The sequence below is a fragment of the Microcaecilia unicolor genome, chromosome 3, assembly GCF_901765095.1.
Source record: "Microcaecilia unicolor chromosome 3, aMicUni1.1, whole genome shotgun sequence".
Classification (NCBI taxonomy): domain Eukaryota; kingdom Metazoa; phylum Chordata; class Amphibia; order Gymnophiona; family Siphonopidae; genus Microcaecilia; species Microcaecilia unicolor.
This window is the reverse complement of record NC_044033.1, coordinates 122,066,736-122,532,885: the sequence shown is the minus strand read 5'-3', so window position 1 is coordinate 122,532,885 and position 466,150 is coordinate 122,066,736. Positions and strand designations below refer to the sequence as shown.

The following is a 466,150-nucleotide window of genomic DNA, read 5'->3' as shown; positions in this document are numbered from 1 at the left end:
AAGTCTACAATTAATGCCTTGTTTGCGCGCCCCGTGCGCAAAACGCAATTCAGAACTCCCACCTACCTAGGATGGTTGCCAGGGGGTGCAGCAAGTCGCTGCCTAATCCTCCCGGAGTTTTTTTACAGCATCAAGGAAAGCATGGCCACCGAGATGGGGGGACAAAATTCCCCGGGCCTCAAAAGGGGGGCCCGGCGCCGCAGTCCCCTCCACCTGCTCCCCTCCATCCACCACCGGGCCCCCCTGAATTTAAATCATAGAGCCTCACCTCAACCTTGCTCCGTGTGAAAGAAGCACAGCAGCGGCAGCCTACAGATCGCCTCCCTTCGGGCCTTCCCTCCCTGTGTCCCGCCCTCGTCTGACATAACTTGCGTGAGGGCGGGATACAGGGAGGGAAGGCCCGAAGGGAGGCGATCTGCAGACTGCCGCTGCTACGCTTCTTTCACACGGAGCGAGGTCGAGGTGAGGTGCTATGATTTGAATTCAGGGGGGCCCAGCCCGGTGGTGGACAGAGGGGGGGGGGCCGCGATGACAACGACCTCCGGGGGGGGGTGGCGGCAGCGGGGCCCCGGGGGCGGCCTTGCCCATGGCCCAGCCCAGTCTCTCGGCGGCCCTGAAGGAAAGCATAAACCAAACAGTCCCCCAGCGCCTACAGTTAGTTGTGACTTGTGAGAGACTGGCTTGCTTACTAAGGCTAGAGTGTAAAAGTACAATTAAAATGTTCCACCTTTTGGAAGTGAGAGTTAGTTCACTGTTGTCTCCTTCATAAGAGTCTCTTTTATTTTATAGTTCACCTTGAGAGAGACTGCAGTTCAGAGCATTAAATAGCCCCGGGAGGGGATCTCAATAAAAGAGTTTCTAAAACTATGTTCTTTCCATGGGCTTTAGAGTATGGCCATAAGTTCCTACTCATAGGTATACTTTTCCAAGAGGTAAGGAACTCAGATTACTGAGAAAGTGGGTGAAATTTATTCACCTCCTGCATATTAGCATGGATTGGCTAGACAGATAGGCCGGTGCCCTGATGCCTGGGCAGATTTGGATGGGCTGGACTGGGGATTGGATGAGTGCTGGGCAGACTTCTACAGTCTGTGCCCTAAAAAAGGCAAGGACAAATCAACATGTAACATGTAACATGTAAATCAACATCAATGAAAGCCGCATTGAGCCTGCCATGAGTGGGAAAGCGCGGGGTACAAATGTAACAAAAATAAAACATCAAGTGTACATATGTAGTACTGTACTATATTATACCTTATGCTATGAGTTTATCTTGTTGAGCAGACTGGATGGACCCTACAGTTCTTTATCTGCCATCATGTATTATGTTGTTATTATTATTTATTTATTTATTTATTTATTTGTTACATTTGTATCCCACATATTTGTAGGCTCAATGTGGCTTACATAGTACCGGAGGGCCTTTGCAGGCTCCGGTGTAAACAAATACAAGGTGTTGTGGTAAGATAAAGTTCATGTGGTACAGCCACATTAGGGAATAGTAGAACGGAAGAGTTGTGTTATGTCCATTGCGTGCTTTAATTTGGTCGTGTTGCTGAGATTGGGCATTTAGGTCGGGTCGGTAGGGTATGCCTTCTTAATCAGGTTAGTTTTTAGTGATTTACAGAAGTTTAGGTTGTCGTATGTCGTTTTCAAGGCTTTAGGTAATGCGTTCCACAGTTGTGTGCTTATGTAGGAAAAACTAGATGCATAAGTTGATTTGTATTTAAGTCCTTTGCAGCTTGGGTATTGCACATTTAGATAACTCCGTGTTGATTCGGATGTATTTCTAATTGGTAAGTCGATCAAGTCTGTCATACAACTCGGGGCTTCTCCGTAGATGATTTTGTGGACCATGGTGCAGATTTTGAAGGCGATGCGTTCTTTGATTGGGAGCCAATGTAGTTTTTCACGGAGGGGTTTTGCACTTTCAAATCACGTTCTACCAAATATAAGCCTAGCTGCTGTGTTTTGAGTGGTCTGAAGTTTCTTTAGGGTTTGTTCTTTACATCCCACATAAATTCCATTGTAGTAGTCTAAGTGGCTTTGTACCATTGATTGTATCAGGTTGCGAAATGTTTCCCTCGGGAAGAATTGCATCACGTGTTTAAGTTTCCACATTGAATGGAACATTTTCTTTGTTGTGAATGTCACTTGGCTCTCTAGTGTTAAGTTATGGTCCAATGTAACTCCGAGGATTTTTAGGCTATCTGAGATAGGAAGGGTGTGATCTGGGGTGTTGATACTCGTGGGGATGTCCATGCTGTGTTGTGATGAGAGGATGAGACAATGTGTTTTTTCTTTATTGAGTTTTAGTTGAAATGCATTTGTCCATGAATCCATAATATTCAGGCTGAGCTTGATTTCGTTGGTGATTTCTGTCAGTTTGGTTTTGTAAGGAATGTATATTGTGACATCGTCTACATATATGAAAGGGTTAAGGCCTTGGTTGGATAAGGACTTGACAAGTGGGGTCATCATTAAGTTGAATAGGTTCGGTGAAAGTGGTGGCTTTCCACGGTGATGATATGTTTGAGTTGGATTTTACTTGGTATGTTCTTGTGGTTAGGAAGCCCTTGATCCAGTTAAGTATGTTTCCACCAATCCTGAACTTATCTAGTAATCTTATTAATATATTATGGTTTACCATGTCAAATGCACTAGACATGTTGAATTGGCGGAGAAGGATGTTTTTGCCAGTTGCTATTTCCTGCTTGAATTTGGCTAGAAGAGTGAGTAATACTGTTTCCGTGCTGTGGAGGCGGCGAAAGCCTGACTGTGATTCGTGTAATATTGAGAATTTGTTTATGAAGTCAGTGAGTTGTTTGGTTACCATGCTATCAGTTTAACCACCAGCAGGATAGATGCTACTGGATGGTAGTTAGTGATTTCGTTTGTATTTTTCTTGGTATCTTTTGGTATTGGGGTGAATAGGATATTGCCATTTTTCTTGGGGAAGAGACCTTGCTGAAGCATGTAATTTAGATGGGATGTGAGGTCTGATATGAAGCGATCAGGGGCGGGTTTCATTAGGTAGCTGGGACAGGTATCTAGTTTACAGTGGGTGTTGGAAAACCTGCTAATCGCCTGGGTAACTGTTTCGACGGTAAGGAAGGCGAAGTTTAACCAGGTCCGACCTGCCGGTTATTCTCCAATGGTTGGGTCCAATTCATTGAGGAAGTTTTCAATGTCAGTGTTATTTTGAGGTAGTGTGTTGCATAGATTTACAATTTTTTCATTGAAGTATTTCGCAAGTTTATCTGCAGATGGGATGTCTGTATTCCTGGTCATGACCAGGTTGGTGTCTAGGAGTTTGTTCACTAGTTGGTATAATTTCTTTATGTCTTTGTAATCTGTCCCTATTTTGATTTTATAGTATGATCTTTTGGCTTGTCTTATTGCGTATTTGTATTTTCTTTGTGCTTGTTTCCATGTGTTGAGCAGGGCCGGTCTTAGGCCGAGGCGACTGAGGCGGCTGCATAGGGCCCCGCCCTTAGGGGGGCCCCGTGCGGCGCACCTCAGTCAGCCTCTTCCCAGGGCCGGTCTGACACGGACGGTAAACAAGCAAGGTAAGCATGGCACAGCGCCACCGCGCCATGCTTACCGCCACCCTGCCCATCCTGGCACCCTCTTCTTCTCCCCCCAACCAAGGAAGGATCATTTTTCTTTTAAATTTACCCTCCATCGCCGGAATCCAGCACAGCAGCGTCACTGAAAGCGCTCCTCCCCTCCCGAGTCCCCCCGACGTCTCTAGCAGAACGCAGCTCTTCCTGATTTGTTCATTCTCATTGTCCCGCATGAGAATGAACGAATCAGGAAGAGCTTCTGCGTTCTGCTAGAGACATCGGGAGGACTCGGGAGGGGAGGAGCGCTTTCAGTGACGCTGCTGTGCTGGATTCCGGCGACAGAGGGTAAATTTAAAAGAAAAATTATCCTTCCTTGGTTGGGGGGAGAAGAGGATGGCAGGGGAGGGCAGGGGGGACAGGAGGGTTGCTGGACATGGGTGGATGGCAGGGGAGGGGGGTTTCTGGACATAGATGGATGTCAGGGGCGGGCAGGGAGGACAGGAGGGTTACTGGACATGGGTGGATGGCAGGGGAGGAGGGTTTCTGGACATAGATGGATGGCAGGGGAGGGCAGGGGGACAGGAGGGTCGCTGGACATGGGTGGATGGCAGGGGAGGGGGGTTTCTGGACATAGGTGGATGGCAGGGGCGGGCAGGGAGGACAGGAGGGTCGCTGGACATGGGTGGATGGCAGGGGAGGGGGTTTCTGGACATAGGTGGATGGCAGGGGAGAGCAAAGGGGACAGGGGGGGTTGCTGGACATAGATGGATGGCAGGGGGGACAGGAGGGTCGCTGGTCATGGGTGGATGGAGGAGAGAGAAGAAATGCTGGACATGGATGGAGGCGAGGGAAGAGTGAGGAAGGAGATGAGGTGAGGGAAAAGGAAGAGAGGAAAAAAAGTGCACATGGATATAGAAAATAGGCAGAAGCTGGATCCACTGGACAGTCAAGTCTGCGGAGGACCCAGCTTTTACTTACAGATGTAGGGCAAGAAATGAAGAAGAAAGGAGGAAAGTAAAGAAAGAAATGGAAAGGAAGCCCTGGAAACGGAGTTACGAGGACAGATAGCAGCACAATCGGATACTGAGCCAGCATGATCAGAAAAACAAAGTCACCAGACAACAAAGGTAGAAAAAACTATTTTATTCAGGATTTATTAATTGGAATATGTCAGTTTTTGGAAATGTGCATCTGTGATATTTTTCATGTAAGTTTCAATTTTTGTAGTATTGCTGCATGCTGATTCTGACTTCTTGAGGTTACTTTCCAGTTCAGTATTTTGCCTTCGTGTGTTTTTCAGGTGTGATCAAGGAAGGTGCAGTATTCTGCTAGCGTATAGTTTGCAGCCATTTTTGGTTTTTTTTTCACTAGGTTGTGCACTGGTGTTTTAGAGCCCGGTGTAATTACAGTTGGCTTTCCACGCCATGCATAAGGTTGTAGCTCGTCCTGTCCTTGGAATTAGTGCTGTTTATGGTTTCATGATAGCATTATGCTTATTATTTCAATCAGTTTTTTTGTACAAGTTTAGCGTCATTTGTCTTTATTTGAAATTTCATAAATAAACATTTTTTCTAAAAATGGAATAATCTTATCAATGGGGTGAGGCTAGGGTGGGGTGGAGCCAGGCTGGGGCGGGGCTATGGTGGGGCAGGGCTAGGATGGGGCCCCACCAAATTGGTCTGCATAGGGCCCCGCACTTGCTAAGACCGGCCCTGGTGTTGAGTGTATATTCATCTTTTGTTTTACTCCATGCTCGTTCGAGTTTCCTCATTTGAGTTTTTAAATTTTCAGTTCATCGTTGAACTATGGTGTCGAGTTATGCTTCGTGAGGTTTTTGTTCATAAGGGTGCATTTTCGTCTAGTATGCTTTTGCATCTTTTGTCCCATTCTGTGAGGTAGTGTATGGAGTCTGTGCTGCCCATTCGTTATTGTATATTAGTTGCCAGAATGTTTTCGAGTCTAGCTTCTCTCATCCTCACGCATACTATCCATAAACCTATCCAGATAATTTAGGACAGCTTTTCACTCTCCTAATTCTTCTGGATAGTTATTCATGTAATGGTGGTGAATATCACAGCTATTCCCTGTTCTACTTCCAGACTGCCCTGCTTTATTCAGTCTGTAACAGTTTTCAGCAGCACGATCTGGGATGAGCCCAGCCATGAGCATTTATCTGGGTGGCAGATAATTCTACCCTGCAGCAGAGACGTAGCTAGAGGGGGACTTAAGGGTAGAGGCTAATCCCCCAAATGATTTTAAATGAAAACGGTGGCTATGCACTATGACCTTCTCCCTTCTGCCTTTTTATCAGCTACCAGGCCACTGCCTTCCTGAATCTGCGGCATTAACAACTAGAAACCTGAACCTTCCCTTTACTGCTGTCCACTCGCTTGCTTGCTCATTGCCTTCCCGAATCAAGGCTGCAAACAAATATAAACCTTGCATGGGGCCATATCCCTGCACAAACCACTGCCACCAGCTGCCCCCGCAACTCTACACAGAAAAACATCATAGAGGTGGGACCAGCAGAGCTGGCAAGAGTGCACACGGGGACGCAGAACTGCAGTAACCGTAGTAACCGCAGGGATGGGGACAGAGCCCATGGGGATGGGGCAGGGAAAGCGTTTATGGGGATGGAGCGGGGACAGGGACAGAGACAAACTTTGTCCCGGTGTCATTTTTTACTTTGAAGCCTGTTAATGAACTGGACTGTTATTTATGTTCGAGTGATGCAGATGACGATATTTTGATTTTTTGGAAAAACAAGCAAACATGCTGGCCACAACTAGCAAAATTTCCGTGGGGGATCCTGTACATTCCTGCTACCAACACATCTTCTAAGAAGACATCTTCTATTGCAGGAAGGACTGTGGAAGACAGGAGAGCAAGGTTGAGTCCTGAGATTGTTGATGACTTATTCATCTACAGATTTTTAAAAAATCATAACAGTGCTTCATTGGGCATATTTCTCTCCCGCTAGGGTATACAGAACGGGTTGTATTTTGTACCCCTGGATATTTTAACAGGGTGGATTAGGATTCCTTGAGGTAGAAGTCAGCTAGTGTTGGAAGGGTAGAGGGTGGTGGTGAGGGGGGGTTAGAGTTGCTCGTTGTTTACAAATCACAAATAGAAAACAATAATAACAACAGTTGAACATCATATTGTTCCTTTTTATACTTTAATAAAAAGATTTAAATTTACAATCATAAGTGTTCGAGGCTTCTGCAGATAAGGTGGGGACAGGGACAGAACCTGCAGAGACAGTGCGGAGATGGAGACAGGGTCCACGGGAACAGGACAGGGACAGAGACAGAAACTGTGGGGATGGGGTGGGGACAGAGAGAGAACCCAAAGGGGCGGGGCTGGGGACAAACTTAGTCCCCATGTCATTCTCTAGATATGGCCCAGCACAGGGTTTCTATTTGAAGCCCCATCTCTATATTTTAATAGCACATTATGGACTTTTCTTCCAGGAACTTTTCCAAACCTTTTTAAACCCAGATATGCAGCTCACTTGATTTTTAAGTTGAGTAAGTTTGACCATGTATTACCTTTGTTGTTAAAAATTACACTAACTTCTGCTAAAAGCTTGCAGTTTGTTTCAATCTTCTTGTTTCATGTTTAATAAGATTTTACACAGCTTCACTTCTGAACAAATTACTCATATTCATATTCTGTTTAGGTCAAGAGCTAATGGAATACTGCACCATTTAGAATTAGGCTTTCCATCATTTAAAGGGATTCACTTATCAAGCAGTTCTCTTTTGGAATAATTTACCATTGACTATTAAGCAACACTCGTATATTTTCTTCTGCAAGAGCTTGAAAACTTACTTATTTGGTAAGCATTTGACCACTGATCAGCTAGATTAATTCTAGCACATTGTATATTGTACATTGGCTTTCAATTTTTTGAATGGTTTAGTACTATCTTATATGTTTCCATTTGCATTACTATCCTTTGTTAGTAAGCATAATTGCCTTAGGAGATGTCTACAATTACATTTTCCTTTGGCCAAAGGAATATGTTTGAAGAAGCTATTTGAATTAGGGTTGCCATATCGGATGACCAAATCCTGGAACTGTTTACCTTCTTATCTTCGTCAGGTACAAAGCTATTCCCTTTTTAGAAAACATTTGAAAACACTTCTATTTAGGACATTTTTGACCAGATCATGATTTTATAATTTTATAATTTATTCATTTAATATACCACTCCTAAATATACATATATCAAAGCAGTTTACATTACATCAAGCAAAAAAAGGAGAAGAAAGAAAGAACTCCATTATTCGATAGGAAAGAGCAAGTGCACTAGAGGCTCAATAGTTCCGAACGCAAACAATCGTGTGAAGATAATCAAACTGCACAACACCTTCCGTAAAAGTGTGGAAGGTTCTCATTCAATCGAACATTCAAACAGCAATCAATGCTTATTACTTGAGCAGTCATGCCAAATATCTTAGTATTAAAAAGCTAGCTGGAAAAAGTAAGTCTTTAAGGAGGCACAGAAATGGGTATACGATTTTTCCAAAACGAGTAGACTGAGGAAGGGAATTCCATACAGCAGGGGAGAAAAAGAGTAAAGCAGAAGATTGCTTAGACTCCCACCTTGCCTTCCAGGTTAGTGGCAGGCAGCGTATAGGAATCACTGCCACTGCCTGGGGCCCATTGAGGAGAGCAACACAGGACCACTGAAGCCCAGCCTGTTCCCTCCACACTGGCACTCAAGGTGTACCCACTGCTGGGTGGGCCCAGGCCCACCCATGGCCATGCCCCTGGTGGCACCCACAACCCAGAGAGAAAGGGGAAGAAGTTTTATTCTTCTAAAGGACACAGTAGTCTATCTGAAAAGTGTGACCATAACCTCCAGGCATCCCCAACTACACCAGCGTCGCGCAATCTGGTAAGCAGGATGGTATGATCAAATAAATCAAAAGCCAATAAAAAAATCTAGTGATAAAAGGATAACATTCTTGCCCTGAGATAGTGAGGTCTATTTAACTGTGTAAATTCTGATAAGAGCTGTTTCAGTGTTATTCTGTCAGCGGAATCCTGTCTGATGAGAGTGGAAGACTTCATTTAATCCAAAGAAGAAGACAGTTTATCAAGAACCAGTGATTCAGATAGTTTAGAAACAAAAGGGAGATTTGCCACCGGATGATAATTAGTAAGTTGATCTGATGATGAAGAAGCATCCTTCCGATGTATACCCTGTTCTTTTGATGCTCTCTGATCACTACACTATATTGTATTTGTATATTTACCGGATTGGCGATTGCCTACAGTTTGATGTAAGCCACATTGAGCCTGCAAATAGGTGGGAAAATGTGGGGTACAAATGTGATAAATAAATAAATGCATGATAGCTGCCTTCCAAGGCATACGTATTATACCTTGGTGAAAATTCTCAGAAACCATCACCTGAAGAAAGGGCGAAAACAGTCCTTCATAACGTTGAATCAACCGTGCAGGAAATGGGTCCTGAAGAGATGTTGTAGGACAAATAGAATGTAATGCAACTGAGAAACTACCAGGCATAGAATCATGAAATGATGACAAAATATGAGATTCATCTAGGGAAGTTGTTTGTGACCCGAGTGGGGGTAGAAATTAAGGAACAAGAAAGACTGCAATGTGAGGATCTTATCCATAAAGAATGTCACCAAGGCTTGCATGGTGATAACTGAATGGGGCTGCTGTCACCCAGGAAACCCAGTAAGATGTTTTACAATATCGAAATAACTTTTTCGTGTTTGGAGCTTGATCAATTTTATTGGAATAAAAGGTCAAAGAAATTATTCAAAGACAAAGCAAAACGCTGGGCTAAAGCAGCCTCTGTAATAGATTTTGGTGGACAAACAGGAAGAGATAATGAACAAAAAACCTCAAAGTAACAAGATAATGATCCATGAATGGCATAGGATCAGGTGCATGGGGGAGAAGGAAACAATCCTTTGGAAAATTAGAAACTACTGCACCTAGTGTATGACCTTTAACATGGGTGGAAAGGGAAACATATAGATGGAGCCCTTTAGCTTCTATACAAGATAGGAAATCTGATGTGGAAGGTATAGTCTTGTCCTCCAGATTTAAATTGAGGTCATCCAAAATAACATGGCCCAGTACCAAACCATTCCATAACACTGAATAAGTATGCCAGTCCACCCAATCAAATGCCTTCTTCACATCGAAACACACCACAATTGCAAGGGCCAAGGAACATCACTCGCCAAAGAAATAAGATGGCACAATAATCGAGAATTATCAGTAGTTGACCTACCCTTCATAAAAACTATTCTGATTATAATGAATTAAAGCATCCTTAACCTTAGACAACCTAGATGCTAGAATCTTTGCATAATCCTACTAGCCACATTAATCAAGGAAATAGGCTAATAATTGCTATTGAGATAGACATGAGGGAAGCCACTGCTTGCCCTGGGACTGGTAGCTTGGAATGTTGCTACTATTTGGGTATATCCCCAGTACTTGTGACCTGGATTGGCCACTGTTAGAAGCAGGATACTGGGCTAGATGGACCATTGGTTTGACCCAGTATGGCTATTCTTATCCACAACAGAAGGGTCCTTCCCTGGTTTTGGAATAACTATTATTCTAACATCTGCAAAAGTACCATAGCCAGCACCCTCAATATAGAAACAGTGCCAGCTCTTTTTCTAAAGTTCAGTAGTACTCTACACTAAAACCATCAAGGCCCTGGAGACTTATTCAAAGATAATGCCCTCAATGCATCCCGCCTCTTCCTACACTGTAATCTCCACTTCCATTACGTCCAAAGGATCAGTCCAGACAAATAGGTTATCACCATGCATCAGCAGGTGGAGATAGAGAACTCTAATGAGTTGTGCCATATAAGCTCCTGCGCTCCTGGTTTGTCTCCAGCAGGCAGGAGAGCAACTCCTGTGTGCTGTGGTGTCTTCTGTGTGGCCTCCTGTCCTGCTTGCAGGTTCAGTTGAGTTTGGGGTTGAGAATATCCTGTGCCTCAGGTGTAAACCTACTGGTCTAGGTCCCTCCCTGCTCCCCCGTTGCCATTTTCTACCTCTTTATCAGTCTTCCTTTCTCTTTTTTTCCTGCCTCTATCAAAAAGTAGGTTCTGCGGTTCTTTTTGAGAGCAATTGTGTTGTGGGAAGATTGTGGGGCTTCAGTGCCTTGGAGGTCACGAGACTGGCTGTTTTCTGTGAGTTTGTTTATTATTCTCTATGTCTGAGCCTATTAAGTCTTGTGCACGCTGTGGGAGTAAGCTCTCGGCTTCTGGTTCCTGCACGCTTTGCTTGACTAGACATGCTGCTTTTGCCTACTTTGACTGTCAATACTCCGTCTCTGGGAGTTCAATCCAGCCTCACTCTGATGGCTGTTTTGGTGGGCTCAACTCCAATGGCTCCTGTGCTCTGTGAGGCTTCAGCAGCCATTTTGTCAGCGAGTTCCTCACCCGCTACAGTTTCCTGGGATGTTGGTTATGCAGTCTCTGGCCTGCTGTTTTCACCTAAATTTGTTCTATTGTTATATCAGGCGTTTTTATTAAAGTCAGCTCAAGCCGACTCTCCTTCTTCCCCTAATGTTGCTTTTGAGGAGCAGCTTCCTAAGAAATGAAAACTTTCAATTTCGCCGAAATTGGAGAATTTTCCTCCTTGGGACTCAGAGAAGGTTTTATCTGTGTATTCTGACTGTCCTAGTTCTGTTGATGGCCCTGACTTGGACATTTCAGAGGCAGACAGGGGTGAAGATCCTACTGTAGCTAGGCTGTTTTTGAGAGCGGAGTTGCCTCTGTTGATCACAAAATCTATGGAGGCTTTAAACATTTCTTCCCCTGCTTCTCAGTCCTCTCGTCCTGTTCCATCTATTATGTCAGGTACTAACAGCAGTGGCGTAGGAAGGGGGGGGCGGTGGGGCTGTCCGCCCCGGGTGCACGCCGCTGGGGGGTGTCGGCGCCTCGCTGGTTCCTTGCTCTCTCTGCCCCGGAACAAAATGTTCCGGGGCAGAGAAAGCAGGGAACCAGCGAGGCGCCGACACCCCCCAGCGGCGTGCACTCGGCGGATTGGCTCTCCCGCCCCTCACTGCCTTCCAGGTATGTTCTCGGGGGGGGGGGGGGGGGGGGGGAGGGTGTCAGCTGCCTTTGCGACGCCACTGACTAACAGACCTCTTGTATCTTTCCATATTCATGAGGCTATGCAGCAGCTTATTGCAGTTCAGTGGGAGACCCCCTGATTCTAACCTCCGGGTGGCTCGCTCTATGTCCAAATTATATCCCCTTCTGCCGTCTGATTTAGAGCAGTTTGTTCTGCCTAAGGTGGATGCAATTATTATGGTGGTTACTAAACATACCACTATCCCTGTTGAAGGTGGCACTACATTAAAGGATATGCATGACCGCAAGCTTGAGGCTTCCTTGAAACTTGCCTTTCAACTAACTGCGTTAAGTTCTCTAGCAATTTCTTCTTCTTTTGTAGCCAGGGCTGCTTTATCATGGATTCAACAATTGTCCACGTTGGACTCACCTCCAGACTTTCTCCCTACTCTAGGGGCGGGGATTTCCTATTTGTCAGATGCTCTTTATGATATTCTCCAAGTGTCAGCTAAGGGTATGGCCTTGGCTGTTTTGGCATGATGCTGGCTATGGTTGAGGCATTGAATCACTGATGTGGCATCCAAATCTCGTCTTGCGAAGTTGCACTTTCAGGGGAAACTACTCTTTGGTGCAGATTTGGAGAAGATTGTTAAAGACCTAGGAGATTCCAAGGTCCAGTAGCTACCCAAGGACAAGCCTAATCTTCATCTCCGGGCAGTTAAGTCTCATTTTTGAGAAGCACAGAGGTATAGACCAGGGAAGGCTAGTGCTTCCGCTCAGAAACCTCACTTTCCTCAGATTCAGTCTTCCTTTTGAGGAGGCAAGAAGCCCTTTTCCGCTTCCTCAAGAACCTCTCCCTCTTCACAGCCCTCGCAATGACAGGGTTGAGGTTCACTCCTTGTACATAGACATACAGTGGTGGAAATAAGTATTTGATCCCTTGCTGATTTTGTAAGTTTGCCCACTGACAAAGACATGAGCAGCCCATAATTGAAGGGTAGGTTATTGGTAACAGTGAGAGATAGCACATCACAAATTAAATCCGGAAAATCACATTGTGGAAAGTATATGAATTTATTTGCATTCTGCAGAGGGAAATAAGTATTTAATCCCTCTGGCAAACAAGACCTAATACTTGGTGGCAAAACCCTTGTTGGCAAGCACAGCGGTCAGACGTCTTCTGTAGTTGATGATGAGGTTTGCACACATGTCAGGAGGAATTTTGGTCCACTCCTCTTTGCAGATCATCTCTAAATCATTAAGAGTTCTGGGCTGTCGCTTAGCAACTCGCAGCTTCAGCTCCCTCCATAAGTTTTCAATGGGATTAAGGTCTGGTGACTGGCTAGGCCACTCCATGACCCTAATGTGCTTCTTCCTGAGCCACTCCTTTGTTGCCTTGGCTGTATGTTTTGGGTCATTGTCGTGCTGGAAGACCCAGCCACGACCCATTTTTAAGGCCCTGGCGGAGGGAAGGAGGTTGTCACTCAGAATTGTACGGTACATGGCCCCATCCATTCTCCCATTGATGCGGTGAAGTAGTCCTGTGCCCTTAGCAGAGAAACACCCCCAAAACATAACATTTCCACCTCCATGCTTGACAGTGGGGATGGTGTTCTTTGGGTCATAGGCAGCATTTCTCTTCCTCCAAACACGGCGAGTTGAGTTCATGCCAAAGAGCTCAATTTTTGTCTCATCTGACCACAGCACCTTCTCCCAATCACTCTCGGCATCATCCAGGTGTTCACTGGCAAACTGCAGACGGGCCGTCACATGTGCCTTCCGGAGCAGGGGGACCTTGCGGGCACTGCAGGATTGCAATCCGTTATGTCGTAATGTGTTACCAATGGTTTTCGTGGTGACAGTGGTCCCAGCTGCCTTGAGATCATTGACAAGTTCCCCCCTTGTAGTTGTAGGCTGATTTCTAACCTTCCTCATGATCAAGGATACCCCACGAGGTGAGATTTTGCGTGGAGCCCCAGATCTTTGTCGATTGACAGTCATTTTGTACTTCTTCCATTTTCTTACTATGGCACCAACAGTTGTCTCCTTCTCGCCCAGCGTCTTACTGATGGTTTTGTAGCCCATTCCAGCCTTGTGCAGGTGTATGATCTTGTCCCTGACATCCTTAGACAGCTCCTTGCTCTTGGCCATTTTGTAGAGGTTAGAGTCTGACTGATTCACTGAGTCTGTGGACAGGTGTCTTTCATACAGGTGACCATTGCCGACAGCTGTCTGTCATGCAGGTAACGAGTTGATTTGGAGCATCTACCTGGTCTGTAGGGGCCAGATCTCTTACTGGTTGGTGGGGGATCAAATACTTATTTCCCTCTGCAGAATGCAAATAAATTCATATACTTTCCACAATGTGATTTTCCGGATTTAATTTGTGATGTGCTATCTCTCACTGTTACCAATAACCTACCCTTCAATTATGGGCTGCTCATGTCTTTGTCAGTGGGCAAACTTACAAAATCAGCAAGGGATCAAATACTTATTTCCACCACTGTAGGTGGGCATCTTTCCCCCTTTCACAAGGAGGGGACCACTATTACTGCAGACAAAAATTAATGGCTACAAGCTAGAATTTTCAAAGACACTTGCAGATCTTTTCATGCTGTCCCTTTGTGGCAGCTATGCAAAGAGTCGGGTAGTGCTAATTACCATAGGGGATCTTTTACTTAGGCATGCTGGCGTTTTTAGCATGCATTAAATATAGGTGCGTGCTAAATGCTAAGGACACCAATGTATTCCTATGGGCATCTTTAGTGTTTAGCACGCACCTATTTTTAACTCATGATAAAAACACCAGCGTGTCTAAGTAAAAGACTCCCTTTCAGGGGCATTTTCGAAAGAGAAGGGCACCCATCTTCCGACACAAATCGGGAGATGGGCATCCTTCTCTCAGGGTCGCCCAAATCGGCATAATCGAAAGCCGATTTTGGGCGTCCTGAACTGCAGTCTGTCGCAGGGACGACCAAAGTTCATGGGGGCGTGTCGGAGGCATAGCGAAGGCAGGACTGGGGCGTGCTTAAGAGATGGGCGTCTTCAGCCGATAATGGAAAAAAGAAGGGCATCCCTGATGAGCATTTGGTCGACTTTACTTGGTCCATTTTTTTTTCACAACCAAGCCTCAAAAAGGTGCCCAAACTGACCAGATGACAACCGGAGGGAATCGGGGATCACCTCCTCTTACTCCCCCAGTGGTCACCAACCCCCTCCCACCCTAAAAAAAAAATTAAAACTTTTTTTGCCAGCCTCAAATGTCATACCCAGCTCCATGACAGCAGTATGCAGGACCCTGGAGCAGTTTTAGTGGGTGCAGTGCACTTCAGCCAGGTGGACCCAGGCCCATCCCCCCCCCTACCTGTTACACTTGTGCTGGTAAATGTGAGCCCTTCAAAACCCACCAGAAACCCACTTTACCCACATGTAGGTGCCCCCTTCACCCCTTAGGGCTATGGTAGTGGTGTACAGTTGTGGGGAGTGGGGGTTTTTTTGGGGGGGGGGGGGTTGGGGGGCTCAGCACCGAAGGTAAGGGAGCTATGCACCTGGGAGCAATTTGTGAAGTCCACTGCAGTGCCCCCTAGGGTGCCCGGTTGGTGTCCTGGCATGTGAGGGGAACCAGTGCACTATGAATGCTGGCTCCTCCCATGACCAAATGCCTTGGATTTGGTCATTTTTGAGATGGGCGTTCTCGGTTTCCATTATCGCCGAAAACTGGGGACGATCATCTCTAAGGTCGACCTAAATGTTGAGATTTGGGCGTCCCCGACCGTATTATCGAAACGAAAGATGGATGCCTATCTTTTTTCGATAATAGCGGTTTCCCCGCCCCTTCGCCGGGACGTCCTTAGAGATGGGCACCCTTAGAGATGGTCATCCCCGTTCAATTATGCCCCTTGTAGCTTCTTTAAGGTGACTGGAGTCTATTCAGCCCATTCCTCCAGCAGAGAGGGGCACGGGTCAATACTCCATCTATTTTGTCGTCCCAAGTAAAGAAGACTCTTTTTTCCTCGGTTCTGGATCTCAGAGGGATGCACAATTCTCTCAGAGTGCTGCACTTCCACATGGAGACTGTTCATTCCGTCATAGCCTCGGTCCAGCCAGGCGAGTTTCTCACCTCATTGGACCTCAAGGAGGCATAATTTCATATCTCCCAATTTGGCTTCCTCACAGGAACTTTTTCCAGTTTGCAATCCTGGGAGATCATTTTCAATTCAAGGCCATGCCTTTTGGCCTCACCACTGCACCTTGCACATTTTCAAAAGTTATAGTGGTGGTGGCAGCCTTTCTTTGCTGCAAGGGATCCAAGTACACCCTTACCTGGATGATTGGTCAATTTTGGCACCTTCTTATCAAGAGAGCCTTCACAGTGCACAGATAGTCCTCTTTCTGTATTTGGTTGGATGGTGAATTACAGTAAGAGTAATCTCACCCTCACCCAGATCCTGGAGTTTCTGGGAGTTTGCTGCAATACCCAGATGGGGAAGGTTTTTCTGCCTCAGCATTGTCACCTCAAGCTCAAACAGCAAATTCTCAGGCTCCTCTGTCTTCCCTGACCGCAGGCTTGGGATTATGGCCAGGTTCTCAGTTCTTTGGTGGCAACTTTTGAATGTTCTGCCTTGGGCAAAGTTCCACATGCAGCCCCTACAGTCGTCCCTGTTGAGCCAGTAGTCTTTGGTCTCAGGGACTTATGACCAGCTGGTTCCATGGTATTGGGTGAAATAGTTCCGATTCTCACTCTTTTGACTGGGCCACCTTTGGCACTGTGGTCCAGCATTTTTCTTCCCTCCCCTATCCCCATGTCCAATAGTTTCCTTACCTCCCTCCCCCCACCTCCATCCCTTCCAACTGCACTGTGCAGCCATGGAGCTCTCTAACAGCAGGGCGGACTGACTCAGGGGAAGTGGGATGTGAGAGAGAGAAAGGAGGGGGCAGACGGGCTAAGAGCAGGTGAGATGTGAGGGAGAGAAAGGAGGGGGCAGACAGGCCGAGGGCCTCTACAGATCATAGGCTTCATCTACTTACTCTTTTTTTTAATCCACTTTAATTCAATTACCTAAGATATACATATACGCACTGAAGTTTGCACTGTGTAATTTTCTTTGCCAGTTTAATTTTTTGGTATCTTAATATCTAAATTGACTAGAAGGCATTATCTGCAACTATTTTGCTGACCTTTCTTTCTGCATGTTGTTAGACAGTTAAGACAGGTCCTGCTCCCGTCCCACTGACTAGCTTCTCCAAACAGCTGAGCCTCTGACTGCCTGTGCCCACCCCCTAACTACGTCCATGTTCCACCTAGTGGCCTCATTGATAATTTTTACCTAAAATGTTCAGTTAACTTTAGCCAATGTTTTCATCTGTGCTCGTCTCATTTAGTTTATGCTTAAATATGGTTTTTTTTTTAGACAAGAAGTAACAGAACATAGTACTGGTGTTTGGCCTAAAGAGGTTTATTAAATAAAAATGTTAGTTTTCCAGAGCAAGTTGGAAAACAGCTTCAATTTTTTTTTTTTTTTTTAATTTTATGTTGTTCTATTGAATTCAGTAAAGAATACAGCAAGAAACAAATATAGGCCGAAACCAGGATAGAAAATCCACACTAGCTTGCTAATATTCTAGGCCCTAATTAAATCTAACCAGTTTCTTTATGTAACAGGAAATACTCTTCTAGCTGAGAAGGATCAAAAGAACTGTATGAAATACAACATTTGCATGGAAATCTAAGAAAAAAAGATGCTCCTATAACAAGTGTATGAGCTTTTAACACAAAGAATGGTTTTCTGCCTAATTCTGTGGCTCTAGCTGCATCAGAAAATATATAAACATTCTGACCACAAAAACTAATCACTTTCTTAGTGAAATAACCTTTTAGCAACATAATCTTCCCTGTTTCAGATGCTAAAGTGATCAAAAGGGTAGCACATCAGGTAAAACTTCTTGTGAAGTTTCAAGAAAATCTGTTATATATAAAGAATCCTCTACCCTTTGATCACTTGCTCACCTGCTACTGAAACTGGATTGTAATAAGCATAATAACAATCCAATAAAAGCAAACTGTCAACATCCACAAAAAGCAGAACTTCCTTAAGGTATCTTCTCACGAGAATTTAAAGAAGACAGAAGGCGATGTACTGGAAAATTCAAAATACACAAATTCTTAGATCTAATCATATTCTCTAAGCTTTCCAAATGTTTATGTATTTTCCCATTATAATGGGGATTACTAAAGTGATGAGAGTCCTTCCTAGAGTCACTGAGGGGAGGAAACTGGTTGGAAAGGGAGAAGACCCCGTCAAGGTAAGGGGGTTCTTTGGGAATACTATTCCTTTTTATATAAGGAAAGCCAACATGGAAATAGGAAAGGGAAATGAGACTTTATATACCACCTTTCTAACTAAATTCAAAGTGGTTTACATATATTCAGGTATTTTGTACCAGGGGCAATGGAGGGTTAAGTGACTTGCCCAGAGTCACAAGGAGCTGCAGTGGGAGTTGAACTCAGTTCCCCAGGATCTGTTCACTCGTCCTCTAGATTGTTCACTTGTCTTTAGATTGTTCTCTTGTCTTTTAGATTGTAAGCTCTTTGAGCAGGGACTGTCCTTCTATGTTTAAATTGTACAGCGCTGCGTAACCCTAGTAGCGCTTTAGAAATGTTTGTTAGTAGTAGTAGTAGGATCAAAGTCCACTGCACTAACCACTAGGCTACTCCTCCTAGGCTCGGTAGGTAAAGTGTTTGACTGAGGAATAAGTTGTTTAAAGCAGAAGCTCAGCAAATAAATTGTTGGCTGACTACAAGAAATTTTAGCTGCTCACTTTTTTTTAAAAATATATTTTTATTGAAAAAGAAAACAGATAACAAAACAAAAATAGATCCAAGATGGCGACGGTTAGAGCAGCTTAACCAGACGTGCTCTGAGATTGTCCCAGCTAACTTTGGAGAAAGCGTCTTACCCGGTATCGATGGGTAAGAGGAGAGGCAAGGTCCGGGAGACTCCCCAGGTCCAGGGCAGAATGCCCCAGCTTAACCAACCAGCGCTGGAACAATTCGGAGTTTCACTTGGTCCTGTGTTGGCATCTTCTCCTGCTGCCGGAGCTGGCGCTTTGACGCTAGATGGCAGTGTAGACGGGGCTTCCTTGAGCCCCGTCGAACGTGCGGCACCCCCACAACCCGGAACAGAAGCTTTCAGTGCAAGCCCAGACGCCATGACCCTTCCAGGAGTACATGGGGAATGGGGAGGGAGCCAGCCTGAGAGGACAACTGGAGCCGACGAGCAGCGAAGACCGGGAATGTCAGCTACTCACGTTTTGTCTAAAACAGTGAGTATCCTGGAGCAGGTCTCCAAGGCCCCTCTTCCGGAGTTTTTGGTGGGGAAGTTGGTGAAACCTGCCATAGTGACCTTAGAGTCACTGTGGGACCTAACTTCTACGATCAAATCTGCAATACAAACGTTAATTTTGAAAAATATGGAGACTATCAAACTTTTATCAGAGACTGCGTTAAACCAGATACAGACTTCTGAACTACAAGCCTCTGAAGTGAAGAGACTGTCAGAAAAAACTCAAAAACTTGATCTTGTGGGACAAACTTTAATTAAAGACAAGAACTTTACTTCGAGGCGTTTGGAGTATTTAGAAAATCACTCTAAGAGACTGACTTTGAGGTTTATAAATTTTCCGAGATCCCCCTTGATAGTGCCAATACAAATGGTTAGGAAATATCTGATAGAGATTCTGGGAATGTCAGAGAATTCATTGCCACCGATAACAAGAGCTTATTACATTCAATTTGATGTGAAAACATCAGAAAATTTACCTATACAAGGTGCAATGGATCTCGCTGCATTCCTAGAGTCTTCTCTTGAGGTAATAACTCAAAGGACCACATTATTGGTCACATTTGCATTGGAAATTGATCGAGACGCAGTACTCAAACTTTCCTTGAGGCATTTGGATTCACTATTTATGGGTTCAAAAGTGAGAGTTTTTCCTGACTTTTCCAGGGAAACTCAAAGGAGACGTAGGATGTTCTTGTTGCTACGCCCTAGGGTAGTGGCGATTGGTGCAGACTTTCTCCTGAGATTTCCCTGTATATGTAGAATAAAGTTTCAGTCTAAACAATTTCAATTTTTTGACCCTAAACAGTTGGAGGATTTTCTACAAAGCAGAGAAGAGGTCAATGTTCAAGTTTAGTCACATATGTAACACTGTATGGCAGATTAGAGTTAGCCACTCAGGAATTAAGCTGCTTCTTGATTTAAATTTTTTGTGAAACTGGTTTAATTTTTAAGTATGGAAATGTTTTCCTTTTCTTGGATCAATTACCTAAATTTGTGGACGATAGTTAAAGAACTTTGTGGTATTGAATTTTATTATTTTGATCGATGATTTTGGTTTTGTATATTATCACTCATAAGTGTATATTATGAATGTTAAAAATTAATAAATATAAGATTAAAAAAAAATAATAACATAAATGTTTTGTTCCTTTTCTCCCATATCCCACCCACTCCCCTTCCCCATGACAAATGAGTTCAACTTCCAGGCTTCCAGATCACTAACAGCAGATCAACAATTTCATGTTTGAGTTCTTTCAGTACCCTTTCTCCAACTGGTTTGCTCTCCTTGTTAGTGGATACTTCTCATGTTTTGGGAATTCTTTTCCTCCTTTCAGATAATACCTGTGGCTTAGTCCACAAAAGTGATTTTGTCCAACTTCCTCTATAGAAAAGACTGAACCATTTAAGCAAGTTTCCCTTTTAGATGTCTGGAAGGTGGTTTCGAGGACTGAGAGCTGACTGCAGTCCTCTATTCCCAGTTTGTGTGAATTTTCACATCAGACAGTAGATAAATTTCTGGAGATGGACTCTAAAAAACAATCGGTTGCATATAGTAGCCAGATGGAAAATTATACAAATACCCTACAGAACACTGGATCCTCTGCTATTAAGGATAGTTTAGTAGTACATAAATGTAACCCTGGTCTTACCACATACACAGTCGGGGCACCAGCTAGCTCGTCACCGGTCAGCGCCAGAGACCAGGGCCACAAAACCTAAACCAAGTTCTTAGACACTTTTGACTCACTGAGCTGGGTGCAGGCCAGGGCTGGATAAAAATCTGGAAGACCATAGGGTATTAAGCTGGGTTTTTACTCTTTACTCTCTTTCTGTTAGTGATCTGGAAGCCTGGATGTTGAGTTCATTTGTCATGGGGAAGGGAAGTGGGTGGGATATGAGAGAAAAGGATCAAAGAATTTATATTATTCAGGTTAGTAGTACTGCTACCTCTCTTCCAGGAAAAAAAAAAAAACAGAAAGTAACTTTCTTTTAAGACAAAGTTTATGCCCTGCTACTATCTTTTTTAATGCTCTTGGCTCTTACAGTTAAGTTTCTACCTCTAGAACAAAGTTTCAGTTTAAAACTATGGGAAAAAGGGTTGTACATTATGGAAACTAGATAATAAAACTTACTTAATTGTTTTTTAATGAAGACTAAAACCAGGCCTTGCTGTGCCTTCTAGAGGCTATCTACTAATGCTGTAGGCTGTGACTGAAAGTTCAAGTTTTAAAACTATGGGGAAAAGAATATGGAGACTTGCTAATAAACTTTGCTTCTTTAAATTCTGTCTTAATAAACCTAGAACACCTCTTTTAAATCCCTAACCTTTAAGTCACCAAAGCACAGAGTACTAAAAAAAAAGTTCACTTACCCAGAGCTACGCCCCTGGGCTGCATGGGTGAGAGGGAGAGGTGTTGCTGGAACTGGAGGGTGAGGATTGAGAGGGAGAAGTGCTGCTGGATTGGGAGGGAGGTGGTGGAGAGGGAGAAAAAGAAAGAGAGAGAAAGAGACCAGACCGGGAGCAAGGGAGAGATGCTGGATGAAAGAGACTTGATTGGGTGAAGAGAGGGGAACAGACACTGGACTCAGGGAGAGAAGCTGGACTGAATGGGGGAGTAACGAGCAGAGAGGGAGCATAGCTTTAGGTTGTGGCAGTCATTTTGTGGAGGCAGCCACTAGAGGCAGGAACGGGTGTGATTTGCTCCTGCCCCTATTGCCCCACTGGACCACTAGAGATGTCAGGTAGGCCCAGGGGAACCTATCCTGACTTGTAGGTGTGGATGGGGATGAGGATGAGAGGAGAGGGGGTGTTGGGAGGGAAGCCTATAGACGTCATCATTGGGGGGGGGGGGGGGGGATCAGCGGAAAATTGCAGATTTCCTTCTATGTGGGTTACCGATGATATTTAGCTGAGGCATGTAAAGTCAGGAACCTTGGAATACAGCTAGATTCAACACTTACTCTGATTCCCCAAATCAAAGCAACCTTCAAGAGCTGCTGCTTCTACTGCTTGCGACAGCTATGCTTCCTCTCTCATTACATCGAGAAGGTAAATCTTATCCCAGTTGTGCATGCCATGGTAACATCAAGACTGGATTACTGCAATGCACTATACAATGTTCTGACTACAAAGGGCCTGCACCAGCTCCAATTGATTCAGAATGCAGCAGCAAGACTCATAGAAGGTTGCAAGCGACGTGACCACATCACACCATTTTTGCAAAAACTTCATTGGCTACCAGTACAATACAGGGCTAAATTTAAAGCTCTATGTCTGATCTTCAAGGCCCTGAAAGGAAATGGCCCTGAGTATCTAAAGAATAGGATGATCCTCCACACACCATCAAGGACACTAAGGTCCTCCCAAGAACTTTCACTAACTACACCCTCTCCAAAAGACATTACACGATGTGATACCCGCAAGCGAGCCATCTCCGGAGTAGCCCCCACACTCTGGAATGTATTGCCTGAAAGACTCTGCTTAACACAAGACTATCTCTACTTCAGGAAGCAGGTGACCACCCCCCCCCCCCCCCCCAGCGGGACATGTTTATCCACTCTTCCATGTGCAACTTTCTTCAAATCAGTCACCTTACTTTCTAATTCTTCCTACTTTCTTACCCATCTATATGTTACAACTTTGCCTTACCCTTCACTACCAATTATAATGTTCTATTACGTATTGTGTTGACATTGCTAGTATACCGTGCCATACTTTGTATTGTTTTCAAATATTTTTCCTGCTGTAATTGCCTATTGCTCATGTTTGATCTATTCTTACTGTACACTGCCTTGAGTGAACTCCTTCAAAAAGGCGGTAAATAAATCCTAATAAATAAATAAATGCTGAATATCGGCTGGGACCTGCATAAACTCTGATGGCCACAATTAGGGCCAGATATTCAGTGCCTATGCCTGGACATAACCCAGCACTGTGGGTTTGATAGGGATACAGCGGAGCAATGCTGATCAAAGGGTAAGGGATAGGAATATAGGGGGAAGATGATACAGGATAGATAGGGACTCGGAAGGAAGATGGATGGTGGAGATGGAGAGAGAAGAAATGTCAAATGAACAGAATCAGGGGCATAACCAGACACCCAGTTTTTGAGTGGGTTTGAGCCCCAAGTGGGTGGGCATGGGACCCCCCCCCCCCATGATCCTGTTGGGGTCTGCACCCACCTTAGCCAAACCCCAACTGATTACTGCTAGAAACCCATGCTCTTGGATCTGTTTCTTACACTAATAAAAACAAATAATACTTACATACTCAGAAGTGAAATATGGACATAGGCTTAGTGATATTCTAAGTTTTGTTTTTCATTCCTCTTCAGATATCCTTAAAATTTTGTTTGCTTTTTTAAGCAGTCATGGCACACTGGGCTGAAATTTTCAATTAATTATCCACAATGACTCCAAGACATTATTATTGGGTAGTGGCTCCTAACTCAGAACCCAGCATTTTGTATCTGTAGTTGGGATTATTTTCATCCTATGTGTATCAGCTTGCATTTCTCCACAGTAAAAATTTGCCATTTAGATGTCCAGACTTAGAGTCCTCAAGATCTTCAGCTGTTTTAATGATTTTGAATAATTTTGTGTCCATAAATTTGATCACCCCTCGCTCCACTCCTTTCTCCAGGTATTTATGTATATGTCAAAATGCCCTGATCCCAGTATAGACCCTTAGGACACTCCACTAGTAACCTTTTTCCATGTGAATAATTGACTGTTCTGTCCTCATCTGTTTACTATCTTTAAGCAGTTTGCAATCCACAAAAAGGCACTGTCTCCTGTTCTAAGAATCTTTAATTTATTTGGGCCTCTTTTACAAAGCCACACTAGCGATTCTTGGTGGGACAAATGAGAAGAAATCCATTCAATTCCCATGCGCTTCCTCTCATTTGCTGTGCGGGAATGGCTAGCACAGCTTTGTAAAAGAATCCCTTAATAAGCCTCTCATGTGGGACTTTGTCAAATGCCTTCTGGAAATTCAAATACGCTATAGCTATTATTTTAGAAACATATCCACATGTAAATAATGGTATTTTCACATGTATATTGCATATACATGTAAATACTGATTTCTGAAAGCTGCTATTTACATATGGAGATCTACACCATGCAGAGATTTCAAGGGGGCGTGGCTTGGGTGAGACTAAAATCTACACGTTTTCCCCATTTTATAAAGGGAATACAGATGTATGGAGAAAAATGTCCACATCAGTTTTTATACCAACTCAAAGACATGCATTGGTTTTACAAAAGTGCTCTTTTTAGCAATGGCATAGCCAGAGCTGACATTTTGGGTGGGCCCAGAACTAACATGGGTGGGCACTATGTATATAAGTATGAGTAGCATTTCTTGGGACACATACAGAACATAGCTAGAATGTTTCCTCCAACAGCTTTCCATAGGAAAAATGTATTCAAATTCTGGTAGCACCTCAATAATAGCAACACAAAATCCCTCCACTGCCAGGTACTTTGTGAAGTAACACTATATCCTGCAAAGAAGCTTCTTAGAGCCTACTCTGCAAACCTTAACACCAATTCTGAACATGAATACAGTAACAATACCTTTAAAAAGGCAGCAGTGAATATGCACAACAGCAATACACATCTCATTGGAATAGCCAGACAAGTCAGACTCACAGATTCTCACACAAACCACATGCCAGCAGAATCTCTCACCTGCTTGGTCACAGACTGAACACAGACCAACCTTATCAATTACAAAATAAAGGACCAAAAATTAAAATTAGTCCTGTAGTCCTACATTTCCATACCCCCTTCCCATCCACCCCAGTGGCCCGGCATTAGCCCTCCTCTACATCCCTATCCATCCCGTAGCCCAGCATCAGCCCTTCCCTTCCCCACCATCCTTCCTGTAACTAGATATCAGACCAATCCCTACCCCCACCCCTCCCTATAGCCTAGCCTTAGCCCTGTCCTATATCTACCCATCCCCTGCCCTTCCCAATCTCCCCCTCCCCCACCCTGAAGCATAACAGCATTAAATATAAAACATTTTGGTTTTTTTATGTCCTGGGCATTGTAGCATCTACTCCCACCCAGAAACCTGCATACATTAAATATATATATATATATATATATATATATATATATATATTTTTTTTTTTTTTTTTAATTTACCCCCACCCAGAAACTCACCTTTATTAAACATGTAACCTTTTTTAATTTTAACTGGACACTGAGCCCACCCCCACCCAGAAACCCACCAATATTAAAATTTATTGTAGGTGGATTTCTGGGTGAAGGTGGACCCTTCACTACCTAAGGGAAAAAAAGTATATTTAATTATTAAATATACTTTTTATATCCCTAGGCAGAGAAGAAGCCCACCACAAGCATTACATTATATATATACTAGTAAAAAAGGCCCGTTTCTGACACAAATGAAACGGGCGCTAGCAAGGTTTTCCTCGGAGTGTGTATGTTTGGGAGAGTGTATGTGAGAGTGACTGTTTGAGAGTCAGAGTGAAAGTGTGAGTGCAATCCATGCTCCTCTGTCACCTGGCCGCTCCATTCATCCCTATCCAGCAATTCCCCTCTTCCTGAGTCCTGCCCTTCCAATCCATGCCCATCCATGCTCCTTTGTCACCTGCCCCCTCCATTCATAGCTATCCAGCAATTCCCATCTCTCCCTGAGGCCTGCCCTTCCAATCCATGCTCCTTTGTCACCTGGCCCCTCCATTCATCCCTATCCAGCAATTTCCCTCTCTCCTTGAGGCCTGCCCTTCCAATCCATGGCCATCCATGTTTCTCTGTCACCTGCCCCCTCCATTCATCCCTATCCAGCATTTCCCCTCTCTGCCTGAGGCCTGCCCTGCAATCCATATCCATCCATGGCCATCTGTCCCCTGCCCCCTCCATTAATCCTTTTCCAGCAATTCCCCTCTCTTCCTGAGCCCTGCCCTCCCAATCCATGGCCATCCATGTTTCTCTGTCACCTGCCCCCTCCATTCATCCCTATCCAGCATTTCCCCTCTCTGCCTGAGGCCTGCCCTGCAATCCATATCCATCTATGTCCATCTGTCCCCTCCATTCATCCCTATCCAGCAATTCCCCTCTCCCTGAGTCCTGCCCTTCCAATCCATGCCCATCCATGCTCCTCTGTCACCTGGCCCCTCCATTTTTCCCTATCCAGCATTTCCCCTCTGTGCCTGAGGCCTGCCCTGCAATCCATATCCATCCATGGCCATCTGTCCCCTCCATTCATCCCTATCCAGCAATTCCCCTCTCCCTGAGTCCTGCCCCTCCAATCCATGCCCATCCATGCTCATCTGTCACCTGCCCCCGCCATTCATCCATTTCCAGTAATTCCCCTCTCTCCCTGAGCCCTGCCCTCCCATGCTCCTCTGTCCCCTGCCGCCTCCATTCATCCTTTTCCAGCAAGTCCCCTCTCTCCCTTCCATGACCCCCCCCTCGCATCCATGCTCCTCTCTCTCCCATGTGGCAGCCTGGGCCAGCCTGTTCTCCCCCCCCCCTTCGCATCCATGCTGTGGTTTCTCCCCTGCCCTCCCGCTCCCATTGTTGTAGTTTACTGGCCACCCTCTTCTCTCCCCCCAACATGCGGTTTTTTTTTTGTTTCTTGTTTTTAAATTGACCTCCGTGGCGGTTCCAGCAGCGAAGCGTCAGGGAAGGAGGCGGCGCTCTCGACGTCTAGCCTTCCCTTCGCTGTGTTCCGCCTTCTTTTGACGTCATCCTTGACGTCAGAAGAAGGCAGAACACAGCGAAGGGAAGGCTAGACGTCGAGAGCGCCGCCTCCTTCCCTGACGCTTCGCTGCCGAGCGATGCGATTGGTTGTGTCATAGCTCCGCCCTCGACGTCATCATGTTTGACGCGTGGGCGGGGCAGACACAATGCGATCTCACCCCCTTCACTTTGCTAAGAGAGGCTTCAATAGAACGTTGGAGGTGCGTTTTATATAGAGAGATTACTGGTCTTGAGTTTTCCAAATTCTTATGCACACCATACACTCTGTGTACATGGTGGCAGATGCAGACTCAGAGCACTGCAGATTGTGCTCATGTGCTGCTAGGCTAGCTCCTGTGCCTGATCTTTTTGTGGCCAAGAGGGAGGGCTGATCGAGCAAGCTGGGAGGGCCCAATAACTTCTCCAGCTACTGCTGGCACAGTGGAGGACACCCAGCCAGCCAAGCTGTGGCACTGGTGTCAGATTTTTCTGTGCATGCCGCAGGAGCACTGGGGGTGGGGGGGGGGGGGGGGGAGGCAAGCCAGGTGCCCTGAGACTGATGGTTGGATATGAGAATATCAACAGCCTGTATTTATTTTGCAAGGCGATCCTACCTAGTATTTCTTTCCTTTGTTGTGTGGGGTTGGTTGGTATAAACCCATTCAAAATCCTCCCAAATAATTCTGTTGCCCATGCCTTCTTGCTGGATCCACTGGCACACGAACATTTCACACTTCTGTCACCACTAGTATAGTGCACATAATTAGGGCTGGGCTTTATATAACTTTCGCACACCTAAGTGGCAGTATCAAGGCGTGGTGGAGACTGGAGCCAGCTCGGAGTGAAAGCGCAGCAGTGGCGCTAGAGCGGCCAACTTCCATTCCGACCCGGATTAAAAAATTAAGGAAGTTACCACAGGTAGGAGAGCTGCTGTCTTTTTGCTGCCAGCTGCCCAAATGGACCTAGCTGAGCCGCAGCAGAACTGACAGGCCACTGCAGCCTAACTAGCACCTAGAAGATCCTCCTGATTGGAGGGGCAGGACAAAGTGGGTGGGCCTGGGCCCACCCGTAGCTACATTCCTGCTTTTTAATCAGAGCTTTCTACAAGGGATTAAGGGAGTCACTCTCCTTAATTCTAAGTAGTTTATTTCTATCTCCAAAATAAAACCACATTAAAATTGTAGCCTCACTACTTAAATGATGACATTTATATGTGTATGTGTAAGTTGTGAAATTGCCACTCCCACATATAGGTGCCACTACATCCACTTGGAAGCTGTTGGGTCCATGCTGATTATTTTATCACTGTGTATATTTGTAAATTGGCTATTCCTGCTGCACTGGCCAGCAATTACACATGACCCATAGCATGTCTTTTAGAAAAGACTACATCTGCACATTTCTAAATACCACCAAAACTGTGCACATCCTAACTTAGTTGCCTCAATTTCAATCTGTACATGATATTAAAAAAAATGGGTCTCTTAATCAACTGGCCCACCATTACCTACTTGTTTGTATACACCTTTAAAAAAAAAATCTAATAAATTGGTATGGTAGGATTTGCCTTTGTTGGACCCATACTGACTCATTACCATTAAGCTATATGTATGTATATAGTTAGTCATTCCAGTGATCAGATTATGATCACTGTTGCCCAACAGCCCCACCATTATTACCTTTTGCACCATGTCCTATATACAAGTAAGGTCTAGATCTAAAGTACTTTTTTCTTTGGTTGGATCCTGGACCAAATGCTCTGTGAAAAAATTGATGGCATCTAGAAATGTTATTTCCCTTGCAGATCTAAATGAGACATTTACCTGGTGTGAAGAGGCAATCCCAGATGGCCCCTCTAGGGGGTGCATTCACAGCAAAACAACCCTTGGCCTTAGACTTAAGGGAGGGAAAGAAAAACTGGAATGCCTTCAGGAAGAAAGGATTAGGATTGTTCCTCCTAAGCTAGAAGTGGAGTTACCTTGTTTGGCAGCCAGGGGGAGCCTCAGTGAGAAAGTCCAACTCCCCTGGCTGGAAAAAGCAAGATATGCCTTATCAGGAGGGGAAGCTGGGGGGGGAGGAACCAGTCCCAGTCTCAGTTGAAAATAGGCAGGCTTGAGCCAGAATGGCAGAGAGGAAAGTGTTGCTCTCTCACGCTCGCAGGTTATGGAGTGTAGGGAGAAAGGTAACCCTAACTGGCTGTGAAGCAGAGGGTGATGAACTGGAATAGTAAGCCTGCTAAAGAAATTCCAGGTACTGCAAAAGGCAGTTGTGGGAAGCCACAGAAAGAAGCTTATGGGAGCAGGTTGCTGCCAGCCCTCAATAGTGCAGGGAGCAGAAAACAGAAAGAAACCTGTGGGAGCAGAGAGTTGCCAGCTTCAATAGTGGAGGAGCAGACTGCTGAAAGAAGTCTGTGGGACTAAGGAGTTGCCAGCCTCAATTGTGGAGGGGCAGCCCACAGAAAGAATCCTGTGGGAGCAGAAAGCTGCCAGCCTCAATAGTGGAGGAGCAGAATGCTGAAAGACGTTTGTGAGAAATATTTGAAGTTGGACCAGAACCGGGTACAGAAAACTCTTAGAATTGATTTTGTGTTGTGGACACTAGCAGTTTGCCTTTCACCTTTTGTTTGCTACACTGGTGTTAAAACTGCTTGGTTGGAATAAAGGAAGAAAACCTGGCCTTGACTTGGACTCAGGGAAATTATAAAGCTGAGAGTGTGGACCAAGCAATAGAAGGGCTCCAGAGACTGGGGACCCAGGGCTATTATCACACTGGTCAGTGTTGGGGTACTTGAAATCTCCCATTATTACTGTGTTGCCAAATTTGTTAACTTCCCTAATTTCTGTTAGCATTTCATTATCAGTCTCATCATCCTGTCCAGGTGAATGGTAGTATAACCCCACTATTATGCTCTTCTTCATAGATGGAATTTTTATCCACAGGAAGTTGCATCAGAGAGCAAAGGAATGGGCCCACAGGACAGAGCAACAAAAGCCAAAATTTGGCAGTCATTCATCCAGGGCAGAATAGAGTCTTGGGACATCCAGCACCCACATCGCATGCTACTGCTTCCCCAAAGGCAGACTTAAATAGATGGGTTTTGAATGCAGCCTTGAAATTTGGAAATGAAAGCTAAAAAAAAAATGGTCACCAGAAGCGCATTCCATAAGGCAGGTGCTGTACAGTAGGTTTCAACACTTTTTATTGACGACAAGTCAAATAAACATTTACACAAAGATGAAAGCCATACAAAATAACTTCTGTCATCATATTTAACTATTTAACCCCCCCCCCCCAACTATTCTTTAACAACAAGTTTATTGATAATAATTCCAGTTACATATAGCCATTACTGTGAGCAATATAAACACATAAACAGCTTACTGGTACAGCAATATCTCACTTCTGACTAACGTCATCAAATATTTGCTTAACAGAACATTAACCCTCTCCCCCCTCCCTCCCTAGTTCCCCCCTCCCCCCCCCCTTTCCCCCCGGGACTTATGGAACTTCTGTATAAACTTCAGGATTCAAGGTCATCGTATTATGTTATATAATATATTATGTGGGAATGTGGGGGTTCCCAAGGCGATTCATAATAAGGCTACGGGCACGGGGTGCCAGGGCTTGGATATAATTCTTCCAGACCAGGTAAAACTCTTTTTGTTTCTTGAACCTCCGGGAAACATCCTGCAGTTCCATCAACAACAAGGCATGAAGTCTGTTACGCCATTGCCAATATGTAGGAGCTTCTTGTTTAACCCAAGTGACCATTATACATTTTTCCCTACTAAGCATGCTTTGTATATCATTAAGTTTTGGTGGGTCGCACCCACCCCTAGTATGATGTTTGCCCCCAAGAGGGCCTGTTCCGGTTTCAATGAAATATTGGTATGTTCCAGACGTCCTATAAACCCTAGTATTTTTGCCCAAAACCGCTGGCTCTTCTGTGCAGTAGAAGGCGGACAGCCTTGTCAAATGTAATCTTGCGGAAAACACTAATTGGGGGAGAGATATTTATTTCTGTTATGGAAGCCGCAGTCCTTCAATTTTAATGACTTAATTTTAAGATTTGGTTTGGTAGAAGCTGACCCTTTCTTTTATTTCCAGCAAACCATTTAAGAGAGTGACAATATAGGTTTCCTTTCAGCTCTAGTTTAAAAGCTGCTTTCTTGCCTTTTTAAAGGCTATCACCAACAGCCTGGTTTCACTCTGATTAAAGTGAAAAGCCCACATTTTTGGAATAAACTTTCCCTTACCTGAATTTTGCCCGTGTTCTAATAAATCTAAATCCTTCCTTCTTGCACTGAGATACTGGAGCTCTATCTGCCTTTTGGGTCCTGGTATGAGGAACAGGGAGCATTTCTGAGAATGCTACTTTGGAGGTTCTGGATTTCAACTTTCTACCTAAAAGTCTACAATTGGCTTCCACAATATTTTCCTATGTCATTGGTACCCACGTGTACCAAGACAGCCAGCTCCTCTCCAGCATTCTCTAAAATTCTAGGTGATGTGTATGGTGTGTCATATTCACACCTGGCAGGCAAGTGGCCAAGTGATCCTCATGCCCACCAGCCACCCAGCAATCTACATACCTAGTGATTGAATCACCAGCCAAAATGGCTATCCTAACCTGTCCCTCCTGGGCAGAAGCTCCTGAAGGCATATCTTAGGTGCAAGAGGATACTACATCCCTTAGCAGGCAGTTCCTGGCTCCAGGCTTATTTCCTGCCACATCAAGGTGATGCTGTCCTTCCAGGCAACCTTTCTTTTCCAAGGCAGCACAGAGGCTGTCAGAGTGGAAGTGGTGCTTCTTTACTATGTCCTTAAAGGTCTTTTCTGCATACCAATATGTCTGCCTCAAGTTTTCCATCCCCATGCTGAGATTGAATGTACTGTGTTGCTGTAACTATTCTTACTGTGTTCCTCTAAGAGAGAAGAGCTTAGGTGAGAAATTTCTTACATGGAAAAGGATGGGATTACCATTTGCACCTTGTGGAGACAGGCATTTAGCATGCATGAAGACTTGTTTTCTAGCTGTTAAGCATATGGAACACTTATTTGGAGGAGCTGGAGAGCTTTGTTAAATACTATACCTGAATTTAAATCACCTTGAGCTACTACTGAAAAAGGTGTGCGCAAAATCCAAATAAATAAATAAATAATAAACACACTCCTAAAAGTAAAAAAAAAACCTTTCTTTGATTGATGTCCTGCAGGGGGTTACCTTTGTAAGAAACCAAAGCTGGCTAGTCTGCAGTTACAAGTGGATTTAACTGGTAGGCAGTGCTTTCTAACTGCTGCAGACAGGAAAATGTCCCATTGACCCCTGTTTCACACAACAAATGGTAGGAAAGTGCTGAAACTAATTTCAAAAGTTCTGTTTGCTGTGTGTAATGGTGTAAATGGGATTGCCAGTGTACAGTAATAAACAAAACCCCAAAGCTTCCGCCTGACCTGACTTCCACAGTTACTTCTGACAAACCAGCCATCAGTCAACTAAATTTCCATAGAGAACAAAAGGAGCCTACTTTTTGAAACTTGCATGTCTGCAATCCACACATATGTGTGAATCTGTAAAAAAAAAAAAAAAAAATCTCCAGTCCTGTCAAAATCATCACTTTCCTGCCCTTCAAAGAAAACAAGGAAGGATCATGAAAATGCTGTTAGGTCTAAAGCCTGCTCATAATGAATGAGAATTATAGCTAAGCAATCACATCAATAAATACCTGATTTTTGGACAAGATCTAACATTATGATTGTGAATCACAATTTTTTGGGGCCATCTCTAAAAATAACTAGATATAGTACTGTGGCTGCTCTGTTAGTCCACTTTAAAGGTAATAATCAGAAATAAAACAAACCAAGGTGCCACTTCTGTGAGTGAGCATTTTCCCCAAGACCACAGGACGACATCAATGACCTTATGGTCAGAATACTTCAATGAAGTTTTAAAACAATCCAGGAACCTAAGACCTTTGAAGTTAAGATGATGAAATACTTTGACACCAACAAGAAAGGGCTTAACAAAGATCTGGCTTTCCTATTGCATTATAAGACATAAAATTATACTGTTTGTGTCACCTTCTAATCACTCATCCATCTCTCACTCTGTTCTCCCTCCTTCCCATCACTCCTACCTTTCCCCCTGAGACTGTCATTGGAATGCTTTTATGTTTCATTGATTTAGCAGATCTCTCAAATATTGGGGTTGGGGGATATATCTCTAAGGCCAGCGCACAAACAATTTATTTAAGGTCTCTGGCCCCAGTGTACTCCAATTTTCCCAAAACTTCTCAATATACAAAAAAAAGAAGTAGGGGGTAGACCAGATGTGTATCCAAACAGCAGGTTTATTCTCACATAAAAAATCCAAAGACTCTATTCAGTCCTGCATTTCAGCGCTTACCTCGCCTGCCTGAGGAGTCAAATGTCAATTGTCTCAGCCACTGATGATAATAACACATAAATGGACTTGAGAATCAAATGAAGTCACAAAGGAGATGGCATGGGGCAGTCTGCAGGGACAGTAGGATGAATGTGTTTTAAAGTTATTGTTCTTAAGACAGTGATTGGAGAATGATCACGATTGAATTCTTTTCTATATCTTTTGTATTATATACAGTATGTAAACCACTCTGAATTCTTTTGTTAGAAGGGTGGTATATCAAAAGTTTTAAACTATTAAATTTTTTTACTGCAGTTTGATAAAAGGGTCTCTATATTTTATAACTTTATTATAAACTATTTTAAATTCACATTCAGGACATGTATATATCAATTTTATAAATAAACTCAGAGAGTTTTATAAATAAACTCAGAGAGATTCCACTTTGGTAATCTTCAAAAAAAAAAGTATACTCTTCTTGGTTATTGCCAAAACTTCCCTGGCGTGTGACAAATGCTTGAAGCCCCAATGCACTACCACTGGTCATAGGCTTCCATCTTATCACTCAAAAGCATCACCTCCTCTTACCCAGTGTAACTTCACCACTGGGCATAGGCTGCTAGCCAATCCTTAAGCTTTATTCCAATGAAAAGGAGGCAAAAATTGATTCTCTCTTTTTTTATTCTTTACCCCAAGACTTTTTTGTATTTTAGGGCCCAGCGCTTCATAAGCCCTGAGATAACTCCTAATGTTCTGGGAAACAGAAAAGAGGCAGAAGACCATTTTCACTGCTTGAGTGGATTTCTTCAAAGAGACTATACATAAATCCTAATAAATAAATACGTGTCTCAAATTTATAAACTCTGATATCATTAAGTCCTCTTCTGATCATTCTCAGTAGGGAAGTCAGCTACAAATATCATTCTCACCATATGCTTTAACACAAATGCCTGGAGCATGTATTATTCCACTTAAAGAACGTATCATGTTCAAGGTCTGCACTCTAGTACATAAAATCATTCACGGAGATGCCCCGGCCTACATGGTAGACCTGGTTGACTTACTTTACTTCCCCAGCTGTAAAGGACTAAAATACAGACTAACACATGCGTCCAGGTTTTCCTACATGAGTACGCAGCTGTGGAATGCACTGCCACTTAACCTAAAAACAATTTACGAACTAATTAACTTTCGTAAATCTCTGAAGACCTATCTCTTCAACAAGGCATACCACAATGACCAATAATTGTAACATATCACCACTTTATCTTATATTCTGAATTGTTTTCTTCCAAGATTTGTTTGCTTAATTGTTTAACTCTATTATGTCATCTATGTTCTCTATGTAACACCAATTGTTATCTCTCACTCTGGAATGGCGAATGCCATAATGGAGCATTGTAAGCCACATTGAGCCTGCAAATAGGTGGGAAAATGTGGGATACAAATGCAACAAATAAATTCTATATTAATATATCACGTAAGCCATCAGTACTAAGATTAACACTGATGCATCTGGATCAGTCACTAGGGCATTCTGTGATAATGTCACATTGACTAGGTGGCCCCTTAACTTTGTTCCCTTTAATCAGGGCATATTTTGGCATAGTAAGGATATGGTAACGTCCATTTGGATGAGCATCCCTTTGAGATGCTGCCAGAATGGACTGTGATATAAAGAATAGAGAGACCCTGGAGTTTTCTGTTGCAGGCCTGGGAAAATGAGATTTGTACAACTGAGGTGTGTTTAGAATCCTTTACTTTAACGGGTAGTAATTTAAGCAAAAAAAAAAGGAGGAAGTCATTTTAGAAAGATAAAAACAAAGATTTGAGTAGCTAACTGTTCATAATGGGTTATGGTGCCATCTGCTGGTAGAAGAAGTTATTTACATTTTTATCTACTATATATTAACTTTGTTACATTTACTTATCATTGCTTCTCCAACACTCCTCGACATGCTACTTTATCTTGTCTATATGTTTCGCCTCCATTTTTACCCTATGCTGTCTATCGAGATGTTTTATAGTACTATGCCATAATATGTACTGATATTTGAATATTTTTTTTCTGGTGAAATTGTCTATTGCCTCTGTCCAAATTGTTCTTATTGTACGCTATTTTGGATGAATTTCTTCAATAAGGCAATAAATACATTCTAATAACATCCTTCTACCCCTCCCTTGTGTGTGTATTGGGTTTTTTTTTTTTTAAATCTATTTGCAAATATATATAAAAAATATATTGGTTATACCAGGATTTCTGTACATTTTATCTGTTAAGCCTCGCGGATATAGAAAACAGAAAAAAAATGACACTGGCTTACCAGTGATACTCTGGATAACCTTTTAGTTAATGCATCTGCATAGTTTTTTCTGAAGGGTGATATTTGTCAGTACTACTACTGTTAAATGTAGCCAGTCCATGGATGTCCTGTGCTGCAACCTACATACTGTATGGAAGGGAGTGGAGACCTTGCCTTACATTCTGAGGAGAGGGGGTGGGGAAGATCTCTTCACTGATCAGTCCTACTGTCTCACCCTTTCTTTCTGGGCTCTAATCAATACAAAGAAGCCCCAGTCCTTTGTAGGAAACTATGCAGTGTACATATGTTGCACCCTCCTCAGGTAAATCTAGATACTAGCTGCCTTAATGGTCAAAGATTTTTATTAGAAAAACAAATGGGTCAAAAATACATACCATATCCAAATACTAAATACTCAAATAACACTTCCTCAGTGACCATTAACAAAAGTAAACCCCTCAGTTTTAACCCTCACTTTGAAACTAATACCCCCCCCCCTCACCCTGAAGGGCTCTTTTACAAAGTGGCAGTAAGTCCAATGTGGGCTTACTGCTCGCTATTCTGGGACTACTGCTAGCCCAACGTGGCCTCCAGTGGTAGTTCCAGGTCAAGCGCGCACCAATTCAGGGGAACCCCCCCCCCCTAGAAATGGTTAGTGTGGTGATAAGTAATCAGGCAGTGGGTAATGGTAAGGGCTCCCCGCTGCATGGCCACGTGGTAAGAGTTTTCTTATCGCATGACCATTTTGTATTGGGGGCTTTTTACCTGCTGCGGTAAGAAAGGACCCTGGCACGCAGGCAAAACAGTCCCTGCTGCAACCGCAGGGCCCTTTTTCCCGCAGCTTAGTGAAATGACCCCTCAGAAAAGCCTTTATAAAAGACGGTAAACCTAGAAGGGGCTGGGGAACTACAGATTATGGTATCTGGTGGAAAGTGACAAGTGTCACAATGACCCCATTCAACGTCTATTATTTTTCTGTATCTTTTTCCTCCAAAGAAGGCAATCTTTTGAACACCCCCCCCCCCCCCCCACACACACACACATACTCAAGCAATTACAACCAGCCCAGGAAAAATAGAGCAAAATGCATTTCTTTGGCAAAGAACATTTTACTGAAAATTGAACAAACAGAAATCAAAAGGTCAACTGTAAACAGACATCAGTATTCCCAAAATACAAATAGAGCAAAGAGAACACACAAAAAAATTGAAGATATACAACCAGTCCACATTGACCACTTCTAAAACACATTTGTGCAAATAAGAAAATACCAAGACATTAAAGGAAATTCAGACTTTAAACTGACATAAAAGTTGCAAAACACAAAGCACTTACATAGATTACTAGAAGAAAGACTATATAGATAATAGATATACAGAAATAAGAAAAGATTGGTTAGATGGTAGAGATAACAAGGCAAATTATATCCTGCTATTCTAGTTCAAAAAAGTGTTGACAGTGTGACAAGGCAAGTCCCATAGATTCCCCAGGGAAGCAGTTGAGCCCAGAACTACGGGTCCCAGAAGTCCTGCAAGGATGAGAGAAGATAGTCATCCTAAAAAGATGGAATGGATTCCCAGACGCAGCAGAGGGAGCAATGGCTCGAGGCAGGTTGAGCCTGTTACTCCCTTTCCCACTAGAGGGAGAGGGAAGGATGAAGCTCAGTTTCCCTGGCTTCACCATCAGTATATAATTCTCCCCAGCTGTGAGAAGGGGAGAGCAGATTTCCTGGAGGTTCTCAGTCACCAGGTGTCACGGTTGTGCCCATGTTTTGTGCTCTCCTTCCTCTCGCCACCTGGTGGCCAGACCTGGTGGCTGCAATGGGCTGTCTGGTTATTGTCACCCGTTCCAGATTTCAGCCCAGTCCGGTCCGGATCTTCCGGGCTGCCAGACTTGCTTGCTTGGATTGAACCTACAGAGCACCCGTAGTTGCCCGCTGATTGCTGCAGCTGAGCCTCAGCTGCTGCTGGGCTTATTAGCCATTTTGAAATCTTTCTGCTTTGCTTTTGCATCGCCTATGGCCCTGGTATGTTGGTGCTTGTTGCATAAGTACATAAGTACTGCCACGCTGGGAAAAGACCAAAGGTCCATCAAGCCCAGCACTCCGTCTCTGACAGCGGCCAATCCAGGCCCCAAGAACCTGGCAAAATCCCAAAATTTAATAATGATCAATTGACTTTTCCTTCAGGAATCTGTCCAGACCCCCTTTAAACTCAGCAAAGCCAGCTGCCGTCACTACCTTCTCCGGCAATGAGTTCCAGAGTCTAACCACACGCTGAGTAAAGAAAAACTTTCTCCAATTTGTTTTCAACCTACCACATTCTAATTTCATCTTGTGTCCCCTAGTTCTATTATTGTTAGAAAGCGTAAACAAACGCTTCACATCTGTCCGCTCTACTCCACTCAAAATTTTGTAGACCTCTATCATATCACCCCTCAGCCGCCTTTTGCACTTCTGGTTAGTCTAGTTTCTTGTTCTAGTTCCCTGTCTGATGCTAGTTTAGTTTTGTGTAGCTTAGGTTGTACTGTCCTAGTCTTGACTCTTGTTTGTATTTCTGTGTCTAGTTCTGGGTTCTCTGTGTTTCTTGTTTAGTGGCTGCATGGCAGCTTTCAGTTCTGTCTTTTGTTTGTCAGTGTTTGTGTTTCTGTTTAGTGGCTGCGTTTGCAGCTTTTAGTCCTGACTTGTTGTGTGTAGTCTGTTGGTATCCAGTCCTGCCTTGCCCAGTAAGTCCTGCCAGCCGCCTGCAGCCAGGGGCTCAACTCCTGGTGAAAAGCGGCCAAGCGCAGGTGAAGTTTTAGTGTGCCTGCTCTGCTTATTCCTGCTTATTTGCCTCTGCTGCAACTCCAGTCCGGGGTTCCAGTCCTGTTCTGCCTAGTCTCCAGTGTGGGGTGGTTGTGCCTGCCGCTGCCACTCCTCGGCAGTGGCCCAAGGGCTCACAAACCTAGTTCCAGCTTGGAAAACGTGACATCAGGAGAGAGGGGAGACAAATGGAGAGAGAGATTCCATGGAGTATGTGGAGAAAGGAGTGGGAGAATTCAAAGGTTGCCCTGCCCAGCACTTAAAGGCAGTGGAGGAGACCACACTGGGCGTGGTGCTGAGAGGTGGGAGAACCTGCCAACCCTGCTCCTTACAGGGTTCCCTCTGTGCTGTGAAAAGGCAGATGATTTGTGGTATTGGTTTGATGTGCAAAGACTGTCCATGAAGATTTGTTCTGAACTGTTGCGCTATATTGGAAGTGTGCCGAACACTTACTAAACCCTTCTGAAGGAGGGGGAAGGGAAAGCTAATGCCCTAATAGAAGACCTGAGCATTTGCTGAGGGATTTTGGGACCCGGACTGTATCTTTTTTCTTTTGAAGATTATCTTATGAGGACTGTACCTTTTTCTTTTGAAGACTATATTAAGAGGGCTGTACCTTTTGTTTTAAAGAATATAATTATGATTTTTGGTAAGAAATTGCCTTGATAATAAAATACTTTGGCCCTGAGTCCCAGTATCAGCAGTATTCTGTCCTGGAACCCTGGGAGCCCCGCAGGCTTGCTGGCTCCACCCAAGAGGAGGAAGAGGACCCCCCCCCCCCCCCTTTACAACAGGAAAATCACAAAATCTGGAGAGGATGGAGCATTCAGTTAGTTACATCCTTCAGATTTATTTATTTTTTATTTTTTGTATTCTAGTTTGTACACCTCTAAGTCAAAAATGTTGGGACCATCATATAAAACTATCCCAGCCAGAAAAACCCTAGGGGACAGGCAAGTTCCTTGCAATGAACATTTTATGCTACCTTTCTGTTGTAAGGCTGTCAAAAGATATTGTTTTGGGGGCAATGTCTCTAAATGGATTAATTTTGCAAATACCTTGACAATGATGAACCTCTCTCCTAAGCCAGGGTATGTGGAATATGATCCCACCTTCAAATTAATCATCTGGTGCCACCAACTGTTCATAATAAATAGCCATGAGTTATCCTCTTATAATATGTGCCTTAAGTTACCAAGTAGAAATGGGGGTTAGTCACTTTTAAGTCATAATTAAATGGGGGTGGGGGGAGGAAGGAAAAAGAAAAAAAGATTAGAAATCTAATAGTTTTTAATTTCGATCTGCTCATTACCAGTCCACCATTACTAGAGGGATCCAATATAGTCAAGGAGAACTAACCAGTGACATTGTTACGGGGGGGCCTAGGCTTCCCTATCCTGGTGGCCAAAGAGTTGCCTTATAAGAGGCCAGCCGAAAGCCCAGGCAATGCAACCCTTACCCCCTCCCCCACCATCTTACTCCAGCCAATGTCAGGGGGCCAGTGCTGCTGGTATTTTTCTCTCTTTCCCCTTCATCCCCGCCCCCCCCCCTCCATTCATGCATACTCTGCTGCTAGCAACACTGCAGCAATCAAACCCGGTTGCTTTGGGGCCTTCCCTGTGACACACCTTACCCACGTGAAACAGGAAGTAACACCAGAGGAGGCAGGCGCATCACAGGGAAGGCCTCAAAGCAGTCGGGTTTGATTGCTATAGAACTGCTAATGACAGAGTATGTTTAAATGGATGTGGTGGGAAGGGGTGAAGGGGAGCGATAGGCTCTGGATTGGGAGGGGGATTTGAAATGCGCTACTTGGGGGGGGGGAGCAGGCAGATAGGTGTGTCGCTGGACCCAGGGAGGAGGGGCAGGGAGAAGTACTGCTCAACCTGGGGAGGGAGGTGCAAAGGATGGATAAGGAGAAGTGCTGCTGGACCTGAGGTAAGATATTTTCTTCAAAATTTAGTAATTTGAAATATGTCAGCTTTGGAGATGTGCATCTCTGATATTTTGCATTTCAGTTTCTATTTTTCTAGTGTTGCTGGAGATATGAAGAGTCTGCCTTCTTGGGGTTTCCAGTTCAGATTTTTGTCTCTCTCGCTCTCTGTCTGTTAGTTATCTGTGGTCCTTTGTTTCATATTGTTCAGAGTGTGTCCAGGGCCGCCGAGAGCCGGGGCCGGGCCCGGGACAAGGCCACCCCCGGGCCCCCCCACCCGAAGTCACCGCCCACCTGAAGTCGCCGGGCCCCCCCTCCACCCGCTACCGGGCCCAGAACTAACCTTAAGCCTCCTTCTTTCACTTCGCGCAAACAGCAGCAGGGCAGACCTCTCCTCCTTCCTTCCGTGCCCCGCCCTCGCGGACGTTACGTCAGGCAAAGGCGGGACACGGAAGGAAGGAGTGGCCTGCCCTGCTGCTGTTTGCGCGAAGTGAAACAAGGAGACTTAAGGTTAGTTCCGGAGCGAGGCGGGCAGGCCACACTGCAGTGGCGGTGCCGGGCTCCCCCCCCCCCCCGGAGGCCCGGGCCTGGGGACTTTTGTCCCCCCTGTCCCCCCCTCTCGGCGGCCCTGAGTGTGTCTGTGTTTTGTGTGTGTGACGAAGGTACAGTATTTTGCCAGCATGTACAATAGTTTCAGTGTAGGGATCTTGTTGCAGACCCATTTGTTTTGTTTTCTAATTAGGTGGTGTATTGGTGTTTTAGAGCCTGGTGTAATATTTACTGGGCTACCTTTTCACGCATAAGGTTGTTGCTCTTTGAGTCCTGGGAGTTAGTGCTGTTATGGTGTGGAAAGGTTCCGGGTGTGTTTTTGCACAAGTTTGTGTATAGTGTTTTGCAGTGTTGGCCCTACTGAGGTGACGTCAAAACTTTAATATAATTTTAGTTTGTCATAGCTTTGAATAGGGTATTTACAACAGTTTACAGGATCTGATATGTGTTGACGTTTTTGCCTTTTAGCAGACTTGTTTCTGATCAAGGTGGTTCTTAAGGGATATTTAAATAATTGTTACTATGAGGCTTATTTTTGAAAGAGATGGATGTCCAAAAAGTGACATAAATCGGCACTTGGACGTCCATCTCACAGAAACATCCAAATTGGTATAATTGAAACCACATTTTGGACTTTCTTGGAAGTCTGTCGGAAGGATGTCCAAATCTCAAGGGGGTGAATTGGAGGCGTGTTCAAGGTGAGACTTGGGTGTTCCTAAGACTTGGATGTCTTTATTTTATTTATTTATTTATTTATTTATTTAGATTTTGCTCACACCTTTTTCAGTAGTAGCTCAAGGTGAGTTACATTCAGGTACTCTGGATATTTCTCTGTGCAGGAAACTGTGAGCCCTCCAAAACCCACCAGAAACCCACTGTACCCACATATAGGTGCCCCCTTCACCTGTAAGGGCTATGGTAGTGGTGTACAGTTGAGGGTACTGGGTTTTGGGGGGGCTCAACACACAAGGTAAGGGAGCTGTGTACCTGGGAGCATTTTATGAAGTTCAGTGCAGTGCCCTCTAGGGTGCTGAATTGCTGTCCTGGCATGTCAGGGGGACCAGTCTACTAAAAATGCTGGCTCCTCCCACATCCAAATGGCTTGACTTTGGACGTTTTAGACTTGGATGTCTTTGTTTTGAAAATGGCCGAAAATCATAGACGTCCAAATTGCAAAACATCCAAATTCAAGGACGTCCATGGTATTTTCAAACACAAAAGATGGACGTTCATCTCAGAATTTGGACGTCTTTGTAAATTCTGACTTAGACGTTTCTTTCGAAAATGCCCCTCTATATGATTTAGTGTTAGCGCACTTTTAAACTCTGTTATTTCAAGTACTTACTATCAAATATTTTGCTTTGACATCACAACAAGATTACTAAAGGAGCTTTTCAACTCCACATCGTGGCTGTCTTTTGAGACAGGCGATCTTGGTTTTATAGATTTAACTCGTCTTTCTTTGGAGATATTGGACAGGTACACATTAGAAACCACTCACAATCTAACCCTGACTCCTAAGGCAGGCGTTGTTTCACGCCGAAACATGGCCCGTGTCGGGTCACTTACCAATAAATTACTCCTGTTGTCTCAGTCTTGAAGGCCCAGTGTTGCTTTTTTTGTCTGTATACTTTCTATGTATGCTGTTTACCCTCTCTGTTCGGTCTGAACCCTCCAGAGCAAAAGGTGTCAGTTACCTAATGTTCCATTTCCTGATGCAAGGACTTCTCCGGCACCGACTCTAATGCTGACAAATCAAAGGTGATCTCAGTGCGCCCAGTTCTTCAAATCATACAGCTTAGTTTGCTGCAAGCGTACCAGGTCAGCCAGCCACGAAAGCTCTGAAATCTGGGACTGCGCACCATCCTCTAAATCAGACGCCCTACATTCGAGCTCTCCAGTTCTGTGAGTCAGCTTGGAGGTAAGTTGGGAGATACTTGGAATCTGTTTAGACAGTTGTTGAGACCAGGAGTCCAGCGTTTGTACCACCGAGGTAGTGAGTTCAGAAATCACCGCTTCAGAGCACAAAAGTTGTGGAGCCTGTGATGACTCAGCCATTTTGTTATCACATTGGCGACCATCCCCTGGTGTCTTAGATGTCGAGGCTGATTTCATTAAAAATCTGTCCATGCAAGATAGTAAATATTCCTCTTTAAGTGACTGAACAAAAAAAAGGAGACTAGAGAGTTGATGATAGAAGATTGAGGAGAGGCCCCCGAGCAGCACCAAGTAAACACACCCAATGCTGCTCACCACATCACACGATCCAGGTGGGTTAGATTTATTTAGGAGATATACACTGAAGATTTGGAAATTTTCTGAGGTGCCCTACTGTCCATAGTCAGAGCACAATGTTATTATTTTCCTGTAAGACAACAAAAATAGTGGATGACTCTGGCTTAAGCAAGGGACCCTGAGACAAAATAAGTCATCAGTTTTCCTGTAGTTAATCCCTTTAATCTTTCCAATAGTTAGAAAGCCTGTTTCAGCTTAATCTTTATAAGGCTACATTGTTCTATTTCTTTTTCAGTCAGATAGTGAATGGGTCTTAGACTTTTCTTTTAATTGAAAATAAGTTTTCTTCATGGGTACACCTGTTTAATATGTTTCCTGATGTAGCTAAATCTACTCAGATCCATAGAAAGACATTTCTCTTGTTACAACAAGCCACAGATATCAGGGGCATCTTTCCTTTTTGAAATTCTCTGCTAAATGTAGGATTGTATTTCAAGAAAGAATATTTGTTCTTTGATCCAGACTAACTAAAAGGTTAGGATTTTTTTTTAAATGGTATGTATTTATGGGCCCTCAGAGGTGAGGTTTTTCTGGTTAGCCTGAATTTAAATACATGTTTTGTTTTTTTAAATTGTGCTGATTTGAATTTTCTAGGTTTTTTTTTTTTTGAGTGCTCTTTTGCATGTGCTCACTGGAGATAGTATTTGCTAATAATCGCTGTGTACCCATCGGAATGACGTTGATGTGGTGGCAGTTAGCATGAGCTAATGCTTATTAAACATGGACCAACATCTGTCATTTGTAAAGAAACAGAATACGTTTTAGAGAGTTGATGTAGTTTTGTCATTTTTCTTTTCTCTTATTTCCTTACCACCCTAGATTTCTGTTTAATTTGGGGACTTTAACTGCAAAAATCATTTGTATTAGTTCAGTTCATTGTGGATTTTAAAAACTATTTCCTCCCCCCCCCCCCCCATTTACAAAGCTGCGCGCACAGCAATGCTGACACAGCCCTTTCAAAGGGGCCTTTTTACTAAGCTGTGCTAGTGCCAGCGTGTGTTTTTGCCACACGTAGAGTCCCCGTTTACTGTAGTGGGTAAAAAGGTGGATAAAAGAAATGGCCATACGGTAAGTTCATACTTGCTGCATGGTCATTTCGGGGGGGGAGGGGCACTTACTGCAACCCGTTGAGGTGGTGGTAAGGTCTGTGTGCTAGCCCGGTAGTAATCACATGTTGCCCAATCACCAATGGGTAACTGCTGTGGTAAAAAATATGGAACAATTTTCCATAGCGCTAGAAATGGCACGTAGTGGGGGCAGAACTACCTTCAGGAAACAGTTAAAAACATTTTTGTTTTTAAAGGCATTTGGGGAAATGGGGGATGCCAAGAGTTAAAAGGATGGGTGGCACAGGCTTGGCTGTTATCATTGTTTTTAATGTTGTTTGGTGTATATATATATATATATATATGTATGTATATATATATATATATATACGTATTGCCATACTGGGACAGACAGAAGGTCCATCAAGCACTGTTTCCAACAGTGGCCAATCCAGGTCACAAGTACCTCGCAAGATCCCAAAACAGTACCATACATTTTATGCTGCTTATTCCCCAAGTCCATTTTATTAATGGCCTATGGACTTTTCCTTTGATGTTGTATATGATGTTGTTTTCAATAATGTGTATGGTTTTGTAATCTGCCAAGAACGTAGGATTAAGTGGAATAGAAATTGTGATAAATAAATTTCCCCATTTTAATAACAGGAAGCCCACATTACAGTCCTAATCCCACTGTACAGATCCTGAAAACAGAAAAGCTTCATTTCAGTGATCCATTGGAGGAAGGACTTGATGGCACCAATACCAAACAGGGGTGATTACCATGTACACACAGGGTGAATCTTAGTACTGGCCTTAATTTAAATTTTTATTATTAAGTCAGGTATGAGGTAATCTAACCTAATACTAGCACCTCCTCCTACCTCCTCTACCTTATAATATTACCTATCCACACATTCCCATTACTCTGCTAAGCTTAGCCTGTTTTTTTTTTCTGCATTATACTTTGTAATTCTACTACTATGTAAGTCGCATTGAACCTGTTATGAGTGGGAAAGTGCGGGGTACAAATGTAACAAATAAATAAATAACAGGGATTCACATCCAGAATGAATTACAGATCTCCAATAGGACATTTCAGAGCTTTTGGTTAGTGAACGTAATTAGGAAAACACTGTAGAGGCTGAAGATGAGGATCAGATGCACAGAACCAGCTGGATGAGATCAGGGTGATCTATTTTCCCCTCTTCATGTGCTATTGTCTACCTGCATGGTCATCAAACAATACTGCTTCCTATTATATTCCTATCATATGGAACCTTTGCCAAGCAAATGTCTTTAAAGAATACTATGGGAATATTACCTTATTACATCCTTCTTCATAGTTGTAAAATGATCATATTCTCATTTTATCCGACAGATGGCAGATTTGGGAAAAACAGTAAGGGAATGAGAATATGTGATGGGCAGCAAAGGGAGGAATGGAAACAGAGACCCTTGCTGAGACTGCCAAGATCCTTCAGCTGTCTGTAAGGGAGGTATTAATAGACGAACACCAAATGGATCCAGCTTTTGCACAATAGAGCAGTGAAAATATTCTACAATGCCAAAAGATCAGAGCATGTAACATCCTCACCTGATTGAACAGCATTAGTTCCCGGTTACAGGTAGAATTAAATGCAAAATATTGATGCTGACACACCATACTTTTTACTCTAGTGTCCCAGCCTATCTAGATTCCATTGTTATCAGGGTTGCCAGGTGGAAAATTTTTTTCCCACCCAAACCAGCCTAAATCCAGCCCAAAACCCGCCCAAACTCAAACCCTGCCCCTGACTCCCCCACCTCCGCGTCATCACCCCGCCCCCGCCGTCATCAACCCCGGCCCCGCCTCCCCCGTCATCGGCCCCGCCCAGAATGTCACTAACCCCGCCCAAAACGTCACTAACCCCGCCCCCCGCGGCCGAAAAACCCGCCTTAAAAACCGCCCAAAATTCAAAAAAGAAGCCCAAAAAACCACAACCCGCCGCAGGCAAAAATTTCCCACGGCGGGTCGCGGAAAACCGCCCAATTGGGCGGTAAAACCGCCCACCTGGCAACACTGATTGTTATATGTTACTGTCCTTAGTGGTTGTTAAGATTATCTCAAGCCAATCTTTTAGTCATGCCTTATGAGGTGAAGCTAAGATTAGAAGCTTCTTGTTGTGGTCATTTTTGTTTTTTGGCCCCCTGCTTTGGAATTTACCACCAGCAATTTTGTGGGAAGAAAGCTCATCTTCAAAATTTAAGGTAGGGGTCAAAACATGACTTTTTGATCAATCATTTCTGGATCATTTGTACAAGGGGCTAGCTATATTTTTCCCTTCTCCCCGTTCTTTTGGTTCCAATATTGTGTTGGTGTGGGTGGTATACCATGCCATACTTTGTCTTGTTATTTGAATATTTTTACTGCTGTAATTGCCTATTGCTCATGTTTGATCTATTCTTGCTGTACACTGCCTTGAGTGAATTTCTTCAAAAAAGGTGGAAAATAAATCCTAATAAATATGACATTGCTTATAGGTTTTTTGATGTTGTGCTATGCATTTGGCCTTCTTTTGTCAACTTGGTGTCTTAATTTAGGAGTTGTTTTACTAAGCTGCAGTAAAAAGGGCCCTGTGCTAGCGGCAGAGGCCATTTTTACCGCACAAGGTAAAAAAAGGCTGAAAGTAGCCATGGCCATATAGTAAGGTATTACAGGTGCTAAAGATGTGAAAAGGTCTTCTATGAAAACAATTAAGAAAACAAAACTTATAGTGCGCAGAAAACGTAGGAGCCCTTTTACTAAACCACGGTAAAAAGTGGCCTGTGCTAGTTTGGACACATGAAATTAGCATGCGCTGGGCAATTTTTTTACTGTGATGGGTAAAAATGTCTTTTTTTAAATGGGGCAGTAAATGGCCGTGTGCTAATATTAAAAGTAGCACACGGCAATTTACTACTTTAACCCTTAACGCCACCTATTTACTTGGCTCACACGCTACTCCCACGATAATCAGACAGTGCGTATTAATGTGGCTACACTGCCGATTACCACTGGCAACACCACCCATGGTAGAAAATTATTTTCTAGTGTGGGAAATAGCGCATGCTAACTTTGAAACTACTGCAGGGCGCACGTGCTACCCCGGTGGTAGTGTCAATTTAGTGCTCGTTACCTAAATAATTTTAACATTCTGTTTGCTTTTTTGGTTGCCACCACACACTGAACTAAAGATAAGAACATAAGAATAGCCATACTGGGTCAGACCAGGTCACAAGTACCTGGAAGAAACCTAAATAATAACAACCTTCCTTGCTACCATTCCCAGGGCAAGCAGTGGCTTCCCCATGTCTGTATCAATAGCAGACTATGGACTTTTCCTCCAGGAATTTGTCCAAACCCCTTTTAAACCCAGATATGCTAACCACTGTTACCACGTCCTCCAGCAAAGAGTTCCAGAGCTTAACTATTCGTTGAGTGAAAAAATATTGTTTTAAAACCCACCAAAACCCTACTGTACCCAACTATACAACATTATAATAGCCCTTATGGCTGCAGGTGTCACCTATATGTGGGTTTGGCAGATTTTTGTGGGTTTTGGAGGGGTGACACATTCCACCACAAGTATAACAGAGTGAATTATGGGCCTGGGCCATTAGGTTTTTCCAGGTACCTGCTTGTTGCACTAATAGGATTGGTTATATCATCTGAGGCTGTCAAAGAGGCTGGTATGTACTGTTTCTTTTACATCTTTGGGGGTGGCAGGGAGTCAGTGACCACTGGAGGAGTAAGGGAAGGTCATACTTTTATTCCTCCAGTGGTCATCTGATCATTTAGGGCACTTTTTTGTGGCTTAGTCCTTATTAAACATTTTAGTTTTAGTCCTGGACATTTTTGTTTTGTACCATTAAGGCTGAAAATAGTCTAGGTCTTAAGAACACCCAAGTACCATTAAGGCTGAAAATAGTCTAGGTCTTAAGAACACCCAAATCCCACCCATAATATGCCCCCTTGATATTTGGACACACTTCAGATGAATAGCATAGAAAAACATCTGGAAAATGGGTTTTGAAAATACCGATTTGGACATTTTGGCAAGAAAAACATGCAAGTGCTGCTTTAAACTACTTTTTATACATTTTTCCATTTCAAAAATAAGCCCCATAATTGAATTAGAAAAAGTACAGAGAAGGGCAACCAAAATGATTAAGGGAATGTAATTCCTCTCATATGAGGAAAGGCTTAAGAGGTTAGTGCTCTTCAGCTTGGAGAATAGATGTCTGAAAGGGAATATGATAGAGGTTTACAAAATACTGAGTGGAGTAGAATGAGTAAACGTAAATAGATTATTTACTTCTTCAAACACATAATCCGTACCCTACTACAACATCAATCTGTATTTGTTCATACCGATATTGGCGATCGCCAGTACGGTACTATGTAAGCCACATTGAGCCTGCAAATACGTGGGAAAATGTGGGACACAAATGTAATAAATAAATAAATTTAATAAAAAGTACAAAGACTAGGGGACACTCCATGAAGTTACATGGTAATACTTTTAAGTTTAACATTTTTTATTGATGACAGATCAGAGAAAAACAACATATTCCACAATCTTATTTTACAAAAATTCCAACTTGGAAGTGCACTCCATATAACCAGAGTCTTGCAGTCCATCATCAATCTTTTAAAACAAATGAGAAAATATTTTTTTCACTCAGTGAATAGTTAAACCTCTGGAACTCTTTGCCAGAGGATGTGGTATAAGCAGTTAGCGTATCTAGGTTTTAAAAAGGTATGGACAAGTTCCTGGAGGAAAAGTCCATAAACTGCTATTATGGTAGACTACTCATCCCTAGGGTTTGTAGCATGGAATCTTGCTAGTCTTTGGAATTCTGCCAGGTATTTATGACCTGGGTTGGCCACTGTTGGAAGCAGGCTACTGGACTAGATGGACCTTTAGTCTGATCCAGTATGACAATTCTAAAACTCTAAAAAAAAAAAAAAAAAGATCTAATACGAGAGGTCATCTAATACTTCCACTAAAAATGTCAATTCCTTTCATCCTCCTGCTCTTTGGGAGCCATGGCCTTCAGAACTAGTCATGGGATGATTTAAGGATCACAGCCAGTGATCTGAGTGATTTTTGAACACGTGTTGAAAGATTTTTCTTCCATTTCATCGGAAGTTGAAAGCGTGGGATATTTTGGTGGAGACTTATGGCTATGTTGAGCAAAATTACTATGTTTTAATTTTTTTCAGATTTTCTATATTGTATAGAAATGTATTCTAATTGTTAGGCTATTATTGTACTTGTTTGTTGTTGTTCCTCATGCAGAATATTAATGAAAGTGCCAAGGGAAACCTATACAAATAAGTAAATCTTAGATTACAAATCATCACAATACACAGTTTTACTCATTTCCTGGTTCCACACAGAACTCTAGCTCTGTTCTATGAAGAGTGCAATTCCATTGATGAGTACTGTGACTCTGAAATCAAAAGCTGAGCAGTGTGTGTCATTAGGAAAGAATTATTGGCCTGATATTCAGGAAGAACAAATGGAGTGAGGAGAAGCTGTTAACTTCCAAGAATCAAGTAGGCTTTATTCCAACCAGTATAACATATCTTGGATGTTGGCAGCATCTCCTTCTTGCCTTCATTGTGAGGTGTTTGTTCCTTCTTTTAATTTTCTCCTGATATTCAGGAGCATTTATTAGAGTAACAACACCTGCTACCCAGATAAGTGCCGTTGACTAGGGCCATACCCAGGTTTTCAACAAAATTATCTGGATATTGCTGCTGAAATCCTCCCCCCCACCCCCTGCAAACTGGGGCAGCCAGTCAATTTGCACAGTTTATGAATTAATTAAATATAATGATAGGTCAGACAGTTCCAACCCATTCTAAAGGTCATAGTTTAGATTTTATAGGTTGTCTCTCAGACCTGTACCCTCTAGTGCTTTTGGATCATCTAGATTGGAAACCAGTGCCCTGGTCAGATAATTTTCTTTTAGATTTTTTTAAATCAAATCACCACAACCATTAAAATCACCTACTTGGGATGTGGGTAAGGAAAGGAAGGGGATGGGATTTGAATTGATATACTTACTGCCTTTCTGTGGTTTTGCAACTACATTCAAAGCAGTTTACATAGTATATGTAAGTACTTTTTTGTACCTGGGGCAATGGAGGGTTAAGTGACTTACTCAGAATCACAAGGAGCTGCAGTGGGAATCAAACCCAGTTTGCCAGGATCAAAGTCTGCTGAACTAACCACTAGGCTACTCCTCCACAACCAGTTGTCAGTTTTAAATGTACACAGTTTGACCCTTCCATATTTAGGGAAACGTTAGGATTATTTTTAAATGGTTATTCTGGTAGTCATGAATCAAAGCTGGAGGTTTGGAATCTTGAGGTAGCTAAAGTGTTATCAGACTTGTCAGAGTTAAAGCAAAAAAAAAGTCAGGCAGCGTAATGATCCTTGGTATTCTGAGTCTTTGGCTCTCTTGAAGAGAGCCTTTAGAAGAATTGAAAGATTGTGCAGAAAGACCAAAGATCAATTCCACTATTCACTCTGGTGCGCTAATATTAAAAAAAATAAGACTGCATTATCATTGGCAAAAGTTGAATACTATGATCAAAAGATATTGCAATGCGGGGGGGGGGGGGGGGGGGTCACGTGATGCTGTTGGGCTGATTGGACGCTCGTCAGCTCTGCTCCTCTTCATCCGTGTTTTAATCTGCACATTGCCGATCCCCCAGACCCCTTCGGAAGTTGAAATTGGGCTGAACTGTTGTTTAGAGCACTTGCGTTTGGTTGGGCAGGTTTTTCTAGCTGCTGTGAACTGTTCACCAGGGTATGCCAGCGAAAACCCCCAGGCCTGGTAGAGATCGCGTGCCTGCAGGAAGCCCCAAAATGGCGGCGCAGCAAAGTAGTGCTTCGGTGTTTACTTTGCAAGAGGAGGCGGTACGGGAGATCATGAAACAGCTCACCACAGTGTTAGATGATCGTCTTTCAAAGTTACAACTTCGGTTGACGAAATAAAGGAACATTTTGAATGGCAGGCGTCGAGGTTACAGGCAGCGGAGGAGCGAATCGGCAGGCAGTAGGATTGGTCAGATGTGATGGAAGGCCGATTGGCGGCAGCGGAGGCGCAGGCTAAGCAGCTTATACAGTTGACAGATGATCTGGAAAATAGAAGTCGGCAAAACAATATCAGGATTATCAGCTTACCCGAGGCAGTACAGGATAAGGAGCTTCAGGAATTTTTGGAGAGTTGGCTTCCGATTCACCTGCCTTGCCGCATGGGCCGGTGCAGGTGGAACACATACACCGAGTAGGTGTCACCCGAGATGGAGAGTAGCACCCTTTAACATGGGTCTCCATTCTACAGTATCTGTGCTGCAGGTGTTTGTTCTGTTGGGTGTGCATGAAAGGAGAGGATGGGTCTTGGGGAGTTCTAGCTGGGAGACTCCCTGCCACCCACCCCTCTACCCACCCACCCCTAGGGTGATAGTTCTTATATACCCTCCCAAGCAACCTAATCTGCCTGCAGATAACTGCTCTGTCTCTGTGTTCAGGCTCTTCACCTCCTTTCCTCCCACATTTTCAAACATAGTGGGTGTGACTTGTTCTTACTGGGCAGTGCCTACCTGCCTGCTGCCTACCATTCCAGTTTTAAGCCTCTAATCCAGCTCTGCCGTTCTATCTATCGCTTAACACCTCAGTCACTACATATATACCCATAACACCTCAGTTACTACTTATGGCCCCTTTACACATTCTCTTCCTTGCCCTGTCCCTTCCTAATCTTTTTCCCCTCCCCCTACCGCTGTCTACCACTGGAACTCACTGCCCACCCATGTCCTCTCCCATCTTGCTCACTACTGCAATACCCTACTTACCCCCGTCCCTCACCACCTCACCATCTCTCCTGTCCCCCTCCTCCTTCCTAGCTCTCAACCTTCAACACTTCCTTCCTGCCATTAACCCATCCCCATTCCTCCTAAGCGCATCCCATCTTCGTCGCCTTCGTCGCCCTACCTCCCCCACCCTCCTCCGCACTCTCTTGCTCCTCCTCCTGCTATCCGCAGGAGACATCAATCCCAATCCAGGTCCCCCACACCTGTCTTCGTCCTATCCATGCAAACGTTTCCGGGATGTCTCCAATCTCATATCTATTCCCCTCCTCCCCCCCTCTTCCCTCCCCTTCTCATGTGCACTGTGGAATGCCCACTCGGTCTGCAACAAACTTCCCTTCACCCACGATCTCTTCATCTCTCATTCCCTTCACCTGCTTGCCCTAACTGAAACCTGGCTCTCCCCTGACGACTCTGCCTCAGTTGCGGCTCTATGCCATGGAGGCTATCTCTTCTCCCATACTCCCCGCCTAGTTGGCCGTGGAGGAGGCGTCGGGTTACTACTCTCGCCCTCCTGTAGCTTCCAACCCCTCCTCCTACCACAGTCTCACTGCTTCTCATCCTTTGAAGTCCACTCCATCCGTCTATTCTACCCGTTGCCACTCAGAGTGGCAGTCATTTACCGCCCCCCTGATAAATCCCTCCCTTCCTTCCTCACCGACTTCGATGCCTGGCTTTCTGTTTTTCTTGAACCCTCATCTCCATCCCTCATTCTCGGAGACTTCAACATACACGTTGATGACCTGTCCAACTCTCACGCTTCTCAGTTCCTCACTCTAACATCATCCTTCAACCTCCAGCTTTGTTCCACCACCCCTACTCACCGTGATGGCCATTGCCTTGACCTCGTCCTCTCCTCTTCCGGCTCACCCTCCAATTTCCACACCTCAGCTCTTCCTGTCTCTGATCATCACCTGATCACCTTCACACTTCTTCACCCTCCCCCTCAGCCCCGCCCAACATTAACCACTACTTCCAGGAATCTCCAGATTATTGACCCTCCCACCTTATCATCTAGTATTTCTAATCTCCTCCCCTCCATCATGTCCTCCGAGTCTGTTGACGAGGCTGTCTCCGCTTACAATGCCACTCTCTCCTCTGCTCTGGACACCCTTGCACCATCCACCTCCCGTCCCACAAGGCGTACTAATCCCCAGCCCTGGCTGACCCCTTGCATCCGTTACCTTCGCTCCTGCGCCCGATCTGCTGAACGCCTCTGGAGGAAATCTCGCACCCATTCAGATTTCCTTCACTACAAATTCATGCTATCCTCCTTCCAGTCCTCACTATTCCTTGCCAAACAGGACTATTACACCCAATTGACTAATTCTCTCAGCTCTAACCCTCGTCGTCTCTTCGCCACCCTTAACTCCCTCCTCAAAGTGCCCTCCGCTCCCACCCCCCCCGTCACTCTCTCCTCAATCACTGGCTGACTACTTCCGCGACAAGGTGCAAAAGATCAACCTTGAGTTCACTACCAAGCCACCTCCTCCTCTTCACCCTTCAACCCTCTCCCTCAACCAACCAACCCAGACCTCTTTCTCCTCCTTTCCTGATATCTCCGAGGAGGAAACCGCCCGCCTTCTTCCTCCTCAAGATGCACCACTTGTTCCTCTGATCCCATCCCCACCAACTTACTTAACACCATCTCTCCTACTATCACCCCCTCCATCTGTCATATCCTCAACCTCTCTCTCTCCACTGCAACTGTCCCCGACACCTTCAAGCATGCTGTAGTCACGCCACTCCTCAAAAAACCATCACTAGACCCTACCTGTCCCTCCAACTACCGCCCCATCTCCCTCCTACCCTTCCTCTCCAAGACACTTGAGCGCGCAGTCCACAGCCGCTGCCTTGATTTCTCTCCTCTCATGCCATCCTTGATCCGCTTCAATCCGGTTTTCGCCCTCTTCACTCGACAGAAACAGCACTTTCTAAAGTCTGTAATGACCTGTTCCTTGCCAAATCCAGAGGCCACTACTCCATCCTCATCCTCCTGGATCTATCCGCTGCTTTTGACACTGTCAATCATGACTTACTTCTTGCCACACTGTCCTCATTTGGGTTCCAGGGCTCTGTCCTCTCCTGGTTCTCCTCCTATCTCTCCCACCGCACCTTCAAAGTTCACTCTCATGGATCTTCCTCCACCCCCATCCCCTTATCTGTTGGTGTTCCCCAGGGATCGGTCCTTGGACCCCTTCTCTTCTCAATCTACACCTCTTCCCTGGGCTCCCTGATCTCATCTCATGGTTTCCAGTATCATCTCTATGCTGATGACACCCAACTGTATCTCTCCACACCAGACATCACCGCGGAGACCCAGGCAAAGGTATCGGCCTGCTTATCCGACATTGCTGCCTGGATGTCCAACCGCCACCTGAAACTGAACATGTCCAAGACCGAGCTTATCGTCTTTCCACCAAAACCCACTTCTCCTCTTCCTCCACTTTCTATCTCAGTTGATAACACCCTCATCCTCCCCGTCTCATCTGCCCGCAACCTCGGAGTCATCTTTGACTCCTCTCTTTCCTTCTCTGCGCATATCCAGCAGATAGCCAAGACCTGTCGCTTCTTCCTCTTTAACATCAGCAAAATTCGCCCTTTCCTCTCTGAACACACCACCCGAACTCTCGTCCACGCTCTCATTACCTCTCGCCTGGACTACTGCAACTTACTCCTCACCGGCCTCCCACTTAGCCATCTATCCCCCCTTCGGTCTGTTCAGAACTCTGCTGCACGTCTCATATTCCGCCAGAACCGATATACTCATATCACCCCTCTCCTCAGGTCACTTCACTGGCTTCCGATCAGATACCGCATTCAATTCAAGCTTCTCCTTCTTACCTACAAATGCACTCAGTCTGCTGCCCCTCACTACCTCTCTACCCTCATCTCCCCTTACGTTCCCGCCCGTAACCTCCGTTCACAGGATAAATCCCTCCTCTCAGTACCCTTCTCCACCACCGCCAACTCCAGGCTCCGCTCATTCTGCCTCGCCTCACCCTATGCTTGGAACAACCTTCCTGAACCCTTACGCCAAGCCCCCTCCCTGCCCATCTTCAAGTCTTTGCTTAAAGCCCACCTCTTCAATGCTGCGTTCGGCACCTAACCCTTACCGTTCAGTGAATCCAGACTGCCCCAATTTGACTGCCCCGATCGGACCGACCGTTCACTTGTCTATTAGATTGTAAGCTCTTTGAGCAGGGACTGTCTCTCTTTGTTAAATTGTACAGCGCTGCGTAACCCTAGTAGCGCTCTAGAAATGTTAAGTAGTAGTAGTAGTAGTTGTCAAACCTCAGAGTCCTTGATGTCGAGTTTGAAAAGTATAAGTATGACTTCGGCTAGACTGAGGGTTATATCCCTGAATGTAGATGGAGTACATTCTCCGATTAAAAGGACACGGATTCTACAGTATCTAAAGTGGATGCATGCTGATGTTGCCTTATTACAAGAAACACATTTGAGTAGTATAGAACATGCTAAATTGCGTAGAGACTGGGTTGGGGAAATTTATTATGCTTCCTTCAATGGCCGTCAAAGGGGAGTGGCTATTTTAATTAAGAAATCTGTATCATTCTCGTTGCATAGTCTTCCGAATGGCAGATATGTGGTGGTAGCTGGGATGTTGCAAGGTTCCCAGGTGGCCTTATGTAGTTTATATGCTCCTAACATATACACTCACAGTTTTTTCACCCAGGTGCGAGCTCGGATAGCTAAGATGGATGATTATCCTCTCATTGTAGGGGGAGATTTTAATATCACTAGTGATCCATCCATAGACTGCAAGCCACCAAGGCAACCCCTTGAGGATCACAACCAGAAAGGAGTTAATTATATGATTGAAGAGCTTGCAGTATTAGATGTTTGGCGATTATTTAATGCAGAAGAACGGGATTTTACTTTTTTATCGCATCTTCATGGGATCCACACTCACTTGGATTATATTCTGACATTGCGAGTTTTGTTGCGTCTAGTAGAGCAGGTAGTCATTAGAGAGGCGGAAGTGTCCGATCATGGCCCAGTGTGGATGGATATTGGGGGGGGGGGGGGGGGTTCCTGGTCCCTGCAGTGGCGTATGAATCCGGCCCTATACCAAAGTGTTGAATTTAAGAAATACCTTGAGAAGGCTTGGTTGGAGTATTTGACTGAGAATAGGTTGGAGGATGTGGGCCCCCGGGTATTCTGGAAAGCAGCCAAAGCTGTGCTCAGGGGTAGGATTATTGCTTATACCACAACACTTTATAAGAAAAGGGAGCAGGCAATACTGGAAAGGGCTGATAAGTTGAAGGGAGCACATCATCTACTACTTTTGCAACTCACAGAACAACATCGATTGGCATATATGGAGCACAAGAAGGAGTTGCAGAACCTCCTGGACTAAGGGGCCCTGTATAATACTAAGATGTATAAATATAGATTCCATAGGTGGGGCAACAAAACAGGGAAACTATTGGCCTCCTTGGTGAAGCCATGTTCAGCTAAGAGTTATATTGCTAAGATAAAAGATTCTGGAGGGAAATATCATCACAGCCAGCTTGATATACAGAGGGAATTCTCCCGTTTTTATACATCTCTTTATGATAAAGATCTTCTTCGGGCCCAGTGCAAGAGGATTTTTTTCGTAACCTGCAGTTGCCAAATCTCACAGAGGAGCAAACAGGGGTTCTTAATGCGCCACTAACCAGGGAGGAGGTCAAAAGGGTTATTAACCTGCTTATTTTCGAAGGAGAAGGGCGGCCATGTTCCGACACAAATCGGGAGATGGCCGGCCTTCTCCTAATGCCGGCCAAATCGGTATAATCGAAAGCCGATTTTGGCTAGCTTCAACTGCTTTCTGTCGCAGGGCCGGCCAAAGTTCAAGGGGCGTGTCGGCAGTGTACCGAAGGTGGGACGGGGGCATGGTTAAGAGATGGCCGGCCTCAGCTGATAATGGAAAAAAGAAGGCCGGCCCTGTCAAGCATTTGGCCGACTTTACTTGGTCCCTTTTTGTTCACGACCAAGCCTCGAAAAGGTGGCCGAACTGACTAGATGGCCACCGGAGGGAATCAGGGATCACCTCCCCTTACTCCCCCAGTGGTCACCAACCCCATCCCACCCAAAAAAAAAAATGAAAAACATTTTTTTTCCAGCCTCTATGCCAGCCTCAAATGTCATACCCAGCTCCATGACAGCAGTATGCAGGTCCCTGGAGCAGTTTTTAGTGGGTGCAGTGCACTTCAGGCAGGTGGACCCAGGCCCATCCCCCCTTACCTGTTACACTGTAAATGGGAGCCCTCCAACCCCCCCAAAACCCACTGTACCCACATGTAGATGCCCCTTCATCCCTAAGGGCTATGGTAGTGGTGAACAGTTGTGGGTAGTGGGCATTGGGGGGGTGTTGGGGGGCTCAGCACCTAAGGTAAGGGAGCTATGCAGCTGGGAGCAATTTGTGATGTCCACTGCAGTGCCCCCTAGGGTGCCCGGTTGGTGTCCTGGCATGTGAGGGGGACCAGTGCACTACAAATGCTGGCTCCTCCCACGACCAAATGGTTTGGATTTGGCCGGGTTTGAGATGGCCGCTATTAGTTTCCATTATCGGCGAAAACCAATGGCGGCCATCTCTAACACCGGCGATCTCTAAGGGCGGCCCAAATGTTGAGATTTGGCTGGCTCCGACTGTATTATCAAAATGAAAGATGGCCGGCCATCTTGTTTTGATAATACAGTCGGGTACACCGCTTGACGGGGCCGTCATTAGAGATGGCTGCCCTTATAGATGGCCGGCCCCGTTCGATTATGCCCCTCCACAAGTCTTAACTTAGCAAAGGCCCATGGTCCGGATGGGTTAGGTACGGAGTTTTACAAAATCCTCCAGGATTTACTCATTCCTCCTTTTATTGATATGTGTGAGGATATTAGAGACTCTCAGGTGATGGGCCCATCTCTTAACCATGTCTATATTACCGTGTTGCCAAAGCCAGGGAAGGCCCTTGAACTGGTGGGTTCCTATCGCCCTATCTCACTAATCAACCAAGATTTAAAGATTCTGGCAGAGGTGCTGGCGGCGAGGCTAGGGGGTTTACTTCCTCAACTTATACATCTTGATCAAGTGGGTTTTGTACCGGGTCGGTATGCATCAGCTAATATTTTGAAAGTTTGTCGAGTACTGTGGGATGGGGCAGGGCGTCAAGGGGATATGATCTTGGCAAGTTTAGACGTGGAAAAGGCATTTGATAAGATAGTATGGGAATATCTGTTCTGGGTCTTGGACTGGTTTGGGATCTCGGGAGCTTTTCTGGACTGGATACAAGTGTTATATAGCAATCCAATACCAAATAAACAACTCCAGCCAAAATTAACTGTTGGTCGTAATACTCATTGGGTAAGATGGAGAAAAGCCCTCAGAAACCACTAGTATAATACTGGTGGTTTAGTGCGAGGTTATACAAAGTTTATGAGATAACTCATGCAGTGGTTCTATCATTGGGCAAAAAACTCCACTACCCGGACTACTTTTTAAATCTCAAGGTTCTGCACACAATTTAAGCAGTGAAACTTGTCTATGTTTTCTTTCAAAACGGAGTGTTGTTTGTCGAATTCGGCTAGTACGGTATTGTTTTTAAGTTTAGACAATTCTGTGTCTAGTTTCTCTTTCAGGACGTTCAGACTGGCTTGACTCTTTTCAATAATTAATAACATTAGATCAAGCGAACATTTATTCAGTATTTTATTCCACTTGTCTACAAAGTTGGTGTCATCGATGAAACACTGCGGGGCTTTATTAATGTGTAAACCCTGAGGAATTTGTTCTTTCTTACAATATTCAATTAGCATGCCGCAATTAAGTTCTGGCTTTACGATGTCTTTGTATTTCAATGTAATCTCATTCCACCCACTCTCCGTAGGAGAGGAATAAGTGCCTGTGGCAAAATCTGAGGGAAAACTGAGTAGACTCTTGAATTGGTCATTAGAAAAGCTAAAGCCTGAATTCCATGGGTTTTGTGACATGCTGCCTATTCCAAAATGGAAACTGCACAGAACAAATGCAGCGTGGCTGGGGTAAAATATGTAACCTAATACCAAATAAACCCCTGGCAGCTCAGATTCGACAAGATGGAGCATTGGAGGGTGCGACGGTAGGAGATTGTGAATATCAAGTGAACTTATTCGCTGATGGTATGCTGTTACTCCTAAATAATGCCACGGTTATGTTGCCTAGGGTTATGGAGATTATAAGAGCTTTTGGAGAATTTGCGGGTTTAAGAAAAACTTCGGGAAATCAAAGGCCTTGCCTGTTAGTAACCCTTGTCGCAGTTCTGCTCTTACTAATTTCCCTCTGGTGTGGGCCCGAACGGGGATAAAATACCTGGGGGTTTATTTGAGTGCTGATTATGAATGGATTTATAGGAAGAATGTCATAGAGAGATTGGAGCATGTACGTCGCTTGTGTGCGCAGTTGAATGACATTCCAGTGAACTTCATGGGATGGATAGCTCTTGTAAAGATGGTTCTTCTCCCGAAATTGTTATACCCCCTGCAAATGATACCTATATGGGTTCGGCAGAAAGAGGAAAAACTTTACAGCATTATCAGCTCATTTATATGGCACTCCAAACGGCCACATATTGTGTTTGCTAAATTAACTCTAGACAGATCTAAGTGGGGGGGGGGGGGGGGGGGGTACATCTTTCAGACCTTAGGCTAAATAATGTGATGTTGTTAATGAGGTGGATACATGAGATACATACGCTGACTGCTAGGTACGCCTTACTGGGATTTTGGCAAAGTTGGTGTGCTCCTGTGGACCCATTCTATGTATTGCAGGGCAGGGGGAGAAGGAAGAGAGGGATGGCAGGTAGGAATCAGTTTGTTCTAGCTTTAAGTAAGGCCTGGCAATGGTGGAGGATTACAGTGTGGGAAGCGGGGAAGGGCTATCCGTTCCTTTCTTTGTTAAATAACCCAGATTTCCCGGCAGGGATGGGGCAGAGCTTTTTTCAGCGGTGGGAGAGGGGAGGCTGTCGTTATTTAGGGCACTTGATGGAATTGGGGTGATCGAGTTTGCCTTCATTTGATCAGATCAAGTGAGCGTGAGGCCTTTCTCTCAATTTTTTCAATTTTTGCAGGTTAGAGATTATTACACTTCTGTGGTGCATGCAGCGGGATCTCAAGTGACATTCACTAAACTTGACAGCCTGTTTTTAGGTTTGCCTGCTTCGTCTAATAGACTTTCTCAATGGGGACGGCTATTGGTGGACAATAGATCTGCAGTTTATTTGGAGGGTATGGCTGCGTGCTGGAGCTCGGACCTGGGTGAGATAATATCTAGGGAATTTCTGGGGAGGGTATTCGGGATGATATCTAAGATTAAGGCGAATGTGGCACTGCAGCTCATACAATATAAAAGTTTGCATAGAGTATACATAACTAGACAGAGGGGGAAAATGTTGGGTTTATGGGATGATGATCTGTGTATCAAGTGCCACTCAGCTATGGGCAACTTCATTCATTCGTTTTTGGAGTGCCCGTTGCTTTCGCAGTTGTGGCAGGGGTCTCTGGTGGTCATTGAGGGAACGTTAGGGTGGACGTTTGAGTGGTCATACAGCGCTATATTACTGTGTGATGATGGGCAGCTGAAGGAAGAGGGACTTATTGAAATGCAATGTCAGTTTATTTTAACAGCTGTCCTGTTGGTGAAAAAATGTATTTTGCAGCAGTGGGCAGATCCTACTCCTCCATCGGTGTCTCAATGGCATTCACTAATGTTGGAAATGCAGTGCTTTTTTTGTAGAAAAAAAGGTGCCGGTACTCATTATGGGCGGGGTCACCACATATGGCTCCACCCCTATGATAGCCACACCCCCTATACCAGCCATGGCGCATATAAACAGACATCATTGAAAATATTACAGTACTATAGGAGAAAAAAATAACGTGATTTTTTTTCATTATAAATAATCTCTGTAAGCTCTTACAGCTCCAGTATACCCAGTGCAAAATAAGACAGCCAATGTAAATTCTCAAATTGGACATATTACAAACACTAAAATGAAAATAAAATTATTTTTTTCTACCTTTGTTGTCTGGTGACTGTTTTTCTTTCCATATTGGTCCCAGTCTGTGATTCTCCTTTCCTTTGTTTTCGCTTAACTCTTCTGTGCCATTTGTCATTTTTGTCTCCTTTTTCTTTGCTTTCTTCAATATTTTTCACTGCCCCTGGAGGAAGACCCCGGAGGAGCGCAGTGATGTAGACGCAAGAGGAGGAGCGGCTGCGGGGCAACAGCCAATGCCTAATGGCTGTCTACAGTGCCGGGGTGCCGCGTTTCAGCCAGGTTTGAAGTTTTTTAAAAAAAAATCTTTTTCTTTCTGTAGCGGCCGCTGCTGCTCAACAGGAGAAGCAGCAGCGGCCGGAAATGGGGGCTGGCACTGCGTGCGGGACATGGACTCACGGGGCGGGGGGGGAGCAAAAAAAAAAAAAAGGTGCCGGTACGCCGTACCGTTGCGTACCGGCACAAAAAAAGCACTGTGGAAATGGCACATTGGGTCTTGCTGCAATATTCTATTTCAACGTCTAGCAGACATAGGTCTTATCTTCAGATAGGTGCACTTCAGATAGGTGGACCCAGGCCCATCCCCCTCCTACCTGTTCCACTTGTGGTGGTAAATGGGAGCCCTCCAAAACCCATCCAAAACCCACTGTACCCACATGTAGGTGCCCCCCTTCACCCCTTAGGGCTATGGTAATGGTGTAGAGTTGTGGGGAATGGGTTTTGGGGGGGGGGGGTTGGGGGGCTAAACACCAAGGGAAGGGAGCTATGCACCAGGGAGCTATTTTTATTTTTAATTTTTAGAAGTGCCCCCTAGGGTACCCGGTTGGTGTCCTGGCATGTCAGGGGGGCCAGTGCACTATAAATGCTGTCTCCTCCCATGACCAAATGTCTTGGATTTCGCCAGGTTTGAGATCGCCGGCATTTTTTTCCATTATGGACGAAAACCAAGGCCGGCCATTTCAACCCCAACGAACTCTGACATTTGGCCGGGCCCAACCGTATTTGCGAAGAAAAAGATGGCCGGCCATCTTTTTCGAAAATACAGTTGGCTCCGCCCGCTTGTGGCGCCAGCGCCGGAGATGGCTGGCCACCTATTTGGCCGGTGCCTTTCGATTATGCCCCTCCATGTTTACTAAGCCATACTAGCTGCTGCCGGTTCACTAATGCCGACACAGCCTAATTACTTTGAAAGTCAGTGAGGCTTATGTGGTCAGTATCAGGTGCTAACTGCATGACTCGGGGTCTAGCTGAATCTGTGCTGGCCAATGCGTGACTCAATGTCTAGTTGAAAATTCTGCAGTTCAGAGGAGGCAGAATTAATGATCTGAGGGCAAGGCCTAACAAGCAGCAAAATTCAACCATTATTGTGGGACCCGCGCAAATAACAATCCTAACTTAAATGGATATGTTATCCATTTAAGTTAGTACTGCTTATTCAGGTATTGTAATTAAATAGATAGGGCCTCTGAGTATTTTCCTTGGAGATGTCAAGTTTTAGTTTGTCACTTGTATTTTCTTTTATTTAAAAATACAGTGGAATCACCCTGTGCTATACCTTTTGGTGAAGAAGCTATCTGCTAATCTTTATGTGACTGCCATATCTGTGAAAACTGCTCCCTCTATTTTATCATGACACAGAAAAAGTCCTCTAGGATGAAGCCTTTGCTCTATAAAAACAAAGAAAAGTTCATAAAATGAGTAATTCTAAACTATGATCACAAGTTACAACACAAATCAAAGCTCATATCTGGATCACAGATGGTGATTTGATTCATTCCCATCAGCCTCTTGATGTTCAGCTGTCCTTTTCCATCTGTTAACCAGAGCTTGATCCATGACACTTTACATTAGTTGTTTCATTTGAATTTTCCTGGCAGACAGTGCTTTCAATCTCAGTATCCTCTCACTGCTCATTTGCATCATCTGTGCTCGGTTGGTCAGGGCTTCTGTCCAGACACCTACCTGGTCTGTGTGCTTTTTGAAGAAGGGATGGTACTTTGAGGAATTCAAAGCCTCAAGAAATTCATTGCAAACCCTGCTCTGACCTTAACAATTCCCTTGAATCCATGTTAGCCACCTCTAAAGAGAGAATGGTTGCTCCTGAGCCTGTCCGTGTTAATGTGTGCAAGATTTGAGCATGAGTCATCAGAATTACAGCCAGACAAAGGTAAAAAGAAAACCAAAACAATTCTTTATTAACACAAATACTGATGTCTTTGGAAACTCAGATGTAATCTTTATGGGGGCCTGTTACTGGTGGACCCCAAGTCACAGTTTATGCAGCCTTACTATAGAGTTCCACACACATGGGTCTGGCTCAAACCAGGCCTTGAAGCACAGCTTCATCACAATACAAAAGTTAAAGTTTGGCCTACCATAGCCATGTTCTGGTACCTTATAGGTAATTTGTGAAGGCATACGCTGCAGGGTGAATTCTTTCTCCCCAGGGCCTCTCTGCCTAATCTGAGTTGCGGGTTTTTATTTGTGCTTGGCCACACCTTCCCTGCTCTGTACCTGTTGAGCCACCACTTCTCTGATCTAGGCCCTGCCTTTTCAGGTGGCTCCTTAACTGTGAGGGAATGCCATTAAGAGACAGCAGTAGTTTCCTATAGAGGAGCATTGTCAATATGAAATTCAAATGGCGAAATAAATGTTTACGGAAAATGTTTAAAAACACAAGTCCATAGTGGAAGAAATAGATAAATGTGTTCCAATATTCAAAAATTCCCCCCCCCCCCCCCAAAAAAAAAAAAAAGTTTAGAAAGAGGATGCACTGCAAACGTCAGACGTTCTCAGATAAACGTCTCCGCCAATCAGGAAATACAGTACAAAAAGTGCAACGGTGTTACTGGTTCCAGCATCAATAAACATCCATGACAACAGCAGCACATTCTCTCCACATACAAAAATGCATGTGGAAGAACATTGCTAAGTGTGGACAGTCATGTCTCCTTGGAGGAAGCCTAATTTCAGCACGCCAGAGAAAGAATTCCTGTTCCTCCTGTGCTTAAGCACCACCACCACCTGTCCCCCCCCCCCCCCCCCCAACACATCTCCATGAGGGCATGGAGATTCATTAGAGCCAGCCTGGCAAGGTGAGTGTGAAGCAGTGCCCCCCAGGATCATAGCACCACTCTTGTGCAAGCACCATATATAGGCAGGGTCACATACAGTGAGGACCTTTGTTGTTGCAATACACATTATTGATTTTTCATAAGAAAGAATAACAAAACATTGGTGAAATCAGAATGTCCAGAATATCCAATGGCAAGTAATTATGGGGCCCCCTCCACTAACCATTCAATGCTGAAATAAGGGGCTACACATATCTGGACTCCCTTTCCCTCACCCTAGAATTCTGCCGCACACCTACATACTGATGTGAACACTGGTATAGCTCAACAGTGCCTGCATATCTCTCTCAGACAGATTTCTTGGGCATCTCCTGTGACGGGGCCCTTGTAGCCAAGAGCTCTCTCCATCCAATCACCTCCCGCACTGGAGGTTACGGGATCCTACCATCTCAGACAGGCCAGGCCTTGGGAGAAATTCCCCAGTTCACTATAAACTGGACTGTAGCTTGTGTAATGAGTACCTTGTGTAGACTCTCTCCAGCTAGAGGTGCACTTACAATGCTTCCTCCTGCAGGTCAGTGGGAGTGCTCCAGAACAACTTCTACAAAGGCCTTAGTCAACCTCGGTCTTCTACCCTTCAATCAAAGCCTCTAAAGTAACTCAAGATGTTCACAGAATAATCACCAAGTTTTGTTTCTAAGAGAAATCCCAGAAAAATCTTATGACTATAGCTGCTCATACTCTCAGTCTTAGGTATACAGGTCTTCCTTCCACTCAGGGTGACTGTTCCTTAGTTATGAGCCATCCTGTTCCTGAACCACTTCTTTTGAGTTAGAAACAGATTGCAGTCTCAGTATGCTTGTGGCATTCCCTTATGGCGCCTTTTCTGGGGAACAAAACCTTGTACTAGCAGACGTCATCAAAATATGCAAATTAGCAACTTCTTAGGCAATTATACTCCTTTAATATTCTTTAATCATGCAAGCAGGGAATTCTTACAACAAACAGTTCAGCAAATCCCTCTTCAACGGAGCCCACTTTATAGGGGACCTGGGTCCTCAGTTTAGAACAGCCACCACCCCTTGGACAGGACTTTTATTTTCACCTCTCACTTTACAGTCCTGTCCTCCACCCCGGCTGTTAGTCCAGTTCTTAATTTACATCCTCCAATGTTGCCTTGCATTGGATTCTACAACTGTTATTTGCTTCATAACAACAATATCAAGGTAATTGGTCCTTGGTCCTTTTAGGAATCCTTTTCCTTTGGGAACCATGCCCCGGGGTTTTCAGCCCATCCTGGTCCATCTCCTGTGAGGCTGCTTACAAGTCACTTAGCATCATTCTTCTTCCTGGAGGTTCCCTTTCCTTTCTCTCCTGATCCTCCTAAAAGTGCTCTCCAAACCCTTCTGGGCCCCTCCCCCTGGCTCTGGAAGGGTCTGGAACCTTCTCCTGGGTGCCCTTTTCTCTTAAAGGGGAATCTCCTTCTCTGGGTCCTCCCCGACCTCTATATGCCTGGCATTTTCTGGAGCTCCCTCTAGTGTCTCCTTCCTAGTATTTCACTGGTATCCCCCTTGGAGCTCTCTCTAGTGACCAGTTCCTGATATTTTACATGGTTTTTCACTATGAGAGCACCCTCTGGTGGCCTCTTCAGGGTAGGACAGGTCCTGTGATTATCACACTCCTCACCTCCTGAGGGGGCAGGGTGCACCCAGGAACTGGCAGCATAATCTGGCCAAAGCTCTCATCTCAGGAAAGGCCCCACTCACAGATGAGGAAATCCATTAAGAGGAAACTGTAGTCTGTAAAAGATGCTAAGCAGTCTACAAAGATCAGAACACGTGTCTTCTAATATAGGAAAACTTTATTCCAATCAATTCTAGAGTTACTAGAAACTTTATTTATTTTTTGTTACATTTGTACCCCGCGCTTTCCCACTCATGGCAGTCTCCAATGCGGCCCTTACATATACAGGTACTTATTTGTACCTGGGGCAATGGAGGGTTAAGTGACTTGCCCAGATTTAGTCACTACAAACAATTCAGAAAGATGTTATAATATAAAAACTGCTATTAAAAGTTGAAATAACAGAAAAAAAAAACTTCAATATAAGCCAATAGAAGGACATGCTTAAATGCAACATTAATATAATCATTCTCATATTAACTAATTAAATAATAATATCATATATTACAAATTAATAAATAACATGAGATTGATTGGTAATTTATGTATTTATATAATTTTACCTATTGACTGTATTTGTGAGTTCATTTAAGTCTTCTATTAACTGTCACGTAGCTGAGACATCAAGTATGGAATCAAGCCTTCTTCCCTCAAACAAACTTAATACTTCCTTCTGACTTCTACACTTTGGGCGCGCCTACAATTTGGATGTGCCTACTCTGACGTCAGACGCCTTCACTTTAAAACCCAGGAACTTCTCTCTACTTCCATTGCCTCAGCTACAACCTTCTTGGTGTCTGGTGAGTTTATCTTGTGCTGTTCTGCCTGATCTGACTACTGCCTGGACCTGACCTCTGCTGGATCGCTGCCTGACCTGACTACTGTCTGGACCTGACCACTGCTGGATCGCTGCCTGACCTGACTACTGTCTGGACCTGACCACTGCTGGATCGCTGCCTGATCTGACTACTGCCTGGACCTGACCTCTGCTGGATTGCTGCCAGACCCAACCACTGCCTGGACCTGACCATGGCTGGATCGCCGTCTGCCTTGACCACTGCCTGGTACAGACGTCTGATCTGCTCTGTCTTCACCTCCTTCTGTCTGAGCCGAGTCCTCTTCCTCACCCGACTCCTGTCCTCTTGGCCACCTGAACCCAGGGGCTCAACCGCTGGGGAACGGTGGTCGCCGCAGGTCAAGCATTAGGTTTCTGACTGCTGGTCCTTGGATCAGCACAAGGGCTCACATCTGCTCCCGACATTGTGACCGAAGCTTTATATTAAAAGTTTGTTCCGTTATTAAACTTGATTGATTGGTAATATATTTGTCTATGTATTTATATAATTTTAAGTATTGACTATCTGTGGGTTCATTTTTTAATTATTATACTCATGTTGCATTTAGAAGGCATGTGTTCTGCTCTTTGTGGACTGCCCACTCACAGATGCCCTACAGCCACAGCCCAGCCAGTATCCCTTTGAGAAGTTGGGAGAAGGTGGCCAACTGAACTACTACTACTACTACTATTTAGCATTTCTATAGCGCTACAAGGCATACGCAGCGCTGCACAAACATAGAAGAAAGACAGTCCCTGCTCAAAGAGCTTACAATCTAGTAGACAAAAAATAATAAAGTAAGCAAATCAAATCAATTAATGTGAACGGGAAGGAAGTGAGGAGGGTAGGTGGAGGCGAGTGGTACAAGTGGTTACGAGTCAAAGCAATGTTAAAGAGGTGGGCTTTCAGTCTAGATTTAAAGGTGGCCAAGGATGGGGCAAGACGTAGGGGCTCAGGAAGTTTATTCCAGGCATAGGGTGCAGCGAGACAGAAGGCGCGAAGTCTGGAGTTGGCAGTAGTGGAGAAGGGAACAGATAAGAAGGATTTATCCATGGAGCGGAGTGCACGGGAAGGGGTGTAGGGAAGGACGAGTGTGGAGAGATACTGGGGAGCAGCAGAGTGAATACATTTATAGGTTAGTAGAAGAAGTTTGAACAGGATGCGAAAACGGATAGGGAGCCAGTGAAGGGTCTTGAGGAGAGGGGTAGTATGAGTAAAGCGACCCTGGCGGAAGATGAGACGGGCAGCAGAGTTTTGAACCGACTGGAGAGGGGAGAGGTGACTAAGTGGGAGGCCAGCAAGAAGCAGATTGCAGTAGTCTAAACGAGAGGTGACAAGGGGGTGGATGAGGGTTTTGGTAGAGTGCTCGGAAAGAAAGGGGCGGATTTTACGGATGTTGTAAAGAAAGAAACGACAGGTCTTGGCGGTCTGCTGGATATGAGCAGAGAAGGAGAGAGAAGAGTCAAAGATGACCCCAGGTTTTCGAGCTGAGGAGACAGGGAGAATGAGAGAAGCCATCAACTGAACTGAATAATGACAATTTTTCTGTATGTAGCACTTTATTTATTAGGATTTATTTACCACCCTTTTAAAGGAATTCACTCAAGGCGGTATAGCTACATTAACCTGAACATGAGAAGACAAAGCAGTGCAGAGAAACATCTTGTGGGCACAGGATAGTGCTGACTGCCCATCTACATCATAGTACATAATTACATAAGTATGGCCATACTGGGACCAATGACGTTTCCTAGTCTGCCTGACACCCGGGGCGGATCGCTGATGCGCCCCCCCTGGTGAAATTACACCACCCTGGGTGCAGTGCGCCCCCCCCCCCCGGCAAAATTACACACACCCCCAGGTGGCATTTTTACCTGCTGGGGGGGGGGGGGTGCCGCGCGCCTGTTGGCTCTGAGTCCGCTCGTTCCCTGGCTGCTGCTCCCTCTGCCCGGAACAGGAAGTTACCTGTTCCGCGCAGAGGGAGCAGCAGCCAGGGAATGAGCGGACTCGGGAGCCAACAGGCGCGCGGCACCCCCCCCCCAGCAGCGTGCACCTGAGCGGACCGCCCCCACCGCTCCCCCCTTGGTACGCCACTGACTGGGACAGACCAAGGTCCATTAATCCCAGCATCCTGTTTCTAACAGTGGCCAATCCGGTCACAAGTACCTGGCAAGATCCCAAAAAGTACAATACATTAAATAAGCAGTGGATTTTCCCCAAGTCCATTTTAATAATGGTCTATAGAATTTTCCCTTAGGAAGCCAATCCAAACCTTTTTCAAACCCCGCTAAGCTAACTTCTTTTACTACATTCTCTGTCAACAAATTCCGAGTTCAATTACATGTTGAGTGAAGAAAATTTTTCTCCGATTCAATTTAAATTTACTACTTTGTAGCTTCGTTGCATGCCCTTCTTGTCTTGGTATTTTTGGAAAGAGTAAACAATTGATTCACATCTACCCATTGCACTCTGTAGCCATCTGTCCCCTGGGGTTTCACCATCTGTGCACAACCCTATAACAATGCTGCCAACAGAGATATGGTCTGTGGGATAGTTGGGGTTAATGGGGTTGGATGTTATGTGACATAAGCATATGTGGAAACCAGCATGCGGGCCCCCACTCCAGCTCCATGCTGGAGCCTGGTACAAAGTTCCTATTACAGGTGTCCTTGACAAATAGGATAGGTAGACCTTTGCACTGCGGCCCCCAGAACTAGCCACCACTGTAGTACCAACCAGCTGGTGTTCCTAGGCAGTGCCCAGACTAAGTTTACTCTCTGTTGAGCATGCTTCCTTGCCACAACCAGCACAGCTGAGGCCTTAGGAAGCTGTGCAAACAGCTGCTTCCTATACAGATATTTACATATTTTAAAATAATATATAAAATTGCACATGAGGGAAGGAAAACACCCACATACAAATATGGGGGATATATACAGGGGGAGGGAAAAGAATTATTATTCACATGTCTCTTGTCTCACAATAGCAACCAGTAGACCTCCTTTGCCATTGCAGAGACAAGAGTGTACATTTACGTTGGGATCTTATAGCCTGCTACAACCAATGAGTTCAGAGTCGATAACATACAAAAAATAAGGAGCATTCTCCAAACGACTAAACAATAATAATCACAAAAAATCAAAAATAGTACTTCCGGAAAAGAAAAGTCTTTAATAACCTCCTGAATGAGAAATAATGTCCCATTTGCCTAAGAGAGGAAAGTAGAGGAATTCCAACTAGAGGCAACTTGATATGTTAAAGAAGAGTGTAAGGGTCACAATGCTTTTACTTTACGAACAGTGGGAAAACCTAACATATAAAGAATCCTAGTAGCTCTATTGATTTCTATTAAAGAAAACAAAATGTTCAGTTAGGTAACCTGGGGAGTTGCTGTGAAAAGCTTTGTAAGTTAAGACCAATATTTTAAACTGCACTTTAGCCTACTGGCAACCAATGCAATTGTAACATAAGAGGAGTGTGGTAGCCGTGTTAGTCCACTCTTAAAGGTTATCAATAGAAATCAAACAAAATAAAACATGGAAAAGAAAATAAGATGATACCTTTTTTGGACATAACAATACATTTCTTGATTAGCTTTCGAAGGTTGCCCTTCTTCCTCATATATACTATCTGCTACCACATTTGCTTATTTCCGATTTGAGGAAGAAGGGCAACCTTCGAAAGCTAATCAAGAAATGTATTAAGTTATGTCCAATTAAAAAAGGTATCATCTTATTTCTTTTCCATGTTTTATTTTGTTTGATTTCTATTGATAACGTAAGAGGGGAAATAGAATAATATATGCAGCAAATAAATTGATTCTAACTGTGGCATTTTGTACTCTCTGCAGCTTTACTTTTAAAGATTTTGAACAACCTATATAGATAGAGTTATAGTAATACAGAGACAAAAGTATTAAAGATTGAACCACCAGATGAAAAATTGATAAGCCAAAATACTTGCAAATGACTTGCACTTTTGTAAGCAAGAAAAACAATTTACTGACCACATTATTAACCTGAACACTATGAGAAAGTTTACTATCCTAGTCCTACACCTAATATTATTGAAACTGAATCAGGTTTATTCTGTGATCAGCAGGCCAGTGGGTAGGGGAATGGTTTAGGTACGGTGTGCACACTGAGGCCTTGTCTAGTACACTTTCCCCCTAGCAGGCGCATGACCCTCCCAATGGAACCAGTGAGGCTTCTAGAGGCAACTGCCACCACAGACAGCAGGTGGCAACCAAGCAGGTCTAGTGTGACCTCAGAAGCAGCTTCAGGGAATGCTAAAGCTAGACCCAGCCTCAGGGTCTAGTGAACATGAGGTCCAGGACAGGGATACAGGCACACGATACTGGACATTGTAATCCTCAATGCTGGGCCAAGCTTAATGGAGTTTTACAGAAATGGAGATCTTGAGAACTGGCCAAAAAACGGGAAGCTGTTGAAGAGGGAGATGAAGGGCAAAGCCGCAGAGAATCTTCAGGATGTGGACCCTGTGAGCCTCTGCCCTTAGGAGAATATGGTGCAGAGACCCATTCCCAGGGACTCCAAACCCCACCAGCTTCTCATGAAGGCAGCCGCAAAAGGATGTGTCTGCTGGGGTACAATCTGCACATATCACCACAGGTACTTTGTTTCATCATTAAAACAATAAATATAAATAGGATACAATAGTGTGTTGCAAAGTCCACTGCTGTACCTTGGGTTGCTGCTGACCAGTGTCTGTGCTGTATCTTGTCCGGCAGCCAGGTCCTGGAAAAAGGGAGGAATCCTTGGTTAGCAGAAACATGGGGCAGACCAAATCTCAGGTCAGCTTCCTAGCAGAAGGGGAAGGATAGGTTCTGAGGTCTGTGCTTACCTGGAGACAGTGGCAAATGGGGACTCCAGCTGGCTTATGGCTCCCAGGATTCAGCAACCTGATGCTGTGGGGGAAGAATGGAAAGCATAAGAGTCAGTTTTTCAGATGGTTGGGACTCCTGGCTGATAAGCCACCTCCCCCTTGGCAATGTTGAGGGTTGAAAATGTAATCTAAATTGCTTATTTTAGACATCATTCTTCCTAAAACATTTTCATTTGTGACTCATTATTAAAAAAAAAAAAGTTTATCCCCCAAATGTCTAAGTTCCTGCAGCTGATACATCTAAAGTGCTCTATAAAAACATGCATCTTGGGATTTTCAAGCCTGCACAACCCACACTTGCAATGGCATCCAAAAAGAAGACCACTAGCAGGAAGCTCACTTTCAATTATGCTGCAATAGAGCTCCTAGTGAAGGAGGTAGTGGCACGCCATGCAAATCTGTTTGCTCCTAAAGGACAAACTATCTGTGCTTAAACCAAGCAGAAAGAATGGGTGACAATATGCCAGCGGCTTAATGCGGTCTACCACGCAAATATAAAGAGGACATAAAAAGAAAACGGAGGCAGCTGAAGAGGTTTGTCAAGTGGAAGGCTGGAGCCAACCTACTGGACGTGGACCCCGTGAATTTCACCCCTATGGAGCACACGGTGTACAGGCTCCTTCCCAAGGAGAGCATCCATGGCCTGGGAATCCAGGATACTTCCGCAAGGAATCAGGTAAGGTTTGGGGAATAAAAATGTGCTGGCTGCTCTCTTTCTGTCACCCTCTCTCCAGAAAGCTTGGACAGTGTGGGGAGCAGATAGGAAACCCATCTGTACTACAGGTTCTATGACAGGTGGAGAGAGGGGGGGAAGAAGGCACTCCAGACTACAGGCAGAAAGGCTGGTGATCAGGGGCCGTGTCCTAACAAATCAGCATGGAGTATTGGTTAGTGCCTAAGTCTGGGAGCAATCAGATCATTGGTTCAAGTTCTGCTATGTCTGTCAGTTTATGGGGCCTTCTTCCCTTCCCCCTTGGCCTGTCACCAACTAGTGGCTATTCTTGCTTTCAAGTCAACTGTGGCCCTTTCACTGTGCTCTCTAGACCACTCCCACTATACTTTCTTCTATACCCACCTGGTTGTATGGCTGTCTGACATCATGGTTTCTGAGGTCCACAGTGCACCATACCCCATACTCCTTATGTCTCTTACAGTATGGGATGTGGAGGCATACATCGTGTGGTAGCATAACAATGACAGTCCTCATCACCTGTGGTATACGAGTGCACACTGATAAGTTCAGGAAGGCTGCAACAGACTGATAGGTTAGCTAGTGCAACACACATTTCTTCTACATTACCAATTCAGGTGAGGACTCTTGAGTCAGAGGCTGGAACCAGCAGCCAGGAGGCAGCACAGGTGCCTCAGGCGGAGGAGTGGAGTCTGTGGCAGCAGAGGAGTTACAGGAGGGTATTGTGCCAGCAGAAGAGCTCTCTGAAGACATAAGCTAGGAGCCACCTGCAGGGGAGGAAAAGGAGGACCAATTACGTCTTGAAATGCAGGACCAATTACTTCTTGAACCTCCCCCCACTCCCACCCAGATATGCCAAATGCCCCTTTGAATTCTGAAGAGCCAGAGGAGGCCCATAGGTGACTGTCCCACCAAAGGCAGCAGATTGTGCATCTGGCCAACAAACTCCTGGCCCAAAATGTGCAGCTGACTGATTACCGGTGCCAGAAGCCCTGGTGCTGCATGAGGGAATTTAGCTTCAGCAGCAGAGGCTCCAAATCCAGGATGACTACCTGTAGGTGTTGCATACCATGCAGCAGGAGAGCAAGGATACTAGGCACTATATGTGGCTGCAGCTTCAGGGGATCCGGCGAGACCTGCATGATTACACAGAGGCCTTGTCCAGCACATTGCCCACCAGCAGGTGCCTGACCCTCCCAGGGGAACTGGTGAGGCCAGCATTCCAGCAGCTCCACCCTCCATACCAGCCGCAAGTGGCACCAGTGCCCACACCATCCAGGCCAGCTTCATAGCAACCTCCTCAGCTCCAGCCAAGCAACCTGCATCCAAGCAGGCGCAGATGGGACTACCAGGACTCAAGACCAGTGTGTCTACCTTGCAGCCAGGTCTATCTGGGGTAGCACACACTGCCTTGCTGGGTGCAGGGCCCAGCAGCAACTCGCCAAAGCCCCAACCAGGTGGCCCAATTTCCATGGGACAGCAGAAGCAGCTGCTTCTCCTGACACCTCTAAGGGCAGTGGCAGCCCCACAGGGGAGGACATGGACACCTCCTGCAAGAGGTGGCCCCCAGAGGAGACAGGGAGGGGGAGGAGAGAGGGAGGATGAGGTAGGGCTCTGAGGCAAATGATAACCATGCTGTGGGGGAAGGGTGGTGCGAGTGTGCGAGTGTGTGTGTGTGTGTGTATGTGTGTATGCTGGGGAGAGGAGGGGATAGAATAAGTTATGGTGAGCACAAATAAACTGCACTGACCTTTACTGGAAATTGGTCTGTATGAGTCCTTGTCTGGTGGAGACCCCCAGCTAGTGTGGTTCCTAGTCAGCTCTGTGGTGGAGAGGGGAGGGGGGTCATTATCCTATTGGTCTGCCTCCTGCTGCTGTGTGTCCCTTGGCAGGGGCTGTATTCGTTGCAGTGCAAAGTTGTGTAGCATGCAGCAGGCCATAAATATCTTGGTGACCTTTTATCGGCTGTGGAGGAGATCTCCTCTAGAATGATCGAGACATCTGAATCTGTTTTTCAGGTGGCCAAAGGTGCACTCAGTGGTGATGCAGATGTTCTTGTGGCTCTTGTTATATTCCTCCTCTGTCTCATTTTGGGCGTGGACAATGGGAGTCATTAGCCAGGTTTGCTGGGGGTAGCCTCTGTCATCTGTGGGGGGACTAGTATTCTCAAATATGGGTTATATTTGTATGTAGACCTTGTGGAATGTGGGTGATGGTGTGGGTTATGAGGGCACGTTGAGGGAAGTAGGGTGGTGATATAAGGGGGGGGGAGTGGGTTTGGGGGTTAGGAATCCCAGTACTGCTTACCTAAGAGCCAACCGCCGGTGATCTCCTCTCGGTCAAACCTGTGGTAGATTCTAGAATTCTGCAGGATATACGCATCATGGGTGGACCCCCGGGTATCAAGCACACATGTCCACAACCTCCCCCTGGGCATCACACACAACCTGCATATTCATGGAATAATATGATTTTCTGTCTCCATATGTGCCCAAGGGGGGAGGGATGAGACAAGGTAGAAAATATGTGGGTCCAAAGGTTCAGAGAGGGACAAATAAACAAAGGTTACAGACCACTCAGCAACTCTCCACTCTTTTTTCACAACCCAACAATTCCACCTCTCCATTCTCCAAAATCACAAATGGGTCCAAAGTCAAGTTTGGTCTTTACCTAGTCACTTTTGAGGCAGGTCTAATTCACAACATTTTTGTTTCTGGCACAAGGAAATCATTTTCCTAACTGTTATGGCAAAAAAATATACATCATATAACACCTACAACACACCCCTGAAATGCCCACTCTCAAAATGTGTTTCTTTCGGTGAATATCAGATTAAAACTTTTTCTTTTGCTTGATTATGTGTTTTAAAGTTTTTCGTGTTAGAGAAACATGTCCATCAGTCCCTTGTGCCACTTTTTGCACTTTCTTTTCTTTTGAAAATGAGCCCAATAGACTCCCTCACACTGTCTGGAAACTATCCAGTCTGTCCTAACCTTTCCATCTACAAATCCCTTCTTCTTCCTTAGAAATCCTATGTACCTGCCCCAAGCTTACTTGAATTCAGGTACAGTTTTTGTCTCCCCATCTCCCCCAGGAGGCCATTCCACAATATGATTATTATTATTACAATATAGAAAAACCTCCACCTATGAGTGTAGTGCCCATTCAGACTGTGAACCATTTTCTCATGCCAATTTTTACATTTCCCTAGTGATGCCCAGGTGCTGTTTTGCTTGTCTCATATTGTGTGTGTGTGTGTGTGTGTATATATATATATATATATATATATATATATATATATATATATATATATATACCATAGGCTTTTTTTTGATGCAAGGATATATTTAGTTATTTTATATAGTTTTACATTTATTTAGAACAAATGGTCTCTATCTGCATTAATCATAATTTCTTTTCTTAAGAATTTATTCCTTGGGCCAGTCCTGTGGATCAAATTGTAATACTAGGCACTGCAGCGCAAATGACTTGACTTTGTCTCTTCCAATACAGTCCATAAGACCTAGCATTGGAATCCTAGTGATGGATTCCAGAGAAAATTAATTTGTTCCTTTCTCTGTTGAAGGGAATTTCAAGAAGTAAGAGACTTTTCAAAATATAGCACTTTGATTAATTAACAATATTGGTAAATTTGAACACATTACACACTTTCTGAAATCAGCCCACTGGTTGCCTCTTACCCATCGGATATCATATAAACTCCTCCTTCTAGTATTTAAAACACTGTCCACAGGGGAACCAGCTTACCTTTCCTGCCATTTAATACACTACTGCCTGTCCCAAGATCTTAGATCTCTCAGCCAAAATAAATTGAACATACCTACCTATAGAGACGTCGTTCATCAACATACTAGAGACTCTATACTTTCTGTGCAGGGCCCTCAACTCTGAAATCTGCTGTCCCAATACCTGCGACTGCAGACATCCCTTGTTCAATTCAAAATTGATCTCAAGACGTTCGTTTTCATCGATATCTTTTGTTGACTGCCAGGTTCGCTCTTGAGACTTAACGAGTGATCCCTGGAAGACACTAGCACTTACCCTTTTGTTTGTGTCCACCCTATCTGTCTTGTTCTTATTGTAGTTCTGCCCCCCCCCTTCCCCTCCACTATTGGTCCTATGTCTGTTGCAACTCATCTTCCTACTTTACTTTATAATTTTAGAATGTAAGCCACTTAGATGGATACCCATAAGACGGGGTAGAAAGTGTTAATAAACTTGGAAACTTGGAGTTGTTCAAAGGAAAAGGAAAGTAACTATTTTGAATCCAAGCTGTTCTAAGGTGTTAGTTCCCTCCCATCCACCCTCACCTTCCAATTTACTATACAGTAACGTGAGGCTAACTGGTTTGATTTGCAGGACAGCTGAGGAAAATGAGGAGATTTCAGAAGGACTTTCTCATTTCTTTTGACAGATAGCAAAACTCCTAACAGCAGAAGGATTTTTTTTTGTTACATTTGTACCCTGCGCTTTTCCCCACTCATGGCAGGCTCAGTGCGGCTTACATGGGGCAATGGAGGGTTAAGTGACTTGCCCAGAGTCACAAGGAGCTGCCTGTCCCTGAAGTGGGAATTGAACTCAGTTCCTCAAGACCAAAGTCAACCACCCTAACCACTAGGCCACTCCTCCACACCAGGATGGCTGGGTAACATTATGTCACCAAAGAAAACACCACTGTTGCAATTCTGTCTCTGTCCTGGAAATTTGATTCACACTGCAGATTTCAATGGAAAGATACCTGCAGGTTAATTCCTTCAGGAACTGGGTGGTGTAATTAAACAAGAAGGTGGAGAGGCAGAGAAGCATACATAACAATGATGAGGAATCACATCAATGAAATTCTATTTGAGAGGTCTAAGATGGAAAATTCTAGTGGCTGGAAAAGTGAAACTGGACAGGGAAATGATAGTTGGATCCAAATTACCACAGCCACTAGAATCTCCTCAAGCCTAACTCCATCTTTCCTTCAACTGAATAATCTGTATGCAGTCCTGGACAAGGAAGAGCAGAGATATCATAGGAAGGAGAGGAACTGAAATTGATAAACCCAAACATTGCAGAATCCACAGCATAGTGCCTAGGAAATTAAAGTGGTGGTTAGTGATCCCTTCTGAGGGGCACAGAAGCATCCATCTCCCTACCAAATATGAGGTCCCAGGAAGTGTGCTGTCTGACATTGGATATAATGGTTCTTAATCTTATTGCTATTATCTGATACTACTTATCACATATTGATATGAATGATTCTGCTAGGTACCCTCCAAGAAAGTATGAAAAAATGACTTCATGGCTCTAGGAGATAGGGTGAAGCAGATATGTGCAGACAATATTATTTTCAATCCTTCCAGTCAAGGATAAAGGTTATGGCAGAGAACTCACATTCTGGAGATGAATGCATGGCTCAGTAGATAACTCTGACAATAGTATTTTGGATTCCTGGACCACTGGATGATATTCTAAAGAATAAAGCTTCTTCCAGAACAGACTGGCAAGCCTACTGAAGATGGCTTTAAATTCAGATCATCACAAGGGTGGACAAAGCCCTTAGGTAAGTAAAAATTAAACACTTGTAAAGAAACGGGGGAAAAGGCAACTAGAAGTCTGTGTATACTAGTGATTATAGTATGGAAAACAAAGTCCCAGGTCTAGATGCAATGATAGAGGAAGCGGAATTGGATTTAGTGGGAGTCACGAAGACATGGTACAGAGAGAACCATCACTGGGATGCAGGACATGGTAGGAAGAAAGGGAGGTGATGTGGTACTAAATAAAAAATAATAAAGCAATAGAATGCAGGGCTTATGAGTTAAGGAGAAGGCACTGTGGAGAGAAGAAATGGAGGTCTGTATATCACAAGAGAAAGCAAAAAGTGGGAGAGCGACCAAGGATGCCAGAAACTGGAGGATGTTCGTTAATAAAGAATTTTATTAAAAGTTTTGAAGACTCGACACAACGCCTGAAAAAAAGCTTATAGCACAGCTTTTTTCAGGCACTCAATTCTTTTAGCTGTATTACCCGCAGTACATGCAGTGTTTCTGACGGATTATTCAACAGTCTTCTTAAAGACTACTTACGTTCCTTTTGAAGAATCATTCTTTATGTAGGTAGGCATCCTAGATGGAAGAAAAAGAGCTAATATGATAACACAGAGGACCAGACTTTTTTTTTTTTAGATAGGTTAGTGATAAAGTGCAAAAATAGCATTTTGAAACTGTGGTGAAGGAGACATACTGTTTGTAGAGGTTGATGGGGAGGAGGAATAACAGAATTGCTTAAGTTTGTGTTCTGTGGTCACTGCAGAAGCATTTTAAGAAGGATCACAGAAAAATTATGAAATATGAATGGAAGTGAAGTAGACTTCATGTGATTTTCAAAAGACTACATTGGTGAGGAACTGTGTAAACTAAAAGTAGACAAAGCAATGGGACTGGATGGGATACATGTAAGGGCAGTAAGAGAATTTAAGAAAGTTCTTTTAGCACTAATATCTGATGTTTTTCAATGCTTTTTACTCTTTCCACCCAATATGCTGGAAATAATCATACATAAGTGGTTGAGAGTCTGTGGGGGGGGGGGGGGGGGGGGGGGGGGGTGGGGGGGGGGGGGGGGGGGGGGGGGGGGGGGGGGGGGGGGGGGGGGGGGGGGGGGGGGGGGGGGGGGGGGGTGGGGGGGGGGGGGTGGGGGGGGGGGGGGGGGTGGGGGGGGGTGGGGGGGGGGGGGGGGTGGGGGTGGGGGGGGGGGCAAATAACCCTCCAAAAAAATTCACAGGTCTAAATTTGGCATGGGGAAAAGCCAGTAAAGACAGTTTCAAAATGGCCAGAAAAATAAGTCCTCAAAAAAATGGGCCTGTATTTTTTTTTTTAATTATTTTTTCCAAAATGTTGCAAGAACAAAAAAAGAACATGCAAGAAAACATCAAAGAAAAAGTATATACATATTATTGCATCATAGTCCACTTCATGGAATATCAAAAGAAACATGGGTCTGGAAATGTCTGGAAACATCATGATAGTTTGACCACAAAATAACAGAATTTTCTTTGGAAAATAAGCCTTCAAACTAACATCTTTTAACTCTCCTGACAGTTTGGATGTTTCAAAGTTTCATAGAGAGCAATTGTGCTGGTTTCTTTTCTAACAGAGGAACAAAGGATGTTAGTTGTATGTATTTCTATGGGGATGTAGTTCTGATCAACATGGCTTCACCAGATCTTGACTGTAGATGACAAAGGATCTGGATCAAGGGCATGCACTGGATGTGGTCTACTTAGGCAGATGATCAAAAACCCACAGCTGTTCCAACAGTGCTCTAAAATTAGTGCTGGAACAGCACAGGGCAATAATGCCCCTATGATCAAAGCTAATGACATGCAAATTCATTTGCGCTATTAGCTCTGATCATAGGGGTACTTCTGCAGAAGCATTGCGCCGGGGCATGCGTCCAAGGCACAATCCTCCCCAGAATTTGTTTGACAGGTCTGGGCTGTCAAAGAGAGCTCGGACCTGAAAAGCAGGAGGTTCCCCCTCTCCCTGCATGAAAGGTGCCCCCCCTAACCCCCACAAACTAGTAAAGTTTCCTTCTCCCCTGACCCCCTGACGTAGGGGCATGAAGGCTGGAGGTCCAATGGACCTCTAGCCCCCTAACCCCCAACATTAAAAAAACCTCCCTAGTGGCCCGTGAGCAATCCTACCCCTGACACCCTCCACCCATCCTGGTGGTCTAGTGTCCCTTGAACCCCCCCCCCCCCACATAGTGACAGAGGAGGGAGTAGCACTCCCGCCTTCCAACACCATCTCCTAAATGACAGTGCACTGCCCAGTGCATCCTGGGATGCACTGAGCGGGGCTTCCCTACCATATAAGGGAAACTTTATTTGTTCAGGAGGGTTAGGGGACCTCCAGTCCCTTGCATGCAGGGGCCTGCAAGCATGCAAATGCATGCTGGACAGGGCTCTCCATTCCTCACCAATGCTTGGCAAACTCTAACACCAGCTCCGAAATGGCACAGGGTTTGCCGCAAGAGTAGCACAAATGTTTGGTGCACTGCCTGCTGAGCATTGGGGGAATAGTAAATGCCCTGTTTAGCATGCATTTGCATGCAACTTGCGGTCAGAACCCACGAGCACGTTGCTTCACGTGCTCGCGGGCTCAGTTCATAGGTTGGGAGCAAACGTGTGCGCTAATATGGCACTAATAGGCTCTAGCACCTGCGTTTGCTTCTAATCACTGACCCCTTAGATTTCAGCAAAGCCTTTGATACTGTTCCTTATAGGAGACTGAATAAATTGAGAGACTTGAGGATAGGATCCAAAGAGGTTAACTGGATCAGAAACCGACTGACTGACAGGCAACAGAAGGTGATGGTGCTTGGAATTCACTCAGAAGAAAGAAAGATGAGCAGTAGAGTGCAGCACATGCCAAGTATGACTTCTTGGGGTTCCCAGTTCAGTTTTTGTCTTCACATTTCTGCTTTTAATTTGCAGTCCTTTGTTCTGTATTTGGTGAGGGTTTGTCTGTGGTTTGAGTGTGACTGAGGTATTGTATTCTCTTTGCATGTAGTTTCTATATAGAGATCTGTAGCTGTCCCACTTGTTCTGTTTAACCTGTAGTTGGTGTGTTAGTGTTTTAGAGCCCAGTGTAATATTTGCAGTGCCAGTGCTTTCTATTCATAGGGTTTTGCTGTTTGAATCACAGGATGTGTTCTTCTGTTGTATACCATGTTTGCTACATGTATGTTGAGTAAATATTAGTTTCAGATTTTGTATTTCACAATATGTTTGGAGGTGGAGAGATTGATGTTGCTATTATTCAGATGATGTGTGTAACACCCACAAAATTTTAAACATGCCCATCAACTTTAACATAACAATTTGTGAAACTCATGATGGTTCAACAAAAACTGTGCTCTCTCTCCTGTTACTGCCCACTCTGATATGAAGGGCCATCTGTTTCAACACGGAAGTACCCTCGCCCAGCAGCCACTCTCGTTCCCACATTGCATCTCCACCAGGTCCATACAATACCCGATGCATCTTCGTGTTGTCTCTCAAGTTCAAGTTCTACTTCATCCAAAGACGACCAGCCAAACATATCAGCCTGTTGCAAGCTTTTTAAGTCCTTCTCCAGGTTGCTGCACTCCGCCCGGCGCTTGTTATATTCCAACGGGGCATGGATCCACCAATCCTTGCCTGTTCAACTAGGCACTTTTTAAACAAGTTAGAAACCAAAAATATGAAGAATAAAGCCACTGCCAGTTTCTCCATCTTGCCTTCTCTGCCGCATCACAGTCACTGATTATGCTCTCTCTGATCCGCTCGATTCAATCCTCCATGAATGCCTTAGCCTCCGACACCTCTGAGAAGACCAAGCTCTTTCCTCCATGCCACACTCTTAACTTTGCCGGGTAGAGGAGTGAGAATCTGATACCCTTGTTATAGAGTTGGGTGCAGGTTGGGGCCATTGCCCGCCGAAGCTGCGCCACTGAGGATGAGTAGTCATTAAATAGTAGAAGAGAGTGGCCCTCGTACTCCAGTTTTGCCTGGCCTGAGCGGCTTTGCTTCAACAATGTTTCTTTCTCCCTCCAACTGGTAAAATGCGCAATCGCTGTCCGAGGCTTCCCCTCTCCTTCTTCTTCTGGCCCCGATTCTGTGCGCGCGGTCACACTGCCATGTACCCGTGCCTCCCCCGAGGCCTAGCCGCGTTGGCAGCCAATTGCTAAAGAATTATATAAGTCTGCTTCTTTTACCGCCTCAGGTAATCCAACAACCCTTAAGTTGTTATGACGGTTTCGATTCTCTGCTCCTCAACTTGTTCTTTAAGCGTTGCTGCTTCTTTTTGCAGGGCTACGATCTGAGCTGCCATACTTTGTGCTGCCTCCTCCTGCACCGATACTCGTTGTTCCACCTCCGTCAGCCTGTGTGCCTGCGCGTCAAATTTTTCATTAATTTCTTCAACCGCCGAATGTATTTTATTTAAGCGGTCCTCTAACGCTGCTGTTACCGTCGATGAATTTCTCTTGCCCATTCTCCCGCGTTTTTCTCGGGCCCAGTTGCAGGCTCCGGAGTCAGCGCCATCTTGTTCGGTTTCCACGCTGCTGCGGTTTTGTTTTTTAGGCCACTCTGGTGTCTTGTGGGCATGCCGTCTTGCCCCTCAATCTGCAGGTAAGTATCTCTCTGCGATTCACTCTCCCTTCTCTTTAACTTATTGTTCTTCGGGGAGTAAATACTCTGGTATTTAGCCGATTTTTGCTAAGAAATCCGGGGAGCTCTTTCTGCTTGCTGCTGCTCAGTACGTGGTCATCACGTGACCCCCTCAGATGATGTGTGAATCAGAAAATATTTTTGTATGGTGGCTTCAGTGGAAACATTTCCTACTTCTGATCTGCATGAGGTTGGATTTTTGTATGCAGAGCACTGTGTATTTAACTCATAAGAACTGTGATACTGTGCCAGACCAAAGGTCCATGAGGGTCATGTATGCAGTTTATCACAAGTGCCAGTTTCATCCGTTTAGGACTAGATTCCATATATCATACCTGGTCAGGTTAGGTGTATTCTACAAAGTATCTAAATTTAGGCATACTTTATAGAATACACTTAAATTTCAGTGTGGTTTATAAAATATGCAGAGCGCCCATCCATGCAACTAAATTTATTCACGGGCAGTTACGCCAAGTAATACTTGATGTAAATGCCCATAATGGGCATCTCAGCACTTAGCACCAGCTGATTTTAGCGTAAGCTAAAAACGCTAGCACATCTTAGACAAAGACCCCCTTGGACTGTAAGCTCTGACTGTACCTGAATGTGTGAGCTGCAGCTTTAAAAGGTGTGAGCTAAATGCAAAATCCCTTCCCTTGTATGCAATAAAGAAACTCCTGACCAGTTTGACTCAACCAGTGAAGCTAGTGTTACAATTATGCAGTAGGATCATTCTACCAATTCTTCTATAGTATGGACTAAATTCTGTATATGGTGCCATAAAATCAGTATTGATAAAAATCAGTGCGCCCTTTACAGAACAATGTTTGGCGCCTGGATCTGCACCCATTCTCATGCCTAAATTAGATACAGATCTCCCTTATTCTGCAACACTGCATTCAAATTCCAGGAAAGCCCCTCCCATGGTGCCACCCTGTTTTCTGATCCGCACATAAAGTTTACATGTGGAGTCCAGTGTCTAAAGATGTGTGTGTAAATTTGAAATGAATGCCAATTAGTGCTCAATTCTGCACTAATTGGCTTGTTTGTTAACTAAATTGTGCACGCAAATCTGCGTGCAATTTTGAGCATCACATATAGCATTAGAGCCTATATGGAAAGGTACAAAACATGAACTTTGACAAATCATCTATCTATCTATACTCAGGTTCTGGTGTAACTTTAATAGGACAACACAAACTCCCTTCACTGCCAGGTACTTTGAGGGAAAATTTGTAACAGACCCCCTAACATATACGTTGCAACAGTTCTCTAAGGTAATGTATGAGGAGTGGCCTAGTGGTTAGGGTGGTGGACTTTTGTCCTGAGGAACTGAGTTTGATTCCCACTTCAGGCACAGGCAGCTCCTTGTGACTCTGGGCAAGTCACTTAACCCTCCATTGCCCCATGTAAGCCATATTGAGCCTGCCATGAGTGGGAAAGCGCGGGGTACAAATGTAACAAAAATACATACTCTTCCTTTTGAAAATGATCCCCCATCACACACACGTTTTGTGATACATCCTATTCCAGCACCATACACAGTGCATTGCTCTCTGAGTGTTTGTATGAGACTCTGGTGCAGGCAGACAGTCCGCCGAAACACCGTCCCGTATAGAGTGTTGATTTGGTGCTTCAATAAAGATCTTCTGTTCTCCATTCACATGTGGAAGTTGTGAGTCATCCTCTACTTCTTTGGTGTTTGCTTCTCTCACGTGCAACAGGGTCAGCAACACCACATCCTGACTGCTTGCAGATGAGTGTAAGACCCACCTTCTCTGACTAGTTTCATGGTGTACAGCCACAGATTCCAGTTGATCTTTGGTTTTCCTTGACTACTTTGAGTCTAGGGATCCTCTATGCTTATTCCATGTTTTCTGTAACTCAGTTACTGTCTTTCCTACCCTTTCCATGAAATAATATTTTCTGATGTTGCTCTTGAATCTGTCTTCTTGGAGCCTCATATCATGATCTCTTGTTCTATAGAATTTTTTTTCTGTGAAAAAAGTTTACGTTTTTGTGCATTACTTATATCTTATCATGTCCTCCGGTTTCCTCTCATTGCTTTTGGTGTGGGCCATGCCTCATGTTGGTTGCCCTTCTTGGATTGCCTCCAGATTTTCTTCATTCTTTCCCACATATGACCACCAAAATTGAACACAATATTCGGGTATGGTCTAACCTCACAAACATCCTGTACAAAAGCATTTTATTTCCTTTTTTTCTACGGGTTATTCCTGCCTATACACCCTAGCATCTCTCTGCCTCTGCCCGCCACCTCATATTATTTTAATACATTCATGTCATCAGACATGATCATCCCAAGGTCCCTTGTTGGAAGAGAATGAGACAAAAGAATACAAGGATGAGAGGGGAAAATGAAGTATGGAATAGAGTAGGTGAAAGTTGAAAGATGTGAAAAACTAGAGAGGAGTGAGAAGGGATTGTAATGAAGAGAAAAGTGATAGAAGTCAAGAGAATGAAGAAGAGAGCAGGTTTGGGTTGCCGGTAATGGGCTGGCAGCAGTGGTAAATGGAGGTACTATGCTAGAAACTTAGGATGGGGGAATGTTTTACTTGTCCCCCAATGCTCACTTGAAAAAATCATATGCCCAACAGCAGAGCATGCCCGCTTGTGCCCCTGAAAACTTTAGAACAACATTGTAAACTGCTTCAGGCGATGTTCTTTGAAAAGGATGGAAATAAATTGTATAGACATAGAGAACCAAGAGTAAAACAACAAAGGAGAAATATCCTACAAGTGGTTACTCTTTATGACTAGCCACTAAGATAAATGCTTGACAATGTTTTAAAACAAGGCAAATTTCATATGCCAATGTATTTGCTTTACGGTACAATGAAAACCAACTGCCAATTTAGCTACGTAAATGATGCCTGGAAAACACCATTCCTCTATCAAATTGTATTACATACCTGGGATTTGCTCAAATGTAGGAACCCAAGGAAGAGAATGAATTCCAATCTCTGACTTGGTAATATCCGAGACAACCATCTAGATGCGCTCATTTTGCCACTAACTTGGCATAAGTGGGTGTGCCTTCTTTTTGGCAAACCAATGGGGTTTTATGCTATTATCTATAATGGAATCAGGGCACCCTGATGCCATTCTAGAATTGGTGCTCCCCGCATTGCATCAGGGCCCCAAGAAGAATGACCTCTTCAGGTACAAAAAGAACCAGTATAGATTCATCTCTTGCAGAATCATCTATTTTTCAAAAGGAACTTAAAACGTACCTATTTAATGATTATTTCTTTTAATGCAGTTATAGAATAGTTAAAGTTTATTTGTAAATTCATGGATTTCTTATTCGTTTATCTTAAACCTGTGATCTGCATTGAACTATTTTTGGTATTGCGGAATAGAAGAACCGTGAAGCATAGCATAGCCAAGCAAATATTCATTCTAAAGTATGCACATCTTTGTTTTTTTCAGCAGAGAGGTTGACCCTTTTCTGAAGAAAGGGAAAGGAAAGGGGGTGGGACTTGATATACCATCTTTCTGTGATTACAAAAAAAGGCAGTTTACATATTATATACAGGTACTTATTTTGTACCTGGGTCAGTGGAGGGTTAAGTGACTTGCCCAGAGTAACTGGGCTATGCAATGTATGCTGTCCTTAGATAATTCTTATGTAGGTTCAATATGCGGTACTTCAGTCTGCAAAGAATCCAGTTTTCTCTGCAGCGCATACAATTTTCTAATGAAAGGCAGTATAGAACATTTCAAGTAAACAATAAATAATTTAAATAAAAGTTAACCAATAATCATTTCTGAATTTTCACCCTGCCTTTCCTAAGGTGGCCTACAGCCTTATTTGAATTCAGGCACAACAAACAAACTAGAATGATGTAATCTACACACGACTAGCTTTTGAGAACATTGATCCGTTCAGCAAGTCAATACAAAAGCATCTACAGGAGGGGGCATAAGTCTTGAAAACTAGTCACACATGCATTAGGTTAGTCCAGGGGATCTCAATCCAGTCTTTGGGACACACCTAACCAGTCAGGTTTTCAGGATATCCAAAATGAATAAGCATGAAATAGATTCGCAGAGAATGGAGGTAATGTATGTAAATTTATCTCATGCATATTCATTGTGGTTATCCAGAAAACCTTACTGGCTAAATGTGTCCCAAGGACTGGGTTGAAAACCCCTGGGTTAGTCCAAAAAAAATTATTTCCTACAACCTGTGCAATGCCTCCTACACCAAGTTTTGTTCTTTGTTTTAAAGTTGGAAAGCAGTAGGTCATACAGCAAAGGTAAAAATTATACAGGGTAATTGTTTTCTTGTTCCTGTACAGAGGAAGAAATGTATTAATGGTCAAAAGGCCAGTGTTAACAAAAAACTGACAGTCAGGAGCCACTGGTGCTCTTGCACAATTGTACTTCAAATTGTTTCTTAAATGTCAGAAAGTATAATCTTTCAAAGAAAAATATGCTGCAGACAAGACCAAGTTGTGGTCTCTTAGAAGAAACTAGGCACAAATCTGGATGGAGATGAATTGTGTAATCACAGCTGCCAAACATGAAGTGTCCTCAATTTATATAAGGGACGTATTAAACTATTTTCCTTTCACATGAAATAATTTTTAACCTCAAATATTTGGGCTTGTCTGAAATGTAAGCTGAACAATGGTATTGTGCGGACCTTGTGTTGTGGTTGTGTAATTGTCGCTGCAAGTCCTGGCAGGAAGTCGAGGAATTTTCCAAATCCTAAAACACATTACCCTAGAATCAAAGACACCCTTTATTATACAAATGTCTCTCTGCTAGAAATACATGCTATAGAGGAAGAGATTTTGTTGGCATCTCAAACTAGGCTCCCCAGGAGCACAACAAGCTGGCAGTCCTGTAGAGGAAATGCTCATGAACCCTTTGCTTTTTTTCAAAGGAATTTTAACTGGGGCAAGGGGACAGGAAAATGAACTCCAAAGAGTATTTTTAAACTCTGAAAAGGGCACATTTAACCTTTCAATTACAGACATAAATTCAAATAATAGAACAATGATATAAGCATGCAAAATATTGTAATCTGAAATGTGATTTAGCCTGCCTTTTTTTTGCTAAAATGTCCATATTCAAAATGTATGATTTATCTTTAAAATCAAGCGTGGTCCTGGAAGCCTGGAGAGTGGCCAAAGTAATGGCAATTTATTAAAAGGGTTCCAGAGGTAACTCAGGAAATTATAGGCCAGTGAGCCTGATGTCAGTGCTGGGCAAAATGTTAGAGACTATTATAAAGAACAAAATTACTGAGCATATGCATAGCTACATTTCTATGAAGGAGTAAATAAACATGTGGATAAAGGTGAGCCAGTTGATATTGTGCATCTGGACATTCATTAGGCCTTTGCAAGGTGTACCTCATGAATGACTCCTGAGAAAATTAAAGTCATGGGACAGGACAGTGGCGGAACTAGGACTGAATGAGTCCTGGGCAGAAACACTGAGGGAGGCCCCTCTAACACTTTCACTTCCTAAGTGTTGGGGCAGGGGGGTTGCACATTTCCCCAAAGCGGGCATATTAGTAGTTAAGTAGTTAGAAGAAAAGTTTTTTCTACCTTGTTGTTGACAGCGTTTTGGTCCGAGTGCCTCTCTTCTGATTTGTTTCTATGTTTTTTCTTAATTCTCTCCAGGGTCTCTCTCTATGTCCGCCATCCATCTTTTCTGTGTGTCCCTATCCATCCTGTCCAGCATCTCCCTCTGTGGTCCGTCCTCCTCCCTGTCCTCCCCCTATGTTCAGCATCTCTCTACTGTGTCCCTATCCCTCCCATTGTGTCCAGTATTGCTGCTCTGTCTCCATGTTTCTATGCTTCCTCCACAACCAGCATCTCTTCTGCGACCCTGCTTCTTTCCTCTCTCTTTCCTTCCTCCTGCACCTCCCACCTCCATGGTGTGGCAATGCATCTCTCTCTACCTCCCTCTATTGGTCCAGCATCTCTACTCATCTCTCCCCTAGTCTAGTCCAGTCTCTCTCTCTTTCTTTCCCTCTCCCAGATGATATGTGGAATAGGCTTTCACCATGCTGCATCAGGGAGCCAAAATGGGATCACTTATAGAATTGCCTTCTTAGGATCTAGTTAGACTGCCTGATATGTTCCACATAGAAGAGAATTAATTATGCAATGATAAAGCCAAATTGGCTAACAAAATCCAGCTGCTCAAAATTATGTGGAACATTTGTTCAGGTTGTGAAACTGGGCCCCAAGACATTGGACAATAAAAATGTCTAACCTTTGGTGTCTCTGGCTTGATTTTATTAGCCAACATCTCTCCTTATTCTTTGGTCTCATCTGTTCCTTTGGTTTTTCTCTCTGGTGTCTTCCTTCTTTTTTTTCAGTTTCAGCTCTCTCTCTTCCTTCTTTGTCTCACTAGTGGATATTTGAATATCTTTTTTCTTCATGTATGTTTCTACACTTTTCCCCTTAATGCTCTCCCCTCTTCATCTTCATACCACTTTTTTTTTTCTACTGGAAGAAGCGGGGCTGCAGGGCCAGGGGAAAGGAGGGAAAGAATGCTGGACCAGAGTATAGAGATGCCAAGGTTGGTCCATTCCAAAGAGATTGAAGGCCAATAAAGGTAAAGGGTAAAAGGTCATGGATTTGATATACTGCCTTTTTATGGTACAACCAAAGTGGTTTATATTTATTATATGCAGGGACTTTCTTTGTCCCTAGTGGGCTCACAATCTAAGAGGGTCTTTTACTAAGGCGTGCTCACGTTTTTAGCACGTGCTAAAATTGTGGGTGCGCTAAACATTAGAGACGCTAATGCATTCCTATAGGCATCTCTAACGTTTAGTGCACCCACAATTTTAGCACGTGCTAAAAATGTAAGCGCGCCTTAGTAAAAGACACCCTTAGTTTTTGTAGTTGGGGCAATGGAGGGTTGTGACTTGCCCAAAGTCAAAGGAGCTGCAGTGGGAATCAAAACCAGGTTCCCTGGGTTTTCAACCCACTGCACTATTATTATTATTAACATTTGTATAGCGCTACCAGACGCACGCAGCGCTGAACACCTCACATAGAGAGACAGTCCCTGCTCAATAGAGCTTACAATCTAAAAATAATACAGACAGACAAGACAATTAAGGGCGAGGGGAAGTACTGGGTGAGAAGGAACAAGGGCCATTTAACTACTCCTCCACTCCACAGTGAGGTTTTTCTTGCAGTGCTTTGGGGGTATAAATTTGGCACAGTGGTGAGGGGATTGAGGCCTAAGGAAGGGCTGTTGGCTACTCTTATTGGCAAGTAATGCCTTCACATGCACCTAAAAATGGATTCCTGTATCATGGATGATATGTTACATATTTTAAACTAAATTATTTCAAGCTCTTGCCAACACTAAACCACACACGTGAGAAACAATTCAACTGTATTTAAAGATCCCTCAAGAGGCAGTGTCTCAAAACTTAAACCTGATCAGACACAAGTCTTTTATGAAGACAATCACCTTGACACAAATCAGTTCCTGCTAAATGTTCTAAAACCATGTCTGCTGTTATGAGAAACTAAAATTATAGTAAAGTTTTTATGTTACCTCAGTAAGACCCACAAACAACACAGTGAAGATGACACAAACATATTGTCTTTAGACGTTGTGTAATTAATCCAAATTTATTGATGGGTCCACATTAATAATGTGAATCAGTGAAACTCGACACGGCCGTGTTTCGGCCAACCGGCCTGCCTCAGGAGTCTTTTTGATCTTTTGTAATGGTTTGTAGAAAAAAAAACTGTCTGTTGATCAGCTGCCAGGAAGAAACTCATTTAACTGCTGATGCTGCACAACGTAGCTTTCTGAGCACTGAGCTCCATATATGAGGTTTCTTCCTGGCAGCTGATCAACAGACAGAGCCCTCCAGGGACAGAGAAATACCCAGTGTATCTGAATGCAACTCACCTTGAGCTACTATTGAAAAAAGGTGTGAGCAAAATCCAAATAAATAAATATCTTTGTGTCATCTTCCCTGTGTTCTTTGTGGGTTTGAGTTTGCAAAGTCTGTGTTTACATCGACCTCAGTAAGACCAACATATAATTTCTCGGTTGCAAAACACTAAGCTCAAACTTGTGCAAAAACACACTCATAACTTTACCATACCATAATAGCACTAATGCGCAAGACTTATTCATGAAAAGCAGCACTGTTAATATTACACTGGGCCTTAAAACACCAATACGTTACCTAGAAAACAGAACAAACAGGATTACTGCAAGATCTCAAAACAGAAACTTTATGCTAGCAGAATATCGCACCTTGGTCAGACATGCAAAATATAGACAGACCCTCAACAAATATGAAACAAGAGATGATAGAATGAAAATAGAAATATGAAGGCAAAAAACTGATCTTAAACTTCAAGAAATTAGATTCTGTTTATAGTAATACTAGAAAATTAGAAACCAAAATGCAAGATATTAGACAAGCACATTTCCAAAAGCTGACATATTCCAATTAATAAATTCAAAATAAATTTTTTTCTACTTTTATTCTTGTTGGTCCTAGTGTCTCTCCTGCTTTTTTCTGTTTTTCACCCAGTCTTCTATTTTACAATTCTTCACTTTCCATGTCTACCATCCATCTTACCTCTGCCTCTCTATCGATCCTGTCAAGTATCTCCCACAGTTCACTTTTATTTAATATACCACAAATAATAATAAAAAAACAGGTGGGGGGGGGGGGATGGGCCTGGGTCTGCCTGCCTGAAGTGCACTGCAGTACTCACTAAAAGTGCTCCAGGGACAGGACTTGTTGCTGCTATATAACCTTGGTACAGCAGTTTACACCTGAAGACTAATCTAGCTGAAAACGTCCTTTATTTGAATAAGCACGTTTACTCACAGTTAACTACAGATCAGAGGTTGTGTCCCACTGGCAAAGAGTCTCCCTGGTACTGAGATTAGCAGTAGGTCAGAGCTGGCAGAATGGTGTACACTGCCCACTTTCAGTAACGTGGGTGACACATGAAAGGGAGCTAAAACTGGCTTACAAAAATGGCCACTACCGCATGGACTACCGGAAACACAACAGGGCACACTCTGACCCAGTAAGCAGGGGGAAAAGCACCATGGGAGTAGAGCCTACCAACTACCAACATCGTGAGCATTGAACAGAAGATAGTGGAATCATGAAGCCCACTACCCTACACCCACCACAATGCATTGCTGATGTGACTCTGCACTGCGCATAACAGAAAAGGTGTCACACTCACCCGAGAGCCACATCAGAACCAGGGAAAGGCTGTTACAGGATAGAACACATTCTGCTGTCATGGAGGTGGGTACGGCATTTGAGGCTGGCATAGAGGCTGGGAAAATAAACTTTGTAAAGTGGGGTTTTTTTGGTGGGAGGGGGTTAGTGACCACTGGGGGAGTCAGGGGTGGTCATCCCCAATTCCCTCCGGTGGTCATCTGGTCATTTAGGGCACCTTTTTGGGACTTGTTCGTGAAAAAACAGGGTCCAAAAAAAGTGGCCCAAATTCGTGCTAAAAACACCTTTCTTTTTTCGATTATCAGCCGAAGACGCCCATCTCTCCTCGGCCGATAACCACGCCTCAGTCCCGCCTTCACCACACCTCCGACACGCCCCCGTCAACTTTGGCCGTTTCTGCGACAGATTGCAGTTGAAGACAACCAAAATCGGCTTTTGATTAAACTGATTTGGGCGCCCACAGGAGAAAGATGCCCATCTCCCGATTTGGGTCGAAATATGGGCATCTTTCACTTTCGATTATGAGGCGGCTAGGGAAATATCACATCAAGAAGATTAACAATATTTTGGCAGCTGTTGCTTCCACAATCAGAGGCTCCACAGGATTTAAAACTGAATTGGTGCTTTAGGAGTAACAGGCTTTGGGGGAAGCTCTTGCAGCCTCAGCCTGCAACATGCTGGCTTCAACATGCTGCCTTTTCTATCTGTAACCTTTTCAACTCCTCATTGGCTTACTTTAATAGCCTGGGCATCCAGGCTGAAGAACAGTACAAAAACCAGACAAAACGAACACCATCTTCTGGGACCCCTCTCTCTCTTTCCCACAAGTACCTTCTGAAGTAGGATGATGGACTCAGATATGAGCACAGGTGCTTCACTTTTGTAGAACCTAGCACTCTTTGTCTTCTGGATGCCTGTCAAAGTGATCTGCACAGACAAATGGTAATGTCTCTCATGAAAATGCCTTATGTTATGCTGGACTGTAGTTATGGAATACCCTGCCATTTGAGCTCAGACTCAAACCCTCATTCTCTAAATTCGAAAGGCAAAACAAGTCCTGGCTGTTGCAGTTTATTTATAACCTTTCTCATGGGCCCTCTTACTAAGACGGGTAGGCGCCTATGCGCATACAACACCTGTCAAATTAGAACTACCGCTCAGCTACCGCATGCCCCAGGTGATAATTCTAATTTTGACGTGCGTCCAAAATGCGTGGCAGAAAATAATTTCTATTTTCTACCATGTGGCACTAACCGGGAGGTAATTGGCAGTGTATGCGTGCTGACGATTACCGCCTGGTTAACGTGTAAAGTCTCAGGCCCAAAATGGACGCGCACTGATTTTTATTTTGCCGCATGTCCATTTTCAACAAAAAAAAGCCTTTTTTGCAGGCACACTGAAAAATGGACCTGCGCGCATCCAATACATGCACCTACATCAGCACAGGCCATTTTTTGGTGCACCTTAGTAAAAGGGCCCCTCAGTGACCTGTTCTTATGAGACTATACAACAACATTTATTTCCTCTTTAGCTACAAGAAATTCTTCTAGCTGCTTGGGGTCAAAGAATTGAAATTGGTTAGCCTGAAAAATCACAAAACACAAACAAGGAAATTTAAGCATAAAATTGGCACCCAAAGCCTGTATCCTTGGCCGAAAGGCCAGGAAGGCTTTACGCCTCATCTGTGTTTCTCTTGAAAGATCAGAGAACTGCGTATCTAAATGTCTAAAGGAGAGCTTCAAAACTGCATTGCGGTCTGGCTCCATGGCAAAAGATATCAGCATACTTTTCAATGAGGACTCTAAAAACGATTTGAGATTCATGTTATCCCCTTCTGGGGCCTAACCAGCAGTGGCGTTCCTAGGGGGGGGGACGGTGGGGGCGGTCCGCCCCGGGTGAACGCCGCCGGGGGGGGGGGGTGCCGCGTGCGCTTGCCCTCCGTTGTTCCATGCTTCTTCTCTGCCCTGGAAAGGGTTACTTCCTGTTCCAGGGCAGAGAAGAAGCATGGAACAACGGAGGACAGGCACGCGCGGCATGCACCCGGCCGGGGGGGGGGGGGGGGGGGTCCTTTTGCTGGGGGTGGGGCGAATCGGCGATCCGCCCCGGGTGCCAGCCCCCCTAGGAACGCCACTGCTAACCAGTATTTAAGAGGGGAATCCAACATAGAAGGTAAGGATTCTATTCTATTCTATTCTATTGTTCTCTGTTTTGTATACTGTCAACTCTTTCAAAGGATTCAAAGCAGTTAACAAAAAGCTTAGAAGAGGTAGCTATTGACAAATATAACAGATCACAATATAGTCCAAAACAGATCATCTAAAAATCCTTACCTGTTAATAAAACTCTTTTAACTAACAAGCATTGATTAAATAACAAGGCCTTCAAAGCATTTCTAAAGTATAAATAAAAAGGTAAAACCTTAATCTCCCATGGAAGTCCAAGGATGATAAACTGTGCCCAATTGAGAGCTAATTCATTGGATTAGGAGGTAGTGTTTGATATGTGCAATTAAAGGAACAGCATCCAAAATGACCATTTGTAAAAGGATGATCATGAGAGATTAGTGTGCCATGAAGAAAGAAAGAGTTTTCTGAGCTAAATCTGGACTTTACTCCTTTTAAAACTTACAAGACCTTGACTTTGAATTGTTTGTGGAGTCTGCACATTTTTCCCCCTTGTTTTAGGAGCTAAACATCTTTGCTTTGGTTCTCTGTGATTTGTGCTTCTGAGCTGCCTTCAGGCAGACCTTTTGAATAATTCTCCACATTCTTTCATGTGGGCAAGTATTTCTGTCTCTGTGCCCTTCCTCTTTGATGACATCAGTAGACAAGACACTCTTGGTGGGTTTGTCTGTTGCCCTTTCCAGATATGCCTGACAAGAGCTACAAAGCATTTTAGGAAGGAACTTGAGGAGCTCAGAATGTGTAAACAAACTTCTGAGGGATTTTGGCTTCATGGATGTGTGGCATACTAACTATCCCCAGGAAAAGCAATTATCCTATTACTCTGCAGTGCATGATACTTAATGCACGTTTGGATGTAGTTCTTGGGGATGTCTTTTGGTTAAACTCCATGGAGGATGCCTGTATAGAATCCACAAAGTGGTTAGATGACGCTCCAATATGGGGTATCTTTCATTTGGGAGAAAAATCTAAAACCAAAACTTATTGGAACAGAATATTAGAATAGATGTAGAGTGGGAGTTAGATCAATATTTGGAATTTAATGATATACCAGAAACTGCGGTGGCCTCTTTATGGGATGGCCTAAAAACTGCTCATGGAGGAACTCTTATTAAATGGGGTTGCAGGAAAAAGAGGAAGTGGGTCCAGAGGGAAGCCTTACTCCTCTCTCAAATTGCAAAGGTGGAAAGGCGCTATCAGTATTCCTGTAAAAGGTCTGATAGGAAATTACTAGTTATACTGAATCTGGAGTTGCAGGAGGTCAGGCAAATGGAAATCGAATTTCAATTAAAACAAACACAACAACAATCATACAATCATATGAGTTTGGAAATAAAGGTGGGTATTTGCTAGCCAGGAGAAAAAAAAAACAACAAAAAAAACAGGCGCAACATCAGATATTAAAAATATGTGATGGGAAGGGGGGTTTGGTCTATAAGGAGGAGCAGATCCAGGAGTGCTTTTTGGACTTTTACACACAGCTGTACTCCACTGATACTACTATCATGGAAGGTGATTTACAGACATACTTATAGGGTGTGCAGTTGCCCACTTTTCTAATGGAAGCGCAATCTTGTTTAGAAGCCCCTGTTACCTGAGGAGGTTTTTACAGTCATAACACCTACCTGTGGGCAAAGCACTGGGGTTGGATGGATTCTCTAATGCTGTTTTACAAGACTTTTTCAGTTATGTTGGCCTCCATCCTGGCTCATTTTTTTAATGCATTAAGACAAGGAGAATCCATAGGAGATCACAGTAACACCACAGGTATCCTATTCTCTGAGACAGCACAGTTTGTGGGTCTTACAGACCAATTTTTCTTATTAATATTAATCTGAAGATATTGGCAAAGTTGTTGGCTAATATTTTGGCCCCTTGGATGACCTCGGTAGTCCTTTTAGATCAGGCTGGGTTTGTGCCTGAGCAGCAGACTTTGGACAATATTAAGAGGGTCCTCCACCTCATGTGAGTAGTGCAATCAGAGAACATTACAGCCTTGTTGCTGGCCATTGATGGGAGAAGGCATTCAACTGGGTGTACTGGCATTTTCTATTTTGAGGAAGGTAGGGGTGGGTGATGAGTTCTGCATCTGATTGAACACCTTATATGCTAACCCCAGAGTGTGTATTAAAGTTAACTGGGGATAAATATCTACTTTCCCATTGGGCAGGGTTACACGACAGGGGTGCCCTTTGTCACCTTTGCTGTTTGCCCGTGTCATGGAACTGTTTCCCATATGCTTAGCAAACCTGATATTAAAGGGCTCTTAGAAGGCTTTTATACAATTTCCCTCTTTGCGGATAATGTTGTTTTATCTTTGACTTAACCACATATGTCCCTTCCTAGTTCTGCATGAGATGAGGGATTATGGCACTGTATCAGGCTTTAAGGCAAATATTAATAAACCAGAAGCACTTAACCTTACTTTGGAATAGAAGGTATTAGAAAATCGTAAGGCTAATTTTCCTTTGGAATGGGTAACTCATCAGCTCAAATATTTGTGAGTGAAGTTTACTCCTTTTATTGACCAAATCTTTTTGGCTAATTATGTCCCCTTGGTGAGGCAGATACAAACAAACCTTAGAGAGAGGAATAGAGGTCCCTATTCTTGGATGGGCAAGGTGGCAATAGTGAAAACAAATATCCTGCCTAGGTTTTTATATTTATTTTGCCTATTCCGGTTCCTTTTAAGTCACTGGAACAGTGGCAACATTTATTATCTCCCTTTATATGTAGATCTAAGTGATCAAGAATCTCTAGGGCTACTCTTATGAAACATAAAAACTAGGAGGCCTGAGGGTGCCAAAAGTAAGTCATATTATATTGCAGCACAAATTTGCCACATGCGGGAGTGGAGACATAGTATCCCTCATAAACCTTTTATTCAAATAGAGCAATACTACATTAAACAATCCCCTATTTATGAAATGCCTTGGGGGTTGTATGCAAGTTTAGATAATCCCTTGCTTAGACATGTCCTGAAGCTCTGGTGAAGTTCCACTGTGGGGGTTTTTGGTTAGCAGTGGAGGTCCTGGTCTCTCTAGTGTTGGGAGTGGAAACATCTGTTAGTGATCCTCAGCTCTCTAGGAATTTGTACCAACTTTTTCAGGACGGGAAATTACAAACTTTTGAGGCCCTTTGGGTGGCCTTTCAGGTGCCTTCATCAGATTTCTACTTTTATTTAGGTTTGAGGCATTGACTCTCTTCTGGTCTGTGGATTAAAAACTGGTTGAAGAATAGGAAACAGAGTGTGGGGTTAAATGGGCAGTATTCACAATGGAGAAGGGTAGTTAGTGGGGTTCCTCAGGGGTCTGTGCTAGGACCGCTGCTTTTTAATATATTTATAAATGATTTAGAGATGGGAGTAACTAGTGAGGTAATAACATTTGCTGATGACACAAAGTTATTCAAAGTCACTAACTCGCGACAGGATTGTGAAAACTTACAGAAGGACCTTACGAGACTGGGAGGCTAAATGGCAGTTGACGTTTAATGTTAAGTAGTAGTAGTAGTAGTAGTCATGCAAGGTTCCACATTAGGAGTTACGGACCAAGAAAGGGATCTGGGTGTCGTCGTCGATAATACACTGAAACCTTCTGCTTAGTGTGCTGCTGCGGCTAGGAAAGCGAATAAAATGTTGGGTATTATTAGGAAAGATATGGAAAACAGGTGTGAGGATGTTATAATGCCGTTGTATCGCTCCATGGTGCGACCGCACCTTGAGTATTGTGTTCAATTCTGGTCGCCGCATATCAAGATATAGTAGAATTGGAAAAGGTGCAGCGAAGGGCGACTAAAATGATAGCGGGGATGGGACGACTTCCCTATGAAGAAAGACTAAGGAGGCTAGGGCTTTTCAGCTTGGAGAAGAGACGGCTGAGGGGAGACCTTGATAGAGGTATATAAAATAATGAGTAAAGTGGAACAGGTGGATGTGAAGCATCAGTTCACGCTTTCCAAAAATACTAGGACTAGGGGGCATGCGATGAAACTACAGTGTAGTAAATTTTATGTGTCAACATTTTTATTGATGATTCCACCTGGTAACACATAGAGTACATACACAACAAATTGTAAAGCTATCGTTCTTATGTACATTAATCTTAAGTTGCTATCATCAGTTTTTGTTTTATAACAGTACCCTCTCTTATCCCCCTCCCCCCTTACTACCTTCACTTTTGCCATGTACACTGAAAGAAACAATAGTCAGCATGTTACATTAAACTCAAACCGTACTTCCAATAGTAACACCTTACATTATTCCATGATTGAACCCCTTATTACTACAGTGTAGTAAATTTAAAACAATTCGGAGAAATTTTTCTTCACCCAACGCATAATTAAACTCTGGAATTCGTTGCTGGAGAACGTGGTGAAGGCGGTTAGTTTAGCAGAGTTTAAAAAGGGGTTAGACGGTTTCCTAAAGGACAAGTCCATAAACCACTACTAAATGGACTTGGGAAAAATCCACAATTCCAGGAACAATATGTATAGAATGTTTGTACGTTTGGGAAGCTCGCCAGGTGCCCTTGGCCTGGATTGGCCGCTGTCGTGGACAGGATGCTGGGCTCGATGGACCCTTGGTCTTTTCCCAGTGTGGCATTGCTTATGTACTTATGTATAAAGACATGGTGCTTTGGGATAGAAATCCTTTGGAGATTCTGTGGTTATAGAGCGAATCTTCTAAAAGATTAATATAATATCTTTCTAAAATAGTTAAGCATTATCAGTTTATTAAATTACCATATATGAAGGCCTGGGAGTTAGAATTGGGTGAATCTATTACTAGGCATCAGTGGCAAGAGATGGAAAATTAGATTCCTCATATTAACTGACATTAAATATAAATCCACGTATGCATCCAGCTTCTCCTACATAAGCACGCAATTGTGGAATGCACTACCAAAGGCCATCAAAACAATGCACGACCAGACAATCTTCCGTAAACTACTAAAAACCAACTTGTTCAAGAAGGCATACCATAAGGATACAACCTAAACACTAGACATTTAGACTTTACATGAACTGGACAAGTCTGGATGCTCACACTAAATTGATGCCATCGATGTGAACGAAATCAAACAATCCATGCACTGACACTTTATCTCTCATACCGGAAAAGAACTCGCTTTAGTTAATTAACTTATTGCTATTACCAACTCCATCACTCAGGAATTTCAATGTAACACCACCATGTATATAACCTTCTTTACTGTAATAATACTTGTAATCTCTATCCGGAAATGGCGATCGCCATTACGGTATAATGTAAGCCACATTGAGCCTGCAAATTGGTGGGAAAATGTGGGATACAAATGCAACAAATAAATTAAGGAACCGGGATTAAAATTACTGATGCAGTAGTATGTTACTCCCTAGACAATGCAAAAGAAGGGATTGGAAGCTAATCCATCTTGCTGGAGACAATGTGGAGGTGTAGGCTCTCTGCTTCATATGTGGTGAGTGTCCAATAGTTTCCTCCTTCTGGCATTCAGTCCAAGCAGCATTTGTCACATCTGGGTGTAACATTGAGTTTACCAGAGCATTCTGTTTGCTGAATGTATTTCCAGAGACTTTTGATGTAGGTTTACAATTAGTATTGAAGGGCTGTATGAGCACGGCCAGATCGGTTATTACTGCAACTTGGAAAAGTGGCTTCAGAGGCTTAAATACATGGTATTGATGGGAAAAGCTGACAGCTTCGGTGTCAGAGATCACAGGACTTTAAACAGTCATGTGATTTAGTACAAGCTTATTTTAGCATTAGAACATAAGAGTAGCCATACTGGGTCAGACCAATGGTCCATCTAGCCCAGTATCCTGTTTTCCAAACAGTGGCCAAGGCAGATCACAAGTACCTGGCAGAAACCCAAATTGTGGCAACACTCCATACTACAAATCCCAGGGCAAGCAATTGCTTCCCATATCTGTCTCAATAGCAGAGTATGGACTTTTCCTCCAGGAATTTGTCCAAACCTTTTTAAGTAAAGAGGTGTGTTAGCCGTGTTAGTCCACTCTTAAAGGTAATCAATAGAAATCAAACAAAATTAAAACATGGAAAAGAAAATAAGATGATACCTTTTTTTATTGGAGATAACTTAATACATTTCTTGATTAGCTTTCAAAGGTTGCCCTTCTGAATCAGATCAGTAATAAGCAAATGTGTTAGCTGACAGTGTATATAACAGTCCCTCATGGATGGTCTAGCAGGGTGGGTAGGGGATGTGCATGGGGACTTCAAAGCATTCCATACACTAACCGCTGTTATCGCCTCCTCCGGCAAAGAGTTACAGAACTTAACTATTCATTGAGTGAAAAAATATTTCCTCCTATTTGTTTTAAAAGTATTTCCATGTAAATTCCTCAAGTGTTCCCTAGTCTTTGTGCTTTTGGAATGAGTAAAATATCAATTTACTTCTACTCGTTCTACACCACCTCAATCACATCTCCCCTCATCTGTCTCTTTTCCAAGCTGAAGAGCTCTAACCTCTTTAACCTTTCCTTATACGAGAGGAGTTCCATCCTCCTTATCAGTTTTGTTGCTCTTCTTTGAACCTTTTCTAATTCCGCTAAATCTTTTTTGAGATACAGTGACCAGAACTGAACACATTACTCAAGGTGCGGACACACCATGGAGCAATACAAAGGCATTATAGTATTTTCGGTCTTCTTCACCCCTTTCCTAATAATTCCTAGCATGCTGTTTGCTTTTTTTGCCACTGCCGCACACTGAGCAGAAGATTTCAGTGTATTATCTACGACGACACCCAGATCTTTTTCTTGATTGCTGATCCCCAAGGTGGACCCTAGCATCAGGTAACTGTGATTCGGATTGCATCACGTTGCATTTGTCCACATTAAATTTCATCTGCCATTTGGACGCCTAGTCTTCCAATTTCCTAAGGTCTTCCAGCAATATTTCATGAGCCGTGTTTCAGCCCACAAGTCCTGGATGTTTAATAAAGGTGCAAGTTTGTACATTGTCTGCTGTCCCCCCTTTTTTTTTCATTGCCCTTGTTGTGACTGACCATTCTCCTCTCTAATCAGAGCCACATTTTAACATTTCACTATGGGGCCCTTTGTATTTATATTATGATGGGGAAACCAATTTGGGTACCTAGGGCACATCAAAGGGTTAATCTTCCCTTGTGCTATTGGAAAGACTAACTATTTAGGCCTACTGTATGTTTGTGTCTCTTAATTAGTCCTTAATTCACATTGCCTCCTCTCCTACAACTTACTAAAATTTCTTCTGAAAATCCAGATAAACCAACTTTATTCAGATGTTTACATCTTCAAAAATTAATCTAACACTAGAAAGTTAAGTCTTTCTTTTTTTTTTTTAAATCCATATTGGCTTTCCCCCATTAAACTGTAGGTATTCATATGGGCAGAAATTTAGGTTTTTAGAATACCTTATAATATTTTGTTCAGCAACACCACTACTATGTAATTTTCCAAATCACCTCTGGAGCAATTTTTAAAAACTGGCATTGCACTAGCCATCTTCTAATGGTAATGGTAAATCAGTTTTCTATCCCACTATTACCTCACAGTTCTAAGTGGGTTACAATTTTTAAGAAGTCAGTTTCATTTAACTGGGAAGAAAGGCCCTAATAAATTCAATAGTTAAAAAATACATATTAACTAAAGAAAAGAATAATTACTGATTCCAACAATTAGAATGAGATACATATTTCTGAAACAAGAGAGTTTTCAAAATTTTCCTAAAAATAATACAAGACTGAGAAGATTGGAAAATAGATGTGATCATCTACTATAATAAAATGCACCCTCAACATTCTGAAGCTGACTCTGTGGCTTCAAGGGTTTGTAAGTTTGAAGCTCTGTAACCACTTTTAGTCACGTCTCTCTGCCCCGCCCTCGCGTCAAAACGTGATGACATCGAGGGCAGAACACAGAGTGAAGGAATCGCTGCACCGTTGCCAGGCAATGGTATGCAATGTCAGACGCAAGATGGACCTATCAGAGGGAAGTGTAAGAAAAGAAGGGAGGAGAGTCACAGGCAAAGGGGTCACTCATTATGTGTGGAGCAGGAGACCAACATCGCTGGAAAGAGAACAACATTGGTTTATTTTTCTTTCTTTCCACTGTGCTCCGATTATAGGTGTTGCTATCTGTTCAATGTTTACCAAAGGTATGAGGGACTTATTTGTACCTTTTTCTTTCCAATGTGTGTTACGGTGTAGTGTGGTCTGATTATACCTGTTGCTATCTGTTCAAAGTTTGCAAAACTTTGCCAAAGGTATTAGGGACTTATTAAGGGGACTTCTGTTGCCCATATTTGTTGCTGCTGTTGGTATGTACTGCGGGTTTTTAGTACGGATTGGAAAACCTTCTTAATATGGACTGCAGTTTTTCAGGCATTGCGTTCTGAGCGACTTTCGGTTACACTTTTTCCGGGATTTCCCAGTGCACCGGCACATCAGTGGCCACAACAAATTACAAAAATACCTTATTTGTAGGCATTGCACTTTTCCAGCCATTGCGATCTGATCGGGTCTGGGTTACACTTTTGCCAGGATTTCCCAGTGCGCCGGCACATCAGTGCGCACGCCAAATTGAAAGAAAAAAAGGGGGGGCCGAACGAAAAAACAATACAAATACATACAAGAATACAGATCTCATTTTACTCCATCTTACACATAATACAAGAATTAAAATTTTTCTTTCACATCACAACACATTTCTCCTAACAATTCCTTTCTAAACATTAATTGCAGGAAACCAATACCTTGCTAGCGCCCGCTTCATTGGTTTCAGAAACAGGCCTTTTTTTCCTAGTAGTCCATAATCTTGCCGCTTGAAATGCCAACCCTAATTCAAAGAGATGTAATTTCCTTTTCCTTTTGATAATGGGAAAGAATAACCTACAGTACCAGTGCATCTTGTTCTCAAAGCATAAGTAAATATAAAATGTGAGTATATGTAATCTGGTGCCAAGCCGTGTAGAAGTTTAAAGAGAAAATACACCAGTTTGAAATAAATTCTGGTCTCAATAGGCAGCCAGTGTAATGTTAAATAGCTGGAAGTATTGTCAGGTCAAGGATTACTTCAGCTTTGAGCTCTTTCAGAACTTTGGCATGTATATCATTTGGATCTGGTGATTTATAACTCTAGTTTACCAATTTGCATTATTTTATCTTTCAGGTTCACCTGATTTGTTTCAGCTTCTTTAAGTCATCACCATCAAATAATGTTTCACATATGGTGTCTTTTAGCCATTTTCCTCAGCAAAGATCAAAGCAAATTTAGTTTTTCTGCTTATGAATGCTCCTTTTACCCCTTGGTCATCTAGTGGCCTAATTGACTCACTCACAGCTTTGAGTTTCTTTCTATGGTAAGTTGCACCTTGATAATGGCTATGATAGTTCTGCAAGAGATATGTCATGAGTGATCTGAAGATCAATATTTATCCGGCAGTTCTTACCCAGTATTTGCTAATGATTCCTCTTTATTGGCTTTTTGTAACTGGGAGCCTGTGTTGTGGTCGGATCATTATTGTACATTTACTCTGAAACTTTCCTCTTCCCATTCAAAGTTAAATCCTTTTTGAAATACTAGAGTTGGGAGAGGAAGATCTGATCTTTGGTTGTTCCTCTCTTGAATGCAACCGAAGTTGATCCAGCTGTTCTGTTATCTAATTGGAATTATTCCACTTTGAAAGTTCTAGATGTTGTTGCTCCTGAAGGTGAGTGTAGTGGAACAGGTAGACGTGAATCACTTGTTTACTCTTTCCAAAAATACTAGGACTAGGGGGCACGCAATGAAGCTACAAAGTAGTAAATTTAAAACGAATTGGAAAAAATATTTCTTCACTCAATGGGTAATTAAACTCTGGAATTCGTTGCCAGAGAATGTGGTAAAAGCAGTTAGCTTAGCGGGGTTTAAAAGGGTTTGGATAGCTTCCTAAAAGAAAAGTCCAAAAGCCATTATTAAATTGGAATTGGGGAAAATCCACTGCTTATTTTTAGGATAAGCAGCATAAAATGTATTGTACTGTTTTGGGATCTTGCCAGGTACTTGTACCCTGGATTGGTCACTGTTGGAAACAGGATGCTGGGCTTAATGGACCTTCGGTATGTCCCAGTATGGCAATACTTATGTGTTTAAGGTGGTGAGATGGTGATATTGACATCTCTGCCGTCTTTAACACAGTTAACCATGAAATATTACTAAATCTATTATCTAGCCATGGATTGGTGGACTCTATTTCTTTAGTTTGTCTTTCTTATCAAACAGACAGTATTATATTTTAAAGGATAGAGATTTTACAACTCATTGGACCCCACGATTCACCTATTTCTACTTTACTATACAACCTTTGCATGAGCATTTTGGGATAGAATACTTTGGTGTCTGGAGAACTGTTAATGTCTTACGTTGATTATATCTTTCTTTAAATTCTGGTTAGGCAGAGTGTTGACTATTTCATCTACTGTTTATAAAAACATTAAAGAAAATTGTAGATTGGACTATTTACATGCGACTAAAATTGAATGCAGAAAAACCAAAGATTCTATGATTCAGTTTACAACATTCAAACATTCCTCAATCTATTCTTATGGAAGAAGGGAAAACCTTAAAGGTGGAATGAGAGTCTAGAGTCCTGGGCATACTTCTCGACTCTTCTTTGTCAATAAATCAAATATGTAATTTGGAGGTCCTATTTTAAACTTAAACAACTTTTGATTGCTGCACTCTTATTTTCTGCATGATCATTTCAGAGTTATTGTATAATTGTCCATATTAGCATTATTGGACTACTAGTAAAAAAGGCCCGTTTCGTAAACAAATGAAACAGGCGCTAGCAAGGTTTTAGAGAGAGTGAGAGTGTGTATATGTATGCGTGTCTGTGTGTGTGTGACACAGAGAAAGTGGGTGTGTGTGTGTGTGTGTGCAAGAGTAGTGTGAAAATGACGTCAGCAGTGAAATTGTACATAGGACAGCTGAACCATTTGGGCGTGTTTGTGTGTCTTTGTGAGAGAGTGTGTATATGTGTGTGGGTGCGTGTGTGTGTGAGTTACAGACAGTGTAAGTGTGTGTGTGTGTGCATCTGTCTGAGAGAGAGTGTGAAAGGGTAGGGTCAAAATGAAGAGTCTGCATTATAATTGTACATAGCACAGCAAAAAACATTTGAGGCAGTTCTTGCCTTATCTCCCCTGCCGCCCCCTCCATACCCGATTCTTTCCTGGTCTTCCATCCCATTTGTGTCCCGTGTGTGTGTGTGAGAGAGAGGTGCTAGCAGTCCCTGTGATAGTGGCAGGTCATTTGCTCATTATAGCCAGGTAAGAGTGAGAGTGAGTGTGTATGTGCCGGTTTTTTCTTTCCTTCCTATGCCTTCCGTGTCCGTTGTTTGTGTGGAGAGCAGAGATCTATATGGTGCATTTCTTCCCACATTGTGAAAGCTAAGGACGTATTATTGACTATAGTGTTTGTTTTTCGTTGGTTTTTGTTGTATGCTACTTCTTAGCTGTCGGATTTTTGTACTTCCGATGTTGAATAGCGTTTGTTTTGGTATGGCGTTTTGTCAGGGGAAAGCACATACCGTGTTCTTAAGCATGGCGTTTTGTCAAGGGAAAGCACATACTGTACTGTGATCTTAAGCATGGCATTTTGTCTGGGGAAAGCACATACCGTGATCTTAAGCATGATCTTCCAAATTTGAATCGGCTTCCAGCGAGTTTCGTCGTCTACTTGCTGTTCTTGAAGTTCCCGGTTTGTGTTCTTCCTTCTGCTCCCTTGATCCGTAGCCTTGTTGCGTGATTGGTCCTTTTAGCGTTGCTATTGACGTTGCGTAGCAACTGTGTGCTGCTGGTTTTCTTTGTTCCACGATGTGTCGTTCGTTACGTACCATTGCTTAGTAATGGGTTCGTGATGTGATTGGTTGTTTGTCATTGGTCCGCCCTCGACGTCATGACGTTTGACGCGGTGGGCGGGGCAAACACTCATGGGCGAATTCTGGGTTTCACCACCATGCATTTGGAATGTTGGGACTTGTGGAGGCTTCAGAACGTTGGAGGTGCATTTTATATAGAGAGATGGTAACTCCTTATATATTTAGGTGCAGCAGCGAAGCATGTTTTTAAGCTTCAGCTGGTTCAGAACTCGGCAGCAAGGTTAATCTTTTGCAGGTCTAAGTTTGACCATGTTTCTCCCTTATTGGTCAAGCAGCATTGGCTGCTGGTTCAGGCGAGGACTTCCTTTAAAGTATTGTTTCTGGTTTTCAAACTATTATACAGCATTTGCCCCAAGGATTTATCACAAAAAATTAAGGTTTTAAACAATAGTTTAACCTCTTGGTCATACAATCATCTTGCTTTGGCTTTTCCTTCTGCTAAGCATGTCAGATTTAAATCAATCTTTTCGTATTCTTTTTGCTTTTCGGCTGTCCATCTGTGGAACAGCCTCCCTGTTGAAATTCATCTTTTAAAGAATTATTTTAACTTTTGTAAGGCTTTGAAGACTTATTTGTTTTCTCAATGTTACTGTTAATAGTGTTAAAAACATTTTTACTTTCTTGGCGTGAATTATGTTTTAGCTTTCTGTTAATTATTCTCTTTGTTATTCCTGATGATGGTATGAGTGCTATTTTAGTTTGATACCTTGCCTTTATAACATAAGTTTCTTTCCAAATTCTCTTTTAGCTCATTATATTGTTTTACATCTAACTTGACAATGCTGTCCTATATTCTTCATTATCTACTTTCCATTAGCCTCTTACTTCATCCTATAACCATACAGGAAAATCCTTATGAGTCAGATCAAGGTTGATTGAGCCCAGCATCCTGGTTCTGATGAAAGCCAGTCTGAGTCACAAGAACCCAGAAGATTCCTAAAAGAAGATCATACTGGCAGTCCTTTTGTCATCCTTTGATATTCTTTTTAAATGTGTAGAATCCATTTGGGTGTGGGCTTTCAAGATGATATTCCTAAACGGTTTTCACTCTTTATAGAAATTTAACTTTAAAGGGAAAACCTCCCCTAAAGAGTGGTTGTAAATGTTCTCATTTTATCAGTTATGATGATTTGATAAAAATTAGGGCTGTTGATTGATTGATGTTAATCACAGTTAACATGCAAATCTCAATGGCAATCAAAATTAACACTTGACCACCCTGGGCTGAATTGAGCATCCAATCCTCCTTCTAAAGCTCTTCCCCAACAGCATCCGTCTTCTGATTACCCCCCTTCCTGGAACATCCACCGCTGCTGAAGTTCCCCACCCCCCAGATCATCCCCCCTGCTGAGGAAACCTCCACACTTGACATTCACCCCTCTCCAGAAGAGGGAGATGGATGCTTTGGGAGAGGATAGATGCTCCCAACCCCCCCCCCCCCCCCCCCCCGAACTGTGATTAAAATGCAATTAACTGTAAATAAATGTTTAATTGGGTGAGTGCAATTAAAATTTTTTCATCAAACAGCTATAATAAAAATGCTTTCTAGTGTTTTAGGTTTAGTGGAAAAATACCCATGTTTCATCAGAAACACAATAATGAAAAACATAGAATACAACGAAATCCAAACAGCTGCACCAGTAAGAACCAGCATCATTTCAGTTGTGTATGTTGGACTTAAAAATGGATTTGTTATTCCCAAACATCTTGGGAAGGGAGGGATTAAATGAAACTTGTGAATGTTTCTTGGAAGGGTCTCCAAGTGCAGTTTGTACACTGCAACCCTACTTGTTTAACTTTAAAGCAGGATTTCAACATTAGTGGACTTCTAAAGTGAAGAACAGAAAAGTCATTATTAAAAAAAAAAATCATGTAAACACTAAACACACTTCAAATTCAGAAGCTGAATCTGCAACTCTGTTGAAACCTGAGCCACGTTCATCCTAAATACTTGAAGGAAGCAAAAACACACCTACAGTTTGCATTTGGCTGTGAGGAATCATGGTCAGTTAAAAATCTTTATTAAACCACATTTGAAAAGTTAAGAACGTTACATTCAAAAAGCCTAGCTCAAATGGTACAGGCTTCCTGCTACAAGAACAAACTTATCCAGCTTGATATTTGATATATTTGAGCAAATTTCCAGTATTTTTTTTCACAGATCTGAACAGAAACATCTCACACAGTACTATATAACTCAGCACCTCGGGAAGATGTTCTTTTCAAAAGAGCAACTGCCAGTCACTCCATATAAATTCTGTTTGATTGGTACTGCTCTAATGATGAAGGGAAGAAGGAAAACACAGCTGTGTGTTCAGATTGTACCCGCAGCTTACATAAAACATGTGTCTTTATAACAAGTAAGCTGTCTCTTGACACAATCTATATGAGATGGTATGTTTTCTAGTCAGTTTATACAATCACAGGAATTTCTATAGCGACAAAGGTTATAATCAATACAACACTGCTCTCTACCCATTCGATCCGGGCTTTTGTAGTATGCAGTATAACAATTATGCGAACTTGCTACAGCCAACTGAAATATTGTCTTATAGACAAACATTTGAAAGGAAATGTTTAAAAACTGTGAAATACAGCATAGCAGCTAAAAGCGAAAATATAGATTATTTAATGATACTTATATTGCATTCACAAGTTTTGACCACCATGGAAGAAGCAGGAATTTATATATTTATTGGAGCCCTGGGTTTAATGTGGAACATCATTCTGCTAAGGGCAGCATTATTTAATTTCAGTAACATTCATAAAATACCAAATAGTTCAAGAAGTTTGGGAACAGACTTATAAAAGTTACAAGCACAATGAACTTCAATGATATGCATGTATTTTTACATAAAGCAACATGATATTAAGTAAAAGTGAATATGTTGGTACTGCACACATGCCAACATATTCACTTTTACTTAATATCATATTGCTTTATTACCTCATTAATTTGGACTGCTAATCTGCAATGCAACTGACAAAAGGCTCACCAAAGATTTGCAAGAGTTTCAACAACTAAAACAAAAATAAATAAAATAATAAAAAGGTGGCTTTGAATTCACACCAAACAAATCTTGCGATCCCTGGGGCACTTAGGTCAGCACATTTTGGACTTTCAGCTGTGTAAACTAGACTGGTGTGGATTTTACCTGTGTAAAAGCACCAACATAGCTGGCTTGGATCACTGGTATAAAAAAAAAACTTTAAATAAATATATTACACATGCATTTGATCAAACTGTTCTCAAATTTTATACAAGGAAATAACAAAAATACAAAAATCTGCTTAGCGCAATAAACTTAGAAACTATTAATATATATTTGCTCTAAAACATAGAATGCTGTTTGTGTAATTATCAAGTCACTTATAATGTATATCAATTAGGCCTCACAAGCTAAGGGTACCAACTACCCTGTTTCCCCGAAAGTAAGACATCCCCCGAAAATAAGACCTAGTAGAGGTTTTCCTGAATTGCTAGATATAAGGCCTCCCCCGAAAGTAAGACCTAGCAAATTTTTGTTTGAAAGCAGGGCCGCCGAGAGCCGGACAAGGCCGCCCCCGGGCCGCCCCCCCCACCCAAGGTCGCCGGGCCCCCCTTCACCCGCCCTCCGTCGCTCCCGGAACTAACTTTAAACGCCTCCTTTCACCTTCGCAGCAAGCAGCAGCAGGGCAGACCTCTCCTTCCTTTTGTGCCCCGCCCTCGCGGACGTTACATCAGGCGAGGGTGGGACGTGGAAGGAAGGAGTTGCCTGCCCTGCTGCTGCGAAGCTGAAAGGAGGCATTTAAGGTTAGTTCTGGGAGCGACGGAGGGCGGGCAGGCCAACCCCAATGTTTCCCTGAAAAATAAGACAGCCCCTGAAAATAAGACCTAGCGCATTTTTGGGGGCAAAAATTAATATAAGACAGTGTCTTATTTTCGGGGAAACACGGTATGTGGACACACCTATATAGGCTATCATCATAGGCCAACCACCACCTCCAGAAAACCTGCACAGAGCAAAAAAACTCAATATATATAGAGAAAAAGGCAATCTTCAGTAAAAACCGGAGGGTATGCTAGTGACTAATTCTTAATTCAAATACACAAGCAACATCCATGAAGTGCTAGTAAGCAACTAAATTGTGCTAGCGGAAGAGTAATTATATATGGTAAGAACTAACAGGGACAATCAAATTATAAAGAATTACGGTTTGAAGTATAGAATTAATTCACCACAAAGGCAGAAATACTTAGCTTAATCCAAAAAAGAAGAGCAGAATTGCTTATTTCATAAGTCGCTCAAAATGGGTGAATCATCCAAAAGAAGGAAACGATAGAATCCAAAAATTCAATAACTTCTCCCGACATCCATACACAGACTTTTTTCTCGTTGTCCCATATAGTATAATCAAACCAATCTCTCTCTCGACAGTGAATTCCCTCTGTCTCGCTACTTCATCAGGAGAGGGTATGCATAACTTCCATCTTCCTTGCTGCCCTTTTCTATATATATATTGAGTTTTTTTGGTCTCTGCAGGTTTTCCGGAGGTGGTAGTTGGCCTATGATGATAGCCTATATAGGTGTGTCCACATAGTTGGTATCCTTGACTTGTGAGGCCTAATTTGATATATATTATAAATGACTCTTGATAATTACACAAACAGCATTCTATGTTTTAGAGCAAATATATATTAATACAAGGAAATAAACCATTTACCATAAAACCTAATTGCTTTGAATCACTTTGGATTGAAAAGTTCAAATCTTTGGTCAATTAAAATTTTTCCCTCGTTTCCTCCAGGAATTAAAATGCAGCAGTCGACTGTAAGGACAGAGAAAAATATATCTTAGGATTTTGCCAAAAACATACTTAAATTGTTCATTGCATGGGTACTCCTAGCATCATATTAAAGTTCCTGTTCACTACTTGCCCACAGATGTTTGAGATTTTGAAACGTGGAAGTAGGTCAACGAAATGTCCATCTGTTACTTGGTGGCCTCCAGTTTGTTTTCAAGATCCGTTTTTCAACAGTCAGCACCACCAAATACCAGTTGTATTGCTCTTCTGTGCTTAGCTTGTAGTGCACTTATATTTTTTATTAACTTCAGGCTAAGGCATGAAGCAGCCTTAGCGACTTACTAGACAGGCAGTACATAGTAGGAATGTGGCAAGAGGAAGGCTGCTCATGTATGTATTCCTTTGTAGGTTCTTGTGGAGAGATAGTCAAGTCTCCGCACCTAGTTCTGTTTTAGATTATGCCACTAAAGTTCAGTTCACAGCTACTAAACTCAGTCATCAAATTCAAAGTTTGTTTCATCATACAGCTCAGGACGAGATGACTTGGAATGCCGGGAATATTTCACTTGCAGGAAATCACCAATTTCATCAAGTGCGTTCAACACCTGCAAAATCATTGCAACATTATCAGTTTCCTTAACAGTTAGCCATATATGATGAATAACACAAAAGGAAAAGCTGAAAAGTCTGAATTATTCAGTTGTTTAACCTGTCATGCCTATTGCAAACGTCTTAATAAGACACTCATTGAGCAAAAGGATACACTACCATCAAGAAGTAGCTATAGTTACACTAAGGGGGGGGGGATGTTATCAATGTGGTCTACAAGTCAGGTTACATTAGCACAGCACCCCATTTTATGCAATGAGACCCTGTGCTAAAAACAGCAGCCCATGTTGATGATTTTCTTCTAAAAGAGTTACAATAAATAGAACCTCACAACATATAATGGCTTATCCACCATCCCCATTCAATGAGTCTTAGCAAGCACAAAAGGTTTTTTTTTTTTTAATCAAATTCTCTCATAGCAAAATCAGTCCTGTCTACAAGAACAGCTGCCCACAGCTGGCTAATTCAGTACTTTTGTAAGACAAAATGTTTTAAAAGTTTTACCTGGGTAAAGAATGGTCATTACATACACCCCCCCCAACACTTAATGTGATGAGGTCTATGAAAGAGAGACCTGCAGCTAACAAGAATGCACACAATTTAGCTGCCCATGAACACAGAAAGGTTGCCAATAAAGTTTGGCAACAGAAAATAAGAGGAATCAATCCAAAGGACAAAAGACAGACTGAATATGACCCCAAACCACGCTCAAGGGGGCTAGAGAAGCCAGGTCACCGGGAGTCAAGAGAAGACCAGCGAGAAGAAGAATAAGAGAAGCTTCAGAAGTGTAAGACAGGTGGAAGGAATCACAGTAAGATGCCTAGAAACTAGGAGCAATGAAAGCACCTCACAGAAAGAGAAGGCTGGAGAGGAAACTCCAGCTGAGCTACGTGTAGTCCAGGCAATTAGTAGGCAAGGTAGATTATAGCATGTATGTATTTGTACATCTTGACAAAACTTACAATTTTGTTAACAGTGTAACAATACTAAAATGATTAAATATATGCATAAATACAATCAATGAAGTAAACATGAAGATGTGTGTTTTTCTGTTCCTTGGTAGGGGAGACACTTCAGCCCCGTGGGCTGAAAAAATAAGAGAGACAATTAGACTCAGTTATAGGCCCAACCAGTAAAAATCTTTATTGGTATCTCACTAAGCCAAAATACAAAATAATTGTTCTCTCTGGAGCAAGTTGGCAGACAGCAAAGCAAGACACAAGAACTGAATAACAAAGATTGCTCAGTAACATCTCTCTTAGCCATTACATATATACCGTTTGTAAGTTTTGTTTTCTCCCAAATCATGTGATTTCTCCTAAACTATAATCATTAGGTAGCCTATGCCATATATGGATGTTCCTGTATCCTGTATTATATCAGTATCTCCTGATGTGTGCACGTGCACACTCGGTGGCCATTGGCTAATTAGTTATCAGTACTGCGTGCAAACTAAAACAATACCCTTGTGTCCTCTCTCCCCAAGACTGAAACATTCTGGGCATCTTAGGCTCACTGTGTTCTCACCAGTCTGTCACCACGTCCCAAGGTTATATCCACCTTATATGAAAGGCATAGTCTTAGCTCCAGCCAAACTTGCATCCTTGAAGTGTCATTCCTCAGTCCTGAGAAAGCACTTTATGTTTACAAAGACGCAAAGTTATGAGAACCAAACAGAGCAATGTAAAGGCTTTTGTAACAGGCCTAGCATAGGAAGGAATATACAGATGGTACATTGAATCCTAGTAATAGGACTAACAAGATACAGTATCAGAGATATAAACATTTAACAGCACTGCAAAACATTCATACAACAGATATATGAGAAATGCCAGCAGAATATAAGTAATACCATAATAGGCAGTATGGAAGAACATTCATTTAACAAATATAATACTCAATGTCAGCATAATGCAAATGAAACACCTTAAGATGCATGCAGTAGAACATTCAACAGATATGAGGCTAATGCTGTTTGTACAATACAATGAAACATCTCAATAGGCAACCAAGGGGGAATGTGCAGTTGAGATTCTGTACAGATAGGACAAGATGGGTAGCACTAAATCATTAGGATAGATAGAGGAATGGCTAAACTGAGGCAAATTGTATGCACAGTAGAAGATATAAAGAATTAAGTTATAGGGTGTGCAGCAAGCTAGTCTAGATGCAGACTGAGGGGGTCTTTTACAAAATGTTGGTAAGCCCAACGTGGGCTTACTGCACGCTAAAACAGAAGTACCGCTGGCCCAACATGTCCGCCAGCGGTAGTTCCAGCTGGAGTGCGCACTGGGACATTTTTTTTATCCCTTTAGCATGGCGCTATCCCAGTGGTAATCGAGCATTGCCGCACGCTGCCCGGTTATCGCAGGAGCCCTTACCACCACCTCCATGGGTGGCGATAAGTGCTCCCCTGCCACATGGCCACACGGTAAGAGTTTCAAAAGGCCATCGAGCAGGAAAGCCAAGATCTGTGGCAAGGAAGACTGAAGGGCGAAAATTACCCGTACAAGTACCAAGACTCAAAAACTCTCTAAACCCTGGCATAAGCAGATGAGTAGAACGCTTCTGCGTCTGCAACAAGGTAGTAATAACCAAACTGGAATATCCTTTCTTCCTTAACGCTGACCTCTCAAGACGATCAAAATGGGATGGATTGTTCATTTGAAATGAATCCTGACAAAGATGGTCCGGAGAAGGGAGCAGGTGCAGAGGTTTGTCCATCATCAGGTGAATGATATCTGTGTGCCTCCTTGGCCAATCCGTAGCAATCAGGACCACTAGACCCAGATGAAGCACGACTCTGTGGAGCACAATGCCTATCAGTGGCCATGGTAAAAATACGTATAGGAGGCCTCTCGACAGCCATGGCTGAAGCAGAGCATCTAGGCCTTTGGAACAGTGCTCCTTTCTTCTGCTTAACAATCTGGGAGTTTTTGTGCTTCAACACAATACCATGAGATCCAGAATCGGAGTGCCCCTTTTCTGAGTTACCAACCGAAAGGCCTTCTCTAATAGCTCCTACACCGCCAGATCCAAAGAGTTCCAGCTGAGAAAATCCGCCTACACATTTAGCGTCCATGTGATGTGTGCCGCTGAAATGCGAATCAAATTCTGCTTTGCTCACCGAAGTAGGAAGCACATCTCCTCTGAGTGCTGTGGGTACTGCTCTGTTTGTTGATATAGGCCACTGTAGTGACATTGTTTGACAATATCCTGACCTGCTTGCCCTTGAGGTGGAAAGCCAAGAGAACCTTGCGAACAGCTTGGAGCTCTAGGCAATTGATTAGTCACAACAACTCTGACCTGGTTCTACACTTTAGGTGTTGAGGTGGAGACAATGAGCTTTCCAGTCTGTCAGGCTGGCATCCATGACCACCACCATCATTCAAGGCGGTAAAGCCAGCGGCATCCCCTGAAGGTTGGCCAAATAGAGGCCCCAGGACATATTGTTCCTGGCTGAAGGTGTAGGTTGTAGTGTTGGGATACTGGGGACCAAACAGGACAACACAGACTGCTGAAGAGGCCGCACATGTGCCCTGGCCCATGGCACCACCTCTAAGTGTTGCTGCCATGGATCACAGTACCTGGGTATAATCCCAGGTGCGTGGCTTTGGAACCCACAACAAACTGTGGATCTGTGCTTGAAGCTTGTCCCTCCGGAGGTCCGGGAGAAAGACTCTCCTGAGCCATACCGAAAAGAACTCCAGATGCTCCAGAACTTGAGTGGAAATCAGTGACTCTTGGGTAGATTGACCACCCAACCCAGAGACTGTAGAAGAGATACTACTCTGGAAATGACATAATGGCTCTCCTGTGCAGAGGATGCCCTGATCAACCAGTCATCCAGATAAGGATGTATCCCGATCCCTTTTTTGCAGGAATGCCACCTTCACCAACACTATGACTTTGAAAAAGGTCCTAGGGGCTGTCGACAACCTAAAGGGCATTGATTTGAACTGAAAGTGGTGTCCGAGAATAGCAAAGTGCAGAAAACTCTGGTGAGGAGGCCAAATGGGAATATGTAAATAAGCCTCCTTTAGATCCAGAGAGGTAACATACACTCCAGGCTGCACTGCTGCAATCACCAAGCAGCTTGAGGTAGAGAACCGGTCAGAAGGTACCTCCCTTTTCTGAAGCCATGACGTAGATGGAGTATCTGCCCAGGGCTTGTTCTAGTGCTGGTACCAGAACCACAGCCCCTAGGTCCTATAAGGAGTGAAGTGTGATTAGCAGCGCCTCCCTTTTGCGGAGGGAGGGAGGTTTGCACAGGGACTCTAACAAAATCTACAATTGTGGAGGCAAACTAATTTGTAGCCATCTCTAATAATAACCAAGTCCCACTAGTCTATAGTAACCTTGGCCCATAAAATAGGATAGGCCTCCTCCTATTAGACAAGGCGGAGAGTGGATTGACAACCCATCATTGGGAAGGTCGGGAGGCTGAGGAAGATCAGATAGGCTGACCTGGGGAGCATTTATCAAAGGAAAAGGACTGCCTCCTCTGATATCGAGGCCTGCAACCAACCAGTGCAATATCTCTTGGAGTCTTTTAGGCGAGAACAAGACTGAGCCATCCTGGAAGAACCCTTAGGTTAAGTTTTGAAGTCCCTAAGTCTTTAACCAGCTTCTCCAAGTCCTCCCCCCAAAGAGATGGTTACTCCAGACAGTGCTTGGAGGCAGCGTCCGCCGCTCAGTGACACAGCCACAACAAACATCTGGCCATGATGGCCAAAACCATTTGTTTAGGTGACATCCTATCAAGATTATACAAGGAATCAGCCAAATATGCCAATCTAGTTTTCATGCTAGGCCCCCTGGGACTCAGAGTCTGACAGAGCATCTCTGCTGCCTGCTGAACCCAGCTAAGACAAGCTTGGGCAGCATACCCAAGAACTACATACTGCTGCCTGTAGGGACACGACAGCCACTTCAAAGGAGAGGTTCAGAGTGGATTCTAGCCTATGATCCTGGACATCCATTACTGCAACGCCACCCTCAACTGCAAGAGTAGTTTTCTTAGCACGGCCATCAGAGAATCCACCTTGAGCAGCTTTAACTTCTCCAGCTCCTCAGAAGAGATGGGGTAAAGAGGACACAAAAAGCGCCGCTGATAAGCGGAGAACTCGAACGCCCCACGAGAAAACACAAACAGAGAAAAGAGTGGGATGTTTGACCACGGAAAAACAAATCCTGGAGACAAAAATGTTGTGTCGAGACTTTTTTTTATACATTTTTGTCTCCAGGATTTGTTTTTCCGTGGTCAAACATCCCACTCTTTTCTCTGTTTTTAAAGAGGACACAGCCTGTGCCACTTTCAAACTGGCATCCGGAGTGGACCATTGAGCTGTCTGAATGGCCTCATGAACAGGAAAGGACCTAGGCAGCCAATTAATGCTAGCCATATTAGGGTTAGCCGCCACAGTAGCAGGGTTCTTCAGAGCTTTCGTGATAAATATGAAGGCAACTCCTTCCTTACAAAAACACCAGACTGCAGTGGGTCATCAGCCTCATCCGCCACAAGCTCCCCCTCTTCCACAGGATCAAGGAAAGTGGAAGACATGGTGACAGACAAAACAGCACTCTCTGATAGCCAATGAAGAGGGGAGATATCTCCCTCAGAAGACATCCATTCTCCTTCTCTTGGAAGAGTCCTCCTGTCCCATTAGAGAAGCAGCCTGTAAAACAAGTGGCTAATGGGACCGTTTCAGGAAATATGCCTGATGGAGCAGTACAACAAATTTAGAAGTAATGGGCTCCTGTACAGCACAGTTCATCTGAAACCCAGCCAAATCAGCAGAGCCCATCCCCAAGGGAGAAAACTGCAATGCTACTGCTGACTGAGCCATGCCCTGGCCTGCTTTCTTAGCAGGGGGAGAATTGCAGCAGTCCAAGATGTCCATGGGAATCACTATGCCCGTGAGGGAGAGAAAAGAAGAACACGGCAGCACATCCCGTGTGGGAAATAAAGGCCCCGCCATCTCGTCCTCACTCCCAGTCGATTTGGAGCCCACTGTGCAATTAGAACACTGCCCCAGTGCTGCTCTCCGTTTCCCACAGCCAGAGCAGTGCTTCACTAATTCTGCAGCCATCAGGAACTCCAACAAGAAAATAATATAAAGCATACGCGCCGCAAACCAGAGAGCAGTGAAGATTGCCATTTCTCTACAGCAGCCAAGCTGGGTGTCAAGCAGCGAAGCCTCTCCCCTCCAATTTCAGCCATAGCAGCAGTGAAACTGCTACTAATTGTGTGTGTGTGTGTGTGTGTTCCTTTGTCCCTGAAACTCCCCTGCTCTAGGGTCCCCCCCCTCCATGAGGCAGGAAGGAGCCAGCAGCAGAAGGGGGGCAGGGGTAGGACAGGGACCTGGCGCCATCAAGTGTAACCCAGAAATAAGCACCACTTAGCCTATATCCCTAAGCTCGAATGAATTAGGAAACAGCAAAACAGGAACTAAGCAGCAGAGCAAGCCAAGAGCTTGTGAAAGACTGTCCATCTGCCTGCCGGAGATAGAGAATACTGACTGGTCAAGGAGCATACAGTCCTACATCAGAATGCAGTTCAGTGTTCTCTTTTCTCCACCTTCTGGTAGATGATCATAACCCATGAGTTTGGATTCATCAGCTGCTGATGACAAGGAAGCATGCAATAATTTTATTCCTAATGCTCTGATGCTGCTCCTAACCTACTCTAAAAGGGTATCTGAAGGTACTTACTGTGTCTAACATCTGCTTTGTATGTGCAGCCGATACACAAAATCGTGCTCTGGACTCTGTAATAGGAGTAGCAGGAAATCCAACCACGACAACTCCAATCTTCTTCTTCAGCATGTGTCTTGCAAATGCACTACAGGAAAAAAAGAAATCCATAACATAACATTACAGGAAAAATTTGCAAGTGCCCAGTCATTTAACATCTCCCCACCTTCATCAAGCCGTACAGAAACTAAGGAATCTTTCAATGTGCTCAGCATACAGCAGGGACCTTATTTGTTTTTTTTTTTTAGTATAAGATTAATGGCATTTATTAGATTTTATGTTTGTCATGGTGGTTGTTATGTGTTTTTTTTTTTTAATCATATTTATTACATATTTGCATATTGTCAATTGCAACATTTTATTCAATCACTGAATAAGGAAAGACTTGCGCAGAACTTGGGAGCTAAGGTGAAATACTTTTTTGAAAAAATTTCTATGACAAACCCTTCCATTTCTGGGCTACATAGGGCGCTGTGGGAGAATATAAGCCCCAGGAATCTGACGCAATTGAAAGAGCGCTGGGAAAAAGATTTAGGAATTAGTCTAACGACATGGGATATTAATAAGCAGTTGAAAGGAATACCAAAAGTGGTTGGTGGTGCACAATATAGGGAATGTGCCTTTCGTTTCATACATCGCGCCTATATGTCTCAAGTACAACTAGCAAAATTTGGAGGAACACAGACATCGTTGTGTAGGCGCTGTGGAAATGCGGAAAATACCTTTTATCATGGCTTTTGGGGCTGTAGGAAAATTAAAGCATTCTGGGGGAAAATATCTAATTACCTGTCCACACTATTAGGATATAGGATAGTGGGCACACCCCAGCAGTTGTTGTTGAATCTGCCGGGATCAGTTGGGACAGGGACACTCCTATTTCGTAAACTTACCTTGCTGGCAAAGAAATGTATCTTGCAGTATTGGACGTCTGATACGGGGCCTGAGTTTTGGCATTGGCGAAACTTGGTTCATCAGTTGATGATGTGGGAAGCAAAAGAAGCCAAACGTGGGCCCAAACGGAAACTTGCTTTTTTAAAACTTTGGGGCAAATATATAGACTCTTTGACTCACAGGGGGAGAAGCTTGGTCCTTAATACACTGTAGTGGCTGTAAATTGATTAGTTTGGAATCAGACATGAGCGGAGAATCAGGGGGGAGGGGTTGGGGGGTGGGAAGGGAAGAGATGTAAAAGGAAGCATAATGGAGTCATTGGGGAGATGGATACTATCGGGGCAAAGAATTTAGTATGGGACTGTAATTTTTGCCAATATTAATATCGTTCTGGGATGGATCTATAAGTAATGTCTAAAGGTTGGGACACATACTAGTCTCTGGGGAGGACCTGGAGACTTGACTCCCTTGTTTATGTCATTGAAGAGTTGGTGTCCTAACTGCATTGCTGTTTTAGTGCTGGATGTTGATTTTCTCCAGTGTTGCTTGATGATTGTAAGACTATGCTTCGCTAAAAAAGGAAGAGAGTGATAATGTAAAAGGGGGGGGGGGGGGGGGGGGACTGAACACCTGACACGAGTTAATGGTTGCATTATTTTAGTGTATGTTCAATAAAACTTATTTAATTAACAGTTGAAGAACACAGAGGGAGGGGAGGGGGGGAGATAAAATGATAAAAAATTTGATGACTGTTAGTAGCACACTGATTCACTTGTTTACTTGACCCGGAATGTATCTATGTATATTCAGAATGTGGAATGTGATTTCTGTTTGAAGTGTCATCAATAAAAACGTTGAAACATAAAATCATATTTATTGTATTATTGTTATTGAAGGTTAACAACAGATTTTCAGGTTACAGCCATGTTGATTGACATTCCCATATTTCAACATTTTCCCATTTTTCTCTCCCCCCCCCCCCAAATTCTCCCCCCCCTCCCTTTCCTCCCAATCAAATCCCCCCTTCCCCTCCCCTCCCCAACTCAAGCATTCAAAATTCTGCTTTTAACAACTGGTGTCAGTGTATCCCAGTAGGGGGACCAGATTCTACAAAACAAGTCTCCAGATTCTGATGCAAGGTCCGTTATACTATGTCTTTCCAAAGCACACATTTGTATCATTAATGATCTCCAGCGGCCAACTGAGGGCTGTTCCTCAGTCAGCCATACTTGCAGAATAGTTTTCTTCCCCATCAACGTTGCCCGCTGAAGGAACGCTCTTACTCCAGCTGGGGCTTGTCCCTGGATTGTAAATGTGTGAAAAAGTTGCTTGGGGGAGTGGTGCCATCTAACACGCCACATACTTGAAACTTGTTCTGCTATACTTTTCCAAAAGCCATGAACTTTTGAGCAGGTCCAAAACATATGGCCCAAATGTGCATTTGCGCGACCACATTTCGGATATGAGTCATTGTCTCTCAGTTTAGCCCGATACGCTCTGTGCAGCGATATATTTAGGCGAAATACAAATTCGTATTGGGTTTCCCACCACAGCGCATTTTCAGTTAGCTTGTATATCCGTTTAATGCACCCTTCCAGTTGTTCTTGAGTGATTCTCACTCCAAGTTCTACATTCCACTGCTGTGTCACCACTGAATAGTTTGCAGGTTTAGTGTGCTCTCTCAAGTGTGAATGAAAATATTTTAACGGGACTCTAGCCTGTGCATTCAGGCCTAACAGTTCGTTAAAGCTCTCCCAAGTTTCCATTGTCAATGTCTCTTTCGGCAGGGAGCGCACATAATGTTGTAGCTGTAGATATGCAAAAATGTCCGTCTCCGGCAGCTTGAACTCTCCACAGAGTTCGCCAAATGGTTTCATCATGCCTTGCTCATTCACCACATGATACACATAGCTCACCCCTTTCTTTACCCAATTTTGGAACGTACGGGAAGTGGTACCCACTGGAAATTGTGGATTTCCCTTTATTGGCAGCATGGGAGAACTGACCTTATTAAGGGTAAGGAATTTGCATAGCCATTTCCAGGTATATCTCAAGGGTTGAAATATCGGGGCTGCCAAACCCAGTTTCTGTGCCTGACCCCCCGGGGCCTGCAACCAACTTGCAAAATGTTGGACTTTAAACCAGTGTAACTCGACCGTCGGAGGAGACCGAATCAAGATGGCGGCAAGAGCGGAAGTCGGAACTCGAAGCTCTTGAACCTACCCTGAACGCCTTGTCGAAGGGCAATTTCTCTGACCTAGCGATGGGAAAGAGAAAGGGGAAAGCAGCGGTTCCTACCTCCATGGTCCCGCAGTTAACTCCAGCTTTGCGCCAGACGACTTTGGATAGTTTCAGAGTGATAGTTCCTGGTGAGCGTACTTCCACCTCAAACGACCCGGTCCTATCGAGGACCGAGTGCAGCATAGAAGGAGTAACGTTGAGTCCTCCTTCCCATACCGCACCTCCGCGACCCGGAGACGATTTGTCGCTCATGGGGTCACATCGCATAGAAGCCATGGAACTTCCTGGAGCTTCAGCGTCTGAAGGAGGACCCATGAGGACTTCAACCCCAGGCAGAGAAACAACGATGCATGATTCCGTTTGTGAACCAGCTATAACTGCCCAGGAGATCGGGACCGTGAGTACCGGAGGAATCAAAAAACCAGCGGTAGTTACTATGAGTATGTTATGGGACGCTATCCAGGGAGTAAATAACACTTTGAATCAAATGAATACCTCAGTTAATAGAGAAATAACTGATTTAAAAAACTCTAATCAGATAATTTCAGAACAGATTCAAATACAGAATGTTAAGATTTCAACAAACCAAGAAGAAATTCAGAAATTGCATAATCTCACAGAAGCTCTAATTAAGGATAGAGATACCCAGGACAGAAAGCTTGAATACCTTGAAAATTGTGGACGAAGGAACAATTTAAGATTTTTAAATTTCCCGAAATCCCCTTTGATAAATGCAGTGGATATGCTTAAAAGATACTTTAAAGATGTATTGGGAATTCCGGAGGAGGCATACCCGCCTATAACAAGAACTCAATATATTACAGGAAAACCCGGATTACCTAAAGATAAAACTCAAGCTGACCCTCCTGCTGAATTGAATTTAACAGAGTTCCTGGAAACCTCTCTTGAATTTATCTCTGAAAGAACAACATTACTGGTAACATTCGTACTTGAACCTGATCGGAATAATATTCTTCGATTATATTTCAGACATATAAATGATTTATTTTTGGGACACAGGATACAAGTTTTCCCTGATTTGGCTCGAGCCACTCAGAGGAAAAGAAAAGAATTGTTGATTTATAAAGCTAGAGTTCTAAAGTTAGGGGGAACCTTTGTTTTGAAATTTCCTTGTAGGTGTTGCATTACCTTTAATTCGGTTAATTACCTCTTCTTTAACTCTACGAAGTTGTCGGATTTTATTGAATCAAAAGAAAGAAGTGTTTTGCCCTTGGAGGCGAACCCGTAATAAGAGTATGCTGTTAATATTTGGCTGTGCAAGTATGTTTCACCCTTCCGCTGTGTAGTATTAATATTATTTTACTTATATTATAATTTCCTAGATCTTGATTCAAATATTGTGGACAAAAGTAAAAATATTTTCCTGTAAACTTTTTTTTTTTCCGGTAATATATTACCTTATAAAGTCTTTTTTCCGAATTTCTGTAACATTTATGTTTTTGTAGATGTAGATGTAAAATTTATAAATAAAGAATATTAAAAAAAAAAAAAAAAAAAAAAAAAAACCAGTGTAACTCAGATGTTGTGAGGGTAAAATGTTCTGTATTCCTAAACCAATCTGAGAGATGTCGTATCCCGCTAGCTATGGACAGGAGGCGCAGATTTAACACTCCCAGGCCCCCCTTCTCCTGGGGCAGCTGGGACCTTATTGTTTAAATGCAAGGCTGCGCTTCAGTCCTTGGTGCAGTTACTCTTAATGTATCCTGTATATCATTGATAAGATACAAAATAAAAATTGAACAGCAAGGCTTAATATTTTGATGTTCTAAGATTTGCCAGATGAGAAAGTGTACATTTGGTACTTGCAAAAGTAGTGTTGGAAAATTTAATATGCAAATCAAAAGCAAAATTTCTACTACTGAAAAGGTTATGCCATACAGTTTTGAAAAAAATTGAAATTTACACAATAATCTCTTTCTTCTATGATCGTTGCGGTTGCCTGGGTCATGCCTTGTCCGGGTAAGCAGAACCAATGTTTCAGCTAACGTACGATGCTGCTTTCACAAAAAAGGAGTAGTGCAGACTAGCAAGCGATATATGGTTTGTAAGTATATGCCAAGGTTTCGCAACTGTTTATTTTTAGATTGGCTTAGTTAAAACAAAAACAACACAAAAACAAAACAAACACAGCTGTGCAAAGTTCTGACCAAGGCCAAGATGCATCAACCAAACGTAAAAGGAACGCATTACTTTTAAAGTATGCACATTAGTCCACAAAATCATTCACGGTGAAGCCCCAGCCTACATGTCTGAGTTAATAGACTTACCACCCAGAAACGCTAAAAGATCATCCCGAACTTTCCTCAACCTCCACTTCCCTAATTGCAAGGGCTTGAAATACAAGACGCTGCACGCGTCAACCTTTTCTTACATGAGCACGCAGTTCTGGAATACACTGCCGCGCAACCTGAAAACGATCTACGAGCAAGCCACCTTCCGCAAACTATTGAAGACCCATCTTTTTGATAAAATTTACGGAAAGAACCAAAACACAAAGTCCACACTCACTGTCCAGTAATGCATCAATACATCCACTTCTGAACTCTCATCCCCCGTAATCTCACCTCACTTATACCTTTATTCACAGAAAAATGTATACCATATGTCTTCTTGTTATTATAAATTACACTTTTAGCTTCCCGTTGTCTCCTTCCAATGTTTCACGGTTCTTTTCCATTGTTATATTCCTTAACGATACCTTGATTTTGTCTCGCATAACTCTTCACAATGTAATCCATAACCGAGTTGTAACAAATTGTATTCCCATCATTCATAATGTATTGTAAGCCACACTGAGCCCGCAAAAAGGTGGGAAAATGTGGGATACAAATGCAATAAAATAAATAAATAAAAATAAATGTAAAACGTAAAAGTTCTTACCGAATTTGAAAAAACGAAGAATGCACTAAAAAAACACCTCAGAAATGTTCGGTGTGGTATTCAAAAGTCGGATGCATGAATACCTTTGGTAAAGTGTCGGTACGTAAAAAAACCCAAAAGTGCCTATGGACAACCGTTATGGACGTCCTTCGCCCCCCCCCCCGCCCGAGGTCGCCGCTGCTCCCCGCTCCCCCCTGCATTAAAAAAATCGTGATTTTAGGCAGCCCCAGCCCCCCTCTCTTCCTTCCTCTCTCTCTTTCTAAACAGCTCCCGCCATCCTCTGCCCCGCCGCCCCCCCTGAGGTCATCGCCGCCGCTTCCCCCTCCACAAGGCCCCCCCACCTCTGTGTGAAGGCGCTGCGAGGGCAAGAACAGCTGATCCTCTTCGCTGAAGAGTCTTCGGACGTCCCTCCTTTCGTCCAGGGCCCACCCTCGTCTGACGTAAGTAACCTACGTAGGTTACTTACGTCAGATGAGGGCAGGCCCTGGACGAAAGGAGGGACGTCTGAAGACTCTTCAGCGAAGAGGATCAGCTGTTCTTGCCCTCGCAGCGCCTTCACACAGAGGTGAGAGGCGCTGCGAGGGCCCAGTAAGACGGAGGGGGGGCCCGGGGGAGCGGTGGCGACGACCTCAGGGGGGGCGGCAGGGGCAGGGCGGGAGCTGTTTAGAAAGAGAGAGAGGAAGGAAAGAAGGGAGGGGGGCCGGGGCTGCCTAAAATCACGATTTTTTTAATGCAGGGGGGAGCAGGGAGCAGCAGCAACCTCGGGCGGGGGGGGGGGGGGGGGAGGATGCCCACAAGGATGTGTTATGACGTGTCTGTATGACAGCTCCGGCCTTACGTTAAATATATCACAGTAAATGAGTTGGTGCAATCGTCGGTATGGTTAGTGCATCCCAAATCGTCCACATTACAATGGTAGTTACTCGTTTGTATTCCATTTTCGTTACCTGCTACTGCCGTCGGAAAAAAACTGTTTAGTGCATGCCACGGTTTACTACTTGTTCGTTAATGGCTCGTTATTTGCTCGTTAAAGGCTCGTAAAGTTTAGTGCATCTGGCCCCAAGTTAGATTCATGTCTGTTTTGATCTTGTTTTTAGGGTGTGTGATAAGGGGTATACTTTGTTTTAACCCCTTTTAGGTAGGTATCCATGAAAAATGAGTAAACAGTATGTTCTCTTGGTGCACTGTGCACTAGATACACATTTTTGTATTCACCATATATTTCAGTGGTTATCTTTTATTACTGATGAAATGCATGGAACACTGTTGTACATACTATCTTTAAAGTTATTTTATTTTCCAACACACACATTGTCACACTGAATATACCTGTTCTCTGTATGTATTGATTTCGATATTTTTAAGTTAAAATGTTCTGATTTTTTATTCATTGTGTTTTAATGTTTAAGAATATTTAGTTTTTTACCCCTGATGCAGCCTGAGGGAGAAACATGGCCACATCGGGTAACACTTAATAAACCACTTCTTGTTTTTGTTCTGATCTACTTTGTTGTTGTGTATAGTTCTAAAGCAGATCTATGCCTCTTTAAAAAAAAAAATTTGCTTCTTTATGAGGTCAGCTACCTCTTCAACCTTGTCCCTGAAAAGAGATTGCCACCTCGGCAAGGTACATCTGCCAACCTCTCCTGAACCGTTGGTTCTAGGTCAGAGACACAGCCATGAGAGTCTGCACATCCCCACACCCATGGCGGACAGTCTGGTCACTATGTCAAAAGAATTGTATGTGCCCCTAGCCAGATACTTCCTACAATATAGCTGCTTACTCGCCAACTGGCAAGACTATGCAGCCTGCTCCTGTGGGAATGAATCCACAAGACTCGATGTACCGCATACCAAAGACCGAGTAAAGGCTCGTGTACAGCTGGTAGTACTGTATGTAGGCAATGAACATTGAGACCTGAAAAGCTTTCCTCCCAAACGAGTCCAGTGTCCGAGCCTCTCTACCTGGGGGAGCCAGGGTACAAGTCCTGGAACTCCTAGCTTGTTTGGTACAAAATAAGAACCTGTATATAATATTTAAACCACTGACTGTAACTTATATGTTATGTATTCATTTATTTACCCTAATTTTATTTCCTGATACTCTTTGCAACTAAATTGTAATAATATGCTGAACTACTTATTCTGTTAATAATGATCATCATTGTGACATAATGTAAGCCACATTGAGCCTGCAAATAAGTGGCATAATGTGGGATGCAAATGCAGCAAATAAATAAATAAATAACCACAGAAAGGCAGTACATCAAGTCCCATCCCTTTCGCCTTTTTTGAGGACAGATTCGACAACCAGAGTGGCAAGGGAGTTGTGCCCTTTCAAATCCAAGCTTTCTGGATAAAATACTGCATTATTCACCTTCTTGGGTGCAACCTGCACTGAAAAGGGAGATTCCCAGTTCTTCATCACTGTATCTTTAAGGCTAGGGTGCAATGGTACCCTAACCTCTTTCTTAGGAAGTGAGCCATAGTCCAGAACAGATAACATCTCTTCCCTAGGCTCTTCCTCCATCTCTAACTTAAATGGGATGGCAGAAGCCATCTACTCAACAAAACCAATGAAAGAGACCCTCAGGTGGAGATTTACGTCTCTACTGCGGTGGAGAGGGATCAGAAGGTATCTCAAGACTCTTCTTCCAGGAAGTAATGAGGGTCCTCTTCTGAGTCCAACGACTAGACTGAGTAAACCTGTGCGCACCTCAGATCAGTGGAACCATGTCCACACCCCAAAGTGCGCTGAGGTACAGCACTACTCACTGACTCCAGGGAAGCTTCCTCCCCCAATGCAAGAGCAGTACCAGCATCGAGGATTTCTCCACAGGCCTGGGGGTGTGTGGGGACTAAACACAATAACCGTACCTTGTTAGAGGGCTGGCAAAGATGGAAGTACAAAAATGACAAATAATGGTAATTTAGTACTCTGGGATTAGATCACAAACTTCCCACTCATGCAATCCAAATAACAGTCCAAATTATAAACACTAAGAGGAAAGGACACAAGGCTTAGGTATTAGAAAAATAGAAAAGCTGTTTTATTAAAGATGTCAGCAAATATAATTTAAGACAATACTTATACAGAATTACCCACAATGGATGTAGAACAATGATTTCATGTACCAATCAAGGCAAAGATAATGCTGGTCTTTATCTGTCATTATTTACTATATTTCTATATTCCTGATGTAGCAAGGTCTATGTAACATAGAAGGAAACAGCTCCTGCATAAAGTGTTGCAGTTTGGGACATAACAGATATATCAGTGTGTGTACATTCAGCACAGGACTGTTAAATCTATATTCACAGCTGAAGGGCCAGGAGCAGGACCACAGAAGACAAACACAAATAGGAACGGAGAGGTTATAGTCTTGAACGATTTTCAGAGGGCTCTGTTTGTGAGGAGCTGGCTAAACTAAAGGTGGAGAAAGCAATGGGGCTGGATGACATACATCCAAGGGTACTGAAGGAACTTAAGGAAGTTCTAGCGGCTCCTCTGGCTGACCTTTTTAATGCTTCTCTAGAGTCAGGAGTGGTCCCAGAGGACTGGAAAAGAGCTGATGTGGTCCCTGTCCACCAAAGGTGAAGGAAGAGGTTGGGAACTACAGGTAAGTCTGACTTCAGCAGTAAATAAAATTAATGGAAACACTTTTTAAGCAGAGAACAGTAAAGGTTTGGAATCCAATGGATTACAGAACCAGAGGCAACATGGTTTCACTAGAAGTAGCAATTAACAAAATGGGATGCAAAGCCAATACTACAGTAACTATGGTAGAAACTGGGTTTGAAAACATCCACAATATAAATCCTGCATACAGGGAATAGAATCTCAAATATTTAAATAAAGACACCTCAAACACTCCAAGTAGGGGACCACAGATGTACTATAAAGAACCCTCTACCATAATGGGAGTCCTGTTGCTATCATAGCTGTCAAGAAACAGGGAAAAAGATTCAGTGCAAAAAAACTCCCAATAGGAGAAAAAGAACTGAATACAAAAATATCCCATTTTCTTTAATCTAACTATCCCCTCATGCAGGAATATACGTGCAAAAAAGAAGAAAAGGGTTCTGCAACGTTCAATACTTTCATCCAATGTTCAAAAAATACAAAAGCAAGCTTGCCCCACATCTTCAGTAGATAACAGTACTGTCTCCCAGTTCTTCGGACTCCATCGCTATACCCAAGGAACTCCAGCCCCATCGCTTTCTCCACCTTTACTTTAGCCAGCTCCACTTGAACAAGGTCCTAATTGGTGGACACCACTGTATGGTTCTAAGTAGGTCAGGTACTCAGTCTGCAGAATCTTATAAGTTAGTCACCTTGAAGTAAATTTACCAGTCCAAAAGTGTAACCTTTCTGACAAGTGGGTAGTGGCTATGGGTAGGTAGGTTTAGGTTTTTAAATTTTTTCAGAGAAAGCATGTAATTTAAGTGGTAAAGTTTCCCTTCCCTTTCCTTCTCCAATCCTCCAGACAATCTTACCTGGTTCTGTCTAATTTTACTTCCATGATTGTATCATGTGAAAATCTGGCACATTTAATCTCTATAGCCCTCCAGTATATCATGAGTATCTGGATCAGCTTTGGGTCCAATAATGTCACCTTTTGTTAGAATTTGGTGTTAAGCTACAGATATGAGAGAGCTATGGCATGTAAGTCCAGCCGCCTATCTGTGAATTAGAACTTGGTAGCCTATAAACGATCTTTAAATGCTGGTTCATTATAACACTGTATATATTGTTCGTATCTTTTGATGTTCTCGTGGGTTGTCTATATGTATAGCCCTAAGTATCAGCAGTGTTCTTAGTTTGAAATCTTCTTGTCCTTATACATTTTTTTCTATGTTAATACAGATGTGATTTGCTTGCATTACCTGGTTATGATTCCCTGATGTTTCTTTGTTTATGGTCTGCATCTTGTTTTTTCTTTTCATTTGTATTGTACATTAAAGTTTTAATGCAAAACAAAATAAGGGGAAAGGGGGGGGAATATATATATATATATATATATATATATATATATATATATATATATATATATATATATATATATATATATATATATATATATATATATATATATATATAAAACCTCCAAGGCAGGCTTGATACCAAAACAAGCTTTAATTAATTGCTTTATGTTCTCCAAATCATCTGTTTAAAGTGTGTGAGTTTTCTCATTTGTTTTATGAATAAAAAAAGTTATACAATTTTTATTTACATATTTACTAACTTGTATCAATCCATTATTTGCTATATTTGTGACTATCTAGAAGTTCTGTGTAAGCCTCTGCTCTTTTTATTAGATTTATTTTGCAATGACTAGCCTATCACGTATCCTAAGACCTTTAATCACAATGCGCATTGAATTCAGAGTTTGAGAAATCTTTATGGGGTGCAATTTAGAGAGGAATGAAAAACTGGTAAGGTAGAAGGGGCTCTTCTCTTGCTGGCTGAACTTGGATGCAGGGGCTTCTCTGGGAAAGAGGACAGAAATGGAGATTTCTGAATGCTTTGGGGGTAGCATATGGCAGCCATCAAAAGGAGAGAAAGGAAACTCTTGCTGTTTGTGTTGGAAATTGAAAGAATTACCCTTCAGGCTAACTGGCCCACTCATTTGAGTTGGTTAGCACAGGGAATATTAATGCTAAAATGTATATGCAGAGCAAGCATTAAAAGCCATACTCAATTTAATGTGGCCCTTAAAACCTGGCATGCCATTTGTGCTAATCTGCCAATTTTAACCTGGGTTAGTACGCAAACACCCAAATGTATGCAAACACAACTCAAATATTCATTGCAGAACTCTTGAAAACCAGATCGGAGAGAGGGTCCAGAGAACTGAGTTTGGTAATCCCTGATTTAGAATTCAAAAGCATCTCTAGTGCATGAATTCAAAATTCAGCTCCGTCACTGTAATCTCTCCCCCAAAATCTCTGGGAGCCATATCAAAATAAGGCATGTCTCTTATTCTGGCTGTCCCAGCTAATGGGAAAAAAAAGAAAAAAAAAAACCAACAACCCTAGAAAAGCCACAGGAGCACTGAAAGATAAAACAAGTATGAGTGCACGTCATTCAAAAAAATTTGAATACAGTATTTTCATCTCATAAGATCGAGGCCTTTATATCTACTACTACTTGATATTTCTAGAGCGCTACTAGGGTTACGCAGCGATGTACAGTTTAACAAAGAAGGACAGTCCCTGCTCAAAGGAGCTTACAATCTAAAGGACGAAATGTCAAGTTTGGGCAGTCTAGATTTGCTGAAAAGAGGTATGGTGGTTAGCTATTCAGTAATTCAGATTTATACATTCCTAGCAGCAGAAAAATTTCTGAAAGCGTATGACAGATTATAGGCATTAAGGTGAAAACGTCTTACAAGGCTGGCCAATGCAAGCCTTGGTGATTAATTCCACCAGCGCTGACAAATACTATAATCTACAACTAAGACTGAAAAACAATGAATCAGTTCTTTTTTTTTTTTTTTTAAAGCATGTGCCCCATTTCCAAAGTAGCTCTCTGCTAATAATTCAGAACAGAACCTCTAGAATCAAGTGTCAGTTCATGCATAAAATCTGTTTTACTTTTCTGGGATCTTAGTCAGGTATTTGTAACCTGGATTGGCCACTGTTGGAATCAGGATAGTGAGTTCGACAGACCTTTGGTCTGTCCTAGTATGGCAATGCTTATGTACGTCTTTATATTACTGGGATAGAATACTAACCACAGCCCTTGCAACAAAGGAACAAAGCACCTTATTCTTCCAGATATACAACAGATCTATCCTGCTGGAACATAATCAAAGTTTGACCATCACCAGTTCCACTATCTCTCCCTGAACTGCAGTGCCCCTGATTACTTTGCTAGGATGCTTCCTTCTTGGTCTTTTGGGTAAGAATGAGACCCTGTTTAATAATGGTATCCCCCAGGCCCACTTAAGACCTGTGGATGTTACAACTATGTTCAAAAGCAGGATTAAAACGGAGGTAGTTACTAATGTGTATTAAAAGCATAATGTGCAATTTTTAACATTAGTGCATGTTAAATGACAAAAGTATGTTATTATACTGAAAGGCAAATTGGAATTATTTTTTCTGCTTGAAGCATGTGGCCCAATGCTGCCGGGCATCATCTTAAAGGGGCAAGTAGCACAAATAGAACAGTGCTCCCCCCACACACCCTGTAGGTCCCCGTCCCAACAGCCTTCTACTGTCAATCTCTGGTAGACTAGGGGGTTCGGCTAGGAGTGATCCTCAGTTGCTTCTGCTCTTGCTACATTCAAAATGTAGTTTGACCCTTTGCAATACTGCAAAACTACCATTAGGGATTGTCAGTGCCATTTTGAACCCAGGGCTGGAAAGGACAGGAGCAATTGGGGATCGCTCCTGCCCCAGACTCCATATACCACCAAGGACTGACAGAGGTAAGCCCTGGGGAGGGGGACCTTAAAAGCTGTTTGTGTGGGGAGGAGCACTGTTCTATTTGTTTTGCCCCTTTAAGTGACATTCCCTGGGAGAATCGGGCTACACATTAGTAGCTCTATGTTACCAGAAAGCTGAATAGCACAGCTTGAAAGGCTGATCACAAGTTTTGTTAATTATGTACCACGGAAGTACTAACCTGTGGTACTGAGTTACTGCAGGTTGGTGACTCCTGTGGTAAACTGCTATATTTTACTGCAGCTTAGTTAACTTCCCCCAGATTTCTTAAAAACAAGCAGTAAATAGACTCTTAGAAAAAAAAATTGGAAAGGGGGCGGGGGGGGGGGGGGGGGGGGAGAATATTTAAATGAGAAAATTTTGCTTTTAGAGGACCACTAACACTAAAAATCTAACTCGCGTTTGCCTGCAAACCAGGAAACATACTGCCACAAACATCTTTGTACCTCAGCAGCACTGCTATGAAAAAGTGGCTTGGAAACTTTATGATGTCTAAGAGCAGCCAACAAGCAGAAATTACATAGAATGTGTTTTACCATACATCCAACTGGCATAGAGCTAGCCAGTTTATATATTAGTGCAGTCACTGATAACACACTGTTCTATGAATTTGACATCCTTTCTATTAAAATGCAGTATAGTTGTACAAAGGTGCCATAATTAAGAGAGGTTACTGTTGTTTTTTTTTTTTTTTAACCTAAATGTAACTATGTTACACAGTGTATGACAAAAGCGCTACTAAACAAAATTGCTTTCTCTAAGCCAATTCATTTAAACTGAAAAAGCATGAACACAAAAATGCTTGTAATTTAACTGCTGTTATGTGTCACTTCACAAAAGTAACAGTCTATGAAAAAGGTAACATAATAACATAGTAAATGATGGCAGATAAAGACCTGAATGGTCCATCCAGTCTGCCCAAGATAAACTCATTTTACATGATATGTAATACTTTATATGTATATGAGTTTGATTTGTCCCTGCCTTTCTCAGGGCACAGACCGTAAAAGTCTGGCCAGCACTGTTCCTGTACTAAAAGTTCTGAAGCTAACGTCGACGCCCTTTAAAATGTACACGCCAGCCCATCCATATCTATTCAGTCACAATCAGGGCACAGACCATAGAAGTCCACCCTGCACCGGTTTTACTCTCCAAATACCGACGTCACCACCCAATCTCTACTAAGATTCCATAGATCCATTCCTTGTAAACAGGATTCCTTTGTGTTTATCCCATGCATGTTTGAATTCCATTACCGTTTTCATCTCCACCATCTCCCACGGGAGGGCATTCCACATATCTACCACCCTTTCTGTGAAAAAATACTTCCTGACATTACTCCTGAGTCTGCCCCCCTTCAACCTCAATTCATGTCCTCTAGTTCTACCACCTTCCCGTCTCCGAAAAAGGTTCCTCTGCATATTAATACCTTTGAAATATTTGAACGTCTGTATCATGTCACCCCTGTTTCTCCTTTCTTCCAAGGTATACATGTTCAGGTCGGCAAGTCTCTCCTCATATGGTTTGCAACGCAAATTCCATACCATTTAAAAGGTGATCCCTTTTAAAAGCAGGGTATTTTTCAGCATCTGTCTCATATTCAGAAGCATGGTATTACACAACGTAGATCTCAAAATCACGAGTAACACACCTCAAAGAGCTAGTAATGTAAACCCTAGACAGGGTAGGTTGAACAGAAGTCATATAGCAAATGGTTTGCGCTGGGGAAATAATGGAACCCCTGGGCCGGAATGCCCAAGAAGGCAAGGATAACCAGGTGACATTGCCCCTCCCCAGGGGGACTTCCCCTGTCCCTCTTTCTTGAGGAATGAATGGCAGCCACTTACCACTGGGTATTGAAGATCAGAGGTGAACTTGGTGCCTCTCTCATTTTCTGCTAGCCACATGATCAGGGTCCCTAAGCATTCCCCCACATGGTCTCCCCACTTGTCCATCCCCCCCCCCCCCCCAAAGACATTTCTAACATTGAAACTCCCATGTTTTGCCTACTTGTTTCTGCATGCTAGTTGCTTCCCCCTCCCTGACTTTTACTGTTTTATTCAAATTTTCAAACCATTTTGAATGGATTTTATTTCATAATAGTGGTATAAAAGTTTATAAATAAATGACAGCACGATGCCTACATTTAAAGGTGAAGCAGGTATTCATCTGAAATTGAGATTTTACTATAAAACAATCACTGAATACTGTCTTAAACCTGTTTCCTCTAAAATATTTTCAGTGTAGTCATATGTTCCCATATGAATGCACTCCCCTGGGTAAAGGCCTGCCAAGTATATCATTTGCAAGTATTTTCATTTATTTTTCTTTTAAGTTAAAACAGATACGGTTGGGAGGAAAGCTTTGCTGACTAGACTCAGGGTGCTTTTGTTTTGGGCTGTGGGTGGAGCTGTATTTCAAAGCATAGTTGCTGTAATGGCTGGCTGAGAAGGGAAAGGAGATTAAAAATTGGGGGAGGAGGATCCCAAATACCTGTGAATTACATTGCACCATTTACTTATATTCCGCATATACCTAATTAGTTCAATGCGGATTACATACCAAGACAACTGAATAACCTAGAGAATTACAGTAAAACAAACTTCCAATAATAGTAAAGAAAATGGAAACTTACAGTAATAAAAAAAGCCTTAGATAACTTAGCCAAGATGTTTGAATAGCCATGTTTTAAGTTTATTTATTTATTTGCATCCCACATTTTCCCACCTATTTGCGGACTCAGTGTGGCTTACAATACATTATGAGTGATGGTAATACAATTAGTTGCAGTAAGATTATGGGTTACATTGTGAAGAGTTATGGGAAGACAGAGTAAATTCAGGATGTCATATGGGGATAGAACAGCGGAAAGTAACGGTAGGGGAATTGAGAGGGGGAAAGACAATATCAAGGGAATATAAAGGTCTAACAATTTTATCTGTGGATAGAGTTTTAAGAGTGGTGATGATGCGGGGGAAGAGAGTTCAGAAGATATTGTATTGATGCGTATCTGTAATACGCATCTGTAAGTTGTTTTCTAAAACTTGGATAGATCCTCAAGTCTCTAAGTTCTTTAGGTAAACTGTTCCAAACACTTGTTACTAGATAACTGAAAGAAGATCTAAAAATTCTTAGATACTTGATACCTTTAGACAGCTCAAAGCACTACAGTTTGGTAGAAGTGGAGAAGTAGCATAATGGTTAATGCAGCAGCCTCAGAACCAGGTTCAATTCCCCCTGAAGTTCCTTGTGACTCTGGGCAAGTCACTTAACACTTCATTGCCTCAGGTACAAAATAAGTGCCTCTATATAATATGTAAATTGCTTTGATTGTAACCATAGAAAGGCAGTACAGCAAACCCCATCCCCTTCCCCTGGAAGCCCAAAGGAACAGAAATATCGGTTGGGCTAAGACACACAGGCCTTAATTTCAGAAGGACTGGCTTGCAGCACAGGTCTGGCACTTTTCAAACTTCAGAGCAGGTGGCATGTTCTGCTCAAACCTCTCCCTTCCAGACAGGTTGCAAGAAAGGTGCCGGGGGGGGGGGGGGGGGGGGGGGGGGCGGAAGAGAAGCTTAGAGTACAGAACACCACACTTCCCCATCCAGTCCCTCCTGCTACTCATTCCCCTGTTCCGCCTGCCCCCTCCTCGCCCCTACAGTGTCATTTTGTTTTTGTCAACAAAGTAAGCTCTGGTTAAAAGCAATATTTAAGAGGTCTGGGTAAAAGCCGGATCCACCAGATCCTATGCTTTTCACTTTAAAATCTCCTGGAGCTGCAGCCCCAGAGGATCCGGCATGGCTTTGGCAGCTTTTAAAGTTCAAAACATAGATCTGGCTTCCTTCTTTGTAGTCAAATGACCCATGGCCACCAGAGCTGTGCCAGATCCTCCAGGTTCCAGGCAGCTTTTGAAGTTGAAAGCATAGTACCCATAGGATTCAGAGAATCTGGCTCCCTTCCTTCTCCCCTAGATCACATGCTTTCAACTTCAAAAGCAGCCAGAGCTGTGACCTAAAGGATCCAGCACAGCTCCAGCAGCCAAGGGTCAACCAAGTGCAGAGGAGGAAGTTGGATCTTTCAGATCCTAAACTTTCAACATTAAAAGCCGTTGCAGCTGTGTCGCAGAGGATCCAGCGCAATTCCAACAGCATTTACAGTGGAAAGCGTAGGATCTGGAGGGTCCAATTTTACCTATTTCTCTATTTAATGCCAGTTTATGGAAATAATTATTATTATATTTTTGTGCTTACTGTTTCTTCCTCCTTTTTCTTCTAGCTTGGTTGTAAACTGTGCTGGGGATCCTTCACGGTTCCATTTTCTTTTTACAGTATTATAAATCTCAACCTGTGTCCTCTCTGCTCATGACATCAAATAACAGTCACAACCAGGTGACAAAGTGAAATTAGCAATGCAGTCTCACCTAGAAATGACATGGAAGCTACACAGAAGCCAATCTGCCTCTGGTGACCAACACTGATGGTATACAAAAAAAATTCAAGTAAACTGAAATGTATATTATGCTTAGTGGTTTATCACACAAGTTTAATGCCCGGTTCTCAAAATTGTGATGTGCTCCTATTTGCTGCAAACATATTTCACTGTGCTAGAGAAGAGGACATGAGAGATAGCTACTCATCAGCAAGAGCTGCAGACAGAAAAACAAATAGATGCCATTAAAGACAAGTCTGGATAAATATGATCACCCTTTTTTGGAAAAAGCCAAAATATTTTAGAGATATTACTTACCTTACTTTACCAGGCATATAGAGGAGCAGAGGGACCACAGGAGAATCATCATTGCCATAGATAATGAACCCCATTTCATACAGTCTTTGCCTGAAGTATGTTGTGTTTTCTGCCAGCTGCTTTACCCTTTGAATGCCTGAAAGAGAAAAGGAAATGGGACTTGATATACTGCCTTTCTGTGGTTTACATAGTATATACAGGTACTGATATACAGGTAATGGAGGGTTATGTGACTTGCCCGGAGTCACAAGGAGCTGCAGTGGGAATCGAACCCAGCTCCCCAGGACCAAAGTCCGTAGCACTAACCACTAGGCTACTCCTCCACTAGAGGAAAAGGGCTCTGTTAACACGAAGACTCACTTCATGCCATCCTAGCATTTTTTTTGAATGCGCTTTAAATTAATATAAGCAGATTCTCTGTAGGTCTTCTTTGGTAAGTAAAATTTTAAACACAAAGCATTTCCCTTGTTATCTAAAGAGCTTCAGAGATCTGGACTTAGCCATGACCCTGTTAGGATTCCAGCATAGCATGTCCACAGAGTCATACCCTTCTTTGATAGGGGGAAGGACATGGAAACATGCCTGGCTGTAAAACAAGCAATTCTGTCACACTGAGTGCAGTCAGACTGGACAACTTTAGCTAACAAAGGGCAAGTTTTGACAAACTGTATTAGACTTAGTAATTTTTAGGACGTACAAGATCTAACCCCCACTAGAAACTTCTTAAATCAAAATGCCATATTTAAAAACAGGGTAAGAAAAATGAGAATCCAATGTAGATGTCCTGAAAAGAAAATTAAAGAAATTTAAAAGCTCTAGTTCTTTATCATGAGTAGTGAGTTCAGGAAATAGATGAATCCCAGGCATGCAGGCCTATGTCCCACTTATCAACATTCTTGGACAAGGTTAAGTCAATTTCCCTGTCTCTCATCCTTACGTATTAATAAACACGTATTAACGTATTAGGGGCTCTTACTCAAAACTGGGTTCCAGAAATGAGCTACCAAATCATTCAGCCTAGTGACAGATAAATTAACTTTGCAGCACAATTTGTAAAACTTCCAGAGGAACGGCTGTATTTGTCAGGAGCTGTAAAAATGGCAGAGGCTAGTGGCATCTTATATACTTGCCCACTGCCTTTTCTCTGGTGTGCTGTTGTGGATTATCAATTTCCTTCCTCATACTATCGCATTGAGTGCAGCTCTGGACTGAGACAGTGCTAGCCCTGCTTGCTGATGTCATCTGTGATGTGTGGATGAAGAACTGGGGCCTCACGCTAGAGGTCCCACATGTCGGATGGAATACACCAATGAAGTTGCTCCAACAAAGGAGCACGACTATACAACTACATTCCTTTGGGCGGACTTGGGGCAGTGCGGGGGCATCTTTATCACCAGATGATTTTAATGGACTTTCAGAATCAAAGGTTGAGAAATTAGTTGGGTCCTTCCAACAAGGTCTGTTCCCAGTGGAACTGTTAGATGAGGGCATAAAATGGGATAGTTCTGGGGGTCCATAATGAGGAAACTTAACTGAGACATATCCCATATCCCAATCTTATGTTACAGAATTGGAATGAATCATTATCTACTACATTAGATGACATTGCTCCTTTATCAGTAAGACCTGTTGGAAATTCCCCTTCTCCATGGCATTCCTTAGACCTATGTAAATTTAGAAGAGATTTAGAAAATTGGAGACAGCTTGGAGAAAATCTAAAATCCCTAGACTTTTTCAAATTGGAGAAAACAGATTTTAAAAAACTACAAATTAGCATTCTTCTAAATTGCTCTTTTACTGATTTGCCACTAAAGTGTTTACTGATCTGCCACCTTCGGATACTCTAATTTTCAGTGTCAGTCTTTACAACCAAAATATCTAGATACTTTTTTTCAAATCAAGGTTAATAATAATGTTAGGCAGGCACTTTAGGTACATACTCTTAAATCTCCTGACACTTATTTTTCTATAATATAGGGGATGATATTCATGTAGATAGAATTGGAGATAGTTAACATCCTGCTTGTTGGATATCTGTCCCTCTTATTTACTAAAAAAAGGTTCCATCAGACACTCTTCTTTGGTTAACCATTTTTACTAATAGAATTTTACAAGCTGGATCTTACCCAAATACTTTGGGCAACACTGTACCAACTCCTATACCTAAATCATTGGGAGCCAACTTGATCCTAGTAGGTAATTATAGACCAGCAGCCAACACTCCATGGGTGGCAAAACCTTTAGAATTTGTAGTTATCAACTAATTCTCTGCCTATTTTGACACTCAAAGTTATTTACATTCAACTCAGTTTGGGTTTAGACCCCTCCATACTACCAAACCAGAAATTAGAAACATTTTAAGTCTTGGTCAGCAGGTGGTTCTTCAGATTTCGGTATTTGATTGTATTTATCCATGATGAGCTGATTACAATTCAGTGCAGTAGAGGAGTAGCCTAATGGTTAGTGCAGTGGGCTTTGATCCTGGTGATCTGGGTTTGATTTCCACTGCAGCTCCTTGTGACCTTGGGCAAGTCACTTAACCCTCCATTGCCCCAGGTAGTAGTAGTGGTATATGGGTCACTATCTCCTTTATATCCCAGACATTTGCGCTCTCTGGGTCTGAACCATCTTAAACAACCTTCTCCAAAAAACTATAGTCAGTATAAAACAAAGATAACATCCTTAAGGGGCAAGTCCTTATCTTATGGAACTTCCTACCAACAGAATTACAACAGTAGAGTGAATACACTTATACTCTGGAGGAAAGGAGAAACAGGGGTGATATGATACAGACATTCAAATATTTGAAAGGTATTAATCCGCAAACAAATCTTTTCCGGAGATGCGAAGGTGGTAGAATGCGAGGACATGAAATGAGATTGAAGGGGGGCAGATTCAGGAAAAATGTCAGGAAGTACTTTTTCACAGAGAGAGTGGTGGATACTTGGAATGCCTTCCCGCGGGAGGTGGTGTAGATGAAAACGGTAACAGAATTCAAACATGCATGGGATAAACATAAAGGAATCCTGTTCAGAAGGAATGTATCCTTGGGAGCTTAGCCGAGTTTAGGTAGCAGAGCCGGTGGTGGGAGGAGGGGCTAGTGGTTGGGAGGTGGAGATAGTGCTGGGCAGACTTATACGGTCTGTGCCAGAGCTGGTGGTGGGAAGCAGGGCTGGTGGTTAGGAGGCGGGGATAGTGCTGGCCACACTTATACGGTCTGTGCCCTGAAGAGGACAGGTACAAATAAAAAGTAGCACATATGAATTTATCTTGTTGGGCAGACTGGATGGACCGTGCAGGTCTTTTTCTGCCGTCATCTACTATGTTACTATATAAACTGTTTAGGAAATCACTTAAAACCTGGCTGTTCAATTAGATATTCCAATGATTTTAAAAGATGTCTATAAGAGAAATTATGTAAAATTTGAACTCTACGAACAAGACAGAAAGGGTGTTTTGAATGTGTTAAAAGATGTTTGTATGCCTGGACTGATTATTTGCCTATAAGACAGGACTGCAATGTCTATTGTAATCTACTTTGATCTTTAAGATAAAGTGAATATAAGTGTTGAATTAAATTATAACCAACCAAATTAATTATGCATTAAAATTTGATTGCTAGTTTTAAAAAATGAAAATAAAGAATGAATGTGGCAGATGAAAGTTTGGACACCCTTCAAATCTGAACTTTCTAACACCTCCTGTGGCAGAAACAGCAGCTTCCAAACATTCTCTGCAGCTAGCTAAGAGGCTGTGTGGTTTCTTGCTCTGGGAATTTTACCCCACTCATCCTTGGAAAACTTTAAACTCAGAAATATTCATTGGTCTCATAACAACCACTACATGCTTGAGATCTCACCACAGATTTTCAACAATGTTCAAGCCTGGAACTGTGACCATGATTTCTGTGAGGAGGTCATAAAACACTTTTCCTTTTCCCTTCAACAACTCTCCCATGCAGATTATTGTTGTGTAAGTAATGCTATACTGTTAACAACTAGTCCAGTGCCAGTTAAACCTTTCAAGGTCATGTCCTCTTTTGTAGGTTCTGTTTAGTAGCTATGACCAGTTTTTGGGCAGTTCTATCAGAGATTTTTCTTGTTCTTCCAATCCTGCCTAACAGTTGAAATTGCTAGATGATAACACTGATATGTTTCTCAACAGCCTTCCCTTACTTTGTAAGAGTGCATTATCTTCCATTTTTAGGGCTCACATAATTGCTTAGCAAGAGCCCATGCTTGCTGAAAGTAAATAAAACAATTTTAAGTTGAGACGGTAGAAAGGCCTAACAGTTTACTAAAGTTTAGCGTGTGCTAATAGATGTGTATAAAATACGACATGCAGCATTTAGAGCATGCTCTAAGTTTTAGTAAAAGGACCCCCAATCGTTTTAAAAATGTAGTAATGAATCAAGTGAAAGGGTATCCAAACTTTTGCTCCTGCTATATTCAAATCTGTTAAAATAGCATTATGCATTAAAATTTGCATGAAGATGTCCTGTTTAACTTTATACTACGTAGAGATTGTTAGCTTCTGTTCACTTAAGGATTCATTAAAATATACAGTTTGACTGGGGCACCTAACTTTTATACAGAGCTGTAATGCAGTCAAGAAGGATACACTTTTTCTTGCCTAAGCTGCATAAAAAAAGAAAGAAAGAAAGAAAGAAGTAAAGCAATAACTTCCCAGAACCTGAGTTGCTTCAAAATCCTTTTTTTCTGTGTGTATGTCGGGGGGGGGGGGGGGGGGGGGGGGGGGTAGGGGGAACGTATTCCTATTTTATGTGCAAAACTTAACCAGCAATGTGCCAGCATTTTCAAAAAGGATTCACCTGTCTATAGATAAGCTCTTTTTTATTTACTAAACAAAGTCCAAGATACTGACCAATGAATGCTTTAATTCAAAACCATCTGAAGCCTCCCCAAAGGTTTTTAAAAAAGTACAGTTTGGAATGACTTTTGGACAGCCCACATATGGCAACCACATGTCCTCTATGTCGTGTCTGCACAGCCTCTTCCTCAGAACACATTTATTTTGCAAGCAGATTGGGCTTGGAGTTGACGACACTGGATGGTGACTACCCTACAGCTTCTAAAGGTACACTCTTCCCCTCCCCCCCATTACATATTAACCAAAGGCCAAAACCCCCTGAGTTCCACAATGCAGTGTGAAAATCCTTGGGTATACAGCTTGTCATCAGTTACATGTTTCACTATTTGTACTTTCAAACATTTTACAGACAAGAAATCTGCTGGGTTAGCTAAGATCACAGAGGCTTTTAACCATCTCCTCCAAGTGGTTAAAGCAGAACAGCTGTGTCAGCATAAGGAAAACAAAACAGAGGTATACTGCAGAGCAGTCTAATCACTAGCAAAAACAATGGCAAGTGGTATTCCTAAAACAGAGAAATAAATATCAAAGATCTATATTTTAGAACCAAAGAAATGATTGATGAAGAAGAAAAGAGAATGACTCCACAACTCAAAGGATGTTTAAAGCAGATGTTTTTTTTTCCTGTGTGGCGATCCTACAGATGTGGAGGCCACTAGTCTTGAGCTTTTTTATTTTCAAATAGCACCTGACACTGCAGAATAACAAAAAAAACAAACAAACAAACAAAAAAAGACACCCAAAACATATATAGGAAGCATATCACACATATGAACTAACCTACCTATGAAATGATAGTGCTATAAAAATTACACTGGGCTCTAAAGCACCAATATACCTACAACTGGGAGACAAACAAGCTGTACTGTTACTGATTCCTGCCCATGCTAGCAGAATCCATCACCTCATACAAAATAGGGGACCACAAAAAACATGCAGACAAAAAATGAAATGGGGACCACAAAACACATGCAGACAAAAAATGAAATGGAGACCCCTTCTCCCCTCTGCCCAAGAAAGTCAGATTCTATAAGAAGTGCAATACTGGTAAGAGAAACAAATGCATTTTCTCCTGTACGCTGCTAAATACAAAAATAGAAAAGATATACATTTCCTAATGTGAACACATATCAAACCTTAAAAAGTATTAAATAAAAATATATATTTTGGTCTCAATCTAATTCACTTTTTGTTTCTCCTAAATCCTTTTCCAGGTTTGCCTTTCCATTTCTTCTGTCTCCTCTTGTCCTTTTTTTTTTCTTCTCTTCTCTACATCCATTCGGCACTGATTTTTTTTGTTTCTTTTTTCTTGTTTCTTTGATTTCCATTTAAGTACATAAGTACATAAGTAGTGCCATACTGGGAAAGACCAAAGGTCCATCTAGCCCAGCATCCTGTCACCGACAGTGGCCAATCCAGGTCAAGGGCACCTGGCACGCTCCCTAAACGTAAAAACATTCCAGACAAGTTATACCTAAAAATGCGGAATTTTTCCAAGTCCATTTAATAGCGGTCTATGGACTTGTCCTTTAGGAATCTATCGAACCCCTTTTTAAACTCCGTCAAGCTAACCGCCCGTACCACGTTCTCCGGCAACGAATTCCAGAGTCTAATTACATGTTGGGTGAAGAAAAATTTTCTCCGATTCGTTTTAAATTTACCACACTGTAGCTTCAACTCATGCCCTCTAGTCCTAGTATTTTTGGATAGCGTGAACAGTCGCTTCACATCCACCCGATCCATTCCACTCATTATTTTATACACTTCTATCATATCTCCCCTCAGCCGTCTCTTCTCCAAGCTGAAAAGCCCTAGCCTTCTCAGCCTCTCTTCATAGGAAAGTCGTCCCATCCCCACTATCATTTTCGTCGCCCTTTCGCTGTACCTTTTCCAATTCTACTATATCTTTTTTGAGATACGGAGACCAGTACTGAACACAATATTCCAGGTGCGGTCGCACCATGGAGCGATACAACGGCATTATAACATCCGCACACCTGGACTCCATACCCTTCCTAATAACACCCAACATTCTATTCGCTTTCCTAGCCGCAGCAGCACACTGAGCAGAAGGTTTCAGCGTATCATCGACGACGACACCCAGATCCCTTTCTTGATCCGTAACTCCTAACGTGGAACCTTGCAAGACGTAGCTATAATTCGGGTTCCTCTTACCCACATGCATCACTTTGCACTTGTCAACATTGAACTTCATCTGCCACTTGCACGCCCATTCTCCCAGTCTCGCAAGGTCCTCCTGTAATCGTTCACATTCCTCCTGCGACTTGACGACCCTGAATAATTTTGTGTCATCGGCGAATTTAATTACCTCACTAGTTATTCCCATCTCTAGGTCATTTATAAATACATTAAAAAGCAACGGACCCAGCACAGACCCCTGCGGGACCCCACTAACTACCCTCCTCCACTGAGAATACTGGCCACGCAATCCTACTCTCTGCTTCCTATCTTTCAACCAGTTCTTAATCCATAATAGTACCCTACCTCCGATTCCATGACTCTGCAATTTCTTCAGGAGTCTTTCGTGCGGCACTTTGTCAAACGCCTTCTGAAAATCCAGATATACAATATCAACCGGCTCCCCATTGTCCACATGTTTGCTTACCCCCTCAAAAAAATGCATTAGATTGGTGAGGCAAGACTTCCCTTCACTAAATCCGTGCTGACTTTGTCTCATCAGTCCATGTTTTTGTATATGCTCTGCAATTTTATTCTTAATAATAGCCTCCACCATCTTGCCCGGCACCGACGTCAGACTCACCGGTCTATAATTTCCCGGATCTCCTCTGGAACCCTTCTTAAAAATCGGAGTAACATTGGCTACCCTCCAGTCTTCCGGTATTACACTCGATTTTAGGGGACAGATTGCATATTTCTAACAGTAGCTCCGCAAGTTCATTTTTTAGTTCTATTAATACTCTGGGATGAATACCATCAGGTCCCGGTGATTTACTACTCTTCAGCTTGCTGAACTGACCCATTACATCCTCCAAGGTTACAGAGAATTTGTTTAGTTTCTCCGACTCCGACTTATGTTATTTACGCCTCAATCTCCCTCTCTTTCACCTTCTAGTCCTTAGTCTCCTTTTCAACCTCATCTACCTACCAGCTTTTCCCATCTCCCTCATATGCCCTCTCCAGCAATCCCATTGTCCCCAGTCTTTCTCCTTCCCCAGTCTCCTATCCCCACTTCTCTTTCACCCACTCCCTTTATCTCCCATTTCTATTTTCTGTACTCACCCCTCTCATCCCTCATCTATTCTCCACTACCGCTCATCCTCTTACCAGCCCCAGCTCCATCCTTGTTTCTGCTTCCTTCCCTCATCTCCAGACCATTCTGTCTTTTACCCTCTACCCCCACCTCCTATTTCCTCTCCTTCACCATCTTTTTAACTCCATTTCCACCCTCAGAGACCAATATCCTTCCTCAGCACCTCATCCTTTTTTTTTTTTTTTTTAATTTTTATTTATCATTTTCAAAATAAAATTTACATTAAGTAAATATAGGAAAATCAGGTAAATATTCAAAGGCATATTTTCCCCCACCCCTATAACTCAAGGAGTAATAAAAGAAATTACATTGTTACTTAGTCCACAATATGGAATCAAGATATAAGGAAATGTTCAATAAGAAAAAGAAAACTAATTATAAGGGTAGAGCCCAGTTCTTGCCTGCGGTTTCAGCTCCCTACTGGGGTGACCAGAACTCTTTCGCCACCACTCTCTTTAACAGTTATAAACTGTCTCAGCTTATCTGGTTCAAAAAATACATAGAACATTGTATTTAAGGAAATTATACATCTACAAGCAAATTTCAATTTAAATGTGCCCCCTAGGGCGAGAACCCGGGGCCTAAGTCCCAAAAATTCTCGTCTCCTTCTCTGAGTATTTTTACTGAGATCGGGAAAAATTTGTATTTTTGATCCAAAGAACTGGGCAGCCATATGTCTGAAGTAAAGTCTGAAAACATGATTCCGATCAGTTTCAAAAGCAAAGGTGGCAAGAAGAGTCGTGCGCTCAGTTACAACTTCTAAAGATGATGTTTCTAAAAATTGTGTCAGATTCATTTCCGGAGTCTCTATCTGGGCTACATTAGCTCCTGTAACATAGAAAGCCTTCACAATAGGAGGCATAGCTTCTTTTGGAATACCAAGTACTTCAAGGAAATATTTTTTCAGCATTTCTATGGATGATATTAAAGGAGTCTTAGGAAAATTCAAAAATCTCAGGTTGTTACGCCTGAGTTGATTATCAAAAAATTCAATTTTCCTTCGAGTCAGATCTTTTTCAACGACCATATTAGCAACAGCAGTCTGTAAATTCTTTATTTCTTGCAAGTTTAACTCACTTTTAACTTCTTGTTAGCACCTCATCCTTTTTTGATGCATCTTATCCACCCTTCCAGTCCTTCCCACAGTTCTCTTACCCCTATTTCACACGTTCTCATACACCCAGCCCTTCTAACCATCCCCATTCATACCTATTCTCTCTAAGTTCCCATCAGTCTCACCATTCTTGAACATCTTCCCTCCATTATTCCCTCCAAATTCTTAATTCAGTCTCTCCCATGCATATTTCTGTGCTCTGGCCTCCAATCTTCAACATTCTCCAAATCAATCAGCAGGTCCCATCCGTCTTCTGCTCTGTTCAACTGCCTCTCCCACCCAGAGTTCCACTGAGCTTCTGTTCCCCTTCCCCCCCCCCCCCCCAAGTTCCATTCAGATTCTGCTCCCCTTCGACCTGACATCTGTCTGTCACTTCTCCTCCTGCCCTCAGCTTCTCTTGGACCATTTCTCTTCCCTCCTGGGGTGGTAGGGGAGGAATTTCATGTTGGTTTAAGTATGGGAATTTATATGCTTATTTACCCAAAGTAAAAGGAAACCAGAAAATAGAGAGCTGGACAGAATGGATGGGTCAGTTATCCTCTGCAGCGCTTTACAGTTACTATGTTATAAATACCACATCTATATTTATTATTGTGAAAGAAAAAACTATGAGTCACAGCAAAATTAAAAAAAACAAAACAAAAACAGGAAAATCTAACTGTGAGAAGGGGTAAGTGGGAGAATGGCAGAGACTATGAAATGTTTTTCCCTCCTCTACAGCTTCTGGATTTTTCACTTCTTGCACTCCCCCCCTTTACATAAAATATTTAGAATATACTAACATTTAAATGTTAGCAACTACAACTGTTCTTATGCTGCATAAAATCTGCAGGGATAGAAAGTGACCATCCACATCCACATACACTATTACTAGAGACTCCATTTTCATTATCTCAATTTGTAATGAACAAAAAACAATAATCCACGTCACATGAAAATGTGTAGTGAGCCTCCTAGATTACTATAAGAACTGTTCTACTACAAACCCCAGAAGACTATTACTAAACACAGATGATTAATCACCTAACATGTCAGTCCATCCACTGAAAAACAGCCAGCACATAGTGCAGTACATCTGGGATGTATTAGATATTACTGAGCTGCCAGTGATCTGAAAGCATTTAGGAAAAGCAGTTTTCTTCTATGTTTCTTAAACTGATAACACATTGCCAGATAGGTATATGCAAGAGGAGATTCTTACGAAACCACTAGAACCAATCTTAGAAAAGGGATATGGTCCCACGAACTCCTGCCTCATTCACATCAGCACACTGGGGCCTCTCGTGCCCATGGCCTGAAAACCAAGTTATTTAACTACAGCAGGTGTTCTTCATGGACAGCAGGATAAAAGTGCTCGCAGATGGGGATGCCATCCAATGGAACCCATGCAGAGAAGCTTCCCTAGCCTAGATTAGCAGCTTTTGAGATGCTATACTGCACATGTATTCACTTTTCTTTATGGCTGGCACACAATCTTCCCCGGTTTCTAAGAGCTTAGAGTAGAATACAACTCCTAGGGCAGATTAGTGAGGACTTGTACCTGATGTCCACGGATAAGCAGCTTGGCTTTCTCTTGAGGACAAGGGCTTTATGGATTGGACTCCTTCGCTACAGGCTATCTTCAACAGAAAAATGGAAAAATACTATAACATGCAGACAAATTTATTTTTGTTGGCAACTAGCCTTTTGTTTTTATTTGGAAGACACACTGGAAACGAATATATTGGTCCTGGGGATGGAATTGCATTTTAATCCCCAAAGATTCTGGAGGACCAACTGGCCAAACTTACTGTTGCATTGGGAGTCCCTTTCCAAGCACTTGTGAGAGATGAGAATATAGATTAAAGACCATGTTGCAGCCCTGCAAATCTCCTCAATGGAGGCCAATCTCATGGGCTACCAATGCAGCCATAGCATGGACATTACAAGACTTGATCCTCAAGTGTCAAGCCTGCCAGAGCGTAAATGGATATGCATTGTTTGCAAATTAGCATGCGTTTGGCAATGGAAGTCCCAGGTTTATTGGAGTCAAAAGAAATAAAAAACTGTGTGGACTATATAAGGAGTTTAGTCTGCTCCAAGCAGAAGCTCACTTGTAAGTGTGCAACACTCTTTCAGCTTTGTGAGCATGCAGCCGAAGGAAAAAATGATTGCAGGATGATAGACTGATCAAATTGGAAATGCAACACCATCACCTTAGGAAGGAACTTTAGATGCATGCGCAGAACCATCCTTTTGTTGAAAACCTTTGTATAGGGTAGATCAGATACTAATGTATGGAAGCTTTCCAACTCTGCATGCTGAACTGGCTCACAAGAGAGAGCTTCCAAATCAGGTATTTCATATCACAGGAGTCTAATTGCTCAAATGGGAAATTCTTCCTCAACTGGATTAGAATATTGCTAAGGTTGCAAGATAGGGAGGTAGATCGATGGTAGGCTTTAAGAGAGTCAAGTCAAGCATTAAGCAGAAAGCCAGTGGTTGTACAAGCTGATATGCACCAACTGCACTAAGGTGAATTCTCATGGAGTTGGTTTTAAAACCTGGTTCAGACAGATGTAGGTGGTGCTCAAACAGTTTTTGTGTGGTACAGGAAAAGGGTCTAGGATGTTCTGTCACACCAGACAGCAAACTTCTTCCATTTAAAACTATGATCGCCTAGTGGAATCTCACGTAGAAGCCAGAATGACAAGCAACACACTGTTAGGCAGATTCAGGATAGCTAAGGTCACCTGTTCAGCATCCAAACTGTGACAAAAAGCTGTTGGAATGCAGCAGTCAGGCTCAGGCACAGGCAACTGCCTCCAGCAGTGAGACAAGCACAGAGGAAGAAAACGGCAAACTCCTCAGTCTTTCACATAATGTGTTGCATGTATGGGCTCAAAGAGCTGGCAAGAAGTTACATGGGAAGTGGCAAGAAGCTACATGGGAAGTGATCATAGCAGTCTAAAAAACGTTCTCCCAAGTTTCCAGTCTCTGACCCTCCCTCTCTGGGGTACCACAGAATGAGATTTGGAGTTCTTGGCTCTTTTGAAAGCAGATTCAAACACTAGAGTGGTGAGGAAGCTGTTGCCTCTCAAATCAGGAACGCTTTGGACTCTATACATAGAGTAAACCTTCTTGCTGACTGGATTTATGGGGGTAGGGGGTATGTCTCCCCATTCTTAGCCGAATATCTAAGGATTCTGTCAATGGAAGATGTCTTCCTTGAGAAAATCAAGTATCAGGTTATTTGACATACTGCTCATCAAAATGGGATGTTTAAGTGGTTTGTATCAGTAATAAGATAAATTAAAACAGAATAGCAACAAAAGTTCTGTGCAATGTAGCAAAAATAAAATACAAAAAATTTGTACTGTTCATACTTCTAATTTTACATTGATTATTTAACAGAGAAAAAAAAATAAAAGAAAAAGCAATTCATTCATTTATATAGTGATCAGGTTCCTGAACTTCTCCACTTTTTCAGCCAGTACCAGTTCATATAGCCCATCATAATTTCATTGAATCGTAGTGCCATTATCCACTGCCACAATTATTTGGTTGCCCCCTCAGTTTTACAATGAAGTCCAAGAACACAGTATAAAGGTTTGCCTGATGCAAGGTGTCTTTAGGTCAGTCTCAAATTTCATACTAGAGGATTGCAACCTGAAATCCCATGATAATTCATTCCAGAGTCTAGGAGCTACTACTGCAAAAGCGGTATGTTTAGTAAAACAATTTTTGTGAAAGTGGGTATTTCAAGTCAGTTCTGTTGTAGGAAACAGAGCGAATGAAAAGATGTATAGGGAATAAGTGGACTTACAAGATAAGCTGGTAAACCAGATTAAAACATCCTATGAGCAAGCAACAGAATTTTAAAAGCAATTCTATAGGCGCTAGTAGCCATCAAAATTATCACTTGGCACCAAATATAAACTTTACAGCAAGGTTATGCATCACTGGAAGATTTAAGACTTTGTAGAAGAGAGTTGCAGTAGTTTTGTGTGGGGTGCAGACACGAAACTCAAAGTACTGGATTTCAGACATGCCGACTTTGGTAAAATGGGGGGGGGGGGGGGGGGAGTGTACCTGAAGGAACTGATGGCGTGGATAGGCATAAAAGTGGCAGGGACATGGTCCAAGCTGAAAGCTGCTATAAATATGGCAAAACATCCTATATAATAAAACTCACCCTCAACGTTCTGAGGACACTGACGTCACTGTCAGATCCTCCGGGCACTTCCTTCTGGTTCGAAGCCTTCGTGGTGGTGAAGCCACCGAAAACACTGTGTTGGGGCCCCGCCCTCGCGTCAAACGTGATGACGTCGAGGGCGGAGCAATGTCAGCAAATTGAAGGTGGCGTGCCAAGGTCCGCAACAATGGCGGACGAACGCCGACGGGGTGAGTAGGGGAGGGGGGGGGGAGGTCCAGAAGGAAACCGTGCTAGTGCCTGTTTCATTGCCGCAAGAAACGGGCATGTTTTACTAGTCTTTATATAAGGAAAGTAAACAAAAACGAGAAACAGGAAGCCGACATGGCTCTCCACAAAAGTGGCTCAAAAAATAAGGCCAAAAGATGCTGCATTTTAGAAATAGAGAAGAACGCAACTAGATGATTACAGAAAAGATTACCAGATTAAACGCAAAGAAGTGAAGAGGGAAATACAGCTAGCAAAAGCACACATGGAAGAAAAATGGCTAAATATGTAAAGAGAAGTGACAAGACCTTTTTCAGATATATTGTGGAAAGAAGAAACGCTAGGAATGGACTTTACAACTCAAAGATGCTGAGAACAGCTATATGGAGAATGAGGAGGATAAAGCAAACGTGCTAAAGAAATACTTCTATGTTTATGGAGGAAAATCCTGGAGAAGAACCACAGTTGGTTGCCAAGGGTATGCCTGGGAATGGAGTGAACATTGCACTATTCATAGAGGAAAGCATTTAAAAACAACTTGAAAACCTGAAAGTGAACAAAGCTGTAGGCCTGGCTGGGATACATCCCAGAATACTGAGGGAGCTCAGAAATCCTGGCGGAACCTCTTAAGGATTTATTTAATAGATCTTTAGAGAAAGGAGAGGTTCCGCAGGATTGGAGGTGTGTGGATGTAGTGCCTCTTCACAAAAGCAGTGACAGGGAAGAAGTGGGAAACTAAAGGCTGGTAAGCATCACGTTGGTGGTAAGAAAAATAATAGAGTCGCTGCTGAAAGAAGAGAGAGTTAATTTTCTAGAACCCAATGGGTTACAGAATCCAAGGCAACATGGTTTTACCAAAGGAAAATCCTGCCAAACAAATCTGATTTTTTTCACTGAGTGACCAAAGAACTAGATAATAAGCTGAGAGGGCTGAGCATAGGACCCCAAAGTGGTGAACCAGATTGGAAACTGGTTTACTGACATGACAGAAGATGAAGGTAAATGGAAGTTGCTTGGAGGAAGGGAAGGTGAGTAGTGGAATGCCTCAAGGATCAGTACTGGGGCCAATTCTGTTTAATATATTTGTGAGAGACATTGCTGAAGGGTTAGAAGGAAAAGTATGCCTTTTTACGGATGAGACAAAGATTTTCAATTAGGTGGAGGGTGTAGAAACCATGAAAAGAGATCTCCAAAAAAAATCAGAAGAATGGTCTAAGGCAGTGTTTACAAAGTCCAGTCCTGGAGTACTCCTTGCCAGTCAGGTTTTCAGGATATCCACAATTAATATGCACAAACTTGATTTGCATACAGTGCCTCCATTATATGAAATCTCTTTCATACATATTCATTGTGGATATCCTGAAAACCTGACTGGCATGGGGTACTCCAGGACAGGACTTGAGAAATGCTAGTCTAAGACAGCATTTTTCAACCGCTATGCTGCAGCTGCTCCCTAGAGTACAACGGGCAGGAGCAGAGCAGACTGACTTCTGACAACCCGAAGACCCAGAGCAGCAGGGGGCCCAATGCCACATTTCTCCCTGTTTCTTTGACTGTCCTCCCGCATCACAGTCCCCCTCCCCAGTCTACATCTTCAAGAAGCTCACCAGTAGCGGAAGTAATTCACAGCCACTGCTTGCTGCCTGCTTTGAGGCTCTTCTACCCTGGTCCACCCCTGCATAAACAGGAAGTTGCGGCAGAAGAGAGACTCCAAGTAGGATGAAAGCAGCAGCGGTGAATTACTGCTGCTGCCGTGGAACCTCCTTGAACATGCAGTTCAAGGTAGACTGGGGGGGGGGGGGGGGCGGAGAAATTGACTGGGGAGAAGGGAAGGTAATTAAAAGAAAAATCCTGGAACCATGAGGAGGAGGGGAGGAAAAGCACAGGGAAAAATGCTGGGCCTGTGGAGGGGAGGGAACGGAAGGGACCTGAAGAGTGGAGAGGAGTTAGGAAAGAAGGAGGGAAGAGACTGGACCAAGAGGGAGGGAAGAGAGATTAAATCAGATGGGCAGGGCAAGGAGGGAGGGAAGAGAGATTAAATCAGATGGGCAGGGCAAGGAGGGATGAGATACTGAACTACATGGGCAGGGCAGGAAGGGAGGGATGAGATACTGAACTACATGGGCAGGGCAGGAAGGGAGGGATGAGATACTGAACCATAGGGGGAGGGCAGAAACTGAGAATGGGGAAACCATAAGGGAGAGGGACTTGGGGATTGTCAAGGAAAAGAGTTAGAGGAGGATAATTTGTACAGAGGGTAAAGGGAGTAAAAGAAAGAAGGGAAAGGAACGAGATGGGAACTGAGAGAGCTAAGGGGTGAGAGAAGGAAATAGAAATTTGATAGGTAGTTGGAAAGTAAAATGTAGATGGAGGACTGCAGGGTGAGAAAGCGGTTGAAATCTGAACTGACAGAGGAAGAAAAAGAAAGGGAGGAAATCAAATAACTAAAAGAGAAAGATCAATACGTCAGAGACAGATGTAATAATGGAATGGAACAAGACAGGAGGACAGAAGATAAATGAGAAATGGAAAGAGAGCACAAGACAGACAGGAAAGCAGAAAAGAAAAATTAGGATAAACATGACGGAAAAATGCCAGACACCAAAGGTAGAAAAAATGTTTTATTTTGAATTTATTAACTATGTTAGTTTAGGAAATGTGCATCATGGATGCCTTTGTATTTATGTTCAGTATGACGAAATGCATTTCTGTTTTTATTTCTCCCTTGTTGTGGTACATGCCTAGCTTGACTTCTTGGGCTTCCCAGTTCAATTTTTGTCTTATTATCTCAATTTTTAATTTGTGATCTTGTTCTGTACTTGGTGATCCTGTGCATGTTATTTGTGACTAATTTCATTATCTTTGAAGTATTTTGTTGTCCTTTTGCCAAATTGTGTCTTCAACAAAAATATTCAACTATAAAGATAACACAATGATTACAAATGTAATTATTGAACTTTAAACACAACCTTAATAATCGTTTGTTAAATAACATATCCTTAAAAAAAAACTGATGGTGTGCCTTGACAATTTTTGCGCCTTGTTCGTGTGCTACAAGATGAAAGGTTGAAAATCACTGGTCTAAGGTCTGGCAGTTAAAATTTAAGGTGAAGAAATGTAGAGCGATGCACTTGGGGTGCAGAAATCCAAAGGAAATGCACAAGATAGGAGGCAAGAGATTGATAAGCACAGCTCAAGAGAGAGACCTTGGAGTGATGGTATCTGAGAATCTCAAGTGGGTGAAACAATGTGACAATGTGGTGGTCATGGCCAGAAGGATGCTAGGCTGCATAGAGGCAGGTATAACCAGCAGAAGAAAGGAGGTGTTGATGCCCCTGTTCAACTCATTGGTTAGGCCCCACTTGGAGTATTGTGCTCAGATTTAGAGGCTGTATCTTACTAAGGGATACCAAAACTGCTGATGAACAGACTCCATAAATCTTTTTCATTCTGTACAGTGGTGGAAATAAGTATTTGATCCCTTGCTGATTTTGTAAGTTTGCCCACTGACAAAGACATGAGCAGCCCATAATTGAAGGGTAGGTTATTGGTAACAGTGAGAGATAGCACATCACAAATTAAATCCGGAAAATCACATTGTGGAAAGTATATGAATTTATTTGCATTCTGCAGAGGGAAATAAGTATTTGATCCCCCACCAACCAGTAAGAGATCTGGCCCCTACAGACCAGGTAGATGCTCCAAATCAACTCGTTACCTGCATTACAGACAGCTGTCGGCAATGGTCACCTGTATGAAAGACACCTGTCCACAGACTCAGTGAATCAGTCAGACTCTAACCTCTACAAAATGGCCAAGAGCAAGGAGCTGTCTAAGGATGTCAGGGACAAGATCATACACCTGCACAAGGCTGGAATGGGCTACAAAACCATCAGTAAGACGCTGGGCGAGAAGGAGACAACTGTTGGTGCCATAGTAAGAAAATGGAAGAAGTACAAAATGACTGTCAATCGACAAAGATCTGGGGCTCCACGCAAAATCTCACCTCGTGGGGTATCCTTGATCATGAGGAAGGTTAGAAATCAGCCTACAACTACAAGGGGGGAACTTGTCAATGATCTCAAGGCAGCTGGGACCACTGTCACCACGAAAACCATTGGTAACACATTACGACATAACGGATTGCAATCCTGCAGTGCCCGCAAGGTCCCCCTGCTCCGGAAGGCACATGTGACGGCCCGTCTGAAGTTTGCCAGTGAACACCTGGATGATGCCGAGAGTGATTGGGAGAAGGTGCTGTGGTCAGATGAGACAAAAATTGAGCTCTTTGGCATGAACTCAACTCGCCGTGTTTGGAGGAAGAGAAATGCTGCCTATGACCCAAAGAACACCGTCCCCACTGTCAAGCATGGAGGTGGAAATGTTATGTTTTGGGGGTGTTTCTCTGCTAAGGGCACAGGACTACTTCACCGCATCAATGGGAGAATGGATGGGGCCATGTACCGTACAATTCTGAGTGACAACCTCCTTCCCTCCGCCAGGGCCTTAAAAATGGGTCGTGGCTGGGTCTTCCAGCACGACAATGACCCAAAACATACAGCCAAGGCAACAAAGGAGTGGCTCAGGAAGAAGCACATTAGGGTCATGGAGTGGCCTAGCCAGTCACCAGACCTTAATCCCATTGAAAACTTATGGAGGGAGCTGAAGCTGCGAGTTGCCAAGCGACAGCCCAGAACTCTTAATGATTTAGAGATGATCTGCAAAGAGGAGTGGACCAAAATTCCTCCTGACATGTGTGCAAACCTCATCATCAACTACAGAAGACGTCTGACCGCTGTGCTTGCCAACAAGGGTTTTGCCACCAAGTATTAGGTCTTGTTTGCCAGAGGGATTAAATACTTATTTCCCTCTGCAGAATGCAAATAAATTCATATACTTTCCACAATGTGATTTTCCGGATTTAATTTGTGATGTGCTATCTCTCACTGTTACTAATAACCTACCCTTCAATTATGGGCTGCTCATGTCTTTGTCAGTGGGCAAACTTACAAAATCAGCAAGGGATCAAATACTTATTTCCACCACTGTATATAAAAGAAAGATCTTGGTAACCTACTATAATTACATAACCAAAAACATCTCCTTAAGGTCTCAAGTAATGTTGCATAACAATATGCACTTCTTTGAGCTCAAAAATACCCTGGTATTTTAATTTATTTTCCAGGGCAAATCCAATGGTCAAACAGCGAGCAATGCCCACTACCAGGTGCGACTCCTGCCAAGTCAGGCTGGTCAACATCCTGAATATTCCTGCTTTGGCAGTCTGCACAGGCTGCTGACACAAGGACCAAAGGAGCACCAAAAACAGTAGCACACACAGGCCAAAAAAGAGGGGTACTGGCACTTGCTATGGTGCTAACAGCAACTTGAAACTAGGCCTTGGAAGGAGGCAACAGAAATTGACCAAGGGAAAATCAATGGGACAGTGCCAACGGATAGAATAATGTGGAGCTCAGAGTGCCAAAGCGGTAGAAGGCCAGGGATGATAGTGGAAGGGAACAGAGGAAAGAAGACTAGCAACCAAGAAAGGAATGTGCTGGTTTGGCCTGCTTAGAACTACACGTGATGCAGAATGAACATAAAAGCTTTGAGGCAGAAGCCTGTGTAGGCCAAAGAGAAGCCATCAGCTAGTAAGTGATTGATCTGTTTTACCTAGTATCTATCAGGGGCCCAGGTCTCTCATGATTTTCACAGATATTAAAGGGTATTGCTTCTGGAGGGTGAACAGTGATTTGATAACAGTGTTAGGACACCAGATGGGTAGGTCTTGCAACAAAAATTGTTACTATACATCAAGATTGCATTAAGTTCTGCGCACGGGTACAACCTGTCGCTGCAGGAACAAGCAGTAATTGAAGGGCTGAGGTATGATGGAAGAGTACTTCCTATATATTCACAATAAAATGAGCAGAAAAAAGTGGGGGAAAGCATGAAGAGGAATGCACTGGGAATGCTATTCAAAAGGGGGTGATTTTCATCAATAAATTTAGTTTTTACAAAAAGTAAACATCAGTTAAAACCAATTCAAAACTTCAAAAACACACAGCTCGAGTCTCATGATGCTTTCCAGGATTTCCCCATAGATAATGGGATGTGCACAGAATTGGTCTACACTGTACATACAGTTATGTAACTATGAAATCTGCTATGACCATATCCATGTTTTAGAGGAAGAGAAGACAAATTGTGGTAGAGGAGGAAGATTTGAATTCATCACTAAAGAGACTCTGGAGGAGGGAAGCCAGAGCTGCTGCATCAATCAAACATAGCTGAAGCCTCCTCGCAGCAGAGTCTTAAGTAGAGAGTTGCACGGAGACAGAAATCCAACCCATCCCTCGCTGGGATCTAACCCGTCCCCATCTGTCCCCGCCACAAGTAATCTCCTCCATCCTAGCTCCCGGTCCGCAAAGCCCTTGCCATCCCGCAGTCACCTTGACCCCCCCCCCCCCCCCCAAAAAAAAAGCCAGATTCTATAAGCAGCAAAAATACTAGTAAAAGTAACATAAATCACTTTCTTCCGTACTCTAAGATAACAGATGTACAGATCAGCACAAGACCCAAAGCAGTCCAAATTCCAAAACAAGTCAGAAACAACAGTTTATACCTAATTGTACAACCACCCTTAGGATTCACATTTGGGATTAAAAAGGAAACCATGTACATGTAAGGACTAGATAAGGACTGGATAAATGAATTAAAACAAAGTTTAAAGCAAATGCCCTTAATATGTAATACTTGGTGCAGTAGTCACATAGCAAGCAACCTGAGACAATAGATTTATTTTCTACTGAACATAATTATTAAGAACTTGGTAGCTAATAGTGTTCTGAACTGGTCAATATGGGCACATTTGGACTGACGCTGGACAAAACTTCTGCATGAAGGAAGCACTTCTCTAATTATTTAATACCTTTCTGTGAAAAAGTAGTAATAAAAAAGGCAAGTACATTTTTATAATATACCACTGCAATTCACAAAAGAAGAGGAGCAAATTCCTACATGCCATCTTTATCTTTTGACACAGGCAGAGGGGGATAAAAAAAAAAAAGATTTTAAATGCTCCCAGGTTTGAACTTAATGCATGTTTAATGTGGGATATAAATGTCACAAATAAGTAAATAAATAGAAACTCTGAATGTTGAGCACCTGATTCTCATACATATCTGTTTTAGTGGGCCTTTACCAGGAGAAAAAAAAAATCTGTGCATGAATACAAGACATGCTAGGGTGTCCCTTTAACCAGCCCCTCCAAATAACAAATGGATTATGATTTATAACAAGTTACTGCTCTATCTATGAAAAGCTATTCTGTCATACTTCCTCTGTGCACATCCATATGCTGTACAAGTCAGCCTGTTTAAAAATATAAGGGAGATTTAAAACGCCACAAAGAACGACAATGTGGATGCAAGCAGCTCATAGGTTCGTTTGCTTTGTTTTGAGTGTACGGCGATGAAGCAGCACGAGGAAGGAGAAACAGACCCTTTTACCTTCCCGACTCCATCCATCTACCTCCCCTCTGACTCTAGGTGCCCTCCCAGCACATACAGTGGTGGAAATAAGTATTTGATCCCTTGCTGATTTTGTAAGTTTGCCCACTGACAAAGACATGAGCAGCCCATAATTGAAGGGTAGGTTATTGGTAACAGTGAGAGATAGCACATCACAAATTAAATCCGGAAAATCACATTGTGGAAAGTATATGAATTTATTTGCATTCTGCAGAGGGAAATAAGTATTTAATCCCTCTGGCAAACAAGACCTAATACTTGGTGGCAAAACCCTTGTTGGCAAGCACAGCGGTCAGACGTCTTCTGTAGTTGATGATGAGGTTTGCACACATGTCAGGAGGAATTTTGGTCCACTCCTCTTTGCAGATCATCTCTAAATCATTAAGAGTTCTGGGCTGTCGCTTGGCAACTCGCAGCTTCAGCTCCCTCCATAAGTTTTCAATGGGATTAAGGTCTGGTGACTGGCTAGGCCACTCCATGACCCTAATGTGCTTCTTCCTGAGCCACTCCTTTGTTGCCTTGGCTGTATGTTTTGGGTCATTGTCGTGCTGGAAGACCCAGCCACGACCCATTTTTAAGGCCCTGGCGGAGGGAAGGAGGTTGTCACTCAGAATTGTACGGTACATGGCCCCATCCATTCTCCCATTGATGCGGTGAAGTAGTCCTGTGCCCTTAGCAGAGAAACACCCCCAAAACATAACATTTCCACCTCCATGCTTGACAGTGGGGACGGTGTTCTTTGGGTCATAGGCAGCATTTCTCTTCCTCCAAACACGGCGAGTTGAGTTCATGCCAAAGAGCTCAATTTTTGTCTCATCTGACCACAGCACCTTCTCCCAATCACTCTCGGCATCATCCAGGTGTTCACTGGCAAACTTCAGACGGGCCGTCACATGTGCCTTCCGGAGCAGGGGGACCTTGCGGGCACTGCAGGATTGCAATCCGTTATGTCGTAATGTGTTACCAATGGTTTTCGTGGTGACAGTGGTCCCAGCTGCCTTGAGATCATTGACAAGTTCCCCCCTTGTAGTTGTAGGCTGATTTCTAACCTTCCTCATGATCAAGGATACCCCACGAGGTGAGATTTTGCGTGGAGCCCAGATCTTTGTCGATTGACAGTCATTTTGTACTTCTTCCATTTTCTTACTATGGCACCAACAGTTGTCTCCTTCTCGCCCAGCGTCTTACTGATGGTTTTGTAGCCCATTCCAGCCTTGTGCAGGTGTATGATCTTGTCCATGACATCCTTAGACAGCTCCTTGCTCTTGGCCATTTTGTAGAGGTTAGAGTCTGACTGATTCACTGAGTCTGTGGACAGGTGTCTTTCATACAGGTGACCATTGCCGACAGCTGTCTGTCATGCAGGTAACGAGTTGATTTGGAGCATCTACCTGGTCTGTAGGGGCCAGATCTCTTACTGGTTAGTGGGGGATCAAATACTTATTTCCCTCTGCAGAATGCAAATAAATTCATATACTTTCCACAATGTGATTTTCCGGATTTAATTTGTGATGTGCTATCTCTCACTGTTACCAATAGCCTACCCTTCAATTATGGGCTGCTCATGTCTTTGTCAGTGGGCAAACTTACAAAATCAGCAAGGGATCAAATACTTATTTCCACCACTGTAGCTTGAGGCAGCCTGGTGGGCTAATGTCTTCGGAGCAGAAAAGATCCCCACTCTTTCCTGTCCGGTACCATGGTGCTGATCCTCTCCTTTCTGCTTTTTTTTTTTAACATGGCTGCCGAGAGTTCTAGCGGGCCTCAAAAGACTGTTAAATGTGTACATTTTTGATACTTTTTCACGACAGTTCTATTATTAGGTTTCAATTTACTGTTTTCAAGTGTATCTCATTTATTATATTTATGTTTATTCTTGGTTATTTTACTATTGTAATGCTGTTAAAGGTTTTATGTTAAACTGTACCTGCTATACACTGCTTTGCGCAAATCTCTTCATAAAGGCAATCAATAAATCCAAATAAAAATAAATAAAAATAAACAATCTTGCAATAATTTAGTGATAAAAATGAATTACAAGTCTGTAAAAATGTAGGTCTTATTTGAAAGATACAATCTCTAACCAATCCTAATTTGCTTATTTGAAATATACCAACATCAGAGAGAGAAGTGCTATATCCTGAAGTACAGAACTTAAGAAAATATGTCTACAAGATATTACACTAAGATTAATGGTTACTTCCACTTTCTCTTCACAATACCATTGTAATATATTTCATCTTCATTGTATCTCTGGTCTTAAGAATAAAAGTTTGAGAATCAGGTTGCGAAATAGGAAAGCCAGGACTGAACTCTTGCTTCTCATGGACACACTTAAGTTTCCAAGTTTAATTTCACACACTGCCAAACAATGCCATATGGGTGGTTTAAAATTTCCTAAGAAGATTAAAAAGAAGTTTAAGGGAAACACAACATGGTAAAGAAATACAGTTCATTTCTTGCATTGTGTGTCTGCATTGAAATTTTACCCTGTCTTAACCTTGTCTGCATTAAGCTTCATTTTGTTGAAGTATAACCAGCCTGCAACGGAATCAAGTTTAATATTCAAAGAAGAAATATCAATATGTCTGTATGAGCTAGGCATCCTTTTACTAAGCTGTGTTAGGCGCTAATGTGCGCCTAACGCAGAACGTATTAATGCGTTCTGTGTTAGTTTTGTGATATATACAAAAAAAAAATTACTTTTTTTTTTGAGGGGGTATATATTAGGGGCAGAAAGTAGGCAATACTGTACAACTATATTACTGTGCGCATGGTTAACACAAGAGCCCTTACTACATACAAAACAGGTAGTGGTAAGTGCTCCCACGGAAATTTTAGAAAACGGCTGTGCACTAATAGGCAGTAACATCAGAACTTTTCTTAGTATCCTTCAGTATAGGGCAAATATAAGCTGATTTCCATGCCTTTGGTACAATGCCTTGTTCCAAAGACGATACAATCAGATTATGATCATATGGTAGAAAAGAGTGGTTCAAACTTCTTAATTAAAACAAAAGGAATGACCTTAGACAAAATACTTCACCCTCCATTGACTCAGGTATAATGGATTAAGCAGCCCTGGTGCCGGGCAGACTTGTACGGTCAATGTCCCATATATACAATTCAGTTTAGGATGGACTAGAAGAGGGATTCATCAGCAAGTTCAGTAGCTGTAAAGTGAGGACAGTGCTGGGTAGACCTTTTAAGGTCTGTGTCTCGCAACTGGCAAGATGGATTCAGATAGGCTGGAGTGGGCTTTGACAGCAACGCCAGCAGTTGGAACATAAGGACAGTGCCGGGCAGACTGCTATGGTCTATACCCCAGAAATGCCAAAGACAGACAATGATCAAGTATTTTATATCACATTCATTGCTGATTTAATCACGAATTGATAATGAGTTTGACTGTTGGGCACACTGGATGGACCATCCAGGTCTTTATCTGCTGTCATTTACTATGTTACTTGGGCAGAGAAATAACTTGTGTATCCGAATTAACTTGTCTTGAGCTTGGATTTGGAAAAAGGTGGGTAAATTGTAAAATCCAAACCCTAATCATCCACAGCAAGGGAGACACACACAGCAGCTAAAGAACCTGAAGAAAGCAACTCAACATTTAGGGCTGGTTCACCTACCAGCAGCTGGTGCTGAATTCCACTCCACCCCCAATTCTTTTTGGAACCTCTGAGCTTGGCAAAGACTATATCACACAGATCCTTAAGCTCTTCCTTTCTTTTCCATGGCTTTCTAAAGCTCAAAATGTAACCCACAGGACAGATTTGTGAAACCACAGACATGGTAAACAAAATCTGCAGAGTTACTGTGGAACAAGTGTGCTCTCTCCTGGCAGATGTGTTTTACATCATAACTTTTCAATGTGTCTGTTGCTGCCTGTCTTTTATCAAAAGTATATTGGGGAGGGGAGAGGCAATTAGAGATGACAGTGAAGACATTCTCACTATGCAGAACTAACATACCTTTGTAACTATCCTGCCCCGCAGCTACCAAGTTGGGAGTTAACAGTTGATACTTGTAGTCGCATCCTCCCAATCCTGGCCCAATGCATTCAAAGACAATTTTAAATTATAAATGATAAAGGAATTGAACCATTTTATTTGTCCCCAAAATTCAAACAACAGAGACCAAATTCAATAATACATTTTTTCCCAGAAATATATGGCAGATAATCCCAGATTTGGTAGTAAAAATAGTTTTTGTATGCATATTACTTGACTACCGCAAACATAAATACTAGAAGAGAGTCATATCCGTTAAGAAAGAACCTTTCCCTTGCAATCACAAAGAATTGTTATACAAGCAACTTGAGGAAACCTTCAGAATAAACATCAGATAAGCAGTTTTCTCTATTTTATATTACTATTACAATCTTAAATCAGCTTTCCAACACAATCCTAGACAAACACGGTTTAATGGGGCAGAGTTCAGCCTACAGAAGTCTTGTCTCACCAATTTGCTTCATTTCTTTGAAGGCGTGCATAAAAATGTGGATAAAGGTGAGCTGGTTGATATAGTGTATCTAGATTTTCAGAAAACATTTTACAAAGTTCCTTATGAGAGACTCCTGAGAAAATCAGAGAGTCAATGGATAGAAGGCAAGGTTCTGGTGTGGATTAGGAATTGGTTATTGGACAGAAAACAGAGGGTAGGGTTAAATGGTCATTTCTCTCAATGGAGGAGGGTGAACAGTGGCGTGCCGCAGAGATCTGTATTGGGACTGGTGCTATTTAACACATTTATAAATGATATGGAAATCTGAATGAGTGAGGATCTGCAAATGACAAAACTATTCAAGATTGTTAAAACATGTGCGGACTGTGAAATATTTCAGGAAGACCTTAGGAAATTGGAAGACTGGGAATCCAAATGGCAGATGAAATTTAATGTGGACAAATGCAAGGTGATGTACATTGGAAAGAATAATCTGAATCATAGTTACACGATGCTAGATTCCAGCTTTGGGGTCAGCACTCAGGAAAAAGATCTAGGTGTTGTTGTAGAAAATACACCAAAATGTTCTGCTCAGTGTGTGGCAGTGGCCAAAACAGCAAACAGGATGTTAGGAGTTATTATGAAAGGGATGGTGAATAAGACCAAAATAATATAATGCCTTTGTATTGCTCCATGATGCGACCGCACCTTGAGTACTGCGCTCAGTTCTGGTCGCCGTATCTCAAAAAAGATATAGCGGAATTAGAAAAGGTTCAAAGAAGAGCGACTAAAATGATAACGGAAATGATAACGGGGATGGAACCCCTCTCATATGAGGAAAGGCTAAAGAGATTAGAGCTCTTCAGTTTGGAAAAAAGAAACAGATCAGGGGAGATATGATTGAGGTCTACAAAATCCTGAGCAGTGTAGAACAAGTAGAAGTAAATCGATTTTTCACTCGTTCCAAAAGTACAAAGACTAGGGGACACTCAAGAAAGTTACATGGAAATACTTTTAAAACAAATAGGAGAAATGTTTTTTACTCAATGAATAGTTAAGCTCTAGAACTCTTTGCCAAAGGATGTAGTAACAGTGGTTATCGTATCTGGGTTTAAAAAAAAAAGGTTTGGACAAGTTCCTGTAGGAAAAGTCCATAGTCTGCTATTGAGACAGACATGGGAAAGCAACTGCTTGCCCTGGAATTGGTAGCATGGAGTGTTGCCACCAGGTACTTGTGAGTACCGTTGAGAACAGGATACTGGACTAGATGGACCATTGGTCTGACCCAGTACGGCTACTCTTATGCTCTTATGTTATGTTCTTATGAGGAACACGGCTCAGTGAATTTTTTCCAAGCCTTCCATGCACATGTGTGTGTATGTGTGTGTCTGTATAGTTATGTCAGGTCTGTGTATGCCTGACTTAGAGGAGAAAAGGGAGGTGGTGGTGGTGGCAGCTGTGTGTGTGTGTGGGGGGGGGGGGTTATTTTGGGGGACTAGGGTTGCTATGTTTCACACTAAGTTTCCATGTGCAGAAGCTGAAACTGTTTCTCCAATAAAAATGCACCGAGCCATTATTTTCAGGAGCGGATTTCTCCTTACAGTTTGATCCAACCCATTTTCCAATTAAATGTGTCTTCACTGGGTTCTCCTCAATCCCAAAACTGATCTTATTCCATTAAATTGGAGATTTATTTTGCCTCCCAGGTATCCTCCTTTTATATAATCAAATACAATGGAAGTTGGAAATAAAAGAATAAACAAGTGGAACACAGCTTACATGGAACCTGCAAACACACTTGCACTTCTGATTTTAAAATAATTAGACTTGGTAGGAAATGGGGAGTGGTGGAACAAAAGGTAGAGAGAAGAAAAGGTGCATCAAATACAGAACCTGCATACAAGTAAGCTTATCAAAAAGAAGCTTTTGGGGTAAGACTTTTATAATTATGGAATAATAGAAACATGACGGCAGATAAGAACCAAATGGCCCATCCAGTCTGCCCAACCACAGCAACCACTATCTCCTCCTTTTTCTAAGAGATCACACGAATGATTTCACACACGTACATAAAGCAAGCTCCAGAATCTGGAGTTACTTAGGGCCTGATGCACAAAGCTTACCGTGCTTGCAATGTTTGCTTTAGACCAGTTGGAGCCGGTCTAAAGCAAACGTTATTTAGCATCTAATGCACAAAGGGATTCTGCGTAGCTTTAACTGTTTTCTGTAGCTGTTAGCGATAATCCAAGGCAAATGTATTACTATTGGTTCATTAGTATTAAAATTAGCATTCTGTGTGATGTACAACCATTTCCATGTAATGCACAGAAAGGAGCGCCTACCTTGAACATGCAAAGTTTTCCGGCAGGTCTCGAGTTTTTGTTGTGCGAGGGCGACTTCTGGAAGGAACACTCTGCTCGCATTTTTCAATAGCAAAACTTGTCCGAGCGCAGAGAACAGCTTAGAGGGGTGTAGAAACAAGCAGGCAGCTAGTTGGCTGGGGAGAGCCCCTGTGATGACAGCTGGGGGAGGTGGGGGCTTTCAGCAAGGAGATTTTTTTTCAATAGCAAATCAATGTGGGAGAGCAGAGAACAGCTTAGGAGCCAGAAACAAGCAGACAGCCAACTGGCCTATGATGTCAGCTGGGGAGGGGGGAGAAACAAGTAGACAGCCAATCAGCTGGGGGGGGGGGGGGGTCTTTCAGCAAGGAGGAGATTCCCAAGTGAAATCATTGAGGCAACCTAAGGGAAGGCAAGTAAGCAGCAGAAGGAAGGTGGAGCCAGCATCAGAGCACTGAAAGAGAAAGGACAGAATTCAGCAGTGGGATCCCTGGGCATGCACAGAACATGGACACTTACCAAGAGACTGTTCTGCGCATGTGCTAGGCGCTTTCCCTACCGAGCTGCTTGCTGAATTAAAGTGGAATATCATTTGCATGCAATTTTCTTTGAGCATCGCTCACTATTTCAAAATTGGTAACTTCTACCATGGATCTAAATGCACACGGTTTTTAATGGGGACTAGCATCAGCCCCTTGGTGCCATGTTGGTCACTAGGGGTACCTTAATAAAAGGAGTCTGTAGCTGAAGAACTCACTCCACAGACTGAGTGCTACTTTATATCAGTCTGACCCATGAACCAAAACTATAATCTGACAGACAAGTGGGTTATGAGAAACAGACGGTAAACTGGTCATTTTTACAGGAGTATTACAAAACACTAGCTCTTAGAAATAAAACGAGCAGTTTCCAGTTTTATGATGACTGTAAATAGCTTGAACTGTTGAACTGAGATCAAACATTTTAAAGCTAAATTGTGTATAAGGAAATATTCCATACCAACTGTGGTTCCGTCGACTCCCATGATGCATTTCATCACCCTAATGATTTGTTGTACCACAGGAACAGGCATAGATGTTGCATACACAGCACTGTGTGAGTGGGTTCGTAAATAGTCCACAAGTTCCTTAAGAAAATAAACAGAATCAATGTTTTCTTTCTATGCTGAAAACAATTACTTCTTCCAGCCGCTACTGACGTAATAGATGACTAAACGTTTCAACAGATCCCATTAAGAGGGTCCCTGGATCAGTCAGGTCTGCCCCCTGGATCTGAAGGGGCCGCTGCAGCTTCTGGTTATCACTGCTCAAAGGTGACATCTATTGGTCTGATTCAGGCCCACTACTGCAAGGCTTCTGAAGGCCTAAAACAGGACCATCACTGTAATAACTAGACCAGGTATGTTGGAGTGGGGGGGGGGGGGGGGAGGGTGTTAAATCAAAATAGTGGAAAAATCCTCATGTAGCTGCAATTGAAGCTCTTGGCATCAGGATTCTGACTCTAGTTCTGAGGGCTTAGCATATATTGGTGTAGGTTCTGACTGTTATGGCCACCTTATGCACAGAAATTGTCCACACAAGAAAAGTGTGCATGAAATTGCTCAGATATCAATGCACTGTTCATTTTTTTTATTGCTTTTCAATAGAACATTAAAATAAGAGCTCGCGGCTTGATAACAAGTAACAAATTACAATACAAGGCAAAATAGGAGCTCACAATCATGAAAGAGAACAGTACCAGAATTAAAATGAGAAGAAGGTAGGGGGTGGGGAAAGGAGAATTTACAACAGGACATGAAGCATGCATATGCCACAAGATACACCAAGTTTGGTCATCACTTTACATCATTAAAGTAAGTTACAAGAGGAATCCATTTTCTGCTGTACAGGGTAAAACGAGAAGATTTCTTTGCAAGGTATGTTTCATATTTGTAAGTTTGAAACAACAGGTTCCACCATTCTTGGTAAGTGACTTGATGTAAGGACTTCCAGTGCGAAAAGATTACTTTCAGAGCTAGAGATACCATGGTGTTAACAAGGATACATTCATTGGGATTCAATAAGCTTTTAAGGTGCTGATCTTTAAGTATTACAAATTTAAAAGTTATTGGGCCAGGAAGGTGGAAAACATCTACCAGCTGTGCCCAGATTTCTTTCCAATAATTTTGGATACACACACAGTCAAATATAAGGTGCTTAATATTACCTATTTGCAGTGCATTTTGTCTAGCAAAAAAGGTACCGGTACTCAAATGCCAAGACACCCTTCAGGGATGGAGTGATCACTGAGGGACCCACCCCACAATAGCCAGGCCCCCTGCAACCAGACAGAGAATCTATAACAAGGCAGAATTTGTATGTAGAACCTGAGCTCTTTCATTAAAATATGAGAACCATAGGTCAATTTTAGCAGACAGTGGAAAAGGTGCCGGTACTCAGTACCCCCAAGTACCCCTCAAAAAAAGCCCTGCCTATTTGAGACTGACAAGACCAACATAGGTTGGAATTAGAGGAAGAAATAGCATGCATCCTATGCGGCGTCCACAAAGTTCTATGCATAAAAAAAATATAAAGACTGGATCGCTGAAGAAGAGTTAGAGCATCTAAAGAGGGAGTTCCATAACCGCTCCCATAATTTATCTGAAATAGCCTGTCTTCCTCCCAGCATTTTCGCAAACCTGTACACTTAGTAGGGAACTTACTTAAAAGATATTTATAGATGCGAGAATGACCAGAATGCTGGAGCCTCAGATTGAAATCAATAAGCTCAGGGGTTTGAGACAATAGCTGAATTTGTAATTTACTTTTTATTAATCTGGAACTAATCTGTAGCCGTTGATAAAATTGAGTGTCCAGCAGCAATAGCAGCAATGTCCTTTGAGCCACGAATTGCCACTAAAAGAGGCTCGAGGGCCAGATTGAATAACAAGGGCGAAATAGGACAGCCCTGTCTAGTGCCTCTGTGCAAAGTAAATGGATTGGAAAATTCACCATTAGCTACTATATGCGCCGAGGGTAGACAGTAAAGCAGCTGCAGCATATGTATAAAGGATTCAGTGAAACCAAACTGCTCGAGAACGCCAAACAGATAATTCCATACTACCCGATCAAAGGCCTTCTCCGCATCAAGGGAGACAGATAATACGGGATATTCCCTCGATTGGGCAAAGTGGATAACATGGCATAGTAACCTGGTATTATCAGAACCACATCTAAACTTAATAAAGCCAGCCAGATCTCTGTGTATAAGTGAATGAACAATGATTTCAATTCTGCAGCTCAAGTAGAGAGGTGTGGTAGCCGTGTTAGTCCACTCTTAAAGGTTATCAATAGAAATCAAACAAAATAAAACATGGAAAAGAAAATAAGATGCTACCTTTTTTTATTGGACATAACTTAATACATTTCTTGATTAGCTTTCGAAGGTTGCCCTTCTTCCTCAGATCGGAAATAAGCAAATGTGGTAGCAGATAGTATATATGAGAGAAACATCAAAGCATTACTTTGACAGTCTGACAGAGTGGGAGGGTGGGGGTATGCATGTGGACATCAAAGCATTTCATTGATATTCTAACAGAATGAGTGTTGGTAGGTGAGAGGAGGGTAATAAACAGAGAAATAAACAGAGAAATACAGCTTTATGTTTTATAATGAGTTAGAAAACCCAGATCCTTATTAAGTCCTGTTTGTTGGGTGTCAAAATATTCAATCATTTTTGTTTCAAAGGTCTTACGTTCCTGTGTTGTTTTAAAATTACCTTTCAGTATTCTTACTGTGAAATCACTGGTGCCGTGTTCTGGTCTTGTGAAGTGTTGGCCCACAGGGGTGGGGGCCTGACTGGCACCGGCTATTTTCACGTGATATCTGTGCAGATTGAATCTTGTCTTAAGCATCTGGCCTGTTTCTCCAATATAGCATCCTTCGTTACATTTTTTACACTGAATGATATATACCACATTGGAAGATGAGCATGTAAAATAGTCCTTTATGTTGAATATTTTTCCTTTGTGAGTGACTGTGGGGTCTTGTGAAATGTTTTGGCATAGTTTGCAGCTGGCTGTGTTACACAGAAACGTGCCCTTTTCTTTTTCTGTCTGTGTTGGAAGTTTACTTCTGATCAGCTTGTGTTTTAAATTTGGTGGCTGTCGGAAGGCCAGCAGTGGTGGGGATGGGAATATCTCTTTCAGTAATTGATGTTCCTGAAGTAGTGGCTGTAGGTCTCTTATGATTTTCCTCAGTTTCTTCAGCTCTGGGTTGTATGTCACTACAAGGGGAATTCTGTCTGTGGCTTTTTTTTCTTTGTACTGTAGCAGATTTTCCCTGGGTGTTTTGAGGGAGGAGGCAATATTCTTGGAGATTATTTTGGGGTTGTAGCCTTTCTGTTTGAAGGATGCAGTCAGGGTTTCAAGGTGTCTGTCTCTATCCTCTGGGTCCGAGCAGATACGGTGGTATCTTGTGGCTTGGCTGTAAATAATGGATCTTTATTGTATGTGAAGGGTGGAAGCTGGAGTTGTGGAGGTAGCTGCATCTGTCTGTGGGTTTCTTGTATATAGATGTTTGTATACAGCCATCACTGACTGAGACTGTGGTGTCCAAAAAAATTGACTTTTTCTGGGGAGTATTCAATTTTGAATCTGATTGTAGGATGGTATGTATTGAAGGAATAGTAAAATTGTTTCAGAGTTTCTTCCCCCTCCGTCCAAATCATAAAAATGTCATCGATGTACCGGTAGTATTTTAGAGGTTTGGTCTGGTATGTATTCAGAAATGTCTCTTCCAGCTCAGCCATAAAAAGGTTGGCATATTGGGGTGCTGTCCTGGTGCCCATTGCAGTGCCCATTATTTGTAGATAGATATCATTGTTAAAGTGGAAGTAGTTGTGAGTTAAAATGAATTTGATTAATTTTGTAATAGTTTCTGGTGAGTATTGATGGTCCAGTGTGGATTTTTTTTTAGGAGTCTTCCACATGCAGCTAGGCCATCCGCATGTGGAATGTTGCTGTATAGTGATTCTACATCCATCGTGACCAGAAGGGTGTTTGGTGGTAATTGTTTGATATTTTTCAATTTATTCAGAAAGTCTGTGGTGTCTTGTATGAAGCTGTTAGTTTTGTGCACGAGAGGTTTCAGAATTCCCTCTATGAGTCCAGATATTTCCTCCGTGAGCGTGCCAATACCTGATATGATTGGTCTGCCCGGGTTTCCAGGTTTGTGAATTTTGGGTAACATGTAGAATGTGCCCACAGAAGGCTGGTTTGGTATGAGTTTCTTCAGATGTGGCTGTGCTTGTGTAGCAAATGTTCTGATAAGATCTTTTAGCTGCTTTGTATAATCCTGTGTGGGGTCCTCAGTTAGTTTCCTGTAGTATTTGTTGTCTGAGATGTATTTTTGTGTGTCCATAATTACCACTGCGCCTCCTTTGTCTGCGGGTTTGATGATAATGCGTTCCCTACACAGGACGGACAAAACTACAAGCTAGATAATTACATAGAAAGTTTCAGACATAGGGTTAAATCACAACTCTCCAACAAACAAAAAAGAATTCTGTATAATCTTACCCCACCAGAAAGAGCGGCCATAAGAACTCTACAAACTAACAAACGCATTATCATCAAACCCGCAGACAAAGGAGGCGCAGTGGTAATTATGGATTTTCACATTGAACACAGTGACCCCTAGTGGGCTGAACATGGAAGTGGAGTGGATGACATTAATTTAACAGGTTCTGGGATTGGTGGGATTCCTGTCAGCTGTTAGCATAAGAAGTGTTTGGAAACACGCCAATTCCATCTTGTCTATGTTTGGCAATTGTAAGCAGGATGAGCGGAGGCTAATATTAGGTAATCTGTAAAGCTGTAATATTTATGAAGAGGGTCTTTAAAAATCGGATCATGTCCTTACCCTCAGACTGTTCAGGGAGCCCAAGAAGCCGGATGTTATTCCTCCTCAGACGATTAGAGAGATATTCTCTCTCTCTCTTTAACATTGCTTTTGACTCGTAACCACTTGTAACCACTCGCCTCCACCTACCCTCCTCTCTTCCTTCCCGTTCACATTAATTGATTTGATTTATTTATTTTTTGTCTATTAGATTGTAAGCTCTTTGAGCAGGGACTGTCTTTCTTCTATGTTTGTGCAGCGCTGCGTATGCTTTGTAGCGCTATAGAAATGCTAAATGGTAGTAGTAGTAATTCAATTTTATTCAGTTTTCGCGAGGTTTCCTGCTGAAACGCATCATGGGCGGACATACAGTCTTCTAGAAATTCAACTGGACAAGCTGGGTAGAAATTGCGGCTAACTCCGACTTAATTTCCGCAGTTGAGGCTAGATTTTGCTGCATTAGGTCACGCAGGGCTTTGATGTCGTCAGCGAGAGACTCAGTGCTGCCGGGAGGTAATGGCGTCTGAAGGGCCTTGTCAGAGGCAACATCCGATTTGTTTCGCTTGGAGGCTGGGGGGGGGGGGGGGGGGGAGAGCTGTCATTCCTACTAGTTTTGGACGACATCATATTAGGTGTCAAAACGCTAAGTCCGTGGCTTAAAAAACCCCCAAAAGTTGGCTGCTACGGATCAGTTAATAATGAGGCTGGCAGGGAGAACAGTTTATACCAGTCCATACCAGTTTATACAGTCCATACCAGTTAGTGTCGCGCGCCTTCTCCCCAATGCATTGTTCATTTAAATCCAATGGTACTGAAGACATTAGCTACTAAACCCAGTTGCAAAGAAGTGTACACAAAACCCGAAGGCTTAATGTATAGCTGACTAACACGGGGGATTTAGCCTGTGGTCCAAAATAAAATTAGCTTACTTTTCTGTGGCTAGCATTAGTAAGAGTTCTACGCCAGTTTCTACTGTTGTGCTAGCAAGAACTACTCATAACTTTATTTTATTGAAGGGAATGGGTAGACAATTTACTTAATAAAAATGAAAATAAGCACATGGCCGAACAATAAGCACATAAACAAAGAATTAAGGTGGAGGTGTTGAAAATGTGAAATGATGGGTAATACGCTCAACTGCGGAAGTTTACATATCATACAAATATTCTTTTTGTGCATGAGTAAACTTCTCATATTTTTCAAACTACATTCACTTAAATTAATATTGTACTCATCTTTGAAATATACACTCTGATCTAGTCGGCATAGGGGCACTCTTCTCTGACACAGCATGTGTTTCGCTAAGTCACTTTTTCAAGGAAGTCCCCTAAAAAGCAAAAGGGTATGCCAATTTCAAAAACCCACTTCTTAATCAAATGTGTTATAATATTACAGCTTTACAGATTACCTAATATTAGCCTCCGCTCATCCTGCTTACAATTGCCAAACATAGACAAGATGGAATTGGCGTGTTTCCAAACACTTCTTATGCTAACAGCTGACAGGAATCCCACCAATCCCAGAACCTGTTAAATTAATGTCATCCACTCCACTTCCATGTTCAGCCCACTAGGGGTCACTGTGTTCAATGTGAAAATCCATTCCTGTTCTTTATAATTAAATAAATGCTCATAGTGCGTTACGTTGAAGTCAATTGGCCAATCCCTTACTTTTGTTGATTTTATGGAGTTTGGGGACATCTAAGATGTATAGTAGATATCCTGAGGTGGTGGTGTTACACAAATCCAGCAATTAAGTGAAGTAGTACCTGACTGATCGGATCTTTTCAACATTAATTCATGGCGCTAGAAGAGAAGACAAAATTTGTAGGATATCTGGATGACCAGCTTAAATCAATTTTACAGAGACCAGCTTTGTTAGATGATGATGGGGATTCCACTTCCCAGGACATATGGATTGAACTGTAAGATATAAATAAACGAACGATCCGCGCAGAACTTCATAGCAGTATTTTGGTACAGTATCTTAAGAGAAGTAAGATCCCTCGAGGGTTGCGAATTGTAAAAGAACCTAAAATATTTACATCTGACAGAATATTTATGGATAAGTGGCTGGTGATATTAAATCAGTGCTGCCAGGATTGATGATACTATTGGTGGAAACTACAACATCCATAGAGGGTGAGTTGAAAGCTAAGATTGTGGAGATGGAAGCAGATTTACAAAAGTGATTTTCAGTGGATGAATATAATAAACAGCTTACAGATATGCAGCAGTCTCTTCAGAAGTTCAGAGAAACGGTACATCAAAACAAAAATTAAGAACTTTAAACGTGACGAGAAGGATTATTAGTTGGATAAGAGTTTATATATCGGCGCAAGAAAAACAATTGACCAAAAAGAAAAAAGTAGCGTTTGAAGGATCATCGGGGGACTCAGATTAAACCAGCGAAGAAAGGGAGCCTCAGGGGGAACCCTATACAGAAATTCCACGAACCAGCAGCAACAAACAGGGATCCGGCAGAGGCCAGGGCAGGATCAAAGATCAAGATGGACAAGGAATGAGACATGGGACGAGAGCCAAATGTCAGTCAATGACGTCCATAATAAATCTATCAAGAGAGCATTTGACAGCTGAACAGGCTTCAGCATTATCCCTCGGCTTAGGATTTGTGCCTACTACTGTCTATGATTCATTCAAAATGCAGATCACTTTTATTCAGTTCCTGCGTAAATTGCAATTACCAGTCTATTTCATGGATAACCCTCCCTCCCCGACATTTTTATTTGTGGTCCAAAATCTCGGTGGCATCCTCCTGGAGCGAAGAATCCATTGATATCCACCTTTAAGGAATCGGTGCTTAAAGATTTGTCGTTACTGGAGACTTCAAGCCCTTTATCCCGATGGGGAGTGAATTTACATCAGGAAGAAGCAGTAGTATTGAAGCAGTTACGTACATCTTCATCACTAATTGTATTAAAGGCATACAAAGGCGCCCCTACGGTTGTACAATATAAAGGGGATTACCACACAGAAGCGTTAGGCATCTTATGGATACGGTTACATATCGGAAGCTGGATAGGGATCTGACTATAGAGCTGAAAATACAAATAGAGACTTCTGAAACACTTTTATTAAAACGGGATAGGTTAACCCCAAAAGAAGCAGCTTTTTAAATGGAAGAACATCCAGGACTCCTAAAATGTATTTTGTACCAAAAGTCCATAAACAACTGATACATCCTTCAGCGTGGCCCAATGTTTCTACAAAATATTCCATACTTGAACCCCCTTTCACAGTTTGTGGATGGGTTTTTGCAACCTATGACTATAGAGATTTTGTCTTTCCTGAAGGATTCTACTCATTTTTTGCAGATGCTTTCTCAAGTGGATAATATAACCCAGTTGTGGTTGGGGACATTAGACATTAAGACCACCAATGAATTGAATTTCTACCAGTTTCCTGTTACAACTTTCAGAGTCAGTAATAGAGAAAAATTATTTTTGGTACAACCGGTCATTTTATCAGCAAATCCAAGGGGTGGCTCTATCAGTAGCTACACTACACATGGCACAATTTGAAGAAAAGAAATTATATCCCTCTGATAGGTTTAAAAAGGTTTCATTTTGGAAACAATTCTTGGATGATGTGTTTTTCCTCTGGGAAGGAACCAAGGAGTTACAATCTTTTGGATTAATACACTGGACCCCAATCTTCGATTTACTTTGAAATATGAGTGGACAAATTTAGAATTTTTGGATATACAGGTGTCCAAGGCACACAGACATTTTGAAACAACTTTGTATCGTAAGCATGTGGAAAAGAACATATTTTAAAATTTTGGAAGTTATCCTTATAATCTTAAAATTAATTTACCAGTGAGTCAATATTTACATTTAAGAAGATTACATTCAGATTTATCGGATTTCAAAATACAAGCACAGAGGCTGACCACCCAATTCCTTACCAGAGTGTATCCTTGGAAGGCATTACAACGGGCATACATTAGAGTTCAATATGCGCAAAGGGAACTTTTACTACAGGATAAACGTCCAATTCAGGAAGAATTTTTAACTTATGTATGTGATGCCTTATAACCAGTTATCATCTAGGTATATACATATCTTGCGTTCCCACTGGCACGTGCTGCAGATTCTTCCAGTTTTTGAAATTTTCCGATGACTGGTTACACTCGGGGCAAAAATATAGGGGAATTATTAAACAGAGATAGTCTCAGGAATCCAACAGAGATATTCTCAGGAATCCAACAGAGAGTTTGGGTGAGCACGTTCCATGTGGGATGTGTCAGTGGTGCCCCCTTGCCCTTACCGGATCACAGTAGAAAGACGAAAGAACTGGTATAGTCATACAGGCCAAGGAAAACACCATATGCAATAGTTCTAACACTGTGAACATAATACAGTGCCCGTGCAACCTTGTCTATGTGGGACGGAGCTGCAGATCAAAAAGAATACAGTTAAACAAACACAAATTGAGAACTGTTACCAAAACTGAACAGGCCCCCTTAGTTTCTCATTGGCTGCAAAACCACCATTCTACAGCCGATCTTCATTGGCGGGTTATTGATTAAGTTAAGAACGGGTGGTGGAAACTAATTATAAAGAACAGGAATGGATTTTCACAATGAACACAGTGACATTTAGTGGGCTTAACGTGGAAGTGGAGTGGATGACGTTAATTTAATGGGTCCTGGGATTGGTGAGATTCCCGTCAGTTAGCATAAAAAGTGTTTGGAAACACACCAACGCCATCTTGTCTATGTTTGGCGAATGTCAGCAGGATGAGTGGAGGCTAATATTAAGTAATCTGTAAAGCTGCAATATTATAACACTCACATTTGATTAAGAAGTGTGTTTCTGAAATTGGCATACCCTTTTGCTTTTTAGGGGACTTCCTTGAAAAAGCGACTTAGCGAAATATGTGCCGTGTCGGAGAAGAGTGCCCCTATGCTGACTAGATCAGAGTGTATATTTCAAAGATGAGTACAATATTAATAAGTTTATGCACAAAAATACTTTGAGAAATATAAACAACATGGGAGGGAGGTGGTCAAGGAACTAGTGAAGACTCGAGTAGTTAAGATACTGTGTACTAGCAGATTTAACACAGTGAGTTACTGCTGAGGTCCACCGGCCAACCCTTTGTGTTGAATTTCTGGAGTTTAGGCACATCTAATGCGTATAACCCGATAGTCACGTATTGCAGTAGCATCTATTCCCCCTTATTTGGATGTCAGTGTAAGAGACACATTGTCTAAATGGCAAGTCCATTATCTATGTAGGAGGCACATTTTATATATACATACAGTATCGGCACCAGGTTGTGATTAATAAAGTTAGGGTGTCAAACAAACAGTGTTGTTCAAAGTAATAAAAAATGAATCTGTATTTTAATTCTACTTGTCATTATCAGAATACAAATCCAGAGACTTGTGGGATGTAGAAAAGCAGTCTGTAAGTAGGGTGGGAATCAGACAGCTGCAAAAACAACGACCTAGCTAAAACCATCAACCGGACAAGGTCTGGAAAACATGTATCATAAGGACCATGTAGGGGACCTTCATAGAACAGAATGAAGAGGAGATGTGCCCATAGGCAATACACACAAGCAATAGGTACTCGACTCCAAGGATCTATGGCTGTATTGCCCTCACTGGGGCCCATCAGCAGTAAGAAGGGAGACTACACCCAGATATCCATAGGTGGCCTGAAGGTATCAGAAAGGCCCACAGCAGCTGCAATATAAAGCAGCAAATGAAAAGTCCCAGGATGTTTTTCCTCCCGAAGAATGAAGGAAATAACGGTTGATTAATGGAAATATGGATATCAACACAGACAACAATGGAGGTGATGTGCTATAACAGTCACCCTTGACTCCGAGACACAAATAATGGATCTGCGCAGAACACTGTCAGGATTTCAAATTACCAATGGAACTAAGCAAAAAAAAAAAAATGCCAAAGCAGAACCCTATAAACATAGAATGAGTTGACATATGATACCAGCTAGCGACATTCGGCACAGAAAGAGCTGAGCTGTGTAGTACAGAACACCAGAGGTGTGCTCCCCAGCTAGAACATATTCCCTAACAAAGTGGGAAAGTTACAGATGACAAGGAAGAGATCAGTCTGAGAGTCAGATATGGAACAGCATCAAAAGCTGTTGTGCACGTTAGAGATGGGTACACTTCCACCTCCATGAATGGCACAGTACTCCTCATCCAGAAACATAGCTGCACCCCAGAGCCCAACAAGGAGCTGGCTCCATAATCTACAGATGGAACAGAATAATGCATCCAGAGCTTTGGACAACTCCAAGGATGAAGCTATGAGGCATAACTAGAGGAAGAAGGCAGTTCACTTCCTGCAATGAAACCTCACCTCACGCCCTGAGGTGGAGTTGGGCATGCATGCAGAGAAGGAGATGTGCCCCAAAACCAGGAGGAAGCTGTGTTCCATAGACGGAGACAGAACCAACTGTACTGGAGCGATCCGGAAGAAGCTGCAACGGAGCCATGTCTAGTCATCAGGAATTCAACTGTGCCCCACGAAGAAAACAAGGCTACCAGGCACAGGTGGTCGTGTTCAAAGAGTAAGGACTAGGGCTGCATTCCACACAGAAAAAAAAGGAGGGGTTTGCTCCCCATTCAGATATGGAGCCATTCCAATTGAAAGGAAACTGGGAACGGCAAACCCACGATGGGAGCTGAACTGAGACAGAGACCAGCGAATCATGAGTGGACCACGCTAGATATGGTAATGTGGCTACCAGGTGTAGCCAGAACCATCCTCCACTGCCAAATACCGAGCAGCACAACATGTGGAAAGAGGAAACCATGCTGTAGAGACAGTGGTGGAGCTGTGCTCCACATGTACCAAGGGAAAAAACTCCAACCATAAAAGAGCTGAATTTTGCTGATACCATAGAGCCATAAGCTAGCCAAGCAGCTGCAGCCATGCACCGAGCTGAAGCTGTCACTGTGAGGCAAAGGTTGACAATGGCCACTGGAGCTGCTAACAGTGAAGGAGTGCTTGTAGAAGCAAAAACACACAACCACACCGCCTGCCCAGCAGACAGAGGGAACTAGAGAGAGCAATAACCTGACAGTATGCATTGGGCAACGGGGCCAGGAAGCCTGCACAGTCCTGAACAGGAGGATCAAAGATCAGCGGCCATAAAGAGGTCAGTGAAGGTAGACAGCTGCAAGGTGGAAATGCCGTCATATGTTGAAGTCGAAGTCCATGAATGCAGCCGGGAGCTGAAGGCTGACAACGCCACAAGGAACCAAAAAAACAGGTCAGTCTAAGGCTCCTGACATAGCATGGGATCGCCGCCTTAGGGAGGCCATGCTGAGATAACTGACATGCCTAAAGGCAGTCGCTGAAGCAGTGCACCACTAGATGTTTATGTGGACATGGGCTGCCAGCTGCCCCCACATCAGAGAGGAGAAAAATGAAAGGAGAAAAAAAAAACAGTCCAAGTGGCATAGAGTCAATGATACCAAAACAAGGAACCTTGTGGGCACAAGCTGAAGGCTGCCTATGCAGCTGGGAAACAGCAGACCAAGCATCCGTGAGGAGACGTTGCCCCTTCGCTGGAGGTGAGAAGAAAATACACTTGCCCCAGGAAAAGAAGACAGTCCACGCCAACATAGCCAAGGCTTCAGAAAGAAAAGTGATCTGCAGACTGAAAATGCAGCAGGAAGGAGTAGCCTGGAGAAGGGAAGGCTGCAAGGGCAGCCGAGAGTGACCTGGGAGCAGCAAGGTCCTGGCTTCTTCTGTGCAGGATTTCATTAAGCAAGAAGGAGCAGAGACCTGAAGCCACAAAGGCAGACAAAACAACCTCCACCAATCAAGGAAAACAGCACCATCTGCACCACAATGGCCCGAAAGCTGCAAAGATAGAAAAAGGATAAAGAGCAAAACATCAGCAGCAACCTGTGACCAAAATGGCTGCAATTGAAGAAAGGTACTGTAAATAAAAACAAAAAACAAAATTGCTCCTACGCTGGCCCAATGGTACTGTCCCAAAAACACAAGAAAACCCCCATGCAGGCTGTCCAAAATGAAATACTGAACCGCCGCAGGTGCCCTAACCCGACAGAGGGGAAGAATGAAAGGTTCACACTCACAATTTTGGTGGCCTTATTAGTACTCACAGGTCTTCCAACTCTGATCAGGTGGCTGAATCCAGACAGCTGCAGGCGCGCAGAGATACCCCCTCTCTTCCAAAATGCCACATAAGCAGAAATCTGCTGTCTTCTAGCATTTTTTTTCAAAGCTGTGAGGAGGAGGAGGAGGAGGGAATTAGCAGAGAGGGGAGAAGGGGGGAGGGACCTGGTACCACCAGGTGTACCCCAAGTCAGGCACCTCTACTAGCCTACATACTCCCAAGTTCAACTAAGCCAGGGAACCTGGAACAGGAGCTTCAGAAGCAGGAGAAACCATGTGAGAGACAGTCCACCACCTGCTGGAGACAGCGAATACTGACTGACAAGGGAGCATACTGTCCCTATGTGGCAGAGTTCAGTTTGGTACTTTATCTCTACCTGCTGGTAGATGGTCATAACCCACAAGTCTCTGGATTTGTCTGCTGTTGCTGACAAGGAAGTACTGTGTCAGTGCTGTGCTGTGTAGAAAGTAGCACTTATCTGCTTCCTGGTCACTTTTAAATTTTCATTTATCTTCTGGGATCTTGCCAAGTATTTTTTTTTTTTTTTTTGGGGGGGGGGGGGGGGGGGGGGAATCTTGCTAGGTATTTGTGGCCTGGATTGGCCACTGTTGGAAACAGGATGCTGGGCTTGATGGATCTTTGGTCTGTCCCAGTGTGGCAATACTTATGTACTTAGGTTGCAACGTTGTGGTCCTTTTTCTTCTTCAGTTGTAGATGAGTCCAGCGCTGGTTCAATCCTGTATCTATCTTTAATTAAAATAAAGTAAAGAAACAAAACTATCTTCCTGTCTCTAGTATGTGCATTTCCTCACTGTGTTCCTTACGGGAAGACAGGATATCTATACTGTGGAAAATCCTATTCTTTTAAAAATAAAAATTAACCTTTAGTCCCTTACTAAAAAATTCCTGCTTCTAAAAGAAAACGTATTGCCATTTCTATACTATGGTCTTCTGGGTGGGCTGGCTTCTTCAAGCTGATCTTTATTCAGTTTCCACTCACACGAAGGTAGAAACCTTCCTCTAGTTCTCTTTTCTTTCAATTCTGACAGAAACGTAATTATTTTCCTTTAATTTACTGGTTTTATTCCAAAACCAATTTATTTTAACTTAGTCAACACTCAGAAGCCAAATTCTTAGTTCATGAAAGAGTCTACTTCAAAATCTATTTGCTTTTCTTTTTCCTCAGAAAATTACTATTACTTATACATTTTACCTTTTTCTTCTGAGGTGAAAAAAAACTTGAAAATTTGTTTTACTTTGAAATTCCAGTAAATCCTTTTTACCTTTAAATATTTTCTTAAGGCAGGCTGACTAAATTTGCCTCAGCATCTGTTTATAATTTGACTGACAAGTCCTAAACTAGAAACTTCAAACTCAGAATTCCTTTCTAAGTTTTATCAAAAATAAGATTTTTAGTTATATCTTTCTTAGTCTTAGACAGACATCTTAATGTTTTCTTTCCAAATCTTTTCCTCACACAGCTTTACACCTTTCAGATTGTGTAGCCACTTTTAGAGGAAATTTCAAAGATAACAGAATTCACCACAGTTCTCTAAATAATTATCTAGGGATTAGTTTAATAACAACACATCTTTAAAATTAAGATTTAAATTCCGTCTTTCAAAGAACAGTTTCACTTTTTATTTCAAAGTCAGTTTCTGATTGAATTTCAGCTAAAACAATATTCTTCTAAGGGCCCTGTTTAATAAGCTGTGTTAGCATTTTTAATGCACATTAACCATGTATGTGCCTACAATATCCCTATAGGTGCCACAGTTAATTGTAGGCTCGTCAAAAAGGTTTGTGCGCCTTAGTAAACAGGGCCCTAATGCAGTTCCTTCTTTAACCTTTAAGAATTTGTATTTATTAATCCAAAATCTAAACTTTTCAAATTTCTTAAATCTGGTCACAAGCACTCTCACAACCTCTTCTTACCAAGCCCAACCTTCTTCTCTCTGTCACCTCAGCAGTGCACAGAAAAACAGGTTCCGAGGACTTGTACAGCTTATCATTCTTCTCTAAATGTAGCCTGCTTGTACATACTGCAGCACAGCTCTAATTTTACTACAATCATAAAATTTCATAATAACCCATCTCTGACCATGGCCAGAATCCTTAAAATACTTAAAATTTTTAAAGTTATAGTAGGTGTCCGTGCCAGTCTCCTTTGACACTACTGAGCATGTGTGAAACATCACGCAGTTTTGGCAATTTTGTGGGCATTTCTGAGCCCCCCCCCCTTGTCCTCCCAGCATCCTCCAGGGCAATCTACTAGCCATGCAATCACATCAATTACCATGGTCACTAAATGTCGCTTTTCTACAGGCCTCTACTGCCCCCATGGCCACTAAATAAATTATTTTGGCTCCTGTGCTACAAAAATTCCCCTTTTGTGCCCTCTAAGGCTTCCGGCTGCATCCCCATGCATCAACACATGCGTGACCCGTGACATCATTGCCGCGCATGCTTGGACAACCAAAGTCGGCCCTGAGGCTCCGGCAAAGCCAGGGCCTTTCTTGCCACTCCTCCTCCACTCTATGTCTCAAAAAATGGCTCTTGCGACTGCCGCAAAAATCGCAGCACACACTGCAGCAAAACTTGGGTGCCTCCTAGGTCCTCTTCCCCAGATTAAAAAAAAAGTTTTATTAAACTCTGCTTAGGCTAACCATGCTACATTAATAGCCTCTTTTGTATTTCAAATCAGATCGTGATTGTATTTTGATATTATGTTTTAATGCAAAACTTGTCAGACAGAGAAGTAGAATTCATAGTGGATCTTGTTCCTCCACCTCGGTGGCTGACCTTCAATACAAAACAACATTTTTGTGAATCTCAGATTTGGGTGTTCCCAGACGTAGCTAGGGGTACCCAAAATAGGCAGCAGCATTTTTTGCTCCCCAGATTGAGGATTCAACAAACTGGAGAATGTTTCCTATTGAAGTTTCCATGTAAATGTGTTCTCTATAAGAAATTAAAATATGTGTATTTTGGTTCATCTCCATTGCTTTCCTTCTTAAGTGATAAAACCCATTTTGGATAGGTCTGTGGGTGGTACTGAAGTTAGTGAGTCTCCCCTGTGATCAGAAATGTAAAAAGTTTTGCTCCAAGCCTGATTTGTCTTAGCTTATTTTTCAAGATGTGTTGGTTTACATTTTCTTTTTCTTCTATTTATTTATTCTGTTGCCCTCTGATATAGTGTTTTTAATTCTGATTATAACTGGATTTATTTTCTTGGTTTTTTAAAAATTATTTTCCTTTTGTATCGTTATGGAAGCTCTCAATTTACCTTTCAAGTGTGTACTTGTATAATTTATTTTTGTAATCCTATAAAAAGCAAAACAGGACTTCAAAAATGACTGCCTATATGATAATCTTAAAAAAACACTAGTACAGAATTTATGCAATATTTTAACAATTATGCTTCTTTTCCTTTTTTCATTACTGTGCATGGAATCAAAGTGTAAATACCCCAAAACAAGCAACTGTTGCTTAAACATGATGTTGTCAAGACATACACATATTTTCTTTAGGGTGATGCTTTGTAAAACACTAAATTAAAATGATATACTTTATACATATTTTCCTGTTTTTTCATCCCTTGCAGCTTGTGCTTTTCATATTTATCTCTGCTTCTTTGCTGCTAATTGCAAGATTTGTGGAAGATCTCGCTTGGTGTTTACAGATAGTGAATGATACATACCTGTAGCAGGTGTTCTCCGAGGACAGCAGGCTGATTGTTCTCACGACTGGGTGACGTCCGCGGCAGCCCCCACCAACCGGAAAAAAGCTTTGCGGGACGGTCGGCACGCAGGGCACGCCCACCGCGCATGCGCGGCCGTCTTCCCGCCCGTGCGCGACCGCTCCCGCCAGTTGAATGACTAGCAAAAGATGAAACACACAACTCCAAAGGGGAGGAGGGAGGGTAGGTGAGAACAATCAGCCTGCTGTCCTCGGAGAACACCTGCTACAGGTATGTATCATTCACTTTCTCCGAGGACAAGCAGGCTGCTTGTTCTCACGACTGGGGTATCCCTAGCTCTCAGGCTCACTCAAAACAAGAACCCAGGTCAATTGAACCTCGCAACGGCGAGGGTACAACAGAAATTGACCTACGAAGAACAACTAACTGAGAGTGCAGCCTGACCAGAATAAATTCGGGTCCTGGAGGGTGGAGTTGGATTTACACCCCAAACAGATTCTGCAGCACCGACTGCCCGAACCGACTGTCGCGTCGGGTATCCTGCTGGAGGCAGTAATGAGATGTGAATGTGTGGACAGATGACCACGTCGCAGCCTTGCAGATCTCTTCAATAGTGGCTGACTTCAAGTGGGCCACCGACGCTGCCATGGCTCTGACACTATGAGCCGTGACATGACCCTCAAGAGTCAGCCCAGCCTGGGCGTAAGTGAAGGAAATGCAATCTGCTAGCCAATTGGAGATGGTGCGTTTCCCGACAGCGACCCCTAGCCTGTTAGGGTCGAAAGAAATAAACAATTGGGCGGACTGTCTGTTGGGCTGTGTCCGCTCCAAGTAGAAGGCCAATGCTCTCTTGCAGTCCAATGTGTGCAACTGACGTTCAGCAGGGCGGGTATGCGGCCAGGGGAAGAATGTTGGCAAGACAATTGACTGGTTAAGATGGAACTCCGACACCACCTTCGGCAGGAACTTTGGGTGGGTGCGGAGCACTACTCTGTTGTGATGAAATTTGGTATATGGAGCATGAGCTACCAGGGCTTGAAGCTCACTGACCCTACGAGCTGAAGTAACTGCCACCAAGAAAATGACCTTCCAGGTCAAGTACTTCAGATGGCAGGTATTCAGTGGCTCAAAAGGAGGTTTCATCAGCTGGGTGAGGACGACGTTGAGATCCCATGACACAGTAGGAGGCTTGATAGGGGGCTTTGACAAAAGCAAGCCTCTCATGAATCGAACGACTAAAGGCTCTCCAGAGATGGCTTTACCTTCCACACGATAATGGTAAGCACTAATCGCACTAAGGTGATTCCTTACTGAGTTGGTCTTGAGGCCAGACTCTGATAAGTGCAGAAGGTATTCAAGCAGGTTCTGTGCAGGGCAAGAACGAGGTTCTAGGGCCTTGCTCTCACACCACACGACAAACCTCCTCCACTTGAAAAAGTAACTCTTTTTAGTGGAATCCTTCCTAGAGGCAAGCAAGACCCGGGAGACACCCTCAGACAGACCCAACGCAGAGAAGTCTACGCCCTCAACATCCAGGCCGTGAGAGCCAGAGACTGAAGGTTGGGGTGCAGCAACGCTCCGTCGTTCTGGGAAATGAGAGTCGGAAAACACTCCAATCTCCACGGTTCTTCTGAGGACAACTCCAGAAGAAGAGGGAACCAGATCTGACGGGGCCAAAAGGGCGCTATCAGAATCATGGTGCCGCGGTCTTGCTTGAGCTTCAGTAAGGTCTTCCCCACCAAAGGTATGGGAGGATAAGCATACAGGAGGCCGGTCCCCCAATGGAGGAGAAAGGCATCCGACGCTAGCCTGCCGTGTGCCTGAAGTCTGGAACAGAACAGAGGCAGCTTGTGGTTGGTCTGAGAGGCGAAAAGGTCCACCGAGGGGGTGCCCCACGCTCGGAAGATCTTGCGTACCACTCTGGCATGGAGCGACCACTCGTGCGGTTGCATGACTCTGCTCAGTCTGTCGGCCAGACTGTTGTTTACGCCTGCCAGGTACGTGGCTTGGAGGAGCATGCCGAACCGACACGCCCAACGCCACATCCCGACGGCCTCCTGACACAGGGGGCGAGATCCGGTGCCCCCCTGCTTGTTGACGTAATACATTGCAACCTGATTGTCTGATTGGCAGGACAGCCGATCTCTGAAAGCCTTCAGTGCGTTCCAGATCGCTCGGAGCTCCAGGAGGTTGATCTGCAGATCCTTTTCCTGGAGGGACCACAGACCCTGGGTGTGAAGCCCATCGACATGGGCTCCCCACCCCAGGCGAGATGCATCCGTTGTCAGCACTTTCGTGGGCTGCGGAATTTGGAATGGACGTCCCAGGGTCAAATTGGTCCGGATGGTCCACCAGAGCAGTGAAGTGCGGCAACTGGAGGAGAGGCGGATGACATCTTCTAGATTCCCGGTGGCTTGGAACCACTGGGAAGCTAGGGTCCATTGAGCAGATCTCATGTGAAGACGAGACATGGGAGTCACATGAACTGTGGAGGCCATATGACCCAGAAGTCTCAACATCTGCCGAGCTGTGATCTGCTGAGACGCTCTGGTCTGCGAAGCCAGGGCCAAGAGATTGGTGGCCCTCGCTTCGGGAAGGTAGGCCTGAGCCGTCTGGGTATTCAGCAGCGCTCCTATGAATTCCAGAGACTGAGTTGGCTGGAGATGGGACTTTGGGTAATTTATCACAAACCCCAGCAGCTCCAGAAGTTGAATAGTGCACTGCATGGACCGGAGGGCTCCTGCCTCCGAGGTGTTCTTGACCAGCCAATCTTCGAGATATGGGAACACGTGCACTCCCAGCTTGCGTAGGTATGCCGCTACCACCACGAGGCACTTGGTAAACACTCGTGGGGCAGAGGCGAGCCCAAAGGGCAGCACACAATACTGAAAGTGGCGTGCGCCCAGGCGGAATCTGAGATACTGTCTGTGAGCTGGCAGTATCGGTATGTGAGTATATGCGTCCTTTAAATCCAGGGAACATAGCCAATCGTTTTTCTGAATCATTGGCAGAAGGGTGCCCAAGGAAAGCATCCTGAACTTTTCTTTGACCAGGAATTTGTTCAGGCCTCTCAGGTCTAGGATGGGACGCATCCCCCCTGTTTTCTTTTCCACAAGGAAGTACCTGGAATAGAATCCCTGCCCTTCCTGCCCGGGTGGTACGGGCTCGACCGCATTGGCGCTGAGAAGGGCGGAGAGTTCCTCTGCAAGTACCTGCTTGTGGTGGGAGCTGAAGGATTGAGCTCCCGGAGGACAATTTGGAGGCAGGGAGGCCAAATTCAGGGCGTATCCGCACCGCACAATTTGGAGAACCCACTGGTCGGAGGTTATGAGAGGCCACCTTTGGTGAAAAAATTTTAACCTCCCTCCGACCGGCAGATCGTCCGGTACGGACACTTGTAGGGCGGCTATGTTCCCGTGGATCCAGTCAAAAGCCCGTCCCTGGCTTTTGCTGTGGAGGCGCAGGGGGCTGCTTAGGCGCACGCTGTTGACGAGAACGAGCGCGCTGGGGCTTGTCCCTGTGCCTGACGAGGCCTTCGGGCCGGCTGGTTGTACCTACGCTTTGCAAAAGAATAGGGTGCAGCCTGCCGGGCCCGGGAAAAACGTCCACCTGCTGAGGTGGATGCTGAAGGCGCCCGGTGGGAGAGCTTGTCGAGGGCGGTTTCCCGCTGATGCAGTTGGTCCACCATCTGCTCGACCTTCTCACCAAAATGTTATCCCCCCGGCAAGGGACGTCGGCCAGTCTCTGCTGGGTGCGGTTGTCCAGGTCAGAGGCACGCAGCCATGAGAGCCTGCGCATCACTATACCTTGGGCCGCAGCACGAGATGCCACGTCACAGGTGTCAAAAATACCCCTGGACAGGAACTTTCTGCACGCCTTCAGCTGCCTGACCACCTCCTGATAAGGCCTGGACTGCTCCGGCGGGAGCTTATCGACCAGGTCCGCCAGCTGTTGCACATTGGTCCGCATGTGGATGCTCATATAGAGCAGGTATGACTGGATGCGGGTCACGAGCATGGAGGATTGGTAGGCCTTCCTCCCAAACGAGTCCAGAGTGCGAGACTCCCGCCCCGGGGGCGCCGAGGCGGTATCCCTCGAACTCCGTGCCCTCTTGAGAGCAGAATCCACGACCGCAGAGTCATGGGGCAATTGGGGCCGCATTAACTCTGGGTCAGAGTGGATCCTGTACTGGGACTCTGCTTTCTTAGGAATGGTGGGGTTAGTTAACGGTCGCACCCAGTTCCGAAGCAGTGTCTCCTTGAGGACATTGTGCAGCGGCACCGTGGAGGACTCTCTAGGTGGTGATGGATAGTCGAGGACCTCGAGCATCTCGGCCCTCGGCTCTTCCACAGAGACCACGGGAAAGGGAATGCTAATAGACATATCCCGCACAAAGGAGGCAAAGGAGAGACTCTCGGGAGGTGAGAGTTTCCTCTCCGGTGAAGGCGTGGGGTCCGAGGGAAGGCCCGTAGACTCCTCTGAGGAGAAATATCTAGGGTCCTCCTCTTCCCCCCACGAGTCCTCATCCTCGGTATCGGACATAAGCTCATGTAGCTGAGTCCTGAACCGGGCCCGGCTCGACGTCGAGGCACCAGGGTCTCGGTGTCGTCGAGCGGTGGACTCCCGCGCCGGCGGGGACGGAGCTCCCTCCATCGACGGGGACTCCACCTGCGTGGCGGTCGAGACCGGCGCCGCAAGCGGCGGCGGTGTCGACTGCCCCGGCGCCGGGCTAGAGCTCGCCGGCGCCACAGTCATCGGCGCAGAGGGCGCAAGCACCCCCGGCGCCGGCACAGTCTGGCGCATCAGCCCTTCCAGGATCCCCGGAAGGATGGCTCTGAGGCACTCGTCCAGGCCCGCTGCCGGGAAAGGCGGTGGGGCCGGTAGGGGTGTCGGTGCCAGAATCTGGTGGGAGCCAGGAGACGACACCGAGGTGCCGGGACCCTGTTGCGTCGGCACCTCTATCACCGACGGGGATCTCTCCTCTCGATGAAGACGCTTCGGCGTCGACTCCTCTCCGATGTGCATCGAGGGCGACCGGTGACGGCGCTTCTTATCCTTCTTCCGATGCCCGTCACCGGCGCCGGGAGGCATGGAGGAGGAGGAAGACGATCCCCCTCGGTCTCGAGGAACCGGGTCAGACAGGGTTCGGTCCCGTGGGCCACGGGCTGAGGGAGTGACCGGGGCCGACTGCCCACGCGGCCTCTCACCTCTACCCTCACCGGAGGACCGGCGGGCCGACGGGACCTGTTCTCCTGGGGTCGATGCCATCGGTGCCGATGTCTCGGGCATCGATACCGGTACCGAAGGGCCGGGCGTCGATACCGATGCCGTCGAGGTCGACGTCGAGGGGCCGGCGCAAGTTCCAAAAATACGGTCCCGTTGGACTTGCCTCGCAACCTGAGTCCATTTCCGGAGACCGAGACACAGGGGACACGACTTGAAATTGTGCTCCGGCCCGAGGCACTGGAGGCACCAAGCGTGGGTGTCGGTCTGCGAGATGGGCCGGCCGCACCGACCACACTTTTTAAATCCACTCGGGACCTTCGAGGACATCGACGGAAAAATCGCGTCGGCGAAATTAAAGTCGTCGATGGTGGCGGAAATCACACCTCGAAAATGAAAACGACCGTGCGGCCACTAGGCCGCAACGCAACGTCCCCGCTGGAAGCGAGGGAAAATGGGAGCGCGTGCTCCCTTTTTTTTTTTTTTTTTTAGGAAAAGAAAAAAAGTGGAGCGCGCGGCAATTAAATTAAATAAAAGAAGAAGTTCGCGTAAACGCGACGGTTTTCCGGGGCTGAAAAAGAGAGAGCGGCACAGGCACGACTCTCTCCAGGCGCGGAAAAAAAGGAACTGGCGGGAGCGGTCGCGCACGGGCGGGAAGACGGCCGCGCATGCGCGGTGGGCATGCCCTGCGTGCCGACCGTCCCGCGAAGCTTTTTTCCGGTTGGTGGGGGCTGCCGCGGACGTCACCCAGTCATGAGAACAAGCAGCCTGCTTGTCCTCGGAGAACTTAAAATACACCCAGGATATAAATGAAAGATTATACTAAGCAACAATTAACCAAGTACACTTTTTTTAAACCGGTTTTGTGTGAGTACAAGAAGTTTTATCTTACCTTCTTACCGGCTATATAACCACCAACTGCACCAAAGCTTTTGGTGAAAGTTCCCATCAGTACATCGATGTTGGCAGGATTCATCCCAAAATACTCCACCACACCACGACCTGTTGGCCCTACTGCACCGATGCTGTGAGCTTCATCCAAGTACAGGTAGGCTTTGTACTTCTTTTTCAAGGCCACAACCTCTGGCAGTCGCACAATTGAACCTTCCATGCTAGGCAGAAGGAAAACACTTCAAGTGGTTTGCCCCTGCTATTCATATATATATATTGTATATTTACAATCAAAAGCATTTCCCACCTCCACAGAGGCTGCAATAGGGAAGAAGTTAAGAAGCTGATTCACTAAAAGGTTTGTGAGCACTTATACAAGAATAACACATTCATTTATACCACTGTAAATCACTGTACTAGTCACTAATGCTTCCATGTAATACTTCTGTCACATAAAACAGTGTTGACAAAATATTGGTGCAGATTGTTTATGCTCATGAGGAATTATACAGAAAAACATATGCATCCCACAGAAGTTTAGTGCAGTGCAAGCTTTTTGGCTGCTTTCATTTCCAAACATTTGATCCATCATGGGACCTTGTCATGTTACAGGGAGAAGACCAGTTTCTCCAGGTTGACAGCCTATGGAAAGCAGCAATCTGCAATGCTACAAAAGTTAAGATACAAGCCGTCACAGTTTTCCATACTTTGGAAATCTGAGTGCAGGAGGTGGAATTGTAATGGCAGATGGCAGGTCGAAGAGACAGGGTGACTGAAATGGTTAGCAGTAGGGGAAAAAAGAATTAGTTTGGCAGTAAAACAGAGCTGGCCACTCAGCTGGGCATGGGACACCACAAACACAGAGAAGAAAGATATCAGCACTTAAGGCAGGCCTCAGTTACCTGCACACGATCAATACCAAACAAAAAAACAAACAAAAAAAAACAATTACCTTTCTATAGGAAATCCTGGAAGAAGCACCACTCTTGAAGTGTTTAGAGGTGATAATTACAACATGAACGTACAACCACCAAAAACAGCTTTGCATAATCCACACCATCACCAAGTGGTGTTTGTCTTTTTACTACTACTAATCATTTCTATAGCGCTACTAGGCGTACGCAGCATACTGAGCATTGGCCCTACTATTAGGCAAACCAACGCATTTGCCAAGGGTGGCAGAATTTTGGTGGCAGCAAAACAGCCATTAGGATCAGCCAAGTGGAACAGACTTGTCAGTGGAAAAGACAATTGAGTCACCCAGGCAGGGCAGCAGGAGCTTATGCAGTAGCTCCCCACCCTCTTCTTCTATACTTTATAGCCAGTGCTACAAAAGTGTTCAAAATGTACAGTGCTTGTGTCAGCACTCCTGATGCTGACCTTGTGTATCAAGAGACCAGAATCAGAGGTGTTGTTCTTGCTGCAACCTCATGTCTTGAATGTGTTCACAGTGCTAGCCATAAGGAAGATTTTATTTATTTATTAATTGCACTTGTACCCCACATTTTCTCACCTATTTGCAGGCTCAATGTGGCTTACAGAGCACTGTCATGGCATAGCCATGTCAGGTTACATCATACAATTGGTGTTACAAGAAGCTAAAGAAGGCAAAAGGATTTGTTCAAGCATTAGTAGGAAAGTATATTCTGAGTAAAGTTGTAAAGGTGTTATATTACAGTTGGATAGGTGAGGAACAAAAATAGGTTAAAGACAGTAGGCTGGAGTGGGAACAAGGCTGATTTGCCTGGGGTTTCCAGTACACTTGCACTGGCTCTGAGCATATTAGAGACAGACTGCTCCAGACAGACAGACATGGCCCTGTAATCTTAGATTTACTGGCTGAGGACTAGGCATAAATCCTTGGAAGGCAAGAGCTTCTACCAAAATATCACTTTCTTGGTACGCAGGAGCCAGGGACATGACTCTCATATTTCAGTACAGGAAACGTGTACTACTCTGAAGATCTCTCCTAATTTATTATTATGGCAGCACCAGAGGAGGATTCCTACCATCAGCATCCTTACAGATTATATAAAGCAATCAAGATAAAGAGCCTGCAAATAATTATACAGTGAAATATTTAATCAAAAATAGGAAAAAACAAATCAAAACATAAATCATGTGGAAGGGCATAATCGAACGGGGCGCGTGACACGCGCTGTGATTGGCTCAGAGACTTCCAGGTCTCTCAACTGAGTGAAGCACGGCCAAAAAGGACGTTTTTATTATTTGGGTGTGAATAATGGCCAAAATGGAAGGCTATTTTTGTGATCGACGCTTTCAACTGCACTCTTCGATATCAGCTGATCAGGTGAGCGGCGGCGTCTTCGGGCGGCACAGAGGCGTATTTGGCATTCACAGAGCAGACAGCATAACGCTTTGCTGCTCTGCGCATGCTCGACCGGCCGTTTTACGATGGAATAGAGAGTGCAAGTGAGCTACGAGTAGCTCATTTGCATTCCCTTTCCTTGATGTATAGCCGTTCCCTACCGATTTGAAAAGGAATTCGGTAGGGAACGGCTCTAACGACGACTTTAGTGCATCTTGCCCTTAGTTTCTTGTTGTATCCTTAGATCTCTCTGCTGCCTTTGATCTGGTAGACCACTCCTGGCTGCTGTCTCATCTGAGGTACTTAGAATTGAGAGGTACTACTTTACAATTGTTTAGATAATTTCTAACAGATCATACCGACATAGGCCCAGATGCACTAAACTTAACGAGCCATTAATGAACAAGTAGTAAACCCTAGCACGCACCAAACGCCATTTCCCCATCACGGTAGCAGCTAACGAAAACGGAATGCAAATCATTATAATGAGCTGCAGTACTATTGCAAGGCTATTATAATGATATGCACTAACGTTTACCGATTCCCCTAACAGTGGAAACCCTAACGTGAGGTCTGCACCTCTGGTTAGGCAGGGGCTGCTGTGGGAAAGGAAAAAAAAAAAAAAAAACAAGCTGCACGTCTGTGCCTAACATTGACGTCCTTCAAGGACATCCCTGACGAGCACTGCTTTTTTTTCCCCTTCCGACGTCCCCCCTGCCCGAGGTCGCCGCCGCCGCCGCTCCCCCTCCCTTGAAAGAGCTTTCCACAGCCCCGGCCCCCCCCTCCCCGAGGCCACTCCCCCTCTCTTGAAATGACAGCTTCCCCGCCATCCTCTGCATCCCCGTGGCCCCGCCCCCACCGCCCCCCTGAGGTCTTCCCGGCTGCCGCTCCCCCCTCCACCGGGCCCTCACAGCGCCTCTCACCCCCGTGTGAAGGCGCTGCACCGTCTGCAGCAGGCAACAGCTGATCGCTTGGCTTCGAGACTTCCCTTCTTTCCTCCTTGGCCCGCCCTTGTTTGACATAAGTTACCTACGTAAGTTACTTACATCAGACGAGAGCGGGCCAAGGAGCAAAGAAGGGAAGTCTCAAAGCCAAGCGATCAGCTGTTGCTGCTGCGGCCGGTGCAGCGCCTTCACACGGGGGTGAGAGGCGCTGTGAGGGCCCGGTAGCAGACGGAGGGGGGCGGGTGGAGGGGTGAAGCGGCAGCGGCGACTACCTCAGGGGGGGCGCAGGGATGGGGGTGCAGAGGATGGTGGGGAAGCTGTCATTTCAAGAGATGGGGGAGCGGCGGCGACCTCGGGGGGGGCGGGGCTGCGGAAAGCTCTTTCAATGCAGGGGGAGGGGGAAGCGGCGGCGGCCTCTGGCGGGGGGGGGGGGGCGAACGCTGTCTATAAAGGACATTCATAAGGACGTCCATAGGCATGTCGTTTTTTTTGTTTGTTTGTTTTATTTTTGACGTCCTTGGCATGCGCAGAGCAGCCAGCATAACACTTGGCTGCTCTGCGCGTGCTCTACCCGCCGATTCTCTGACCGTTGTACGAGGGATTAAAGAATGCAAGTGAACTGCAACGAGCAGCTCATTTGCATTCCCTTTTTTTGATGCATTGCCGTTCCCTACCGATTCGCTATGGAATTTGGTAGGGAACGGCTCTAACGACGACTTTAGTGCATCTGGTCCATAGTATTTTTTAATTCCTGCACTGTATTGTGGCATACCCCAGGGCTCAGTGCCCTCCCCACTCCATCGGCACTTTTAGATCAATCACTTGGTACCAGTGGCCACTTTTTTGCCTTCAAAGATCCAGTCCATCCAGATCTTACAGTTCTTAATGACTGCCTGTCAGTTACAGCAACTTAGCTACATGAAAACTGTTTAAAATTAAATCCTCTGAAATCTAAAGCAAGGTGGGTCACAGGTCATGCCTTAGTTCACAATATTTCTCCTACACTTCTAGGACATGCTCTTCCTTAGAAAACATATTAAAAATGTATGGCTGCTACTTTGACTCAAAGCTTTCCTTTGAGGACCAGATCTCCTTAGTAATAAGGAATGTGTTTTGATACGGAAAAACATCCATGCTATTAGACTATTCTCAGCCAATCTACTCTTTTCACTTTGTCTTTATCCTTTTGATTATTGTAGCTCACTATATAATGGTCTCTCACTATTGCTGTGCTTTCAAATAGTAACATAGTAGATGACGGCAGAAAAAGACCTGCACGGTCCATCCAGTCTGCCCAAGAAATGTGCCACTTTTTTGTGTATACCTTACCTTGATTAGTACCTGTCTTTTTCAGGGCACAGACCGTACAAGTCTGCCCAGCACTATCCCCGCCTCCCACCATCGGCTCTGGCACAGACCGTATAAGTCTGCCCAGCACTATCCCCGCCTCCCAACCACCAGCCCCGCCTCCCACTACCGGCTCTGTTATCCAATCTCGGCTAAGCTCCTGAGGATCCATTTCTTCTGAACAGGATTCCTTTGTTTATCCCACGCATGTTTGAATTCTAGAATTTTCTTATGCTTAATGCCAAGAGAGAGAATAGGATCTCTTGAAAGGAAAGACCACCAAGTTTTAATAAATATTCTGGACCAATTCCATTAAATATATTAAATACCAAACAAGCTAGTTTAAAAGAAATTTGGGCTTGTACAGATAACTAGTGTAGGGAAATCAGGGCTGAAGTAATATCATCATGCTTCTTTAAATAGAATGAGTCTAGTGGCAGTGTTTTGTAAGAGCTGCAATTTAATTCATAATTTAGCAGTGCTGTGCTTTCAAATGGTTCAGAATACAGTCAAACTAGTTACTCACTCATGTAAATATGACCATGTCGCCCCATTACTTAAGGATTTTCACTGGCTTCCAGGATACTACTATATTAAAATTCTGATATTGCGGCACACGACATTTTATAGAGGTTTCCCTATTTTTATCTTATCTTCTATCTCCTTATGTATCCACAAAAGTATCATGTTCCCAAGCCCTGATCGCCTGGTGATTCCCTCCTTGGTCAATGCCAGACTAGCCCATGCTGCTGCTGCATGTCTTCACTTAGTGTAAAAAGTATTCCATAAAGCCTGGGCTATCTTAGGGCTGGAAGAACTTCCAAAGTGGTTTTAAAACAATATTTCTCTGTGATCATTAATGATTTCAAGTCATGGGGATGGCTGGGTAGTCACAGGTTTCTGGAGAGTGTTGCTACAATATGATATTGTTTTCCCCCTCCTTTCCTATGTTCTAATTTTCCTTTATTATGATGTACAAATCATTGATCTATTGTTTCGTAACTTACTGTTTTATAATGTAAACCACTGATTCTTTACCTGGAAGAGCAGTACTTGTTCAGAACCCTTATTTTATCATCCTCACTTTAATATTCCCTTATCTCTTGTTTGTCCTGTTTGTCTGTCCTAATTAGATTGTAAGCTCTGTCAAGCAGGGACTGTCTCTTCATGTTCAAGTGTACAGCGCTGCGTACGTCTAGTAGTGCTATAGCAATGATAAGTAGTAGTAGTATGGCAAATTTGCAAATAAATGATAAGCTTTAAGACCAGCCTTGATACTAAATGAGTGTAGCATGGGATGGAGTTCCAAAGAAGAGAGGCAAAAATATAAAAAGGTGATATCTAGATATGCCTGAGAAAGGTGGAATTGATAGTAGGTTCTCATTTTCAGTTTTCCGAGTCACATACAAATGCTGCATATCTTGGCAATGGGCACAGTTCCTTGCACAGGCCCATAAGGCCTGCACAAACTGTGTGGTTTAACTGATACTGGCCCACAATAACTGGACTACTGTGTTGATTACCTGGCTGGTTTACCTGTTCAAAAAAATAACCAACCAAAAAAAAAACCAAAACAATGGTTATTTTCTAGCAGTACTCACTCATCATCAGTAGATGGCACTGTCAGCAAGAACAAAATAAAACTGAATGAAAATTACTACTTTGCAAACTATTTTGGAAAATGTTTTTGCAGGCTATGTTGGAATAATTCTGATTCAAACTGGATATGGGGAATTTCCTGACCAGCACTGCAGCAGCCTATTGGTAATTTGATTCTAAAGCATTTCCAATCTTGAATTACTAAGTATCTAGAGAAAAACTGTGTCAGTAGTGACAGCTACCCAAAATTATGCAGAGGAAAATCTGGATGCAATATGACGGCGCCAGCACCGAGAAGGCCAGTTCCGAGACCCCCAAACAGCTGTGCACTCCAGCAGCCTGTCAAACACTACACCATTATAATCAGGACCTTCTAACCCACCCAGTAAAAAAAAAAAATAAAAAAATCACATGGACAGTAAAGCCATGGGATGCTTAACAGTGAGCTATGCTTATATCTCACTAAATTTACTGACACGGAAGCACACGGCATTGTGGATCACTACCTGAAATGGAAATAATGGAATGTGCTGGCCTCCTGAAGAGAGGACCATGCTGAACTACACACTTTTCTACAATCTTAATTTATACATTAACTCACCCCCCCCCCCCACCCCGACACTGTTTTTGTGTTCTGAAGGATGGCTCCTTAGTCACTCTGTGTGGTCCCGCTGTATGTTATAGAAAGAACTCCTGGTTTGGCCTACTAGTAATTACTGTCACAGTTCTAGTGGGGTGAGCCCTTAGGCCGCAGCCGACCAACAGCAGGTGTAGAAGCCCCAGCTGGAAGAAGGTGAGTCGCTCCAGGATGCGTGGAGTGGCCCTGAAAAGGACCCTTGGAGGCAGGCCCAGCAGAACTGAGACCTGGCATACACCTGAAAAGGACTCTTGGGGGCAGGCCCAGTGGAACCGGGACCTGGAGTAGGAACAGACGAGGGTAAAACAAGGAAGTAGGGCAAAGCAGGTTGAAGGCAAGACAAGGTGTGAGGCACGGCAGGACTAGGTAGACAGGGTTCAAGGCAAAGGCTGACAGGCAGGGACAGGGCAGAATGTCAGGCAGACATTGCAAAGACAGCGAGAGGTGAGCTGCTGCTCTAAATGGGGCCAGGTGTCATCAAGATGTGCCGTCCCTGAGCTGTAGCCCCTTTAAAAGATCCTCTGGTGCGTGCACCTATGGGTGCTGGTAGCTGGTTATGCTGAAGACATGGCTCAGGAAAACTCGGGGAGGGCAGCGGAGCTCTATCCCAACCCCACTAATGTCTGTTGGTGAGTCGGGGTGTGGAGCCTGCCCTGCTGCGATGATAATTAGTGAAAAAGAGCTTTGTAAGGCAGAAACATCCTTCTACCTTTGCAGAAGACAAGAATTAAATATTTACAGAATACAGGTGATCTGAACTCCAGTGCAAAGCAAAATTTATAAGGAGCTGGTGAAAATGCTATTCCAATCCACAATTAAGTTTCTTAAACACAGTGCACTAGGATTTCCCAGTCATGGTTTCCTTACTTCATGCACTGTCCATGAATTTCTGCCAACAAAAAAGTGCAGTATGTAGGAAAACAGTTTACCTGAAGATGCCTTCGACCAGGATTAGGATTTTCTTCCAGGGTCTATGGCTCCTAGGCTGGCCATTCACCACTGCATCCCTCAATAACCTTTCTAGGCTTTGCATATCTAACAAAAAAATATATAAAAAATGAGTTTAGCATTTAGATTACAACAGAAGGCTAAACTTAATACAACAAGGACAAGCATACTGAAAACTCAAAATGTTGACACCATCTTTCATATTCATTTTTTAACATAATGGCCTCAATTTTCAAAAGGCATTTGTCTGGATAAAAGCAGCCGCAATCGGAATAAGTATCCTAAGTAGCTCTATTCAAGGGTCATCAGGAAGGCTGTCCTAGATTTATCTGGATAGTGGACTGAATACTACTATCTGACTAGCAGCAGTGCTCACTACTTTATATGTATATTCAACACCACTTACTTTCCAGAAAATTATGCTGAATGTGTATTGTTTAAACACAGCAGTCAGCATTTACAAAAAAAAAAAAAAAAAAACCCCAAACAACAAACAGTGACTACAGTGTTTGACTACTGACTCAGAGGTTGGTTGTTTTTTTTTTTTTTTAGATGTATATTTCCTCCAGAATCTTTTGGGTTTCCACCTCAGCTAGAACCAGCATCCATTTGGCTCTGATACCATGAACCTTTCTTGTGGTTGATTTCCCTAAGTTTGTACGTGAGGAGATGGAGGATTAAGCAACTTGCCCAAGATCACAAGCAGCAGCTTTGAACCAGGCTTTCTTTGTTGTCAGTCTCCACATTCTAATCCGTAGGCTATTCCTCACCACCATGAAGTAAGTGTGGGTGTAGCCATCTGAACTCCATGTCCTCTACAATTTACAGAAAGCAGTTGGCCACAAGTGTTTGTAAAAATAATAAGCAGACCATTATTTACCTGACAACAATCTTTCTGAAGTTCACAGAAAGACAAAATCTTAAACATTTCTTCACAAACATCTGCTATAGGTTATTTGTGAAGCCTTGCACAGCATATCCATATGAAAATAGTGACATTTATATATGTAGATTGCATACACCTGTAAATGAATTTCAGACTGCTACCATTTACACATTTGAAATAACCTGCAACTCACAGTTTAAAGGAGGCATGTTTTGAGTAAGTTAAAGGCGTTTACTTCTTATTTTACAACAAGAATACATGTGCAACTCCAAAAATTTCCCAGTCAGCGTTTGCCACTCCTGCGAGGTACACATGAAGTTCTGCAAAGAGCTTATTTCAGCCAGGGCTTGATAGAAGAGCTTAAGGGGCAATTGTGCTATGCTTCTCAGTGCATTTTTTTCAGCTTTTAAAAATGTGAAAAGTAACATTATACAGGGCCTTTTCTGTTTAATTGTTTGTCCTTATACATACAAGTGTCTACAATATGGCTCTTATACATAAAAATACAGAAAATTGGTACTTCCATGTATAATCACCAACTAGTATATGGCGAAGATGCCTGTGATGCCTTTCTTTAGAAACATTGGGGGGGGGGGGGGGCAGGCTTGAAATTGCTGTTTCTGCTGTACATGCCAGCACACACACATGCATTTGCCAGCATCCTTGTATACTTTTTCCAAAAAGCTCTGGACCTAGATTTTCCAATTCCTATTTCAATGCCCATGCAATATAGAGTTTAATACCTGCTTTTTTTTTTTTTTTTTTTATAAATTGTAGTCTTTCCAATAAACATGAGCTTATTTAGGCAAATCTGGCCTCCAAGAATTGTTATTTATGTTGGCATTGTTACCATTCAGGGTAACTCCTCACAAAACTCGTTTGGCCTGGGGAATTAGAAAAGGTTCAAAGAAGAGCAACCAAAATGATAAAGGAGATGAACTCCTGTTATACGAGGAAAGGTTAAAGAGGTCAGGGCTCTTCAGCTTGGAAAAGAGATAGCTGAAGGGAGATATGACTGAGGTCTACAAAATCCTGAGTGGTGTAGAATGAGTAGAAGTGAGCTGATGTTTTACTCTTTTAAAAAGAACAAAGACTAGGGGACACTCAATGAAGTTACATGGAAATATTTTTTCACTCAACAAATAGTTAAGCTGTGGAACTTGCTGCCAGAGGATGTGGTGACAGGAGTTAGTGTATCTGGGTTTAAAAAAGGTTTGGACAAGTTCTTGGAGGAAAAGTCCATAGTTTGCTATTGAGATAGATATGGGGAAGCCACTGATTGTCCTGGGACTGGTAGAATGGACTGTTGCTACAATTTGGGTTTCTGCGAGGTACTTGTGACCTGGATTATTGAAAACAGGATACTGGACTTGATGGACCATTGGTCTGACCCAGTATGGCCATTCTTATGTTCTTATGTAACAGTGCCTGTTCACCCAGATGCCTGCTTTGTATTGACAATCATTCACACATTGTGTACCACAAGGACATACAGCCTATCAAGATAATGAAAACTAGTCACATAATATCTATGCACTGCGATGACACGCTTATGTATTTGAAGCCCAAAGCTTTTATGGCACCATCACTAAGGGGAACTGCAGATTTCTCATAAGTGTTGGGGTTCACAGTTAAATGTGGAAAATCTACCTCTACGGGACTTGGAAAGCACCATCTAACCGAACTACCTTCACATAATGCCTTCCTTGGAGCCAGAGATTTCATCAGACTCCGCCCATCAAAGATCTGCTACAAATCAGTACTTTCCTCAGATTTCTCCTACATCGGAACTAACCCTCTCCCTAAATCTGTTATTCCATTGTAATTATATGCAATTTTGAAAGAAACTAATCTCTTTTTAACAAATTCATTTCAAATTTTTTCACGTTAGTTTTTTGATCTAATTAGTCGATAACCTTATCTTCTGCTTGTATTATGTCTTTATCAAACTGTACATTGTTATAACCCTTCTATTAATTTGTTACTCCTTGTTACTCAATCCAACGTATTATGACCAATGTAATTTTTCATTCTCTATATTCATTCAATCTATATTGTAAGCCACACTGAACTCAAGACTATTTGGGATAATGTGGGATATAAACATCGCAAATAAATAAATAAGAACATAAGATGTATCATATTGGGTCAGACCAACGGATCAATATTCAAAGCAATTTAACCGGCCAGGAATGGCTCCTGGCTGGTTAAATCACTTGTTCGGGGCTAACCAGTCATTTTCAGTGGCACTTAACCAGTTATGCCTACATCTGGGTCACAAAGTACGCAGCTTGTCACAGCAAGTAGTTTTATACATGCAACCATCTGAGGTAATTTTTTTAAAAATCGCTTATATATAAGAAAAAGCAATTACACATGAAAAATTCTTTATAAAAATACCCCCTAAATGAGATATTTGAAATGTATCCTTTGAAATTATGTATTATAAACACCATTTACCTTGTATTTTGTTTTTTAATAGTGATTTCCCATAAAAAAAATTCAAGTAGAAGAAAGGGGAGGGAGTCCAACCACTTAAGATGCATTTTTTTGCCTATAAGAAAGTTTAGGTGCCATGTCATGTTGCATGAGGAAGGTTAAAGCAGCTGTAATGGTTAGAGAAATATATAGGAAGCCATAGAATCTGAGTCCAAATCTTGCTTCTATTGACTTTTCATCTTTCACAATAGAGGAAACTGCCAGAGAGAAAGGCACTTGGGATACTTTCCAGTTTCGCATTTCACCCTGTGTCTTGATGTATTGAGCTAACAAGAACACAAAACAGTAGGCTGGGTTTTTCCTGAACTCGCACCTTTGTGCATCTACTCCCTCTAGGATCCCATGAAGTACAATACTCTACAGACAATGTTATCTCTGACTCAACTACAGTGAAGTCCTTCCCCCCCTCTGTATCGTACAATATTAACCTAAGTTAAATAAGGTGTGAGTCATGAGCTGTCATGCCCTTTTGGGATACACAGAGCTTTTACAATGGGTAGAGAGAGGGTTGAATTTTAATACTTTGCCCACCAGTTCCACAAAACCAAAAGGATTAAGCCTCTGGCTAAAGAGAGGAAAAAAGGAGAGGGGTGGGGGGAGGGGTGAGAACACTAATTACCTACCAGTTGAAAAACAAAATGCATACAACCTAGGAAACAAGACACGGTACAAGGACACCTTTATTTTCAACCAGTTAAAAAGGCCCGTTTCGAAACGCTATGAAATGGGCGCTACCAAGGTAAATTCCCACCCATCCTCCCTTCCTTCCCTCCCAAGTTCCATACCTCCCCCCTCCCTCCCTTCCTGAGTTGCAGACCCCCCTCCCTCCCAGTTCAAGGGCCCCACCCGAAGCACATCCACACACCCACCCCCACACATGTCCCTCCCTCCAAGTTCAAGGGCCGTCAAGCCCCTCCCACCGCGTTCCAGACTATCCCCTCCCTCACATTCAACCCCCCTTCGCTTTAATGTCCCCTGCACCCCCCTACCGCGACCCTTTGTACACCACCCTTTCCTCTGAAATACCTCCCCTGAAGCCGTCGAGTACCTCTGCTGAACTGACGGATCAAGTTCTGTTCTTTCTCAGCTGCGGGGCATGGCTTCATGATTGAGCATCTGTTGAAGTTTCTGTGCTTGCGTCTGATGTCAGACGCACGCACAGAAACTTCCACTGATGCTCAATCATGAAGCCACGCCCCGCAGCCGAGAACGGGGGGGGGGGGGGGGGGGGGGGGGGGGGGGGCGGGGGTTGTTGCGCCACTCTCTGCCACTTGCTCTGAAGAGGCAGGGAGCGGCGCAGTGACAGCTGATTCCCAGGCAGGGGGAGGAGTAGGGAAACATGCTCCGCGTGTTTCCTTACTCCTCCCCTTGCCTTGGAATCAGCTGAGAATGTGGGTGGAGCTATTACGATGCCTACGAACACCTCAGGCTTCACTGCAAGGCTGCCGGCTTCAGAACGTTGGAGGTGCTTTTTATTATATAGGACTAGTTTCCATAAAGGTAAAATTATGTATCATACCTGATAATTTTCTTTCCATTAATCATAGCCGATCAATCCATAGACTGGTGGGTTGTGTCCATCTACCAGCAGGTGGAGATACAGAGCAATCCTTTTGCCTCCCTATATGTGGTCATGTGCTGCTGGAAACTCCTCAGTATGTCGATATCAAAGCTCCATCTGCAGGACTCAGCACTCAGAGAATTACACCCACAAAGGGACACTCTGCCCAGCTCACCACCGCCGAAATGGGGGAGGGGAATCAACCCAGCTCATCCCCACACAAGTGGGGGAGGGGAATCCGTCCAGCTCATCCCCGCGGAGCGGGGGAGGGACACCACACCCGCCGATGCGGGGGGATCTGGCTTATCCTGCAACCGCGGGAGGAGCTGACTGACCCTAACACCGCCGAAGCGGGAGGGGTACAAAGCTGCCCTACAGCCGCACGAAGCGGGAGGGAGCGCCAGCAGAATTTAGGTCTCAATCCAGCCCCGTAAAACGGAGGGGAGAGGAATGCAGGAGCTCACTGTAACACAAAATAGTCTCAACTCCTGAAGAATCCAATTGAAAAAACTGGAACACGAAGTCCTCCTGAACAGGAACTGAAGACTAAACTTGAACCTGAAATGCAACCAGAATATAAACAGTACAGATATCTGGGAGGGGCTATGGATTGATCGGCTATGATTAATGGAAAGAAAATTATAAGGTATGATACATAATTTTACCTTCCATATCATCGTGCCGATCAATCCATAGACTGGTGGGATGTACCGAAGCAGTACTCACCCAGGGCGGGGCATAGAAATCCCTGACCGCAACACTGAAGCTTCAAACCGGGCCTCCGCCCAAGCAGCCAGTGTCAAGCGGTAATGTCTGGAGAAGGTATGAGCCGATGCCCAAGTTGCCGCCCTACAAATCTCTTCCAAGGAGACGGACCCGGCCTCTGCCATCGAGGCCGCCTTTGCTCTAGTGGAGTGAGCCTTCAGCTGGATAGGCGGCACCTTCCCCGCGGCCACTGTAGGCTTGGCAGCCTGCAGACCCTTACGAGGACCTGCGAACAGCACAAACAGATGATCCGACTTCCGGAAATCATTGGTCACTTCCAAGCATCTGATGATGACTCATCTCACATCTAGATATTTGAGAGCACAGTACTCCTCTGGGTAGTCCTCCCTACAAAAGGAGGGTAGACAGAGCTGCTGATTCACATGGAAGCGAGAAACAATCTTGGGCAGGAAGGAAGGCACTGTGCGAATAGACACTCCTGCCTCAGTGAACTGCAGAAAGGGCCCTCGACATGATAGCGCCTGGAGCTAGGAAACTCTTCTGGCTGAAGTGATAGCCACCAAAAAGACTGCTTTCAACGTCAGGTCTCTCAGAGATGCCCTCAACAAGGGTTCAACAAGGTGGCTTCTGCAAGGCTCTTAGCATCAGATTGAGATTCCACATAGGTACCACTGAGTGCAGAGGAGGGCGCAGGTGATTAACTCCCTTGAGAAAGCGCACCACATCTGGCTGCGAGGCCAGGGAAGCACCCTTCAGGGGACCCCTGAAGCAAGCAAGAGCCGCTACCTGGACCTTAAAGGAACTGAGCGACAGGCCTTTTTCCAGACCTTCTTGCAGGACCGCCAACACTGAAGAAATTGGAGCAGTGAAGGGAGAAATTGAGCCTGCCTCACACCACGATGCAAAGGTACGCCAAACCCTGGCGTAAGCAGTAGAAGTAGAGCGCTTCCTCGCTCTCAGCATAGTGGCAATGACCTTGTCTGAGAATCCCTTCTTCCTCAGACGCTGCCGCTCAATAGCCAGGTCGTAAGACCAAAGGGGGAGGGATCCTCCATCACCACGGGACCCTGATGCAACAGGCCCCGCTTCGCTGGCAGCTGCAGAGGGCCGTCCACTGAGAGCCTGATCAAGTCCGCATACCAGGGACGTCTGGGCCAATCCGGACTCACCAGGATTATCTGGCCCGGATGCTTTGCCACCCGGCCTAGCACCCTGCCCAACGTTGGCCAAGGCGGGAACACATAGAGAAGCTCCTGTGTCGGCCACTGTTGGAGAATAGCATCTACTCCCAGAGATCGAGGGTCCCGTCCTCTGCTGAAAAAGCGCGGCACTTGGCAATTGGCTGATGACGCCATCAGATCTAGGCTCGGCTGGCCCCAGCGCTTCGTGATGTCCAAGAACGCCTGAGCAGTATTCATGACTCCCGCAATGTGGGCCGCCGACAGCTGTTCCAGGTTTGCTTCCGCCCACAGGCATAGCTTCATGGCCTCCTTGGCTAAAGGGGCGCTCATGGTACCTCCCTGGCGATTGACATAGGCCACAGCCGTGGCATTGTCCGACCGGACCCGTACTGGCTTCAGCGCCAGGACCGGGAGAAACTCCAAAGGCGCCAACCAAATGGCTCTGAGTTCCAGGAGGTTGATAGACCACTTTGCCTCTGCAGGGGACCAGAGCCCCTGTGCTGTCCTTCCCAAGAAGTGGGCTCCCCAGCCCGTCAAAGAGGCGTCCGCCGTGACGATAACCCACTCCGGGGTCATATGAGGCATTCCTGCGGACAGCTTGTCTGTCCTCAGCCACCAGCTCAGCGCCTTGCGCACCGCCAGATCCAAGGGAAGGCGCACAGCGTAATTCTCTGAAGCTGGAGTCCATAGCTGCAGCAGAGAGAGCTGTATAGGTCTCATTTGGGCCCTGGCCCAGGGCACTACATCCATCGTGGCCGACATAGAGCCCAACAGCTGCACATAGTCCCAAGCCCAAAGAGGAGAGGCTGCTAGGAACTTGTCCACCTGAGCCTGAAGCGTGACAATCCGATTGTCTGGCAGGAACACTCTGCCCACTTGGGAGTCGAATCGAACTCCCAGATACTCCAGGAACTGAGTCGGGCGCAGCTGGCTTTTCTCCCAGTTGTGATCCACCCCAGGGAGCTCAAAAGAGCAATCACCCGGTCTGAAGCTCTGCCGCACTCTGCATAAGAGGGGGCTCGGATCAATCAGTCGTCCAGATAAGTATGGACTTGTACTCCTTTCTTGCGTAGGAAGGCTGCGATGACCACCATTACTTTGGAGAAGGTCTGCGGAGCAGTAGCCAACCCAAACGGTAGGGCTCTGAACTGGAAGTGTCGGCTCAGAACTGCAAAACGCAGAAAGCGTTGATGAGGAGGCCAGATGGGAATATGCAAGTAAGCTTCCTTGAAGTCCAAGGATGCGAGTAACTCCCCTGCCTGCACTGCCACTATAACAGAGCGGAGAGTCTCCATCCAGAAGTGCCGAACTTTCAAGGCCTGATTGACCCCTTTGAGGTCGAGGATAGGCCGGACAGAACCTCCTTTCTTTGGTACCACAAAGTAAATGGAGTAACGTCCCTTGCCACGCTGATCTTCTGGCACCGGAACGACCGCACCCAGGCGGATCAGATTGTCCAAAGTCTGCTGCACTGCCACAGCTTTGACCGGAGACTTGCAGGGAGAGTGCAAAAGCCCGTCTCTTAAGGGTCGGCAGAACTCTAGCTTGTAGCCGTCTCTGTGACTTCCAGCACCCAAGCGTCTGAAGTTACCCTGGTACACTCGCCCAGAAACGAGGATAGGCGTCCTCCAATCTGCTCTGGGCCATGGACCAGCGTCCCGTCATTGGGTACGAGACCCTGGGGGAGGACCGGAGGAGGCACCTCCAGGACGGCAGTCTCTGCGAAAGGAATGCTGCTTGGGGGAGAAGTTCCTTATGAAGGAAAAGGGGGCAGAGGAGCCCGACTTGTCTGGGCGATACCGACGGGCTTCCTGAAACCGTCCTTTGGAAGAACCGGGGCGGGCACCACTAGCCCGAGCCCTGACCTCCGGTAACCTCTTGCCCTTAGATGTGCCGAGATCGGTCACAATCTTGTCCAGCTCGACCCCAAAGAGCAGCTTGCCTTTAAAAGGCAACTTAGCCAGGCGAGACTTAGAGGCATGGTCAGCAGACCAATGCTTCAGCCAAAGCCACCGCCGTGCAGAGACTGTCTGAGCCATACCTTTAGCCGAGACTCTCAAGACATCATACAGCAAGACTGCCAAGTAGGCCAAGCCCGATTCCAGGGCTGGCCAATTCAGCCCTCAAGGAAGGATTCGAGGGGGAAGCCCGCTGCACAAGCGTCAGGCACGCCCTGGCCACATAGGAGCCGCAAATTGAGGCCTGCAAACTTAAAGCAGCCGCCTCGAAGGACGACTTTAAAGCTGCCTTCAATCTCCTGTCTTGGGCGTCCTTTAGGGCCGTGCCACCTTCCACCGGCAACGCCGTTTTCTTAGTCACCGCAGTGATTAAAGAATCCACGGTAGGCCCAAGAAGGCCTCCCGTTCACCTTCAAGCAGAGGATAGAGGCGGGACATAGCCCTAGCCACTTTAAGGTTCGCTTCTGGGAAATCCCATTGAGCCGAAAACAAGGTGTGCATGGCTTCATGCACGTGGAAGGTTCTAGGCGAGCGCTTCATCCCCAGCATAATGGCAGAGCCAACAGAGACTGAGGGAGAGACGTCCTCTGGAGAGGAAATCTTCAAATGCTCATGGCCTGAACTAACAGGTTGGGCAAATCCTCTGAGCGAAAGATCCATGCTGCAGAGGGGTCATCCACTCCATCCGAGCGGGAATCCGTCTCCTCCAAGGAATCCCCCAAAGGACCGTTGGGAGAACTCAGATACGCTGCCCTCATCCACATCAGAGGAGACAGAGTCCTCTAGGGCCTGGAAGTCCACCCGAGGGCGTTTGCTTCCGGAGGCCTCAACCCCTTGATCAGAGGGGGGAGCCGGGGCAGCGTTTAGCATAAGAAAAGCCTGATGCAGCAGCAAAATGAACTCAGGGGAGAAACCCCCTAGACTGTGCACTTCTGCTGCCTGGGCCACGGCCCTAGACGCACCCTCAACCGGCGCTCGCAAGAGCAGGGGAGAAACATGCTGCGCATCCAAAATGGCGTCCGGCACGAAACTCCGAGGAGCCGCGCGAGAGGAACGGCGCTTAACTTTCGCCGCTTTCATGCTGTCGCCCGAATCAAGGGCAACCATAGCATTAACGTCTCCCACCTCGAGGGCGGCCCAAGAAGAAGCCGTCCGAGCAGAGTGGCCGGTCAAAATGGGGGGGGGGGGGGGGGGGGCAGCAGCGGGGAATGGGCGCTTATGGCGGGAAAAACCGCCGCACCGGAGGAAGAACCGGGACACTCACTGACCGGACTCCAAACTGACGCCCAAAAAAGGCGAGTCAGGCTTTGAAACCCCCGCATCCCCGCTAGACGCACACACGCTGTCCGGGGAGCGAATCTTCGCACCCTCGCCCTCCGACGCCATAAGCCACATGGAGACCGAACGGGGAACCCCCTGCCCGCTATAAAAAGGTAACATTACCTGCTTCTCGCTCCGAGCTGTAACGAACTGGTGTCCCAGTGAGCAGCTGCAATAAACGCTGAAATAAACGCCCTTAAAGGACGTTCAAATTTTTTTTTTTTAACAGAGCCAGCGGGAGGGGGGAGAAAAGGAGGGACCTGGCACCACCAGGTTTGCACTAGCTCAAGAAGAGCCCTCAACCCCAGGTACTCAACAAAACCTAAGAATTAGGCTTGGAGACCTAGCCAGAGCTGCTGCTGTGTGTGACCACCACCTGCTGAGCTAGAGAACATACTGATGAGTTTCCGGCAGCACATGACCACATATAGGGAGGCAAAAGGATTGCTCTCTATCTCTACCTGCTGGTAGATGGACACAACCCACCAGTCTATGGATTGATTGGCATGATGATATGGAAGTTATTTTATGAATCTGATTGTCAATAAGATCAACTAGAGAGTATAGCTACAGGACTAAAGTGAACAGCTGCTATGCAGATCTCACTTACTGCACTTGATCTACAGAACCCCCCAGCTTTTGAGTTAGGACTCTGGATTGAACAGAACTAGCTATGGTAGTTCTGGGCAAATATCAAATGACAGACAAGGGTCAGGTTAAGGACATAAAAGCAGTATCAGTTCAGGTCTTTAGATTGTAAGCTCCTTCGAGCAGGGACTGTCCTTCTTTCTTAAACTGTACAGCACTGCGTAACCCTAGTAGCGCTCTAGAAATGTTAAGTAGTAGTAGGTCTCCAGTGTTAACACAAACAAAAGACCCTTTGCCATACTTCAACTAATTCCCCTCATCTCTGAACTAAGATTTGTGTTTGGACAAATTCAGTTTGGGATTTTGCCTCTTTTTCCACAAAATTGTCTTCACTTGTGTTAACACTGTGAATACGACGAAGACTAAATGGAAGAGCTGTAGTTTACTTGAACTTTGGTTGCACGAGATACAACTGGATGTGGAGGGTACCCATACTCACTATTGTGCTTAAATACTCGGATGGTAGCTCCCGAGAGCCTGGCACCAAGGATAAGAGAGGTGTGGTTCAACTCATCACTGAGAATGAGGCAGCCCTAAAGAGAAAAATTTAAATAAAAGTCACCACAATGAACTCACTGGTAATGGTACAAGAAAAAAAAAATGACTATACAAGTTGCAAATATAATAATCAACGAAAGGCAAAACACACAGTGGATTCTGCTACTGTTAATAAAGACCTTGTTCAGGAAGACACTCATTGTGAGAGGACCTTTTTTTTTTTGGATCCACTGTGTGTTTTGCCTTTCGTTGGTTTTCCTGTGGAGAGCTCACCTTCTGTGGGTGTTTGCAAATATAATAATCAGACAGAAAGATGAAGCGTTACACTCGCTAACAGCTGACTCACCTTTCCTTACAGCAGATTCACTTGTATTAATATACTGAGCAGAGATCTGGAACATAAGAACATAAGCATTGCCATACAGGAACAGACCGAAGATCCATCAAGCCCAGTATCCTGTTTCCAACAGTAGCCAATCCAGATCACAAGTATCTGGCAAGATCCCAGAATAGTAAAACAGATTTTATGCTACTTATCCTAGAATATGCAGTGGATTTTCCCAAGTCCATCTTAATAATGGCTTTTGGACATTTCTTTTAGGAAATTACCAAAACCTTTTTAAAACCCTAACTGCTTTTACTACGTTCTCTAGCAGCAAATTCCAGAGTTTAATTACTCGTTGAGTGAAGAAATATTTTCTCAAATTCATTTAAATTTACTACTTAGTAGCTTCTTTGCGTGCCCCCTAGTCCTAGTATTTTTGGAAAGAGTAAACAAGCGATCCATGTCTACCTGTTCTACTCCAATCAGTATTTTATATACCTCTATCATATCTCCCCTCAGCTGCCTCTTCTTCAAGCTGAAAAGCCCTAGCCACTTTAGCCTTTTGTAATAGGGAAGCTGTCTCATCCCCTTTATCATTTTTGTCACCCTTCTCTGTACCTTTTCTAATCCCACTATATCTTTTTTGAGATGCAGTGACCAGAACTGCACATAGTATTCGAGGTGCGGTCGTACCATGGAGTGATACAAAGGCATTATGACATTCTCAGTTTTGTTTTCCATTCCTTTCCTAATAATTCCTAACGTTCTATTTGCTTTCTTAGCTGCCGCACGCTGAGCAGAGGGTTTCAACGTATCAGCAACTATGACACCTAGATCCTTTTCCTGGGCAGTGACTCCTAATGTGGAACCTTGCATCACATAACTATGGTTTGGGTTCCTCTTTCCCATATGCATGTGGAAGTCTTATACCCTATGGCCTGTGGCAGGTGAATGAGAATCTATGGATGGTTCCAGATAGAGGAGAGAAATATCTATCCTGTAGAAAATGTATTTCTTTTATTCCGTGGCATACATGACATGCATCCTTCATACCTCATACTGGAGAAGCAACTTATTTCCAAACATCTGACACTTTCATTTTCAGTTGGCTTCACTTTATAAAGTGGGTTTCATACTATATTAATCCAACAAACCAGTTCGTACATTATACAAAGACAATGAAGAGCTTTTATTTGGTATACTGCAAAACATTGGACTACATTAGAAATAACACGGCAGCAACTGCCTTGTGCTACATGTAATGGGCTTGGAATGACACTCCTGGTGCCCCATAGATGAACCATCCAGACAATGTAAAATATAATAAACAGAGTAAAGAAAAGAAATAAAAAGAAATGAAATATAATCTGAGATAAAAAGTATTTCTTGTTGCCTCAGCTAGGTCCACTTGAACTGTAAGTTCTTAAAGAACCTTCTGGTACCTGACTTAATGATCTGTAAAGTGTCCTGGTGTGGAGCGATGTGAAAATTCCTAAATAAAATACAAGAAGTCCCTCTGGTGGTTCCACTTACTGCAGCAAATATAAAGTCCAGTTGTACATTCAGTTAGATGAGCTCTTAATGAAATACGGGTCTAGCCTTCAAAAGTGTTTAGTGCCTTCAGATGTTAAAACAGTTTGATCATTTGTATACATGAGCTATATCAGTTTCTGTATTATTTATTTGCTGCATTTGTATCCCACATTTTCCCACCTATTTGCAGGCTCAATGTGGCTTACATTATGTCGCAAAGGCAGACACCATTAACAGAATACAAAATATTGTTGCAAATAAGGTACAAAGAATAACAGGTAAATTAGAAGTAATATGTAAGTAATTCAGAATATGTGAGTGGGCGAGCAGGGAAGAGCCCAGTAGTGACTGTCTGTGAGAGTAAGACAAGGTATAATGTTCAGTAATGATAGTGTGGATAAAGTGTCTAAATTAAGAGAGTTCAATATTGGCTAGTACTGATGTAGATTAGTCAAGACATTATGGACTTCGTAAGTCTCTTTGAACAGGTAGGTTTTTAGTAATTTTCGGAAGGTAAAATCACTATCACTTTCTTGAGGGGAAACATAGGGCTGTACCGAATATTCGTATTCAATTTGGCCCCAAATACATTTGAACAGTTTCACAATGCCAGCACAGACTATCCCTAGGCAAAGGTGTACCATCATGACTGCATCACCAGGGTCAGGAAAACTGCCAGCAAAGATCACCAGGCCCTGCCAGCTGAAGATGTGGAAGTTGACCTTCAAGTTTCCTCCTCCTCTAGATGCTGACTGCACTGTCTACTGTGCAGTCAAACCTAGGACGTAGAAAGCACACAGGAGTGTCTAAGGAAGGGAGAGAGAAAGAAAGAATGAACATGGGAGAGCAATTGAGGGAAGATGAGGAAAGACGAGTTTCTGGAGGAAAAGTAGAGAGAAAACGGAGGCAAGTAGAGTAAGGTGAGGAGACTGAAAGATCAAGAAAGGGAGTGTTAAAGGATGAGAGAAGGAATCACAATGTAAGGCAGAGTGAAGAAGATGCAAAGGAAAATGAGAAGACAGTTTTTCCAATTTTTGGGGTCTTTCTAATGGAACATCCTATCTGAAGATGTAAACCTTTGCTTTGATTATTTACAAGATTTGGTTGTTTAAGCAAGTGCTTGCACCAGGAATTGGGTTACTGTCAGGATTACTTTATAGTGGGATCGACGGAATGAGATGTGAGACTATATAGGGTTGAAATGACCATGAATGGGTTATTTAGGAGTGCAGTGATATTAGTAACAAAAAAGATACTTATCTATATAAAAAGGTGCAGCCTATGCTGCCAATTCATGCTGTGCATGACAGTGGCACACATTTGAGACTGTCTCCTTGCTGTCACAAAGTTCCTACTGCTGCCACTTCTGTGGATTTATTCCTGGTCTCTCTTTCAAGTGAACTACCAGCGAAAAGCCGTTGCCCCAGAGATAAGTCACAGGACGTAACATAGTAGATGACAGCAGATCAGCATGGTCCATCAGGTATGCTCAGAAAAGATGGCTAGAGTTGAACTTGACCATGCAAGCTATCCTCCTCCCTTTGTTGGTATGGGTTGTACCTGATATTCTGTGTAGGTTACCTTCTCTATGCGCTCTCTCTCTCTCTTTTTTTTAAATTTTAGATTTCATAAGTACATAAGTACATAAGTAGTGCCATACTGGGAAAGACCAAAGGTCCATCTAGCCCAGCATCCTGTCACCGACAGTGGCCAATCCAGGTCAAGGGCACCTGGCACGCTCCCCAAACGTAAAAACATTCCAGACAAGTTATACCTAAAAATGAGGAATTTTTCCAGTCCATTTAATAGCGGTCTATGGACTTGTCCTTTAGGAATCTATCTAACCCCTTTTTAAACTCCGTCAAGCTAACCGCCCGTACCACGTTCTCCGGCAATGAATTCCAGAGTCTAATTACACGTTGGGTGAAGAAAAATTTTCTCCGATTCGTTTTAAATTTACCACACTGTAGCTTCAACTCATGCCCTCTAGTCCTAGTATTTTTGGATAGCGTGAACAGTCGCTTCACATCCACCCGATCCATTCCACTCATTATTTTATACACTTCTATCATATCTCCCCTCAGCCGTCTCTTCTCCAAGCTGAAAAGCCCTAGCCTTCTCAGCCTCTCTTCATAGGAAAGTCGTCCCATCCCCACTATCATTTTCGTCGCCCTTCGCTGTACCTTTTCCAATTCTACTATATCTTTTTTGAGATACGGAGACCAGTACTGAACACAATACTCCAGGTGCGGTCGCACCATGGAGCGATACAACGGCATTATAACATCCGCACACCTGGACTCCATACCCTTCCTAATAACACCCAACATTCTATTCGCTTTCCTAGCCGCAGCAGCACACTGAGCAGAAGGTTTCAGCGTATCATCGACGACGACACCCAGATCCCTTTCTTGATCCGTAACTCCTAACGCGGAACCTTGCAAGACGTAGCTATAATTCGGGTTCCTCTTACCCACATGCATCACTTTGCACTTGTCAATATTGAACTTCATCTGCCACTTGCACTTTTTTGCATTTGCAAGTCCTTTATATTTTACTTGAATGGAAATACTCTATACTTTTATTCCTTTTCTCCTATAAGAATTTTTTTTGTTAATTTGTACCCCGCGCTTTCCCACTCATGGTAGGCTCAATGCGGCTTACATGGGGCAGTAGAGGGTTAAGTGGCTTGCCCAGAGTCACAAGGAGCTGCCTGTGCCTGAAGTGGGAATTGAATCCACTGTGTATATCCCATTCATTTTTGAATTACATCAGTTTTCAACCCCATCACCTTCTGCAGAAGAGCATTCTAGATATCTACCAGCCTCTCAACCAACAAGTTGCTTTTCATTTTCCCCCCTTGCAGCTTCATTTCATACCCTCTAGTTCTATAATTTCTCCGTTTTTGGAAGAGGGTTTTTGTTGTTTTTTTTTTTTTTTAATTTGTAACTTTCAAGTATTTAACCTCTATCATATTTCTCCTCTCCCTTCCAGGCTATACATATTCAAGTCTTCAAGCCTCTTCTCATGTGTTTTCTGGAGACGACGTCATACAATTTTGGTTTCTTGCTTCTGAAGCACTTCAAATCTTTTTAGGTTTATGAGAAAAAACAATGTCCAAACTGAAAATAGTACAAAGTATGGTCTCACCAATGACTTGTACAGAGATATTATCACCTCCTCCTTTCTGCTCATTATGCCCCTTTCTATGCAGGCATGCATCCTTCCGGCCTTGGCCACTGCCTTCTCACTTTCACCACCTTGAGCTACCTTTCCTAGTCTGTGCAAATCAGTTTCTCACTTATCACATAGAGCTCCTTTGGGTTTCTGCACCCTAAAGGCATCATTCTACACTTCCTCACATTAACATTTAATTGCCAAGCATTTACCCATGCTTCTAATTTTTGTAGATCACTCTTCTCATGCTTTCCTCTTGCTCTGAGGTGTCCACTCTGTTGCCAGTCTTTGCATTATCCACAAAACGATATACACTTTTCCTTCTAACCCTCTGGCAATACTCACAAAAATATTGAAAAGAATAGGCCCCAGGACAGATCCTTGATACACACCACTCACTTTTTCTTCACTTTGAGCAAATTCCAGTTACCACCACCCTCTGTCACCTGTCAGTCAACCTATTCTGATCTAGTTAACCACTATGGATCTCACCCTCAAGCTGCTGAATTTACTAATGAATTTTCAGTAAGGAACAGTATCAAAAGTTGTTTTTAAAACCCATGTTGCCTTGGATCTTGCATTTAATCAAACTGTAAAAAGTTCATTATTCTTTACCACCACCAAAGAAACTTACTGGTCTCTAGTTTCCCCTCTCTTCTCTGCTCCCACTTTCGTGAAGAGGAATCACACCACTAATTATCCAAACACATGGCATATCCCCCATTTAAGATCTTTTAAACACATCCTTTAGAGGACCTGGCAATACCTCTCTGAGCTCCCTCAGTATTCTGGGATCTGTCTCACTGGATCCCATGGCTTTTGTCCACTATCAGTTTTTGCAAGCTGATCATAAAACATATCTCCAGTGAATGATTTGGTACTTACATCCCAAATACATCTTTGTCAACCATCTATGTACCTTCTCCAGGTTTTTCTTCTGTGAACACCAAACAGAAGTACGAGTTTAGCAGTTCCACTTTTCTGTCATCACTTTCCACATACCCGTCCTCAGCACCTTTAAGTCTCGTAGTGCCACTCCTGGCCTTCCTCTTTCCCCAATACACCTGTATAGGGGTCTATAGCAGTCTGGCTTATTTTATTTTACCCTCTACGATACTAAGAACAGTATTACCACAGATAAACAGGGTCCTTGAAAGATGTCATTTTTTAAATTAGAAACCCATGGCCATACTCTTCACCCTCAGGGGTACAAAAATACAGAAAATCCCAAAATCAAACACAAGGTTATTTCAATAACAGAAGACAACAGCAGTATCAAACCATTCTTGTACATAGGTTCTGAAAGGGGACTGACTCAAGTGCACCCTCAATACAGGTAGATAGGGATAGTATCTACCTGTATTGAGTCATAGTTATTGACAAAACCTTGTGTTTGACACTGGGATTTGTTGCATCTTTGTACTCCCGAAGCAGTCTGAGGATGTAACATGACCATTTTGGGTTTTTAATAAAGAATTACATCTCTAGGACTCTGCTTATTTGTGGTAATACTGTTCCTTGGCTTCTAAGCCAATTGTAATATCTGCAGTGTTGACATTGCACTGGTATAGTTGGTTGAGTTTTGATAAATAGTGCAGTTGTGCTCTGCTGGCTTATTTTAGAGGTCTTACAAACTTTTTTTCAATGATTTATATAAACTAATTGGGGCTGATGTAATAAAATGTGCACATGGCTTTTTTCTTTAAGAATGTTTTCTTAATGTGTTATTATAGCCAATTTAAAGTTCACAGATATACTGGCTATGCTCGTCTTTTTATTTAGGAAAATTTTCAATTTGTGCTGGAGATTTTTTTTTTCTTTACCAGATTCTCCTAAAGGGTCCACAATTTACATTAGACCTCTAAGCTGGTATATGTTTTCTCACAGACATTCTGCTGTAGGGGATAACATGGCAAAATGATGCCTAATGTGTTTTTAAAATATTGTACTGGAAAGGATATGACAATCGTGTTTTTACAAGCTTACCAAATTTTCTTGGAGGGAGGGCAGAACGATCTGCATCAGTGCTCTGAATATTTCAAATAACTAGAGTATGCCTGATTTTTGTCCCCCGCCTGTTGCTATACCTCCTCATAGACTGTCCTCAGACCCACTCTCTTCTGCACTTTGGGCTAAAGACAAGCCTCTGTGTAATTTAACACATTCATTATCCTTGAACCTATCACTGTCAACTCGCCATATGAAATCCAAAATATGTACCTGGCAGCTTCGTAGTTAGATGAATAAAATACATATCTTCTAATCTGGTTTATCCACAGGCCTAATTCCTCAGTACTTGTTGCCTTACATTTATTGCTTATTTGATTGTGCTATTGTAAGCTTCCTATCCTGTATTTTGGGAGGCATTCTGAACAAAAAAAACCTATATAAATATATGTATTCCAAGTCTTATTTGACAGCCTGTCACTTTGCAACTTACCTCACAATGACACGTTACTGCATAAAGCACAGTTTTTTTTCTGAGACTCATTATTGGATAGGTTTACATTTCTGATTCCTCTCCCGTCATTTTTATTGTTTCCAACCAAATGGAATGTTAGAAAGAAATTACACATTGAGGTTCAGAATGTGTCTGTCCAGGGCAAAAGAGCTCTGAAAACTTAACAGAATGGGACACCAACTGGTGACAATACATAGAGTTTGAAAATGGGACAGTTACAGAAATAAAGCCCCCCCCCCCTTTAAAAAAAAGAACAGAGAGGGGAGCTGTTGGTGAGCAACATCCAAGACCTTAATGAGGTCACAAAGAAGTGGTAGAAGGTTCTGTTGGCGATGAGAGAGTCTCTTAACAGGATGGGGGCTCAATATGGTTTATACTATCCAGCTAGACTACGTGTGTTACAAGAGAGGCAGAAGATCTGCGATGCAAATGCAGTAGAACAAATAGCAGACCAACAACATAGATAATATGATAAGGTCTTTTAATTCAACCAAATATAAAACTTTTGCCTGACGTGACCACGTTTCACTAAAAGTCTGCGTCAGAGGCAAACCTGTAACAAAACATCATAAATTAAAATCACATATTAAAAACAAATGTAAAAAAGGATTAAATAAAACAAGTAACCTGTCTGTATAAGACATGCAGAAATAACAGGACCATGTAAAGAAAAGGTGAATAAAAAAACAAAATGGGTGAAATGTTCTTCAACAATTACAAAAAACAATTACAAAAACATTACAATGATCCAACTAAAAGATTACATCAGATATTAAAATTGCCAAAGGATTGGACTATGACTTGGCTACCTGTATTATTTATATTTGTTGCCTAAAATACACAAAATTGATTAGATCCACCTGGCAAGCCCATTATATCTTCTCGACAATCTGTATTGGAACCACTTTTGTCCTACTGACTTTCTAATGACGTTATCACGTTTACCAATGATAGAATTGATAATTATAAAGGAAAAGGTTTCCATGTACAGAGATCTGGAGTAGTTTTGGGGACAACCTTTGCACCTTCCATTGCTGATATGTACTGTTGGTATAGATACACTGATATTTGTGTGTTGTGGAAATGTAGTCAATCTGAGTTGTTCTTTGAATAAGACTGGCTGAATTCATGTGATGATCATATGACCTTTTTCTATGGATTTTTCTCAGGATCATATTCATTTTTTTTTTTAGACTCAGCCATCAGACAATCATCACAATCTTTTGAAACAAGAGTTTCTGTGAAACCCACAGATAAGAACACTATTCTATCTTAGGATAGTTGTCACCCGAGAAAATTAAAGAACAGTTCGCCCTTTTCCAGTGGCGTAGCAAGGGCGGGGCGGTGGGGGCAGTCCGCCCCGGATGTCAAGGGGTGGGGGGTGCTCCGTCCACACACCCCCCCCCCCGGCGCAGCGCCTCTCACTCCCCCCGACAGTCCCCACCTGCCTACCAGCTGAGCTCCGGCCGGCACCTCCAATCTGCAGCGCTGCTGACTTTAAATGAAGAAAACCGTCTCATCGTTGGCCCTTCACTCACTGAGTCCCGCCCTCGAGAAAATAGGAAGTTATATCAGAGGGTGGGACTCAGTAGTGAAGGGCCAACGCCGAGACGGTTTTCTTCATTTAAAGTCAGCAGCGCTGCAGATTGGAGGTGCCGGCCGGAGCTCAGCTGGTAGGCAGGTGGGGACTGTCGGGGGGAGTGAGAGGCGCTGCGCCAGGGGGGGGGGGGGTTAGGGTCCACACCAGGGAGGGTGCACGCAGTGGCGATCTGCCCCGGGTGTCAGCCAAGCACGGAACGCCACTGCCCTTTTCTCAATTTTTGTGGATTGAAAGGAATAGTTCATCTTACAGGGATTTCAAGACACAAGCAAAAGAGTCGTTAAAAAAAGGTTGAAATTGAGAGGATACTCTGACAAGGTATTACGACAAATGTATAAGAGAGCTAAATATTATAATACAGACTTGTTGTTTCTACCTAAAGAACAAAATAGGGCTGAAGAATTCAAACCTGTGTTCTACGCATTTCTTCACAAGGAGTCAAAGTGGTGAACACTTTGTGAAAACGTTGGGGAATAGTGCAAGCACACCCAGTCTTCAACATTCACAGAAGAGAACTGCTTTTCGAGAGAAAAAAATTACAAGATTTTAAGTCCAGCTTTTGTGAGGGCTGCAACATGTATGAAGACGAAATCAATTTTACCTACAAGACATTAACACTTTATGTGGCATATAGTATTTGTGAATTCTACAAGCTAAGGAATTCCCAAATCCAGTAGATGGTAGAATTTATGTTAATATTTTATTATTTTAAGTGGTAATACAAAGAATACATCTTTGAAAAGATACATCAGATGTAAATACAGATGCACTAAAGAATATACTAAACATACAAAATTCTCTTCAATCTGATTACAACAGTCCAAAAAAAGTAGGATTCAAGATTGATAAACCAAATGAAGTTTGGTACTATTGAATTAAAGTTTTAGGAAAAACAAGCAGTGGTACTCTTTAATTTACAGAACCATAAACCAAAAATGGAGTTAACATTGGTTTTTCCTTGTATCAAGGAATGACCTTAACTGTTCAGGCTCAGAGAATATATATTTTTTTATCCTTGAATATCAAAATACACTTGCAAGGAAATTGTAATTGGAAAACTACCCCAACATTCAAGGATTCTTGCCTCATATCCAGGAACTTTTTTCGCCTTTGCTGAGTCCAATGAGCAATGTCTGGGAACACAGAGACCTTGCTTCCTTTAAACTCAGGATGAATTTTTTTTTAAATAGTTTCAATAAAGATTCCTTAACTTGCAAAAAGACAAAAGATACAATTAAGGTCACTCTAATCTCCGTATTGTCCACAGACTGCTCCAAAAAGTTTGTCAAATCCAACGTTTCAGGAGAAATGTCCTGTTTAGAAATAGCTTGATGGGGGAGGTTTCATTTCCAGATAATAGATCTTTTGAAGAGGAGGGAGTGTTTGATCTGAATAATTATATATTTCTTTGAGAAATTTAGCAAACATATCCTTCGGAGCAACAAATTGAGATTTCGGAAAGTTTAACAGTCGTAGGTTTAGATTTCTTGATAAATTTTCCATATTCTCTATTTTCCTTTGTATAGAAGCACAATCTCCTACAATATGGGCTTGTTGTTGAGCTATTTTCCCCATTTGTGTCTCTAGGTTAGTTTGCTTTGTTATTACCCTCTCCATTTGTCCTTTAATAGAGTTTATCTGGGAAGAATTATTCAAGGATAAGATGGTAGAATTTAATGTTTAAGACAGTTCACTAACTGTAAACCAGAGTTTGTGGTGTATGCAATACAGTGTCCCTACCCCAAGCTGTATGTAGGTATGACTACTAGGAGTTTAAAGACTAGAGTTTTAGAACACAAATCAAACTTGTGAAGATCTGGATTGAATAAGAGTGTGTGTTGGAAAGTGAACCAGCAGCTAGTATAAGTCTAATTTTTTTAAATTAGTTTTTAGACTTCTATGAAGCCTTAATAGTTTGATTTTATCCTCAGTTATTTCATATTGCAGAGCACTGCATGGATTATAGAGTCTGCACAGACTCCTGAAGAAGCTGCTTTTAGCGGTGAAACAGGTCCCGTTGGAGATTTAAGTGCCGAGTTTAAAGTGACCGTATATAGGTTGCTGTATGATTTAAATTTAATGTTTGAGGGATTGTGAATTGTTAAAAAAAGAAAATTAAGTAAATCAGTTTAGAAGTTGCAATTACATTCTAACAAGAACAGAGTGGTGGGTTTTTTTATGATCGTTGAAAGGGGAAAGGAGAAATGGGAGTTGATATACTGCCTTTCTGTGGTTTTTGCAACTACATTCAAAGCAGTTTACACAGTATATACAGGTAATTATTTGTACCTGGGGCAATGGAGAGTTAAGTGACTTGCCCAGAGTCAAAAGGAACTGCAGTGGAAATTGAACCCAGTTCCCTAGGATCAAAGTCCACTGCACTAACCACTAGGCTACTCCTGATATTTGAACCCTTATGTAAAGTGATTTCAATTGTCTGAGTTTCTGAGATGCTTTTCCTCTGCAAGTAGGCCTCAGTAAGGGGTCCTTTTACTAAGCCACGATAGAAAAAGGCCTGTGGTAGCATAGGTAGGTGTTTGGGTGTATGCCAGGTCAGTTTTCACTGTGTCTGTAATAGCGGTAAAAGGGACGAGAAAAGGGCAATCAGTAAAATAAACCAGCGTGCACCTAAAACTAGCCTGAGCCCTTACTGCCACCCTCTCATCTAGCGGTAAGGGTTCACTCGCTGAAGGCGCAGTGACAGGTCGGCGCACACCAACTGCCGATTACCAGCAGAAACACCACCCATTGAAATAAATAAATCATCCAGGCATTATGGGCGCGCAGCAAATCTGAAATTACTGCCGGGGGCGCAGTAGCCTGATGTAGTCTCTCTAAAAAAAAAAATTAGCACGTGCTAATGCTAGACACACCCATAGGAATATATGGATGTCTCTAGCATTAGCATATACTAATTTTTAGCGCACGCTAAAAACATTAGCACATCTTAGTAAACAGGGCCCTCAGTTTGTTCCTTGACAATCTTCCTCAGCCAACACCAGGTTATTGTGATTGTAATTCACATCTCACATGTTCACGATATCCCAGAAGTCTTGTTGCCTTTGGATGCCAAAAAAGCATTTGATAATAACCTATGGCCTTATCTGTTTAGGTTCCTCCGCTGGTTTGGGATCTGCAATTCATTTTTGCAGAAAATCCTGGTCCTATATATCAGACCTACGGTACTTATTAAAGTAAATGGAAAGCTGTCCAGTGTTTTTTGTCCTTCAGAATGATACTTGGCAGGGCAGTCCATTGTCTTCACTGCTTTTTAATCTGGCACTGAAGCTTTTGATTTCAGCAATCAAGCAGACTTTTATATAAAGTAATGTACGCTTAGGGGTGGAAAGTAAAATTGTTGCTATCCTGATCTTTTATTATTTTTGCGTACCTCGTCTATTCGCCAGTTATTTGATCTTAAATCAGTTTGATCCTTCTCAGGATACAGGATAAGCTGGGGGAAGACAGAGGTTATGTCTTTGTCTAAACGTACAGTCAACCCTTGATTTAACAGCCTAATTGGGGTGAGAATGTCCGTAATTGCCAATCATCCGCTGTTTCCAGGGGAAATCCTAAAAATAAAAAAAATAAAAACAAAAAAGTCAAAATAAAAGATTTTTTTAATAGATGTGTTTTAGAACATAAACTTGAATATAAAAAAATGCAGTTTTTACCTTATTCTGAGCTAGATGAGCTCTTGCCTCCGCATGATCACTTGAAAGTGTTTCCACAGGCATTACTGGATAAAAAAAGTATCAAGCTTCAGCTGCTTTCCACTTTTATACTGCTCCCAGATCACAATTTCTCTTAAACATCTCAAATGCTTATAGTAAGGCTTAACCTCAGAATTGTCAGATAACTCTTATCACTTACATTGATGTAACAATGCATTCACAAACATAAAAATCTTGAGTTTCATCACTGGTTCATCTCCGTCCATCATCCTCTTCCTCTGTTTCCTGCACACACTTCCTGTGCAATTGCCTCAGTCGAGAGAAATGGTAACCAGGATCTATTTCACTTTTATCCGTTCTTGAATTATCATCTAAAGTTACATCATCCTCCCCTCCCTGTAGGAGCATATGATGAAAATAATTCCATCTCATCTACATTGTACACTTATGACAGGTGCAGTTCATCCTTTTTAATTAAATCATCCGGAAAGGCTCAACTCCTGTGTCAGCACTGCCCATCTCTCCATGTGCAAGACTGTTGTGTAATCTATGACAATTCCCAAATCTCCCCAAGCATTCATCACTTGATGAAATGTTGATGTTTATGTGTTTTGCGAGTTTCTATACAGCGGCACTTAATTCCACCCCACGCACATTGACACCACATGAAGTTGTTGAACATACCGTTTGTACATCACGTCATCTAAATTTTTATCTCTCGTTATTTTCATATGTTCTGTAGCTCTTACACCACTTGCACCTTCAACACTATATTTAAGGGCAAACTCAGTTTCAACTTTGATATTCTGATACCCAAAATGGTTTGTTTCTTGATGCCATATCCTGTACGAAGCTGGGCTATTGAAACTCCACTTTCCAATTTAACTCAAGTTTCTGCCCCACACTTCAGTTCACTTGCTTTCTCTTCTCTCTACTGCTACCACAAGGTTTGGAAGCGATCATTAATCACCGAGTGTAGGGTCTACAGTGCATGGTACCAGAATACTGGAGGATGGCCAATGTAACGCCGATTTTTAAAAAAATGTTCCACAGGAGATCCAGGAAATTATAGACTGGTGAGCCTGACGTTGGTGCCGGGCAAAATGGTAGAGACTATTATAAAGAACAAAATTACACCCCTCCGAAGGGACACCATCTTGTAAGTGGTGGAGGGGCTTCCGTGTTTCAAGGACTCAGAGGGCTATGCTGTAGGGTTACCCATATCAGACAGGCCTCTGAGGAGAAACCAGACAAAGAATGTCCCAACCTGGAGGATCCAAGATGGCGTTGAGGGAGGACGTACGTTAGTTGAGTTCCCGTTTTACACCAGAATGCCTGAAGAAGAAGGCGAGCTCCCCAGAGAATGGGGAAGAGAAAAGGCAAAGCCATGGTGTTGTCCTCCTCGAACATGGCTGGGGTTCCCACCACTTCTCAGTCTATTTTGGAGAGATTCGGGGTCATAACGTCGGGGATATCGGTTCCTGCTTCGGGGAACAGCAAGGCTTTATTGCTGAATCTCAGTGGAGAGGGAGTGACTTTGAGTCCCCCTGTTGGCAAGACCCCTCCAAGACCCGGAAACAGTATTGCTTCGCTATGGAGGTCAATAATGGAAACGCCCGAAGTGGATTAGGATTTTCACGTGACCCGAGGAGGTCCTGGCGCAGCATCGACTCGGATAATAAACCAACTGGGGGATTCGAGAGTGAGCTCTTCCCCCCGAAGATATCTGGAGCGGTTTCTGTGGAGAAATTGGACTTGGTGAAGCCAATAATGTCATAATGGACATACTATAGGAACTGCAGCAGAATGTGAATAACTCTCTTCTTCAGATGTTTACAATTTTTCACTATGTGAGTTAAAGAATTTATATTAATACCTATCTAACAAAGTGGAAGTCCAAGATATAAAAATAGAGACTTTGATTACGGAAATGGCTTCTCTATGAAAATCAGACAATTTTGCAATGAAGAATAGTTATCTTTCTTGTAAAAATTGGAATTTCTGGAGAACCAATTAAGGGAAAAAACTTGAGAATGATAAATTTACCTATAATATCCTATATATCAGCTACTGAATTCTTGAAGAAATATTTCTCTGATACTTTGCTAATACCTTCTGATAGCCACCTATTGGTGACTAAAATTGTATTTTCTTTAAAATCTTCGTTATCAGAGAAAGAGATGTAAGTTTAACCGACATTTTGGAAAATTCAGAAGTTATAGACAGAGTTATATTATTAGTGACTTTCGTCTTTGATTTAGATAGGAAAAATGTTTTGAAATTGTATTTCCGATACATGGTTGATAGTTTTTTGGGTTCAAAGATGCATATATTTCCTGACACATCAAGGGAATCGCAGACTGGGAGGTGTGAAGTCTTGGCTTTTAAGCCAGGAATCATTGCCCTAGGTGGGACCTTCCTAGCGAGATTCCCTTGTAAGTGTTTTATTTCCTTATTACTTATTTGTTTGAACCTAAGAAATTATAAGAGTTTGTGGAAACAGATGAAGAATGCTCTGCAGCAACTTCCTTCAGTTACCACTGTACCGGCTGCAATGACCAATTAACCTTCCTCCCTCAGAAAATGTGAAGTGTAAGATTAACCATTTTGAGTTTTTCTTATTTTCTTTAAGATTGTTTTCCTGATCTTGGATCTTCCAATTGTGGACAATTATGTAAATATATATTGTTGAGAGAAAATGTTTTCCTTTTTATATTAATTTCTGTATTTCCTTACATTTATGTGATAAATGTGAATGTAATTAAGTAAAATGATAAATAAATTAAAAAAAAAAAAGAACAAAATTACAGAGCATATTCAAAAGCATGGATTAATGAAACAAAGCCAACATGGATTTAGTGAAGGGAAATCTTGACTCGCCAATCTATTACATTTCTTTGAAAGGGTGAAGAAACATGTGGATAAAGGTGAGCCAGTCAATATTGTGTATCTGGATTTTCAAAAGACGTTTGAAAAAGTACCTCATGAAAGACTCCAGAGGAAATTGGAGAGTTATGGGATAGGAGGTAGTGTCATATTATGGATTAAAAACTGGTTAAAACATAGTAAACAGAGAATAGGGTTAAATGGTCAGTATTCTCAATGGAGACGGGTAGATAGTGGGGTTCCCCAGGGGTCTTTGCTGAGACTGCTGCTTTTTAACATATAAATGATCTAGAGATGGGAATAACTAGTGAGGTAATTAAATTTGCTGATGACACAAAGTTATTCAAAGTTGTTAAATCGCAAGAGGAATGTGAAAAATTACAAGAGAACCTTAGAGACTGGGAGACTGGGCATCTAAATGGCAGACAACGTTTAATGTGAGCAAATGCAAAGTGATGCACGTGGGGAAGAGGAACCCAAATTATAGCTACGTCATGCAAGGTTCCACATTAGGAGTCACCGACCAGGATAGGGATCTAGGAATCATTGATGATACGTTGAAACTCTCTGCTCAGTGAGCGGCAGCGGCTAAGAAAGCAAATAGAATGTTAGGTATTATTAGGAAAGGAATGAAACACAGAAATGAGGCCGTTATAATGCCTTTGTATAGGTCCATGGTGCGACCGCACCTTGAATATTGTGCTCAATTCTGGTCACTGCATCTCAAAAAAGACACAGTGGAATTAGAAAATGCACAGAGAAGGGCGACTAAAATGATAAAGGGGATGGGATGACTTCCCTATGAGGAAAGGCTAAAGCAGCTAAGGCTTTTCAGCTTGCAGAAAAGACAGCTGAGGGGAGATATGATAGAGGTCTATAAAATAATGAGTGGAAGACTAGGGGGCACACAATGAAGCTACAGAGAGTAGTAAATTTAAAACAAATCGGAGAAACATTTTCTTCACTCAATGTGTAATTAAACGCTGGAATTCATTGACAGAGAATGTAGTAAAAGCAGTTAGCTTGGCAGAGTTTAAAAAAAGGTTTGGATGGCTTCCTAAAGGAAAATTCCATAGACCATTATTAAAATGGACTTGGGTAAAATCCACTGCTTATTTCTAGGATAAGCAGCATAAAATGTATTGTACTTTATTGGGATCTTGCCAGGTAGATGTGACCTGGATTGGCCACTGTTGGAAACAGGATGCTGGGCTTGATGGACCTTCGGTTTGTCCTAGTATGGCAATACTTATGTACTTATAAATATACCGCTAAACAAACACTGTCCACAAAGACAACAGCACATACAAGGATGCAGAGGAAATACACCCTTGTCACATGTCTTTGCTCCTCTGAATCCCATTAAAACTTGAGGGTTGACTGTACTCAAGTATCGGATTTAGCCAATTATCTCTTTCACATAAAAACAACTGACTCATTATTTATGTATCAAAGTTGCCCCATATAGGAGGATTTATTGATTAAAAACAGGGAATATCTTCAAACAGTATTATCTAAAACAAGTGATGGGTTGACTCCCTTGGTAGGGCCATTTGGACCACTCAGATGGTACTGGTTCCTATGATCATTTATTTGTTTCAGATGATCCTTTTATTTTTTTGTTCCCTCTTTTGATAAGCAATTTTTTGGTTGTTGGGCAAGACACTCAGATTTGCCCTTAAGAAGCAGTAATTGTTCAAACTGTTGGGAGGCATAAACTTTCCATACCTTCGGAAATATGTTTCTTTATCATTGCAACAATGGAGTTCCTGGATTCAATATTCTGCTGGAGCAGATGTCTTAACTGGCTGCTTTTGGAATGACATCTACTGTAGCCAATCCCACCTCAACATACATTGGGCATGGCATCCTCTTCGTGAATAAATAGCTGTGCCTCTATAGAGACCACTTTGACAGCGTTTCAGTGCTTAAACAAGGATAACCAGTGGTCTTTATGCTCTCCTGTCTGGAATTCTGTTTTTATACAAGTTGAGAAGCAGCCTGTCTTATGGAAACTGTAGCAAGATTGTGGAACATGAATGACTGCTCAGGTATATGAAAGTAGGCTCTTCATACCCTTTCAGGAACTACAGCAAAATTATAATTTGCAAATTACACAATATTTTCACTGTTTGCAGTTACAGCACGCTCTGAGACAGTCTCCTCCTTTTATCGGATATAGAACCAACTTGGCCTTTGCTTCAGATTTTGGGCTCTTTACCACATTCGGGATCCAGTTTTTATAAAGTGCTTTGTACATGGATGTCATTAGTTGCTGACTCCGCTGAGAGATGTCGGGAGAGTGAATTTTGTACTATACTGGATGTACAACAATGGAGAAAGATTTGGTATGCAACATGAGCTATCTTTATCTGCCTCACTCCGATATGTTGGTTTTATGCTACTTCATAAAATATACTGGACACCTAATAAACTGGCAAAGCCAAGTCCTGATATCAGTAATAGATGTTGGGTCATGTAAGAATGCTGTTTGAACCTATGAGCACATGTTTTACTCCTACCCTCACATGCAATCTTTTTGGTCCGTGGTCTGGAATAAGATTTCCTGTTACATATTCCCCCACAGGAGGCTCTTGATCCCCACAGGAGACCTTTGAATAAACTTGACAGGCTGAAGATAGGACCCAACGTGGTGAACTGGATTAGGAACTGGTTGAGGGACAGACGCCAGAGGGTAGTGGTTAATGGAATTCTCTCGGATGAGGAAAAGGTGAGTAGTGGAGTGCCTCAGGGATCGGTGTTGAGACCGATTCTGTTCAATATATTTGTGAGTGACATTGCCGAAGGGTTAGAAAGTAAAGTTTGCCTTTTTGCGGGTGATACTAAGATTTGTAACAGAGTGGACATACCGGAGGGAGTGGAAAACATGAAAAAAGATCTGCAGAAGCTAGAAGAATGGTCTGGCAATTAAAATTCAATGCAAAGAAATGCAAAGTGATGCACTTAGGGAGTAGAAATCCACGGGAGACATGTGTTAGGCGGTGAGTCTCTCATATGTACAGACGAGGCGAGGGATCTTGGGGTGATAGTATCTGAGGATCTGAAGGCAACGAAACAGTGTGACAAGGCGGTGGCAGTAGCCAGAAGGTTGCTAGGCTGTATAGAGAGAGGTGTGACCAGCAGAAGAAAGGAGGTGTTGATGCCCCTGTACAAGTCGTTGGTGAGGCCCCACCTGGAGTATTGTGTTCAGTTTTGGAGGCCGTATCTTGCTAAGGATGTAAAAAGAATTGAAGCGGTGCAAAGAAAAGCTACAAAAATAGAATGGGATTTGCGTTACAAGACATATGAGGAGAGACTTGCTGACTTGAACATGTATACCCTGGAGGAAAGGAGAAAAAGACGTTCAAATATTTGGAAGGTATTAATCCGCAAACGAACCTTTTCCGGAGATGGGAAGGCAGTAGAACTAGAGGACATGAAATGAGGTTGAAGGGGGGCAGTCTCAAGAAAAATGTCAGTAAGTATTTTGTCATGGAGAGAGTGGTGGATACTTGGAATGCCCTCCCGCGGGAGGTGGTGGAGATGAAAACGGTAACAGAATTAAAAAATGCATGGGATAAACAAAGGAATTCTGTTCAGAAGGAATGGATCCTCAGAAGCTTAGCGGAGATTGGGTGGCAGCACCGGTGGTGGGAGGGGGGGCTAGCACTGGGCAGACTTCTACAGTCTGTGCCCTGAAAATGGCAGATACAAATCAAGGTCAGGAATACACATAAAGTAGAACATATGAGTTTATCTTGTTGGGCACACTGGATAGACCGTATAGATCTTTCTCTGCCATCATCTACTATGTTACCATATCTCAGTGTCTCTCACTTATCGGATTGTGATTTGGAAATCCTTGGGGCTGGAAAGTTCACTACCGACAGGTCAGGGTCAACTTTTTGATTTTTTTGTCGGTTGTGACTGTTAAGCTGATTTTGACCAACCGGAAACATACTTCCTTATTGTCAGATGATCAGTGGTGGAACACTGTGTTTATATCATAAGTACAAGACAGGCAGAGGATAACAAAATCTCAAGTAAGCACAAGTGCCACAAATGGGAATTATTACATAACTATGTCTGGGATGTAGCATCCTATTTCTAGGATGTGACAATGCGTGGCAGTTGTCTATTCTTGTTTGTTTTAGTTATTGTCCTTTATTTAAGAAACTATTCAATAAAAAATATTTGAACTCAAAAAATGGCATAGTGCATTTCTATGGGAGATTCTGTTCTAACATCTGTAGCTTAGAAATTTTGATGCACAAACAGAGCACTCATAGAATTGCACTGTCTCTCTGCTTGTCTCAGGCACACCCAGTTACATGTATGCACTCAAGCACACGCATACAAACGAAACACACTCATGCACAGACACACACATAGATAGAATGGAAACAATTTATAAGGCACGTGCCACAAGCTGTCCTTACTACACATCCTTCAATGTGCCACATTACCGCTGGCTATTAATGGTTCAGATGTGCATTTCATTTTCTTCATTGTAATTTGTATTGTGATTTCTATGAATGGTGGTATCTACTGACTGACCTTTGCTACTGGTTGCTATGTGACCTGCCATCTAGTGGTGGAGAAGCATCACAATACCTGCTGCCTAGCACAGTGGCACCCTTTGTTTACAACTGTAAAATGCTTTCTTTTAAAACTGCTGACACTGGCATCTAAAGGTTAAAATATATTACCACACTATTTCATATTATTCTTTCCAAACATACAGAATTATTTGGGTACTGCTTTATTCAAACCATCCTAATCCTCTCCCCTTCCAAGGTCAGAAACAAGATATTTATTTATTTGCTACATTTGTATCCCACATTTTCCCACCTCTTTGCAAGCTCAATGTGGCTTACAATATGCCGTAATGGTGATCACCATTTCCGGAATGAGAATTACAGAATGCTGTTGTATTTCAAGAACAGAAAATATAATACAACTTAGAGAAAATAGATATACAATTCATATATGTGCCTTTAGATTGTAAGCTCTTCTGAGCAGGGACCGTCCTTAGTTATTAATTTGTACAGCGCTGCGTAACCCTAGTAGCGCTCTAGAAATGTTAAGTAGTAGTAGTATCAGTTATTTAAGAACAAGGGTAGTGTGTAACGTTCAATAATGACAGTGTGATAAAGAAACCAATAAAAAGAGTTCAATGTTAACTTGTTCTAGTAAGAGTTTTGATGTCAGTTCATTTAAGTCCTTATGATAAGTATCCTTAAACAGGTTAGTCTTTAGTAGTTTCCGGAAGGCTGCCAAATCGTGCGTTGTTTTTATGGCCCTTGGTAATGTATTCCATAGTTGCGTGCAGATGTAGATATTGAAACACAGATATATTAAAACATATACACACATGGGATTGAAAAGAATTCAATGAGCCATTCTCCACATGGTTCCCCAATTGTTCAAATTTTGCCCCTAACTACAATAGTTTTTTCTAACTGGTCAGTCTTTTGTACTAAACAGGAAAAAAGCTTGCATATTAATTTAACACATCTCAATTTATTTGCACAGAAGTAATGATGCACAGTTATATAACATTATAGCATCCACCTTTGCATTATTAATGTAGCATATTACCACTTTTACTAAATCTTAAATATTCTGGCTTTGGCCCCCCTACTCAGTCTATATGTAGTGTTTAAAAAAAACTGATACTCACCTTACCAACCAGAGCAGGAATATTCATAGAATTAGTAGCAAAGCCCATCCCAAACACCATGGCAGCTTCCACATTCAGGAAATAGGCCACCAGTTCCTCCAGTTCTTCATGCTTATCTAAGTTACCTATATAACAAGGAAATTATATAATAAAACTCAGATCTGCACTTATTGTTTTAAAATACATATATACTGCCACTGCCTTTCACTCATTTTTTTCATTTACTGCTAATTGGACAGACTGTTCCAGATTCATTTGCTTTGCCCAATACCAGCAGGCTCCTAGTTCTACAACTATAAGTCTGGTGGAGGGGAAGCACAGGTAAATGCACAGCAAACCCAATCTACATGTATTGAGGACGCAATCAAGACAGTTTCCTTTCAGAGCCTATGTACAAGAACTTGGAGGACTACCTCCCTAAACAGCTCTTGAGCAACAGTAATTCCCTGTAGCCATGAAGATTAGGCTGCTTGATCTCTCCCAACATCAGAGGATAAGTGCTGCCTCTTCAGCACCACACATATCAGAAGCGGTACCCTCTTTGGGTCCATGAGCTGGCCTCCAAACTTACATTCTCCTGTATATGAAATACTACAGTGTTGTCAGCATTTTGATGGAAAAAAAAAATCACATCTATGCCATTTGCTAGGATGGCTAGTAACAGAATGTCCATTCCATTAAAGAAATGAGGGATTTTTTTCCCAGTAGTAAAAGAAAAATAAACCACCTCTGCTGAAAGCTTCATTCCATCAGTGCTCTTCTGTATCTGCAGAGTAATATAAGCTTATCCAAGATGATCATAGCACAGTCAATTGGGAACTAATAAAGGAAAACTGCATGAGCAAAAATTCAAGATAGCTGAATTATCCATCCAGGTGGAATATTCTCTCCTGGTGAACAAGTTTTAGGCCTATTCATATTGCGCCAGCAATCGCTAGATAAAAATTTACAAGACAGATTTTTCCTGCTTAAACTTTGTCTAAATATTCAGCTGATACAAATGTGGTTGATTATTCAGATGCTCAGATTTGTCTCCGTTTCAGCAGACCAAATAATCTGTACAAACTTAGCTGAATACATAGGTGTCACTACGGGGTGACATATGCAGTGGAAGGTAGAGATGAAGGAGTACAGCAATAGATGCAGGGACAAATAGAAAAGACAGAGTAAATGAATATTGGAGGATGTAGGTGGACAAATGATGGGGAAGAGAATAGAGGAAGGCAATTGATGTTGGGGGAAAAGGAATAAAGAGCCTATGAAGAGGGTGAGATACAAAGGAAGGAAGCCAGTGTTTGAAGTAGATAAGAGAAAGTGGAAATGGAGAAGTAAGGGAAATGGCCGAGCCCTAGCTGCTGGTTTCAGATTTGACCAAAACCAAGGGTCAAATTTCAGCCACAGATTGAGAAGTGGAGAGGAGACGAGTGACAGAAAAAACAGGGGTTGGTGAGGGGATGAGAAGTAGACGTAGATGAGGCTGAGTAGGCTATAGAAACATACATAGAAAAATGTAGGCTTTTATATGCCTATCCATGCCATCTACTCTCCCTATCACTCCCTTAGAGTTCCTATGTACTTGTCCCAAGTTCTCTTGAATTCAGATACTGCTTTCGTCTCCACTACTTCCACTTGGAGATGATCCACAAATTCACCACCCTTTTCATGTAGTAGTATTTTCTCAGGTTACTTCCGAGCCTATCCCTATTCACCTTCATCCTATGCCCCCTTCATAGAAACATACGAGTACACAGGATGAAAATGAAGAACTAGAAGGTGGTTAAAAGACAGGAATCAGAGACAGGTGGAAATGGAAGGACTACAGAATTAAGTATATGGAGGGAAAGGAGAAAAAAAAATCTAGCTAAAAGCAGGGGCATAGCCAGACTTCTGTGGGAGGGGGGTCCAGAGCTCGAGGGGAGGGGCACATTTTAGCCCCCCCCCCTCCGCCGCCCCCCTCCCGCTGCCATTGTCGCCCCCCCCCCCGTTTCTGCCGACCCCCCTCCCGCCACGAAACCGTCTACCTTCCGTTTTGCTGGCGGGGGACCCCACTCCCCGCCAGCCGACATCCTCTCCGACCGTTCTTCCTTGCATGCTGCTGACGTCCTGCACGTTGAACTGTTCTCTGAGTCTGACGTCCTGCCTGCACGTACAACGTGCAGGACGTCAGCAGCATGCAAGGAAGAAGACTTTTCTCTGCAGCAGAACGGTCGGAGAGGACGTCGGCTGGCGGGGAGTGGGGTCCCACGCCAGCAAAACGGAAGGTAGGCGGGGGCGGGTTCACCGGGAGGGGGTCCCGACTGAAATCTACGGGGGCCTAGGCCCCCTCAGGCCCCACGTAGCTACACCACTGGCTAAAAGATAAAAAGCTAAATAAAAGAAGTGGCAAGAAAAAGAAGGATCTTTAAAGAGGGTGGAAACGAGACAAAGATGGTAAAAAAGAAATAAAAGCCTGGAAAGAGATAAGAGACAGAACTGGCTTGCAACTAGGGAAAGGAATTGGAGTTGGTGAAGAGAAGAAATGTAGATGAGAGCTGAGAGGGTAAAGTACAGAAAATGGAAATGAAGACTAGGATAGGGAGTAAGTTAAACAGAGAGGTATAGGACAGAGAAAGGAGGGCAATGGGAGCTCTGAAGAGATGAGATGGAAAACTAGAAGATGAGTGAAAGGTGAAAATGTGGAGAAGGTGGTAAAAAACACGAAAATGAGGAGTAAAATAGATATGACTGAATAGAAAGGCAGAGAAGAGAAAAATTGAGAAAAAAAGATGAAAAGGAAAAATCAATGTCATGTAGAGGAGGAATGGAAGACAACAGAAGGAGAGAGAAGAAATGAAAAGGAAACTCTGAAAAAGAATCTAGAAGACTGACAAGAAAAAAGGAGAACAGAAATAAGATGACTAGACAACAAAGATAGAAAAGAAAAACATTTTCCATGTTCAGGGACTGGGGTGCACACACCTACTTTTTGTATGTTTGCTAAGTACAGGATGAAATGCATTTCAGTTTTTCTTTTTCCAGTACTGCACTTCTCAGACTAGTTTTTACTACTACTACTTATCATTTCTATAGTACTACTAGACGTACGCAGCGCTGTACACTTGAACATGAAGAGACAGTCCCTGCTCGACAGAGCTTACAATCTAATTAGGACAAACAGGACAAATAAGAGATAAGGGAATTACTAAGATGGGGATGATAAAATAAGGGTACTGAACAAGTGTCTAAGGGTTAGGAGTTAAAAGCAGCATCAAAAAGGTGGGCTTTTAGCCTAGATTAAAAGACAGCCAGAGATGGAGCTTGACATACCGGCTCAGGAAGTCTATTCCAGGCATATGGTGCGGCAAGATAAAAGGAACGGAGTCTGGAGTTAGCGGTGGAGGAGAAGGGTGCAGATAAGAGAGATTTACCCAGTGAACACAGTTCCCGGGAAGGAGTGCAGGGAGAGATGAGAGTAGAGAGGAGCTGCAGAGTGAATGCACTTATAAGTCAATAAGAGGAGTTTGAACTGTATGCAGAAATGGATAGGGAGCCAGTGAAGTGACTTGAGGAGAGGGCTAATATGAGCATAGCGACACTGGCCAAATTTTGAACAGATTGAAGAGGAGAGAGAGATGACTAAGTGGGAGACCTGTGAGAAGCAAGTGTGGATAAGGGTTCTGGTAGAGTGCTCAGAAAGGAAAGGGCGAATTTTGGTGATATTATACAGAAAGAAATGACAGGTTTTAGCAGTCTGCTGAATATGTGCAGAGAAGGAGAGAGGAGTTGAAGATGACCCCAAGGTTACGAGCTGATGAGACAGGGATGATGAATGTTATCCACAGAAACAGAGAATGGAGGAAGATGAGAGGTTGGTTTAGGGGGAAAGATAAGAAGCTCAGTCTTAGTCATGTTAAGTTTCAGATGGTGGTGAGACGTCCAGGCAGCAGTGTCAGACAGGCAGGCTGATACTTTGGCCTGGATTCCTGCTGAGATTTCTGGTGTGGAGGTAGATCTGGGAGTCATCAGCGTAAAGATGATGGGAGGAGATCAGAGTACCAAGGGAAGAAGTATAGATGGAGAAAAGAAGAGGTCCCAGGACAGATCCCTGAGGTACACCAACTGTCAATGGGATACAACTGGAGGAGGATCCACCACAGTACACACAAAAAGTACGATGGGAGAGATAAGAAGAAAACCAGGAAAGAACAGAGCCCTGAAATCCAAGTAAGGACAGCGTATCAAAGGAGTTTCTATTTCAGTTTTTGCCTGCATGTTTCTGTTTCTAATTTGTGATCTCTTATTCTATACTAGATGAAGTACATAAGTACATAAGTAATGCCATACTGGGAAAAGACCAAGGGTCCATCAAGCCCAGCATCCTGTCCACGACAGCGGCCAATCCAGGCCAAGGGCACCTGGCAAGCTTCCCAAACGTACAAACATTCTATACATGTTATTCCTGGAATTTTGGAGTTTTCCAAGTCCGTTTACTAGCGGTTTATGGACTTGTCCTTTAGGAAACCGTCCAACCCCTTTTTAAACTCTGCTAAGCTAACCGCCTTCACCACTTTCTCCGGCAACGAATTCCAGAGTTTAATTACACGTTGGGTGAAGAAAAATTTTCTCCGATTTGTTTTAAATTTACTACACTGTAGTTTCATCGCATGCCCCCTAGTCCTAGTATTTTTGGAAAGCGTGAACAGACGCTTCACATCCACCTGTTCCACTCCACTCATTATTTTATATACCTCTATCATGTCTCCCCTCAGCCGTCTCTTCTCCAAGTTGTATAGCCCTAGCCTCCTTAGTCTTTCTTCATAGGGAAGTCGTCCCATCCCCGCTATCATTTTAGTCGCCCTTCGCTGCACCTTTTCCAATTCTACTATATCTTTCTTGAGATGCGGCGACCAGAATTGAACACAATACTCAAGGTGCGGTCGCACCATGGAGCGATACAACGGCATTATAACATCCTCACACCTGTTTTCCATACCTTTCCTGATAATACCCAACATTCTATTCGCTTTCTTAGCCGCAGCAGCACACTGAGCAGAAGGTTTCAGTGTGTTATCGACGACGACACCCAGATCCCTTTCTTGGTCCGTAACTCCTAACGTGGAACCTTGCATGACGTAGCTATAATTCGGGTTCTTTTTTCCCACATGCATCACCTTGCACTTGCTCACATTAAACATCATCTGCCATTTAGCCGCCCAGTCTCCCAGTCTCGTAAGGTCCTCTTGTAATTTTTCACAATCCTGTCGCGATTTAACGACTTTGAATAACTTTGTGTCATCAGCAAATTTAATTACCTCGCTAGTTACTCCCATCTCTAAATCATTTATAAATATGTTAAAAAGCAGTGGTCCTAGCACAGACCCCTGAGGAACCCCACTAACTACCCTTCTCCATTGTGAATACTGCCCATTTAACCCCACTCTCTGTTTCTTATCCTTCAACCAGTTTTTAATCCACAATAGGACATTTCCTCCTATCCCATGACCCTCCAATTTCCTCTGTAGCCTTTCATGAGGTACCTTGTCAAACGCCTTTTGAAAATCCAGATACACAATATCAACCGACTCCCCTTTGTCCACATGTTTGTTCACTCCTTCAAAGAATTGAAGTAAATTGGTCAGGCAAGATTTCCCCACACAAAAGCCATGCTGACTTGGTCTCAGTAATCCATGTCCTCGGATGTGCTCTGTAATTTTGTTTTTGATAATAGCCTCTACCATTTTCCCCGGCACCGACGTCAGACTCACCGGTCTATAATTTCCCGGATCTCCCCTGGAGCCTTTTTAAAAAATGGGCGTTACATTGGCCACCCTCCAATCTTCCGGTACCACGCTCGATTTTAAGGATAAGTTGCATATCACTAGCAGTAGCTCCGCAAGCTCGTTTTTCAGTGCTATCAGTCGAAGCGGCTGCATCATTGAAAGCCCTGCCCGTCTCTAGCCTTCCCTTCGAGTTCAGTCCCTCAGAGTCCCGCCCTTGCAGAAAGAGGAAATGACATCAGAAGGCGGGACTCTGAGGGAACGAACTTGAAGGGATGGCTGGAGATGGGCAGGGCTTTCAATAATGCAGCCGCTTCGACGGAGGTAATCAGGGGAGCGAGGAGAATCGCTAGGTGGCTGAGGGGGGGCAGGGGAGAGAGGAGAATCGCTGGGTGGCTTGGGAGAGGCCTGTGAAGTGATGCATGTGCAGAACAGCTGCACTGTTCTGCGCATGCACGGCACGTCAGTCACAGCTTATTTATATAGTAGGATTTTTTATACTGAATTATGACCTAGTCTCATTATTGGGGAATATGGGGTGGACAACAGAACTAGGAGCAATGGGTCTGTACTGAGATTCTGTCCCATCCTCTATGGCAGTGGTTCTCAACCCAATTCTTGAAGCACATCCAGCTAGTCAGGTTTTCAGAATATCCTCAATGAATATGTATTAACAACCTTATAATACTGGGCTATACCCTACTTGCTAACTGAACCAACAATACTACCAGTATAAATCTCTCTGCCAGTTAATTCATTTTTAGAAAATACCTTTATTATTTATTTGCTTACAAAACCTAATACCTTAACATATCATTCCTTCATACACACTCACTTACACATGTACTCTCATACACATTTCACAATAAAACCTTAATGGAGCAAACCCACTAATACATGTTATATCCTAACTGTTCAAAATGCCCAGTAACCTCAGCAGGATATTTGTTCAAAAAGTTCCTCTGATGCTAGTACTGCACTGCCCCCACGGGGTGTGCCTGTTGCTTTAATCTTCCATACTGGTCACAGCACTGCACTGCAAGTTCAAAACGTTCATCTAATTTTAGTGCAGCACTACCCCCTAGGGTGTGCTTGTTGCTTTAAACTCCCATCATAGTCACAGCACTACACAAAATCCAATCCTTTTCATATGTGCTGGGTCCCAGGAATTCCAAACGAAAATGCAAACATTTGCTTAGAGTTCTCCATTCCTGTGGTCAATCCACTTCCACTCATGCGATGTGCTTGAAACTCTTACAGTCATCCGATATACCCCAGACTCTACACAGCCTGTGTTTCGCTACATCCGCGTCATCAGGAGTCGGGTCCTACACAAACAAACATATGCAAAAGTGCTCACAAATCTATCCTAAACCCCTCTCAATAACTTATACTAATACTTTAACATTTTACTCACTGTGTACTAATACAATGAATATGTATGAGATTGATTTGCATAACAAGGAGCCATGCATACAAATCTCTCATGTATATTCATTGTGGTGAACATCCTGAAAAGCAGACTGGGTTGAGAACCACCACTAGTCTACAGACTTCACTCCCATATGGAAGAATTCATTGAATGGTGCCATCAAATAATTCTTGTTCTCTGGGTGACTGAAACTGAATAAAGGGGTTTCTAAGGCCTTTGGGACTTACAGTATCGTTTATAGCTAAAGAGGGGGAGGGGAGGAGTGTGACGTGCAGAAATGTTACTTTGATTTACCTCCCCCAATACATGGGTTGCCTCCCCTGTGGCCCCCAAATATTTTGTCGACGCCACTGGTTAGATGAGGCTATCCAGCTAATTTTCAGAGCCTTTCCTCATCATGCCTCTAACTATATCACTTTTTATTGTAAGGATATCTTTGTCCACACAGCAAATGGGCTGTATTTTAATTTATGTAGGTAAAGGGTGATTTCACCTGTACAAACTATCCGAATATCTATTCCATTGTGATAGAATTTATCCCAAATGTTTTTCATCATTTTCACAAACTCCCTCATTTCCTAAAAGAATTAACTACTGATAGTACTAAAAGACAATGAATGAATTACTGTACCTATGAGCATTCTTGTTCTAGGTAAGCTGGCTCACAATCCATTTGAGTCTAAAACTTACAAAGACAATTTGCTAAGCAATCTAGTTATATTAAAATGAATTCACACACCAATACTTTCCTATCTGATGTTTACCTCCTCTTGTCGGTCTAAAAGCATGAGCAGGTTTCTACAACACATATATGTTTAGTTGGACTGAGAGGAAACATTCTTAAATGTATCTTTAGATAAGAAAGAACAACATGCATAATTGTGCGTATGTTTGTTATTTTACCTTCCTTGTCACATACACAAAAGTGTTTAACATTAGCATAACATATCCACATTAAAAGTGTCCATGTAATTTGCTACAACATAGGCTTTTTAGAAAAATGCTTCCTTTAACGCTGGCAGTTTTCACTTGTATGGACTTTCAGAAGTTTTGAATCTATATGATAAATTTTCCTTTAATTAGGATATCCTTAAAAAAAAAAAAAAAAACCTAACCACCTTTCCACCAATCACATGTAAAGTGGATAACAGTAAGATTTTACTGAAGCAGGATCCTCAGCACAAGAACATATTGTAATGAACTCATAAAACATCCTAAAGAAGTTGAACCATGAAAGTAATCCTGCATGTCGTCTGATGTATGCACTACATGCCATTCAGTACACAGACCATGATTGTACTTGTATCAAGGGAAAGGAAAGGGGATGGGATTTGGCATACCACTTTTCTGTGGTTGCAATCAAAGCAGTACTTAATAGTGACATTGAATATATGTATAATTTGAAACCTATGGTGCTCATTTTTGGAGCACATGGACTTACAGAGTTACACAGAAAGTCTATGTGCTTTGAAAATAAGCCTCAATATCAAATAGTTTCAAATTACATATACTTTCTGTCCTGCCGAATATTGGCCTAAATTACCATCAAATTCTTGAAAAATACCCTACGTGTATGTTTTGAAGAAATTAGATAAACCAACCATAGGGACTAGCCATTTAATCCAACATAGTCATCATTTTGCCTTCCAGCTACATCAGGAATATTTTGTATCATAGATAAGAACATAAGAGTAGTCCATCTAGCAACGTATCCTGTATTCCAAACAGTGGCCAAGCCATGTCACAAGTACCTGGCAGAAACCCATTAAGCAGCAACATTCCATGCTACTAATCCTGGGGCAGGTAGTTGCTTCCCCATGTCTGTCTCAATAGCAGACTATGGACTTTTCCTCCAGGAATTTGTCCAAACCTTTTTTAAACCCAGATATGCTAACCGTTGTTACTACATCCTCCGGCAACGAGTTCCAGAGTTTAACTATTCATTGAGTGAAAAAATATTTCTTCCTATTTGTTTTAAAAGTATTTCCATGTAATTTCTCTGAGTGTCCCGCAGTCTTTGTGCTTTTGGAACAAGTTAATCATCTGCAAATTTAATCACCTCATTCATTGTTCCAACTTCCACATCATTCATAAATATGTTATAAACAGCACGGGTCCACATACAGATCTCTGTGGCACTCCCCTGTTCACCCTCCTCCATTGAGAGAAATGACCATTTAAACCTACCCTCTGTTTTCTGTCCAATAACCAATTCCTAATCCACACCAGAACCTTGTCTCCCATCCCATGACTTTAATTTTCTCAGGAGTCTCTCAGGAGGAACTTTATCAAAAGCTTTCTGAAAATCTAGATACACTACATCAACCGGCTCACTTTTAGCCACATGTTTATTCATGCCTTCTAAGAAATGAAGCAAATTAGTGAGGCAAGACTTCCCTCAACTTAATCCATGCTATTAGTGTGACTAAACCCACCACAATAAAATTTATTCTCAGAGCACAAGCAGGCCATTAATTCTCACATGTGGATAATGCAGTCCTCGTTGTCTGGTCCAGAGCTTCAAAAAGCTATATATAACTTCAAAAGTGTGTGTCGCGCTCCCACTGCGAGAGCACGGGATCCACGGTTCTCTTTTTTCTCCAGTGAGGAGAGGACGTCCTTTCTTTTTTTTTTTTTTTTTACCGCTACTCACAACTGGTTTGGGATTGCTTTGAGAGTAAATTTTCTTGAGCTTTCCCAGTTTTTTAAATTTTGTTTTTTTAATTTTGCCCTATTCTTTTTCAGGGTTCTCTTTTTTTCCTTTCCCTTACAGTTTAGGTTATTTTTGCCATCTTTTAAATTTCCTTTGTTTTTACCATGCTCAGTAAGCCACAATTAGGTCTGAACTTTGGTCAGGCTTTCCTATCTTTTTTCTGGTGCTTTAACCCTTTTTTTCGGCTCCAAAGTCTTTTGATTTGGTCACAGCTGTTTTTCCTTCCATGTCATCAAAGGTTCCCAGTGGCTATAAGCCCCGCAGCTGGTGCAATAGAACCATATCTGGCAATGACACCCATTCTTGGCGTCTTCAGTGTTTGATGCCTGAGTATTCCCCTTCTCTGCTCTTTGTTTTTGTATAAAGAAAAGAACCCAGTTGGCCAGAGAGCCTCAACAGGAAAATCTTTTTGAAGCCATGTTCAAAGCCTCGACATCAGTATCAGCATCGATAGTTGCAGTGAAATCGGGTGCATCAGTATGCATGTCTGCTAGGCCCACAGACACGGAGCAGCCGTGCATCAAGTGGGTCTCCACCTACCTTGACGTCAATTGCTGTGCAGGCCCCCGGAACTAGTCAGAATCTGACCCGACCCCGAGGTGACGTGAGAATTAGATGCTGTCCTCATTGGCACCGAGAAGGTTGATGACGGGCATCGAGGGAAGCCCAAGAAGCATCGGCATTGATAAACCTCTATGCACAGTGCTGGGAGCTCTGGGGCACTGAAGGAATACTCGGTACCTTAGTAGCGTTGGCACCAGGAGGACTGCTCCCCCTCCATACAAGAGATGCCGCTGTGTGGGTCTCAACGCAGCCAGAACTAGGTCCGCTCTGACCCCAACTATTCAGTAGCCTGTTTCTACGATGTTGGCCATCGACGAGCACCTCCGGGACTTGCTCCCTAAGCTTTTGGCAGGGTTCATACATCAGAGTGCATCGGCGTCTGGAGTGCTTGCACCTACAATGTCTCTTGCTGCTGACCCACATAGCCAACAGGCTGCAGCGAGGTCTCCAACGCCAGTACGCTTGTGGCATCAGTGTCAACTGCCACCAGTGTCGGTACTCCCTCAACATAAGTGTTGGAAGCTTTGCCGGAGCCAAGGCTGCAGCCAACACTGACGTCCTTCTTGAGGACATAGTTCATCCTTGTCAAGGCAGGCTCGGTCTTGGACCTCCCATGAGGAGTTTCTCGCCAAAACCAATGAGGAGCAAATCAAGATCAGATATACATATGCTATGAATTTATCTTGTTGGGCAGACTGAATGGCCTGCACAGGTCTTTATCTGCCGTCATCTACTATGTTACTATGGGCGCATCCTATGAGGATGTCAATGTAGGGGAGGAGTTGGCAGAGTGGCTGTAGGGAGAATGATGGTGATGCTTCTTAGGTTTTTTACGTTGCAGGTCCCTCGAATCATGTGGCAAAGAAGACGTAGAGTCCTTACACAGTCACAGTACCGAGTACGATGTTGGACCTTGCTTTTGCATCAAGTGCTGGACTCTGCGGGTTTTAAGTGTCCACGCTTGCATGCACAGACAGAGGCACACTGTATGTCCCTGTACTCCAGACCCAAGCACTGAACACACCAGTTAAGGGGGTCTATGTCTGAAACGGTCCTATTGCACTGAGTACACTTCTTACAGTCACTCAGCACCCTTGATGACAAAGGGAAAAATGGCCGACTGAAGGTCAAAAGGCTCAATGGCCCAAGGAGCTCTAGTAATTCTGTATCTGAAAATGATCGCTGCTTCCCAGCAAAAGGCCTCAAAAGCCAAAAAAAGAAAATATTAAAAATTTCAAAAATCTATAAGTTGAATAAAATTAATAAAGAAAATTAATATAAGAAAAAATATTCCGCAAAAGGGAAAACACCAAAAGGTAAAGTTTGATGCACTGAGAGATTAGAAACCCAACCTCTCTGGCTCTGCAGACAACGCTAGACTGCTTGTCTCGCACTCGAACTTCAGGTGGGAAGGCACCCATGCATGCGCAGTGGGGGCACTGCTTCAAAGTTGTTGTTTTTTTTTTTAAATGTCTTTATTGAATTGAAGAGTCACATAGTTACAACAATTATGCCTATTCACTGAATCTAATACAGGCAACACTTTCTATTTTCATTATACTGAAACATTAAGCCCCATAAATACATAACCGAAATTGAATACTACCGAATGCCTAATGAAACAGAAGAACTCCAGGCAATCACGCAATTATAATGAACCTATGCTCCTCTCCTCATTTTTACTTTTATTCTAGTCCCCTCCCCTTCTGTCCTCCCTCCCACCCTGGGCTCCCTTAGTCACTCGCATACCACACAACATCGCCACTAATAGATATCTCACTCATACACTCCGAGGTGCATCCCTGCCCTCTTCTAGAGCTAGTTGTAAATAGATGTTCCAAATGTCCCTGACCATTCTCTGCCTCCTAGAAGTAGCTAAGGTATATTGCAGGGGCACCCATTCTGCCATCTTCTTCATAAAATGCGTCCATTGAGCCATGCGGGGAGGCACTACATCCCTCCATGACTGCAATATACACTTTTTGACCAACAATATAGCTAGTAATGCAAACTGACATTGGGCCTCGTTCAACCCCTCCCCTCGTAACTGTGTCTCATCACATAAAAGCAATGCAGTATAGGACCATTCCAGTGGCATATTTAAAATGCGCTCAATAATTGCCAAGGACTGGGTCCATAATTGTGAGAAAGACGGGCATTCCAGAAACAAATGCAATAGTGCCTGGGACCCCATGACATTTTATACAGGTTTCATCACTCCACAGCCCCATCTCCTTCCCTCTTTGCCAAGTGATACACACTCTGTAAAGAATGTAGTACTGGATGTCTTGAAAGGCAGCATTCACCGAAAACTTGGGAACAGCCTCAAAGATCCCCCCAACGATTCCCAAGTGATAGTCTCACCAACATCCCTGCTCCATATCAAAGCCAGTCCCCTCCATATGAGGAGCGGTTCGATTGTCTACTATCAACTGGTGCCATTGTGAAAGACAATTAGAGGAAGCAGGCATAGCCTGAAAAATTTTATCCAGCTTGGTGAAGCAGACCGGGGAGCCCCCCCAGCCTCACCATTGAATTATAGTAGTCTCTTACTTGTAAGAAACGAAAAAATTGTGTGTGCGGAGGGTGACATGCTCGTCTGATCACGTCAAAGGTGGGGAAGCTAGATCCCCCCAGATTCGACAATTGTCCCAAATATTGGCACCCCCCTTGTTGCCAAAGCCTAAAGGAACCATGCTCCTCCCCTGCTTGAAAGTCCAGGTTATTAATAATAGACAAAAAGGGATCCATCCCCCTAGCCCCTCCTATGACCTCTCTCCACCATCTCCATGCCTTTCCCAATGCTGTAACAAACTGGTTCCTGCCTACCCTGTACCTGCCAACTCGTCAGCCCCATGCCCACACCGAAAATATGTCGAGAGGCACACACCAACTATGCCAGAACCTTGGAAGGGCATACCTGTTTGACAAAGTATAACATTCATGTACCCACCTTAGTAGCGAGGCTACGCTATATAGCCTTAGATCTGGGAGCCGTAAGTTAGTAAAGGCAATGTGGGGACGCTTTGAGTGCCAAATAAAGGAGCTAACTGTACTCCGATATAGCCCCTCCTCCCTCTGCCTGACCCAGAAAGGCAACATCTATAACAGGTATAATATTTTAGGTAGTAATATTATTTTCACTAGGGCAACTCAGCCCAGAAAATTGACTGGGAGATCATTCCATCGTGCACACAGTCTTCGTATCCCTTCCAGTTTCTCAATAATATTTTTCCTATACATCCATTCATAATCTGCACTTAGATGCACCCCCAGATATTTAATCCCTGTTCTTGCCCATCCCAATGGAAAGACCACTAAGGAAGTACTCCTACAGGGAGCAGTGACGGGCAAGGCTTCCAACTTTCCAAAGTTAATGCGGAGTCCCGCAAACTCACCAAAATCCCATATAATCCCCATCACCACTGGCAATGTAGTTGTTGCATTATTGAGGAGCAGCAGCATGTCATCAGTGAATAAATTTACCCTATGTTCGCATTCTCCCACCTGAATACCCCCTAACCTCTCCTCCTGTCGAATTTGGGCCACCAGTGGTTCTAAAGACAGTACAAACAATAATGGGGAGAGAGGGCATCCCTGTCTAGTGCCCCGTCCCAAAGCAATGGGGGGCGTAAGAGCGTTATTGATAAATTGGGCTGAGGGGTTGCTATATAACACCCGCACCCAGTCCAAAAAAGCTCCAGATATACCAAAACACTGAAGGACCCAGAAAAAGTACTGCCACAATACTTTATCGAAGGCCTTTTCGGCATCTAGACTAGACAAGATAGCATCCCCTGATCGCTTCGCCCCTTCACATAACACTCTACACACTTTCAAAATATTAGCTGATGCAAATCTGCCTGATACAAATCCCACTTGCTCTGGGTGTATGAGAGTGGGAAGGAATGTTCCTATCTGCCATGACTCCCGCTAAAATCTTAAGATCCTGGTTTATTAAGGAAATGGGGCGGTATGATCCCACCTGCTCAGGGTCCTTTCTGGGCTTCGGCAGTACTATGATATAAACATGATTTAATGTATTGTCCATTCTCTGAGAATCCCAGATGTCCTCACACATAACAATAAACGGGGGTATAAGAATATCCTGAAGAACTCTGTAGAATTCAGACCCCAACCCATCTGGACCGGGAGCCTTAGATAGTTAATCTCTTAATGACTCTCTGTACCTCTTTACCAGCTAATGGCGCACTGAGTGTCGCCACCTGCTCTTCAGTAAGTCTAGGCAACTGTAGCCTATCAAAAAAGGTCTCACATAAGGATTCTGAGAACGATCCTGTGTCATATAGAGAGGTATAAAAACTGACAAATTCTGTGGGTATCGCAGACTGTGTGCTATGAAACCTCCCCAAGGATGTAACTTTTGTCAGAGCGTGGGCGTACCATTGATGCCAATAATTTCCCAGTTTTGTTACCTCACATTTGTAATTTATATTTATATAACCTGATGTTGTTCATTGCCCGCTCGTTAATGAGGTTTTGCATCTCTTTTCTCTTCCCTAAATACAAAAGACAGTTAGTTTCCACCAAACAAGCCAAGAAAGCGTGACGAGCAGCACGAAGCTGGTCTGCCGCTTCCAGCGTGGCCGTTTCCCTCTTTTTCTGAAGTGAGGAGGTAAATGCAATAACTTTACCCCTAACTACTGCCTTGGATGCTTCCCAAAATATGCGGGGTCCCACATCCTCCACCCAATTCTCAGCAAGGTAATCCATCCATACTTTACGTAAATATATCTTAAATTCCCTATTCTGGTACAAGGTGGGGTTCATTCGCTACCATTGGGAGCGAGACGCTGTGCTCCACTGCATATCAACCCACACCGGTGCATGGTCCGATACTTCAGTCTCCCCTATATCTGCCTGTGAAATAAATCGTAAGAAAGTCCTGGACACAAATATGTAATCCAGATGAGCATGTACTTTGTGGGGTGGGAAAAAAAAGTAAACTCCTGCTCCTCCTCGTGTAACAGTCGCCATACATCCAGCACCGCTAACTCCTCCGCCAGGTAGTTAACACCCTTGTGGTCACTCATAGGTTGTCTGGGCGGTTTACAGTCTATAGAAGGATCACCTGTTATACTGAAATCCCCCCCCCCCCAACTATTAGCGGGTACTCATCCAGCACAGCCAACTTGGCTTTGACCTGAGTGAAAAATTGCTGGGGGTATACGTTAGGAGCATAGAGACCACAAAACGCCACCTTGGACCCTTGCAGCACCCCCGCCACAATGACCCACCGTCCGTCCGTGTCTTGATATGTATTATGACGTGTAAAGGCCAAGGATTTCCTAATTAATATAGCCACCCCTCTTTGTCGGTCACTGAAGGAGACATAATAGGCCTCTCCCACCCAATCTCTCCGCAACTTAGTGTGTTCTACATTATTCAGATGAGTTTCCTGGAGTAGTGTGTTCTACATTATTCAGATGAGTTTCCTGGAGTTACGCTACATCCGTTTGCTTCCTCTTAAGATATTGTAATAGTCTGGTCCGTTTTATGGGAGAATGAATGCCATCTACATTTAATGTTACTACCCGTAGCCTAGCCGCAGGCATAACAATGATATTCTAATTGTATGTGTATAAACTTACAGTGCACTATCGGCTCAGGGGCCTCCCAGCACAGCCCCCCGCCTTGCCACCTCTCACGGAGATACCAGAGGAGACACCCATGAGTTATCCTAAACATTTGCACCATTGTACTTGGCGTCCTCAAAGAGACCTGTTCCACAACCTGTATCCCAATATCCCCATCCAGCCTTCTAAGTAGTCCCCCTCCCCACCTATCCTCTCCCTCCCCAAGCCAACACCATACCTCCCATACACATCCATACACCCACCAAAGTTCAAATCCCAACAATCCTACCTCCAGTCAGCTTCCCAATCGTACCAACCCTTCCCCCCTCCCCTCACCCTTTTCTTTCCCTTTACCCCCAGTACCAAAATCAACCAGTACCACATAGAACGAAACAACCCTGATCAACCATACCAAACCGTTCAACTGAAACTGATCAAACCAAGGGAGTCCCCTTCATGCAGCACCATACTGAGTGAGGCCACAGGGAGTCACTCATGGAGGAACGCCGGAAAATAATAAAAAGAAATGTCACCAATACAACCAGGAACATGATGGATGAATGTCCAAGGCACAGTTTCTTTCTCCCAGTAGCAATGCAGTATCTCCACCTCCATGCCTTCCCCCATTCTTAGCAGAATAAGAATCAGTTATTGGATTGCAGCAGATAAGCAAGAGTGCAACTTACAACTTATCCACATAGGATTTTAGATCTAACGGACCAATGAAAAACAAAGTTTTGTTGTCGTGGGTTACCCGAACCCTTGCTGGGTATAGCATAGCAAAGCGAATTCCTTTAGCAAAGAGAGTCTTGCATTGTTGGCCCAGTTGGCGTCTTTGTTCCGAAACACGTGCTGAATAATCCTGAAACAACAGAATTTTTGCTCCTTTATACTCCACAGAACGTTTTACATGGTATGCCTGCATCAATTTCTCTTTATCAGCATAATTCAGGACCCGTGCCAACACCGGTGTCAGCCACTGCTCCCCCTCTCTGGCTATTCCAACCCGATGCACCCGTTCAATCTAAAGAGGGCCTGGAGACACGGTACCATTTAAATGTGTAGGAAGCTGCGTTTCAATAAAGTCCCGCAACTCCTTGTCTTGGACCGACTCGGGTAAGCCAATTATTCGCACATTATTGCGTCAACTTCTGTTCTCCAGATCGTCCGTCATTTGTGCCAGTTGTTGAGTTAGTGCTTCCACCGCCTGAACACGACCGTCAAGGGCCACCGACCTGTCCTCCTGTCTTCCAATGCGCTCCTCCACCTGCTGTAATCGTGTCGCCTGCCGCTCCAAGGTTTCCTTGATATCAACGACCGAAGCCTGTAACTTAAGAGAGGCGGTCATCCAGCACTGCTGTAAGTTGCTTGGTTAGTTCTCTTACCGCTTCCTCCTGCAATGTAACCACGGCGGACTGCAGCGTCGCCATCTTGGGGCTCCCTGGCTGCACGCGGTCTCTGATAGGCCGCTGCGTCTTCACCGGCATAACCCCACAGACCTGATGGCTTGCACAGTCCAAACTCCTCCAAATAACAATGCCGGGGTCAAATACAGCCTCACAACCCTATTTATGTTCCGGGGGGAACTCATAAATCAGTAATTTTGCAGATTATGTGCTGGTGAAGTAGAGCGGGGCAGACGAGCGTCCTCTCAGCCTGACGGCATCACGTGACCCCCGCCTCAAAGTTTTAAAGTGACAGCGTACACACAAGGCTCTGTGGATGATGTCTCTCACATATGAGAATGTCATGCTTGCCTGTCCTCTGAGAATTCAAGTTACAAGTTGAATGAAACTAAGTCTTTACTGATACCAACAACTTTTCCAGCAGTGCTAGATAACAGTATTAATCCTTATTATCCATTTCAGTGGGCCTTTAGTTTTAAGTGTCTTGGAATTACAGACCCTAAATGTTGGGACCTCCTTACCTATATCTGTCCGTAATCAAAGAGATTACATGACTATTCAAAAAATTGTAAAGACCTTCCTCTTTAGCAGATATTTGGAAGCGGTTCTTGATCTTCCTGTTTAGGCTGATCTGACCACGCCTACCATTCTGTCTTTCTGTCTGATCCAGGCATTGAAGTGTCTTTATTCTAATTTTTGTATGATGTAGTTCTGTATTCGCTTTGTTGGTGTACTTTAGCCTGGTTTAACAGTATTGTTAGCCACTTTGAACTCAAGTTGCTGGGATAATGTGGGGTAAAAAATGTCATAAATAAATACACCTGAATGATTTATGAGCTACTTTACTACTACTACTACTCATTTCTACATAGCTACTAGATATACGCAGCAATGTACACATTATATGCAGGTACTTTCTCTGTCCCTAGAGGGCTCACAATCTGTGCTTTTTTTTTGTACCCGGGTCAACAGAGGGTTAAGTGACTTGTCCAAGGTCACAAGAAGCTGCAGTGGGAACTGAACCCAGGCTGCCAGGATCAAAGCCTGCTGCACTAACCATTAGGCTACTCCTCCACTCCATTACCCTCTACAGAGTCAAACAAGGATTTCCCATCAGACTTGACATGCAGCTTAGCTGGGTACAGCGTAGCATATTTTAGTCTGTGCCTGCTTCTTGACCTTGATAAACTGCCTCTCATGCTGCAGCTTTTTCTAAAGCGAGACAATATTTTACCAATAATTAAAAAAAAAAAAAAAAACCCGATTTTCATTCTATAACCATTAACAGGCCTTTACAATCTAGAGAAGACCATGAAAATTTACCAATAGAACATAGGTGCAAACACATTAGAAGTGACTCAGGAGACCTTTATACATCTCCATTAGCTAGTCCTTTTGCAAGGCCAGGTTTTCCAAACACTACAAGACATTCGACAGAACGTGACACTTCACCTCACGCACAATCAGTATCTCATACAGATCCTTTTTTGAGTCAATATACTGATTAATAAAGTTTGGTTCATCTTCACTCTGGAACTCCTGGTTTTTTACCCACTGTTTGGTTGTATTGTGACTATCCATGGGATTTCGTTGAGTTCTCCACGTTTGTGGATTCTCTTCTCATGCTACAGCTCCCATGAAAAATCCAAAGTTCACCTAAGTTCCTGGCAGGCTACAACCACTCTACACTTGCTGCCTTTAGCTAGAGTTAGGCAAATGCCCTGTGAGTGAAGTCTCCCTGGAGCAGCCCACCTTTGCACTGCAGCTCTAACAGTTCCAGCAGACTTTTTGAAAAGTACTGAACTGGGTTGCTACCCAATACTGAAGTTGGCCCACAATTGCAGCTTGACTGCCAGCAAAAAATGTATAGCAGTGTTCCAACTTCATGATCTTTTGTTATGCAGAGACAAGAGAGTCTTCCAACTCCCTCACCCAGAGCTCTACCTCCTCTACCTGAAGCGTTACTGAGGATCATCTTAACTAACTGAACTACTTCATCCATTGCTAATTTGGTAAGATCACCAAGAAATTAGATCCCTGGCTCAAGAGATATCCAACAAGTCTTTAATGTAGTTATTGTGCTCACAGAGTTGGAGCTACGTCGCAAACGTCTGCAAAGGTAGGTCTCTTTTCATGTGCACTCCCTTTCCAAATCAAAACTTTCCGCTTATTTAGCCACAGTGGGATGCAACAAAGCTGGGTAGTAGCTCTAAAAGTTAAAAAATATATGAAGTTTCAACAGGAACTCACCTGCTATCCTATTTCTCTTTCAATGCCAGATCAAAGTCCCACCATGAATATTTTGGTTTTGATTTTTCTCTGTGTATTTAAAATATTAAAGGTGTAAAATAAAATTACTCTTGGTGGCTTACACAAAGTATTTTGAATATTTAAATTAAAAATTAATTTGTCATAGATTTTTGTTTTAAATTATATATTAGGCCGGGGGTGGATTCAAAATGGCAACATGACCGGTGGCAGTGCCTCTTGTGCTCTCTGAGGCTCAGATTGTTTTACTCAAGATAGTCCTATAACTATGGCTCAGACAAAGCGGAAAGGAATAGTGAAGCCCACTCCCTCAGCGAGCTGTACATCTACTCCTGTGCAACAGACGCTATATGCCATCGGATCTCCAGTAGTTTCCGGAGTTGGAGAACCTGCTGTTTCTTCAGGCGTGGGAGTACCCGAAGACTTAGGCTTTGATCTATCTTTGTATTCACCGGTCTGTAAACTTCCTCCATGCCCAGCAAGAACAAAGAGTTTGGTCGCAGAATGCACAGTAGCGGAAGGCTTAGTCGGGGGGCCGCTAGAAAGGACCTCTCCAAGATTCTGAAACAGGTGATAGGCAATAACAAACATCATCCTTTATATTCTTCTACAAATCCCATTGAAATGGCATGCACTAACCTTTTCCGATTCGTTTAACGCAGGAAAACACCGTGAAATCTAACGAGAGGTCTGTACCTCCGTTAGGGCTGTCTGCTAGAAGTTTACAAAATCCATAAAAAAAAAATAACTGGGGGGACGAAAACGCGCGTCAGGGGCGTCCTTTATTGACGCCCCAGGTCGCCGCTGCTCCCTTCTCCCTCAGCACCAAAAAAGAAAGAAAAAAAAAAGGATCGGGAGGGGGCAAGGGCGCTCATCATGAGCGTCCTTGTAAGGATGCCTTGCCCCCCCCCCCCCGCTGCTCCCCCGCCCACACGAAAAAACTCCAATTTTAGCAGCCCCAGCCCGGCCCTCCTCCCTTCCTGTGTATTCTCCCACACTAGCTCCGCCTCCTGCCATGCTTCGGTCCCGTGCCCCGCCCCCGCCGCCCCCCCTTTGGTCGTGGCTGCCGCTCCCCCCTCCAATGACCCCCCCTTTGCCTTAACGGCCCGTGCAGCGCCTCTCACCTCTGCTGCACGGGCAAGAATAGCTGATCGGCGAGTCAGAAGGCCTCCTCAGACGTCCCTTCTTTCTTCCTGGGCCCCGGAGGAAGGGAGGAGGGCCGGCCCGGGGCTGGGGCTGCTAAAATTGTAGTTTTTTCGTGTGGGCGGGGGAAGCGGGGAGCAGCGGGGAGGGGGGGGGGGGCAAGGCATCCATACAGGACGCTCATGACGAGTGCCTTTGCCCCCTCCCGAAACACACGTGTTTGTGGGGTTTGTTTTTTTTTTTTTTTGACAGCTGGGCCTTTGTGGCATGCGCAGAGCAGCCAGCATAAAGCTTGGCTGCTCTGCGCATGCTTTAGGCGCTGATTAACGACGGGTTTAACGATTCTGTGATACATCCTACTTTGCAATACCGATCCGAACATTTCTGGAGTGTTTTTGTAGTGCATTCCTCGTTTTTTTAAAATCGTTAAGCACTTTTACGTTTCTTATTTTTTTAACGCTTGGTTGATGCATCTGGGCCTTAGCCACAAAATGACTGAGAAATGATCCATAAGATGAAGTATTGGAGTTTGTGCATTGAGCTTTGGAATCCAACATATTAGATTGATTAGAAGCTGCCTGAGGCACTTTTACCCAGACCACACGCATTGAACAGGAAACCCAATCATAACTGCATTACAGACCGAAAAGATATTTTCGTTTTTTGGGAACTACACCAAGACAGATTTAAAGGAAGGAAAGCCCACTTAAATTAAGCACTGCTTTAATGTGTGTATTTAAGAAGAATACTTTCATGGACAGTGAACAAATGCTGACAGGTCACAACATTCTCTCTCAGTCATTTGTATCAAGACAGTATGAGAAGCTCCACTCTACCAACACGGGTAGTAGTATTTAAATAAATAAAATCTGATCTAATGGTTATTTAAACTATTTAATTCGCTCTTCCAGACATGTTCAATATTTAATTAGATATATACTTTTACTTCAATGCATAACAAAAATATTTTTTTAAAGTTAGAAGGGCCCTTTTTCTTCCATAGCACTGCATAGAAAGCTAATATGACTCGGGTCCAAACACCACAGGATTCAAGTGTGTACATCAAAGGATATAATGACCATAGCCACAGCAGAGGCTGCATAAATTACACCACCTACCCATTTCCTGCCTGGTACTACACACACCAGCTCCGTATGTCTTTAGCACGTCCATCACTGTCTCCAGTGAGCTGGGGCTATTCTCAGCAAAGCCCAGATAATTATATGAGCCCATATTTATTACATCTTTGATAGTTCGACCTGTGTGCCTGCAGGACAAGCATATGTATTTCAAGAAATGTTCTCTCAGAATTCTGTTACAAAGAAGGCATTTCAACACTTTAGCTATTTCTGATTAAAACCTGTGTCTTAGTTACTCTATTTTTCTTCTGCTTTGGTTGGGTCAAGCATTTTTATGCAAGGACCATATTCAAGATGTTACAAAGCATCAAAAATATAATGCACAATACAATAAATTGTAAGAAATTACACCACTTTGGTGAATCTCTTCATAAAAAACATTAGTAAATAACATACATCATAATAGTTAAAAAAAATAAATAATATATATATATATATATATATATATATACATACACACACACACCATAGCTAATACCTTAAAAAAAACTATGATCCTAAACCACCCCGCTCTCATTAGGGGAGTCACTACTGCAGTATCAGTGCCACCCTAAAGAGAGAAAATCCTCCAACATCAATGTGTTCTAACGGTATACAAAGTTGAGCCCTTCTAATTCCCTGAGGCCAATGCAGTAAAGTGCTCTAGGCTTTGCATATAGATTAGCCTGGCTTTTATGCATAATTTTGTAGGTACCCTATGTTGAAACAAATTTTACACACAAACTGTGCACAAAGCCTTGGGTAGACATTTAAATCCCACTAGAACAAAGAAGATATTAGCTATTCAGCACAAATGCAAAGAATTGCACAGAAAACCAGAAGGTTGAGTGCAGGGCTTTTGGTTTGTTTTTGTTTTTTAAAGCTGGGATTAACATGAGGTCTGACAAGGAGCTAGCCCGTTCTTTGGTGGTCTCTAGCACCATAATGTTATGCCCACTTCTGCTCTTTTATAAGCATATGGAACCCACAACATTTTCTTGCTTCTTTGAAGAGGACGGAGCTGAAAGGGAAGTTACGCTGAAAACCCCCCAAAAAACGCCAGACTGTGGCATTTGCAAAAATTGTGTATTTGGTACCCGGAGTTGTTGAACACACATCTGTGCATATGATAGAATGCCACTGTACACAAATAACGTTACTGCAAAATCCATTTGTGAAGAACAGCATTCCAGTACACAAATGCACATGCATGCAACTCTGGATGCCAAAACAGCTGCCCCTAGAGCAGACTCATGAGCAAAGGCATCTTGCATGTAACTGCACATTTTAGCCCATTGCCTTACTACTTGCTTACTGTATTGGGGAACACTTTCTTTTGTAACCACATGCATTAGGAAACACTGCACTGAACTTTAGTGCAGAACCCTTTCTGCACCTGCCTCTGTGCACAGGACACCAGTGCACAACAGCAACAGAATCTCCTTGGGGTCCTCATTGCAACAGTAACATTCTCTTGACACAGATCCTGATGCACAAAACTTACTGGGCCAGTAATGTGCATTTCTGACCGGTTCAAGTCGGTTTATCAAGCAGGGAATCCAGCGGGCGATGCAAAAAGGGGCTCTGTAGACTTTTTTCTGTCCACGGTATCAGCCAATGAGAATCACAAGCAAATGCACGCAAATGAGCCCAGCAATATTCAAATATGAATTCCAAGCAAAGTATAAAAGCTTTTTTTGGGAAATTTTTATGGGAGGTCAGGAGTTATCAATACTGCTGCCTGCATAACTTCAACCAGAATTCTGAATTCCCAGCTGCAGGGCTCACTGCCTGACGAAAGGGTCTCTCTGATTCTTGGGGCAATTTCAGAGGTGTTCAGAGTATTTCTTTCCCATTATTACTGCAATTCTACACTCGGCTGCAAGCTGAGGAGAGCTGCGGCATCTCTAGAGTCCCCCCCCCCCCAACTCACCAAGCATGCACGCACGCAGCCCTCTATTGGCTCTCTCCGCCTCGCTCTCCCTTGCTTCCCTGCCTCCTTCTGGCTGCTCCATGGGTCTTACCCCGTGTCCCCCTCTGTGGAGAGAATCTTCATGTCCTTGGAGATTTCCAACCCCTGCCTACTTGCAATCTTGACACTGGCTCAGGGCCGACTGCTAACCAGTGGCGCTCCTGGGGGGGGGGGGGGCGGTGGGTGCAGTCCGCCTTGGATGCACGCCGCTGGGGGGGGGGGGGGGTGCCAAGCGCCTGTCGGCTCCGCTCACTCTGCGCTCCCTCTGCCCCGGAACAGGTTACTTCCTGTTCCGGGGCAGAGGGAGCATGGAACGAGCGAAGCCGACAGGCGCGCAGCACCCCCCCAGCAGGTAAAAATGCACCCGGGGGGAGGGGCGCATCGGCGATCCGCCCCAGGTGTCAGCCACCTTAGGAACGCCACTGCTGCTAACGAGGAGCGGATCAGGCAGGTCTGGCTGCACACCAAGGAAAGCGAGTACTGTTTAGACCAGTAGAGACAGCTGTGGCAGCAATTAAAAAAAAAAGCTACACAAGGCTTTCATATACGCAGCTTGTATGCGCATATGGAAGACATCAGTAGCATGCATAGAGCAGCCAAGCTTAGCGACTGGCTGTTCTGCAAATGCACTGCTTAGTGACTGTCTGAGCTGCTCGCTGTTTTTGCGAGCTCATTTGCATGCGATTATTGCTGTGCATTGCTTGCTATTTCCACCTTGGTAATTTTTACAGAGTTGGAAATAGCAATCAGTGCTTTACAGGGACTTTTGTGCAACTGCCCCACAGTCACAAATATTAGATTGTCATTCTCACACATTCTGCAAGAACCACCCATTATGCTTTTCTCTGCACAAAATATATGTTTGACAAAATCAAGTAGACAGGAAATGAGAAACCAAAAGCAGAACAGAGATCTATAGTCACATTTTGTACAAACTAATTTATCGCCTGAAAACAAAAAAATGTCATATAAGCAATTTATGCATGAAATGAGACATTTCATTACACTGCTGTAAAATCTTTTTGATACTTTACTACGTTACTATTTAAAACATTAAAATTTGTTGCCGGAGAACGTAGTGAAGGCGGTTAGCTTGGCAGAGTTTTAAAAGGGGTTGGACAGTTTCCTAAAGGACAAGTCCATAGACTGCTACTAAATGGACTTGGGAAAAATCCACAATTTCGGGAATAACATGCATAAAATGTTTGTACGTTTGGGTAGCTTGCCAGGTGCCCTTGACCTGGATTGCCCGCTGTCGAGGGCAGGATGCTAGGCTCGATGGACCTTTGGTCTTTTCCCAGTATGGCATTGCTTATATACTTTTTTTTTTGTTACATTTGTACCCCGCGCTTTCCCACTCATGGCAGGCTCAATGTGGCTTACATGGGGCAATGGAGGGTTAAGTGACTTGCTTAACCCTCCGTTATGATATATTATTGGAAATTTATAAACAGCACATTAACCCCCATGTTTACAAAGCTGTGTTAGCAGTATTACACAGCCAGCCGCTAACGAAGCTTTGTAAATAGGGGGTCTAAACTTCACTTTCTTGGTTTTGCATGAAATGAACATAACACTTTTGCTTTCAGGCAAAAATAGACTCTCTACATCCAGTTCATGGAAGTTCAGAAAATACTATGCCACAATTAAATGATTTGTAACCTTCAAATATTGACATTAATGGATATGCAAAACGAAAGTGAGCAAACTATAGGCAATTCTTTCTGTGTTAACCTTTATTTCTACATACCTTGGTGGCATCCATTATATGGCATCAATATTATATTCGTTTGTGACTAAGTGCACATCTAGCAGGCATGTTTCAGTATTTAAAGCACTACGAACCCATTGTGCCTGCCTGCCCTGTTTTTATCAGCTACAAAGTCAACTCACCTGAATGTCCAGTTATAGTCATCTGTCAAGTACTCCATCAAGTCAAACTGAGGCCCTGGAGTGCTGCAGATAGGGCGATTCCAGCTATCACGGACTCTCATATACAGGTTTCTTATGTAAAAATTCTCAAAGTCTTGATAAAGTGGCACAAAATCCTGGTTTGAAGAGGTTTAAAAAAAAATGAATGTCCATAAAGATTTTTCCATCTCCTCATTTTAAACAGGGTGTTTTTTTTTTCATTCTATTGATTATAGTATAAATAAATAAAAAAATACACAATCCAATAGGTCAACAACATCTACAACTTTCACCAGCTCCAAAAATACACATAGTTAACCTTAACAATTCCCATGATCCCATTCCAACAATATTTGTAAACAGTAATGTAGAAGTCAACTAGGGCCTAGATTTAAGAAAATATGGACGACTATGCCTCTTCACAACCACTTCATATTTATGTCTGGCATAAACTTGACCTTCACAAACAGAAGGCAAAATGCTCCACTGGAAGGAAGGCACCAAGCAAAACAAAACAGTAGAGCAATGAAACCTCTCACAGATGGTGTTCAAAATTGTCTTTATTAGAAACAATAACAGTGACCCGGCATGACTTGTGTTTCAGCCTCACCAGCCTGCATCAGGGGTCTATAAAATATTAAAAATCATATATAATAAAAAAAGAAAATAAAACTGTACATAAATATACATGAAAAACCCTAGATAAAATTACTATACCTAGGAAACTGTCATCCAATAAATGTTCCTAGATTGGTCATCAACATATAAAATCTCCTGTTAATTTAAAAACAAACAAATCTAAAATATGAGAAAATACACAAGTTTAAAATTTGGATGTCTTTTTAATATTTTACTTGTGTATTGTCTCATATTTTATTGGATTTCATTTATTGGATGAGCTATTTACACTTCTGACATTGAGACGAAAGAGTTGCATGGGGACAGAAATCTTACTCATCCCCGCCTGTCCCCACTGGAATCTTACCCATCCCCACCCATTCCCTCAAGAATTTAATGGTACATTAAAAAAAAAAATTCTGGTCAGTTCTCTGTCTCTCTCTGGATTCGAGTCACAGCACTGCAGACAAGGAAGGAACAAAGTTGGAACTTGGAACACTTTGGTGTGCACATGTAAGACTTATCTCTGATTCACTGGCACTGTTTCCACCAATCCCGTGTCTATAGTCTTATTAATATACTGAGGTTTACCATGTCGAATGCACTAGACATGTAAGGATGTTTTTGCCTATTGCTATCTCTTGCTTGAATTTGGCTAGGAGAGTGAGTAGTACTGTTTCAGTGCTGTGGAGGGGGCAAAATCCTGACTGTGATTCGTGTAATATTGAGAATTTGCTTATATAATCTGTGCGTTTTTTGGTTACCATGCATTCCATCAGTTTGACTACCAATGGGATGGATGCTACTGGACGGTAGTTAGTGATTTCATTTGGGGTTTTTTTTTCTTGGTATCTTTGGGTATCGGGGTGAGTAGGATATTGCCATTTTCCTTAGGGAAGAGACCTTGCTGGAGCATGTAATTTAGGTGGGATGTGAGGTCTGCTGTGAAACGGTTGGGGGCGGATTTCAATAGGTAGTTGGGACAGGTATCTAGTTTGCAGTGAGTGTTGGAGAACCTGCTGATTGCCTGGGTAACTGTTTCAAAGTTTGACCAGGTTCGGTCAGCCGGGTATTCTCCAGGGATTGGGTCCAACTCATTAAGGAAGTGTTCGATGTCAGTGTTGTCCTGAGGTAGTGTGTTGCATAGGTTTACAATTTTTTCATTGAAATACTTGGCAAGTTTGTCTGCAGATGGGATGTTTGTATTCATTGTAGTGACCAAGTTGGTGTCTAGGAGTTTGTTCACGAGTTGGTAAAGTTTCTTCCTGTCTTTGTAATCAGTCCCTATTTTAGTTTTATAGTATGCTCTTTTGGTCTGCCTTATTTTGTATTTGTATTTTCTTTGTATTTGTTTCCATGTGTTGCGTGTATGTTCATCGTTTGTTTTACCCCATGCTCGTTTGAGTTTCCTGGATTGTGTTTTTAGCTTTTTCAGTTCATCATTGAACCATGGAATAGAGTTATGCTTACGTGAGGTTCTTAGTCGTAAGGGTGCTATTTCATCTAGTATACTTTTGCATCTTTTATCCCAATCTATGAGGTAGTATATGGAGTCCGTTTGTGCTGTCCATTCGTTATTGTATATCAGATGCCAGAATGTTTTCGTGTCTACTTGACCTCTTGTGCTGTAGGATGTATGTTCTTGTATTCGGTGTAGACCTTTCTTTCACCAGTGTAGGGACAAGTTTAGTTTGTAGTCATCGGTCCAGGGTGTCACTGTCCATTTAATGTCTGTTATTATTAAGTTCTGGTCTGTTGAAAGTTTGTGTGCGATGAGATTGAGTGTGTGCCCTTTGATGTGGGTTGCTTGCATTTGTGGCCAGGTGAGATCCCATAGGTGGAGGAATTCCTTACATTCTCGAGCATTGATAGAGTTTGATTCTTCTAGGTGAAGGTTGATGTCTCCTAATACTAGTATATTGGAGTTGTTTGTAGATGTGTTTGAAATGAAGTCCATGAAGTTAGTCTGGCCTTCGTTCCAATTACCTGGAGGTCTGTAAAACAGGACACAGTTCAAGTGGTCATGTAGGGTTTTGTTATGGATTCTGATTGAGGCAATTTCAAGTTGTGGTGATATGGACTCAGCTGTGGTTTCGGTGGTGAAATGGGATCAATAGATTTGTGCTATTCCACCGCCTCTCTTCTTTCCTGGTCCAGTGTGTGATTTTGTATCCTGGTGGGCACAGGTCAAGGATTATAGGGTCCTTTTGGTAGTGGATCCAGGTTTCAGTGATGAAGAGTAGGTCAAGGTTTTCTGACGTAATCCAGTCTGTTAGTACTTCTGTTTTATTTACAGCAGATCTGGCATTGATATAGCCCACTTGGATTGTTTGGAATGGGTCATCTGTATTTGGTGTTGAGTGGCCTTTTATTAGTTGTCGTTTCTTGGTTAAGATGGGTTTGTTAGGATCCTTCTTTCTATTCTGCTGTGGTTGTTCGCATGTTGCTGTTGTCGATTTGATGAGGTGTGGTGTATCTGATCAATCTTTGATGGTTGTGTAGTATGGGTATAATGTTATTTTCTGCCAGTGGGGTGGTTAGAGTTAAGTGGATCAATGTTAAGGAGTAGATTATTGGGAGTAGTTTGAAGGTATTCATTTTGGTTTCTGTTCACTGTGAACTACTAATAAGCTCATGTTCTGGTGGATTGGATGCGTAATAGGATTTTGTTGTTTGGTGTGGAGGCTGGTGTTTTGGTTTTGTGCATTATTTCATCTTGCCTTTCAGCTGCTGAGGTCAGTATTGGATCCGGTTACAGTGGAAGTTAGTGGGCAGAGGAGATGGGAGGGGGGAGTAGCTCAGAGTCAGGGTCCTCCTTGGTTTGTCTCGTAGCAGCTAATTGCTTTCCACCCTTCTTGTCCATAGTAACATAGTAGATGACGGCAGAAAAAGACCTGCATGGTCCATCCAGTCTGCCCAACAAGACAAACTCATATGTGCTACTTTCTGTGTATACCCTACCTTGATTTGTACCTGTCCTTTTCAGGGCACAGACCGTATAAGTCCGCTCAGCACTATCCCCGCCTCCCAACCACCAGCCCCGCCTCCCACCACCGGCTCTGGCACAGACCGTATAAGTCTGCCCAGCACTATTCCCGCCTCCCAACCACCAGCCGAGCCTCCCACCACCGGCTCTGGCACAGACCGTATAAGTCTGCCTAGCACTATCCCCGCCTCCAGAAGATCTTAGGCTCCGCTTCTGGTGTTGGCTGGAGACAGAGGGGAGGCAGGGGGGACTTCGGAGCACTTCAAGGTAATTAACAGGGAGATGTCACATGCAACACTAAGCAAAAGGTGTTTGGAAGACAATGGGAAGGTACTTGGTTTAAATGCTCTTTGGAATGTGGTCCGCGAGGAATGCTAGCGCTTAGGCACTGGTTTTAAACTCCCTAAAATCTTTTACATTTTCTCAAGCATCTCCTCTAATATATACAATTCAGCAGTTCCGAAAGTTGCCTTCCATTAGCCAAAAGCTCACCTGTATGCAGACCGGCCAACATCAGACTGTTTTAGTCAAAGTCACACGATCACCTTTACTTTCCGGTTTGATTAACTTGGTTTTGATTAACTGGCCTTGGTTAGCTAGCACAAGTCCACTCTCCTCACAAACCTAGTTTTCCTGGTTTGATCAAATGCAATACAGAGGCTCCCCCACATGGACGGTTGCCCTGCTGAAAGTGGTCTCAGTTCCTCAGTAATTATTTAGCTTTCACTTTGGTTTACACTATCAGGCCTCCCTAGCTTTGCCAATCGCAGAGTCTCAATATCTCAGGGTAAGAAGGATAATTTACTCACAGTCTGGTGTTCAGAAACGTCGCTCCAGACACAGAAGCTCTGCAGCACTGGGAGCTATGCCCGTGTCTGGAGGTGGAAGTCAGTGTGGGGCAGCAGACACAGCTGTGCACCGAGCCCCCGGGTCTGTCTCTGGGGAATCCCCGCCGAGCTGTTCATGCTCCTCGTGACGCTGCCTTGACCACCCCGACTGCAAGGCACCATCGGTTGATTCTCGCTGGCGGTCCTCGATGGGAGCACCTTCACGCCTCCGTCGCTCCTTCCCGTCTGGACAGATCCATTGGCTTCGGGTTGCTTTCACTCTGCTGCTGCCAGGGGAGCCGGTTTGCAGGCAGGTGGGAGGCAAAGCCAGTGATCGACTGTGTGGTCCCTCATGGGGAGAGGCGCGGTCGCCTCTCACAGTTCCATGTGGGTAGGCTAGGATGTAGAGCTGGGTGCGCGACCGCCACCATGCTAGCCTCGTTCGGACTCCCGTGGGGAGAGGATCAATTGCCTCTTCCTGCTCCAAGGGCAGCGGCGGTGCCACTCGTCGATCCTGCATGGGCTCTGGCGACCGGTCGGCTGTGGTCTCTGCTCGAGTGCCCAGGCTCCGCTATCCAAGCTCCGCTAAGCTCAGAGCACCTTCAGGTGCGTCTTACTCCAACGCCATCTTGGTTACAGCTATGAGACACAGTCATTACAAATCTGCCCTGTGTCGGCCCTAGTTCATCACAGCCGGAGTTGCCATCTAAGCATCAGTCGACACATCCACACACATGCAGCCATTTATGTTTAGGGTTTTTATAACTTCTATTTTCTAATTAGAGATCCTCTGTGTTCATCTCACACCTTTTTGAATTCTGTCACCATTTGTGTCTCTACCATTTCCTTAATGGAGACTTTCCGCATTTGTGCTGTTAAAGCAAGGAGGAGGAGGAGGAGACAGCGCTCAAAGAACTTGGCACTCGGTAGGTGAGAGGCTAGCAGAAGTACAGAGTACACTTCCACGGGGATCCCCCAGGAATTCTTTCCACCCCCACAGAAATTGTTTCTGCCCCTAAGGGAACCCCGCAGGAACTGCTTCCATCCCCATGGGATCCCCACATAACTGTGCTTCCGTTCCCGTGGACATGCCTTGTCCTTCAAGCATGCAATCAGAAACTGTTTTTATTATGATTTCTTCCACTCCCTTCTTATTTCTCAACTATTGCAATATTGTTTACTCTGGCATCTCCAAGCCTGCTTTGAAGATATTACAAACTTTAAAAAATACCGCCCTTTGTTTGTGGTATCGTGTGTGTTAAGTCAGAGCATAATATAATTCTCCTCCTCACCTTTAAAGCCTTTATGACGGGCATTCATTAATATTTAAATTGCCTAACTATTCCATATACTCCTCCTCATACACTATCACTGAATGACCACCGTACTTACAAAAAGAAGAATCAATCTGCTGGTTGGTTAGCCCTGAGACACAGACAACAACTTCCCAAGAGGCAAGTGCTTCCTGCACTTTGAACAAATTCTTTGTTGTCTTTTTTATTATTATTATTATTTAAGAAGGCAGAAGAACAGGGAAGAGACAAGGCAGAAAAAAAGAGTGGTTGTGGGGGAGAAGAGAGGGACCTAGACCACAAGGTTTACACCCTACAGCTTTCCAGCACCTCAACCCAAATTCCTCGAAACCTTCCGGGAAGGATAGGAGACAACGACAGGAGCAGTCAGTCACAGAGCTGCACAGGAGCTGCTATCCACCTGCTGGAGATACAGAACACTGGTTGAGACCAAGAAGGTTTATTAAGACAGGATCCGGTATGTCATCAAAAGGCTGAAGCAGACCCTCCTCCCCCCCCATACATTCACCATATTGGTCAGAACAAATCAGGTACTGTATCCACGTCGTCTTTGTTCACTGTTATTTTATTTCTGTTATAGTTAGAAAAATGACAGCTTGTGCAACATACGAATGTATACAAAGGAAGTACCACAACAGAATAACCTTCCATAGGATAGAGTAGTAATTTGTCCTAAATTGTAATTAGGGGCTGGTTATAGAGACATCCTAGAAGGTGTTGTCTTGGTGCTGAGATATTTTCACCTAGTAAAGGGCCATCAAAAAGACATGTTCTGAGAATCACACTTTTTATTTTTAACTACAAAGGATGTTTTAAATCTAATTAGGTTGAAACCTGGGAGCATTTAAAATCTTTTTTTCCCTGTGCCTAGATCAAAAGTGAAAGATGGTATGTGGGAACATGCTCCTTTTGTTTTGTGGATTATTATAAAAATGCACTTATTTTTTTTCTTCTTTTTTTAATCATTTATTTATAATTTTTCATTTTACAAGGGTCACTTGCAAACAGTAATACAGAAATGATTGCACATTAATACAATATAAGAAGAAAACAATCCCAACTAGATATATGGATTATATACAATCTTTCTCTTTCTTAGACCACAATTTCTTCACTTTGTGGTCTAAGAAAGAGAAAGATTGTATATAATCTCCCTATTGAGAGTGAAATAAGACAAGATCAATTAAACAGTAAACAGAAAAAAGAAAACATGGTATTAACCTGATTATCCCCAGATATTACTCATCTAATACATTATTCCACTTTGATCATCTGGTTGGCTTCCTCAAGACCAAATACGGCATTATAGTCAATTCATTTCATTGAGAACATACTTATTGTCCAGGTTTTAGTTAGAAATAATACATCTGATTACATTCTCTTTTAAAAAACAGAAATTATTTAACGATACATATTCTCAAGTATCTAATTCAAATCCCACTGATTAAAGCAATCCCAGTTTTCACAGGCTTCACTCCTTTCGAAGTAATAATTAAGGAAATATTTCTGAGGAAAACTTTAGGAGACATACCTGGAACTCTGGGAAAAACTAATCTCGACATTAATCATCCACAAAAACATCCACCTTATTATTCAAGGTTTCTGGTCCATTATCATTTTCAAGATCATAACCACTTCTTGCTTGTACAGAACTTAATCTATCATATCAATTTTTCACTCTCAGAGGGTTCAGTCAAATTGTCCATTCAACTCTCCAATAAGATCATATCTGAAACAAAGTTATTTACTGCCGCCGTTAGGTCCCGAAGTGCCTTCCAGATGGTATTCAATGTAACCTCCTCGGAAGCCAAAAACTCCAAGATGATTTCTCTTGAGGTGTTTAGGAGTGGTTCCGCCGATTCGGGTTCTGCTGTAAACGTCCTCCGTTTCAGCATATGCCTCTAACTCACTCCTCCACTCCTTTGGACATGGTGGTTGAATAATTCGGGAGCGATGGAGTTGTTTTTCCAGGTCCAAGAGCGTCGACGCTCCTTCACCGGCGCTAATGAAAGGACTCGCCAACCCTTTCATCTGTGGGCAGTTCGATGCACAGTGGTCCCGCACTTGCTGCTCAGGGGACAAAACGCTGGCCATCAGCGGCTGACCGCAAGTTGTTCCCTTCCTCTTCCTCTCAGTTAAGGAAAATGCAATTGAAAAGAGGAAATTTACATAAAGAAGACAGAACCTCAGAGGGCAGCTGGGCCGTTGGGCATACGAACTCCAGGTCACCATCTCACCACTCTCCCAGTTTGGGACACTCTGTCTGGTTTCTCCTCAGAGGCCTGTCTGATATCGGTAGTCCTTCAGCATAGCCCTCTGAGTCATTGAAACACGGAAGCCCCCCCCACCAGTACAAGGTGGTGTCCCTTCGGAGGGGACTTGTTATTTTTTTTTATTACTACTATGGGAAACGCTACCTTCATGCAGAAGTCCAGAGTCAGTCTTAATATGCCAGTTCTGCAGTATATATTTATTTCTACTTAAAGTTTGTTTGGATGTAAATGTAAGCAGCACACTATTAGCCACCAAATTTATACAAAATTAATTATTTTCAGTGGAAAATAAATCTGTTGGCTGCCTGCTAAGTGAATAGTCTGTCACAATTTCATTATTGCTACCCAGTGCTTTTTTTGTAGAAAAAAAAAAGGTGCCAGTACTCATTATGGGCGGGGGTCACCACATATGACTCCACCCCTATTATAGCCACACCCACATTAGCTACACCCCTTACACCAGCCATGGCAAATATAAATAGACATCCTTGAAAATATTATACTAGTATAAGAGAAAAAAATAACATGATTTTTTTTTTTCATTATAAATAATTTCTGTAAGCTGTTACAGCTCCAGTATACCCAGTGCAAAACAAGACAGCAGATGTAAATTCTCAAATTGGACATATTCCAAATACTAAAATGAAAATAAAATGATTTTTTTCTACCTTTGTTGTCTGGTGACTTTGTTTTTCTATCCATATTGGTCCCAGTCTCTGATTCTTCTGCTCTTTATCTGTTCTCTTAACTCCGTTTCCAGGGCTTCCTTTCCATATATTTCTTTACTTTCCTCCTTTCTTCTTCATTTCTTGCCCTACATCCATAAGTAAAAGCTGGGTCCCTCCTCCGTGGAATTGACTGGAGGAGATATAACGTGGATCCAGCTTTTGCCTATTTTCTCCATCCATGTGCAGTTTTTTTTCTCCTCTCTTCCCTTTCCCTCATCTCCATCCATGTACATCTTCTTCCTTTTTCTCTCCTCCCCTCCATCCATGTCCAGTATTTCTCCTCTCTCTTCCCTCCCTTGTATTCATATACAGCAATAATTCTCTCTCCCCTCTATCCAGACTCCTCTATCTCCATTTCCAGCATTTCTCCTCTCTCCCCTGCCCTCCCCTCCCATCCATGTGCATCTCCTTCCCGTCTTCCCTCCATCCATGTCCAGCATGTCTCCTCTCTCCCCTGCCCTCCCCTCCCATGTCCAGCAATTCTCCTCTATCCCCTGTCCTCCCCTGCCATCCATGTCCAGCGATTCTCCTCTCTCCCCTTCCCTCCTATCCATGTCCAATGATTCTCCTCTCTCCCCTGCCCTCTCCCTCCATCCATGTCCAGCGAATCTCTCTTCACTGACCTCCCCTCCCATCCATGTGCAGCGATTCTCCTCTGTCCCCTGTCCTCCCCTGCCATCCATGTCGTGATTCTCCTCTCCCCTGCCCTCCCCTTCCATCCACGTCCAGCGATTCTCCTCTCTCCCCTGCCCTCCCCTCTCATCCATGTGCAGCGATTCTCCTCTGCCCCCTGTCCTCCCCTGCCATCCATGTCCAGTGATTCTCCTCTCCCCTGCCCTCCCCTTCCATCCATGTCCAGCGATTCTCCTCTTTCCCCTGCCCTCCCCTCCATGTTCAGTGATTCTCCTCTCTCCCCTGCCTACCCCTCCCATCCATGTCCAGTGATTCTCCTCTACCCCCTTGTCCTTCCTCTGCCATCCATGTCCAGCGATTCTCCTCTACCCCCTGTCCTTCCTCTGCCATCCATGTCCAGCGATTCTCCTCTCTCCTCCCTTCCCATCCATGTCCAGCAATTCTCTCTTCCCTGCCCTCCCCTCCCATCCATGTCCAGCATGTCTCCTCTGCCCTCCCCTCCTATCCATGTCCAGCAATTCTCTCTTCCCTGCCTTCCCCTCAAATCCATGTCCAGCGATTCTCCTTTCTCCCCTGCCCTCCATGTCCAGCAATTCTCCTCCCTCTGTCCCCTCCATGTCCAGCAATTCATTCAAACCCCAGCTCCCCGACTTTCCTTGAAATCTTTAATTTACCCGAAGTCGCGGTGAACCGGCAGTAAAAACAGCTGGCAGGCAGGCAAGCTTGCCTCCTCGTCGCTTCCCTTCCCTCTCAGCATGTCCCGCCCTCGCAGAAAGGAAATTACATCAGAGGAAGGTGGGATGCGCCGAGAGGGAAGGGAAGCGACGAGGAGGCAAGCCTGCCTGCCAGCCAGCTGGTTTTACTGCCGGTTCGCCATGACTTCAGGTAAATTAAAGATTTCAAGGAAAGTTGGTGAGCTGAGGGAGGGAGGGGTGAAGCTGAACGAGGGCGGGAGGGGGGAGCACGGGTGCACGAATAGAAGGGAGGGGACAGGTGAGCCGGGCCTCACAAAAAAGGTGCCGGTACACCGTACCAGCGCGTATCGGCACCAAAAAAGCAGTTGCTACCAAGTATTACATACTTGAAGCATTTGCTTAAAACTTTGATGGTTTTTAATTCGTTTATCTAGACCTTACACATACATGATATTGCTTTTTAAACCCAAAGGCAAAACCTAAGGGTGGTTGAACAATTAGATATAAACTGTTTCTGTTTCGGACTACTTTGGGTTCTACTGATCTGTACATCTGTTTTCTGGAATTTTGGAAGATGGAAAAGAAGAATTAAAAAATTTTTGGGGTTGTACTCTGTTGAAGTTGTTGCTTACTTTTGCACTGGATGTATGGATGCCTGTTCTGGTATGTGCATGTGATAATGTTTGAATAACTCTCTATAATTATGGCTATGAGTTCTGAACATGCGACATCATTAAAGGACAGACTTTTAAATGCCCAGCTGGGTATATATGCTAATCTCAACATTATTAAATATTTCAGACATATCCATCGACTTGTTCCCACAATGTTATTATCATCCAGAAAGACAAGGTAAGAGTTTTCAGTTTTGGCACAGTATAAATCATCGCAAGAACACAAATCAGAAAACTAAATGGACTATAGTGCTGTCCACTGGTTAAGTTTCAACACATGAATGTTCTGCATGAAACCAAATACTTTTTTATTAAACATGCTCAAAACAGAAAAATCCATTTGTGTATTTAAAATGTAAACCTTTACAAAAGAGATGAAGTGAAGATGTGATTCCATGTTCCCCAGTGAAAGGAGAGTTTAATTTTACTTCTATTTAATTTCAATATATTCCATCTTAATAACACCAAGCTTCCCAAGGCAGATTACAACAGTTAACATGAACCCATCAGGAAACAGGATATTGTCACAGAACTTTGGCCATGTATTACTGTATTGTGTAGAACAGTGTAGAAAAATGATCAGAAAATACAGAGTTTATTATTGTTTCTACAACTACAATAATTTTTAATACTGTTTTAGAGGGTCTTTTACTAAGGTGTGCTGGCATCAGCACACCTTAGTAAAAGACCCCCTTAGTGATATTTCATAATATATATCTTTGTATGGGAAGCTTTCATATAAAAAAGCTGTCAAATAAAAAAAAAAAACTCATAGGCAGTCATAAGCATTTGCTATTATTTTTATATAGAAATATCTTTGCCATATAAGCAAAAATAAAGTCATATTGCGTAGCACTGAAATCCACAATACAGCATTGCAAATAAAGCAAGTTCTGGAGCGCTACTACTACTATTTAGCATTTCTGTAGCGCTACAAGGCGTACGCAGCGCTGCACAAACATAGAAGAAAGACAGTCCCGCTCAAAGAGCTTACAATCTAATAGACAAAATATAAAGTAAGCAAATCAAATCAATTAATGTGTACAGGAAGGAGGAGAGGAGGGTAGGTGGAGGCGGGTGGTTACAAGTGGTTACGAGTCAAAAGCAATGTTAAAGAGGTGGGCTTTCAGTCTAGATTTAAAGGTGGCCAAGGATGGGGCAAGACATAGGGGCTCAGGAAGTTTATTCCAGACGTAGGGTGCAGTAAGACAGAAGGCGCGAAGTCTGGAGTTGGCAGTAGTGGAGAAGGGAACAGATAAGAAGGATTTATCCATGGAGTGGAGTGCACGGGAAGGGGTGTAGGGAAGGACGAGTGTGGAGAGATACTGGGGAGCAGCAGAGTGAGTACATTTATAGGTTAGTACATTTTGAATATAACCCTCCCCCCTTCATAGAACCCTTGAAAATTCTCCAAACCCCTTACATCCCCCCCCCCCCCCCCCGATCCCTTCCTAACAGAGGGAATGGAAAACCTACAAGGTTTAATAAAACAATATAAACCTCACAAATTTACTATTGTTTTAAATAGGTATTGCTATTGCTTTGTTCTGACCAATATAGCGGCAAGGTCCATCCACTGTTTTCAGCCCACATAATGGACCAAATAGGCTCATGCTGTCTCCTGTCATTAAACCTCCTTGGCTTTGAGTGGCTGCACAGTTTTGTTCAAAGCACAGCTCATTAATGCTCTCTATCTTCACCTGATGTTAGATGGGCATAACCCCATTAGTCTGGACTGATCCTTTGAAAATGTAGTGGAAGTAAATTTTAAGTTCCTTCTATTCAAAATTGAACAGAGTTCACAGCTCTCTGGCTCCTCCATGGCTCCAAAGGGGCTTGGCATACCCCTCTGGACATGCCCCTTAAGGTACCTGCTTCCAGCCACATGCTGAAGTGGCTGGTTTAAGTAGAAAGAGGAGGCACTCAGATGATGTCAGATGCTGCCCTTTTTCAAGTTTATTACAAAACTTCATATTATTATTATTAGTTATTGCAGTTGTATCCCACATTTTCCCACCTATTTGCAGGCTCAATGTGGCTTACAAAAACCTGTAATGGCTTCACCATTTCAGGGAGCAGAAATACATTTGGTGGTACAGAGATATAATAATAATAAGGCTAGCTGTCGATCTACTCAAGCAGTTATAGAAAGAGAACGATCAAAGTGAGGGAGGGGTGTTGATGAGTTGTAGTTAGTTATGGATTCTCGTGGTAAGCCTTGGTAAATAGATACGTTTTCAATGATTTGCGAAAGTTTGTTATTTCTTTAATTGTTTTCAAGTTGTTTGGAAGAGTGTTCCACATCTGCGTGCTCTTGTAGGAAAAGCTAGACGCATGTGTGTATTTTAGTCCTTTGCAGCTGGGGAAATGTAGATTAAGGTAAGTACGGGCCGTTCTTTTGGCATTTCTGGGTGGGAGGTCCACGAGGTCAAGCATGTAAGATGGGGCGTCTCTGTGAATGATTTTATGAACAATCGTGCAGATTTTGAATGTGATCCATTCTTTGAGTGGGAGCCAGTGTAATTTCTCTCTTAGGGGTTTTGCACTTTCATATTTTGTCCTTCCAAATAAAAGTCTGGCTGCGGTATTTTGGGCAGTTCGAAGTTTCTTAATAATCTGTTCTTTACAGCCAGGGTAAAGTGCATTACAGTAGTCCAGGAGACTTAGAGGCATATTTTCAAAGCACTTAGCCTTCCAAAGTTCCATAGAAACCTATGGAACTTTGGAAGGCTAAGTGCTTTGAAAATATGCCTCTTAGTACCATTGATTGTACCAGGTTTCAAAAAATGGCCCTTGGGAAATAAGGTTTTACTTTTTTGAGTTTCCACATGGAATGGAACAATTTCTTTGTTGTATTCTTCACATGGTTTTCAAGTGTGAGATTTCGATCAATGGTAACTCCAAGAATTTTCAGAGTGTTAGAGATGGGAAGGGAGAGGTTTGCGGTGGTTATGGTGGAGAATGTACTTGTGTTGTGAGGTAAGTATAAGGCATTATGTTTTTTCTGCGTTGAGTTTTAGCTGAAATGCGTCCGCCCAGGAGTGCAAGATCTGGAAGCTTTGGTTAATCTCGTTGGTGATTTCTTTTAGATCACATTATGTTTCTCCTAGAATAGTCAACATATTGATACTTCTGTTGTCACGAATCCATCTACCCAGATCCCACCTGGACCTTCTATGATTCAAGCCTTTAATGCATGTATTCTTGAAGATCTTAAAACCATTGAATGAACCAAGAAACCACGTTTTTAAAATCTCACCAAAAGTGAAGAACTAGCAGTTGAATCCTTGGCACAGAATTACAACATCGTGATTAAGCCAGCGGACAAGGGCAGCGACATCATACTTCAAAATAGGGAAGATTACATTAAGGAAATACAGTCCCAACTCGATGATCGAAGATATTATACTCCCTTATCATCAGATCCTGGTCCAGGACTTCAAGAGGAAATTAAAGAAATTGTGGAATTTCTTTCAAAGCAGGATCTTTCACACTCAAAGGATGTTAGTTTTTACAAGTTCGCACTCCCACACCTACTATATATATATATATATATAAGATCCATTTTAGAACAGTTGTCAGTTTTTCCTGATTTTTTTTCTTAGACTCTACATACCACTCATTCCATCTTATGTGAGGGATTCCTCACAGATGATTCATCTACTTCAAGATTTCGATACCGACCTCAATGACACAATCTTGGCCAACCTCGACATAGATTCTTTGTAAACTAATGTACCACAACTTGAGGTCTTTGCTATCATAGAAGAGACACTCAGAACAGACACATATAAATGTATACCAAATTGTTTGATTCTTACCCTGACCAGTACTGCACTTACAAACAACTATTTTTGTTTTCAAGGAGCTATTTTCCAACAATAAAAGGGACTGCAATGGAGGCCTCCATAGCCCCCGATCTAGCCAATTTATATGTAGCACATTTTGAAGAACTCTTTCTACGTGATCATCCATTCAAAGACCATATCCTCCTCTTCAAACGCTACATTGATGATATTTTTATTTTATGGAAAGGAGAACAAACACAAAGATTTTCATGGATAGATAAATGCACAAGACCCCAATTTGAAGTTCAAAATGAATTTTGACCACAAGCAGGTTTTTTAGATCTAATGATCATCAAAGATAAAAACACATTCAAGACCACTCTTTATAGGAAACCAACAGATCACAATACTCTGTAACACTACAATAGCCATCACCACCATGCCCTCAAATCTAACCTACCTCTGTGCCAGTTTTTAAGATTAAGGAGAACATGCACGAGTGAGGATTAGTTTCATCGACAATCAAGGATCATGACTAGAAGATTTCAGAGAAGGGGTTATCCTTCACAACAGATTCAATATGAATATTTTAGAGCCAGATGTGAAAATTCAATCTGGATATTGAAGAGCCCGATGTGAAGATCGAGTGGAACTTTTGAAACCAAAACCAGAGACCACCACCAGACTTTGTCTGTACCCACAGATTCTCACATCTCTCTGGGAAAATTCAGAGACTTGCGGGTTGTGTACCTCTATCAGCAGGAGATAGAGAGAACCTCCGAGGTTTGCTATATGTGGACCTGTGCAGCCAAGTAAACCTCAGTATGAACGATACCAAAGCAGTGGAATGGAAACAATAGAAAACTCTCCTGACATTGTCATATGCCCAACATACTTCCACCACTTCCAAATTTATTTGTTTTTATTATTTCATCAAACGAAAGAACATTCAGAACAACGAAACCCGAAAAAACTAACCAAACAAAACAAAAAAGCAGACAGTAAATCCAGGGGGGGAGGGCCATCACCGACGAGCCAAACACCGCATCATGCCAAGCTGCCACATCCACCCGATAATGACGAGTGAACGTATGGACTGAAGCCCACATAGCAGCTTTGCAGATATCTTCCAGAGAAACCAAACGGGACTCCTGAGCTTGTGTAGAAGGAGCACGAATTTGCGCAGGGGCTTTCTTGCCAAATGCCACATAGGCTGAAGTGATGGCCTCTTGCACCCAATGGGCCTTAGAAGCCATATGACCCTTCTTACTGCCTCCAAAAAGGACAAAGAGATGGTCAGAAAGACGAAATTCATTCGTCACCTCCAAATACCTGAGAAGAGCCCATCTCACATCGAGGCAGCGGAGAGCCCGGAATTGCTCGGGGTAATCTTCCCGGCGAAAAGTCAGCAAATGCAGAGACTGCCTCAAATGGAAACAAGAAAGCACCTTGGGCAAAAACGAAGGAATTGTTCTAATCAATACCCCCGCCTCCGTAAAATGCAGGAAGGGGTCTCTGCAAGAAAGAGCCTGCAACTCTGAAATTCTCCGAGACGAAGTAATGGCTACTAGGAAAATCGCCTTTAAGGTAAGATCCTTAACCATAATCCCCGATAAGGGTTCAAAAGGAGGACGCTGAAGCACTTTGAGAACTAGATTAAGGTTCCAGGATGGCAGAACCTTAATCTAGTGCGGAGGACATGCGGAGAACGCAACCGATTTACGCCCCTCTGAAAACGAACCAGATCCGGGTGGGAGGCGATTGATGCCCCCTGAAGCCGGCCTCTAAAGCATGCCAGAGCTGCCACCTGCACCTTAAGAGAACTCAACGAGAGTGATTTCTGTACACCCTCCTGAAGAAACGCAAGGATAACAGATCCCGATCTGCTGACAATCCCGAACTCGCACACCACGAATCGAAGGTATGCCACACACTAGCATAAGCTATCGAGGTGGATCTTTTCCAAGCCTGAAGCATCGTAGTGGTAACTGCGTCCGGATACCCTTTCCTTCTCAACTTCGCCCTTTCAAGGGCCAGGCTGTAAGACCAAAGGGGGAGGGATCCTCCATCATGACTGGTCCCTGCAGCAAGAGACCGTCATGTGCCTGGAGCCGGAGAGTACGATCGAACAGGAGCCTGACCGTATCTGCATACCAGGGACATCTGGACTAACCAGGGCCACCAGGATCACTCAACCGGGATGACTGGCAATGCGAGTCAGTAACCTGCCCACCATAGGCCATGGGGGAAAGGCATAGAGCAGGCCCCTGGGCCAAGATTGTAGAAGAGCATTGATGCCTTTCCGAGCCCAGCTCTCTTCCCCTGCTGAAGAAACGGGGAACCTTCGCATTGAATGCGGTGGCCATTAAGTCCATCACCGGCATCCCCCAACGAGCAGCTATCTGATCGAAGGCCAGTGTCCACTCCCCCGGCTCCAACTGGTGGCGACTGAGAAAGTCTGCTTGCACACATTCTGTAACCCCGCTATATGAGCCACCGTCAAAAGAGAGAGATGAGCCTTTGCCCAACGGCAGATTAGGGCCACCTCGCGCGCTAGTGGTGCGCTCCTGGTGCCCCCCCCCCCCCCGACGGTTCACGTAGGCGACTGCCGTCGCATAGTCCGAGAGAACTCGAACTAGGCAACCACAGAGAAGAGACAGAAACTCCCGAAGGGCCAGACGAATCACCCACAACTCCAAGTGGTTGATGGACCAAGACACCTCCGTCGAGGTCCAAATGCCCTGGGCCGTCTGTTGGAGGCAATGATCCCCCTATCCTGACAGTGCTGCATCCGTGGTCACGATCTTCCATTCCGGGGTTTGCAGAGGAATGCCTGACACCAGATTCTTTTGAATGAACCACCAGTGCATGATTGTGTGCAGACAGGTTGAACATGGCACCCGAACCTCGTAATCCTCTGAGAGAGGAGACCAACGGCTCAGAAGGTGCCACTGCAGGGGACACATGTGGCCCACTTTACGACGTCCAAGGTGGAGGCCATGGAACCCAGAACTTGTACATAGTCCCAAGCCCGCGGGTTCAGAGTTTGGAACAGAGCTCACAACTGACCCTGCAACCACTGTGCTCGAGCTGAAGGAAGAGAAACTATCCCTGTTCAGGTATCGAAGCACACTCCCAAGTATTCCAGCATCTGGGAGGGCATAAGGCTGCACTTTGGGAAATTGATCACTCAACCAAGCGACTGAAGCAACCCGACCACTCTGTCGGTTGCCCGTCAACTCTCCTCGAAAGAAGCCGCCCGCACAAGCCAGTCTAAATAAGGATGGACTTGAATCCCTTCCTTTCTGAGATAGGCTGCCACTACGACAAGGACCTTGGAAAAAGTCCGAGGTGCTGTGGCTAGGCTGAAGGGCATCGCTTTGAATTGAAAACGACGACCGAGCACTGCAAAGCGAAGAAAATGCATGTGGGGAGGCCAAATTGGAATGTGTAAATAGACCTCTTTGAGATCGAGAGACATCAAAAACTCCCCTGGCTGTACCACTGCGATCACCGAGCGGAGGGTTTCCATGCGGAAATGCAGAACCCGTAAGGACCTGTTGACGCACTTGAGATCTAGGACGTGTCACCAAGAACCAACCTTTTTTGGCCCCACAAAATAAATGGAGTATCGACCGCACCCTCTTTCTGCTGGGGGTACAGGCTGGACGGCTCCCAGTCATTGTAAGTTGAGGAGGGTGTGACAAACTGCCCGAACCTTGGCGGGAGATTTGCAAGGAGATTCAAGAAACGAGTCTACTATCCGACAAGTCAATTCCAACTTGTAGCCGTCTCTGATAACCTCAAAGACCCATCCATCGGATGTTACCCTGGTCCACTCCACCAGGAATAGGGACAGCCTGTCCTCAATAACCGGCTGGAGATGGACCAGGGCCCCATCACTGGGCGGACCTGGCTGCGGGCTGGTTTCTGTTACCGGAAAGGAAGGCCCGCCTGTCACCTCAAAAGGGCTGAGGTCTATGAGAAGACCTTGCTTTCTGAAAAGAGGCCCTACGACCTGGACGGTAACGACATGTATCCCTAAACTTAGGTCTAGGTCCCGCCGGTCGCACAAATTTGGACCTGTCCTCCGGGAGGCGCTGGCCCTTAGTCACAGAGGTCCTTCACGATCTGTTCTAGGACGGTCCCAAACAAAAGCTTTCCCCTAAAAGGAAGCCTTGCCAGCCATGACTTAGAGGCCACGTCTGCAGCCCAATGTCGCAACCACAGCCAGTGACGCGCAGTGATCGCTAGGGAAACCTCCTTCGCCGAAACCCTCAAAAGATCATAAAGAAGATCCAAAAGGAGGGCTAAACCGGACTCTAAGGCCAGCAAAACAGTCACAAGGTCCTCTTGAGAGGAGGCTTTCTGTACCCACAATAAGCATGCCCGCGCCACATAGGAGCCACAAACTGAAGCTTGCAGGGAAAGGGCCGGTAATTCAAAGGACAGCTTCAAGCAAGTCTCCAACTTACAAACCTGAAGGTCCTTGAGCGCCGTGCCACCCTCTACAGGGAAAGTGGTTTTGTTAGTGACAGCTGTAGGAACATTCAGCAAGTGTAAGTCAGCTGCACGCAGTGCGTAAAGACGCAACATAGCTCTAGCAACCTTAAGCCCACTGTTCGGCGTATCCCACTGCACCGAAATAAGGATTTTCATGGCCTCATGAAAGGAACGAGGTGGGCATTTGGTGCCAGACATAATAGAGGGCACCGGACCTGTTCCCCCTGACGATTCAGGGGGTGAAATGGCCAAAACCTCAAAAGCCCTAATAATCAGGGAAGGAAGATCTTTCCCTGTGAAAAAGCCGCGCAGCCGTCGGGTCATCCCCATCCTCAGAAGGCAGGGTGACCTCATCTACCAAATCCAATGATTCTGAAGGAGAGCCCGGAGACAAAACCGGCCATCTGTGTCAAGATAGCGCTGGAGACGTTTTGGCAGGAATGACTGAGAGGCTGCAGCAACTGAAGTTTGCTGAGGAAGAGACGGGGCTGCCTGAAGAGAAGCTCCTGACTTCTTCAGAAGGCACTGTGCATTAATAAAACAAAATCCAGGGAAAAAGGAACTGAAAGGGACTCCCCTGCTCCCTCTAAATTGCTTTCCTCCATCGGAGCCTGTGCCACAGAAGCGCACTGTGCCTCCTCTCAACCGCCACGTGCAGAGCTGGTCGCGCCTGAGAGGAATAAATGGCGCCTGCCAACATGCGCTACACTAACTGTCCCGAGGAAACCACCAAAACTATCCCCTGCACTTCTCGACCTCACCAGACGCCTGAGGGAACCCCTGTCGCGTTGAACACCCGCTGTGGGCTGACGGCGGCATGACTCACACTCCTCCGACGCTGCTCTCCGGCCCCCACATTGGGAGCAGCGCTTAGCCGCCTCAGAAGGCACTGACATGCTCCACAAACGCCAGCCTCTCAAACAGACTTAGCAGCCCATCTAACTCCTCCGTATGATTAAACAAAAACAAAGTCTCTTAAAGAGACGCTTACCTTTTTTTTTTTTTTTTAACTCAGGAGAGAAAGGCGACACTCGATCAGGCCCACAGGAACTCTTTATACCATCCCTAATCCTATTTTGCTTAGAGACTTATAACGGATATATTTAGCTGCAAAACGAGATAAGCGGTGTTTATAAGATCTTTCCTTACAGACGCATTACTTTTCCCTCGATTCTCCTACCATACATACCACGTAAACATTGTACCCCGACAGCATTTTAATTACTACAAATCCTTCTATAAATAGAATAACGTACAAGATAGTACATAATTGATACGTGGAATATAACCTATAACAAAAAACAAACAGTTCTTGAGGAAGATCGGAAATATCTACCTTCACAGTTTAAAAATATATTTTCTCTTTTTGTTATATAGATTTTTGCCAAACCGTGCACACAGCCTTTTTAAAGGTAGAGTGTTATCACATAAAGGTGTGTTTAATTGAATATCCTCCAAGGATTGACACTACCAGATAATACATACATGGTGTAACAGGTAAATTTTAAAATGAAATTAACATCTCTGTTTTGTCTTAATATGAATTGTAAATGACAGTTCCATACAACATTTTTAGTCTTATAAAGACCATTAATCAGCATTATAAATATATAGAGAATTATTAGGATCTTTAAGTACATGGATTAAGCTTTTAAAGATAAAAATTTCTTGTTATAATTTTTATGTAATAATATTTGCTATAATTTTTATGTAATAATAGGAGTTTCATCGATAGATATAAATTTAGAGATGAGTAATTGGTAATTTGTTGCTAGTTTTTTTAGAATATGTACTCTGTTAGTTCATCCTCTGTTGTGAGTACACTGTCTTCAGCTAGTTCTTTAAAATATACTGAAAGAAAGCATTGTACCAATTATTGTAGTACATTTGTTTTTGTTTTTAACTGTATATTTATCAATCTTTGTTTATAGTTTAAGATGTTAAAATTAACATGTTTTAAATTAAATTTAATGTGTTTTATTTAGACTCCTGACGCAGGCCAGTTGGGCCGAAACACAGCTGTGTCGAGTCATATCACCCTAATAAATTCATTTATTTTTTTCATTTTTCTTGTGTCTCCCTTTTTTTTTTTTTTTTTTGTTCTTTATAATTTATTCATATTTTTGCTCGTGTAGCAGTTTTTCCCTGGGTAGTTTTTTTTATTTTTTTTATTTTTTTATTATTTTTTACTCATTTTTTTACTTTTAGTTTTCATCCTTTGTTTGTTTTTTTCTTTCCTTTTTTTCTGTTTTTTGCGTCATCTTCGCTGTTTTTGATTACCACCAGGTGTACACCAGAAGCTACAAACAGCCACTCAACCCCCGACTGTGCTATACTTTGCTCAAAGGACACCAGTAGCCAGATCAAACCAGAGCTGCGCAAAGATGTCCCTCCACCTGCTAGATAGAGAGAATACTGAGGTTTACTTGGCTGCATAGGTACACATATAGCAAACCTCGGAGGTTCTCTCTATCTCCACCTGCTGGTAGAGGGACACAACCCACAAGTCTCTGGATTGATCTGTGGGACGCTATGGAATCAAGATTTAGATCAAACTTATGACAAGATATCTAACACTGTTGACAGAATTAAAATTTGGGCATCTGTTAAAACTGAATACATGCAAGACTACGGTTCTTTGGTTCAGCAGCTCCTTGGAGGATATTCAGCTATTATTCCTCTCCGACAAAATGACTCAGTGGAGTCACACCCCTAGAGCATTGGGGGTTGCTTTCAATTCCTCATTATCAATGGGGCCTCAAATTAAGTTTTTTTTTTTTGTTTTTTTTAATAAGCTTCAACAGCTTAAAATAACACGCTCCTAATTTTATGAAGGCCATTTTGTATTAGTTCAGAGTCTGATACTATCCTAATTAGACTACTGTAACACTATCTATTCTGGAATAAAGTTATAATTGTTACAAAGCACTGCTGCTAGATTGATTGATCAAAGTAGTATGGACAGGGTCACTCTGCTCCTCTTGCAGCTTCATTGGCTCCCTGTTCAAGAATGAAAGCTTAAGTTAGCATGATTTGTATTTAAAGACTTTGCAAGGATTGGTTCCAGTTCATTTTACTTTATTGATTATTACCTCATCCTCTAGATAGTTTCCGTGTGTCAGATTGCCGTCTGCTTGCTTTCACTATAATTAAGGGTTTGCATTTCAAGAAGTTTTGGATGGCTCTCTTTTCAAGCAGTCCAGTTTTGGAATGGCTTGCCTCTATTAACCACCACCCTTCCTACTTTCTATTTTAAAAACGTCAAGACGACTTATTACAAAACTTTTTTGGTCAGCAAAATGAAATATAATGAAGCAGATCATACAGATTTATACAATCTATATTTTGTAATTCCCAAAGATGATGGCTAGTTTTTTGTTAACCATTTTGGAGCCTTTTAGGGATGAGCAGTCAAATTATACCTGGATTAGATTTGATCAAATACTCCTCAAACTTATATCAATACCCAGCAGATATTTAGATGCTGAGTTTTGGATGTTTGCATCAATGTCCATAGCATGATGCACTTATTTTGCCAATCTGAAGTTCAAGGCATTTGAAGTTTGTTTTTTTTGCAGCTATCTCACAGAAAGAGATAACTAGTGAGGAGTCTGCGAAGCCCAGCTGAGGACCTAAGAAATAAGGGATGGAGAAGAGATACTAGAGATGCTGCTTTAAGTCTGAGGACATTAAAACTTTACTTGCAATCTGAGAAACTTACTCATTTATTTTCTATTTTGCTTTTATCCTACCTAAACTATAATAATATTATGGGAATCACCAATAAAGGTGTTTTACTTAAACAATATCCTTGGTACCCCCCCCCCCCCGGTCTCTTGAATTTTTGCTTTATTTCACTTCAGTTTAGCCCCAACGTTTTGACTTTCCTATCCACCTTATTGGACTGGTATTTTCTTCCCCCCATATTTTATAGTGTCAGCTGCATTTTTTTTCTTTTTATGTAGAACCTTCAGGGCACGCCCTCACCCCCTCGTGAGAGATCCCCTACATACACACGTACATTCCAGGAATTAACATCTACAATCAACTACGTCTGTAAGGTAGCAGATCTGTTAGTTAAAACATGCTCCTTCCCCATTTAATTAACGTGTAGTAACACTCTTTCCTCAACAATCATTTTCTTCCAATATCAAAAGGGGTTCATTACAATGGAATCCAGAATGGGAGGGGACAAGGCTTTCACATGGTCCTTATTCTACAATAAGTCCATCCTCACTGAGCAATATTACAAACTTCACTGCCCCAGTTAGCCAACATGAAAGGATGATCCTACAGAAATCAATCATTGCAGCAAATGCGGTCTTATAAAGCACATTCATACTTACTTTCTGCTCTTCTCTCTCTATAGCCATGTGGCATTTCTCGAGTCTCCAGGCTCTCAAGAAATCTCGCAGGTAGCCAAAGAGTGTCACCACTCCAAAACCCAGGTAAGTAAGGACAGCAACATACAATGGTGCTTGTTCAAAAGTTTCATTAAATGATCTCTTGTACAGACTTCCATTTGGTGCTCCATTTTGCTGGAAAATACACAGAAGTTTTTAAAATTAAAATATGTCTACTGCAAGGGAATATATATATGCAACCTAATTAATCAAATAAGACCACAGGCATGCTGGACTGTTAGTATTACTTCATTTGGACAATTTTTATTTATTTTTTTGAGACTTTAATACCACCTAATTTGAAAACAAGTCTAGGCAGTTTACACTAAAATTAAATAAACAAGCAACTAGAAAAAAAAAACAGAACACCAACACAATACAGGAAAGATCATACACACCAAGTCATACAATCAACCCTAAAAAAATCATATATGTTAATTTCATTCAGGTCTGTCTCCTGTCTAATTGGCTTCCAAATTGAAATATGTTTTTAGAGTTTTCTTTTAAAGTATCAAGTTATGTACCTGCTGAAGTGAAAGACACAGAATGATCCACAGGGACAGCCCCCCCCCCCCCCCCCAAAAAAAAAAAAAAAAAAAAATTAGCCCCATAACATACATGTATATTATACACACAATCTGAAACATCAAAATTTTCTTTGTTAATTCGACTGTGAAAACTGACAATTATACAGGTTTCTTATTGGCTGCTCTTTGTAATGCCAAGTAATATGTTACTATGGGTAAAGCAAGATTAAGGCATTGGAAAACTAGAAACAAAAAAAAATGGGGGGGACCTTTGTACAAAGCAAAAGCATCATACAAACAACAAAGGTGATACACAAAGGTCCCAAATCAATGGTGCGGTGCAAAGTTTTATTGATAAGGTATAAACGATTCGGCCATTAGGCCTGCCTCAGGAGTCAGTACCAGAAAAATACACAAAGGTCTAATTCTGTGTAACGACAATAAATAACTGCACAAATATCTCTCATCAAGAGACACTGCCAATACCAGAAAAATACACAAAGGTCTAATCTGCTTGATGGTTCAGCTGCTTTGCACCGCTTTTCACAGGTAGTGTCTTTTGATGAGCGATATTTGTGCAGTTATTTATTGCCATTACACAGGATTAGACCTTTGTGTATTTTTCTGGTATTGACTCCTGAGGCAGGCCTTACGGCCGAAATATGACTTGTGTTGAGTCGAAGTAAATGCCTTACCGGGCCAACGTGGCATCCCGGACAAATCCCGGCCCGGGTCAGGAAGTGCCAATGTTCCCCCAGCTGACTCTGTGCCAAATGACTGGGCACGCTGTGTCCCTTCCACTACTACTACTTATTTCTATTGCGCTACACCCTTTGAATTCAGGGCCCAGCTCTCTGTGCAGCATCGACTCTGCATGTGCACTGGTCCAGTGCCCACTTCAACCTCCGTTGGCCTAGTGACGTCAGGGCTGACATCAGACACCGTTGCCCTTATCTGGGTAGCTCTCACTCAGCCCAGAGCCGCAGCTACTGCTCATCTTCCTAGCGCCTGGCTCTGTGGGTTTCCATTTTGGCTCTCTTTGCTGCCTATTTGCCCTGGTACAAATAAGTACCTGAATATACTATGTAAACTACTTTGAATGTAGTTGCAAAAAACACAGAAAGGCAGTAAATCAAGTCCCATTTCCCTTTCGACCCTGCCTAGACCTGGATACCGCCTTGTTCGCTACCTGCCTTCGACGCTGCCTGGACACCGCCTTGTTCGCTGCCTGCCTTCGACCCTGCCTGGACACCGCCTTGTTTGCTGCCTACTTGCCTTTTGACCCTGCCTGGACACCACCTTGTTCACTGCCTGCCTTCGACCCTGCCTGGACACCGCCTTGTTCGCGGCCTACCTTCGACTCTGCCTGGATCTGGACAACCACCGCCTTGTTCGCTGTGATTGCACTCAGAGACTTCCAAGTCTCTCAGCTGAGTGAAGCATGGCCAAAAAAGACTTTTTATTATTGCGAGGGGGGAAAGATGGCCAAAATGGGCGGGTTTTTTTTTTAATAGGTGTCCTCAACTGCACCTCTGCTGGATCGAGCCGCATCGGAGGGGGGTGAGCAGCGCGGTGTCTTCGGGCGGCACAGGGAGGCGTATTTGGCATGCGCAGAGCAGCCAGCAAAACGCTTGGTTGCTCTGCGAATGCACAACCGGCCGATTGTTTAACAATGGAATAGAGAATGCAAGTGAGCTACAACAAGCAGCTCAATTGCATTCCTATTCCTTGATGTATGCCCGTTCCTTACCGATTCGCTAAGGGAATCGGTAAGAGAAGGGCTCTAACGATTGATTAGTGCATCTAGCCCTCAGTCTAGTCCATAGTCCTTCCCGCAATAGAAAGTGTCCTCAGAAGATGTGCTGGTAGAAGGAATGCACAGGATCCCCCATGCAAGTTTTGGCCAGCACTTGTTTTTCCAAACAATTAGCATATCATCATCTGCATCATTCAAATATAAATAACTGTCCAATTTATTAACAGCCTTCAAGGAGGCATTGTTCTATTAAAGACACTCATAAGGGGGAAAGGGAAATGGAACTTGATATGCCGCCTTTCTATGGTTTTTGCAATTACATTCAAAGTGGTTTACATAGTATATATAGGTATTTATTTGAACCTGGGGCAAAAAACTACTAACATCCATTTTCATTCTTTGAGGGGTGGGGGGGGGGGGGGGGGGACTCTTCCACAGATGTGACGCTTTCTGGGAATATGGATTGTGGAGAAATCTGAGTTGTTGAAGAACTCAAGCCTTCCATTTCGATCTGGTTTTGGTACAACTTTCTCAAAGATTCGGTTGCCTGTGTTTTTTTAAATCATCTAGGAAGAAAATTGGATTGTCTTTCAGATGTGGGTGTTGAAGAGAACCCAACATTGTAGTAGATGAACAGAAAAATAAGTGTCAATTAAGTGCTGGAAATGCTCCTTGATGCCAGCAACAATGGATGAATCTGTTGCAATAACAGTAAGATGCTTTAGCCACTGAGCATGATGGAAGGACGCTGCAGATGGTAGGAGACTTTACAGATGCTGTTCCATCTAGCTAACAGCCTGTTTAAGGCTAGTCTCAAGCTTTTAGAGAAAGACACAGGGACAAAGTTTGTCCCCGCCCCATGAGTGCTGTCCCCATCCCATCCCCTACATGCTGTGAATTCCTGCAACTGGTTAATAGGAGCAGGCCAGATCATAAAAATGTCATTAATAAAACAGATCACTCAATGGCAATTATTACCACAGGACTTCCAAAACTAACATTCTCTAAGTGATATTCCATGGAAAAATAAGTGTGATTTAAATCTGCAAAGCTCAGAGGTGACATTCGCAGGCTAATGAATTGTAAGCAGCAAGAATTACAATTGGTTTTAGAAATATTTCATATTACAAAATGTATAAAAATTTAAATATTTTTATATATATTCAATATATTTCAACAATACTCATAGATTTACTGTGTCAGTCAGGCAGGGACTAATTGTCCAACATGATCACGTTTCGCTGAAGCTGTTTCAAAGACCATCCCCTACAAGAGGAAAACTGTATACAAAGCGCATATTAAAGTACATAATACAGCCTCCATATCCAAATGAATATCAAATCCTTTACCATATAATAACAAGCACCATCTTAGCTCACTGTCACTTGCATTGCTCCTGCCAAGATGGCGCCAGCGTTCCTACACTATTTATATTACTTCCTCCTAATGACTTTATCACTTTTATACTCCATCCATCCCCTGGGTTAAACCAATGACATCCACTCTATCTCCTTATTGAAACCAAATGGAGTCACTGAATTCAATCTGAAGGTCATATGCAGTGCCCTATAATTTTAAAATTGTATCACATGAGCCTCCCTCCTTCCCCTCAATTACCTGATCAACTATCCTCCATTTAAGCTCTGATACTGTATGTGCTTGAGACCCCCAATGTTAAAACCATATGTTTTGAGTCACTACATAAATCCCGTATAGTGACTCAAAACATACAGGCACTACTTCAACCCTATTCTAATTAGGTCTGGGATATTTATGCCAGTGGTTAGAAAAATCCATGGACTGCAAACTTCCTGCTCTCCACAGTGCTGCCCATGTACCTCTTTTCTAATCTTCTTTTTATGTTTTATAAACCGCTTAGTTGCCTAGGTGTATGCCCTTTGGTGGAATATCAAGTGTGTAAAAATAAACAAACATCCCAGTGTATCTGAGAAAAGAAGCATACAACATAAGGTCTGAAGCTTCTCCACACCAGCAACCGGCTCATGAGGCAGCAGAAAAGGCCAGGACAAGAGAAATCACAGCTTAGTATTACGTTTGCTGGCATTTTTTTTAGCTTTACAAGATTGAAGGTTCTAGAAAACTGGTTCAAAGCAGGTCCCCCTTGTACATGAGAAAAACAGTTAGAAAAAAGGCGCTAAGTGTACTATATCCTTCTCAGTCCAATGAGCTCATACTGCCAAGGAAAGTTGCAACCAAATGCTTGTCTTCTGGGTAGAGGTTAGCTTGGTACAATGCTCTAAAAAAAAACAAACAAAAAAAAACTATGCCGAGTTCCTGTGAAATAACAAGTACAATACAACTCCACCAAATGCTAGGATTCTTTGCCAAAGACATCACTGCCAAAAGAAACCTAGTCCTGGAGGCACTCCAGTCAGTCAGAGTTTTGGGCCATTCACAATGACTATTCATGAGAGATATTTGCATGCACTGCCTCCGCAGTGAATAGTCATTGAGGATCTCCAAAAAAAACCTGACTGGTTGGGGTGCCTCCAGGATCAGGTTTGGGAACCACTGTAATAATAGTATAGTAACATAGTAAATGATGGCAGATAAAGACCTGAATGGTCCATCCAGTCTGCCCAACAAGATAAACTAATTTTACATGGTATGTAATACTTTATATGTATATCCAAGTTTGATTTGTCCCTGCCTTTCTCAGGGCACAGACCGTGGAAGGCCGCCCTGCACCGGTTTTATTCTACAAATAGCGGCATTGCCACCCAATGTCCACTAAGATTCCATAGATCCATTCCTTCTAAACACGATTCCTGTGTGTTTATCCCATACATGTTTGAATTCCATTATAGTTTTCATCGCCACCACCTCCCACAGGAGGGCATTCCATGTATCCACCACCCTCTCCGTGAAAAAATACTTCCCAACATTACTCCTGAGTCTGCCCCCCTGCAACCTCAATTCATGTCCTCTAGTCTCCCGAAAAGGTTCATATGCGGATTAATACCTTTCAAATATTTGAACATTTGGATCATGTAACCCCTGTTTCTCCTTTCCTCCAAGGTATACATGTTCAGGTCGGCAAGTCTCTTCTCGCATGGTTTGCAACGCAAATCGCATACCATTTTCATAGGTTTTCTTTGCACCGCTTCCAGTCTTTTTACATCTTTAGCCAGACACGGCCTCCAAAACTGAACACAATACTCCAAGTGGGGCCTCACCAACAACTTGTAGAGGGGCATTAATACCTCCTTTAATAAAGTTGTTAAAAGTAGGTAGTTTAATCCTACTTTGGTTATGGTTATTACATTATTTCCCTAATGGGGTTAGGTGACAGGGTGTTAACTTGCCATGCTGGTATCAGTCTCAAAAATAAAAAAACCAAGACTCCTTAAACCGCTCAAAATCCTGGCTAAAGCAATACAGATTAATACTTTTTTTTTTAGTGTACATGTGATAAAGAGAACCCTCAGCAAAAACCACTTTTTTTGAAGGCAATGTGTTTCTTTGCCCAGTGGTATAGCACTTCTTTCATCGGGTCTCTCTCATAATTTTCTGTATGTGCTATTGCCTCACACCTTAGTGCTCTATTCCAAATGAAATCAAAATGTGAACTTATCTGAACCAAAATGGCCTCCCCTTGAAACGCCCAAGTCCGCGGGTTTCATAGAGTCTTTCTTCAGGGACTCGGGTTAAAGTCATCTCCAAACTCACTGTGAAGTCATCCTTTCTCAACTGATGAATGTTTGGCACAACCATAGACTGAGGGATTCATTTTGAGAGATATCAGCCTCAAAACACTAACTCCCTCGTTCTATAATTTTCACGCTCAGCACACAAAATTGAGTACAAAGGTTATAGAACAGTGCCACTTATGCTCATAAGTTATCACCTAATTAGGGGTGAATTGACACCAATAATTAGCAATTATGGAAGATAATTGGCCCTAATTTGCAGTTATGCGCATAACCGCACTTAGGCACTATTTTATGACATTAGCGCCTAAAGTCTATAACACATAACCGAGAGGGCATGGGCAGGACAAGGGATGACAAGCAGTTACACACTAAGCTTTTAGAATGCTGTCAGTTATTCCTGTCACATTTAGAAGCAAGAAATTATACCTGCAATAGAGAAGTGTAACTGAAAACTAATGTAAGTATCTATAACAGCAATTAAGTGCTTAATTGCCATTAAAGAATTTGCACTTAGCGCACACATTTTAGGTGCCCTGTACAGAGTCATCCTGACCACCCTCAACTTATCACTTGCGCCTTGTACTTCGATCACAGACAGAAAGTGTCCACGAGCAATACTCCAGTTTATGCAGTCTGATGAAAAATCAAATCAGATACACAGCAATTAACAGTTGGAAGGCACTCCTGATTGCGTGCACATTGATAGGACACAGAAGTCGGTGCAGGATCATATTACGTATCAGCAACAAAGGATCCAAGGAGTAAAGCAGAAACACTTTCCTAGCACTGGTCTTTGCTATGGACATAGCATCAAACATGACTCAGACACCACCAGGTGAAGTTTATACAGCATAAATTAACAAGAACTGCATCAAACAGGCAGTGCCTATTGTGCAACAAGGAAAAAGATGATACTGTGCTGCCACATTTGTTTTATCTCCATTTCTGTTTACTTATTTCTTCCTAGCACTGGGAAAATTTGAACCAGCCCTCTCAATTTAAAGGAGCATTCCATCTTGCCATGCAAAATGCTAATAACTACAAAGCACTCACAGAGGTTTCAGACACACTCAGGCAGGACACCCAATGTTGCCCCCATTGTAGGGGCCACAATGTTCATGAGACCTGACTATCCACCCGCATTCCCTAATGCACTTCCAACAGACTTGAAAACAATCAACGAAATTTCTAACTTCCGTAAATCTCTGAAGACGCATCTCTTCAACAAGGCCTACAAAGAAAGCCCATAGCTGAACTTTACCACTTCGCCAACCCACCCGACCACGAAAACCATCTCTCTATAACTATCTGCTTATTTCTCTTTTCCCATCCAATATCTTTTTGTACTACCAATTGTATTTGATATCCTGAAATGGCGACGCCATAACAGGTCTCTGTAAGCCACATTAAGCCTGCAAATAGGTGGGATAATGTGAGATATAAATGCAATAAATAATAATAAAAAATAATGCTTTACCATGTTCTTTTATAACTAGGATTGATGATGTTGGTGAGGAAAGGTTGCACTTCCTGCTACAATGTGCAGGCCAAATTTGTTTTGTTTAATTCTCATGTCATTTACAGACTTCCATTGTAACTGGGATTTTTATTTATTTCTTTTGGTGGGGGGGGGGGGGGGGCAATATTATTAACAGGGTGTCCTATTGACATTGGAAAAAAATTCCAAAAATTGGGGGGGGGGGGGGGGGGGGGGGGGGGGGGGGGGGGGGGGACATTTCCTATTTCATGTTAAAAATGACATGAGATTACATTCCAAATGAATGCTAAACTAAATTCAAACTTATTAAAACTGCTCAACAAACCCCATATCTTATTTTCTGTTGGACCTTCATAGAAAGGAGAGGGTTAAAATGGTGTTTCTATTACAAACGTCCCACTTTCTGGACATAATCCCTGTCCATTCTTCTAAAATGTTTCAAATTCAGCAAGCAAAAAAAAAAAAGCAAATTTCCAAAATATATATAAAAAAATCTGCATCTGCTTATCTTAATGAATGCTAAGCTTCTGGGCAAGGTTCTCTGTATTAGTCTGTTATACTCTGACATGTTTCAATAAGTGCTGTAACAGGGAGAATTCCTTCAAAATTCCAAAGGTCCAATTTCAACATCAAAAATTTGACAGTGTTCTCCCTGCTACAGAGCTTCGAAACATGGTACTATATCACAATGATACCCACAAGTGAACCTTCTCTGGAGTAGCCCCCACACTCTGGAATGCACTGCCTGAAAGGCTCCACTTAACACAAGACTATCTCTACTTCAGGAAGCAGGTGAAAGCTTGGCTCTTCAACCAGGCCTTTAATGGAAGACATAACTAAGTTGTTAGTCTCAATCACACACACAAGGAGTGACACGGGCTGCACATACTGCAGCAGGACATGTTTATCTACTCCTACCCTAGCTGAGATAATATTTAACCATCTCTCTGACCTCATGTGCAACTTTCTTTAAATTAGTCACCTTGCTTTCTTTTTTTTTAGTCTTATTATTTTTATTGACTTTTGTTACAAGAAAAACAATTGAACAGATGACAACAAATTATAATACATTGTAAAAACCTTAGTTTAACATTCAGAGTAGAGAGAGAAAGAGGAAAAAAAAGGGGAAGATGACATGGAGCAAGGTATGAAACATGCATATTTCACAAGTAACAGTTATTCAACAAAAGAATGAAGAAAAAGAAAATACATAACATCTCTCGTTAGGCATCCCTTAAGGAAGATACAAGTGGAGACCATTTTTTCTTATATAAAGCAAAATGGATTGATTTTTTAGCATAAGAAGTTTCATATTTATAAGTTTGAAATAATAAATTTCACCATTTTGATAAGTGACTTGGTGTAGGGATTTCCAATGTGGAAAAACTACTTTTAAACCTAAAGTTAACATGGCATTAACAAGTATACATTCATTAGCCTTTAAAGTGTTACTAAAACATTGATCTTTAAGTATCACGCATTTGTATTGTACTTTTTTTGGGATCTTGCCAGGTATTTGTGACCTGGATTGGCCACTGTTGGAAACAGGATGCTGGGCTTGATGGACCTTTGGTCTATCCCTGTATAGCAATACTTATGACACTGACATATAATCTAGCAGGCAGTTGTGTGGATGAAGTCTTCCTGTAACCCCACCCCCCTTTTTTTGTTTCCTCCCAGATTTTCCTAAGTGGGGCAATTAAAGGGTGTCGCTGAACATTAGCTGTGCTCAAATCGTCCCCCCTCTCTTCTTCTACCTTCACATACACAACATAGAGCCATGCCTTCTCTTCCTACCGGTACCCAATGGGCCTCAAGATCCTTGTCATAATGAATTTTCATTGTGTTTAAGACTGCTGCTTTATAATAATGCAAAAGATTTGCAAGTCCCATACTTCTAGCTTCCTTATATTAGGTTAACCTAGTTTAGGCTAATTTTAGGCCTTCACACTCTCAAAATAACACCCCCCCCCCCCCACCCCCACCCCGCATCATATCCTATTTTATAAATTGTTTCCTGCTATTGGCAGCTGTGAACACAGGAAAGAAAGCAAGGCAGTATTCATCATTCTGATGGTCATTAACTGCCCCCAGAAGGGAAATGACAATGAGCTCAAGAGACAGGGATAAAAGTATTGAACTGCTCAAATTGATTTTATTGAACTACCAGACCATGTCGATTGACCGGCTCATAAGTCTTTTTAAAGACCAGACTAACTAATTGCATATCCAGCACGATTATACATTGGAGTTTTACAATTATACACTGAAGGTTTCCTATTGGTCATTACACAAGTACACACTTGAATCTCTACAAAGAGAGCCCAGTAGACTCCTGAATCAAGCTGTAGCCAAAAACACAGTACTGTGTCCAGTCTACAATCACTGTCGAGTCTACAATAAGGATATTGACTTGCCCTTGTCAGGTTCTCAGGTTCAGAGCCTGCGGGGCCGGGCTCTGGAGCAAACGTGAGCCCTTGGGCTGCTGACGAGGAGCGACAGCAGCAGGCAAAACCCACCAACCAACGCTGGGCAAGCGCACCGGCAGGACTGCAGGCACTGCCCAGCGAGCTGGAACACACGGACTGGAGGACACAGGACTGGAACACTGGACTGGAATCCCCTGGACTGGAGGACACAGGACTGGAACAATGGACTGGAATCCCCCGGACTGGAACATTGGACTGGAACACACAGGACTGGAACACACTGGACTGGTCCCTACAGCTTCACCTGTACTTAGCCACTGCCCCCCAAGGGTTGAGCCCCTGGGTTCGAATGCCCGGCAGGACTTACCAAAAACTGGATGACACAGGGACCAGGACTAGAACAAGCTGGAAACAGCAGTACTCCTAAATCCTAAACTGACATAAGTGCTCCCAAGCCCTAACCAACAGAAGAACTCCAAACAGAAACCAACAAAAGTGTTCCTAACAATAAACCAACAAAAGGACTTCCTAAGCCCTATACTAACAGAAGTGCTATCAATAGCACCACTAGGAAAAGCAGGGGAGCCACAGGGAAAGAGCAGGGAACCTAAACACAAACTAACACAGGTGCTCCTAAGCACCAAGCACAACAGCTCTACAACCCTAAACTAACTACGGTGCTTCTAAGCACCAAACTACCAGCAGAGCTCCTAGCACTAAAAGGGAAGACAGGGGAGCCAAAAGGGAAAAAACAGGGAAGCTAAACACAGAAAACAGCAGTGCTTCCAAAGCACTAAACACAACAGAGCTTCCAAAGCACCAAACCCAGAAGTGCTTCTAAAGCACCAATCACAGAAATGCTTCCAAAGAACCAAAAGGGAAAGCAGGGGAGCCACAAGGGAAAAGCAGGGAAGCTAACACAGATCAAAAGTGCACACTGCACTACCACTAACCCGGACCTAAAGCAAATGACTAAGCAAACGTTGCAAAGGCCCTGACGGGAAGAACACCACTTCCTTATCAAGGCCCTGCCTGATGATGTCACCACTACCAATCACAGGCAGGCAGCATACTGAAACAGAGCTAGAGCTAACTCAGACTTAACCCCCACAGCTGCTGTATATAGCAGAGCAATTAGAGCCACGCTGGAAGCAACCAGCACACAGAGGCAGCTAGCTCAGGTAACACACACAGCAGTAGTATAGTAAAGCAATTAGACTCATGCTGGGAGCAGCCAGCCCACAGACAAAGAGCCTGCTCTAGCAACACAGAAAGAAGAAACAGAAGCCAGCACAGAAGCTGACCACCAGAATAAGATAAGTCTGGGAGAGGTCACGGCCACAATCGTAACAGCCCAATCTTGGTCTGTCCTAGAGGTAGATGCACTAAACGTTTTTCATCGTTAAATGAGCCCTCAGGGAAGAATTTCCTATTCTTTCCATGCACTTAAGCCTATTTTCCGACGACAGTAGCAGCTAACGAAAACGGAATGGAGATGAGCAATTAGTGTGAAAACCCCATTGAAACGACATGCACTAACCTTTTCCGATTGCTTTTACGCAGGAAAAAGGCAGGAAAACTAACGAGAGGTCTGGACCTCTCGTTAGGACAGCTCTGTGCCAGGAAAAATCATTAAGTGAAAAAACAAACAAACTTTGAGCCAATCCCAGCGCATTAGCAGAGCTAAAAGCGCTGTGATTGGCTCAAAGGACGTCAGAAAACACATAAAAAAATAAAAATAAAAAAAGGATCGGGAGGGGGCAAGGGCGCTCATCAGGAGCGTCCTGTACGGACGGCCTTGCCCCCCGCTGCTCCCCACTTTCCGCCGCTCCCCCCACCCCGAAAAAGCAAACTTCTAGAAGCCCCTGCCCCCTCCCTTCCTCACTACTCTCTCACCTCAGCTCCGCCTCCCGACATCCTCCGTCTGTGCCCCGCCCCCTTTTGGGGTCGTCGCCGCCATTCCCCTCCTCCATCGGGCCCCCCTTCCTCTTACCGGGCCCGTGCAGCGCCTCTCTCCTCTGTCCGAAGGCGCTGCACGGGCAAGAAGACAGCTGAATCAGCTGATGCCTGCCTTCGCCTAGCTTCGATAGAGCGTCTTTCTCCTCCTGGGCCCGCCCCTGTCTGACGTCAGTAACCTACGTAGGTTACTGACGTCAGACAGGGGCGGGCGTAGCAGGAGAAAGACGCGCCATCGCGAAGGCAGGCATCAGCTGATTCAGCTTTCTTCTTGCCCGTGCAGCGCCTTCGGACAGAGGAGAGAGGCGCTGCACGGGCCCGGTAAGAGGAAGGGGGGCCCGATGGAGGAGGGGAATGGCGGCGACGACCCCAAAAGGGGGCGGGGCACAGACGGAGGATGTCGGGAGGCGGAGCTGAGGTGAGAGAGTAGTGAGGAAGGGAGGGGGGCAGGGGCTTCTAGAAGTTTGCTTTTTCGGGGTGGGGGGAGCGGCGGAAAGTGGGGAGCAGCGGGGGGCAAGGCCGGATCGTGCCTTCTTGCAGTTTGACTTGGGCAGTGAATTTAGGAAGACCCCCTTCTCTCCAGAACCCAAAGCAGGTATTTCCTCCTCTAAAATGTTTAAATTGTCTGTTTTGTGCTTCTGTGGGACTGGGGTGCGAGGATCTCAGAACTGCTTTTAACAATGCTGCCACTGTGTGAACGAGAAGCCTCGGGATTTTGAAGCCGCTGTTTTGCTGCTTGCGATGAATCTGTTTGTTTAGAGAATGGAAGACTGGGCTTTTTTTATGTGTTTTCTGACGTCCTTTGGATTTGGGAGCCATGTGCTTGTGATTTGACTGTGTTTTGACTGTTTGTGGCATGCGCAGAGCAGCTAACATAACGCTTGGCTGCTCTGCGCATGATTTGGGGGCCGATTAACGATGTGTATTGTGATTCTTTGATACATTGTACGTTTCAATACCGATCTCAGCATGTGTGACTTTTTTTTTTGGTGCATGTTTCGTTATTTTAAAATCGTTAGGGACTTTAACGATTTAGATTTTTTTACGTTTGGTTGCTGCATCTGCCTCCTAGTCTCTTAAGCTCAGCTTTTATTAATTATGCTGCTTTACCATAAAAGGAGTTCTTTTCAACCTCTAACAAATTTGACTGTAAACCACTGTATAGCAAGTTGAAACATATACCAAAATTCCACTTAAGCGCTATTCTATAAATATATGTGTACATTACATAGCACATTTTACGGGTAGGTACTGTCATTTCTGCCATAGCACTGGCATCTTCCACTTCAGGATATTTGGTCAGGATCTCAACATATCCAGGCACTAAACAAACTTCTTTACTTAACCAAATTTTATAAATCAAGTGACCACCCCTTCATAGCCTTGAGCTTCTGTTAGTAAGCATAATCTTTGGACATAAATATGATAATCAAGAATCTCATTTCACATCTTTGGGTTTTCTGTTGCCATACTGGGACTTAGATTGTGAGCCTATCATGGACAGTGCAAAATACCTGTAATAGAAATTGTAAATTGAATAGTCACTTGGGGTATATCAGATGCTGAAAATAAATAAATAAATAAGCCATGTATCCTGTTTCCAACAGTGGCCAACCCAGGTCATAAGAACCTGGCAAGATCTCTAAACAGTAAAAATAGATTTTATGCTGTATATCCTAGAAATAAGCAGTGGATTTTCCCCAAGTTCATCTTAAGAATGGCTTATGGAGGGGGTCACGTGATGCTGTGAGCGGCAGAGGACGTGCACGAAGTGTGCTGCTCTGGAAACTCCCTTCACTAATTTCTTCTACTCTAAAAACGGAGAATTAACAAAATATTGATTTATCTAGTGGACAAGAGTGTATGGACAAATTTTTGACTAAGATAGAGCAGCCAATGTCAACTAAACCGCTAAGAAGAGGTCCAGACCGATCGCGCCCCAGCGAAGATAAAATGGCGCCCTTCCCGCCTACTTTGGATTTCATCCCCGAGCTTACAGAAGCGGTGGTGAAGGTGCTAGACGCCAGAGTCGTACAGCTTTCCGAGCAAATAGCAGGGATGGTCCAGGCCACGTCGGACTTGACTCGCAGGGCAAAAGAGCTGGAGTGCTGAGTCTCTGACGCAGAAGATACGTTGCAGGCCCATGCTGAAAGCATAGAACAGCTGAAGGCATTGACTCACAAACAACTAAAGATCGAAGACTTGGAAAATAGGGCGAGGCGAGAGAACCTGCGGTTTGTGGGATTCCCGGAGACAATCAAGGAGTCGACATTGTTATCATGGTTAGAGGCCTGGTTGCTGGAGAAATTTCCATCCGTGGGGGAACGAGGAGCAATTCCGCTAGACAGAACGCAATGCGTGGGACCAGCTAGTGCGACTGAAGACAAGCCAAGAGTAGTGATAGCAAAATTCCATCATTATTCTCAGAAGGCCCAGATTTTGCGTCAATATAAAAGCAAGTCGGAGGAGATACAATTTGAGGGCCGCCCGGTCCGAATATTTCAAGATTATTCAGTGACTCTCACTGAAAAGAAGAGCTTTTTCTATGGTTTGTTCACAACTGATATTTAAGCATCTGCGGTTCGCCCTGCAGTACCCAGCCACACTAAGGGTCCTGCACAGCAATCGTTGGTATTCCTTTACCAATCCGGAAGAGGCCAAGTCTTGAGTGCAATCTCTGGAGGGGCCAGGAGAGCCGACATGACTGTTATAGATCAGCGAAGTGCCTGATAACACTGTTAGATCATCAGGAAGTCAGCTAAGCATATGTATCTGGTTATCATATGATTAAGAGAGAAAATGTTTAAGTTTGTTCTTTAAAATGGAGGGGAGTTTCCCCGTTAGCATTGTGAATGACCTGTTGTCTGTTCCCCGGTTGGGATCGCGACACTGTTTTTGATAATCGAGGTGGCATGGGGGGGGGGGGGGGGGGGGGGAAGAGGGTGGGAGGGGTGGGTGTTGGGCAGATTTGACTAGAATGGAGTGCGGGAGAGTATGTTTGAGCAAGTGCAAGTTTGTAGTAGACTGGAGAGCATGGCTTGGTGGCTCCTCGCTTTGCCAGAAATGGGCACATCCCTGGGGGAGGCTGGGCTTCCAGGGATTTCTTTGAGCGAGTTGGGACAGTTTTGTAGTTTCTGTGCCCAGAGAGAGGATGGGTAAATCCAAACTTCGTATAGTGTCTTGGAATGTATCCGGAATTACTTCTCCGGTAAAATGTTACACTATCGCAACTTAAACATCACGGAGCCGCTACTGCCTGTTTGCAGGAGACTAAACTGTCAGATATTGAGCATGTGAAATTGCAACAACAGTGGGTTGGGGAATGCTATAATTCTTCCTCCAGGAATCGCTGGAGCGGAGTAGCTATCTTATTGAAGAAAGGATTGCCATGTAAATCAAAGCTAGTGTATAAAGACTCAGAAGGAAGGGTAGTGTTGATTCAACTTAATTATCAAGGGCAAACATTTTATCTATGCGCAGTTTATGGCCCTAACACTTATTGCCCCAGGTTTTTTCAGTCGCTTGCAGCACTGGGATTTCAATATGCTGATGCACCTTGGGTGTGGGCGGGAGATTTCAACCAGGTGATAGTCCCTACCTTGTATAGGTCATCTCCCCGGGCTTTCCCGGCAGTGGGAGGGGGGGAAGGGGCTTCTGACATTGTGTAAAACCCCTTGGCGCATGCTTCACCCCATCACGTGAGACTACACCCACCAATCAAAAGCCCATCAATCTTGGTCGTGCATTGACTACATCCTTCTCTCACAGGTGTGGTTTTTTAGAATTAGTAGAGCTGTCATAGGACCAATGGAGATATCCGATCACTCCCTGATTTGGGTGGATTTGGAGCTGGACCCTGGGGGCCCAGCTTCTAGATTCTGGCTGTTTCCCTCTTATCTACAGTGGTGGAAATAAGTATTTGATCCCTTGCTGATTTTGTAAGTTTGCCCACTGACAAAGACATGAGCAGCCCATAATTGAAGGGTAGGTTATTGGTAACAGTGAGAGATAGCACATCACAAATTAAATCCGGAAAATCACATTGTGGAAAGTATATGAATTTATTTGCATTCTGCAGAGGGAAATAAGTATTTGATCCCCCACCAACCAGTAAGAGATCTGGCCCCTACAGACCAGGTAGATGCTCCAAATCAACTCGTTACCTGCATGACAGACAGCTGTCGGCAATGGTCACCTGTATGAAAGACACCTGTCCACAGACTCAGTGAATCAGTCAGACTCTAACCTCTACAAAATGGCCAAGAGCAAGGAGCTGTCTAAGGATGTCAGGGACAAGATCATACACCTGCACAAGGCTGGAATGGGCTACAAAACCATCAGTAAGACGCTGGGCGAGAAGGAGACAACTGTTGGTGCCATAGTAAGAAAATGGAAGAAGTACAAAATGACTGTCAATCGACAAAGATCTGGGGCTCCACGCAAAATCTCACCTCGTGGGGTATCCTTGATCATGAGGAAGGTTAGAAATCAGCCTACAACTACAAGGGGGGAACTTGTCAATGATCTCAAGGCAGCTGGGACCACTGTCACCACGAAAACCATTGGTAACACATTACGACATAACGGATTGCAATCCTGCAGTGCCCGCAAGGTCCCCCTGCTCCGGAAGGCACATGTGACGGCCCGTCTGAAGTTTGCCAGTGAACACCTGGATGATGCCGAGAGTGATTGGGAGAAGGTGCTGTGGTCAGATGAGACAAAAATTGAGCTCTTTGGCATGAACTCAACTTGCCGTGTTTGGAGGAAGAGAAATGCTGCCTATGACCCAAAGAACACCGTCCCCACTGTCAAGCATGGAGGTGGAAATGTTATGTTTTGGGGGTGTTTCTCTGCTAAGAGCACAGGACTACTTCACCGCATCAATGGGAGAATGGATGGGGCCATGTACCGTACAATTCTGAGTGACAACCTCCTTCCCTCCGCCAGGGCCTTAAAAATGGGTCGTGGCTGGGTCTTCCAGCACGACAATGACCCAAAACATACAGCCAAGGCAACAAAGGAGTGGCTCAGGAAGAAGCACATTAGGGTCATGGAGTGGCCTAGCCAGTCACCAGACCTTAATCCCATTGAAAACTTATGGAGGGAGCTGAAGCTGCGAGTTGCCAAGCGACAGCCCAGAACTCTTAATGATTTAGAGATGATCTGCAAAGAGGAGTGGACCAAAATTCCTCCTGACATGTGTGCAAACCTCATCATCAACTACAGAAGACGTCTGACCGCTGTGCTTGCCAACAAGGGTTTTGCCACCAAGTATTAGGTCTTGTTTGCCAGAGGGATTAAATACTTATTTCCCTCTGCAGAATGCAAATAAATTCATATACTTTCCACAATGTGATTTTCCGGATTTAATTTGTGATGTGCTATCTCTCACTGTTACCAATAACCTACTCTTCAATTATGGGCTGCTCATGTCTTTGTCAGTGGGCAAACTTACAAAATCAGCAAGGGATCAAATACTTATTTCCACCACTGTATATCAAGATAGAATTCTTTTGGATCACATTAGAGAACGGTGGAAATTTTGAGGATACAAATGCAGAGAGTCTTGCGAGTCACTGATAAATTTTTGGGAAGCTTCTAAAGCAGTCCTACGGGGGGGGGGGGGGGGGGGGGGGGGGGGAGAATAATAGCCTTTATGTGTGCCCAGGCTAAACGTTTGGCTGCGGGGGTACTACGATTGGAAGGGGTTTATAGAGCAGCCAAGAAAGCATGCATAGCTAACCCTACACAGGGCAATAGGGAGAAAATGACATCAGCATTAGTGGCTTTAAATTCACTCATACATGAGCAAACCAAGAACAACTTGCTCGCTCGTCGGTTACATTTCCAACGGTTTGGAAATAAATCTGGGAGGTTATTGGCTCAGGTGGCTAGGGCGAGGACACCCCGCCAATTTGTTGCTTCTCTTAAAACATCCACTGGGGCGCATCTAACTCAATCAGATGAGATAGTATAGTAAAAGCTTTTCATAACTATTTTAAAGCAATGTACTCTACGCAGCAGGGAGAACAGGGGCCTTTAAGTTGGGATTACCTAGTAGATGCAGGAATGCCACGCTTAGAGCAAGCAGTCCAAAAGCAGTTGTCTTTACCCATACGTGCGCAAGAATTATAACGAGTACCGTATTTTTCGGACTATAAGACACTTTTTTCCTCCCAAATTTGGGAGGAAAATGTTGGTGCGTCTCATAGTCCGAATGTAGCACCCCCCCTCCCCGTTACAGGCTCCCTCCCTCCCTCCGTTGGAATTTTAAAAGTCCTCACCTCGTCAGTGTGACTCGCAGTAGCAGCAGCGCTTCAGCGTGCACGTCGCTCTTCACTCAGCCTTCTCTCTCTAAGCTCTCTGGTCCCGCCCTTGTGGGATTTTCTTTTATCACTTTTTAACTATGTCAGCTGTCGTTTGGCCTTCCTTCCTCCTTTTTAATACATGGAATATATCTGGCCTGGGCTTCCAGGATGGTATTTTTGAACAGCATCTAACTTTAAACACAATACTCATATTTCCTCAACCTGATCCTGGAGGAGCCCCAGCCAGTAAGGTTTTCAGGATATCCATAACAAATATTCATGAGAGGTTTGCATGCAGTGAAAGCAATGCATGCAAATTTCTCTAATGGATATTCATTGTGGATATCCTGAAAACCTGACTGGCTGGGGGGGTTTCTCCAGGACCAGGTTTGGGAAACACTGCTTTACACCAACCCCTTTCCCTGGCAGCTTTTATTTCTGCCATGTGGTGAGGTCCTGGTCTGCTCTAGGCTCCTCTCCAGACCAGGATTTTCCATTCCCACTTTCACCTGATGTTGTGGCTCAGCTTTAAACACAAGCTGCCTATTTTAAACTGCTCTGACCTCTCTCCTATGGCTGGCAGGAGAGTTAAAGCACCTTGTTTCCCCCAGTTGTAGAGACTGACTGGTCTGTGGGTACTCCTCCCCCCCTCCTGTCAGGTTCCACCCTTCCCTGTGGATACCTGTCTCAAGACCTGGCCTCACAGCCTGCTTCTGAGATGGAGCTTCCTCCCATTCCTGGCCCTAGAGACTCCCTCCAACTCCATAGCAGGCAAACTCTCAACCCAGTCCCTTCTTCCTTTGTACCATGCCTCCATTATCTCTTTCTGTGGCTCAAGGTTGCCGGTCCTCTCAATCTGTCTTGCTCCTCTGTGTTCTTTTGGCTGCTGCATAGTGCATACACCCCTTTATCTCAAATACACTTTTTAAATTCCTCCTGAACAACTAGGTATCAGCTAATTACTGCAGGTGCCAGACGTTGCCAGGAAACCAGAGCGGTACTAATTAATGCAGGTGTTAACTTACAGGATTAGCAAGCTTTTCCCAGAAGCCCAATTCTGACCTCACAGCTCACTGCATTATGGGGCTTATAGTTCCACTGCCTGAAAAAAAGAAAAGAAAAAAAACACACACACACTTCGCTTTTCTAGTTTCCTTTATAATACAGTGGGAATTTAGTGCAATAGGGTTGGAGTTGGGGCTCTCCTTCTCTGCCATGACAAGTGCACGGAGGTGCCTTCTCACAGCATACACATGTGCAGAGTGTGGACAGGGCTAACACGTGCATAACTTATAGAATACTATAATTTATGAGCGCACATCCACCACTTAAATGAGCAAACTTACACTAGCTCTATTACTGGCATCAAGTGCTCTTGCCTAAATTTTACAGGCATGTGTTTCTGCTTTTACACTAGTATTCGATAAAGGAAAGGTGGTGCCTATGTTCCTTCATAGAATAGGTTCCTACCACGTGCCCACTAGATGCTTATTTATAGGCCTTAGTTATACATTTGCCCTTCATTGGGCCAGATTCTATAAATGACATCAAAAATTCAGCACCAATTATACAATAGTGCTGAGCACCAAATCTGGCACTCAACTTTGGGCATGAGGACTTATGCCAGCTGAAAACTGGTGTAAATCCTGGCACGCAAATTAGGCATGGATTCCTGCTATTCTTTAACACTATACACATCCTGTGAATTCCCCTGACCAGCCTATGCCCATTCCACAACCACACCTCTTGAGTTGCACGCAATCAAATTTAGGTGACCATTGTTACAGAATAGAACATAGCCAAATCCGCACCCAAATCAGTGCCAATTATCTGCTTGTTAGCTCCAATAGTGAAATCATTGGAGCCCATTAACTCATTTTAGGCACCAACCTGGGATCTGCATCCAAACTTGGGCAAGCTTTATAGAATGCTGCCAATCACTTCTTTATGTACATTCTGTAGCATTAACTATATGTCTAGTAGTACTGAATATACTTTAGAATGCTGCAGCCAGCATTGAAAACACCATAACTACCATGGTTGAATGTCCTTGCAACCTCTGATTTCCAGCAACTCTGCTGGGAAACAGTCTTCCCCTCCTTCCGTGCTACTTATAGATCATAAGCCTCAGTAGACCAGGCTGTAGCTGACTCTGGATTTTTAGCACTGGTTTGAGAATTGCTGTTGTGAAACAAAGCTGCAATGTAAATTGGATTAAATCAAGACCTACACCTAACTAAAAACTGTATAGCGTTCTTCAGGCAGTTGCTCTATTGTAGACAGAAGGCTTTGCAGTTAACTGCTGAGTCAAGCCCCTTGAACATTCTAGGCACAAATAAGCTGTGGTCAGCAGGAATGAAGCAGATTTTTGTAGACCCCCCCCCCCCCCCTTTCTATACATCAATCCTGCTACTTATGCTATAGCAGAGTACTCTGCAGAAGAGGCATTTGTCTCAAAGTTTTCTAGGATTAATTCAAAGGAGTGCAAGAATCTATAAAAAAGATGTTCATTACAGTAAACTAGAATTAAACAGATAAGGTAGCAGGGAAGACTACCATAAAAGAAAAAAAATAACTTACATGGTAGTGAGAATGTGTAGCTAGCTTGTCCTCCAATTAGTTAGAGCTGAGGGAAGGGTCCTGAGGTGGGTAAAACAAGTATTGTTAATATCTGTGGTAAAATTCTCACCCTCTTCTCTGTCAACCATTCCTCACGCACATAGAACAAAAAGTAAAGTATCCCTGGTGGTTGAGTGCAGTGTCTCTGAGAGATACAAACACTTGAAAACATACCAAGAGTGGCTGGTAGGGTTTCCCTGTGCGATCACAGGACCAAAGGATTAAGAGTATTTAGAAGAGTGTGTTTTTCCCGATTGCTAGTGGGATTGTTATGCACATGGCGCTATCAAAGTAGCTTCACATCTTGGCAAAGTGTAGTAAGCAGAACTAATTTATTGCTCCCCGTAGTGATGCAACTGTATAATTCGTCAATAGTGAACTGTATTGCGAGCACTGATGCAGGCACTTGGTGGCCAAAACACAGCACATGTCGTGACTTCTCAATAAAAAAAAAATGGACCTCCTTGTTCCTGAAGGTCCATTTGTGCTTCTTTGCTTGTTTTGGTTTTCTGGTGGAACCCTCTTTTTTACCTTAGGGATTTATGTTAAGCACACACACAAAAAAAACACTTGTTTATTGGGAACTCCCTAGGCCAGGGGTGTCCAATCTCAGCCTCCTCAAGGTTGAATTTTTAGGATTTCTCCAATGAATATGCATGAGATCTATTTGCATAGAATGAAGCAGTGCATGCAAATAGATCTCACACATATTCGTTGGGGAAATCCTGAAAATCTGAATGGATTGTGGTCCTCGAAGACCGGGGTTGGCCAACCTTGCCCTAGTCAAACAAAAGTATAGAAAGCAAGGCAATGGAAATAAAGAAAGTCCACAAAAGTAAAGTGATAAAAGTTTTCAAACTTGCTCAGAGTTTGTGTCATTTGACTCTTTTGTGGTATTCTGTCACTCCTGCTCTGCTGCATCTCTCCACTCCTAGAAGTCTTGCACTCCCCTCCTGCATTTCTCAGCTCCTATGTTGTGCTCCTTACATTGTTGGGATCTTCAAACATCCACTTTTACACATTCCTGATATTGCAGTGCAATTCTCTGGCAAAACTTCCCAAGGTAGACCTCAGTCATTCCATCATTCCTCCTCCTCTGTGCAGATGCTGGTCACTCAGCAGGTTCCCTTCTTCCTTTCTGGGACTTGATTCTTTTTACAGATCCTAACAGTGTAACACAATTTCTTTGGAGTAAGGCAAGAAAGATGCATCCATGACTTGGGTACTACCCATAGGAGACCAGTGACTCAGCTGTTTAAAAAGACTAAAGTAGAACCACAGGAGTCAGAACAGAGAGAGACACACAGGTGTCATGGCAACCCAAAATTTTTCCTCCCCATCCCCCAACAATGTACTACTTACTACTACTACTTAACATTTCTAGAGCGCTACTAGAGTTACGCAGCGCTGTACAGTTTAACAAAGAAGGACAGTCCCTGCTCAAAGGAGCTTACAATCTAAAGGACGAAATGTCAAGTTGGGGCAGTCTAGAAGTATAGTGGTTAGGTGCTGAAGGCAACATTGAAGAGGTGGGCTTTGAGCAAGGATTTGAAGATGGGCAGGGCGGGGGCCTGGCGTATGGGCTCAGGGAGTTTGTTCCAGGTGTGGGGTGAGGCGAGGCAGAAAGGGCGGAGTCTGGAGTTGGCAGTGATGGAGAAGGGTACTGAAAGGAGGGATTTGTCTTGAGAGGAGGTTGCGGGTAGGAACGTAAGGGGAGATGAGGGTAGAGAGGTAAGGAGGGGCTGCAGATCGAGTGCATTTGTAGGCGAGTAGGAGAAGCTTGAACTGTATGCGGTATCTGATCGGAAGCTAGTGAAGTGACTTGAGGAGAGGGGTGATATGAGCATATCGGTCCAGGCGGAATATAAGATGTGCAGCAGAGTTCTGAACGGATTGAAGGGGGGATAGATGGTTAAGAGGGAGGCCAGTGAGTAGGTTGCAGTAGTCAAGGCAAGAGGTAATGAGAGAGTGGATGAGAGTTCGGGTAGTGTGCTCAGAGAGGAAAGGGGGAATTTTGCTGATGTTAAAAAGAAAGAAGCGACAGGTCTTAGCTATCTGATGGATATGCGCAGAGAAGGAGAAGGAGGAGTCGAAGATGACTCCGAGGTTGCGGGCAGATGAGACGGGGACGATGAGGGTGTTATCAACTGAGACAGTGAGTGGAGGGAGAGGAGAAATGGGTTTGGGTGGGAAAATAATAAGCTTGGTCTTGGCCATATTCAGTTTCAGGTGGCGGTTGGACATCCAGGCAGCAATGTCGGATAAGCAGGCCGATACTTTGGCCTGGGTTTCAGCAGTGATGTCTGGTGTGGAGAGATAAAGCTGGGTGTCATCAGTATAAAGATGATATTGGAAACCATGCTTAGCCGAAATTGGGTGGCGGAGCAGGTGGGGGGGGAAGAGGGGTTAGTGGTTGGGAGGCGAGGATAGTGGAGGGCAGACTTATACGGTCTGTGCCAGAGCCGGTGATGGGAGGCGGGACTGGTGGTTGGGAGGCGGGAAGTACTGCTGGGCAGACTCGTACGGTCTGTGCCCTGAATAAGGCAGGTACAAATCAAGGTAAGGTATACACATATGAGTTTGTCTTGTTGGGCAGACTGGATGGACTGTGCAGGTCTTTTTCTGCAGTCATCTACTATGTTACTATGAGATCAGGGAAGAGGTGTAGATTGAAAAAAGAAGGGGTCCAAGGACAGATCCCTGAGGAATTCCAACAGAGAGCGGGATGGGGGTGGAGGAAGAACCATGAGAATGTACTCTGAAGGTACGGTGGGAGAGATAAGAGGAGAACCAGGAGAGGACAGAGCCCTGGAACCCAAATGAGGACAGTGTTGCAAGAAGTAAATTGTGATTGACAGTGTCAAAAGCGGTGGATAGGTCGAGGAGGATGAGGATGGAGTAGTGACCTTTGGATTTGGCAAGAAACAGGTCATTGTAGACTTTAGAAAGTGCCGTTTCTGTCGAGTGTAAGGGGCAAAAGCCGGATTGAAGCGGATTGAAGCGGATCGAGGATAGCATGAGAGGAGAGAAAATCAAGGCAACGGATGTGAACGGCGCGTTCAAGTAACTTGGAGAGGAAGGGTAGGAGGGAAATGGGGCGGTAGTTGGAGGGACAGGTAGGGTCAAGTGATGGTTTTTTGAGGAGTGGTGTGACTACAGCATGCTTGAAGGTGTCAGTGACAGTTGCAGTGGAGAGAGAGAGGTTGAGGATATGCCAGATGGGGGGGGGGGGGGTGACACAGTAGGAGAGATGGTGTTAAGTAAGTTGGTGGGGATGGGGTCAGAGGAACAGGTGGTGCATTTCGAGGAGGAAAGAAGATGGGCGGTTTCCTCTTTGGTGATATCAGGAAACGAGGAGAAGGCGGCCTGGGTTGGTTGGTTGAGGGAGTGGGTAGAAGGGTGAAGGGGCTACGGAGGAGAGATGGAAAGAGGAAGAGACAAAGGGCTCACTGGGAAGAGGGAAGAGAGACTTGATTGGAGGAGGACGGTTGAAGAGGAAAGAAGTCAGACTGTACGGGGGTAGGGCAGGCCTGGAACATATCAAGTTTGAGCTACTATCTGAGATGAATCCGCAAAGGAAATCTACTGTAGCTGCATTTAATTTTCGAAAGGCGACTAGAATAAAATGAGGAAAATGGTTAAAAAGAAATTAGAAGGATCGGCTGCAAAGATTAAGACACTAAATCAGGTGTGGACGTTATTCAAAAATACCATCTTGGAAGCCCAGTCCAGATGCATTCCATGTATTTGCAAAGGTAGAAAGAAGAGAAAACGTCAGCCAGTGTGGTTAAAAGGTGAAGTAAAAAAAAAAAAAAAAGGCCATTACAGACAAAAAATTGTCCTTCAAAAAATGGAAAAATGACCCAAATGAAGAAAATGAGAAACAACATAAGCACTGGCAAGTCAGATGCAAAGTATTAATAAACAAGGCTAAAAGAGTATGAAGAGAAACTTGCCGTAGAGGCTAAAACTTACAGTAACAACGTTTTCAGGTACATCAGAAGCAGAAAGCCTGCGAGGGAATCCGTGGGAATGTTAGATCATGAAAGATCAAAAGGGTTGCTCAGGGAGGACAAAGCCATAGCGGAGAAACTGAATGAATTTTTTGCTTCTGTCTTTACAGAAGATGTAAGAGACCTGCCTGTACCAGAAATGCTTTTCAAGGGTGATGTTGCGGAGGAACTGAAAGAAATCTCAGTGAACCTGGAGGATGTACTGAGCTAAACTGACAAATTAAAGAGTAGTAAATCACTTGGACAGGATGGTACACATCCAACGGTACTCAAAGAACTCAAAGCATGAAATTGCTGATTTGCTGTTAGTAATATGTAACCTGTCGTTAAAATCGTCTGTAGTACCTGACGATTGGAGTGTGACCAATGTGACACAGTTTTTTTTAAGGGTTCTAGGGGTGATCCGGGAAATTATAGACCAGTAAGCCTGACGTCAGTGCAGGGCAAAATAGTGGTACTATTATAAAGAATAATATTACAGAACATGTAGACAAACATGATTTAATGGGACAGAGCCAACATGGGTTCAGCCGAGGTAAGTCTTGCCTTACCAATTTGCCTCATTTCTTTGAAGGTGTGAATAAACATGTGGATAAAGGTGAGCCAGTTGATGTAGTCTAGATTTTCAGAAAGCTTTTGATAAAGTTCCTCATGAGAGACTCCTGAGGAAATTAAAAAGTAACTGGATAGGAGACAAGGTTCTGGTTTGGATAAGGAATTGGTTATTGGAAAGAAAACAGAGGGTAGGGTTAAATGATCATTTCTCTCAATGGGAGAGGGTGAACAGTGGAGTGCTGCAGGGATCTGTACTGGTACCGGTGCTATTTAATATATTTATAAATAGTATGGAAATCGGAACAATGAGTGAGGTGATCAAATTTGCAGATGATACAAAACTATTCAAGGTTGTTAAAACGCATGCAGACTGTGAAATATTGCAGAAAGACATTAGGAAATTGGAAGACTGGGCATCCAAATAGCACATGAAATTTAATGTGGACAAATGCAAATTGATGCACATTGCAAAAAATTATCCAAATCATAGTAGTAACTGGGAGAAAAGTAAATGTACAGAGAAAATGACAGTGCGCGGCACCTAGAGCGGAGGCCCTGAGTGGATCAGAGTGGACCTGAGAGTCACCCAGGAGAAGGCTGTAAGGATATGCAGATGAGCTGCAAGTCCTCCACAGCACCTGAAAGGCAGCTGGTGGTAGAGCTGAGCCCTCTTAGCCAAGGAAAGGCTTACCAGGGGTTAGGCCGAAGCCAGCTTTCCTCCCCCTGAGGGTCGCCTGATCCTAGCCAAAAAGCACCTGGAGACCCTGGGCACCTGGAGCAGGGGCCCTGGTAAGATCGAGGTGGACCTGGGAGTCACCCCGGATACAGCTGTAAGGATATGCAGAAGGGCTGCAAGTCCTCCACAGCACCTGGTGGGAGCGCTGGGCACCTAGAGCGGAGGCCCTGAGTGAATTAGAGTGAACCTGGGAATCACCCCGGAGAAGGTGGTAAGGATATGCAGATGAGCTGCAAGTCCTCCACAGCACCTGAATGGCAGCCGGTGGTAGAGCTGGGCACCTCTCAGCCAAGGAAAGGCTTACCAGGGGTTAGGCTGAAGCCAGCATTCCTCCCCCTGAGGGTCGCCTGATCTTCAGCTGATACAACAGGATGGGCTCTTTTCTCTCCGCTACATCACTGGGAAGTCAATTTGGGAGAGACTTGTGGTGACCAGACATTAAGTACTCAAAAGGTAGCTATTTCAGGCAATATAATAGAGAATGGCCATAAGCTTTTAAGCTATTGGTATCTTAGCCCCCATAAGCTACATAAGCTGTTTGGCTCAGTGTCAAGTTATAGTGGAAACACTGTGGGCAGGTTGGCACACTGAAGTGTATACAATGGATTTGCTCTGTAATCCAAGGACTACTGGGAGATATGTTGATAATTGTTCTATGCCATTCCAGTATGTTACTTTTAATGCTGGAGGAGTTGAAACCTGAATAGTGTCGTTTTCTAGGAGTAGCCTAATGGTTAGTACAGTGGGCTTTGATCCTGGCAACCTGGGTTTGATTCACATTGCAGTTCCTTGTGACCTTGGGCAAGTCACTTACCCCTCCACTGCCCCAGGTACATACATTGTGATCCCTCTAGGGACAGATAAAGTACCTGCATATAAATGTGTACAACGCTATGTACATCTAGGAGCGCTATATAAATGATTAGTAGTAGTAGTAGTTGCTGCTGTGTAATAGCAGCTTGCTGTGACCTGGCAAATACATGGTATCAACCCTCAGCTCTGGACCTGCTGGCATTCCAATGAAGTCTTTGGAATGTGTACTCCAAGTAAGTTGAAGGCTTTGAAGTAAGACTCACTGGAAACAATTTTTATTACATCTGAACCCCCCCCCCCCCTTAATTAACACTGGGCTCAGGAGCCTGGCATAAGCTTTGTATTACAGATGAATTGTCTGGTTTGAGACCAGTATTATAGGGTAGGACTGGGGAGTCCAAGATGGTGCAATAAGACTAAAAAGGTAAAAAAAAATAACCCCACCCTTCCTTACATGGAGGATTGCATAGCATGATGCTTGAGAAGTCCAGCTGAAAAACAAAAAGATGGCAAATTAATCTTGAATGCAAGTATTCAAACCCAGAACAAAAAAAAACAAAAGATGCTTACTGACTGTTTTGATGGCATGAAAGCAGTTTCATGCTGTTCAGCATAATAAAGTGTGCATACCAGGAAGTAAAAATTATACCTTTGAACTTCCTGAAACTACGAGCAACAATGTCCAAAAATGATATGCATGAAAAAGCATCAACAATGGTTTTACAATTTAGCTATTAATGAAAGCGTCAATATCCTGTACCTTAAATACAGGCTCATGAATTCTTCTGTGTCCTGTGACAATTGCAACAATAGGATGTCAATTTTCTTTGTAAATCAGAGTTCTATATTAATTAAAAAAAAAAAATAACCCCCCCCCCCCCCCCCACACACACACATAAATACATGTTTGCATCCGACAGTGCCTCTGATGTTGAATACACTCCGTGGTGTGATGGTACAGATAAAATGTGCTCTTACTTCAGCAACACATTTGAGGATTTCCAATGCATGGAAAGAGGTCAACCTTAGAAAGCACAATAAAACTTTAGGGGCCCTTTTACTAAGGTGTGATAAGGCGTACAAAACCCCAACCTTGGCTGACTTCTAATATCCGCTACCTACATTCCTGTACCCGCTCCGCCGAACGCCTCTGGTGGAAATCTCGGGCCCTTGCTGATTTCTTACACTTTAAGTTCATGCTGACCTCCTTCCAATCTGCTCTTTTACGCGCCAAACAGGATTATTATATCCAACTGACCAACTCTCTTGGCTCTAACCCTCGACTTCTCTTCACCACATTGAACTCTCTCCTCAAGGTACCCCCTCCCCCAACTCCCCCTTCATTATCTCCTCAGACCCTTGCTGAATTCTTTCACGACAAGGTTCAAAAGATAAACCTTGAATTCTCTACCTTGCCACCTCTCCCTCCACTAGTCCGTTCCCCTCTCTCCTTCCCCTCATTTCTTTTCCTCCTTTCCTGAAGTTACTATAGAGGAAACTACACTTCTCCTTTCTTCCTCAAAATATACCACCTGTTCCTCTGATCCCATTCCCACCCACCTTCTTAATGCCATCTCACCTGCTCTTATTCCTTTTATCTGTCACATTCTCAACCTCTCACTTTCCACTGCAACTGTCTCTACTGCCTTTAAACATGCTGTGGTCACACCTCTCCTTAAGAAGCCTTCACTCGACCCTACTTGTCCCTCTAATTACCGACCCATCTCCCTCCTCCCTTTTCTCTCCAAATTACTTGAGCGTGCTGTTCACCACCGCTGCCTTGATTTTCTCTCCTCACATGCTATTCTTGACCCACTACAATCTGGTTTTCGCCCTCTCCACTCAACCAAAACTACGCTTACTAAAGTCTCCAATGACCTATTACTGGCTAAATCCAGAGGTCTCTATTCCATCCTCATTCTTCTTGATCTTTCCACTGCTTTTGACACTGTCGATCCCAGCATACTCCTCGATACCCTGTCCTCACTTGGATTCCAGGGCTCTGTCCTTTCCTGGTTCTCTTCCTACCTCTCCCTCCACACTTTTAGTGTTCACTCTGGTGGATCCTCTTCTACTTCTATCCCTCTGCCTGTCGGTGTACCTCAGGGTTCTGTTCTTGGTCCCCTCCTCTTTTCTATCTACACTTCTTCCCTTGGTTCATTAATCTCATCCCATGGCTTTTCCTACCATCTCTATGCTGATGACTCCCAAATCTACCTTTCTACCACTGATATCTCACCTTGCATCCAAACCAAAGTTTCAGCGTGCTTGTCTGACATTGCTGTCTGGATGTCTCAACGCCACCTGAAATTAAACATGACCAAAACCGAGCTTCTCATTTTTCCCCCCAAACCCACCTCCCCACGTTTTCTATTTCTGTTGATGGCTCTCTCATTCTCCCTGTCTCCTCAGCTCGAAACCTTGGGGTCATCTTTGACTCTTCTCTCTCCTTCTCTGCTCATATCCAGCAGATCGTCAAGACCTGTCGTTTCTTTCTTTACAACGTCCGTAAAATCCGCCCCTTTCTTTCTGAGCACTCTACCAAAACCCTCATCTACACCCTTGTCACCTCTCGTTTAGACTACTGCAATCCGCTTCTTGCTGGCCTCCCACTTAGTCACCTCTCCCCTCTCCAAACGGTTCAAAACTCTGCTGCCCGTCTTGTCTTCCGCCAGGGTCGCTTTACTCATACTACCCCTCTCCTCAAGTCGCTTCACTGGCTCCCTATCCGTTTTCTCATCCTGTTCAAACTTCTTCTACTAACCTATAAATGTACACACTCTGCTGCTCCCCAGTATCTCTCCGCACTCGTCCTTCCCTACACCCCTTCCCGTGCACTCCTCTACATGGATAAAGCCTTCTTATCTGTTCCCGTCTCCACTACTGCCAACTCCAGACTTCACGCCTTCTGTCTCGCTGCACCCTACGCCTGGAATAAACTTCCTGAGCCCCTATGTCTTGCCCCATCCTTGGCCACCTTTAAATCTAGACTGAACGCCCACCTCTTTAACATTACTTTTGACTCGTAACCACTCACTTCCACCTACCCTCCTCTCCTCCTTCCTGTACACATTAATTGATTTGATTACTTTATTTTTTGTCTGTTAGATTGTAAGCTCTTTGAGCAGGGACAGTCTTTCTTCTATGTTTGTGCAATGCTGCATACGCCTTGTAGCGCTATAGAAATGCTAAATAGTAGTAGTAGTAGTAATAAGCACTAACACGTGTTTACTGCAGCAAAAAGTGGCTTACCATGGGGTGCACTGAGGCATCCTGCGGTAATTTTTGGATGTGCATACAGCTAGCTTAGCAGGGTTTAAAAAGGTTTGGATAATTTCCTAAAAGTCCATAAGCAGTTATTAAGATGGACTGGGGAAAATCCACTACTTATTTAACATAGTAACATAGTAAGTGACGGCAGAAAAACACCTGTACATTCCATCCAGTCTGCCCAACAAGATAAACTCATATGTGCTACTTTATATGTATACATGACCTTGATTTGTATCTACCATTTTCATTTCTAGGATTAGCAGCATAAAATTCGTTTTACTATTCTGGGATCTTGCCAGGTACTTGTGACCTGGATTGGCCACTGTTGGGAAACAGGATACTGGGCTTGATAGACCTTCAGTCTGTCCCAGTATGGCAAAGCTTATGTTCTTATGTTCTAAAAAACCAACATTTATTTTTTTAGCCCTAGGGCAGTGGTTCCCAAACCTGGTCCTGGAGGCAGTCCAGTCAGTCAGGTTTTCAGGAAATCCACAATGAATATTTATAAGAGATTTGCATGCAAAAGGAGCAGCATTTCCCCAACTTCAAGTCAAGTACACCCTAAGTTGAACAGATAGGAGGAGAGAGATTGGTAAACTCAGCTCAGGAGAGGGACCTTGAGGTGATGGTGTCTGAGGATCTCAAGGTGACAAACAATGTGACAAGGCGTGGCCGCAGCCAGAAGGATGCTAGGCTGCATAGAGAGGTATAACCAGCAGAAGAAAGGAGGTGCTGATGCCCCTGTACAAGTCGTTGGTGAGGACCCACTTAGAATATTGTGTTCAGTTTTGGAGGCCTTATCTTGCTAAGGATGCAAAAAGACGAAGCGGTTCAAAGAAAAGCGGCAAAAATAGTATAGGGTTTATGTAACAAGACATACATGGAGAGACTTGCTGACCTAAACATGTATACCCTTGAGGAAAGGAGAAACAGGGGTGATATGATACAGACGTTCAAATATTTGAAAGGTATTAATCTGCAAACAATTTCCAGATGGGACGGCGGTAAAACTAGGAGGCATAAATTGAGGTTGAAAGGGGGCTGACTCAGGAATGTCAGGAATGAATGGGCTGTGTCAGCATTGCTGCGCGGATTATAAACCAGGGGTTGAATAAAAACGAACAAAGACTTATAGAATCTATTTATGGTTCAATAACTTTTATTGTCGGAAAACCTCAAAACAACATTTCCAATAGGGTATGAACAGTTTACATATCTAACACAAGTCACTATAGCATCTAGATCATTGTATTACATTACCTAGCTAATAGTTCCCAATGTTCTCTGCTGTTCACCCTGATCTGCATTACTGCTCGCTCTCCAACTTTTTACAGTTTTCTCCCCCCTCCCTCCCTCCCCTCTCTCCTATCACAGTTATAGTCCGCATCCCCCATGCTGTGATTACTTGGCTTCCACTCCCCTATCACATGTTCATTATCTGTCCTCTGGCTTGGGGTGTCAAAGTCAGCCAGAAAGGAGTCCAGCAGTGCCAGAAAGTTTTTATGATCTGTGGCCTTCGAGCTCCCAGTCTTGTTCTCTCAGTGCGCAACAAGTGGATCATCTGTCCTCTCCACTGAGGGAGTGTAGGGCCCTCCACAGACAGCCATGCCAGTAGTATTGTCCTCTTTGCCACCATTATGGCTCTTGAAACAAACGCCCGGCATCCCCTTGGCAAGTATCCCGTCAGCCGGGGGTGTCCAAACAGAAGTTTAGCCTCAACTTGCCAATGTATCGTCCAAATGACGGCAGTCTGCTGAGCCAGCATTCTCCAGAAGATTCTCACTCGCGGGCAGCTCCAAAACATATGGCCCAGAGTTGCACCCTCCTCTTTACATTTGGGGCACGCTCCATCTGGCGACAGTCTCATGTGAAACGCCCTTCTTGGGGGGATATATGCTCTCATTGTAAATTTAAATTGAAGCTCCCAGTAGTATGTTTGATCCGTGTTCTTGCGATAGCCTAATAAGTGTTCCCGTACCATGATTGCCGTAATTTCGGCTTCCAGCTCCGTGCTCCATCTGTGCGACAATGTCTCAAAGTATGGCTCTTTTGCCATGTCCTTTAGATGTCTGTGGTAATACGTTAGCGGGACTTTCTGCTGTGCTCCCAGCGAGAGTGCTGACCCCAGCTCTTCCTGCACATCTTCTGTCAGTGCTTCTTGTGGAAGGCTAATAATATAATGCTTTATAGAATCTAGTTATAAATTTAAAAAAATTTCAAACTGAAAAACCAGGAGAAAATTGCCCATAGTGACCCACCAGATTCTTATTTCAATAAAAGATGAAACTTGATTGCTCACTATGGACTTTTCCACTTTTTGTGAAGAACTTTTGTTTTTCTTAATAAATAGTCCTCAATGAACCAAGGCACCTTTTAATGCACATACCAAATGTAAACTAAAAATAGCACATAGTAATGACACAGAAATGCAAACTGTCTTTAGAATATGCAAGGAGTGCAACCACAGCCACTTAAAACTCAAAAGTGCGGCCTGTTACCTCTTTTAGCATTCTGTGCTTAGAAAAATCAGCACAGTTAGAATGATTTGTTATATTACATTCCCATATCTAAACACTAGCTTTGGCAGATGTATATTCCAAAAACTGACATTCTAATCATGACAGAGAAAATAGAATTACTTTTTCTACTTCTGTTGACTGGTCACTTTTCTAATTGTGTTGGTCCCAGTCTCCAATTTATGCTTTCCTCTGTCTTTTTACTCTTTTGCTAGGGTCTCTAGTCCATTTAACATTTCTTCTCTCTCCATGTCCATCATTCACCTATCCTCTCTGTGTCCATGTCTAACCCTATGCTCAGCATCTCATGTCAGTGTCCCAATCTTTTACCAGCATCTCCCCTCAAGAGGTGATGACCACCAATAGTGGCAGCCCTTCATCCTGATATGCTGGGTCCACCAAGCTCTTCTTATTGTTTCTTTAACAAATTACAAACATCTACTGAATCCTCTCTGCAGCAGTGATCACCATAGGCTGACTCCAACCACTATGGGGCCTTTCCTCTGCTCAGCAATTCCATTCACCCGAGACGCCTACCCCCCCCCCCCCCCACACACACACACCCTTCTCTCTGCCTCATCATGCCTTCTCTATGTTTCCCTACACTTCATTTCACACCCTTATTTTGTTCTCTTTCCCCTCCTGCCCCCTTTCCCATCCTGGCCATTCCCCTCTTGCTACTCCTAAATCTCCCCTCTGTACCTCAACCCCTTCCTCTCCCCACCACCATCTCTCTTGCTGTACCTTCTCATCTCATCCTAACCCCACAGTACTTTTTATTTTTTTTAATTCTTAAGCAGCACTGAGACTAGAAAATCTGAAGCACAGACAGGAGCAAGGCTGCTTGCACAAATGGGATTGGGTCTCCTGCTCCTAACTGCACAGCCCAAGGTTTGAAGGAGGCCAGGAAAAGGTGCTCCTTTTTGGCAGTGGAAGAACCAAATGCAAAACCCTGGGGTCAGTGGAGGCCAGAAGGTGCCGTTCCCACCCAAGATTGGGGGGGGGGGTAAGAGGGAGGATGTCAGCACGAAGCTGCATGACCCCAGTGGAGGTCAGAGAAAAGTTATGTTTTCCTACGGGGAGGGGCGGTAGCAGCATGAAGCTCTGCACAGCCCAGGGGTGGTGGAGGACAGAAAAAGGTACAGCATGGAGTTCGAGGCTTTCCTGCAGGGCCTAGGGTTTCAGCACAAAGCTCGAGGCACACTTTTCCTGTGCGGGGGAGGGGGGATTTGGCATGGAGCTCAAGACTGGCTATTTTCCTGTGGTGAGACGTGTCAAAGGTCAAAAGAAATTGCGTTGCTATTTTCCTGCCGGGGAGGGGGGGGGGTCCAAACAGATGACAGGAAAATGAGTTGCTGTTTTCCCCTGGTGGAAGGGTTGAAGAGGGCAGAGGAAAATGCATTGGTGTTTTCCCAGGGTGGGGATGGTTTCGAAGAGGCCAGAGGAAAATGCTGCACTGGATGGCAGGACACACTTCGCTGAAGCTAAGACACATGCTGCTGTACTTGCTCTGATTAACTGTTGTTGAAGGGGGAGAGAGAGCTTCAAGCTGTTGCTGGGAGCTGTGTACTGTGCGCGTACCCTCTGTGGATATCTCGCGTATCGCCAGGGGTATGCATACCGCGTGTTGGGAAACTGCAGTGGAGGGAAATGCATGCAAATCTCTTTCATGAATATTCATTGTGGAAATCCTGAAAACCTGACTGGCTGAGGTGCCTCCAGGATCAGGTTTGGGAATCAATGGCTTAGGTGATAGTTCTGAGACAGAGAGTAGGTGTGTTCTGTGCCAATCGGTTAGCACAGCTATACTGCCACACGCTAACCAAATAGTGCATGCTTAACGTGTGAGCCATTACTGCCTACATAATGGGTGGTAATAGGGGTTCATGCGCTAATGGGAGAATTAGCACATGGCCATTAACAGGGAAAATAGAAAAATCAGCCATTTTACCCCGGCAATAAGAATGGTCTAGTGCATGGGAATGAATTGTGTAAGAATGTAACAAGGCCACTTTCTAACCACAGTTTGGTAAAACAGTCCCTTAATGAGAAGTGTTTACACAGTGCTTTGGTCCACCAACCACAAAAAAATATAAATTACAAAGAAATAGAGGATGCTTCTGAATGTGAATCTAGTCTATTATGCATCTTCTATTCCACCTTTATCCCTAGGAATGCAAGGCGTATCACAGATAAAAAGACCATCACATCTATTTTTCATGCTCATCTTAAACTAGCATATAACTGTTGATTTAAAAATCGATAGATTTTAAGTGCCTTTCGAGAAAGAAAATAAGATGAGATTGAATCTGATAAGGATTATTATTGCAGATTCTAGCACTTTCACACCTTACCTATTATCAGTAATGTTTTCTACTTTATTTTAATTGTGTACATTTCGATGATACTACTTTCCATGTAACACTAACTACTATCTCCTAATCACATCACATTGTAAGCCACATTGAGCCTGCAAAGAGGTGGGAAAATGTGGGATACAAATGCAATAAATAAATAAATAAAGTGTACTGGTTGTCTAGGCACGTCAAGCAATTTTTTGCATCTATACTCCTAGAATATTTTCAGCAGGACAATCATTTTCTAAATATTGCCATTAAAAGGCAGAAAAAAGTGGAATACTACACTTAAGTTTTAAATCATTTTGTTTTCATCAGAGATGGAGGCGTTACCCATGCTACTGAAGTAATGGGGGACTAACACCAAGATCTAGCATGAAGTAAACTAAACAAGATTAAAGGATGATATCTTGGAAAGTCAATTTTATGAATTGAAAGTAAAGGCTCTTCTAGAAACCAACTCAAGGAAATATAGAATTAGTATCTTGCCTACATCACCTCCAAGAATAGATACCTGTCGCACATCTTGTGTGCCCATTTGGCAGTAAGATTTCCAGATGAAGTGATCTGCTTTTGATTTTGCAGCAACAGCAATGTAGGACTTCAGATGGGGAAGATTCTGTGTTCCAAATACAGAGAATTTATTGCCGAAGGTACTTTTATAGTCAAGTCACTATATTGGCTTCAAGTTTTTCAATGGCAAAGAGCAAACTGATTTCAAAATTTGCCAGACAAGGTGGCATATGCTCATCAAAAGAAAATATATTCTACAGATTTTGCAAGGTTGATGGATGTTGGATAAAAATCCATGGCATCCAGTGCTGACTGATCTTGAATTTAGCCTTAAATCAAACAGCGGTTAGCAATAGATCATTTGGACATGCTGATGTGTGTTCAGAGCTATCAACTTGATGAAAGACTGATATCTGAACAGTTTATAGAAAATGGGCAAATGCCAGCTGCAGCAAAAGAGTGCCTTTGCTGGCGTCGGCACGTTTTTGACGCGCGCCAAGGCTCCCTTTTACCGCAATGGGTAAAAAAGGTAGGTGCTTTTTTTTTTTCTTTTAGAAAATGGCCGGGCAGAAAGTGAAGCACTTGTGGCATGGCCATTTCTTGGGGAGCCCTTACCAGGTACACACTGGTTCTACAAAAATAAACATTTTTGTAATGCCGGATATGACGGCGCGCTGGGAGTGGGAACTACAGCCGGGCTACTGCGGTACCTCGGAATTATTTCCTTTTTAGCGAGCGGTAAGCCCACATTGGGCTTCCCGCCGCTTTGTAAAAGGGGCCCTATATAAATTATGGTTCATGCTTATTTACAAAACATGAAACCACATTTGATGCTTTCTATTTAAAAACTAATATGCTAAATCAATTTTGAAATCCCAATATCTATATTATACTTGCCAAGATCAAATTTGTCTGCTATGCACAAAGTAACTCAACTTATAAAAAGCTGCACACAGGAAAATTGTTGCACACAGAGAAATAAAAAAATTAGAGCGAATATCTAATTGAGGGAAAAAAAAGATGGAGGTAACGACTGGCCCTCCTCTGACTAGGATCAAATATGAACAGACTACTGAATCTTGATAAGCCTGTGACACAGTTGGGAATCTTAATACTCCACTCTGGAATAGCCTTTCTGTAGCCCTTGAAACAATATTCACAGACTTCAGCATTTGTCATCATCATTGGTTATTTCTTACGCTGGACAAGCAGAACCCGAAACCTGGTTTTTACTTGCATCATCCCACTGTTTTGAAACAAAACACCAAAATAGTATTTAAAAAATGGTTAATCAAAAATAGATTAAAAAAAAAAAAAGTCTGAAACAGATAAAGTTTTTCAATGAAAAGTAACTTTCCTTCAATGTCCATTCAGAATGGGGGAAAAAAGATACAAAAAAACACTGAGTTCAAGGGCATGCTGCGTGCAGGAAGGGCCACATGTACTCTTCTTCACTTTATAATAGTTCTAATAGTGCTGCCCCATTTTCGCACCAAACTTCACCCACTTGTGTGTGGTAGGAAAAATAATGGAGTCACTGCTGAAAGAAAGGATAGTTAACTTTCTAGAAGACAACAGCTTACAGGACCTGAGGCAACATGGCTTTACCAAAGAAAAATCCTGCCAAACGAATCTTACTGACTTCTTTGACTGGGTGACAAAAGAAATGGATGAAGGCAGTGCGATAGATATAATCTACTTGGATTTCAGCAAAGCCTTTGATACGGTCCCACACAGAAGGCTAATGAATAAGCTGAAAGAGCTGAACTTAGGACCGAAAGTGGTGAACTGGATAGAAAACTGGTTGACCGACAGGTGGCAGAGGGTGGTGGTAAATGGAATCCACTCGGAGGAAAGGATGGTGAGCAGTGGGGCTCCTCAGGGGTAGGTGCTGGGGCCCATTTAATATATTTGTGAGGGATATTGCTGAAGGGTTGGAAGGAAAGTTTTGCTTTTTTGCGGATGACACGAAGATAGCCAATAGAATGGATACCCTGGAGGGAGTATAAACAATGAGAAGGGATCTCCAAAAGTTAGAAGAATGGTCAAGGATCTGGCAGTTAAAATTTAATGTCATAGCACTACAGCCCTCCCTCTCTCCTTATATATGCATCACTAAAAGTACGTAAGAATGATCACATAGCTTCTCAATACATCTAGCCTAGACGCACTCAGCGGAAGCCAGAAGCAATAAAATTCCAGCCCTAAGCTAAGTGATCATCCTTTCACATATTGAGATGCTAAGTGATCATTCTTACATACTTTAAGAGATGCATATATAAGGAGAGAGGGAGGGCTGCAGTGCTATGATGTTGAGTACTGTATATTGCCAATAAGTAGACCAGCCGGAGCAATATGAGTTTTACTGAGCACTAAAACATCAAATATAGTGGTTTATGTTCACTAGATTAACAGCATATATAAAAGCTTTTAAAAAAGAAAGGTAATTTAAAACAACGGTTTCTACAAGAAGTATATGACAGCATAAATTGAAACCCCAGATTCAACATAGAGTTAAAATTTAATGCCAAGAAGTGCAGAGTGATGCATTTGGGGTGTAGAAACCCAAAAGAGAGATACTGAATAAGAGGGGAGAGATTAGTAAGCTCGACTCAGGAGAGAGACCTTGGGGTGTTGGTGTCTGAGGATATGAAGGTGAAGAAACAATATGACAAGGTGACGGCCATGGCCAGAAGGATGCTAGGCTGCATAGAGAGGTGCATAACCAGCAGAAGAAAGGAGGCGTTGATGCCCTTCTACAAGTTGTTGGTGAGGCCCACTTGGAATATTGTGTTCAGTTTTGGAGGCCATATCTTGCTAAAGATGTAAAAAGACTGGAAGTGGAGTAAAGAAAAACTACAGAAATGGTATGGGATTTGTGTTGCAAACCGTACGAGGAGAGACTTGCTGACCTGAACATGTATACCTTGGAGGAAAGGAGAAACAGGAGTGACATGATACAGATGTTCAAATATTTGACAAGTATTAATCCGCAAACGAACCTTTTCCAGAGACGGGAAGATGGTAGAACTAGAGGACATGAATTGAGGTTGAAGGTGGGCAGACTCAGGAGTAATGTCAGGAAGTATTTTTTCACGAAGAGGGTGGTAGATACATGGAATGCCCTCCCGTGGGAGGTGGTGGAGATGAAAACGGTAATGGAATTCAAACATGCATGGGATAAACACAAAGGAATCCTGTTTCGAAGGAATGGATCTACGGAATCTTAGCGGAAATTGAGTGGCAACACTGGTATTTGGAGAGTAAAACCGGTGCAGGGTGGATTTCTACGGTCTGTGCCCTGATCGTGACTAATAGATATGGATGGGCTGGAGTGTAAATTTTAAGGGGCTTCGACGTTAGCTTCAGAACGTTTAGTAGAGGAACAGTGCCGGGCAGATTTTTATGGTCTGTGCCCTGAGAAAGGCAGTGACAAATCAAACTCGGGTATAAATATAAAGTATTACATACCATGTAAAATGAGTTTATCTTGTTGGGTAGACGTTGAGGTCTTTATCTGCCGTCATTTACTATGTTACTAATAGACAGGGATAGCTCTATAATTAGGCCAAGGCGGTACCCTCAGGTGGCAACTCTCCATTCATCCTACCCTGGTTCCGTCATATTCCCATCCATGCCCCCCCAACCTTGCTACCTATACTGGCCTTCTAGACATAGCTGGCAGCAGAAACAATTCACACATGCCGCCCTGCCACCGTCCCTTGGATCTTCTCTAGTGCAACTGTTTCCTCAGGAAGGGTATGGGACGCAATGCAAAGAAGGCTCCGCAGACTGGTGGCAGGACAGCATGTGTGAATCACTACTGTGCTGCAAAACAAAATGGGGTTCACAATTTCCACAAAAGTCCAACGACACAGAAAGGAGTGGAAAAAAAGAACAACTCCAAGAGATCAAACAGAATTCCAGGAGAAGATGCTCCAAAACACCAACTTTATTCTGACCCTACACGGTCCGTGTTTCGGCTTTTAAAAAAGCCTTCCTCAGGGGTCGATCAGTGAGTGCACAGCTGTATATTGGTCGAAAGAGGAGCACATAAGTTAATGTCTTGAAATGTAGAGAGATATATTGTCTCGCACCAACAGGTTTGAATTATTTCGAACCTGTCGGTGCGAGACAATATATCTCTCTACATTTCGAGACATTAATTTATGTGCTCCTCTTTCGACCAATATACAGCTGTGCACTCACTGATTGACCCCTGAGGAAGGCTTTTTTAAAAACCAAAACACGGACTGTGTAGGGCCACTACTGCGCTGGCCACATCTAGAAGGCCAGTGAAGGTAGTCGGGGGGGGGGGGGGGGAGAGAGATGTTGGATTCAGGGTAGGTGCAAAATGGGAGAAAGGGAAGAAGAGATGGACTCGAGGTAGGGGGAGGAACAGGAGGGAGAGATGAAAAAGAGAGATAATGGGGGTGGAGAGGAACAGGCAGGAAGATGTCAAGTTTCAAGATTGTAGAGGAGGGAGAGATGCTAGGAATGGTGGAACTATGTGGGAGAGGCCATGGGAGATTTTCAAGGAAATGAGTGAAAGGAGAATAGCAAGTACAAAGGGTAGAATTGTGGTAACGGGGAGCAGATGAAAGGCAATGGAAAGCTAGGAAATAGAAAGTTGATAGGTAGATGAAAAGTGAAAAGTAGTAGAGTGAGGTTAAATTTGAGGGAAGAGAGAAATAAATAAAGAGGGATAAGAGCGCTTTAAGGGAAAGATCAATATGTCAGACAGGTGTAGCGAGGGAATGGAATAAGAGAGGAGGAGAGAGGAGAAATAACAAAAGGAACAGCGGCTGATGGAAACAGAATTAGTAGAAGAGAGGAAAGCAGAAAAAAAAAACTGGCACCAACATGCTGGAAAAATAATAGCCAGACAATAAACTGTTGAAGAAAATGTTTTATTTTGAACAAATTAAATGGAATATGATAGCTTTGGGAAGTGTGCATTACAGACATCTGTGTACTGCGTTCAGTACAAAAGAAAATGCATGTTATTTTTCCAGTGTTGCAGTACATGCTGAGTAACTTAATTGGGGTTCACAGTTCAATTCTTGTCTTCATATTTCTAATCTATGATCCTTCATTCAAAAATGGCAGCTTTGCTCACTAAGCCTCCATGTTCTTCTTCAAAAAAACCCGATTGTTGTAGTTGCATGTTTTTCATATGTAGCAGTTTTTGAGAGTCTCGTCATTGCAGTATTCAAAGACCCCAATACAGGCATTAGTCTTTAATACAGGCTTGATTTATTCATTGCATCAATCCTGTTATTAATTCTTTTTCCACCCCTTGGCTGTCTCCACTGCTCCTGGTTGCTTGTGCTTCTGCAGTCTGGCTCTTCTTTGTTTTGTCCATTTACTGCTCATATGGCATGAGAATAAGGATACTTTTTTGTACTGTGACTTCCATGACCTGTACTTGTTGGGAAGAGGTTGGACTTTTGTAAATGCAGCAATGTTTACATTTATCTCATAAGAACTGCTAAATTATGTTGGACCAAAGGTCCATGAGGGTCACATATGCAGTATGTCATATACGAGTATCAGCCATCTGGTGTGTCCCAAATGAAAACAGAATGATCATCACTGTCCTAGAGCTGGGGTTCTCAACCAGAACACCTAGCCAGTCAGGTTTTCAGGATACCCACAATGAATATATGCATGGAATGGAGGTGGCACATTCAAATTTCTCATGCACATTCATTATTGGTATCTTCAAAACCTGACTAGCTTGATAGGTTTCGAGGACTGGGTTGAGAACCCCTACCCTAGAGCTCAGAATTTAGAAAGTAAAATGTGCGTTCCAAAAACTTATACCCCAGATGCTTTACTAGAAAATGTCACTCACTGGCCTTCAAATCTCAAGTCATTGTGATAGCGAATCTCTCTTGGAGTCTCTGAACTGGGAGGAGGGGGGTCTATGGGTTCTGGCCAAGCCAAACTTGTACCAGCTGCTCTTTTCTATTACCTGCCTGATCTGGCACCACTAAATGTGCTGCAGAGCAGGGACTCCTTTCTTCGCTCCAGCTGCCGGCACCATGTAGCTGCTACTTAAAATTAAGTGTTGGGTCACCCTCTTGGGATAGGGGCATGTAATTTTTTTCTTTTTTGCATTTAAAAAGCAGAAGAGGATACTGGGGTTGAGTTGAGCTACATTTTCATTGAACAAAACTGAGCACCAGTGCGGGGCCAGGCCATCAATACATTAATCCAGAAAAACTGTTCATAATTGTTCAAGTCAGAAGTTACGACTGACTAGAATTAAACAGTCATCCTTTTAGAAACAAACATTCTCGACCAGGCTAAAAGTGTTTTCACAGAACAGAAGTACAAAAAGAGGATCCTGTCTCTGCCCCTGAGAGCGGTCCTCAACAGCCTTCCTTGAACCTTGCCCTGGGACATATCCCAGCTCGAGCCCACCAGTAGGGGGCAACATAAGGTTTATGTATTTTCATGATTTTGTAATAAATGTAATTGCCTATCGGTTTATAGCTTTCTATCACTCCCCGCCCTCTTACTCCCTCACGGTAGTTCCGAGGATGAGCCGGGGGGGGGGGGGGGTTGCCATCTTATCTCCACTTTAGGCAGCACACTGCCTTCAGCCACCCCTGCCAATAGAAAAATTATAGATTCTTATCACGGACAAAAGGCAAAGGAGGAACCATCCGTTACTCACAATTTAAACCTTATATTTGGCCTTACTCCAAAAAGTGCTAAAAATCCCTAACATGCTAAGCTGTAGAAACATGTTTTTGATACACATTAAAATCAGATTAAAAAGGGCCAAGATAAAAATATAGCACAACAATTTTGTTTTTAATCTGTTATTCCATTTAAGTGTGTATTTTCAGGATCTACACTTCAATGCTAAGCACAGAGCCTTTCTATGTTGACCTGTTACTTTGGAATCAGATGCAAACAATGCAGAAAGCACACAAACCACTGATAATTTCGGTATCATTATACCAACTTAAAACTCTAAAAATATTCTATTGCGTTATTTAGTACGATAAAAGCAGGGTAAGATTCTTCTGACCACAAAAGAAAAAATAGGAAACAAATGTAAGTAAACAAGAAAATACTGTAAGACATTGTCAATAAAAGCTGAGGAACCAACAACAGCAGCAATTTATAATCCTACAACCTGGAAGCTGGTACACAGCATTGAATAGGAAGCTTTCATATGCAGAGCTTGAGGTTTATGTAAGTACAGGAAGGGCATGCAATTTTGGTTGGCAACACAAACAGTCTTTATAACTGAAAGCAGGAAAGCCCATTAAACCTCAAGAGTCAAAATAGTTTTGTCAAAGTTTCCCACTTGTATATAGATGCAATACCTTACTATTTTAAATGCTAGGTCTTCTTTCGTACTACTCCTTTGCAAGCATTGCTGCTATTCAGGACCTATTGCTGAGAATATTCTAAGCTGATTAACACTAACTGTATCCAAATGCAAATAGAATTGGAACACATATACACAAGATACAGTATTCTAAAAACTGATATTGTCTGTGACCTGCAATTCAGGGCATGGACTAGTAGACAATAATATAGATTTGTAAAAATGGTAACCCTGGCACAAACAACTGTCAACACATGAGGTAGTGCGTTTAGATTATGTTGACGCACGAGCTACTGCTTTTGCCTCGGCAGGAATTTCATTATGGAACGCTCTTCCTGGACAGCGTCGCCTTTGTAATAGTGCGGTGCAAAAATTATTCAAGACTAGGCTTTTTGTGGCCGCATTTTTCTGAACACGTTGTTGATGTTCTGAGGAATTTGTCATAGTGCATTCTGATATGTACTGTTTTTTTGTGCTATGATGTGTATTGGATTGTGAATGTATTATTGTGAACCACCTAGTTAAAGGTGGTCTACAAATTTTTAAATAAATAAAAATGGTGAACTAAACGCAAAAGAGGAAATAAGCTGCTAAACCAAACCTTTCAGTTTTTGTGAGATTAAAAAAAAAAAAAAAAAAAACACTACATTTCCTTCCCTCATTTGAAACTTACTGCTAATATATCAGCAATGCAAAAACTAAAAAAAAAAAAAAAGATAGATATAAAATCTGAACTTCACCTTAAGTATAATATAAAAGCACACCCCCTGTGATCTACAACTTCCAAAAGTAGAACAACGATTTTTCTTCTTTTTTCTCTTTGTCCAAAATATTTCAAAAGCTTCAAACGTTAAATTGAGACACTCATGTAAACGATGCCTTCCCCCACCACCAGCTGTCTCTCTCCTTCTCCAGCCCACTGTCAACACTAGTCTCTCTCTCTCAACAAGCATGCCACCTCCTCCTACAGGGCCTAGCTCTTCACTTGAATGGGTTGAACAGACAGTCTCCTTTGCAGTGCTAGGTACTTTACTAGCTGGTCACACAGCAATGCATTCCTCTCATACACCAGGATAGGTCACAACCTCCTTCATAAGTCTAGGCACGGAAGGAAAACAATTTGCAGTATGGGCCAAAGAAGCTGCCTCCTTGTCTCTGTCCTGCATAGGCAATGCTGAAGAAAAGAAAAAGTGGAACAAAGAAGGAAGTGATGCCACTCACTAAGATGGTTATGTGAGCCCTTAACTAGAGGTGTACAAGGACAAAATTTGGTCCCCATCCCCACCTCAGTCAATTTTTTTTCCATCCTCATATACATCTTGCATTTAAAAGATCTTGTAAATCCAAACAGAACATAAAGTGTGCCCTATAACTTGTTAAAATTTAATACAAAATAGGCATAACTTTGTTAAATATGCAAGAAAAAAATATTTTTTATTATTAGGCTTTATTTCCCACCTTTTTGAGGCAGTGTACAATAAGAATAAATCAAACATAAGCAATAGATAATTACAGCAGTAAAAACATTCAAATAACAATACAAAGTATGGCACAGTATACTACTTACAATGCCAACACAATACGTAATATAACATTTTAATTGACAGTGTAGGGCAGTGATGGCGAACCTTTCAGAGACTGAGTGCCCAAACAGCAACCCAAAATCTAATTATCGCAAAGTGCCATTCCCCCTCCCCCTCGTCCCCCTCCCTCTCCCCCTTCCCCCCTCCACCTCCCCCCGGGTTCCAGGGTCCCCCTCCCTCCCAGTTCAACAGGATCCTCCCTCCCTGAGTTCCACAGGGTCACCTCTCCCTCCCAGTTCCAGGGCCAGGATCCCCCTCCCCTCTCCCTCCCAGTTCCAGGGTCCTCCCTCCCCTCGGCCTCCCTCCCACCCACCCAGTTCCAGGGCTGTCGTGGGAGGAACCAGAATGCTGCTCATTCAATGACTCTCTCCTATCAGCATTTTCCTGAGCAGCTCGCCCTCCCTCCGTCCGAGTACCAGGCCCCCCCCCCCCTGAAATTTAAAAGTCATACCTGGTCGGGGTTAAGGTGGCGTCAGCGGCAGCAGCAGTAGTGAAAAGCATGCTGACTCGGCGCACCTTCAGCCTTCCCTTCTGTCTCTCAAGCTCTGTGGTCCCGCCCTTGCGGAAACAGGAAATGAGGGCGGGACCAGAGCTTGAGAGACAGAAGGGAAGGCTGAAGGCGCGCCGAGTCAGCACGCTTTTCACTACAGCTGCTGCCGCCGAAGCCGCCTTAACCCCGACCAGGTATGACGCTTAAATTTTGGAGGTGGGCCCTGGTGCTCAGAGGGCGGAGCGGGGGGCTGGAACTGGCTGAGGTGACGGCGCGCGTGCCCACTCTGGCACGCATGCCATAGGTTCGCCATCACTGGTGTAGGGTATAAGCAAAGATGGAGCATATAGATAGGAAAGAGGAGTTAGAAAGTAAGGTGACTAATTTTTATTTATAATTTCAAATAAACATTTACAATAAATGTTGGAAAATCAGGAAAATATACGAAGAAAAATTTACAAATTCAAGGATTATATGAAAATTACTTTGTTACTTAGTCCACATTAATGATCAAGATACAAAGAATATGTTTGAAGCAATTAAGAGAAAAAGAAATCTCTCTAAACTAAGTATTGTGAGGCTACAGTCCTTTCCCCTGCCAGCAGTTTCAGCTCCCTCCTGGTGCTCCCAGAGACATTTCGCCACCACTTTCTTTGGCAATTAGGTGACTAATTTAAAGAAAGTTGCACAAGAGGTCAGAGAGATGGTTAAGTATGATCTCAGCTAGGGTAGGAGTGGATAAATGTCCTGCTGCAGTATGTGCAGCCCGTGTCACTCCTTGTGTGCGGTAGCTACTTCTTCCATTAAAGACCTACTTCGGGAAGCAGGTTGAACAGCCAAGCTTTCACCTGCTTCCTGAAGTACAGATAGTCTTCTGTTAAGCGGAGCCTTTCAGGAAGTGCATTCCAGAGTGTGGGGGCTACTCCGGAGAAGGCTTGTTTGTGGGTATCACATATGTAATGTCTTTTGAAGAGGGTGTGGTTAAATAAACTGCTTGGGAGGGCCTTAGTGTCCTTGGAAGTGTGTAGATCATCATCCTATCCTTCAGGTATTCGGGGTCCTTTCATTTAAGGGCCTTGAAGATCAGAGAGTTTTAAATTTAGCCCTGTATTGTAGTGGTAGCCAGTGAAATTCTTGCAAAAATGGTGTGATGTGGTCACGTCGCTCGCAACCTTCTATTAGTCTTGCTGTAGCATTCTGAATCAGCTGGAGCTGATACAGGCCCTTTGTAGTCGGTCCGTTGTAGAGTTCATTACAATAGTCTTGATGTTATCATAGCATGCACAACTGGGATAAGATTTACCTTCTCAATGTAAGAAGAGAAGCAGTGTAGCTGTCACAAATAATAGAAGCAGCTCTTGAAGGTTGCTTGGATTTGGGGAATCAGAGTAAGTGTTGAATTTTAACTGTATTCCAAGGTACCCGACTTGTGATTTGAGGGAGGGGGGGAGTTCGTACTTCCCAAAAGAGATTTTTATGTCAGGTATGTATCCACTTGTGCTAGGGACCCAGAGAAGATCAGTTTTACTTGGGCTCAGGCAAAGTTTGTTATTAACATGGATTGTGAGAAATCATTTCAAAAACTGTAAATATAAGCCACCTACAGACCAAGAGCTCAGCTCCATTCTACGTTTGATCATTCTTTTTCGATCATTCTTTTTCAGTTACAGGACTAACATTCTGATGATGTGCTGGTGGCAGGAGTTCCAAGCAGGGAACATGTGTCAGTTTTGACCACACATGGGACATCTATTGCCAGTAGGTAGTAAGAGACAAGCAGAATTCCCTGTCTAAGCTCGATCACTCAATCACCGAAGCAGTTTCCTGGTTTTTGAATAAATCTCCCAAAAAAGGTCTGTCTCTTCTTCTCATTTTGGATGTTTTGTTGGTGGTTCTGCAACCGGCTGCACCTTGACTCCAGCCTGGTCTGCTGTCAGCGGTCTCAGTCTGTTTATGGCACTGTTCCGCTCTTTGACAGACATCAAATCTAAACAACCCTTCAAGCCTTGGCTCCAGCAACATTGATGCCAAATGTGCCTAACTGTAAAATATTGATCCAGGTGATCTGTAAGATGATTCTTTAAGGATGCTATTATATGGCTGTCTGAGCTTGCAATTGTCAGATGCCATTTCAACCGATATTTTATTGGACCCATCAGATGTAGTGCAGGCTTAGTACCTGTTGACAGATTTTTTGTAGACCTGTCAAATGGTTCCAACACCCTAACAACTTCTGCCAGCAACGAATCATGAACTACTACTACTTATCATTTCTATAGCGCTACAAGGCATACGCAGCGCTGTACACCATACACAAAAAAAGACAGTCCCTGCTCAAAAAGCTTACAATCTAGATAAGACAGGCAGAACTGCACACAATTTGGTCAGGAACTGTTTGTAGCTCCTCCATATTCTCTGCCACAGATTTCAATGTTTGTAGAACGCTGATATGACCCTCAAGAGTCAGCCTGACATTGGTGTAAGTAAAGGAATTGAAGTCTGATAGCCAATTGGCTAAAATACATTTACAGATAACTGTCACCATCCTGTTTGGGTCAAATGAAACAAAAATCTCAGTGGACTGTCTATGGGCTTTAGTCCGCTCCAGATAGAAGGCCAAAGCTCTTGCAGTCCAAGGCATACATTGCACTTTTGCCAGGATGGGAATGAGTTTTGGGTAGAATGAAGACAGAACAACTGACTGGTAAGATGGCATTCCAACATGACCTTAAGAAGGAACTTCAGATTTGTACAGAGAACTTCTCTGTTGTGATGAAATCTTGTGTAGGGTGAATCACCTACAAGAGAGCCTACAGATTAAAGTGACCACCACAAGAATAAAAACCTTCTATGTCAAAAACTTCAGGTGGCAGGTATCAAATGGCTCAAATGGAGCTATCATCAGTTGGGTAAGAACAAAATTAAGACTGCATGTCACCACCTGAGCTTCCACCCAGGAGGTCACCTGAACCTGAGTTCAGTGTGTCCATAACCTGGGCAGAACCCTCTGGTTCCTACAAATTAAGTAGCCTTGACAGCCACCTTGTTCCACCTAGAAATATAGGCCTTAAGAAGACGTCTGACCTTCTAAGGTCCGTAGAACAGTAAAAGATGATGATGAGAAAGACCAAACTCATTTGTCTCCTTCAAATAGCATAGCAACATCCTGTGGACATCCAGCTTGTGCAGCGTCTGAGCCAAGGCATTGGAGCCCTCATCCACGAAAGGAAGGCAAAAACCTCAAGGTTTAAATAAAAGGTGAAATGACCTTAGGAAGAAAGGAGGGAACCATGCAAATGGACTCCAATCCTCCAAGAAGGAAGGATACAGGTCCTGACAAGACAGAGCCTGAAGCTCAGACACTCTCCTGGACAAGATAATTGCCACAGTCTTCAAGGTATGGTCCTTAATTGAAGCCACCCTCAACAACTCAAAGGTAGTCCCAGAGAGCACAGTGTGGACCAAATTCAGATCCCTTGAGGGAAAGGAAGGCCAAACTGAAGAACACACGTGCATCACCCCCTTCAAAAAAACGGGCACCTCCCTATATGCAGCCAGTGAGGCCCAAACGTTTGCCTCAAAAACTGGAGACAGACAACACCTGAACCTACAGAGTTCAGCACCAAGCCCTGCTCCGGGCCTTGCTGGAAAAAACAAGGATGTCAGAAGCCTGTGCCTTCCAGGAAGAAATCAACCGCCCAGCACACTAGACCTCAAAGACCTTTCACTCCTGCACATAAGTCAGGGACATGGAGGACTTGCAGGAGTTTTCAACTGCTATTATTTCTACCTTCCTCAAGTCCCACCTCATTAGGCGCTTCCTTTCAAAGGCCAAACCATAAGCTAGAAGGGATCTGGTTCTTTCGTTTCCACCAGCTCCTAGGCAGGGGGAGCAGATCGGCAACCAACAGCCAAAATAGATCTGCACACCATGGTCAACGAGGCCAATCCAGAGCCACCTGGAATACTAGAAAAGGATTTCATGCAATCCTGCACAAAAGGCAGTCCGTCAAGGACCACGGTGGGAAGACATACAGAGGCTCCTCCTAGGGGCAAGGCTGCACTAGGGAATCCAGCCCTTGTGAGGCCTGCTGCTCCTGTGGCTGAAGTGCTCCACTTTGGCATTGAAACTCATGGCCATCAGGTTGAACACCAGCAGATGTCTTCACAGAAGGGGTGGCAAACTCATGAAAGGGCCTCCCGGTGAAAAACAGTACCTGAATTCAACAGAGCTTGGGACAAGTACATAGGATCTTTACGGGCATGATAGGGAGAGCAGATGGCACAGATGGGCAGACTGGATAGGCCATATTGTCTTTATCTGCCTACATTTTTCTATGTTTCTGTGTTTCGCTGGTCCAGAATGAGCTGAAAAGTCATAGGCCCCAGCACACATTCTCCCAAATCCAGAAAGGAACTACTGAAGAAGTCCGCCTGAACACTGCTCTTCCCCATGATGTGGACCGCTGAAAGAGTATGCAGATACACCTCCACCAATGGCAGAGGACTGCCACTTCCAGGGTCACCGTCTGACTTCTGGTACCGGTCTGTTTGATGATGTAGTCTACTGCTGTGGTGTTTTCCGCCATCACATGGACTGTCTTCCCTGAAACCAAGGAGAAGAATTCCAGCAACACCAAAACGCACCACTCAAGTCTCCAGGCAGTTAATGAACCAAGAAGCCTCCAGGAGAAACCAAGTACCCTGGGCCATCTGGCCCATGTGGTGAGCTTCCCATCCAAGGAGGCTCATGTCAGTAGTCACCACTACCCATTTTGGTGAATCCAGCGAGGTCTCCCCCTTCCCTAATGAGATGAGTGGGATTGGCCCATCATTCTAGACTGGATCTCGCCCTGGCCATGAGTAGCAATCAGCAATCGAAGTCCTGAGAGACTGGGGCCCAGCAAGATAAGACAGCTGACTGGAGTGGCCTTATATGAGCACGGACCCAAGGCACCACCTTCAAGGTAGCTGCCATGGAGCCTAGAAGCTGCAGATAATCCCACATCCTGAGAATAGGTAGATTGCACAGACTGCGCGTCTGGGCCTAGCTTGGCTGCCCGTTCCTCCAGGAGGGCCACCATGCATTGGGCTGTGTCCAACCAGACTCCCAGGTACTCCAGGACCTGAGAAGGAATAATGCAACTCGAGGTGACCCAGTCCAGAGTCTCCAACAGGGAAAACGTAACCCTAGTAGCGCTTCAGAAATGTTAAATAGTAGTAGTAGTAGTAAAATAACCTGAGATCAACAAGCTGGCCTCTGACTAAGTTGGCTGAGATCATCCAGTCATCCAGACAGATAAGGATGGAACGTAAGTGCGCCAACTCCACCATGGAAAAAATGTGGGGCACCATAGCCAGCCCAAAGGGGAGGGCCTGAAACTGATGACACCCCAACACAAAAGCAAAGGTACTACTTGTGATGGTCCACAGTGGGAGTGTGTAGGTAGGCCTCCGTAAGGTCTAAGGACCCTAACCACATATCAAAAAATGATTATATCAGATGGAAGCTAGGAGACAGTGAGCCCTTGGGCACTGCCCTATTGTCCCACTGGTCTGTCCACCCTTGACTGAGGGTCTGGCTCACTCTCATTGGGCAGGCCTGGGGCCTCCAGCACCACTGGAGGGACTCCATCTCCAGATCTCTTAGGGCCCCAAAAAGAATTGTATAAACAGTCTGTTTGTACTAGCAGGTGAGGCGTAGAGCAGCAGACTGCCCTAAATAGCCAGCACCTTCTGGATGACCTCTAGACAAAGGGGCATGCTGGGAACCTTGTTGCTTGGGCTCTTGGAAATGGAGAGGCCTAGCCTCACTCATATCTTTCACCTGCTTCTCCACATTCTCCCCAAACAGCAATGGTAACTGGAAGAGGAGCTTCTTAGAAGCGGCATCTGTGGCCCAGTGGTCACAACTGAGGCAGCCATGGAGCATGAGGAGACACACACCAGACTGTACAGAATGTCAGACAAAAAGGCTAAACCTGTCTCCAGCTGGGAGATCTTAGCGGACTCTAGCAGCTGCTGCAGCATCACTCTGGCCACATAGCCCTCACAAATGATGACCTAAACACTAGCCAAGCTAAAAGGAGAAGCCCAGTCGAAGTTGTTGATCCACCTTATTGTGGAGCTCCCTAAGGACAGAACCACCAGTATCAGGACAGCTGTCTTCTTAATCACCGCCAAAGAAGTTTAATTGACAGGAGACAGCAGGAGCATACTTGGACCATTATCTGGCCTGAAGCCAGTAGGCAGAGCTTGATGCCATTCAAAGTAATGCATTTTGCGTGTACCAAGATGGTGGCTGCTGAGTAAGGAGAAATTAGGTCTTACCTGATACTTTTCTTTCCATTAGTTCTTTGCACTATTACAGGACAAGTGGGTAGTTATGTCCATCGACCAGCAGGTGGAGATAGAAAATCCAGAGCTGAGCACTACTATCTAGCCACGTGCTAGCCGCCCAGTTCCTCAGTAGAAAATCAACCTAAATGCATGAACAGCAACCAACCAACAAACAAGGCAAAAAAAACCCCCAAACCAACGACAAGATCCAGAACAGTGAGAAGGGCAGTCAGAAGCAAAATAGGCCGAAAACACAGAGAGGGCTCCTGGAATAGTGTGAAGAACAAATGGAAAGAAAATTATCAGGTAAGACCTAATTTCTCCTTCCATTACGTTCTATCCCACTATTCCAGGACAAGTGGGATGTTCAAAAGCAATCCCTGCGAGGGTGGGACATTGGCCCTGCTGCTTTAAGACCGCCGCCCCAAAGGACGTATCTGACTGTGCAGCAACATCCACCCTATAACGCTTGCTGAAAGAATGCAACGACGACCATGTTGCAGCCCTGCAAATGTCTACCGGAGAAGACAAAGACGTCTCTGCCCATGACATTGCCACACGCCTAGTCAAGTGGGCCTTCAAACCCAAAGGCGAAGCCTTCCCTGCCAGGAGGTAGGCGGACACCGCCTCCTTCAACCAGCGGGCAATGGATGCTTTGGAGGCCATTAGGCCCAACTTCTGTTTACCGAACAAAACAATCTATCCCAGTGACGAAACTCATTAGTCGCCTCCAGATACCGGGTAAGAACTCTTCGAACATCCAGAAGCCGCAAGGACGCATACCAGCTCCCCATGTCCTGCCGACGAAAAGAAGGCAGCTCTACCGACTGATTAAGATGAAATTCCGAGACCACCTTGGGCAGAAAAGACAGCACTGTTCATAGAGACACCCCTCTCCGAAAAACAGAGAAAGGGGTCCCTGCAAGAGAGCGCCTGGAGCTCAGAAACGCGATGGGCCGAACAGACAGCCACCAAAAACACCGCCTTCAGAGTAAGATCCTTCAGGGAAGCCTGACGAAGAGGCTCAAAGGGAGGACGCTGAAGTGCTCCAAGCACCAGATTGAGATCCCAGTCAGGGCAGGGAGCCCGGAAGGACGGTCAAAGACGACCCACTCCTTTCAGAAAACGGACCACATCTGGGTGAGCCGCCAGCGAAGAATTGCGCAAGCGCCCTCAGAAGCAGGCCAAGGCCGCCACCTGGACCTTCAAGGACCCCAGCGCTAAGCCCTTGTGCACCCCCTGCTGTAGAAAATCAAGGATGCTGATGACCGAAGTGCTAAAGGGATCCAAACCCCTTTCCGCTGTGATAAACCACAGTGTCTTACATGAGGAGGCCGCCAGAGGGCACTCTCCCATTGAAAACCGGGAAAATGCCCATTCTGGCCAATAGAGGGAGCTCCAGAGAGATAGCTGGGGGAGTGAGAAGAGTCTTCTAGGCCAGATCTTTCTGGAACCAGAGGGCCGAGGTTTCAAGAGGTGGGGGAGATTTATTGGACACCTCATAAATAGCTTCCTCTCAGTAGAGGAAGGAGTTTTTCCCGAGGGAGAGGAGATGGGAGCCTGGAGGCCGGAAGCCTGAACTGTGTATCCCGGGGCTGAGGAGGAAGGACTGTGTGTCCGAGAAGGAAAGCAGGCTGAAAATCCTGGGGTAAGAAGTCCCTGAAGTATTGGGATGGGACTGTGTGTCCTCAGTACAGGGAAAGAACTGGGTGGTCAAGGGGAAGGGCTGTGTGTCCAGGACTGTGGGTCCCCAGTACTGATGTTGGAACTGTGAAGGGTTTAAAAAGAACAAACAGCCGTGGGGTGGAGGATAGGACTGTAAGGTTAATGTGAATAAAGAAGGTCCTATCCAGGGGAGGAGGCTGTTATACCCTGAGACCCAGGTGTCCCACAGTAAATGGTCTCAGGGGAGTGAATTTGGGGTAACCAAATAATAGTGGGAAAGCAAGGTTCCCACTAGATGGGAGCATAGTTCCAATAAACTGAATTTACATATGATCAGCTTAATTTGCATATTTCTGTGAGCAAAGGGATCTGCGCTATCTTCCAGAGGAGGGTGACCAGGGGGCCCACCAGAAGAACTGGTAAGGTGGGTCGGTTACCAGGAGATAAAGCGGGGAGGCCGGGCCAGGACTGAAGGTTAATGAAGAGGTCACCCTGAGGGAAAGGGGAGGACCAAACATAGAGGCCCGAGTCAACGGAGACCCAGAGAGGTCTAGTCTCAAGGTGGTTCCCTGAAGCAAGGGCTGGTGAGGATGGGCAGGAGCCACTAGAGGGCCACTGCACACCGGAGAGCACCCCTGGTGGGTCTACACCGCGCACCAATCTTCAAATATACACCAGACACGGGCATAGGCTGAAGAAGTAGACCGCTTGTGAGCATGAAGCAGGATAGTAATAACCAAATCCGAATAGCCCTTCTTCCTCAAACGAGACCTCTCAAGGGCCAGGCCATAAGACCAAAGTGGGAGGGATCTTCCATGGCCAGGGGAGGGGGAATTGGGATTTGCTCACTTCCTGCAGGGCCCTGTGGAGCTGATACGGTCTGGGAACAGCTGTTAGGCTCTACCAAGCTGTGTGACCATGGCCTGTAGAGCTGGGAGTTAGGCCAGAGACCAGGAGCACCAGCCTGAACAACTTACCATCTGCTAATACTAGTTTTCCCTAATGAGCACCAGCCCTTATACCAGTGAGCTCACTTGAAGAGTAATTTTTCTCTACCTCCATTTGCTGGTAGCAGGAGATAACACCCACTCATCCAGGACAGTACAACCCCAGATGACAAGGAAAAAGGGTTTTTAATTCAGCCCTGTAAAAGGTACTGGTAGCCAGTGTGGTCTTTGTAGGAAGGGTGTGATGTGGTCATGAAGCAGCACAATGTATTAATTGCAATTGGTGCAAACCTTTTTTTGTTTTAGTCAGTGTATAGGGCATTACAGTAGTCCAGTCATAGGCATCAGCCCTGTGGGTGTTGAGCATCCCTAATATTTTTCCCTAAAGTCTGTAGATCTAGGGCAGCAAACTCCATATTACAGGAATACACAGAAGTACTTCTGTATCCTAGTTATTGCTCCCACCAGCTATGTCTGTCCCATAAACAGGGGAGAGGAGGGAGTTGCTGTAGCCTAATAGCAGCCAATGGGTATCAAGGAGGTTTAATGACAGGTGATGGCATAAACCTATTTGGCAGTGAGTGGAGCTTGTTGCCATATTGGTTGGAACAAAACCATAGCAATTGCTATTAAAAGCAATTGCAAACTTGTAAGATTTATATTATTTTATTAAACCTCCTAGATTTTGCCTTCATTTTATTTTTTTTTATTACATTTGTACCCCGCGCTTTCCCACTCATGGCAGGCTCAATGCGGCTTACCATATTATATACAGGTACTTATTTGTACCTGGGGCAATGGAGGGTTTAAGTGACTTGCCCAGAGTCACAAGGAGCTGCCTGTGCCTGCAGTGGGAATCGAACCCAGTTCCCCAAGACCAAAGTCCACCACTCTAACCACTCCGCCACTCTTTCTGTTAGGAGAGGATCGGGGGGGGGGGGGGGGGGACAGTTTTCAAAGGGTCTGTTAATGGTAGGGATATATTCAAAATGTATTTTGTCAGTGCTCCAGAGCTTGCTTTATTTGCAATGCTGTATTGTGGATTTCAGTGATGCGCTATATGCCTTTATTTTTGCTTTTGACAATGGAGATATTTCTACATAAAAACAATAGCAAACACTTGTTTGGGAAGCTTTTTTATTTGAAAGCTTCCCATATGTAGATATATATCAAAATACAATTAAATTATTCAAAATTATTGTAGATGGTAGAAACATTTTGTGCTCATTTTTCTACACTGTTCTATACAATACAGTAATACATGGCCAACTCTCAGTCAGGATATCCTGTTTCCTGATGGGTTCATAACAGTTGTTGTAATCTACCTTGGGCAGCCTGGTGTTAAGATGGAATATAAACCACTGATGAAAGAGGTATTCAATGTCCTATATGCATTGTTCTGTTTCCTCAACCTCAAAATCAATCTGGAGAAAACTAATACCCTATATTGCTGGGCAACAGCCCTCTTGAACCTCCAAGTACTGTCTCAGACTTAGCAGGCTCAACCATATCACTAAAAGAGGAAATTAAGGCCCTGGAAGTCTGGTTGGACTCACATCTAACTATGTCTACACAGATAAACAATGTAATAAAGAAAAAAAAAAGCTTCTTCAAAACTGAAAATGGTCAAGCATATAAAATACCTCCTTGACCCCACACACTTTCGGATCGTAGTCCAAGCCATGCTCCTCTCAGGCCTTGATTACTGCAACACAGTATACTTAAGCTTACCAGAAAAAGCAATTAAAAAAAATACAGATAGTCATAAATGCAGCTGCAAAACTAATAGGCAACGGTCGCTGAACCGATCACACCACCCCTTTCTTAATAAGATTACACTGGCTCCCCCTTAAGGCAAGAGTAGAATTTAAAATCTTCAAAAGCCTCTACGGTCTAACACCATCATATCTACAATGACTAATTCACCTTTATCAAACTAGATCACTCAGGGAGTCTTTTACTAAAGATTAGATTGAGTTAACTGCAGCAGGGCCCATAGGAATAAAATGGGACCTGCTGCAGATAACTTGAGCTAACCTTTAGTAAAAGACCCCCTCAGATCTATTCAGGATATCATACCAGCATAAATGCATAAATTAAAATTAAACTCTCCTTTGATTGGGGCAGATGGAATCACATCTTCACTTCATCTCTTTTGTAGAGGTTTACATTTTAGACACACATATGGATTTTTCTGTTTTGAGCATATTTCGTGGACAAATGTTTTTATAAGTCAAAATAATAAAAACATTTGGTTTTCATTTGTTAAAACATACCTTAACTAGTAAAAAAGAGCCCGTTTCTGACAGAAATGAAACGGGCGCTAGCAAGGTTTTCCTCGGAGTGTGTATGTTTGAGAGTGTGAATGTGTGTGTGAGTGAGTGAGAGAGAGAGTCTGGGTGTGAGTGAGTCTGTGAGAGTGTGTGCAATTGCATATGTGAGACACAGTGAGTGTGAGAGAGAGAGTGTGTTTCACACAGATACAGTGTGTGCGAGAGAGTATGTGTGAGACACAGACTCTCTGTGAGACTGAGTGTATGAGACCAAGAGAGTGTGTGAGTGACTGTGTGACACATATTGAGCCTGCAAAAAGGTGGGAAAATGTGGGATACAAATGTAACAAATAAATAAATAGTGAATGTGATACAGTGAGACATAGTGTGTGAGTCAGAGAGAGAGAAAGACACTGAGAGAGAGAGAGAGTATGTGTGTGTGTGACAGAGATACCTCCCCCCCCCTCTCTGGTGTCAGGCTCCCCCCTCCCCCTGGTGTCAGGCCCCCCTCCCTCCCTCTCTCTCCCTCTGGTGTCATGACCCCCTCCCCCCTCTCTGGTATCAGGACCCCCTCTCCCTCACCCCCCTCTGGTGTCAGGACCCCCTCCCCCCTGGGAGGGGGGTACTGTTGAACTGGGAGGAGACTGAGGCTGAAATCTTACCTGATTTGCGGTCCATTCTTTGATGTGGCCCACGCGGTGCTGTGTTTGGCGAGACACGGGCATATCTGAAAGGGGAATGGGAAAGGGAACCGTGTGAAGCTAATTTGGTGTGAGGGTGTACTTGGCTCCACCCGCATGCGCTGTTGTGGTGTGGCGAGAATGAGCGCTGGACCCATGGAGAGTGGCGCTGGCGGCGGGAAGTCTGCCTCAGTGCCGCGATCAGCTGATCAGTGCCGTGGAGAGCGAGTTGCGAGGGTGTACTTGGCTCCGTGCGCATGCGTTGTTGTGGTGTCTCGCATGGGCGTGGCGAGAGAATGAGCGCTGGACCCGTGGAGAGTGGCGCCTGCGGCGTGAACAGTCTGCCTCAGTGCCGCGTCAATCAGCTGATCAGCACCATGGAGAGCGAGTTGCAGGTGGGCAGTGAAAAAAGAGACCCCATGGAGAGGCAGCTGAGCGTTACTGTTTAGGACGCTGAGCTCTGGCTGTGCTTCAAGGAACTGACCAATCCAATTTAATAGAATGCACCTCCAACATTCTGAAGCCGAGAAACCTCGTGTGGTTGGTCACTTCTGCTTGTGACGAACCCGGAAGTAAGTGATGTCAATTCAGGAGATGGATACAGAGAGCAGGAATGCCTCAGCCATGCAGTCAGCTTCAGAACGTTGGAGGTGCGTTTTATTATATAGGATGGGCTGTAATACAGTCCATTGGTTTTCTGATATTTTGTTCTTGTGATGACATACTGTGCCAAATCTGAAAACTCTTATCTGGATGATAATATCATGGAAGCAAGTCGATGGATATGTCTGAAACATTTAACAATGTTGAGATTTGCATATATATACCCAACCAGGTATTTAAAAAAAAGTCTGTCCTTTAATGAAGCCAAATGTTCACAAATCATAGACATAAGTATAGACAGTTATTCAAACATTAATCACATGAACACACCAGAACAGGCATACATACATACAGTGCAAAAAACAACTTCAGAGTACATCCAAATTATTTTTTTTATTTCCTCTTTTCCATTTTCCAAAATTCCAGACAGCAGATGTACAGATCAGTAGGACCCAAAGCCGTCCAAAACAAGTCAGAAACATAGTTTATACCTAATTGTTCAACCACCCTTAGGTTCCGCCTTTGGGTTTAAAAAGCAATACCATGTGCATGCAAGGTCTGGATAAACGAATTACAACCATTAAATTTTCAAGCAAATGCCACAAATATATAATACTTGGTAGCAATAATGAAACTGTGATGAAAATATTCACATAGCAGGCAGCCAACAGATTTATTTTCCACTGAAAACAAACTGTGTATGAACTTGGAAGCTAATTGCGTACTGCTTACATTTACATCCAAACAGACTAAGTAGAAATAAACATATACACAACAGAACTGGCACATTTAGACTGACTCTGGACTTCTGCACAAAGGTAGCGCTACCCTCATTATTCAATACCTCTCTTTTAGATAGTAGTAAAAACAAACATCAAGTGCATTTTTATAATATACCACAAAACAGAAGGAGCATGCTCCCACAAACCATCTGTCTCTTGATCTACGCACAGGAAAAAAAAATTAAATGCTCCCAGGTTTCAACCTAAGGGGAAAAAAACCCCACAAAAAAAACCCAAAAAACTTTGTAGTTAAAAATAAAAACTGTGAATGTTAAGCACCTGATTCCCATAACATGTCCTCTGTTTTGGTGGCTCTTAGTGAAAAAAGTCTCAGCACCAATACAACACGTTAGGGTGTCCCCATAACCAGCCCCTCAAAATGACACATTGATTATGATTTAGAACCAATTACTACTCTAACCGATGAAAGGTTATTCTATTCCTTAGCAACTGTAGCAGAGGAATCCAGAACTGGTGGGTTATGTCCATCTACCAGCAGGTGGAGCTAGAGATAAACAAGACTGAAGGCAGTGATACCAGACGGCCAGCCCCTGCATTAAGTTAGTATATCTGTCTGTAGCAGGTGGTGGACAGTTTCTCTCCAGCTCCTGGATTCAAGGTCCCTGAGGGTGCTCCTGGGCCGGGTGGCCAGTTGAGCGAGGGGGGTGTTTGGCCGACGGTACCAGCTTTGGAGGCATACTTGGTCACCAGGTCTCACCCCATTTTTCCCTCTTCCCAGGCTGAATTTGGGCTAGGCTGCTCAGATTCCCTTCCTCATCACACAAAAAAAGGGAGCATTCAGTGTGCAGCTTTCTGTCTGAGCTCTACATTGTTCAGAGAGCTGGAGCGATCCTGCTCAGCTCTCTGCTGGGAGGTCCCGCTGCATCAGGGGTCGGTGGCTGGGATAACTGCCGGCTCCTTTCATCTCTCTCCCTGGGCGGTCTGACTTGAGGGAATGGCAGAGACTGTAAAACGCTGTTCCCGATGTGGGAAACTGCATTCTGCGGCTGGTTTCTACAGCGCGGAGGGTGCCGAGTCTAGCGGGGAGACAGATCTCTTGCCTCCTCTGATGGTGCACTTTTCTGCACTGAACCGCATGATGCGCATGGCATTTTCTCTGGCACCACCGAGGCGGTTCACGCTGCGGTACTGATTCTGTCTTCTTCCCCTCTTGACAATGAAGTAGCAGTGTTGTCTGGGGCAATTGCTGGGTCTGGATTTGGGATGGCTGCAGCACCGACAGGCTCGGGAGACTATTTTTCTCCAGAGTTTGTCCTCCTTATGCACCAGGCCTATCTCCTTAAGCGGGCTCTCCCTCACGCGAGTCCAGCTCTGACACTTGGGGCCCCTCAAAAGGAGGCGGATGGCCTCGCTGTCCAAGGAGGGGTCTTTGGTCCCCGTGACGGCTCCCCATCTCTGGTGGCTCCTTCTGAAGGGTCTTGGAGGCAGGCAGGCCTGGAAGATGTGGAGGAGGATGAGCTGCTCCATGAAGATACAGATGACCCCTCTGCGGTACGCCATTTTCAGAAGGAGGAACTGCCATCCTTGCAGACCCGGAGGTCGCCATGTCTCAGGCGATTATTCCTAAGATGGCTAGTACCCGGGTTCATGAGGCTATTCAGGAGAACTTCCACGCAGTGGGCAGATCCGGATGGCAGCCTTAAGGTAGCCAAGGCAATGGCACAGCTTTATCCTGTGGGTGCGGATCGAGGGGAGCAGTTCTCTCTCCTCAAGGGAGACGCCCTGGTGACAGCGGTCACTAAGAAGATAAAGGTGGAGCAGCATTGAAGGACATGCAGGACCGGTGTCCGGAGTCGTCCCTGAAACACTCATTTGAGATGGCCTCTCTGGCTCTTCAGGCCTCCATTTGTAGTTCTTATGCGGCTAGAGCTTGTCTTAGCTGGCTTCATTCGGTACTGGAGACCAACCAGGAGACTAATCTGTCTGGGGCTCCTGGGTTCTCTCAGATGGATGTGGGCCTCGCCTATCTGGCGAATGATTTGGTCAGAGCTTCGGCCAAGCTGATAGTGTTGGCTGTTTCTTCTCGTTGACTTGTGGCTCAATCATTGCTCAGTGGACATGGCTTCTAAGCAGCGCCTGATCAAATTGCCCTTTCGGGGTAAATAGGACCTGGAGAAGATTGTGAAAGACTTGGGGGATTCCAAGTTACAGCACCTTCCCAAGGATAAACCCAAGCCCAGCCTACGACAGGGATCTTCGAGGTCTCAGTTTCATGAGGTGCGCCGGTATCGTCTGGGATGGACTTTGGGGCCTTTTCAGCACTCTCACTTTCAGCAGCTCTTCCTTTCAGAATGACAAACGGGCATCAGGAACGCCTGCCTGGCAGGGAGCAGTGCCTCGATCCTCCCAATGATGGGGCACTGGCCCACTCTGTGGTGGAGCAGATTGGGTCAAGATCACTTTGGACCAGTGGGTTCTCATGTGGTGAAGGAAGGTTACAAGCTCAAATTTAACTCTCTCATTGCAGATTTTTTTCTGGAATCCCGCTGTACCACGCGCTCCAAGCGGGAGCCGGTACTAGCCATTTTGTAAGACCTCCTACAGTTGGGGGCCATCATTACGGTGCCAACCCTCAAGGTTCGCACACGTCACTATTCCATCTATTTTGTGGTTCCGAAGAAGGGGGATGCCTTTTGGCCCACTCTCAATCTCAGAACGGTGAACCAATTTCTGAGGGTTTGGCACTTTCGCATGGAGGTCTTGCAATCTGTCATTGCAGCGGTTCAGCCTAGCAACTTCTTGACAACTCTCAATTTCCAGGAGGCATGCTTGCATATCCAAATTTGGCAGCCTCACCAGAAATTGCTCCGGTTTGCGGCCCTGTGTCGTCACTTCCAGTTTCGGCCTCTCTCCTTTAGCCTGGGCACCGCTCAGTGCACCTTCTCCAAAGTCATGGTAGTGGTAGCGGCTTTTCTGTGAAAGGAGGGGATTTGGGTGCATTCTTATCTCGACTGGTTGATCCGAGCGATCTCGGTGCAGGAGAGTCTCATGGCCACCGACTGTGTTATAGCCCTCCTGCAATTTTTGGGCTGGGTGATCAACAGAGCCAACAGTCACCTTCTGCCAACTCAAGACTTTGGAATATCTGGGAGTACACTTCGACATGAGACAGGGAAGGTGTTCTTGCCGGACGGTCGGATCAAGTTGATGTCGTAAGTGCGCACTCTACTTTGGATGCCTAGTCCCCAAATCTGGGATTATGTTCAGGTTCCGGGTTCCATGGTGGCCACCCTGGAAATGGTGCCGTGGGCGAGGGCGCATGTGTCCCCTACAACACTTCCTGTTGAGCAGATGGTTGCCGACTTCATTATCAGTGGCGTCTTCCCAGGTCGGACAGTTAAATGAGCAGCTTGGCATGGAGGCTCCTTCCTCCCAATTTGTAGAGAGGCATACCATTGGCCTCCTCACAACGGGTGGTTGTAGTTACGGATGCCAGTCTCTCGGGGTTGGGAGCACATTGTCTCAATCGTGTTGCACAGGGGAGTTGGACATCGCTCGAGGCAGCTTGGCCCATCAATCATTTGGAATTGAGAGCAGTGGTAAACGCCTTGACGAGTTTTCAGGATCTGCTGGAGGGCAAGGTGGTTCGAGTCTTGTCAGACAACACTACGGCAGTAGCCTATATCGATCAGCGGGGGGGGGGGGGGGGGGGGGGGGCACCCACAGTTTGCCTCTGGTGACCAAGGCACTCCGTCTTCTGGATTGGGCTCTTTGTCTGTCAGCTGCACATATTGCAGCACCCAGGCGGATTTTCTCAGTCGGACTCTTCTAGACGTGGAAGAGTGGAAGTTGTCCTTGGGTGCGTTCCTCCTAATTTGTCAATGTTGGGGGACACCAGAGATTAACCTCATGGCTACGCAGGAGAATGCCAAGGTACCCAGATTCTTCAGTCGAAAAAGGTAGCCTGGGTCCACAGGCTTGGTCGCACTGTTACAGCCATAGCCAGAGTCGGTGCTTCTCTACGTGTTTCCACCTTGGCCCCTAATAGGAAGAGTCCTGCACCGAATCAGTCTCCACTGAGAACCAGTTGTGTTAGTGGCGCCGGATTGGGCCTAGCGGCCGTGGTATGCAGACCCAATCTGGCTGCTCGAAGACCTGCCCTTGCGCCTGCCGGTGACTCCAGTTCTCCTCCATATGGGTCCAGTCCGGATAGAAGATCCCTCCCGCTTTCGTCTTACGGGTTGGCACTTGAAAGGAACCACTTGAGGAAGAATAGTTACTCAGAAGCGGTTATAGCCACATTGCTGAAGGCTCGGAAACAGTCTACTTCCTCGGCTTATGCTCACGTGTGGAGGACCTTTTCGGCATGGTGTGTTCAGCACGCTGGGTCTCCCTTTAAGGCATTGGTTTCTCTCATGCTGACCTTCCTACAGGACGGACCAGAAAGGGTTGGCCTACAATTCTCTTTGGGTTCAGGTAGTTGCTCTCATGTGTTATAGGGGACGCGTGGCTGGTTTGTCCCTGGCAGCTCACCCAGATGTGGTTAGTTTTCTGGGGGGGGGGGGGGGGGGGAGGAGCTCTACACCTTTGTCCACCACTGCGGCAGCTGTGTCCTGCCTGGCAGATAAACCTAGTGCTCTGGGCTCTACAGGCGTCAGAGGAAGATCTTACACGGAAGACGGTGATTTTGGTGGCCATAATATCAGCTCGATGGCTTTTGGAAATTCGGGTGTCTTGTCGAGACCCTTTCTGCAGTTCTCCGAGGCAGTGGTTTATATTCAGGCTGTTCCCTCCTTTTTGCCCACGCTAGTTTTGGCCTTTCATATCAATCAGATGCTCCTTCTGCCCTTGTTTGGGAAAGAGGACTATTCGGCAGAGTTCGCATTCCCTTTGCCTTTTAGATGTGCAGAGGCTGCTCCTCCAGTATCTGCAGGTGTCAGAACTATTTTCGCCGATCGTATCACCTTTTCATGCTCCTTTCTGGGGCACGTAAGGGCGAGGCCACCACCAAGACAACCATTGCTCGTTGGATTAAGGAGACCATTGGGTCAACGTACATTTTACATGGGCGGACCCCACCTGTGGGCTGCATACTCATTCCATGCGGGCACAGGTGACTTTTTGGGCAAAAACTTCAGTTCTGCCGTTGGAAGAAATTTGTCGGACAGGTCTTGGGCTTCCCGGAATGCTTTTTTGAAGCATTACAGGAGGGATGTGGCCGCACTGGATGATGTGCGGTTTGGAAGTGTTAGCGTGGGGGGGGGGGGGGGGACGTCGTCTTCCTGCCCTATATAGGGTATGCTTTGGTACATCTCACCAGTTCCTGGATTCATCTGCTGCAGGCACTAAGGAAGGAAAAATTATGTCTTACCTCCACTAAGATGGAGTCAGCAGTCCAGCAGCAAGAGGGGTGCTATCCAGCCTTTTGCACTGAGTGTCACATGTATGATTATCTCCCAGTTGATGAGATGTCATATGTGTGTGCCCCATGCAAAGAGCTCCTAGCTCTTAGAGAACGTGTCCGTTCTCTTGAGGCTAGAGTAGCAGAATTGGTGGAGCTGAAGGAGACATAGAGGAGACCTACAGGGATGTTGTAGAGAAGTCCCACCTCTGGTAGCCCTTGTGCTACCTTGGAGGAGGGAGGTCTCCTAGAAGGAGAGCATCACCCTGGTGAAGTAGGAAGTACTCCTGTAGCCAGGACCTGCCCACCAGGGGATGTACTATCCTCTCGCACCGAGGATATGTCTCCAAGTGCTGCCCGGGAGGGAAAGGTTAGGACAGCCATTGTAGTTGGTGATTCGATCATTAGGCATATAGATAGCTGGGTGGCTAGTGGACGTGAGGATCGCCTGGTGACTTTCCTGCCTGGTGCGAAGGTGATGGACCTCACGCATCACCTAGATACGATTTTAGATAGTGCTGGGGAGGAGTTGGCTGTCTTGGTACATGTAGGTACCAATGACATAGGAAAATGTGGGAGGGAGGTTCTGGAAGCCAAATTTAGGCTCTTAGGTAGAAAGCTCAAATCCAGATCCTCTAGGGTAGCATTTTCTGAAATGCTACCTGTTCCACACGCAGGGCCAAAGAGACAGGCAGAGCTCCAGAGTCTCAATGCGTGGATGAGACGATGGTGCATGGAGGAGGGTTTTAGATTTGTTAGGAACTGGGCAACGTTCTGGGGAAGGGGGAGCCTATTCTGAAAGGATGGGCTCCACCTTAACCAGGGTGGGACCAGGCTGCTGGCATTGGCATTTAAAAAGGAGATAGAGCAGCTTTTAAACTAGAAATGGGGGGGGGGGGGGGGGGGAGGCCAACAGTCGCTCAAAAGCGCATGGTTCGGGATAAGGTATCTTGCAAGGATACCTCACAAACAGGGAAGATAGGGTTTCTAGATAGTGAGGTTGCACAACAGACCGTGGTAGGCCAGGTGCCCTTAAATACAACTAAAGATCAGACAAAAGATGGCAAATCAATAGTGTCAAGTACTAAGCATCATGCAAATAGGAACAACAAACATACTCTGAAATGTCTATATGCAAATGCTAGGAGTCTAAGAAATAAGGTGGAAGAGTTGGAATATATTGCACTAAATGAAAAATTGGATATAATAGGCATTACTGAGACCGGGTGGAAGGAGGATAACCAGTGGGACACTGTCATACCGGGATGCAAAGAGGCATATTTTCGAAGCACTTAGCCTTCTAAAGTTCCATAGGTTTCTATGGAACTTTGGAAAGCTAAGTGCTTTGAAAATGAGCCCCAAAGTATATTGTAGTGATAGGGTGGACCAGACTAGTGGAGGGGTAGCATAATATATTAACGAGAGCCTTGACTCAGATAATTACAAATTCAGCAGGACACAAATCACACCTTTGAATCATTGTGGATTGAAATTCCATGTATAAAAGGGAAAAGGACAGTGATAGGAGTGTACTATCGTCCACCTTGCCAGGATGAGCAGGTAGACGCAGAAATGATAAAAGAAATCAATGACGCAAACAAAATGGGCAATGTGATAATAATGGGTGACTTCAATTATCCAAATATAGACTGGGTAAATGTAACACCGGGACACGCTAGAGAGGTACAATTCCTTGATGAAATCAAAGACAGCTTTATGGAGCAGCTGGTGCAGGAGCCGACGAGAGAAGGAAAAATTCTAGACTTTGTCCTTAGTGGAGCGCATGATCTGGTGAGGGACATTATGGTACTGGGGCCGCTTGATAACAGTGATCATAATATGATCAGTTTTGATATCAACCTTGAAGTAACTATACACAGGAAGTCAAATACGTTAGATTTAACTTTAAAAAAGGAGACTTTGATAAAATGAGAAGAACGGTTAAAAAAAAACTTAGGGGGGGGGGGGCAACTGAGAGGGTAAAAACTGTACAACAGGCATGGACACTGTTCAAAAATACCATCCTGGAGGCCCAGGCCAAACATATTCCGCGAATTAGAAAAGAAAGACGGAAGTCCAAAAGACAGCTGGCATGGTTGAAAAGTGAGGTGAAGGAAGCTATTAGGGCTAAAAGAAACGCCTTCAGAAAATGGAAGAAGGAACTGTCTGAAAACAACAAGAAGCAGCATAAGGAGTGTCAAAGCAAATGCAAGGTGCAGATAAAGAAGGCCAAGAGAGATTACGAAAAAAAGATAGCATTAGAGGCAAAAAAAATAGCAAAAATGTTTTTCGGTATATTAAAAGCAGGAAGCCGGCAAAAGAATTGGTTGGGCCGCTGGATGACCGAGGGGTAAAAGCGGCGATCAAGGAAGATAAAGACGTAGCGGAGAGATTGAATGAATTCTTTGCTTCGGTCTTCACCGAGGAAGATTTGGGTGGGATACCGGTGTCGGAAATGGTATTTCAAGTGGACGAGTCGGAGAAACTTACTGACTTCACGGTAAACCTGGAGGACGTTAATGGGGCAGTTCAGCAAACTGAAGAGTGGCAAATCTCCTGGACCGGATGGTATTCATCCCAGAGTACTGATAGAACTGAAAAATTAGCTTAGAGAGCTACTGTTAGTGATACGCAATTTATCCTTAAAATTGAGCGTGGTACCGGAAAATTGGAGGGTGGCCAATGTAACGCCGATTTTTTAAAAAGGTTCCAGGGGAGATCCGGGAAATTATAGACCAGTGAGTCTGACATCGGTGCCGGGGAAAATGGTAGAGGCTATTATCAAAAACAAAATTACAGATCACATCCAAGGACATGGATTACTGAGACCAAGTCAGCACGGCTTTTGTGTGGGGAAATCTTGCCTGACCAATTTACTTCAATTCTTTGAAGGCGTAAACAAACATGTGGACAAAGGGGAGCCGGTTGATATTGTGTATCTGGATTTTCAAAAGGCGTTTGACAAGGTACCTCATGAAAGGCTACAGAGAAAATTGGAGGGTCATGGCATAGGAGGAAATGTTCTATTGTGGATTAAAAACTGGTTGAAGGATAGGAAACAGAGAGTGGGGTTAAATGGGCAGTATTCACAATGGAGAAGGGTAGTTAGTGGGGTTCCTCAGGGGTCTGTACTAGGACCGCTGCTTTTTAATATATTTATAAATGATTTAGAGATGGGAGTAACTAGCAAGGTAATTAAATTTGCTGATGACACAAAGTTAACTCGCGACAGGATTGTGAAAAATTACAGAAGGACCTTACGAGACTGGGAGGCTAAATGGCAGATGACGTTTAATGTGAGCAAGTGCAAGGTGATGCATGTGAGAAATAAGAACCCGAATTATAGCTACGTCATGCAAGATTCCACGTTAGGAGTTACGGACCAAGAAAGGGATCTCGGTGTCATCGTCGATAATACACTGAAACCTTCTGTTCAGTGTGCTGCTGCGGCTAGGAAAGCGAATAGAATGTTGGGTATTATTAGGAAAGGTATGGAAAACAGGTGTGAGGATGTTATAATGCCATTGTATCGCTCCATGGTGTGACCACACCTTGAGTATTGTGTTCAATTCTAGCCGCCACATCTCAAGAAAGATATAGTAGAATTGAAAAAGTTGCAGCGAAGGTCAACTAAAATGATAGCGGGGATGGGACGACTTCCCTATGAAGAAAGACTAAGGAGGCTAGGGCTTTTCAGCTTGGAAAAGAGACGGCTGAAGGGAGACATGACAGAGGTATATAAAATAATGAGTGGAGTGGAACAGGTGGATGTGAAGCGTCTGTTCACGCTTTCCAAAAATACTAGGACTAGGGGGCATGCGATGAAACTACAGTGTAGTAAATTTAAAACAAATCAGAGAAAATCTTTCTTCACCAACGCATAATTAAACTCTGGAATTCATTGCCGGAGAATGTGGTGAAGGTGGTTAGCTTGGCAGAGTTTAAAAAGGGGTTAGACGGTTTCCTAAAGGACAAGTCCATAAACCACTACTAAATGGACTTAGGAAAAATCCACAATTCCAGGAATAACTTGTATAGAATGTTTGTACGTTTGGGAAGCTTGCCAGGTGCCCTTGGCCTGGATTGGCCGCTGTCGTGGACAGGATGCTGGGCTTGATGGACCCTTGGTCTTCTCCCAGTGTGGCATTACTTATGTAATAATTTTCTTTCCATTAGCCACAGCAGATGAATCCCAGATCCCTCCCTGTTAGCCGACACCTGCTTTTTTTTCTTCCGCGTAGCCTCGAGGCCTTTCATTCCCTCCTTCTCTAGCGCATATTCAGACAGAGATAGGGTGCACTCTACAGACAAAAGTTCAGTAGGAGTGGCGCTTCTGTTCCATTGTTCAGATTCTAATTTTTTGTTGTGAGGAAGGTTTCTGAGTTCTGGTTACTTTGTTGTGGTTTCAAATTATTTCCATTGCTTGCGAATGACATATACTAACTGATGCAGGGACTGGCTATCTGGTATCACTGCCTTCAGTCTTGTTTATCTCTATCTCCACCTGCTGGTAAGCGGACATAACCCACCAGTTCCTGGATTCATCTGCTGCGGCTAAGTCATAACTTTACCTTGTGATACTTCCTCTGTGTACATCCAATTTCTGCACAAGCTGGCATGTTTCTAACTATAACATTTAAAATAATGAATGATGTAGATATAGCAGCTGATAGTTTGTTTTAGTATTTATTTATTTAGATTTTGCTCCTTTTTCAGTAGTAGCTCGAGGTGAGTTACATTCAGGTACACTGCATATTTCTCTGTCCCAGGAGGGCTCACAATCTAAGTTTGTACCCGAGGCAATGGAGGGTTAAGTGACTTGCCCAAGATCACAAGGAGCAGCAGCGGGATTTGAGCCAGCCACCTCTGGATTGCAAGACTGGTGCTCTAACCACTAGGCCACTCCTCCACCATATTGGCAGTACCAATATGGCAGCTGAACAGTGGAGACAGATTCAGCCTTTTGATGTCATGCCAGTTCCTGTCTTATTAAACCTTCTTGAGGAAAATGCAGCAAACAGACACTGGCAAAAGGAACAGATTCAGACAACTTTATTGGCATGACAATTTTAGCTACGCTGTCAAAGTAATACCTATAGCAGTCAAGGTAAAAAAAAAAAGACAAAGAGCACTGGGAGAGGAATAAAGAGGGCAAGGAGGGGGTGAAGAGAATTGAAAGTGGTTACTGACTGGGAGAGAGAATGCTACTCAGAAATGTTGGAAGAGACAGAAAGCAGCTGTAAAAGAAGAGAGCCTGGGTGATAGGGATAAGGACTGATAGAGCTGTGGAGAGGAGCAGAAAACAGGCTATGAGGATCAGAGGAACTCAGAGGGGGGCAGATTTCTAGCAGAAGGAGACATGATCTGGGAGAAAGGAAGAAGAGCAGGCAGAGGAGACACAAGCTACAGACAGAACAGTAGCTAGAAGAGATGGAGAGCAGCTGATGGAAAGGGGGGGTCATGGTGGAGATCAGACATGAAAGTGAGAAAAGGGTGAGAAGTGGAAGAGGGAGTAAAAAGAAAGTGAAATAAGAAAAAACTATAAACCATGGAGAGGCAAGTATACATGATGACATGGGAGGAAGCCTGGAAGAATCTTTAAAAACAGAAACTTGAAGACAGAGGGAAAGGGAAAGCCAAGAACAAGTATAGACAGAGGACCGAAGATAAACTACAGACACAATGGTTGGAAAATTAAGCTCATTTTTATTTTCTCTGAATCGAAAGTTTTATTGAAATTCAAGAAACATACAATATCATAAGTCAACATAGCAACCACCCCCAGCCCTTCCCCTCTTGATATCATCACCTAAGTGCAACTCAATTCTCCCCTCTTCCTCTCATATAGAACCACTTATTAAAGCTTTAACCATCAACAGATCTCCCAGATCCCTCCTCGGGGAGTTTGCTTAATCGCCATACCCTATATCTATCCCATATCTTATGAAAAGAGTTAAATAATCCATTCTTGAAGGCTGTCAATTCTGCCATAAGGTGAAGGTAGTCCAGTTTCTTAAGATAAATAGATGGAGAGGGAAGCGATGAGCTCTTCCATGCAGCAGCCAAAGCCAAGCAAGCTGCTGTAAACAATTGTATAGCCTGGCAATGATATTCTGTTTTTATACCAAAAGGTCTATGGTGCAATAAGCAATGTTCTGCCCGCAGGGGATAGGACACCCCAAGTACCTGCTGTGTCAAGAGGTTAATAACATACCAATATTTTTGCAAAGCAAGACATGTCCATTACATTGTCTCCAACCTAATCCAGTTCCTGCTTGGTACATATGAAACAGGGGCGTATCTGAGGTTCGGCGGTAGGGGGGGCAGGGGTTTGAGTGAGGGGGCACATTATAACACCCCCCCCCCCATCGCCGTTAACCCTCCCCCGCCTACCGCCAACCCTTTCCCCGCCTACCACGGTCACCTACCCCCCGAGGTCTGCTCCTGCTGGTTTTTAAAATATTACTTCAGCTGGCGGGGGACCCCAACCCCCGCCAGCCCAGCTGAGGTCTTTAACTTCTTCATCCTCGTGCTGTTCCTGCAATGCATCCTTCCAGTTGGACGGAGTTTGACGTCGCAGCAACAGCACGAGGATGAAGAAGTTAAAGGCCTCAGCTGGGCTGGCGGGGGTTGGGGTCCCCCGCCAGCTGAAGTAATATTTTAAAAAACCGGCAGGAGCGGACCTCGGGGGTAGGTGACCGCGGTAGGCGGGGAAAGGGTTGGCGGTAGGCGGGGGAGGGTTAACAGCGGTAGGGGGTCCAGGGCGAAATCTGCGGGGGCCCAGGCCCCTGTGGCCCCACGCAGATACGCCCCTGATATGAAACCATCGTTGTGGGGTATTTAAGTTCTTAGTAAAGATTTCTGTGCCAGCAGGGTTGGATCAATGGTAGGCAATGGCTATATTTTGCTCTTCTCCTCCAGCCCTGTAGTCACGAGACTAATAAGTTATTTTACTGGAAGGATATTGAGGAACAGAAATGAACTGTGCCAGTATTTGATGCCATGGTCTGAAAAAATATATTTAAAACTGCTTCACTTTGGCAGCTCTTAAAGGCAGAGACCTATGATTGTGTCTCAAATTGAAAGGGGAATAGAGAATAACACCATTTCCTTTTTTCACAAAAATAAATCATTCCCTCGTTACATCTTATTGGAGACAGTAGTGTTAGACTAAGTGGGCTCATTATGCTGTATCTGCCCAAAGAACTAGCAGGCAGCTGCAAGAAGCGATTACAGAGACATGGGTGGAGTTTGGAAGGGGGTAAGGGGTTCACTGCCCTCCAACTATGTGTTCCTTGGTTTGGTTTCCCTCTTGGCTCAGCTACTAAGCCCTGGCTTTCTACTCCCACTCCCAGCATAGCTCTACTACAGGCTAGCTTCTGGGGTGTGTGACCTATGTGGCTGCCCAGGGCACTATGAATGAGGTTACTGCTATAGTGGTGTGCCACCCCCATATCCTTATCATGTGGGCCAGGGAAAGAGGGAAGTGGGAAGAGAATGGAGGAGAAAGTCAGTTCCCCAGTCCAACCACTTACTCTGTGAACATTAGAGCTTTAGCAGGTGGGCTGGCACACAGTGGGTTAATATGAATTCATACCTTTCGGTTCACTGATTTCCTGCTCAACAATCTTTGGGCTTTTCAGTCTGAGGACAGGAAGCACCACATGCAAATGTGGCTGTAAAGATTGCTAAGTGTCCAAGGTTTGTGTATTCAGGTGGTGGAGCAGCTCATAGAGCCTTTCTAGATGTGGAATTGCTATTGTATTGCAGTCTGTGAATTCCAGATATGAATGGTGTTTGGGGCTCTGGGAAGGGAGAGTAGCACATGATCCTTGTCAGGAAAGGTGGGGATAATTTTGAAATGTGAGATAATCAATAGAAATAAAAAACAAAGAAAAGAAAATAAGATACCTTTTTTATTGGACTAACAATACATTTTTTGATTAGCTTTCAAAGGAAGCCCTTCTTTATCAGATCAGAAATAAGCAAATGTTGGTAAATAACAGTATATACAAGTGAAACATCAAAGCATTTCAGTGACAGTCTCACAGAATGAGGGTGGGGTGGATGACAGGGAGATATGCATGACGATAAGATGATGACAAAACACTAGAATTGTATGGTTTACAATGGGCTAGAAAACCCAGAACTTTGTTAAGTCCTGTCTGGTGGGTGTCAAAATAATCATTCTGACTTCAAAGGTCGTTCCTGTATTGTCTTAAAGTTACCTTTTAGTATTCTCACCAAAAAATCACTGATACAGAGTTCTGGTTTTGTTAAGTGCTGCCCCACAGAGGTGACATCGTGGTTGGCAGTGGCATTTTTCATGATATCTAAGTCAATGAAATCTCTTCTTTAGCATCTGGCTTGTTTCTCCAATACAGCACCCTTCGTCACACTTATTACATTGAATGATATATACCACATTGGCAGATTAGCATGTGAAGGATTCCTTTATGTTGAATATTTTTCCTCTGTGAATGACTGTGGGGTCTTGTGAAATGTTTTGGCATTGTTTGCAGCAGGATATATTGTAAGGATGTGTGCCATTCTCTTCTTTTTGGGTCTCTGTTGAAAGCTTGCTTCTCACTAGCTTGTGTTTTAAATTGGGTGGCTGTCGGAAGGCCAGCACTGGTGGAGATGGGAATATCTCTTTCAATAATGCATCCTCCTGGAGTAGTGGCTGTAGATCTTTTATGATTTTCTTAATCTTACTAACTCTGGGTTGTATGTTACTACAAGGGGGATTCTGTCTGTGGCTTTCTTTTCTTTCCCAGATTGTCCCTGGGTGTTTTGTCCCTCATCCAGCCAGCTCTCCCTGTCTCTCACCTAATCCACCCCACCCTCATCCTGTGAGACTGTCACTGAAATGCTTTGATGTTTCACTTATATATACTGTTATTTACCAACATTTGTTTATTTCTGATCTGATGAAGAAAGGCTACCTTTCTTCTTTGAAAGCTAATCAAAAAATGTGTTGTTAGTCCAATAAAAAAGGTATCATCTTATCTATGTTTTACTTTATTTCTGTTGATTACCTTTAAAAGTGGACTAACACGGCTACCACATCTCTCTACTCGAAATGTGAGATGAATCTGTTTAGGACCTAGGAGCCTAGCCTGCAGGTGAGGTTCACTGGCCAAGGTAGAGTGAAAGGGAATCTAATACATGGAGGAACTAGTAAGGGAGCAGGGCAGGTCAAGTAGGGATCAGAGAAGTCTAGAATGGGGGAGTGGAATAGATTTTTTTTTTTTTTTTGGGGGGGGGGTATTAAGCACCATACCCCAAAACAAAAGTCAAACTATTCATTAGAAGAAAGAAGTGAAGGAAAAAGAAAAAGATGAGAGGAAGATGACAAAGACGGGGAGGAACTGAAATGGTCTGAGAGAAAAGAAACTGTATGGTGTGCATAGGTCAGGTAGGAAAGACAGTCTATTGAAAACTGGCTGGGAAGGGAAGAATGTGGGTTGGATAGGCCGGGGTGCACTGAAGGCATAGTGTGAGTGCAGTGTAGATGGGCTAGGAGTAGGGTGGTAAATTGTGGTGATGAGTTGGGGTTGGGAAGGAAGAGAGGGTAGTGCTATCCCTAGCATTTCTTTTACCCACAAGTCCTCTCATATGTGCACCACCTGCTGTGCTCTATATTTTTATCTTTAAACAATTTTTATTTATGACAAAAATAGATTGAAACTATTGGTAACATCGATAGAAACCTTGCCAGAACAACTAACACCCACTCAATACAAAGAGACAAATACAGTCATCAAACCTTTAACCATTTTAACCTCTCCCACCCACCCCCTCTACAACCCAACACCTGATTTACTGCCCTGACCGCACACTGATCAACTGCGCATAAACATAGAAGGTAGTCTTGGAAGGAACAGATCAATATCCCCAAATATATTAACAAACCTAACCTAAACACCAATCATTACTACCCCTCCCACCTCCAAACTCCGGCAAACCTACCCGCATTAACCGTAATACTCTGCTGTGCTCTATATTTAAAGACAGCCTGGTCAGCTGTGTTCACAACCCACCATGCTTTAAATTTCCTTTATATAGGCTTGGTAATTTGTGCCAAATTAAGCACCCCCTATTAGTTTGAAAAGGTTGGCTCCTATGCGTCTAGTTGTGATGTCATGGCATAGATCAAGAGTTGTCTTTTCAATATATGGAGAGAGATTCTGAGCTCAGGGGGGAGTGGAGGTGGTTAGAGCACTGGTCTTGCAATCCAGAGGTGGCCGTTCAAATCTCACTGCTGCTCCTTGTGACCTTAGGCAAGTCACTTAACCCTCCATTGTCCTCAGGTACAAACTTAGATTGTGAGCCCTCCTGGGCCAGAGAAATATCCAGTGTACTTGAATGTAACCCACCTTGAGCTACTACTGAAGGTGTGAGCAAAATCAAAATAAATAAAAGGGCAGATATAACTGCAGATATGTGCTGAAATAATCTTTTTCTGCTCAGACATTTATTGGAATGCTATTCTGCACATACATATATTAGTATTACAAGAGCTTTAGGGACAGAACAGCAAATGAGCTGATACATTTTTCTGCTCAGACATACACATAGAAATGGCTATTCTTAGCACAGAAACTTGGGAAAGCACACCAGATGCGTGTACACTAAATAGCACACAAGTTTTGTGCAGGCTCTGTTTGCATACAAGTTTGTTTACTGTATCAGTAAGCAAAAAATTGGGCATTATACTTTCCATTAGGAAGCCATGAACTAAGCCATCAGCACGTAGCTCTAACGCAAGATTTCCGCATCAGCCCTAAAGTCAGAGGTCCCACAATGTCCTATTTAGTAGCACATTTTATTTCGCTGGCAAACATCTGAGGAGATTCAGTAGCATATCCAGGAGTTAATTTAAGGCAGAAAAAGGATTAGTATTTTTACACTGCAGCCACAGTTCAAAAGTCTAGGACAATAGCTCTCTTCTGCTTCAGATATCCAAATGGTGCGTTAAGCATTTCCCTCCTTTCTCAACTCTATGCCATAAGAACATGAGAACAAAAGAGTAGCCATACTGGATCAGAGCAATGGTCCATCTAGCCCAGCATCCTGTATTTTACATAATAGTCCCACATTTGACAGAGCCTTCTGTAAAATATCCTGCTCTGGCTATCCCATTGCCTAATCAGAGCTGCTATTCAGTTTGGTGCTTCATGTCTCAATTCCTGAACAGTCTGAGTCCACACACCATCATAAGACTGCCTGAGCTGCTGCTTCTGCTCTATCTGGTAGTCTGTGACCCAGCAGGCCAACCATCTTTTCATCTTTGCTTTTGGATTACACGGTGCCGAAAACTTTAATATGCTGACACTGCCTCCAGCCCTCCTCCCATTGCACCTGTTCCTGTCCTTGATTCGGTGAGCCTGTTTCCAAAATAGTTCAACACTTGGAAAGTCCACAAGATATCGGCCCAGAAAATAAAAAGGAGCCACACTGTCTTGGATTCCATTCAGTACAACAAATAGGCAGAACTCAGATTTACAACTCAAAAAGTATCCAGCAGTATTTTGGTTTTTCAAATTTTAGTTATTGCCCCCCCCCACCCCCCAACAACAACAAAATATTTAAACTCCATGGATGGCATTGCTTTAAAGTTATACCTAGGTATTCTACCTGGATACTGAATAGCCAGGCATAATGGTAGTTGACAAAAATTATTCAGGTACCACTAATATTAAGCACCAGTACATAGATACCTATCCAGACAAGTTAGGACAGCTATAGTTATTTGGTTACTGACACTGAATTTCAGCAATATCTGAGTAACTTCCGAGTCTACCTTGGTGCCGCTCTGGCAGTCAACAATTTTCAACACCACCTGGATGACAACCTCTGGCCCTGATGTGTTGCACTTTTATAGTATTTACTGAGTAACTATAAAAGTTAAGTTGTGAAAAACAGGTTCAGAACACACACCCTTTTCTGGCACAGGCCGCGTCTTTGTGCTCCAATCCTAATAATTTGTAGAGGAAATCTTGTTCCAACTCCCCTCTTATCTACCACACAATCTGCTACATACCTCAATGCCTTCTACTTCCCAAACAAATTCCAAGCAACTCTTTCCTAAGGCTGTGTCTTTCCCCACCCCACTCCTAAAGCAGAATCAGGTTGAACAGGTCAGGCCAGTTCAGCTGGAATGTATAATCTAGTAATTCAGCTTCCAAAACCCAGTTGCAGAATTTAAACAAACACAACTTTTTAGGACTATTCCCAAAACATACGCCTGATATTTTGTTCTGCAAAAACCCAGCCTTGCAATTTGTTTAGAAGTTCCATACTTACACATTTTATTTCTACATAGTTTGGATCATTAAAACTCTGACAGTGTTTGTTTTTTTAACCTTTGTCTCTCTGAATTTAAACAGATTGATTTGAATGGTTTCAGATGTTTAACATTTTAAATTTGAATTACTTTTAAAGCTTTAAAGAGATACTACTTCCCCCATTGGAAAGGTAAAACTTTCCGAGTGATTCTAAATTTTAAGAACATAAAATGTAACATACCAAGAACAAGACAGACCCATCAAGCCCTGTAGCCAGCTCACAAATACCTAGCAAGATTCAATCCCCAAAGATGAACAATGCCTTTTCCAGGTCTGCATAGCTAGTACTGGTTTATGGACTTTTGCTCCAGAATTGGTCTAAACTAGGGATATGCAGAGCCTAAAGTTTGAGGGTGTTTTTATTTGTTTTTTTTTTTTTCTGGCTTTTTTTGGGTTCATTTCACACATTCATTTTTAATACACACATTGTAGGCACGTGAGAACTTGTGTGTAAAAATCAATTGCACATACATTTGTAAATATACATGCATTCAATTCTTTTGGATGCCTAACAAGATTTAGGACCCTGTTTACTAAGGTGCGCTAGTGTTTTTAGCGTGCGCTAAAATTAGCGCTCACTAAATGCTAGAGACACCCATATAGGGTGTCTCTAGCGCCAGCGCATGCTAAAACTGCTAGCACGCCTATAGCGCAGCTTAGTAAACAGGGTCCTTATTGCGTGCACACTAACGAAAACACATTCCTAGTCCTTGCTATGCCACCTTGACTACATTTTCCAACTACAAAATACAATTTACAGGTTTAGTGGGGAAAAAAATACTCTCCGACTTGTTTTAACAGTACTGGGCAGACTTCTACAGTCTGTGTCCTGAGAAAGGCAAGGACAAATCAAACTCGGGTACACATATAAAGTATCTTGTTGGGCAGACTGGATGGACCGTACAAGTCTTTATCTGCCGTCATTTACTATGTTTTAAAATACGCTGTTAGTTTAATGGAATTGCTTAGGTCTAAAGGGAAAACAACTCTTCTCTATTTACCCATTACAATTAGTTATAGACATATCTTCTCTCAGCCCTCCTCACCTGTTCAACCTCATGTGAAAAAAAAAAAAGATTAAAAAAAAAATCAGGATGAAGATGTTTCTCCAAAAACCAGCATCTTCCATGTTTGTTGCTTTGAAAGTGTATATTGTCTTCCACTACTTCTTGCAATTACAATATTTATTTATTTATTGCATTTGTATCCCACATTTTCCCACCTCTTTGCAGGCTCAATTTGGCTTACAGTACAACATGGATGGTGAAAATATATTAGACAATATACATTTAGCGTAACAGAAGGATCTTAAGCAGCATGATAATGATAAAACATAGTAGGATAACAATCAGACAGTGTAAGACATTTAGTGTTAATACAATACCCTTAATGAGCTACTTTTATACTTATAACAGCAACTCAATTTTGTTGGCCCTGTGAAAATACTCATGTGATTATTTCTGAAAGCTAGAACAGCTCACTGGAAACCATTAATATGTATGACATTAAAGCTGTATACTAAGCTATCCACCAGCTTAATGTCTAATACATGAGACAATACCACAAGGGTAGAATGTAGAGTACTTCTAAATTTGACAATCTAACGAAGCAATGCTTTGATTTAAAAAAAAAAAAACAGATCTTGCTTGGAGGTTTGCATGTACAGTGTCTTCTCTTCAAATCTAATCTGTTATTCAGTTAGATACATTTGAGAAGTAGCCTAGTGGTTAGAGAAGTGGACTGAGAAGCCTGTGCTCAAATCCCAAATTGCCCAAGGGAGATTATAAACCCTCCAGGAACAAATACTTACTGTATCTGAAAGTAACTTGCTTTGAACTACCACTGAAACAAGGCCTAAACTAAAGTCAAATCTTTTCTCCTTACCTTCTTCCTTATAGCTAGAAATCAGATTTCTTAGTGCAAGGCTGATCCTAATGGTTCAGGGGTGTAAGTAAGTGCTTTGCACCTGCCATAGAGCAGACCCCGATCTGGCCTTCCACTTATTCCCTTACCCTTAATTGTTCTGTTTACCTGTCTTAACTAGATTGTAAGCTCTTTGACCAGGGACTGTCTTTTTGTGTATGGTGTACAGCGCTGGATATGCCTTGTAGCGCTATAGAAACGATAAATAGGAGTAGTCTACTGGAAATGTTATAGAGATAATATTCCCTGCCCCAGAACAGCAGGAAGGAGCGTTGTCACTACATAAAGGTAACATTTTGTTCCTGAAATCATGGCCAGCGACTACAATATGCAGGAAAACGCACTGACTGCTCTCTCATTATAGAGGGATTATAGACTACTACTACTATTATTTAACATTTCTAAAGCGCTACCAGGGTTACGCAGCGCTGTACATAGAAGGACAGTCCCTGCTCAAGCAGCTTACAATCTAAAAGACAGGTGTACAATCTAGAGACAAGTGTGCTTTATAGAGTGATTAGAATAAGAGTTGGTGGAAAAGGAATTCCTGAATGGTTGCAAAATTGCTTTCGATTTACCAGGGCGTATAAAAGCTGTCACAAAATGTTTTTTTTTTCTTCTATCAAATAATCACAATACAGCGTATAGACTCCACACGATCCTCCATTTCTCTTATCACTCCGATTTCGATTCTTGTGTTGTACTTCCACCTTTGGAACTCTTACGAAAACAGCCCTCACGTGGAGCCATAAACATCCCAGCAAAGCACCTTCCACTAGAGGGAAATTCTTAAACCAATGAAGTGCACCGACAAAACAGCAATGCGACAAAAAAAAAAAAGAAGTCACTGGGAGTATGAACCCAACAGAATATTTCAGAATGGCCACAAAACATCGTCGGTTGTTGAATCCAGCTTAACTGGACAAGAAAGGGATCACCCTAGGACCCAGCAACACGGGTGCTGAGCACACTCTATTAAAGTAAGCTCCTACAATATGTCCAGACATAGGTAAATTACAGTGGTGCCTAGAGGAAACACCTTCCCCTGCCTACAGCACTTTTCTCACTGGGAATACAGTGATCCAAATACAACTTTCTGCACAAAGTCCAACTAGCACAAGAAAAGCCTTTTTTTAAACAGCACCTTATTATACGTCGAACACATCCCGCGAGTTTTTTTATTTTCATGCAAATCGCAGGCATTAATGAAGCAGGTGGCGGAGAGAAACTCACCTGCTGCAGCGCCTTGTGGATGCCATTCCTTTCGCAAGCTTTGCTTTTGACATTTTCGCTCGGACCGCAGCGGTTTCTGTTACACGCCGAAGCGGCCATTTAGCTTCCCAGTGCAGCCGGCTCGGTCAAAGGCAACACGTAGAACCGGTCCGTCTAGACCTTGCTCTCCCTGGAGACGAGAGGACGCGAAACACTGAACAAACCATGCGGACGAGAGAGGTAGACGCTCTCTCTTCCGAGTTGTCCCGAGGCTCCGCCTCCTCCCTGGCCCTAAAGTTGACCCCGCGGAACTTGAGTAAGCTAAGCCGCAAGAGCAGAGGCGGCCAAGGGCGTTAGATTGATCTAACTAACCTCTTTGGAAGTTGGAATCGGTTCTTTAGCCTAGGCTTCTTCCTCCTTTGAGAAAATCCCCGCCTCCTGTGTACACTGTGTTCCGCCTTCCCACTTCACGCGGCAATTGAAAAACAAACAGAGAGCAGTTTATTGCTTTTTCGAGCGCGTTTTTGCCTCGGGGGGAGGGGGAAATGGGACTTGATATACCGCCCTTCTGTGTTTTTTGCAACTACACTCAAAGCGATGTACATAGTATATTCAGGTACTTATTTGTACCAGGGGCAATGGAGGATTAAGGCCTAGATGCACTAAACGTTTTTCATCGTTAAATGAGCCCTCAAGGAAGAATTTCCTATCCTTTCCATGCACTAAAGCCTATTTTCCGACGACAGTAGCAGCTAAAGAAAACTGAATGCAGATGAGCAATTCTTCTCCATAGGCGGTCAGTGGCCCAACTGTTTGGGGAGGCTAAAGGGGGCGGGGTTAGGGGTGGGGCCAGGGGTGGAGCTTAAATCCATAAATGTCTGATAGCACACAGAAAAAAATAAATAAATAAAAATAAAAGTCACAATTAATACCTTTTATTAAATTTAGATATTAGCTATGTATCATAAAGAATAAAGTGGTTGCTCAAAGCATATTCTAACCACAATCGCTCAACTGCAAAACACTATGCACAACTTTGTCCAAAAACACACTCAGAACCTTACTGTACCATAAATATTACACTGGGCAGAACCTAATACACCAATATACCACCCATACGGAAAATGCAGACTGTCAACAATATGAAACAAGGGATCATAATATATCACAATTCTCATGTAGAGCCACAAAACATCCTAATTCATGTTTAATGTGGGATAAAATGCCATACATAAGTAAATAACTATAAACTTTTAATGTTGAGCACCTGATTCTCAAAGTGAAAATATTCCAAACACTATAATGAAAATAAAATGATTTTTTTTTCTACCTTTGTTGTCTGGTGACTGTGTTTCTGATCATGCTGGTCCAGTATCCGATTCTGCTGCTATCTGTCCTCTTAACTCCGTTTCCAGGGCTTCCATTCCATTTATTTCTTTCCTTTCCTCTTCATTTCTGGTCCTCAGCTTCTGCCTATTTTCTTCATCCATGTGCAGTTTTTCTCCTCTCTTCCTTTTCCCTCATCTCATCTCCTTCCTCACTTTTCCCTCCCCTCCATCCATGTCCAGCATTTCTTCTCTCTCCCCTCCTCTCCCCCTGCCCTGCATGCACCCATGCCCAGCGACCCTCCTCTCCCCTGCCCTCCATCCACCCATGCTCAGTGACCCTCCTTCCCCTGCCCTCCTCTCCCCCTGCCCTGCATGCACCCATGTCTAGTGACCCTCCTCTCCCCTGCCCTGCATGCACCCATGCCCAGCGACCCTCCTCTCCCCTGCCCTCCATCTACCCATGCTCAGTGACCCTCCTTCCCCTGCCCTCCTCTCCCCCTGCCCTGCATGCACCCATGTCCAGTGACCCTTCTCTCCCCTGCCCTGCATGCACCCATGCCCGGTGACCCTCCCTCCCCTGCCCTCCATCCACCCATGTCCAGCAGTGACCCTCCTCTCCCCTCCCTCCATCCACCCATGCCCAGCGACTCCCTTCTCTCCCCTGCCACCCCCTCCCGAGTTGTTCCGCTAATTCTCCTCCCTCCCTCCGGATCCTGACTCTTCAAATTCTTCAGGGCAGGCAGTTTTGCCTGCCCGCTGCGAGCGCTGAATCTCCCCTGCTGGCGCTGCCGGCGTTCGCGCATCAAAATGGCCACTGAGACTTACAGAAGTCTCGCGAGGCCGCGGGCAGTCTCGGCAGCCATTTTTAAAGTGCAAATGCCGGCAGCGCCAGCGGGGGGGAGTCAGCGCTGGCAGTGGGGCGGGCAGGCAAGACTGCCTGCCTCGAAGAATTCGACGAGTCAGGTTGGTGACCGGATCCGGAGGGAAGGGGGGAGGGAGGAGAGCCGGCTCGGTGCGAACCTGCTCCAGCACACCACCGTCGCTTTGGCTGGGGAGGCTTAGCCTCCCCAAGCCTCCTATACCGGGCGCCTATGTACAAATCCCATTGAAATGACATGCACTAACCTTTTCCGATTCGTTTAACGCAGGAGAACACCGTGAAATCTAACGAGAGTCGGTACCTCTCGTTAGGGCTGTATGTCTGCTAGAAGTTAACAAAATCCAATAAAAAAAATAACTGGGGGGGCGAAAACGCGTCAGGGGCGTCCTTTATTGACGCCCCAGGTCGCCGCTGCTCCCCTCTCCCTCAGCACCAAAAAAAAAAAAAAAAAGGATCGGGAGGGGGCAAAGGCACTCGTCATGAGCGTCCCGTATGGATGCCTTGCCCCCCCCCCCCCCCCCCCCCCCCCCCCCCCCCCCCGGCACGAAAAATCTCCAATTTTAGCAGCCCCGGGCCGGCCCTCCTCCCTTCCTGTATTCTCCCACACTAGCTCCGCCTCCTGCCATGCTCCGGTCCCGTGCCCTGCCCCCGCCACCCCCCCTTTGGTCGTGGCTGCTGCTCCCCCCGTCCAACGACCCCCCCTAGGTAAACTACGTCAGAGGAGGGCGGGCCCAGGAAGAAAGAAGGGATGTCTGAGGAGGCCTTCTGAATCGCCGATCAGCTGTTCTTGCCCGTGCAGCAGAGGTGAGAGGCGCTGCACGGGCCGGTAAGGCAAAGGGGGGGGGGTCGTTGGACGGGGGAGCGGCAGCCACGACAAAGGGGGGGCGGTGGGGGCGGGGCACAGGACCGGAGCATGGCAGGAGGCGGAGCTAGTGTGGGAGAATACAGGAAGGGAGGAGGGCCGGCCCGGGGCTGCTAAAATTGGAGATTTTTCGTGCCGGGGGGGGGGGGGCAAGGCATCCATATAGGACGCTCATGAAGAGTGCCTTTGCCCCCTCCCGAAACACACGTGTTTGTGGGGTTTTTTTTTTTTGTTTTGACAGCTGGGCCTTTGTGGCATGCGCAGAGCAGCCAGCATAACGCTTGGGCTGCTCTGCGCATGCTTTAGGCGCTGATTAATGACGGGTTTAACGATTCTGTGATACATCCTACTTTGCAATACCGATCCGAACATTTCTGGAGTGTTTTTGTAGTGCATGCCTCGTTTTTTTTAAATCGTTAAGCACTTTTACGATTCTTATTTTTTAACGTTTGGTTGATGCATCTGGGCATAAGTGACTTGCCCAGTCGTAAGGAGCTGCAGTGGGAATCGGATCAGTTCCCCAGGATCAAGGTCCACTGCACTAACCACTAGGCTACTCCTCTCTACCAGCCCTGAGTTAGTGGAACTTTTTTATCATATATTTTGATTTATCTAGCAACATTATTACGTGCTTCTGCCGCATGAATTCTACTGCTTGCTCTATGGATAACTGAGCAATTCCCGCTGTGCCTAGGGACCAGTGATTTGTGCTGTGTTTACTACCCCTCCCTCAATCATGTTGCTTGGCTTCTAATAAGCCAGTTTATACAACATAAAATATTTTCACAAGAAGTTAAAACACCTTTCTTCTGTTCTTCACACAGCAATTCTAGTTGTACCTACGCTAACAAAAACATACTTACAATATTATCTTAGATGGTGTTCCTGATATTCTATAACGTTGTAGGGTGCAAATACCTGCAGTATACTACATATTCTAAGGGGTCCTGTGCACACTTATCACAGCTTAAACTGGTTTACTGCAGGACACACTCAGGCATTCAGTGGTGATTTCGTGATCTGCTGGTGCAAACCACATGTAAAAAATATTTTTTTATTTTACTGTGGAGGGGACATGTCTGTGCTAATCAGTACAGCTGCATTACTTTATGCTAACTGCTTAGTTTAGGATTAATGTCCGTTAAGGCCCTTTGACAAAGGCATTATAGCATTTTTAGCGCTCACTAAAAATAAGCGTACACTAAGCGTTAGAGATGCCTATATACTCCTATGGGCGTCTCTAGCATTTAGCGCATGCTAAAAACACTAGCGCGCCTTTAGAAAAGACCCTCTCATATAATTTTGCCAAACCTGCCAAGTCTCCCGCATTCAGCGGGAGACTCCCACCAAAGCGGGAAAGTCTCCCACTGAGGCAGATTCGCCACCACTGCTGCTTCTCTTGATGAGAAGCCGTGGCCGCAGCAAAAAGAAGAAAAGCAAGTGCGGGGCCGCAGCAGTCTTCAAGCATGCACTGTCGGCTCTGCAGTCCTCTGCCCCCGGAACGGAAAGTTGACGTCAGCGGGGGAAGGATGGCAGAGTCGACAGCGCATGCTTGAAGACTGCTGCAGCCCTGCACTTTTCTTCTTTTTACCATTACTGCTGCTGCTCATCAGGAGAAGCAGCAGTGGCCAGAAAACATTACTGGATGGAAAAGGAAGAGGGAAAGGGAGTGGAGAGGGAGGAAGGAAGTACTAAATGGAGAGAAAATGAAAAAAGAGTCGGGAGACAGGATGGAACAGGAGTACAGAGAGAGAGAGATGAGTGGAAAGATGGGCAGAGAAGCTGCTGGGGAGAAAGGGGGAGACCCTGGCTAGTCAGATGGAGAAAGAGGAGAAATCACATGCTGGATGAAAGGAGGGAGAGAAAGAGAGAAAATGCTGGAAGGGGACAGAAAGAAGGAAGATGCTGGATAGAAGGGTAGGGAGAGAAAGAAAAGACACTGGAAGGAAGGGGAGGGAGAGGGGACATGCTGAATGAAAAGGGTAGAGAGAGACACACACACATACTGGATGGAAAGATTGAGAGAGAGGGTAGATGTTAGATAGAAGGACGGGGAGAGAAAGTGGGAAGACACTGGATGGAATGGTAGAGAAAGAGGGGGAGACGCTGGATAGAAGGATGCAGAGAGAAAGAGGGAGACACTGGAAGGATGGGGAGGGAGAGGACAGGCTGAATGGAAAAGGGTGGAGAGACAGAACTAGCTAGAAGGAAGGGGAGATAAAAGGAGAAACTGGATGGAAGGACTGGAGAGGGTGGATAGGGAGAGAGAGAGGGAAGACACTGGATGGAAGGATAGGGAGAGAAAGAGTAGACACTGGATGGAAGGATAGGGAGAGAAAGAGTAGACACTGGATGGAAGGATGCAGAGAGAAAGAAGGGGAGACACTGGAAGGATGGGCAGAGAAAGAGGGGAGATGCTGGATGGAAAGGGGGAGAGAATAAAGTTAGTGAAAGAGTAGAGAATAAGAGGAAGGGGCATGGGGAGAACAAAGGTGAGGAAAGATAAAAAGTCATAGGTAGATAAAGTAAAAAGAGGGAAATTAAAGAATGGAGATAATAAGAATAAATCTGGCCAGAGAGAGGCAAAAAAATAAATTGAATAAAGGAGAGAAAAATGACAAAATGGACAGGAAACCCTGGCAAGAGAGTTGAGAAGATGAAAGAAAACAGAATCATGAGACTGGGACCAGCACAATTAGAAAAGGTAAATGGCCAGACAACAGAGGTACAGAAAATAATTTTATTTTTAATTTAGGATAAAGTAATTTGGTAGCTGTGTTTAGTAAAGGTTAATAAATGCAAATAAAACATAAAATAGAAAATAAGGTGATACCTTTATCTAGGGCTGATTTTAATACATCTTTGATTAGCCTTTAGAGACCAACACTTCCTCAGGTCAGGAGAGGATGCCATAGAAGCAGTATACTGACCTGACCTGAGGCAGGGGGTTTTGGCCTCTGAAAACTTAATTTAAAAGGGTATTAGGCTAGTACAGTAAAAAGGTATCATCTTATTTTCCAATTTCAAGTGCCTGAACTGAGCATATACGGGAGGGCCGGCATCGGTGGATAAAGCACAGTGCCAACTGCTGCACTGCTGAAACATCAGGGTAGGAGCTCATGCAGTGGACCTCTTCAACTAGCGAGACTTGGGCAGCTCTACCAGCGATTCAACCAGTGCCACAATTTTGGAGTGGGCTTAAGCTCAAAGTGGGGGTCCAAGGCCCCCTCCTGGTTATGTCTCTGGGGAGAATAGATGCTAGATAGGGGATGTAATGGAGTGAACTGAAATACATCCTCTTACTCATCCCTGTTGTTACTGGTGTAAATAAAATATTTTCTGGAATGGCCATGGGATTGAGGTGTTCCAGGGGGCGGAGCCACGATGTAGCATGGGTGGAGCCAATGCAGAGTAGGCAGAGATGGGGCGTGTACTAAAATCTCCCTCTCAAAAATCGGGACCCCTTGGCAGCTCTGAATTTTGCTTGAATTGTAAATTAGCAATAATCTTGTTTGTCTCACTGATCATTCACAAAGTAATCAAACTGAAACCTCAAATGCCCAGGGGAGGTATATTAGTACATGGCCATTTTACTGCTGCAGTAACTTTGCAGGCACATTAAGACCATTTTATACCACAGCTTAGTAAAAGGACCCCTAAGCCGGGGGAAAGGAGTAGCTTAATTCTAGGGCAGCATAACAAAAATCAAAAAAATGTACTCAAAATAAAAAAGATAAGAGATCTCCTCAGTATCCAGCACAATATAAGCGACACCTATTAATTATCCTTCCAAAAAAAGCAATTATTTTTGTGGAGAAAAAGATCTGAGTCAAAAATTTCACAACCATCTCATTAGCTATGAAGCCCTTTTACTACAGTGCAGCAAAAAGAGGCCTTAGCATGCTCTTGCATGGGTTTTTCCCACCTGCTAAAGCCATTTTTGCAGCAGACATAAAATGGCCAGTTTTCCATTTTTTTTATCTTAAATGGCCATGCGCTAATGCAGCTTAGTAAAGAGGCCTCTATATTAGGTTAAAATCTTTTCATCATTGGTCAGAAAAAACTGCACTTCAGCCCTTCAGTGAGTGTTATGACATTTATGGCATTTTTGATTTTGAGTTCAAAAGTGGATTTTTTTCTGACCAATGATTAAAGGATTCCAACCTAATATAACTAACAAGATAGTTGTGAAATTTTTGCCCGAGATCATTTTGTCTACCAAAAAAATTGTTTTTTGAATGATAAACAATTAATAGGTGTTGCTAATACTGTGCTGGATACTGCTGAAGATCTATCTTTTTTTTATTTTGTGTAGATTTTTTTATTTTCTAGATACTTTCTGCTCTGAACCAAAACCCCAGAATTCAAATGTAAAAAACAAACTGTCGCGTGATCGCTCTCAGCGTAGAAGTGAGCCTATGTGTTGCCACTAACTGTTGGTGGCTGGCAGCTGACAAGTTCCGGGATCTTCACCTGAATCAGCCACTGGCCCACTTGGGTTGAGCCCTCAGGTGCTGGTGGCCAGCAGAACTAGGGGGTTCTCAGTAAGTCGGAGATGCCAAGAAGAGCTAGAGCTGGTAGGGTGAAATGTGGAGTGACTCCAGACCAGGGGCTGCCCTGGTATAATGCAGGTATCCCAGGTTGAGGTCAGATCGGGTGGTACCCCAGACAGCATCAGTTCAGGCAGTAATCTAGGCAGGGTCAGAATCCAGGTGTGACATAACAGTATGTTTTAAACCTTGTAAAATTGCCTTTATTAACTCTTGAAGTGTATTTCTCTAGTTTGACCAGCAGATGGTGCATTTTTTATGTTAAAGCTGTTATAGAAAAGTGCATGCCCTCTTTTAGTTTCATTTAGGCCCTCATGATCAAAAGCCCTGCGCTGTTCCAAACAGCGCCCTAAAAATAGGGCCGGGACAGCGCAGGGCTTTTCTGCATCGATGATCAAAGATAATGCATGCAAATCTAAGCAGCGCCATTATCTGTGATTATAGTGTTGAAGTGCGGGAGAATTGCGCCTGAGCATGCGCTCAGCACAATCCTCCCGCACTTGTTTGACAGGTCTGGGCTGTCAAAAGCCCAAACCTGACAAACAGTTGTCTCCAGCCCCCCCTCAAACCCCCAGAAAACGTTGAGGCCGCCGCCGCCGGCCAAACCCTCTCCCACCCTCCCATCCTGGGATGCACTGGGCGGGGCTACAGACCATGTAAGGGAATCGCTCCCTTACATGGTCTGTAGCCCTGCCCAGTGCATCCCAGGATGCAATGGGCGGGGCGCCGCCATTTTTCTGCGGCGTCGACAGGAAGAGGAGGGAGGCAGACAGGCTGCGTCCCTCCTCCAACAAAAGGTAGGGGGGCAGCCGGGAGGGACGGAGGGCGACCATGGACCACCAGGGATTGGCACTGCAGAACGCTGGGGGGGGGAGGAGTTGGGGTCCACCGGACCTCCAGCCCCCCGTCGATGTTAGCTTTTGACCGGAGGCAGCCACCACAATTTATGGGGGTTCGGGGAGGGGGGGCTGGAGACACACCGGATCTCCAGCCCCCCGTCGATGTTAGCGTTTGGCCGGAGGGGGTCGGATCGTCGGGGGGACCGGAGGTCCACCGGACCTCCACTCCCCCATTTGCGTTTGCCTTGGGGGGAACGGTGGCCTGCCAGCATGCAACTGCATGCTGGACAGGGCTCACCATTCCTCCCCAATGATCCGCAAAGTCTAACACCAGCTCAGAGCTGGCGTTGATTTTGCCGCGGCCAGCGACCCAATCTTTGGCACACTGGCCACTGATCATTGGGGATGAATGCGTTAAGCACTGATTAGCATGCATTTGCACGCTAATTGTGCTAGAAGCCCTGTTTAGCATGCATTTGCATGCTACTTGCGCTAAGAGCCCTCGAGTGCGTTTTTTCAGGTGCTCGAGGGCTCTGATCATGGGTCGGCAGCAAACTCCGGCACTAGTATGGCGTTAACAGCCTCTAGCGCCGGAGTTTGCTTTTGATCATGAGGGCCTTAGTGAAGAAGTGAATCTACAGTACTGTGAGCAGTATACTTTTAAAACTTGTTGACTGGGCTCTGATTGGCCTGGAGTTTGAAATTACCCTGCAGTTGTTGCTGGCTGTTGCTTCAGTCTTAGCCAGGGAGAAAAGAGGTAGATCTCTTTGCTGAGGCTCGGTGAATTATATGTCCTGATCTTCCCAGGTACTTTTTAGGAAGTAACAAATGTTTAGTTAGTGTTCAAATTGATCCATATTTTAGTTACCTGTTATTGTTTGTTCATTTTTTCAATTTTTTAAGAGAATAAACATAATTGTTTGTTCACCCTGCTTGTCTGGATTGACAAAGAATCCTGGTGGTTTGTGTGTTGGGTGTGTGAGTGCTTTCTGGGAACTGTGGGACCACTGGGAGTGTGACCCCAGCAACCTGGAAATCACTAGGGATAATTTGAGAGCGGGAGACTCACCCAGAAGCAGTTGTGACCCAGTCAGTGGGAGGAGGGTGCTAGTGTAGAGCACATGCGGCAGGTGGACCTGAGCCGTGCTGGGGATAGACCCTCTAAGTGGCCGCGGGGTAACCCCAGGTGGGTGGGTAGGCATTTTGTGACACCAGGTCAGGCAGCAATCCAGGTAGGGTCGGAATATAGGCAGAGGTCAGGTCAGGTAGGAATCCAAGCAGGGTCAGGAAACAGCGATCCAGATAGCACATAGTCAAAGCAACTGCAAACAGGACCTGTTGCAGAGGCCCTGTTTGCAGTGTCCAGGCTGTTTAAATGGAGTGGGAGGCATCTGATATCAGGCAATCACCCTGGCACTTCCGGCATCTGGGGTCATGGCTGGAAGCGTGCACTCTGCAGCAGAGGAACTCACCATGAAGAGGAAGCTGCTTGCGGCGGGAAGAGGATGCACAGCGAGAAGCTGCCTGTGGCGGGACATGCCACCACGAAAGGGGGGTGTGACACAAGCAAAGTAAATTTTTTTTTAAATCTCCCCTATTATCCTTGGGCAAGTCATTTATCTCTTGTTGTCTCGGGTACCCACTGAAGACTGTAAGCTGTTTGGGACAGGGCTTTATTTTCCTTGAATACCAATAATACATTAATTGGAGTGAAGAACAACAAACCACAAATATTTATATTACTAATCGCATTGAATTGTAGGGGTTGATATTCAAAGTGATTTAACCAGCCAGAAACAGCTCCTGGCCTGTTAAATCTCCTGTTTGGGGCTAACCGCTAATTTTCAGCAGCTGTTAACCAGTTGGTGCCCAACTCACATAAAAGTCAGTTCTGTCTTTATGCGGTAACCCATAGCTGGTAAAGTACTGAATATCACACTTAACCGGCTATGTGTTAGCCAACTCTGGAAACCCAGATATTTATGTTTTAATATTTTTATTGATGATCAACAGAATCAACAAATACTGAACAATACCATTAGATACACGTAAATAATTCCCCAGTATTTTTTTAATTTTCTTTATTAGGCTTTTAACAAACATAACTTCACATTTATGAATGATAATACACAATTTAGAAATCATATAACCAAAATAGGATTCCTTACTACTAGTTTTAAACATTCTACCAACCACAAGTTAACAGAAATTGATCCAAGATGAAAGATTTTTCAAATAATCTAAAAAGAAATAAATCAGTAAGAACAGAGTACATCTTGGGTTGTTCTGCCAATTCCGGTTAATCAGTGTTCATATGGGATTACACCTTAACATTTACTTCCTCCTTACTTATTATAAACTCCTCCAGCTGTTTGGGTTCAAAAAATTGGTATTGTTTAGATTGAAATACAATTCTACAAACACAAGGAAATTTCAACATGAAACTAGCTCCTATTGCCAAAGTTCTTGTGCGCAAAGCCAAAAAGGCCTTGTGCCGCTTTTGAGTCTCTCTTGATAAATCAGGATAGATCCTTATTTTAAAACCCAAAACGTTCGAATCCAAATGTCTTAATGAAAGCCTCAGAACTGCATCCCTATCAATCTCCAAAGCAAAAGTAACTAATAAAGTAGCTCTCCTCGTGACGACCTCCAGAGATGATTCCAAAAAAGTAGTTAGATTCATCTCTCCACCCTTTTGAGGAAAATTTTCTACTACCCTTGGGTCAGTTTGTAAATAAAATGCACAAGTAATGGGTGGGAGTGATGTATCAGACATACCCAAAATTTCTACAAGATATTTTTTAACCATTTGTACTGGAGAGACTAGAGGAGAGCTAGGGAAATTTATTAGCCTTAAATTAAGTCTTCTAGACTGGTTCTCCAGATATTCCAGCCTTCGGGAAGTAAAATTCTTTTCTTGAATCAGTGTTTGACCCACAAGTTCCATCTTTGAGGTTCTTTCAGTAAAGCGAATGCTACATACCTGTAGAAGGTATTCTCCGAGGACAGCAGGCTGATTGTTCTCACTGATGGGTGACGTCCACGGCAGCCCCTCCAATCGGAATCTTCACTAGCAAAGTCCTTTGCTAGCCCTCGCGCGCCCGCGCGCACCGCGCATGCGCGGCCGTCTTCCCGCCCAAAACCGGCTCGAGCCGGCCAGTCTCATATGTAGCAAGACAAAGACAAGGGAAGACACAACTCCAAAGGGGAGGCGGGCGGGTTTGTGAGAACAATCAGCCTGCTGTCCTCGGAGAATACCTTCTACAGGTATGTAGCATTCGCTTTCTCCGAGGACAAGCAGGCTGCTTGTTCTCACTGATGGGGTATCCCTAGCCCCCAGGCTCACTCAAAACAACAACCATGGTCAATTGGGCCTCGCAACGGCGAGGACATAACTGAGATTGACCTAAAAAAAAAATTTACCAACTAACTGAGAGTGCAGCCTGGAACAGAACAAACAGGGCCCTCGGGGGGTGGAGTTGGATCCTAAAGCCCAAACAGGTTCTGAAGAACTGACAGCCCGAACCGACTGTCGCGTCGGGTATCCTGCTGCAGGCAGTAATGAGATGTGAATGTGTGGACAGATGACCACGTCGCAGCTTTGCAAATTTCTTCAATGGAGGCTGACTTCAAGTGGGCTACCGACGCAGCCATGGCTCTAACATTATGAGCCGTGACATGACCCTCAAGAGCCAGCCCCGCCTGGGCGTAAGTGAAGGAAATGCAATCTGCTAGCCAATTGGATATGGTGCGTTTCCCCACAGCCACTCCCCTCCTATTGGGATCAAAAGAAACAAACAATTGGGCGGACTGTCTGTTGGGCTGCGTCCGCTCCAGATAGAAGGCCAATGCTCTCTTGCAGTCCAATGTGTGCAGCTGACGTTCAGCAGGGCAGGAATGAGGACGGGGAAAGAATGTTGGCAAGACAATTGACTGGTTCAGATGGAACTCCGACACGACCTTTGGCAAGAACTTAGGGTGAGTGCGGAGGACTACTCTGTTATGATGAAATTTGGTGTAAGGGGCCTGGGCTACCAGGGCCTGAAGCTCACTGACTCTACGAGCTGAAGTAACTGCCACCAAGAAAATGACCTTCCAGGTCAAGTACTTCAGATGGCAGGAGTTCAGTGGCTCGAAAGGAGGTTTCATCAGCTGGGTGAGAACGACATTGAGATCCCATGACACTGTAGGAGGCTTGACAGGGGGCTTTGACAAAAGCAAACCTCTCATGAAGCGAACAACTAAAGGCTGTCCCGAGATCGGCTTACCTTCCACATGGTACTGGTATGCACTGATTGCACTAAGGTGAACCCTTACAGAGTTGGTCTTGAGGCCAGACTCAGACAAGTGCAGAAGGTATTCAAGCAGGGTCTGTGTAGGACAAGAGCGAGGATCTAGGGCCTTGCTGTCACACCAGACGGCAAACCTCCTCCATAGAAAGAAGTAACTCCTCTTAGTGGAATCTTTCCTGGAAGCAAGCAAGACACGGGAGACACCCTCTGACAGACCCAAAGAGGCAAAGTCTACGCTCTCAACATCCAGGCCGTGAGAGCCAGGGACCGGAGGCTGGGATGCAGAAGAGCCCCTTTGTCCTGCGTGATGAGGGTCGGAAAACATTCCAATCTCCACGGTTCTTCGGAGGATAACTCCAGAAGAAGAGGAAACCAGATCTGACGCGGCCAAAAAGGAGCAATCAGAATCATGGTGCCTCGGTCTTGCTTGAGTTTCAACAAAGTCTTCCCCACCAGGGGAATGGGAGGATAAGCATACAGCAGGCCCTCCCCCCAATGCAGGAGGAAAGCATCCGATGCCAGTCTGCCGTGGGCCTGAAGCCTGGAACAGAACTGAGGGACTTTGTGGTTTGCTCGAGATGCAAAGAGATCCACCAAGGGGGTGCCCCACGCTTGGAAGATCTGGCGCACCACTCGGGAATTGAGCGACCACTCGTGAGGTTGCATAATCCTGCTCAACCTGTCGGCCAGACTGTTGTTTACGCCTGCCAGATATGTGGCTTGGAGCACCATGCCGTGGCGGCGAGCCCAGAGCCACATGCTGACGGCTTCCTGACACAGGGGGCGAGATCCGGTGCCCCCCTGCTTGTTGACGTAGTACATGGCAACCTGGTTGTCTGTCTGAATTTGGATAATTTGATGGGACAGCCGATCTCTGAAAGCCTTCAGAGCGTTCCAGATCGCTCGCAACTCCAGGAGATTGATCTGTAGATTGCGTTCCTGGAGGGACCAGCTTCCTTGGGTGTGAAGCCCATCAACATGAGCTCCCCATCCCAGGAGAGACGCATCCGTGGTCAGCACTTTTTGAGGCTGAGGAATTTGGAAGGGACGTCCCAGAGTCAGATTGGACCAATCGTCCACCAATACAGGGATTCGAGAAAACTCGTGGACAGGTGGATTACGTCTTCTAGATCCCCAGCAGCCTGGAACCACTGGGAAGCTAGGGTCCATTGAGCAGATCTCATGTGAAGGCGGGCCATGGGAGTCACGTGGACTGTGGAGGCCATGTGGCCTAGCAATCTCAACATCTGCCGAGCTGTGATCTGCTGGGACGCTCGCACCTGCGAGACGAGGGACAACAAGTTGTTGGCTCTTGTCTCTGGGAGATAGGCGCGAGCCGTCCGAGAATCCAGCAGAGCTCCTATGAATTCGAGTCTCTGCACTGGGAGAAGATGGGACTTTGGATAATTTATCACAAACCCCAGTAGCTCCAGGAGGCGAATAGTCATCTGCATGGACTGCAGGGCTCCTGCCTCGGATGTGTTCTTCACCAGCCAATCGTCGAGATATGGGAACACGTGCACCCCCAGCCTGCGAAGTGCCGCTGCTACTACAGCCAAGCACTTTGTGAACACCCTGGGCGCAGAGGCGAGCCCAAAGGGTAGCACACAGTACTGGAAGTGACGTGTGCCCAGCTGAAATCGCAGATACTGTCTGTGAGCTGGCAGTATCGGGATGTGTGTGTAGGCATCCTTCAAGTCCAGAGAGCATAGCCAATCGTTTTCCTGAATCATGGGAAGTAGGGTGCCCAGGGAAAGCATCCTGAACTTTTCTTTGACCAGATATTTGTTCAGGGCCCTTAGGCTAGGATGGGACGCATCCCCCCTGTTTTCTTTTCCACAAGGAAGTACCTGGAATAGAATCCCAGCCCTTCTTGCCCGGATGGCACGGGCTCGACAGCATTGGCGCTGAGAAGGGCGGAGAGTTCCTCTGCAAGTACCTGCTTGTGCTGGAAGCTGTAAGACTGAGCTCCCGGTGGACAATTTGGAGGTTTTGAGGCCAAATTGAGGGTGTATCCTTGCCGGACTATTTGGAGAACCCACTGATCGGAGGTTATGAGAGGCCACCTTGGTGAAAAACTTTCAACCTCCCCCCGACCGGCAGGTCGCCCGGCACTGACACTTGGATGTCGGCTATGCTCTGCTGGAGCCAGTCAAAAGCCCGTCCCTTGCTTTTGCTGGGGAGCCGAGGGGCCTTGCTGAGTCGCACGCTGCTGACGAGAGCGAGCGCGCTGGGGCTTAGCCTGGGCCACAGGCTGTTGAGAAGGAGGATTGTACCTACGCTTGCCAGAAGAGTAGGGACCAGTCTTCCTTCCCCCGAAAAATCTTCTACCTGTGGAGGTAGATGCTGAAGGCTGCCGGCGGGAGAACTTGTCGAATGCGGTATCCCGCTGGTGGAGATGCTCTACCACCTGCTCGACCTTCTCTCCAAAAATATTGTCCGCACGGCAAGGCGAGTCCGCAATCCGCTGCTGGAGTCTATTCTCCAGGTCGGAGGCACGCAGCCATGAGAGCCTGCGCATCACCACACCTTGAGCAGCGGCCCTGGACGCAACATCAAAGGTGTCATACACCCCTCTGGCCAGGAATTTTCTGCACGCCTTCAGCTGCCTGACCACCTCCTGAAAAGGCTTGGCTTGCTCAGGGGGGAGCGCATCAACCAAGCCCGCCAACTGCCGCACATTGTTCCGCATGTGTATGCTCGTGTAGAGCTGGTAAGACTGGATTTTGGCCACGAGCATAGAAGAATGGTAGGCCTTCCTCCCAAAGGAGTCTAAGGTTCTAGAGTCTTTGCCCGGGGGCGCCGAAGCATGCTCCCTAGAACTCTTAGCCTTCTTTAGGGCCAGATCCACAACTCCAGAGTCATGAGGCAACTGGGTGCGCATCAGCTCTGGGTCCCCATGGAATCCTGTACTGGGACTCGATCTTCTTGGGAATGTGGGGATTACTTAGTGGCTTGGTCCAGTTCGCAAGCAATGTCTTTTTTAGGACATGGTGCAAGGGAACAGTGGACGCTTCCTTAGGTGGAGAAGGATAGTCCAGGAGCTCAAACATTTCAGCCCTGGGCTCGTCCTCCACAACCACCGGGAAGGGGATGGCCGTAGACATCTCCCGGACAAAGGAAGCGAAAGACAGACTCTCAGGAGGAGAAAGCTGTTTTTCAGGAGAGGGAGTGGGATCGGAAGGAAGACCCTCAGACTCCTCGTCAGAGAAATATCTGGGGTCTTCTTCCTCTTCCCACGAGGCCTCACCCTCGGTGTCAGACACAAGTTCACGGACCTGTGTCTGCAACCGTGCCCGACTCGACTCCGTGGAGCCACGTCCACGATGGGGGCGTCGAGAGGTAGACTCCCTCGCCCGCATCGGCGAAGCTCCCTCCGCCGACGTAGTCGGGGAGCCCTCCTGGGAGGTGGCCGCAGTCGGCACCGCACGCGGTACCGACGTCGGGGACCTCACCCCGGGCGATGGGCCAGCCGGCGCCGCGCTCGACGGTACCGGAGGCGCAAGCACCGCCGGTACCGGAGGGGTAGGGCGCAACAGCTCTCCCAGGATCTCTGGGAGAACGGCCCGGAGGCTCTCGTTCAGAGCGGCTGCAGAGAAAGGCAGAGAGGTCGATGCAGGCGTCGACGTCAGAACCTGTTCCGGGCGTGGAGGCTGTTCCGGGCTGTCCAGAGTGGAGCGCATCGACACCTCCTGAACAGAGGGTGAGCGGTCCTCTCGGTGCCGATGCCTGCTGGGTGCCGACTCCCTCGGCGACCCAGAGCTCTCGGTGCCGACGCGGGGAGGAGACCGGTGTCGATGCTTCTTCGACTTCTTCCGAAGCATGTCACCGGAGCTCCCCGGCACCGACGAGGAGGACGTAGAATCCAGCCGTCGCTTCCTCGGGGCCGAGGCCGAAGGAGGTCGATCTCGTGGGGGCTGTACCGCAGGAGCCCTCAGGGTAGGGGGAGACCCACCCGAAGGCTCACCGCCACCAGCAGGGGAATGGACAGCCCTCACCTGCACTCCAGATGATGCACCACCGTACGACGACATCAGCAGACGAGGTCCCGGTACCACCGACGTCGATGCAGTCGCCCGATGCCTCAGCGCCGATGCAGAGACTCGATGCCTCGATGCACCCGATACACTAGCAGCCGAGGAAGAAGGTCTGGACGCTGACGACGTCGATGCACTCGATGCCCCCGGTGCCGATGCTGACGAAGAGCCCGAGAACAAAACGTTCCACTGGGCCAATCTCGCTACCTGAGTCCGCCTTTGTAACAGGGAACACAGACTACAGTTCTGAGGACGGTGCTCGGCCCCCAGACACTGAAGACACGACGAGTGCCTATCAGTGAGCGAGATTACCTGGGCGCACTGGGTGCACTTCTTGAAGCCACTGGAAGGCTTCGATGTCATGGGCGGAAAAATCACGCCGGCGAAATCAAAATCCGAAATGACGAAAGTGAGCACCAAAACTTTAAGGGAGAAAAATCTCGACCGAGGCCGAAAAGAGGCCTACCCCGACGACGAAAGAAAACTTACCGGGGCAAAATCTGAAAAATACGGGAAGGGGCAAACGAAACCCGAGAGGGCTTCCGGAGCACTTCCCAAACAGTTTTTGAAGATTTTCCGAAGAAAAAACACATCGAAAAAGGACGCGCGAGGTCGACTTTCCGGGGCTCGACACGGCGAAAACACAACCGTACCGAGTGCGGACGAAAGAAGACTGGCCGGCTCGAGCCGGTTTCGGGCGGGAAGACGGCCGCGCATGCGCGGTGCGCGCGGGCGCGCGAGGGCTAGCAAAGGACTTTGCTAGTGAAGATTCCGATTGGAGGGGCTGCCATGGACGTCACCCATCAGTGAGAACAAGCAGCCTGCTTGTTCTCGGAGAAGTTTTTTTACTTCCTCGGCTTGAGAGCCAGTCTTTTTCATCTGAGTTAATGCAGTTTCTGACAAAATTTTTATAGTCTCCGCATTTTTAACCACCATAGTTTGTAGGGAAGAGTATGCTGTAAAGGTTAAATCCCTTGGAGGGGCATAATTGAACGAAAACGTCTATCTCCATGGGCGTTTATCTCTGAGAACAGGTCCGTGAAGGGGCGGACCGAACGGTATTTTCGCAAAAAATAGACGTCCATGTTTTATTCGACAATTTGTGAGCTGGGTGTTTTTGTTTTTCAGCGATAATGAAAAATGAAAGCGCCTAGCTCAAAAACGAATAAATCCAAGGCATTTGTTCGTGGGAGGGGCCAGGATTCGTAGTGCACTGGTCCCCCTCACATGCCAGGACACCAACCGGGCACCCTAGGGGGCACTTTTACAAAAAAAAAAAAAGTTAAAGAGCTCCCAGGTATAGCACTCTTCCCTTGTGTGTTGAGCCCCCCAAATCCCCCTCAAAACCCACTGCTCACAAGTCTACACCATTACTATAGCCCTAAGGGGTGAAGGGGGGCACCTACATGTGGGTACAGTGGGTTTGGGGGGGTTGGACGACTAAGCATTAAGCAGCACAATTGTAACAGGTGGGGGGAGGGATGGGCCTGGGTCCACCTGCCTGAAGTCCACTGCACCCCCTAACAACTGCTCCAGGGACCTGCATACTGCTGCCAGGGAGGTGGGTATGACATTTGAAGGTGAAAATAAAAAGTTGTGAAACATCATTTTTTGTGGTGGGAGGGGGTTAGTGACCACTGGGGGAGTCAGGGGAGGTCATCCCCGATTCCCTCCGGTGGTAATCTGGTCATTTAGGGCACTTTTGGGGGCCTTATTCGTGAAAAAACAGGGTCCAGGAAAAGTGCCCTAAATTCTAGCTACAAACGCATACTTTTTTCCCATTATCGGCGAAAGGCGCCCATCTCTGTTCGGGTGATAACCATGCCCCAGTCCCGCCTTCACCACGCCTCCGACACGCCCCCGTCAACTTTGTACGCTTCCGCGATGGAGTGCAGTTGAAAACGTCCAAGTTCGGCTTTCGATTATACCGCGTTATTCGTTTTTGTGAGATAAACGTCCATCTCCCAATTTAGGTCGGAACTTGGGCATTTTTCTCGTTCGATTATAAGCAGGATAGTGACTCTAATGTCACTACGGCTGGCTTTTCCATTTTACCAACAGTTAACTCAGGAAGTGGTGCATTTACAGCCAGCTCCAGGGTACTCACTATCTGTGAAGACAGCCCAAAAGATGATATCGCCGCTGGGGGCTTCCATGCTGACAGCACTCTGATTTCCACACAGGCTCCCTCCCTGTGCACACCGCTCTCCATTCTGGGCTGGGGCATCAGGGCTCTGTAGGAAACGTTCACTTCCTGGTTGCAGGGGCGCCGCACGTTCAACGGGGCTCAGGGAAGCCCCGTCTGCACTGACAGCCAGCTTCGAAACGCCAGCTTCTTCAGAGGGGGTAGAAACTTTCCCAGGACCCAGCGCAACACCAAATTCTTCCATTTTCGCCTGGTGAAGCTGGTCTGACCCTCCAGGGAGAGAGGGAATCTCCCTGACTTTGCCTCTCCTTTTCCCCATTCCGAGAATCAGGTAAGGGACCGCTAATTGCCGCGTTACTCAGGGAGAAGTTGTGCGCGTCTGGCAGGGCGACTCAGACCTTCGCCATCTTGGATCTGACCGTCAACTCCACAGTATTTCATGTTTCAGAGTCAAGCTTCTACATTGTCATCTAGAATTTTAATTTTCCCCCCTCTCCTCCCCTCCCCTCCCCAGATCTTTAGATTGCAATAGTGTTGATTTACCTCACGGCATTTCCAACCACTATCATTACCGACAAAACATAATAACAACCCAGTGGTATACGTCAACTCTATGATCTTGAGGCTGCAAATTTATCATGTGATACCTATCCCCCCTCTCCCCTCCTAAGCCCTCTCTCCCCCGTCTCCCCCCCTTTCCCTCCCCCCTATCCCCCTCCCTCCCCCCTCACCCTCCCTTATTGGAAACCCAGATATTTAATGATGGTGCCCGGACATAACCCAGAATTGAATTTCTGGGTTTAACGCCAGTGGCAATCAGCAAATTGCAGACTGCGACCAGCTGAATATTGGGCCCTTAGTATTTTGCATCACTCTGAGGTGAGCTGCTCTTCACTGGTTCCTGTAGCAGGAAGAGAAGAGCACAGGGCCTCAGTCCCAAGAAGTAAATAATCTGGAAGTCTATATAGGTCGACTTCAGTGGGAAAGTTTTAATTCTGTTTTGCACTGGAGTACATGATGTAAGATAGATATATAATGGCATTTTCTCTTCTACGTCAAAGATTTATGTGAACTCTGGCCTTCAGAACAGAAAGGGAAAAGAGGAAGAATTTTGATCTAAGGCTGGTTTCTGGGACAGCTGGTGCCAATATAGAAACAGAAAATGGCAGCAGATAAAGACCATATGGCCTTTCCTATGTGCCCATCCATACCATTTACTTATCCCTTTCTCTCTCTTAGAGGTCCTACATGTTTGTCCATGCTTTTTTATTAAAGAGAAAGGTGTGAAGTCCAATTATATCTGGCTGCCTGAAGTTATGAGTCCCTTGCACATGTTAATGTACAGAAAGGGAAAGAGAATGGGACTTGATATACTGCCTTTATGTGGTTTTTACAACTGCATTCAAAGCAGTTTACATAGTATTACAGGTATTTGTACCTGGGGCAATGGAGGGTTAAGTGACTTGCCCAGAGTCACAAGGAGCAGCAGTGGGAATTGAACCCAGTCCCCCACAATCAAAGTCTGTCGCACTAACCACTAGGCTACTTCCTCCACTCCGATACTACCACTCATGTGCATATGTGTACACTTATCCAGTGGTGGCCCTACCATTAGGCCACCACAGATGGGGGCCTCATGTGGCACTCTTTAGGGAGTGGCATATCCCCCCCACACCAGCCGCAGTCTGGCATCTCTCCCCTTCCTTCTTCAATACCCTTCCCCCTGCCTATTGTTGTTTATTAAAAGACAGTGGCAGCGATTCCTATTGACTGCCCTGCTGCCGGCACTGGCCTCTTCTCTCTACTGTGGCCCATCTCTGACATAACGTCCTGTTTTCTCAGAGGTGGGCCGCAGTAGAGAGAAGAGGCCAGTGCTAGCGGCAGAGCAGCCTATGGGAATCGCTGCAATCTTTGGAAAACAAAGGTAGGCTCAGGGAAGGAGGTTGAAGAAGGAAGAGGGGAGATGCCAGACTATGGCTGAGAGGGGGGGGGGGGGGGCGCCATCTCAGCCTTTGCCTCAGGCAGCAGATTGCCATGGGTTGCCTCTGCACTTATCTACAAAAGTACCAGCAGGGCACTTAAGCACTGTTCTGTTTGACTGCAAATAAGTAGCTGTTCTGTATGGCTGCAGATAAGTGGCATACTGTGTAAATTCAAGAGAGGCAGAGCACGAGTGGTGCCCAAAGTTGCACACCCAGCTTTGAATGCGCTTACAAGATGCGCATGCAAATACATTGGATAATGAGCTCTGAACCATCAATAATTGGGTACTAACAACCAATTATTGATGTTAATCGACACTGATTAAAATTTGTACATGCATCTTTATGCGAGCTATTGTAAATGGCACAGTGCCTAAATCCCATGGCGTGCATCTCAAAAGGGTGCATGGCCATGGGCGTGTTGAGGGTATTTTGAAAAGTTGCATGCAGAAGAGCGATAAAGGGTATGGAACTGCTCTCATATGAGAAAAGGCTAAAGAGGTTAGGGCTCTTCATTGTGAAAAAGAGATGACTGAGGTGGGATATGATTGAGGTCTATAAAATCCTGAGTGGTGTAGAACAGGTAAAAGTGAATACATTTTTCACTCTTTCAAAGACCAGGGGACACTCAATGAAATTACATAGAAATACTTTTAAAATAAATAGGAGGAAATAATTTTTCACTGAAAGAATAGTTAAGCTCTGGAATTCGCTGCTGGAGGATGTGGTAACAGCGGTTAGCATATCTGGCTTTAAAAAAGGTTTGGACAAGTTCCTGGAGGAAAAGTCCATAGTCTGTTATTGAGATGGACAATGGGGAAAAGCCACTGCTTGCCCCGAGATTGGTAGCATGGAATGTCACTACTAATTGGGTTTCTGCTAGGTAATTGTGATCTGGATTTGCCACTGTGAGAAACAGGATACTGGGCATAGTATACTACTTACAATGTCAACACAATATGTAATAGAACATTATAATTGATAGTGAAGGGTAAAGCAAAGATGGAACATTTAGATAGGTAATGGGGTAAGAAGAGTTAAAAAGTAGGTGACTGATTTAGAGAACGTTGCACATGAGGTCAGAGAGATGGTTAAATATTATCTCTGCTAGGGTACATAGGCGCCCCGTATCGTGGACTTCCGTTTTGTGACCCCCAGCCCGCCCGCCCTCCCACCCTCCGCGCGCGTGTGTTATCTTTTTTACTTCCGTGGCAGCGACGTGAAGTCGCTTCCATGGAGATGGAGGTAAGCTCCGCCCCCTTTAGCCTCCCCAAAACAGTTGGCTACCAACCGTCTATGCTAGGGTAGGAGTGGATAAACATGTCCTGCTGCAGTATGTGCAGCCCAAGTCACTCCTTGTGTGTGTGTGTGTGTGTGTGTGTATGTGTGTGTGAGACTAGTTACTTCTTCCATTAAAGGCCTGGTTGAAGAGCCAAGCTTTCACCTGCTTCCTGAAATAGAGACAGTCTTGTGTTAAGCGGAGCCTTTCAGGCAGTGCATTCCAGAGTGTGGGGGCTACTCCGGAGAAGGCTCGCTTGCAGGTATCACATTGCGTAATGTCTTTTGGAGAGGGTGTGGTTAGTGATAGTCCGTGAGAGGACCTTAGTGTCCTTGGTGGTGTGTGGAGAATCATCCTATTCTTTAGATACTTAGGGCCATTTCCTTTCAGGGCCTTGAAATCAGACAGAGTTTTAAATTTAGCCCTGTATTGCACTGGTAGCCAATTAAGGTTTTGCAAAAATTGTGTGATGTGGTCACATTGCTTGCAACCTTCTGTGAGTCTTGCTGCTGCATTCTGAATCAAATGGAGCTGGTGCAGGCCCTTTGTAGTCAGACCATAGTATAGTGCATTGCAGTAATCCAGTCTTGATGTTATCATGGCATGCACAACTGGGATAAGAGTTCCCTTCTCGATGTAAGGAGAGAGGCAGCGTAGCTGTTGTAAATAGTAGAAGCAGCTCTTGAAGGTTGCTTGGACTTAGACTCAGCATTTATTCTGACTCCCTAACTGTATTCCAAAGTTCCTGATTTGTGATTTGAGGGGCAGTTCATACTTCTCAAAAGGGATTTTGATGTCAGGTATGTAGCCACTTGTGTTAGGTACCCAGAGAAGCTGGGTTTTACTTGGGTTCAGGCAAAGTTTGTTCTGTTTAGCCCATTCTTGAATTGATGTTAGACAGTTAATCAGTTTATTCAAGGCTGTGGGGTAAGTCAGGTTCAATGGCTATGAGTAGCTGAACATCATCTGCATAGATGTAGAACTGAGTGTCCATTAGCTCAGCTAGTGACTTGAGGTAGTTATTGAACAGAATAGGTGATAGTATCGATCCTTGTGGTACCCCGTAGGTCAGTGTCCATGGTGGTGATGAGTTGTTGCCAAACATTATGGACTGTTGCCAGCATCTTTCCCCCCACTGCAAATCAACATCACCCTACCCCCACACCAGTCTACCTTAAAGATGGTTTTCTGTTGGTCCCCAGCTACATTGCAAATATGCTGCCTGCGGCCTGTTCCAAAGTTTTCCCTTTTATCCATCCCGCCCATACAGAAACAGGAAGTGATGTCAAAGGAGGCAGAATGCACCAGAGGGAAAGCTTCGGAGCAGGCCACAGACAGCATATCTGCAACGCTGCCACTGCTGGGGACCAATAGAAGACCACTTTTAAGGTAGACTGGTTGGGGGAGGGGGAGTAATTGAGAGGTAGTCTGGCTGGAGGAGGGAGAAATTAAGAGGGGGCAGATGCTGAACCCTGTGGGGGGAGAGGGGAGTGAGCTGCAGGCCCGTGAGCAGAACTGGAGGAGCAGCAGTGGAAGCCATCGCCAAGGCGATGAGCTCGAGCAGCCATGAAATGAGCTTGGTGCTGCTCACCACCAAATTTAGGTCACTGCTCATGCAGTGGAGGGGAGGAAGGGAGAGTTGCAGGACAATGAGAGGGAGGTAGAAAGAGATATAATAGATCTGAGGGAAGAGGAGAGAGATTGATGTTGGATCTTGGGATGGGAGGGAGGGAGATTATCAGTCTTTTAGGGAAGGGAAGGGGGATGGGATTTGATTTACTGCCTTTCTGTGGTTACAATCAAAGCGGTTTACATATAATATAAATATACTTATTTTGTATCTGGGTCAATGGATGGTTAAGTGACTTGCCCAAAGTCACAAGGAGCTGCAGTGGGAAATAAATAAATAACATACCTGATGACTCTGCCTCAGTTGCGGCCCTATGCCATGGAGATTATCTCTTCTCCCACACTCCCCGCCCAGTTGGCCGCGGTGGAGGCGTGGGGTTACTACTCTCGCCCTCCTGTAGTTTCCAACCCCTCCTCCTACTGCAATCCCACTGCTTCTCATCCTTTCAAGCCCACGCCATCCGTCTATTCTACCCGTTGCCACTCAGAATGGCAGTCATTTACCGCCCCCCTGATAAATCTCTCTCTTTCTTCCTCACTGACTTTGATGCCTGGCTTTCTGTTTTTCTTGATCCTTCATCTCCGTCCCTCATTCTCGGAGACTTTAACATACACGCTGATGACCCATCCGACCCTCACGCTTCTCAGTTCCTCACTAACATCCTCCTTCATCCTCCAGCTGTGCTCCACCACCCCTACTCACCAAAATGGCCATTGTCTCGACCTCGTCCTCTCCTCTTCCGGCTGACCCTCCAATTTCCACGCCTCAGCTCTTCCTCTCTCTGATCATCACCTGATCACCTTCACACTTCTTCACCCCCCCCCCCCAGCCCTGCCCAACATTAACCACTATTTCCAGGAATCTCCAGACTATTGACCCTTCCACCTTATCCTCTAGTATTTCTAATCTCCTCCCCTCCATCATGTCATCCGAGTCCGTCGACAAGGCTGTCTCCGCTTACAATGCCACTCTCTCCTCTGCTCTGGACACCCTCGCGCCATCCATCTCCCGTCCCACAAGGTGTACTAATCCCCAGCCCTGGTTGACCCCTTGCATCCGTTACCTTCGCTCCTGCGCCCGATCTACTGAACGCCTCTGGAGGAAATCTCGCACCTATTCAGATTTCCTTCATTACAAATTCATGCTATCCTCCTTCCAGTCCTCCCTATTCCTTGCCAAACAGGACTACTACACCCAATTGACCAATTCTCTCAGCTCCAACCCTCGTCGTCTCTTCGCCACCCTTAACTCCCTCCTCAAAGTGCCCTCCGCTCCCACCCCCCCTCACTCTCTGCTCAATCACTGGCTGACTACTTCTGCGACAAGGTGCAAAAGATCAACCTTGAGTTCACTACCAAGCCACCTCCTTCCCTTCACCCTTCAACCCTCCCCCTCAACCAACCAACCCTGGCCTCTTTCTCCTCCTTTCCTGTAATCACTGAGGAGGAAACCGCTTGCCTTCTTTCCTCCTCGAAATGCACTACTTGTTCCTCTGATCCCATCCCCACCAACTTACTTAACACCATCTCTCATACTGTCACCCCCTCCATCTGTCATATCCTCAACCTCTCTCTCTCCACTGCAACTGTCCCGGACACCTTCAAGCACACCGCAGTCACACCTCTCCTCAAAAACCCATCACTTGACCCTACCTGTCCCTCCAACTACCGCCCCATCTCCCTCCTACCCTTCCTCTCCAAAATACTTGAGCGCGCCGTTCACAGCTGCTGCCTTGATTTTCTCTCCTCTCAGGCCATCCTCGATCCGCTTCAATCTGGTTTTCGCCCTCTACACTCAACAGAAACAGCACTCTCTAAAGTCTGCAATGACCTGTTCCTTGCCAAATCCAGAGGCCACTACTCCATCCTTATCCTCCTCGATCTATCCGCTGCTTTTGACACTGTCAATCATGATTTACTTCTTGCCACACTGTCCTCATTTGGGTTCCAGGGCTCTGTCCTCTCCTGGTTCTCCTCCTATCTCTCCCACCGAACCTTCAGAGTACACTCTCATGGATCTTCCTCCACCTCCATCCCGCTCTCTGTTGGAGTTCCCCAGGGATCTGTCCTTGGACCCCTTCTTTTTTCAATCTACACCTCTTCCCTGGGCTCATTGATCTCATCTCATGGTTTCCAGTATCATCTCTACGCTGATGACACCCAGCTGTATCTCTCCACACCAGACATCACCGCGGAGACCCAGGCCAAGGTTTCAGCCTGCTTATCCGACATTGCTGCATGGATGTCCAACCGCCACCTGAAACTGAACATGGCCAAGACCGAGCTTATCGTCTTTCCACCAAAACCCACTTCTCCTCTTCCTCCGCTCTCGATCTCAGTAGATAACACCCTCATCCTCCACGTCTCATCTGCCCGCAACCTCGGAGTCATCTTCGACTCCTCCCTCTCCTCTACGCATATCCAGCAGACAGCCAAGACCTGTCGCTTCTTCCTCTTTATCAGCAAAATTCGCCCTTTCCTCTTTGAGCACACCACCCGAACTCTCATCCACGCTCTCATTACCTCTCGCCTTGACTACTGCAACCTAGTCCTCACTGGCCTCCCACTTAACCATCTATCCCCCCTTCAATCCGTTCAGAACTCTGCTGCACGTCTTATATTCCGCCTGAACCGATATACTCATATCATCCCTCTCCTCAGGTCACTTCACTGGCTTCCGATCAGATACCGCATACAGTTCAAGCTTCTCCTTCTTACCTACAAATGCACTCAGTCTGTAGCCCCTCACTACCTCTCTACCCTCATCTCCCCTTAGTTTCCCGCCCGAAACCTCCGCTCACAGGACAAATCCCTCCTCTCAGTACCCTTCTCCACCACCGCCAATTCCAGGCTCCGCCCATTCTGCCTTGCCTCACTCTATGCTTGGAATAAACTTCCTGAGCCCATACACCAAGCCCCCTCCAGACCCATCTTCAAATCCTTACTCAAAGCCCACCTCTTCAATGTTGCTTTTGGCACCTAACCTTTTACCTTTCAGGAAATCTAGACTGCCCCAGTTTGACGACCCCTACTTGTCTGACTGTACATTTGTCCTTTAGATTGTAAGCTCTTTGAGCAGGGACTGTCTTTCTATGTTAAATTGTTCAGCGCTGCGTAACCCTAGTAGCGCTTTAGAAATGTTAAAATTGTAGTAGTTGTCCCATTCCGGGCCCTTACCTGGCGGTCCGCGGGCCGGAGCGGGAGGCTGGGGCGCCCGTGGGATGCGGGGCGACGGGGGAAGGCTGCCACGGGGATCGCCGCGACTGCAAGTTGCTCCGAGGCCGGCGATCCAGAAGAACTAACGCCGGCCTCGGAGAAGGAGATCCGCCGGCCAAGATGGCGGCGCCGGCGTCGGCGTCCTCCTCGCTGCAGCAGGACCAGCGAGGAGGCTCCGCCCACTTGCGCCGGATTGGCGCATCCACGTAGGAACTCCGCCCATCGGACGGGAGGACCAATCCGGGCCCCACTGCCGGCCTGGGCGGAGAGGATTGGTTCCAGCTGTTCTCCTGCCAGGACGAGCGGGGGATTTAAACGGAAGCACGGAGGGGATCCAGTGCTTCCGTTTTGTTGTTTGAAGCCATCCTGCTAGCGAGTTCCAAGACTGTGTTTGTTCCTCGTGGCAGCTAGCCCTCCTGCTAGCTATTTCCAAGACTGTGTTTGTTCCTCATGGCAGCTAGCCCTCCTGCTAGCTATTTCCAAGACTGTGTTTGTTCCTCGTGGCAGCTAGCCGTCCTGCTAGCTATTTCCAAGACTGTGTTTGTTCCTCGTGGCAGCTAGCCGTCCTGCTAGCTATTTCCAAGACTGTGTTTGTTCCTCGTGGCAGCTAGCCGTCCTGCTAGCTATTTCCAAGACTGTGTTTGTTCCTCGTGACAGCTAGCCGTCCTGCTAGCTATTTCCAAGACTGTGTTTGTTCCTCATGACAGCTAGCCGTCCTGCTAGCTACTTCCAAGACTGTGTTTGTTCCTCGGGACAGCTAGCCGTCCTGCTAGTTATTGCCAAGCCTGCGTACGTTCCTGTTGTCAGCTAGCCGTCCTGCTAGCTATTTCCAGTGAGGACTGTGGTTGTAACTCGTGCCAGCCTAGCCGTCCTGCTAGCCACTTCCTTAGACGGTATCCGTCCCCAGTGCTCAGCTAGCCGCCCGGCTAAGTTACGCTCACCAAGGACTCTGTATCCACATCCAGCCAGGCCAGCCGTCACCCCGTGGTTCCAGCAGTCCTGCTGGCCGCCCGCAGCTGAGGGCTCAACCCTCGGTGAACGGCGGTCGCCGCGGGTGAAGATTCGGGGTGCTCGGTTATTTCCTGGGCCTAGTGGAGCTCGGGAAAACTCGAGAGCTCACCAACACCAGAGTGACATCAGAGCCGCGACAGAAAACGGAAGCCATGAGCTCGCCGACGCAACCTGATCTACGGGACCTGGCCAAGGTTCTCCAGCAGCAACAGGAACAGCTTAATGCCCTGTCTGGGGCGCTCCAGAATGTATGTTCTCAACTTTCCACGCTTCAGGTACAGAACCAGGCCGCTGCGGTCCAAGGGGCCGCAGCGGCTCCCCGTATGGGAGGGTTCCGCGTGGGACCTCGGTTCCCTGAACCAGCACGATACGATGGGAACCCGGGAGGTTGTCGAGGGTTCCTCCACCAGTGTAATCTGGCCTTCCGGATGCAACCGGAGGCCTTTGCTTCGGACCAAAGTAAGGTGGGCTACATTATGGGCCTTTGTGAAGGAAAGGCCCGGGACTGGGTGGCCCCCCTGGACGAACAACATGATCCCATTTTGGAGGATTATAGCGAATTTCAGCGCCGGTTCCGGATGGTGTTTGACCTTCCGGGAAGACCCTCCTCCGTGGCATCGGAACTGCTCCGGATTCATCAGGGAGAAGGTACGGTGGCCGACTATGCCATCCGGTTTCGTACCTTAGCCACGGAGCTGCGTTGGAATCCGGAGTCCTTGATGGCCATTTTTATGGAGGGATTACAAGAACGAATCAAGGATGAATTGGCGGGACGGGAGATTCCCGGACAATTGGATGCCCTCATCTCACTCTGTATCCGGGTGGACATCCGATTCCAGGAGCGAGCCAGAGCCCGGGTGGAGCGGCAGAAGTGGGCACGAGGGGCCTCCCGGACGAGCAAAGGGCCGTCCTCTCGCCAGGGGAACCGGGACACTACGGAGCCCGGGGAGGAGCCAATGGTGATGGGCCGGCAACGGTTGACTCCCGCCGAAAGACAGCAACGACAGTCTAATGGACTGTGCTTCTATTGTGGGCAGGCTGGGCATTTCCTCCGGACTTGTTCCATCCGGCCGGGAAATGCGCTCCCCAAGGCACCCTGAGGGGAGGGTTCTTGGGGCACTCCGCTCCCCTACAGGACACCTTGATCATCCTACCGGTGACCTTACGGTGGCAGGAGGCCACGGTTCAGACCCGAGCCCTGGTGGACTCGGGGTCTGGGGGCAATTTTATTGGGCTCGAACTGCTGCAGCAAATGGGCTGGCCCACGCTCCCCCGGAGGCCAATGCTGCGGATAACCTCCATCCAGGGAACTACCCTTCCCCAGCCGGTCACTGAGATTACTCCTATGTTGGGACTGCAAGTGGGGGAGGACCATCGGGAGGAAACCGAATTCTTAGTGTTATCCCGGACCATCCACCCTGTGGTTCTGGGATTGCCATGGCTACGATACCACAACCCGGTTATCGACTGGACCGGGGGAAAGATTCAAGCATGGGGCAATTCCTGTCAAGAGACCTGTTGTAAGGATCGGGCTGGCAGCTGTCCGGCTTTAAATACGTTGCCCGGGGAAGGACCGGGTGAACTGGGCTCCCTGCCTATGGATTATTGAGACTTTGCAGATGTGTTTAGTCCCAAGGAGGCGGAGGTACTACCGCCGCATCGGTCTTTTGACTGTGCTATTAATCTGAAGACAGATACGGTACCCCCACGGGGCCGACTGTACAAACTGTCCCGAGGAGAGTTCAAGGCAATGCGAGATTATATCCATGAGAATCTACGGAAAGGGTTCATTCAGCCGTCTACATCCCCAGCCGGGGCAGGGTTTTTTTTCGTTACCAAGAAGGATGGGACCCTGAGACCTTGTATTGACTATCGGGGATTAAATGCCATCACCGTGAAGGATCGGTTCCCGCTGCCGCTCATTCCCGAGCTCTTGGACAGACTGCAAGGAGCTCAGATCTTCACGAAGTTAGATTTGCGGGGGGCCTACAATCTAGTACGAATCCGGTCAGGGGACGAATGGAAAACGGCTTTCAACACCCACGAGGGACATTTTGAATATCGGGTAATGCCATTCGGTCTCTGCAATGCCCCTGCGGTGTTTCAACGTCTTATCAATTGTGTACTAGAAGAATTGCTAAATTCCACGGTGATTGTATATCTGGACGACATCCTAGTTTACTCTAAGGACCCCAGGGAGCATCCGGGCCATGTACGTGCAGTGCTGTACCGCCTACGTCAAGCCCATCTATTTGCTAAGCTGAGTAAGTGCGCTTTCCATCAGCGATCCTTACCCTTTTTGGGGCATATCCTGCTTCCAGGGGGGTTACAGATGGAGCCAGACAAGCTCCAAGCCATTCGAGAGTGGCCTCAACCGAAGGGCCTGAAGGCCTTGCAACGATTCCTGGGCTTCGCCAATTACTATCGCCAATTTATTCCCCAGTACTCCAGGTTGACAACCCCGTTGACGGCGCTCACCCATAAGAACGCGAGGGTCAGGAATTGGCCGCCAGAGGCGCAAGCGGCTTTTCATCAGGTAAAAGAGGCTTTTGAGTCCGCGTCTATTCTGTTGACCCCCGACCCTGAGAAACCTTTCATTGTAGAGGTGGACGCGTCCGCCCTAGGGGCCGGGGCAGTCATTTCTCAAATCAACCCCGAAGGCCGGCGTCAACCGTGCTCCTTCTTTTCACGTAAATTCTCTCCAGCCGAGCGGAATTATACGGTAGGGGATAGAGAACTCTTGGCTCTGAAACTAGCACTGCAGGAGTGGAGACACTTACTGGAAGGAGCGGAACACCGGTTCACGGTCATCACTGATCATAAGAACCTCCTATACCTCCAAGAGGCCCAGCGGCTGAATCCCCGACAGGCCCGGTGGTCATTATTCTTTGCCAGGTTTCATTTTCAATTAGTGTTCCGGGCGGCCTCCCAGAATACCCCGGCAGATGCGCTCTCCCGGGCCTTTGAGGTACCAGAAGAGACTAAGGAGACTCATCCGATGTTAGACCCCGCTTGTCTCAGTGCGGCCACAGGGGAGGTTGCCCAAATCCAGAAATTCGTGGCGGCCGCCGATCGGAAAAGGGTTCTGCAATGGGGGCACTCGTCTAGATGGGCCGGGCACTTCGGGTACCAAAAGACACTCCGATTCATCACGAGACATTATCGATGGCCACAGATGAGACGAGATATCCTCCAGTTTGTTACCTCGTGCCCGGTATGTGCCCGAACCAAGCCAGTAGGAGGACCCCCCGTGGGAGACCTACAACCACTGCCCGTACCGACCAGCCCCTGGTCGGAGATATCCATGGACTTTATCACTGACTTACCTCGTTCCCAGGGTCATACCGTGATCTGGGTGGTGATAGATCGGTTCTCTAAAATGGCTCACTTTGTCCCATTCACGAACCTTCCGTCGGCCGCCTCTCTAGCTCAAGCGTTCATTCACCACATTTTTCGACTACATGGACTGCCCACTCGGATCATCAGTGACCGAGGGCCCCAATTTACCTCCCGCTTCTGGAGAACTTTGTGCACGGCCTTGGGGGTGGAGAACCATTTTTCATCCGCTTACCATCCTCAAACCAACGGCATGGTTGAGAGTATTAACCAAACCCTGAAAGGATTCTTACGAGCCTTTGTCAACCAACGACAATATAACTGGGCTTCTCTACTTTCCTGGGCCGAGTTCGCCTATAACCAAAGTGACCACTCATCCTCAGGGCAGTCCCCGTTCTTCCTGGTATATGGACGACATCCCCGGCTTCCAGGGCCGTTCCCGGCTACCGCCATGACCCCGGCGGGGGACCAAGTCGTAGCCGACCTACAAGAGGTCTGGAGGATGGCTAGGGAACAATTACAGAAAACCGCGACCAAGGACAAGATCTTTGCTGACCGCCATCGGCGGCCCGCCCCCGTGCTCCAACCAGGACAGAAAGTATGGTTAAGCACGAAACATCTGAGACTCCGAGGATCTTCCCGAAGACTGGGACCTCGATATGCGGGACCATATGCAATCCAAGAACGAATTGGGCCAGTAACGTATCGATTGCGGTTACCCGCCACCCTACGAGTACATAACGCCTTCCATATCTCGCTATTGAAGAGGTTCCGGGAGTCCGGGTGGCACCCGCATCCAGCCCAAGAAGAGGATCTCCAGGTGGCCCCGGACCCGGAGTACGAGGTAGGAGAGATTCTCGACTCAAAGTGGCGGCGGGGAAGACTGTATTATTTGTTATCATGGAAATCTTTTGGCCCCGAAGATAATTCCTGGGAACCCGTGGCTAATGTTCATGCTCCAGAATTGGTCAAAGCCTTCCACGCCCGATATCCGTCCAAACCCGGGCCCCGGAGGAAGGGGTCTTCCGGGAAGGATACTGTCCCGTTCCGGGCCCTTACCTGGCGGTCCGCGGGCCGGAGCGGGAGGCTGGGGCGCCCGTGGGATGCGGGGCGACGGGGGAAGGCTGCCACGGGGATCGCCGCGACTGCAAGTTGCTCCGAGGCCGGCGATCCAGAAGAACTAACGCCGGCCTCGGAGAAGGAGATCCGCCGGCCAAGATGGCGGCGCCGGCGTCGGCGTCCTCCTCGCTGCAGCAGGACCAGCGAGGAGGCTCTGCCCACTTGCGCCGGATTGGCGCATCCACGTAGGAACTCCGCCCATCGGACGGGGGGACCAATCCGGGCCCCACTGCCGGCCTGGGCGGAGAGGATTGGTTCCAGCTGTTCTCCTGCCAGGACGAGCGGGGGATTTAAACGGAAGCACGGAGGGGATCCAGTGCTTCCGTTTTGTTGTTTGAAGCCATCCTGCTAGCGAGTTCCAAGACTGTGTTTGTTCCTCGTGGCAGCTAGCCCTCCTGCTAGCTATTTCCAAGACTGTGTTTGTTCCTCGTGGCAGCTAGCCGTCCTGCTAGCTATTTCCAAGACTGTGTTTGTTCCTCGTGGCAGCTAGCCGTCCTGCTAGCTATTTCCAAGACTGTGTTTGTTCCTCGTGGCAGCTAGCCGTCCTGCTAGCTATTTCCAAGACTGTGTTTGTTCCTCGTGACAGCTAGCCGTCCTGCTAGCTACTTCCAAGACTGTGCTTGTTCCTCGTGACAGCTAGCCGTCCTGCTAGCTATTTCCAAGACTGTGTTTGTTCCTCGGGACAGCTAGCCGTCCTGCTAGTTATTGCCAAGCCTGCGTACGTTCCTGTTGTCAGCTAGCCGTCCTGCTAGCTATTTCCAGTGAGGACTGTGGTTGTAACTCGTGCCAGCCTAGCCGTCCTGCTAGCCACTTCCTTAGACGGTATCCGTCCCCAGTGCTCAGCTAGCCGCCCGGCTAAGTTACGCTCACCAAGGACTCTGTATCCACATCCAACCAGGCCAGCCGTCACCCCGTGGTTCCAGCAGTCCTGCTGGCCGCCCGCAGCTGAGGGCTCAACCCTCGGTGAACGGCGGTCGCCGCGGGTGAAGATTCGGGGTGCTCGGTTATTTCCTGGGCCTAGTGGAGCTCGGGAAAACTCGAGAGCTCACCAACACCAGAGTGACATCAGAGCCGCGACAGTAGTAGTAGTAGTAGCCTGCACTGTTTGTTCTTTTCCCCTCTGACCTTCAGTCCCTGTTCAGTCAAGCTTGTTTCAGTATCCTATACCCTGTGTGAGAATCCTGAGTCCTGTATCCTGAATCCTGTCTTATATTTTTTAAATATTTTTGTTACATTTGTACCCTGCGCTTTCCCACTCATAGCAGGTTCAATGCGGCTTACATATTATATACAGGTACTTATTTATACCTGGGGCAATGGAGGGTTAAGTGACTTGCCCAGAGTAACAAGGAGCTGCCTGTGCCTGCAGTGGGAATCTAACCCAGTTCCCCAGGACCAAAGTCCACCACGCTAACCACTAGGCCACTCCTCCACTGATTCTAGTCCCGGGTCTAGTCCCGGACCCGGACTAGAATCAGGAGCTTGACTGTAAGTCAAGCTTGTTTAGTATTCAGTGTCCGCCTCGAGAATCCTGTTGTTCCAGTCACTCCGGTCCAGTATTTCTTGTCTATCAGCTCCGTCGTGTAAGTCCTGCAGGCTGCCCGCACCTAGGGGCTCAACCTCTGGGGAACGGTGGTCAGGGCAGGTGAAGTCCGGTTACTCCAGTCCTGCTATTCCAGCCAAGTCCGGTCCAGATTCCAGCTCCATCCTTGCTTGTTTGTCCATTCCTGGTTGGTGGATTTTGTCTGCTGCTGCCATTCCTTGACAGCAGCCCAAGGGCTCACGTTGTTCCAGTGTCCGAGTGCCTGAGATCTTGACAGTTACAGCTCCAGTATACCCAGTGCAAAAAAAGACAGCAGATGTAAATTCTCAAATTGGACATATTCCAAACTCTAAAATTAAAATAAAATGATGTTTCTACCTTTGTTGTCTGGTGACTTTGTTTTTCTGATCATGTTGGTCCCAGTCTCTGATTCTGCTGCTCTCTATCTGTTCCCTTAACTCCGTTTCCAGGGCTTCCTTTCCATTTATTTCTTTACTTTCCTCCTTTCTTCTTCATTTCTTGTTCTACATCCATAGGTAAAAGCTGGGTCCTCCGCAGACTTGACTGGAGGAGGTATAGAGTGGATCCAATTTTGCCTATTTTCTCCATCCATGTTCAGTTTTCTCCTCTTTTCCCTTTCCCTCATTTCCGTCAGTATGCATCTCCTTCCTATTTTTCCCTCCCTTCCATCCATGTTCATCTCACATCCTCTCTCTTCCCTCTCCAACATCCATGCTCATCTCACTTACTCTCTCTTCCCCCCCCCCTCCATCCATGTCCAACATTTCAACTCTCTCCCCTCCCCTCCATCCGTGTCCAGAATTTCTTGTCTCCCCTAAATCCATGTGCATCTCCTCCTCTGTCTTTCCTCTCCTCCCTACATGTACAGCATTTCTTCTCTCCTCCTCCCCTCCATCCATGTTCATCTCACTTCCTCTCTCTTTCCTCCTTTCCATCCATGTCCAGCATTTCAACTTTCTCCCCTCCCCTCCATCCATGTGCATCTCCTTCCTGTCTTCCCTCTCCTCCATCCATGTCCAGCATTTCTCCTCTCTCTCTACCCCTCCATCCGTGTGTATCTCCTTCCTCTGTCTTTCCTTCCCTCCAACATTTCTCTTCCCTGCCCTCCACTCTATCCATGTCCAACATTTCTCCTCTCTCCCCTCCCCTTCATCCATGTCCAGTATTTCTCCTGCCCTCCCCTCCATTCATCCATGTCCAGGAACTCTCATCTCTCCCCTCCCATTCATGTCCAGCAATTCTCCTTTGCCCCTATCCTTCCCTCCCATTCATGTCCAGCGATTCTCCTCTCTCCCCTTCCCTCCCCTCCCATCCATGTCCAGCGATTCTCCTCTGGCCTCCCCTCCCATCCATGTCCAGCGATTCTCCTTTGCCCCTATCCTTCCCTCCCCTCCCCTCCATGTCCAGCGATTCTTCTTTGCCCCCTATCCTCCCCCTCCCTTCCATGTCCAGTGACTTGCCTCAGTCTCCACCTGCCTCTGAGATTGTTCCAACCCCAGCCCCACCTGCCTGCCCTCAGCTCCCCGACTTTCCGTTAGAGCCCCCTGCATTGAAATCTTCTACTTTTTACCCGAAGTCACAGCGGCGAACTGGCAGGCAGTAAAAGCAGCAGCCAGGCTTGCCTCCTCGTTGCTTCCCTTCCCTTTCAGCTTTCTGCCCTTGCGGAAAGGAAATTACATCAGAGGAAGGTGGGATGCTGGAAGGGAAGGGAAGCGACGAGAAGGCAAGCCTGCTTGCTGCTTTCACTGCCTGCCGGTTCGCCGCTGCGACTTTGGGTAAAAAGTAAGAGATTTCAACACAGGGGGCACGAACGGAAAGTTGGGGAGCTGAAGGTGGGCAGGTGAGCTGGCCCTCAGAAAAAAGGTGCCGGTACACCATACCGGCGTGTACCTGCACAAAAAAGCACTGTATATATCACACCCAAATTTCCAGGTGCAAATAAATTGACTAATGAATTTGGAAACATCAGTAATTGGGAGCTAACAACCAATTATTGATATTAATTGGTGGTCTTAAAAATTTGCACACACATCTCACTACACGCTATTCTATAAAGCATGGTGCCTAACTTAAATTGCGTGTATCTGAAAAGGGGGCATGGCCAGGGGTGTGTGGTGGGTGTTTTAAAACGTTGTGCACAGATTTATAGAATTTGCCTGAAACAAGCTTACGTTGGGCTCCAGCATTTAGCAGGTGTAAGTACAGTGCCCAAAAGTTAGGTGCAGGATCTGCACTATATAATAGAAAGGGTGTGCTCCTGTTATAGCCTAACACTTAGGGGGAAATTCTATATATGGCGCCTTAAAAATTGGTGGCATAATACCATGTGGTTAGCATGATTCTAGAAACTACGCCTAAAGTTAGGTGTAGTTTATAGAATATGCTCATGGTGCTGTTCTTGTGCCTAAAATTTAGTCATACCCATTTAGGCCACCTAAAACCAGGCCTAAATACCTGTGCCTAAGTTAGGTGCAGATCAGGTGTATTCTATAATAGTGCGCATAATTTTTTGAAATGCCCAAAATCCGCCCATTCCATGTCCATAACCACACCTCTTTTTCAGCTGTGCTCATTAGAATTTACGTGCACTGTATTATAGAATACGCCTAGAAATTGTGCATTTATTCTAATTAAAGCCAATTAGTGCCACTAATTGGCTGTTAAGTACCAATTATTGGCACTGATTGCCTTGTTAATTAAGTTGTGCGTGCAATTAGTGTGCAGAACTTTAGGCACCATATATAGAATTTGGGGGTTAGCGCTCAAGTTCTTTGGTGCCAAATTTTCAGCGTCATCTATTAAATTCCCTCCTAAGTGCTTCCAAAGTACTGAGAAGTAGCAGCATATTTAATGCAGCACCTGTATTGGCAAATGCTGGGAATGCTCCCAATAGTTGATACATTAAGGGGTCCTTTTACTAATCCTATATAATAATTTGCACCTCCAACATTCCATCGCTGTCTGGCTGCCTGCTTTCGTAACATCTCATGACGTCAGCCAGCCTCCAGCGTTCCATTCCCCTTCACTGCCCCACCCTTGCGTCAAAAGGTAATGACATCAGAGGGCGGAACAGTGAGAGGGAAGGGAACGCTGGAGGCGAGCTGACGTCAGGATGTTACCAATGCAAGGGAAGCCAGCCAGGCCAGCCAGAAAACGATGAGGTACAAAGGAAGAAAGAATCACGGCACATCGAGGGGAGGGCAGGGCAGAGCAGAGCAGAGCAGAATCGATGGATATGGATGGGATGGGAGGAGAGGACAGGAGAGAAGAGAATCGTGGCCACAGATGGGAGGGCAGGGAAGAGGAGAATCGCTGGACATGAAGGGAAGGAAAGGGAAGAATCGCTGGACACGGAGGGGAGGGGAGGGCAGGGGAGAGAAAAAAATCGCTTACAAGAAAGCCTTCCTAGGGCCCGTTTCTTTGTTGAGGAAACGGGCTGGGTTCCAGTAGTATTTAATAGTTTAAAACAATTTGATATACCACTCTATTTATGAATAGGTCACAGTGGTTTAGAATAAGTAAAATCAGATAGAAAAGAACACCATTAATAATTTAAGGTCATTCATTACAAAAACCACCAGCTGCCATACAATCATGTCTTATCCTCTACATGTCCTCCGCCCAAGGGACCACCAACTCAACCACCCAAAAATGTTCCTAAAAATGTGATTTCAATTTGGTTTTAAATAATTGATATGACTGTTCTTCATTAATTTCCAGTGGTAGCTGATTCCATAAATAAGGGGCATACCAAAAAAAGCCACCCTCCCTAGTGGAGGTAAGGCGAGCTGAGGAATGAGGGGGAAGTAAGAACGCTTTATACTGAATGTGTAATCCTGTTCCTTGTCCCTGGGGAGGGGAAAACACTTCAGCCCTAGGGGCTGGAATAAGAGACAATCAGACTTAGATATAGGCGCAACCAGTAAAAATCTTTATTGATATCTTACTAAGCCAATACAAAATAATTGTTCACTCTGGAGCAGATTGTCACCCAGTAGCCAGATGCACAGACTGAATAAGAAAACTGCTCAGCAAAAACTTTCTTAGCCATCACATATATACTGTTGTAAGTTTCGTTTCTCCTAAATCATGTGATTTCTCCTAAACTAACTTATGGTCATATATGGATTTTCCTGTTATAGTCTATTATTTTTTATATGTATACATATATGGCAATTTCCTACATTGTATCATCCTCTCCTCTTGTGTGCACATGCACACTTTGTGGCAATTGGCTAATTCCTTATCAGTACAGCGTGCTTCCTCTCTGAACACATATTTCCATTGGAACATCTTGGGCTTGCAGAGTCCTCAGTCTCTCATCACCACCAAGGTTATATCCAATTATATCTGCCATATATGGACTGCATGGCCTCAGTTCCTTCCAAAATGTCACCTTAACATGTAACATGTACTCCCCATTTCCTGAGAAAGCACTGTAGGTTACATGCAGCTGCAAGAAGAGACTAAAAATATGCTGAGGATAGGAAAACTGAGGGCTAACAGGGCCATATTACAAGCCTAGTACCATATAACAGGTCTAGGATAGGAAGGAATATACAACTGTGATCTTATTCAGGGCTGTCGAGAGGGAGGGGGACAAAATTCCCCAGGCCCGGGCCTCCAAGGGGGGCCCAGCATCAGGGTCTGTCTGTCTCTCTCCTGCTCCCAACAGGACCTGGGTGATCATGTCCTGACAGGAGCAAGAGAGAGAAAACTCTGGCGCTGGGCCCCCCTTGGAGGCTGGGGAGGACCTGGAGGAAGAGACACAGTGGGCTGCTCTTCTTCACAGTCTGCCGCATTGCCATCCCCTGCTAGCTGCTTTTCCCCTCAGGCCGCGCATGTGCGACCTGAGAGAAAAAGCAGCTGCAGGGGAAGGTCACGCAGCAGAAGGAAGAAGAGCAGCGCTGGAGGATGAACTCTTCTGCTGGTGGGGCTTTGGGATCCCTACCAGCCAAGGGACCTAACAGTTACAGCGGGTGGGCAGCAGCAGCAATCAGGGAGGTTGGGGCGGTGGATCCTGGGGGGGTCCCCAGCGGCGGTGGCTGTAGCGATGATGAGCCTCAATCCTGGGAGGGGCCGGTGGCGATGATGATCCTGGTGGGGGGGGGGGGGGGGGGGGCGGCTGCGGCCTTGCCACAGGCCCAGCTCAGTCTCTTGGCAGCCCTGATGTTAATGTCCTAGCAGCAACATAATGTTGTAATAAATCTGCCAAATATCCTGGCCTTCCAGTAGCCAATACTTGATACATCGTTGTCAATATTTTATACCTTGGATGATATTCCACTAGGAGCCAGTGATATCTAGCATATAAAGGGGTAACATGATCCCGCAACATCAGTCCTCCTAATAACCTAATCCCTTCGTTCTGTACTGTATGCAGCTGCTTGAACAAGCTCTGGGACAAACCTTGGTAAACAGAATTACCACAATCCAACCTGGACAACAGCAAAGAATGGAGGAACGTATGGATCATTGTTTCATTGAAAAATGGGCGCACCGCTCACAACAGTCTTAAAGAAGCAAATCCCTTCCACACTACATGGGAGACCTGCTTATCAAATTTCAATCTTGAATCAAGTCATACCCCCAAATCAATGAATCTGAAAGATGCACCTTACCCTGCTAAAAGGGGGAATAGAACCGTGGGACACAACAAATGGCCTGCCAGCCAACAAGCTGTTGTTTTATCTACGTTTAATATCAGCTGATTTTGTTTCATCCAAACATACTCCACCTCCAAGCAATCCTGCATAGTAGTTAAGTCTGGGACGTGGGGGAACATCAGCATATACATAAACTCGCACTGCAGACTGCTGAATAACTTGTATTAGCAATGCTACAAACAAGTTAAACAGCACCAGTAACAGGGCTGACCCCTGTGGGACCCCCTGCTGCAATTCATAAACCGCAGAGCACTCACCACCAGTCTGCACTACAAAGGAGTAGCCCTGCAAATAAGATGCAAACCATTGCAGCACTGAATCACTATGCACTGAAGGGTCCTTTTACTAAGGTGCGTTGAAAAATGGCCTGCGGTAGTGTAGAACGAAAACCAACAAACAGTGGATCCAAAAGAGTCCTCTCACAAATGGTGTTTTCCTAAACAAGGTCTTTATTTCGAATCAATAAAAACAACCCAACACAATTCGTGTTTCGGCTGTAGAGACCTGCGTCAGGGGTCTATTGATTTCCAATACAAAAGTAATCTTGCAGAATAAATGACAATTATATGTCTGCTATCTGAGAAATCGCATGCAAAGTGCCGCTGCACAAACCTTCTCTGTTGGTAGTAAGTCCAATTTGGCGCATTTCGGCAGCATGTAGGCACCGCGGCTTAGTAAAAGAGCCCCTGAAATTACTAAAGTGTGCTAACATTTAGCACGCACTGATTAGTGCACGCTAAATGATAAGGCACCAATTATCCCCCAGATTCTATATAGTGCACCTAGAGATCCATGCTGAAATTGGTGCAGATTCTGTAACAATGCACGTAATGTAACAAAATTTAACAAGCTAATGAGCACTAATTGGCACTGATGTGAATTTACGTGCACTCACTAAGCATATTCTATAATGAAGTGCGCCAAATGTCTAACACAAGGGGCATGGTTATGGGCACGGAAATTGGCATTTCATGGGTATTCCAAAATTTACGCACATATTTATAGAATACAGCCCAGTCTGTGTAAATCTACGCACTGGGATGTGTGCCATGTTTTCGTTGGTGTAAATGGATGCATGTAGTTTTAGGTGCTGAAATATCAACTAAGCTTATAGGCGCTGATTATAGAATATGCTTAGTTGGCACTGATTTCAGTGCCAATTTTTTAGGTGCCATATATAGTGTATATCCCCTATGGGTGAGGTTTTTTAAAGAGGGTGGTACGATGGTAAAATCACGGTGTAGGGTCCCACGCTAAACTCTCACCACTTAGGGAAGGTACAAAGAAAGGTGGGGAAATTCTGTATTTTGTATATTATACGGCTTGATTGAAAAGGCCTATAAAAGAGCAAGATATAACCATAGAGACCTGCTACTATTGAAAAAGAGGAGCAATGAACAGATTGAATCTAGTGTACAAACTTGCGTACTTCGTTACACAAATACCAATAACCAAGTTACTAAATGCATAAAGCAGAATTGGAGATTGATGCAAATGCATCCAGCATTTAGCAATAAAAATCTCAGAATAGCCTATACGCGGAACCAGAACTTAAAAGAGTTACTTCAAGAAAAAAGAGAAAAGAAAGCTACCATTATACAAGGGCATACCAGATGTGGGAAATGTAAATACTGCACCATCATGAGAACCACCGATAAGTTTAAGAACCCTCTAAATGAAAAAGAATATGACCTTAGATACAAGACGAATTGTGAATCTATATACGTAGTATACATCTTAATATGTCCATGCCAGAAATTATACGTGGGAAAGACAAAAAGATCTTTAAAAACAAGATTGAGTGATCATAAACATAACTTAAAGTTTAAAAAGAGAGAAACCCCTTTGGTGCAACATAGTTTAGATCAGGGACATGGATTCATGGAATATGAATGTTTAGTGATTGATCATGTCCCTTTAAATATACGAGGAGGAGATCGAGACAGAAAACTATTGCAAAAAGAACAACGCTGGATTTACCGACTAGAATCTTTAAACCCTACAGGATTAAATAATAAAATTGAGTGGAACGTGTTCTTATAATTAATTCTTTCTAACATCTTGAAAGAACGTTTCCTCATTACCTTTGGAAAGCGATTTCTCGAAAGTTCTAAGAAAGTTCATGAAACAATAAACTTAAAGGCGTCTGACGACATAAAATCATGTGACCGGCGCCATTGTGTGGCATACGTAAGAGAAAATAAGACTGAGAAGTTCAGTAGCGATAACCCATAACTGTGAGTACTTGTGAAAAATATATATATTTATATAAGGGTTAACACAGTTGGAATATTAATAAAAGTTGTTTATTTATAGGGCACAAGAATTGGCACTTTAAAGATAATGCTCCAGACGAAGAAATTACGAAACAGAAGCGCACTGTAGAGCCAACAAAGAAAAGCCAAAAGATAAGTGCTTAGTTTATATGAAAAAGAAAAAAAACTTTAAAAAATCTTTTAGAACTAAGACTAATGAGGATTCCCGTTGTTAATATATTAAATTACAACGGAGAGGTGTAGTTTATGTCAGATAATAAACGCACCGGAAATCTGAAGTCTAAATTCTGAAATTCTGAAAAAAGAAAATTGGTGTTAACATACATAGAGTGCTTGAGCGGTAATCATTGGTATAATTTCTTAACAAGCACGGAAATAGTTGTTTAATTGTAATATTATACAGTGTGCAATTCAAGATGTTAAGCGAATTTCCCTAGATGTTACAAAATTTTAATGATGACAATTTTGCACACTAACTTTTAAATTATAATAATTTATTGCACAAAATGTTTCTTTTTAACTTTTCAGAAAATGTATCAACTTTCAATCAATAAACTTTCCTCTGAAATTCTCAACACCACAAAGTACCAATGATTACTTTCTCTGTTACTCAGAATTTACTTTAACTATGAAATTTTAACAAGAAAATTGATTCTTTGTGTCAATTGCTTTCTTACAGATGTCCACTTCCTTCACTTTGCAATGTAACAATCTCAGCATAAACCTCCAGGTAAGTATTTACGTGTAAGTTTAAAGTCTCTGAAACGGTGTAGGTGGTGATTTTTGTACTTAGCTGCTTGGGTTGAACTTTCTTGTATGATGGTAACTTTTGTCTTTTGTGGTGGTTGGTGCACCTGTTGCTTCCGCGTTGCTCCGCCTGCGTCGTCGCTTAACAGCCGCAGTACCTGTACTCTAGTTAACCAAAAGAAATTGAAACCCTGTCTCCCTATCCTGTGGGAATTTTTATAGGGATTTTTGTTATCAAAACTGTGGTCAAGCTATCTAGAGTAAATCATTAGATAATTAATGTTCCCTATTGCAGGACCTGCCTTATTACTTTTTCCTGCCTAATGAGGAACACTCTTCCATGTGTAAATACATTTTAATTCACATTATTGGCATGATTTTCATACATTGCCTCCAGCATGTGCAATCCTGTTAGAAGTAATATGTGGCATAGAGTAGCATAGTAAATGTCAGTAAAAATGACCTGAACGGTCCATGAAGTCTGCCCATCAAGGTGGCCACAGTTGAATCTGGCACTCTGCACAGGGTCCACTTCTTCATGATTTAATACTGGTATACTTAATTTTTTTTCTCTCTCTCTCTCTGTCAATTGTGGGGTACAGATCTTAGAAGTCTGCCTGGCACCAGCCCTGCTTCCTAACTACTGGAGTTGCCTTTGAAGCCCACTCCAGCCTCAATCCTGATCTTTTTGTTTTTATGCCATTTGTGGGATCCAGACTAGAGAATGACACAGGGACAGGGACCTGCAGTAACCACGAGGATGGGGACGGGGACAGAGCCCACTGGGAAGGGACGGGGATGGGGACAGATTCCACAGGGACGGGGCGGGGATGGGTACAGAACCCGTGATGTCGGGGACACACTTTGTCCCTGTGTCACTTTCTACTTTGATGCCTGTTAATGAACTGGACTGTTATTTATGTTTGATTGATGCAGACAATAATATTTTTATTTTTTGGAAAAACAAGCAAACATGCTGGCCACAACTAGCAAAATTTGCATGGTGGATCCTGTACGTCCTGCTGCCAGCACATCTTCTAAGAAGACATCTTCTATTGCAGGAGGGACTGTGGAAGACAGGAGAGCTAGACTGAATCCTGAGATTGTTGATGACTTCTTATTCATCCACAGATTTAAAAATCATAACAGTGCTTCATATGGCTTATTTCTCCCCTCTGGGGCATACAGAACGGGTTGTATTTTGTACCCCTGGACATTTTAACAGGGTGGATTAGGATTCCTTGGGGTAGTAGAAGTCAGCTATTGTTGGGGTTGGAAGGGTAGAGGGTGGTGGTGGTGGTGGTGGGAGGGTTTATTACAGCTGCTCATTGTTATTATTGTTTTCTATTTTTAATTTATACACAACAGTTGCAAAGCATATTGTTCCTTTTTATACTTTAATAAAAAGATTTAAATATAAAATCATAAGTGTTCGAGGATTCTGCAGATGAAGACAGAGCTCACGGGGATGGGGCGGGGACGGGTACAGAACCTACTGGGATGGGGCAGGAATGGAGACAGGGCCTGCGGGGACAGGATGGGGATGGAGATGGGGCCTGCAGGGACAGGATGGGGATGGAGACAGAACCCACGAGGACAAATTTTATCCCCGTGTTATTCTCTAATCCAGACCGTATAAGTCTGTCCAGCACTGATCTTACTTCCCAACCTCTAAAACTGCTTTCAAAGCTCACTGCAGTTATGAATTAATTTAAAGTTTTGCCTTAATTAGATTCCATCGCTCTATAAACACAGTGTTCCTCTGTGTTTATAGAGCAGAAAAGTAAACACTGTTTCATACAAAGCTTTTGTCAAGGACAGAAAAATATGCAAGTAATGACCAGTAACTCCATATCTTCACGTAGGAGGAAACCTTGTTGTAATTTAACCTGTAATCTTTTTTTTTTTTAAATATATATATTGTGCCAGTAGAGAGATTTTTACTCTATTTGCCTAGTTATAGGTTAATCAGTGTGGTAATGTTAATGATTATGTAGTTTTATGGATGGCAGTAATTTCTGTCGCAGGCATATTCAGTGGCTTGGATTTGGTAAGTTTCTGTACAGTGAAATCCATTTATGCAATCATACAAGGTTATTTCACAATCTGGTCAGGGGATTATAGGGCAAGAGGCTTCTCTCTTAGGGCCATTGAAGCCCAATCCGGCCTCGATCTTTATCTTTTTTTTTTGCCATTTGCGGGATCTAGACCATAGAAGTCTGTCCAGCATTAGTCTTACTTCCCACCTCTAAAGCTGCTGTCAAAGCTCACTCCAGTTATGAGGTAATTTAAAGTTTTGCCTTAATTAGATTCCATTGCTCTATAAATAGTGTTCCTCTGTTTAGAGCAGAGACGTCAACACTGTTTCATACAAAGCTTTTATCAAGGACAGAAAAATATGCAATAACCAGTAACTCCATATCTTCACATAGGAGGAAGAGAGACTTTTACTGTTTTTGCCTAGCTAAGTTAATCAGTATGGTAATGTTAATGATTATGTAGTTTTACGGATGGCAGTAATTTCCAGTGACGTACCTAGGGTATTTGACACCCGGGGCCGGTCATTTTTTAACACCTCCCTCCAAAATCCTGTACTAGGCATACCGAGAATACAAAACAGTCGGGACCTATGGAGCAATTCTACCATATCATAAGCAGTAATTTCTATGAGTCACACAAGGAAATGGAAAGCACTTTAAACACTACTGTGAGCACTACAACATCAATTCACCTATTGTAAAATGAAACCAGACAGAATAGTACAGATCGTCAATCCTGCACAGTCAATGCCAACTAGAGCCCTGTCTTTTTCACAAACACACCCTAATCCACTATAGAATAAGTAATCATAAACTTTCTATCTAAACAAAAATTAAACTGAACCCCCAAGATGCCAGATTCTGCATACAATGCAACACACAGAAACAGAAAATGTCCCCTAGTACTGTGCAAGATATAAAGATAGTAAATGTAAATTTGAAAAAAATTAACAAATAGAAAAAAAACAAATATAGAAAATAAAATAATACACCTCCTTCCTCAGGTCAATACAGTATAGTGCTGTTACAGTATCCTATCCTGACCTGAGGAAGGGGGTTTTGTTCTCCGAAAGTTAGTCAAAATGTATTAAAATTAGTCCAATAAAAAGATTACCTTATTTCCATTGTTTTATTTATAAACATTTATTAACACAGCTACAATACTACTTTATCCTAAAGCATAAAAAGAAAAAATAAATATTTTATTTACAGTTTGTTGTCTCTGGTTTATGCTTTCCTCATCTTCTTTTACAGTCTTCCTTCCATCCAGTATCTGTCTTTGCTCTCTCCCTACCATCCAGTGTCTGCCTTCTCTCTCTCCCTGCCCCTGCCATTCAGTGTCTGCCCTCTCTCTCCTGTCCCCTCCATCTACCATCTGCCCTCTCTCTCCCTTCCATCCACCATCTGCCCTCTCTCTCCCTCTGCCCCTTCCAACACTATCTGCCCTCTCTCCCTTCCATCTAGCGTCTGCCCTCTATCTCTGCCCCTTCCATCCACCATCTGCCCGTATGCCATCTCTCTCTCCCCCTTCCATCCACTGCCGGCCCTTTCTCCCCCTTCCATCCACCATTTGCCCTCCCTCTCCCATCTATCCATGCTCTGCCCTCCCTCTGTCTCCCCCTTCCATCCAGGATCTGTCCCCTCTCTCTCTCTCTCTCTGCCCCCTCTTTTCAGCCCCCAGTTTCAGCCCCATTATCCCACCTGTCCCTAGTTCCAGCCCCAGTCCATGTCTCCCACCTGCCCCCTCCTTTTCAGCCCCCAGTTCCAGCCCCACTATCCCACCAGTCCCCAGTTTCAGCCTCAGCCCTTTTCTCCCACCAGTCCCAAGCTTCAGCCCCAGCCACTTCTCCCTGTCCCCTTTCAGCCCCCAGTCCCCACAGTTTCATCCCCTGCCCATTTTCAGCCCCCAGTTCCAGTACTAGCCCACATATCTCACCTACCCTCTTTTTCAGCCCCCAGTTCCAGTCCCCTTAATCCACCTGCCTTGTATTAGGGCCCCCCTTTTCAGCTCCAGCCCTATTCTCTCACCTGTCCTCCTTTTCAGCCCCAGACCCATTCTCCCCCTGCTCCTGTCCCAGGCATGGCCCCATTCTCTATCCAGCCCCCTTCTCCCATCTGAGACCCCCCTGACCCAGTCCCCTTTTCCCATCTGATCCCATCCCCCGATCCAGTCCCCACCTGCCTACCATCAGCACTCTCGACAGCCTTTTCTCTGCCACCCGACCGGCTGTGCTGCAGTTTAAAAATTGCTGAATCGGCGGTGCATCTCTAGCGTGCAGTGAACGCACCTCTGCCTGTAAAAGAAGCGGATCGCCTCGTCTGACCTTCCCTCACTGTGTCCCACCCTCCTCTGATGTAACTTCCTATTTCCGCGAGGGCGGGACACAGTAAGGAAACGCCTGATGAGGTGATCCCCTTCTTTTACAGGCAGAGGTGCGTTCATTACATGCTAGAGCTGCGCTGTCGATTCAGCGATTTTTAAACTGCAGCGGGTCAGAGGGCTGTCGAAGGAGCTGACTGCGGCGGACTGCGGTGCTAGCAGCCTTTCAGTTAGGTGCAGCAGGAGCGGAGCACCCCCCCCCCCCATTCTTACACCCGGGGCAGACCGCCCCCACCACACCGCCCTTGGTACAGCACTAGTAATTTCTGTCACAGTCATATTCAGTGGCTTGGAATTTGGTAAGTTTCTGTACAGTGAAATCCATTTATGCAGTCATACAAGGTTATTTCACAATCTGGTCAGGGGATTATAGAACAAGAGGCTTCTCTCTTAGGGCCTTTTATACCAAGTCGCAATAGCAGCTCCTGGTGCGGTAATGCTGATAAAGCCATTCATTTTGAATGGATTTTGTTGGCATTGCTGCACGGCTTAATAAAAGAGGCCCTTAGCTCTATGGTTGCAAGGTCTACATCATTATTTTTCTCCCCGCACCCCCATCCCTCCTAGTTTTGAGTCACGTTTCTCCAAGCGGCAGCATTTGTTGGGAAAGTCCATCTGTCTGTCTGTTATTAAGTATAAAGGTGCAGGCACACAAATACACATACACACACAGAGGGGGCCCTTTTACAAAGCGGCGGTAAGCCCAACTGTCATTACTGTGGTCATGACCCCACTTTCAGACTCACCTTATCTTCCGATGGTCAGCTTCAGAGGTGGATGGTTTTTTTCCTTACATTGTTGCCTCCGCTACCAGTTCAGTGTGTTTCAAGCCTTACTCTGGTGTTCAGTGTGTTTCAAGCCTCACTCTGGTGTTCGGCGTGTTTCAAGTCTCTTTCCTGAAGTCATGACATCATCAGTGAAGGTTCTCATAAGGAACGTGAGGACTCTGAAATGGGGCCTTTGCAACTTCAAAGGTCTCCAAGTTTCCCTGTCTGCTTGTGTAACACTTCTGCCTTGTTTCCTTGCTAGTGTGCCTGTGTGGCACTTCTGCCTTGCTTCTTGGTTGTTTGTCTGTGTGCTTGCATTTCTGCCTTGTTCCTTACATAAGTACATAAGTAATGCCATACTGGGAAAAGACCAAGGGTCCATCGAGCCCAGCATCCTATCCACGACAGCGGCCAATCCAGGCCAAGGGCACCTGGCTTGGCCGCTGTTTATTGGTTAAATACTGGTATAGATAGGTCAAAGTAGGCTCTGGTAGACTAAGATCTGTGACACAGAAACACTCACACTCCCAACCTTTGCCCTTGTCAAATTCTTTTGCTGCATTGCATCATTATGATGCTGAAAAAGAAGTATTGTTTGTGGTGGAACCAGAGGCAATTAAAGTAGCACAACCCAAGAAACATCCCCTAAATAATGACAGATTGATGAAAAGCAGAAAATTCTTATTGCTCAGAGACTCCATTATCAGAGATATTAACTTAGGAACACAGTTCAGGGGTTCCAACCTAGTGAAATGTCTTCCAGGATCTTCAGCTACAAGATGTATAGACATAGGAGCCAACTTTTCAAAATGATTGGGGGTGCTGAAAATGTTTTTTTTTTTTTTTTACAGGTGGTGCATTTCCCCCTATCCTCTCTCCCCTCCCCTCTCCCCCACTCCATTCATATCCAAAAATTCTCCTCTCTCCCCTGCCCTCTCCTCCATTCATATCCAGCAATTCTCCTCTCTCCCCTACCTTCCCCTCTTATCCATATCCAGCGAATTCTCCTCTCTTCCCTCTCATCCATGTCCAGCGAATTCTCCTCTCGCCCCTCTTATCCATGTCCAGCGAATTCTCCTCTCTCCCCTCTCATCCAGCGAATTCTCCTCTCTCCCTTCCCCTCCCCTCCATGTCCAGTAATGCGCCCCAACCACCACCTGCCCCTTTTAAGCCCCGCCTCTCCTCCAAGTTCCAGTCCCAACCCCAGCCTGACCTCTTCTCCCACAACAGTCCTCCGTCCTCGCCTTCCTGATGCCCAGAATTTAAAACTCATCTTACCTCTGTCCCGGCAGCAGTGAAAGGCGAGCAGGCTCGGCTTCAGCCTTCCCTTCTGTCTCAGCTCTGGTTCTGCCCTCGTGGAAACTGGAAATGAGGGCGGGACCAGAGCTGAGAGAGAAGGGAAGGCTGAAGCCAAGCCTGCTCGCCTTTCACTGCTGCCGGGACCCGAGGTAAGATGAGTTTTAAATCCTGGGCGTCAGGAAAGCGAGGACGGAGGACTGCTGAGGGAGAAGAGGGTGGGCAGGTTGGTCTGGCTGGGGTTGGAACCGGAAAAGACAGCGGGTTAAAATATTGGGGGTGCTCGAGCACCCACAGCACCCACGGAGTCGGCACCTATGTGTTTAGACCAAATACTGAAAGTGATCCGGGAAGAGAGCAAGGCTTCACTGATGTTGTAATTCACCTGGGGACAAATGACCTGGCTAACATTAGTAAGTTTACAGCACAGAGAGTGTTCCAGAAGTTTGGAGAGGGACTGAAATCTTTGGTTTGGACTGTGGCTTTTTCTGACGTAATTCCTACATGGGGGAAGGGAGAGGAAAGACTATGAAAAACAATGGAATTCAATAAGTGGCTTGAGTATTGGTGTAAAGAAGGTTTTAGATACATAGGAGCATGGGGTAATACGTGGAAAAATAACAAGCTGTACTGTAATGATGGGCTATATCTTTCTGTGATGGGAAAAAGGATCCTTGAGGAGAAATTCAGACAGTATGTTTCTAGATATTTAAACTAGAGGGTGGGGGTGACAAAAGGAAACAAGGGAATTCAGAAAGTCACCCCCAGAATAAACTTGATGGCAGAGAGAAAGGTTATGTAAATATAGAAAAACACCTTAAATCACTAAGCAAATAGAAAGCAATGAGCACAAATGCTTGTAGTCTAAGTAAAAAGGTTCAAGACTTGCAAGCCCTGAAGTTTGAAGAAAACTTGGATATTGTTGCTATTACAGAGACGTGGTTCAACGATTCCCATGAATGGGATATGACCATACCAGGCTAGACAGAGAGGGCTGAAGAGGTGGAGGAGTGGCTCTGTATGTGAGCGACAATATCAGAGTGGCTGAAATGCAGGGTACCTGGGGAAAGCAAGATGCTTTATGGATCATCCTGGAAAGAGAAGACGGAACCTGTATCCACAACGGGGTTATCTACAGACCTCAGGCACAAACAGAGAAGTTAGACAAGGATCTGATAGAAGATATTCAAAAGATTGGTATGAAAGGGGAGGTGCTACTGTTGGGAGATTTCAATTTGTCTGATGTGGATTGGAATGTCCTGTCTGCAGAATTGGAAAGAAGTAGGGAGATTGTGGATGCCTGTCAAAGTGCCTTGCTCAGACAAATGTTGACGGAACCCATGAGGGAAAGGTCGATGCTGGATCTAGTGTTCACGAATGGAGGAAGTGTTTCCAATATCTGGGTGGGTGCCCACCTTTGTAATAGTGATAATCACACCATATGGTTTGATATAAGGGCAAAGGCGGAGTGCGGATGCACAAAACTCAAAGTACTGGATTTCAGATGTAGTGATTTTGATAAAATGGGAGAATACCTGAAGAAGGAGCTGTTGGTGTGGGAAGGCATAAGAGATATGGAAAATCAGTGGTCAAAGCTAAAGGCTCCTATAAATATGGCAACTGATCTTTATGCAAGGAAAGTAAACAAAAACAAGAGAAGCAGGAAGCCTATATGGTTCTCCAAACAAGTAGCTGAAAAAATCCGAGCAAAAGAGGCTTTGTTCAAGAAATACAAAAGAACACAGCAAGAGGATCACGGAAAAGATTATTGCATTAAACTCAAAGAAGTGAAGCCGGAAATACGGCTAGTGAAAGCATGAGCGGAAGAAAAAATGGCTAAAGATGTAAAGAGAGGTGATACGACCTTTTTCAGATATATTGGAGAAAGGAGAAAAGATAGGAATGGAATTGCGAGACTGAAAGATAATGAGAATGGCTATGTGGAGAGTGATGAAGATAATGCGAACGTTCTAAACAATTATTTCTCTTTGGCATTCACAGAGGAAAATCCTGGAGAAGGACCGCAGTTGGCTGCCAAGGGAACATCTGGGAATGGAGTGGATACTGCACCTTTTACGGAAGAAAGAGTTTATAAACGGCTTGAGAATCTGAAGGTGGACAAAGCTATGGGGCCAGATGGAATACATCCCAGAATACTGAAGGAGCTCAGAGAGATCCTGGCGGGACCTCTTAAAAATAAAAATGCATTTAATAGATCTTTACAGATGGGAGAGGTTCCACAGGATTAGAGACGAGTGGATGTGGTCCCTCTTCACAAAAGCAGAGACAGGGAAGAAGTGGGAAATTACAGATAAGTAAGTCTCACGTTGGTGGTAGGAAAAATAATGGAGTCGCTGCTGAAAGTAAGGATAGTTAACTTTCTAGAATCCAACGGGTTACCGGACCCAAGGCAACATGGCTTTACAAAAGGAAAATCCTGCCAAACGAATCTTATTGACTTCTTTGACTGGGTGACCAAAGAACTGGATGAAGTACGTGCACTAGATGTAATCTACTTGAATTTCAGCAAAGCCTTTGATACGGTCCCCCACACAAGACTTGTGAATAAGCTGAAAGGGTTGAACTTAGGACTGAAAGTGGTGAACTGGACTGGAAACTGGTTGACTGATAGGTGGCAGAGGGTGGTGGTAAATGAAATCCGCTCGGAGGAAAGGAAGGTGAGCAGTGGAGTTCCTCAGGGGTCGGTGCTGGGGCCTATTCTGTTTAATATATTTGTGGGAGATATTGCTGAAGGGTTGGAAGGAAAGGTTTGCATTTTTGCGGATGACACGAAAATAGCCAGTACAGTGGATACCCTGGAGGGAGTAGAAACAATGAGAAGGGATCTCCAAATGTTAGAAGAACAGTCTATGGTCTGGCAGTTAAAATTTAATCTGTAACCATATACTGGATTAACCTATTAAACGGTTTCTAATTTTACAAAACTAAAATAAAACAGAATCCTCTAAATGATTATTAAGTATAAAGCAACCAACTGAATATAATAAAAAAAATGTATAAATGTGGAGTGCTCAGTTTTTATAGTGCATTACACTGACCAGAGTCATCAATAGATGTAATAGCACCATTCCCACATCATAGCACCACACTCCGACCCTTTCTTCCTATTATGGCAAAGTCCTGTGTTCAAATGTCTTAAGAATATAGATGGCACAAAATCACAAACAAAATTGTCACTTATCTTGGGGCACTATGATGATTTTCAACCGGATGGTGTGATGCTCTCGATCAACAGTTCACAGTGTGCAATGCTTTTTCTTCTGCAGTGCTTACTAGTGAGTCTAAGTTCCAAACATTAAAAATCCATGGATTCAAAATCCATATCGAGCCAGTTCCAAGTAGTGTTCGCTGTCCTCAATAATAATGTTCCCTCAACATGGTCCATGTTTCGCCTGATGTAGTGTCATCAGGAGGACGTATCTGTGGTTGGCAAAAACATCAGGAAAAAAATGTATGAAAAATCATAGAGTCTTCCATAAAAATGACAAGGCAAGCCATACAACAAACTAATGCAATAAACTCAACCATCAAACCAAAAAACAATGAGAAACAATACATATTTCAATTGCAGCTAACCTCAGGATGAAACTACATTCCAGTCGGGACCAAGTGAAAAACACCAGCGCTTGCGCAGTGCAGTTATATATGTCATGTTGGGACAAAAACCACGGGAAAATTGAATGGTACTATTACATCTATTGATGACTCTGGTATGTGTAATGCACTATAAAAACTGAGCACTCTTCACATTTATACATTTTTTATTATTATTTTCAATTGGTTGCTTTCTACTTAAAAATCATTTAGAGGTTTCTGTATTATTTCAGAAATCACCGATGAAATCAAGCGCAGTTTGGATATCATGGACTTATGGGCAAATTCATTTCAACTGAAACTGAACACTGAAAAAATACACTGCCTCATCCTCTCATCCCAACACAATAATTATAAACCCACAACCTTAAACACCCCAGATCACACCCTCCCTATCTCAGATAGCCTCAAAATACTTGGCGTTACAATTGATCGCAATCTTACACTTGAGAGCCAAGTAAACTACACTATAAAGAAAATGTTTCATTCAATGTGGAAACTTAAACGTATAAAACCTTTCTTCCCAGAGAAATATTCCGCAACCTGATGCAATCAATGGTAATGAGCCACGCAGATTACTGCAATGGAATATATGCGGGATGTAAAGAATAACTCACAAAGAAATACCAGACAGCCCAAAACACAGCAGCCAGGCTGATATTCGGTAAAACACATTTCGAAAGTGCCAAACCCCTCCGAGAAAAACTGTACTGGCTCCCAATCAAGGAACGTATCACCTTCAAAATCTGCACCTTGGTCCACAAGATTATCTATGGTGAAGTCCCAGGATATATGGTTGACCTGATCGATCTCCCAATCAGAAATAGAACCAGAGCATCACGTACCTACCTGAATCTCCACTACCCAAGCTGCAAAGGACTCAGATACAAATTAACCTATGCATCCAACTTCTCCTATGTAGGCACACAATTGTGTAATGCACTGCCAAAGACTGTGAAAACAATCTACGACCATCTAAACTTTAGGAGATCATTAAAGACCTACTTATTCAGAAAAACATTCCCCACCGACATAACTTAGATGCCTCAACACTGCAACACAGTAAAACCATAGATTGTACTGGACACTATATATTCCTTCCTATCTTCGATCCCTATCTACCTGAATATACTAACCTTACCCGACCCTAATATCAAATTGTATTTGTTTCCATACCAGACTTGGTGATTGCCTTTACATTATTATGTAAGCCACATTGAGCCTGCAAATAGGTGGGAAAATGTGGGATACAAATATAACAAATAAATAAATAAATAGAGTGATACACTTGGGGAGCAGAAACCCAAAAGAGAGATACCGGAAAGGAGGGGAGAGATTAGTAAGCTCGACTCAGGAGTGAGATCTTGGGGTGTTGGTGTCCGAGGATCTAAAGGTGAAGAAACAATGTGACAAGGCGACGGCCATGGCCAGAAGGATGCTAGGCTGCATAGAGAGGGGTATAACCAGCAGAAGAAAGGAGGTGTTGATGCCCCTCTACAAGTCATTGGTGAGGCCCCACTTGGAGTATTGTGTTTAGTTTTGAAAGCAGTATCTTGCTAAAGATGTAAAAAGGCTGGAAGCGGTGCAAAGAAAAGCTACGAAAATGGTATGGGATTTGCAACTCCACCCTAACCCCCACCCCTCCCTGTAGTCTAGCATCAGTCCTGTCCTATCCCATACCCATCCCCCATAGTCTGGCATCTCCCCCCCCCCCCCCAACCCTGAAGCACACCAGCATTAAATATAAAACTTTTTGTTTTTTTAACAAAAAGTTGGCCATTGCCTTGTCACATTATTTCTTCACCTTTAGATCCTCGGACACCATCACCCCAAGGTCTCATTCCTGAGTCGAGCTTACTAAGTGTGACAAGGCGGTGGCCGTAGCTAGAAGGTTGCTAGGCTGTATAGAGAGAGGTGTGACCAGCAGAAGAAAAGAGGTTTTAATGCCCCTGTATAAGTCGTTGGTGAGGCCCCACCTGGAGTATTGTGTTCAGTTTTGGAGGCCGTATCTTGCTAAAGATGTAAAAAGACTGGAAGTGGTGCAAAGAAAAGCTACGAGAATAGTATGGGATTTGCGTTACAAGACGTATGAGGAGAGACTTGCTGACCTGAACATGTATACCCTGGAGGAAAGGAGAAACAGGGGTGATATGATACAGACGTTCAAATATTTGAAAGGTATTAATCCGCAAACGAACCTTTTCCAGAGATGGGAAGGAGGTAGAACTAGAGGACATGAAATGAGATTGAAGGGGGGCAGACTCAAGAAAAATGTCAGGAAGTATTTTTTCACGGAGAGAGTGGTGGATACTTGGAATGCCCTCCCGCGGGAGGTGGTGGAGATGAAAACGGTAACGGAGTTCAAACATGCGTGGGATAAACATAAAGGGATCCTGTTCAGAAGGAATGGATCTTCAAAAGCTTAGCCGAGATTGGGTGGCAGAGCCGGTGGGGGGAGGCAGGGCTGGTGGTTGGGAGGCAGGGCTAGTGCTGGGCAAGTCTTCTATGGTCTGTGCCCTGAAAATGGCAGATACAAATCAAGGTAAGGTATACACAAAAAGTAGGACATATGAGTTTATCTTGTTGGGCAGACTGGATGGACCATGCAGGTCTTTTTCTGCCGTCATCTACTATGTTAATGTCCTGGGCACTGCAGAGGCCACCCCCATCCAGGAACCTGCCTACATTAAATATAAAGGTTTTTTTTTTAATTTTAAACCTGGGCACTGCAGAGACCGTCCCCACCCCAAAACCCACCAACATAAAATTTAAAAAAAAAAAGGTTTGTTTGTTTTTTTAAACCTGTGCAATGAGCCTACCCCAACATTATTGGTGGGGTTCTGGATGGGGGTATGTTCTTCACTGGCTAGGGAAAAAAATATTAAATATACCTTTTTTCCCCTAGGCAGAGAAGAGCCCATCCCCACCCAGAAGCCCACTACCAACATTACACACACAAAAAAAAACAACAGACAAAAACTGAAATGGAGACCCCCCCTTCCCTCCACCCAAAAAAGCCAGTCTCTACAAGCAGGGCAATACGGGTAAGAGAAAAACATAAATATTTTTTTCTCCTGTACTCTGCAAAATACAAAACTAAAAAAAAAAAAAAAAAAATTTAAAATTTTTTTTAAAAGGTACATTTCACAAAGCAGGCACATCTCAATCTTTAAAAAATATTAAATAAAAATTATTTTTTTCTTTTCTACCTTTGTTGTCTGAGCACTTTATTTTTCTGATTGGGCTAGTCCCACTCTCTTCCACTTTCCATGTGTCAGTCTTCTAAATTCTTTTCCAGGTTGGCTTTTCCATTTCTTGTCTCTCCTCTTGTCGTCTTCCTTTCCCATTCAATCACCAAGTCCCACTCATCTTCTGGTCTGTTCCCCTTCCCCCCCCCCCCACACCCCTAGTCACATCCATCTTCTGCTCCCTCTCCCTCCCCTCACATCCCCTAGTCCCATCCATCTTGTGCTCCTTCTCCACCTCTCTCTTACTCTCCCCGGGCTCCCCCCCCCAGTGGTCTCATTTTTGTTTTACCCTTCGCCAGCCGGTCTCGACCCTGTCTCTCTCTTGCTTTCCTTCCAGCATCCCCCCCCCCCCCCGCCACCACCAACACAGCACTGGAGTCTTCCAGTTCTTTCACTACTTCCAGCCCCGTGGCGCCCGATATCGCCCCCCCCCCCCCCCCCGTCTTCCAATCCCTCGAGTCACCAGCAGCTTCAGCAAGAAAGCAGTACACACACTGCTTTAGACCTACCCCGGAAGCCTTTCTCTCTCCTATAGTTTCCCTTCTACGCGGGAACAGGAAGTTGAAGCAGCAAGAAAGGCTGCTGGGGGTAGGTCTAAAGCAGCATGTGTACTGCTTTCTTGTGGAGGCTGCCGGCGGCTCAGGGATTGGAGGATTCGGGGGGGGGGGGGGGGGGGGGGAAGCAATACCGGGTGCTGCAATGCTGGAAGGAGAGAAACATGGATGCTGCTGCAGTTCGTTTGGAGGAGGGGGGCAATTGCCTCCCAAACTATGCCCATGCATTCTCGAGAGCTGCTCTTTTTCCTGTTGGCTGCCTAGAAGCACGTGGCATAAGCTGCCATGGCAGAACTCAAAGGCTGTGCACTGATTGGTTGGAGGAGTAGGGAAAACTGGGTGGGCCTGAGCTGTGATTCAGGCTCACCCATAGCTACGCCCCTGGAGGACATGAGTTGAGGTTGAAGGGAGACAGACTTAGGAGTAATGTTAGGAAGTATTTTTTCACGGAGAGGATGGTGGATATGTGGAATGCCCTCCAGCGGGAGGTGGTAGAGAAGAAAACGGTAATGAAATTCAAGGAAAAACACAAAGGAATCCTGTTTAGAAGGAATGGATCCACGGAATCTTAGTGGAGATTAGGTGGTGACACCGGTAATTGGGAAGCAAAACAGCTGCTGGGCAGACTTCTACCCTCCCCCCCTCCACCTGCCTACTACCTGTGTCATGGTCTCTAATGAACAGTCTATTTGTATTACATGTGGTGTTCTCACCCCCTCCCCTACTTAGGAGCATCATACTGTCCCCCACTTGTGGAAAACAGAGTAAAGCACAACAGATACCACAGCTTTCTAATCGTAAACCTACCTGAGCCCTCAGGCTGTGCTGATGTGTCCTGGGACCTAATGCCGTGGATCCCCTCCTGGGGCAAGAGCCCATGAACAATGCACTCTAGGGGGAGGAGGGTCAAGTTAGCAGTGTCGTTTACTGGGGGGTTGGCACCAGCCTTATGCCTCACATCACGCTTCAGCTGGCGCCACTTGCGCTTGCAGTCTTCTACATCCCTGCCGCAGTGGAAGACTGCGTTGACCCGGTCCCTCACTGCCTCCCATTCTCTCCCCTTTGTTGAAGCAGCCAGCCTCTGCCCCCTGGGAGCAAACAGATTGCTGTTCCTTTTTGCAATTTCTTGCACCACAAATTCTATTTCAGCTTCGCTGAAATTGCCCTTGCGGGTGGGTGCTTGTTTTGATGCCATTTTGAAAATGGTATCCAAAAATTCAAAAATACTGAGAAGAACGTTTAAATACTGCCCGAAAGACAACCAAGGGAGGGCACACTAGACGTCCTCCAGATGGACGTCCTAATTCTGATTATGGGTGGAAACTATAAACGTCCACAGGTGCTCTCCTGGTTTAGACGTTTGCATTCCCATTATGGGTGCCTCTTTAGAACGTCTTTCTCTGTGCTCACACTTTAGACGTTTTTCTTTAGATTATGGGGTGGCATTTATAAACGTTTTAGGTTCAGTTATAGTAAACCTTCTTTTTGCCACTGTATGCTTATCCAGCTTATTTTCTAATGAGAAAGACGCCCATATTTCGACCCAAATCGGGAGATGGGCGTCCGTTTCCCATGGGCGCCCAAATCGGTATAATCGAAACCCGATTTTTGGCGTCCTCAACTGCAGTCCGTCACGGAGACGAACAAAGATCACGGGGGCATGTCGGAGGTGTGGCGAAGGCGGGACTGGGGCGTGGTTATCGGCTGAGGAGAGATGGGCGTCTTTAGCTGATAATCGAAACAAGAAGGGCGTTTTTGACGAGAATTTGGTCCGCTTTATTTGGACCTTTTTTTTCAGGTCCAAGTCCCAAAAAAGTGCCCCAACTGACCAGATGACCACTGGAGGGAATCGAGGATGACCTCCCCGGACTCCCCCAGTGGTCACTAACCCCCTCCCACCAAAAACAACCCCGCTTTACAAACTTTTTTTCCAGCCTGTATGCCAGCCTCAAATGCCGTACCCACCTCCATGACAGCAGAATGTGTTCTATCCTCTGACAGCCTTTCCCTGGTTCTGATGTGGGTCGGGTGAGTGTGACACCTTTTCTGTTATGCGCACTGCAGAGTCACATCAGAAATGCATTGTGGTGGGTGTAGGGTATTGGGCTCCGTGATTCCACTAGCTTGTGTTAAATGCTCACGATGTTGGTAGTTGGTAGGCTCTACTCCCAGGGTGCTTTTCCCTCTGCTTACTGGGTCAGTGAGTGCCTTGTTTTGTTTCCGGTAGTCCATGAGGTAGTGGCCATTTGTGTAAGACACTTTTAGATCCCTTTCATGTGTTAGCCACGTTACAGCACTTAGTTCTTACCTTGAATGTTGCTGAAAGAGGGCATTGTACACCATTCTGCCAGCTCGGACCTACTGCTAATCTCAGTACCAGCGAGACTCGTTGCCAGTGGGGCACAACCTCTGATCTGCAGTTACCTGTGAGTAAAGGTGCTTATTCAAATAAAGGACATTTTCAGCGAGATTAGTCTTCAGGTGTGAACTGCTGTGCCAAGGTTATACACCAGCAACAAGTCCTGTCCCAGGAGCACATTTAGTGGGTACTGCAGTGCACTTCAGGCAGGCAGACCCAGGCCCATACCCCCCCCCCCCCCACCTATAACACTTGTGGTGCTAAATGGGAGGCCTCTAAAACCCACTGTACCCACATGTAGTTGCCCCCTTCACCCCTAAGAGCTATGGTAGTGGTGTACATTTGTCCCTCCCACGACCAAATGGCTTGGATTGGGACATTTCTGAGCTGGGCATTTTTAGTTTCCATTATCGCTAAAAAAAAACCCCCGCCCATCTCAGAAGGGACCAAATCCATGGCATTTGGTCTGTCCAAACCGTATTTTCGAAACGAAAGATGGATGCCCATCTTTTTAGATAATACAGTCTGTCCCGCCTCTTCACATACCCGTTTTCGGACATAGACGCTCATGGAGATGGGCGTTCTCGTTCGATTATGCCCCTCTTAGTGTACACCTTTGGGGGATTCTTGAGATAACTGGTGTGTGGGCTGTGTACCTTTCCTTTGAAAACGTTTCAGACGGTGTTAGCTGTCAGCTTATCATATACTGTCAGCTTATCATATACTCTGCATTTTCTACATCTGACCAGCTCTCCATTCTCTACCCTCCAGGAGCTGCTTGCTGTGTTTGATGTGGTCCCTCATTGCCCCCCCATTCTCTCTCCTTACTAGAAGCAGCCAGCCTCTGGCCCCTTGGAGCAAACAGATTGGTGTGTTGTCTGGCAATATTTTGCACCAGAGGTTCAAGGTAAGCTCAAGCCTCTCAGTCATCTCTTCTCCTTCTGCTATGTAAGTGCTAAACAAACACTTCTTGCAGCTTGCAGGACAGGTTACAGCATAGGCGCAGACTCCACGGGAGAGTAAGAAAGGAGAGGGAGCATTGCTGGACCCACAGGGAGGGGAGACAGAGATGCAGGATTGGGTGATGGGGAAGAGAAAGGGAGAAACAGGGACAGGGGAAAGAAAAGGCTTAACCTTCAGACCAGGTGAGGTCAGAGGCTGGGTAATTTGGCAATTAATTGCTGGTGCACTGAGCCACTGCCTCACCTAGACCAATGGTTAAGCTGGCCCTGTTTAGAGGACATGAATAATCGACTTTGGTGGAAAATTTCCAGATCCTTGGTCTCCCAGAGGAATCTGAGGGCTCAGATATTAGTAAATATTTGGAGCGCTTCATATCTCAGTTGTTGGGAAAACAGTTTGAACTGTTCAAGCATGCACGTAGGGTGCCATCACACCACACAGCAAATGCGAAATTCCCTCAACCTTTAGTGGTTAAGGCATTAAGGGGTCCTTTTACTAACGTGCGTTGAAAAATGGCCTGCAGTAGTGTAGGCATGTGTTGTGGCTGTGTGCAGAATCATATTTCAGCACACCTGTAAAAAATGCCTTTTTTGGGGGGTCTGAAAATGGACATTCAGCAAAATGAAAATTGGCACATGTTCAATTTGGGTCTGAGACCTTACCGCCAGCCATTGACTTAGTGGTAAGGTCTCACGTGTTAACCAGGCGGTAATGGTCAACACGCATTCAAATGCCGATTACTGCCCGCACGCCAGAAAATAAAAATATTTTCTGACACGCGTAGTGGACGCACGTCAAAAATGAAATTACAGCCCAGGCCACACAGTAGCCAGGCGGTAACTCAGAATTGATGCGTGTTGGGCACGCATAAGCGCTTACGTGGCTTAGTAAAGGGGCCCCTAAGATACCAGTAGGCAACTGCTATTCTTTAGTCTGCTCGCATGAAGGTGCAAATTCAATATGAAGGTAACAGTATTTTAATTGTGCCAGATCTCAAAAAGTGCACTGTGGCATGCTGGAAGCAGTTCCTTATGATGATACCATAGGGCTCATTTTCGAAAGAGAAAAACATCTAAAAGTTTTTCTTCTCAAAACATCCAAATTGGTATTTTCAAAACCTGTATTGCAGATGTGTATCTATAGCAATTTGTCTTCAGTGCGTTCAAATCACAAGGGGGCATATCAGGGGCATTTCAAAGGTTGGATTAAGGCGTGCCTAACACTTGGACGTTTTATAGCCATAATGGAACAAAACAAAAACGTCCAGGACTAAAACTAAGATGTTTTGGTCAAGACCTTTTTTTCAGAACGAATAAGGCACAAAAAAGTAGCCTAAATGACCAGATGACCACTGGAGAGAATTAGGGGATGACCCCCCAATACCCCCCAGTGGTCACTGACCCCTTCCCACCCCCAAAAATGTGAATAAAAATATGACTTACCAGCCTCTATGACAGCCTCACATGTTAAAGTCAGGTGTGCTAGAGCAGCATGCAGGTCTCTGGAGTAGTGTAGTGGTAAGTGAAGTGCACTATGGAGTGGGGGACTCAACTTCCTACCTCCCTCTATCTGTCACACTTGTGGTGGAAACTGTGACCCCTCCCAAAGTCACCAAAACCCTACTATACCCACATATAGATGCCCCTTCACCCATAAGGGCTAGTGTAGTGTTGTACAGTGGGGGACAGTGTGTTTTGGGTGGGTTTTGGATGGTTCAGGGGACAAGATAAGGGAGCAAAGGTGAGATGTGTACCTGGGAGCGTTTCTATGAAGTGCACAGAAGTGCCCTCTAGGGTGCCCCATTGCTTTCGTGGGATGTCTGGGGGACCAGTCTACTAAAATGCTGGCTCCTACATCCCAATGGCATGAATCTCTGCATTGCACTTTTTCAGTTGTCCAAAGCACAAAACCTTGTTCAAAACAGTATTTTTTGGAAAAAAAAGATAAGACTTTTTTCTTTTTCAAAAATGACCTTCTTTCCTATTCAGATTTTTGAGGTTTTGTGCAAAACGTCCAAAATAGAACTTAGATGTCAAATGCCCCTCCACATCAAAAATGCATTAATGAGAAGCATAGTTTGCTTTTCCCTGCACAAGTGAAAATAATTCTAAATAATAGTATGAAGTCGTTTGAAGAACCAGACACTTTTTATAAGCTTACCTGGAACAGCAGGGATTTACAGATACACTCCCCGGATTCCATATAAGGCACGGTGTGTTGTGCATGTTAAATTTGGTGTATGCCCAAATTACAAGTGCACCTTAATTGAGTAACGAGCCAAGCAGTGATAATTTGCTAATAACAACTAATTATCAGCACTAATTGGCAAGTGGAATTTACGTGCACATCTCTTTAGGCATATTCTAAAAAGAGGCACGTGTAAATTCTAACGTGCATAGCATGGCCAAGGGAGGACGTCAGCATGCAACAGCCAGAAGAAGACTTTTTTCTCTCAGCAGGACGGAGAGGACGTCGGCTGGCGGGGATTGGGGTCCCCCGCCAGCAAAAGCGAAGGTAGGCGGCGACGGGGGAGGGTACGCGGCGGGAGGAGGGTCGACAAAGATGTGGGGGCGGCAATGGTGGGGGGGGGGGGGCAGTGCCGGGGGGGGGGGGGGGGCTAAAATGTGCCTCCTCCCCTCGGGCTCTGGACCCCCTTCCCACGGAAGTCTGGCTACGCCCCTGAAAGCTTGACCTACAGCTTTCACTTTATGCTGTGTTCCAGTGTGGGAATTACTGCTGGGCTGCTGTGATAGCACGATGGTTAGAGTTACCATATGTCCGGATTTACCGGGCGGGTTTTGCCAATCTGCCCGTTTGTCCGGATTTCTGGACAAACGGGCAGGCTGGTGGGCGGGCCGTCCTGCCCGCCTGCCCGTTTGTCCAGAAATCTGGACAAACGGGCAGATTGCTAGCATCCCCTCCCCTTACTTACTACTGCCCTGGTGGTCTAGTGACCTCTTCCGCCTTCGGGGCAGGAAAGAGCCCCCTCTTTCCTGCCCGGAGCGCTGCCCTGCAAGCATCCTTCCTGTTCATGATCTCGGCGCCGATTCAAAATGGCCGCCAAGAGTTGAAGTGACATGTGGCAATGGGCCTGTGCTGATGCCAGGAATGCGAACATCCTCCCGGTGCTAGAAAATAAAAATTATTTTCTAGCACAGGAAATAGCACGCGGCAAACTTGTATTAGCTTGAACTTTCTCTGTAGTGTAAAAAGAAATCGTGTTCTGAAGTGTGCCTGAGCTTTTGCTGACCTCTAGTGCTTATGACTGACATCTGCCGCTCATTCTTAGCTAGACCTGTAAACCTATTAGGAACTACAGCTGTTACCAGAACAGCAAAGAAGCAGTAATTTGACAATTTAGAGAAAACCTGAGTAAATCTAGAAAGATGGGATGTTCTTTATTGAGAATGTGCATATTACTCCCGGGGGAATTCTGCTCAAAATGTTTGAAAATTTTGCACACTAAACCCCAGATTCTATATATGGTGCTGAAAGATCAGTGCCAAAATTTAGGCATGGATCCAAGATCGTATGCAATTAAATTAGTTAATGAGCTACCAAGTATGAATTAATAGACTTTCACAATCAATAATATTTGTCACTAATTTGGATTTGCATGTGCATCTTCTTGCACAGTATTCTATAACTCCGAGTGCCTAAATCCCATAGCACACAACTCAAAAGGGGGCATGGCAAAAGGAGAGGCATGGAAGGGTCACGGCCATTCAGAAAATTTGCACGAGGTTTTATAGAATAGTACCATTTGTACACCAAAATGCCATTAGCTGAGTGCCAGCATTTACACCAGGTTTCAGCTGGCGTAAATACTGGTGTTCAGCTTTAGGCACGAGAATCAGCTCTAAGAGCTATTCTGTAAAGAGTGCTCATCTCAAAGTGCCCTTTATAGAATACTGCTTAGTGCTAATTTTTTCCAGTGGGAATTTTTGAATGCCATTTATATAATTTCCCCTCCCATATTTTAAAATTCTGCATTATTTGCCGTGTTGATTTCTACCATCATAAGCCTGAAACCCCTCCTGCCTTTTCCCTCCTCATGCGCCACCCTTCCCAGTTCCCTCTCACTCTAACTCCCAGCAAGACTAGGGTTACCATATGGCTCCAGAAAAAGGAGGACGGATTGAGCCAGCCGGGTTTTACTTCCATTGCTTTCAATGGAAGTAATTGAGCCGGCCGGGTTTTACTTCCATTGCTTTCAATGGAAAGCAATGGAAGTAAAACCCGGCTGGCTCAATCCGTCCTCCTTTTTCTGGAGCCATATGGTAACCCTAAGCAAGACCCCTAATTCTGTCTGCGCCCAAAGTCTTCACAGTGATACAATCCCCTACCTCTCATTCTCCCTTCCCCTAGGAAAACACCCCTACATTTAATTCTTCCTCCCCCAGGCACACACTACCACCTCTCATTCTTTCTTCTACCCTCCCTAGCTGCCATTGTATCTTTCCTCCAACCTCCCCCATGGCACACCCTGAAACTTGATCTCTCTCTACCCCAGTGGCACATTCTCAGCTTCTTCTGCTTCCATCCCCATGGCACCATCTCAGCTTTCTCTGCTGCTTCTCCCAAACCCTTGGTGCATACTCTGTTTTCTCTGCCCTGTTTCATCCTCATGGTACACTTTCAGCTTCCCCTGCTCCTGGTTAATACTCATGGCACCTTGCCTGCCACAATCCCCTTGCCACACTTTTAGCTTTCCTTGCCCCCATCCCCATGGTGCATTCTCATCTTGCTTTGCCTGCCCTTCCAATCCTCATGGTACGTTCTCACCTTGCTTTGCCTCCACCTCCAAGGTGGTGTTATAAAAAGGGATTGAAATCCAGCTCTTGATTAAGACTGCATGGTGTAATAGAGTTAAGCTCAGAAATCACACGTTGTTCAGCATGGAGAAGATCAAGATTAATGTTTCCATCTCTCCATTTATGCCTAAAGACTCCGATGACAAAAAACAAACAAAGATCATCTATGATATGTCCTATTTTAATCTAGTGCTCAATAAGGGGTGCTGATAATCCTGTCTGAGGATGCAGCTCCTGTATTCAATTATGCACATTTTTATCATTCTTTTTGTTTTGCCTACATATAGGTTATCCAGTGACCCTGTGGGCTACTATATGAAATGCATGGAATTACAAACAGTGGAGTGATTGAGTCTATATATCTTACTGGTGGATGAATGAACAAAGGAAGAGAGGGACAGAGAATGTTTACACACTGTGCATGAGCCACTAGTGTGGCCCCTATGTTGTGCAATTTCTTGGGCGGGGTCAGGTAGAGCCAAAGGAACAGGTTGCTCTCTCAAATTTTTGTCTTGGGAGTATGCAATGGTCAAATTCTTCTTTGAAGCACTCATGTGATTCCAGAATACACCAATGTTCCTTAATAATCTGTTGTATGTCTCTAGCCAAATGCAGATGAAATCTGGTACTGTTCTGTCCTTCCAGGTCTCCAAAAGGTTGTCTCTACATTATAGTCAGGCTTTATGGTATCCTTCCTGCATACATTTCTGTGGATAACCCCTGTGACTGAATCTAGCAGCCATCACTTTTGCTTGTGATTGAAAATCCAATAGTTCTAATCACAATCTACGCAATCAAGAATTGGCAGTAGATAGATTATTCTTCAAACTCCTACTGTGAAAGCTAGTGAAATGCAGGTAACTGTTTTCTTTGTGGACTTTTTGTAGATTGATGTAATGAAGCTAAAGTGACCTTCTTTAATCAGAATGTCTAACTATGGAATCTCTTCACAGCCATACTGCATTTTAAACTTAAGATGTGTAAAACTAGGCTAATCTATCAAAGTCTCTTTTCCACAGTAGAAAAATGTCATTAATGTAACTCTTATAGAGATGGACCTCTATAGCAAAACGATGGTTTTTCAAAAATGTTTCCATAAAGTTGGCTGTGAAAGATTTGCAATATCAGGAGCCATGGATGCACCCATGGCAGTTTGTTGGTGAAATTTGCCTTGAAAACAGAATTCTGGATCAATGCAATAGCTGCAAATGTAAGGATCAGGTGGTTAGGGATCTGATGATGTGTCTGTCTTTCCTTAGGATATTCTCAATTATTAATAAGATTTCTATTTATGGGATGTTGGTGGATAGTGATTGAATGTCAAGCGTTACCAAGTAAATGTCTGAAAGCTCACCATCAAATTTGTTCAATAGATTTATCATATGGGTTCAATCCCTCACATATGACTATATTTTGGGTACAAGGGGCCTGAAGAAAAAAAAAATTGACAAAGATGGATAGTGGTTCCAAGACAGAGCCACTACCAAAGATAATAGGTCTGCTGGGGGGATTTGTCAGAGACTTATGTACTTTAGGCAAATATAGATGGTGGGGATCATTGGCGTGTCAACAATAATGAAACATTTTTCTTTGCATGTAATACACTCTGCCTCATGTGCAGAATTAACAATGTGTGCAATCTTGGCCTTGGGGTTTTTAGTGGGATCTTGATCTAAGGGGCATAGAATTCCCTATTGAGTATTTGTCTCTCCACTTTCTCTACATATTTTATATCTTGTTAAGAATCACAATTCCTCCACCCTTGTGTGCAGGTTTCATGACAATGTCACGATTCTGGGAGAGAGAAAGCAAGGCTGTATTCTCATTTTTAGTAAGATTATTAAAAGCTTTCTTTTTATTCCTCTGTTCCAGGGCTATGACATCTTTCAGAACAAACTGGTTAAAGGCCACAAGAAGAGGATTTGTTGGGCCAGGAGGGATTGATACAGAATTAGTACGAGCAACTGACATCAGTTGACAAGTCAGATTTAAAAAAAAAAAAAAAATCATAATTTGTAAATTACAAAAAAATTGAAACATGTCTATACAAGTGTGGGATGGGTCATATCTTGCAGTTGATACTAAAGAGAAGCCCTTTTTGAGCACTCTTGTTTCTTCTTTATATATTCTATTTGTGTTTTTATTTTTGATTATTCTGCATACAAATTCAGATGCTCTCATGTAAGGTTTGTCCACAGGATCCGTTGCTTTTGTGCTCTCTGTTTTGCGTAATGTCTACGCACAATTTTAGACTCTTATAATCCCCTTTTTATATGTACATAATATATAATACTAGTAAAAAAGGCCCGTTTCCGAAACCAATGAAACGGGCGCTAGCATGTGTTTTTTTTTGTGTGTTTATGTGTCACAGAGTTATTTTTGTGTGTGTGTGTGTGTGTGAGTGTGTGTGTGCAGGTTGTTGATGTGTGTCTTTTTTGTTTTGTTTTTTGCTTGGGGGTTGGGGGATGTGCTGTGCTGTGCTGGCAAAGTGGGTTGGATTGGTGTGTGGCTTTGAGGGTGTGTTTCTGTTGTATTGTGTGTGTGTGGTTTTGTCTGTCAAGGAGGTTTGTGGAGGGGGGTCTTTCTGTTGGTGAAATGTAAATGTGGTTGTAGGGGGGTCAGCCTTTGTTGAGTGTTGTTTTTTTTTTTCCGTGTTTTTTTTTTGTGTTGTGCTGAGGCAGCAGTGTTGTTTTAGATGGGCGGAAGGTAGAGGAGCACGTTCTTTGTCGGTATTTTTTGGCTGTTTCAGGGCTGCTGTAGGGGAATGCTGGAAGAGAAATGTGCCGTTGGAAGCAGCGCCATCTTTTTCCATTGGGCTGGGGTTCTGGGCATCCTGGAGGTGGGTGACTGCTTGCCTGAGGACGGGGATGGTTGCTTTAAGTTGGCGGAAGGGAGAAGAGCACGGTCTTGGGCCGTCGGGGGGTGATCCGGTATGTTTGGTCCATTTTAGGCCGGCTGCAGGGGAATGCTGGAACATTTATGCGCTGCAGGAATCAGCGCCGTCTTTTTCCAGGTGCTCAGTGAATCCCCGAGGTGGGAGACTGCTTGCCTGAGGCTGGGGATGGTTGGGCACGTCCTTGGCCGTTTCGGCAAAAGGGGAAGAGGAAGGGGTTGGGGAGTTACCTGCAGCCGCCTGAGAAACCATGTATTCTTTGTTTGTTTTGTATTATTAGTTTGCATTTCTGTTGAAGAAAGAGTGGATGCCTTTCAAATGATGGAGGTGGTGCGTCGGTGTGCAGTTGTTTCGTTAGTTTGGCAGCCAGTCTCCAGCGATTCCTAGGCAGGGAAGGAGTACTCCTCCCCCTTCCTTGGTCGCTGTTTGCTGCTGGCAGGGTCGCGGGTAATCCTTCCAGCTGGGCCGCAGCTTGTCCTGTTCGCCGACGTCCCAGATGGTGACGGGCACGTTGTTTTCCGGCTCCTCTGACTCCATGTCAAGCGATCCCAAATAAAGTCTGTGCTATAGGCCCTCTGGCACTCTTCAGTACTGGCATTAGGCATTTAAAAATTTCTTCCCCCCCCCCCCTCCCCAGGTCTATTTTTGCACATACCCACAGCAGGAATATTCTTCTCTCGTTCAAGCGGTGGTTCTGTGCTCTCCGTGCTGCAGAGATAATGAGCCATTCTGCTGGGGAATGCTCCTCCCTTATTGTCACGTAGTTTCCTCTGATTGGTCTGTCTTACGTTGCCTAGTGTTGCCTGGAAACAGTGTTGTGATGGTCCTTTGTGTTTCAGAATGTTGAGGGTGATTTTTCTGATTGGTCCGACATGCGAGGGCGGGGCAGAGAGACATGGTCAGTGTTGTGGCTTCACCACCATGAATCCATGAACCCTTCAGTGAGTGACTGAGTGACTTCAGAACGTTGAGGGTGAGTTTTATTATAGTAGATATATCCAGTCTATGGGCTCACGTTTTTTTTAATGTACACACATTTTCCTGTAAGCAGTCACACCGATGACATCATCATAGCGGTGTTGCATCGTTATAAGCAGTATGTTTATGGCGGATTCTTTTCAAATTGCTTTTTAGCAGCTTTGGAAATATATGCTCTTTTTTATCAACTGTGAGTATTTTTCAAACATTTTATTGGATAGTACTTTTAACACTCTTTGTACCATCTGTGCATGTACAAGCGGTTTGGGCTCAATAACAATTACCATTTTTTCTGCGCACAAATTTAGATTTTTCATGCAATATATTCGCTCGTTAGAAGGTACATTTGCAAGTGTACTTTTTCTGTCATTTCGTATTGCTCTTGCACAAATTTATGTTTACTAGCACTGATTTATTGCCACTTTCACCACCACTCTTTTTTGTATATAGAGGATTCTACAAATTTATGTTTATACATCTCTGTGCATTTTGTTGGCTCACTTAATGGAGCTTGTTAGTTTTATTATTATTTATGATTTGCATACACATTTTATTGCAGCCCACACTGGTTTGCACAAGGGACTATTGGGTCACTGCAATCCCTTCTTTTTTTGTCTACGTGTTATATACATGTTCATACCCTATCAGCTTTGGCCTGTGCACATGAGCTGTAGGTTTGCATTCACTTATTGTGCATATATATATTTTTTGAAGGTTTTACAATTAGGGATGCCATCCTCTACGTTTAACACTTCCCATATATTTCTCATAAGCTATGTTGGCTTCGAGTATTAGTTTTATTAATCACATTTTAATGTTATGCATGGTCTTTTTTTTAGGTCACATATATGCTTCTCACCTTGCTATTTCTCACACTAGTATTTTGATACCAATTTGGCTACAGCATTTTTTAGAAGGACACCAAGGGGCTCACTTTCAAAAGAGAAAAAGTCTCAAAAACAGCATAAAGTGGCATTTTTATATTTTGTTCTGAAAAATGTCCAAATTGTGATTTTTGAAACTCACAAGGGGAGTGTTGGGGTTGTATTGGAGGGAGGGATTTGGGCGTTCCCCAAACTTAAGACGTTTTTCTGGACAATGGAGCAAAGCAAAACCGTTCAAGGCTAAAAGTTAGGCGTTTTGGTCTAGACCTGTTTCAATCACGCCTAAGTCACAAAAATGCGTCCTAAATGATGACCACTGAAGGGATTAAAGCATGACCCCCTTATTCCCCCAGTGGTCACTAACCCTCTCCCATCCCCCAAACATGTGAAAGAAAAAGTACATACCAGGCTCTATGACAGCTTCAAATGTTATAGCCAGTTTCCTGGAGTAGTCTAGTGGTTGGTGCAGTGCACTGTGGGGAAGGGGACCCAGGCCCATAATCCACTCTGTTACACTTGTGGTGGAAAGTGTAAGCCCTCCAAAACCCATCAAATATCTACTGTACCCACATATAGGTGACACCTGCAGCCATAAGGGTGTACAGTTGGGCACAGTAGGTTTTTGGTGGGTTTTGGAGGGCTGACTATAAAATAAAAGGGAGCAACGGTGAGATGTGTACCTCATATCTTTTATGTGAAGGCCACTGCAGTGCACCCTAGAGTGCCCCACTACTCTGCTAGGATGTTCGTGTGGTCAGTGTATGGAAAATGCTGGCCCCTCCTACATCCCAATGGCTTGATTTTGTGCTTTTTCACTTTAGAAAGCAGGTGAAAGCCTGGCTCTTCTCCCAAGTGACTGACTATACACTCATTCCGTACCTGGACTAGTTGCAACACACACTGTAACTTAGATCAGTTCCTTATATCTGGTTTAACTGTACAAAGGCCTTACCTTGAGTTTAGCCACCTGTCTATTTATCCAAATTGACTGTGTACCACACATCTCGTCCCCATCTATGTATCTGTACTTGGTCCTTCAGCTATATGGTAAGCTGTATTGTAGAAAAGCATTAGTATTGTAGCTATGTTATTTGAATGTTCTAATTTGTACAAATTAGATGTTTCATTAGTATAATACTGACATTTCAGTGCTGTCAAATGTGTATATTTTTGATCCTGTTTCATGGTAGTCCTATTATTAGGTCTCAATTTACTGTTTTCAAGTTTACCTCATTTATTACTAGTAAAAAAAGGCCCGTTTTGGACACAAATGAAACAGGCGCTAGCAAGGTTTTCCTCAGAGTGTGTATGTTTGAAAGAGTGTATGTGAGAGTGACTGTGTGAGTGTGTATATGTGAGAGAGAGAGTGAGTCTGGGTGCGAGTGTCCGTGAGAGTGTGTGTGAGAATGAGAGTGTGTGCAAGTGCGTATGTGAGACACAGTGTGAGAGAGTTTCTCTCTCACTCTCACACACTGTCTCTCAGACACTCTATGTCTCACACTGTATCACATTCACTCTCTATGTGTCACACAGTCACTCACACACTCTCTTGGTCTCATACACTCAGTTTGGCAGCCATCCCTTGAAATGACCTCTGAGACATTGACCTTCTAGGTACTTGTGGCCCAGACTGGCAACTGTTGGAGACAGATGCTAGGTTCAATGAGCCTTGATTTGACCCAGCATGGCTCATCTAATGCTCATGAACTAGAATCATTAAAGAGCCTTTGTACAATCAATCCAAAGGCAAACACGGTTTTACAATTTTTCTGCTTTGAATTCTAAATTAAGACAGTCCCCTGATATTCCAAGCTATATAATGGGAGTGAAGGAGTGGCTTAGTGGTTAGAGCACTGGTCTTGACATCCAGAAGTGGCTGGTTGAAATCCCTCTGCTGCCCCTTGAGATCTTGGGCAAGTCACTTAACCCCCCCATTACCTCAGATACAAACTTAGATTGTGAGCCCTCCAGAGACAGAGAAATATCCACTGTACATGAATGCAACTCACCTTCAGCTACTACTGAAAAAGGTGTGAGCAAAATCTAAATAGATAAATAAAATAATTATAACTGGCCTAGTTAAAAAGTATATCAGCACCTAACTGCTAATATTCAGCAGGAGATAACCAGTTATTTCTGCTGAGTATTGCCAGTTAGCAACCAGCTGGATATCACATGACACAGCCAGTTAGGCACAGATATTCAGCACAAACCACCTATACTTAGCACTTAAAATAGGCTGCATAAATAGCAGGCCTATCTTTAATTGCTAAAAAGTTAACCAGTTAGTGCTGAATATCAGCTTAACCAGTTAACATTTTGGCGGTTAATGCAGTTGCCAGAAATGGCCAGGCATTGAATATCTGGGTTTAGCACCAGCAGCAGACAGCAAAAGTGCTGCCCACCACCGGCTGAATATCTCAGGTCCAAAGTATATAAAGTTCTTACGAAAAAAAAAAAAATCTTCATTTTGTTTTGCCTTTGCTGTAACACAGTCCTTGCCAATGTTCATTTCCATGACTTTGAGGCTTAAGTTTAGTCTTATCACAGAAGCAAGAGTCTGCTGTTATTGACCTGCTAGAAGAAGAATCTATTGACCCAAACTCATTTTTCCCCAAGCTAATAAGGTATGAGATGTTTGACATTGAGTTATTGAGATATACAGTGGGGGAAATAAGTATTTGATCCCTTGCTGATTTTGTAAGTTTGCCCACTGACAAAGACATGAGCAGCCCATAATTGAAGGGTAGGTTATTGGTAACAGTGAGAGATAGCACATCACAAATTAAATCCGGAAAATCACATTGTGGAAAGTATATGAATTTATTTGCATTCTGCAGAGGGAAATAAGTATTTAATCCCTCTGGCAAACAAGACCTAATACTTGGTGGCAAAACCCTTGTTGGCAAGCACAGCGGTCAGACGTCTTCTGTAGTTGATGATGAGGTTTGCACACATGTCAGGAGGAATTTTGGTCCACTCCTCTTTGCAGATCATCTCTAAATCATTAAGAGTTCTGGGCTGTCGCTTGGCAACTCGCAGCTTCAGCTCCCTCCATAAGTTTTCAATGGGATTAAGGTCTGGTGACTGGCTAGGCCACTCCATGACCCTAATGTGCTTCTTCCTGAGCCACTCCTTTGTTGCCTTGGCTGTATGTTTTGGGTCATTGTCGTGCTGGAAGACCCAGCCACGACCCATTTTTAAGGCCCTGGCGGAGGGAAGGAGGTTGTCACTCAGAATTGTACGGTACATGGCCCCATCCATTCTCCCATTGATGCGGTGAAGTAGTCCTGTGCCCTTAGCAGAGAAACACCCCCAAAACATAACATTTCCACCTCCATGCTTGACAGTGGGGACGGTGTTCTTTGGGTCATAGGCAGCATTTCTCTTCCTCCAAACACGGCGAGTTGAGTTCATGCCAAAGAGCTCAATTTTTGTCTCATCTGACCACAGCACCTTCTCCCAATCACTCTCGGCATCATCCAGGTGTTCACTGGCAAACTTCAGACGGGCCGTCACATGTGCCTTCCGGAGCAGGGGGACCTTGCGGGCACTGCAGGATTGCAATCCGTTATGTCGTAATGTGTTACCAATGGTTTTCGTGGTGACAGTGGTCCCAGCTGCCTTGAGATCATTGACAAGTTCCCCCCTTGTAGTTGTAGGCTGATTTCTAACCTTCCTCATGATCAAGGATACCCCACGAGGTGAGATTTTGCGTGGAGCCCCAGATCTTTGTCGATTGACAGTCATTTTGTACTTCTTCCATTTTCTTACTATGGCACCAACAGTTGTCTCCTTCTTGCCCAGCGTCTTACTGATGGTTTTGTAGCCCATTCCAGCCTTGTGCAGGTGTATGATCTTGTCCCTGACATCCTTAGACAGCTCCTTGCTCTTGGCCATTTTGTAGAGGTTAGAGTCTGACTGATTCACTGAGTCTGTGGACAGGTGTCTTTCATACAGGTGACCATTGCCGACAGCTGTCTGTCATGCAGGTAACGAGTTGATTTGGAGCATCTACCTGGTCTGTAGGGGCCAGATCTCTTACTGGTTGGTGGGGGATCAAATACTTATTTCCCTCTGCAGAATGCAAATAAATTCATATACTTTCCACAATGTGATTTTCCGGATTTAATTTGTGATGTGCTATCTCTCACTGTTACCAATAACCTACCCTTCAATTATGGGCTGCTCATGTCTTTGTCAGTGGGCAAACTTACAAAATCAGCAAGGGATCAAATACTTATTTCCCCCACTGTATGTCATATTAATGATTTATGTGTATGTCTTCATGTTTTTGCTACTCTAATGTATGTTTATTGTTAACCACCTAGAACCATGGCAAGAGGTTAGCTGACAAAGTAAGTTGTTTTATCCAATGAGCAGGTGCTGCAAAACTAGAGAAGTTCTGGCCAGTGGAATATTCAGCATCATTGACCAGATAGTTCTGCTAAATATTCACTCTGACCTCCTTGGTACTATCTGGACAATGTCGGCCAGTCTGTGGGTAGAGCTTGAAGATTATCTGAGATGACGGAGGGGGGAATATGATTGAGGTCTACAGAATCTTGAGTGGTGTAGAAAAGGTAAAAGTGAATCATAAGAACATAAGCGTTGCCATTCTGGGACAGACCGATGGTCCTTCAAGCCCAGTATCCTGTTTCCAACAGTGGCCAATCAAGGGTACAAGTACCTGGCAAGATCCCAAAACAGTATAATACATTTTATGCTGCTTATCCTAGAGATATACAAAATAAAAAGTAGAAAAGTGAGTGTCACCCAGTACTATACAAACCATATGTTATCATTTGGCTGTATATATGACAAAGTTCTCTTGTCTGTCAGCCATATCAGTCTTTAATCATTGACAACCCCCTCCATCCAAATTTGGTGAAAATATATAGTGGTATGGAAAGTACTTAGGGCACACACTTGTAAAACAGTAGGAAGGTATCTATTTAGACTGCCACTGTTTGACTATCAAAATAACTTATCTTGTACGTCTTATGTATATATTGAGGAGCATCCAGGAACCTTCGTTATCCCGACAGGACCTGTTTCGCCAGATTGCTTTGTCAAGGGATAATCGGTTTCAACTTCCTGGTATGCCTTGTGCTCCCTTGACAAAGCAATCTGGCGAAACAGGTCCTGTCGGGATAACGAAGGTTCCTGGATGCTCCTCAATATATACATAAGACGTACAAGATAAGTTATTTTGATAGTCAAACAGTGGCAGTCTAAATAGATACCTTCCTACTGTTTTACAAGTGTGTGCCCTAAGTACTTTCCATACCACTATATATTTTCACCAAATTTGGATGGAGGGGGTTGTCAATGATTAAAGACTGATATGGCTGACAGACAAGAGAACTTTGTCATATATACAGCCAAATGATAACATATGGTTTGTATAGTACTGGGTGACACTCACTTTTCTACTTTTTATTTTGTATATGTTTGTTGAGTTTTGAGAACACAATAAGTAGAACGCCTAATTTTTTGACAGTATCCTAGAGATAAGCAGTGGACTTTCCCAAGTCCATCTTAATAATGGCTTATGGATTTTTCTTTTAGGCAGATACCCAAACCTTTTTTAAACCCTGCTAAGCCAACTGCTTTTACCACATTCTCTGGCAACGAATGCTCAAGTTTAATTACACATTGAGTGAAGAAATATTTTCTCCAGTTTGTTTTAAATTTACTACTTTGTAGCTTCATTACGTGCCCCCTAGTCCTATAACAAAACTATAAGTTTAATGTTAAACTGTACCTGCTGTACACCATGATGATTATCAGGTTAACATCCTTGTCTACCTTCCCTATTCTAGTTCATTACATTCTTTTCACATGTCCTTTGTAATGCCTTTCATAATGTAAGTAGTTATGATCATCACAATTTATAATACTATTCCTACATTTCCTTGTTTTTACTGTATTCTTTACCATGTAAGATGCTTTCTTTTACTATGTAAGCCGCACTGGACCTGCTGTATGTGGGAAAGAGCTGGGTACAAATGTAATACATAATAATAATAATCTTACTCACACCTTTAGATATGCACAATGTTTACCATGATATTGTTTAATTGATCTGTCTTGTTACTTTCTCCTGGATGGGAAGTTACTGTTATTATTCTGAAAGTAGTGGTTGTTTTCAGCCATTATCTTTATTTGAAAATTTAATAAAAATTGTTTGAACAACAACAAAAAAAAAAGAGTTGTGGTTATTGAATCATCCACCAGGAGCCGGTGCTTGGGAAGATTTCAGGATCTGAGCAGGTGCCCGAGTGTCCACTTGTGATAATGGAAATTCAGCAAAGATAGTGAGGGGAGAGGTACCTGTCCTCCAATACTTCTAGAACAGGAGGCTTCATGTAGAGGTTTCTTTCCTACAACTGCCAATCAGTTAAATCAGTCACTTGTGTGTGGTCAGGTACTTTCCCTCCGTAGATCCTGCAACAGTTTTCTAGAGGAAAATGCCAAATGTACTTTCCCTTTTAAAGTTGCTTAGGGAAAACATATGTGCAGAAAAAGCAGGTTTACTGCACTAGGGCTATTTCCCCCCTTCAAATCTATGCATGCATGTTGGTGCATTCCCTTCTGTGGGGATATAGGTGCCAGCTCTAGTGAGTGGTTGGCATCCTCAATGTTAATTCTAGCAATGCCCTGGTACCAGAGGAAGGAAGGAAGGTTGTTTCTGTTAAGCTACTGCTCCCGCCTACCCCTGGAGCCTATTGGCTGGCCAAGGAAAGTCAGATCAATGGGCTAACAGGAGAGCAGAGAGCAGTGGCAATGTAGACTACACAGACTTCCTGCCTTTGTTCTGCCATAAACACAGGGAGAAGTGTTGATAGAGGTACCTGGAAAGGTAACGAGGAGCTGATAGAGAGGAAGGGGAAGGAAAGGAAGGCTGAGAGAGGGCCAGATGACATATAAGGGATGTGAGAGAGCTACTGATAGAGGAGCTGGAAGAGGGGAGACTAGCTGTAAAAGGGGGTAGCAGCTAGGAGATAATATGCTGCTGTGAGGGTCTGCAGAAATAACCAGAAGAAATTCTGGGTGGAAGGGGATGGAGAAGAGGCTGATAGTGGAGCAGAGGGGAAGGAAAAAGATGCATGTTGTGATAGCTGGAACGAACACATGGGTTATGAGGGGAAGAGAGGCTGAGAGAAGACATGGGCTGTGAAAGAGACAACAGAGCTGAAGTGAATGTAAGCTACAGAGCTGCCAACTTAACTATTCCAGGAGGGAAACCTTTTGGACAGTCCTGAATTTCAACCTCATCCTAGTGCATTATGGGACCTGCAGCACTGATTTTAATGGATAGAATCATGGATACACTGCTTTGGATGTAAGTTAAAAACCGGGCCTAGCCAAAATGTCTCTCTCCTGGAATGGGTAACTTGGAAGCTCTGCAGTAAAAGAAAAGTGGGTTAGGGGTTGGCTGAAGAAAGAGAAATAGAGTTGAAGAGCATTTTTTTTTTTTTAAACAAATTTAAACAGCTCACACCTTTTTCAAACGTGAGTTAACATTCAGGTATGGTAGGTATTTTACTGTCCCTAGTGGGCTCACAATCTAATTTTGTACCTAAGGCAGACTATAGGAAGAACTCTGCTGGACTTAGTGAGGAGGGGCTGATAGGGAAGATAGGCTGAGAAAAGAGTTCTGAGAAGAGAAAGGATCATGGGTGGAAGGAAGAGAAGCACAAAGGGATGAAGAGAAGTATGGAAGTGGCAGGAGGAGTGAGACTTGGAAGAGAAAGTCAAGAATAAGCAGAGAAAGAGGATAGATTCGAGCCATAGGAACAAAAACTTGAAAATTATCAACTGTTCCCCAGAACAGAGCAAGCTCAGGTATCAATGGGTGGGAGATGAGTATTGCTAATTAGGCTGGACCAGCTGCGGGGTGACAACTGGTATCTGCTCCTTTTTTCCAGGCTTGCAGTCACTGGGGTAAATAAGGTATTTTTGAGAGGATGGAGAAAGGGGAGAAGATTCTGGAAGCATGCAATACCATGAACTAAAAATCTCCCTTTTAAAAATTAATATTCTTTGGCAGCTGTGATATTGAGGAACTATGGTCAGGAATTTAACTGAAGGAGAATGGAGAGTAGCACTATACCCATTCTTCATGAAAAATAGTAAAATATTGTTCTCCCATTATATCCCCATAGTAAGTAGAAACGGTGGGCCTAATGGGGGCACTGGGCTATGTGAGCCTAAAGTAGTAGAACAGCAGCAGTAGAAAGAAATGACAGGGACCTCTGACAGAGCTTCTGGGAAGAGCAAAGGGCATATTGCCTTACAAGCTCTGTGTGTTTTCTGGTTTGACTCCCTGAGACTCCTCCTGCTTTCTTTGCTCTTGGTAAAGGTCTGCAGCCATCTACCAGATCTCAACTTGGCTCCCTGAGCTGAATAAGTATTCCTTGGCCACTGCAATAGTATTATGCAGGCAGACCAAGACACAGCGGCTTAGTACGAGTGCCTGCTCCCATGCTCTGGGCTGCTGGTACATGTTTTCCTACTCTGTGTTAATCTGAGGTTTCAAGCCGTGATCCTTGCTGGACTTCCAGGGCTCAGGGTGGGCATGTGGCAGAGAATCTCATGTGAACTCTGTAGGTGGGTGGTTGCCACTGGCCAAGAATTTATGTAGAAGTGCAACAGTGTATGGGGTCAGGAAGCAGGGATATACCTGGGGGCCATGGAAATGATCCAAGCTTGTGAGAGATAGAGAATTACACATTGAGAGAAGAGTTAACCTGAAAGTGAAAGGAAGTCTCATCTGCAGAGGACAGTAGGAAGCATGGAAGAGCAACTGGCTAGGGAGAGGTGCATAGGAGCCTGTTGGGGAATAGAGGGAAACAGAAGGCTGGGTCAAGGGGAAATAAAATGTGGAGCAGGCAGAAAGCTATTAAACTCACTGCCCTCAAATATAAAACACTGAATTATGCCTGTGCAGGAGGAAAAACTTTAAAAAGTGCAGAGGGGGAAAGGACAAGGAAGAGAGAAATTAGGGGAAGTGTAAGAACGGGGAAAGAAAAAGTGTGGTGTAGATGGGTTCAGAAGTGAGAGAGACTGGTGAGGATGATTAAAGGGGGCAGTGTGGTGTGAATGGCAGACAGACAGAGAGGGAGAAAGTATAATGTGGACTGGCTGCAGGGGGCAAGGTGGAGAAGAGACTGGCAGAAACCTAGCTGTTGATTTGGCCACTTCCCCATGTCCACATGATCTACCTGACTCTTGACATGTAAATATAAGCTAGTCACTCACAGCCAGCCATACACTTTTTCCATTTCTTTGCTGGGTGAAGGGAAAATTGTGTTCAGTTTATAAGTTCAGTACTTCCAATAATTTTCAAAAGTTGGCTCCTATGCCTGGGAAACTTCCTGAATAAAGGTGGGTAAAAGCATTTTTGTGGAGTACATGTATTTTTACCTGCGAGAAGGGTGGGCAATTTTCAAAAGAAGTCCTTGCACCTGGAGAGCTGGCTTTGAAAACTGCCTTCCCTATAACTAGGGGAAAGCACCAAATCAACATCCTAAAATAGGTGAAAGAATAACAAAATACCAAACAAAAAACACACCTTCTCCAGAATACAAGTACTCAAACTACGTACACTTTAATGTGAAAAACAGGACAATCAAAACAGAGACTACTGTATTCCTATGTGTGTAAATGCAGCACAGGATTAAAGTAATATGTTAACTAGGCACATGTCAAGGACCCTAATGTTCATGAGGGACCCTCTCAGATGAATACTTCAGTGGCTCTTAAGGCAGACTCCTGCACTTCTCAGTCAGGCAAAAAGCAGATAAAAGTGTGTGTGTGTTGGAGGTGTATTTTCCCACCCCCTTGTTCCTCAGTTACCAGGAGGTCAGCAAGCAGCAGGTCTAACCTGCTGTTTTCTTCTTGTACCAGTTTTGCTCCACACTAGAGAATATATTGTTCTCCCATTATTATGGGGATGGGGAACCACAGTAACAACGGGGATGGGGACAGAGCTCGTGGGGACAGATCCCACAGGGACAGGGACAAACTTTGTCCCTGTGTCATTTTCTAGTTGGAAGGGTAGAGGGTGGTGGTGGGAAGGAGGGTTATTATAGATACTCATTCTTATTATTGTTTTCTATTTGTAATTTATACACAACAGTTGCACAGCATATTGTTCCTTTTTATACTTTAATAAAAGGATTTAAATACAATAAGTGTTCAAGGCTTCTGTAGATGAGGACAGAGCCCACGGGGCGGGGATGGAGACAGTTTGTCCCCATGTCATTCTCTACTTCACACTCAAGGCTATGCTGGGATCTTGTTTGTGGAATGTTAAAAATATATTTATATTATACTTGGGAACCCAATGCACTTACTTGTCTAGGGCCCACTAAAGGGTATTCCTGTCCTGCTTAAATGTTTCTCTATGCCCATACCTTTTGGTCCTCTGTTCCACAACGCTTGGACTGCTCCTAAATGGAATTATGACTTGGACCCTCTATCAAAGAAGGGAAGAGGTGTCTACAGCAACAGACTGGCTAACCTACTGAAGAGGGCTTTAAACTGGAATTGTTCGGGGCTGAGTGATCAAAGACCCTGGGTAAGTTTAAGCTCTCAGGGTAAGAGAAACCTCTATAGAAATGGAAAAAAAAAGGAAAATATCTGGAAAACAGTGTATACTAATGCCTGTAGTATGGAGAAATAAAAGTTCTAGATCAAGAGGCTGACTTGGATTTAATGGCAGTCACAGAGACGTGGTTCATAAAAAATCATGATTAGGATATAGTTATACAAGACTATGATCTGTTCAGGAAGGACAGGGTAGGAAGAAAGGGAGAAGCAATGGCATATGTTAAAGAAAATATAAAAATGACAGAATTTCAGGACTTTTGGGTTAAAGAGGTGGCACTGTGGGTTTATCTAGAAAGAGGTAATGGAAATTCTATTTACATTGGTGTAATATACAGGCGTCCTTCACAGACAGAAGTGGACATAGATTTAATTGAAGACATTCACAATATAGCTGTGAAAAGGAAAGTATTACTAATAGGTGATTTTAATATGCCAGATGTCGACTGGGGAATCCCTTTTGCAGGGTCATTTAGAAGTAGGGAGATCCTGGATTCTCTATAGGGAGAACTATTCCAACAGTGATGGAATCACAACAGTGATGGAATCAATTGAGAATGAAGCCATACTGGACTTAGCGCTTACGAATGGGGAGAGTGTTTCTGATGTTATAGTGGGTGATCATCTGGCATCCGATGATCACTGGATGGCGTCGATAAGGTTCATTTAAAAGTGAAGCTTCTTGTCTTCGAAAAACAACAATTGAGATAGGGGAATACCTCAAGAAGTTGTTAGCTGGATGGGAACATCTGGGAGAAGTAGGAAAGTGGTGGGGAAAACTGAAAGGAGCTATTTAAAGGGCAACAAAATTTTTTGTAAGGAAAGAAGTAAATGAAAAAAAAAAGGCTGCCTTGGTTCTCAAAAGAAGTAGCTGAAAACATAAGGAAAGAGAGGTTTCATAAACCATCGAAGATCACAGAAAGAGAAGACATGCAACAACATTGAAACCTTTTGCTCAGTGTGCTGCTGTGGCTAAGAAAGCGAATAGAATGCTGGGTATTATTAGGAAAGGTATGGAAAACAGGTGTGAGGATGTTATAATGCCGTTGTATCGCTCCATGGTGCGACCGCACCTTGAGTATTGTGTTCAATTCTGGTCGCCGCATCTCAAGAAAGATATAGTAGAATTGGAAAAGGTGCAGCGAAGGGCGACTAAAATGATAGCGGGGATGGGACGACTTCCCTATGAAGAAAGACTAAGGAGGCTAGGGCTATACAGCTTGGAGACGAGACGGCTGAGGGGAGACATGATAGAGGTATATAAAATAATGAGTGGAGTGGAACAGGTGGATGTGAAGCTTCTGTTCACGCTTTCCAAAAATACTAGGACTAGGGGGCATGCGATGAAACTACAGTGTAGTAAATTTAAAACAAATCGGAGAAAATTTTTCTTCACCCAACGTGTAATTAAACTCTGGAATTCGTTGCCGGAGAAAGTGGTGAAGGCGGTTAGCTTAGCAGAGTTTAAAAAGGGGTTGGACGGTTTCCTAAAGGACAAGTCCATAAACCGCTACTAAACGGACTTGGAAAAATCCAAAATTCCAGGAATAACATGTATAGAATGTTTGTACGTTTGGGAAGCTTGCCAGGTGCCCTTGGCCTGGATTGGCCGCTGTCGTGGACAGGATGCTGGGCTCGATGGACCCTTGGTCTTTTCCCAGTATGGCATTACTTATGTACTTATAACAATGTCTGGGAAAACTAAAAAAAAAAAAAAAAAAAAAAAAAAAAACTATTAAAGTTGTCAGGAAAGCAAATATGCAAATGGAAGAAAAGCTAGCCAAAACAGTAAAACAGGGGGAAAACACTTTTTTTTTTTTTTTTTTTTAGATATGTTAGTGATAGGAGGAAGTAAAAAAGTGGCATTGTGAAGAGGAGAAATATGTAGAATCTGATAAGATGGAATTTCTTAACACATACTTCCGTTCTATGCTCACAAATGAAATTCCAGGAGTAGGATCACAGAAGACAAACACAAATTGGAATGGAAGTGTGGTAGACCTTGAACAATTTTCAGAGGACTGTGCTTGTGAGAAGCTAGCTAAACTAAAGATGGACAAAGTGATGGGTCCTGATGGCATACATTTGAGGGACAGAAAAAACTTAAGGAAGTTCTGGTGGATCTGCTGTCTGACCTTTTCGATGCTTCTTTAGAGCCTGGAGCAGTCCCAGAAGGCTGGAGAGGGCAATCTCAAAATGGATGCCATGACTTATTGCGGCAGTCTCGCTAGGTTGCTAAGGGAAGTCGTGGCAGTCATTCTGACTGCAAAACGGCATGGGCAGGAGCGACTAGGGAGCGTATCTGCTCTGATAACACTAGAGCACCAGGGCTTCTAAGGTAGGCCTGGGGAGGGGAAGCAGAGAGTGGTCAAGCATTTTTTTTGTGGGGGAGGGGGGCAGTGTCAGTGCATTTTTGGCCCAAAATATGGCTGAATCCGTATATTTCAGACCGGTTTTGACTATGAAGCTAAAACCAAAAATTGGTCAGTCTCTAACAGCCACAATAACAGTTTTTGGGTTAGGAAAGGCACTTCAACAGGATCCCAGGTTATTAAAGCCTACAAACCACAAGATGTCCACTGGTTGGCAAAATTGCTTAATGCTCCTAATCCACGACTATACCAATCACAAGATGGCTGCCTCCAGCCAACGAGGAAGCAGAAAGCTGTTGCAGGTGCAGTCAACAAGAATGCTTTATCCTTTACCAAGAAAGTGTCAGCCACTCTAGGAGACAGAAGCAATGGTTGGGTGGTGTGTGTGTGTGGGGGGGGGGGGGGGGGGGGGGGGGTAGACTTGCTGAGATGGAGCAAACATCAGGTGAGAAGTTCCTGCAGCCCTTTAAAAATTGGTCATGACCAGGATTAAACACGAGAGAAGACTGGAATAAAACAAAACTCTTAATAACCCTGCAGTTCAGCTACATCTAGTAGCCTCTCTGCATCGGGCTGGACTCCATGCATTCTCCAGCCACTGCGGCACAGAAAGCTATGTCTATGCACGCAGGGGATTCAAACCCCATTGCAAGTGCCTCCCTTGACAGCAGGTCACGGCGGGAACTATTTCCTCATCCCAGCTTGAGGAGCTCAAATGCATTGTTGGGATGGACATATGGTGCCATGTTAATGGTGGTTCTGTGCATTTGGGGGGCATTCTACCTTCTCTCCTCCTGTGGTTAAGAGTAAATGCATGCAATGTGCCAGTTAACATACATTACTGTTGGAGGAAAAGTTAAAAATAGGATCATTTACACTGACATTAAATGAATTTGTCACATACAGCCAATACAATGCAATCATTTAAAGAAACTGTTTGGTACAGAAAGGAAACAAAAACATTGCACTCAGACCAGCACACTGTAGTAGTAACACAATCTAATATGCTTTATGAAAGCTGGTATTAGCATATTTAGTTCACTAGTAAATCTCAAGTCTGTAAACATATAGAGGGTAACTTTAAAAATCATCTACACACATAAAATAGGTTAATATGCAGATTGGGGCTTCTTTTAAAATTGCCTAGACTATATGCATGTAGAAGTACACTCATACAGCCTGTATATGTGTAAGTTCACCTGAAATGAGAAAAAGGTATTCCCCAGGAGGGGTTTCGGTTTGTGCACAGAAAATAAACAGTAGGTGTAAACGAGTGTATTTAATTTCCAGTGGGTAATTTTCAAAAGGAAAGTGTATGCGTACTTTCCTTTTGAAAAGTGGTGTAACGTGCAAACGCCACAAAAGTTAAGTGAGCTGTTAGAAATTGCCCTCTTAGAGGACAACATTTAAAAGCCATTTACTTGGCAAAATAACTGTCTGTAAGGTTCCCACCCTGTACCTGAGTAAAAGCAGGCATGGAGATCAATGGCACATGAACTTTTACCCACAGATAAAGTAATGGGGATCAGAAGTTGGGTTAGGTCAAGGGAGGCAACAGTGCACACAGTTTTACATTTTCAGAACTGTGCATGTAATTTTTCAGAGAAATGCATCTGCAGGTAGAGCAGGTGCAGATCTCCAGAGATACTTTTTCCCCAGTCAGTTTTTATAGAACCGGTACAAGGATTTCAGGGAAAAGTACCCATATACCCTGAAACAATCAGCATAGCTTTGAAAATTACAAATAACTTACCTAGCTGCAAAGTACATGGGAGCATTTAGTATGTATACCTGCAGCTAATTTTCAAAGAGAACATGTCCATGATATTTCTTTCAAAATAAGCATTGCAAAGTTTATTATAAGCACTGGCATGCTTTACCCATGTGTGTTGTATTGCTTGCCAGCTAAAACCCATCACCAGGACACCACTTTTTAACCTGGCTTTAAGTATGCATGCTGTGGAAACCTGATAGTATTTAGATGGAAAAGAAAAAGTTACCTGGGCATATCCTGGTTGAGAATTGCCCCCTTCAGAGTGGCTAAAACGGCACCTACCCTATTCCCTGGATTAAGGAAGCATTGCCAGACGAGGTCTGTATGTTTAAAAAGTTGGTGGAGAGTGAGTAGTGCATGTACAGGGTTTTTTTCATTTACTTCTTTCCTTACAAAAAATTTTGTTGCCCTTTAAATAGCTCCTTTCAGTTTTCCCCACCACTTTCCTACTTCTCCCAGATGTTCCCATCCAGCTAACAACTTCTTGAGGTATTCCCCTGCCCCTCCTCCAGCCACCCATGTCCAGCGACCCTCCGCCCCCTGCCCCTCCTCCAGCCACCCATGTCCAGCGACCCTCCGCCCCCTGCCCCCCCTCCAGCCACCCATGTCCAGCAACCCTCCTCTCTCCCCTGCCCCCCCTCCAGCCACCCATGTCCGGCGACTCTCCTCTCTCCCCTGCCTCCCCTCCTGCCACTCAGGTTGTCCAGTGAATTCTTCGGGGCAGGCAGGAAAGATCCCCAGTCTTGCCTGCCTGCTGCCGGCGCTGACCCTCCCCCGTTGCCGGATCGCTGTTCAAAATGGCCGCCGAGACTTCTGCTGGAGGGGGTAGAGGAGAGAGGCGACCTTGGGCATGTGGAGGGGGGGAGCAGTGGCTGCGGCGACCTCGGGAGGGGGGGGAAATGGTGACGACCCGGGGGGGGGGTGGAGGGGGGAGTGTTGGCGACCTCAGGGGGGTGGAGGGGGGAGTGATGGTGACCTTGGGGGGAGGGGTGATCGGCGGTGACCTTGGGGGGAGGGGCGTGGCAGCTAGGGCGGGGCTTCATGCTGCTGTCGTGCGGTTGGTCAGTGCTGCGTGTGACGTCAGCCTGGGCTTCGGAGCTTAGCAGACCAACTCCGAAGAAAGCCACGGACACAGGCAGCAAGATAGAATGTTGGAGGTGAGATTATATAGGATTTTCTGGTTTAAAATTTTGCCATTGATATGAAAAAACGAATCTCTTGCAGCTTTGAAGCTTAACTGGTTCCAGTTATAAATATAGGGTTAGATTCTATATGTGGTGCCTAAATTGGTGCCAAAAAATACCTGCGTAATGACATTTTTTAGGCCACACCTAAACTCCAGTGCAGTTTATACAGCACTCACTTAAGCCGAGTCACACGTAAATTTATGCGTGGCCATTTGCAAACGCTGGCGCCTAAATTTATGTGTGGCGCACCATTATTCTGTAATTACACGTGCACCCATTCCACCCCAAAATGCCCATGACCCTCATATTTCTGCGTCCCCTTTGGTGGAGCGTGTGTAAATTTTGGGTATGGATCTCGTACCTAACTTTACATGTGCTGGTCCCAATTAAATCTAATTAGTGCCAATATTTTGCTTTTTAAAAATTTAACTATTGGCATTAACTGGCTCATTATTCTATTAAATTGCATATGCAAATCGAGAACGCACCTAAATTTGCATATGCAATTTTTGGTGACCTTTATAGATTCCAGGGGGATAATTTTTTGAAATGATGTCAGTATACTATAATTACTGATACATCTACATGGAAGTTGTGAAATTGCCACTTCTACATATATTTGCTGGTAGTTATATGTGAAAACTGCCAATTGATGCTGCTCTTCTTTTCTAGGTGTAGCTTTATGAAACAGTTGTTCCCATTGTATGTGCTGGCTAAAATCTATGTACGTAATTTACAGAAGGCTCCACACATTCAGCAGCCCCTTTTGTAAAATACTCAGAGAATGAGAACATCGCAACCTGGATGTTCCATTTCCCATATAGGGCCTCCATCCAAAATGAGGCTCCGTGACTGTAAGGCCCAACCATAGTTTTCTCATTTCTATGTCCTGGGTCACTTACGGCACATTTTAATCTTATCCTTGGCATTCAAATTTTTCCCATACCCCACAGAAATGAAGATTATCCAAAATTGCTCAGTCTATTGTAAAACACCATGACATTTCATTTTGACCGATTTGGTCCCCACAGAACAAATGCATTCCTGTTATTTTTTTAGTTTTCCTTCCAAATTCCTGTTATTTTTAGTTTTCCTTCCAAATTCCTTCTTGCTGCTGCATGAGTCAAAGCTCTTAGTCTTCTAGCTCATAGCTGGTTTCGTCGTAGAGCTCAGGACGAGAGGACTTCCTATGCCTGGAATGTTTCAGCTGGATAGACTCTCCCAGTTCATCAACGGCATTCAGGACCTGAAACACCATTGCACTATGTCAGATCAGATTAAAAGGCTAAGTATTAGTTTGATGCTTGAAGCAAATAAACTATTCGGTTAATCATTGAGACAACTTAAGCAAACCCATGACTGTGCATTTTCCTGGAGAGTCTTACTGGTATTAGAAGTTAGAACCTGTTTCTGTTTATTTAACCTATCTGTGCATTGACTAGATAGTGATGTACACATGATATCCTTAATAGTATTTCTGCAGTAAGCCCTTTTTGCTGCAGTAAGCATGTGTTAGATTAACACAGCTATCACACTACTTTGTCCTAAACTAAAAATAAAGGGGGTCTTTTACTAAAGGTTAACTTGAGTTATCTGCAGCAGTTTCCATTTTATTCCTATGGGCCCTGCTGCAGATAACGAGCTAATCTTTAGTAAAAGACCCCCCAAATTCTTTTAATTTAATTTCTCTAATTGTGTTAGTCCCAGTCCTTGATTTTTGCTTTCCTGTCTTCTCTTAACTCTCATAACAGGGAATCCTGTCCTTCTATCATTTTTCAGTCTCCATCTCAGTGGCGTAGCCAGACCTGACATTTTGGGTGGGCTCAGAGCTAATAGGGGTGGGCACTAGGTGTGAGTAGTGTTTCTTGGGATACTCCTTAACAATGCCTTAGAGTGCACTTGATGATGGATTTCTAAGTAAACAGTCTGTGCAACAGCTCTCCTGCATTAACATAAACCACATACCTGGTTCATGGAACACCAACATTTCTAAATATAGTGATTTTATCCCATATCTTAAACTTGACCAAATATGACTGCTATAAGGCAAACATGTCAATGGCACATTTCCTTCAAACTTTGCTTGTAAGAAATGCAATGCCTGATTAAGCTGTATTCATAAAACAGGTAAATGTCTGACATCTACAATACTACTTTATCCTAAAGCAAAAAAAATAAAAATATATATTTTATTTACAGTTTGTCGTCTCTGGTTTCTGCTTTCCTCATCTTCTTTTCACCGTCTTCCTTCCATCCAGCATCTGTCTTCGCTCTCTCTCTCTGCCATCCATTGTCTGCCCTCTCTGCCGTCCCTTCCATCCACTGTCTGCCCTTTGTCTCTGCCCCTTCAATCCACCATTTGCCCTCCCTCTCCCATCCATCCAGGGTCTGCCCTCCCTCTCGCTGCCCCTTCTTTTCAGCCCTCAGTTCCAGCCCCATATCCCACCCGCCCCTAGTTCCAGCCACAGCCCCAATATCCCACCAGTCCCCAGTTTCAGCCCCAGCCCCTTTTCTCCCACCAGTCCAGAGCTTCAGTCCCAAGCCACTTCTCCCTGTCCCCTTTTCAGCCCCCAGTCCCCACAGTTTCAGCCTCTGCCCCTTTTCAGCCCCCAGTTCCCTTCATCCACATGCATTAGGGCCCCCCCTTTTCAGCCCCAGACCCATTCTCCCTCCTGCTCCCTTCTCCCATCTGAGCACACCCCACCCAGACCCCTTCTCCCATCTGAGCCCCCCTCCCCGACCCAGCCCCCACCTGCCTACCAGACCCTCCGACGGACAGACGACCCTCTTCTTCCCCTGCCACCCGGCACCTGACCTGACCCAGCCTTAAAAAAAAAGTCCGTGAAGCGCCTGGCGGCTGCTCTGCTCAGCACTGCTGCTGTAAAGCAAGCAAATCGCCTCCCTCATCATCGCGTTCACGTCGGCCCTTCCTTCATTGTGTCCCGCCCTCTGATGTAACTTCCTATTTCCGCGAGGGCGGGACACAGTGAAGGAAGGGCTGATGCAAACGCGATGATGAGGGAGGCGATTTGCTTGCTTTATAGCAGTGGTGCTGAGCAGAGCAGCCGCCAGGCGCTTCACGGACATTTTTTTTTTTAAAGGCTGGGTCAGGTCAGGTGCCGGGTGGCAGAGGAAGAGGAGGGTCGTGTCCATCGGGAGAGCTGGTAGGCAGGTGGGGACTGTGGCGCCAGCGGAGCACCGCCCCACCTGCTGACACCCGGGATGTTGGCTGGGCGGGCCTGGAGGGAAAGTGGCTGGGCCTGGGCCCATCCAGGCCCGCCCGTGGCTACGCCCCTGCCCATCTTCTCCTTTAGATCCATCTCCAACACTGATCTTTTCCTTTAAGCTTTTTTTCCATTTATTTTTCTGCCTCTTTGTACACATTTTATTTAACATATAGTAACATAGTAAATGACAGCAGATAAAGACCTGTATGGTCCATCCAGTCTGCCCAACAAGATAAACTCATTTTACATGGTATGTGATACTTTATATGTGTACTCGAGTTTGATTTATCCTTGCCTTTCTCAGGGCACAGACTGTAGAAGTCTGACCAGTACTGTTCTTGTACTAAGTTCTGAAGCTAACATCGAAGCCCCTTAAAATTTACACTCCAGCCCATCCCTATCTATTTAGTCACGATCAGGGCGTAGGCCGTAGAAGTCTGCCCAGCTCCCCATTTTGTTTCCAATTACCGGTGTCACCACCCAATCTCCGCTAAGATTCCACGGAACCATTCCTTCTAAACAAGATTCCTTTGTGTTTATCCCACGCATATTTGAATTCCATTACTGTTTTCATCTCCACCACCTCCCACGGGAGGGCATTCCACATATCCACCACCCTCTCCGTGAAAAAATACTTCCTGACATTAGTCCTGAGTCTGCCCCCCTTCAACCTCAATTCATGTCCTCTAGTTCTACCGCCTTCCCGTCTCTGGAAAAGGTTCGTTTGCGGATTAATACCTTTCAAATATTTGAACGATTGTATCATATAACCCCTGTTTCTCCTTTCCTCCAAGGTATACATGTTCAGGTCAGCAAGACTCTCATATTAAAACCAGTATCCCTTTGTTGTGTTGTAGGGAACAACAAAGGGATACTGGTTTTAATATGGGTGTTGAGAACACACAAGCACTACACTGGGGTGAAATATGATTGGCAGCAGTACAACTAGCCCTTGGCACTGAACAAGAAACGCCTGAAGTTAAGTGACTATAACTATTAATTAGAGTCTAATATTAACCTTTCTAAGAGAGAGACTCATTTAACAAGAAGGTAGGAAGGCACGCATAGTGCTATGATGTTGAAGGGCAGTTGTGCTGGCATGCCTTTTTATGGTATAGAAGCACAATAGCAATACTGAGCACTGCATATAAAAATTAAATAAAAATTAACAAGTCATTCACAATTGTTTTATAGTAAAATCTGGTGATAAAAATATATCTATAATTGACAGTTAAACACCAGCTACAGGGATTGGAGCCCGAAAGTTAAATAGTGATTATTAAATTTTAACTGCCAGACCCTCGACCATTCTTCTAACGTTCGGAGATCCCTTCTCATCGTTTCTACTCCCTCCAGGGTATCCACTCTATTGGCTATTTTTGTGTCATCCGCAAAAAGACACACCTTTCTTCCAACCCTTCAGCAATATCTCCCACAAATATATTAAAGAGAATAGGCCCCAGCACCGACCCCTGAGGAACTCCACTGCTCACCTTCCTTTCCTCCGAGCGGATTCCATTTACCACCACCCTCTGCCACCTGTCGGTCCACCAGTTTCTTATCCAGTTCACCACTTTCGGCCCTAAGTTCAACCCTTTCAGCTTATTCATGAGTCTTCTGTGGGGGACCGTATCAAAGGCTTTGCTGAAGTTCAAGTAGATTATATCTAGCGCACGTCCCTCATCCAGTTCTTTGGTCACCCAGTCAAAAAAGTCAATAAGATTCGTTTGGCAGGATTTTCCTTTGATAAAGCCATGTTGCTTCGGGTCCTGTAACCCGTCGGTTTCTAGAAAGTTAACTATCCTTTCTTTCAGCAGCGACTCCATTATTTTTCCTACCACCGACGTGAGACTTACCAGTCTGTAGTTTCCCACTTCTTCCCTGTCTCCACTTTTGTGAAGAGGGACCACATCTGCTCGTCTCCAATCTCACGGAACCTCTCCCGCCTCTAAAGATCTATTAAATAAATCTTTAAGAAGTCCCGCCAGGACCTCTCTGAGCTCCTTTAGTATCCTGGGATGTATCCTATCTGGCCCCATCTTACTATCCAATCTTTAATTTCCCTCTTTTTAATACATCTATAGCTTTCCGTCTCTTTCCCTTACCCTGGCTCTCCCATTCTCTTTCTTCCTCTTATTATCCAGTTTTTCATTATCCTCTCCCTTTCAAGTCAGCATGTTCCCCTCTTCTCTCTACCCCACCTCCATTCAGCATCTCCATCCCTCTCCTCTTCCATCCAGCATCTCTTCTCTCCCCTCCCCATCCACTCTAGGCATCTTCTGTGCTTCCTCCATCCTGATTCTGCTCTGCTCTCTCTCTCTCTCTACCCCCTTCCATCCAGAATGTCTCCTCCTCTCTCCCATCCAACATCTCCTCTCTCTATCTTCCCCTCTTCCATCCAACATCTGCCTCCTCTTTCCATCCATCTTTTCTTCTCTCATCCCTCTTCCATCCTGCATGTGCTTTCTCCACCCCATTCCATGCATTTCCCCTCCCTACTCACCATTCCATCCAGAATCTCCCTCCTCTGACTCCACCCTTTCCATCCAGCATCTCCCTCCTTTGTGACTCCACCCTTTCCATCCAGCATCTCTCCTTCTGACTCCACACTTTCCAGCTAGTGTCTTCCCCTCTTCTTCCAGCCAGTGTCACTCCCTTCTAGCCAGCATTTATCCTTTTATTCCCTCTTACATACATCTCACCTCCCTCCCTTTCAATGCAGCATCTCCTCCTCTCCAGCCAGTGTTTCCTTCTGTTTCTGTCCCTTTCCAGCCAGCATTTACATCCAGTATGTCTCCTCTTTTTACACTCCATCCAGCGTTTCTTCCATTTTGTTCTCCTCTCACACCCCACCCCTGCACACCCTGACTGGACCAGCAGCAGCAATTAAAGAAAAATGCAGCATGTAGCATCTCTCTTGAAATGCACAACAGAAGTGGTGGAGATGGCAGTGGGAGGGAGATGGGGAAAGACATGGTTGCAGCCTCTTATACCAGCACTCTGTGCTTGGCTTCTGTGACAGGAAGATGCCTCCTGGGTGGATCCTTCTCCCATATGGGCTGTGAATTCTCAACATCCTACACAATGCAGATACTGCAGGCAACCTACTTCCTGCACTGGCAGTTCTATTACTTTACAAGAAGTTACCACACCAATCTTCACCTTTTGAATGGTCTCTTCCACAGCTGTTAACTTACAGTCTTTTATTACATAATTTTCTGAGTAAATGTTTCATAGCTCACAATGACAGTGACTATTAGTAATGTTGCCATAAGGTGGCAGTGCTCCACAAATCAACCAGAATAACTTTACGTTTATTGATGTGTTGTTTCCAGTTTGCTCCATTTGTGAAAATGACACTGTGGAGGTAATTTTATGAAGAACTGTTCTGCGTGTACATGTCAGTATACACACATCAAAGACATCTTATTTGTGGTAATATTTTATAAAAACACAGAGTCCTGTTTTAGAAAGGGGAATTGATGTAAGGATATTTAGAATTTCCATAGTATTTTACAAGATGCTCTTCCAAACCTGGAGCCTCTCGTAAAGGAGGTGCAGGATTTCATGTGTACGCTGCTCCATGCGCAGCTAGAGCAGTGATTTTGAAAAGATGCATGTGGGGAAAAATGTGCGAATAGCCCTCACATATGCATGGGATCTGCATTAAAAATCACTGCTCCTGCTGCAGATGAATAACCTGAAAAAGCAGATTCAGATTTCCTCTAATGGCCATACAAAATATTGGAATCCCTCCTCAGCCCAACCCTAACAGTTGATCCTTCCATGAGAACTGATCCCCCAACCACAAAGCAACCAATCGCCCCTACCTGCAACCCCTCAGCAAACAGACCCCCACCTGACCCACCATGGCAACACCCCCCCCCCCCCCTTGAGGCCCCACTCTTAACTCCATCCTCAGCCTTAATGGGGTCTCTGCTTTCTAATGGGAGCTGAAGTGACGCCCTCCTGCTCCTACTCTTATACCCTGGGTTCAAATATGGCCACTGTGGTAATCCTGTGGTATTACTGCAAGGGATCAGGCAGCTACCACAAGATTACCACGAGGGGTTATGGCAGCTATATTTGAACCCAGGGCCATAACAGCAGGAGAATATCAATCCTGCTCCCATTAGACACCAGGGACCCCGGTACAGGTAGGGATGGTAACTGGGACTGGTGCTATCCAGTCTTTTGCATTGAGTGTCACATGTATGATTATCTCCCAGTTGGTGAGCTGTCATATGTGTGTGCCCGATGCAAAGAGCTCCTAGCTCTCAGAGAATGTGTCCGTTCTCTTGAGGCTAGACTAGCAGACTTGGTGGAGCTGAGGGAGACAGAGAGGTACACAGAGGAGACCAACAGGGATGTTGTAGAGAAGTCCCACCTCTAGTCCGGTAGCCCCTGTGCTACCTTGGAGGAGGGAGGTCTCTTAGAAGGAGAGCATCACCCTGGTGAAGTAGGAAGTACTCCTGTAGCCAGGACCTGCCCACCAGGGGGTTTACTATCCTCTCGCACCGAGAACATGTCTCCAAGTGCTGCCCGGGAGGGAAAGGTTAGGACAGCTGTTGTAGTTGGTGATTCGATCATTAGGCATATAGATAGCTGGGTGGTTGGTGGACCTGAGGATCGCCTGGTGACTTGCCTGCCTGGTGCAAAGGTGGTGGACCTCACGCATCACCTAGATAGGATTTTAGATAGTGCTGGGGAGGAGCCGGCTGTCTTGGTACATGTGGGTACCAATGACATAGGAAAATGTGGGAGGTAGATTTGTGGCGTAGGGATAACCCCTCAGCACGCAGCTATACATTTTTCTCCTCAGTTCATCACAGCTTTTCCCGAATAGACATGTGGCTGGGAGACGTAACGATATCGAGTATGGGGGCCACATCCCAGATACTACCGCGTACATGGTCGGATCACTCCCCAGTGCTGCTGCGCCTTTCTAACGTGGGGGTGCCACGGAAAGAGCGCATATGGTGCCTAGATGACACATTATTAGTGAGCCCAGATAATCTACTCTCAATTGAACAATATATTAAAGAGTATCTCACTTATGACAATGGGGAGGTATCCCCGGCCACACTCTGGGAGGGGCTTAAGGCAGTGCTGCGAGGCCAGCTGATAGCGTTGCGCTCACACTGCTGGAAAAAGAGATCTGCGGAGGAACAGAAATTGCGGGAGGAATTGCTGCGGGTGGAGGGGGAAGTGCAGCAGAGGGGTGCACAGCCCAGTTCAACATTGCTGAAACAGGCACAGGAGATAAGAAACCAGATCCTAGACCTGGAATTAGCAGACTTGTCGGTACAACTGCAGAGGGTGGGTCAAACGCATTTTGAATTTGGTAATAAGCCCAGTCGGTTATTAGCATATAAATTAAAACAAAGAGCCGCTAGAAATGGAATAGGAAGTTTAATTGATGAACAGGGTGAGCTTCATTCAGATTTGGAGTCAGTAAAGTCCATTTTTAGATCCTTTTATCAACAACTATACACTCCAGAGACGACCCCAAACCTAGAAAATATAGCGGAGTTTTTAGCGGGAGTTGAGCTGCCACATCTGTCTGACGATGCTCAGCAAATGCTATCAAAGCCCATCACGCTAGAGGAGGTCAAATGCACCATTAAAGCGCTGGCTCCCCACAAGGCGCCAGGCCCCGATGGATATACAAATCGATTTTATAAAATCTTTGGAGGGTTGTTGGCCCCCATTCTGGTGAGGGTCTTCAACTCCATAGATTCGACCATGGGGTTGCCGCCGACTTGGGATCTTGCTACGATAACTGTGATCCCCAAAGCAGGCAAGGACCCACAGAAATGTGGTTCATACAGGCCCATCTCCCTACTAGGTGTGGACTACAAAATATTTACTAAAATACTGGCAACTAGATTACAAAAGTATCTCCTGAAATTGGTCCATGAAGATCAGGCTGGGTTTGTAGAAGGTCGACAGACTTTTGACAATGTCAGGAGAGCCATTTTTATGGTTCAGAATGCACAACTTCATAACACCACCTTATGTATCTTATCCCTGGACGCCAAAAAAGCGTTTGACAGGGTGAGCTGGCCCTTTTTATTTGAAGTATTAAGGCAGGTAGGCATTGGAGGGCGGTTTGGGTCCTGGCTACATACAATATACAAATCCCCAAAGGCGGCTGTGTGGGTTAATGGCCATCTTTCTCAAACATTCCAGCTGTACAGGGGCACCAGGCAGGGCTGCGCGCTATCCCCGCTATTATTCGCCCTAGTAATGGAACCGTTGGCTATTCAAATTAGAGCCCAGAGAGAGATCAGGGGCCCAAGATGGGGAGGAATAGAGACCAAAGTTCTCATGTTTGCTGATGATATATTACTCACACTAGTGGAGCCCTTGGTCTCCTTCCCAAAAATAAATGAGGTTATACAAAGATATGGGGAGGTGTCCGGGTTTAAAATCAATTTTGACAAATCTGAAGCATTGGAGGTGGGGATCCCTTGAGTACAGCTGACACAGCTCCAACAGCAATTTCAGTATAGGTGGGCGACCAAATACATTCGCTACCTAGGGATCAATATTCCACGTAGAATAGAAGAAATTTTCAAATACAACTTCCCGGATAAGGTGCGAGATCTTTTTTTGGAGATGGAACAATGGGAGGGCCTGACTCTGTCATGGATGGGAAGAATCAGTGCAATAAAAATGATAGTTCTCCCCAAACTTCTATATCTTTTCATGGCGCTGCCAATTGCTCTCCCAGAGGGCTTTCTGCGAAATTTGCAGAGGAAGGCATTTGCGTTCATCTGGAAGAAGAAACCCCCGAGAGTGCGGAGAGAGGTGTTATATCAATCGCGTAAACGGGGCGGGATGGGGGTCCCCTCTTTTAAGACATATTATCAGGCGGCGCATTTAAAAATATTAGCCGCATGGCAGCAGAACCCGGTAAAGATAGGCATTAAAATGGAACAGAGATGGGCAGATCCCATACCCTTGAGAGCGGTGCCGTGGCTGCCGGCACATCAATTAGATGAAGTAATTAAGAGAAGCCCCCCCGTGCTGCGGTGGCCTCTTATGACCTGGAGAAAGATACGGAAACAGCACTTCCCAGAAAGGACATACTTTACACACATGTTCCTCAGGTTCGCTCCACAATTTGGGCCGGGTCAATTAGACGGGGCATACTTAGAAAGGGAAGAGCGAGGCTTGTGTGAATTGGGACAAATGTGGGAACAAGGGGTAGTGGCCTCATACACAGAACTATGCCAAGAGCATGGACTCTCCCCCCTGCAAGCTTTCCAATTTTACCAAGTTCGTGACTTTATAAAGAAGAGAGTGGCAGAAGAGCTTAGTCTAACGGAGACACTACTGGAACAAAGTCTGACAAAGGGGGGTAGTAAAGGGGGGATAACTAGAATTTATGGGGCGCTTCTATCTAGGGATAATCCGATAGAACATTACACTACAAAATGGGAGACAGCAATGGGTTCCACCTATGACCCCTCTCAGTGGGCGCAGGCCTTTCGATCACTACTAAGGGTATCAATCTCTAGTGCCCTGATAGAAAACGGGCATAAGATGCTATATTGGTGGTACTACACCCCTCATCGGCTAGCCACAATGTATAAAAGGGGCTCTGGTAACTGTTGGAGGCAATGTGAGATAAAAGGGGATATGTTTCACGTGTGGTGGGCCTGTAGACATGCTCAAAAGTTTTGGATCGAGGTGGTGGGTTTCCTGTGTGAAGTGACGAATCAGATATATCCCATGGGGGTGGAGAGCTGTCTGCTTCACTTTAAACCTCCAGGGATTAAAAAAATTACGCACAGCTTTGCCACTCAGCTTTTTGTGGCAGGCAAATTGGTCATTGCCTCAGCTTGGAGGAAGCCCACGATTCCGGGGGTACATACAGTCCGGGAAAGATTGGATAGAATACAACTGATGTCAAAACTTACAGCCATGAGAAACGGTCGAATCATACATTACCATAAAATATGGGATCCATATATTAAATGGAAAGCAACTACTGCAATATAAGACCTGTTGCACACCCAATATGACGGGGGGTGGGAGGGTTTAAAAGGAGGGGGACATGGTTAATCTAAGCAGAGGTGTATAACAGTTCAGCTGATGTTTTTAGATGATGTTTGAAATCTTTATGCTGTTTTCTGAAGCCATGTATCTACAGAACTAATATATAGTTGTGTACTGTGTTTCAAAATGTTAAAACTATAAATAAATATTTAAAAAAAAAAAAAGAAAAAGAAATGTGGGAGGGAGGTTCTGGAAGCCAAATTTAGGCTCTTAGGTAGAAAGCTCAAATCCAGATCCTCTAGGGTAGCATGTTCTGAAATGCTACCCGTTCCATGCGCAGGGCCCAAGAGACAGCCCTGGAGTCTCAATGCGTGGATGAGACGATGGTACAGGGAGGAGGGTTTTAGATTTGTTAGGAACTGGGCAACATTCTGGGGAAGGGGGAGCCTATTCCGAAAGGATGGGCTCCACCTTAACAAGGGTGGGACCAGGCTGCTGGCATTGGCATTTAAAAAGGAGATAGAGCAGCTTTTAAACTAGAAACGGGGGGAAGGCCGACAGTCGCTCAAAAGCACATGGTTCGGGATAAGGTATCTTTCAAAGATATCACCAAAACAGGGAAGATAGGGTATCCTGATAGTGAGGTTGAAAAAGAGACCGTAGATCAGGTGTCCTTAAATAAAAATAAAAAACAGACAAAAAATTGCAAATTAATACTGTCAAGTTCTGAGCATGATGTAAATAGGAACAACAAACATAGTTTGAAATGTCTATATGCAAATGCCAGGAGCCTAAGAAATAAGATGGAAGAATATATTGCACTAAATAAAAAATTAGATATAATAGGCATCTCTGAGACATGGTGGAAGGAGAATAACCAGTGGGACACTGTCATACTGGGGTACAAATTATATCGTAGTGATAGGGTGGATTGAATTGATGGAGGAGTAGCATTGTATATTAACGAGAGCCTTGAATCAAATAGACTGAAAATTCTGCAGGAAACAAAACACTTCCTAGAATCACTGTGGATGGAAATTCCATGTGTAAAGGTGAAAAGGATAGTGATAGGAGTGTACTACCGTCCACCTGGCCAGGATAAACAGACGGATGCAGAAATGTTAAAGGAAATTAGGGACGCAAACAAACTGGGTAACACAATAATAATGGGCGATTTCAATTACCCCGATATTGACTGGGTAAATGTAACATCGGGGCACGCTAGGGAGGTAAAATTCCTTGATGAAATCAAGGACAGCTTTATGGAGTAGCTGGTACAGGAGCCGACGACAGAAGGAAAAATTCTAGACCTAGTCCTTAGTGGAGCGCATGATCTGGTACAGGAGGTAATGGTGCTGTGGTCGCTTGATAACAGTGATCATAATATGATCGGATTTGATATTAGCGTTGAAGTAAGTATACATAGGAAATCAACTTTAAAAAAGGATACTATGATAAAATGAGAAGAATGGTGAAAAAAAAAAACTTAAAGGAGCGGCTGCGAGGGTCAAAAATTTACATCAGGCGTGGATGCTGTTCAAAAATACCATCCTGGAAGCCCAGGCCAAATATATTCCGTGTATTAAAAAAGGAGGACGGAAGATCAAACGACAGCTGGCATGGTTAAAAAGTGAGGTGAAGGAAGCTATTAGAGCTAAAAGAAAATCCTTCAGAAAATGGAAGAAGGAACCGACTGAAAATAATAAGAAACAGCATAAGGAATGACAAGTCAAATGCAAAGCGCTGATAAGGAAGGCTAAGAGGGACTTAAAAAAAAAAGATTGTGTTCGAGGCCAAAACACATAGGAAATTTTTTTTTTAGGTATATTAAAAGCAGGAAGTCGGCAAAAGAATCAGTTGGACCGCTAGATGACCGAGGAGTAAAAGGGGCGATCAGGGAAGACAAAGCCGTAGCGGAGATATTAAATGAATTCTTTGCTTCCGTCTTCACAGAGGAAGATTTGGGTGGGATACTGGTGCCAGAAATGGTATTCGAAGCTGATGACTTGGAGAAACTTAATGAATTCTTTGTAAACCTGGAGGATGTAATGGGCAGTTCTACAAACTGAAGAGTAGCAAATCTCCTGTACCAGATGGTATTCATCCCAGAGTACTGATAGAACTGAAAAATGAATTTGTGGAGCTATTGTTAGTAATATGTAATTTATCCTTAAATTCAAGCGTGGTACCGGAAGATTGGAAGGTGGGCAAATGTAACGCCGATTTTTAAGAAAGGTTCCAGAGGAGATCCGGGAAATTACAGACCGGTTAGTCTGACTTCCGTGCCGGGCAAAATGGTAGAGACTATTATAAAGAACAAAATTACAGAGCATATTCAAAAGCATGGATTAATGAGACAAAGCCAACATGGATTTAGTGAAGGGAAATCTTGCCTCACCAATCTACTACATTCCTTTGAAGGAGTGAACAAACATGTGGATAAAGCCGAACCAGTTGATGTTGTGTATCTGGATTTTCAAAAGGCATTTGACAATGTATCTCATGAAAGACTCCAGAGGAAACTGGAGAGTTATGGGATAGGAGATAGTGCTCTATTGAGGATTAAAAACTGGTTAAACGATAGAAAACAGAGAGTAGGGTTAAAGGGTATGATACATACCTGTAGCAGTTGTTCTCCGAGGACAGCAGGCTGATTGTTCTCACGACTGGGTGACGTCCGCGGCAGCCCCCACCAACCGGAAATAAGCTTCGCGGGACGGTCGACACGCAGGGCACGCCCACCGCGCATGCGCGGCCGTCTTCCCGCCCGTGCGCGACCGCTCCCGCCAGTTGAATGACTAGCAAAAAATATGAAATACACAACTCCAAAGGGGAGGAGGGAGGGAAGGTGAGAACAATCAGCCTGCTGTCCTCGGAGAACAACTGCTACAGTTATGTATCATACCCTTTCTCCGAGGACAAGCAGGCTGCTTGTTCTCACGACTGGGGTATCCCTAGCTCTCAGGCTCACTCAAAACAAGAACCCAGGTCAATTGAACCTCGCAACGGCGAGGAAACAACAGAAATTGACCTACGAAGAACAACTAACTGAGAGTGCAGCCTGACCAGAATAAATTCGGGTCCTGGAGGGTGGAGTTGGATTTACACCCCAAACAGATTCTGCAGCACCGACTGCCCGAACCGACTGTCGCGTCGGGTATCCTGCTGGAGGCAGTAATGTGATGTGAATGTGTGGACAGATGACCACGTCGCAGCCTTGCAAATCTCTTCAATAGTGGCTGACTTCAAGTGGGCCACTGACGCTGCCATGGCTCTAACACTATGAGCCGTGACATGACCCTCAAGAGTCAGCCCAGCCTGGGCGTAAGTGAAGGAAATGCAATCTGCTAGCCAATTGGAGATGGTGCGTTTCCCGACAGCGACCCCTAGCCTGTTAGGGTCGAAAGAAACAAACAATTGGGCGGACTGTCTGTGGGGCTGTGTCCGCTCCAAGTAGAAGGCCAATGCTCTCTTGCAGTCCAATGTGTGCAACTGACGTTCAGCAGGGCGGGTATGCGGCCTGGGGAAGAATGTTGGCAAGACAATTGACTGGTTAAGATGGAACTCCGACACCACCTTCGGCAGGAACTTTGGGTGGGTGCGGAGCACTACTCTGTTGTGATGAAATTTGGTATATGGAGCATGAGCTACTAGGGCTTGAAGCTCACTGACCCTACGAGCTGAAGTAACTGCCACCAAGAAAATGACCTTCCAGGTCAAGTACTTCAGATGGCAGGTATTCAGTGGCTCAAAAGGAGGTTTCATCAGCTGGGTGAGGACGACGTTGAGATCCCATGACACAGTAGGAGGCTTGATAGGGGGCTTTGACAAAAGCAAGCCTCTCATGAATCGAACGACTAAAGGCTCTCCAGAGATGGCTTTTCCTTCCACACGATAATGGTAAGCACTAATCGCACTAAGGTGATTCCTTACTGAGTTGGTCTTGAGGCCAGACTCTGATAAGTGCAGAAGGTATTCAAGCAGGTTCTGTGCAGGGCAAGAACGAGGTTCTAGGGCCATGCTCTCACACCACACGACAAACCTCCTCCACTTGAAAAAGTAACTCTTTTTAGTGGAATCCTTCCTAGAGGCAAGCAAGACCCGGGAGACACCCTCAGACAGACCCAACGCAGTGAAGTCTACGCCCTCAACATCCAGGCCGTGAGAGCCAGAGACTGGAGGTTGGGGTGCAGCAACGCTCCGTCGTTCTGCGAAATGAGAGTCGGAAAACACTCCAATCTCCACGGCTCTTCGGAGGACAACTCCAGAAGAAGAGGGAACCAGATCTGGCGGGGCCAAAAGGGCGCGATCAGAATCATGGTGCCGCGGTCTTGCTTGAGCTTCAGTAAGGTCTTCCCCACCAAAGGTATGGGAGGATAAGCATACAGGAGGCCGGTCCCCCAATGGAGGAGAAAGGCATCCGACTCTAGCCTGCCGTGTGCCTGAAGTCTGGAACAGAACAGAGGCAGCTTGTGGTTGGTCTGAGAGGCGAAAAGGTCCACCGAGGGGGTGCCCCACGCTCGGAAGATCTTGCGTACCACTCTGGCATGGAGCGACCACTCGTGCGGTTGCATGACTCTGCTCAGTCTGTCGGCCAGACTGTTGTTTACGCCTGCCAGGTACGTGGCTTGGAGGAGCATGCCGAACCGACACGCCCAACGCCACATCCCGACGGCCTCCTGGCACAGGGGGCGAGATCCGGTGCCCCCCTGCTTGTTGACGTAATACATTGCAACCTGATTGTCTGTCCGAATCTGGATAATTTGACAGGACAGCCGATCTCTGAAAGCCTTCAGTGCGTTCCAGATCGCTCGGAGCTCCAGGAGGTTGATCTGCAGATCCTTTTCCTGGAGGGACCACAGACCCTGAGTGTGGAGCCCATCGACATGGGCTCCCCACCCCAGGCGAGATGCATCCGTCGTCAGCACTTTCGTGGGCTGCGGAATTTGGAATGGACGTCCCAGGGTCAAATTGGTCCGGATGGTCCACCAGAGCAGTGAAGTGCGGCAACTGGTGGAGAGGCGGATGACATCTTCTAGATTCCCGGTGGCTTGAAACCACTGGGAAGCTAGGGTCCATTGAGCAGATCTCATGTGAAGACGAGCCATGGGAGTCACATGAACTGTGGAGGCCATATGACCCAGAAGTCTCAACATCTGCCGAGCTGTGACCTGCTGAGACGCTCTGGTCTGCGAAGCCAGGGCCAAGAGATTGGTAGCCCTCGCTTCGGGAAGGTAGGCCTGAGCCGTCTGGGTATTCAGCAGCGCTCCTATGAATTCCAGAGACTGAGTAGGCTGGAGATGGGACTTTGGGTAATTTATCACAAACCCCAGCAGCTCCAGAAGTTGAATAGTGCACTGCATGGACCGGAGGGCTCCTGCCTCCGAGGTGCTCTTGACCAGCCAATCGTCGAGATATGGGAACACGTGCACTCCCAGCTTGCGTAGATACGCCGCCACCACCACGAGGCACTTTGTAAACACTCGTGGGGCAGAGGCGAGCCCAAAGGGCAGCACACAATACTGAAAGTGCCGTGCGCCCAGGCGGAATCTGAGATACTGTCTGTGAGCTGGCAGTATCGGGATGTGAGTGTATGCGTCCTTTAAATCCAGGGAACATAGCCAATCGTTTTTCTGAATCATTGGCAGAAGGGTGCCCAAGGAAAGCATCCTGAACTTTTCTTTGACCAGGAATTTGTTCAGGCCTCTCAGGTCTAGGATGGGACGCATCCCCCCTGTTTTCTTTTCCACAAGGAAGTACCTGGAATAGAATCCCTGCCCTTCCTGCCCGGGTGGTACGGGCTCGACCGCATTGGCGCTGAGAAGGGCGGAGAGTTCCTCTGCAAGTACCTGCTTGTGAAGGGAGCTGAAAGACTGAGCTCCCGAAGGACAATTTGGAGGCAGGGAGGCCAAATTCAGGGCGTATCCGCACCGCACTATTTGGAGAACCCACTGGTCGGAGGTTATGAGAGGCCACCTTTGGTGAAAAAATTTTAACCTCCCTCCGACCGGCAGATCGTCCGGTACGGACACTTGTAGGGCGGCTATGTTCCCGTGGATCCAGTCAAAAGCCCGTCCCAGGCTTTTGCTGTGGAGGCGCAGGGGGCTGCTTAGGCGCACGCTGTTGACGAGAACGAGCGCGCTGGGGCTGTCCCTGTGCCTGGCGAGGCCTTCGGGCCGGCTGGTTGTACCTACGCTTTGCAAAAGAATAGGGTGCAGCCTGCCGTGCCCGGGAAAAAACGCCCACCCGTGGGGGCGGGTGCTGAAGGCGCCCGGTGGGAGAGCTTGTCGAGAGCGGTTTCCCGCTGATGCAGTTGGTCCACCATCTGCTCGACCTTCTCACCGAAAATGTTATCCCCCCGGCAAGGGACGTCAGCCAGTCTCTGCTGGGTGCGGTTGTCCAGGTCAGAGGCACGCAGCCATGAGAGCCTGCGCATCACTATACCTTGGGCCGCAGCACGAGATGCCACGTCACAGGTGTCAAAAATCCCCCTGGACAGGAACTTTCTGCACGCCTTCAGCTGCCTGACCACCTCCTGATAAGGCCTGGACTGCTCCGGCGGGAGCTTATCGACCAGGTCCGCCAGCTGTTGCACATTGGTCCGCATGTGGATGCTCATATAGAGCAGGTAAGATTGGATGCGGGTCACGAGCATGGAGGATTGGTAGGCCTTCCTCCCAAATGAGTCCAGAGTGCGAGACTCCCGCCCCGGGGGCGCCGAGGCGGTATCCCTCGAACTCCGTGCCCTCTTGAGAGCAGAATCCACGACCGCTGAGTCATGGGGCAACTGGGGCCGCATGAGCTCTGGGTCAGAGTGGATCCTGTACTGGGACTCTGCTTTCTTGGGAATGGTGGGATTAGTTAGTGGTCGCACCCAGTTCCGGAGCAGCGTCTCCTTCAGGACATTGTGCAGCGGTACCGTGGAGGACTCTCTAGGTGGTGATGGATAGTCGAGGACCTCGAGCATCTCGGCCCTCGGCTCTTCCACAGAGACCACGGGAAAGGGAATGCTTATAGACATATCCCGCACAAAGGAGGCAAAGGAGAGACTCTCAGGAGGTGAGAGCTTCCTCTCCGGTGACGGCGTGGGGTCCGAGGGAAGGCCCGTAGACTCCTCTGAGGAGAAATATCTCGGGTCCTCCTCTTCCCCCCACGAGTCCTCATCCTCGGTATCGGACATTAGCTCATGTAGCTGCGTCCGGTACCGGGCCCGGCTCGACGTCGAGGCACCGAGGTCTCGGTGTCGTCGAGCGGTGGACTCCCGCGCCGGCGGGGACGGAGCTCCCTCCATCGACGTCGACGGGGACTCCACCTGCGTGGCTGTCGAGACCGGCACCGCAAGCGGCGGCGGTGTCGACTGCCCCGGCGCCGGGCTAGAGCTCGCCGGCGCCACAGTCATCGGCGCCGAGGGCGCAAGCACCCCCGGCGCCGGCACAGCCTGGCGCATCAGCCCTTCCAGGATCCCCGGAAGGATGGCTCTGAGGCACTCGTCCAGGCCCGCTGCCGGGAAAGGCGGTGGGGCCGGTAAGGGTGTCGGTGCCGGAAGCTGCTGGGGGCCAGGAGACGGCACCGAGGTGCCGGAACCCCGACGCGTCGGTACCTCCACCACCGACGGAGATCTCTCCTCTCTGCGATGACGCTTCGGCGTCGACTCCTCTTCAGGGTGCACCGAGGGCTCCCGGTGACGGCGCTTCTTGTCTTTTTTCCGGTGCACGTCACCGGTGCCGGAGGGCATGGAGGAGGAGGAGGTCGATCCCCCTCGGTCTCGGGGTACCGGGTCCGACAGGGTTCGGTCCCGTGGCTCACGAGTTGAGGGAGTGACCGGGGCCGACTGCCCACGCGGTCTCTCTACCCCACTCTCGCCGGCGGACCGGCGGGCCGACGGGACCTGTTCTCCTGGGGTCGCTGCCATCGGTGCCGATGTCTCGGGCATCGATACCGGTACCGAAGAACCGGTCTTCGATACCGATGCCGTCGAGGTCGACGTCGAGGGGCCGGCGCAAGTTCCAAAAAGACGGTCCCGCAGAACTTGCCTCGCAACCTGAGTCCGTTTCCGGAGACCGAGACACAAAACACACGACTTGAGATTGTGCTCCGGCCCGAGGCACTGGAGGCACCAAGCGTGGGTGTCGGTCTGCGAGATCGGCCGGCCGCAGCGACCACACTTTTTAAATCCACTCGGGACCTTCGAGGACATCGACGGAAAAATCGCGTCGGCGAAGACAAAGTCGGCAATGGTGGCTAAAATCACACCACGAAAACTGAAACCGACCGAGCGGCCACTAGGCCGCAACGAGGCGTCCCCGCTAGAAAGCGAGGGAAAAGAAGGAGCGCGTGCTCCACACGCGCAAAATTCTTTTTTTTTTTTTTTTTTTTTTTTTTAATAAAAGAGAAAGAAGAAGAAGAAGAGGCCGAACAGGCCAAAAGCGACGATCCGCGTAAACGCGGTCGAAAAAATCCGGCGGCTGAAACGAGAGAGAGGGGAAAACACAACTCTCTCAGTCGCGGAAAAAAAGTAACTGGCGGGAGCGGTCGCGCACGGGCGGGAAGACGGCCGCGCATGCGCGGTGGGCGTGCCCTGCGTGTCGACCGTCCCGCGAAGCTTATTTCCGGTTGGTGGGGGCTGCCGCGGACGTCACCCAGTCGTGAGAACAAGCAGCCTGCTTGTCCTCGGAGAAATGGTCAGTATTCTCAATGGAGAAAGGTAGATAGTGGGGTTCCCCAGGGGTCTGTGCTGGGACGGCTGCTTTTTAATATAGTTATAAATGATTTAGAGCAGGGCCGTGCCGATGCGGTAAGGGGGGTAAGCGCCGCAGGGGGGCGCTATCCTCTGGGGGGCGCCGCCGCTGCGTGCTTACCCTGCCCTCCCGCTCCCATGTAGGAACTGCCCGCCCTCTTCTCCCCCCCAAGATCCCGTTCCTTTTTTTTTTCTTTTAAATTTACCTTCCTCCGGCAGCGCAGCGTCAGTGAAGGAGGCGGCGCTCCCAGTCCCGACGTCTTTAGCCTTCCCTTGTTCGCTGCTCACTGCCCCGCCTTCTTCTGACGTCAGAAGAAGGCGAGGCAGTGAGCAGCGAACAAGGGAAGGCTAGAGACATCGGGACTGGGAGCGCCGCCTCCTTCACTGACGCTGCGCTGCCGGAGGAAGGTAAATTTAAAAGAAAAAAAAAAGGAACGGGATCTTGGGGGGGGGGGGGGGGGGAGAAGAGGGCGGGCAGTTCCTACATGGGAGCGGGAGAGCAGGGGAGAGAGGGGAATCGCTGCCTTTGAGCCAGGCAGGTGCGGGGGGGGGGGGGGGGGGGGGCGCCAACTGGTAGTCTGCAGGGGGGCGCCAGAGACCCTTGGCACGGCCCTGATTTAGAGATGGGAATAACTAGTGAGGTAGGTTGTTAAATCACAAGAGGACTGTGAAAAATTGCAAGAGGACCTTACGAGACTGGGCATCCAAATGGCAGATGACTTTTAATGTGAGCAAGTGGAAAGTGATGTATGTGGGAAACAGGAACTCGAACTATCTTTACATGATGCAAGGTTCCACATTAGGAGTCACTGACCAGGAAGGGGATCTAGGTGTCATCGTTGATATGTTATATTGAAACCCTCTGCTCAGTGTGTGGCGGCGGCGGCGGCTAAGAAAGCAAATAGAATATTAGGTATTATTAGGACAGGAATGGAAAACAAAAATGAGGATGTTATAATGCCTTTGCATCGCTCCATGGTGCGACGCAACTTGAATACTGTGTGCAATTCTGGTCACCGCATCTCAAAAAAGATATAGTGGAATTAGAAAAGGTACAGAGAAGGGCAATGAAAATGATAAAGAGGATGGGATAACGTCTCTATTCGGAAAGGCTAAAGCGGCTTGGGCTCTTCAGCTTGTAGAAAAGATGGCTGAGGGGAGATATGATAGAGATCTACAAAATAATGAGTGTAGTGGAACAGGTAGACATGAATTGCTTGCTTACTCTTTCCAAAAATGCTAGGACTTGGGAGCACGCAATGAAGCCACAATGTAGTAAATTTAAAACAAATTGAATAAAATATTTCTTCACTCAACGTGTAATTAAACTCTGGAATTCATTGCCAGAGAATGTAGTAAAAGCAGTTAGCTTAGTGGGTTTTAAAAAATGTTTGGATAAATTCCTAAAAGAGAAGTCCAGAAGCTATTATTAAGATGGACTTGGGGGAAAATTCACCGCTTATTTCTGGGATAAGCAACATAAAATGTATTGTACTGTTTTGAGATCTTGCCAGGTACTTGTAACTTGGATTGACCACTGTTGGAATCAGGTTGCTGGACTTGATGGACCTTCGGTCTTTCCCAGTATGGCAACACTTGTGTTCTTAGCTGGTTAGAGAACTGAATATCACTACTGATTCTCCATCCAAACTCTGCCCTGGCTCACCCTTAATCTCACCAGTTAGGGGCTGGCCATTAAAATGAAATATTCAAGCAAATTAAATGGCCAGTAGCCTCTTCTGGCCATTTAAATCACTTTGAATATTGGGTAGTAGGCTCCTTTGCTTAAAATGGGATCTGTGGTAAAATAACACACAAGAAACTTCAGCTGATTGTGTAACGCAGTTTCTGGCCAACTTCCTTAGGCCCTGAAGGTAAACCTCTCTCCCCCTCCCCTTTGTCAAAGGATCACTGCCAGTGCTCTGTGGGACTTAGTCCTAATAGTTAGTGAAGTCAACACCCCCACCCCTCTCATTTTAAAAACACAGTGCATATTAGTAGATTTATTTGTACATACTTCAAAGCACATGCAAATGTATGCACCAAGAAACCAATCCTATTCTCACAGCTGGTGCATTTTCAGCAAGCTGTACACAAGATTTAAGAACTGCCCTCAAAACGCATAGTCAGACAGTTGTATATGAACAGACTTGTATTGTGCCACATTAAGAAATCTTTAAGGAACATGTCCACAGGAGAAGCAGCCTATTAAATTTAGCAAACTGGTTCTTCCTTAACATACAAGGGCTCTGGCTGGCCTGCCTGTCCCCCCCGAGCCTTAGAGTGCCCTCCCTGAACCTAACTTTATGTGACCTGGTGGTCTAATGGCCTCTCTGGGGCAGGAAAGAGTCCTGGTGGTCTACTGGCCTCTTTGGAGTAGGAAAAAAAACCCCATTCTTTCCTGTCCACTGCTGCTGCTTCTTCAAAATGGCTGCTGAGACTTCAAGGACACCACTTGAAGTCTTGGCGGCCATTTTGAAGAAGTGGAGGCAGTGAGCAGAGCAGCAGACAGGAAAGAGTGTGGCTTTTTCCTGCCCCGAAGAAGCCAGTAAACTACCAGGGCACATTGTTAGGTTTGAGGAGGGCACCCTTAGACTCAAGGGAAGGGCAGAGCAAGTGAATGGATGACGTTGTGTGTGTGCAAGGAGGGGAATGTAAAAAAGGTGGACGGAGTGGGGTGTAGGGAGAGGGGCTGTTAAAAAAAAAAAAGGTCAATCATGGCTGTGGATGCAGGGAAGAGTGCTATAAAAAAACATCCAATTATCTATTAATGACATGCGTTGTTGAATTAGTAAGGGATCAACTGCTAAAATGAAGTTAAATGAAATCAAGACTGAAATGCTATCTGCATAAATATGTGAAAATTTATTATTATGTAGCGAAAAGCCGTGGGCCCTGTTTACTAGCATTTTTAGTATGTGCTAAAGATTAGTGTGCGCTAACGCTTGAGACATCCATATATTCCTATGGGTGTCTCTAGCGTTAGAGCGTGAATTTTAACGTGTGCTAAAAACTGCTAGCACACCTTAGTAAAAAGGTCCCCTAGGGATCTTAAGAAGACATTAAAAAGCAACGTTGATAGTGGAGAACCCTTGAGGGACTCCACATGTCAAGGGGAGGATAAACCATCCTTTGTTTTAACAGTATAAGAAAGGACCAGAAAGATCCCAAACCAATCCAGCACTTTTCCAACAATTCCAATGTTTTCAAGCAACTGTAACAAAATTCTATGATCTACTAGGTCAAATTGTACAGCGCTGCGTAACCCTAGTAGCGCTTTAGAAATGTCAAGTAGTAGTAGTAGTAGTAGTAAATGCTGTCCAAAGATCAAATTGTAGCAGTACTGCATATTTTCCTTCACTTAATAAACATCTGACCTCATCTATCACTGAACTAACAACCGTTTTCCATACTGTGGAAAGACCGAAATCCCGACTGGGAAGAACATAAGATTAAATTTTTCTCCAAATAATGTGGTAACTGTCGAGTAACAAAACCCTCTGTCAGTTTAGTAAACAAATGGAATTGAAGCTATAGGTCTGTAATTGGAGACACTATTAGTAGGCAATGCCAAGTCTTTCCGTATTAGGGTAATGATTATTTCACGTAATACTTTGGGAAAACTACACAAAGACAATTGTTCTTGAATCCAATCATATAAAGCTAATTGAAAAAATGGTGGAGATACTCTCATCAAATAGAGATAGCAACTATCCAAATAAATCCAAAGAACAGTAGGAAGCATTATATTTATTATATAGCTGTGGATGCACCGATGGAGGGCTGTAAAAAATGTGTATTACGGCTGTGGATGCAGGGAGGGGTGGCTGTAAAAAAAGGTGGACCATGGCTGTGGATGTAGGGGGGGCTGTAAAAAATGTGG

At 44.5% G+C, this 466,150-nt stretch overlaps 2 protein-coding genes and 1 long non-coding RNA gene across 5 annotated transcripts in view; all 3 read right to left on the bottom strand.

Moving 5' to 3' along the window:
• Positions 1-87,097: 87,097 nt before the first annotated feature.
• Positions 87,098-109,181, bottom strand: LOC115465680. Its single transcript, XR_003941447.1, has 3 exons — positions 108,014-109,181; positions 91,234-91,243; positions 87,098-87,108 (listed from the first exon to the last, which is right to left on the bottom strand). It is a non-coding gene; the product is annotated as an uncharacterized LOC115465680 (long non-coding RNA).
• A 395-nt stretch (positions 109,182-109,576) lies between these two features.
• On the bottom strand, positions 109,577-357,163 carry LOC115465679 (serine palmitoyltransferase 3-like). 2 transcript variants are annotated; one of them, XM_030196336.1, is made up of 12 exons: positions 356,819-357,163; positions 277,638-277,829; positions 254,236-254,390; positions 250,371-250,519; positions 228,374-228,498; positions 206,976-207,069; positions 195,739-195,844; positions 187,955-188,174; positions 165,108-165,234; positions 136,091-136,226; positions 117,818-117,947; positions 109,577-111,099 (listed from the first exon to the last, which is right to left on the bottom strand). In XM_030196336.1, exons 1-12 carry the CDS (start codon positions 356,915-356,917, stop codon positions 110,986-110,988), a joined length of 1,647 nt encoding a protein of 548 aa, XP_030052196.1. In that variant the 5' UTR covers positions 356,918-357,163; the 3' UTR covers positions 109,577-110,985. The 2 variants fall into 2 exon arrangements, with proteins under 2 accessions (XP_030052196.1, XP_030052197.1); XM_030196337.1 differs by lacking the exon at positions 356,819-357,163 and adding an exon at positions 297,878-297,930.
• Positions 357,164-442,748: 85,585 nt separating this feature from the next.
• LOC115465677 (serine palmitoyltransferase 3-like) overlaps positions 442,749-466,150 on the bottom strand; it is a 402,751-nt gene continuing 379,349 nt past the window's right edge. For both annotated transcript variants that reach the window (XM_030196335.1, XM_030196334.1), the window contains one exon: positions 442,749-443,542. In XM_030196335.1, the coding sequence (XP_030052195.1) occupies positions 443,429-443,542 (114 nt within the window). In that variant the 3' untranslated portion in view covers positions 442,749-443,428. The remainder of the gene's footprint in view (positions 443,543-466,150) is intronic.

Bases quoted from the DNA above. Each gene is read 5' to 3' on its own strand.
- LOC115465679 (XM_030196336.1), bottom strand. From the start codon at position 356,917: ATGGCCGCTTCGGCGTGTAACAGAAACCGCTGCGGTCCGAGCGAAAAT. The intron at 277,830-356,818 runs GTGAGTTTCTCT...TGTATTTTCCAG, and splicing joins TCCACAAGGCGCTGCAGCAG to CAAAATGGAGCACCAAATGG. The intron at 254,391-277,637 runs GTAAGTATGAAT...TCTTCAAACCAG, and splicing joins TAGAGAGAGAAGAGCAGAAA to GATTTTGTGCCACTTTATCA.